The sequence below is a fragment of the Lasiodiplodia theobromae genome (assembly GCF_012971845.1).
Source record: "Lasiodiplodia theobromae strain AM2As chromosome Unknown scaffold_1, whole genome shotgun sequence".
Lineage (NCBI taxonomy): Eukaryota > Fungi > Ascomycota > Dothideomycetes > Botryosphaeriales > Botryosphaeriaceae > Lasiodiplodia > Lasiodiplodia theobromae.
Window position 1 is genome coordinate 435,733 of NW_023336399.1, and position 436,711 is coordinate 872,443.

Genomic DNA, 436,711 nt, shown 5'->3' on the forward strand with positions numbered 1-436,711 from the left:
GTCTTTTCAAGGAACGTAAGGCGTTGAAGTCTTGACTCGAGTGGCAGGGGTGTGGGCGTCGATTGGGGAAAAAAGCAATCTACCGTTTGAGCTTAAAATCACAACGGGCAGAGGCTCGAACCTTAAGTCTTTCCCTCTCGCGATAACCCCGGCACGACTGCGGCTGATGCCGAGAGCCCTGTGGGCCTGATCAGAAGATGTGGTGTATATAAAGAAAACGGTGGATGGCCGTTGAGCTCAAGGCATCCATCTCATTCGAGTCTCTCTTTAACCACTCTTGTGGACTTCAGCTCGTTTTTCTCCCACCTTCTTTACCCCGTCACCACCAAAGACAGGGATATATATCTGATCACAAACCAACCCATCACTTACACCCACACCTCCTCCTATCTCTCCAATCCACCCTCAAACACCACCAACGAAAGCCAAAATGCGCTGCCTATCCTCCGCCCTTCTCCTCTGCTGCCTGGGCCTCACCACCCTCGCCGCGCCCGCTCCGGCACCCATCCCATCACCCGAGCCCACCGCCATCGCTCTCGGCCCTGCTGCCCTCGACCCCCGCGCCGCCGAAGTCGTCTCCGATCCAAAGGAGCCGGGCATCACCAAACGCGAGGCGCTCATGCCCGCCATCACTGCTCGTGCCGTCGAAGTCAACACCAAGCCCAACGCGCCGGAAAACAGCAAACGCGCGGCCGATCCCATGCCGACGGATGGAGCAGGCGGCCCCGTGAGCAAACGCGAGGCTGATCCCATGCCGACGGAGGGAGCAGGCGGCCCCGTGAGCAAGCGCGCACCGGCGCCGCAGCCGTCGGACCCGATCCCAGAGCCGTCGAAGCCCCCTCCGGGCGTGAGCAAGCGTGAGGCTGCGCCTGCGCCTGAGCCGACGGACCAGAAGGAGGGCCCGCCGGACGTGACCAAGCGCGAGGCTGCGCCTGCGCCTGAGCCGACGGAGGGGGGCAACGTGAGCAAGCGCGCCCCAGAGCCGCAGCCGTCGGACCCGAATACCCCAAAGCCGTCGGACGCCCCGCCGAAGGCGAGCAAGCGTGAGGCTGCGCCTGCGCCCGAGCCGACGGATCAGAAGGAGGGCCAGCCGGACATGAGCAAGCGCGAGGCTGCGCCGCTGCCGCAGGCGACGGGGGGTTCGTCGTGAGGGACAAGAAAGTATGGAGGATGGTTGTGTAGTGTGTTTGATATCCGAGAAAGGGAAGGGGAAGATGGTGGTCGTTGAGCATTGGGAAGGTGCTGAAAGTGTTCGCAGAGGAGATTTTTTTATTCTTGTATTTAGTTGATGGTGCAGTAAGAGGACACTATACCCACACCTCGCTGCCGTTACAGCTACGCTGAAATACAGCTTTTGTTCTGCTTCCTTTCCAGATCCTACATTGATCTGTATCTGGACAACATCGCCGGAGTCCAGCTTCCAGCCTTCTGGGGAATGGGGCTGAGAAGCGAGATGTGCGGGGTGGAGGCCCACAAGTATAAGGTTTGTTACGCAGGGCGTTTGTAATCTCGGCTGTGTTTTAACGTTTTAAAGGGCCTGCGTTACTTGCGACTATCTACCACTTAACTCTAATAGACTCGATTGGCTCTTATGCTTATAAGACCATGTGGTCATCACTTGTATGAGGTCTTTCGAGCATGGTGAAGCGAAGAGTCCTCAGTACTAAATATAAAAGCTAGTTCTAAGAACGGGGGTAGCAAATGCTTGGCTACCTTATGAATAACTTTATCAGTCTATCAGCTACTCAGGATAGTGGTCAGTGCACACGAGGTGCATCACAGCCCCCTCCCGAAGTTCCCCCTCAGCCGCTCCTCATGGTTTTTAGTGGAGAATGGTGCAAAGTATTCGAGCAGAGATGGTGCACTCAATAATTGGAAGCGTACACAGCCCTTTTGCACACTCGCTATTTTCAGTATTTGCAATCAGCTCCTTCGCCGTGGTAATAGAACACATGTGAGTCAAAGTGCAGTTCATATTCCTTAAGCTGACAGTGAGCGACAGCGCCATTCTGGCCAGAACGTGGCGACGTGCAGCAGTAGGATTCTGCGGCCCGAGCTGATCCACCCCGCCATACGATAAGAGTCTAGTTGGATAAGCTACCAAAGTAATATATATTCTCATGCACTACCAATTAGGCAATGCAAATAATGTTGTTGAGAACATGTGTTGTTCAAGGGTGCGGCTATGCAGCTCCCGATCACCGCGTCTTTGTATTGGATGAGCTGATGGATTTTCACTCCCACACCTACCACTGTTACATCAGACGGCCTGTGTAGGTACAAACTTCGGTCGGTTGGGTTGGAAAACGTTCGGTGGCCGGCAGGAGGAACACGTCCCAGGCCCTAAAGCACGGGTCGCAACGTTCACGTTTCCCCCCTTGGCCGCCGATCTTAATTTAGAAAATGACGTACAGACCAATTTCCGCTTTCCTCATTTGCCTCTCACGCCGCGCTAAAGATGCGATTTGCACGCAAGTGATGGCCGTTGTTCCGACCAAGATTTTCTCCTATTTTATTGGTCAGGGCGAGATGCGAACATGCCCAACCCAAAGACAGACTTTGGTCACCGCTACTGCGCGTCAATAGCTAAAGCTCCGGCTGATCAACAGTGCTGCCCGGCGCTGGCTGCTATTAGGGGTCAACTTCATTTAAGGTAGGATTCTGGAAATTGCGGGGGGAACGGATAGCGCATGCGATAGGATGCATCTGCTAGCCCGTTACGGCCTTCGTCTGGTGTGGCTACCAACTTTGAGCGACATGATTTGGCGAAACCGCCGTCTTACAGTGGCCAACATGAGGCTCATGGCGCCACTAAGCTGCTGATTGGAGCCGGAAGCACGGATGCCCTACCCACGGGGGCGTCGTCCCGACAAGGGGATCGCCAGCATCACGGACTCCCCAAGAGAGCAAGTATTGATTTAATAAAGACGCACACCTCCTCTCTCCCCCCGAGCAGAAACAGCTCCCTTTACATTCAGGAAGAGCCTCCAGTCGTTTCCAACAACCCACTTTCGTTAAACAAAAACCACACACTCGTTTCCTCTTTCGGCAACCTACCACCAACCAAAAAACCTCAACCCCAACCACCACCAAAATGCAGAAACAGGCCCTCATCAAGCTCTTCCTCTTCCTCGTCGCCACCTCCCAGGCGGCGCCCCTCAACGCCGGCAACCTGGCTGCCCGCGGCACCAAGGACCTCCTGGACCTGAAGATCGACCTGAGCCCCGTCTCCGGCCTGCCCGTCACCGACCCCGGTCTCACCCGCCGCCAGAACTACGGCACCGCCCCGTCGACCAAGGCCACTTCCTCCGGCGCGGACGAGCCCTCGTACGGCGCCACCCAGCCCGCTTCTGAGTCCGACGTCGACGGCGCCTCCTCGTCGTCCGACTCCGACTCCGACAAGGAGCCCGCGTACGGCGCCGAGGAGTCCGACTCGGACTCGGATTCTGACTCGGACTCTGATGACGAGACGGAGGCGGAGACCGACGGCGCGGACAGCAGCGCGCAGAAGAACACGGATACCACCACCACCACCACCACCCCCGCGGCTGCGGAGCCCAGCTACGGCGCCTCCCCCGTCGACACCTCGGCCGGCCCGATCAACCCGCCCTTCGCCCTGCCGCCGGTCGATCTGGATGCCACGACGGACGTCGTGACGGGCGGTGATGAGGAGGAGAAGAGCACCACCACCACCACCACCAAGACCACCACCACCGAGGACAAGCCGGCGGCCAAGGAGGAGGAGAAGAAGACTGAGAGCAGCACTGAGGGCGAGACGGGCAACACTACGTCAAAGGAGCCGTCGTACGGTGCTACCGGTTCGCAGAAGACGACTACTGCTCAGAGCACGGAGGGCGAGACTTCGGAGCCGTCGTACGGTGCTACTGGTGCGCAGAAGACGGAGAGCGGTGCGGATGGTGAGAGCGCCGGTGCGCCGACGTACGCATAAGCGGCGCGGTGGGGGAAAAGTGATGGGAAGGAGGAAAGAAGAAGAAGAAGGAGAAGAAGCAGAGGAAGAAGAAGAAACAAGGTTAATGATTTATTCTGGAGGATGTCTTATAGCTGCAACTTTATCTGATTTTAGCATCCGGGCGGATCGATCGCTGGTCTGCTTAGATAATGTGTTATTTATTATTTGCGCAAAGCTTATTTTGCTGAAGGTTCTCTTCTTGAATCGGTGATCGTTTCGCATCTTATGAAGTACCAGTGTACCCTCGAAAACGCCGATAAGGGCACTTTTGCGATGGTGGGCATCGATTCGTTGTCTTATGGCTGTACTTTGGGCCTCGCATAATACGTGGTTGGACAGCATTGGATGCCGCGTCTAGGCTGCAGACAGCTGCTTACTCGAATACCCCGCATGCTTACTCCGAGAACTCTGTCTGCTTACCAACTTCACTGAATAAGTAGACGACTTCTGCTTTTTCATTTCTTCGTCAGACTTGCAATCCTCAACACTCTCGCCCCCTTCTCTGTCCACACGGCTTTCACGTCCGGCATCAACGATAAAAGATGGGCACCTACTTGTCTATTCTTTGGAGATTACTGTTTACGGGTCTCTACTTGTCCATTCTTTTAGGAGCAACCTTGATGGCTATCTGCTTATCTATCTTTCGAAGCTGGGGAGCATCCTTGATGGGTACCGACAGGCAGAAGCAAGCTCGAGTCGCCAAGCTCAGGATCTGTCGCGACAAAGCATGCTCGTTTGCAACGACCCCCCACCTGCTTGTTGATGTGGTTGACGTTCCACTGCATCGCGACAACGCCATGGCCATCTCTTACGCTTGGGGAGAGTTCGATCGACAGAAAAGGACTGTCGGACATACTGTTCAGCCCGCAGAACCCATTCAGCTCGAGCTGGGCACGGAATGGATCATCTCTGACGTCGTGAACCGCCTTGCCGAGCTGTCGGAAGCGAAGCCCGTCTGGATGGACCAATTGTGCATTCCCCAAGAAGAAGACAAAATTTTGAAAACACTCGCCGATATTCCTTCCATCTTTTCTTCTCTGGATGTCGTCGTTCTCTTTCCGGGGAGCCCCTGTAGCTGTCTTCCGAGGGTTGTTGAGCAGCTAGATATGCTCCCGAACGACGACCAGGGCCGGAAAGATCAGGGGCAAGTTGAAGAATGTTTAAGACGGCAATATAGGTGTTTAAGCTTGGGAGGGTCTCCGTGGAGTCTACGGATGTGGCCACGTCAAGAATTCATGAATTCGCAGCGGATTCGGTGCGTCTGGGCATCAAAAACCGAGAACCCATGCGCCATTTTGAATGATGGAGATCCCGACATTAATGTGGAGACTCTTCCTCCATTTCAGAGAAACATGCTTGAGATTCTCACTAGGAACAATTTCTCGCAAAAGACAGCCTTTCGTGCTATCTTCGACTACCTTCAAATAATGCATTCCACAATCGCGAGGGATTTGCTTCACTATTTGGGCTCATCATCCCGTGGTGGAGAAGAGGAACAATATTACCGTTTCCTGCGAGGCGAGCAGTTCAGAAAGCCACATCATAGCAGTTTCGAATCCTTTCCGGTCATGGAGTTTCTCTTACGGCTATCGTACGAGGCTGGTGGGCAGCGTGGCAGACGTCGAACTCGTCGCGAGGCAACTAGAGCACGAGACTACATCATCTCTGTCTGGACGGCGTGTCCCAACTACATTGTCCCCAAGGCATACAAGTCTATGAGTGTCGCAGAATTGATGCAGGACGCGGTTGACCAGCTTCAATGCAATCATCGGATGACCATTGCGGTCACCGCACCACGAGGCCTGTTTGACAGCGAGTCAGCCGGATCTGCCCTTTGGAACCCGTTGGAATACCTCTCGGAAATTGATCCACACTGCGATGTGGACGTATATCGGGTCCTGACCATGGAGGGCCTCGCACTCCCAGTCTCGCGTGAAATGCAGAGTTTTGTTCCTGTGTTACTCCATGACGCGGCCCAACCATCTCTTTCAACAAGCGCCAGGAGTTATACAATGTTAGTAAACCAATTTCAGGAGATGCTTTCGCATGAGCATGAACATTCTAGCGATCTATCCAACAGATTTGTTTCACGAATGGTCATCGAGCACTTTCGCCAGATCATGTCTCACTGGGAAGAGAACAGGGTCCAAGCGGTTAGCTATGCAACTGAACGGATTTTGCGAGAATCCTATACCACGATGGATGCCACGCAAAGCACCCGAGTAATCGCGGCTTCAACACGATATGTCTGTAGGATCCAGCCAATCGAAAGGTACATGAAATTTCTCTGCGATCATCATAGGAGAGAGCCTTTTGACGAGGACGAGGCATACGCTCAGGAATTAGACGATCTGATTGATTCAAGCAATCCGAGACTGATCTACCATGCAATCTACAATGTGGTCACTGCCGCCTTGGAGTTAGATTCGGAGTACTGCGAGAAGAAGAATGTACAATTGATTTTTTCTTTAATCCAGAACGGCGAGAGGTGGCTACCTAGGGTAGGTTTCTGTCGAGGGGATGTCCATATAGAGGACATACTATCTGGGGGAAGAAAAACGATTACGGTATCTATGGGAGGATACGACGATCACCCATCAACTCTCTTGTATGAAGCAGTTCACATCGATTCCGAGAGCGAGAAGCTCCGCAGACCTGCTTATCAGGTATTCGCAGTCTGGGTTCCGACAAAGAAAGTTGCCGATGACGAGTTTGGAGCTTATGCAAAGTTGACGAACAATGATTTATGTGGAAAAAACTTTGGAGTACTTTTGTAGACTCTTTCGGATCATTATTCCATGTTTCATACCATTCTTCTATACTAGAATTCAGTCATTTTCATCCTCTTTTCTTCTAACACAATTAAAAAAAGTATGCTAGGAAGGATTCTGCATGACATCGCTCACCTGACTAAGTGGTTCAAGGAGAGGCACTCAATTTTCAAGGAGCTAACTACCGCTGCTGAAACATTACTTTACCTGGAAACATCCAGCACCTATGCGCTAGCCAACCTAAGACGTAAGTTTCTCTGTGGACTTCTGTGTAACGTAGAGCTGATAGTAGCGCATATACATGATGAATAATACGGCTGGTGTAACCCGCCTAGGCTGCAGCCATGGCAAAGAACACGGTTCATCAAAGCCATAACACCACCCAACAACTGCTGCACCGGCGCTCCTGAGTCAAACTCAGTAAACTACGACCATGCGCCTTCTCAACTGCTCTACTCTCCATCTTGAGACCTTTGTGGACTCGGCCGTCCCACCCTACGCCATCCTCTCACACAGGTGGCAGGATGGCGAAGTCCTCTTCGAAGACATCGCGAGTGGGCAGGCGTCGGAGAAGTTGGGCTACAAGAAAATTGAAGAAACTTGTCTGCAGGCGTCGCGCGACGGCTTTGCCTACGTCTGGGTGGACACCTGCTGCATCGACAAAAGCAGCAGCGCCGAGCTTTCCGAGGCTATCAACTCCATGTACAGATGGTACAACCAGGCCGCCGTTTGCTACGTATACCTGTTCGACGTGCCTGATGGGATTGATCCAGAGCAAGATGCTGTGTTCGCCCAGAGCGAATGGTTTCGGAGAGGATGGACGCTGCAAGAGCTGGTTGCCCCCGCACACTTGGAGTTTTTCTCGCAAGGCTGGATATGCCTCGGCGCTAAATCAACCTTGACTACTGTTCTTTCTCGGGCGACAGGGATCGATGTGCATGTGCTTACCGGCAGAACGCACTTGGGGTCTGTGAGCGTGGCCAAGAGGATGTCTTGGGCGGCGAAACGACGGACAACGAGGTTGGAAGACCAGGCTTATTGCCTCATGGGCCTGTTCGACGTCAACATGCCGATGATATACGGAGAGGGGAGCAAGGCTTTCATCAGGTTGCAAGAAGAGATCATGCGAAACACCGACGACGAGACTCTGTTTGCGTGGAGGGAAAAGGACGCCGCAACCAATCCGCGATATCCATACGGTCTGCTTGCAAAATCACCCGCATGCTTCGAAAAATCTGGAAACTTCGTTCCATACCGTCCAAAACTTCGTCCACCTTTCTCTATGACCAACAAAGGATTGCAGATAACTCTGCGCCTGGAACACCATGAAGCGAATGTTTATTCCGTAGTACTCAATTGTACTGAACCCACAGTTCGCCCAGGATTCATTGGCATCTACCTGAGAAGGACGAGCGGAACGCATGACGTACTGAAGTCTCTGGATACAAAGCAGAACATTCCTGTCAGATCGCATGATGTACAGAAGTCTGTGGATACAGAGCAGTACGTGCGCATCAGAGCGCACGAATTTGTCGGAAGAATGGGCTCTGGTACTGTGGGTTGCTTGATATACGTGCGGCAAAATATCGAGCTGTGGAATCCCGGAAAGTCACACGCTAGTGACATATTGAAACTACGCCAGATACCCAGTTCGGAGCAAGGATATGAGAAATACGTAACCTTCGGCGCATACAGATGGGATCTTGGCAATGGAGTCTACGTTCACTGCCCCTGGAGTCAAAAGGTAACTGTAGCTCTTCTACTTGAGCGGAAGACCCCAGTGGACCATCATAAGTCGCCATTACGTAACCATCCTGGTGAGGGTACAAAGTTCGCCGTCTTGATTGGTTCGTCAGACCAACTACCAATCGCTGTCGATGTTCTTGAGTGGACCGAAGACTTGATTAAGCCGTCCTTGTTGGGACTTGCCAAGGCTTGGACAAAGCAATCACCGTTGATCCAGTTAGAAGAAGGGTTCTTGTCAAAGCTTGCTACGTCTTTCAATCCAAAATCACCCGGAGTGCGAATGTCGTTAGGCAACGATCACATCCAAGTCGATGTACACCGTGTGGTGGATGACTGCGGAACCTGCTACGTGGCTGACGTTTCTGCCTCGTTCGACCCTACTGAGCCTGCGCAGACATCACCCTCTCACTCTACCACAGATGTGGTTCAAGGAGCTCCGATCACTCATAGAACAACGAGTGTCAAGAACGGATGTCAAGACCAGCCAAAATCAAAAGGCATCTCTCAAATCTGGGCAAACATCAGACATGTTTCGAAGCGTTGACCCTTGGCTATATCACAAACAGTTAGTTCTGTGTGCAGCTGGTTCTTGTGCATCTTGCGCCAACCTACAAGTGTCCATACCTGTGTTTCCGCTTTTCAAGAGAGTGGTAGAGGACTATTCGCCTTCCATTATGGTATTTGGCCTAGTGATGTGGAGGACGTGCTTTTTCAGTAACCATCCATTGGATGAAGGTATCTTCGGCAATCCCTATATAGCACTCTCACTAGTTTTCGTATCTCTTTCTGCTTTAGGTGGTAGCATAGTAAAGTTTGTGGAGAGGCTGAAGGTGTGAAGAACGCTCAGAGTCTGGACCATGCCGTACTACGCTGCGAATGCTGGTGCTTTTCAAGTGTTTTCATTCTATAGAAGAGACTACTCTACACACTCTTGACTGCAATGCCACGCATTAAAGCCCAATGGGGACAAAAAGGCGACCCTCGGGACCGGCTTTGTATCATGATGCTATCGTCGATCCGTATCGCCACCAACGCCATTTTGGCCCCCAATAAGGCTCACTCGCAGGGAAAAAGCCACAATTGCCACGTGTCTTACGCTAAAGTCAGAGGAGTCTTTCAGGCTATAAAGAGTCGGTGAGGCTGGCCGAATATACAATAGAAAATTCCATCACGTTCGTTTCCTCACCTATTCCTCCATAGTCTTCATGGCACCTCACGAAAATGGGGCTATGCGATGACTGTAAAGTCCTCGAGTTCGACGAAAAAGACCATGGCGGCTATTCAAAAGAGAACGAAGAAGGAGAGGAGGTCCTCTGGTTCGTTGTTGATCCACAAAGAGTTACTGAAAGCCGGGAGGTGAAGAAGTTACACCTGAAATATCGGAAAGACGTAACGTTTGCATATCTAGAATCTATGGTTGGTGTTTGTGAGTTCTGTAGTCTAATCCGGCAAGAATTTCTTCAATGGTTCCCCAACCACAAGAAGTTTAAACTGAGCGAGCTCTGGTATGAGTGGGAGGGTGGATGTCTGGAACGCTTAATACTCGGATTTTGGGTTTCGGGAGAATCTGAGTCTGGGAATGAGTCTGCAGATGAGTCTTTTGTTGAACAGGAGGAGTCTTGTTCCGGGGACGACAAGGACGGCCATAGACACTTCAAGTTCGATGTTTTCGCAGAACCAGGTATGCCAACTTATTCAACTCTTGAAAATCAGCTGACAGAAAAAACGTGAGGTGATTGTGCCAGGTGGCTAGGCATAAAAAAGAGGACAATCCCCGAGGATTTTCTGTCATCTGAAGGAACGATTTCGACGATGAAGAAGTGGTTGAATCTGCATCCAATGGAGGAGAGTTCAACAGTTGCCAATAGACTCATTGACGTTAGCCCCGCAGACGATGCCGTTGGATGTCGGTTGGTTCATACTTTCGAAGGTCTCCAACATTCAGAGCCGATCAAATACGCCGCTCTTAGCCATTGCTGGGGCGATCCCAAAGATCCACCTCTGAAGACGACGAAAACCAAAATACAACTCTGGCAACGGGAAGGGTTCTCGGACAAAGACATGCCAGCAACCTATCGAGATGCTGTGAAAACCGTGCGAAAGCTTGACATCAAGTATCTCTGGATTGATTCTCTGTGCATCGTCCAAGACGATATCCAGGATTGGGAGCGCGAAGCCGTAAAGATGTCGGAGATTTACCAGGGAGCCGCCGTCACCATCGTCCCGATCGCATCCAAATCTTGCCACGATGGATTTTCAAAACGATCGCCCGCGCTGACTGCCGAGGTTCGTCACTCTTCATCCTTGAAGCCCGGGGTGGAGGGGAAATACTTTCTGCGGAAACCCGACTACGGTCCAGCTTTAGAGCTTTGGGGCATGGAATGGTCTTCAACGTGGATTACCAGGGGCTGGACCTTTCAAGAGGCTATGTTTGCCGCGAAAAAGCTTTACTTTGGGCAACAAAAGATGTTGTTCGAGTCACATGGAATGTTGTGGGCCGAAGACACGCCCCAAAGGAAGCCGGAGAAGCGTGGGGACGGGTCTTTTAGTTTCAGCCATCTTCGGACCGAAGACCTTGAGGGACCAAACAGCCGTTTTGATTCCCGCTGGTATTCTGTCGTCCAAAGCTACACGAAACGGAATCTCAGCTTCGAGTCCGACCGTTTGCCCGCGTTTTCGTCTTACGCCAAAGCTTTCGCGGATATGACTGGGTGCCATTACCTGGCTGGGTTATGGCGTGAAGAACTGCACCGAGGTCTTCTCTGGCAAACTACACCAATTCCCGAATCTAAACTCCTAGAGTCTCTAAGCACGACCGATGGCGCATTGACCGGAACAGGGTGTGTGCAACTTTCCGCGCCATCGTGGTCTTGGGCGAGAGGGTCGGGCCCCGTGGATTACCGGTTTTATCATGCTCCTTCTCGAGAAAGACTCCCCCAGGAACCAAGAGAACCCCTCGAGGCTGTGATGCTTGATGCGGGGGTCGAAGTCGATGGACTGAATGAGTTCGGTCGAGTAAGCAGCGGCCACATTCGGGCATCCGGGAAGGTGCGAAGGTTGAGCGAGATGGCACCTGAAGCTGAGCATCGGAATTTTGAGGGTTCCTACAAAGCGACGCTTGATGGAAAGGCTATAGCACGATGTTGGACAGACTGGATAGTACCAGTTGACGACGGACTTTGGATGAGTGAATTTCCGAAGGCGGCGGTGGAGGGGATCCTCATGCTCTTACTGGTTCCCTTACTCGAACAAAGTCAGTACTGGAAGACAGGACTTGGTCTGCTACTGATTCCGACCGAAGAAGCTGGGATATATCGGCGGGTGGGGCTGTTTGAGGAATTCGATCAAGCTGTTTTCGAGAGCGTAGAGTTTCGCGATGTTACCATCATCTGAAACTAGATTCTATATTGGAAGTCTATTTCTTTCTGCTTCTATAGCTCCCCTACTCCCCTATCCAAGGGCTCTCAAAGACAATATACCGTATTCTTCAGCATCATCTCAAAGCAACGAATCCCACCCACTCCCCTCCTCCTTCTCCCTCCTCCTATCCATCAAAGCAAACGGCACCCACACCTCCTCCACCTCCACCCCCTCCTCCCCCAAGCCCCCCCTCAACACCCTCCCCACCTCCTCCCCCGCCCTCCACCCACCAACCTCCCACCTCACCCTCGCCCTCCTCCCTTCCCTCCCCACCTCAACCCCAACCCCCCACCTATGCACAAACCCATTCCGCCACCTCCCCACCTCCTCCACCCCATACACCTCCCCCGCCTCCCCCTCCCTCTCCTCCTCCCCGCGCGGCGCCCACCCCACCCACGTAAACACCTCCGCCGCCTGCAGTCGCGGCATGCACCCCAGCGCGCGCCCGAACGCGACCAGCAGCGGCTCGATACGTGTCTCGCGCGGCCGCACGCGGAAGACGTCCGGCTCCAGGTCGTCGACGACGTAGCTCCAGTACTCGTCCCACGCCGCGTCGGCAGGGTGCGGGTCCGGGCCGAGCGGGGGGTAGTGCGTTTCCGTGACCGGGAAGCCTCTGCGGTCGTTGTCGTCTGGGTGCCCATGGGGCGCGTCGAAGTACCACGACCCGTCCGGCGTGCAGTTGTGGAACTCGACGCGCAGCCGGCGGAGGCGGGGCCAGTGCGGTGGTGACGGCGGCGGGGAGGAGGATGGGGAGGAGGAGGAGGAGGGCCAGAATAGGGAGGGGTCGACGACTGCGCGTAGGTCGAGCTCGACGAGGTTGAGGGAAAGGGCGTGCAGCGCGGCGCTGAGCGGGTCGTGGCCGCGCGGCCGGCCGTCGGTCAGGTCGGGTAGCGGGCGGGTTTGGTCGCACATGCTGGCCTGGTCGGCGGCGAAGAAGTGGAGTTTGAGCGTCGTCAACGTGCCGAGGGGCAGGACGTGGTTGAGTGCTGCGGCGGCGGCGGCGAAGGCCAGGCGGGTGTCGCACCACGGGCCCTCCCACACGCGGCGGCATTGCGTGGCTTCGTCGCGGAGGTAGGAGACGGGGAAGCGTTCGAGGGGGCCGCGGGTGCGGAGGTGTTGCAGGTTGGGCAGTTTGGCGGCGAGGTCGAGGAGGGCGCGCATGTCGAGGTGGCGCGAGCGCTCGCCGCCCCAGTCGTCGTAGTAGGAGGGGAAGGCGTCCTGGAAGGAGAGGGAGCGGATGGAGGAGAGGGGTGGGAGGGAGGTGGGGGAGAGGAGGTGCAGGCGCCAGCAGGGCCAGCGGCGGTGGTCGCAGTAGTCGGCTTCTTTGTTGTAGTCTGAGGGGCGGGTGACCCTGATGGTGAGGGAAATGCCGTCCATTGTTGACGGATTCTGCTCCTCGAGGGCCTTGATCGCGTTGAACAGCTGCTTGATATGGCGGGTGAAGAATTGGTCAATCGACTGGATGTCTTCGAGTGACTCCCTGCAGGGCAGCGGCTCATCCTCATCATCCGTGTTCTCTAACTTGGGGAACTTGATAGTAAAGACGATACTGTGGAGGAATCGAGTGCGGTGACCGTGATATAGTGCCTGGAACCGCTTCAAGTCTTTGCTTTTCAGTGAGATTCTGTCAAATACATGCCTCTCAACAGCAGCCTGGAAACTTGACGATACTGTCACCATATTTTTTCGTGTTTCGCCATCGGCGTAGAAAGCGATATGCTCTACTAACTCTTGCGGAAGTTGCGCCATGGCTGCAATTTCAGTAAAGCTCACGGAGGATGGTCGTTCATACTTATATTCATTTGGTAAGCGCTAACCGTTATCCGACACTGGGTCCAAGCGCTAGGCTGCAACCACTATAAACTCGGCGATACTAATTGAGGATTACCGCCGCTGTAGTGATTAACACCCGATCTTAATGATATGTACCAAAAAATATGAAATAGAGAGAGACTTTACGAAGATCAGATATATGACCGGGAGAACTGAAAGGAGCTGGCCGTCAAGGTCTAGGAGAAATAATTAGTCTGTAATCTGAGATATAGAGGTTAGCATTTGCTACCTCGGCTAAAAATGTAAGTATGATACTATACTACTTCGAATTTAGAGCGGACTCATTCAAGCCTACAGGGTGATGAAGTATAGAGGACGTTAAGGGTTTTTAAAGCCAGCTAGGAAGAAGGGCCGGATCTATTTTGAGAACACTTTAAAGGCCTTAGCGGCATATAACTAGAGGTGTGCCATTAAAACAATATACGGCTTTGCTTTCTGTTAGACAGTATAAGGCTACTAGCCAAGCACTAGAAACAGTGCGGCGTCGTACTTTTTCTAGTTCGACACTTTCGTATCTGCATGCTTTTTGTTCTAATTTGTGGTGCCCTGTTCAGTGGATATTCTTGCTTGATTGGCTACATGGTCGGCCCTCTGAACATTTCAACAAAGTCCGGGTATTCGAAGTTCATTGTCTGGCTGCATCATTTACTACGTCTCATGTATTAATCCTCGGGTGGACGGCTTAACATCCTGTCGTCCGTTGCAACGCTAAGGTATCCAACTTCATCCTTGCCGGTGGCGGGGCAAAGAGCGGGTATGACATCAACGCTTGGCAACCTTCAGAACGGCTCGACGCGGCGAAGGCTGGGCACGAAACAGAACCCTGATCTGCACGGGTGGCTGAGCCAAAAGTGATGATAGCCGAGTAGCCAAGAGTTTTGATAAGGCGATCGAAACATGAAGTCTATCTCAGTGTGATGAATGCCCAGACGCACGGAACCAGCGGGCAGGATGAAGGAAATGTATAAATACGCCTGGAGAAAAGAAAACAGCCCTGCAGACGAAGCCAGAAAATTTCCTCGTACACTGCACCTTCATCAAAACTGTCCAATAACGAGCTTTTCCTTCCTCTTCTTGAAAACCTTCTGCAAAGTGAGTTCACCCTCGCTCCATTCTCTCAAATTCCCCGCGCACTGACGTACGCGCCACAGATGTCCTCCCTGTCAATCATGCCCTCTTCCCTTCGCCACGACAAGCCACCTTCGAACACTGGCACACAGTTGAGTCTACAGCCACATGGCAGCCAGGCACATCAACCATCCGTGTCATTTGAGGAACGCATCAGGTCACCGAGACCGGAGAACCCAGGAGCGGTGGCGACGAAGAAAGACGCGAGCGAGAAAATGCTCGGCACTTCAGGCCCTAGCAGCTTGGATAAGACCGGATACACGCATGCGTAAAAGCGGGAATGATCCTGTACTCAGTGGCTGAGTAGGGGGCTTGAAGGAGGGCTACGCGTATGGGGGGTTTTTTTTCCGTCTGTTAACTTTGCATGAACACCATAAGGAGGGCACCGTAGCTGCGCGTAAGGTTAGCTGATTCTTCTGAAATAATAACGGTTTTTTGAAACACGTACGCTGCTGTGCCTGCCATGGTCTCGAATGGCTTGGAGGGTGTGACAAGGAGTAAGAGACCCAAAAACGTGGCAATGAAGACGGTGATAATGGCCAGGCGAGTCGTGTGTGACTCTGCAAGATTTAGCCACCAGGAGGGAACGAGGAGCATGACGAGACCGAGGAACAGGATGATGGAGGTGATGGCGATGTCGATCTTGTCGTCGTTGTAGTAGATGGCGTTCGAGTCTGCATAGTTACGGATGTATTCATTTCGGTTCTGAACATGGCAAGTCAGAAAGGGCATAAAGGAGTAAACAGGAGACAGAATTCTCTTACATGCATCCGAAAGGGCTTGGAGTGACGGAACCAACGCATGCTTTCGAGCATGCTCCGCAGAGGGCTTTTTCTTCGCTCAACCATTGCTACGAGGTCTTCTTCCTTCTCCTCCTTCAAGAACCCAGTTTCATATTCTGTGATGGCTTGTGGAAAAGCCTTGAGCCATGATCTTATGCTCTTTATTGTTCGCTGTGGAGCTTTGGGCTGGAGGTTCAGCCGTGAATAGTTCAAGACGAACCGGTCTGTGCACAGTCAGTATCAGTGAAGAGGAGGTAGCATGTATCCGTTTCTACCATATTGGTCTAAAGCCTCCACGAGGCGATGCATCAGTGCATTGCGCTCTTTGTTCCAAAGACGATCTCCTCGAAAAGTTCCATTGTGAAATAGGTATTCATCTGCTTCGTCCACTTTGTGTTCCTCACACTGGCGGTCGATTTCTGCGAGTTTGTCTTCAAGCTGGACTATCTCATCTTGAAGCATGAGCAGTGCTCGCGCATGTAATGTGCCAAACTTCCGCACCACTAGCGCATCGTTGTCGGCTGCGAGAAAGGTCGAGAAACCGCGATAGCCCATATACCGGAAGGCTTTGCTTGGCCTCGGTTCAGGTGGGGCGGGGTCTGGTGCACTTCCGATCTTATGATTCATTGTGAACGAATAGTATGTGTTGGAGGATATGCTGCTTGCGCACTGGGATTTTGGTGGTTGGTGGGAACTGGGTGGTGGATCGTAGGCAGTTGCTGACGTGTCTGTGTATGAAGAGCCAGGGAGAGATGCAGCCGAGTGAACAAAGTCGACACTTGCTCTTGAGCAAGGACGAGAAATGTCGATATGGGCGGCTGATGGAATAGACATGTCGGACAACCGTCTGCCGCTCGAAGCGAAGGTATTCAATGTTGTCTGTGCGATTTCGGAGCTGTTGTCCATATCAGTGATAAGTATTTCTGAATACCTGGTCAAAGCGTTTTTCTCTTTTGTTTCTTTTTTCTCGGGCAAGGATACGATTTGGGAGAGACGAAAACACTGCGGGGATTCTGAATGGAAATGGCGGGCATAGGAGTGGTTGTAAGCTTGTTAAAGCGTTTCAGCCAGCCCGGATCCGACGAGGCTGGCCAATTGAGCTGCGGTCAGGCTGACATACAGGCGCCTCCATTCAGCCTTGCCGCCTGCCACGTGCTTAATTGGCTGTGCTTGAAGGCAAAATCAGGATGTGTAAGGACGAAGAGGCGGTAACCAATTAGAGACTGTCACATATAGGTACTGCTGCGGTCATCCGGCTTTCGGCTGAAGCGATGCCTGCCAACGTGACACAATGAGGCTCTGGTCCCCAGCGGCGGACGCTGCTCGCGTTCTTAAGGGTAGCCGGCTGATCCCGCCCAAGCAGGGCACTGCCTCATTCGCAAGGCTCTGAGACTGTGAATTTACCGCACACCTGCATTGCCACCACTCCCATTTCCTGGGCCCTAACGTACCTGCGCCGACTGTGTCGCGAAAAAGCAAGGCGAGACCATTTCTGCGACAGGGCTTTCGCCCTAATGAAACGTCCATCCTGTGGTTCGTATGCCGGAATCTTTTAAAAAATTGCGGCCCTGAGTGTAAGAGTGCTGAAAGGCGCCCTGGCTGATGAAATGATTCTAGACCCCACTCAAGAAACAGCGTGTATCGGTGTGCCAATGCAAAATGGCAGCGAACAATTACTGGAACCAGGCTAGAAATGTGACCCTAGCAACCGTCCGATTTGGTACGGAAAGGAGAACCAGCGAAGACCAAAGCCAGGCTGAACCCTTGTCAGGGGCATGGACGCCAGATGGCTTTGTTAACGGTGGAAACAATGGGGCGACAGGGCCTACTGCCTACGGAGCGAATGCCGTGCCAAATGGAGATGGCTGGACCCCTGAGCCTCCGCCTCAGCCTACCAACTTTCCCGGCGCATATGGTTCGCAATGCGACGACGCCTCAACATTGAGTTCACTTGCAGGCACCGATGATGCACAAGGATTCGGTTATTCTCCTGAGGACAATGGATTCAACAACACCCAGTACAGAGCATTCGAATATCCCGAAAAGAAATCTCGAGTGTCCTTCTTACGAAAGAAGCAAAAGGCAAAGACTGCAAACGATATTCCCGTCACATCTCAAGACGTTCTACACGGGAAGCTTTTAGCGCAACCAACACCTGTGCGGATGGATAGCTCCCCCAGTTCCTTCAGCGGACAGAGCTCATCGCAATTCACCCAACATCTGCAGTCTCAACCAAACTGGCCTTACACCCCGACACTGACCAGCAATTCCACTGGCCAAATGCCTATGCTGCAATCACCGCCGCAGAATGTACAAGCGTACAATACTACGCCCGCATTCGCTCAGCAGTTCTCTGCTGATCCCGTTGAGGACACAGCCCTTCATAGCTACAGCCAGACTGGAGCTGGTGGTCATGCATATGGGACACAAAACATACACGGGATGGGAGTGGCATCGCCCCCTCCACAGTACGGCCCGACTGGACCTGGTCCTGTCACTGATTACAGGATGCGAACTTGCGAGCACCCGAAAAACGTGTAAGACCTCTCCAAGATCCTCTATGCTAAGAAGTTTCGATTACTTACCAGATATGCAGGTACAACAACTGCCAATACACGTGGTGCCAGTATTATCGTCCATGATGGCAAGCTTATTCGCAGTAAAGCCGTATTGGTAACCTACACGGCTCGATCAGCTTGTTTCATACCTTCTGGCTTCAATATCGATTCTGAGTTTTAGCGTTCGAGTGCGGAAAAGAAACTCTCGCTGATGGCGACAGATGCTGGAAAGAGGTGAAGGAAACGCCGTGTTGCGACACGCGCCCGGCGGACCAAGCGGGATCCTTGGGTCACCCTTTCGTGCCACATGTCAGCCCTTCCCATGTGAATCTTCTCTATTTGATGATTTTGTATGACTAGCGGTGGCGTTTCGGTTACAAAATTGCTGTTGTGCTTTGGGTGTACTACGAGGATGAAAGTGGTCGATGATGCAACGGCCGTTGGTGGCGGTGCAACGAAAGGTAGCTAACGGCACTGCTGCAGAGGCGGAGCTGGATGGAAGGTTTCCTTCATGCTTGTAAGGGAAGCTGTTAGGCTAAGATGAAGATGGAGTGGGGGCAATACGATCTTGTTACGATTCTTGCATATGATTCTGAAGTCGCCTGGGTAAATTCGGACATCTGGTTGGGGAAGCGGTCCTTCCTCTGCAATATGTAGTCATGCGCTTCTGTTTTTGCACACCGGCAGGGATGGGCTGAAAGCGGAATCGAAGTCTAGAGCTTATTGGACAGATTATGCAGGTGGCGCAGCAGCATGAGGCTGACGAATTAGGGCAGTGCTGGAAGCTCGCATGCGCGCAGCCTCGTTCAGAAATGCTGACTGCATATCAACAACCATTGGCTCAGGATGCAGCCGAGTCAGGCTTCGGGAGAAGGCCAAGGAGGCTTACGAGCTTATAACCGGTAGACAGCTCTTAGACTGAAGCAACTGACTGAGGCCCATGCACACGCGCGGCTCTGCGATTGCGCATTATCTCGGGCGTAGATGTCGGGCACTAACACTGCAGCTAACGCTAAGTGGATGTACGTGGTCATCCAGGGCTTGACCTCGATGGTGGTACAGCGTCGCGTCGAGTCCGACGCAGAAGCCATGGATCAGTGAGGCAGATCACGGACTCAGCTTATGCACCCAGCGGATAGGACGGAATACTTGGATGCCAGCAGACCGAGGGCCAAGCCACCTGCCACCACTGTCATGAGGCATCCCATCACAGTTAACGGGCGCTGGCCTGCTTTGTAGAGAAAGCATGTTTTGAACTCATGACAGGCGGATATGATCTGATCCTTGGAGTGACCACCTCGTTGCGGCAATCATGAGCAGATTCTGTACATGTGGTTCGCTGCATGGCTTTGAAGATGGACCTGGATCCTTACCGTCCCCAGCTGACGACGGCTGCTTTCTGGTCTACAGCTACGCGCGTAGAGTGGGCAATAAATAACATAGTTACCGGAGACATGAAACATGCCTGAAGTCCAAATGATTGTATGCGGACGACCTCGTTCGACTGTGGCAAGCAGCCTCACGAACCTTGTCGATGAGGGCGAAGGCAGTGCAAAAGAATACGGATTTGGAGCGAGGAAAACGGGAAGAGGCGATGCAACGTGCGCGCGACCAACCAACCGGAACGGCCGGGCAATAAACAAACTTTCGATGCCAATTTGTCCGTAAAGTCTGGGAGATCAACAACCGGGAAGCCTCGGGCCGCCTTGTTCTCTGCACGTCAACTTGCTATTTCTTCGATCCGTTTTGTGGTTCAGCAATTATAACAAAGTAAACATCAAACCACTCGCTATAGCAGCGTGCCAAGAGACGACGCTGATCAACTTTTTGTTTTATAAGTAGACTAGATTTAACGCGCGCACGGCCGCACCACTAACTCACTAGCCAGCTCCTTTCGTCACAAGCTTGGTTCTTCCCTGCAACCTCTACATCTCGAGATCCGTTGTCTTGCCAATGAAAACAGTGTACAGCCATGTCTGAGATTTCGCCGGGTTGCTTGAAACGTCAAATCAATTTAGTTTCTTTTTCCCGTTCGCTCGTTCTGCTCACATGCGTCCACCCATATCTTTCAGCTGTCCACCAGGTCCGCCCGATTCCGAATAAGGTCAGGGATACGGGGCTTTTAAAAACGACAAATTTATTGAGGACGCTGATCACCAGACTTTCGCCGATACTTCCGCTAAGCGCTTGGCTTTATTTATGCATCTTCTCCTTTAGCACGCAGGTTGCTGCTGGCCACCCTCTTTCCTTTAAAAATCGGATACCTACCTTCGGCCATTTTGTATAGGGCATACCAAAAGTAGCGGTCCTCTACTAGTCACTAGTCATGGGCCAGCAAGCTTCCTCCGCCGCCGCCGCTACGCCGGACCTAAAGTCATGCCTTACCACAGCAGTGGGAGGTGACGCCAACGTAGCCTTCCCGTCCGATCTGCTTTACCAGATCACCGACGTGAAGCCGTACAACCTGGACATCCCCGTTACGCCCGCCGCCGTAACCTATCCCGACAGTGCCGAGCAGGTTGCCGGTATCATCGCTTGTGCCGCCCAATACGACCACAAAGTCCAGGCGAGGAGCGGCGGCCACAGCTATGGAAACTATTGTATGTATCCTCCCATCTCTCTGCCCAACCAAGACAACAAGGCTAACTCCATACAGGCCTGGGCGGCAAAGGCTCCTCAGCCATCGTCATCGACATGAAGAAGTTCCAGCAATTCTCCATGGACGAAGACACCTGGGTCGCCACCATCGGCGCCGGCACCCTCCTCGAAGACGTCACTGACCGCCTGCACAACGCCGGCGGCCGTACCATTGCTCACGTACGTTTCTCCCCTTCCCTTCCTCTCCTTCCCCTCCCTTCCTCCTCAGTCACCTCTCCATCATCATCAACCCTAATAACACCGCAAACCCCAGGGCACATCCCCCCAAATCGGCATCGGCGGCCACGCCACCATCGGCGGTCTGGGCCCCCAATCGCGCGAACTCGGCACGGCCGCGGACCAAGTCATCGGCTGCGAAGTGGTCCTCGCCAACGCGTCCATCATCTACGCGTCGCCGACCTCGTACCCAGACGTCTTCTTCGCCATGCGCGGCGCGGGCGCCAGCTTCGGCGTCGTGACGCAGCTCGACTTCCGCACGGCGCCCGAGCCGGGCGAGATGGTGCTGTACGAGTACAACATCACGCTCGGCGACGCCGCGACGCTGGCGACGGCGTTTAAAGCGTGGAATAACTTGGTCAGCGAGCCCGAGCTGAGCTGGAAGTTTACGTCCGTGTTGACGGTGTTTGAGGGGGGGATGAGCATCTCCGGGACGTTTTTCGGCGGGCGGCCCGAGTTCGATCGGTTGAATTTGGAGGGCGTGTTGCCCGGGGTCGCGGATTTGAAGGTGTCGGTGACGAATTCGTTCGTCGGCGCGGTGGGCGAGTGGGCGAACGACCTGTTGCTCAAGATCGGCGGCGGGATACCAGCCGCCTTCTACTCGAAGTCGCTGTCGTTCTCGCCGACGACGACGCTGACGGACGAGGCCATCGACGCCATGTTCGAGTACTTCGACAAGGCTGACAAGGGCGGCGCGCTGGCGTGGTTCGTCATCTTCAACCTCGTCGGCGGCCAGATCAACGCGATACCGATGGACGACGCGGCGTACTCGCTGCGCGATTCGCTGTACCAGCTGCAGAGCTACGCCATCAGCCTTTTGCCGCCGGTTTCGCAGAAGACGAAGGATTTCTTGAATGGGGTGAATGAGCTGATTGAGGGGTATGTGCCGGGCGTGAGAGGGGCGTATCCCGGGTATGTGGATCCGGATCTGCCGGATGGGCAGGAGCAGTATTGGGGGGCGAATCTGCCGAGGCTGGAGAGGATCAAGGCGGAGGTTGATCCGACGGATTTGTTCCATAATCCGCAGAGTGTGAGGCCCGCGGAAGCATGAGGAGGATAATTCTGCCCTTTCAGTCTCAAGAGGCGAACTGCCATGGCATCGTTGTTGGTTTACGCTTTATGTAATGTGTCGTTACCTTTTTCATCCATAGATTTATTTGCCCATAGATTCTGTGACTATGTCTGGTAATGCACTAATGTCAAATTGGGATAGAAGGAAAGGCATGCACTCTACTATTTTATTACTTTAACCCTTTTCCTTATTCGAAACTTTTAATTTACAGCAACCTCATCTTTCTGAGTTTGGTTCAGACATTTTGAAACAATGGTAGTTACGGGAAATGGAAAAGAAAACAATGCGCTTTATTCGAATAACGGCAACGTTTTAAATCTGACAATTGCCACACAAAATACTGCGGATAGGAAGTCTACAAGCTAGATTAAACGGCTCGGAGCCCATATTTTCGCCTCTACTCTATTTTTCAATTTGGAGAAGACCTTAATCTTGTAAGCGCTTCCCCGTTGCTCTTCGCGCTACTCAGTTTTAACTGGGTCGTTGTTGGAGTTGTTCTCTTCAGTCTGCGTGGCAGCTGATACCATGTCTGCAGTGTGACCTCTGTTTTCAACATCTATGTTTGCTTCCGAAGGCTGAGAACTTCGCGCTAGTCAAGTCAGCAGCAATCATCGCACGAGATTGATAACACTTACGTTGGAACAAAGAGAAGAATCTCTTCAGAACGCGAGACTTGGACGAGGAGTTGGGGCGGTCTGGATTGTTATTCGAATCACACTCCAAGTTCGATTGTGCCCTTTCGGGCTGCTGATTTTCCTTCATGATCGTCTCCAACATATGTCTGAAAGACTTTGAAATTGGACCCAGCATAGGATGAAGTTCAGTCTTGTTCGCAAATGAGAAGCTTTCAGTGGCAATGATACACATCATAGCAACAACAAGAGAAAGTGTGACCGCAAAAGGAGCCATGGAGATTGCCAGTGGAGAGTCTTCGGAGATATTGTTCATGGCAAACAGTGACTATAAAGCAATTTTGGTTTAGTCAAGAATGATGAGAGATAGTTTAAAGGAGCACGCACCGTGACAAAGGCAAGTGGCAAATAGATGACTGTTAGCATCGTGAAAATGAAGGTGTAGTGCCCCTGACGCGTGGCCTCGGGAGCGTTTCGAGTCGATTTCGAATTGAACAACTGCTGGAACGCTTAGTCCGGTGTTGTTCCTAAGGGAAAGGCGGGTGTTGACGACTCACATTTTGCTGTAGGAACATTATCATATCAATCTTCCTTTGGATCTGATCAATTAAATCTTGGAAATTCCCTCTGTGCGTCTCCAGGAACTGCCTGCCACTTTTCTGGATCTTCTCCTTACCCTCTGGCGAAGTATCATTCTCTTCAAGTCTGCCGTTGACCTCTTGACAGCAACGCTCCAAATCATGTAGCGTTTCTTCTATACAGTCCATAAATTTACGGAGCATAGAAAAGGAACCGAAATAAAACTCTGATCTTTCGGAATAGTTTGCTTCGCGCATCAAATCGCTTGAAATCTGAGAGTCACTCAACTCGTCAATCTGTTGCATTATGTTAATCTTTTTATGAAACATGTTGAGAGATCAGCTCACCGTAAGACCGATTCCAACGTCCATCTCAGAGAGAATTTTCTGTCATGCAAGCAGGCAATTCTGTAGCTCCTTATCAAGCAGGCTATACCAGACTCGAAAGTGAGAGAGTCCATCAAGAAGATACTGCCTCGTCTCTCCTGTACCTTTGTCGCGTTCATGCAGGTTTTTTTGGCCCGAAATATTGAAGATAGTCCAGTAGGGGGTATCCACGCGCCGCCCGTATGCCATGAAAACAGACGCACGCCTTTCTGCTATCGTAAATCCGGTTCTCCTTGGACGAGGAATATACCCAATTTCCCGAAGCAGTTGCGATTGTGGCAGGTGCTCGGGTTGTCGCTTTATCCTCTCAATGTCCAAGTTTTGGTCGTCCAGAGGCATTTCGAAAAACCTGAGATTGAACTGGAGAGTACAGAAATCGTCTGTACAAGTATTACGCCATTTGAAAACCTTCCATTGCATAGCGTACGCGAGGACAAACTTCATCACGTGACTGGAGAGTTCGCCTTGGTCTTGAGGCCAGTCCGAAAACCCCGTGAATAGATAAACTGTTTGAAGAATCTGGCGCATACTGAGGCTGCGATACTCTTCGACACCGTGTCTATAAAAAAGGCGTAGTCAGCCTATGGGATACTTGCAATGGATGTAAATCTGTACAGCATACATAATCCGAGCGCAAATGAGACCATTTTCTGTCGAATCGTAAATCAAGTTCCGGTCATTCTGTGATTATATATCAGTAGCTTCACTTTTGCTGTAGTACTTTGAAGAAGAGATCCTACCTGGGGTGTAGCCCAACCGGATGCGTCAAGCCGATACTGAATGATCCTCCATTTATGACTTCCCTCAAGTCGAGCGTTGAGACTATAAAAAAAGCCATACAACCTCGTAGCAATATGGAGAATATCAGAGAGGCTTTGTGGGCTCTTTTGTACATCCGGCATTTTCTTGATGCACAACCGAATTGAGGTTGCCAATTCTTTGATTTCGCTGTCGTTGAAAGTGACATCGAGAAGAGCGTTGAAAACATCAAAAGCCTTTCTCTGCGGACTCGTTCTGTTGTTCCAGCTCTGAATCATTTCCTCAACTTCGAGGGGGACTCGGATCGCTTGTTGCGCATTTGTGGGTGGAATTGGCTTAGTTGCAGCATGTTGGGACGTGTCGGTAATCTAAAGAAATTTTAAATGATTAGATTACGCTGAAGCCCCAATGTTCCTTATTTCTCCTCTTCTTGCGGAACATACCCTATGGGTGATCGCTCGGAGAATTTGAAGCTGCTGCTTCTGGTTGGCCTCGAAATCACGAAAGAGCTTTTCAATGCTTCTTGAGAAACTGGAATTTGGATGCTCTTCCGAAAGATCGGAATTTGGGTGTTCTTCTGAGTGATTGGAACTTAGGTGCTCTTCTGAATGTCCAGGAATTGAGCACTCCTCCACAAGATCGGGAGTGGGATATCCTTCTGAGGCGTTGAAACTCAGATAATCTTCGGAGATATTAGAGCATTGGTGCTCATCTGGTCGCGCATGCGGTGCATTTGTGGTTCCTGTCTCATCTTGAGGATTCGTTGTCGCCATCACCGCTGGAACCTCGGAAACCCAAGATATGAGACACGAGTAATCCGTAATGCTGCTCGCGTCAACCTGGTCCTATCAAAGAAAATGAAAAGAGACAAATTTCCAGCAGCGTACCAAGACTGGTATTCGGGGATAAAAAGTCTTAAGAAGATTAAATCCGGCTAAGAAATCAAATCGAGAAACACGAATTGATGCCGAAGAAGATGTTGTGAAAACTCAAAAAATGCGATAATCTCTAGGCAGGCATATGCCTAAATATCAATGGCTTGTTGAATTTTCATGTATGCACGTCTCCACCTCAACGTGTTGAACAGGATTTAGATTTTCTTCCATGACACCAATGAGCGAGTCGCTTGGAACAAGTTCCGTCAACGGTCGAACAAGATCTACGACTGTAACCACATTTAATTGGTATGACGCAAAACCCCCTCACCGTGCAGCTATCAAGCTAGGGCGGACATTGCATGAAGCAAGGTTTGGGCTGACGTGTACTCGGATCAAAATGTATTGGCAAGGCTTTCTAACGTCTTCACTGTCGTAATGATTTATTTATTTGCTTTGAACCGATGCTGGAAGGCATTTGATTTCGGCCTTAACTATTTTAGCTGTGCCCGGAGTACTCTAGGTTCCTATCATATTTTCCATTGCCTTCATTCTCGATTGCGAGATCACAAGCCATGCACGGAAAGTGCACGGCAAATATGACAAAATCTAGATCCCCGCATGCAGCTTCACAACTTCCTAGCCAATAAATTGCCCTTGCTACGACGTGTCCAATGTCCAATGCACGAGAAGATATCAGAGTATGCATACAAAGCGGGGTAACAATGCATCGTATGAGACTAAGGTCGGAAGCCTATGAAGGAAGCATACTACAGTACGTTCAGGATATGGTATGTGACGCGGAAGCGGCGGAGGCTGGACCGGGGAGATTGAGATGATATTGGAAGACGAAGCTGATCATTTGCCCGACAAGCAGAGTCATCAACCAAGCGGAGGCATGAACGGCAATATCGTAGCGCGCCGCATTCATCAAGTACGCTCCTATTAATACATCTAGCATTTACTCGATCCCCTCCTCAGCACCATCGCATACGTCTAAGCATAAACCCATGCCATTTCCTTCCATCAAGCACCATGAAATTTCTCCCATCCTTTCCTTCATCCACTCAAAAGAAAAGCGAGAAGACAAGCTCAGAGGTACAGACCCTCAGGCTCGCCCTCGTTCTTCGTCTTGAGCACGCGTTCTCTTGCGGTGCGGAAGTCGGCCATCTGGACGCGCATGCGGCGCTCGCGCAGGGCCATGAGACCGGCTTCGGAGCAGATGGCCTTGATGTCGGCACCAGAGAGGTCGTCCTTTTGGTTGATGAACTCGTCGAGGTCGACGTCCTCGTTGAGGGACATCTTGGAGGTGTGGAGGGTGAAGATCTTCTTCTTGGTGTTTTCTGTAGTGGATTTGTCAGCAGCTGAGTCTCTCTAAGGTAGCGGGGAAGGGCTTTTGCTTACGGTCAGGGTTCTCGAAGAGGATCTTGCGGTCGATACGACCAGGACGGATGAGGGCGGGGTCGAGGGTGTCGATCTTGTTGGTGGCCATGATGACCTTGACATCACCGCGGTCGTCGAAACCGTCCAGCTGGTTGAGGAGCTCCAGCATGGTACGCTGAATTTCACGCTCACCACCGGACGTCGACTCGTAACGCTTGGTACCAATGGCATCGATTTCGTCGATGAAGACGATAGACGGGGCGTTCTCGGCGGCGACCTGGAAGAGCTGGCGTACTAGCCTGGGACCGTCACCAAGGTACTTCTGGATCAGCTCGGAGCCGACGATGCGCAGGAATGTTGCGCTTGTCGAGTTGGCGACGGCCTTGGCCAGTAGCGTCTTGCCGGTACCGGGCGAACCGTAGAGAATGACACCCTTCGGCGGCTTGATACCCATCTCCTCGTACAGCTCCGGATGCAGCAGCGGAAGCTCGACTGCTTCTCTTACTTCCTGAATCTGCGACTCCAGACCTCCAATATCCGCGTACGATTCGGTCGGGGCCTTGTCGAGCTTCATCACCGAGACGGAGGGGTCGGTGTCGTCGGTCAGCACACCAACGACGGAGACGGACTTGTGGTGTAGCAGGATGGATGCGCCGGGTTCGAGCAGGTCCTTGTCGACGAAACTCATGATGGAGACGTAGTACTCGGGGCCGGTGGCGGACGAGACGATGGCGTGGTCGTCGTCGATAAGCTCTTCCAGGTTGCCAACGCCCATCGGGCTACCTCTCATGTCATCCACTCTACTCCTCTCATCGGCGTTCCTGTCCATGGCGTCCGCATCGCCGCCAGCTGATACGGGGGCGTTGTTCTGAGCCTGAGCCTTGGACTTCCGGATCTGCTCCTGGTTCTCAACGTATTCCTCCTCCAGCAACAGGTGGTCGTGGATGCGCTGCATGCGCAGATACCTGAGCTTGCAGCGGGCGGTGGGGTAGACGGTCGGGAGCTTGGAAGCGGCGTTGGGGCCGGCGTTCTTCTTCTTCTTGCGGCCGAGGCGGGTGGTGGGCTGCGGCGGGGGCTCGTACTTGGGCTTGTCCTTCTACATAGCTGTCAGTGGCTGGATCTGCGGAGGCGAGGCGGCCGAAATGGCGTGTAGAGCAATCTGCTGCGTACCTTGTCGCCCTTCTTGTCCTTGTCACCGCCGGGCGGGCCACCGCCCATTTGAGATTGGTTTGCACCCTAGATCGACGTCAGCATGCGGTGTTTGGAGCTCTGCTGGCCAGAGCGGCGACTCACCATGGTGGCGGCTCTTCAGGCGCGGGGTGCGTGAGGGGGCGCGGATGTGAGAGAGGAGAGCGACGCGGAGCGAGACCGGTCGGCGGGCGGATGGCGGAGGGTGGTGTGGTTGCGGATGGGTTTGGCGATGGTGTTGGTAATGGCAGGTCGGAGCTGTTGGAGCTGGAGCGCCGGCGATGGACGCGCTCGAGCCGCGCACGTGATTTCTGCCGTGGTCCACCGACGACCGTCGTCATTGGATGTGAGGCGCGCCGTCTCGCAACCCACACCAGGCAGACCACGTCGGACTGCTCTCAGCCCTGTTGCCCAAGCGCAGTATATCTATCGCTCACATTGGCGGCGACCCAGAGCTGGTGCAGCCTCGACCGTTTGAGTTCTGCCGCTTCTCAACCCAGACTTCGATGTGAGTTCTGCCCGCCGTTGCTGCGCCGTTGCTGCAGACGCAGCAGTCTTGCATTCTTCAAGCGCCCAACCACTTCCTGCGATGGCTGCTCTCTGCCAACGGGTTCCGTTGTGAATGCTTAGAACCCACTCGTTTCCGCGACCCCGCCGCACGCGCCCCGCCATCACGGTATCGCGCTGACCACAACCAACAGAAGCACCTTCCCGCCTTCACACCCCATATTGCTTTTGCCTCGCCAACCCCGGCCACCCACTTTAAACATCCACCACCTCCCACACTTCATTCTACACCCATCCTCACCATGGCCTCCAACCGCACCCGTCGCATCGCCAAAGAGATCGCAGACATCAAGTCGGACCCGCACTCTGGCATCCGCGTCGACACGCACCGCGATGACGACCTCACCCACCTGCGCGGCTTCTTCAAGGGCCCGCCCGACACGCCCTACGAGGGCGGCGAGTACTCTGTCGACATCAAGATTCCCACCGACTACCCCTTCAGGCCGCCCGTCATGAAGTTCGAGACCAGGATCTGGCACCCCAACGTCAGCTCTCAGACTGTGCGTACCATGGGATCCCCTACTTTGTTGAATCCCCCCCAGCTAACCACTCCACCAACAACCACAGGGCGCCATATGTCTCGACACCCTCTCGCAAGCCTGGTCGCCCGTCCTGACCATCAAATCCGCCCTCATATCGCTGCAATCGCTGCTCAGCACGCCCGAGCCGAAGGATCCGCAGGATGCAGAGGTGGCTGGCATGCTGATCAAGCAGCCGGCCGAGTTCGAGCACAAGGCGCGCGAGTGGGCCGTCAAGTTCGCCAACGCGCCGAAGAAGGAGATAGCCGGCGGGAGCGGCGGCGCCACGCAGGAGACGCTGAAGCGGCGTCGGGAGGAGCAGAAGGTGCAGGAGGAGAAGGCGAAGCTGGCTGCGTACGTACACACACGAGGGCAGAGAGAAAGAGGGTTACCATACTGATGGTGTGACAGGTACCACGGCTACAACAAGGATCTCATCGACCGCTTCGTGGCCATGGGCTTCGAGGTCGACAGCGTCGTCTCGGCCTTCGAGTACGTCGGCATCGACAAGAACGACGGCATGGACTACGAGCTCGAGGAGGCCTACATGGGCGACATCACTGCTCGCCTGTTCGGCGAGGCGTGAGTGCCCTTCACACACCCCGGATTTTTCACCTTCGCGAACCTTGTTCATGTGCTTCTGCGAAAAATAACTGCAAAGTGGAATGGCCCCACCTGCTTTCGAAGGTATGCATAAAGAAGGCTACATACGGCGACAGGATGGTTTTTTTTCTTTCCTTGCTACTCTACTTGTTTGCGGTGTTCTAGGTTTATTTTAGTGTACGGCATTCGGCGCCATGATCTTTATTTAATGTCGACCCCACAGCGCGGAGCTATTGCTATGGATGGGCGGCGGAGTCTGGGTTTTATGCTTATGCCCTGGATTTGGGCAATCGTTATGAATCACAAAAGAAAGTCACATCTCGTCAGTGTTTCCCGTATCATGTGGAGGCTTGTGTAGTATGGTGAAACTGTCGTGTGCCTGAAAGCCTGAGGAGCTCGTGCTGACTAATTCGTGCATCGTGTCCATATCCCTGTTCCAGCTGCCCACTCATCGCTTCTGATCGCTGCAGAGATACTCGAAGAGGCAAGTACTTCGCCGCGAATAAATGGCCTTCTTGGGTTGTTGCACGCTACTTTATAAACCTCCTCTCCCGTTTCATGAGGCATGTTCATTCGTGTAGTCGGTGTAATCGTATCTGCGAATTGTATACCGTTGCCGGAAGGAAAATTTTCCACCTGATTGGACGCCATCGCCTGGACCGTGGGTATGGCTGTGCAAGATACATTCGTCGAACAGCGGTTGATGGAGTCCCTGGTTTTTGGAGAGTCCCTGATTCTGGACCACGGTACCAATCCAGGGTATCCACCACGAGGTCCTGGCCCACACTTCTGCCCGGCTCACATTTCTGCCCGTTTGAACTGCCATGGCACTTCTGACTTGCCGCAACTCTCGAGATCGTATACGTAGTGTGCCCTCCTGCAATGTATTTTTCAGTCTCAAATACAACTTACCTCCGCCACAACAATCACTTCCTCAAACCAACCAAACCAGACTAAACCAAAGCATAAAAACAAAAAGCCAAAAAATGCCGTCGTGGAACCCGCGCCACCCCACCATCCCCTCCGGCCACCCCGCCCAACCCCAAGAAAACGCAACGGAGCCGCCAGCAGACAACAATTCCACTCCTCCAACAGCCGCCGGCCCCAACCCATTCCAGGCCGAGGACCAGCAGCTCCAGCAGGCCTCGTCCGCGTCGTCGGAACCACCGCCGCCGCCGTACTCCGCGCTGCCGCCGCCGCAGCCTGTAAACAAACACCTAACGCAGACCATCACCCACCTCCAGCGCGTCAACACCCACCTCCGCCACGCCCTAGCCTCCTCCCGCACCAACCAGTCCTCCGTCGCCACCGCCTCAGAAAACGCAAACCTCTGGCGCGCGCTGCACGGCCGCGACGAAGTGCTGCAAAGCCAGCTGAGCCAGCTCAACGCGCTGCAAGACGAGCTGCGGGCCACGCGGCGGCGGGCGCGGGAGATGGAGCGGCGGGTGCGGCGGTTGGAAGGGGAGAAGAGGGGGTGGGAGGAGGAGGAGTTTATGAGGGGGGAGAGGGGAAGGATGGAGAGGAAGGTGAGGGAGAGGGAGAGGTTGGAGGGGGTGCGGCGGTGGTTGGGGTGCCAGAGGGAGAGGGAGGCGCTGGTGGTGGAGGGGGAGGGAGAGGGGGATGAGGAGGAGGATTGGAATTGGGAGGAGGTGAGGGTGGGGGAGTCGGCGGGGGGAGAGGAGGGGTTTGGGTTGTGATGATGGCGTTTGTGGGCTGCTGCGGGGGCTGGTTGTGGGTTGTTTGCCGGAGTTTGGTTGCTGGTGGTGCGCGTGGAGTTGGATTTGCTCGTTTGCTTTCATGTACTGGGGTCAGCGGGTGTATTACTTCACTGTTGAGCGGGACCAGAACGGGAATACATGCTGAAGGGGTTGTGCGCAGGCGACTGTGGCTCGGGCGAACGTGATGGCGAAGGCGTGTCCGGATTGAAGGCCCAGAAATATCGTCTACTTGCAGATATTGTAGACTTCCTTTCTACTTCTGTATTTGTATAAGACCTAATGACAAGAAAAATAAGAAACTATCATCGTTGCACAATATAGGAGATCTATTATGCAGTCTCAATTTTTTAAAAAGCATTTCTACTATACGAAGGATCATCTGCAACTGTCATCTTTAAGAAATAGGAAATCACAGGCCAGAAGTGGAGATAAGTTGATAAAATGGAATGGAGGCAATCAGTTGCAATCGCTCCACGCAATTTACACAAGGCCAGTGGAAGCACATGGTCGGGGCTAAGTTGGAGAGCAATCAAGGGATCAAACATAGCAGGCAAAGCACCAAATACTTATATAAAGCCTACTTCTTTGAAGATTCTAGTTTCCAAGCCGACGCCCTTAAGGGTTCCATTTGCCTTTCAGGGCGAATGCTTCTAGAACTTAGTGGCTGTATAATACCGTTGAAGTGTAGCTACGCAGCGAGCAGTCATTACAGCTTGAAGCAGTACAAGATGTTCTCATTCTTTGATATACAAGAGATATTACCCGCAAATAGGCTTGAAGGCGTTTCTTATGCTGTTGCCGCCGGTGATCGCTAGTAGCGAGGTGTGCGGAGGCAACCCTCTCGCCCCTCTACATTCACCACCATCGCACAGACCACCATGTGTTAACACTTCTGGGTGAGGCTCTGCAGCGCCAAGATTCCGGCGCTAGTGCATCACCTGCTGATGCTGCCGTTGCCAGGCTACTTCATAGCAACCCACCGCGCCGACCGTCCACTCCGTTTCCTCTACAACGTCGTCCACTCTGTTTACTCGTACCAACGACACCCAGTCTCCTTATCCTTACCAGCGACAGCAGTCTTCATACTCCTACCAGCGATCCTGATTCCTCGCATCCATTCATTCATCCATTCATAGACGACAGCTTCAGCGACTCCTCGACCACCCTCCGCAGTTCAGTCGAAGCCGAACAACATAATCATGCCGATGTTCAGCTTCTTCAACTTCACGAAGCGCAACTCCTCCCAGAAGGAGGCGCATGCTGGCCCCTCAAGCCGTAAGCGCGAAGCCCAACACCTTCCTCTCCCTTACAAGAAGCTGACGTCCGCAGAAATTGCCCAGCGTCACGATTCACTGGTCGAGCAGCCCGCCTCGCCTCGCCAGTCCACCAAGTCTCCCCAATCCAACATCTTCTCGCGCGCCACCCATCGTCTGCGCCATGCGCGTTCCTTTACACCTATCCAAGATGCGCTGGCCCGCCTCCACAAGCATAGCCGCTCGAGGACTGCTTCGGCCCCTCCCACCCTTCCCACCCTGTTCACCCCGCCCAACTCTTCGACGGCCTCAGAATCCGGTCCCGTCCCGGACTGGATGTCTGACATCAGCCTGGACAGTGACGACCTCCGCCCCAAGCAGCGCAAAAGCCACTGGAAGACTGCCGCTGGCTACATCAGCCGCAACGGTCACTGGATCGGCTTGACGGCTAACAAGCACCACCGCGAAGTCGACTCTCTCCAAGGTGTCCACGAGTCCAACATGACCAGGCTCGAGGAGGAACATGATCAGGAGATCGCCGCCATGAACCGCGCGTTCGATGAGGAAAGGAGGCGCACCAGGGCGGCTAGCCAAAGAAAGCTTATTGAGCAGAAGCACGCAGTCAAGCAACTGCGCGAGGCTGCCCAGGAGAAGGACAATGCTATTGCTAGCCTGGAGCAAGACAAGCAGCAGCTCATCGAAATCTGCCACCGCATGAATCAGTGGCTGCAGCAGCGCGATGACACCATCAACGAGCTGCGGGCTCGTGTCTTCCGGGCTGAGCAAGATGCTAACCGCTTCGCTCGCGACGACATGGACTGCAAGATGGTGGAAGACAGGAATGCTCGGCAAGCGCGCTACATCCACGAGCTGCTCGATCAGAAGCAGCCCATGGAGGTCGAGCTCGACATGACCAAGTCGGAGAATGCTAATCTGAAGGCACGCGTCAAGGACTTGGAGAACCGGTTGGCTAGCCAGCAACGCTTCATCCAAGAGGCCGTCGCCAAGTCCATGAACTCCCAGATCGAGAAGGTCCTGAAGGAGAACAAGCGCATCATGGACGAATCCGAGAAGCATCGCAGGGAAGTCGTCGTCCTCAAGAAGAAGCTCAACAGCCAGGCCGGTACCATCAAGAAGTTTGACGACGACAACCTCGACCAGTTCTGGCAAATCGCCTTCAAGGACGAACAGCTCGACACCGCCCACCACAAGATCCGCACCCTCCGCCCCGACGCCTCCAAGGCCGTCGCCCTCGAGCGCGAACTCATCGCCGCCAACGCCCGTCTGTCCCGGCACTACACCAGGGACGCCAACCTCTCCGCCGACGTCCGCGAGACGATGAACGGTCTCTACAACCAGCTCGTCCAAGCCCGCAGCGACCTTCAAGAGGCCAAGAGCGAAATCACCACCCTCAAGCAAGTCGCGAAGGAGCACAAGGACTGCGAAAGCAAGATGCACGGCATGGACCAGATGTACGAGTTCCGCGAGAACGTCATCTGCGCCCTTCAGAAGCACCACAACCGCGCCGTGCAGATGTACCAGGAGCTGCGCGTCAAGGCCGGCCTGGAATCCCAAGTGCCTGAGCCCGGCGCCGTCGGCATGGACAAGATCCACCTGCGCGCCATGTTCGAGATGGCGGCGCAGCGCCTCGGCGTGGAGTTGACGGACAAAGACTTCAAGCTTTGTGAGCAGCAGGATGCGGAGATGCTGGGCGAGTTCACGCAGAAGGCTTGGGGCCACGAGATGTTCAATGAGGACTCGCGGATGCTGGAAAGGCCGCTGACGGCGACTGAGCGGGTCTTTCCCGTCATTCTCGAGAACGTTGTCAAAGCGTTCTATGCGATTATCGACGAGAGGCCCATGCCGACCGGGTTGCACCCGCTGATCAAGGAAGAGGAGAAGGGCAAGGAAAGCGCCAAACAGGAGGCGCAGGCGGAGGCGGAGGGCAAGCCGGCCCCGGTTCGCTTCGCCAAAACCACAAGCCTCTTGGATGAAGTGCGCAGCGAGGCCAGGGAGAAGGCTTCTCAGAAGCCAGTCGAGGAGCAGGAGGAGCAGGAGGGCCCTGTCGTCATCGACCTTGGCGATGGAGTGGAGCGCAAGCAGTTCTAAGCGCTCACCTTGTCTTGCGGTTCATCGGGAAGCCGACCAGAAAGGCATAATTATTCATTCTGGGAGGCGGTAGTTACATTTGTTTCATTTCCTTATTTCCTTTTCCTTACTAGTCTATCCATAGAGCGAAGATTTTTTTTTTCATGCCTTCATGTGGTTCAAAGGCGTCTATGTTGAACAGCGCCTCTCGTGCATCGCCATAGGCATGGGCACAGACACCAGTATAGAGATACACGTCGTACCAAACCTTATAGCTTCACAGCCGATAGCAGTTCCGCAAACTTGATTTTCCCCGCTTTCCTACAATTCAGTAAGGCCTGCGTTTGTATTTCACAGTCATGCCCAATGCCTTTCTACAAGTATATCCATCATATTCCTTTCGTGATTTAACAAGCCTTTATTTTTCCAGAATCCTCGACCCTGCAGCAAGCCAGACTACCAGACCAGCCTTTGTCAATATTCTCTTTTGCTAGCACATTCTGGTTGTTGCTTCATAGCCAATGCCTTCAAATGCCCAGCAGAGAGCTTTGTAGCATCTGGGAAATTCAAAGAAAGTCATCTAGAAATATCTTTACACTACCGAAGGCTGGCGGAGGCACTGCCAGTCGACGCATTGGCCGTCCTCGATTTGGCTGGCTCCATATTGAGTAGCCCCCTCAATCTGCGGAAGAAATCGCAGTTCAAGTGCAGGACGGTAATGTTCGAGAGGCAGCACTGTAGCATCACAAGCGCTTTCCACTCAAGCACAAGGACGCCGCTCTATAAACACAGATTGAAGGCATCCAGAACCTTTTAACTGGCAAGAAGTCATCAATTCACCTCCAGCCGATAAAAAAATACTTTAGAAGATGTCTTAAGTTTTGATACATGCGCGAAAAGAACTGAAATGCGAAATTTGCTGGCTTCTAGCAGGCGAGCAATTTACGCTGGAAGTAAGGGAAAGCTGTTTCACCGTTGAATTGCAACAATGTTCTGTTCATGTTTGTGCATGTGCTCAGCATTCCAACGCTGCATAAACAGTTCAACATTGTACAAAAGTTTCAGTCTCGGCGGCTTGGACAATGTCATTGTTCATATCGCAAGTACTGCTCTCACAGGAGCGGGAATGGGCTGAAGGAACTGGCAATAGAAACTCAAGCCAGGCGATCCACCACCGACAGATATGGATGGAAGGGGCCTTGACGGCGAGGCTGCTCCATGTTCGGATTAGCACAGCACCCATCTCTCATTATCACAAGGTCCCGTTCGTCTTCGCCGCTGCGGTCCAAATAATGGTTATTAGCTTCGCCAGCGAGGCCAGTCTTTCACCTAAGGGTTTCCGCAACGCGGGGCCTATGGTACGGAGTGTCGTCAGGTATGGCGATGAAAATCCCATACCAGCACTCCACCACCTTCCCAGCTGGGGTAGAGGGGGAAAATTCCTGAAAAGGGGTTTTATAGACTATTGCCAGCTGGTGTCCATCGACACCGCCGGTAGGTTGACTTTTTGTTTTACTTCGCAGATAGTTCCTTCATCTTTTGGTACACTGAACCGTCGGGACCAATTTTTTCTGCACGAGATTGAAGAGTTCGTGGCACATGAGAGATAACACCTCCCAAACTTCAACCGCACAATCCCTACGCTTCAATCCGTCTTCTACATTGGACCGATGAACGAGGTCGTCCAGAATGATGACAGGGCAATAGGGGCAGGCTGCCAACACTGTCATCTTTCGCCGTGGCCAGTTGAACCGGGAGATAGGCCACCACTTCGTGCCTTCATCGAGGACTGGGGAGGGCACAGAGGTCTGCCGGGAATGTCACAAATTTTGATGGACCAAGACGAGAGGGGCGCAAAGAGACTTTCAACTCAAAAATTGGACAGTCGTTTGTGTTGGTTCTCATGAGGAATATAGCCAAAGTCACTAGCAACTTCGCGGAAGCAGTCAATGCTAATGCGCGCAACCCGTAGAACCTCACGAAGGGGGCGACCAGCACTTGTCGCGAGTCACTATGCGGATATGGGAACGTCAAGTAGCACGGAGACCGAGGAGCAGCGTTTACCGCTGGGACAAGCGCACCATGAGCGGGATCGGAAGTCAAATCGCTCAGAGATCATCTCACGGACCCGAAAGTGGGAAGGGATATATAGCGTTTCCCCAGAACCCAGCGCGCTGAACCAGGTATTGCCAGCTTTCAGTATATAGACATTCTACGGCTTATATTTTTGGCACATTTGGCTGATCGCGGGAGTTTCTGGGGGCTGAAGCGATTAGGAAGCTTCTTTTGCTGCATGCGGTTTCAACGACGGGAGGACATGCACGAATGGAGCGGAGCTAAGGAAGAAAGTTGGTCTTCGACCGTTGATGCGCGCACTATTATCGGCAACAGAGGCGTCGGTGTGGTCGAATAGTGCGGAGGGTCGACGGGGCCTGAATGAAGACCACACTTAGCTAGTGTTGAGGTTTCCGGCACCTCCGTCAAGCGCGCTGATCGGCCTCCCCAGAGGAAATGTTGAATTACTGTGTGTCCCTCGAGACATCGCGCCCCGATCGTTGAGCGCCCTGTAGAGTTGCTATCCAAGCTGCTGGATCCTGGAGTAGGCCGGGAATTTTCCTGACTGTGGCGTCGAGAGTCGACTGGTCTCTGTAATCCCTTCTCGCGACAAGAGTATTCTTCCCAAAGGCCGATGTGTTGTAGCGACGCTTCAGCCGTATTCACAGCATCGCCCAGAGTCCTCAGTCCGGTGATTTGCCTCGAAAACCCAGCGGACACCGTCGGTTCATGGTATATTCGGAAGCGCTGATACAACATGTCGCCGGGCTGGAGAAGCTCTTCCCGCTGGAGCTTGAGCATCCTCATTAGCTCTTCAAGAGGCTGAACGTCTCCTACGAGTGTTAGTGGGTTATATATGGGCTCAGTGTTAGACGTGCATCCTCCCGATCCTGGCAGCGCGAGCAAGAGAATGTGGTCACAGTTCCTTGAGGAGCATCTCGAGCTCCAGTGGGGTGTCCGCTGGAAGCAGTTGAGAGGCAAGGCAGTCTTATGGGGACGATATAATCCATCTACGGCACCGTGTAATTGCGGAGAGTGGGCTGCAACAGGTGGTCATGCTGAAGTATGGGCGGACGGCTGCGTTGGGTGGGCGTGGAGCTAATATCACTGCTTCGTGGGCTTTGGCGCGCGCGCATATTGGACACAGGGATGGTTGTGGAGAAAGCGGTGATCCGAGGCTTGCAGGCATGACAGTACCGTCCCTCTTTGCGGCTGAGGTCGAAACGGGAGCACAATCTGGGGCATGCGGCGTGGCGCCCGGAGGTCAAGAATGATGAGAGGCTTCCTGAGAGCATCTACGGAGCTCAAAGGCCCCTTGAAAGGCGGTGGTATGACCAGAAGGGTTACGAATCTGTGGAGGAGAGGAGGTGGGCAAGGGTCACGAAGTCCATATGCTGAACAACTCCGTGGCGATCTTTCTTGCGCAGGCCCGCGGGCGCGGCTCCAGATTGCTGTCCAGCCTAGGTATGTCCAACTGGACCCGGGTGGACCGTGTGCTGGGGTGCGAAAGTGTTACTGCTGTCCTTGGCAACCAGCGTTGCGCCAGATGGTCGTTGAGGCTCTGCGCACGGGTGCCCACCCGCGACGACGACCGTAAACAAAACCGCCGCCCACCTGGTCACCTTCCCTCTTTCCTCTCTTTTTCCTTCACTGCTCGCTCCGACCTTCGTTGTTGTGCTTTGTTCCCGAACAGCATACCAGCGCGCCTCCTATCAAACTGAGCCCTTGCTGTAACACGAACACTTCAACCCATTTCTCATTCGCGCCTTCAAAACGTTCCAGAAATACCGTCTTCACCGGCTTCCATCATGGGTGCCGACTTTGTTCTCTTCCTTTTCATCCTCGTGGCCATGTACTCGCTCTGGCTGTCGGGGATCTTCGAGCTCTGCGCCTTTTTGATAGCGCGAGCCAGAGCGCCCGCGCACGCGCACACCAACCCTTCCGATGACAAGCCATTGGATAAGCAGGCCGACCTCAAGCAGGCTGACCAGGCTAACATCATCAAGAATACCGATGTCAAGCCCACCGATCCCAAGCTGGCCGATCGCAAGGCCTACGTCCTAAAGGCCTTGAACCTCAAGCCTTCCGACATCGAGTCTTCCGTCGTCAAGACGTCCAACCCCAAGCCGTCAGTCGTCAAGACTTCCGACCCGATCAAGTCGAAGAAAATCGCGCGTGCTGAAACCAAGGTATGTGATCCGATCAAGCTTCAAAGAGTCGATTCTACTTATGTCAAGCAGTCCATCATGGCCAAGCCCGGCGTCAAGCCTGGCTATGTCAAGACGATCCAGATGTTCGACGCCATTATGGCAGACGCGCTCCTCGAATACATGAAGGCGCGCGTCTCGAAGCCTATCCCCGTCGTCACAGCAGCCGCACCCCTCGATGACACCAAGTCCGCGTCCAAGACTGCCGACGATGCAAAAGCTGCCTCCTCCAACATTGTTGACTTCATCAACTCTGTTCCAAGTCCCGTCGCCGACGCCAGGGTCGCTCCCGACGCTGTCGGCGATGCTAAACCTGCTTCCTCCAGCATCGCTGACGCCCTCAACGCCATTCCTGACACCGTCGACGACGCGAAAGCCGCTCCCGACACAGTCGACCCCAACACTCAAGCTGCTGCCACCCACAAGATCACGATCTCCGTCAGCTCGGTCGAGTCCTGGAACTCCATCGGCTCCACCATCGTCGAAGTCGACACCTCCACCCCCGTCACCAGCGATGCCTGCCCCCGCCACTGGCTCTCCGCCATCAAGCTCTCTCCCTCCGACCTCTCCCCGGCTCCCATCCCCCCCACCTATACCGAGTCCGCCGACGGCACAATCTACCGCAACGGCCACGCTCACGGCGTCTCCACCGCCGCCCACAAGTCCGCTGTCGACTCCCTGCAGTCCTCCATCCACCACCTCCGCAAGCTGAACTCGTCCATGACCTCGGACCTCAGCGGCGCGCTCAACGTCGTCGCGTGGGAGGCCGACACGCGCGTCGCGGACCTCGAGCGGCTTCACCAGCAGGCGCTTGGCCGCGCGGAGAAGAGGGGTAACGCGAATGCCACCGCGCGCCTGCTCGAGGAGCACAAGGACGTCGCCGCTTCGCTCGAGGAGAAGCACAAGGCGGCCATGGCGGACCTGCGCGAGGAGCAGAAGACGACGGTGTGGACGCTGCTCAAGCACCACAGGTCGAAGATGGCGTTCATGGAGATGGCGCAGAAGAAGGAGGTCGCCTTGATCCGGGAGACGCATCAGAAGGAGGTCGCGGCTATTGAGGAGAGGCACCAGGGCGAGGTTGCCACCCTCAAGGAGACGCATAAGCAGGATGCTGTCGCCGTTCAGCGTGAGAAGGACGCCCAGATCGCCTCTGTCACTGAACGTGTTGCTTCTCTTGAGGCAGAGGCTGCTGCCAATGTCGGCAAAATGCAAGCTGGAGACGACGTTGTCGCCGCTTTGGAGCAGACCATCGCTGAGAAGAACACCGAGATTGCCACCGTCACTGGCCGTCTCGCTTCTCTTGAGAAGGAGGTGTTGGCCAGCATCGACTCCGTCAACACCGCGAGCGAGCGCGCCGTTGTCCTGCAGAAGACCGTGGATGACAAGCAAGCTGAGATTGACCGCATCCTGTCGGAGGTTGTTAAAGAAGCCGAGTCTCACGAGGCTGAGGTCAAGTCGCTCCAGAAGAAGCACGACTCCGATCTTGCTTTCATCTTCTCCAAGCATGATAAGCTCGTCGCTGCCATGAAGAGCGACCACAAGTCGGAGCTCCAGTTCCTCCTGTCGAAGGTTGATGCGCTGGACGCCACCACGAAGAGCGACCATGAGTCGGAGATTGAGTCCCTGCGGTCGGAGTTCGATGTGAAGGTCGCTGCCATGGAGAAGAAGTACGACTCCCACATTACTAACATGGAAGTCGACCTCACTGCCTATCTGGAGGCTCTCGACGATGAGTGCGACGCCACTAACGCTTCCCACCAGGCGAGCATCAACCGTCTTGAAGTCGTGGTCACAGATGCTCTCATCTCTCTCGACGACAGTTACACCTCGACTATCGTCTTCCATGAGTCCACCATCAACATTCTCGAGGTCGAACTCACTAATGCCCTCGCTTCTCTTAATGACGAGTGCAACTCAACCCTCGCTTCCCACGACGCCGGCCTCCGCAAGATTGAAGCTGAAATCCTGACTTCTCTCCAGTCGCTTGATGATGAGAGCACGTCCACCCTCGCCTCTCTCACGGCTAACAACCAGGCCGCTGAGAACACTGTCTTTTATCAGGAGCTCGTCAGTCTGGAGCCCGTTGTCCCAGAGTGTGACACCCCCAAGCCGACCAACTGCAAGCTCGTCTTCCAGGAGGTCGCTGCCCTGGAGTCCGCCAGCCACAAGTCCAGCAGCAACGAGCGCGCTCATCAAGAGCTCAGCGTTCAGGAGCCTGTTACTCAAGAGCCCATCGTCGAAGAGTCTGACGAGCTGGAGTCCGCCGACCAGTCGATCATCGATGACGACCTCCACTACCCAGCGGCTGGCAACCAGGACTTCGTCATCTACCGCGACCCCAGTCCCAGTCCCGCCAACAGCAGCGGCACCGTCGTCCGCCACAGCTCGCCTTTCTCCTACGAGACCTCCCCTCTGGCTGCGCCTGAGCAGTACGAGGCCCGCCCCAGTCCCGTCCCTGCCTTCATTGACCATCCCACTCCTTTCACTGGCGTCTGGGCAACCCACGCCGCCCTCCAAAATGCTCTCAGCAACGCGACTGCGGTCACCTCGCCCCCTCTTGGCGAACAGAAGGTCGGCTCTTTGCTCGAGGCAGCTCTCATCAGCGAGACTGCCCCTATCACCACCGCGCCTAAGCGCAACCCCTCTCCGACCAAGCAGAAGTTGGTCACGAAGGAAGAGTGGAAGGCCCTTGTCGCCAGCCTGAACGGCAGCGGTGATCGCGACCGCGACCTCGCCGTCCGGTCCGCCGAAGCCGAAGCACGTCGCGCCGCAGAGCTGGCAGAAGAAGCTCAGGAGCTCGCCGAGGAGAACGACGAGGAAGACGTCCTAGCCGTCTACGAGCAGGACAACGCTGAGCCTTCCGTCTCCACTCCTCGTCCTCTCCCCGACCCCAGCAGCGCCTCCCCCTCCGCAGCGGACCTCCACACCGAGAACGCCGCCCTCCGCACCGAGATCTCCCTCCTGCGCGAGCACATCACCGCGCTGACCGCCACAAACGAGCACAACAGCGCCGCCTACCTCTCCGCCAAGGCCACCGCCGAGCACAACGAACGCGCCGCCACCGAAGCCGCATCATGCCTCGAGGCCCAGACAGACTTGGTCAACGAAGTCGAAGCCGAGCTCGTCGCCGCCTCCCGCGATCTCGAGGCCACCGAGCAGCGCTGCGCCGCCGCCGAACAGCGCGCTGACCAGGCCGAAAAGTGTGCGCAGCATTTCGATCGCCTGCTCAGGAACGTCGCGCTCGACACGCTCTACCTGCAGCGGTTGGAGTGGAGTTCGCGGAGCCAGGCGGGGCAGGTAAGGCGGTTGTTGGATCAGAGGGTGCCGCTTGAGAATGCGGTGGCTAGGCTGCACAACGAGAACCTGCGGCTGCGTGCCTCGGCCGCGGAGACGCAGGCGGGCAGCGATGCGGTGTTCGCGTACGCGGAGGATGTCGCCGGCGGTATGCTGGCCCTCCTCCAGCAGGCGGCGCGCTATGGTGTTGTTAACGTCGCGACGCTGGCGGAGAAGACGAACGACGAGGTCGTCCGCGGCTTGGCCGAGTACATGGGCGCCTTCATCGAGGCCGCGAACAGCAACGTGCGCGAGGGACGGAAGCTGGTCGTCGCGAACAGAGACCTCGTTGCTGCTGCCGCGGCTGACCGCGACGCCATCGACGCGCTGAAGGAGGAGGTCGTGCAGCTGAAGGACGCCCTGACTGACGCGCGGACGGAGGTCGATGACGCGACGGTTGGCGAGCAGCTGGCGCAGGCCGAACTAGAGAAGGTCAAGGGCGTTGTCCCGGAGTTGAAGGCGGCGGCGGATCGCGTCCCGGCGCTCGAGCGGAAGGTTGACGATCTGCAGTACGCGCTGAACGAGGCGCGTGTCGACTCTGCGCCGGTTGAGTGGCAGGAGGTCGTCGAAGACATGCAAATGCAGCTCGCCGCCAAGCAGGCCTGCCTGGATACTGTCACGATCCGCCTCACTGCTCTGAACAACGTCGATGCCGAACATGCGCTATGTGAGCGCCGTGAGAAGTCGGCGGAGGACCAGTGCGAGATGAACCGTCGTATCATCTCTGCCTTGGTCAAGCGCAACCACAGGCTGATCGAGGAGCTCACCCTGACCCGCGAGCGTGCGGGACTGCCCAAGGGCACTTACATGATCTACAACTTCACAGAGAACGAGTTCAACAAGGTCGTGTTGAGGGCTATGCTGATGCGCCTGGCTGATATGCACAGGTACGATCTGATGGAGGAGGACTTTGCCTTCTGCGATGAGCTGGACCGCATCCTGGACCAGCCGATTGAGGAGACGGAGGTGCAGCCGCTGGATCGTGAGTTCACTGCGGCGGAGAACATCATGGATGGAGTGTTGAGTAAGATCACGACTGTGTGTAAGGATCTGCTGGATGGCGAGAAGGACGGCGAGAAGATCAAGCACCGTGGCCTCGGCGAGAAGGCTGTCACTGACAGCGAGGAGTCCTGGGAGCCGCTCGACTTGTCGATTGACCCAGAAGACGAGAAGGAGAACAGTGAGAGGTTCGAGGCAGAGCAAGAGAGGCGGAAGAAGGCGACGGAGGAGCTGCGAGCGGCGTTGTTGAAGGCAGATGAGGATGATCAGATCCTCGAGGAGGAGTCTTTCTAACTTGTGGATCATGGTACTTCAGCGTGGAGCTGGAGGTCAATGGTTTGTAGTGTTGGGCTTTGGTATTTTTTCTATGGCTTTTGTTTTTTCTTTTCTTGTTCATGGCTTGATTTTGGCTTCGACTGGAAGTCGGCAAGAGGTTCGGAGAGCGATAGACAGATTTCGGCAGTCGACATGCAGTTCACAAGCATGCACGCGCATCCTTATCGAAAAGCACAGAAAACGCCCCAATGGCATAATAGAGATAAAAATTTTCAGCTGAGGAATCGTGAGTTTTCTCGAAAACTGGCTTGTTGACGGAGACAGATCCTGGCTGTGATGGTGGTTCAAGCAGCGACTTGTGCAAAATCGTCATTGGTGACTCGGGCCGGATTCAACACCACAGCAACTATCGTGACACCCTCTCCCATTGGCAGCGTACCTGCACACTACGCTACGTTGTGTTGGGCTTATCTCTGCCGTTCAGGCGCATCCAGCAGTGGTTGAATCCGTGCCTGGCACAATTGCAAAGACATGGTTGCCTTAGGCGGCGCGAAAATCAGCAAACCCATCACGATGTCCAAGACGAGCCGCAGTAAAATCTTCATAGAGACATCCGCGAGCATGAATTGCTGCTTGGCAGTACACCTAAGATTCATACACGTGTTGGGTGACATGCATCCCTGCGGGCTTCGTAGCCGGATCCAATTTGCCTAACACCGGCCAGCGATGAGAGGAGGTGCCCAAAATGGCTGAATTAAAACGAGCTGGGCCACAGCGTCCATGCTCGCTGCCCGAAAGGTGAAGCTGTAGGCTCTAGAGATCGCCTGGACGTGGAGCTTAACGCAAGCTTTACGTTATGTCAGGCTCAGCGCGAGCTCCACGTCGTGCCGCGCGCATTGTTGTGGAATCATGTGCCAAAGCCGACTAGGCGCAAGATGCTAAGAAATTCTCGCTGGGGCAATGTTGCAGTAGAGAGTCTCCCCGAGTGTCATGCGATCTCCCGCATTGCGGCGGAGAAGAGAGATTCCCTGAACTGCTCCAAGAGATGCTCTTGCAGGCTGCGCTTCGTGATACCGCCTCCCTAAAGAAACACCAGATCAAGCAGTCCGCCCGTGAGCCCGCCTGCCGTGCCAAACACGATTGTGGTCGCATGATCGACAATAACACTTCGCATGCTATGCGTCATAGGGTTGCGTTTCCCGTCCACCTGACTGTGGAGCCGCGGACCGCGCCTCCGGCTCCGGGTTTCAATCACTGACGATTCAATAAGATACAATCAGACCTGCGGACACCCACGACCAACCTTCTCCATCTGCAACCCGACCTTCTTTCGACATCGTCGTCCACACTCATTCAGGTCGCCTGCACATTCCCTCGTTCGCGCCGAAGCGCATACGACTCTCATTCAGATATTCTAGCAACACTAGTAAGAGATGCCCTTCCCAACTACCACACCAAGCAGTTTACCTCCAAAAAGGAAACCCAAGCCAGGTCTAAAGCAAGAAACATGGTCCACACCAACCCCGACCGCCCCGGCAGCCCGCCCCAGAACCCCGACGCCACCCAAGGCGACTCTTCCAACACCAACGCAAGCCACGAAGCAAAGCCTCCATTCTCGAGGAGCATCACAATGGGAGGAACAACACCGGTTGCGCAGGAAAAGAATGGACAGTCTCATATCACCGGTTCTGGGCCCATCCCATTCAATTTGAGCGGTAGCCCCCAGACCACTCCGCCCCCGGTGGTCGTCCCGAAGACCCGGCGCGCTCTCCCGCTTGATGGGGAGACCACAGTTCAGCAGCACGGTCAGGAAAACTCGCACAAGGCGCCGGAGTCCCTGGCCTCTCGTAAGGGCCTGACAGGCAAGAATCCTGGCGGCCTCACGCTCTCCACTGCCTCAACGGTCGTTGACGACGCTCCGAGGGAGTCTGCTTCAGTCACGCAGCACCCTATTCACGATGTTCCCACTACTCCTGCTGGACCTTCATCGCAGGACGCCCTGAAGACCCCGACCAAGTCTGCCGGATCCGCCAAGCACGAGGCGTTCCAGCTGCCTATTCGACAGGCCAAGATCGACGCTGTCATCGCTGAGGAGTCAGAGGAGAGCAAGGAGGAGGCTAGCGAGCAGCCGAAAGAGTCCAGCAAGCTATCAGAGGAAGCCGACAAGCAGCCGCAGGATGCCAACACCAGCGTCGCTGCCACTTCTCTCCCCACCGACGGCAGCGCCCCCAGCGGCCCCAGTGCCCCCAGCACCCCCACCATCGCATCCCTCCAGGCCGAAATCGCCCGCCTCCAGGCTGAGAACGCCTCCCTCCAATCCACCCTCACCGCCGCCGCCGCCGCCGAAACCGACACCCACGCGCGCTATCACGTCCTGCACACCCGCGCCCTCCGGTCCGACCGCGAAAACCGCCAGTCCACCCTTCTCGCCGACCGCGTCCACCGCCACGGGCAGCGCGCGCACGACCGCGCGCAGCAACTGCTCACGCTCTACACCCGCGCCTACAACGACCACCGCGCCGCGCTGTCCTCGGGCAAAGACTGGAAAGCGCGGGCCGAGGCGGCTGAGAAGGAGAAGGCGGGGCTGCTGGACCGCGCGTTGGAGGCGGAGAGGGAGGTGGGGGAGTTGCGGAAGTGGCGGGCGGAGGCGCAGGTGGAGGGGGAGGGGTTGTGGGATAAGGCGGAGGGGTTGTTGGCGAGGGTGGGGAAGGTGGAGGGGGAGTTGAGGGTTGAGAGGGAGAAGGCGGCGAAGTATAGGAGGAGGTATGAGGACTTGAAGATTGAGAAGGAGGAGAGGGAGAAGAGGGAGAAGGAGGGCCAGACACAGCAGGGCCAGGGTCAGATTGGTCAGGGCCAGGGCCAGGGCCAGACGGACCAGATCCAGCAGGGCGAGAACCAGCAGGGCCACAACCAGCAAGTTGGTGGAATTGTGGCGGACATTGCGGCGAGGGTCATCGGACGCGTCAACAACGAGTTCGATCGCATCCTCGAGGATGTCTACGGCACGGACGTCGCCAAGGAGAAGATGGCGCAGGTCGGCTGGTTGGCGCAAGACCCGGTCATCCACGAGCCACTGGAGCTGGAGATGGACGACGAGAAGGATATGGAGGAGCGCGAGAAGGAGCTTGGCGGCTTCTTCAACTACTTTCACCAGCGCGGAGAGTTTGTCAAGAACGCCGGCATGGATGCCACCGAGGAACAGTTCAACAAGGCCATGAAGATGGAGGCGAGGGCTCGCGAGGAGGTTCGTCGCCTGGGCCGCAAGAGGACGAAGTCCTTCTAGATAATTAGTTGTATGATCGATGGGAATTTGGGGAGGGTCTTTCACCTTTCTTTGGGGTCTCCTGGCAGAAGCTCAGGTTGACAGCGATGGTTTGGAGTTTGTTATTCTATGGGGTATTATTACGGATGGTCAGATTGTCATACTGGTGAGACTTGATTACGGTTGGATAGATGACGATACTGGGGAGGCACTATTACGGATTGGTAGATAGACATACTGGTGGGGCATTATTACGGATAGACAGATAGCCTCAATTGTCAGGACCTGGATTGGTGGTTCTGATGGAGTTTTGCCTGCTAAGGGAATCGATGATGATATCTGGGGATAACTACGGAACGGCTTTTAGTAGTTTACCCCAAAGGGCAAAAGTGGACTTACTGCAGTAGAAAGTAATTAAGAAGGATTTTCTTAGCCTCTGAGACGGTTAGAAGCCAGAAACGGATCGTTCAGTGAACAATGCTAGACTGTATAAAGTGCATTCTCGTATATAGCAGACCTTTTTTTTAGTATAATGGCGATGCGAAACTAGAAGAGGATGACGGCTAACTTATAAGGGTCTGCAAACAAACCACATGTCCAATAGAAGCGAGAAACAGTCCACAACATGGCACGAATACGTCAAACCACGCGTAGTGGTTTAGCGTCTACCAAAAGCCGTGATGAAGACCACCAATCCAAACCCCACGATTTGTCAAACGCAGTCAGATGAGGGAAATTCAGGTGGGGTTGTCCATCTGTTTGCTGGTGGATGGTTGTTTGTACCGTACCAGGGTCTTGGCCGTCAAAACTACGACATTGCAGTTGTGACTACGAGAACAAGCCAACGCCCCCAATTTTTCAGCAGTCACGCAATTGCAGTTAAGACCAGTCAATTCTCTCTGACATCCTCTGGCCAAAAGTAGTTTCTCCTCGCTGTTAAAACCCGGCCTGTTCCCGCTCAATTAATCCCATTCCAACTCGCACAACTCACCAGTCTCAAGCACATACGCAAGAGATATATACGCCTTACAGCCTTACAGCTACCCATCAACTTCTGCTATCCCAGCAATCACTACACACACATCCAATCACCAATCACCAATCACCAATCACCAATCACCAATCACCAATCACCAATCACCAACCACCAACCACCAACCACCAACCACCACAAACACAACCCCCACCCCAATCCAAAATGGTCACCCGCCCCACCACCCCCACCCAACCCACCACCATCACCATCACCGCCCCCAGCCCTTCCCCGGCCGTGTGGAAGGAGGTCGGCGGCTACATCGAAAAAGACGGCGAGTACTACGCGCTAACCGAGACCCTGCACCAGCGCGCCCTCGCCGCCCTGCGCGCCGAACACGCCGACGAGCTGGCCGCCCTCAAGCAGGCGGCGCACGCCACCGCCCTCAAGCAGGCCGCCAGCGCCCAGTGCATCGCCGCCGTCAAGCAGCTCCGCACCAGCATGCGAGCGCTGCGCGCCGAGCAGGCAGCCCACAGGGCGACTAAGGCCAAGCTGGCTGACGCATTCGCTGCCATCGCGGACTTGGACATGGACGTGTCCGTCATGCAGCACGACATGGAGGAGGCGGCGGCTAAGCAGCGCGAGGAGAGGGATGAGCTGCGGCGCGGCAATGCGGGGCTGGCCGAGGTGTGCGAGGAGCTGGCGCGCGCCGCGGCGCATGCGGAGGCGGATCGGGACTTCGTCGTGGTGATGGCCGCGCGTGACCGGGACGTGCGCATGGCGGCGCAGCGGGAGGAGGAGGAGGAGGAGGAGGAGAAGCGGCAGGCGCTGCAGCAGGAGACGCGGCAGGAGGTGGAGAGGCTGGAGAAGGAGGTGGAGAAGGAGCGGGCGCGCGGCGACGGGCTGGCTAGGCTCGGCGAGCAGCGGGAGCGCATGGCGGAGCAGCGCAGCAAGACGCTGGAGTGCGCGGCGCAGAACCTGAGGGACCGCTTGGCGTATAGCGAGGAGCAGCTCAAGGCTGCGCGGGCGCAGATCCGGGAGGGGATCAAGCTGTACTGTCAGCTGCACGTCCGCATGGGCCAGCAGAGCGCCGAGTTGAGGCGGCTGCGGGAGGCTAGGGTTTACGATTAGGGATTTTGTCGATTGGGAGTTTCTGGGGTTGGGTTTTCTGGGATTTTGGAGTTTGGGGGTCCGGAGTTTGGAGTTTTTGATTTCAGGACTTCTTGCCTGGCGCCACGGCAGTTTGTCGGCAGCTGCACTATTGTATGTGGTGTGGGATATGTGCTTCTCTTCATACAGATTGTGGCAGATTTCCTGAGACAAAATGTATTGTTAATGTTTTACATCTCTTATCAAATTGATTAATGCTAGCAAGAATAGTTCTTCTAGCTGCATTATGTACGTGATGGGTATCACTATCTACAGCCCCCTATCGCAGCCGATGGCTGGAGCGAATTTAACTTTTGCTCATGGGTAGTTGAAGCTATCGTCCGGATGAGAATGTGGAATTTAAAATTCTACATACACGTCCGGACGATAGCTTCAACTACCCATGATATGAGCATAGGGACGCTATTCTTCGCACTGGCCTTTGTCGGTATTGGCAAACATGTTCTACACGCAGCCGCCGCTGACATCAAACTACATGTGCCTAAGCTCTTCCACCTCACACACCTGAAGCTTCGAGAAGCCAGCCACAAGAAACACACTAAACCCCATCGGTAGAGCAGCTGGTGCTGAGCATCACGGCCTCCTATCGATTAGCATTTTCTTGGCACTCCGGTCTACAAAACCACCTCTCTCGGCGGACCACCTCTCTTCCTCCTCCACCCACCTTCACCCTAAGGTCCAAGACAAGATGGATGATAGCGACGACCAGCCGCGGCTGGGTGTTCCACCCTACTATGTGATGCCGCAGCCTCAAGACAAACCTGAGGAAGGCCAGGAGCAAGGTCCTAAGGTTGAGCAACAGCAGCAAGACGTCCAACAGCAGCAAGATCTTCAACAGCAACCTCAGTGGGAGGTGAGCCAGGAGCAGTACAATCCGTTTGGCTTCGGCTTTTCACCTCAGGTCCAGCCTCACCCAGAGCAGCAACAGCTGGCGGGTAATGCACCTCAACCTGCGCCTCACCCGTACGGTCAATATGGCCAGATGCACTATCCTGCTTACTACCCACCGACGGGTTATGGCGGCCACCCGTATCAAGTTCATCATTCGCCAGAGCCGTTTCAACCCTCTCCGACGCCGGGATCCGAAGGCTCTCTTCCGAACACCCACCCTGGATACCCTGGAGAGCAACCCCCGCCTGGACAGCAACCTCAGTTCCAGCACCAGTTCCAGCATCAAGCCCAGCACCCCCAAGTCCAGCACCAAGCCCAGCAGCACTTCTATGCTCCTCCCCAGCAGCAAATCCAAATCCCACCTGCTGGTTACCCCCCGCCTCCGCACCAGTTTTCCGCCAGCTGGGCGCCTCCGGGCTACTATCCCAACCCCAACTCCTTCGTCAGCCAGACGACGCAAGGCGCTGCCGGCGGCCAGAGCGCATCTCCAGACCCCCCCTACTTGCACAACCCCGCTGCCACCACCACCGCACAAGGCCATCAGGCAGGCAGCAGCAGCAGCGCCAGTCCGGCACCACCTCCGTTCGACCAAGCAGGCATCCAGCACCACCATGGCGCACCGGCCTACCCACCACCGCCTCCTCCGCCGGCGGCAGCGCAGGCTTCTCCTCTCACCACGACCGAGCCGACGACGCACCACACCATGCCCGTTCCAAAAGCCGAAGCAGCAGCTGCTGCTGCTGCTCCGCTGCAGGGTCCTCCACCGTCGACGACGGCGGCGGCGCCTGATTCCGAGCCAGCCGAGCCGACGACGACGATCCAAGCGGGCAATATGATGGAGACGACGACGACGACGACGGCGGCGGCGGCTGATGATGATGATGATGATGGCGACGACGACATCATGCAGCAGCAGCAGCGGGCCCAGGCCCACGCCCAGGTGCTGCCGGATTTCCAGTCCGCGAGCTCCTCTTCCACCGTCATCCCTCCTGATCCACCTGCCGCAGCCGCAGAAGCAGTAGTAGCAGCAGCAGAAGCAGCACCCGCTTCCGCGTCGGCCGTCCAACAAGAACAACAAGCCCCCCAGCAGCAGCAAGACGAGACCCCTCTCCCTCCCTACGTCTCATCAGCCGACAACAGCAGCAATTCGACGACGGTTGATCATCCGCCGCCGCCCTACGGGCCCGGCGCGACGAATCCGTATTTCCGGTGCTCGCCGGAGACGGCGCGGTTGCATAAGCGGGCGGTTGAGCGCGGGAACAAGAAGATGGAGGAGGAGATGGCGCGGAGAAAGGAGGCTGGCGAGGAGGAGATGGACGGTTCTTCTACCCAGGAGAAGAAGAAGAAGGCCGTCCCGGTCGTTATCAACGTGCATGACGTCAAGCATACGCGCGTCTGCGTCTCCTGCAAGAAGAGTAAGCGCAAGAATTGCGATAGGCAGTGGCCGTGCGACAATTGCTGCAAGGTCGATCGGCCTTGGAACTATTGCGAGTACGTACTCACCGACGACATGGCGTCGGAGAGCGAGGGCGAGGGTGGTGGGGAGGAGGGCGGCGTGCGTGGTGGTGGTAACGATGGTGGTGACGGTGGTGGTGACGGTGGTGGTGACGCGATGCAGGGGCTGGAGATGCAGGATCAGCTCATTGCGACGGAGGGCGAGAACGCGCAGGCTGCTGCCGCTGCCGCTTCTACGGTGCCGGAACAGCAGCAGGACCAACCCGTCGCCGGCGGCGCTGGCCCCGCGCTCAACGTCTCGCTTACGCAGGATCAGCTGGCGCAGCTGCTTGCTGGCAACCCTGCCGCGGCGCAGCTGCTTGCGCAGATGTAGGCTGTTGCTGGAGGTGGTGGCGAGTAGGTGGGAGATTCTTTTGGGCGAGTGATTTGGATGATGTGGTTTGGTGGGGCTCCACTTGGGTGAGCAGCTGGGGCTCTTATCAGGACGTAGATGCTGAAATGATACGAAAACATTCTGACGGTGGCTTCATGTGCCTAATTGTGTGAGATTTTGTGTTCTGCAACTTACTGTGGGGTCTGGTAGAATGAGTGAGGGATGAGTTGTGGTTGAGGGTGGGTCAAGATTAGCTTAGCGCGCTTGCCTATCAAGGCTAGTTTTTCTTGATCCCTGCACGACATCATTCCGCTGCGGAAGGATTTGAGCTATCGTTGATTTATATCAGCACCGACGGGATAGAATCGCCCCATAACCGTCCTTCTTAGCAATGATCAAAAGGTTTTCCCAGAGAACAGCCCATCACAGTTCGAAGTTCATAGATCATTCGTGCCAATTCTATTAGAGTGAGGTCTCTGTAAGCTCGAAAGTTCTCCAACGCTGGGCTGCAAAAAACTGGGAAGTTAAAGCTCTTATCCGCTTGCAGTTGTCTACATTTAAATTGTGCTTCCACGTCCGGACAGACGCCTCATCTCCCCCCGTCACAAAGGGTAGTATGTCTTGCAGCCGGAGGCTTGCCCGAAGATTAGTAGATTCAGTACTCATAGGTGATTTGATCTACCATCTGGACAATAAGTTATAACTGTTGATACCTCTTAAATCTGAATAATGACTTTAATTACCCATGACTTGAGCGAAGGAATATGCTAGCACTACGCTACGGTGTACGGCTGGTTGTGGCGAGACGCTAAGAAGGTGAACGAGTGATGTATTGAGCGACCTGAAAAAAAGCACTAAATACCCCCCTTGACCGTCGCACCTGCCAACTGCTCTGTACGCAAAAAAAAAAAAAAAGCCAGGTAAGGGTATCTCTCACCTCAGAATCTAAATCGCTGCTGCGGTGAGGTCACTAGCTCACCCTCGAGTGCGGCCCGTGCATCTTTAGAATCGATGGCAGATGACTGGCGCGGTCTACAAATCATAAGCCGAGGATCACCCAGCATTTAGAGCTGCAAAACTTCCTATCAACTTCTCCCCTTGTCATCTTCCATTTTGGCGATCACCCGATATGGACCCTCCGAACAAGGTCACCATACCAGGCCTGACACTTCTTTTCGGAAATCTCCACACTCAGCCAGAGGAACAGCAGACCAACAACTCCACCGACAGTCCAATGCTAGACGGTCCCACCGACAATCCTCTCACCACTGAGGATCAGCAAGTCGTCGCCGGCACTCCCTCACCCGCGCCCACAGCCGACCCTGTGGCCATGGCTCCAAGCAAGGATCTTGCAGCTCCCAACCCTGCTGCGTCGTTCAACGAGTCAGATCTTCCGGACGACACAGCTTTGACAGCAATGGATACGGCATCCGACGACACCGACCCCGATGTCGAGGAGGAGCCGGAGCTCGTCGTGCCTCGGCGCTGCCTGCGCTGCAAGAACATCAAGAAAGGCTGCAGCGGCGGCATCCCGTGCGACCTCTGCACGCGTTCGGGACTGACGGCGGATGAATGTGAGACGGACGTCGAGTATGATGAGGCGCAGCGCAGGAGGCTGTCCAAGCGAAAGTCAGGTGCCATTCGTAAGTCTTTGCTCACTTCGTCGTGGGCGAAATGAGTCTATGTTGCTACTAACAAGCCACGTTTGAACAAGCTAACGCGTCAATCCCAAAGAGGAGCATGTCCCCGAAGAAGAGAGGCCACCCGCCCGGTACCGGCGCGCGTGGCGCCGCCAAAGAGGCAAGTACGGCAGTGGCGCCCGGTACCGACATGTCCGCATCCGCCGCGACAGATACCGCGAACCTGGAACCTGGCACTCCCTCAACCACGCCGCCTGACAGTCCGCCCTTCAGCAACGCGCAACTGATGTCGATCGGTGACAGCGTCACGAGCGAGGGTAACCTCCAGACTCCTCCGTCGCGCGCGCCTGCTGCCGCGTTTGCGCAGATGGCAATCCAAGAGACTCCTCACTTCCAGCAGCCGTCGGCTCCCGTGTCAACCATGTCGCAGCAAAGTGGCAGCGACAGCGCCAACTCCGGCGGTACGAACAAGCGTCGCGCCACGCCGGCCAAGACGCCGCGCAAGAAGGCCGAGTCGCCCACGCCTCGCGCTACCAAGGAGAAGAAGACCAATGCAAACGGAGACGGTGCCGAGAAGAAGCCCAGAGCGCCGCGCAAGCGTTCTACGAAGAAGGCCGATCCGAAGGGCGTTGGTCCGAACGGCGCGACCCCGGCTCAAGGTAAGTTCGATATCAGGCACCGCCTTTCCTGGCGAGAACGGATTTACCGCTGATAGGTGATGTTGTCACAGGCTCTGGTCTCCGTAACGAGATTCTCCAAGACGGTGGATCGGACAAGGCCACCCCGTCGACTACCGCCGGCTTCACGCAGCCTTTCGGAGCTGTCGGTCAGACTCTTACCTCTTTCACTCCCGGTCAGATGCCTGTGGGCTCCTCTGCGAACGCTCCGTACTATCCCTGGGTGATGCGCCCATTCGAAGAACAGGCCGGTAATTCATCCGGCCGTAGTGGCCCTCGTGTCGATTCGGAAAGCCACAACGCTGGAGTTCAGAGCCCTGCGATGCCCGATGCGATGGCTCAAATTGCTCACGCTGTAAGCATGAGTGACAAGCTCAACAGAGACCTTGGAATTGCTGGCACGGAGGCGCAGTTCTCCGTCGACGTGGAGCAGGAGATGCTCCGGGCTGCGGCGGTTGAGCGTATGTCCGCCATCCCCAAAGCCTTTGCAGATGCGGTCCAGAATCATCAACGCCAAGTCCCTGTGAGTAACCCCCATGCCGTTCCTAGAGTGGAGATAACTTCTCACGAACTTGTGCAAAAGGATTTCCAGCTTTCGGCTGACAGTCTCACCCGCTACAAGGTTTCGGACAACACCACCACCGGCGAGCCTAGCAACGGCACCGACGAGAACGGTCCCAGCGTCATCCCAAGCAAGAGGAACACGCCGCCTAACGGCGACCCTAACGCATCCAAGCGCCCTCGCACCGCCGAGCCCCAGCCGGCCGCCGCGACCACTCCCGTCCAGCCAGTTCCCAACGGCAACATTCAGCAGGCTCCGAACGGAAATAACCAGCAAGCTCCATACAGCAACAACCAGCAAGCTCCGTACACCAACGGCCAGCCCGCCGCCTACGCCGCGCAGCAGCCCATCAACCAAGACCCGTTCCCCTTCCCGGCGCCGCTCCAGCACTCTGACGACCCGCGCGGCCACCTGCTCACGCAAATCGTCTCCATCGCCGACCGCATCCACCGCTCCCACGCCGGCGCGTACCCGGGCTACCTCCAGCGCGGCCCCGGACCCGTCCCTCTTCCTGCCCCCGTCGTCCACGCCCTCACGCCCAGCGAGCTGCGCGCCCTGATCGTCTTCGCGCCGGGAGTGTCGATCAGCACCTACGCACGCCTCACGCCCGCCATGGCCGTCGCCGCCGAGGCCGAGCGCTACCTCTGGTGGTTCCAGCAGACGTTTGGCGAGGAAGAGATCGTGGCTGGCCTGCCGTACGATGTGCCGCCGCCTGGACATAATTGGGCGAGGCTGAGGCTGGACAAGCCGCTGCCGGTGAGGTGGAGCGCGGATATGCGGCCGCAGGGTGATTGGCCGGTTGGTGGGTTGGTGGAGTAGGAGGTCCGCCTTTGCCAACCAAGCATACTGCCAACCTGGTGTTTATGGGGAGTGGTTGCTGGGGTGGAGTGGATAGTTCTACTCTGCTGAAGTACAGAGCGGGAGTTACTGCTCGGTACGATGGTCTTTTACGAGAAATGGGTGATGTGCAAACGAAATGAAATGAAATGAGGGGAATTTTTCTGGGGTTCTTCTGAGGGACCTGGATGGTGGTGGTGGTGGATTTTTTCTTTCCTTCTTAGCTTAGGTAGTACTGTTAATAGAATGAGTACTATCAAAGATGGAGGATGCTTGCTGGATCGTGAAGTGACGAACTCGGATTGGTAGTTGAAGATACAGTACGGAGGTAGATATGGGATTTTTCAGTTGGCATTGACATATAGATGGTTGTTGCGCCTGCCATTGGTCAGTGATGCCTGTCTGGATGCCACCGTTTTCACAAAGGGAGTGTTCTCGATACTGCTCGTTCCAGCAGTGCATTGCAACAAGTAGCGTGTGGTTTGGCATGGTAGACATGATACAAGAAGCCCGAGGCGAAGCGATGTGCTTGGCGGAGAGGTTCGGGGGAGGCATGATGTTTGTGGAGAGTTGCGGGGCTAAGACTGCGCCGGCGGCTGGCCATTGGGTTAATCTGGGCGGCCGTCTCTTCACTTAACAAATTGAATATGGTATTCCCTCATGCTCTTGAGGAGCAGCATTCAACTTGTGTAGACGGATGATGCTCCCACCTGGACATGGATGTGCAATTGCGAAGTCCACCTTTACGTGTGGACAATTGCTTCAACCACCCACCCGCGGCATGAGCAAGAAACAAAGCAATGATCACCTTCAGTTGCAATCTTTGGGGATCTGTAGCAATCTCAGCAGTTTGTATGAAGGCACTTGCGAACCAAGCATCGCGGATCACCACCGGAAGACAGTTACAAACCAAGCGCCCCGGATCACCGCTGGCCGGAAGATTCCGTCCACTTCCACAGCCTTCGGCTCATCCACAGCCTCCCACCCATCCCGCGCCTTCCTTCTAAAGAGCCGGCGCATATGGGCTGGAGCCTGGCATTGCCGTAGCAACGGCCCCGGTGGGTCGGCACGAGGAACCCTAAGCGAGGCTGCCTACAAATAGCCCTCTTCCTTCGTCCCAGAACCTCTTCTTCTTTTTTTCCTTCATCCGGCGGCCTTGTCCTGAGCACTATTTTACATGAACTCAGGGAGGTCGCCTTTACTATAAGCCTTTGGCTAACTTTTTTCACAGGTCCCCGAGGGCAACGGGCACCGAGGTTTTTTCAAGCCGCTGACTTTCACGGCTTTTTTTCCCTCGCCCCGCCAGTCAAGGAAGGTGATACTGAGACTGGTCTCCTTTTCGTTGAACGCTTTGCCTTGAGCAGAGCTTCGAGGAAGAGGGATATCTGAAATTGCAGAGCCTTGAGCTTAAGCTTTGAGGTTGGACCCTGAGTTGAAGGTGGTTCTGCTGTGTGTGATATCGTGAAGCCGTGAAGTCTTGCCGTAGTGTTGGCGGCCGTCACTGAGCGGACACGACGCAGCGACGCGTCCCGTCGCATCCGCCAGCAGCAGTTCGTTCACTCTTCACCGTAATCGCGTCACCGCGTCGTCGCTCGGCATTTGCGTGTCGATGGCTGTGGCTCTGATGGTGTTGTGCTCGAAACCGCGACGCGACGCAGCGCGACGCGCATGCTCCCGTGTATTGTCGCGTCCGCGCCGCCGCCAGCGCAAGCTACATCACCAGTAGAAGCACATCTCGTGGCGTGAAAGAGGTGGTTCCAAGCAAAACTGGGTCCAGGCAAGCGCAGTGGGTGAGCGGCCGGTCTGGTAACACTTCGCGCGCGCCGTCGCGACTGCTCACCGTGACAGACAGACAGACAGCCTCTTTCCGCGCCGTCTCCGCAGATAACACAAAATCCATGTCTTCGCCCGGACGACCCCGCCCGCGCTTTTACTTTCGCGGTAGCCCACCGCGCCCGCTATCATCTACACCCGCCGCGTCACGGAGAGTACGCGACTCCACAAACCCGTCGCGCGAAGCCGCCACCATGGACAAGCCACCCGGCGACACCCCGAGCGACAGCAGGTCGGACAGACCAGACGCGACGCCTGCCGGCAGCAGCACGGCCGTAGCTGAGACCAACGCGACGCCCGCTGTCAGCGACATCGACGGCCGCTTCAAATCGCTTCGCGTGCTTGCGACTGTCGCCGCCGCCGTTAAGGCGGACGTACAGCCGCCCATGCCTGACCCACAGCAGCCTGACGATCAGACGCAGGAGCTTCAGCGCTCGCTTCAGGTTCAGCAGGCTCAGCAGGCTCAGCAAGTCCAGAAAGCTCCCCAAGTTCAAGCCCAGAACACTCCCCAAGTTCAGCCAGATCAGCAAGCCCCCCAGGTCCAGCAAGCTCCACAAGCTCAGCAAGTCCAGCCAGCCCAAGAGGTCCAGCAGGTCCAGAAAGCTCACCAGGCTCAGCAAGCCCAGGAAGCTCCCCAAGTTCAGCACGCTCCGCAAATTCAGCAAGCTCAGCAAGTCCAGCCAGCTCTTCCACTAGCTCAGCCAGCTCCACAAGCTCAGAAAGTCCAGCAAGCTCTGCAGGCTCCCCAGGTTGAGCAAGCTGAGGAAGCTCAGGAAGCTCCCCAAGCTCACCAAGTTCACCAAGTTCATCAAGTTCACCAAGTTCACCAAGTTCAGCAAATCCAGCACGCTCCCCAAGTACAGCAAGTCCAGAACGTTCAGCAAACGCACTCCCACCCCTCCCACTCCCACCCCTACCACGAGCCCAACCACAGCACCACATGCGGCTGCTGCAACCTCGCCGCCGACGCGCCGACGTACACGCCTGAGGAGCGCGAAATGATAGCCACTATCACGGCAAATTGGAGAGTGAGAATGGTGCAGGAAGGAAGAATCGCAGGGGACGATGCAGATAGTGCGGGGATCGGTGCCCGTGCCTCGCAGGAAGGTGGTGAGGTGGTGGAGGAGGGTGGGAGTGCTACCGCTGCTGCTGGCGCTGCTGTTGGCGAGGGCGCGGCGGCGGCGGAGAGGGATGACGACGAACGACAGCGTGAGGAGGCTGCTGGAGGAGCGAGCGCGGAGCCGGAGGCTATGGATTGGGCTCCAGCAGCGGAGGGGGAGAGAGCGCAGCGTGTACAGCAGAGGCAGGAAGAGGAGGTTGCCGGCGAGGACCAGCAGCAGAGCGTCGAGACGGCTGCCGCCCCTGTCGCCGCCACCGCCGCTAATATCGACGACCCTTCTCGTCACGATGAAGAAGTAGTAGTCAGCGACGACGAGGGAACCCGAACAACAGCTTCCCGCGCCACGAGCGAAATGACCGACGCCGCCAACAGGATGAGAGACGCCGCCGACAACCTGCGCAACATCGCCCTGCTATTCGGCGAGGCGGGAGGCAACGCCGGCATCATTTCCGCGCAGCCCAGCAGCGCCAGCAACACTAATTCGACCAACTCCCCAAGCAACGAGTCGAGGAGGCGCGCCAGTAGCAAGACGCCCGCCAGGCAACCCGGCGGTGGCGGCTCTTCTCCCCGCCGCTCCCACGCGCCGCCTCGAAGAAGCGGCGGCGGTGCATCTACTACTCGCGGCGGCAGCACCCCGGCCGCAACCATTGCCACCAGCAGCAGCAACGATAGCAAGAACGACAGCACGACGACAACGACAACACTCAGCTACGGCGAAATCTTCCGCATCGCCATCGACCCCGCGCCGTTCGACCCGCGCATCTACACGCTCCTCACGCCCGGCGCGGCGCTGCTGTGCGAGCGCGAGCGCTACGCCGAGTGGTGGCGCCGCAGCTTCCTGATCGTGCAAAAGGAGCCGCCGGCGGGACTTCCCACGCCGAATGATGTAAGTCAATCAATCTCACCCGAAAAGAGCCAATTCTTGAAAAGGGAGAGAAACTTGGAAGAGATCTGGATAACGCTTAGACAGAAAAAATTGACGCAACAGGACCCGCGAGCGCGCTGGCGTCTGGATCGACAGCTCACGGCGACATGGTCGGAACAGGAGTGCGCGCCGGCGGATGGTCCGGTGGGCACGGCGAAGGCGATTGTGGAGCCGTTGTTGGATCAGCAGGGGAGGCTGAGGGGGTTGGGTGCCGGTGGTGGTGGTGCGCGCGGCGGCGGCAGGCGGGCGGGGAGTGAGGGGCTGCTGCTGCAGCGGACAATGGCGACGCCGACACCGATGCCGACAACGGCGGCAGCGGGACAGAAGCAGGGAGGCAACAATCAGCGCCGGAATGGGAAGGATGGCTCTACGTCGGGATAAAGAGGACAAAGGGTTCTGGACTACAAAGGGCTGGGGTTGGTGGGACGGTTTGTGGCTTGCGCGAGGGGACAAAGGACGCTTGTTGGTGTCATTGGCTCCGATCGGAAGCGGTAATTTGGATGGGGTTTGGGAAACGGATTGGATACTGTGGGTTTGGCATGATGATGGGTGGTGGTTCGAGGCGGAGCACAGGTTTTCTCCGTCGCCGACTTCATTGGTGCCTGAGGATTCGGGCATAAATTTTCCTCGCAGAGCGGCGAGTTGCATTACTTATGATAAATGAAAATTGATGGACAGACTGCTTGAAAATTAATTCTGTCGTCCTAGCATATCAGATGTGACCATTCAGGAGGTGAGGCGGATTTTCATTGCCGTCGGTCGGATTTGTAGCAGCGTTGACTCCAGAGGTCCGGGGGTATCGCAGCCGTCGGCTGCGAGAGGTGACTGTAAAATCAGAGATGATGATGAGGAAAGCTCAGCCCAGAAAATTTCTCGCGGCGCAAATCTAATTCGAGCACAAGCAGGCAAACTTCCCAAACGTACCAAGCAAAGAACAACCAGGTCTATAAAAGACCGGTAGAATACAATCATTATGTGAACTTTTCAACTATCGCTTGCTATTACGGACTGTGGAAGCTTAAGCATTATCTAGCGTTGAGAAGCTCATGGAAAGATGGTCTCAATGGAGAATGACAACGCCTGCGGCCAATGCGAAATGGCACTCAGGACGCTGCTGGAGAGCTTCGGGTCTTGAATATATATCGAGTTTTGCGTCCCAAGCGCCCAGGGCGTATGATTATATGGGTCGAAGATTTGGAAGCGCAGGGCAAGATCTTTCTCATCCGATTGCGGACGTAATGCAGTCAGTGATTGCTACGTCGGCGAACTATCCGCGGAACGAAAGTTCCATATAGTCAAGGTAGTATGGCGACTACTAGGCCATTCGGTAAGTAGCTATAGCTGGAATATTCCGCCCACGCACCAAAACTACGTACTTTTTGCGGCGGCCAACACCTCCGTCCGCAGCGACGCGGCAACTCAAGACAACTTCAACTCCCGCATCTTGTGCCTGTCCCAGGCCAGTAACATCACTAACTGGTACTGAAAAAATACTGCAATCGTCCAGCCATGCCTAATCAGCCACCAGGAACATTCCCTATCCCCGAAGCTCGTGCCCGGATGCTCGCCGAGAAAATGCGCGGCAATCTTGAACAAAACCGAGCATCCACGCCCTCCGCCGCTTCCGACACCACCGGCACAGCCTCCTCCGCGACACTCTCGCCAACCGACAACCCCGCGACCCCAATGCCCGGCGGCGCCACGCATCCAGCCTACTACCAGCCGCCTCCGCCTCCGCCTCCGCATTCGCCGCAAGCGCCCGACGACCAAACCGCGACGCCCGCGACATCAAAGAACAACGAGCTGCTCCGCCACCTCCTCCTCCAAGAACTCCAAAAACACCCCACCACGGCGCCGACAACGCCAGCACCACAGCACCCCATGGCGCCGACACCAGCACCGAACCACATGGCGCCGCCCCCCCTCCTCTTCACACACACCCACGGCCGCGCCCACCTCCACCCGCACGAGCGCCTCGCCGCCGACATCCCGCGTCTACACGCACGACCACTACCCTACTACACCGTCGCTCCCACGCGCGGCGCGCTGGCCGACGACGTGACGGACTACATCCCCTCTCAAGCCTGGGCGAGCGCGGCGAATCTGCCGGTCGGACTGGGCTGGCTCGAGCAGCCTGAGTTCGTGGTGAAGCAGGACCACAACAGCAACAGGAACAGCAGGACGGAGAACGACAACAACACGCTCGTCCCGCTCCTCCGCGACGCGCAGACGGGCCGCGTGGCCGAGGGCGCGCTGGGGCAGCCGCTGTACGACCTGCCGATTTTGGCAAGTAGGATCTCGACGCAGGTCGAGGCGTGGCGGGTGGCGATGTGGCTGTGCTACGACGGGCGGGTGACGCTGTACGATGTCTCGGCGCGGATGCGCGTCGTGCGGACGAGCGAGCAGTTGGAGATTGTCGAGGATGCGTTGGCGCGCCGCGTCGTCATGTGGTGCGAGCAGCACGCGGGCATGATGTTTCACGTGCCCGTCGACGTCGTTACGGAGAGGGATGTGCGGCTGGTCGGCGAGCTGGGGGAGGAGAAGGTGTTGAGGAATGCAAGGTGGGATTTGTGGAGGCGCGTGCCGGGGAGGGGGGTGGCGGAGAAGGAGGAGGAGTACGAGAGGAGGGGGAGGGAGGCTGAGCCGGTGTTTGTGACGCAGCCGAGGAAGACTGCGGATGGAGGCGAAGGAGGGCTGGGGGCCATGTGGCCGGCGTTGCGCATGCGTGAAGGGGTTTGCTATGGAGAGAAGGCGGCCGTGGCGCTGGGGGAGTGGCAGGAGAGAGAGAAGGAGAGGCTGACCGGGGTTCCGCGGCAGAAGAAGAAGAAGGTGGATATGGCGGAAGAGATGCTGCATAAGTGGCTGTTTGGGACCAGGGCGCTCAGGGAGCGGCCAACGCCAAGGGATGCGGTGGCCATGAGCCGCGATCCGAAGTGGGCTTTGGAGAGGTGGAATGTCGAGCCTTACGATCCGGCCGCTGTCGATCCTCGTCTCCAGCACGATACGGGCGCTGGACTCCACAGCCCTTATCTGAACAGCACCTGTCCTACTGTCGCTGCCGGCGCGTTTTCTCATCCTCACGGTCAGCCTCCGGACAACACTTCGAACGCCGGTCACGGCACTCCAGGAAGCGCCGGGCTCCCCATGCAGAATTCCACTGCTCAGACCAGTCCTCATCCAACTCTTCCTTCGGCTTCTCCACATACTCCTCAGATGTCCCTCCAGTCACCTACTCAGCAAGCTTCTCAGTCAGCTCCTGCATCGGGCCCCCAGGTTCAAAGCAACGCCGCCATGGGATTGGGTCTCAGCAACATCCACCTCCCCAACACGGCTCAACCCCAGCATCATCCCTCCACACCCACAGTCCCTGCAGCGATGCCATCTCCAAACGCCTCGAGTACGATGCAATCTCCCAGCAGGTCACCTCAAAGTGCCGGCGCAACGATCGGACAGCGACCCAGTGGCCCATTCACTCCTCCGTTGCAGCACGCTCAAGCTCGCCCAGCTCCTGCGACTGCGCCGGCGACCCGATTCGTCAATATGGACCGAGACTCATACGGTCGTCCCGACAATCAGGGTGTTGTGCAAGAAGCACATGCACGACGTACCCCGACGCCCAATGCCGGGGACTCGCTCTGGCCCAATACCTTCAAACCCCCGTCCCCAGCAGGAGGACCTGGAACGTGAAGCGTTCGGGAGTCTTATTGTTAGGGAGGTCACGGTTCATTTGGTTTCATATTCAGGAAAAGTTGTTGGATGTGCGGTCGGTTAAGGGAAACGGTTCTTGGATTTCTTGGCGGGATACCTATGCGTGTGCTTCAACGGGGATGCATGCCCGGTGGCTTTCAGTTCTACATGCCCCATGCAAAGACTTAATTACTAATGTTGCCGATTCTTTGAGTTGCAGGAGGGAAGATGGACTAGTCTTCATGCGGAGGTCTTGGCGATTTGGACATGTCCGGCCTCCGAGTTTCTTTGAAGTTGAACTATGAAAGATCAATAATGATTGTGTTGCGATAACCATGCGTCCAGTCGGTCTTCCTCATGAGCTGAAAGATAAAGAGAATGATGAGGACTCGGGAAGAAAGAGATGTGTGTGCAATATATACGTGTCAGGCTGCAAACCTCGATTCCGAGTGTTACTTCGTTCAGTCATTCATCAGACCAGACGTACGATTCGCAACAAAGCCATTTGTCTTCGAGCTCCGCCCAGGATTAGCTTGCGACTGTCCACCTTTTCTGTTCTTCCTCATCGCTGTTTGGTTCCGACAGAATGGATGACAATGACGAGGAGGGCGATTACAACGGTGACTTCTATGCGAAGCTACCAGAAGGAGCCGAGGAGCCCCGGTTACCAACATTTCAAAATTTTTCATTCGAGGCTAACCCAGCTGCTGAAGCTGGCTCTTCGATTGCTCAACAATCGACACAAGCCGACGGTGGGCAGCAGGATCCGCAGCCCGAGCCCGACGATGTAAACGACGATTCAGTTCCAGTACAGGGCGGTGATGAAGACGAAAATGGAGAGGAAGAGCCAGTTACCTACGAAGCTCAGGATCGGGCTGTAGGCCAGTTTATGCAGCAAGTGATACAAAATGTCCAGCAGCAACATCCCGCCGGCCATGGGCAACAGCACACGGCACCAGTCCACCTCCAGCAACCATCAGCCCAAACCCAGCAGCTTGCTTCGACCCTGCCGCCCGGGAGACAGCGACTACGGGTCGAGCGAACCAATGCCGAGTTCGACACTCAAGATCAGCGCATCGATTATTGGCTCCGACGAGGCAGTAGCCACCTCCTAGGGGATCGGCCTCGGGAAGCCGAGCAGCAAGCCATGACGGCGGACGGGTGGAGAGCACGCTATGGAAACATGTCTGCGGCCGAGAGACTCGCTCATGACATCCCGACGCCCCCTGGGCAGCCCCCAGTTCAACAACGCACTAAGCGAAAGTGGTGGTCACCCGAGGTGGGCACGGGAAAAAAAAAACCCAAGCGCAAGGCCCAGCCCAAGACCAGGGGGCGGACGAAGAGGAGAGGGACGGCCCGGCCCCAGGGCGGCGGCGGCGATGACGACGACGATTACAAGAGTTTGGACGAGGGCGACGAGAATTTTACGACCTACATTCCCGAGCAGGCTTACGTTGCCGAGGACAATCTACCCTACCTGATGGGCATCCGCGAGATCGACCCCACGCTGCCCGCTGCTAATGATCCTGAGATTCCTGGCATGTTGACCGAAAACGGTAGGGCCGTTCTTGGTCCCAGAGGCGCACGGTTACGCAATCTGCCGATCCTGCCGCGGCGTATCGGGGACAAGTGCCCGGGATGGCTCATAGAGGCGTGGATGCGGTACGACAAGCGCGTAAGCATACAGGACATCGCCGATCGCCTCCCGCAAGCCAAAAAACAGCCAATAAAATCTGCAATTGACTACCGGGAAAGGAAAGGACTGTTCATGAAGTCGCAGAAACAGCGTAAAAATGTCAAAGAAGAAAATGCGGCTCGGGACTTCATTATAGCTACGAAAACCGACTGCGAAGCTGCGGATATCTTGGACCCGCCCGCACCCAGGTCGGAGACTGATGACCAGAGGAGGGAAAGAGTTGAGAGTTTGAGGCAGAAAATCTTCCGGAACACGGTGTGGGCGTTTCACAGAGATCGCAATGGGGTGATCCGGGGTATCAAGCAGCCAGGCGGGGTTTCGGGTGCTCACTTCCCACTTCCCCCGCTCGCTGGACTAGATGCTACGCGATTGCGAGCTGCCAGCGCCAAGAGAAATCAATTAAGGACTTATAGCATTGCCGAAGGCAATAGCACCAAGTGGGAAGCGTTTGCCGCAAGATATCCTGAAATATGCTGGGGCCACCGCCGAACTGGAAAAGGGCCCGCCGAGGATGATACTAATAATGCCAGCGAGACCTCCATGTCCGCTGCAGATCCAAGCACGCAAGGAGACCACAACACAGCTTTTATCCCGACTAGCGGTCTCAACATAGCTGCTGAGGAGAATTCCAACCCCTCGACAGCCGAAGAAGCGATGGCAGCTCTTTCCAGGGCCAGAAATAGGCAAGGATCTCGTTCTCGTGCAAATGCCGACCCATCCACGGTTCTTTCCACGCACACTAGAGAAAGGAGTAATCAGGCAGAGACAGTAGATGACCAGACGGAGGACGACTTTGATCCTGGAACCGAGGCGCCAGAATCTACAACAGAAGACCAACAGAAACAGCCACCCAAAGACGCCAGGATATGCTTTGACTTCGTCGAGGATGAGGTGCTCCATAGACTTGAACTGCAAGCACTGGCAAATCTACGCTTTCGTGCAGTGCTTGGAATTCCCGAATGGGTACAACGGCAGTTGAACCAGCTATCCCAAGAACAGCAAGGCACGGACGCTGGAGAACAAGAGCAGGAAGATACATTCGGGCCAAGACAAACAGTAGACATTGTGAGGGAAGCCGTGCGTGCGGGTAGGGAGGCCATTCGCTTGAATGTGTTCCGCAACCAAAACTGGCGATATAACCACAACAACCTACAAAGCGACCGCGAATCAAATAATAGAGTCCTCGTGTTCCGATCTGCCATCACTCTCCTGACCATCCTTCGCCATCAGACAAAAGATAATATCATGTCCGCGCTCGATGAAAATGACGAAGACCTCTTAGCAATGTACGCGGGCGAGAACGAGCAGGCAAGGAAAGTCCGCGACGAATTTGCGTGCCTTGTCACACGGCATGTGAATAAACATTGGAGGGGATATTTCCCAGAAGATTTCGGGTTTGGTCCGGAATACATAGAATCACCATCCAGTACGGCTGGTGGCGCAACACGTTCTTCGGCCACCGGAAGCCAAGGTCAACAAAAAAGCCCATCGCCGACGAGACCACAGAATGCCAGAAATAGGCCAGAAATGGGTTCTCCGAGTCAGCCAGACGACAACGACGACAACGATGACAACGACGATGACGGCGGTGGCAGAGGTGACGGCGATGGCGGAGGTGACGGCGATGGCCAAGATGGAGAGGAACCAATGGAAAGTATGGAATCATTAATGAGACACCAACTGGCTGAGCGGCAGCAAAAGCAGCAGCAGCAAGCGCAAGACGCCGCCCGGCAGAATCTGGCCCCGAGTCCGAACACGACCACCAACAACCAACCGGATCCCAATCAACAACAACACGAGCAAGGAGATACGGACAAGCCAAGCACCGAGGCCACTCCTCGACGAAGAAGTTCTCGCAGCGCGTCAGCAGCAGCAAAGGCAGCAATACAGCAGCAAACAACGCCCACCCGAACAACGAGAAGTAGCCAGCATAAGCGAGTGCCATCGGACCAAATCGATCCGAGTCTATATGGCCTAGGCCTCGGGGGGCCTCAAGCATCACCGGGAGGAGGAGGAGGAGGAGGAGGAGCGGAAGGACCCATGAGTCCGCCGCCGCGACCAGCAGCCATCAACACGAGCCCACGCACGCCAAATGGTCGAAGGCAGGCACCGGTGAATGCGTTGTCCCCTCGCCGGAGTCCGCGGCTGTTGAGGGGGAGTCAGGGGAGTGCTCAGCAGCAGCCGCAGCTGCCAGTGGAAACCGAGCCAACAGCTAATACGGGTGACTGGGAGGATGGTGATGTTTATCCGGGCGACGATATGCTTCACGGCCATGCCAGAGAGTCACCAAACACGGCGGGAGAGCTCATGGATCAGTTGACACAGGAGAATGGGCGGTTCGCTTACCCATCACCACCAAGTGCCAGAAAGTCTAGAAGCCAAGCTGGAATGTATGGCAATGGGCCTTATTATATTGAACCGCAGCACGGGCTGCAGGGGCAGCAGCATCATGCATCGTACGGTACCGATGTCCACGAGCATGACCCGCTTGCTCAGATGCAAGGTCCAGGACAGATGTGGCACGATCAGCAGCAGCCGCATCAGCCGCAGATGCCAGGGCCACGGAATAGTTTCGATGAGATCGGACAACGGATCGTGACTGAAGTTGGAGGATGGAACATGACTCAACGGCAACAAGAGCTGGAGCAGATGCTGCAGCAACAACAACAACATCAGCGACAGCCGTTACCGCAAAGTCAACAACTCGGAATAATATGGCAATACTCAGATCGTATCCGTCAATTAGACCAAGCACAAGGACGAGTCCGCCCGCAACGGCCTCCAGCCACGCACCCACATCCACCGCACCCTCCCGTCCTCCCGCCCGCCCAACAACCCACGGCACAAGCACCGATCACAGACCCCCAGCTCGAAGCAACCGCCGCCGCCACCACCGCACAAGCCCCGTCCACTCAGCCACCACCTTCGGCGCCGGAGCCACAGCCCCAGCCGCAGCCGAAACCAGCAGCTAAGAAGACAGCCGGCGGCGCCGGCGCGAGAGGGAGGAAACGAAAGGCCTCGGAAGATCCAACAGACAACGCCTCGACCACCCAACAGCAGCAGCAGCCGAAGACGAAGGCGAAGGCGGCGACGAAGAAGACAGCCACAACGGCGGCGGCAAAGACGAGGGCGACGACAGCACCACCACCACCGCCGCCGCAGAAGAAGAAGAAGAGAGCACAAACGCCGGCGGCAGCGCCAGCGCCAGCGCCGCCTGACCCGTCGACGAGGCGGATGACGAGGGCGCAGACGGCTGAGGCTGCTGAGGCTGCCAAAGCGGAGGAGTCGGGTCAGGGTGATGCTGCTGCTGCTACTGCTGCTCCTGCTCCTGCCGAAGATTATGGTGGTGGAGCCGATGGGGAAGGTGGTGCTGGGGATGATAAGGAAGCGGATGATGCTAAAGCGACGACGGAGCGGGCGCCGGTGAAGCGGAAGAGAGGAGGAGGAGGAGGAGCTGCGAAAGCGCCGTCGAGCCGCCTCCAGAAAACCCGGAAGGCGGTCAAGGATGGTAGGGTTAGCAATGTGCATGAGGTGGTGGGAGACCCGCCAAAAGGCACTAGGGGTAAAGGATCGACGCAGCCGGGGAAGAAGAGGAAATTGATGGGTGAGGAGAAGGAGGAGGATGATGATATGAGGGATAGAGATGATGATGATGATGGTGATTTTGATTACAAGGAAGATTAGGGGTCGCTGATGGGGAGGGTTTTTTACCCTTGTGTTCCTTCAGCGTCTTATGTTTTTGTCCTCTGTTTCGAGCAAACCCGCTTCTGTTTGGAGAATTTACTTGCCTGTCTGTTTGATCGATGCTTGGTCACTCCTCTCCTTTCCAATTTTCTTTCTACATTGAACACCCCTCGATGATATCACTCTATTATTTAGTGCTGAAATCCTCATGCAGAAACTCGAGTTTTGCACTTAGTCCTAAAATAGTCTTTACGACAGGCCTTCGAAAGCTCCTACCAGGTGCTGGAATCTGGTTCAATGATGCGTGGCTGATCGGACTTTCGTATGCACAGATATGCTTCAGCTGGCTCGCTTGAGGCTGCTTCGCTTATCACCCCGCTATTAATTAGACATCTACAACACTTCCCCACACATCCAGCCATCTGACCTCAACAAGCTGTCTGGGGTCTCCGATCTCATTGGCGCGAGAATAGATCTGCAATTGGCATAGCTGCATGCACGGGGCCTCGGCGCAAAACGAAGCGCCGTGAATTTCTGACGTGTTCAGATACGAAGGATGATCGGCACTCGGATTTTTCAGCTGGCCCACCACCAAGCTGAAAGCTACGTCCGTACTCTAGCCCAAGATTGATGGCAACCGTTCGTGAAGACCACCCCTTCAGCTATTTAGTTGCTAGATATTTATCGTAAGTACAGCTGTTTCAATCAGCATTGCCGCGCAAAAGCAATTTTCTGCGTGCTAACATTTTCTCCGCCATGGCTAGGTAAGTCCACGATATTTCGAATCGCTAGCCATTTCTGTCGACGATATAATCTTCACGAAACTGACGCTTGTATACCTAGGTCTAACCCAGAATTAAATGAAAGGGCCAACTATTTCAGCCGTCATAGCGAACACGCCAGCCAGGTGACAGATGAGACTTGGAACCTCGTTGGAGAGAGGTTCCGCCGCCGGCGCGGATGCGCGACCCATTCCGATCACTTCCTCGAGCGATGTAGAGGCCCGCCATTGGACGAGACCAAACTTTGTCAAAGATGCTCGAATCTCCGTTTCGAAGACAAGATCGGTGGAAAACCTCTTGACCTACCGGCCGCACCATCACATTTCGTCGCCGACATGGCAGTGGTAGACTTCTCGTGCGCCCTCTGCCAATTCCTACAAAGACTTACCCCGGGACATGACCATCACTTTCTGTGCGGGCGCCCCGAAGGTGTTCGAGAAGAGATCACTTTCTCCTCATTGGTGGTACCCGATCCAAATTCAGTCGGCTCGTCCAGATCAAGGGATGCCTCCAGATGGCTGAAATTTTCCACCTACCGCGACATACCCACGACGAAAACCAAAGGCGATCAAAACTGGCCCAAAGGTTCCGAGATGGTGAATCTCGATGCTCTGAAAGCCAAGTTTGAGCTATGTAAAACGACACACAGAGACGTGTGTGGGGCCCGAAAGTTACCACCAGTGAGCGGCCTGCTGCTGATCAACTGCGAGACGATGAAACGCGAGGCTGCCACGGCCGACATGGAATATGTGGCCTTAAGTTATGTCTGGGGACCGGCTCAGCAGAGGATATTTCTGGACGAAGAAACGCTGGACGAAAAGCAGCTTCCACGGACGATCCGCGATGCTGTTAATGTTACCTTACAACTGGGTTTCAAACACCTCTGGGTTGACCAAGTTTGCATCAACCAAGACGGAGCCCATAAAATGGACCAAATTCGACAAATGCACTACATCTATCGCAACTCCGAGATAACCATCATTGCCGCAGCCGGCAGCCATTCCGACTATGGAATACCAGGATTTCCAGGAGCGCCTCGACTTCCCCAGATCCTTTGCAGAATAGGCAATCATTTCTTAACTGAGAAAAAGATTGATCCTGATTGCCGGATAGAATATACTCCATGGGTTCGCAGAGGTTGGACTTTGCAAGAGGAAGTCATGTCGAGAAGAACCCTTTTCTTCACCGATCGAGAGGCCTGGTTCTCCTGCGCTTGTATGGCGCCAATCCTTGGGAGGGAGTTTGCGGATGCTAAATATAGTCCTAATCTCAAGATTGGTTTCGCATTTCGCCAACAAGAAGCAGCCAAAAGCTCTTTTACCCCTCTCTGTACCGCCTCCGCAAATACGCTGCAGTACCACAGCTCTCAAGAATTCATACTCCTTGTCGAAGGTTACAGCGGCCGGGACTTGACCGTCACGGGCGACGTTATCCACGCATTTTCAGGAATACTCGGAATGTTCGAACAGTCGAGCCCTCCAGTCCATCAAATCTGGGGTTCACCTATTTTGCCGCTCCAGCATATATCGTCGAACGGCCACTACATGCCAACATCGGGCTACGTGCTGTCGAATCCTCGAAACCCGTCACTGGAGGGGTTTTTACGAGGTTTGTGCTTCCAACACAAAGACCGCGATCAAAGGACTTCACACACCCCATTGGTCCGAAGACTCGGATTTCCAAGTTGGTCATGGACCGGGTGGATTGGACCGATCCGTTTTTATTACCTTCACGAGTATGATACAGGATTCAACACAGACACAGGACTTTCAATTGATGTCGAATGTACAGATGGGACTATTCTGTCCTGGGCAGAGTTTGAGGAGCTTGCATACCTCAAGACACATCCGCAGACGATATCACGATTCATTCATGTTCAAGCTTGGACAATGGATGTGAAGTTGGAAAACCACAAGTCGAGAGACGAAAGTCGCAAGTCTTGCTTGTACCACGTCGTTCAAACTTCGCATGGACAGCAGTACAACAAAGTCGAGTTCATGAACGAAAAGTTCGAAGATCTTGAGACGGAAGAACTACGATTGCTATCCACCAAAACCTACACGGCTATTCTTGTGTCCGGCATTGAGAGGCTGTTCAAACCATTGGAAGGGATGTACTTCATGTTGGTTGAGATAAAAACAGACCACGCGGAGAGGGTAGGGATTCTGAAACTTGAGAAGGACTTCCAGTGGTGGGCCTTGAAAAATAGGCAATGGTTGAATCCCGGCATAGCATCGAAAAAGGAGATTGATGTTGATGGATTGAAACTCCAGTGGAAGGAAACTAGGCTCGGATAATGATGTCCTGGGGTCACTTTGGTGGATAATTGTATCATGTACATGGTGTATTTCTTTATGTATTATACATTCCTCAAATATCATATTGTGTTTTTCGATGGTTTATCTTAAAGCGATGATTGGTATCCATAGCGTGAAGAGAGATCATCATATGCTTTACCGCGATGGTCGATCCGTAAAGCGGCTATGAAGATAGGTGAAGCCTGTAGGAAACCTAGAGCAAGTGCGTGACTGAAAAGTAGCGTTGATATTCCAAGTAGAAACCAGTCTCAAATTTTCTATCCAAGAAACAACAAGGATACCCTTCCTACAGATCCACAACTGCTCTCACGACAGCCCAACCTCACAAAAACCACACCCACCACACCCCCCAACCCTCAGCAACACCCCCTCCCATCACCGCGCGCGCCACCTACTCATACACAACCTCAACCTCGCTCGAGCTCGGAATCGACGCCGACGTCAAAACCTTGTTGTTCTGCTTAATATCAATCAGGACCGCGCCACTCGTCCCGACATTGCCCTCCGTGTTCGTCTTCGCGACGGCGCCGGTGAACAGCACGTCGCCGAAATCGGCGAACGCGACGAGCGAGCCGCCGCTCTCAAAGTCCTCGACGATCCACTCGGCGTTCTCGCCGCACAGGGCATAGCTGGAGGTGATGGTCTTGCTGACGCTCTTGCCGGTGGTCAGGTTCTCGATGACGGCGACGCCCCTGGTCGACGACGAGGACGTCACAGACATGGCGATGACGTCGCCCGCGCTGATGGAGAGCGAGAAGTCGTAGGCGTAGTCCGGGTACCACTCGTACCTGTAGCAACAATCCACAATCAGCAACTGCAATCCTCATTGCACAAGAGTAACTAAAGGAATCACACTGACCAAGCATCATACGAATACGTCGTCCGGCTGCCACTCTTCGTCGCCGTAAAATCGACGCCCGTCTGCAAAATCGCATTGCCACAGGTATCGCCGTCGATGCCGACCCAGGCAGACGCGGAGTACGTGCCGGCGGCGGTGGCGGACGGGACGGGCACGGTGATGGTGGCCGAGACGGCGGTGAAGGTGCCCGAAGGGGGCTCCTCGTAGACGGCGCCGGCCCAATTGGACGAGTACTGGACGTGCGTGACGTTGCTGTCGGCCAGCGGGCCCTCGACGGTGGAAGCCTCGCCGACGCGCGAGAGCGGCTGCGAGGAGCGCTGCGTGCGGGTGGCGACGCGGGCGGCGAGGCCGTGGCCCATGGGGCCGGCGAGGGCGGTGGTGGTGCCGAGGGCGGCGAGGAGGAGGGTCTTGAACTGCATTTTTTTTTTTTGAAGAGACGAAGGCTGGGATGGGGCTGCTGAAGAGAGACCGGAGAGCTGGAGGCCGAGGGCTTGCTGGTGGTGGAGAGGACTACATGGTGGATGTCTCCCGGGCTCTTTATACTCTCAAGGACACTGAGATGTTTTCGCCTCTATCCACCTCTTCTGAGACCACCGGCTGTTGAAACCGGGATGGGGATCTGGACTTTCGCGGGAAGTGTAGTCGAAATCGCGCGATAAGACGCGATGTCTTGCGGTGATGCCCCGTTCGAGCAGGTCGGTTGGATCACGAATGCATATTGACAAGGACAGACGCATGACCGGCCGAGTTCGCGAGAGGTACTAGAAGCGGATGGCATGGGTTGTTCATCTCCAGTCCGCTTGGAAGTTCTTCCATCGGTATCGCGTGTGGGGTTGTGTTTGGTACAAGTCGCCTCGGCCGTTGCCGAGCACCACCAAGGTTGCTTATCAGTGTCGAAGCCTCGACAAGACACTGTGCCCAGACCGCGGGAGGAGAGCTTCGCGCCTGTTGGTCGGCGCTTGGCATGCTTGAACGGCGCCCGTTTGCCGGGGTGAGATTTTGGAGTTGCTGCATTAGGCATGGTGGGAGGGAATAGTTATTCTCCGAGTGCAGGCACGCCGGGCAGGTGCCATGTGGGTACGCGTATGCTCGCATGTCGGCTGATCCGAGGCGATAGGCCGGGTTTGGGTGCTGGTTGGGGTGTACCTGCGTGTACTGCTCGAAAGAAGCTTATAGCATCTATAGCAGAATCCTACCGTACTTAGTATACGAGGCTTAAATCCTAAAGCAACGTCAACGGTATTGTATGGTATCTGACCCGGCTCGCGAGTAAGTGAATCATCGACAGTCTTGCGCCTTCTCTCGATCCACCGTGTGACTGACTTCTGTCTGTCCCCATTCCCGTCCCGCTGAACCGTCTGCAGCATATCGCATCATTCGTGTTAATATCGAGAGCCCAGTAGTTCGCGATTGCTCGGTTCTTTGGTGGGGGGTTTCGCTTGTGGTCTGTCGGTTTATCGACGGAGTTGTAGCCGGATATGGAAGGTGGTAATTGCGCGCATGATAGCCAGATCCCTGTCTCAAATCTGATTCTGCGAATAATTCGCTTGGAGACTTTGAACAGCAGATACGCTGTAGTTGCGGGAGTACTACCGCGCGGAGTTCCGGGAAATTGCATGCCGAGCATGGAAGGACTACAAATTTTTCTCGTCTTTCGTTTGGTTTTCAATAGCAGCAGCCAAGAATATACGAGAAGTGGAGTGGAAAGCTGCTACGCTTCGGCCGGCATGTACAAGCTGCCGATGTGCGTCATGGACTAAGCAGCCAAGGCGTCCTCTTCGGTCTGCGTGACACGAACAGGTAACATGCAAACGTCGTGGCTGCAGTCGAACGTTCTTTAATGGGAGAAAGTAAATTTTATCTGGCGATGTAATTAGCGCTCGGCCGACTTCAAGAGAAGGTAACGTCAAGAACCGAGCATTTCAAAAGCTGCAGGTCAAGTTGAACACCAGCATTGAAGGAGCTTGCCCGTTGTAGGAAGCTCTTGTCAATATTGAGACAAGGTGGGCTTGGCAGTCAGCAAACGACATGAAACGTAACACAAGAATTGAGGGGGTCACACGAAAGGAGAAGTACATTGGAAGAAGTATTCATTGTATTTAGCATTTGCTACGAGAGAAGTACTGACCCTACTTGTGGATCACAAGACCACCATGCTTCAGCAGGCTCGTCCACTTGCGCTTTCGCTCGACAGGGGCCTTGCAGAGAGGACATGAGAGCACTGTCTCACCCTTCTCGTTCAGATCATTCTCCATCAAATCGTGAAAATGATTCAGAGCGCATTCAAGACACACGTAATGGCTACAGCCTGGGAGACGCACAGGCACAGAGGCCGGAGGGTCGTAATACTCCTGATTCTCCCTCAGAGTGAGGCGATGAGCCTCTTCGCGACGGAGTTCCTCCGGAGTGATGTCGCTATACTTTCTAAAGCAAGCAGTGCAGGTGGAAGCGTGACCGTCGGGAAGCTCGGTCACGGGTACATGGTGAACTTCGACGCGCCTGTGCTTAATCTGAAGATCGATGTGGTGAGTTGAATCCATGATGGAGGAAATTGCAAGATTTTGGTGGTAATGCTACCGGTAGAGAGGCGGATGTTCCGTTTATGAAGTACCCTGTGCCATAAGCTACAACATTGTTAAGATGGATGAACAACCCCACATGATGCACTGTTCAATATCTAAAGGAAGATGATGAGTTAAAGGAACAAAGAATCAACAACGAAATTAATGGCACGATTTTGAATTGCTGTCAGTCCTGCGGAAAATAACAGCAAACTCCGAAGATTTTCTGTCAGAGGCAGGGAAAAAAAACGTGGCAGAGCTCCAACGGAAAGAGTTTGGTTCTGCTCGTCAGTCGTTGAGTGAAGCTCTGCGACACAGTGCATTCCTGCATTAAACGAGAGAGAGCAAGTAAAAGAAACAAGTGAGACATCACACTCCGAGTAAAGAATTGAGCCTCACCTGAACGCTTCATCGTGTCCTGTCTCTACAATGGTACGAAAAATGCAGCTGTTTGCAGATTAGTGACTGGTTTGGTTTCAAGTGGCGAAGTGGCACTTGTCCGCTTCCGGTGGAATCTTTTTCATTGTTCCCAGTCACCAGGCAGACACAGTTCCTTTGTCCGACTTTGTAGCTGATTCAGCAACCTGAACGCAGGACAACGTGGCGAGGCAGCAAGACACGCGGCTGACGCATGTGCTTAGATGCTCAGCCTATGCTGTGCCGTGGTTGGGATTCGGTGTGATAACCGGATCCCGGTGTTTGCCCCGCCTCAGCCACACCCATACGCGTTGTATATGTAGGTTCGGAAAAGCCGAGTGCAGCAGAACGCAGGGGCCGCAATGGTTGCTGATCCGCAGGCTGAGGGGCGGGAGTGATCGTCGACTTGCGGCTTCGAGAAGGTGGGGTCGGCACGAGCCGCAGGCGTCACGCAGGCGGGTTGCTCAGGTGGGTGATGCAAGGGACGCAGAGTTGAGAGCGAAAGCGATGGGCGTCATCGGCACTGGGAATTAGAGGTAAATAAGGAACGGTGTGGCGCATACCATGGCTGAGCCAGGCGGTGGGGGATCCCCACGATCACCGGCAAACATGCGCCAAGGAGAATCCCTCCGTAGCCAAGGGCTTAGCTCGTCGTCAAGCATCCGGAGTCTGGGGCGGGGCCGGGCCAGCGTGGTGTTGCTGTCACAGACCCAGACAGCGAGCGGTCAAGGTGCGGCTCTGCGCCGACGGAAGCGGACGGTGCGGGCAATAGGTACGTGTATAGCAGTAGTTGTCGTAGCACGGTATAAAATTGGAAACTAGGCAGCGATGGGCGGCGGCGGGACGCGAGGGTGCAGTGCGACAGGCGCACGTCAGCTTTGGCAGCTGCCACCCGCTGCCGAGATAAGTCGTGGCCGGCTAACCGGCAGGTCCGAACGCGACAGCGCGCTCTATCGCGGGCTGCTCGGTACCGCACAAACGCGAAACGCGAGCACCCTGACTCGCGAGCTTCAGTCGCGTGCGCGCAGACACGCCGGCGATCCACGGGCGTGCCTGCAGGTGCGAGAGTGGTGGTGCCGTCACTCATCAGGCGGGCGCGGCTGTCGGCGGGCGGCGGGGGCGGCGGCGCTGATGGAAGACCGACGCCGATTTTTTGGCTCCCCACGTCATTCTCAAAAGACGAGCTCGCGCCGCAGCCCTGCGCACCGACGTCCTGGCCGAAGAAAGTCTTTCTGCGACAAGCAAAGGCGGTCGCGCGCGCCACCTGTGAAACGGCGCGAGGGCTTCAACGTTGTGGGGGCCGCTGCAGGAACCAAGACCAGCACAGGCGCTCAGCCGCCCTCTGACGCCTAACGTCCTCCCTACGCGCAGAAGAAGCGCTCCCTCCCCGCCCGCCGACACCCTCCAGAAGCTCCACCTCGGCCGACACCTCCAGGCATGGACGCCTTCGCCAACCCCAGCGCGCAGCCGCCGCCTCAGTCGGCCGCCCAGTCGTCCGCCGGCACCCGCCAACGAATCATCACCTCGTGTCTCACGTGTCGCCGTCGCAAGGTTAAATGCGATCACAGATACCCCGTCTGCTCTGCATGCTCGCGCGGCAACCATGTCTGCTACTATGCCAACGTCCCCAACCAGCAGCAGCACGACGGCCGATCGCCGCCGTCAGCCCAATCCTCGGCCAATCGCGTGCACAAGCACCAGTCCAGTCAAAGCAAAGGCCAGTCCAGCCATGCCGAAATCAATGCCCGTCTGGAGCGCCTCGAGTCGCTGCTCGAGATGGCTGTGAGCAACCAGCCGCCCAGCAAGCTCTCTGTGAACACGCAAAAGCAGCCGCAGCAGCCGCGCCAACCCGCGCGCCGTGACACTTCGCAGAGCGACGTCTATGAAAACAAAGAAAGAGTGAACAGTTCCGCTTCTCCAAATAGCAGCACTTCCGGCGATATCCAGGCCGCCGATGCCTATGACGGCACCCTCCTGGTCGAGAACGGCCAATCCCACTTTGTCTCTTCCCTGCACTGGGCCCTGCTGACCGAAGAGGTAAGCTCTAGCCCCGACGATCCGCCCCGAGCATGCTAACCCTCCTCGCAGCTTCAAGACATCAAGGCTATCTTGAGCACCGAAGGCAAGCCCGGCAACGTCAACGATCCGACGGGCTGGGGCGGCATCCGGACCTCTCAGTCCCTGCTATTCAGCAGTGGCCAGGCCGCTGGCGACACCTCGGTTTTTATGCCCGAGACACAAGAGGAGTGTTACGAGCTCTTCGCCATTTTTATTCAGAATGTGGATCCCGTCAGCCGTTTGGTGCACAAGCCGTCCCTGGGTAGGCGCTTTGCCGCCTTCTGCCGAAGATGGCAGAACCTCACGCCTTCGTCCGCTTCGGGCCGTAGTAGCGAGAAGTACAACCACTAACCCTTTCTTACACTGGGCCGCTCGCTAACGAATGGCAGTTTCGACGATCATTGGAACGAAGAGCAGCTGCAGAACTTTGAGCCTCTGGCCTACGCTATATTTTATTCGGCTTTGAACAGCTTGAAGGCTGAAGTAGTCCAAGCCCGTTTCAAGAAAGACAAGCTATCCCTTTTGCGGAAGTACCAACAAGGTCTTGAGTTCTCCTTGCAGCAAGCCGACTTCCTCACCACTTCAAGCATTGAAGTTCTCCAAGCTTTCATAATCTATCTGGTATGCATTGAGTTCTTACAAGTCTCCGGGCCGGCTGACTAATTGTCTCTAGACGGTCCAAGCTCGCGAAGATGACATGGGCCAGGTGTGGCCACTTACCGGTGTTGCCATCAGGATAGCCATGCTACAGGGCCTTCACAGAGAACCTAGCTTCTTCACCTCTTCCATGGATGAGGTTCAGGTAGAAATACGCCGTAGAGTGTGGCATCAGATCTGTCATCTGGATTGGAGGGCATCAGAAGGCAAGGGCATGGAGCCGACCATCTCGGATGACGACTTCACCACCTTGCTGCCCCGAAATGTGAGCGACTCCGACCTGATGGAGGGCCGGGCTCCTCCAACCAACCCGTACCTGGAAGAAGAGGGAGTTACGGACATGGCCCTGCAGCTCTGCCGCTTGGGCATGATCCAGTGCTTCCGAAAGATCGCCCAGAATGCATACCGGCTTGATCGAAAATGCAAGGACTCGCGACTGCGAAACAACAGCCTTGATATTGTTCCTGAGCTCCAAAGATTGTTCGAGGAGACCAAGCAAATGGTGGACGAAGTGCATTCCAAAAACGAACGGTGCATTCTCAGATATTGCCGCCTCGAAGTGACTGTAGAACGGATGACGATTGGGCTAAGTGCCAATTTGGAATGGAGATGCTGGTTGATCTTCTGGAGTGGCGTTCCGAAAGACTTGAGGAGAGTAGTCATCAACGACGATGTGCGCACCATGTAAGTTGACCCTGTACTCCCAGGTGTTATCAATAGGCTTGTTACAGGACTAACGGGTTGGGTTTGCAGGATACTTACACGATCGGTGTCTCTTATCGAATCGCTGAATCGAGTCTCTCACGACAAGGACGCCGAACAGTTCCAGTGGCACATTGGTGGACATGCCGCTTTCCAAGCCATCATGCACATCCTCGCCGAGCTCCGCGATCCCGAGTTCTGTGGCTCGAAGGATCCCATAATTCGAGCCAGAGCCCTACGCGCTCTGCATACTGTCCTTGATCTGAAAGGTCGTTCCGATTCGAACACCTGGGCGGTCATCAAGCGTATGATTGACAGGCTGGACCCCAACCATGAACATGCCAAACCGGAACCGATGAGCGGCATCTCCAAGGAGCGCTTCGGTGAAGATGAGCTGAGCGTCATGTACTTTGCCAAAAGCCCCAGTCCAGCCGCATCGCAAAATGTTTCGCAACCGTCTTCAACCAAATCACCTCCTCAGTCTCATGTACCGGCACAAGTGCGCTCTTCGACGCAAGCGCAGGTGCAGCCTCCGGTTACAACGCCATCGACGGTCTCGCAACAGGATTATGCCTTCTTCGCACCTACTCACGTCACGATGCCTAGCTCAGACATGAGGAGCAGCAGCATCGATGCCAGATACCCATCGGGAAATCAAGGAATGGCCGGGTCTCTAGCGGAAATGGAAAGGGGCAACGTCGGGATGAGTGAGGCAAATACAAGTGCATGGTTACAGGACATGGCCATGGATATGGACTGGGTGAGTATCTTCGGCCCTATTGAGCCGGTCAACAAGACTAACAATGTCTCAGGGGTTTTGGAACTTCGATCCTCTTCAGTTCGATGCCGGTTTCGGCCAATTTGCGGGACCTGAAGGGCCAGGCCAGTGAGGAAGATGGCTGGGAGCTCAACAACGAAGGATGCAAACCCTCTGGCCATCTTACGGTCAGCTCGGGCACTCGCCACCGGGGTCTTGAATGTCCGAGCCAGCTTCCCGGGAATAACGGACGGCATGAGTTCCCCCTCCGCCAAGCCGATGATCGAGAGCGTGCTTTCAACGCACACGCCGAGTCACGGATTATCCAATCAAGTCAACCTCAGACGCGGCCAAAGTATGTTAGCGTACACAATTACAATACCCAGCAGGGCACGCATATGTGCTTACGACCGGCGAGCATCTCCATTTCCCCGGGTGTCTTCGGGCTGCAATTGGTCTGCTTTCAGGACCAAGATCCGAATACAGTCGTTATCTAAGCAGGCGCACAAGCTACGACTGACAGCTTCTCTATAACAAATAAAGCGATTTACTCTCCCCTGAGCGGTGTCTTTTGCGTGCTTCACCGCATGTCGAAGTTCATGTTGAGGTTGGTCCTATGCGGAAGTGGTCATAGCTCTTCGCCTGTTTCCCCGGGCGCCTTCGCGCACACCCCTGTCTAGGTCACCACCACGGCTGCTCCACCCGTGTGGCTGTCTTGCCTCTCCTTTCACTCCCGGCGCGTCCGCTCATTTGCTGATGACGAATCTAATCACTCTAATGGCACCTTCTCCACAGCCCTACGCTGATTAAAATGACCTGGTGCGCTGGCCACGACCCACGGCGGGAACTCGGCGTAGTGCTTACGCGGCTCTACCCCATACAGCCTTGTCAACGTATGGCTGCGCCAAGCCGCGTCGTCCTCTCCGCCTCAACCGCCCCTTCCCACTGGCCGCTCTGGTGCCTCTGCAGGTACCCGCCACACCAGCCTCGTAGGCTTGGCCTGTCCTTTTTCGCGGTAATCTTCGGCAATTCAAGCTTAGACTTTGTCAAGCGGAGGTTACGCGCAAGCTTGATCTAGAATCCTGCTCTTTCCGGCAGTAGACGATCTTCCAAGCTAATACAACCTTGAAGCGGGGTATTACGACTTCGTCGAGGCCTTGCAACACTAGAGGCATATGGTTAATGTATGGTGAGGTCACGACTTACCCTCGTCATTGGCACAGCCTGCGATGCGGCTACCAAGAATCCGTCAACCCTAGCGTCCGCCAGATGCCGCTTCCACAGGTAGAGCAATCCAGCCTTCAGAGTCGTACGTTGCGCGCTGATCACTATCCAGTGGAGTGAGACAAGTCCAATTCGAGATGAGCTCATAGCTTTCCACGCCATCCTGCAGTGTCTCACAGGGTCTACACTCGCACTATGTGCTCAGGCAGGCCCAGTCTCCCAGCATCTACCCTACAGAGACAACGGACCACCGTGCTTGCGTGCTCTGAACCCTCAGTGTCGTCTGCGGGCCTGGTCATGATGGTGCCAATCGCGAACATCACTGCCAACTGCAGGACGTGCATCGCCCCCTACACGCATACCCCAACCACAACACCGCAGCCGCCGGTGCAACAACATTACGTGCGCTCATTTGGGACGATGGCCTACAGTTGATCTCGACAATCGTACTTAAGGCACCGCTCAACCCGCCGAAGAGTCCATCACCACCACCACCGGTCTTCACCTACCAACTACACCACTACTCGCTCACCTTTAATCCTAATAACCTCTTCACCGCACTCGCTCCACCGCCTCTTCCCACCGATTACCGAAATCTTCACCTAATTCGTTCACTTGTTCATCATGCGTTCCAACATCACCACCATCATGGCCCTTCTGGCCCTTGGCGCCATTTCCTACGGTGCCCCGGTCGCCCCGGTCAACGGTGTCGCTCCTGCTGGCGCCAACCCTCCTCCTCCTCCCGCTCCTGCCGCGAAGCACGCTGTCCGCGCTAATGTCCCCGATGACATCCGCCCGGCCGATTTCCCTGAGCAGCAGCCCAAGGACCCCAAGGCTCCGAGGGCCGTCCCCGTCTCGAAGGTTCCGGCCAAGGAGGCACCCAAGAATGGCCCCGACGGCAAGCCTCTGCCCAAGGAGGCTAGGGACGCGCCGGCTATTGGCCCCGACGGCAAGCCCCTCCCGCCCAAGGATCCTAAGGCTCCTCGCGGCGCACCCCCGGCTCCCGTTGGCCCTGACGGCAAGCCTCTCCCGCCGCAGCCCCGTGACGCCCCCAAGCTCGGCCCTGACGGAAAGCCTCTGCCGCCCAAGGACGGCAAGGCTCCCCGCGACGCTCCCGCCCCCGTCGGTCCCGACGGCAAGCCGCTTCCTCCTAAGGACCCCAAGGCTCCCCGTGACGCCCCCAAGCTGGGTCCCGACGGCAAGCCTCTTCCCCCGCCCAAGGACGCTCGCGTTGCCCGTGACGCTCCTAAGCTCGGCCCTGATGGAAAGCCTCTTCCGCCGCCTGCTCACCAGGCCCGCGACGCTCCCGCCCCGCCGGTAGGCCCGGACGGCAAGCCTCTGCCTCCTCCCAAGAACCCTCGCGACGCTCCTCCCCCGCCTCCTGCGCAGCCCCCCAAGGACCCCAAGGCTCCTCGTGATGCGCCTGCTCCCCCGCCTCACCCTCACGGCCTCGTCGACGTGAACGCTCACGTTGGCCGCGACGCTCCCAAGCTGGGCCCTGACGGCAAGCCTCTCCCTCCCCCGGAGAACCAGCCCCGCGACGCTCCCGCTCCTCCCCCGGCCCAGCCGCCCAAGGACCCCAAGGCTCCTCGCGATGCTCCCGCTCCCCCGCCTGCCCACCCTCACGGCCTGATTGACGTGAACGCTCACGTTGGCCGCGATGCTCCCAAGCTCGGCCCCGACGGCAAGCCGCTCCCCCCTCCCAAGAACCCCCGCGACGTCCCTCCTCCTCCTCCCCAGGAGCCCCCGAAGGACCCTAAGGCTCCTCGCGACGCCCCGGCTCCCCCGCCTCACCCCCACGGCCTCGTCGATGTGAACGCTCACGTTGGCCGTGACGCGCCTGCTCCCCCGCCTGCTCACCCCCATGGCCTGATTGATGTCAACGCCCACGTCGGTCGTGATGCCCCCAAGCTTGGCCCGGATGGCAAGCCCCTCCCTCCTAAGGACGGCAAGGCTCCTCGTGACGCCCCGGCTCCTCCCCCGCCCGCCGAGCAGCCCCCCAAGGACCCCAAGGCTCCCCGCGACGCTCCCAAGCTCGGCCCTGACGGCAAGCCCCTCCCTCCCAAGGACGGCAAGGCTCCTCGCGATGCCCCGGCTCCCCCGCCTGCCCACCCCCACGGCCTCGTCGACGTCAACGCCCACGTCGGCCGTGACGCTCCCAAGCTTGGCCCCGACGGCAAGCCTCTGCCTCCCAAGGACCCCAAGGCTCCTCGTGATGCCCCCAAGCTTGGCCCTGACGGCAAGCCCCTTCCTCCTAAGGAGGGCAAGCCTTTCCAGGCTTAAGCGGGAATCACGCGGGAAAATGAGTGATGAGTATGAGTGAGATGGTGGTGTGCAGAAGGGGCGGACGGAGACTGGGAAGAGTCTGGCTCGATGGTCCTTTTGCCGGATTTTCTCTTTTTTCGGTTACCGCTGGCTTTTTTTGCACGGTGGGTGATGGGAATGAGCTGAACTGCGAACACTGCGAATATTTTCGGTTGTTTATAAAAACTTTTTTCTGTTTTTCCTCTTTTTTTTTCCGTTGTTTACGCTGTTGACGATTTGATTATCGCTATTGCTATCATCGAGTAACTCCTAAAATATAAATCCTACTATCTTTTCTTCGTATGAATTGGTCTTGCTGCTTTGGAGTGAATGGTGAATAGTGGATGGGGGATGGGATTCTGCTGTCAACACCGCGATTCAAAGAATTTTGAGACTTTTGGATTGACACTCTGGGGAGATGGGCCTCGCTGAATGCTCTTGTACGATATTCCTATCTGCCCTGACTGACTTGACTTCACCGTGACATAGAAAGAGTGAGTAACACTTGCAACACACGAGAGATATTTGTCTGCAGCTCACCGCATTGTACCTGTTGGCGATCAATTGCGTCAGGCCGAGGTTATCTGGCGCAACCCTTCCCCTTGGTAAATCAACACAGCACCCGCTCATCCTTACGCCTCAACCCTCGATCAGCGGAAGCCACCACGTGTCGCTTGAAGCAGACCCGCCTGGTGATCTGCTCGCTCGTCATACGCGATCGATTGCCAAACCGCCATTTCGCTTGCCATGTGGCATACGTGCACAGCTCATCAAGTGCTCGCAGGCGGCGGTGGTGGCACCGATCAGCAGTGACAGATGACGAGCCAGCAGCACCAATGACATCACTTGGTCACGTATCGGTGTGGAAGACTCGGTTTAGCTGACACCGCTTGTGAGGCGAGGGGCGGTGCGGTGAGCAATATAAAAGAATCCCACCTACGGGTCGGAAAGCAATTCGACATGGTTGGAAAGCTCCCATGCGAAATTTACGATAACATTAACATATCCAAGCAACACTGGCTGTTCCGGGAGGAGCTTCCGATGTGAATGAGTAAGGCTACTTATGCAGACGAAACTCGTAATGATGCTGCAAGTGGACGGTTGCGGTAGATGATGGAGTGCATCATTCTTTCATATCGAAACAGTCTAGCATCTTATGAAGTAGGTCATTGGAACTGCGCACCACTATCAAATGTCCCTTGCTCACCGCTTTCTGGAAACCGCAGGAAGAAGAGTAGTAATCCTAACCATCTCCGATGAGGCTCTGACAGCCACGGAGTTGAAAGTGATGCCTTTCAGAACTCCTAACACCACCGGTACTTTATAACGAACGCGGGCATCCTCCGCCGCCATCTCGTGACGGCGTAACCACGAAGCCGGGATAGCCCGGACGTCATGCGGTGTGTGCGGCTGTGCGGGCACGGTCTACTGCCACGGTCAAGCACATGCGAATGGGGGAACTTCCGCCACGTAGGAGGAGCATGTGGCACATGCACCTGGTGATGGATCTTCGAGGGCGGAGCGGGATCTGGAACAGAAGGTCGTGTGTTTAAAAGCGTTGGCGAAAGAGCCTCTCCCGCCGTTGTTCAACCAGAGAGGAGGCTATGGGTTGCGGCCAGTGAAGACCCGTTGCGTGAGGCGAACTGTCTTCCAACGAACTACTTTCTCAGCTACTCGTTGCGGGGCTGGAAAGAAAGATATGAGCGGTGTTGGTGAGCACTTCACCATGAGAACGAAGATGAAGAACCATTACAGCGCGGTGATGATGAGGACTGTATTCTTTGAACAGTGATGAAACACTTCAGTCATTAGGCGAGCTCGGTCCTTCGTGACTAAGTATCGTTCTCGGGATTTTCTAATTATCGGGTTTCAGCTCCAGCCCGAAGTGTTGATTAGGATAACGTTGGTAAATTCGACAACTCGTAGCAGTAATTGATATCGTAAACAGAAGAATACAGCTTCCCCATTCTATCACTTAAAATACTATCCAAAAATGCATGAATGCAGCATCAGCAGGAGACCTCGCAGAATCGACTCATGAGACCATACATCACGCACTCCTCCACAACCACAAAGCACAACACGGTCATCTGCTTCCCATTCCCAGCTGCAGTTCCTTGCCCAGTGCCAAAGTCAAGCCCAGTGCAAAAAAAGAACCGAGCCGTCGGTCTCTTTTCGGCGCCAACCACCACGACCGAAAATTTCCTCCACACCAACCACAAAGCGCAAAGGCCTCAAAAAAGATTCGGCGCTTCTCAACAGCGAGAGCAAAAGGATATTCCGTCGCCGGGAATTGAACCCGGGCCTTGCCGGCACTTTGATTAAGTGAGATGGACTCTCCAATACTGAGAGCGGCAAATCCTAGCCACTAGACCACAACGGATAGTGATGAGTATTTCGAGTTTCATGTGATTCTCGGTACTTGTTGAGGCCTGCAACAGCTAACAAATCTTATATCATGTTTTCAAAATCATGGTGCAACGAAATTGTTGACTGGGGAATGGTACTGATCATCATATAACATCCTTTCACCTTTGGTTATGGAATGGGTTGTAGAGTTCAGCAGCTTTGCTCTCGTGTGTTCTAACGCCTCATTTACTCATCTACTTCACTCAGTTCAGTAGCAGCATTGTCAATAAACGATTATTATCAGCAACATCAGTGATGTAGATGTGCGCCAGTATCGTCCTGATGGAGCTCTGGCTCTACACAAGCGATGGGATAGAACGTGAGTCGATCAAAACTAGGCAGTATGTCAACATCTTGTGCGGCTCAAGCCAACACAGAAAAGTGCTTCTTGATCCCCACGGCTTTTCTCCAGCTTAGAGCGGTCCATTGCTTCAGAAGTGAAAGAAGCATTACGGCCACTAACTTCTGCTTATGACTAGATTCCCCAGCTCCGCATCTCAGGCACGTGCTGGATACTCACAGGTCAAATGAACATGCGGAAGCGTGGTGCGCACCTGCGCTACCTACGACAGGAGGGGAAGAGGGATATTTAAGGCTCTACATTCTACGACACTTTTGCTTTCCGCAGCCACAACCATATTGCAAGCCTGAAAAATCTTCTAACCCTTGGTCCCACAGTCCCCACTCTGGTGCCGCTTGCCGTTGTCGTTATTACTTACGCTTCTTACCCATGGTAGACTAGCACAAGGACTGATATTGGTAACTCATGAACGTCATCACCAAGGCTTGACGGTGATGATACATTCATTATCGTTTCGATGAAGCTCTACACCACTCTTTGACGCTACATCCATCGACCTAGAAACCAAACTCATGTGCCATACTATACTCGGTCGACTCCTCCAGTTACCAGTATTATTCTCTCTCGATGGGCGAACGTCAGTTTCGAATTAGCTACGCTCGGTTTTACGACCAACCACACAAGCTCAACTGATGACCACAAGGACCCACACACCCACTACTGCCCTTCTTATAATCCCACCTAGGCTTCCAACTTCCAACCCGCACTTCCGCAACTGACATCCACAGCCTAAGGCATCTCCAACACGTGCCGTCTGCGTAGCTCAATCACGCGCAGCCCCTGCATACGTCCGCTCCGAGCCCGCCACCCGCTTGCCGCGGCGGTGCGCAGAGACGTTTGATTTACGACTGTGAAAAGCTTTTACCGCTCCGGCAAATCTACAATATGGCGACAGGTGTCAAATCCGACTTTCGGCTAGACCCTGGAATCACGTTTGACTTCCGACCAAGACCACGCAACATCTACTTATACACGCGCGCCTCCCGCAATCTCTAACCCAAGCTCCTCCTCCTCCTCCTCCAGCGTCCAACTCATACGCTCCCATCCACCCAACCACCCACCACCACGCAACCCGTCTCCCCCAAACGAAAACCCAAGATGTCCTCCTCCTACTTCAACTCCTTCCTCCCCACCTACACCTACACCCCCACCCTACCCACCTGCCTCACCCCCGAAGTCATCACCTTCCTCACCCTCCTCCCCCTCCTCACCCACACCCTGCGCACCCTCCTCACCTCCACCACCACCCGCCTCAACCGCCCCTGGCCCCGCCTCTTCCTCACCTGGTCCACGCTCTCCGCCCTCATCATCGGCGAAACGACACGACCACCCCTATCCACCTCCACAGCGTCGTGCACCACGCAGCGCACCGCCGTCCCCGCCTCCACCGCCCTCCTCGTGGCCGCGACGGTGCCGCTCTTCCTGCTGCTGCTGGACGAAGGCGTCGCGTGGACCGCGCGGCGGCAGCGGCGCTGCGCCGCGGTGCGGCATCCGCTGGCGCGGTGGGGGGAGGGCGTGGTGACGGTGGCGGTGGGGTTCGATGTCTTGTTCGTGGTGATGGCGGCGGTGGTGGGGGTGTGGTTTCGGCCGGCGGTGGCGGCGGAAGAAGGGCAGCAGCAGCAGCAACAACGACAGGCGGTGGTGGTGGGGGGGCATTATCCGAGAGGGTGCTGCTACGAGGAGAGGAAGAGTTGTTGTTATGCGCGGCGCGGCGGCGGCGAGTACGGCTGCTCGTACCTGGGGTGGCACGAGAGGCAGATGGTGTTGGCGCTGATGCAGGGCGATTTGCAGAAGGCGGCGGGATGCGTGATCGCGGTTGTTATGCTGGTGCTCGGATGGCACCTGGCGCACAAGGTGTACGGCGTGGAGCCGGATCCGCTTGACCTGCCTATGCTCGGCGAGCGGGCGAGAAGGGATGGCTTGCGGCGGCGGCGGCAATACGGGGAGGTGGTGGATGAGAGGCCGTGGGATGAGTCTGTTAGGATTGGTGTTGTTCAGTTCGCGCTCGAATTCTGTTTCTTGGTGTGGTCGTTGGTTTGGGTGGAGGGAGCTGCCTCGTGAGTGTACCTTCCGAATTGACACGCGCTGCCCGCGACTGGCTGCGCTGCTGACGGCTCTTGCTGTCTGGGCGTGGACTGGGAGGCAGCTACGGCGGTGGGCTACTTGTTCCTCGCAGGCTTCTGGCTGTTGTCTTCTTCTTCTTTTCTCTCTAATATATTTATCGACGCTCGTTGACACAATGCCGGTCGCTATAAATATTATCTACTTTCTTTTGTGGTGCAGCCTCGTGATCCTCGAGGACTGGCTTTGGCAGTGTGTCGTTCGGCCTGAGGTGGTCAAGTGGCTACCATTCACTAGTCCATGGGTGGTGGAGCCGTTGATGCGCTGTATTGAGAAAGCGGCCACCAAGATGTTCGAGAAGCTCCGCCACGTAAGTACTAATCTTTTCATGTTCGCCAGTTGCTGATGACAGTGCTTAACAGGCCCTGGACGAATGGTACGCCCGGCAAAACCCACCACCAACGGCCTGAACGCAAACACACACTTCTAGCCAAAGCAGTCCGAGAGGATCTGAGAGCTTCGTTAAAAAACAAAAACAAAAAAAAAACATAAAAACAAAAAAACCCCAAAAAAATTCTTCTCACTCGTTCAAAAAAAAATCTCCGCCAAAAGACCTGGCCTCGACGTGGCGGCGGAGCCGAAATCCCCTCTGGGGAGAAACCAACAGGTCTGTTCCCAGCGATGGAGGCAGAGCAGGGATCTGACTGACGAAACCGTGGACAGGTCTTGCCCCTCAAGAACATACTCAGTCACGACACTTGTCAAGGCTCTGCTTGCACACGACCTTCTACTCCCTTCTCCCTTCGCCGAGCTACACCCGGCCGCCGCCATCCACATATCGAGCTTTCAACGCACTGTCGATACCCAGCCACAGTGAGGGAACTTGGTTGGAGACAGCTTTTGTGGCACATGCACTCCAGGTCGGCGGCTCTACTGTTCACAGACGATGTCAAACATACACGCCCCTGTTGGCTTCAGTGGCAATGAAGGCTGCGTACCTGCGAACCGCGAGCAGCAGCACTACCGGCACCAGTCACCGAACAAGCGGCAAGTCAGTTTCAATACGCCCTCTCTCTCACGTCCCGACACGGAATGGACAGGCACGGCAAGCATCAACGTCATCGTCAGCCATGACAAATACCACGACAGACGTCATCTAGCCACAGCAAGTGTCACATCAAGCACCTTCAAGCACGCGATTGCCCCCTCTGCCGGTCCCTTCAACCTTTGTTGCGGTCCCCATCCTGACGCCCTCCTCGCCGTCCTTCTTGCCAGGCACATCTTCCGACACTCTTGTCCTGCCGAACCTTTCTCGTTCCCTTGACGCCATTGGCTCCTCGTTCGTGACTTGGCGCAACAAGCCCTTCCTGTACCCGGTCTCCACGAAGCACCACCCATCACTCGGCCACTCGTTTGAAGCACACGGATTTCTGCGCTTGCGAGCTTCGGGGGATGAAGAAGGCTACAGAGTGTCCAGCGGGAGCTACTCGACGATAAACAGAAACGAGAGGCTCATGACAACCGAAGCAGCGAGGACCACGACGTCTGGCAGTCTACATCAGCGCCGGTATCAACCGAGATTTACACCTACGGCCCTACGTTCGAGATTGGATGGCTGGCCCAAGACCCGAAGCCTCTTTCCCAAAGGCGATTGTTTCACTGTCATCCACTGAATCTTTCCCTTGGACGTCGCTCGCCATCCTCGTCGCTATCGTCGTCGGATGGCCGGTTCTTGCTACGCCTCATCGCCCTGCTGCCGTCTCTCCAGACCTGTTACAACAGCTTGTCTACTTGGAAGGGTTTGTCAGATCTTCGGTGGTGCTCGTCCATGGCGCTGGGTCTGGGTTCTGGTGACGCTGAAGCTCTGCGTTTCCCCTGGTCCCTGCCTCTGGATCCTTCGCTTGCCTTGTGTCCTATGTTCGGCCGTTGCCATGGTCACCGTAGAGGATCGCTGGTCTTTGAGAGACCCTCGGCGCTCTGACTGGGGGCTGGGGCTTAGGAATGACGCCCTTATGTCACTTTTTGCTGTCCATCCTTGGTGCTCACAGCGACGAACACGCTCTCGGGGTACACTAAGATTATTTGGCACCAAAACATCTACTACTTTTGAAAAAGAAAAGGCTGACGCATGGCTACCCCAGATCTGAAGATCCTGCTACTTCTCGCGTCAGCCATCGGCTGCAATTCTGCGCATCAAGCACCTCAGCAGTCACTCAGCACGGCAGATATCGGTGGTGGTGGGGAATTCTGGCGTTGTGGACGGCGGCTGAGAAGTGACTCGGCAGTGGGGATTTTCGGCAGGTGCGAACGTCCAGGAGGTATTGGCAGAGCTGGGGACACACAAGAAGTCCTATGAGGAAGAAGAAGAAGAATAGCGGGAGCAAAGCAAGCATGGGAGGAGGGTTTTCTTTTTTCAACCCAGAACGGCCAGGGTGCGGGTGGGCGGTGTGGCTTTCATGTACTTCCTATTTTCTCAATTGCTCGTCGCCTTCGCATCAGCTCCACTTCTTTGCACGAGTACAGGCCTGTAAGACGTTCATGCAGTTGTGCCATGTGGATGGGGTGGTCCAGCTGTCGCGGTGTGGACGCGCGACTTTTCTTCACTTGGTAGGATGGTATTTCTTATGACGAAGCAAAGAACAATGCCCATCGTGTCTTCTTGCGTGTAATCTTACTGCGTGTCCACCTGGCCTTTGCGTGTGAGAGAAGCACGCGTAGACCCTGCATTGACCCCTTCCCGAGCCCACCACGCACTTGCTCCGGCGGCGACGAGCAGCTGACAGTGCCGGCACGCGCTCTCCTTCGAGGTCCGAGCGGTGAGTTTGTATAAAAACAGCATCACTGTACCTCTGAGCTTTCTTCTCTGCGAGCATGGCTTTAAGGGCGGCAGTGAACCCTCTTCCGAACGAAGTACGCGTTCACTGCCTCGCCTCTTTCGTACGCCATGGCTGACATTCCACTGCCTCGCCTGGTATTCACCATGCTGTGACCGCACTCCTTCCGCTTCGTCCCGTCCTCGCACTTCGCCGCAGCCATGAAAGGCAGCAGCACCGAATACAAAAAAAAAACAAATCATGATGCTGTCCAGCATCCGAGCACGATGCTGAGCCGCATCATCTCGCAACAACGCAGGACACCTTCATTCTCCACAGTCTCCGCAAGTCGATGGACCAGACGCCGGCGCGGCGCTCGAGTGTTGCTGCTGCGCGCTTCCCGCGGAAGTGAGGTGAGGGATGTAGGGCAGCCGCCAGAACACACAGTGTATTCGGCTTTGAGCGCCCCTATCGAGGAATGCTATGCATTCCAGGATTTAGTGCAGGGAAAAATGGTGTTCAGGCCTTTTTGGTGTGGATTATATATGTAGGCCAGCTCCAAGGAATCTTGCTCTCGTTGCGGCACATGATGTAGCAGGACACGTGCTGCCCCTGCAAGTGATGACTGAAGAGCAGGGCCAGCAGGTGAATCTTCCAGCAGATGACGTCGCATGCGCACGCGACGGCAGTGGCTCATCCTTGTGATACTGGACAAAATATTTGCAAGTGCGTGTGTACCCGGGCCAGCATAACACCATCAAAAAACCCAATGACTAAACAAAGGTTTACTTAGTCATGTCTTTATTTTCTTCTCATAAATAATAATCGAAGAAGTACGCTCCAATATGCTCGAATCTCTGAATAGATAATGCATAAAACCAAACACCATCTTCAACTCCAGTCATGCAAGTCTACTGACCGCAACTCAAAACGCCATTCTTCCCGCCCGCACAAAAGCCATCTTTACGAAAAACGCCAGCCAAGCCATAAAGTCCATACACCACAACCTCACTCATCACCCCAGCTCCCACCACACCAACCTCTACTATCCAACCTAACCTACAATATCTCCTACCCGCCCCCTACGCCCTCTCCACCGTCCACCGCCCACCCCCCAGCATCCTCCGCACATCCCCCCACCCCACCCTTCCACCAATCCACACAAACGCCGCCACGCCCGTGACCCCCGACACCGCCGCGATAACGGCATTCATATCGCCATACCCAATCCTCTCCTTCAACGCGCCCGCAACCAGCGGACCGACCGTCAAGCCAGCGCTAAACACCATGCTGCTCAAGCCATACAGCTGCGCGTACGGGCCGTCCGCACCAAAAAAGGCCGGGTTGCGCTCATGAAACTTTTTCACGATAGCCCCCGCCTCGACGATGCTGGGGGCGCTGGTGGCGGCGAGGCCGGCGCCGGCGAGGAAGAGGAGGGCGGACCAGGTGGCGATTTGCTTGTTGGGGTCGGCGCAGGCGGCGAGGGTTTTGAGGGCGGCGGAGGTGGGGGCTTCGCGGGGGTTGATGGAGGCGAGGAGGGAGAGGGATGAGGGCGAGGAAGGGCAGGGCCGGGGCAGGCGGAGGAGGATGAGGATGGGGACGAGGTAGAGGTAGGCGAAGGTGGCGACGGGCTTGGTGCCGGCGCGGTCGACGGCCCAGCCGAAGACGGGGCCGAGGAGGAAGTCGGAGACGCCGAGGGGGAGGAAGAGGAGGCCGGATTTGAGCGGGGAGAAGGTGTAGTATTGCTGTGCGACGGTGGGGACGGTCTGGATGCGATTAGCGAGAGATCGGTGTGTATGGAAATGGGTGACTTACCGCGTCGAAGGCGCCAAGGAGGAATGCCTGGACTCCGGCAATAATGAAGGCAGTGACTAAACCGGGATGCTTGAGACAAGGCAGCAACTTGAACTTCTGCACAATCGGGGGCTGGTCCGGCGAGATGTAGTAGTAGTCCTGTTCTTTCTTGGATAGGAGTGGAGTCTCTTCGGTGTCACCGTTCTCCTCGTTGGCAGAATCCCGACGATTTCTTTCGTGTTGAAGATCCTGGTCCAGATCTCCTTGAGTGGGATCCTTGGTCTCGTAGCGTGCTGCAACTTTCTTCTCGATGACCAACAACCGCATGATAAAATCAATTGCCAGGATTGCAAAGCCAATTCCGAAGACGCCGGGATAGCCGGCTTTGTCGTATAGTACGCCTCCCAATATCGGGGCGACCAGATTTCCCACAGAGATGAAGCTGAAGATCTTTAAAAAGTCAGCTAATAGCTTCATAGGATAGCTGGGCAACTCACAGATCCAATGGTCTTTCCCAGATTCTCCGAGCCGACGGTTTCCAGACATAATGCCAATCCGATAGTCCACACAACAGCAGCAGCCACTCCTTGCAGGACACGAGCAATCACAAGCACAGCCATGCTGTTACCGAAGAACAGCAGCACAGTTGCGGCGAGTAGGCTCAGTAAGCCCAGCAGAAATGGTGCCTGACGGGTGCTCACGCGATCAGCCAGCACGCCAGCAACAGGACTGAAGAGGACACTGGCAGCGGCATAGGCGGTGAGTAAACCGGAAACATAGGGTTGGACATCGGATTCAGGTATTCCCAGGCGGTCATTGAGCATGTAGGGGAGAATGGGGACGATCAAGCCGTAGAGAAACAGGTCGGTAAAGAGACCAATGGCAACGGTTGCAATGATGAAGAAGGTGTTGCTGCGCCATTGGAGACCGGCGGGTGGTATCGAGTAGTCGGCGGATATCTGAAGGGTGTTGGCGAGCTTATTCCATGAAGGCGCCATTGTTGCCGCTGAAGCCGTACGACGTCAGCTGTTGTTGTGCGACCGCACTCAGAGAATTGGACAGCGTAGACCACCCGGTGTGGAAGAGGGAGAATCCGATCGACAAATTCAGAGCCGCTTAAGTACGATTCACCGGGGACAAGGCGGAAGTCGAGACGCGGATAGCTCCGTGACTGCTGTTTGAGCGGCGCGGTAGGGAGCTCAGCGGCAGAGGCGGATCAACAGCCAGTGCACATTTAGGAGGCGGCAATTGAAATATGCAGCGAAGGCGTGATGATCAGCCGTGGGCGAGTCCGGGGGTGAAATTGCGAGAGGCGTGGTGGTTGATGATAAGGACTAAGCGGGTGACGACGACGTCATGATTAGGGAAGCACGCCATCGGCCTGGTCGTCCCTTTCCTCGGGGCCGGCCACGTCAAACTCCTGCAATAATAAAACTCCGCCCCATCGACACGCGCATGCAGCCACCCGGAAATGTCACCAAGATGACTGTCTGAAATTGTTTCGGGCTGCAGGTGGTGCTGCAGTTATTATGTGGAGCAACACCCGCGAGCACCACCCTGCACGGACCCGTATGCCGACGACCTGCCGCGCGTCCAATCACCCTTTGTTCTGCTTTACACATGCTCAGCATGCCAATTATGTCCGACGCAGGCCTCGCATGCTTCGTTCGTGTTCTCACAGAGCCTTCGACTCCCTTGCGAGCGTGCAGGCGGCTGCAGACGGCATTGTGAGCCGATTCTCGTTTGCCGATACGGCGCCCTGCATCGATCGGCCAGGCTCTCAGGGACTTTGGACGCCCAGCTTTCCCCACGAAAAAACACCACGGAAACCTCGCAACGGCCAAGAGGCCAAGACGACCAACTCGCCAAGCCCTCTAGCGCAGACGTTCGAACTTATGCACCGTCCTTGCCGAGGGTAAGGAATCTTATTGAGAATCCCGAACCCTCGCTTGCCACCCGGCTCCAGGAAGCTGTTCATGCCCTATTTTTATTCCATTCTTCGCCGCACCGCCTGTCTAAGCCAATTTCATCTAGCCCGCACTTTCTCTTCCTCGTCTTTGCCGTTCCGCTTTGCCTTCCCGTCACCAAGCTTCGCGTGAAACCATGGTACGCCCTGACCACGTGTGACCTTCCCGACCACCCGTCAGCACTGTCCTGCTTAGGGCTCACCTCATCCTTACGTACATACCTGCAGTCAGTACAATTCCTATAGTCCGCCACCGAACACTTTGTTCTTCGTAACCGTGGTTTACAAGGGAACTGTTCAGGTGGAGCGGTGAACGCCAAGCTCAAACAACAATACATCTAATTGCTCAATTTTTGATACTATGAATCCACAACACTAGGTCAAGAATAGCATTTCCCCTTTCGTTTGATATCATGCTAGCCTTCGTCAACTATAGCCATGTACAGATGTACGCAACTGCAACATTGTCAAGTATTTTTAAATATCGTATGGCTGCTGTCTACTGTCAACAATTCTAGGTGGCGTAAGATAGAAGTAAGTCGGCTTTCCTTTATTCAGAATTGAGATTTCTAGTATTATCCGTAGCCAGATACTGGCATATGCTCATCACAAAACTGTTTGCAGTAGCTGATGTGATGCAGGGTTTTTGGGGCAATATTTTCTGCGACATCATAAGAAGTTTTACAAAACAGTAGTCTTGTAAAAGATTATCCAAATTAAAACACAGAAGGCCCACAGTGTCCTTTAGCCCTGACAACATGATGCTCAACCCGCCTTGTTTAGTCCGACCTCACCTCACCAGTCCTGCCGTGAACCTCACAGCCTGATGTAGCAATGATGATCCTTCGGCATAATCAAGAAGTAGTTCACCACATCCATGCTCTCCGGCGTCGTCCTCTCCGCCAACCTCGCACCCTTCAGCTCCCTGAAAAACAGAGCAGCCGCGAGCCTCAGCTCCATGAGCGCCAGATGCAAGCCCAAACAGATCCTCGTCCCCGCACCAAACGGCTGAAAGCTCATCGACGAAGGCGACGTATTCGGCGGCAGCGACAGCCAGCGATCAGGATCGAACCTATTACTATCCGCATAAGCAAACCGTCCACTCACCAAGGGCAAGACCAGAAAGCCACTCACCTCTCAGCATCCCTCCACAGCCTCTCATCCCGATGCAACGACCAAGCCTGCGTACTCACCGTCGCCCCGCCCGGCAAAAAGTACCCCCCCAGCTCCGCACCGCCCGGCGGCACCGCCCGCGGCAGACTCCCCGGCGCCGCGCCATACAACCTCAGCGTCTCATTCACCACCGCATTCAGCAGCGGCAGCGCCTCACACTCCCTATCGCCCCACTCGCCCCGCAACCCCGCCACCTCATCCTCCAACCGCGCCCTCAACTCCGGCCTTGCCAGCACCGCGTACGTCAAGTACGTCAGCGACACGGCCGTGGTGTCGGCGCCCGCGACGATGAGGTTGCCGGCCTCGACGCGGATGTCAAGATCCGTAAAGGGATACGGGCTCTCCTTTTGCGCGTCCGGATCGAGCTGGGCGAAGATGGAGGCGCCGCTGCCGCCGGACGCTTGTTTGCCCGAGGTGACGGCGCGCGTGCCGTAGGCGAGGAGGCGGTCGTTGGCGTTGAACATGGCTTGCAGGGTCGGGTGCGGGAGGAGCTTGCCGATGGCGGCGAGGAGGGGGAGCTCGGCGCGGATGCCGGAGCCTTGCATGGTGGATTCGAGGGTGTGGATGTAGTCGTTTTTCTTGGGGTTTCGGTCAGTGTGTGTTTGAAGAGGAGGATGAGGAGGAGGAGGGGGGGATTGCGTGTGAGGAGGAGGAGGCTTGTTTCTGCTCTCTTACCTTTCCGAGTTCCAGCATGCGGAAGCTCTCACCGAACATCAAATGCCCGCTGACGTCCGTGGCCAGGAACGTCCACCACTTGAGGCAGTCGGTCTCTTCGCCTCGGCGCATCTCCTCGCCCATCCTCTGCACTGCCAGTTCTACCTTCTCTGCAACGTTGCAAATGAACCTGTCAGCACAAACACTTCTAGAGATCCATGAAGCATCTCCTTCAACCGAAAGAGAAAAAAAAAAGAAATAACCAGCCAACCACCAGAACTCCAGCAGTACGGGTCAAAACAAAAATGGAAAAGAGAAAGAAATCACAAACACTCACCCCTCACCATCCCCTCCCACCTCCCCCTAATCTCGCTCTTCCCAAACGCCCTCGCAAACAGCCTGCGGCGCGCCGCATGCCTCTTCGCATCCGTCATATCGAACATGCCATCCGCATTCCCCTGCACGAACTGCTTGTACCACGCCGCCTTCTCGTACCCGGACGCCGGCCGGTGGATCGTCTTGGCTGCGTCCGCGTCGGCGATGGCCACCTCGTCCGGCGCGATGCGCACGACCGGTCCGTATTTTTGGTGTAGGGAGTGGATGAAGTGCACGCGCTGCCCGCGGATGTTGGCGAGCTTGAGCGGGTAGTGCGTGATGTGCGACCACCAGGGCCCGGGCACGGCGCGGAGGGGTGTGGTCAGGGCGTGGTGGAGTTTCTGGGGGGTTTTGATTAGTTGGTTAATTGGTTGAAGGAGGTGTGGATATATGGATAGAAGAGAGGGGCGGCAGGATTCTCTTACTTGCAGGATGAAGATGAGGGTGGTGATGCCGACGAGTAGGAGTGCCATTGATGTTGGAGAGCTGGCTAGGGAGCTCTGAAGAGCAATCGGGGGCGCCATTTTGCCTAGATGGTGGGAAAATATTGTGGTACTAGAAAGTAGGAGATTTCGAGATTTAAGAAAAGAAGAGCGGGAGGGTTAATGAGTCAGAGAGAATGGCTTGAAGGAAGAGAAGGCCTGGAGTCACAACCGGTTCAGCACTAACGATACCAATAAATATATAAAGCCCGCTTGATCCTTTTTTGCGGAGGTCGGACGACTTACTGCCCCGAATGACCCGAAGCTTGTATTATCGTAGATCTTCAAGACCAAAGCGGGAGGTCATAGAAATGCGAGGTCCCACTAACCTCCGCTGTAAGGCCAGCGACCAATAAGAGCACTCGTAATGACAGTACACTGACTAGAGCCCCATTGGGATGGAGGCTGATCTGATCTGTGCATTGAGGTGGGAATAGCCAGTATTTCGTGGGAAGTCGACAGCCACAGCCGCTCCGCCAATGTGGAGCCGAAACGGCATGCCGTAAGTAGCTTGGTGTCACAACTTGCCCCTTTGCAACTCCCCGCAAATCTGTGGGGCAGGTGGAGCTGAACTTACTGCGGGTAGACGAGCTCTGATCTCAAGAAATAGAGACGATGCCCCCGTCCTGGGCGAACACGAAGACCTCAGTCACTATTGCAGTTCAACGAAGTATGATGAGTGCTGACTAAGTCACGCCCACAACCCGAACCAACTGTGCCACCTGCTCTTTACTGCAAACATGGAGTGAATCTTCTACAACGCACCTTCGAGTGATGGGATTGATTGAAATTCTCATTATACTCATTCCTATGCGTGTCTAGGTATCACTTTTGTGCCCCACGCCTTTACCCAAAACCCTTTTTGTAACCCGAAACGCCTACCGAAAGCTGCGCCAGCAGCAAATGCGATGGAAACCTTGCTCTACTACCATCTTAGCGAGCCTTTGAGCCCTGCTTGAGCCTTGCAGGACCAAGTCCTTTCCTAACCTCATCCAGTTGGGCCAGACCATCCTTGTAGCCATTGTGCTTCTTCCCTCTCTTGATGTGGCCGTTCTTGGAGGAGAACTCGTCCAGAATAGAGTCGAAATCGCTCCTCAGACCCGGCGCTTGGCTCGAAGTCGATGCCTTGCTGTAGACAGAAAGACCGGACATTCCCGACATACCAGTCATGCCCGACATCATGGACATATTGTCGTCTGCGCCATAGCCATCGTCGGCGTACTCCTGCTCGTACTTTTCGAAACGCTCGTCTAGCAGCGACAGCTGATCGGTGCGAGCCAGAGCGGAAGAAGTCATACTGTAGTTGGAGGTGGACGTAAGAGCGCCCTTCCTCTTCTTGTGCCGGCCGCCCGTCACTGAGGAAGCGCCGGTGACGAAGGACTGCAGATCCGAGGGAGCGCCAGCCTTCTTCTGAACCTTCTGAGCCTTCGCGTCCTTTTTGAACTTGCTGAACTCAGCCATCCAGTCACCATCCCCGTGGTCCTCGCCTTCGCCAGCGGGACCCTCGGCTGGCGGCAGTTTGACTCCCTCTTCAGACACTGCACCCGTTGGGGACGGTGCCTCGAAGCTGGTCTTGTTGTCCGCCTTGACGGTGTCATCAGTCGCCCAGCCATCGTCATCGTCGTCGACGAAATCCCCCATCATCTCCCAAGTCTGCTGATCCACCTCCTTCGTATCCTTCGCCAACTCATTGAAAATATCGTCCTCATCCTCGACATACGCTTCATCCTCCAGCGCCTCCAACACCTCTCTCAGGCGCGGATCCATATCCGGCTGGAACCCAGCAATCGCATCCGGCACATCCTGCTGATCCTGATAATTCCCCTTCCTGTAAAACTCCGACGGCGCCAGATCCTCGCCAAACAGCTCCGCCGCGCTTCTCTCGCTCGCCGCGCTCGACAGGCTGACGCCATCATCATCACCGCCCTCCATCCGCATCCCCGCCAGCATGTCCTCGAGCTTCATCTTGCCCTTGCCCTTGCGCTGCTGCTCGGCCTCCCTGTCCTTCGCCGGGATGAAAGTCGCATCGCTGCTGGTGCCGATGTCGCGCATGTGCTGCATGTAGTCGTACTCGGAGTCGTCGTAGAAGATGCCGTAGTTGGCGGCCTCGCCCTCGTTGGCGCGCACGCGCCCGCCGAACTCGTCTTCGAGGTCATGGCGAGACCGGATCTTGCCGCCGCGGACGCTGCCGCTGGCCTGGCTGCTGCCGTCGTTGCCGCCGCGTTTCTTGTTCGAGTTGGGCGCCGCTACTTCGGCGAAGACCATGTCCGGCGCGTCGGGGTCGTGGATGCGCGGGTCATTTTGGGCGCGGTAGACGAGCTGGAAGTTTTGGGCGGTCTTCTTGTCGCTGGGTGTGGTGCATTGTGTTAGCGGGTGCAAGGCGGGATTTTTTTTTTCTCTCTCTCCCCCGCTCGTCCTTGGGCGGTGGTACGGAGACAGTCGGTGAAGGGGAGCTTGGGGAAATTCAAGCTTACAAAACCTTGCGGCGCGGCGGCATGGTGGGCTACGTGCGTTCGAGAAGGTTGGAGAACGAAAACGGGTGCGGTTGCTCGAATGGGTGGTGGCGCGGAGTTAAGGCGCGGGTTGGTGTGGAGTGTGGGAAATGTTCGCGTTATCGATGCTGACAAAAAAAAGTTGCGGGCGGACGAGAAAAATCCGACTTGTGACGCAGTCGCCGCTCGCGAAACATCAAGGCCCCTCCATCCTACGGTCCCTCCCGCAAACAATACACAACACGACCAAGATCTCTACACCGGATACTCGCGCAAAAATACCGGCAACATGGGTCTCCCAAAGTCCAAAAACGCGGTCGGACTGGGCAACAGCCTGATGAACGACCGCTTCGGCAAAGGCAAGGGCTCCGACATGCGCCGCGGCAACTACAATGGCGCAATTGAGCGGACAGGTCAGAATGGCGAGAAGGTATGCGCGCACCTCCTCCCTTCCAGCCCGCATTGCCCTCGCTCACACAGCCGTCACAGTACATCACCAACGCCAAGAAAGAGGCGTCATGGGTCAAAATGCGCAGCGTCACGGAGCAGGCGGCGCTGGACGAGTTCCTCAGCACGGCCGAGCTGGCGGGCACCGACTTCACGGCGGAGAAGATGAACAACGTCAAGATCATCCACAAGGACCAGAAGAACCCGTACCTGCTGTCGGCCGCCGAGGAGCGCGCCGCCGTGCGCAAGCAGAACGCCCACCGCAAGAACCTCACCGTGCCGCGCCGCCCGCCGTGGGACGCGCAGACGACGCCGCGCGAGCTCGACGAGCGCGAGCGTGAGAGCTTGCTGCAGTGGCGCCGTGGCCTCGCTGAGCTGCAGGAGAGCAATGACCTGCTCATGACTCCCTTTGAGCGCAACATCGAGGTCTGGCGCCAGCTGTGGCGTGTCATCGAGCGCTCCGATCTCGTTGTGCAGATTGTGGATGCCCGCAACCCGCTGCTGTTTAGGTGCGACGACCTGGAGAATTACGTGAAGGAAGTGGATCCGAAGAAGAACAACTTGTTGCTGGTGAACAAGGCGGATATGATGACGTTTGAGCAGAGGCAGATGTGGGCGAATTATTTCGTGGAGAACAAGATCAACTACAGATTCTTTTCGGCTGAGCTGGCACGGGAGATGAACGAGGCAAGAGATCTCGAAGATTTGGAAGAAGAGGAGGAGCTTGAGTCCGACGAGGCTGAGACGGGCGATAAGTTGGCTGAAGAGGCCAAGAAATTGGACATTCAAGATAAGGAGGATGAAGAGAAGAAATGGGTTGAGGAGGAGACCGTAAATGTGGAAGAGAACGGCGTACCTCTCCCAAGTTCCGAGGAAGAGACAGTTAAGACGGAGCAGAACGGTGTCCCTCTTACCGGCTCTGAGGCTACCCGGATTCTGACGACCGACGAGCTGGAGGCTCTTTTCCTTGAGCATTCACCCGAAGTGGCCACCGGCCCTGACGGTCAGCCCAGGAAGACCCAGATTGGTCTTGTTGGTTACCCCAACGTCGGAAAATCATCCACCATCAACGCTCTCATCGGCGCTAAGAAGGTGTCTGTCTCCGCCACACCCGGAAAGACCAAGCATTTCCAGACCATTCACCTGAGCGACAAGGTGGTGCTCTGCGATTGTCCCGGTCTCGTTTTCCCCAACTTCGCATCCACCAAGGCTGAACTCGTCTGCAGCGGTGTCTTGCCCATTGACCAGCTTAGGGAGTTCACTGGCCCTGCCGCGCTTGTGGCTCAGCGCATCCCGCAAGCCTTCATGGAGGCCATTTACGGCATGAAGATCAACATCAGGCCCTTGGAGGAGGGCGGCACGGGCATTCCGACGGCCGAAGAGATGCTCGCCGCCTACGCCACCGCCCGTGGTTTCTCGACACAGGGTCTCGGCCAACCGGATGTCTCGCGCGCCGCTCGCATCGTTCTGAAGGACTACGTGAAGGGCAAGCTCCTGTACTGCCACCCGCCCCCGGCCGAGCCGCCGATCGATGGCAGGTATTTCAACCGCGACTTGTACGACGCATCTCACCTCCCCGAGAAGCGCCGCGCCGCGTTCTCCATTGCCGAAGAGTCGAGCGTGGCAGGCGCACCCAGCGACAACGTCTCGCTGATGGACGACCCCGACGTCATCCCCCTCGGAAAGAATAGGGTGCAGGGAGAGAAGAGCCGACAGATTGACAACAGATTCTTCGCCCCGAAAGGCAACGGCGGCCATCTAAACAAGCCGTTCCACGACAAGTACACCGAGCAAGGTCAGGCTTCTGGGAAGCAGCTGAGTGGACGCAAGGCGTTGATAATGGAGGCTTTGGACAAGGATGTTGACCCCTCAGAGCTCAAGAAGAGCAAGAAGCACTTCAAGGGTAAGAGGAAGGTCAAGGTCAGGAACCAGGGAGGTGGTTACGAGTAAACAAGTGGCAGGGTTGTCCTATGGTCTGATATTTGGTCGTTTCAAGGCTTCAGCATTTTTGGCGTTGGTCGGTTCGGATTACTGATAGGACGGATGGCTGATGACTGGTCATATCTCATGGTATACTATTTCAAACAAGGGAATGGTGGTTCAGATTTATGGCCTCAAAAGTAAGGTTGCGAATTGCCGGATACGGCTGGTAGAGGCTTCAAAAGCCCGAATGTAAATTTCATACGAAGCTCGAGCCTGCAATCAGATTCTTCTGACTGCTGCACTGATTAGTCTGAGGGTTGGCATTTTAGTTGTGCCGAAAATGGCGGTAGTGGTGGTTCGATTGGGGCGTGATGTCAAGGGGCCTCGGTAGTTGCCAACGTTCCCCGCAAACGCAGCTACTGAACGCCGAGGGTCCACAGGCAGACTAATCGCCGCTACACCTCCGGGTACGAGCTACTTACTACTCTGGGGCCCCGGCTATTCGATTCAGCCCTTCCCCAGCTTCTCCTCACTCGTTCTCCTTCCTTCCCATTGACGAATTGAAGCACCAGCAATGTCGACTTCAAAGCTGCTGATCAACAGTGAGAAGGGCCATGTGCCCGCCTCGCAACGCATCCCGCCTATCGCTCTGCCCTACGTCAGTGAGCGGGCGAAGAAGACCCTCGACATTGTGAGCCAACGCAGCACCACCAACTCCCCTGAACAGCCCCCCAATCTAACCAATTGCACACCAGGTCGAGAAGTTCGTCGAAGAAGAATGCATCCCGGCCGACTCGGTGTACCACCAGCAGATCGGCAACACGCCGCAGGAGCGCTTCTCGGCGCACCCGGCGATCGTGGAGGAGCTGAAGAAGAAGGCGCAGGCGCTGGGCCTGTGGAACATGTTCCTGCCCAAGGGCCACTTCAAGGAGGGCGCCGGCTTCTCGAACCTCGAGTACGGCCTGATGGCCGAACTGCTGGGCAAGTCACGCACCGCCTCCGAGGCCACCAACTGCGCCGCCCCGGACACGGGCAACATGGAGGTGCTGGCCAAGTACGGCAACGAGGCCCAGAAGCGCCGCTGGCTCGACCCGCTGCTGGCGGGTAAGATCAGGAGCGCTTTCCTCATGACGGAGCCGCAGGTTGCTAGCTCGGATGCTACGAATATCGAGCTGAACATGCGGTTGGAGGGTGATACTTGGGTGCTCAATGGACAGGTGGGTTCCCTACATTCCCTTGCGCTGTTTTCCCAATTACTCTATTTGGACCCCTCTCCACGGTTGTCTCTCCACAGAACCCAGACTAACCCTCGACACTATAGAAATGGTGGTCCTCCGGCGCCGGCGACCCGCGCTGCGCCATCTACGTCGTGATGGGCAAGTCGGACCCGCACAACGCGGACCCGTACAAGCAGCAATCCGTCATCCTCGTCCCGGCCGACACGCCGGGCATCACGGTGCACCGCATGCTGTCGGTCATGGGCTTCGACGACGCGCCGCACGGCCACGGCCACATCACCTTCTCCAACGTGCGCGTCCCCGCCGCCAACATGGTCCTCGGGCCCGGTCGCGGCTTCGAGATCATCCAGGGCCGCCTGGGCCCCGGCCGCATCCACCACGCCATGCGCTCCATCGGCGCCGCCGAGCGCGCCCTCGAGTACTTCCTCGCGCGCCTGAACGACCCGCGCAAGCGGCCCTTCGGCCAGCTGCTGTCGTCGCACGGCGTCATGCTGGATCGCGTGGCGCGGTCGCGCATCGAGATCGATGCGGCCCGCCTGATGGTGCTGAATGCGGCCATCCGCATGGATCTGCAGGGCGCGAAGGCGGCGCTGAAGGAGATTGCTGAGGCCAAGGTGCTCGTGCCGACGATGGCGCTGACCGTCATCGATCGCGCTATGCAGGCTTTCGGTGGTGCCGGCGTGTGCCAGGACACGCCGCTTGCGAGCATGTATGCGAATGGCCGCACCATGCGTATCGTTGATGGGCCGGATGAGGTGCACATTCTGCAGCTCGGGAGGAATGAGAATAAGCGCGGTAAGCCGCTGGGTGAGCGCATTGCGGCGCAGGATGCGAAGGCGGATGAGTTGTTCAAGCAGGCTGGGATGACCAGGATTGATCCGTTGAGCTTGGAGAGGAGTACTGGCAAGGCAAAGTTGTAAGAAGGATAATTGACGGATGAGTAAGGGAGATTGGATGAGGCAAGCGTTGTCTTTGGCCTGGTGTATCTTGGTCTACAAAATTCTAGCAACATAAATGGGAATAAATGAAATGTTTCTTCAAGGATCTGCTCGAATTTGAACTGAGAACTTGCAAAATGATCAGCTAGAGACTTTGGGTTGGGTTGGTAGTATGCTGCTACAACCTCTTAGACTCTCGTGCAAGCGTATGTCATTTGAGATTAGGTCGGATAGAAAGTAATATCACTGCGGGGTAATCAACATGGAACTGATACGGACGAAGTGTATTTGTATGAGGCAGGCCCTATCTGTATGTAATTATCACAGGTGCGTCCGCCTCCGGCTTCCAGCACCAGATGTACCACCCACATCTGGGTGGTACATCCGCACGGACCACCAGAACGCGGTTGGACTGGGAGTAAATATCTTTCCAGACTGAATTTCGAATTGAATTACTATCATTGCGGGGTATTCAACATTACAAGGACAAAGTATTGCTAATTCGATGACCCTTTTCCGCCACCGATGCTTGTAAACAATTTTTCCCAGAAGCCTACACCGTCTCTTCAGTCATTACGCTGTATCCCACTGGCAACGAATCATTACTCCGACTTACCGTCACTTCCGCATTGCTTCTTCACCTTCCAGACCACAATCCCTCTCCTGCCAACCACCCGCTGCAGCGTCGGCATGACCCCATCGTCGCCGAAATCCATGTCGTCGAGGTTAAGATGATGCTTATAGCTCCAAACCTCCTCCAGCTCAAACGCCGGCTTCTTCTTCTCCCCGCCCTCCTCAACCACCGGCGCCACAAACGCATCCAAAAACGTCGCGCTCCTCGGCGCAACGAGGTACGTAACCGCCCTGTCGCCCCGCTTGCCCGCGCCCTCCAGCTCCGCATTGGAGCACACCGTGCCGTTCGCGACGCGCTCGACCATGAGCTCGGGCCGCATGCCCATCAGGTCGACCGTGTCGACGACCTCGTTCTTGCCGTTGAGCAGCCACACGGGCGGGCTGTACGTCTTCCACCAGTAGACGCTGGTGAGCGCCGGCTCGGCCGAGCGCGCGATCCAGATCTGCGCCGGCACCACGCCGCCCTGGTGGTACACGCCCATCAGCAGGCCCATGGCCGCGTTGAAGGCGACCCAGGCCGCCATCCACGCGCGGCGCACGCGGAGGGAGGTGGTGGGCACGCGAATGGAGGAGAGGATGAGGGGCACCGCGGGCAGCAGGAAGCGCGCTTCTTGGTGCGGGAAGAGGGAGAGCAGGGCGACGCCGGAGAGCGCGGCGGCGAGGCGCAGGTTCTTGCGGTAGCTGAAGAGGAGGAGGGGGAAGGCGGGGCCGATTAGCTGCGGGAGGTTGGCGACGATGTGTTGGTAGTAGGGGTGTAGGCCGTGTTGCGCGAGGTTGTGCGCTGAGGAGTTGTAGAGGAAGTTGTTGAGAGGCGTGATTATAGGGTGGTGGACGAGGTTCGTAAGGGTAAGGCCGTCAGGGTGGTAGAAGGACGTATCAAACATTATAGCGATTATGGCCGTGACGGTTGCGGAGAGTAGGAGCGCGATTAGGGACAGCGGCTTGCGGTGGAAATGCGGGATGAGCTGAAGCAACGGAACTATCAAGTATGCCGGGAACGTGATCCTATTAAAGAAGCCGCCCACTGAGAAGAATCCCAGCAGCGCCGTTGCCATGAGGCTGGAGCGCTTCTGCGACGGGGATTAGTTGTGCTATCAGGGTGCGCCGGGAGGTCGCCGTACCTTGTCCTCCAGAATGCGCCCAATCAAAACAAGACTCCAAATGAGCGCAAGAGTCTCCAGTGAGTTCGAAAAGGTATGCGTTTGCAAGGTCCACGTCACATAGGACGATGCGACAAGCATAGAAGCAGAGCTGCGCTGATGCGGCGGCACCAGCTCCAGGATCGCCCAGTCCTCAAGCACGAAGCTCATGACGAACATCATGACGCGCAGTGTCCAGTATACCACGTATGGTGGAACTTCTTCCGCGATCCCTTCGCCAATGCCGCGCAACACGGCCATGGGGATGCCGTAACAAATCCATAGCGGGAACGAGCTGCGAATGGGGTGTTTGGACGTAAACTCCCAGGTAAGATGGACCGGGTAGCCGAAGACGCGACCTAGTTGGCAACCGTGTCAGCAAGCCAGGCTCGTTGGAAGCGCGCAGATGTAACCTACCAGCTATCACCTCTGGCCCTTGGAAGTTCTCGTCCGGGTGCAGGTAGCTCGGGGAGAGAGCGAACCAAAGGCGCACCAGGAGCAAGATGAGATACACGCGCCGCCACATTGCGATTGTCTTGCGTTTTCAGCTCATCGGAAGTGGTAGCACGGTGGGGAGGGAGCGCATCGACGGCGGAAATAAGGGCGTCGAAGCTGGAGCTTGGGGAGATGGTGCTTTAAATTGTGCGACAGCTGAGCGCACACCACGTCTCTCAAATGAGATGCCCGTTTCGATAAGGATAAGGAGTGGCCCTTGCGATAGGTTGTTATTGCTCAACGCTCGAGCGGATTAAGCTTCGGGACGGTTTGAGGTTGCGGCAAGTCGCGGCCATGACTGGAGCGACTGTTCCGCGTGGTGCACCACGCTGGTACCGTTGGAGCTCCAGCAAAGGCCTGGATTCGACGGATGGTGGACCGCGTCACGTGCGAACTTCCAGCCTTACGGCTTCCCAAAGCAGCACGCATCCGAAACACTTCGCACAGCGGGACAGCAGGGTGATCCGATCACAAGGCCCGACGGGTCGACACGCTGGATCGTTAGATTGCGTGCTGCTTGTTTGAGACCCGCTGCTGTCACGTTTGCTGGCTGCAAGCGTCAACACCTTTGCCACCGGAGGACATCACCTATTAGTAGACCCCGTTGCCGTATATGACATGTTGATTCCACACGATATAGACTTATTATACAAGTTCTGAGTCAGCCACGCCGCTGTAGGCGCCCGGACGATCTTTCAGGGACCGTGTAGAGAAGCTGCATGGTGTGCAACCATGGAAGCAAGGGTTTGCACGCCAGGAGCAATCGCATCGTTTGCTCCACGCAGCTGCTTTTGCTGGTGAAAGGATCTATTGTTGGAGCCTGGTGGTTGCCTGATGCACACGCGCTAGAAGCCCATCGGTGGTTCCTCCCAGCAACCATCTACCTTCTTTTGGCTTTCTGCCTGCCGCCTTCACCACTGTACCCACGCGTGCAAGCGATCCAGTCATCTGCCTTTTCCCTGCTTGGACCCTTGGGCATCTTTTAAAAGGGCCCGCCTGCTCCAGTGGTTCTTCCATTCGCGCCGTTCCACCTCACCGAGCTTTCCCGTGCACCGCCGTCGGCGAACTTAAGCTCCGCCGCCCCACGACCGACCTTCAACCACCGCACTTCGCCGTTCCACCGTCACTCCCCAACCCACACATCACCTTTCCGACACCTGCCACATCGCATCCCGACGATGTCTACCCAGAAGATCACGCTCACCACCTCCGACGGTGTCGACATCGAAGTCGGTACGTGCGCGAGCGCCCCGCCCCGCGCCTCGAGACCTTGCAAGCTGACCGAGTCACAACAGAGCGCCAGGTCGCCGAGAGGTCCATCCTGATCAAGAACTTGCTTGAGGATCTTGGAACCGAGTCGGGCGAGCCCATCCCCATCCCCAACGTACGCTAACTCTCCATCGCCCCTTCACCCGGCGAGCTCGTTTCCCCGCTGACACAAACCGCACAACAGGTCAATGAGCAGGTCATGCGCAAGGTCATCGAGTGGTGCGAGCAGCACAAGAAGGACCCCCCCGCGTCCGCCGACGACGACTCGGACTCGCGCAAGAAGTCGACCGACATCGACGAGTGGGACCAGAAGTTCATGCAGGTCGACCAGGAGATGCTGTTCGAGATCATTCTGGTCAGTTTCGTCATCCGCTCCGCCTCGCCCCGCGCCTGCGCAGGGTCTGGCTGTAGCTCCACCCACGTTAGAACGTTACTGCATACTAACTTGCGACTCTTCCACCAACACAGGCTGCCAACTACCTCGACATCAAGGCGCTCCTCGATGTCGGCTGCAAGACTGTTGCCAACATGATCAAGGGCAAGTCTCCCGATGAGATCCGCAAGACGTTCAACATCCAGAACGACTTCACTCCCGAGGAGGAGGACCAGATCCGTCGCGAGAACGAGTGGGCCGAGGATCGCTAAGCTTTCCCCCGCCTTCTGCTCCTTGTCGCCCCCCGGCACCCCCCGATAACGGCCAAACTCGGAATAATCCTCGCGGAACACCGTTTATTATCCCCGCCGATGTTACACTCCGCATGACCTCACCCATGAACGAGGCGCCAAACGGTTATGCTGTCAGTCAAACGCTCCGGAGATAGTACCACGAGATCAATCCGGGGCGACTCAGGGATTCTTTGGTTTGCTTGCTTTTTTCATGCGCTGGTTATGCATTCACGGCGGAAATGATTTTTTCTCTCAATCGGCGTCGGGGGGGAAATCACTTTCTTTTATTCCCATCAATTCTCTCGATAAATGTTTTGTTGGGATAGGGTAAAAAACTCCTATTCTAAGGATTTTTTTTTATCGTACCAGAGACACGGATTATAGCGGGTAGCGCAGCAGCTGCTGCTTTTTTCCTTTCCCCTGCGGATGGAAATTTCCCTCTTCTCGGAGCTGGTTCACTCGTGGGGAAAAGCTTCATTGCAAAGAAATGGCATACCATAGAGAGGACTCTGGAAAATCCAATCCAGGTGTAATGAACGGTGTGGTCTCGTGTGTGTTTATGTGGCAGTGCGTGGTTCTTCTCGCCTGGGTGATGGATGTTTCAATTTAGGTCAAAGTACCCTCGGACTCGATGCGCATCGCCGCTGCGCGGGTGCCCGCATAGAAGTTTCAGACCTTCAGTTCCGTGGGCCGGAAAGCTAACTGTTCAACGATCCACGGGGAGGTGGGACTGGGTCTGAGCTGGATCTACCCCGAGATCAGGCTTTGCGAGGTTGAGTCAGGGACGGGGACCGCCGCAGCGAGGCTGCTTGGGTGCTAAAGACGTTTGGAATCAATTCTCTGATCTGGGCAGACGTCGAGCTTATCTTGAGCGGCACGTCTCTCTCCGCCAGATGAGATCAAATCCCCTTGCATCGTGTTCCTATTCTAGTACACACACTACACACACATCCTTCTTTTTCTAGTACACTATCATACAGTGTTATGATATTCTCCCTTCCCCCAACACTTCCCTTCCTTTTTTTCGCCCTCCCTCCCTCCCTCCCTCCCTCCCTTCTTCCCCACCGTCAATCAACACACTTCTTACAAAGCACCCCCTAGAACCTTGACGATCCACATGGCCACCCGCACGTGCAGCCCGACGCGCCGCTCGATGCGCTGGAACTCCTCCATGCCGACCTCGCGCGCCCACTCGCCGCGCGCCAGCCTTGCCTCTTCCTCGCCCAGCCGCCGGCGCAGGCCCGCGTCGCCCGTCACGATGAGCGCGCCGGCTTCGAGGTCGAGCTCGTAGCTGCGCTTGGTGTAGTTGCTGCTGCCGATGATGGCGATGGAGGGGCCACCCTCGGTTTCGGCTGGTGGTGTTGCTGTTTCCGACGTTGATGAGGAAGAGGTGGTGGTGGGATGCTCGACTTGCTTGTTTTCCTGCGGCAGCGTGACCCAGAAGCCCTTTGCGTGGTAGGTCCAGCCCTCGGGCTCGCCGACGGTGCCGCGGCGCCACTCGAGCAGGCGGATGCGGTCGGCCAGGCCGGCGTCGCGCACCGCCTGCAGGAAGCGGCGGGCCAGCAGCGTGTAGGCGGCCGGCAGCATGCCCGACACGCCGGCGGAGCCGTAGAAGCCGTTGGCTTGCGGGGAGGCGGCGACGACGGTGCCGCGGCGCGGGTTGGTGCTGAGGAGGAGCGAGCGCATCCAGGGCGTCATGTTGAAGTAGCCGGCGGTGAAGGTCCAGCTGTTGGCGGCGTAGGCGGGTTGGGTGAGGTGCGTGAGGAGAGAGGTCATGGCGGGGAGCTCGGTGCTGGTGTCGTTGGTGGGGGGTAGGATGGAGGTGAATTGGAGGAGCGGGTAGATGAGGGTCGAGGTGGTGGAGGTGGAGGGGAGGGGCGTTGCGGCGGGGCGGATGAGCGGCGTAAGGAGGTCTGAGGCGGCTTTCTTGAAGGCGGTGCGGTCGCCAAGGGGAGACGGGGCGGCGTTGGTGCTGGGCCACGTCATGGTGTAGCCGCCTGGGGAGGAGGGCGAGGGCGAGATGAGGTAGCTGAGACTGCTGATGGCGGAGTGGATGCGGAAGTAGTAGTCAGTGATCTCGGCGGAAGAGAAGACGTGGTAGCGATCTTGACGGTTCGTGAAGTAGTCGTTAGAAAGGTTCGCTCTGTATGTTCTGTCAGTTCTTGTGGTCTAGTTTGCAGGAACCATTTCTTTCACATACCCAGACATGATCAGCTCATCGTCCGCGCCGTACAGCTTCATGTGCTGTAGACCCCATCCTTCGTTGATGCGGCGAGGAATCAGTTTCTTCCGCAGGCCAAATAGATTCGGCGTGTGGAACATGCGAATTTCCACACGGTCAGGACCAAATTGCTCAACGAGGGGTACTAGAAGAGATGCACATGACGGATTGGGTGTTTCGCGGGTTCCGCGGAGAGCGTCCGTCAGGAATGATACCTTGAGGTCTGGGTTGCGCTGGAGAGAATCCCGGATGACTGAGATCTGCGGGAACGGTAAGACGGCTGGCGAGATGGCAAATGAAGGCGACTTACCAACTCATGCTCGGTTTTGCCGATGTATAGAGTGGAGAGGTATACCCTCCGCTTGGCGTTGGAGATTTTGGTCTACTTCTGTATAGTTAGCTTGAGTCATGGGCATGAAGTTGGATTCAATCAATTAGGATATATCATGAATATCACAAATATAGCAGGATATTTCACTCATGATTTGAAAGGCAAAAAGGGGGGGTTGAAGTCTGGCCAACACAGATGCAATTCGATAGCTTGGGAACACAGAATTCACTGACCTTGAGAGTCTCGTAGAACTCGGAGGGGTCTGAGAGGATTTCGATCTGCGTAGGCTGAACCTCGAAGCGAGGAGAGAGCCTATCAAGCTCAGAAGTCAAGCTAGCCACCATGGCGGCGCCCGATTGAGTGGCTGGCGGGGAAGCCGGTGCCGCAGAACTGGAGGTCGAATATCTCCGTGCAGTTCGGCCTAGAGAAATGGGCCGGCGCAAAGGCGTCGCAATCCTGGACCTGGAGGATCGTATGGCAGACCGGGCGAACATTATCTTCCGCGCTGTAGATGCGCTCGCAGCCAGTTGCTGCAGAATTTCCTGACGGGGCGGACGGTGTTTGTTGCTGCAAGCTCTCTCGCTTGACTCGGTTCCGGAAGCCGGGGGCGGAAGAGGACCACGGACAAATGCGCTAGCTCGCATTGGACGCAATCGGCGCCAAGACTCCCGCCTGCCCTGCCGCATCACCAACGTCCTGGATTGAAGCTCCCCGGCCCTGAACCACCACACCAGCTCACCATGTCGACTATCACCCGTACGCTGCGCAACTTGCGCAGAGTCGGCGTCAAGGTTCGCCATGCGCCCCGCGACTCCGGTTTACAGCTACTGACCCGCATTTGAATAGGACGCCTGGCACCAGATGCAGGTATGACTTCCACCAGCCCTCCTACCTCCATTCGCGCTCCGGGCTGACGGGTGATGTTTGGGGGATATAGTATATCGGTCAGTCAATGTGGTTTTGGGAGGATATGGCGCAGGAGCTAACGCCAGGGCAGGCGACACCAAGGCCGGTGCTCTCATTGGAACGGACCGGTACGGCAACAAGTACTACGAGAACCTTGCGGAGGAATTGCCTCGTCAGTAGAGCCTCACCGCACTCGCCGACAATAATTGACCTGAGATGGTGCAGTGAGGACGCGATGGGTGGACTACAAGGACCACGAATTCGACCCGTAAGATCTGTGGCACTTGAAGCGTGGGATTTGCTCGCTGACATGTGACAGGTCTCAGATTGAGCCTGGCTGGTAGGCTGCTAAATTATTCGCGGAATTGGTCCCTCGACTAACCCTTCCAAGGCACGCCTGGATGTCCTACATGGTGGACAAGCCCCCGACTGAGGATAAGATCATGCAGAGGCAGCTTCGCGCGTGGGAGCCCAAGGAGCACAGGCCGACGCTTACCTGGAGCCGCTCCGGTTTCAAGACTTACAGCACGTATGTGGAAGGATTCTGGACATGCTGGAGGATGCTGACAGGAAGCTTAGGACCAAGGCCAAGTACCAGCCGTGGGTTCCGGTTGCTGCGGCGCGCAAGTAAAAGGCGGAAAGCCTTTTTTCATTACTCTCTAGAGGTGTATATAACGCCAATTCAGACCGGTTTTTCTGTGCCAGTAAAAGGCTCTTGGTTGAACGTTCCGAAGGCAGTAAGGTTGGTGTGCGGGGGACCGCAAAAGCGCATAGAAAGAAAGAGTTTGGCCCATTTGTTCCGGCACCTTAAATCAAGCAGAGCAAATCAACATCTGAATCTCAGAGGGGCGAAGCTTATTGCGTCATCTGACTGAGCATTGAGCTTTACGGAAGGGCAACGAACGGTCCCGACACAGTCACTTGGGAACGGAGCCTCGTGAGCCATTCGGAGATATCGGCTCGGCTGTGTGGACGTTGGCAACCTCGGAAAGAGAGTTCGAGGGCATGGGCCTCTGCGACTTCAGTTGAAGGCAACAATTGTGGCCCAATCTCATGCACCGGGCTGCACTTGGGAGCAGGGTTGCATTCAATGAGTACGGTAGGTATATGAGCCCCTGCACAATATCACAGAGCAGCGGTGTACAACGCCTATCTGCAGGCGTCCTGCACCCGCACCGCCGGTGTTCCAGACGTCAGGCTATCGACCGCTGGGGAAAGGTAGACAGCTGGTGGGCTGCAGGGATTGGGAACCTGGAAGGCCGACAGGTCCGGGACCACTGCGGTACCTGAGCGATGGGAACATGTGCTCTTCTTCAGCGCCAGGCTACGTAGGCCAGGCTGGAGACTAAGCTGATCCTGCAGATAGCGTGGGCGCAGGCGTTGTTGTCAAACCACTTTATTTTAGCCTTACACGGGCCCCGGCGCATTCTGCCCAACGGCTGACGACTGCGGCGCTGTAAGCAGAGCTGGCGGCTCAGACGGGTCCGTCCTCCGGTCAGAAGCAGCAACAGCCGCGTGTGAGCACAGATGAATTCTGAGTGAATGCCCAGGCAGGATCGCGAATCGAGATTACTGTGCTGCACGACGGTTGGGATGCAGAGCGCCTAGCGCCAATGATGTGCATTGATGCTTGCAAGCTCGCGCCTCTCGGAACAAGGGTCAGATCGAGGTGGGGTAACAATCGTGGGCTTTGACGCTTGCTGCTCTGCTGTTCTCGCAGCGCTCCGCTGTCTCTGCCTTCGCGCCGGGTACGGCGCTACGGAACCAAAGCCGGCGCCGGTCGGAGGCCGCGGGCGCAAGCCGGACAGGATGATGCTGGGCGGTGCTGAATTGCGGTGTGCAGGCGGTGCGCTGATTTTGCATGCAGCACGCGATTCACGGGCATCGTGACTGCCGGCCGGCGGGCGATAAGGCCTGCGCGCGGCCTGCCTGGGGCCGCCACCACAGCGCCTGCCCGCGAGCCTCGTCGCCGCTGCTACATAGCAATTAATAAAACTCGTTCGCTGCGCTGTCCGAAGAGCCGACCGGGATTCCGCTGCTTGCTAGGGCAGGATCGCGCCTGTGCTGCTCGGCAACCACAGGTGACGTACAAACTAGCGGCGTCGACGTCGTCGACTGGGTTATATTTGCGCGCCGCGACCGCCTCGCCTCGTCGACCGCCTTTCAACCCGCCTTCGGCGCATTACGCCAGCATCCCTAAGACGGCTTCCTCTCCTGTCCATGCTATCTGGATAGCCCGCACAACAAGAGGCGCGGAGCGGTGGTTGAGCATTCCCCCACTACTGGCGCAACATCACCGCAGAGAGCGAGACCATGTTCGCCCGCTGCGACAGCCCAGTATGGCGCGTCGATGATTTCACCGAGTGCTTCGAGCAGGAGTGGGTGCGCCCATGCTTGTGAAGCCGACTTGCGCTGACGCTCGCAACAGTTACCTGCAGACGCTCCTCCCGCTGATAATATGCGGCGTGTCCTTCCTGTACCTCATTCTACAAATCTACCGCGCATGGCAGCAATCCAAGCACTACACGGCATACCACTCCCTAAACTCGTGGCGCAATGCCTGGTCCTTTCGTCCGGCCCAGCACAGCCTGGGAACCAACCCTTTCGACAACGACGACTCGGATACTGAGGACGAGCTCGAACGGAATGCCGACCTCGCTCTGGTCCCGACGCGGACGAACGACTCTTTCGTGGAGCTGGACAGACCGAAGGGCGAGGTGCTTCTGGTCGTGATCGAGGAACTTGCGGTGCTTGGCGAATTGGCAATACATGTCGCGGCTCTGATTGAAGGCAAGGGAACGCTTGTGTCGAGGGTTTCTGGAGTTGCGGTCTGGGCCTACGTAACCATTCTGGCCTCCGCGAGACTGCTGTTCTCCAACACAAAGCGCCTGTCTTTCCCCAGGCTCTGGTTCCATACCGCCTCAATCTACTGCTTCCTCTGGCTTTTCGAGATCCTCCTCTTCCGCTCAGCCATCATCCACCCGAAGTCCAAGCTCGGACGTAACCTCACTATCGCCGATTTCGCTCTTACAACCCTGCTCGCGGTTATTGCGCTCACTTCGCGCAAGGGTAACCGCCCGGTGGAGCTGGAATATGAAGGCCACATTCAGCCTTCCAAGGAGCAGACCGCCAGTGTGCTGTCCATTGCCACTTTCGGATGGGTTGACGCAATCGTGTGGCAAGGGTACAAGAAAACGTTCGAGATGGCCGATGTCTGGAACCTGGCTCCCAAAGACAAGGCCGCTGCCATCCTTGCGCAGTATAGGCAATTCAAGAAGACTCAGGCCCTGTCGTGGCACTTGCTCCGTTACTTCCGCCGTGAGCTCATAATCCAAGCAGCTTGGGCAGCCTGCTCCGGCTTTTTCCTTTTCGTCCCCACCATCCTCCTCAAGCTCATCCTCGAGTATGTTGAGAACCCCGCTTCGACGCCCCGCAATGCTGCTTGGTTCTATGTCATTCTGCTTTTCCTCTCTGGCGTTACCTCTGCTCTCGCCGATGGTCAAGCGCTCTGGATTGGACGCAAGATCTGCATCAGGCTTCGAGCTATCATTATTGGAGAAATCTATGCGAAGGCTCTCAAGCGCAGGGCGGCCTCGGGTGGAGACAAGATTCTGGGTGAGAAAAAGCCGGAATGGACGGAGTCAAAGAAGGATCGCTTCAAGAGGGTTATGTCTTTCCGTCGCAAGAAGGCAAGGCCGGAGGCTACGAAGCCGAGTGCATCGGCCGCAAATGGTTCGGAAACGCAGGTCAGCTCTGGAGCCATCATCAACTTGATGGCAGTGGATTCTTTCAAGGTTGCTGAAATCTCCGCTTATCTCCATTTCCTGTGGGCCAACACTCCCGTCCAAGTGGTAGTGTCGGTCTTGCTCCTGTACCGCATCCTGGGTCTTAGCTCTGTTGCCGGCATTGGCATGATGATATTCCTTCTTCCCATCAACATGCTCATTTCCAAACGTTTCGCCGCTATCCAGAAGCAGATACTTGCAGCCACCGATGCCCGTATCCACACGACCAATGAGATCCTTACCAACATTCGGATTATCAAGTATTTCGCGTGGGAACAACGCTTCATGGCCCAGGTCAACGAGAAACGTGCCGTCGAACTCGCCAATCTCCGCCGCAGGTACCAGTGGTGGGCCGCTGCCGCGACTGTCTGGTCCGGAGCCCCCATCATCATCACCTTCCTCTCGTTCTTCTTCTACACCATCATCGAGAAGAAGGACTTGGTTCCATCAGTCGCTTTCACTGCGCTGTCTCTATTCCAGCTGCTCCGTATTCCTCTTGACCAGCTTGCCGACATGGTCGCTCACGTTCAGGAGTCAAAGGTCTCGGTGGATCGTATTGAAGAGTACCTGAACGAGCCTGAGACGGACAAGTACAAGCAGCTGAAGAGCGAGGAATTCGATGAGAATGACGAGCCCCTCATTGGTTTCGATCACGGTACCTTCAGCTGGGGTACTGGAGATTCCAAGGATGGTGAGTTGGACGATGCATTCAAGATGCTGGATCTGGACATCCGTTTCCCCGTTGGACAGCTCAGCGTTATCGTTGGTTCTACTGGCTGCGGCAAGACATCTCTTCTCATGGCTCTGTTGGGCGAGATGACACTCGTCCAAGGAAAGGTCTACCTTCCCGGCGGACGCTGCCGCGAGGATTTGTCTGCTGATCCGGATACTGGTCTCACTGAAAGCGTCGCTTACTGCGCGCAGCAGGCTTGGTTGATGAACGGTACTATCAAGGAGAACATCGTTTTCAACAGTCCGTTCGATCCCAAGCGCTACAAGGACGTCATCGTGGCTTGCTCGCTGCAGAGGGATCTGGAAATCCTGGATGCAGGTGATCAAACTTTGGTCGGCGAAAAGGGCGTCACACTTTCTGGTGGTCAGAAGCAGCGTATCTCTCTTGCTCGAGCACTCTACAGCAAGGCACGTCACGTCTTGCTGGACGATGTGCTCAGCGCGGTTGATTCGCACACTGCCAAGTGGATCTTTGATCAGGCGCTCTTGGGTCCTCTCATGTACAACAGAACTTGCATCTTGGTCACCCACAATGTCCAGCTTTGCCTGCCTCACTCCGAGTTCGCTGTCCTCCTCGATAATGGAAGGGTTGCCGTCCAAGGCACGCCCAATGATCTCATCGATTCTGGAAGGCTTAGCGAAGATCTCTCAAAGTCTCGCCCTGTCTCTCGCGGTCCTTCTAGAGTGGCATCTCGTGTTCCCTCTGATGTTGGAGGTGAAGAAGCTCTCGGCGAGAACGGACACGCAAACGGAGGTGCCAATGGCCATGCCAATGGAACTGATAAGCCGAAGGAATCCCAAGAGGAGACCAAGGCTGTGGGAGGAGTCAAGATGGGAATTATCCTTATGTACCTCAAGTCCATGGGTTCTTCGTGGTACTGGGTTGCCGCCTTTATTGCCTTCGCCGCTCAACAGCTCTCCTCTGTTGCAACCAATGTCTGGATCCGCCAGTGGGCCAACGCGTACGATACAAAGCAGGTCAGCCTTTTCGGCGTGCAGAAGCAGCCCAGCCATGTTACGCACACCAGCGTCGTGACTGGTCTTGGTTCATGCTTGACGAGCGGAAGCTGTGTCTGGCCTCTCCCCTGGTTTTCTTCTTCCCAAGCAAGCCAGAACAACTTCCACGACGGGCTCCAGGTGTCGATGGTCTCAGACAGCAACTCGAAGGTTGACGCCGGGTACTACTTGGGCATCTACGCAATTCTGGGAATAATCTTCATGATCATCACTCTCAGCAGAGAGGCCGTTCTGTTCTGGGGCTCCCTCGGTGCGTCCAGGAGGATCCATCAACGCCTGGTCAACGCGGTCATGCACGCCAAGTTCCGCTTCTTCGATTCGACGCCTCTTGGACAGCTCATGAACCGCTTCTCCAAGGATATCGAATCCATTGACCAGGAAATTGCCCCCGTCGCCATCGGTGTTGTTCACTGTTTCGCTTCCATTCTGACCGTCGTCGCCCTCATCTCCATCATCATTCCCGCTTTCCTGATCGCTGGCATCTTCATCAGCTTGCTGTTCTTCTTCATCGGCATGTTCTACATCAATGCCTCCCGCGATCTGAAGCGTCTGGAGTCCGTGCAGCGCAGCCCACTTTACCAGCAATTCGGAGAGACGCTTTCTGGCATGACAACCATCCGTGCGTACGGTGACGAACGCCGCTTCATCCGAGAGAATCTGACCCGCGTCAACACTCACAACCGACCTTTCATCTATCTCTGGGCAGCCAACAGATGGCTTGCATTCCGCGTTGACGTGGTCGGTTCCATGGTCTCATTTTTCTCGGGTGTTTTCGTCATCCTCAGCATTGGCCGTCTGGACGCTGGCGCCGCAGGATTGGCAATGACTTATGCCGTCACCTTCACCGACAACGTGCTCTGGTTCGTCCGCCTGTATGCGGCCAACGAGCAGAACATGAACTCGGTCGAGCGTATCAAGGAGTACCTCGACGTCGAGCAGGAGGCGCCCCCGGTCATTGAGGACAACCGTCCGCCCTCGAACTGGCCAAGCCGAGGCTCGGTCGAGTTCATCGGCTACAGCACGCGTTATCGCGCAGACTTCGACTACGTCCTGAAGGGCATCACGTTCAAGATCGCACCGGGAGAAAAGGTCGGTGTCGTGGGCCGGACGGGTGCTGGCAAGAGTTCCCTGGCACTCGCCCTGTTCCGCGCGCTCGAAGCCGAGGAGGGCAAGATTCTTGTTGACGATGTCGATATTGGCATGATCGGATTGCAGGATCTGCGGGAGAACATTGTTATGGTTCCGCAAGGTAAGATTTCCTTCTTCTTCTTCAACGTTTTCTGCACAACAATGCATTCCGGGGTCAACAATGAGACTAACTTTGAGCCGCCAGATCCGACATTATTCAGCGGAACCATCCGCAGCAATCTCGATCCCTTCGGCCTCTTCACCGACGAGGAAATCTTCACCGCCCTCCGCCGCGTCCAGCTCGTCGGGTCCGCTGCTCCCTCGGCCCAGACCACAAGACCGCCTTCCCCGACCGGCTCGTCCAACGGCGTCGTCCGGTCCAAGAAGAGCAACGACAAGAACGCCCAGCTCCGCTCCGCCGTCGCGGCGGTCAAGAGCGCGGCCGGCGCCACCACTGCCAACGGCACCTCAGAGCCTTCCACTCCGGGCACCCCGTCGTCGGAGATACTGGAGAACAAGAACATCTTCCGCAACCTCAACTCGCCCGTATCCGAGTCGGGCAGCAACCTGTCGCAGGGCCAGCGGCAGCTGCTCTGCCTGGCGCGCGCGCTCCTCAAGGCGCCCAAGGTGCTGCTGATGGACGAGGCGACGGCGTCGATCGACTACGCCACGGACGCCAAGATCCAGGAGACCATCCGCGAGATCCGCAACACGACCATCACCATCGCCCACCGCCTGCAGACCATCTGCGACTACGACAAGGTGCTCGTGCTCGACCGCGGCGAGGTCATCGAATTCGGCGACCCGTGGGAGCTGATGCAGCGCAAGAAGGGCGTTTTCCGCGGCATGTGCGAGACGAGTGGGGATTTGGAGGTGTTGGAGCGTGAGGCGAGGAAGGCGAGTGAGGCGAGGAGGTTGGTGGATGGGAGGGAGGAGTAAGGGAGGGGGTGATGAATACGTGCATAAACGAGCGATCGTCGTGGGGAGGAGGAGGAGCAGCCCCGGCCGGACTTTGTACAGATAGGTATAGAAGTGCAGAGACGTCTTGGGAGGTAGATGTGTGTGTGGGGGATGATGATGATGATGATGGTTGTGGATAAGGGAAGGGAGGGCATTGGATTATTTTGCTTTTTTTGTTTTTTTCTCTGTTGTTTTTTTTTTCGGACCAAGGGAATGATTACGGGTTAGCAAGGAGCGTGGGAAAGGGGAGGAAAGAAAATTCAAAAGGGTTTCAACATCACACGGTAAGACTGAAAGAAAATGGACAAAAAGAAGAAAAAAAATTTATCATTAAGGGATAGGATCATCCAGTTACGGAAAATGGGGGGATACCACCGGTGTGCTCATTTTCGTATTAGAGAAAGCAATGGGTGTCGTTCCGAATGCTGTTTTGTCTTTCGTGGCTGCTTTTTTGTGCATTTTCGTTGCCTGGTTTTCGTCTAGTCCTTGGTCTTTTTGGGCTCTGTTGCTCTTTTCTTTATGGTGTATACGCATTGTGGTCCTTTTCCGTCTTCCCCTTCTTCCTTTCTGTGTCTAGTCATTTTTCAATCCAATACTCTCTTCTAGTGTCTGCTACTCGTACTCTCATCGTCGTCGTCATCTTTCGGTGCATTTGGTCGATTTCCTCCTGTCTTCCTTGCTCTGTCTCCTTTTGTTTCCTTTGGGAGCATTCGAATGATGTCTACTCTCCATGAACAACGGCCGGGTTGAATAGTGTGAACGATGGAAACTTGGTGTGATTCCCTTTCACGTGGACTTGGGAAGACGGTTCGCATGTTGGGTTGGATGACGTGACTCGGAGCTTGTACATAAGGGAGAATTTGGAGAGCGCATGGTAGGAACTGGAAGTACGTAGGCGGAATAGAAAGATGATTATCTTGATATCTGTTGACGGTGTTGCTGCGGGTGGGGAGGATGTGACATGATGCTAAAGACATAGGTTTCTCTTCCGTTGTCGCCATGGAACTTGGCTGTCCAATGCGGGGGACAGCGGCAGTGATGGGCCACATTATTTTGATTCAATGATCGAAAATGGCATCATGCCCTGCAGTAGTGCTGTATTCTTTTCCACGGTAAAACAGGCGTTAGAATATGCAGTTTCTGCAAAACTTATCCACGTCAGCGAGCCAAACGAGTAAAATCTGGATTGGTCAGGCAAGTTTATCTTTCCTGCAAATACTCAGTGCAAGAAGACGGGTGAGTGGTGGACGATGGAGCTCTGGAGTTCAATGACGCTTGTTTAATAATCCAGCTTCTGGCCAGTCGGGGGTCTCACGGGCCTTGTGCCATGAAGACCCTGTCATCCGCATGTGCCTTCGCGGCAACGGCCCATTGAGCCGTCGGGAGGTAGATAAAAACGGGCTCTCGTTGCGTTGGCTATCGCATTTTCCACGATGCCGGAACATCATACTCCGCGGGAGAATGCATCAACCGGAGGAGATCACTGGCCGTCGTCTGCGTATGAGATCTTCATCGCTCGATTCAGTCGGTGTGCGCCGGCTTGCCCGAGTTTATGGCCAACTGAATTTTGTTTTGAGGGGCCTGCTGAGGACGTCAGTGAGTGATAAGCCGCTACACCATTAAGTGTTGATGCTGAAGGGCCTCTGATTCTTCTGTCGATGCACGGCAGGTACTTCCACATTCGGTGTGACTAATAAATATCTAAGATGAGCTGACGAATGCGCAGGCAAATGTGTACCAGGCACGGAAAAAGACGGAAGTCTAGATTGGCTTCTGAATCGTAGAGCACCAGCAAAATATGGAGCAACATGCAATGTGTACAGGAATACACGTCTTGGCCTTTTAAACACAAAAATCCTCACCTGTCTTGTCATCTCGTGCAAGCCTTCACGGTGGCAGGTGAGGGATTCTACTTAAAGAACATTGAGTCTCTGCGTCTTCTCGGGACCAGCAATTGGCATCTTTGGGGAGTTCAGAAGCTGACAGCAGCAGAGAGAGGGAAAAGCTGCCTTCCTTTCTTACGGCTGCTGACTTTGTCTGTTGTGGAGGCAAGAGTGTACGCTTCTTAGGTTTGTTCCATCAGAGGTGCAGGTGAAACCAGTGTGCAGCACAGTCGTGCGACACCCCGCATTACACCTATGATGAAAGATACCAGGTAAATCTGTCGATCAGCTTCAGCGTTTCGTCCCGATGATGCTGGGGTCCCATATGTGACTAAGTTGGTGCCTGCGGTTTGATTGTTTGATTCCCGACAAGCGACCTCCGAGTGTCCCGAAGCGGGTCGAACGACAACAGGCCAGTGCGAGCGAGCTGCGGTGTAAAGCGCATTGTTCTACTCGAGACTGGTCCCGATCTACTCCTTCAAATCCGGACAACGTCGGTAAGATATGTGTGACACTCACTGCCTGTCCGGCTGAGGCGTCGGTCAAGTGCGTCATAACATGAAGTCACACGCCCTTCTCAGAAGCGGCACCTGGCAGCGCGAAATCGTGCTTGGGTCAGGTGACTCTCTCTTGCTTTTCTTTTAGCTACCCGCTCCGACCTTTAAATGCAGATCCTTTCCCATAGTCATGGCAGTGACAGCAACCTCGTGGGTTAACACACGCTAAGCATCTACGACCATACTCGCTTCGTGGAGAAGCACTCATACACATGTGATTTGTTAATGGTGGGGAACGGGTTTGGCGGCGGAGCGATAGAAAGCGCAACGTGATTGTCAATCAATGGTGATGTCTTCGTTTGGTATTTGCTGATACAGGGCAGCAATTGGGGCGCAATGCTATATGTGTCGATGAGCGAAGTACGTTGTGAAGATATTCGATACCAGTCCGGCGACGAGGAGGAAGCAAAAAAGTCAACAATAGCAGAACACGATCATTGAGGGTCCAACCGATTAGCGTTAACGGAAGGCGTCCGTATTTTCGATTCTGATGTCGCTTTTATATCCGGGAACGGCGCTTGGACGTACGGGATACCACGTGCGCTTAATACTGTGACTATGCTGGATTTGCTGCTTTAAAGAGGCTGAACGGCTGCTTAATTGCTATCGACTATCTCCCGACATGAGTTGTGCGTCTTCTTGATCCTTTGATAGAGAGACAATCTGAAAGGTCTTGCTGATCAAGGACACATTATCTAGAAAAAAACAGGACGGCTACACTGGAGAAGTACATCAAGAACGCCATGGCCGTCGCAGGAGTCGCCCTCAGTATGGATAAGAATACTTGGAAGGAAAGGTGGGGTGAGGGGAAACCTACGATGAGAGTTTAGAATGTGGGTTCTTGAGACATGATCAGGCGCCCCGCGATCTTGTTGACCATTTCGCGCTTTTCCTCCTTAGACTTCACCCCAGGATTGTCTTTGAATTTAAAAAATTTGTCAACCTTGATGTATCTGTTCTCTAGCCCGATCCTACTGATAGCTTCGTTCATCCTGTTGAAATTCTTCAATTTCTGAAAGTCGTTGAAGGTGATGGGATTTCCTTCTTGGTTGTTCGACGCGGCGTAGTGGCAGGCAGCCATCTTCACACAGTAGAGAATGAGAGCCGCCAACCCGGCCGCCAAAGCCGTCGAGACGCTTGAGCCCGTGGCTTTGGTACATTTGTCGAGCGGAACGTCCAGCTCTGGACGCTCCATGATGACATCCTTGCCTGGCAGAATGTAGTTGACGGGAATTTCGCCGGTGCCCTCCCACGCTTTCTTGAACTCGGTAGCCGCTCCGATCTTGAATTGTTCCCGTGTGATGTAGCCAGGATAGCTTTCGTCGTCCGATATCTGATCGTTGGCCGCGCAGAAGAGGAGTATGTTTTGGTTGACTGCCTTGTTGATCGCGGCTTTCAATTTGCCGAGGCTGGCCTGGTTATCGCCCGTCTTCTCGATGGTCCATGACATGGATATTATGTCGACCTTCTTGTTCACGGCGGCCTCGACGGCTTGTGCGGCGCTCTCTGCTGTGATGGTTCTCTTGCTGTCTTCGCTGGCGCCTTCCTCGAGTTTGTAGACCCACAACTGCGCTTTGGGACACACTCTGCAGATCATGCTGGCCATGATCGTCCCGTGCCAGCCGCTTGTAACGTAGAAGGGAGTCCTCATGTCATCGCTTTTGCAGAAGCTCCGGCCGCCGCCCACCTTGCCGAGAAGCGTCTTCTCCGTCGGGTCGATACCATCATCAATGAGAGCCACTCGTATGGGCTCGTCGACCAACCGTGGTATGTCTTTGACGTCGACGTTTTGGATGAAGTCTGCGAATCTGTCCATGACATTCAACCACTCGTGTTGTTGCTTTGGGCGGTTTTCCAGTGACACTTGTTTTTCGCTCCTGGAAGTGGGTCGGTGGGTTTCGAATTTCGGTTCCACCTCGATCTTGGAGTCATGCCTGCCAGCATTTAGTCTGTCTTTGAACTGCTCGAGGTTTTCTTCTGTTCTATCACGTGTCTCGAGTCCCTATAATTCGTCAATCACGTGTGATAACTTGAGGACGGCATTTGCGTACATACCTGCTGTGCAAGTATTACCACTTTCTTGAGGTTTTGGAGCTTCCTCAGGCCCTCCACTTCACTCCAGCTGCGCAGGATAGCATCATTGCCCGACCAATGCAGAGTCAATTGGCTTATTTCTGGCGCTCTTCTGAATATAAGCTCCGAACTCAAATCAGGCTTCCTCCAGGTCCACGATCTGAGCACTTCAATTCCAACAAGAGCTTTCTCGATCGCTTCATCGCTGTGAGAAGGAACTGCCTTCTCATCGCCGGGAAAGAACTCTTTGTAATCGTCAACTTCTAAATCGACGATGCGCTTCACTCCTTTGTCCTTGAGCCATTTGAATACAGCCAGGTAGTCGTCCCGACCCTTGCTACTCGTACGGGGCGAAAGTTTCAATGAGGAAGTTCTCACTGACTTTTCGGCCCGCAGGAAGGGGATTTTGACGTATTGGAGGGTGTCTTCGAAGTGGAGGTAGGGCTTCATCCCTTCGAGTATTTGGTGACTGGTCTTGGCATTGGGCCCTTCAGGGTGAATGAACTGTATTTCCTTCTCTAATTTTCTTTAGCCGGTCCCCTCACCCGATTTTCATACTTGCGGGCTTTCTTACCTGGATTTGGTCCGTACAAGAATGAGTCAATTTTTTCAGAGTTCTTCTGGCCGCACATGAACCGGAGCTTCAGCAGATCTCTGATAGCATTCGCGGACGGTTCCGTGACCTTCTCCTTTTTGTCTTCATGTTTGCTTATCCAAGCTTTGGTTTGACCAGGTGCATCCGCCAGTTGGCCTACTTCGTTTATGCCCTTGTCTGTGAATGCGATGTTCTTTGTGATGGAAGAGCGTCGAAACTTGTAAAAGTCTTGGTTCTCGAAGCCCTGAGGCATTTTGCCCGCCAAGTAAGACAGGTTTGTCTCTGTAGAGGTTGTTTTATGTGGAGCTGCACTACTCCGCATGATAGGGTTATTGTGCGGTGGTTCTTTGGGTGGATTGAGCACCTCTCTGTCGTTCACGCTGCCTCCTGGCTTTTGTCGGCTCTCCACGTTCAGATTGACATGGGAAGTCCTCTCGGCTTCTCGACGTGTTTTCTCGTGATGGAGATAGACGGAACGTTGGCCCGGTTCTGTTGGAGGAACATTGACCTCGAGCACTTTGTTGCTGCGCTCAATGAGGGCCTTGACAATTCCAAGCTGAGAAGGCGTGCATTGCTGGTACTCGACCGCGATGTGTAGAGGAGAGAGGCCTTTTCCGTTTAGTTCGCAAAGCACCTCGTCTGGATTGTTGATTTTTTGAATGAGTTCTGGTGCGATCCTCGAGGGATCCTCCTTATTTAGAGCATCGTGAAGGCTGTTGTTTGAATCGGAGTCTTTCATGCGCACGATCTTGTCGAAAGCCGTCTTTGGGGTTGCTTCGCACATGGTAGTGACAAGCCTAGATCTTCCTCCCTGCACAGCCTTTTGCAGCGGATTTCTTCCCATTTTGTCCGTCTCTTGCATCAATTCGGGGAAGTTTTCGATGATTTTCCTCGTGATAGGCAACCACTTCTCAATATCCTTCCTGCGTGCCGAAACGGCTATCATGTGAAGGATAGTTTTTCGGTCTTCTCCTTTCATGACCTTGCTCAAACAGTCACTATAGCCCTGATATATCTCTTCAGCCAGATCTTTCGCATCATCGCTCCTGCCGTTTTTCAACTTTCCGATGATCTCTTCAAACTTCTTTCTCAGTACCTCGTCATCATTCTCCCGCTCACCTTCTCCCTCGCTCTCTGAACATGAAGCCGAGCGATCACCAACGCCGTCGCCTGTCGCAGCCATGTCGAGCGGTTAACGAGTGTCAATGTATCTGAGAGACGACGAGGGGTAGTGCGATTGAGCTTTGGGCATAAGGACCTCCAGTAGCAGACGAGATAATGAGTAATATCATCTGACCAACGCTGCAAATTAGGGAGTGTGAGTGATGCGGGGAATTTGTGGTGAGGTGGATGGAGGTGAACGTCATCCGTGGCGCGTGACTGCTCCAGCGTGGTCTGGCCAGGCTGTGGTCACTCTGATCATGCAGAAGTAGTAGTTTCCGTAAGAGTTGAAAACGCGTGCCGTGCCGTGGGCGGTTTGTCTGACTGGATGGAACTAGGGTACTACAATGATCCCTGAGCAGAATTCAACAGCAGAGACGAGTTTCATCGTTCCTGGGGGCACATTTTGTGCCCAGTTCGGGAAGTTCCGCGAGCGCTATACTATCTCCGGCGAGCCGAGGAGTGATTCACACCTGCTCGACTGCTGAACAGCCTGAAATTTTACTGTGAGGAACCCTGATACTATTCCCAATTAGATGGTGCATGTGAATACCGAAGGTATGGTCCAACATTTGCTAATAAATCCTTCGATTACTAGTCCGCCACGCCCGTTCCGTGACAAAGCCGCATGCAGGAATCAGCTCTAGTTAGACCACAAAGATGCGTGAGTCTGAAAAAAAGAAAAAACAAATATCTTACTGGAGAAAGCATGAGTAGAAGAGCTTGAGATCCAACTGACTCAAGCATCCGACGTTGTTGGAGCAATGCCGGTAACTGTAATTACGCTAAGGGGGCGGTTCACGGCGTAAGCAGCGATGAGTTCACGGTGAAGCAGGTGGCGCTGCTCCACTGTCCACGAGCCATGAACCGGCTTTGGAGCGTAAGCACAGTTGCTGGCATTATTATATAGCAACCTCCCCCAGATGTTACTTACTGATGTCAACATTCGTCATCATCGAAAAGTCAAGCTCGTTGTACCAGACCAACCTCATGCCTGCCTCGGACACGGACGATCTTGATGAAGTGTACGAGATTGAGGAAGAGTTCGATATTTCTCTAAGTCCTACCGGAGACGAGGGGAGTTCATTCCGAACTGCGAACGATCCAGCCTCACTGTACCAGCGACAGAATGTCACTGAGCGCAAAGGTGCAGTTGACGTTCGTTGCCAAGTCGTGGATGTGGTTCACGGCCTCCCTCATCCCGAAGCTGAGGTTTTCGCGACTCTGATCGTCCTTAGATTTTCATTCAGCAGTCGCAAGGCCGGGCGAAGGATCTTGGAAGTGCAAACTTCCTTAGAATTTGCGGGCTGCAAGGCTGGTGCCGCGTGCCCGGAAGTCATCAACATCGCCCCGTACGGAGATATGGTTCTCGTCCAGACATCTCAGAAAGAAGACGAGAAGCTCAGTCTTGGAGGAAATATCGGGGCGCCGCCTCTCCTCGGCGTTCAGGCTGGTGTCAATCTGGCCTGGGACAAGAGCGTCAGCCGTGAGACTACCGATGCCACCAAGCTGATCGGCTCGATGGACTTGATCGGCAGGAACTACGGGAATGCGAACAGTGCGTCCTGGTCATTGGTCGAGAACAGAACCACCAAGACAGGCGTTCCCACATCAATGACCGCATCGATCTTGTTGAACAGAGAGGATAACAGCCCCTTCAAGTGCATCTTCAAACTTCATGCGACCGTCGATTGGATGAGTTCTATCGAAAAATTGGTCGGATCCAGATCGAGAGACGATCCTGTGTTATTCGACCCACGCATTAAACCGACCAATCGGCTTCAAGTTTATGATCATGAGGCCTTGGATTCGGTTAATCTTGAACGTTTGGCAAACGTTACCTTCATGACGGTTCAGGACAACGCAGTCAAGCATATATAATCAGTGGACTTGGGATTCATGTATTCGTCTGTGGTTGACGCGAGTGCCTCGATGTCTAACCAGAATGTGTAGCCTATGTTCTCAAACGTGTCGATCAAGCTATATCCACTCCAATTCATGCAGGCAATTTCGTGCACATATGATGAGAGGTTGAAGTTATCGTCTGGAAGCAGATGTCGAATTAAAAATTGTACATTCACGTCCGGAAGATAGCTTCAACTGCCCGCATAAGGCGAATAATTCCTCACGATTATTACAAAAATCATCCATCCCGGGGAGCCGCAGATACCCCCTATTCCAAGGCCCTGCTCTTCTTCGCGCTAGCCTTCGGCTGAAATACCGTCCCGCTGAAGCTATCTGCGCCAGCACAGACCTTTTTGATGACACGTGAATTTTAGCTCTTGAACTACACGTCATTCCTGAATCCGTCTCCGCAATGTGTATCTGAAGTTCTACTCGCAGACCTCGTGCATTTTCGGCACTTCAAAATCTTTGGCTAACATTCTGCTGTATTTACGCTCCCAGCTATGGCAACACTGTGCGATGTCAGGGTTTGCTGAAAACGGAACGGCGGGCAGAGTACACTCTGGGTGGCTATCTCTCCTTCCCCAGCAACACTTGTAACGGCCATGAAAGCGCAACCGATGAAGAAAAATAACAGCATGAGTTCTTCTTCTGAAAGTCAATCTGAAAGTGGAGAGCGCAGCAAGAATGCTCAAGATTCCCATCAGGAGGGTGTCGACCAGACCGCCTTGAAAGGCGCATTCGAGTGAGTACAGAGCCCTTTTTGCTGTGTTCTGAAAGACTCACACAGTACAAACCCAGTGTAATCACTGTACATGGCCTTCACGGCGATAGCCAGAGTACCTGGGAGGCTCGAGATCCAGAAAAGAGAGGCAAATTGGATGGCATCCCCACGCTCGAATCCGATCCCGAGTGCCGCGTTCTACACTACGGCTACAATCGGTCTGGGGCATTCTCCGGAAGTGATATCATTCTGGAAGCCTCGAAGTTGCTGCGTTACATCTCAAATGCAAGGCGTTACCTGGAGCCGGTATGTGTTCCCTAAACATAGAGCTCAAGTTTTGCAAGCGGGAGCACTTACAATAGGATTAGGAGACACATCGCCCCATCGCCATTGTATCTCATGATATAGGAGGCGCTATTGTCAAGAGGGTATGAGTCATGGCTTCATCTACAATTCAGCCCTGACGTTCAAAGGCACTGTACTTAGCAAGTACGGATCCAGAATATGCAAGTATAGCACATTCGACTCGTCTGTTGGTATGAATGCCTCCACCTAGCAGCTCGAAGAATACGTAAAACTAATTTTGGCTGTAAAATGTTAGATTTTCTTCGGTTACCCTCATCGATGCCGAAATATCCAGCAAATGGTCGATGCGGTCGCTCGAGATGTCCTGCTCGAGTCGGACTTTGCTTCGCTGAGCATGTCATTTTTTCAAATAATCGACCTTGCTCAGACCATCATCGACTGCAATGACTTGTTTGTAGAAGCCAAATTCATGCTACGGGCGAACTTTGTCAACATCTACTCTAGCAAGGCGAACCCTGGTGAATACGTACGCCTCCTTTCAAAACCCATTGTTTACTGATCTCACACATTTAAACAGATTTTTGACGAATGGATGGCGACAACAGGCTTGGTTGGTGAAGTCAAAATCCCAAACCCAGAGTTACATGCGAATCTGGCTTGCGCACCAGCAAAATTGGACACTTGGTGGACTATTTCCATGGCACTTGAAGACTTTCAAACCGATCACAGTATGTTACAGACTGAAAGCTTTCAGTCACCCATTTTAGAGAGTAACCACTAACTTATAAAAGCCGCCTCAGAGTATGCGATGGAAGACGACCGAAATCGAGATCTGAGCGCGTTTTCAAGTCCTCCAATATATCTCACAACGAGATCGACTGTGGAGTTGAGCTGGCTCACGAACCATGAAAACTTCATAGCGTGGCGAAACAACAACAGTTCAGGTGGTCTGATCGTTCAAACATCAGATTTTTCTGACGATATCTCGGGGTCAATTTTCGAGACAATTACAGAGGCAAAAGCAGAAAACTCCATATGTTTCTCTTTTGACTCCCGCGACAATCGTCGAAGAAGCATACGAACGTTTCTGGACGCGGCAACGTCACAGTGGACCCAAAATTGGCCAAGTGCATTACGCGAAAATGCAGGCTATCCTCACTTGTTGCACTATCGATCTTTTACCGAAAGTGACGCTCTTTACACCTGGACCATGATGCTTACTCGTGTTGCTTCTGTTTTCCGGACGAAAACCTTCTTTGTACTCAACAATGTCGATGAAAGCGAAGACACGAACCCATCATTTTGGGAACATTTGGCCTTCCATTTTGAAAGTCAAGAATCGGGTCCTTGGAAATTCATCTTGTTTACCAAGCCAGGGCACGAGATGCATGAAAGGCTTTCACATTGGCCTAGGATCAACATGGATGAACAAGAGATACGTCCAGGCTTGGACAGTGATGTGGACTACGCAATATTACCTAACCATATGCAGCTTCTCTGTTTCCGTGATCTGCGGATATCGGAGCGGTTACTTGGTGCTTCTATTCGCAAGGGAAATTGGAGAGATATCGGATTGACTCCCTTTATGATAGGGCAGCTTCTCAGGGTTGTTCGAAGACCGACTGGTACATCATTCGAAGCTTTCGTTCAACGCCTACAGCATGTGTCTCCGGAAGAGCTTGCTGAAGAAACGATGATTGAAGTCCCTGAGAAAGACCGAACGTTTGTATCGGATGTACTCAGCTGGATCATTTGCGCCGTACGTCCGCTCAGCCTCGACGAGCTGCAGTCTGTCTCTGTCCTCATGATGGGACAGTCAATATTCAATCAGTCTCTCGATCTGGCTTCGGCTCTTGATGAGCTCCTTCCGGGAATGCTGGACTTCTCCAACCGCAGAGTGCGCTTTTCACATCGCAGGCTCCACAATTTCTTCGAACGTGCAGAAGACGTGTGGTTTGCCGTTAAACACACGGCTCATGATCAAATCACCCGAGTCTGTCTGGCTAGCCTGAGCTCCACCGGATCTCTTGATGCTCTTTTGGGACTTTGTAATCCCCAACATGGCATATGGGGAACCCCTGTTTTCACGCCTCAAAACGACCTCACTTCATACGCCACAGAGTACTGGCCGCAACACTACAGCCTTGCATCAGACAAATCATCTTTGCTCGATCTTGTGATGAGATTCTTTTCATCCGAAAAAATCGTCCGAAAATGGGAAGCGGCTCGTTGGATTATCACAAACCCCATCTCAAGAACAGACAGGAGCTACTTGAGATCATTGCTGCCCCTGATTGCATCCACTGGGCTATGCGATGTTTTCCATCAGCAATTGCAGGACGAGAAGCAACATTCCGCAAGCGAAGCAACTTCACATCTGCCATTCGCCCTGGCTGAAGCCTCGAGGAACGGACATGCTAAATTGGCTAATGACATTCTTCACTCCGTCAACTTGGATAATTCCCAAGCAGCTGAGCTTATCCTTCTGGCGGCGGTAAGCTACGGCGAAAATGAAGACTTGCAGAATTCTCTGGTCTCACATGTGTCGGAGCATCTCGAGAACTTCAGTTGGCCGGATCCATTGATCTTTCGTGCATCATGGCTTGGTCAGGCTCGCTTGGTCGAGACGTTGATTCAATGCAATGCAAGTATCAAGATCCGGGGCGAGTACTATGACGGACCAACCTTGCTACAAGCGGCGCTACTTAATGGCCACCTGGAAGTCGCTCGGATGCTTCTGAGCAAAGATGAGAGCCTTTTCCAAGAGGTGGATGATGTGGGAAGAACCGCTCTGGGATACGCTGCAAACAACGCGCGCCCAGAGGTGACGACGCTGCTCCTTACTAGCAGCAAAGAGGTTGATGCTCGCCATGGCGGAGCTGTGGCTCCCGTGGGAGTAGCCTGCTCCAGGGGTAATCACGAAGTTCTCAGCGTCCTCCTAAAAGAAGGAGCTGAGACAGAACCTCCGGGAGAAAAGACAACGCCACTTGCTGTCGCGGCTTCCCATGGCTTCGTTAAATGCGTCAATGCTCTTCTTGAGCATGGAGCAAACGCGAACGGTGGAGGGGAAGATGGACCAGCCATTGCGCAGTCCGCGATGTTCGGCCACTTTGACATCGTGCAACTTCTGATTGATAAGGGAGCAGCAGTCAATGCCCGAATGGATAAAGAAACCCCCAATGCTATTCTCGCCGCTGTGCTCAACAATAAAAACGTCGAAATGGTCAGATACCTTCTTGAACATGGCGCAGACGTCGATTCCAAAGCGATGTTACGTTTGGTATTCTTTGCCATAAGTGGGTCCAATGTTGAGATACTACGACTGGTTCTCCAAGCAGGAGCCGATATGATGACTCCCAATGACAGCGGGTTGGCACCTATACATTTTGCCTGCTTGGAACCTGCAAAGATCAGAGCACTAGCAGAGACGGACCGTGCTTGCATCGACCAAGCTACAGACGGAGATGGTAATTTTCCTTTGTATATTGCCACGTCAGCGGGCGAAATGGACGCGGTTGAGGTCTTGCTGGAGTACACACCGGGAGTCGACCAGTTGTACAAGAATGCCGAAGGCCAAAGTTCAACTTTACACATTGCCGCCGAAAACTTCAATACCGGTATTGCCAGAAAGCTTCTTGAAGCCGGCGCAGACGTCAATCTGAGAACCAGCCCTGGTGGACACTCTACTCTCCACCTTGGTGTCTCCAACGAAGAGTTCCTCAAGATGCTGTTGGACTTTGAGCCGGATATCAATTTGACTGATAATCGAGGCAATACTGCCTTGAACTACTACTTGGCTTCTGAGGGAGCAGAACTTAGCATTGTTCAGATGCTAGTTCTCGAAGGGTCAGATATCAACAAAGCGAACAAAGACGGCATAACACCGCTTCATCGAGCCGCAACTCAAAAAACACCGGATATTGCACGGTTATTAGTAAAGCTCGGTGCAGACGTCAACGCCATTAGCGAGAGACTTGGAGGACCGCTGCATGTGGCTTGTTGGTTAGGCACACCGGAGACTGTCAAGCTATTGGTAACAGCCAATGCCGACGTCATGCAAATGCATACCAAATCAGGTCATCCCGCCTGTGGCGCATGTTATCGGGTGCTCCAAATGGACGACTACGAAAGAGCGCAAAAGGAAGCAAACGATATCTTGCGATATCTTTTGCATGAAAGCGGCAGAACAGTGGATGTCAATCGGATCGGAGGCGATTACGGTTGCATCCTTGGAATGGCTTGCTACTACGGCTCAACTGAGACTATCGATCTTGTTCTCTCCGCTAAGGCGGACGTCAACCTACAAGGACCCCTCGGTCGCCGTCCCGTTCACTTTGCAGCCTACAGCACCGTTGAAAATCTCCACAGGCTCAAGGAAGCGGAAGCCAACCTTGACGTGCGTGACAAGATGGGACGCACCATTCTTCACTGTGCGGTACAGGGTGGAAATGTCGACCTAGTGAAGTACGTGCTTCGAGTGACGAAGAGCCTACTTGATGCGGCCGACGACGATGGGTGGACTCCGCTGCACTACGCTGCAAGAGGTTGCGACGTGTTGGGCCGTGAGAGAAGGATCGAACGCCGCGGCGAGAGAGCTGAAGAAGAGCAGTTTCAAATGGTCCCTCTGGACATAATCAAAGACTATCCGACTCCGCTGTATTACGCCGCGAGAGATTACGACGTATTCGACCGTGAGAAGAGGATAGAACGCCGCAACCAGAATGACGATGAAGAGCAGTTTCAAATCGTCTCTTTCTTGGTCGAGCAGGGCTCCGACATTACGGCATGCAGCAGCGGCCCAAATCGCAGGTGGACACCTGCGATGCTGGCCCAATTCCATGGCGCCAGGCAAGATACACAGGAATTGTTGATGCCAAGAAATGCAATCAACGACACCCGTCAATCTTGGTCAGATGGTTCTCAGAAGATCAGGAGGGCCCATAAAAAGGACACAACTTGCGATTGCTGCTTTGCTGTAAGTATTTCTTCTACCGACTTGGACAATAGACGTCATCGATTGTGTTCAGTTGACTAATAGGTTTTGGTTGCATAGAAAATTGAAGGTCTGAATTACCAATGCAAGCTTTGCAATAACGTTAATCTCTGCTACAAGTGTTATCCGGTAAGAGAGTACTCGCATCATCGGGATCATGGGTGGGAAGAAATTGGGCCAGAATACGTACCACATGACAGTGGAGAGCCTGGAGCACGCTCCGACTCGGCCTCTGTCAGTGAAGAGCCTGAAGTGCGCTCTACCTCGGCCTCTGTCAGTGAATCAGAGAGCGAGACATGACCGATGTAATCATTGTGCAACCACTGGGAAGGGATACCGGTGCGGCTGAGCTACCCGGCCGAATTGCGTCTATGCTGTGTAGCATTCGCGCTGAACCAAGATTACACCGCACTTGAGCAACTTCCCAAAAGAGAACTTCCGGCATCATAATACTCAGGTCCCCAGAGTGTATTTCGGAGGCTAGTGGAGATAGCAACTTTAGGTTTCCTTTCGGCGTTATGTTCTTGGTTTTAGTATGATTAATAATGACCCAGTCTCACGCACCTGCAATGACCCTTTTGATTACTATTTCTGAACTTGGCCGCCTCGCGACTTCCAAATCACATTTCGGAAAATAATTTCTAATCCTAAGATCCTTTTACACGTGCACTTGCAAGAATGGGCCTCCGGCCCTGTACCGTGGTTGTCGCAATAGCCAAGTGGTAGCCACAAGCTTATGTGAGGGGAAGACTCTTGGTCGTCTATACTGAAAGAAGCAATGTTTAAGGCATCCCGACAAGGATGATGCATATCCCCCGCACCTAGTACTACGTAGTAGGAGCATAAAAGACAGCTGGAACCTCACTTGAATCACACAATCAATCACAATCACTTCCAACCAAAGCCAGCCGGGCATTGAACTGAGCATCTTTCAGAAGCGCCACACATCCTTCCCATCAACCCACCATCAACACCAAAACCCAGACCCCCATCCACCACCACATCCACCATGCCCCCTCCCACCACTCAACCTTCCCTCTTCCCCTCCCTCCCCACCCTCCCGAACCTAACCCCCCTCCTCCCCTCCACGCCCCTCATCCACGCCGCCCTCGCCCACGCCCACAAACACCTCCCGCCCTTCGCCTACAACCACGTCGTGCGCAGCTGGCTCTTCGCAACGCTCATCACGCAGTCCCACCCGACGCTCAAACACCAGTCGTTCGACCACGAGGTCGTCGCGCTGGCCTGCATCCTGCACGACCTAGCGTGGGCGCCGAGCGGCGCGTTTACCAGCGCGGAGAAGCGGTTCGAGGTGGACGGGGCGGATGGGGCGGTGGCGTTTTTGGCGGCGCATGCGCCGGAGGGGTGGGATGATGGGTCTCCAGAAGGGAATGGGGTCTTGGCGGGTGGGAATACGGAGGGGACGGGGTGGGAAGGGAAGAAAGGGTGTAGGGAGGGGGAGGGGGAGGAGGAGGGAAAGGATTTTGTAGGGATACGCGGGTATAAGGGGAGGAAGACACAGCGGGTGTGGGATGCGTGCGCGCTGCATACGACGATGAGTGTGGCGTTTGAGAAGGAGCCTGTTACGGCGGTTGTTGCGACGGGGATGTATGTTGTTCTCTCTCTCTCGTCCCTCCCCTTTTTCCCACCTATCCTCGTCTTCCATCGCACCTCCAAAAGGATCAAAGGAACACCATACTAACGCGATACCAAAACCAGCTGGGCCGACTTTCAAGGCCCCACACACACCAACCCTCCAGACATCCTCATCACCTGGCCCGAGTACGACGCCATCGTGCAGGCCTACCCGCGCCTGGGCCTGATAGGCGAAGTCAAGCAGATCATGTGCGGCCTGTGCGTCACCAAGCCGCAGTCGACGTACGACAACTCCGTTGGCGACTGGGGCGAGAAGTTCGTCGAGGCCTACTCCCGCGTCGGCCATCGCGGCGTCGATGCGCTGATGCAGTTCACGCCTGAGTTGGATGCGAGGGACGCTTGAAGGAAAGAAGGAAAGAAAGTTGAAGGGATGCTCGAAGCTTTTTTTTTTTTTTTGTGTTGTCTGTGTGGCGAGCAATGGAGGAGGGGAGGAGAAGCGTGGCTACCAGTTCCTGCATTGCTTGCAAGAACGTTCACTCTTTTGACGTGACGAATCAACAAAAGGACCTGAAGATGACGTCAATATCAATAACGTTATGGTCGAATCGAGAAATCTCGCCACAGCATCATAAAAATTGCATACCATTGCCTGATCTCTCTTCAGAGCGGACTCTCTCTCTCTCGTCCGTCTAACTAACAACAACGTTCATCTTACCTGATATATATGTGTGCAAGACACACTAGCCTCGCGGCATCGTCTTCGTAAATATTCCCTCCGCCTCTTGTTTCCAATTCTTAAAGTGTACGCCGGCCAAACAGAAAGCAAGACCAAAGAAGAAAAGAGGTTGTTCTCAACATATGTATAGTCCCCAGTGGCGATCCCGCGTCAGGAATGCCTCAACAACAAGTGTCGTCGTCTTCTAACCCAATCGCTGACCCAAACAAGCGCGTTCTACTACTACTACTACTACACCGATGAAGCAGACCTGGGGTATGACGCAGATGTCTCAGTTCGCAAAAAGCAACGGAAAGCCAGGAAATAATTACGACGTGAGGGTAGCGATGCAGCAGTGGAAAGAAGAAGTTTAGACCAGCCGAAACTTCATATACAACAGTCGTCATAACCATTGCGGACAAGCTCGCTTCACACGGCCCCTCGGTTACGGATCGAACGTGCATCCGCTGCAGCCTTCGGTAATCGGCTGATCACAAAATCCCCCCGGCTAAAAAAATAATAATGTGGAATCATCCCGGATCGTAACGGATATGAGGTGATGCATGAGGTGAGGGTGGAAGAATTGGCATGTGAAAAAGAGACCACCATCTTACGCGCCGCTGGCGACAGATTTCACCAGCTTCAGCGTCTTGGCCACGACGTTCCCCACCAGCACTAGAGCAGCTCCGGGAATGAAAATTTGCAGAAACTCGAACGGGCTCTTCGGCCGGACCTCGGTCTCGATGTAGCCTCTGCCTTCAGCAAGCGTCTTGCTTTTGTCGAGCATTGGCATGCCATTGAGACCCTTGGCCGTCTCGTAGCGAATACCCTCGGGATCGGCAGGGAAGCGACCGGTCTGCAGGTAGATCTCCAGAAGATCGTCCTTCTCGCGCCAACGCTGGAGGATCCATTCCTCAAATTCGGGCTGCGAGGATATCGGGATATCTTTAACGGCAAAGCGGCGCCAGTGGAGATTGACTGACCGCGGGGGACGGCCTTCGAAGTAGGTGGATTTCAAGGTGAAGATGTCCTGGCCGTATAGACCCCGGCTGTTCCTTGTTAGGAAAGATTCCCATAGCAATCACATGAAAACTTACGGAATGCCCTCGTACGCCATGGTGCAATCGTAGACCCACTCGGTCGTGCCCTTCAGCTCCTGTAAACAGAAAAACAGGCCAGTGCTTCTCGGCAAAAGCGCATGTCTCAGGTCGCTCTGACCGCTCTTCTTAGCCCAGCGTGCGCTTGATTCGCGTCCATTCGAAGACAGATTGGTGCCTTCGGGAAATATGAGAAGCCACATGGGATCCAAATCGTGCTCGCCAGACATTGGGCCCTTGTGGCGAGCGTTGAGCTTCTGCAGACGATGTTGGAAGCGGGGTTTATCCGTGGCCCACTTGCGCGAGAGGAAGATGAAGCTGAAGAATTGCATGCCGGTGCCGATGATGGGGATGTACTTGAGCGACTCCTTAAGAATGATGTACAGGTGTCCATGCATGCGCGAGGTGTAAGCAATCCACCACAAGTACAGCCAATCGGTGTAGATCTGCAACCTGTCAACGTGGTATTCCTCCGGCACAGCAGGATATGAGGCGCACCTGATGGTTCGCAATCAAAAGCAGGCGGTCGGGGAAATCGCACTCCAAACGGCCGTCTTCGGTTTGCCTGAGCTGGCCACGCACGCTCTCGTCGCCGCTGACCCTCACAACGGTAGGCGACCACCACTGTGTCATGGTTGTGATGAGCAGGCCGAAGTGCTGCTTGGTGACGGCCATCCAGGCATAGTACCAATCCTTGCTGTAAAAGTATATCGGGGCGCCGATGAGCTGGGTGATGTTGATGCTGAGACCGAGTAAGGCACTATTCTCTTAGTAAAGCGGAGGGAAGCCAATATGTATCTTACCACACGCAGCTGCCCATGAAGTACACGCCGAACAGGAACATGCGCAAGGCCTGCTTGGGCCCGCCATGCTTGACGGGGCCTGCCGGGTGTACGATCTTGCCAGCATCAGCGCCGTGTTCATGTAGGTCCTCGGGAGGTATGGGTTTGGTAACAGCGTTCGGCCGGTGCTTCAGGCCGTCGGCGTCCATGGCGGCGGTGCGGATGGAGGAGAGAGAGAGACTTGGTGGTGACTGCCTTGTCGCGTGGACGGTTGCGGAGTTAACAGCGGAGGAGAGGGATTGTGGCTGATGGGCACGCGACGCCTTAGGCGGTAGCGAGGGAGCAACTGGCGGGGGTTAGGGTCAGAGGAGGAAGATGGCAAGAGGCATGGTCGACGGGAGCTGAGGAGGAGGAGAAGGGCCGAGAAGAAGAGAGCAGGCAGGAGCCCACGAATGCGGTGAGGCGCGTTGTGACGGGGCCGGCAAGTTGCGAACGACGTGGGACGCGGATGTGCTGCATCGTCGCGGAGCGCGGAGGAGCATGGGCCACCTTTGACATCAGCTCTCCGCCGCCATCTTCCATCACCAACGCCGCTCTTCCAAAACCGTCGCTATGCGATGACCTGTCCCCGCCGAATCCGTCGTGCGAGCATGAGCATTCCCTGACCCCGCCCGGCTGCTCTCCCGCTCCGAGTCGCGACCCAACGCCCATGATGCAGCCACGACTCCCGCTCCGCTTACGCTTTGCGCCAGCGCGAAGGGCCTTCTCGTGCACTGCCCGTCGCTCGCAAGTCATCGAGTTGCCGCAAGCTGGTGCGCTGCCCGAGCGCGACCCTCCCACATACCAAGGTGAGCAGTAGGCGTTATACGCACATGGTGAGCTCAACATCCTTATTCCTGCCCCAAAATCTCCCTCCCTCCGCTCGGAGCCGACAATCGGACCCCCGAAGCTGATCTCATCCAGCAACACGCCAGAATGACCTCCTCGGCCTCCATTGGCATTCTCCGCTACGCACTGTGCTGCTTATGAAGAAAGAAGACTCGCCGCACGTCACTGAGTCACTCATCGAACTCGCCTACCACGTTCAAACAACATATCCGGACGTGAATCTGCTATTCGAGCCTAGCGTCGCGTGTGAAATTCACGATAAGCTACCATCTCCGGTATACGCGTTGCCATTCCAGAAACGCGAAGCCGAGAAGGTGCTCCACGATAACGTCGATCTCATAACCACACTGGGCGGAGATGGAACAATCCTCCATGCGGCAGGTCTGTATGCCAACGCCCAGCAGGTTCCACCAATCCTTGCTTTCAGCATGGGAACGCTTGGCTTCCTAGGAGAGTGGAAGTTTGCCGAGTACAAACGGGCTTTCAGGGAGGTCTACATGTCCGGTGCCAGCGCAGCCGCCGAGCAAATGCTTGGCCGGCCCTCAGCCACAGACACTGAGGATATCATCCGTGTGGCAGACGATCCATGGGCTTCACTGCGGGGCAAATTCATGGGCACAAACCGACACGCCCGCATCCTCCTCCGCCACCGTCTCAAAGTATCAGTTCATCCCCCTCCCAGACTCGCCTCCACAGGAACCTCTCCATCCACCTCCAATCCCGCCCCCAAGAAGCCCCTCCTGACCGGCAAACACCCCTCCCTCGCCACCGCGCAAACCCTGGCCCGGGGCAACCCCAAACTGCCCCCCTCCCCCCTCTACGCCCTGAACGAAATCATCCTCCACCGCGGCCGCAGCCCGCACCTCACGCACATCAGCATCACGGTCAACGGGCGGCACCTCACCGACGCCATCGCCGACGGCCTCATCGTGGCCAGCCCGACGGGCAGCACCGCATATTCCCTTTCCTCAGGCGGCTGCATCGTGCACCCGCTCGTGCCCTCGCTCATCCTCACGCCCATCTCGCCCCGCAGCCTGTCGTTCCGCCCGCTCGTCCTGCCCGCCAACGCCGACGTCGCGCTGCGTGTCGCCGAGCGCAACCGCGCCGAGGGCGTGGACGTCAGCATCGACGGCATGCGCCTCGAGGAGCCGCTCGGCCGCGGCGGCGAGGTGCGCATCACGGGAGAGGATGTCGGGCTGCGCGCGCTAGGCCGCGGGGAGACGGGAGTGTTGCTTGGAGGCGTTCCGAGTATCGTGCGTGGCACGAATGGCGTGTCGATTGGCGAGGATCACTGGGTGGGCGGGCTGAATGGGCTGTTGAAGTTTAACTATCCGTTTGGGGAGGAGGTCTGAGGGTTCTCGTAAAAATGCGGTTCCGGAGGAGAAGGGCAATGAAGATGATTGGGATCAGAGAGGCTAGACGTGTTGGGTTTGCATGGCAAAGAAGAAGAGCCACAGGGCGAGGGATTTACCATGTTTCTAGAAGATGGTGCATGTGGCTGGCTGGGGATACCTTCACACGGAGCTAAGAAACTACATAGCATTTTGGGAAGGAATGGCGGTCAAGAGAGACAGACCGACCTCGACCAAAAACAAAGATAAAGAAAATCAAAGAACGCAGTACTACTACTAGACTTCGGTCCCTTCCTTACCATCCACGTCCGTACCTACCAGCACGTTTTCCTCCTTCAAGCTCTGGCGTCGCTTTAGTTTCGGCGCCGTTGCGACGCCCCCGTCTCTTTGTTCGTTGTTCGTGCCCGACGCTTATTAGTTCGCTCTCACGCTAGGATATCGTCTTCCTGGTGTTTGCGCGCACCTTACGTTCGGGGAGATTTACGCGTGGTTGCGCCGCCGCCGCACGCACGCCCACACAACACACGGACGGATGAACGGACGGACGGACAGACGGCGGCGGCGGACCCTGGCGGCGCTCGCGCTCGCGCTCGCACGCGCGCGCACGCATGCACGCACGCACAAACCAACATATGGCGTTCAGCCAGCCAGCCATGCTGGACCCTTTTTTTTTTTTTCCCTCGATGATGAGAGGAGGCTCGGGCGTCGACAGCGCAGCAAGTTCGAACGTCTGAAGTAATTCTCCGGGTGCGCACTGTTCGCCGTGGATGTAGCGTGGCAGGGCGGACCACCTCGCTCGGAGACATTTTTCGCTGGCTGGTGTGGTGGTCAGTGTGGTGGTGGTGGTTTCGTGGTCGTGGCTCGTTGCCCGTGGCTGTGTGGCAGTACGAAGTGTCCGTGGGCGAACGACTACGAACGAAGGAAAAGGGAGGGCGTTTGGGGGGTGAGGTGGGCCGTGCGGTTTTTACTACGTGGCTGGCTCTGGGTGCGTGCGGATGGGGGTGTTTTAGGGGAGGGCGGCCAGTTGTGAGGTGGCTTTTGTCAGGCTTGGATGTGTTGGGTGGATGGTCATTGGGAGTGTGTTTGGGTGAGGGTGGGAGAGGTGGTGCGTGCTGATTGGTTGGGTTGGTCGAAGTGGTTGCCGGTTTCGGTTGGTTGGAGCCGGGGGGTTTAAAAGGGTGAGGTTGGTGCTGTTGTGTTTGTGCTTCTTTCCTTACGATTCATTGTCCTCAGATATTGTATCTTTCCCGACCTTTACTCGATACACTGGCGCTCGGCCATGTACTTACACATTCGTCACCGATTTTGTTCTATTTCCTTTCTTGCTGTGATGAAAATTGTCAGGCTTTCGATTCATTTGTGATGATGTTGATCTTCAGCAGTACAATATAACGCTGAGACTTAGCAGTGGCTCAAACTTTTACTCAGCATAACTACTTCGTGGATTGTAATCTAACTTTCACCTGTGTTCTCTGTTGGACTGAACGAGCAATGGGAGCGACTCTCGCGAGTTCCTCGTATCCACATACTTTCGAAACGTAAGCGATAAACCAACAAGAAATGCTCTCACGAAGGCGCCGACTCACCTTCAGTTGCATGCTCATATCATCTTTTCGTAACTACTAAACTATGGCTGACAAGAAATGCGGTTGACCCGTAGCTGGCTCGGAAGGTAACCACCTGAATGAGGTTGTGTGGCAGGAGGCGCAAATGACTGGCGTCAGTGTAGCGTGTGACACATCTTCTGTAGATTGAAACTCGCGCCCACTATTTAAACTAGAGGTACCCCGCGATCAACTCCCCCATCTGCACGGCAAGCTGAGGGTCTACTAAGGCCCCATAGACTATGCTTCGAAAAGCCGGACAAATTCACTGTCGGCGTCTCTTCCGTCGCAATGTCCGTCACTGCCGCTTCTTCTCCTAAGTAATTGAGTATCGCAAAGCGGAACGCGATGCGCATCATCATGATTCAAGACTGCGGAAAGTGTTGAACGTCTATCACCGCTTGTTTCTCACATTACAGCAAAGCGATGTCCCTCACCTTCTGAAATTGAAGCATTCAAGGTAGGTCTGAGTATCAAACTTAGCCTTAATAGCTAAAACACGACAGTTCCGAGGTAGCTTCCAGTCACTTGGCAGAAACAAGAGTGGCAGCCCTACTCCTACGGACCTTTACTACTCCCGATAGGTAACCTGCCGTAGCAATATCAGAATCATACACATCAGAGCCTCCCAATATTATATACCTCATTCATACTGTTCAAGTGCCAAGATCGTGTGCAGACCCTTACTCACACGTCAAATAGACACGCGCCCCCAGGTTGAAACCTGGTGCCGTGTCATGTGTCACCCGAGTGCTCCATTGAAACGAATCTATCGTGCGCATGAAAGAGAAGTCAGCAGATCCATGGTACTTTCCATGTGATGTGTGCCATTTCTATTGTTTCAAACATGGCGTCCGCTTATTTAATACCTATCTCTTGTTTCGTTGTCCAAGACAAGTGGATCCACACCACTTACGTATCGGCACACGCGATCGAAGACTTCACTTGTGCATTCAGAAGCGGAATATACAAGGAGTGACTCGTTTTCGCGTGCTTATCTATTTCCCCTTGGCTAGGGTTCGCTTGAGGTTGCTGCGTTGAGCTTTGCGAGGTGTAAATCATGAAATTCCCCATACGTGCACCGCAGCATCAAGATATGATGGTGCACAGCATCTTTCATTCTACAAAGTGGTGATTCAAATTGACGAAAGAAAATGTTAAGTATAACCAAACTATTTAATAGTCTAGAAGAGTCACTAGTTTATGTGCTCGTTCTACTCCCGCGAGCAGTTGTAGATTAGGTTTTTGATTTCCTTTAGGTCCGAACGATAGGATAGTCGGACACTCTACCGAAATCTATCACATTCGACTCCAGAAGATGCACTTTTATACCATTCTAAACGATGAGAACCCCGTCCACGTGCAGAGTCACATTGCCGACCACTGCTGTCTTGCCGAACTTTGTCTTTCACGTGCAAAGACAGCCAGACTGATTGATCAGATGATCTGACATTATTCATGTACCTCATGCTGTTCTGAATTAAGTCTTGGCGGCATTCTGATGTTGTCACAAATCAAAATCACATCAACCCACAAAACCAACTTCACCCCAGCTTTGGGATAACAAACTCCCATACATTATTGGGACTAGAGTTCCATGCCAAGATAATGTTGCCTGCCTGAAGATATAATCAACAACGTCTGTGGGGGCGACACACGTAAGCAAGAGTGGCAAGCTGTACAGAGAGCTTGGCGCTGTAGCCTTGAAAGTCTCCCCTCAGCCTTGCTCTGTGCAACTCACTTTAGCACCATGGCTGATTCCAACATTGATGGAAACCAGCTTCCCGAGGTCGAGATTTCTGAAGCCCAGCGACTAGCTCTCGAGCAGTTCACTGCGCAGACAACGCAGACTGTCCAACAAGCCATTCCGCTACTGCAGCGTCACCAGTGGGATGTTCAGGTGTGTCAGCGCTCATATCTAAATTTTGCAATCATCTTGCGCTAAATTTATAAAAGATTGCAGTAGCCCGGTTCTTTGATAATGATAATGATGCCGGAGAAACCCCTGCACTCCCACCTGGACCCGCTCTTCCGATCGGTTTGGTTCCATCTTCCAGTACCAGCACCGTACGACCAGCCCCAGGGGAGATCGCGCGCTCTTATGCCGAAAGTCTCTCGCAAGATCTTGATAGGCTCCTCGAGAAGGGCATTGTTCGAGCACTGATCAAGGTATTATCATCTTTTATCAAGCCAAATACGTACGGACAGAGTAGCCCTTACACGTCTTGGCGGAAAAAAAATTCCGACAAGCTGTGGGATGATCGTGTTCAGAAGTGGAAGGAATTCAGGACGGTAAGCCTTCTTCCAGATTAATAGGATCCGCTGACATTCAATCGGCATGATCAAGCAACTGCCACAATTTTTGCATTCTCCTTTGCAATATCTCGATTCCATACGACTTTTGAAATTTGACGATGTGGGTCACGATGACATGGTCAGATGTTCATTGCAGGAAGTCCGGCTCTCGGACAAGCCACACTATACTGCGCTCTCGTATGTATGGGAAGACTACGGGCCCATCATGAACAAAAACGACAAGAAGAGGCAAAACAAAGATGAACTCAACCCACATAAGGAACGGACCATGATTTGCAATGGAAAGGCCCTGAAGGTGAAGGCGAGCGTGTTTGCTGCGATTTCCAAGCTGAGAAAAGACCTGAACGGACGATACGTTTGGATCGATTCCATTTGTATCAATCAAGATGATGAGCGCGAACAAAGCGCTCAAGTGGCGAAAATGACCGATATATACAGCGGAGCCGCCTACGTTTTCATCTGGCTTGGTGGAAGACATCCAAATCGTGACTTTGTACTCCCTCATTTAGAGAGAATCCCGAAGTACCCAAAGTCTGCCGCGGACATCCCCATCATGTTCGATGGAAGGCAGTTCTCCAGCCCCCAAGAACTCGTTATGGGGTCCTCCCACTATTTTGGGTTCATCTGGTGTTCCACAATAGTCTTCCTTCTTGATGGATGGTTTCAGCGGTAAGTGTGCTACCTACTGATTGAGCTCAATCAGCTAATCATATGTGATTACGTACAGTGTGTGGACGTTACAGGAGTTTGTGTGTGCAAAAGACTTCGGATTTTACCACGATGGGTACCAAATACCTACCTACTACCTGGAGAGTGCCGTCTCGTGGTCACAACTGTTGCAGCCTGAAGCCTTCATGTTCCCACTGTTCAGAGAAGAGGTGTGGTACCGAAGGGCATATCCGATATTTGAGCTTCGTGACCAATTTCAACGTGGAAAGATTCTGGACATTTCAGAAAGTGTCCTTATCAGTGCAGCAAGGAGTTCCACAAAGCCACAGGACCACGTGTTCGGCATTCTCGCTTTGACGGAGCGTTCTTCGCTCGAAATCGAAGGTATTTCAGGAGATATCCTGGAACCTGATTATGGAAAGCCCTTCGATGAGGTTTTTATTGACCTTGCCCGACGGTTGCTTTACGGCAAGATAGGACTGTCAGTTCTCTCTTTAGTAAGCAATGCAGAAGAAGCTCGTCCCAGATGGACAGAAGAAATCGAGAGTGGTTCCTCGAAACATACGTTCAGCCTTACCAATCCTGACAAGTCCCTCAACGAAGATAACAGAAGATGGCGAATAGAGATGTGGCCTGATCTGGATGGGCTTCGGATCGATGCGTTCCCATCTTGGGTACCCAAATTGCTTCCAGTTCCGGGGACGCAACCCTATTACCTCAGAGGCAGCAACGTGTTTTCAACCGCTACTTCCATGAAATCATCATTCTCGATTTCTAAGAGTGGGCGTATGTTAACAGTCTCATCAGCGAAAGTTGATACTGTTAAGTTCCAAGTCCTAGTTGCCAGTGGCGAAGACGGGATTGGAATGCCGACCTGGCCTTTGGATGCCTTGTACGATCGCACGAATTTTGAAAAGGAGCAAGGGAAGATGAAGTCGAAACTGACCAACACCTACTTCTGGTCGAAGGTCAAACCTTTCTTCAATGAAAAACTTAGACCCAACTCAATCTACAAGCACACTGGTCAGCGTATACTCTCCGCTTTTTGGCGGACTTTGCTCAGCGACTTATGGTATGGAACACACCCAGCACCCAGAAATTTGGAGAGCGATTTCATCCGATGGCTCGCGCGCCAAGATCCTCCCTTAGAAGTGCGCGAATACCTTGGGTTGGACTGCACGCCAGAGCCAGAGCCAGAGAAAGTGATGTCCTTCTTCGGATGTGCACTCACCGCCGCTGCCAGAACGAGGGCGTTCTTCGTCACAGAAAAGGGCTACTACGGTCTCGGCCCGAGTACTGTCAGACGTGGGGATTCTGTGATGGTCTTGCCTGGAACGCAGGTCCCTTATCTGTTCCGGCCGCACATGGTACTGGAAAATTCGTGGGTATTGATCGGGGAGACGTACGTTCACGGCATCATGCATGGAGAGGCTTTGCAACTTGGACTCGATTTTCAAATAATTGATATTGTTTAATGCTGAGAGGGGATTCAACGGTTCGTCAAAAGGCTCGGATGATGTATTCTCGTTGGATTTGCGCGCAGGTGCTGTTGGTGCGGGGATTTTGGCACTCATTCTTTATCAGACGTTGGCTTCACTTGTTCATATTTGAATTTTGAACTGTAAAGAAGAAATTTGAACTACTCTATGGTCTACTGCCTCAATGAAACTGTAGCAAATTGACATTTGAATATGTCTACTTACAACAAAAGTCACCGAGGAGCGAAAGAAGCATACGTTGCCCGATAGAGAATCCAAGCTAACAGAAAACCCCAAACGATAGTCCACGTCAATACTTGCCAATTTACAGAAGCTATCCGGACTCTAGCACACGTGGCCACATCTAACCCGGCAGTCTGGTTCTTGTTGTGTTCCCGACAGACTGGCCAGAGAAAAAAGGAGGTTGCAACCGTACAATCAAACTGATTCCACTGCACTGTCTCACCCCCAGCACCATAAACATTTGAGGATGCAGTTCATGCCCTCAACCGTAAGCACTAGCAGACGCGCGGAAGATCACTGCATCGGCGGGCCTTGAAACCCTCAAGTTGACGAGTCTCGTGCATCTTCCCAGACGCGATCATCCCCCCCCTATCTACGGTCCGGTTCTCACATGCAACACGTAGAGAGTCGCCGGTGGCTATCCATAGTTTTCCAGACCTCGCCCGATCTGGCTACCCGCAGCACTCGAGACGACCGGTCGATCTGAAAATGGACTGATTGCGCCCCTCGCCGACGCGCGCCGTTGGACCAGCCCCAAAACCCGTATCCGTAACGGTCAACCACATCGAGCAAAAACTCTCTCAACGCTCAAAATAGCGAGGAAAAAGAAAAGAAAGAAAAGTTAAATAAAACTTAAAATCGACGACGACCAACGGACAAGCACCGTCGTCACCATGTGCCCCTCATAGGACACAGGAAGCTGACAAAGTCCAACCCAATAATGCACGCACACCCTCACCACCTTACCTAAAGGATAACGGAGCCCCACCGCATGCACTCCCCTGACCCCGTGCTTAAGTGCACCACATACACGAACGTTGAATCAAAGCCCAGCAGCGATTAATAGCGCGGGGCAGCGGACGCGCGCGCGCACGCACCACCAAGAAACTGGGTTTACCCCATCATCAACCATCTCAGCTCACAAAAGAGGAAACGTCTGGAGGCAGGGTGAAGAAAAAGGGACCATCGACTCATGGACCACCGAAATTTCGCACGCACCACACTGCCCGCCCTTCGATTCCTTCCATTGCCCTTCCATAGAACGCCCGTGTCCCCTTCCTTCGATTGTGATGATCCCTGTTCCTAACTGCCGAACAAGCCACGCTCTCCCGGCCAAAGCCGAACCACAGCGCCACCAAGGGTCGTCACGACTCGCCAACCACACACTTCCTGGCCTTCCACCACCTTCCTTTTGAGCGCGAGGACCACCAGGCTCAAGGCGTCCCTGATCCGTCCCCCCGAACGCAGCCACCCGCTTTGGGCTACGAAGGCTAAAGGGGAGGCGCAGCCACTCACGCAAGAAAAAAAAGGGCGAAGGTCCGTGCGCTGGCTGCTGGCAGACAGGGTCGATCCGGCGGGCTCCCAAGGCGGACGGCACGAACGCGCGGGGCGACGGGAGGCAGGAGCTGAAGATGAGGTGTGATGAGTGGCCAGCAAGGCGATCCACACCAGCGTGCGCAGGTAGGGCGGACGGAGCAAGGCGGTGCCCTGCACTGCCAGCTCGTGGATAGTAGGTAAAGCGGGCCGGGCACAACCACATCGAAACCCCAAGCCTAGAAGCCCTGACATCGGCCCCTCTCTTGCTATCTTTTTCCCCCCTTCCCCGAGTCCGTGAGTCTCAGGATGCCTGAAGCTCTGGCCCCTTTTTTTTCTTTGGGCGATGTGTTCAGGCGTCCTGGAGAAATAGAGATCGAGGACGTGCGTGAGGATAGAAGAAAAAGGGAAGAAGAGGTGTGTGCACATACCAAGGCGTGCGTGCGGTCGTCCGCGCTCCCGCGATAACCACAATGCGGTCCTTGCCCACCCACTTTCTTTCCAATGCCCCTCTCTGACTGGACTGACAAGACCCACCACCCCCGCCATATCTTTTTCCCCAGGTGGCCCGAATCACGCGTGCGCCATGATCGGCCGACGGCCGTTTGTCAATCAATCCCAATCACGCGCATGTATGTGCGACAAGGAGCTATCGACTCCCAACTGCCGAGGAACCGTGAGGACCAAGAAAACTATAACTCAGATGCCGAAAAGCTCGGTCTCGATCGTAGTCAGTTCGCCTTTGTAAGCTTCCCGCGTCCCATCAAGGTGCTGGTGTGTGTGTGCGTGGGGCACGGTGCAACCGCGAGAAAAGGCTGACCGTTGGATAGCCGCCGGGAGCCGGCGGCAGCGGGCGGATGGGCGGTGCGCTGAATGCGTCGCCCACCCTTTCTATGCGTGGCTGTTGATGATTCTCGACTCAGACTGACAGGCCCGCGCACCATCGCAACTGCCGGACACGTGCGTTGGCTTACAGCCCGCTCTGGCTTCGATGCATGCTGTGATCTACACGTAAAGTTCGTAAGGCTGATGAGTAGAGTGCCGTGGTGCATGAACACGCATAAAACAAGAAATAACAAGAAAAAATTAAGGAGTTACAGCTTGGCAGGGTAAGATGCGGCTGCTGCTGTACCTACAACAGTCCACAGCTGATGTCAGAACCAAATGCATAGCCAAACAAGACGGTGAGGGAAGGCGGTGAGAGGAGGCGGAGGAGCAACTGTAATCGCACCTCATCCCGTTCATGCGCTGAGTCGTGCGTGCTGGAAGACGAGATGAACCCGAGTCGCGCACGCACCGAAGCCTCCTATCTTCCTCCTCTTTGCTTTGAAAGCACGCAACGGCTCGATTGGACGATCATCAGCAAAGTACCGCACGTCAAAGGGCAACTGCCGAGATGAACAGGCCAGTTTTATCTGACCGGTATTTTTGCGTCCGTCCGCTTCGTGTGGTCTGAAAAAGATGACAGTGCGCAATGACTCTTCCAACTGCCGGTGCCCAGAAGCACGGCGCTGCTTGGACCTTTCTCTCTGCTTATTGTCGCGACTCATGATGGCCTCTCACTCCCCAGTTCAGCTCGGAGCAGCTTAGGGTGACACTGACAGTGGTGTATTGTCCCCCTTCCCAACTGGGCCATGGCCGAGTCCGTACTCAACGGGCGGGATAGAACCAAGTAGCGCCGCCGACGTCTTCAGTCGAGTGAATCCTTACTCGCATGCCGAGCTTCCAAGTAAGCTACATGGATTCGGGGCTTAGCACAACGGGCTGTGGAAGATTCAAGCTCGAGCCCACTGTCCCGCGGAGAAGGTACACTCCTCGGACGCTGGCATCTGAACCAAACATTTGGGCGCACGTGTGGATCGTCCAGATAGCCAGACATTGGATTCAGCTAGTCCCGGAAAGACAACGTGTGCTTCCGACAAGAATGTTTGGGGAAATCCAATTCTGTTGATATTGGTTGAAGACGGGCGGCGAGGCACGGTCCTTGGGAGCGAGCGCGTAGGCAAACCGAGGCAAAAAGAAGGTAACTGTTGAAGCATGACCTGAGCGGTCAAGCCGCCTCGCGGCTCAAGTGGTGAGTGGTGGTGGTGCGGGGTGGAACGGAGGCAGCGGAAGTCACGGCTCCGCCGCTTTGCTCTCCAAATCACGAAGCGAGGCTGAGTTAATCAAGCCATGTGGAGCGAGCGTTACTGACTGATCACGGCATTTCTTTCTGCCTGCAGGCAATGAGAGAATTGCTGCCCGAGCAGAGCAAAGCGAGTGGAGATGCGAGTCAGGCGCGCACGCGAGACACGATAGGAGGTGCTTCGCTTGCGTCGTGGTCCGTGGCGTTTTCCGCGTCCGCTGTTTCGTGAGGTGCCAGCGAAGGGCATCGAGAAAACAGTATTGATATTGGCAGGGCTGGCATTAATAATGGACCCTGAACAGCAGCCGGCAATGCTTAGTCGTGCATGCTCACGCGCCACCTGTGCGTGTTTCATCGACGCGCTGTTTCAAGGTGTTGCAGAGAGGGCGACAATCGACGGGGCCTGTTCTGGAGAGACAGTCGACGTTGGAGGTCGTCGTTCCTTGTTCCAACCAAGCATGCTGTCACCCGCACCTAAGCTCGGCGCTACAAGAAGCATGATTGTGGCACTAGCCAACGGGCCGGGACCGGTTTGTCGCGGCAGTCGGGCGAGGAGGCTAAGCGACTGGGTTCGGTTCGGGTGTTGTAATAGAGGAGAGCGGAAGGAAGGACATGGCAGACCGGTCGTAAGCGAGCAGCAAACTAGTGGAGGTGAGCCGAAAGCGGCGACGCCCGACCAGACGGGCTGAAAACGACGAGCTGCTGCGGCCTGACTGTAGGGCGGGATTGTACGGTAGATCTCAATACGGCGGCAGAGGGCGAGGGTGGAGAGGAAGAGGGACGAACGTGAGGAGAACATCAGCCTTGGTGCCGCGTCGCTCTTACCCGGCAGCCGTGCATCACTGATCACCGTCATTCCGCCCAACGCCGCCGCGCCTTCGCTGCCCGCCCTTGCGCCCGCTGCCCGCCCGCGACGACAATGCCCTCCGCCCATCATTTGTTTTGCTGACCGTCGCGCGCCGTTCTCAACCCGCCCGCCCCTCCTCCACATCTCGCACCGCACCGCACCGCACGCTATTCGCTGCTCGGCCCAGCTGCCTCGCTCCCCCCTCGGCCGCCTCCGCGATGCGCCTTCGCCCACTCGATCGCTAACGATGATCTCACCTCACCCCTCGCCCTCTGTCTACACGCCCTGCGCCCTGCGGCGCTGCTTGCCACGCCACCACTTCAGCCCGGCCGCGCCCAGCCCGGCTCCAGCGCATCGTGCCCCCTCACCGCCCAACGAGAAGCGCAGACACAGAAAATAAAAAAGAAAAAGCAGGGCAACTCGTAGCGCTGACCACTGCCTGTCAGCCCACTTCCACGCACGCAACTGCAACTGCACAACGCACGACGCACGCACGAACCCCCCCATGTCCCAATCTCCACACTTTTGTGCACATCCCGCCTCGTCCTCTGCCATTCATCAGAATCCTGCCTGCCCCTCCTTGTCAGACCCACACGTACGGCGCGGTCCTACCTCCGGTGCGCGTTTATGGCCCGGCCCGTCCCCGATCACGATTTAAATAAAAAAACCCGCTGCCCGGTCAGTTATTTTTGCACGGTAGGGTTGGTGCCCGCGCCCCCTTCCTTCGCGCGCCAGCCCAGCCAGCGAGTACTAAGAAAACCAGCCAGCTAGCTAGCCGTGCGAGCAGAAAGCCCAGCCCAAAGCAGACCCAGCGCAGCCAGCCAGCCAGCCATATCCACGCGAAACAGATGATGATTATCGCGCACTACTTGTCAGCACCAGCACGATGATGATTAGCTGCCGATTAGCTGCTGCTGCGCTGCGCACGCTCCAGCCCTCGCGACCCAAACCATCCCTCTCGCTTTCCTCTCTCTCTCTCTCTACTTAACAAAGTAGGCATCTAGCGCGCTTTGGTCGTAGGTACGTACCCCTTCCCTGCTAATTTTCTTTAAATTCGCAAAGTTACTTTTTGTGTCTGCCAGCTCAGCTTCTCCTATTAATACGACCGTGGCTATTGCGATGGCCATGACATGATCACTGCTCGCGCCACCCCCGCTGTCTGTCGTCGGTGGTGGCTGGCAGGGTAGCCGACCATGGTCCACTCAGTAGTGGCTGACTGATGATTGCGCAAAAATAACGAAGGAAAAAGAACAACAGAATCGAAGTGCAGAAACCAGAAAAGCCCCGATTAGCCCCGCAATCAGCAACAAGAAACCCAGCGCCACGGTCTCACGGTCTCGTGGTCACTCTCTTCTCTCAGCCAGCTATTGCCTACTTTGCGTGAACAAATCATACGAGGCGACCCGCCCCTGCAGCAGAAGTCTTCAGGGTCCCCGAAGAAACGGGGCGAAGGAGACAACGTGCAATGGATGGGGGGTGGAAGGAAGGAGGGGAAAAACCGCGCAAACCTCTCTACCAAGGTGCTGGAAAGACGAAGCCGGTGGTGATGGTTGGCGAAGAATCGCCACATCGTTATTCGCGAGGTAGACAGCTTTCGATCGTCCGGTCCCCACCACCGCCAGCCAACCCATCATAACGTGTTGGCGGCAATGCAACTGTGGGCTCACACATGCCGGAGCATGAATCGCCACACACGCAAAGGGGGGTGGTGTGTACCGCAAACAGAAGCACGGCGGTAAAAGCGCGCGCGCGGCCAAACGGTCCCCTCTTTCCTGATCTTGCTCGGTGTAGAAGGCAGCTCCGTTTCTCATCGTCAGATGTGTGGCCTTTGATGTCACGATGCATGGTGCTGGCAGTTACTGGCACCGCCCCGTTCCAGAGTAGTGAAGTCTGGTACGAGACCGACTAGGGTGTTTGCTGGCTTTGCATAACACACCTAGTGTAAAAATGTACTGTAGCCTATAGTCTGACAACTGATCTTGAACTGACCGACCGACCGACCGACTGACCGCCGGCAGATCCGTCATCACCCCGGGAATTTATCCCCGGTCATCAACGATCCTCCTCAGCACGCCCCCGCGCGCAGGAAGCAGATCAATCCTTCAGCTAAAACTGTCGATTTCTTCGCAGATATGCCGAATTTTTTCTGCAGGATTCCTGAACTACCACGCCCCCCCTTGCCCCGCCGTCTCCACCGCCGTCGGATGGACCCGGGGCTGGGAAGGATGCATTGATCGAATAACAAGAGCCGAGGCTGGGCGATTGCTCGTGATGATGGAGCGAGGCAAGAAAAGTGGGTAAAGGATCATCATCAGAACCGGTCGGTGGGGTTTGCTGCCCAAAACACTACATACAATACTTTGCTTGAGGCTGTGTCCTATAGCAGGTAGACAAGTACCGCAATGTGTGCCCAAGAGAGGAAGAGCCGCTTAGCCGTTCGTAGAACCGTCCGTCCTTTCTCGGTGTGTCTGTGTTGCTTATTACCCCTGGACCCTTTATACGCGCGCGCACCTGACCCAAGGCAAGGCTAGAACATGGCCAAACGCATCCAAACTCCCTCACGGGCACGCGAAACGAAACACCAAGTTTTTGTTTTTCTTTCTCCCATAAGCATTGGCCCGAAAAAAGCTCAGCGTCCACTGCCCATGATCTTCAACTCCACCAATATTCATCAAAAACGTTTCTTTTTTCCAATTTCTTCTCCTTAGCCGCAGCGTAGCCTCGCGTCGCGCGCACGCGCGCGTGCGTGCGCCTCGTATGTACAATACGTACGTCGTCCATGCAGAAGAAGCCGCACCCGACTCTATCGAGCCTTAACACCGGCTCTGCTATAGCCCACACGGCAGCTTGACAGGTACACACGACGACGGGCCCATCCCTGCATGACGTGCATTCCAGTCCGTCTCGTTGTCTCTCTCTCTGTCTCTCTCTCTCTTCTTCCCGCTGCAATATGTAGATTGAATTAACGAAAAGAAAAACAAAACGAAGCACGGGCTCTTCTGGGCTTGCTGGCCAACAACTGCCCAATCATTCGCAATAACGGCCCCCTGGTCTGTCCTCGATTTTTTTTTTCTCTCTGCTTACCCGGCCCTTCTGCCTACTTACTCTTTTCTTTTTAGCCCTCTCAATCCTTTCATCTATATCGGCACGATTAGCTTAAGTGATCGACCCTAAAGGCCGCAAGGCCCCCATGTCGATATCTCTCGATCTACCCGCAGGATTTGCCAGGAAGGGGGGGGGCCGCGCGGGAAGGGTCAGCCCCCCCAGCGATGTTTTGAGTCGGAAAAAGTCGATAGCGTCCGGTCTCCGTGCCGAGGCACACACAGCAAGCAAGGCGATGAAGTGGAGCGCGGTAGAGGGTGCTGCGTCGTCATCACGTTGCGTAAGTCACATCCATCGTCGTTGTTTCGTTTGTTGTTCGAGACAAGTCGTCGTTGTCAATGACAAGACTCTGCAAGCTGCGCGCGCGCTGCGCCTCCCCAAATTCCCCACCACCGTGCATACGCCTTGGTCTCTTCAGGCTGTGCAGCAGCGCTGCAGCAAGCAGGCAGGGAGGGGCAGAAAGAGAAGGCAGGCAAATATTTCAGCCGAAGCGGCGCCTCCGGTCTGGACCGCTCCCTGCACCCCCCACTGCGCGCAGATGGTAGGGAAACGAAAGGGCAGTTAGTTGGATACCGTGTGTAGCAGCTTCAGCCTCTCTCAGCCTGCCGCGTCAGTCAGCCAGCCACACTCGCGCTTGGGCAGTAGGTAGATGGTGATTCTTGGTAAGGTCCGGTCGACGCAGGTAAGATATATGCCGGATATTTTTCCGCATTCTCGCTGGAGCGGCGGGGCATTGCCTGGGCGGTCAGTAGTTAATGTGGCGAATCTCGTGTTGATGAGATGAAAAAGCAAGGCGTAGAAGGCAGGGGAAAGCAACGAAAAGAACAAAAGAAAAAAAAAGCGCCACTAAATCGGGGGAGTTGCTTCCTAGCGTAGCCGAGCCGGTGGTTACTCCGCGGGAAAAAACGCCTCGTCCTCCACATCAGGGTCCCTGTATGCAACTTCACTGCATGCAGTTGTGATACTGTGAGTTCAGAGTCAAGAATTGAGGGGCAGCGGGGTATGTTGCCTGTCTTCGTCTGGATGTCTGCATGCACTACGGCGTTAGAGAGCTCGAGAAAGGCAAAGATGTGAGTTTGGCGTGATCTCAAGTCATCAGACCGCCTGTTATCATGAAATTGGCATGGGGCCGCGTCTCGCGTGTTTTGCTTATTGGCATTCCTCAATTCTCCACTTTCGTTCTCTGCAGAATGCCCTCATCAGGCTGCGAAATTGCCGATGTAGCCCTAAAGGATTTGACCGCCATTGTGGTGTCCCCGTATCTGTGGCCACTGAGCCGCCCGCTTCGCGATCCGTCCGAAGCAGTGCCGGGCCGAGGCCTGACGTGCCGCTGACGCCTGGCTGTCGTCGTGCGTAGCCGGTCTCGGGGTCCGGCCCATCCGTGAATCGAATTATGCAGAGAGCCGACGGCGGGAAGGCGGGGGATGGTACATGATCGGGCACTCAAAAAGTTTGGTACCGACGTACATGTACGGGCAGTCGGGGTTCTGCCTCAACACGAGAAAAGTAATCCTGCCGCTGTATGCAGAGCTTGCAGGGCGGAGAGCGAGAAGAAGTAATGCGGGGGCGGAGGTGGTGCTTTGGAGAGGATTGCCAGCCGGAAGCGGCTGTTCTCCCGCCAGTGTCGCAGGAGCCGCGCGGGGGTGGTTATGGACCGGTCAGCTTGCATTGCGTGCGCACACGCGCGACACTCGTCGTCCAGTCTGCCTGCCCTCGCCTTCACCCTCTGGTTTATTGCATCGAGCTTCGCTGTTCTTGGCTTGCTGCAGATCTCCCAGCGACGCCATCGCTGCGTCAAATGCTGTCTGTCGTGTAACGTCGCACAGCTCAAGCGACCAAGATTGTCGCCGTGGGCAGGTGGAGAGGCGCGGGATAAGCGCGGCTGTCGTCATAGCGGAACTGACATTTGGCGCAAGCGCAACAGCCGCAGCGGCACAACATGCACGACGGCGCTTGTGTCTGCAACCGCGGGCATGGGCGTCGAGGAGTACCGTGTTACAAGTCGCGTAGGTAGAAGGCTAGAGAAGCCCTTTCCGCACACGGGCGGAGCGGAAGGGCTAATAACAGCGAGATCTGGTACATGGGACGGCTCGCCGTTGTTGGTGTGCGGGTGCTGGAGGCCTGATGAATGGCTTCCTGGCGGGAGCGGAGTGCCGATGTGATGTGGTTCGCCAGACACTCGGTCGAGAGCGCCTGTTTCGGTGTTAGCTCTGGGCTTTGCCCGGTCCGTGACTTAGCCGTTGAAGAAATCAGGGCCGAATCTTGTCCAAAGTTTCGGCAGTTCTACTATCACGGCTGATCAAATTTCTCAGAAACTCGGAATCGAGCGACTACAATGGGGCAGTTCTCGGTGCTTGACCAAGTCCAGCGTTGGGTTGGGCACGATGGCCGATGTTGGGCTCAGGATCGCTCGTTTAAGTGCCATGCCTAGCCCAGCCGCTACGTACTTCTAGTGGTGCTCGAAAAGAGCTTCCACGAGAGAATAGTGCGTGACAGTACCGTGGATATGCGCATGGCCGTGCAGACGGAGCGTTCCCCGGAGAGAGGGCTGGACAGGACATTTCGACGTGGCGAAGGCCTGAAGTGCATGTTCCATGTGTCAATAACGACGAATGAGCTGGGCTTACTGGCAGGCAAAATCATCAGACAACTCAGACAGCGGCAATTCTGAAGGCCACGCATATCCTGGACGATTCGCTTGCCCTTCTACGCGCCCAAATTTCCCGGGGCGTTTCTTGGGCGATGGTGGGGGGTGGATCTAGATCTTGTATACGCTGGCCGATGGGAGTCTGCATAGACCCATGCATGTTATTCCATTCGACGCTCCAAGGCCTAGATTTCTGTAAGCACTGTGCGTCGGCTATTGTCGAAGTTGGGAAGGTGCCAGATACGAGTTTCGATGCTGGTGTGAAGAATCTCGGGTGTCATCTGGTTCCCGCGGAATGTTTCCTTACCTAGAAAGCATTATTGATCAGCGATCTGGGACCTCACATAGGAGTTTCTTCCCTCCCTGCTACGGGGAACAGCGGATAGATGTTCCGCGCACATCAGGCCCACAGATGTCAGGTTAGCTCCCTGCATACGCGGATGTGTCCGCAGTCGAAGAACCAAGGATTCAAGAAATCAAATACTCAGGTGGGTCCTTGGTGCGCTGTAATTTCATTTGTGGCAGCGTCTCATCGTGATTCTGCTGGAAGTGCACAAGGACGGTTAGTTTAGCACCATAACCGTTGAGGAACAACAGCGGCGTTGGTCGAGACGTACGTTCACGACAACCTTGTCCACAAGTTCACCTCAACGAGCTTTATCTCACCCAGTCGCATTGTAATACCGAGAAACCAAATTAAGAGATATATCGTGGCGCAAGAGGATTGGGACAAGCAAGCTCAAATCGTGGTAGTGGACGCGGGTGTGGCTGGCTGTTCAAGATGCACAGAAATCGATGAAGAGAATGTGGACCTGACAGTCCTCACGCAATCAGTTATCCGTATTGGAAACGGTGAGGGAACTCCAACCTAAGTCTGGTTTGTGTTCATCGCCACAAGAAACATTCGGCAGTTCTTCAGCAGGCGACGATTCCCGCCAGCTGGTTCTGGGGGGTTTGCTTCTCGACACTTATAGCAGGCGAACAATATCGGCTGAGCAGTCATAGAAATGAACAGGCACGAGTAGACGAGCAATTCTTGAAATGCTAACGCCAGGAGAAGAGTTCGAAGTTGTGGATTCTTTCGCAACAATTTCGGCTTCTCTGCAATGCTAACGCACGTAGGAAGAGCGGCACAATATGCATCGCAACCGCGATATCGGGATTTCGCAAATTGCGTGGCGACCACATGCTGAAGAGGCGTCGCAAGAGCGCATGTGGCGTGGCTGAACGGGGCCCGCAGTTGTCTCTAGGCCAACACGAAGCACCGTCTCATCAAAGTAGGACGTTTGCCGTTCCAAGGCCGAGCGGCGACGGCGCGAACGCTTTGGGACCCGCACATCAGCAACCAACTTTCATGGTCACATGGCTCAAAGGCGGCAATAAAGCAGGCCCCATCGCTCAAGAACTAGAGGTTGCAGATCCACTTAGGGTTCGCTCACGCTTGATTGCTAAGTTTCAGAAAGCGAGTGACGAGCGTGGAGATGGCAAATGGAGTTTGAGGTCGCCACTGGCCTGAACTTTACTCTGGATGCATGTTTTCATGGGGATGCTGTGCATGTTGGAGTGGCGGATGCAACCATGCACATATGGGGCGATCAGGCTGGATGATGTGCGATAGAAGGCTGCGCGGAAGGCCAAAATGTTTCCGTGATCTGCATGAGCCGTTGCGACGCGCCTCCGTAGCTGTAGCAGAAAGAGCCACGCGCATCCAGGCATTTGGAATCACCATACCTAAGATGGTGGAGCTGTGCGATCCTTTCTCATATCGTGCGTAAGACCATGTTCCGGATATGTGCGGGACTGAGGAGCTCGGCCTCGCCCCTCTGAGCATGCGTGGAGAGCGAGATAGAGAGCTGGTGGTTGAGCGAGCGCTTGGCGGGTAGGGCAGCCAACATCCCAGCCGCCTTCCCCCCAAGGTTGCAGGATGGCCTGAAGAAGGAATACGCCCAAGATCCGAGCGATCCTTTGCGGTTCTCGATCGCGCGCTGCGGCGTGATATTGGTTGGTCTGGCAGTAGCCCACCTGCCTCGTCACACTCATGATGTCAGTGCCGCCGCGCAGCACGCTTCCAGACCAAGCGCCACGCAGGCGTGCACACGTCCACCGCGGTGCTCGCACGCCCCAAGCGACTCTAGCAGCAGCGCGGACTCGGGGTCAGATCGCGCAACGCGGACGTCATTCCGTTTGGGAGGACATCACGTGGGCGAAAGTGGTTCCTGGGGGGGGTCGGCGGTCGAGGCTTTGGCCCTGAGGTCAGCAGCCGTTAGACTTTAGGTTGTCGACGGGACGGCCATCGTGAAACAGGGCCAGCATGGGCGGTGGCACGTGTGGAGTGCATAGGGCGGAGGGGCAGTATGCGGAAGCGCGGTGCGTATGCAAATATAGATCGACCTTGCCTAGAGCAGTCAGGCTGCTGGGTGGGCAGCGTCCGGGCAAATTGCTTGGGCGACGGGAGCCAGCGGCGCAATATACATGGCGACAGGACCCGTGGGCCACGTCTCAGCGAGGGGGCGGCGCGGGCCTCCGCAGCACGGGATTGCTGGACACTGCGCCTGGTGTGAGAAGTCGTTCGATTGCGCTCAGGGCCCGACAGTGGGCTCAGGCTGCGTACGGCGGTGCTCGAGCGGGCTAGCGCAGCAGCGACCGCCTGTAATGAAATGGCGTCCCGACACGGACGTGATCGGCCTGAGAACCCTGGCCGGGCGGCGAGCTAGGCAGAAGAATGCAATCTGGCGGCGTGATTCGTGGGCGCCAGCCACTTGCGCGCGGTCTCTGACAATAGTCGGTTTCGACAGGCTGCCGTGACAAGTACGCAGCCATGCCTTGCGCAGCCTGATGAAACGGTTCGCCAAGCGCAAGAGCGCGCTACTCGCATAGCGCATGGTGGCATTGGCTGGCTGGCTGATGAGCGGAAGCCCGGGATGCGGCGAGCGGCCGAGCGCGGCGACGGATGGGCGGTAGCGCGGGCCTGCACACATGCGACTGTGAGCGCTGGCTTTGCTGGTCAGGGCGATGCTTCGGTGACTTGTTGAGCATTCCCTGCCGCACGCACCGGCCAGAGCAGTCTCGTTGTCGCGATGCATCGAGCAAGGTGGCGTAGATGCGGTTCCTGGAGTCTGTCTCTTCTCTGCGCAGCGATCCCGGCCCGCGACTATTGGCCGCAAGCCCGCTACACCGCAACGGGCAGCGTTCGGAAGCCGGCCCAGGGGCCACTTCGCCGCCGGGAGCTGGCAGCCGTGTCGCTAGGCTGCCTCGATAGCGCTGGACTCGGTGGCTCATCGCGTCCTGTCGCGCGCGCTGCTGGTGGTGGTGCATCGTGGAGTCGGAAGGCGGTGGAAATCAGAGAGCATGGGTAGTCAGCAATGTTGACTGGGCTGGAGAACCCTTGCAAAATGGGCCCTGGGCGGAAAGGCAAAGATGTTTCGCTGCACTCGGGGATTTTGGAGCTGGCAGAACGAGGGCAGGAAAGCGCACGGTAGCCGTGCGAGGAGTTTACGAGCCGGGCGATCGCTTAGATTACGGACCAGGGTGGGCCGCAAAACACAGCAGTTGGGGTAGCTGTATTGTAACTTCCCCCGACCCCAGTCCATCAACGGCATCTTCGACTGCTCGCTGGCCCAACCACCATGACAGCCCTGGCATCCCCGCCAGCTCCCAAAGTCTTGATTTTTGACAGGCTCCACTCCGACAGCCTCAACACCTGATTTTATCTTTACCTAGACTTCTAATTTCGCCGTGATCGACGCAGCCAGAACATCTCGAGATCTGTTAGCATCTTAGTACCGGGAATTTAATGATTTTCGAGATTCTCCGCCGTGCAGCAAGGCTGAAGTGCCGGAAGGGTTGGATACGAACAGGGCCTTTAGCTTCTCGCTGCTGTCAGTTGTGAGTTGGTGGTGCAAGATGAAGCGTGGCAGATCAGCGAGCATCGATAAGGCGTGATAAGATTCGTAGACACGAGCCTAGACTGCGATGACACAGCCGCTGCCTTTTCCTGCTGCCGGGCTGGTACATGGCGATGCGCTGACAGCTCCCAGAACAGCCTCCCTGCCGGACTTACGCGCTCAGCCGCCAAAACGTTACGCCAAGCGTGCGGCAGGAGCGACTGGGGGCGAGCAGGGACCACGCCCCCTGTCAGCATGGGTTCCCGCCAAGCAATCTGCAACGACGGCTCCCATTGAGAGCGCGCCCCCAGCACCGGCCCCGTCGGGAAGACAACGAGGATCAAGGCCAGGATCTGCTAGCAGGTAGATCCCGACGCCCGCATCTGGACGCCAGGACCCCCCGCCGCACGCTCATTTCGACCGTGCCAGCCCGCGCACCGCATCCGCCAGCTGGCGCGCGCGCTCATTTCATCTCACAGGCCTGGAATGACGGTGCGGTCGGACCGTTTGTGGCCGTCGAGCGACTCAGGAACCCGTGGTTTGCGCGGGGTCAACCTTAGTTGTCTCGCCCTCGCCGCCCGCCGTGTGCCTGTGCCTGTGCGTGCTGGCAGATCGTCGCCGAGCCGCTGGCCAAGCAAGGGCTCCAACGTCCCAGCTCACTCTCCGTATCGCACCGCAAGCACCGCGCGCCCTAAAGCGGTCCAATTCCTCGCGCACGTCCTGCGCAGCCTCCCACGCCGTTACCGGCAAACCACCCCATCCCAGAAGCGGCATCGCCTCTGTGAGCAGCGACGTTTTGATCATCCTGCCCGGGAGGATAATCCTTACCGCGCGTCCTAACGTCCTCCAGCTTTAAGGGACCTCGCCGGCCGGTTTGAAGGGCGTCATCGCTCCTCAGCCCTCTGCTCATCGAGACACACAGCTCCATCGCTCTTACACCACCACCACCGCCGCCCACAGCCAGCGCCCGCTCACCGCACTCTCGCACGTGAGCTCGCCCGACACCACCACCTCCTCCTCCACCACCACCGCTGCTTCTCGCCGCCGCCGCACCGCGCGCCGCCTGCCCTCCGAGGTCGCCGCGCCCCATAGGCTGAATGCTTCGCGTTCTGCACCCCGAGTCCCGCTTTGGTGGGGACCACTACCGCGAATCCGTGGTGGGAAAGGACCTCTTCACCCCGCTGCTCGACTACGGTCTTAAGCCCTTCACCACCCCCGAGCCATTGGCCTTCTCAGACGCTCAAAAGCCCTCCATCGTTAGCTCTTCGCCTCCAGCTGCTGTAAGTCGCGCTCCCTGCCCTCCGCAACACTCGCATAAGCTCCTCCCATCAATAAGCTTCTACCCTTCCCCTTCCGGCCGCTGAACCGAGCTGCTTTGCCTAATCGAGTCTGCAGCCCGACGCTATGGACTTCCACGACGATCACAGAGCCAGCAACTCCAGGACCCTGATGCCTATCCGCTCCACTTCCTACATGTCGCCCCAGAGCCAGACCAGCTCCAGCAATGGCTCCTACTCTCTCGCCCCTTCGATGCGCCACGACAGCTCGTTTCCCTCGCCCTACAGCGACTCACCAGTGCATTCTAATTCTTCTTACTTTCCCCCGAGCCATCAGACTCCCAAGAGTCTGGGCATGGTCAAGCTGCCAGGCGCCCTCCCGAGCCATGCCGTCGCCCACCGCTATACCAGCGGGAGCTACCCCGAATCTCAGACCAGCGACAGCGACCGTGTCAGCCTAACAAGGGCGACCAGCGCTTCGCCCGTCGCGCCCAACGTCAACTCTATTCCCCCCGTTCCGTCTAATCTTAATGCCAACATGCAGCCGACATGGCACGGCTTCGTCCACACCACCCAGGACGCTTTAACCATCATCGAGGCGTGTCTCAATGGCACTCTCGTTCACTGCCCGCGCCGCCCGCACGACAGGGAGAGGGCTTCTCTCATCCGGAGCGGTTCCGTCTTTGTCTACGAGGAGTCGACTTCGGGCATCAAGCGATGGACTGATGGTCTGTCTTGGAGCCCGAGCCGTATCATGGGCAACTTCCTCGTATATCGCGAGCTTGAGCGCCCCTTCCCGCCTGGCGAGAAGAAGCGGGCGAACCGCCAGCGTAACAAGAGCGCTCGCACCGAGCCTTATGCTCGCTCCGGCGGCCCTGGCCACTATGGCGACGAGCCTCCGTACGAAATCCCCGATTCCAAGGACCGCAAGATCACCGGTTCGCTCGTCGACTCGTATGACTTCAAGCGCGGCGGTCTTCTCAAGAGGACGCTCAGCGTCACTGTGAACGGCTGCACGCATCACTTGATCGCATACTACACCATCGAGGATGCCAAGGACCAGTCCACTCTGTTCAGGCCGGGTCACGACCATCGCCTAGCGAACTGCCATCCTCGCAAGGAGCTGATCACTGATCAAAAGTTCCGAAGTGAGCAACAACCCCCCGGCCTGTGCATTTTTCGCATCCCCACTAACAGCATCCTTAGGCCCCATTCAGGACCCTGACGATGTCCTCCCGTACCCATCCTACCTCTCGATGCAGGGAATGACCGGCCCCATTGGTTCGTACGCCTCGCAGTACCACCCTCACCAGCCGTATCAGCCCGTCATGCACGGCATGTCGGGAGGCATGCACCCGGGGTACCACACCTCTTCCCAGTCGATGGCCAGCCTGCACGCATCAGCAAGCAGCGGTCCGGGCTACTCTGCACTCCCCGCCAGCTCATCGAGTCCCTCGGGTGTGTTTGGGGGCATGCTGCCCGGAAACAGGCATTCCCAAGGCCTGGTCAGCCCGTTGAGCAGTCTGCACTTGGGACAGGCGCCCGGGCATCAGCCTCGGTCTGGATTTGAAAATGTCCCCTCGGATATGCAAGGGTCAGTCTCCCTCGACTACCAGCCGTACCCACATGAGACCTCATACACTACGGCAGCGGGCTCAACTTTCAACCAGAACTTTGGCTTTGAACAGCCAAACCATGGTATGTCGAGCCAGCCTCAGTATCACGGCAGCATCAGCGAGATGAGCGAGGACTCGCAAGTCTCCCCGGACCACATGTTCGGGGAGGGCCCAGTCCAATCGGGTGGAGGGTACCCGTGCTACTCCAGCTCCGAGACGCAGCACTCGCGGCACGACACGTTGAGCGCCTTTGACGACAAGGCGCCACACTTTTCGAACAACTTCAGCTGAGCGAACCGCTTACGACATCGAAACCTCCGATCCCCACGAACCTACTATTTCTTATGTTTATTGTACGATGTACCGCGAGTCTCGGTGTTGGTGGCTTTCTTCTGTCTACATCATTTCCTGCACTGGGTGGCGCCAGGCCACATGGGCTTCATTCGCTCTCGATACCACATTTCCCTCCGGATTCATGCGGGACCCCGAGTCGTGGAAAGCTGGGCATCAACTGATGTTTCCACGGCTGTGTGGCCCTCTCGATACCCATCCGGCTACTTCCGCATCATCTCATTTCTTTGCTCGTATATTGCTTTGATATCACCAATTAAATACGTCTAGTTGTCAGTGTGTTTGGATGGGCCAAAAGGAGCGTGGCGCTCCACGGTGTAAGGCGGGGAAATTAGGCGTTTGCTCTACTTGCTCGTCGAAAATATTGTCACTCAGATATCTTTAGAATCGGCCGACCTGTTACTTGAGCCTGGCACTGGAAAATAGTCGCGGGATGATAAATCAAATGCACTGATGTCTCAAATCGAGCAGTCTGGCACCGTTGTGAGCTTGGATGAGCCTCGCGCAGCCCCTGGCTCGAGGGTCCTATAGCAGAGCCGTTGCGGTGGAGTGGCTGCATATACTTTGGGCGGCCCACGACCTGTCACGAAAGATCGCGCCGACCCGCCGGGGGGGGGCGATGGCGTGGACAAGCAGCTTAGTCAGGGACGCCGGCGAGCGTGCCGTTTCGGGAGGTGGCATGTGCGCGACGAGTAAGCAGCATGCGAGTCGAGCAGCAGCGTCACTGCGCAAATTTTGTAGACCGCCGGAAGCCGTGGAAGACAGGGCGCAGCAGAGTGCAGAGAGGCTGCGTCTCGCTTGCGGTGCACAGGCCAGGGCAAGCAACGGCCGGCCAGCAATTACAATTCCTCTGCGCCAGGACGCTCCTCTGACCTCACACCCAACCTCCATCTCGACCTCCATCGCCACCAGCCCTGCCGTGCCGTTGCCCAGCATCATGCGATAGCGCCATGGCCGCCATTCCGCAGCAACCCACCGCCCTCCTCGCGCGGCTGGTTGCGCGCCCATCGCAGCTGTCGTGCGCCGCTCCGGCCCTCGCACCCATTGGGCAGCGAAGGCTGCTCCAAACCCGCACGTGGGCCAGGTCCGCCTCTGAGCTCGCGCGGAGCCCGCAGGCCCTGTTGGGCTGCAATCACGCGCCCAGGATCGCCGCCCCGGGGAGCTGTCCTCCGCAGCAGGGTCTCCAGCCTGGATGTGCTATCGCGCGTAGGTGAGTCCGCCGCCCTCTGTCGTCACGGCCCCAAACAGGCCTTACTCATGCGCGAAGGGCAGCTTGTTCTCGACCTCGCGGCCTTGGAGGGCAGCACACGGCCAGCCCGGGGGCTCGCAGGGAAACCGCAACCGCAGCCAGACGGTGAGTCTTCTTTTTCCTCTATCTCATGCTCTCCTTCTGCTGGTCTGTGTTCGCTTCTGAATCATGCGTCCGCTTTTGGCATTTGCTCAACTCCGTGCTATTCTGGACCTGACGCGGGTTTCCACGTCGGCCTTTAGTGCTTCACATTGCAGCATCAATTCTCATCTATCTGCTCCTCCCTTTACCACCCTCGACCAATCGTACGATCCTCCGCCGTAATGACTCGCTGCTTTTCGGTAACGAGGATGTGCGGCAGTTGAGTGCCGAGGTCTGCATGGGCTCTATCCCATCGGCAGTCTGATCCTCCTGATTGGCTGCCTATCTTTATTCTCCCCTTCGTCCTTGTTGTTTTCAAATCCTCATTTACCACTCGTCCGGATGCTCTGCCCCTTCCCACCCCCGCCGAGTCCTCATGGCAGCATTTCCGCAAGGATACCATGCTCCTCCATTCCACCCCTGCGCACATCTGCTAACGAGTCATGTTTACCAGCCCCAACCAAAAAAGCCTCTGATTGAGAAGACCAAGGAAATCCGGAACCAGCTGAAGTCGCTGACGACACACGAGGAGGTCTGGAACGTACCCAACGTCCTCACCTTCTCGCGACTCATAGCAGCCCCTGCCGTGGGCTATCTTATTCTGCACGACCACCATGCCTGGGCTCTGGGCCTCTTCGCCTACGCCGGCATCACCGACCTCCTCGATGGATGGATCGCTCGTCGATGGAAGTTGCAGACGGTCGTCGGCAGCGTCGTCGATCCCATGGCCGACAAGCTCTTGATGGCCATCACCGTTGGTTGCCTTGCAGCCAAGGGAGCTTTGCCCGGTATGCCCCGGCTCCAGTCCTGCTGCGCACATGCCCACCGCCCCTTTTCCCCACATCCGTGATCATCCGCCCGCACCGCTGTCAATCCCCCGCCCCGCTCTCCGGTCCACCTTCCAACCCTATCCATTTGGGTGTCGCGTTGGGCCGAGATGTCATCTGTCGGAGACACTTGGCCGGCTTGCTGATACGTTTGTTGTTGCCAGGTTCCCTCGCCATCTTGATCTTCGGTCGCGACGCCGCCCTCGCCATTGCTGCCATCTACTTCCGCTACGCCTCGCTGCCCTCGCCCAAGACGTTCGCTCGTTACTGGGATTTCTCGTTGCCGTCCGCTGAGGTCCACCCGACGACGGTATCCAAGTTCAACACCTTCCTCCAGCTTGCCCTGATCGGATTGACTCTTCTCTTCCCTGTCCTTGCGTCCTCCTCTACCCGTGATGCGCTCGCCGACCCCGCCTCCTCAAATTCTTTTGCCACAGAAGGAAGTCGATCCGGTTCCGCTGACGCCTCTGGATCTCCCTTCACCCCAACTCCCCCTTCCACCACCACTGGACCCACCGCAACCTCAACCACAGCCGACCCGACTCAAGGTGAATCCAGAAAACCAATCCTCCCCTCAGCCATCTACAAAGCCACGGACGCAGGAACACTCTCCTCCGCCGTGACCGCCTTGCAGATTCTTGTCGGTGTTACCACGGTGTGGAGTGGTTTCAGTTATGCCGTCCTCAAAAATGCGGTGACTATTTTAGGATCCAACGAGGCGCTGAAAAAGCGGCAAGGCGCAAGAGGGAGGGCGATCATCGGGGCAAGTTTTGGATTGGTATGTCTCGGTGCCGCTTGGTGGGCTGTCAGGGCGCAGCAACTCAACGAAGAAAGGAACGATCAGGCACAATGATCATGTCGTCCCAGATGGTTTTAGCCATGACTGTGGACGATCAAAAAGGCGTCTAGAAGAAATGTAAATATAACTGCAGACAACCGAGGCAGGACTGGACCTGCCTCTAAAAAAAGGAAAAGGCAATGAAAAGGTCAACAACATACCTGACCATCGTGAAGTGCTGACTAAGAGGGAGGGCCCGCAACGGAAGGTGCTTGGGAGCAGGTGACTCCGACCAAGCAGGCGCTGCAGTTTTATACGGAACTGGTTTCTCACATGTGCCCCCACTTTGCACTACGCCACACCAACAACTCACAGTCTAACGCATAGTTCCCCCATTTCTTCCAAGCTCAAGCTTTTTTTGGTCGGCAATTCCGCCTCGTTGGTGGCGACAGCATCAGCAAATTGGGGGGCGAGATCTACGATCCTCCGGCCGCTTCAATGGGGCGGATTACGATCCAATTTGGTAAGATCTCGAGATCACCCTCCTTCCGTCTGGTAGACAGGTAGCAGAGGAGTGGGGGAAATGGGGGGAAGGAATGGGTTTGTAGATTTTTAAAGTTTTTCCCTTTTGGCTGGGTGGCGTGAGATATTTTGCCGACCAACTGTTTCCTTTTTTTGGCCCTGCCGGCCCTACTCACTCTCACCTACCTACTGCCAAATACAGGACGTAATCCGTCCCGGCGTCAGGCGCTTGACCGCAACCGGGCCGTCGTCCGACCGCGTGGCTTTAATTTTGCTTTAAATCCAACATCACGTCGGTCTTTGTTATCCCTTAGCTTCGTCCACCCCTCTCGCAACTTTTTTAGACTTCTTGCTGGGCCCCCGGTGGGTTGAACTTACAATGCGTGGGTTCGCAAATTGCGGCGTGGTGGATGGCGCCTGCTGGTTGGCTATCAGCTGGTTTCTTTCATCACGGCGTCGCGGAAATTTCGTGGGGGGTTGGGAGTGATTAGTGAACTGTATACGAATGGGTGTGATTGGCGGTCGATCGCTGGGTGTTTGTTGGCGGGCCGGATGTTTTTTGATGCAGCGGCGCGGCGTCGCTTGAGCTTATTTCACCACACCATTTCACTCTTTCATTTTGTATCTTTGTGGGGGTCATATCTTTCCGAGTTGGGCCACTATGGATATCACGATATCGATGTCAGGGAGATGATCAATCGCTGTTCTTGCTATCATGCTCGGGCGATAGCAAGGAAAAGTAAATAAGACCTGCTGGGAACCGCGGTTCGGTGGTTCTTAGTTTTTTTTGGCCGTGGCTGGGAACATGAGCGGAGCTGTCGCCGACCCCGAATTGCTGCACACCGTCGACGCAGCAGCACCTTGGGCAACCGGCCCTGGTCATCAATCTTGCTCGTTTTTTTGCTCGTTCAACTTCCTTTTTCTTTGAGTATCCCAAAAGCTACTGCATCTTCTCGCGACTCGGATATTCCGAGGCGACCAATGGCCTCTTCTCAACCGGCGCCGGCGCAGATGTCTAGACGGATCCGGATTTGTAACAATGCAGCTGTGCCCAACTCTGCCCGCCAACTCTCAGGACGAAGAGGCTCATACTTTCACGCCGTCATACGCCACCAACAATAACTGGGCTCGAATATCGGTCCCATCTGCGGCCTTGTTTTTGCCGGTTGGAAGATTTCACGAGGTAAAGCATCCCACGTACACGACGGGGATATTGTTTTCCGAGGACGGTAAGTGTTGCAGGAGGAGGGGAGTGAAGATGATTGTTCCGCCCCAAGGTGGTTCGAAGGCGTACATCCTTTTACTTAGTTGGGGTAGGTCGTTCGGTCGTCTTCCCTGTTTTGGTTCGGCTGTCGAGGCAACTAAAGATTTGTGGAGGCTGTGCTTCGGCGAAGGGGACTGTGATATAGTTCTGGGTATTTCCGGCAAACGTCTCGAGCTCAGGGTTGATATTCCCCCACGTTTCCGTGGATTACGACAAATGCTAAATACCCGACCGTCTCCCTCCGTTCGCCCGACACGCCCGGAACCATCCTTCCGAGAATTCAAGATACCAACACCCTCTTCCAACTCACCATGAACCTTTGATGCTGCAGATCACTTGGGTCATTCACCGCTCGGATACATCACCATCTGGAAACAAACATTGTCACGGCTATTATCGAAGGACAGAACCAAACTTAAAGCACACCCGTCGGCACGAACACACACCCGGGAGCGAAAGGAGTCATTTTCAGTTCCATCGCCAGCAGCAGAAGTCGTCTGAAGATCGATTAAGGGAGGTTTGAAAGCCAACCCATGCTGCCGTTTCCGAACATCCCCTTCGCCTTCTTTTATAGATGAACCCGTACCGTACGTTTCTAAGATACTCCTCTCACCGTCACCTGTGCATCCGAAACGCGCAGCGCCGCGGGCCGGTTACTTGCTTCACAATGCATAACAAGCTGCAGATCACCGCTGCACGGGAATGCGAGGTCCACGTCAGCCGCCATTCCCCGGACACTCCGTACCGCTTGCACGAGGCCGAGGCCACGACTGACAGCCACAGCAGCAGCACTGGTTCCAAAGTCCAATGGCTGAAACCGGCAGGAAACACTGATCAGCAGGGCGGAAACACACAACATTCACACACTCCCAACCCTGTGGTTCCATCATGTGGCGGTGGTGAAAGGGTTGGGCCACAAGTTCCTTCCCAAAACATCGAGAAACCGATACCCTCTTCTGGCGCACGTGGGTTTCTGGTTTTCTTGCATGAGACCATGTGTCAGCTACCCATTTCAACGCTTATAAAAAGGCTTTGTAGACGTACCTGATCCCGTCACGACATGACTATACAGACATCACGCCATCAGCCATTAAGACAACCGAACACTGCCTGCCTACTTGCTTTACACTTAATTCGATCACTTACCGAGAGTCGCCATCATCCTACAGACAAGGTTTATCATCTCCTGATACTGTAGAGTGCTTTGGTCATTCACTGCTCAAACGCACCATCATCATGCAATAATGATACACCCTCACTAGCAACACTGAATTTCGGGCTCATCTATCAGTATAGAGTACACCCGAAGACGAGTGAAGCACCATATACAGGCTGGCCGATGGTTTCAGACCTCTGGATTTTGTCCCAGAAAGTGGAATCTAAGAGCATACCGCTATACGAACGTTCTTCATCCTATTACATGTACGAGTTACTAGAGTGCACTTGAAATAATCACGAGTCAGCCATGCCACCTTGAGGTCACCCCGAAGTGCAGACCCACTCTCGTGACAGCTACTCAAAGCTCGTGGCTGGCAGCAGCACGGTCCGTAAAGTAAATAGATCAAATGACGAGCGGACGGGAAAGCGCAATCTTCATTTCTGATGGACTTAATCTCGTCGTGACATGACTATACAGGCATCATGTCATCGACACAAAATACAGTCGTCGTCGATGCTGACACGACGCCGAAGCCGACTCGTTGCTTGCGCTCTGTCCTGGAATTTCCTCGCTGATGTGCAGAGATTCGCTACCCTATAGACAAAGTTGATCACTTTTTTTTATTGATGTTACGGAGTGACTTCACTATTCGCTGCCCAAATGCACCATCATGAAATAATGATATACCCTCAACAACACCATCGAAAACCACACTAAACTCTAGGCCCATTCTTGAGCATAGAGTACATTCGAGACGAGTCGAACTGGGAGGTGGCTAACAAAGCCAGCCAGCAAGTGCCGACCCATTCTCTTTTTTGGAAGAAAGTGAAAATCGAAAGCACGCCGCCGTCTCCAGCTGCCTCCTTCACCCTCTTAAATATATACGAACTGCCGAAGTGCACTCAAACCGATCCCGTGCCAGCCATACTGTCCTCAGGTCACGCCGAGCCAAACCCCCCACTCTCGTGACAGCTGCAAGAAGGGCGTGGCCGGCAACAGCGCGGGCCGCGGAGTCAGCGGATCCAATGACCAGAGGGCAAAAAAGTCAACTTCCACTTGCCCCGCATCACTTTCGCACGTGAAGTTGCGGAGCATGCAAGAGCAAGCAGCTGAAGCCATGGTCACTGCGTCCCACGACTCTCCTCGATCTGCCTACAACCCCTTTTCAGGCACCGCAAGGATGTCAAACCGCACTAACAGCGCACGTTGACCAAGACGAGAGAAGAAAAAGTTGACATGTATCTACGAGCGCATTTTCTCGAAAAAGTTTAGACAGAAGACCACACCACTTTTCGCACGCTCAAAGGGGGTGTAAGGCAGCAAGAAGCACAAGGCGCATGACAAGGGACAAAGCAAAGACGACAAATATACAGCCAGACGACGATTTCTCCTTTCTCTCCCTTTCTCTCAAGACAAAGCGCAAAAAAAAAAAAGCCCCTATTCCCAACGCCAGATATGCAAGTACTAACACGGAGAGATGGTGAAATGAACCCCAATAGGGAGGAGAGAAGAAGCCCAGACGCTCGCACACTAATGGTGCAAATGCTGAAAGGAGACCAAAGCGGCTCATAAGATAAACAAAAACACACTCAAAAAAACACGGGGCAGGGGAGAGAGCGCCGCGCTGATAATGATGATGATGAGGGGGGGTTTGAGCGGTGGTCAGTCAAATGTAGACAGAAGATAGACAGAAAAAAAACCAATAAACCAGATAAAACCAGCAGATATCCGCCCTTTCAGCCCTCCCAATGATAAACAGAGAAAAAACACACTTATCAAAACACACATCCCATCCATCCCTTTCCCATCGCACACAGATATGAAAAAAAACCGCTTTCTACCATCCAACGCGATTATTCCCCTCCTCAACAAGGACTTATAGAACCAAGAAAAAAGGTATCACAATCCAGCTCCATCTCCTCCTCCGCCGCCTCTCACTCAGCACTCCTCCTCTGCTCCTCATCACCCGCGCTCCTCTCCTCCTCCTCCACCACCGCCGCCGTCTCCCTAACAACAGGAGCAGGAGCAGGAACCGGCGTCACAGCCCCCGACCCCTCCTCACTCGTCACCTCCGTTCCCGCGCCACTCCCACTCCCACTCCCACTCTGCTCCTCCTCCTCCGCCACTCCATCCCCCCTACTCCTAACCTTCCTCAACAACGCACCAAACGGATTACTCAAACTCCTCGCCCTCCCACCACCTTGCTGCTCCCCACCACCTTCTCCCGCACCAACAACACCACTAACCCCCTCACTCTGACTAACCCCCCTACTCCTCCTCCTCGCCACCGCCGCACTCGCATCGCTCGCCCCATCCCTCGGCCCCGCCACGCTAGACCCATGCGTCAACCAACCACCGAACCCACCAATACCTCCGCCTCCAACACCTGCGCCGTCCACAGCATCCTTCGTATTCCGCCTCGGCCGGCCGTGGATAGTGTGATACTGACCACCGCCATGACTGCCGGTACTCGCGGCCAGGCTGCGCATCTCGACGCCCTTGCGCAAGCTATCCGCGACGACGGCGGACAGGGATGAGCTGAGGGGGCTGGTCAGGGGCCCGGGGACGAGGGAGATGGAGCCGCGTTTGAGGTGGGCGTGTGAGGAGGAAGACGGTGTCCTGGCGGCGGCAGAGGGGGTGGCAAGAGATGACGGAGTTGCTGGTTCGGTTTGCGCAGGACGGACACGCGGGCTGGGCTGGGCGAGGTGGTCGGATGACGGCTTCTTGCTGGGCGAGGGCGTCGTGAGGGATTTGCGGCGGAGGTGGCCAGGTCCAGGGGGCGTTGCCGGGCGTTGAGGCTGTTCTTGCGACGACGAGCGGTGCTGCCCCTGGGCGGCGGAGGTCGAGGCGCCGGGCGAAGTGTCGCGGCGGCGTGACGAAGGGCGCTGTTCGAGGGCCTCGGCTTCCGAGGGGAGGATGGGCGAGGACATGGTGGCGTGGCGGAGCGGCGGCGCGTTGCCGCCGCGGTTGTTGCTGTTGGCCGTGAGGCTGGAGATGAGCGACTCGTCGGCCCAGGGGTTGGCCGTGAGCGAGTAGTCGTCGTCGCCCATGTCGAGGCCGCCGGCGGGCGTCGTGGCCACGGTGACGGCCTGCGAGGGCGGTTCGGATGTGAAGGTGATGTGCGGCGTGCTGAGGCGGTGCACCGAAGGCCGGCGGTGGTGCGAGCCGGCGGATGCGTAGGGCGTGAGGGCTGACATGGATGAGATGTCGTTGGAGTAGCCGCCCGTGGGACCGTAGTGGACCTCGTCGTCGCCGTATTCCTCGGCTCCGAGGTTGATCGCGTGCTCGTGCTCGACTTCCTCATGCTCCTCTTCCTCCTCGTCCTCTTCTTCCTCGTCGTCATCGTCTTTTGGTCGTCCCGTCGTGATGACCCACACACCCAGGAAAGTCATGAGGCAACCGCCGACGAATTCGCCGGCGCCTTTGCCATTCGTGCGCTCGAAATCGCGGTACAAAACGGCTGATCCAAGAATCACGGAAAGCGTGAAGAGGACGAACTGCGTAGGAATGACCTGAGTGGCATCAAAGCGTTGCAATGCACGATTGAGATATTTGATCTGCATGACAGCAGTGAAGACCAGGATGGCGACCAGAAGGTAAGTCACGGGGAACGTCAGGGCGTGAAGCAGGGTGTAGGAAAGCATCGAGGCCACGCCCTTGGTGGAGAGAGCGGTATATCCACCTGCACGACGGTCAGCACAATCACGATAGACGAAGCATCACAAAGCCCTACCAAATAAGCCAACCAGACCCAGATCGATGAAAATGCTCTTTTTGCCATATCTCGTGCTCGCCCACATCAACCCGCATATGGTAATCAGCGTCACGCCGAAATACGTCTCAAATTCCCACGTCTTAATGAGCTCCCAAATCTCATGCGGGCCCAGCTTCGGATTGTTATCCTGCGCGCTCAGCACGACCGTGACGGCGCCACCAATGGAGATCAGCACGCCAAGCGCATCCCTCTTGCGGAAGGGCTCCTTCAGCATGATGGGGGCGATGATGCAGTTGGAGATGAGGGCGACGACGCCGAGCGGCGACACGATGGACGCGGGCGCGAAGCCGTAGGCCAGGAAGTTGCCCGCCTCGCCCACGATCATGAGCACGATGCCGATCCACCAGTACGGACTCTCCAGGTAGCTGGTCTGCTGGCCCCCCTTCCGCGGATTGCGCAGCCGCTTCGCCTGCGCCTCCAGGTTCGCCATGTCCTCTTCGTCGCTGCCTGCCGCCGCCCGATCCACGTCGTGGCTGTGTCGCCCATCCCCGAGCAATGCGTCCGTCTCGCGCGGCTCGTCGTCGTCGTCAATCTCGTCCTCGACGCCGTCGCTACCCAGCTTGAAGCCCAGGATCTTGCGCGCCTTCGCGTTCGCCTTGACCATCTCATCCGGGTTCATCTGCATGCCGGCTTGGTTGCGCTTGCGCCGCAGCTGCCGCCGCTCCTCGGCCTCGCGAGCGAGGCGCAGATGTGCATACTTTTGCGTGTTGAGCGCAAAGGAGATGAGAATGTTGCCGATGATGGCGGTGGTGATGCCGATGATGGACGACCAGTCGCCCTGCTCCGAGTTGTCTCCCTCATGGCCTGCTAGGGTGTTGTTGGTGGGCGGGTAGGGATATGGTGACGGCGTTGGCGTGGAAGCGGCAGAAGAAGAAATGGCGGCGGCGGCGTGGGTCGCGGCGGCGACGGCAGCGTGGGCGACGGCTTGGTGCAGCGGCGCTTGCGCTGCGCTGGGGAGAATCATGGCAGCTCGGTGCTGCTGGGGTGGTTTAGGGTGTTCGCGCTGGCTACGGAGGTTGCCCGTCTGGGGTGTCGGCGGCGGAGGAGTGAGGTCGGGCGTGGGGGTCGCGCGGCGGGCGCTGGACGGAGTTCGGTGCGAAAGTTCGGGAGCGTCGTAGCAGACTCATCGGCCTATGCGCAGGAATCGCGGATGGTGGTGCAGGCCATGCTCCATGCAGAGAGCGACAGAGATTCGGCGGTGCCAAGGCAAAGCGTCTCACATGCACGCGAGATGATCACCCTCTCCCACCATCATCGTGCAGCCAATCATCGCGCCACGCCCTTTCCAGCAAATCACACGCCTTCGTGTCAACGAGATTTGCTCCACATGTTCATCTATTTGTCGCGGGTATCATCAGTGTGCTTGCTATTTATGAAGCAAGCTTTGTATTTATATACATTTTCCTGTCCGAGCGCCTGAGTCCCTGAATTGTTGCCAACGTCGTTTTGCAAACTACTTTTACACGCCTACCGTTTGACCTTTTTCTTGTCAGGCCCGTCTTCTTCCTCGTCGCTAAGATCGGCATATATGGTCTTGGGCTGGGTTTCCTTCCAGGCGTTGGTGAAAAGGGGGTCCTTCTCGGCCTTCTCCGCGTATTTGAGCAGCGCCTCCCGCGGATCCTCCTCGCGCATCGAGCTAAGCGGGATGTTCTTGCGAATGTGCTCCGAATCTGGCTGGCTCTTGGCAAAGGGCGTGGTCTGCGGAATGTGGGGCCTGCGCGGATCGCGCGGCTTGCCCGATGCCGTGAGCCCGACCGTCGGATGCCGTGCCGCGAAGCTGGTCGCCGACTGCGTACCCGGCGTGACGATGCTGTCGGCCGACACGCCCTGCGACAGGTCCATTGTGAGAGCCGGGTCGTCGTCGATGTGCCGCTTCTTCGGCGCCTTGCTCATCACCATCTTGGCTCCTTGATGCGACATTTCCGGGTTGTACAGCACGTGCGTCTCAGCGTTGGCTGAGCCGGTGACGATCTGATTTAGCCGCTCGTGCCATTGCACAACGATCAGCGGCGACCCTGGCGTCACAGGAGTGACGAGTTCCGGCCGCAGGGTTGCCGGGTTCAGGATGTGGAGGTGGCCCGATTCCGAGCCGGTAATGATGTTCGCGCCGGTGGGGGAGAAGCGGATGTTGGTGCTGGGGAATTGCGACGATGTTGAGGGGTGGGCGACAGTCGAGATGGGCTGCTTGAATTTGCGCGTATCCCATAGCTTGATGGTATCATCTCCGCCCCGAGTAACGACCGTCCTTCCGTCCGGACTGATGTCCAGCCCGCCGGTCCAAGTGTCAGGGGTATGGGCGTCTCTAACTTCTCCCGCTGGACGGGAAAACGGACCATCGCCACTCCACATGACCAGACTTCCGTCGAACGCAGCCGCGACTAGCAGGTTAGGGCCTCCTTGAACGGGCGTGGACCAAGCCACAGCCGTCATGCGGGTGCGACCGCCAGAGCCAGCTAGCTTCGATTTGTGTACAATGACCTCCTTCTGGGAGCGCTTGTTGTTCACGTCCCATATGCGCAGCGTGCTGTCGGTGCCGGCAGTGACGCACCAGTCGGCATTGGTAGGGTGCCAACAGCCAGTCGTCACCTCCGACACATGGCCCTTGGTGTTGTGCATGTCGCGCAGGTACATATCACCCTTCACAAACTCGGTGATAACCTCGCCGTCCCTGCTGAATATCTTGGGTTGGGGAGTCGCAGTGACGACGAGCATCTGGTTCGCGTAGTTGGGATTGAAGGCAATGTGGTGGATTGGGTGGGCCTCGACGTTGGTAGTCTGCTTGGTGGCAGTGGGGTCTACCGACTTGAATGCGCGAATGGTTGTGGGAGTCATGTTGGAGAAGTCATGAAACTTCATGTTGCAGTCGGTGGAGCCTGAGACCAGGCGGTTGCCGGACTTGTCGAGGGCTATGGTGGTGATGGCTCGGTCGTGGGTCTTGATGACCATCTCATGCGAGGTGGGGAATTCGTCCTCGTCATCGTCGTCGTCGCTGTCGTCGTCGCTGTCCTTGTCCGAGTCGGAGTCGTCTTTGGCGGGCTTGCGCTTGGATTTGTCGATTTGCGCCTGGACGTCGGCGGTGAGCTTCTGCTTGCCAAAGCCGGTGCCGCCGAGAAAGTCCTTCAGCGCATCCTGGTCGACGCCGAAATCATCGATCTGCACCTCTTCGTCGGCCATGTTGGAGTTGCAGGTGGTGGAATAGGCGTTCAGAAGTCAACACCGGAGCTGCCAAACTGACGTCGGCGATGTGGCCCGAGCGTCCTAAAGTCCGCTTACTTTTCTCCGGCCTCTCCACCCAACTTCCATTCTCCGTCGCAACGCAGCCCTCTCCGCTCGGCTTTACCGACATTTTCACCATCCATTCGGATTTACTCTCTTTCAGATCAGAGTGCTTTTCTCCGATCAACCATCTGCCAACAGCTGTCTCTCCGAAAGTGACTTCTTGCACCGACCGGTGTTTTTGTCCGCTCGAACATGTATCTTTCGGATTCGGAGAGAATCCATCGTGGTAATCAGGTCTGACTGTTCCCAAAGTAGCTACTGGAAGCTGTGCGGGCTGCCGACCGTTTTGAACTATCGCGAGCCGACGCGAGGATGACAAACTCGCCCTGCATTTCGCTGTTTCAGCCCGCTGTCACCATCGAGACTTTACTTTGCGAAAGCGCGAGCGCCGCTGACGTCGTAGGAACCAAATGCGCAGACAACCAATGGGAGTGCAGGATTTGCTTATGAAGTCGACTTGTTTGTCAGCCATGCGCCAAGCCCACCAGCTTGCTAATCCCGCTGAGATACCGTCTTTTGTCCGCTCAACATCGACTAACTCCATCGAACGAGCCTATCAGCGTTCAACTTTGTCGCCATGGCGCCCGGTAGTCCATCGCTGTCCCCTTGATTCCGCTGTCTTCTAATCATGCATGGCCACGGGTTTTGCATTCGGCCCATTATTCTGTCCGCTCAGCGCATTCGAAATGCAGGCTGACAATCTTAGCTTTGGTAGTCTTTGTCGGCGTTTGCGGCATGCTAATCTCAGAATGCAGTTGATGATGGAATACTTAAACATCTCCAGTGCAGCTCACCTTCCACATCATCAACCACCAGCCCTCCCGACCACTGCTTCCCGCAGCCTTGCGCTTGAACACTTAAACATCCTCACAGCCGTGTCTCTATTCATTGACGCTCCTATCTCGAGTCGACGGTCCAGCGAACCGCCATGACGGACCTAATCAGGGATGCCCCAATCGGGCAAATTATCCGTTTTGTCACGCGAAACCGCCTCCTTCAGTACCCTGAAGAGAAGCCTGACTACAAGCTACCCAATGAATACACCCACCCCAACACACTCCCTCTGGAAGTTCCTGTAGAAGAGCCCTACGTTCCAGACATAGAACCAGTCCAGGAAGAGGTCGAACCACGTGAAGAGAGGGAATCAGAGGAAGAGACTCTGGACCTCGAGAAGAGCAGAACCGTCGATACTTCACGAACCGGAAACACCACCGACCTCGAGAAGATCGAGACTGCCCGAACTGGACGAACATCGCTCTATCCATCAGCAACTGCAAACACTATCCGCTCCGGCCTCGAGCGTGTAGGCACCCGCACTGCCCTCCAGAGATCTGTCACCAGGGCCGATCTTGAGCAACAATTCACGAATGCCACTCTGGAGCGTGGCCCGACTATGCAAATAGTTCCAACCCGCCTGGATGATGGGACAACCCTTGTTGACTGGTACACTACCGACGATCCCGAGAACCCACAGAACTGGTCATTCAAGAAGAAGGCTTTCGTCGCCACCCAGATCTACGCCTACACTCTTGCCGTCTACATGGGCTCTGCCATCTACGCTCCCAGTGAAGAGGGTGTGATGCACGAGTTTGGCGTCTCAATCAACGCTGCCGCACTGGGACTGTCCATGTACGTCCTCGCCTACGGCATCGGCCCCCTCATCTGGTCGCCGCTCAGTGAGATTCCCTTCATTGGGCGCAACCCGCCTTACATGATCACCTTTGCCATCTTCGTCATCCTCCTCGTGCCTACCGCTCTGGTCGAGAACTTTGCTGGCCTCGTCGTTCTCCGTTTCCTGCTGGGCTTCTTCGGCAGCCCCTGCCTGGCAACCGGCGGCGCATCTCTCGGGGACATGTACAGCCTCATCAAGCTCCCCTATGTCCTCAGCCTGTGGGCTCTCGCAGCCACCTGCGGCCCGGCCCTCGGCCCCATCATCTCGGGCTTCAGCGTCGCAGCCGAGAACTGGCGGTGGTCGCAATGGGAGCTGCTCTGGCTGGCGGGCCCCGTCTGGCTCGTCCTCTTCCTCTTCCTGCCGGAGACCTCGACCTCGACCATCCTCCTCCGCCGCGCCGAGCGCTTGCGCCGCCTCACCGGCAAACCCACCTTCAAAGCGCAATCCGAGCTCGACCAGGCCAACCTCAGCATCCGCGACGTGGCCATCGAGTCGCTCTGGCGGCCCATCCAGCTCATCCTGCTCGACCCAGCCATCGCCTTCACGGCCGTCTACACGGCCCTCATCTACGGCATCTTCTACTCCTTCTTCGAGGCGTTCCCGCAGGTCTACATGGGCATGTACGGCATGAACCTGGGCCAGATGGGCCTGACGTTCCTGTCCATCACGGCCGGCGTACTGCTCGCCATCGTCAGCTACTGGGTCTACATCCGCTGGTCCGTCGAGCCGTCCATCCGCGCCCACGGCCTGGGGTCGCCCGAGCGTCGCCTCATCCCCGCGCTCGTGGTATCTATATTTTGCCCCATCGGCCTGTTCATCTTCGGCTGGACGAGCGACCCGCGCATACACTGGATCGTGAGCGTTGTGGGTGTGGGCATTTTTACTGTCGGCATCTTTCTTGTCTTGCAGTGCATCTTCCTCTACCTGCCGCTCGTGTATCCGCAGTACGCGGCTAGTCTGTTCGCTGGCAACGACTTCTTGCGCAGCACCCTGGCTGCTGGCGCTGTGCACTTTGCTCGCCCGCTGTTCGGCAACTTGGGCGTCGGTGTGGGTGTGAGCATTTTGGCTGCCTTTACGGTCGTGTGCTGTGCTGGTGTGTGGTTGCTGTACTTCTATGGCGAGAAGCTGAGGGCCAGGAGCAGGTTCTCGGCTAAGTAAAGGGGGGTCGAGTGGGACCGGCAATGGCTTATGCTTGATGAATTGACTTATGATATACCACACACCGCGCAGGGTATAGAGCGGTTGTGAGAGAGTGGGAAGGAGTTGTCGGCTTGGCCTTTTCCTAGCCTTTCTTGGGGCTTTTCGTTCCAGCGGATTAATAGATAGCGCTTTTAATTGGTAATGCATCCTTCACAAGGCTATGACGCCTTTTTCTGAGCTCAGATCTTTGCGGCCGCTTTTGTGATGTGCAATGCACTTATGAAAATTGACCTCGCCAATAGGGGATTGGCGCAACAAATGATCGGGTTGTTTTCATATCCGAGCCGAAAACATCTTTGGAAGGAGTAAAAACACCAAACGAATACGAGTGCGACCAATCAGAACTTGTGAAATACGCACATCCCGCACCGACCACCATCCCCGCAACATCGTCCCAAATCGGGAGTGCTTGCGACCTCACATTTTGTTCCTTTATGTGGAGCTTTGGCTCGTATTAGAAATCAGAGATAGCCGGTGGGAGAAGTACGGAGCCTTGCGATTATATGGTTCTCGGCGATAGTTGATCGATTATAAAAGCGTCCGTGATAGGAGACAGAAGTGGCCACGAGGGAAGGACCCGAGAAGTGAAATTGAGACGATATATCAAATTGCAAGTACCTGATCCCTCGTGACGGTCCTCGCGGAGCCCGAACTCTTTCTAACTTCAACCGAAGGGACTAGTCGATCGACCATGAAGTACCGCGGAGTCGTCTACGACGTCGGCCTACGCTTCCAAGAAGCCTCGCTCTCCGTCGAGCCTTTCTCCCCGCAGCTCGTCTCGCACGACATGCGCGCGATAGCCACCGACCTGCACGCCAACGCCGTGCGCATCGAAGGCGAGGACATCTCGCGCCTCGCCACCGCCGCGCGCGCCGCCCGCGCAGCCGGCCTGACCGTCTTCTTCAACCCGTGGAAGATGAACGCGGGCGTCGACGAGACCCGCGCGTATCTCGCTGAAGCGGCGCAGGTGGCCGAGACGCTCAGGACCGAAGAAGGTGGTGGTGGTGGCGTCGATGATGATATTGTTTTTGTCGCCGGCTGCGAGTACACCATTTTCAGCAAGGGCGTCTTTCCCGGCGAGTCGTTCAACGAGCGCGTGGCGTGGTTCGGGTCGCAGCTCTCCGGCGGGAGCATGGCGGCGGAAGACCTTCCCGAGGCCGTACGGGAGAAGGCGCCGAAGCTGAATGAAGTGTTGCGGTCGTTCGTCGAGGTCGTGCGCGCTAGGTTTGGCGGACCGCTGACGTATTCGAGCGGGACGTGGGAGCTTGTCGATTGGGATATGTTCGACATCGTCGGCATCGACTACTATCGCCGCGGGGAAACGGAGGAAAAGTACGTCGAGGGGCTCCAGCGGCACAGGTTCGGTGGCAAGCCCCTCGTCGTCATGGAGGTCGGGTGCTGCGCGTACGAGGGAGCGGCTGCGCGCGGTGACGGTGGCTTCGTTCTTCTCAAGGGAACGAATCCTGACGGCAGCGGCATCTTCCAAGACGGCGTCGTGCCGACTCGCAGTGAGAGAGAGCAGGCGGACTATATTGGGACGCAGCTGGGCCTGCTCGCCAATGCGGACGTTCACGCGGTCTTTGTCTATGTCTTTTCGTTTCCGTGCATGCGGGCGGGTGAGGGGGCAAATGATTTGGACATGATGTCCTTTTCGTTGGTCAAGACGTTCCCAGACCATGATCCGAGGTCGAAAGCTATGCCTCCATGGGCGCCTAAAGAGTCGTTCCACCGGGTCGCTGAGTTCTTCCGGTCTCATGCCGCGGCCACAGCACTGGAGAAGTGACCTCGAAGGGGGACTCACGATGGTTTATGAAGGACATCTCTACTCCCATTTATTTATTTATTTCTTTCTTGTATTCTACTCATTTTCCTCCAGCCGTTATTCTATTTGAATCTATATTTTAAGTTTTGGGATAGGATAAGAAGGAATCGCTCCCCTGGTCACAGCGTGCCGGGTCTCGAATGGACGGGAATACTAATGTAGATTGGAACTATCGAGAAGACGCTCTCCACTCATCCAAATCTTTCCAAACTGGTCTGAGAATAAATCGAGTATAAAACATGTTCTATCGAACTCCAGAACTCTGTCATCCGCCTCTCACCGGTCAATTTCCACTGGTTATTTGAGAAGAATATGCTGACCCAGACTACTGTTCCGCTGCTGCGGCGGTACCCTTGCGACTCGCTTTGCTCGCCGGCACGAACATGTTCCGCCAAGCCACGTTTTCAGCATAGCATCAACGTTCGAAAAATGCAGCAGCTCCACAGCAGGACATGGTGCCCTTCTCCATCATCAAACCAAGATGATGCAGTCTATCACCGAAAATTTTCCGCCTACCTGGTTGGAAATTCTAAAGGTGGACACATTATTCCAATCCCCCGCGAGGGAGTAATTGACCCCATGTGGGGGTTCGAGTACAAAGACACCCGAGTTTGCAAGGTCGTAGGCCTTTGTTATCTCGATTCGAGAAATCGATGTCCGAGCAAAAGAAACCCAAAGCTCGACGAGCGCTCGCCTTTATACCCGCCCCAACCACGCAAGTTCCACAGGTCGCACGTGTGCACGCATATTCTCCAGCACGAGCAAGGGGGTCAGCCCGCGCGGGTGGCCAGGCACATGCCCGCCGGCGGGCCAAAGCAGGTGATTCGCGCCCAGAGGGCTCAACCGATCTCATGCGTACTTGCCTTTGCAAGAGACTGAGCACGGGCGCAGGCACGCGGCGCTTGACGTTGTGGCGTGCAGATGGAGGGATGTGGCGGGGGAGGGCTGGCTCGTGATAGGTTTGGTGGAGCGTCACTGCTGGTCCATAAAAGAGGCCTAAGTGTGCTTTCGGTGACCAGACATGGTTCTGATTTACACTTTGATCAGCTTCCGCCGGGCCGCCTCCACTTGCGGCTTGGTGTTTGCCCCCGATTCACTTTCGTTCTTCGACGTTGGGCTATGCCAATCTATGTGCTGCCAATCTGGTGTAGTCATTGGTGCAACTGATGGCGAAGATGATCACTGGATAATGATGTGTTTGAGGAGTGAATAATCGAAGCGCTCTCCAGCGTCAAGAAATCATCATGGGATACCTACCTTGTTGATAGAATATCCAACGCCGAAAAGTACTGGAGGAAGTCTTAGACAAGACAAGGACGCAGTAGACAAGCAGTGCATGTGTGTTTCACACCAGCAGATCGCCTGATAATTGCAGGGCTATCCTGTAGCGAGAGCAATCGGTCAACACCGGATGCTCTTTAAAAAGACTCACAACGCAGGACACAAGTCCAACATCCTGCTGACAAGACGCGCCGGTGACGCATCACAGCAAACCCGCCCCGATCACCCGCCGCCCATCATCCCAGAAGACCAACTCCTCACACGCGCATGCTCCGAGCAACCAGCACGCAAGGCAGCCAGCCTCGAGTCACACGGCCAAACAAGCGCCTGCCTGACATCCCGAGCCCGCCCATCTCTCCCGTCCCTGACAGCCAACCTCCAAAACTACAAGCATGTGAGCGAAGTGAGAGACCCCCACAAAAATACCACCCAAAACAAAAAAAAAAAGAAAATGCCCCCACCAAGGAATTGAACCTCGGACCTCCACCCAACCGCACTCGAACCAGCTGGACCCGCCCGCAAAGGAGGATCTTGGAATTCTTCTCGTCGTCAGGAGTCGCTCTACCAACTGAGCTAGTGGGAACGGAGGGGAAGAGGGGTTGGATGCTTTATATAGTAATTGGCGGCGGCGGCGGTAGCGGGGCCGATCTACTTGCCGTGTGTGTGCCCGGTAAGCTGGTGGTTGATGTTGTCGGTCGGCGCGTGGTTTCGTGTTCTAAGGTGAGGTGACGGTCGCTGCTGTGGGACGCGTCACCACTGTGTCTCCAGCGGCATGGGGCGTCCTAAAGCGCGTGCGGTCGTTCGCATAAGGACAGAGGCAGTATGCAGGCGATCTGACCTGTTACCTAGACTCGGAAGCTGTCAGAACCCCAGAGCGTCCCTGCCGAATATACATTACGCTGATGTAAAGTCTTGGCATCACTCCTCCAGACCCTTCGAGCCACTGACGTACGATGAACCAGAAACGTCTCCAACATATCTGACGTCATAATAAGACCCTAAAAGACAAAGCCAGTCGCGAGACTCTAAACCCACCACAATCACGCAAGCAAACACGGAGCAGAAGTTCAACTCACAGAAATTGCCATTGCAATCTATGAAGCTAAAAAGGCAAAAAGCCGGGGTATCTAACCTCATCTCTAAACCCAGTGAACAAGAAAGCCGCCCATATCAAATTGAATTACCCTAAGGATCGCTCGTTCGGTGAAACTTTCCCTCGCTGAGAAAGCATTTCCCGTCTCCAGTAAAGCCGCTGACCCAGGTCTGCAGAATAAAATCAACCCACAAACAACCGACCACCCAAAAGCAAATTCGAAACCCATCGCACGATCCTTTCTAAGCGTCAAACCCTTCAGAACGACGCCACGGAAACGTCAAGACGGGGGGAGGGAGGGCAGTGATCCGTCGAAGCCGCCAACACCAACACCCACGGCCATTCAAGCCTGAGCGGCGGCGAGAGCGATTCCCTGCCGCATCAAGGCCTCCCTCAGCGCCGCCTCTTGCTTCGCCATCTTCTCCAACCACTCTTCCATCAGCACCCTCACGCGATCGCGCGACAACGTTCCGTCGGAGCGCTTCCACCGCTCGTACATTTCCGGTAGGACGTCCTGCATCGGCATGCGGTAGTGCCCTGTGATGCAGAGCATGGTGCGAGACGTGACGTCGAAGAAGGCCGCAAGCTCGGCGCGCGAAGCCGCGCTCCATTCGGAACTACAAGCACGAATGTTAGCGAGAAGTTTTGAAAAACTGTACAAACACGTCCAGACGATAGCTTCAACTACCCACCGATGTCGTCATCCGAGACGGCATCCATCTTGTGGAGAAAGAAAAAAAGAGGGGACAGGGCAGTAGCACTTACAAGAACTCGATCGAACGCTGAACCTTGGTGACACCGATGCGACGTCCATTCTTAAACTTGTCTTCCTGGCTGGAGTACGTGAACTGGATGTCGTCCAGACCGGCGAAGCGGATGACCATGCTCTTCTTGAACCGCTTCAGCCGTGCTCCAGGCTGCACGACCACCGGCTGGGCCGCCTCGTTATGTCCACCACCACCACCACCACCACCACCAGCAGTACCCGCATCCGCACACGTACACTCATGGTGACCGTTCACAGCCTTGGAATGACTAGTCTTCCTCTTCTTCCTCGGCCTCATCAGACCATCATTCGATTCGTTTGTCGGCTCTTGCTTCTCCTCCTTGTCCTCTTTCTTGTTCTTCTTGTCATTCTTCTTGCTCGCTCCCTCCCGGCTCCCCGTCATACCCGGCACCTCAATGCCAGTAACCCGCGTCGTCTTCACACAAAAGGCATCTTCATCCTTACTTCCCTCCCCCCCGCGACCGCCGCGCACACTGTATCTGTAACTGCCCGGCGCGAGCGACATGGTAACATCCAACTCCTCAAGGACGGGCAGCGTCGCGAGGACAGAGTGAACAGCGACATCGAAATCGTCATGCAGCACGTTCCAGTCGCGGTGGTAGCCGTCGGCGATGCCAGCGAAAGTGATGGTCGCGTAGACGTTGTTGCTGTGCGTGCCAGTGAAGACGAAGGGGTCGCGGCGCGTCGGCGCCGCGGGCACGGCCAGCGTGAAGCTGAAGCTGCGCAGGTGCTGGGCGAGGTAGTGCGGGATTTGGGGCATGGTGGCCGGGTTCCACGCGGCGCGGAGGAGGTGGTGGTTGCGGCGAGCCTGCTGCGCTGCTGCGAGGAGGGCGGCGATGTTGGGGGCGATGGGGTGCGGCGGCAGCAGCAGCTGGATGGTTCCGGGAAGGTGGCTGATGTTGTTGTTGGCGTTCGCGGGAGGTCCATGGTCGGCGGGCGCCGAGGCGGTGATGGTGCTCTCCTCGTGCGCGTGGCGGTACAGTTCCTGGCCGAATTCGGAGCGGAGCTGGGCGTTGGTCTGCATGATGCCGCGGACGGGCGAGGTTGCGAGCGTGGGGCCGACGAGGTGGCGCAGGAGCGGCTTGGGGCAGAGGTGGCGCTCTTCGGGCGTGGTGCGGTCTTCGTAGATGGCGTAGATGAGCTGGCGGAAGATGTTGTCGCGCAGCTCGCGCGGCAGCTTGAGGAGCATGCTGCTGCGGCGCATGTAGAGGCGGGGAGGGGGAGGAGCTGGCATTTCCAGGCATAAGGCCTCGTAGAGCTCGGCCTCGTAGGGCTCGGCCGCGGCCAGTTCGACTGGGCTCGTTGTTGCCAAGATGTTCCTGAACATTGCTGCGAGGAGTTGGTGGAGGGTCGAGGTGACGAGGGAGGCAGCGAGCTTTTTTATGTGCTGGGTGCGACCCTGATTTGGCAGGTGCGCTGAGGCCACGCACTTGGCCCAACAACCCTGACCCGAAGCTTAAGCACTGCGGTAGCCTAGAGGAGATTATCACTCGTTAAAGCGATCGTTTGGATTTGGATTTTACGTTAATATCACGGCAACTGCTTTAACTGCCTACGTAGTCAAATCGTCACACCATGCAAGTTACACAATGATCGGAAACGTGCATAAGATAAAACGCAAAGACAGTGGTATCATTTGAAAGAGTATTTCCAGTAAGTGTGAACCCTATTCGCGCCTGCCGCTCTAATACCCAATATCTGTCTCTCCACATTTCCCCGGTTCTGCTTCTCCCGTAAATCTACCTTCTCTTCGAAACCTCATGCAGAGCGAAACCAAGACGCTGCGAGCCCCGGACGAAAACGGCAACCTTGTAGCGCTTCAAGTGGCGGCTGTGAGCAACAGCCGGCGGCCTGAACTCAAGCAAACGCCCAGCGTAAGCCTTCGCTGTCTTGACATCGGCCTCGCGGACCAGGAAGGTGGTCGGGTAGTCGAAGCGCACGGACAGCGTCTCCAACGCCGGCAGCTGGGCCATGCACGTCGCGACGACGGCATTCAGATAGCGGCGCACATCCGGCGGCGCGGTGCCGTTCAGCATGCTGCCCCAGAGCGGCAGGGTCCAAAATTCCAGACGCACCTCGAGGTGGCGGAGGTGGCGCTTGCAGTGGCCCGAGATGGACTTGGCGGGAAGCAGGTCCAGGGGGAAGCTGTTGCAGATGATGCGGATCTGATAGGTCGAGTTGCGGTAGACCTGTTCTTCGTATTCATCGTGGATCTGACGGTTGACGAACATCAGGGAGGTGTTGCGGCAGTTCTTGCGCAAGTGCAGGTGCACGATGCTTGGGCGCTCGGTTGCAGATGGTGGGGAGACTTTGGTCTCGTGATGAGAGAAGATGAACTCCTCGTAGATGAGGTCCCTAACTTCTCTCGGGAGGAGCAGGAACTTCGATGGGGGCGTCATTTGACTTTGGTTTTCTTCCGAGAGGTGCATGAGAGAAGTCGCGATAGATGTAGACATTATTGTAGTAGATGTCGAGAAGTTGCGGTAGTTGATGTCAAAAATTGTTCGTGATTGATGTTGGTGCAATTGGTGTTAAGTGATGTCGTAGTAGTGTGTGAGATAGTTCCAAAGACGCTGCGGCTGAAAAGCCACTTCAAGTACTAAAGCGGCAGGCAAAAGTCCATGGCACATTCACCATAGCTCAACTGTGGTAACACGAGACCCTGGATGAACCCTCAAAACACACAACCCTGGCTAAAACTCCAAAGCACGTGCCCCGGCATTGCATCACCATCCCAAACATGCAGCTCACTTTCGACTATAGACTATAAAATCCTGCCCGTCATTTCCTCTCGTTTCCAAGTGAATGTTCGTCGAAGCCACACACAGAGCAATTAAAATCGAAAATTGCCCTTTTCTTAGGCAAGCCTCTAGTCATCAAGTTTGGTCCAAAAAGGTCTTCGAGCCAGGGAAAAGAAACCTTTTCCTTTATATTCAGGAGCCACCACCTACTTCCAGTCCGCTCCTCTCATCTACGACTCTCTTACCGGAGGACCTCTCATCTCCTCCACCATGTCTGCCCACTGGGTGTTCACCACCACCGCCCCGAACCAACAACACCAAGACCAAGCCTCGCGCCGCCTCACCGACTTCACCAACTTCGTCCCCTACGCCGGCGACGACGACGATGACTCCTCCTCCTCCTCCTCAGCCATGTCCTCCCACTTCCCCTTCCTCCTCCTTCCCCCCGAACTCCGCAACCGCATCTACACCCACCTCGCCATCGCCGCAGGCCACTACTACGAAACAGCCGGGCTGCTGGGGCCGACCAACCCGTACCGCACCTCCGACATCACCGCGATCCCGACGCTGCCCTCGCTCATCAGCTCGCGCTGGCTGAGCGGGCTGCTCCTCGCGAACCGCCAACTCCGACGCGAGACGATTTCGGCCATCTACAGCGCGCCGGTCGGCATGGCCGTGGCGGTGTGCCCGTGGGCGGGCGACACGATACGCAGCGACCGCCGCCGCCGCCAGCACCACCTGTGGCAGTGGGAGTGGCAGCGGCAGCGGCAGCAGCAGAAGGAAGAACAGCAGCAGGCGCGGCACGACGCGCGGCTGCAGGCCGTCTCGTACACGCTGCCGCGGACGGTGCTGGGGCTGTATGTCGCGAGGCTGGAGCTGAATGCTGCTGGTGGTGGTGTGGGGCCGACGCTGGTCAAGGACGTCGACTATTGGCAGCGGAAGATGGAGCATGTGGTTATGTGCGTGTGTCCGCGGGTGAGGCGGTTGGCCGTGGCGGTCGAGGGGGATGATGGGGTGCAGTGGTTCGCGTTGGGGCAGAATGTGGATGTTATGGAGGATGGCACGGTTTACGCGAGCGCGGGGGGAGCGTGGGTGAGCGGGTTGTGGGCGATGGATTTGGAGGTTGTGGATGGGAGCGAGAGCGATGATGATGATGATGAGGAGGAGGAGGAGGAAGAGGAGGAAGAAGAGGAAGAAGAGGAAGAGGAGGAGTATGACGACGGCTACGACCACGACAAATATGAGCTGGAGCTGTCGGTGACGAAGCGACCGCGGGCGGCGGACATGCTGAAACGGCGCCCTGAGATCTCTGGCTTGCTGGCGTGGGTTCCGCCGGTCCAGTCGGAGCTGCGCGAGTACAGCGTCGTGGTAAGGCAGAATCTTGGTGTGTCGGTTTTGGATGTCGCCGGGAAGGTCGAGAAGAGGAGGGTGCCAGGCTCGCCGTTTAAGTTCGAGAGGTGGTCGTTGGACTTGACATTTTGGGAGGTGGTTCGGGACTGGTTGGTCATGGTGGCCAAAGACAGAAGGAGGAGGGCGTGGATGGCCCGTACCTTGATTGGCCAGGGCAGAACACATGCCTCTCCACTCCTAAATCTCCCTACCGTTATCGCCGCTACGCTAACCATCCGCGCCGAAGCTGTGTACTACGCCTGGGTGGACGCTGGGAAGCCGTCGGCCAAAGAAATAAAAGAGGGAGGCCTTGATGCCTTTGGAGGGCCTTTGGAGTGCCTTTTTGCGTTGGACCTTGCATGAAGGCAGTCCATCGCTTAGCTTTCAATAACATTACCAAGCTGCATAGTAAGGCTCTGGCCATCAGCCTCGCGCCCCGCACTTCGACTTCAGCCTTGCCATGCAATCATTCATAAACCTTCTTTTTTACGACCTACCTCTGCCGTCTCTCTGGCTTCCGGCCATCCCATTCAACTCTTCCATTGTAAAAGGTCGAAATGCGCTTACGCCTGTTGCACTGCAAGCAAACCTCACAGGACGGACACATTACTTTATCGCTTGAGGAGTACGATGGAGACTTTATACCCCCATACGCTATCCTTTCCCACCGCTGGGGTCCAACCAGGGACGAAGTCTCATTCAATGACATCAATTCTGGATTAGCAAAGTCGAAGAAAGGATACGACAAGGTCCAGGGCTGCTGCACTCAGGCACTTGAGGATGGCTTCCGCTACACCTGGATTGACTCATGTTGCATCGATAAGAGTAGTAGCGCAGAGCTTTCGGAAGCAATCAACTCAATGTATTGTTACTACGCACATGCCGCTGTTTGTTACGCCTACCTGGAAGACGTCCGCCACAAAGAAGAACCCCGCTCCATAATATCGGCCTTCAGAAGCAGCGAATGGTTCCGCCGTGGATGGACATTGCAGGAACTCATCGCGCCCAAGGCGGTCGTTTTCCTTTCCCACAACTGGATCGAACTGGGGACGAGAGCCACTTTGGCTGAAATTGTAGAAGAAATTACCGGTATCGAGAGGAAATTCCTGACTGGACACGCGGTATCGGACGCAAACATTGCTAAACGGATGTCATGGGCTGCTGGACGAACAACTACAAGAATCGAAGATCGGGCCTACTCTTTGATGGGGCTCTTTGGAGTCAATATGCCTGCAATTTATGGCGAAGGACGCAAAGCTTTCACAAGACTACAACTTGAGATACTGAAAACATCAAACGACCAAACCATTTTCGCATGGGATGACTCCGGAATCAAGCGTTGCGGAATGCTAGCTGATGACGTGTGCCGATTCCAACATAGCTCCGCGATTGAGCAGCTCGAACCGCAGGAGCTAATATCATATGGCAATCTTTCAAGTCACAGGCCACCTTCCCTTAGGTTTCACTACGAATTGACGAACTTTGGATTGCATGTCTGGTTACCAGCGCAGCACGTCTTCAGAGGTTCCAGGGCTCCGCTCATCCGGGCTGCACTAGATTGCACTGATACAAGCTCTGGATCGCCTCGATACCCTATTTTTATAACCCTCATCCTTACATATAAAAACTCCACATTCATTCGCTGTGTTCGAACAGGCGAACTGCCGGACTTGAGCACCGACGCTGAATCTACCGGGCCCCTTAAATTTGAGGAACTCTACATCACAGGGCCCGCTGATTGGTCTGCAGTCCATTACCAATATTCAGGGCCTTTCAGGCCTTATGAACATCTTGAATTACATTTTCATGCGCTTCAAGATTTTGTTTTACTTGGTCACTATCCCCAAACAGCCTCAACAATGCAGTTCCCATTTGTTCTTTCCGTCAGCAACGGACAGCAATTTACACTCCAATTCTGGAACAAAAAAACGAGGGAGATGCTTCTGATTCACAGAAAATTAGACAAATTGGGGGCATGGTTGCATCTCGAAGTCGCAGGCGCTCCCGCACACCACCACCCGAAGAAAGCCGAGAGCTACTACCAAAGGTATCACGGTCGCACAAAGAATATCTACAGGCGGTCAGAAGAACTGTGGTCCCAGGTTTATTTGCCGTCATCCAAAACCTTGGCTATCATGTCAGTCAAAGACTTAGAACATCCGCAGAACCCGGGTGTGTTCAAGAGGCTCAGGGTGAACTTGAGAACAGTGCCATCAGCTCGCGCACTGTTATGATCTAGATAGATTGGACTATTACGGCTTAGCTTCCGTAATTCTCGTATACTTATTCGTCTTTACTCGGTGTATTTCTTTTACTACTTAAACTTCTTTTTTTAGAACTCTCTTTTCTTTAGTAGCTTCTTTTCCTACATAGAATCTAGTCGAATTCTTATTTACTACGTTTCGTAATATAAACGAATCTTTAATTTGTATTGCACCTTTATACCACTAGAATAAAAGCCCATTTTCAGAAAAAGAGGTGAGTTCACATCACAACATGCAAGCAAACGAAAAAAATTCCCAATCAAACATTTATTTTACTAACCTCCTAAAGCTGACGCGGACCGCCGAGCAGAACTCAAAGTGCCACTCCGTATCACCACAGCTACTTCCCCGACCAGCGGGGGAAAAAGCAAAAACTCACCGCAAGAATAAACACACACTCGCGGCGTTGTTCAACGCCACTTACTCCAACGATCTACGCACCGCTTCCCCTTACTCCTCCGTCTCATTCCCCCTATAAAACACAGTAAACGTCACCCCCTTCCCCGACGTATCAACCCAATCCCCCGCATACCTACCGGGGACATACGACGCCCTCCTCCCGCGCGCAAACGCCCCCGTCGGCCTTCCCGACCCCTCGACCACATCATCCGCAAACGCCACCGTCTTGCCCGTCTTCCTCGCCCCACCGCTCCTCCCCTGATCAGCCGGCTCATCATCCCCCCCATCCACCCCCTCCGCCTCCCTCGCCCTCGCCTTACAATACTCCCTCCTCGCAGCCGCAGTGCGCCAGTGCAGCGCGCCGAACAAGTCCTGCGCAGCTATCCAAGTGCGCTTAGCGGCGCGCGTGGCGCGGTGCAGGGTGCACTGCGCGCAGTGGTCGGGGATGGGCGTCGTCGACGCGGCGTCGGCGGGGCAGGTGATGGTTACCGAGTGGTGGCAGAGAGTGGCGTGGGTGGTGAAGGTGACCGTCACAGACGGCGGAGGGGTGGCCGGGGGAGCAGCGATGGCGAGGGCGGTGGAGATGTGGGCTTGGAGGGTGAGGAGGGAGAGGCGGGTGGTGGGGGAGCGGGGGGAGTGAGCGGGGCGGGGGGGACGGGCGGAGAGGAAGGGGTGGGGAGGACGAGGATGAGGATAAGAACGAGGAGAACGAGGAGGATGAGGATGAGGATGAGCGGAACGAGGAGCGCGCCTGCGGCTCGAGTTTGCGTGGGGGATGGTGATTCTCAAGGCTGGGTGGTGGTGGGTGGGGTCCGACATGGTGTGAAGATTGGGGATGAAGGGTTGTGTGTGTGTTTGGCGGGGGTGTGTGATACACGCTGCTGCGGATATCCGTTATAGTACTCGGATTCCGCTTGAATTTGTATGGGGATGCGTCTTGTTGTTGTATATAACAATGGACATTGTTGACAGACGCTGGACAATGGAGATGCAGAAGCGTGGGTTCAGGCAACTCTGCACAATGCATTGTTGTTGAACAAATTGCAAAACAGTACCACCGGATGAGTTGCTTACACAATGTCATTGGGAAATATTTTTGCCAAATATGCAGCTGTCATAACATAAAATAATAGAATGCAATAGCGAGAGTGAGAGGCCTGCATAGGCCAAAAAAAAAATGAAGTAGAAAGAACATTACTCGTTCGCAGCCGACCTGCCCTCTGACCTTGATCAAGCAAGCCTGATGTACTTGCAGTCCCAAGTAAATTTACCGCGAACCATCGCATCTTCTCTCAACCTCCCAACGGCAACTCTCTCATAAAAGCCGTTTTCGACTGATCTCACCAACATCATATTCCATGTTGCGTGTCTCAACGTGCCTGAACCACTGTAAGACGGGCTTGACGAGAGTAACAGGAGCTGAGTACCAGTTTCGAGTCGTACTTTTTCTTCATAGTCAAATAGCACACCTGCATAGTCCTTCGTATCCGCTTTTTCATACTTTCCCTCCTCATCTGTTGTGACAAAAAAGGCAGTTACAGGCTGCTCGACATCACCTTTAATGCCATCATACCTCGAAAATTGCAACGTACCCAAATCGCACGCCAGGCCACTTGATGTAGTCATGAATCCAGTGGATTTCAACGATGATTTATAGAGCTGGCCGAGGTAAGTGGAGAGATTCCCGACTGACGTAGAATACGTGAAGAAGCAAAGAGCATTTGGGCGACTCAGAGGAAATCTTCCTAATACCACGCACTCGCGTTGCATCGCCTCTCTGAGCCAGACATTTGGCATATTTGGGCGAAGTTCAGTCCCCAGAAACTCCAACAGGCGTTCTAACACATACGAATATGCATCGGTGGAGTGTTTTTGGAACCAAGATTTGAATGGCCATAGTGGTCGACCATCATAGGCCAGTGTGAAGTCATTTGTAATTGCAGTCCATGATTCCATAAGCTCATTAGACGTTGGTGTGCAGGAGTCCAGTTCCACAAGTGAGCTCTGGGAAATTGACTGCCGTCGACTAAAAGCTTCTGCGATCTCTTCTTCTCCAAGACACCGGAAAGCGAAAGTTTCCTCAGCTGCTGGTCCTCTTGTACTCGGAAGAAGATCAGAGACCATTTCGCAGATCAAGCATATCCCCGGGCGAAATAAATCCAGGACAAACAGCTGCAGGTCTTCAAAAGGAATCTCTGGCTCCAAAGACTGGAAATGTGTTGCCGCAGCCAATTTCGAAGGGTTGCTTACACAGGGCGGCTGCTCACGATGTGAGACTCCCGGCCAAAGTGATGAGAGAGCTTTTCGAAGACTTGAACGCAGGCGAAAGAACGGCTTTCTTTGCTCCTTCCTCTCAACTAATTTTGTTGTTGAGGTTTCTACCGGGAGAATACCCCTTTGGCTCAGGATTCCGAAATGTTGTATCCACGAAACTTTCGAGAATGGCATCTCAATGGGTGATAAGAAACCGACCTTTCCCCGCCAAGCAGCCCAAGACCACGTGGGAGGTCTCATGAACCAGCTCATCTCTTCGTCTCTCGAGACATATATCGGAGATGTTCCCTCAGGAACCTCCGGGGCAAGTTCAAACCTCCGCTCCAGATGCATGCTTGGTATCCAAAGTAAAGCATGATGTAACTGACTTTGGGGGAGACCGCAGATGAACTCAGTGAAGAACTTTCGTGAGAGAACCTTTCTAATTCCATCAAAAGCATCCAGAATGTCGGTATCGTAGGTCAACTGTCTTCCGTTGTATTCGCGTAGCAAGGTTGTACAAAGCGAGAAGAGCTGTTCGGTATGAGGCCTCGTGGATGATACATCTTGTTCGAAGCAAGTGAATAAATTCGAATGACCCAGACGAGTAGAGTCCGTCGCCTTGTGTTCGTCTTCCCTTTTGTAGCCTTCAGGGCAAGTGAAGTATGCTTGGGAGTCTGCTAGGTAGAGACACCTTTGCGAAAGGACCTCTTCCTGAAAGGTCCAGCCTCGTTGGCTGTATACAGAGCGTAATTTGATGGTTTCAAGCTCTGGGGCTCTTGCTACTGCTCTCTTCCCATCGTCCAAATCAACAACCGGGCAGAAGCTGTCTCTCGAATTGTCTCTCACGCCTGGCAGCCCAATATTTCCGTGTTTTGCAGAGAGAGCAATAATCGTGAAAAGAGCTTTCCCGTATATTGAATCCATTTGTCGGATCTGAGTTTGTTTCTGCGTGTGATCGTCCTGGAAGATGCAGATGAAGTCGCACCAAAGATACCGTTTACCGAGGTCGCGAACAAGGTCGATCGCATCCCTGACAACCGCTGGAAGCGGAAACATGGAGGAAAACAGTATTCCCGGAGCTTTCAGATCGTTCTTGGTAAAATCATCCAAGTTGAAGTGTGAGCCTCCCCAACCACCATTGACGTAGCTGAGAGCTACGAATTCCCACTGTGGCTCAGCATCCACGAGCATACCATTCTGCACATCAATCAGTACCAAGTCGACAAGATCTTGGCTGATTATATCACTCTTGCTGGAGTGGTGATGCATGGTTTGGCATTCGTGTAACCACGTCTGAACCTGTTTTCGATCGAGTTTATTGCTGCTACCATTGTGTGGCTCAATCCATCCAACAGCCTCAGTCGGCTTAGATAGAAAGCTAATCCAGCCCTCAACAATCTTCGATTCAACGTCATCTAGGATGATAGCGTAGGTTGGTGGAGATTCGGGGACTGGCCTGAGGAAGACAAGGCTGTTTTGGGGCGCTTGTGTTTTCACAAGCTGGTCAAGAACAAAACTGCAAAGTCGACAGTCCCTGCGCTCTTCAAATCTGTGCAAATTCCCCAGATGGATGACGTGATTTCCATTGAAACGTTGTGCATGACATTTCCCGCAGCAGAGTCGATCCGTCATATCGTCTATTGGTCGGACACTGGCTTGGTGTAAAAGCGAAGCAAGGAAAGGCAACAGAAAAACCCCAATATTCCGCTTTCAAGTAGGCTTCTGGATATTTGAAATAACGAGAAACAGACGAGGCTGACGCGCGGCAGACATACTGGTTGCTGCATCCAAGACGCACTTCTCCGCTAAACATCTCTTTTTGGAGTTGCGTGCATACCTCTCATCCAATGAACTAGCTCCATTTTGTGGACCAATGCAATTTCCAATGCTGTTCACATGCGCGGAGTCAGATGAAGCAATGCGAGGCTGGCCGGTTTACGCTCATTGGCAAAGCTTACCGGCGGGGTATCGTATTATCGCGACTCTTGATAGGTGCAATTATGGACATTTGGAATGACTGTTCTCTTTCATTAGGCAAAACACAATCATGTTCCAAAGGGATTTCTTCTTAATATGGACAACGTATTAGTTTGTTAATCGAATTTTGGCCGACTACGGAACTCGAATTCCCTACCCGACGACGCTCCTCTAGACGTCCTGGACCTTATACACCAGCTTGACCCCACTAACCTTATCCTGCTTCATATCCTCCAACCCATCCAAGATCCCCTCCAGCCCACCCTCCCGCACCTCAGCCGGGTGCGGCTTGATCTTCCCCTGCGCCAACAGCTCGCCCGCGACCTTCCAAAACCTAGCCGCGTACTCCAAGTCCTGCGGCTTCGCCGGCGTGACCTTATCATTCTGCCGATACTCCTGCCCGAACGCCGTATACGCCATCGTCACCTCCACCTCAACATCCTCCCGCGGAAAGCCGTCAATGTACAACAACGCACTGTACTTGCCCCCCTCCCTCCCAAACGCCTCCGCGCAAATCGCCACGCTAGCCGGCAACGAGATACAATCAAACACATGCGCCAGCCTATCCCCCGCCGCCTCGCGGATGCGCTTCCCGACCCCCGGCTCCCGATAATCAAACACCTGATCCGCACCGAGGCCTTTCACCAGCTCAAAGTTCCGCGGCGAGCACGTCGTCAGCACCGTGCAGCCGCTCAGCTTCGCAAACTGTATCGCCAGCGTCCCCGTCGCCGTACTCCCGCCATACACCAACACCGGAAAACCCCCCTCCTTCTGCTTTCCCTCCCCCTTCTCCCCCTCCGTCGTCGTCGCGGGCCACGGCAACCCCAAACTCTGATACAACCCCTGCGCCACCGTCGTAACGCCCACCGGCACCGTCGCCGCCTCCGCCATCCCCATCACCCCCGCCGGCACCTTCATCGCGAGCGCCGCGCGCGCCACGATGTGCTCAGCAAAGGCGCCGTCCTCGGGGTTGCTCGCGTTGCAGCCGTGGGCGACGCCGGCGACGCGGTCGCCGACCGCAAACTCGGTCACATTCGCGCCGACGGCCTCGACGACGCCGCTGTAATCGCAGCCGGAGAGGAGGCCCGGCTCGCCGCGTAGGTCGATGGATTTCCAGTCGGTGGGGTTGAGGGCGACGTGCGAGACGGCGATGGCGAGGTGGGAGGGGCGGAGGTGGTGGGGGAGGGGCCGGTCGGAGATGAGGGCGGCGTGGGAGCGGGAGAGGACGACGATGGCGCGTTGGGTTTTGGTTGTGGTGGTGGCCATTTTTGCGGGTGGTGCTTTTTTGAGAGAATGATTGATGGATTGTTGGGCTGATTGTGGGGTGTGAGGTCTGGTTTGCTTCAGTATTTATGCGGGGTAGCGCTGACGGGGTATTAGAAATCAAACTGACCGTGAGGTAGTTTTCGTGGCACCAATTGGGTTGTTGATGGTAGGATGAGATGGAGAAGTTCTCAAGCGATTGGACTGATTTCAGTTGATAATGACGTCGAGGATTGTGATGGTGTTGCGAATGAGGGGTCCAGGGTGATCTCCGCAGGGGTCTTGACGCTAGCTCCGTCAGACAGCAATCTGACCCTATCGGATTTGAGCCGAGACTTAACCTTCATGTATCTTATTCCCACAAAGCTTGGAATTCACAGCCAAGGTAACGTCAGATCAGACCTCATCTGGGAATTCCAGTGCAATGTGTTATGGAAGCATCAGAGACACCTGGCGGAGCAGCCGGACAGCTACCACTTGGAAACCTTGAGAAGACTCCACATCATATACTCATATTACAGTGGCTTAGATTCATATATAGCTAGACACTGATCACAAAAGCCCGAGCATAAGCCCTAGTTTCCCGAATAGGAAATTCATTAACATACAAGCCCTTTAAGCTAAAGCTTCACGCAATGAACTGTAGGCAAAGAATAGCAGACGTAGCGGAAAGACACTTCTTGGTAGATATCAATACAAGACTACAGCACTATCCATCATTTTCTGCACATCATCTTGAACGTCGTGTCTTCGTTCATCAACAATGCGCGATGCGGTCTGACCTATCTACTTCACTGAAGCAATAACACTTCTCCACTCCCACGCTGTCCAAGAACCATTCACTAAACCATGCATTGTTAGAGAAGTAAGGACAGACAGCAACGTCTACTTAATCCCCAGCAGATTTGCTTCTTTCTCCTTAACTCGCACCACACACACTTGCTTGCATCTGGCATGCAACGCCCGTACTCGAACACTTTCACACCCATCAACAACCCGATGGACCAGACCCACGAGCCGGACGAGCATCTCTTCGACGACAACATGGACCTTTCCGGCCTGCCTCACGGCGACCTCCTCCCCGACACTACCCACGATCCTGCCTGGGAGCCCGACTACGACTCCTACGAGCTCCCCGACGCCGCCCCGCCCTCCTACGAGGAGTCCACGAGCGGCGGCGGCGGCGGCGGTATCGACCGCGACCCCTCCACGCTGACCGCCACCGACCCCCAGACCTTCTTCTCTCCCACCGCCTCCTCGCAGCCGCAGCCGGTTCCGCAGCAGCCCAGGCCGGCCAGGCCCCGCCTCCGCCGCGTGCTCGCCCGCATCTCCTCCTCCTCGCCCCCTTCTCCCCCCCTTCCGCCCGTCACAACCTACTCTTCCGCGCACTCGCCCCCGCGCCAAGCCGTCCACGACCGGACCTCCACCTCCACCACCTCCGAGTCCCCCGACTCCGTCGACGGCGGCGTCCCGCTGGACCCCACCGCCACCACCGCCACGGCCACCGTCCCCGCGCTCATCTGCCACCACGCCGTCCCCCTCCCGGCGGCGGCCTCCGGTCTGCCGATCCCGCCGCGCTGCCCGCCGTGCACGACCGTCATGCACCGCGCCTACACGCTGCAGATGAAGATGGAGTGGGACCTGGCTCGACTCGACCCGGACACGTCGCACGCCGAGCGCAGCGCCGCGTGCCGTGCGTACTTCCGCGCCAGGGCGGACGAGCAGAACTACCAAGACGAATTGGAGGATGGTGGTCGTGCGGAGGAGGCGCTGCGGGAGGCGGCGGCGCGCCGCCATAGGGGAGCGCAGAGGGCTGTGTTCTTTGAGGCGGGGACGCCGCTCGTGTCGAGGGGCAGGGCGGCTGGCGCGTTTAAGCGCGAGTCGAGGGGTTATGTGCCGGGGAAGTGGGCGGGGGAGTGGGAGGATACTTCTGGCATGAGGCAGAGCTTTTCGGAGTATTATGATGTGATGGCGGATTATGATGAGGAGGCGATTGTGGATGATGATGATGAGGAGGATTACTATGATGAGGATGAAGAGATGTGCGATGACGAGGATGACGACGAGGAGGACTACAAGTACTATGACGAGGGCTATGCCGCGGGCATGGAGTAAGTGGATGGCAAGAGTGCCTTGATGGAAGGCAAGTGGCTTTCCATGTTCTCTGACATGATCCGAGATTGGCGATAGTGGTTGGGGGGAAAAAAAAGCTGATAGAGAGAGCGGCATGTTCTTTTGGTGGGCCAGAAAAAGTACGACGCCGCACTGGCTTGAGTGCTGGCTAAGGGCCCTGATATTCTGTTAGATCTGATTTGTTTGCCATAGCCTCCTCGCTTTGGAAATTAGTAGTTGTTTTCATAGACCTAACTTATCCTTGCGAATGAAACCCCCCCCCCTATCCCTGAATCTCAAATGACACCTGCAATCGTGACCATTAACTTAGTCGGAGGAGAAATGCACATCTTCCAAAAACGTGACCATTACCTTAGCCGAAGGAGAAATGCATACCTCCCGAAAAAGCCCAGCATCGAAGGTCTCCTCCTCGGGCTCCGGCAACAGCGCTACCTATTGACACCAATTAGAGACATCCACCAGCAAACGAAGCGATTAACAAACCGCAATAATTCCAGCTCATCGCCATTAATACAACTCAGTCCCTCGCACATATACACTTTTCTCACCGCAGCCGTCGCCGTGGTGGTGTTGCCGAGACGCAGCACGTCGCCAACTCACGGACGCGACGTCTCGCCAACACCCCTGCTCAAACCCAGCGCGCCTCAGCCGCACCACCAACCAAAACACCAACGCCCTTTCCTCCAAACGGCAAGCAAAATGCATTTTCCACCCCTTCTCCTTCTCTGACACACCTTGGCATTACTTGCATTGCCGGTCGGTCCCCCAAATATTGTTCGCGCCGGCGCCAGTTGCCGACGCGCGGGTTTCTCAAGTGCTTCAAAACCATAGAACAGATTTAGCAGTGGAGCACACTTCATGCCGCCCCTTCGCGTGCAAGCCAGAAACGAGCGCCAAGAGAAATGCGTGCGGGTAAAGCGGGAGGGATCGCTCGCTCAAGCCTTTCGCGGCGGCTTCATAAGAGAAGCTTGACGGCCTTGGTCATTCGCAACAACAAACCTTCACTCACCAACAAGAGATCCGGAATCTCATCAACAGCCCACGAACCACCTACCTCCCCCTACTCTAACTCCTGCTCTTGCCCTTCCCAACCGGCCCAGAACCCAACCGAACGACAAAACCCTTCCCGCAACAACTCGCCCACCATGCAACTCACCCCCCTCCTCTCCATCCTCATGGCCACCACCGCCGCCCTCGCCACCCCGCTCTTCCCGCGCGCCAACCAGCAAGTCTCGGGCGCCGAAGTAACCGACACGACCTGCACCGACCCATCAGCGTACGTCTTATCCTCCTCCTCTTCCCCATGCCCCCTCTTCCCCCATCCCCCCTCCCCCACCCAGCTAACCCCAGTCCTCAGCACCCTCGACACCCACGACACCAACGTCGCCATCCTGTCCATCTGCGGCGGGATAGCCGGGTCGATCCAAAAGTGCGGCGGCAGCCCGTCGAGCACGACGGGCGAGAGCGGGACGGCGCGCTTCGACCTGTCGACGACCGACGCGGGGGCGACGATCAACATCTCCAAGGGGCGGTGGGAGCGCTGCGTGAAAGCGGCGAGGCTGACGTGTCCGACGGGGACGTTTGAGAGCACTTGCATCGGTGGCGCGACGAGTGGGGATGTCAAGTTTACGCTGTCGGAGGCGTGAGGTGCGGATGGGAAGGAAGGTGGTGTACGATATGTGGTTGAGAAAAAGAAAAAGAGATAATTGGCGCGCGCGCGCGATGAGAGGAGAGATTTCTTTCTTGTATTAATACAGGGAATCATTGATACGAAAGAGAAGGGGAAGAAGAAAAGAGTAACAAGAGTTCAAAGCATTATCCCTCCCGTTCAATATTGTCTTTCAATTGACGAACCAAGAAATGAAGAGAAAAACATGATTTCCTGCACACGTAATAGTGCTCCCATCCTGTCTCGTGTTCACCATAAAAAGCATTGTCCGCAAGCTCTTTTCCCACCATCGAAGAGTAACATCACCGACAAGTGAAACCTGGTCGAAAGAGTGGGAATCTAACCGGACTCAGCAGCACCCATGGCGACGTCGGAGTCGTTCTGCTGGGGCCGGGGCCTGCTCAGGATCTCAATGTTCCCTGCGTATTGTTAGCAAGCGGACATCTCCCCAAATGTGAGAAAGAAAAGGACGTACTCTGAGTGAGGCTCAGGCGCGAAGCCCTCTGGCCCTCGGCCGTCTCGTAGCTTCTCATCTTCGCGTCGGCCTCGAGGTGCAGGAGAGTGCTGTGCGGTTCTCCAGTCAGTCCAACTGAAAAATTTCCTGTCTCTCCCCCCAAATCATGCCATCATCCGTTCCAATCGCACACACATTCCATCCTCCCCACCCCATCGCGCATAAAAAAAAAAAACCTCCTCCCCACATCCGCAACTGGGTAAAATAAAAAAACTCACCCCTTCGGCAGGTTCAGCAAGAAGTCCCTGCGCGCGCCCTCGTCGAAGCAGGCGACGTTGAACCAGCTCGTCTCGTTGGCCTCGCGGCGGCCGGTGCTGGTGCCCAGGCTATATCTCACGTACTCGAGGCCGCTGTTCGTCGTCGCCAGCTCGGGCTCGGAGCCCAGGCGGCCGATGATGGTCATCTTGGCGTACGGGGAGCGCGGCGTGCTGCTGAAGGCGCGGCGACCGGCGCTCGCGGCGAGCGACGCGCTGCGGAAAGCGGTGGTGGTGCGGAAGGCGTTCATCGTGTAAAGTTTTTTGAGCTTGAAGCCGGATTTGGGCGGGAGGAATGGGGTGGGCGACGGAGCCTGGAGATTGGGGGGAAAAGTTGGTGGTTGGGTGCGAGAAGCTCTGGCGATGGAAGGGAAGCGAGGGTTTGTCGCGAAACGCGCGCTGGCTGGCAGGTGGTGTTGAGCCCTAACGCGAGGGGAGCAGAGCTAGGTAAAGCTTGCTGCAGCAGCAGGTGCAAACACGCCAAATTTTGCTTGGCGCGACGACGCGACGCGCGCGTGGGCAACGGGCGATTAGTCAGCGCCGCAGCTGCCGAGTCAAGCCAGGGACCTGGCCGTCGGCGAGAACTGCTGCCCGCTGCGATTGCGGCAGACCGGGTCCCGCCGATGACGCCCCGTCGGCCAGCTTACCCGCTTTCCAACAACTCTCGCTCTCTTTTTTTTCCCTCGTCCGGTCGTGCGAGGAGATATTTTCCACGGAGTCGGATGGAGGAACAGTGTCGGTCTTACCGGACATTGTGGGCCGACATTGGACGTTTCCGTCGCGTATCTGGAGGTGAGAAGACGGATGACGCCATGTGTTGTTGACGAAAGATGAGAGCTCCAGTGTTTCTCCTGCTTCATATTTAAGTCTGGCATCTTCACCAGGCCTATCGCTTTACACACTTACCTTAGTAACCCTGCTCCGTTCTCACGATAGCCGGTCCACCCCGCCGAGATTGCGGTCTAAAGGACTACTATAAGGGTCGTTGATCTCCCCAATCATCCACCTTGCTCTCCACCTCCTACTACCTGTCTTCCCTTTGACTTTCTTCTGCTTCCGTATCACCTCCAATTCCACACTCAGCAATCCCCCACCATGCCTCTCGTCAAAATCGACATGATCAAGGGCGTCCGCTCGCCCGAGGAAATCAAGAAGCTAGCCGACATTGTCCAGGAGATCATGCTGGAGAAATTCGCCGCTCCTCCGCGTGACCGCTACCAGGTACCTACACCCACTCCCCAATTGCTCTCTCCATCATACCGTAATCTAATATCCCCTTCTCCCAGATCATCACCCAGCACGAGCCCTACGAGATGATCTGCGAGGACACCAACCTCGGCCTCACGCGCACCGACAAGCTCGTCTTCATCCAGATCTTCCAGCAGGGCCGCGACGCCGCCAAGAAGCAGGCCGTCTACGCCGCCCTGGCCGAGCGCCTCGACAAGGAGTGCGGCGTGCCCGGCTCCGACCTGATCGTCAGCGTCGCCGCCAACACGCGCGAGGACTGGAGCTTCGGTCTGGGAAGGGCCCAGTTCTTGACCGGGGAGCTGTGAAGAAAGAGAAGGAGAGAAAAGAAATGTTCGGGCCAGCGGATCAAAGCTTTTTGTACCAAAGAAATAGGGCGCTGGGGGCAGCATGAGTTACGAAAATAGACGAATAGATCGATTTTAGACCGGAACGTGGATCGCGGGGACGACCTTCCGCTTGACCGTGGTGCTGTTGTTGTTGGAGATGAGTTGTTAAATCAAGTTTCTAGGGAACAACATGGAGTCGACTACCGGATGCGGCTCACCGAGAGAAGACAGCCTCACTTTGTGGAACGTACCGCCAGAGATGTGCCTTGCAGGATGCCGTGTCACAGAACAAAGAGACGTATTCCACTCCCCCAGGTACCGCACACACTGCCGGCGACCCACGGGGGCGAGGCAGATTCCGTTCTTCTCCAATAAATCAATCACATGGGACTCTTGGAGCGACCACGTCGCAAACGAAGTCAAGCTCAAACAAGCATAACCTAGTGGAGTCCCCGCGGGCGCCGGCGCGACCCTTTCCCAAAACCACCAGAACCACCTATCCCAATTAGGCAACCCGGCCCCCAAAACCAACAAACACACCAAAAACCCGCAAATCTGCCCTGTGTGCCTGGATGCCGCCGGAAGGATAATCGGCATATGACGCCATCCCCCCCCCCCCATTCTTTCTCCACGTGCTTAGACCCTCCTTTTTTTTATCCGCCCCCAAAAACCCAGATCTCTCCACACAGCCCCCTCCGCGTGCTGCTCCTGGATCGGGTGTAGCGCTAAGCCCTGGGGAGCTGATCTGACGCAAGCATAGCCACGCGCTTGCCTTACATCATACACACAGCCGGCTTCGCTCGCCGCGCACACACCAGGCAGCAACGGCACTATGTGCCGAAAGGAGAAGGATGGTGTGAGCGATAGCCGCGGTGAGAGGATAGGGAGCGGCCGTAAGGTACCTGCATGAGATCCTGCGCGCAAGCAAGTACTGTGTATGCGTTAGCCTCGGCTGAAGATCGGAGCAGCATGGCGAAGTCCGTTTGCTGTTGGAGGGAGGGGAGGGTTTGCTAGAGGTCAGTTAATGGAGGACTGACTGACAGGCGCCAGACAGAAGAAAAAAAGAACAACGGGTGTCTTCATCGATATTGGTGGCGAAAGGCAAGCCATAGGACGCTCTTACCACGTTTACGCGTATTCGAGAAGGCGATTACGGCCGCCCTGTTCCTCATGGCTCTATGTCCCTCGCCACGTTCAACCAGGGCCTTGCGATCGAGAGAAATGCAACCCACCTTCGACTCGACACGAAAAAAGCGCGCAAAGCGTTCTGCTCGAAAAAAGAAGAGCCGACGACGACGTATGCAGAGAGTTACTATGTTTGGCGAGGCAGCTCGGCTTTTCGGGTCCCCCTCCCAGCGCTAAACGTTTTAGGCAACCGTTGACGCCTTCGTGGCGCCGAGGCTGGCTGATGAGGCTGAGTTCGACCTGTCGTAGGATTCTTCTGCAAGCGAAGTGTGTGTGACACCAGTTAGTCGCCGCCGCTCTAGCTAGCTAGCTAGTCAGCCCGCTGGGGGGTCCAATGACCGCATCACCAACCCATCCTCCCAAAAAGTATATATTCTACGCCGCTGTCCTCCTCACTCATATCGCCACTTCACAACAAGAACAACCACTCAACTCAAACAAACCATTTTTACCCAACAAACCTCGACCTCACCTCCACCATCCTCCTCAACCAACCTTAATCGAAACACAAAAAGAAAATGGGCTGCCACTCCTCCCGCCCCTCCCGGGCCCCCGCACCACCCCCTCCCCGCCCCGCAAAGAAGAAACACGGCGGCGGTGGTTACGGCGGTGGCAACTCCTCCATCGCGCCCCTCCGCAGCAACCCCCCTGCCACCAGCACCATCGACCCGGGCATGACGGCCGCATGGGGCGGATACAGCGGCGGCGGTGGTGGCGGCGGTCACCATCACGGACACCACGGCGGCGGGGGGCATAATGATTGTGGGGGAGGGTACAGTGGGTACAGCAGTGGAGGTGGATATAGTGGTGGGCATCACGGTGGTGGTGGTGGGTATAGTGGTGGTGGGGATAGCGGGGGTGGTGGATACAGTGGTGGAGGCGACTCGGGTGGTGGGAGCAGTGGAGGTGGCGGTGGTGATGGGGGTGGTGGTGGTGGGTGTTAAGGGGGAGTGAGAGTGGGAGTGGGAGGGCGGCGTGAGGGGGTTGGTTGTTGGTTTTTACTGCGGTAGATGGCTTGTGTTTGGTTTTGGCTGTCTGTTTGACGTTTTTGATTGATTTGCTTACTTATACCAAATGTATGTATGATTCGTATCGTGGAGTTTCCAGTAGATCAAGACCATTCTTCTACATTTCGTAATTCATGTGATTAAACAAGGATGGTGCCATTGAGTACGGCGGTGGTGGTAATAATAAGAGGCTTGGGAAGCGAAATTGTAGAACTTTGTGCCCTAACTACGCATCGGCAGGTACGACACTACTCGAGCTAGTAAGCGCAGAGCCGAAGCTCCGAAACGAGAGCGACGAGATGTGGTGCGTTGATTCTGCTCTACTAGAAAACTAGGCAGTAACGTTAAGGTCTTCTATTCTCAGCGAATACTATGTGCGCCTCTTCGTACTTCAACATTTTGTGCCCTACGTCATTTCCCCAGCTGGATTAATACCTGTGATCCGAACTAATGGCGCAGAATGCTCGGGGACACGGTGACAATGGGGGCGGAGGTGGTGCAGAGGTGGCGAAAACGACGGGAGTGATGCCGATGGATGAGTCGAAGAGGACGGTGGTAGTGGTAGTGGAAGGGGAGGAAGCTCAAGCAAGGGCTGCGAGCACGAGCACGACTGAGGAGAAGCTGAGCAGGTTTATTGATCATTGATTCGGGGCTTACTAGGAGTTGGAGGACGTCATTTGCAGCACAGATATTGTTGCGATGCGACAGCAGTGGCGGATAGGAGAGGAAGGGGGTTTGGGGGCGGTATCACCATTTAGCGTACTTCTAGATTTGAACTCCGGCAACAGCTGATATGTCGTACAAGAGGCAATCGCGTTGCGCCTGTTGCAAGGCGCCCGCCCGACTGCTGATCATCAATCCCCTCACCGCGGATACAGTACACAATGTGGTGCAGCTAATGGCAGACGATGGTGCACATATGTAACAGAGACAAGGCAGCCACCTAGGGAACCTATCATATGGCGATCATACCTTTCCGCCCCCATATTAGCTTTCGTTACTTTTGAGCGCATCGTTCGATGCCTGCAACCAAATGACCAGTTTGTTGGCCCTCAATTTGCACGACTTGCCTGTGCAATGCACCCTTGGTGGGTATATTTAATGATTCCGCCCGGGAGTAGAGATGCCGCAACAATACACCCCACCACCATGGACTCCTGGGACCAAGAAGATACACCAAAATACTACGACATCTACCGAGGAATCTGGACCAACTGGTCGCGTGGACCCATTTTCGGGCTGACCCTCACGCTCACACGTCGCAATGGGGATCTATTAATCGCATTCCTTGCCCTCTTTGTCACAATTGTTGGCACCAGTTTCTGGAGGATTGCATGTTTCTTCATCCACAACCTTTACTCTTCCGAGGCGCCACGTGATGGCTTATACCATCAACGACAGGCAATCTTGCGGAACTCAGCAAACGGCAGCAGCGGACTTGTGAGCCTTGCTCAATCTCCCTGGGCATGGCGACGGAAATCGAAGAACCCGTTCAAGCGCATTTTACCTATCATCGCCTTTACCATTATCTGCCTCTGTGCATGGGCAACTGCGAGTGGCCTCTCGTCCAGAATTTCGACAGGAATCGGGAACGAAGTTCTTATCTCGAGCTCCAATTGTGGAGTTTTACGCGATGGCGGAGAACCACCCAGCATTGAATTTATTGAGACGAAGCTAGCATCTTTTTTGAACAAACAGTTGCTATCCCAGTCCACATATGCACAGCAGTGCTACGAAAAGGACACGAATCTAGCGAGCTGCCAAACATTTGTCAAAAAAAGGCTGGTTTCTCAAGTCAATCAAAACGCAACCTGTCCATTTCACCCCGACATGTGCCGTTCGCAGACCGGAAATATCCATATCGATACTGGTTTTCTTGATACGCATGAAGACCTCGGATTGAACTTCCCCCGAAGCCAACGAATGCAAATCAGAATCACAACCGATTGCGCACCAATTGTGATGGAAGGCTACAAAAAAGACATTGAAACTCCTTTCAAAAACCAGTCCGACCCTGGCAATCTCTACTTTGACCTACAAACCACGAGTTTTTACTATGGGCGGTTCATGGTAGCACAGGGGGAGGCTCATAAGGCCACTTATGAGTATGAAACCCAGAGGCATTATCTGGGGGGGAGTACTTTTACAGCTATAGAGCACTACAGTATTGGGTAAGGCACTTCATGAAACTTGAAATCTGGTGCTAATCACTTTACATATAGCCACAGACAGACGATTCCCAAAAATGGAAGCATTGACCTGGACGCTTCCGACTTTGATCCTGTGGATGGCCTCAGACGGATAGATGCGGACGTCAGCTTGATTTTTCTCTCGGCTAATGCAATCATGTTTACTGGAGAAGTGAACGATCCCCTGTACTCTGCTCATCAACCATTACCTGGGATGAGAACTCCAGGCACAGGCAACGAAACAATTACTTTGTATGTTCGGGATGAAACAGCAACTGTCCTTGGTTGTGTAACCCAATATCAGGCCTGCAACTCAAAATTACCTCAAGACAGGGGTTGCATTCCGCCCAGTGGATATAACGATTTGCTGTACAATGTTCGCAAAATTGCAGAAAGTAGAAAGGAGGAAAACCTTTTCGGGTACTATCTGGGAACTACACTATACCAGTTTAATACACCTGAATCCATAGCATTCCGGTTGGGGGAATGGTCTCTGACGTCCAGGTACACGTTGAACCAAGGAATCCAGGCAAAGCTTCCCGACAACCAGTGGCAGCTGGATGTGGAACACTGGCACGACATTTCAATGGCCTCCCTCCAGAGCGGTGTCGTCAATGCTGCCACTGGGCCATCTGATCCTAGTATTCTTGAAGTCTGGCAAAGCCCTCAAAACGCCGAGGAGCACAAAGTCTGCCATAACACGGTACGTTTGCACAAACCAGAGCCGCCCTCAAGCCCCCATACAATAAGAAAGCTACAGCCTTTAAGCCAACCATCCATCCTCAGAGTCCGTCAACACACAAACCCCATCTGCTCCTTGCGCGCGCTGACAGTTCTTACCGACAGAAAACCCTCAGCAACACACACCAACTTCTCCGTCTTCGGCCTAGCCTTCGTCTTCGTGACCGGCACCATACTCATCCTCCTCTCCTGGTTCCTCGAGCCCTGTGTCGCTTACATCCAGAAACGAGGCGGCTGGGCCTGGTTCTGCTCCTGTCGCTGCTGCTTCTGCTGCCGCAAATCTCACCAGCGCCCATCAACAAGCTTCTCCACCAACGCCTACGCGCGCCTCGAATGGAGCGCCAACGAGACTCTCCAGCTACAACGCCTAGCGCACGAAGAGCTAGGCGTCGGCCCGTGGGAGGCGTGCGACAGTGCCGTGCCTGTCACCACGCGCAAGGGCGAGAGGCTCGGCGTGCTCGATCTAGAAGATTGGACGCATCCGCGATTGAAGGCGCCGCCGAGGGATCTGGAGGATGAGTGCATTGTCGTCGTGGCTAGTGTTGGGGGCGGCGAGGAAGAGGGAAAGGGGGAGGATGGAAGGGGCGACAGCCGGGCTGAGACGCGGGAGCAGGTGGTGGCAGGTGAGCAGCACGAGGGTTCGGGAGGTTCGTCGACTATGGTGGCTGAGATGCGTCCTGATGGTGCGTGAAGAGGAGGGGCTGAGACTGATGTGGCTGAGGCTGAGGAGGGCTCTGGTAGCCTGGCTTCACTGCAGCCTTGATTGGTAAGAGGCGATGAAGCGTCTCTGCGTTCGTTACCTGTGATTTTGCTACCGCTCGTGTTTTCGCTAGTCGTAGTGTTTCTATTTATGATATCGCTGCTTGTAGTGTTGCTCCTACCTACAGACATCGCCCGTAGGTAGTGCATAATCGACGCGCAGACGTGAACTCACAGGATATTGTCTTCGGTCCAGCTAATAGGAGGCCAGTGAAGGTAAGGCGCTCCGTTTGCGCTATCGCGCTTTTGCGCTCTACGTCGTTTTCCTAGTTAGGTCAAAAACCCGTAATCCGAACTAGTGGCGTAGAATGCTCACGTTGGATTGGTGCAGCATCACCTTTTCCGGGCAACAATGCATACTGCTTACAGCTCCGCCAGCTGCGCAACACCGTCCTGTGTTGCACTACTCGCCTATCAGATTCCTGGTTTCTTTGCCTGTCGTAGGCAGCCTCACCTATCAATGTGCAACGCGGAGTCTTGACTACCAATCTAAACGAGCACAGACATAAAGCGTCCTGGCTCCTTTTCCACCAGCCAGATACCCTCGACGGCCTCTTTTCCTCCAGCCTTGTCATGTGACCATCGTATCTGAGCCTCCTCACTCGTCAGAAAATGCTGAGGATCTTCGGAAATTCGAGCGAGACCGTCTCCTGGGTTCCCGAACCGACCACTCGAGGAACTTTTACTATTCTCTCATCCTGTCTGATCACCATTCTCCTGTGCGTCTGGACGGCAGTTCATCTTAACATTCCAGAGGTAAAGGACGAGAAACGGCCTTGGATCATAAAGAGGCAGCTTTGGCGTAAATTTTCATGGCTCTTCTTTACGTTGCTGGCCCCTGAGCTGGTTGCTTATACCGCCTTTTGTCAATATAATCTCGCCCAACGGCTGGTAAGTGATACTTCCTGTACGGGGGGCAAATTCTCATAGTCTGTCAAGCGAAGAAAACTATCGAAGCCAAAGCCAAATGGACCCAATCGCGTTATATCCCTTACAGAAGCATTCTACGCAATCATGGGCGGCTATGTCATCAGCGTTTTTGAAGCAGACGACTTCTGTCCTTTCCCTGACGGACGAACTCGCTTCTTACTTCAAGACGAGACGATCATAGAAGTTGCACACTTCTATCCAGAGCTTCTTCAACTCACGCCGGAACATGAGATACGGGACAAAAGCAAAGCGAGTGGAGTAGCCAAGTCCATCGCTTGCGTACAAGCTAGCTGGTTTGCACTGCAATGCTTGTCCCGTATGGTGCTGACATTCCCGATAACTCTATTAGAGGTTTGTTGTACGTTTGTGTTCTCTGAGAACCGCACAACTCACTTGTCAGTTAGCTAAACACTTTTGGGCACTCCCTTTGTGCGCTTTTGATCTATATATTCTGGTGGTCCAAACCATTGGATATAGAACGGCCAACACTGTTGACCGGCCGCAAGATGGAGACACTCGCCGCCTACCTGTGGTTGGTGTCCATGGATGTCAAACTCAAGGACCATCGTAAAAGCTACCCCCGCAGCCATCCTGGAGGGAATCGCACAGCTATTCGAATCAAATCCACCGAGTCTGGACACCGGCACCGTTACATCGAATTTACTATTCTGAGAAAAGTTCGATCACCCGATGCCCCGGAAAATATTGTTCGGCTTGCCACAGACGCTCTGGCGCGACATCATAAGTACTACAAGAAAAACAAGCTCGGGAAACGCGAAATCCTAGATCGAGTCCCAGACTTCCCCAAGGGGGGATTTCTACTGGACGGATCAATATCTGACAACCTCAACCGGTGGACCCACGACCTACGACTCTGTTGGTATACTTCTGGATTCATTTATGGAGGCCTTCATGCGCTTGCCTGGAACGCGAGCTTCCATTCGTTTGTTGAAAAGGTAGTATGGCGGCTTTCATCATTAATCATCGTCACTTCGGCGCTAGTCATCGATGGCAGCCTGCGTCTAATCTCTTATATCATTTCCCGGAGAGACCGCGAATCAGAAGAGCATCGCCGAAGCTGTACCGGCATATGGTTGAGTATTGCTCTGTTTTCTCTCAAGGTCATTGTATACACTGATCTAGCTGCATATTTCCTCGCGAGGCTCTACTTGATCGTTGAGTGTTTCATCTCTTTGACACATTCTCCTTTCGGCGTGTATGACGTACCATTTTGGTCCAACTACCTACCCCATATCTCGTAAGTTTAGAAAAAGCCGGCGTAATTTGCTCCAATTCTTGTAGGAATACTCTCTATTGCTGTTTTTTCCACCACCAAATAAGGGACATGAGATCTTCCGTAACCATTCTGGTCTCTCTTGTCAATCCACACATGTTTGACCGGGTTGCCTAAGCTCTCCCAGCTTCTCGCCTCCCATTCTTGTTTCCGCAAATTCCTGCGATGTTCTGCTCCATAATGTGTACAAGAGGTCTCTCCATCCTTGAAGAAGTGTAAATAACAGGCCTCCAGGAAGCTTTTGAGAATCATGTCAGCAAGAAGCCTCCAACTTAACAAGGGAAAGATCCCATACCAAGCTCTCCTCTTGTTCCAAGTGCGTTCGGCTGCTGCTGGAAAACATAACGTCTGTTTTGCTATCCCGTATCTGCCATAAAAGATAAGCTCTTCTTTGGTAGAGTGAATTCGTAGCACGTCGTTGGGGTCGGTGCGGATCTGAGATTTCAATCAAAGGTCCTCTTTGTCTACTTCTTGGCAAGGCCTCGGTACGCGATCATCAGGAGCATACTCCCTTGTTCCTCCAAGCCACGCGAGATGGACGGGCAGGCGGTGCCCTTGTCTTTGCATCCTTTGTTTAAGAAACCGAAACCCCACAGCAAAACCTCGTGTGCTTTCTCCTACAATGCGGACTCAGAGACTTCCAAGCTTTTCCGCAAACCCCCATCATGAGCGATAACGAGGAGCGCGATGACTTTTTGGGTGAAACACCGGAGCATGCGTCCTCCGACGAACTGCAAAGCCTGCCGGATGATGGGGACACGAAGAGCAGCTCCGAACGTAGCTCCGAACGCAGTCAGCCCTTGACGGATCCTGAGCACGACGAAAGCAGCTCCGAAGGTCATGGCGAAATAACTGAGAACTACGCTTCTCAAGCACCACATCAGATTCTCCCAGCGCAAGATGTCCCTAAATCTCCGCCGTCAGCCGGTCACAATGCAGGCGAGGATGATACCGAACAGCTATGGAAGATGTCAGGGTTTCTCAACAACTCAAATGAACCTACCACAGGACACATTGGGGAGAATCTGATTGAGCCTGCTCTGGATAGCACAGAACAATTTTTTAAACCAAGCGAACTGGAGTTTTCCACCGCAGGACTACCCATCGAAGCCACGGTAGGAGAGGAGGGACAAATGGAGGAAGATGAGGAATTGGAGGACTATGTGGAATATGAGAATGGTGAATTTGAAGATGGAGAGAAGAATGAGGAAGAAGAAAGAGAAGAGGAAATGGGATTTGATATGGAAAAGGAATTGGAAAACGAAATTAAAAAAGCAATGGAAAAGAAAGAAGATGGGGACGACGACAACAGCAGTACACATCATATTATCGCAGATCTTCTGGCAGAACTTGACACATCCATAGCAACGTCAAGAGCTACAGCGAAATACGCTGCAGTGCCAAGTCTGAGCACAATCGAAGAAGTCAGCGAGACGCCTACACCGGAGAGACGAAGAACATCGCTCCAGCAGGATCACCAAATCAATGATATTGCAGAGGCTCGTACCATCGATGGAGATGCCGTCTTCATGGAGACAAGACACGATGACGCAGATAATGCTCGGGAGCCGGAAGAGGTGACCACAGTGGAAATGGATATAGACGAAAGGCTAGATGCAACACAGCGCCAGAGTTCACCTGGCGTAGAGACAGAAGAATTGCCAGCAGTAGAAAAGGAAGTTCCTGAGGGGACGCAATCTGATGGACCCGAAGACCAAATTACCAACGAAAGCAGCATTGAAGAATCTCTACCTGCCTCGGACAAAATCGGCGTACAAGAGCACGTTATTCCGGAGGAAGTTCCAGAGACTCAGAATTCAAGTGATCAGAGGACCAAAGAGATGTCACCTCAAGAATCTCCGAGCAACTGCACGCAGCCTGGAGTCACCGATTCATCATCAAGATCTTCTTCGCTATCACACCAATCCATGGTCAAAGAGGGTTTAAGTAGCGTCCACACTTCGCCTCCAGAGGAAGCTACCCAGAATGTACCCACTCTCTTATCCCCAATATCGCCACTGGAGCTTGCAAATTCTTCTGAAAGAAGACGATCATCGGTTCGCAATTCTCTTTCGCCGTATCGAAAAGCTTCCCTCCCTGCGGTAGCTGTCTACTCACCTGAATTACAACCTTCTGCACCAGTGTCTCCCAAAGCAGCAAAGGATGGTGGAAATGATGCTCCCCTCGATCCTTCCGACCAAAAGCATCTCAATCCTCTTGAATCAGCCGAACAGTCCGCCATCACGCCTGATCCAGGATCGCCATCATGCCCACCGTCGCCGTCACAAACAGTGCCTCCTTTTGTCGACACGCCGCCACCCTTGGAGCCTCAGTTGCCGCAAACCGCAAAGGAGGAGTTTGAAACTGACGCCAATGACCCATCAAAGCCAGTAGGTGGGTCGACACCAGGACAATTGGACATCCAACAGGAACATATGGAACCACCGGCCACACAGCAGGAACTCACGCAACCGCCGGACACACAGCAGGAAGCCACGCAACCGCTGGACATACAGCAGGAACCTGCAGAATCATTAGGCTCTCTGCAGGAACTTCCAGAGCTCACGATGGAGCCTACCGAATCCCTACCAGCCCCGTTTACCCTGTCTCCGGAGACATTGGAATTCCTCGCAAAACTACCACTCCCACCTCTACCTCCCCCACCAGCCGCCCCACAACAACAACCAGAGCTCTCATCATACCCGCACACCAGACCCCCAGTCCTAGACTGGCATCCCCGCCACCCTGAACGCAACCACCCCCACCCTTCCCACCTCCTCGACTCCTACCGCCCCGGTCTCCCCACCACCACCGCCACCACCGCACCAGAAACAGCAGCAGCAGCATCGCTCGAAGCCTGGACCCACACCCTCTCCGCCCCCCTCCTCCTCCGCCACGCCTTCCTCGGCAACCTCCCGCGCCGCCCACCTCCTCCTCCTCCTTATCCTTCCACCACCACCACCAAACCACCACCACAACCGCAAACCGAAACCCACACCCTCACCCACACCATCTGCCCCCACCGCACCCTCGTCCTAACCCGCCGCTACACTCCCCTCCCCCCCTGCCCCCGCTGCCACGGCCGCGGCACCGTCCTCCACAACCGCCGGTCTCGCCGCCCCCGCCCCGCCCAATGCCTCACCTGCCTCGGCCGCGGCCGCGCCCATACCTCCACCACCGCCTCCCTCGCCCCCGGCGCACGGTTCGTCCGCGCCGAAGGGCCAAAGGCGGAGGCGGTGGGCGGGTTTGTCGAGGGGTGGGGGGTGGAGGTGGTGCGGGAGCTCATCGCTGCGAGCGACGGCACGGGGTGCGTGGATGACGGCGGAAGGTGTCGGCGGGGGGACGCGTGGCGGGAGGGGGATTGGGAAGAAGAACTGGTGGGGGAGGTGGTGGGGGCGATGGGGAGGTTTGTAAGGGAGAGGGAGGGGGCGAGGGCGGTGGAGAGGGTGGTGGTGGTGGGGGAAAGGCGTGGGAGGTGTTGGAGGGAGGTGAAGTGTTTGTTGGTTATGGGGCGGATGGGAGAGAGGAAGAGGGAGAGGTTGAAGGAGAGGGTAAGGAAGAGGGGGGGTGAGCGGCGGGAGGAGGAGGATGGAGCGAGGAAGAGGAGGAAGGTTGATGTTTGAGTTTGGGAGGGGTTGGGAGTGGGTGGATTTTGTGTTTGATAAAACCTCGCGTGTAAGATATTCTCTTTGTGTGAAGAAGGGTGGAGTAAAGACCCTGTGTTTTGTAATACATGCATATATCATTCTTGAAAGACGTCTCACTTCGTAGTAGGGACAGAACAGTTAGAATAAAAGAATTGATCAGACTTACTCAGTCTATTTACATCTCTTCGAAAATGCTGGTATATTCCCACCTGCTAACCTCTTCGTGTGGCGTTTTGTAGATGCCGTAACAACAGCATCCAACTTGTTGCCTACGTCTTTCTGCGTAATCTATTGCCCATCTCTTCACGCGGTGCTTTTTTTCTTTTTTTCAAGCACTTAACAAACATGCACCCTGCTTCACTTTTTCTCCCATCTCACCTCTCATCCCTCTTACTTCTTCTAGTACAACACACCCTTCGTACTCGGCTCCTCACCCTCCCTACCCTTCACCCTAGTCGTCGCCTGCCTGGTCGCGACAGCCAGCGCCTTGAACGCGCTCTCGGCCCTGTGGTGGTCGTTCTCGCCGTGCAGGCAATGGACGTGCAGGGTGACGGCGGCACCCTGGGCGAAGCTCTGCAGGCAGTGGGGAATCATCTCGCACGACAGGTCACCAATCTTCTCGCGGCGCAGGCCGAGGTCGATGACCGAGTAGGGCCGGTTGGACAGGTCGATGACGGCGCGCGACAGCGCCTCGTCGAGCGGGCAGTAGGCGCTGCCGAAGCGCGCCAGGCCCGTCGTGCCGCCCAGCGCCTGCTTGAACGCCTGGCCCAGCGCGATGCACGTGTCTTCGGCCGTGTGGTGGTCGTCGACTGTGGAAACAACCCGCGGAGTCAGCCTTTCATGCTTGTTCTATTCCATGTCTCTCTTTCTTTGTGGGTCATTCTGGAGTCCAGCCGACGTTGCATTGTGTGGCGCAAATTGTTCCCTGGGAAAACAACGGGTATGACGTACTGTGCAGGTCTCCGCGGCAGCGCAGCTTCAGCGACCAGCCGGCGTGCTTGGCCAGGGCGTGAAGCATGTGGTCGAGGAAGCCAATGCCCGAGTCGATGTCGATGTGCTGGCTCTTGGATGCCTGGGCGGCGTGGCCCTGAACATCGTCGCCGTTGGCCTCGTCGCCAACGGGCTCGAGAGCACCGCCGTCGAGGTTGATGCTCAGTAGGATCTTTGTCTCATTCGTGTCGCGCTTGATGGCGGCGCTGCGTATCCTGTCGGCCATTGTGAAGAGGTTTTCGCTCGGGGAATCCGGAAGGCAATTGGTTCGTCTGGAGGCTTGCGGAGAGAGTTGTAGTGAAAGAAAGCGAACGATGGAAAGGCGGGCGACGGAAGAGTCAGCGGCGTTGCGATTGGGCGGCGGGGATGTTTTTCGCTGATCGCCCGATAAGATAACCTTAAATCTCCGTTCTTCGCCGCAAGTTTTGCCCGCCGCCTCGACTTCCTTCCCCAGCTACCATCTCTCGCGAACCCACACCTTTACGAAGCACTACGCCGCCCGCCATGTCGTCGCACGATGAGGAAATGCAGGACGCTCCTGTCAACGGCCACGTCCAGGAGAACGGCGTCGAGGAGGAAGTCGACGAGAAGCAGCGCATCCGCGTGGTATGCCGTAAAAACATTGTCCGTAGAGATACAGAGGAGCTAATGCGCAATGCAGCTGCCCGGGTCCGAGAACACCGCTGCGTCTTTCGAGTTCGAGAATGAGGATCACACCCTGGGCAACGCCCTGCGCTACATCATCATGAAGAAGTACGAAGCATGTTAGGCACAAGTCTTTTTTGAGCAGTCCGTTGACGTCTACCTGCAGCCCCGCCGTTGAGTTCTGCGGTTACTCTATTCCCCACCCCTCCGAGAACAAGATGAATCTCCGCATCCAAACATATGGTCAGTAGAAGCACGCAACACTACAAGAAGCAATTGCAGGCTGACGCGCATGGCAGACGACGTCAGCGTCTACGATGTGCTGGAACAGGGCCTGGATGACTTGGCGGAGCTTTGCGACGTTGTCATAGACAAGTTTACCGTCGCGCGTGATGAGTTCAACGCGCGCAAGTGAGGCCGTTTGAATCGGCCCAGAAAAAGTCTTTGAGCATTGCACGGCGTTCTGGCGCGAAGGTAGAAGGGCTGCGCAAGTGCCACGGCACTCAGAGCAGCGGAGGGAAAAGAGAAAACTTGGTATTTGCATTTGTACAAGCTTCGATGCGGGGAATTGGGAAATCTAGTTGCGACCCTGTGGTAAATAGAGCATTAGTTCTCCACATCTTCCCAATGTAGCAGCATTGTAATCAAACTAACCTCAAGGAATCCCGTAATGAAGTTGTTGGGCAGCTTCTGCTTCGGGTCCTCCTCGACCTTGAAGTACTTCAGGACGTGCGACAGCTGCTTCCAGTAGTTGAGCGTCTCCTACAATGCGCAATGGCAATATCAGCCTCCAATCTCTTTTTAACCCGGTCCATCCAAAGCCTTATCTCCAGACTCCCAGTGTTTACAGCCAGATATCAATCATACCTGGTACTCGGCATTCGACTGCTGCAGCAGAACGTCGACGGTCTGGAGCTGCTGGACGTATCTGTGGCGCTCGAACTCCTGGCGCGCCTTGGTGCGGATCTGGGAGACCTCGATGTTGAGCTGGTACATCTTCTGGATTTCCGGAGCCTGTTGTGTTCCTCGCGACTCGAATCAGCCCTTCATAGTTCACCAGCCCCAACACACGCGTATATCCTGGCATCGTGATGTCCGTGGAACGATTGACGAGGGATTGGGACACGTACGGCGCGCAGCCAGTCGCGGTAGGCCTTCAGCACCCGGCGCTTGGCATCGGCCCAGTTGGCGGCTGTTCTCGCAATGCGTCGTCGCAGGTCAGCGATAAGTCACCTCTCACAGGGTGTCCGGGGGAAAAGCATCCGTACAGGACCGCGACTTCTGGGCGAGGAAGGTGGGGTTAATCATGGCGGGCCGGTGGGTGGTGCGGTGGAGCGGAGATTCGGGCGAGGTTGCGGGGATGGTTTGAGAGTGAGGTAGCCCGCCTATTCGTCTCTCAAGACTGACGTTTGGGTCGGATTCCGGAAGGGCAAGGTACGGGTGCAGATCACGTGCACGCGCCCCTCCGATGTTGTCAGCAAGAATATATCAGCGACGACTTGCTCCGCGCCCGCGCGTGCACTGTTCTTGCTTCCCCACGTAAGTACCGTCGCAACGACCACGACCACCAGCTCGACCGTCGCAGCCGCTAACAGACTCGCAAAAAGCCACCGACTAATCCCTGCGCGCGTGCTTCCTCTCACACCTTCGCCTTCCTGCGACTTTCGCCTCGCCCTCGAACCACAGTCGAACGACGCCACCGCCGCCTTCTACCAACTTCTTCTCCTCCGCTCGCGCATCCACCACCGCAACAACCAACCATGCCCGTCGTCCGCACAAGCAAGGGCTACGGCCGCAAGAAGGCGCCGCCGGAGGGCTACGAGGACATCGAAGACACGCTTCTCGAGTACGACAACGCCATGAAGGACGCAATGAACGCCTCGCACGAAGGCAAGAAGCGGCAAGAAATGCAGTGGCCCATCTTCGAAATCACCCACAAACGTACGTTTCCTCCCCAAACTCAACCCCCCAGAATCCCTTCCCCCCTCAGGCCACCAGTCACCCGCTAACACATCAACGACTCTAGGCTCGCGCTACATCTGGGACCTCTACAACGACGAGAAGATCAGCAAGGCGCTGTACGACTGGTGCCTGAAGAACGGCAAAGCGGACGCAAACTTGATCGCCAAGTGGAAGAAGCAGGGCTACGAACACCTGTGCTGCCTGCGCTGCATCCAGACCAAGGAGACCAACTTCAACAGCACCTGCATCTGCCGTGTTCCCCGCGACCAGCTCAAGGAGGATCATGTCATCCAGTGCGTCAGCTGCGGCTGCGCTGGATGCGCAAGCTGTGATTGAGAGGGAAGGGAAGAAAAGAAAAGGAACGAGAAAAAGGAAAGAAATGGGGATGGGAGAGAGGGGCGAAAATTGAAATATGGTGGAGATGTCCGGGCTCTTTTCCTCTGCTTGGACGGTTCTGAACGAAAACTTGGGAAGAGTGAAAGGCAAGGGAGGGAAATGCACCGGATGCCTCGCATGCGATGAGACATAACACCATCTACCATGATGGTCAACATGTCCCTCTTTATTGCTAGTTGTGGTCTGCAGATCACAGGGTTGTGAAAAGAGAGGCGAATGTTGGAAAAGAGGGAAAAGAATATGGTTTCCTATGGCGTACGAATCACGGAGTTCCAGGAGCAGGAAATTTCCATTGGGCAAACCTCACCAATCCGGGCAATCGCCCCACAGCACTGCTTAGAAGACAGCGAATACACCATGGGAGGCATTTTCCTACCAAATATCAGTCCTCTCAGTGGATGTGCAGTCATCTACCTGAAGGTGGACTAGTCAGTACGATACCCAATATCATAATATTTTCAGAGCTTGATAGTGGGCTACACACGCATCCTTCCTGTGTTTTACGGAAGATACTGCACTCATTCTTCCTCGCTGGCGGTCAAAATTAGATATCCAGAAATGTAAGCTTCAAAAACACACAATGACATTCAAGACTGCGTAGATTAGCTACAATATCTTTCGTGACAGTAGGCTCTTCCCGGTTATGGCGAGCTAATTCAGAAAGGCTCCATGCTTTCACACCTCGAGGCACCTTCCTCAGGACCAGTACGGCTTTGAATGAGGATCGCCTGTCCAAAATCTGCTACGTTTTACCAAACACAACGTCCAACGCAGTGTTGGCCGCCGCTCGGCTTCCGCTTCTGCCAGTCCGGAATGAGGCAACCGCCAGCCAGATCTGTACTCCTCGTCTCCGAGTCATTCCAGCCCGGCTAACAACAGCAACTTCAATGACAGCAATCCTCCGACATAGTATTTTTCGGGTCCATTCGCTGCGATAACTCCGGCCTAAAGCTGTTAATTCCGTGGGTGCATTCCGCTAACGTCAAGAAGGCAACCCGGTCTATGGAAACCGCGAACGCCGAGCAATTAACTCGAACTCATCCAATCTACACTTATCATAGCAAGAAACAATTTCCTTGGGTTAGCTTCTACCAGCTCCTTATCCGTAGTGCGAGGATCACATGCAGAGCTCGCGGCAACAGAAGTAGCGAAGAGCGGGGGACGGTGGGATATTTAAGAGCAAAACAGCTATCTTAAGAGAGCTCACCCACCATCCAACCTCGATTGGCCCCAAAGCAGGAAGCACTCACCTACAGCTTGCCAGAATCGATTCGCCTCTTTAATCAGCTTCATTCTTCATCCAACCCCTTTCGCTTTTTTTTTTCGCGACCTCCTCAACAAACTGGAGACAGGCTCCAGAAGACGACAAAACGACCTACGCCACGACACTCAAGCAGCTGTCTAAGGACGTGCTCATAGATCTCTGCTATACACGAGACTTCGACGGCCCTCTTGTCACCAACCATCTCTCTCCAGCTTTCGCCGCCACGCACGCCGAGGACCCACCGACCGCCAGCCGCAAAGAGTTCCTCGCCAAGTGGCAGAAGATCCCGACCTTTATGTCAGACTCCTCGATTTAAATTCTGGATATTACTGCTGAAGTAAATGAAGAGGAGAAGGGGAAGGTGTGGGTGTTGAGCAGGATGAGCGGGCTTCCTGGGGAAAGGTGCAGGAGAGCGTCGACATGATGGAATGAGACGGTGAGGTTTGTGTTGGTAATAAGGATGTGCAGAGATTAGTTGAGGTTTAGGCTTGAGTTTGAAATTGGTTAGCCTGAGAATCTGAGTTCTTACTGTACGGAGGCTGTTCAGCTTTGACGTTTGTTATTGTGTCTCTAATCTCACCATGAGCAAAAAAAAAAAAATCAGCATTATATGATTACGATGAACAGTATTTTACAGTAATTAAGTGCTTGCTTCTACAGTCAAGAAGCGGAGGGCCTACTACTTCACACGATTCCTGTAGACGCACCCAGCGAGTGACGCGACTCAGTCCTCAGCCGATTTCATTCCTTGTGTACTGCTCATTAGTGTGAAATATTTGACCGTTCAGCCTGAACATTAAGGATAGTATTTATGGTTAAGCCCCGGTGGACAGCCCCCACACCATCACAAGACTCATAGGGTCCTGTAACACTTTGATATAAATCTCGACTCTTCCACATTCCGTGCAGGTCACCACCATCAACGATGCGGTTACCAACCGCAAGTCCAGAGAATGAGCTGATAGATGCACTCCGCCTTTGGCTGGCTTTCTGCTAGTTCACACTATTGGTGTGCTGCGCATGTGACGATCCTCTTTTCTTGAACTGAGCTTATGCTGAAGCCTGACAGCAGTATTAGAAGATAATACTCACGATCAAAATTTGTAGAAATCGGTAGGAACCTCTGATTATAAATGGCTAAAAAAAAGAAATTGATTCGTCAGAAGATCTGGCAGCAGTATGCCTTGAGAGTACGCTCGTCGGAAGTGGGCTGTGAGGGAGTTGCAAACCGAAGTGGCCCAATGGTTCTGTGACAAGACCCCACAGAAAGTTCAGTGAGCATGCAGAAGAACATTTTCCGAGTATTTCTCTCATTTGAACCCTTAAATAAGTTCCTTCAGCAGATAATACTTAGTTTATCTTACTGCAACTGACATGACCAAGCACGAGGATATCTTTTTGGTAGCTGTTTGCCTGCTGCGCGCAGTTCCTCTGCCTGCCGAAAGTGTCACAAAACTCCCCAGCACACTGACAGCTGCACGAGGCCGCTTTCCTCCCCACGGCATAGCAACGACGTATGTCCAAACAGTTAAAAGCACACCTAAAGTTACTTCTTCAATCTCCACATCAAAAAGCATTTCCCGGGTTCTAGCTGAAGCAAAAGCTTCCAAAGGCCACTGCCTCTTGATACACACCAGAGTACACTCCTCGCTCTCCTCTTCCTCCGCTCACCCACCATTCCCAACGACCCGATCTCCAAAGCACACAGCCTTACGAGCCCCCCTCCCCCAGCATCCCCACACGATGATGGCGCCGATCACCGAGTCGGCCCCACTGTCGCGCACCCGATGAATGATTGCCGCTGATCCTCATCAACGACCAAACTTTAGCGCAAGACACCAAGAACAACCCGTCACCACCAAGAAATGATGTTGATGTTCATCATCTACGCACGGTGAGGGTGTTCGAGTCGGCTAGACAACAATGGCGCGCCAAGCAGGTGCGAACGTGATTTGAGATAGGAAATTATGGTGGCGAGGGAGGAAAAGGGAGGGAGACGGAGTAATCCGTGTATTTACTCTGGGAGACAGTGTGCTCGTATGGGAGTCGTGAAGTGCTTCGATACGAAAGCCTCTGTGTTTCATGGCGACGAGATCCAAAGAAACCTGGCTTATAAACACCCACCCTGCTCGATCGATCGTGAGTCGTCATCTGCCGCCCCAATGGCTACCGCCGTCGTCTCTCTCATCAGCCGCGTGCTCAAATAACCTCTTTCCACCCACAGACCCTCCCGCGGCCATGTACATACGCCACAAGCGAACGCCCTACGCAGTACTAAAAAAAAGGTTCTAGAACGCACTGACACCCGATAATGTAAATCTGACAGAGGGAGGAGCCGGCGTCATTGGCTCTCAGCTCACGTCGGTTTCACTTCAGCTCGGTTGGCACCTCGCTTGCTGACACCATCATTGAAAGAGAAACAATCATAATAGATTCATCCAAGCACCGGAGCGCTACTTCCCCGAGAGACATGACTCCCACTACCTCGGTCTATCGATAGTGTGTGGCCACGCCTCATAATTTCTCTAGATGAAAAGGACGAAAAAGACACTGCAGGGTAAGGGGATGAATGAATAATTCCTTTTTCTGCTGCGCGGGAAGCTTTCCCTACAGAGAAATGAGGCTGAACACTGCAACTTCCACATACGGTGATGATGAACCCAGGGCGCGGGAAGCTTATGCATGCATGAGGTGCATGCAAAAGCATCGTATGCAGGGTCCCCTGACGCGAACATGGGAAAAAAAAGTGTGTGTGGCATGCAAGACATGATGAAAAGCAATTACAAGACAAAGCAGGTTGTGCACATCACACTCTCTCTTTCTCTCTCTCTCCTATTCTAGAACTTGGTACCCTCGGCAAATACAGGGGGGCATCGCAGCCGAAGGCTAGCGTGAAGAATAGTAAGGCCCCAGACGTAAGTATACCTCAGCTCTTTCTTAGAAAAAATGACATATGTGGGTAGTTGAAGCTCTCGTTCGGACGTGTATGAATTCCACATTCTCGTCCGCACGATAGCTTCGGCTACCCATGACATGAGCAAAAAAACAAATCCACGCAAGCCATCAGCTGCGAGCGGGGACCCTACGCGCTACTACAAGCGGCGCGAATGTACCAAGGAAGACGCAGCGGATGGACACGATTAAAAGGAAATAAAGTGTTGCAGAGGCCTGAACGAGTCCGGTTTAAAGTCGATCAAGGCGTAAAAACTGGAAAAAGGGAAGAAAAAGGGAAGATAAGAGAATTTCCCTCAGGGTATCATGACTACCAGTTTAGTCCCTCCTTTCAAAACAAAGCAAGAAAGCAAGCCGCAAGGGCTAACGAAAAAGCAAAATTGATCAAAAGGAGTGAAAGAGAAAAAAAAAAGTATTAACAGAAGAAGAAGAAAAGAACACGAAACTTTTTACAGTAAAGAAACGACAACTCCTTCCCTCTCACGCGCCTCCCCCACAGTACGACATGTTCTTTGACTCGTAAAGACCACCAGATCCGCTCTAAAACAAACTCTGTCGTTTCAAGCTCTCCTTCAGCCCCGTCGATTATAACAATCCGTGGTGGTGATATATGTTTAAAAGCCCGAAACCCTCCCTCCCAGACCGTTCGTATTTGGAACGCCAATGCCATGCTTCAATTCGGGAAAAGAAAAAAGTTGAGTTAAGGAAATGAGGTTCGAACGATTGACGACGGCGGCGCTATGCCGTGATATGAGGCAATTGAGGTGCGCCGCTCGAGTTGATTGCGCCGGTAGTAGGCCTGGATCGTATTGAGGCAGTGGACTGCTCGAGGCCGATGTGGGGGTCTGGAATCTGGATGTCGAGCTGTGATATCATTAGCAAACAAAGAAAAAAAAATGACAAGCGTGTGGTAGTACGCACCGTCAAATAACCTGTTCTCCTCAGCGGAATGATCTTGACGCCCTCCTTCGCTCCCTCGTTCCGGTTCCACTCATCAATCCAGTCCTCCAACTCCTTCAGCGCCTTCTTTACCCCCGTGAGACCCAAATCCTCCCACAGCCACAGCGTCGCCGCACCCATAATGGCATCAACCCATGCGCGCGTCGTGTACGGGTCGAAGGCCGCCTGCAACTGCGTGTTGATCCTCTTGATGATCTTTCGGAACTGATCCTCGGTGATGAACGGGTCGAGCACCTCAGGGTACAGGTTTGCAAAGGTCGGCGCCAGATCGCCCGCGATCATCCAGTCGCGCTTGATGCGGATGATGCGCGTAGTGCTGTACAGCGGCGAGTTGACGGGGACGTGCGGATTGAGGTGCGGGAAACACGGGTGCGACGGGCCCCACGCGTACTCGTCCTCGTCCATGCCACCGGCCTCGGACGGCGCCTCTGGGAACGACACGGCCGACGGCTGGCGCGAGCGGAACGTGTCGTGTGGCATGGTGACGCGCGAGGCCGTGTGGTGCAGGCGATGGCCGGCCTCCGGGTCGTCTGGGTTCAGGATGATGCTCGTAGGCCTATCGTCACGCGGCGACGGGTCGAGGCCCGCTATCTTCGCGGCGGTAGGGGCATCCATGGCGAAGGCCGGACTCTTTCCGAATTTCTTGCTCGTCACGCCCGGGGATATGGGCCGTTCGTCGTCCGGCTTCTGTCGCTCGAGGAGCAGGCTGCGGCGTCCGCTCGGCAGACCGACGCTGGCTCGTGCGCTATCTCCAGGTTCGACGGCGAGACTGCTGTGAGCCCTGCTCTGGCGGTGCGGGTCGGGTAGAGGCAGCAGCGGGTATACGTCGCGGCCTTCCTCAGCGGTGGGCGGCGGGGGCAGATCGGTCGCTATGGGGATATTAGGTCCTGGCGGTAACGAGTTGTTGCGTCCTTGGGCTGTCGATGGCGCGGAGACGGGGGTTCGCGGCGACGAATTGAGCGGGTTTAAAAGACGGGAGGCGGGCGCGCCGCGACGGGCGGCAGCAGCGAGCGGGGCGGCAGAGGGGGCTTGTTGGAGCGGCGGTTGCGGGACGCGAGCAGGCGAGAAAGGCGAGAAGTTAAAGAGCCGTTGCGTGAGACTCCAACGGGCGGGCGGCAACGTATGCGCGTGCGGTGATGTTTGTGGAAAGCCCGAGTGGGAGGCCGTCGTGGCGGTGAGCACGTGCTGCGCGGCCGCCGGGTCGGGATGGACAATCGTGCCCGACGCTGCTGTATAGTTTGGGGATGGAAGAAGATTGGTAGTGGTGATTGAAAAGGGAGACGGGCGGCACGGGACCTAACGCAGTCGAGTTGAAGCGCCTGTGTTGCCGAAGGACGCGGCATGGGCGCCAGCCTTTCTCTCTGGTACCGGCGAAAAATGAGCGACTGGCTGCAGGATCGTGAAGCAGCTACGGGCTGGAGGGAGTAGTAAAGAGCGGCCTAGCTACTCGCGTGCCCTGGAGCAGGCTTCGCGCGTTTAAGGCATCTTGTTGCCGGTACGCCGCCAGCCTCAAGCCTCGCACGGCCGCGCGCTCGCTTCCGCCCCATGATGGCGCCTCCCACGCAATCCGGTCGACTCGCAGGCCCCTGTTTGTACGTAGCCAGTGTGACGTCGTTGGCAAAGCACTTGCAGCTTCAGGCCGGTTTGCAATGCGTCGAAATTGCAAACATCATCCGTGCCACCGCTGCCCTACAGCCCATTCGCCGCCCGCCGAGGGGGAGGGCTCGTAACTCACGCCCCAACCTCCCCGAACCACCACCACCACCACGAAAAAAAAAGCCCTGTCTCGTCGCCGCCGCCGCCGCTCGCCACCCCTGAGAAGCACACGCCCCCGTAAGCCGCAGTGGCCGGCCGCGGAACGGCCTGGTGAGCTTAACACCAAAGTTTAAGAGAGAAGAGACTCGTAATAATATACTCAAGAGGTAAGCGTGCTTTATTGTTTTCTTTTTCTTTTGCTTTCCGTTTGGGATCTCCCTTCCCACACCACACGCACAGCTATCTTCCCACTGTCACGCCAAAAAGCACAAACACCCGCCAACCTTGCTTCCCTTTTCCCGTGCACTTCCGAGCGAGCCGAAGGATTTGTGATACGGTCAGATCTCCTCCCGCTTCCACTTCCATTGAGGGTATAAGCCACCGCCATTATTACCAAAACTAGAAACCAGAGAAAAAAATACGTCTATAGCCTCCCACCATTACTTATGATGCAGTCATGCCTGCCAGCATTAATCCCGTCAATGTACTAGCGGTGAAGGCAAAGAATAAAAGAGACACGCGTTCGGCGTGTTACAAGAAAATGCTTCAGAAAAGAAAGGGACCCGGCGCAAGGGGATATGACGCCGGTCTCATGCTGGCGTGCTGAATTTAGAAACGAGTTTCGTGGATCATGCTCCCTATTCGGTCTTGGCGCCCGACTGCAGCCGTCGCAGCCTCTCACGGTGCAGCTGCTGCATCTGGCCCGACCGCATCTTCTCGTGGATCATCATGTCGATGTTCTGCCGGTTGATCTCCTGCTGCTGCTGCGCCCACTCCTTGTTGCGCCGCTGCTCGCTGATCATGGCCGACCGCCGGCCCTCGGTCAGCTCGCGCTGCGCCGGCTGCATCCGCGACTGCTGGTCCTGCTGCAGCGACCCGCGCCACGACGCGAACATCTGCTCGCGCTTGTCCTGCGGCATCGCCGGCTCGCGCTGCGGCTGGTGCGAGTTGAAGTTCTGCGCCGACAGCGCCGGGTACGACGAGTTGCGGTTGGACGCCGACAGCCGGTTCTTCTGGATCATCGCCCGCCGCTGGCTGAGCGGCATGTTGTCCGGATCCGCATCCTCTGCTGCCATCTGCGAGCTTTGCACCGAGTTTGCTATGCTCGGCGCTCTGCTGACGCGATGAGACTGCGGCGTTTGCGCCATGGTGACGGGCGACTGGCCTGGCGCCGTGATGAATGACATCTTCGTCGGCCTGCTGCGCATCCGGCTGTCCCTCTCGCTCATGAGCGTGTTTGTCGGCAGTGGCGTCTGCACAAGTCTGGAAGAGTTGCGTCTCTCGGCCTTCATTTCCTCTGATGGCTGCTCAGCAATGGGCGCGTTGACCGGGCTGGATGAGATCCTCAACCCTCGCGTGCCATTGACCGTCACCGCCGAGCCAGGGCGCGGCACGGTCGCCACCGATGACGAGCTCGAATTGCGCTGAAGGTTGATCGGAGGCGTGTTCGCATTTGCCATTGGTAGCGTGGCGCTCGATGAGTTCCTCGACAGCGGAGCAGGTGTCTCGTTTGGCGGAATGCTCTTCGACTGGCTCGATGACCGGCGGTGCAGCGACTGCCGGTACGGGTTGGTCTGGGCAGGTATCTGAGGTGTCTGGACTGGAATCGGAGGTGTCTGGACGGGAGTTGGAGCTTCATCCCTTGGGTCGACCTCCGGTTCCGCCTCAGCCTCAGGAGCTGGGGCTTCTATCGGCTTCCGCGACGTTTCAGCTGCTTTCTTGAAGCCGAGATCCACCATGACGCCGGGAGACGAGGGTTCTGGAATGCTCTCGAGCTCAGGCTGATCGGCCATACTGACATGCTTGGCCCATTCATTGGTGCGGTATGTTAGCATGACCTTGGACAGCTTGTTGTCGGGCAGGTGGTCGCTCAAGCTACCAACGACGGAATGGGTAATTTCCGACTGCGTGGTTGACTTCTTCGACCGTGCCTGTCTGTCGCTTGCCGATCCCACTTCATCGCGATCCGTTGAAACGACAGATTTGCGGCGATCCTTGCCAGCAGCGGACTTCGTGTAAACTGCTTTGGGGTTGGTGCTAGATGTCAATGAGCGGCGCGCAGTCGGCGTTGACGCCTCACGATTGCCGTCACCCGAATCGATAGTCGTCGATGAATCGTCCCGGGTTTCGTCATCGACGCCATCCGTCTCGGTAGCCGCGCTTTCTGCATGTCCTTGGTTGTTCCCGGGTCGCTCCATCCAGCTGAATGGTGTCCCGACTCTTGAAAGTGCGGGGAGGGAAATGACCTCTTCGTTCATGTCGTCGAGAGTAGCTGCAATTGAAGATGCCCTATCATCGTCGAGGGATGGCGGTTCTATAAGATGTTCTTCCGACGTTGCATGCGAGTTCCTGGCATGGGAGCTCCTCTTCGAGTCCGGTTTCACCGGCAACCGTTGGGCGCTGTTTTCCCTGGTCATTAGATTCTCTGGCATGGAGGCGACAGACTCCTGCTCCGGGAGCTCGGATTCGGAGTCATTTCCCGTGGGTACCACGAAAGGAAGCCGAACCGCTTGAGGACCTCCGGGTGCTTGCATGGAAAGCCGCGGCGAATAGTCGCTGTACGCTACCTGGTCCATTCCAGCACTGTTTTGCATCGAGTCCTGGCGCTTCATCACTGGATCTTGGTGGCTCATGCTGAAGTAGCCAGGCGATGGTGGAAGAGGCCGTCCTTGGCTGTCAATCGGCTGTATTTCGTCGGGGCCTTCAGCCGGAGTGGCATGTTGATCAACGAGCTGAGCCTGGCTTCCTTGTCTTGTGCCGGCCTCGAGCTCGCACATCTCAATGCTCTCTTCGGATGGTGTGCCCTGCGAAATTTCTCGCACGCTGACTGACGCCTTACCGGCATTCTCAGAACCAACGCCGGAATCGAGATGGTCCACGTCGGCGTTCCTTTCGCCGTAGTTCTTATTGCCATACATGGCTTCCCACTGCGCCTTCTCGCGGTCGGTTTCTTCCATAATTTTTCTGCCGGTCTCTTCATCCATGCGGCGCTGTTCCTCCTCTTTCAGCCGACGAGCAGCATCTCTTTGCTCGCGGCGAGCCTTGACCACCTTCCAGAGCTTCATTTGCGACGCAATTCCAAGCAAAGTGATTATGATTATGCAGGCAATCTCGACTCGAATGCCGCGCGTGTGCGGGTATGTGTTGGTAAACAGCGGAAAAGTGTTGTCGTTCAGATCTGCTTGGCGGTTAGTCGGGTGGGATGTCTTGGGTGCGCAGCCTTGCTTACCCCAGAGGTACAACCAAAACTCCTTCAAGCCTGCTCGTGAAAAACAGTCGATTCCAATCACGGTGGCGGTGGCACCAGCGAAAGAGGTGCAACCAATCAACCCGTAGGTACGGGTATAGCGACTGAAAGACAAGCCCCAGCCGACGACAGACAAAACACCGATGAAGATGGCTCTACCAGCCGAAGATGTAATCAGACCGCCTGGCTTCAGGACGAGAAACCACATAGACAGGCAAAAGCCGCCAAGCATGCACCCCAACCCTTCAGTAATGTCTTTGAAGATGTAGGCGACACCGCCGGCTAGCAATGCAGGGATGAATGCAGCAACGAAGAAAGCTCCTTGCACAGCATCGGTGACAGGAGGGTTCATAACATATTCAATAAGGACCTGTAGGGCTGTTAGCATAAAGACGCGCGTCGTCGTGAAGCTTGTCGTACGGTTATGGAGAGTGCGACGAGGAAGCCGACTGAGCCCCCGATGTTTACCCTACATGCTGTCAGTTGGGGTCATGTGAGAGGCGGCGGGGGACCGACCAGAGGTTTTTGATGCCTATGAAAGTGTAAATGGCACCAGTGACCATGAGGACAGCACCGGTGATGCCAATGGCTGGAGTCACTTTGGGAGGGAGCGGAAGGCCATGGCCGGAATATACGGCGGCTGGGCTTTTATTAGCCGGGTCCAGGTCCAATTGGAGGTGCAGGACAACTCACCCGTGCTGGACGCAGCTGGCGCGTCACTGGGAGCTGCCGCGGACGGGACATCGGTTAGGGCAGTAGTGCTGACCGATGCAGTGGCTGAAGGCAATGCGGAGTCCCGAAAACTGGTTTCTGTGGCTGCATGCGAAGTCCTGTCGATCGTCGCTGTCGTAGCAGCCTCGCTGGAGACCTCCCTGGAACTGCGGGCGGTGGCCGTCTTTGTGTCGCCATCTTGCCGAGCATGGAGCAGGGCAGCAGATGTGGAGTGAGCGTAGAAAAGGACAAGCAGCAGGGCAACGATGCTTCTCGAAAGCTGCATGGCGGCCTCGGTATGGGGGATTCTCACGGCCGAAAATGACAACAATTCTGCGCTCCCATGGTAGAGCGAATTTTTGTTGCAGGGGGGAATTGAGGGCTGTGGATTTCCTCAAGCTCCGGGGGACGCGTTCTGAGCGCGTGGCAGGCCTGACGGGTCTTGTCGAGCGCGGGGAGCGGCGATTAAGGCTGAAATGATAAGAGATGTTCTTCGAAGCAGCAAGCAAGGGGAGAAAAGAAGGACAGCAGCGGTGGGAGCAGGTGCGCCGAGGGTAAAGGCAAGTTAGATCATAATGCGGGCATGCCAGACAGCATGGGTAGATGAAGCACGGCCGCCAGCAATGCACCACACTACAAAAGCTTGGGACAGCATGGGGAGGCCGGATGATCTCCGCCTAGATGAGAGATTTGCGGCTCCCGCGAGCATTGGTGGCCAAAAGAGGCCGGGCGGCGCCAATGGCGATACTGGATGGGGAAGCAGAGCGCTCGCATCCAAGCGTCAGGGAAATTGCATTCTCCAGGCCGTCGCCGCCATGGATGTCGGCGCTAAGGCCAACGGTCCGCAGGAGAGCGCGAGAGGCATGCGACTGGTTGAGGCAGGCATATCGTCGATGGCGTGGAGCACACGTTTCGAGGGGCTGGTCGCGGCATCTCGAGCCGTCACGTAGCGTTGCGCGTCGTGCAAGCAGAGCTGGGGCCCGGGCGGGGAGTGGTCGTGAGCGGACGCGGCTGAGGCTGCAGGCGGTGGTCTGTCAAGGTGGGCCTCCTCGTGCCTCGCTGAGCTTCTTTCTGCGCGTCTCAGCTGTGAATCACCGTCTGTGCGTGGCGTCGGGTCGCGAGGCGAGATGCTGCCGGCGCATCACGCCAGCGCCGGCCAAGACCCGTCGCACTCGTGTCGTCTCTTCCGCCCTCACTCCCGCCGCCGCTGATGCTGCTCACTGCGGCCTGGATGACGCGGACTTTGGTCGAGCCTCGCCGGCAGTGGCTGGAAGCCTGTTTCAGCCCGGCGTGTCGCCCTGTCAGCCCGCGTCCAGCGGCGCGCCAGAGTCCGTCAGGCCCAAACGTCAAATGCCAGCCTGCCGCCGCACGAGCAGCGCCGCCCCCTCAGCTCGATGCGCTGTACGCCATCCAGGACCCTGAGCGATCCCGGGCCAGTCTTTGCAAACGCATTGCTTCCGCTGCAGATTGATTATCGTGGCCGCGCATGCAGGGTAGCATTGATTAATTGCCTTGTGCTCGGGACCCGCAACTCTTCACGGGTCACGAAAACGCGCGCCGTCGGTCAGCTCCCGAGAATGGGGCGTTCGCTGGGGGCTGACGGCAATGCGGGATCGCTGCCCGCCCGCACCGGGCCCAGATGTCTTGGACGCAAGAGCGGAGAAGCGCGGATGCGTGCGACCAATTGCCGCCCCTGTCCCGGCCTGTGTAGGCCTCGCGGCCGCGCCATTGGCCCTCTCTAAACACTATTCTTGAGCCCCGGTTCACCGACACAAGTACCCTTGGATTCTCTCAAAGTATCTATGCTTCCAAGCAAGGGAGCACGATGCGCGCGCACTACATCGCCTCCGCCGCCCGGTCCCGCCCTTTGCCGTAGCTAGAGGCTGAACGATAGCCGGGAGGATCGCAGGATTACATCTCTACCAGACAGCAGCTGTCGACGGCCCCAAATCCCGCGGCGACCCCGCCTTCTTCACTCTGGTCTCCTTTGGTCCTAAGCAGATATCCAGCCTCCCGGTTTTCCAGGATTTCGTCTTTTTTCCAAAGGCAAACGCCATAGATGCCCAGTTCGCAGATTACCCCGCCCTTCTGAACTTCCCCGTTGCGGATGATGACATTGCTCTGCGCCGGCGGCTCGATCATCTCCATCAAGATGTACGCCGGCCAGTGCGATTCCGGCAGCTGAGCCAGGAAGGGAGGTATCGCGCCCCGGTAGATGTTGTTGCCGCCACCTTCGCGCTGCGGCTTCAACACGTAGCGCTGCGCCGTCGCCGGATCCGTGGCAAGCCGACGCGCTTCCAGCCCCGCCTCGCTCTTGTCCATGGGGTAGATAGGGGCGAATGTTTGCAGCACACGTGCCGCGGTGCTCTCATTGGGCAGGAACCGAGCCAGGTGAGGCGAGTGAGGGGTGGCAAGCACCTGCTGAACCTTCTTGCAGCCCGCGAGCTGGAGCAAAATGCTCGGACACTTGATGGCCCGGCTGCGTTCCAAATGCAAGCGTGCGGTCCACTCTGCATCCGTAGGGAAGTCATCCGGTGAGTAGCCAGCGCGGTAGTAGACTGTGGTGACCTCGAATGCCTTGTCAGGCGTGTGAGGAGGATGGTATATCAGATTACGCTCAGAGTCCAGCTTCGTGTAGGAGAGGACTTTGTTGAACGGCACGCGGAACGTTCGCACGCCATTCTCCACGAACAAGGAGTACTCAAGGTGTCTCTGGTCAAAGACGTTCCTCTCCGGATCCTGGACCACGAACAGCACGCACAGCGGGTTCGACGATTTCGAAGTTCCGTAAGCTTTGTGCGCTGCCGCCAGCCCCGCAGCCAAGGACGGCACAGATTGGCTTTGGGGCAGGGAGTCCTGCTTGATGACTGAGCCAGCCTCGGCCGGGTATGCATCGATCGAGTTAAGATATTTATGCAAGGCTGAAACCTGAGAAGAAAGGCCACCGAACGAAGAAGCAATCGTGTTGAATTCGACCTGCTTGATCTGCGGCTTTGCATTACCGCTTGAAGGATCCAAGTGGACCATGTAGTCGGAGCGAAAGAGGCCCAGAGTCATGTCCTGCAAGGATATCAGAACCTCATCAGACAAATCGAGCGATTTCGTATACCTGAACGTATCCATCCTTCTTCACATCAAGATGCACCTGCCAAAGCTTTGCGACAAAATCGTCAACCTCCAGCAGTCTGTGAAAGCATTATGTCAGTTCACCCCCACTTTTCATATTTTGCATCCAAATGAAACGTGAGAATCTTGGCAGCCTTCGACCGGGTTGTGCAGAAGTCTCGATTTGAGAAATGAGCGGGTCTTGTCATTCGAAATGAAACTGGTGTGGGGTGATGTTACATAGAAAAGGATGCACACATTCTGACTCGTACAAATAGATACTTCAATGCTGCGCACTGGGGCATGAATAAACTCACTCTTCCACTATCGATTTCAGCCACTCCTCATCCCTGGCGATGGCCGAATAGAGCTCATTATAGGCCTTCTGAATGGTAAAGCCCTCGTCGAAGCATTGACGAGGGAACAAGCTAGGAAACAGCGTCACCGGCGCAGTCGACGCGAGTACTCCAGAGGGATCTTGGGCCGCCGAGACGAAAGACGGCGGTGGCCTCACAGCAAGACCGTGGGCTATAGACCAGTCATTGAGATTGGTCAGCAAGAATTGGGCCTGTTCCTCGGTGATATCAGGCGGGTAGGCGGGGTATCTTGACTTCGTCATGGTGAAGATGGCGAGGTCCTCCGGTTGCGGCTCAGCGTCTTTGACCGGTCTAGCGAAAGAGAAGTCTATAAATGATCAAGAAGAGGAGGAGGAGGAGAGAAGGAAGGCGTGGCTGATGCTGTCGCGGTGGCATTCACGGCGACTTCTGACAAAGCAGCCGCGTGATGCCGCTATGTGAAAGACCCCGCGCTTGCCTTAACAGGCGCGCTAAGCGAGCACGACAGCTTTAGCCTTGATGCCCCCTTGCGCCAATCGCCAGCTTCCACGTATTTTTGCCTTCTAGGGCTTCTAATACGACAACCCCTAGAAATGTTAAAGGCATTCTGTAGAAGCAATAACATCTTAGAAAATTAACTACCACAGATTTTTAGACTTAAAAAAAAAGAAATTGTAAAAGTCGATACATCTAGATACGGTTCTAGCAGAGATACTTAACTTCTTCTCGCGGGTTATAGTAGAAAAGATCTGGTTTAGACTTTATCGAGCACTGCGATAAAGTCTAAAGGGGGATCACAAAGTAAAAAACGGCCAAGGAGGCAGAATCAATGGCCCGTGCACGGTAGTTTTGTCGCACACCCGTCTCGTAGGTTCTAGCTTTAGCGCCACGGGCGGATGCCTTCCGCGTCGCGTCGTTGCATCTCTTTTCGCCGACCGCCTTCGTCCGTCCAAATACAGCACTTTGTCTCGCTGAGCCCCAGGGCAAGCTCGACTTGGGTCACTGGACTCGACTGACCCAGGTGCGCGATCGCAGCACGTCGTATGACTGCTTCCAGCGCAGCTTTTATTCATTACCCGTCTTGATTCCAATTGCGTCTTCTGGCTCAGACCCACGTACCAACTTCGCTGGAGCGGTCATTCCTCAGCAGCTGCACGTGGCGCGCTTCACATTGTCCGAGGCTTTCATGCTGCAGCTTCATACGACCTTGCTTCAACAAGATCTCGCCTTCACACCTACACCGCCCAGATACTGACCTGACATGCCCTCGAACAACCACGCTTGATTGCGGGTGCTTTTCAGAATGGCCACGGCCTCAGATCCTCTGGACTGGAGCGTCGAAGATGTTGTCGACGCTCTCTGTAAGTCCAGAGACTGGTGGATTCAAGGGAGACCAAATGCACCCATGCCGGACCCTGCCTCACTCGAGGAGCATCTACGAGAAGAAGAAGTAAATGGCTTCGCCTTACTCACCTACTTCACCTCTGAGCAGAAATTGAAAGATGGACTTGGCATCAAGACTATCGGTAGGGTTTCAGCTGTTTCTTGGGCCATCGACAAGCTTCGCGAACAGTCTCCAAAATATGCGGACCATCTAGCAACCCAGACGGCTATTTCTGCTCCATCAATGGTGCAGAGTGTGGCTGGATCATCGACATATGGTCGTCCTGTTGGTGGCTGGCTTGGCAGCTTGCCTCCGCCCTCTGAGCAATTTCGAACAGGTTTGGCAACCCCGACACATGAGGGCATGTTGCCCACTGTACTTGAAACTGAAGAGGAGATGAATCCGCAACCAGCTGGACCCGTGGACCAGGCAACAATGACCACCAAACGCCCTGGAGAAACAATCATCCAGGATGCCAGTGGGAGGAAGAAACGCAGACTTGCCTTAGCTGCAACGCCTACCACATCCGCAAATACTGTGCAAACCCAGCTTCCCTTTTCTCCATCTTCTAGGAAGAGTTTTCCTGTGGACATGGTATTCTACGGCGATGCCTCCTTTGGTCAGACGCTTGAAGAGGATGACGATATGGATTTCCAACACCATGGCAAAGCTCACCATATCCTTAGCCCATACATATACCGCCAGTTTCTTCATTTTATCCGCAATCCTGACCGTAGAGAATTTCTGCAGGAAAACGGCAAGAAGATCACTACCATTCAGCCTTATCGGTCGGCCCTCCTTCCGGAAAACCGACCTCGAGCTGTTACAGTATTTGAGCACACTGACAAAGGCATCAGAGCTACGAAGCAAGATGCTTTGCGAGTGCAGAGCAACATCTTGTTCGATAGTAATCTCCCGTATGACGATGACAGTGATCAGCAGAACAGCGGATGGTACGGCTTTGCCGAAAAATGGAAGCATGGTGATGACGAAATTCTCCCACCGTTAGGAGAGTCCGATGAAGAAGAAAGCTCCTCGTATGAAGCGGAACTGGATGCAGAAGAGAGAGAGCGGACCCTGCAACAATGGAAGCAACCGCAACTGAGTAAGGAGGAGGTCTCAACAATTGTTCAGCAAAGGATCCACGAGCTGGGTGAGATCTGGAAGCAAAGGAAGCTCCCTCTACGTCAGCGCACGGCAAGGACGATCTGGCGAAAAGCGCGGCGTCCTAATGCGAAACGTGTCCTTCGTACGGCCGCAGAAAATGAAGTCAAGACGATTGATCGTCGCCTGAACAAATTGAAAGAAGCAATTGTGGACTTGGTGTGGCACAGGAGGGAAGACGTTATTCAACAATGCGCCACTTTGGAAGAGAGCGTATCACAGAGAGAGGAACAATTGTGGCTGCTGTCTGTATGGGACCTCAAGGCTGAGCCACCGGCTATCAAGACAGTCCCGAGACGCACCACAAAGAGGCCTCCCAAGCCCCGAGACCGCGACTTTGGAGAGGAAAGTGGCGAATCGCTGGATAGCGAGTCTGAGCTGGACTCTGGCGGCTTGGAAGATTTCATTGAGCAGGACGAGGATGTCATGCAAATCTCGCCTAAGCAATCGGCGACGGCAAAAAGAAGACGACAGGACGAGATGTCTCCTGAACTGGACACAGCTAGCATGGCAGACGTTTCAGATGAAGTTGGCAGTGTCGGACCAATAACCGCCGAAGACAGTGATGTCGATCTCGTTGACGCCCCATATGCCAGCTCATTGCCTACCACACCAAAACGTTTGCAGCTACCTCCACCGGAGTCTGCTCCCCGATCTACACATTCAGTCATCGACCTGACCGCTCTCTCGGATGGCGTAACCACGAGTGACTCGTCGCCGATTCCTGGTCCTTCTTTCTCAAGACCCTCGGTCATTCCTGGTTCTCTAATCTCTGCGAGCCAAATTCAACCAGAATATTCGACAATTGCTGAGATCGAGAAATGGAAGTTCTACGATCTTGAAGAACGCAACGACAAGAAGAGGCTGGTACTAAAGATCCTTCGCACGAGTGTTGGAGAAGAGGAATACAAACAAATGCGCGAATACGCCACGACCGTGACGCGCAAAACTTTGCATGATCAAGTCTGGCAGACCATGACATGCCTCTGCCGCAATAACAGGGTGCGCAATATCACTGACCAGGAATGGGTTGGCCTCGTAAAGTTTGCCAGGCTCTACACTTGTTGGAACAAAGTCCTCCACACACCCTGGTCGAGTCCACCTGACAAACTTGCTGGGTACATTCGAAAGATCGTTGAGAAACTGGACACGCCTCAGAACAAGCATGATTTCTCGTCTTTCTTCGACTTCGTCATTGGCATTTTGAAACGATATCCGTCTCCCTCTTCCGACGTTGTTTCAGCTCGTAAGTCTTCTTCATTCACCCACCTCTGTTTATCTGCTAAGAGTTACTGACAAAATTCAGACGCTACCTCAGGCGAGGAAGACGAACCAGCACCAGTCAATACTCCTCACAAGAGGCGGAAGAACATTGTCAAACAAAGCGATTCGGCGATCAAGCTGCGAAAAAGCGCGCAAAAGCGTGCTGAAGTCCAGGTTGAGATAGAAAGGGCATTCCAGGAACGTGCCGGCTCGTCCCAGTCACAGACCGATCGCCTCATCATCAATCCTGGTCAATTTGGCACGGACGGAGCCATTCATATCAACCCATCCATCGGTTCGAGGATCAAGGCCCACCAGATCGAAGGCGTCAAGTTCATGTGGCGCGAGCTGGTTGAGGCCGGGCATACTGACGCTCAAGGCTGCCTCCTTGCTCATACCATGGGTCTCGGCAAAACCATGCAAGTGTAAGTACGGCTGTTCCTCTGACGAAAAGCATCGCTGATTTGCATAGAATTACTCTTCTTGTCACGATCATCGAAGCCGCGACTTCTCCTCACGAGCGAATTCAGGAGCAGATTCCTCTGGGGCTGCGTCGTATGCAAGCTCTTATCCTTTGTCCCGCCTCTCTGATAAACAACTGGCTAGACGAACTCTACGATTGGATCCCAAAGTCCGCAGCCAAAAAGTTTAGAACCATCAGCTACGTAAACGCCGACGACCCGCCTGTTGCACGCCTGAAGAAGATCTTCAACTGGGACGAGCATGGCGGCATTTTGGTAATGTCTTACGAGATGTTCCGCAATTTTCTCAGTGAAAAGAACTCCGTCAGGACGTCTAAAGAAGAACTTCGTGACCTTCAGGGGGCACTGCTTGAGGGACCATCCATCATCGTTGCTGATGAAGCCCACAAGATGAAGTCTGTCAAAAGCACCATTCGGGAGGTTGTCGACAAATTCAAATCTAAAGCGAGATTGGCCTTGACCGGATCGCCCTTGGCCAACAACCTTACGGAGTACTGGTCCATGATCGACTGGGTCTCGCCGGGATACCTGGGCAGCCAAAAGGAATTCAAAGCTCACTTCGTAGAACCCATTGAGGAAGGCCTTTACAAAGACAGTACTCCATACGAACACCGAAAAGCGTTGAAAAAACTTCGTGTCCTTAAAAGCGAGATAGGGCCGAAGATCAGTAGGGCGAACATTACGGTGCTCAAGGATGACCTTAAATCCAAGGTTGAGTTTGTCATCACTGTGCCCCTCACTGCTCTACAGGAGGAGCTCTACAATCTCTGTATCCGGCAACTTCTAGTGGGAGACAGGAAAAAGATCACCACAACCAGGATGTGGGTGTGGATTCATCTCCTCAATTTGCTCTGCTGCCACCCAGCTGTGTTCGTGAACAAGCTGAAGGACCAGCAGGCACGACGAGACAACGCAGGAGACAAACCACGTGCCAATGCGCAACGTGCAGTCGTTGAGGAGAGCGATGCAAACGAGCAGCAAGATGTATTGCCAGAGGACCAGAATCTGGATGATGAGATGAGAGGATCTTTTACCAACTCATTCATCGAGCAGGCCGTTTCGATTCTCGATCAAGCGCATGACAATACCTCTCCGCGTCATTCATTCAAGACAAGAATCCTGATGCAGATCATCAGGCTTTCGAAGGCAGCTGGTGATCGAGTACTTGTTTTCTCACAGCAACTAAATTCTCTGACTTATCTGGAAAGCGTGCTAGCCAGCCAGAACTACAGATATATTCGCTTGGATGGTAAAACCAAAATGTCCAACCGACCCGCTCTCATGGAAGACTTCAACCGAGGCAAATTTGACGTTTTCCTCATCTCTACCAAGGCCGGAGGTACAGGCTTCAACCTTCAAGGTGCCAACAGGGTTATCATTCTGGATTGTGGCTTCAATCCCCAGAATGAAGAACAGGCGATAGGCAGAGCCTATCGGATTGGTCAGGAGAAAGAAGTCTTCGTGTATCGCATGATTGTCGGCGGTACCTTTGAACCAAAGGTTTGGAATTCGGCCCTCTTCAAGACTCAGCTTGCATTAAGAACTGTCGATGCCAAGAATCCAGAGAGGCAAGCCGCGAAGATGAGAGAGTACTTCTTTGAGCCTACACCTGTGGAGCAAGGGGATCTTACCGGAGATCAGGGAAAGGACAAGAAGGTCCTTGATAAAATCCTCGCCCAACAGAGAGAAGGCAAAGACGCTGGGCTCCGTTCTATCACGACCACAGAGACCCTGATGACCGAAGACCTGGATGCCGTCCTGAACGAAGAAGAGAACGAAGAAGTCAAGAAGATGATCCAAGCAGAGAGGCTGCGGAAGGAAAACCCACAAGCTTGGGAGCAGTACTTGAGAGATAATCCAGCAATTGACGACAGCAGAAACAACCCGTACGGAGCAATGCAGAGGGCTCTTTTTGCCGGGGCGGCTATCCGGAATGGTCCAGCCCCAATCCCGAATTTCCCAGCGGCTCGTCCTCCCCCGATGGAACGGCCGTTCCTCGAGTTTGGCGCACCCAGTTTTACTGGCGGCAATCAGATGTTATCGACCGCACCAACCTCTACGCGTGACACCATTCGTTCCGATGGATTGCCTTCTTCAGATGCTGGTATCAATAATGCAGGCCCTTCACCCGCTAGCATGAGACGTCAGGTACCGCTAAGCCAAACCCCAAGGAATCCGCGGGAGATCCTTGCCCCAAGGGATTCGGCATCTACTCCAAATAATCCACCTGGACCACCAAAGGCTCCAATTCCTATGCATCTACGCAGCGATAATCGTGCGGTCAGCCCAGAACTCGGTGAAGATCTGCCAGAAGTTCCCGGTGTTAATCACAGCGGGCCATCCTCCTCTCGGCCGAAACCTTTGTCGCCAGTCTCGATAGTACCTCTTCCGCTTCCTCACAGTGGAAGTCAAGATAGTCCCTCCAATCCACCCAAGGGCCACGACGAACCGATTCTCCAGGCAACTCTGCAAAAAATTCTGAATCTTCCTCGCTCTCGCGTAGAGGCTACGGGACGTGACAGTCTTACGTCCACATCTCATCAAGATGGCAATCTGCACACCACCGTCTCGGAAAGCAACAGATCCATGGCGTCCCCTCCGAAACCAGAGGTACACAACTCCATCCCCTCGAACAGCTTCATCGGCAACACACCGACCAGCAATGCTAACCAGTCACAATCGACAGACGAAACAAAGAAACGTGTTTGCAAGCCAGATGGAGAGAAGGCTTCAAACTCCAGCCGCCAGGTCCAGGGACGACCGTCGTGGCTCCCAGCGGCCTACGCCAACGTCAAGCAAAAGCAGGGCGCGAGAGAACTACATTGACCTCTCGGACGACGATTGAGATGATGGGTCTCATATGAGTGCAGCTTCACTTTGCCTTTTAGTGCAATTGCTTGAGCATGTCGTTTACGACATCAACAGTAGGGTCCTTTTTCTTCTGCTTTATTGATATGCACATAAAACACGGACCGGGTACATAAGGGCATTCCAGGGAGTAGCAGGTAGGGTGGTTTTAATTAGGATGTTTTTGACAGGGCGGGCCGCTTTGCTTTCGGGAGGCGCTCTGGATCCAGATACCCACATGACTTGAGTCTAATAGTCTCAATCATTATCTACCATGCCGTACATAATAGTCGCTGGATTGCGAGACGACTCGGGCACTTTACTTGGTGGTTATTTGTATCAATACAGAGCTGAACATAGTTCGGAAAGGAGTGCGAGGGGACCAATGTACGTGCACGTGAGAAAGCGAAGGTCTCGGGTTTCGTGTTGAGATGAGCAAAGCGGGGTTGGACTATGTCAGTCTGCATTATCGGAGCATGTTGCTTCTTTCAAATGCAGTAAGCATATGCACGATCATACAAAGCTGAGTAGAGCGACGTTACGCAAGTGGGCTGAGTAGCCGTAGAGGGGTGCATAATTGGTTGGGAGTGCGCGGGCTCCCGTCAGCTCCCGGTGCGTAATGCGCAGAGAACCATTGGACGACGGAGGGGCGCGGAGAGAGTTACCGCTGCGAGCCAAGACCCATCTAGATCTGGCAATCAGGTCCATCCAGTGCCTGGCGCGAGCAGCCAGTGGAAGCGGTTCCCGGGAGCCGTGGTAGCCGAAAGATGCCACGCCTCGCATTACCCCGGATTTCAGCTCGCGCGTGCGGGCTGTGGCGGCCGAGGCTGCGGTGGCTGGTCTGTAAATAGAGACGCGGAGTGTGCCATGTTCTCCTGCGGCGTGAAGTGTGCAGGTGCGACGCCGAACGCAGCGGCCATCATCGCGGGCCGGAGGAAAAAAAAGTAAAAAGGGCCCTGTTGTGGCGCGGCGCCCCAAACTCCGATTGAGGGGCGGCATGTTCGGCAGCCATTGTTCGCTTCGCAGAACAAAGCGACGGCGCACGGGTTACGCCGAGGTCGCTGGGGCGGAAAGGGAGGCCTTTATGGAGCAAATTCAGGCCGCTAAGGCCAAGCTGAGCGGAATCTCAGGCGATACAGGTGCCGGGCGCGAGGATCAGCGAGCTGTCTCCGAGGCGTTCTAATCTGGCCCTTGGTAGTCACAGTGGCACAGCCAATTAGCGGCCACTAGAAGGGCTTGCTGACACTTTCGGCTCCGCATGGCATTCCAGGGCCTCGTTCTCAAAAGTCGCCCGCTGCCCACCCTTCTGTTTCAGTCCCCCAAATCTCCTTCTCTTGCCCTCCCACCACCGCCATACTGCCCTGATCCGGATCGCACCCATTTCGACTGCCTTCTTGCCCGCAATGGAGGCGCTTCTTCACCAATCGAGGGCCATGTGTCCGTTTCTGCACAAGACCTCGCCCGCGACCCTGAGGTCCCTTTCCACCTCGACCGCCGCCCACAGCGTTTCGACCGGTGGCGGTAGCATGTCCAACCTGCAGCTCATCGCCCGCCGCTGCCCCGTCATGGGCAAGGCCCTCGCTGTGCAGAGTGCCCGCACCGGCAACACCGTTCTCGCCGGCGCCTTTGGCGGTACTCGTGCTTACCACGCCAAGGTCGGCCACAGGGCCAGGCTGCACACCTCTTCCTCCAAGGAGGCCCAGGCTGTCGATGTCGCTTCCGTCCGCCGCGAGCGAGGTACGTCTCAATTGCGTTCGCGATCGGCGTTTAATGACGTTGTAATGCTAACGTGCGGCAAAAATAGTCCCATTCCCGCAGAACGCCCACCCCACCAAGGCCGCCACGAGCGATGTCGCACCCCAGAAGCTCACTGGCAAGCCGCCAACCCCGCAGCCGGCCAAGTTCGACTACGAGGGCTTCTACCAGAATGAGCTCGACAAGAAGCACAAGGACAAGTCGTACCGCTACTTCAACAACATCAACCGTCTCGCCAAGAACTTCCCGCGTGCCCACATGGCGACGGAACAGGAGGAGGTCACCGTCTGGTGTGCGAACGATTACTTGGGCATGGGCCGCAACCCGCACGTCCTGAAGCGGATGCACGAGACGATGGACAAGTACGGTGCCGGAGCTGGCGGCACCAGGAACATTTCTGGTCACAACCAGCATGCCGTTGAGCTGGAGGGCACAATCGCGAAGCTGCACGCGAAGGAGGCTGCGTTGGTTTTCTCTTCCTGCTACGTCGCGAACGATGCTACTCTCGCAACGCTCGGTAGCAAGCTCCCCGACTGCGTCATTCTCTCCGACAGCCTCAACCACGCCTCGATGATTCAGGGTATCCGTCACTCGGGAGCGAAGAAGATGGTGTTCAAGCACAACGATCTGGCCGATCTGGAGGCGAAGCTCGCTTCGCTCCCTCCGGACACCCCGAAGATCATCGCGTTCGAGAGTGTTTACAGCATGTGTGGATCCATCGGACCCATCGAGGAGATCTGCGATCTCGCGGATAAGTACGGAGCCATTACCTTCTTGGACGAAGTCCATGCCGTCGGCATGTACGGCCCGCACGGCGCTGGTGTTGCCGAGCACCTGGACTACGAGGCCCACGTTCAGGGCAAGCCGAGGGGCACCATCATGGACCGCGTCGACATCATTACCGGTACTCTCGGCAAGGCCTACGGATGCGTTGGTGGCTACATTGCGGGATCTGCCAAGTTTGTCGACACTATTCGCTCCCTGGCTCCCGGCTTCATCTTCACCACCTCCCTTCCCCCGGCAACTATGGCTGGTGCTCAAACTGCGATCGAGTACCAGATGAACTACCAGGGTGACCGCCGTCTCCAGCAGCTGCACACTCGCGCCACCAAGGACGCGCTGGCTGCCAAGGACATTCCCGTCATCCCTAACCCTAGCCACATCGTCCCTGTGCTTGTTGGTAACGCTGAATTGGCTAAGAAGGCCAGCGACATGCTTCTCGAAGAGTGGAACATCTATGTCCAGGCCATCAACTACCCGACTGTCCCGGTCGGTCAGGAGCGTCTGCGCGTTACCCCTACTCCCGGCCACACGCGTGAGTTCCGCGACCAGTTGGTGAAGGCATTGGACAGCGTCTGGACCCAGCTCGGCATCAAGCGCACCAGTGAGTGGGCTGCCGAAGGTGGTTTCATCGGCGTTGGTGAGGCGGACAAGGCCCCGGAGACGCCCCTCTGGACCGATGCCCAGCTCGGTATCGACGGCGTCATCGCGGAGCTGAAGGCCGGTCAGGGCGCTACCGGCGTCCTCGAGGCCATCCTCGAGCATGAGAGGAAGCAGACGGCCGGTGCGGTCGCCGCGGCTGCTTAAGCAGCTGGTGGGATACCTTTGGTACGATCGGACCCGGCCGCTCCTTTCAATTGGGGTCTTGAATAGCTTTGAAAGATTTTTTGCAATTTATGATAGCGTTTAGAGTTGAGCCTTGCTCCTCGTACGCTTTTCTTGCAACTCTATATCCACATGTATGATTGTATGGTGAACTAAATGCATCCGCGTGACGGCCAAAGTGATCATGTAAGCTTGCCCCGCAAATTTGTGCCGCTCTTCTCGCCGTATGTTTGACGCGCGGACTCGTGCAATTGATATTGGGCGGATTATGCGCGAATGCGACTTCCCAAGGACGTGAGTTCACGGTCAATTGAAGGGCGAATGGAAAGCGGCGAAGCAGGAGGCATCAGAAAGGTGGAGGGCGCGGAGTCGAGGTGACGACACAGTCGAGGAGCACCCTGGTCAGAGCGCGGCAAGTCTTGGCAAGAAACGTCGCGCCGGCTTTCACCAACGCGACAACTTCAGCATCGCCCGCAACAAACCCCCGCCGACCCTCGCGGCTGCAACCTTTGTTTCTTTCTTCCCTACACCCTTTTCTCCTGTAATTCGACTTCGCCCGAGGGTCCCACCATCGCTGCCCGCGTGCGCAGCGCCACAGCCGAACGCATTATCGCAGCTCCGGTTTGTTCGAGCTTTCGAGCCTCACCCACGCACCGACAAACAACCTTGCATGCGCACCGCGGCCGCACTCACCATCAGCCCGCCGCAAGGCTAGCTAACTTGCGCACCCGCCTTCAACAATGCCGCCGCCCATCAAGCGCAAGCGGTCCGAACGCGGCCCCTACAACTCGCAGGACGTCGGCGACGGCAGCGGACCGCGGCCGTCACCTCACCGGCCGCAGAGCCTCAACCTCGCGCAGCAGAACCAGTACGCCGGCAATGGCGGAGGCCGGGGCGGACGGGGCGGAGGGGCACGCCGCGAGAGCCGTGGAGGCAGCAGCAGTGGACCAGGAGGACCAGGAGGAGGCAACAGCAGCGGCGGTGGTGCGCGCGGTGGCCGCGGTGAGCGAGACGCCGGCAGCCCGGCCATGACCACCACTACTGGCGGTGAATCTAACGCGCAGTCTCCAGTCTCGAGGGCCAGCCCTGCCTCGTTTTCCAGGTCGGAGACCAACAACAACCCGTCTTCGCCGACCTTGACGCGCCCGCCGTCGGCGCACGCAGCACCACCACCACCACCAGCGGCGCCGCGGCCTGCCACGCCCCAGGAGCACTCGCGTCCTGCGCCGCCTGCGCCGCCCCCGGTGCCGCAGCAGCAGGCCCCCGCCCCGAAGCCGCCGATCAAGTTCGTGTACCAGTACATAACGGATGAGCAGAAGGCGGCGTGGAGGACGTCTGGGAGGAAGGCCGTCTTGGACGCAGCGCTGCAGGCGCAAGAGAAGGAGGATTTTCTAACGCTGAGCATAATCTTCCAGGAGGTGATCAGGGCTGGATTGGACGACAGGATAGACCCAGCCGATGCAGGCCGCGTCGTCAAGGAAGTGTTGGCCGAGGCTGGTGAAGCCGCTACGGAAAATGCCTCCATGTTCCTCGACACGGTTGCGGTTTCGACCAGCATGGACCCCGTTACCCGCGGCCTTTGGGACCTTCTCGTCGCTACAGGAATCTCGCCTATGCAGATGAAGGAGGAACTGGACATACCGCAGCTGCAGGAGTTGGGCATGGTCCGGAAGACGTTCGAGAGGATGGGCACCCGCATGGCCACGAATCAGCTCTATCGCCAGTCGAATTATAACTTGCTCCGCGAGGAATCCGAGGGATACGCCAAGCTCATGACCGAGTATTTCACCACTTCAAACAACGAGGAACCGACCTGGAATGCCGCCGCCGCCGCTTTCCAACGCGTAAAGGCCCTGATTGGTGCTTTTGACCTGGACGTCGGACGTGCTTTGGATGTGACCCTGGATGTTTTTGCCAATCTCATGATCAGGCATTACCGCTTCTTTGTCAAGTTCATGCGTGCAAGTTCGTGGTGGCCGGAGGAAAAGTCGTATGAAAGTCTGGAATGGGAGACCCTCGGAATTGAATCTCTACCGAGATGGGCACAACCTGGAGCCTCCGGATATCAGCACACCGAGAAAGATGTCGTCGAAATAGCAGAGCTGTGTGAAGAAAGAGACAGGAAGTTCTGGCAGCGTGTACGAGAAGTGGGGTTGGAAGCTTTCTTCGAGCTTGGAGGACGCCGTATCACAAAGGGTGAGATAACCCTGGAGTCCGGCGAGTCCGTCGCAGAGAGGCTTGAAAAGATTGAGAAGGAGAGAGGAATGAGGGATGGGTCCAAGCCTGAGGACATGACGGAAGCCGTGTTCAACAAGGAGTGGATGGCGGTAACGAAGACTCTCCCGCCGCCGGGAAACCGTGTGGCTGCACAATTGCTCGGTTTCAAGCTCCGTTTCTACGCCTCCTCTGCAAGGGATCCCGAGGATAGATTCCCAGAAAACCTGGTGTTCCTTGCGGCGCTGTTGATCAAGATCGGCTTCATCTCCCTGCGCGACCTATACCCCCACCTCTATCCCGCCGACAAAGACATGGCTGTTGTGAAGGAGAAGTTGATGAAGGAGAAAGAGGAACGTGAGAGGAAGAACAGGCCCGGTGGTGGCCAGATGAATGCCCTTGCGATGGCAGGAGCATTGGTAGACGACACGATACCAGCACCCACGGCAGCCACGAGGCTGCGCGAAGCTGAAAGCAGCAGAGCTTCTTCAGCAAAACCAGAAGACAAGGCCGGAACACCGAAATCCGACAAGCCTGACGAGGCTATGAAGGAAGAATCACTGAGCGAGCCTACGGACCAGAAGATTGCTCTGCTCAAGAGCTTGCTTTGCATTGGCGCCATTCCGGAATCTCTCTATATGCTTGGAAAGTTCCCTTGGTTGACCGACGTTCACCCTGACCTCCCTGAGTACCTTCACCGGATATTACACCACAGTCTCCACAAAGTCTACAACGCTCTACGCCCTATGCAAGGCCATGACCAAGTCAGGCTTGTAAAGAAGGCGGAAGTCGAGAAGGGCGGAGCTGAGAAGGGAGAACTGAAGAGCACAGACCCTCCGCCTCGCAGGACGTTGCGCTGGGCATCGGTCGAGAAGCAGGGTTCCCACAACGACTCGCAGATTGTCGACTATCGTTTCTACTGGGAAGACTGGGCGAACAACGTCCCAGTCTGCCAGACAGTTGATGATGTCTTCTCTCTCTGCAGCTCTTTCCTCAACTTCTCTGGCGTTAAGATCGGCCAGGACCCTGCTCTTCTGACAAAGCTGGCGCGCATCGGTAAATGGAGCTTGGCTAAGGACGATTCGGAGGCAAACTTCACTCGCTGGATTGACCTCTCGAAGAGACTTTTGGTTCCCGCTCTCAGCTTGACAAAGTCCAACCCTGGCGTCGTTAACGAAGTCTTCGACCTGCTGAAGCTCTTCCCTACGTCCACTCGCTACTCCATCTATGCAGAATGGTACACCGGCCAGACCTCGAGGTTACCCGACATCAAGGCGGCCTTTGACCAGTCGACTGCCGAAACGAAGGACGTCTTGAAGCGTATCAGCAAGACCAACACGAAGCAGATGGCCAGGGCACTGGCGAAGGTTGCTTACTCATCTCCTGGTATCGTCTTCAAAGTCGCTCTGAACCAGATTGAGTCTTACGATAACCTTGTCCACGTCATCGTGGAGTGCGCTCGCTACTTTACCTACCTCGGCTACGATGTCTTGACCTGGTCTCTCATGAGCTCCCTTGGTGGAAAGGGCCGCCCTCGTCAACAAGATGATGGTATGCTAACCAGTCGCTGGTTGCAGTCGCTCTCCTTCTTTGCTGGAAGCGTCTTCAAGCGCTACACTGTCATGAATGCCACGCCAATCCTCCAGTACGTGACGTATCAGCTACGAAACGGCAACACTACCGACTTGGATGTTCTGGAGCAGATCATGACGCAGATGACCGGTATTCCAATGGAGCCTACGTTTACGGAAAACCAGCTGCAAGGCATGGCAGGTGGCGATCTTATTCAAGCCCAGATTCTGGAGCAAATCCAGGACTTCCGCAACCAGCCCGGCTTCAAGGGACCGGCCAAGCGACTGTTGAGAGCTTTGGTCGAGCCTGGCCTGGCCGGACAACTACTCATCGCCATTGCGCAGGAACGCCAGCTGTTCCCTCATTCCGAACTGCTTGCCGATGCGCCTTTGAAGGTTCTCGGAGTGAACATGGACAGACTCACTCGGATCTTCTTCCAGTACCTCGAGGCTCTCAGGTCTAACCTCTCTGTCAAAGAGTTCGATGCTGCCATTCCTGACGTGGTCTCTCTTATGTCAGAGTTTGGCATCGACACGAATATCGCGTTCGCGGTTTGCAGGCATAGCCTTTCGCAAGCTGTCTTGGATGTTGATATGATCGCCGCGGAAGAGGACAAGAAGCAGAAAGAGGAGGCAAAGACTGAAGAACAAGGGAAGCCGGCAACAAACGGAGATGTTGATATGGACGATGCTCCTGAAGATGGTCAGGAGGAGATGGACGCTGAGAAGAAAGAGGAAGTCAAAGAGGAGGCACCCATCAAGGAGGAAGCAGGTGAGAAGGAGGAAGCCGCTGTCAGCGCTCCGACGCCTGTAGCCACGCCAGCAGCTCCAACTGCAGACGAGCCCTGGCATCCTATCATCAAGGACCTCATGGATAGGCTGAAGACAGCTCTACCTGACGACTTCGAGGACAAGATGAGCCTCTCTTTCTACACGACCTTTTGGCAGCTCTCCCACAACGACATGGCCGTTCCGACCCAACAATACGAGGATGAGATCAAGGCACTGCAAAAGAAGATCACTGCTGTGATTTCAGACCGGTCCGACGTGTCTGTGGCAGGAATCAAGAAGAAGGATGCGAAGAAGAAGGAACTGAGTGATCTGCAGGATCGCCTGAGAGCTGAGATGAAGGTCCAGGTACAGACGTACTCGATGGTCCGCGCTCGCCTTCAGAAAGAGAAGCTCCATTGGTTCGCTACTCACAAGCTCGCCATGAGCCCCGCCCTTCACGACTACATCATCCAGGAGTGTTTCCTTCCGCGTCTGCTCCTCTCTCCATTTGATGCGCAGTACGTCTATCGGATGCTCATCTACCTCCACAGCGCCGGCACCCCGGGATTCCGCACGATGTTCCTGATCGATCGGATCCTGAGGGAGAAGCAGCTTACGTCGCTCATTTTCATTTGCACTCCTTCGGAAATCGACAACCTTGGTCGCTTCTTGAACCTGCTTCTTCTAGAGCTTGGAAAATGGCATGCCGACTCGGCAGTGTACGAGAGAACGGCTTACGGCGCGAAGAAGGACCTTCCTGGCTTCGGTCGCAAGTTCAATGAAGAGAGGGTACCGGAGGTCTTCCTCACCTACGAAGATTTCCGACGACTGCTCTACAAGTGGCATGTCAGCCTCAACAATGCGCTCAAGGCATGCCTTTCCAGCGGAGAGTACATGCATATTCGTAACGCTATCATCCTCCTCAAGGTCATCACTCCCAGCTTCCCTCGTATCAACTTCATGGGCAAGCAGCAGCTCGAGTGTATCATGAAACTGTCGAAGGAGGATTCTAGAGGTGACTTGAAGCTGGCGGCAGCATCCCTCATTGGTGACCTCAAAAAGACGGAGCCCCACTGGATGCTTCCCCAGGCTTTTAAACTGGTTGGTCCAACTTACGACCCGTCACTGGATCGTTACGTTATGATTAACGAAAAGCAGGCCGACCCCAACGCACCGCAGAAGCCCAATAGCCGCGCCACTACCGAGGGCGCGAGCACGCCGCAACCTGGCCAGGCCAGGCTCAACGCATCCGCCGCGGAATTCAAACCTTCTCAGCAGTCGTAAGTATTCTTCGCCCACGTTTCAGCTTCAGCCGAATCGAATCTCGACAGACCCTAACAACACATGGTAGCAACGGCGTCACGACAAACGGCATGAAGGATAAGGACGCCGAAGATGGTGAAATAGGTGACGGAAAAGACAAACCCGATCAGATAACGATGTCGGTGGCAGGAGGAGAGAGGGATAGGGCTTCGGATTCGAAGGCCAGTACGCCTGGACCGACACCGGCGCAGCTCTCGGGCAGAGGTCCCCACTCGGATTCCAAACCTTCGACTCCAATTCCATCGCATGGCCAGGGTCCGCCGTCTCGCCCAGATACAGGTAGGGGCCCGCCGCCTAATACAGCTGGTGGACGTCAACCCCATGCCCTTCCGAACCGACCTGAACCGCAGCCCCCAAGGAACCGTATGGGCGACAGACAAGACCGTCCCCCAAGACACGATGGACGCGGCCCGCCTAATCATGACTACGGTCGTCTTGAACGTCCGGGAGACATGCCTCGAGACTTCCCCGATCGGACTAGGGATGCGTCGTCGAGCCGTCGGCCTCGCAGCAGGAGCCCAGCTCCCGCTCATATGGACCGGGACCGCCGTGATCCTCAATGGCAGGGCCCCAGGGAAGTATGGGAAGATGACAGAGGACGACCACTTCCGAGAGACACTCGTCAAGGTGCCAGGGGCCCTCCGCAGTGGAATGAACCTCCCTCTCGCGGCAGGCCTTTTGACTCCCCCAACGATAGTCAGCGCGGCCGACCTCCGTACGATCAGCAGAGCCAGCCTGGAGATGGACGCAACTGGCAGTCTGGACCGATGCCTCCGCCTTCTACAGGACCGTACCAACATCCCGAGCGTGCGGGCAGGTTTGGCGAACGCGGACCCCCCGGTCAACTTCCCGATAGACCCTCTGGCCCCGGTGATCGCAGTGGCATGAACCCAGAGCGTGCGGCCCTACTCGATTCCGACGTTGGACCACGCCGCCCCGAGAGATTTGGTTCTGAAAGGGACAGCCGTCGCGATAGAGGCTCAAGGCCTCATTCTCCTCGACGTGGAGACGAGCGCCCGCCAAACTTCCCTCCCCGTGATGACTACCGTGACGAGCGTGGGCCGCCCAGCCAAGATCGTCTACCTCCCAGTTACCCGTCCAGCCGCGATCGTCGTGACGACCCTAACTCGATCCCACCAACTGGACCGCGTAGCGATCGTTCGAGTAGGGGCGATTACCCTGGGCCCGGGGCATCTCGTGGTGGGCGTGAGCTTTTCGAGCCCTCGGCCCCGCGGCCACCTCCAGCGGACCCGAATCACGGTCGTCTTAACCAGGACTTCATGCCGTCGCGCTCTTCTGACCCTAGCTACGGCCGTCTCAATGCCCCGGATGCTCCCTCTGGCCCTCGCGGCAGAGGCGGTGCAGGTCGTGGCAGGAACCAGCCCAGCTCAGTGCCTCCGTCTCCCATCAGCGAGCGTGGCCCACCTCTGGGACCCAACGCCGATAGAAGGGAACACCGAGATTCGTTCGACCACGGCCCCCAAACGCCATCGAATGAACACGGCCAGGACACGTCAGGCATCCACCCAGATCGCCTGAGGCAGATTCCGGCCGCACGCAACGACATGCCTGCACCGTCCTCCGCATTCCCCCCTCCATCCGGCCCCCGCGGGTCTCACCGTCAACAACCTTCGCTCAGCGGCTCCGACTTCCAATCGCCAAACGCCCGCAACCCGCCCACCGGCCCGGCATCCTCTTCGGAGCGTCGCCACGAAGACAAGCGCTTTGCCGGCATCAACAACATGCTCCAGCAGAGCAACAGCTCGCCCGGCGGTGGTGGTAGTGGTGGTGGCGGCGGCGGTGGTGGCTACCGCAACGACAACACCGGCGGACCCTCGTCATCCTCGGACCGTGGCGCCTCTATCCGCGGCCGCGCTGGTGGGCGTCCCGGCAGCACAAATTCACCTGCTGCCTCGCAACCTAGCACGCCCATCCCGCCGCACCTGGACGCGCCGCCTCGCGGTGGTGGTGGTGACGGACGACCGGACCTACTGCCTAGAGGACCTGGCGGTGGTGCAGACATGCAACTCCCTGGCGGCGGCGACGAGCGCGACCACCGAGGCGGTAGCAGTCGTCGCGGCGAACGCAGCGAGCGTCGCTCCGGCCGCCACAGGTCGACCAGTCCGCGCGAGTCGTCGTCGCGTCGTGGCGGAGGAGATGATTCCAACAAGCGTGGAGGCGGCCCGTCGTCGTCGTCCATGGCGGATCTCGTTGGACCCCCACTGCCGCACCAGCCGCCGTCATCATCGCGGGAAAGCAGGCGTAGCGGAAGAGGTGGTGGTGGCCCTAGCGGCGGCGGCGATGACAGGGAGGGTGGCGGCGGCAGCAGCAGTGGCCATCATCGCGATAGCAGGCGGAGTATGCGTGGTGGTGATGGCGGTGGTGGTGGATGGGGTGGTGCCGAGCACGATGTCGGCGGTATGCCTGGTGCCGGTTCTGGACCGTACGGCGGAGGACCGCCGAATGGCGAAGGCGGCGGCGGCGGCAGTGGACGCAGCATGCGCAACAACGGACCGGGCGATGGTAGTGGTGGTGGCGGCAGCGGTAGGAGCAGGGAGCCGCGTGAGATGCGGGAGCCGAGGGAGAGTCGTGGTGGTGGTGGTGGTGGTGGCTCGGAGAGGGAGCCGAGGGAGTCGAGGGATCGGAAGAGGAATAGGGGTGGTGGAGATGTTGATGGTGGTGGTGGTGGTGGTGGGCATGCGGGTGGTGGTGGTGGTTTGGATGGTAGCGGTGGTGGTGGTGGAGGTGGTAGTGGTGGCGGGAAGAGGCCGAGGAGGGGGAGGGGCGGTGAGGAGCGTGATGGGGGTGGGAGGGGGGAGAGGGGTTGAGGGGGTGAGCTGGTTTGATTTCTTTTTTTCTGCAAGGTCGAAAAGCATGATGAGTGGGCATGGGGAGATGGCATGGCATGGCATTGGCATGGCATTCTTGCGATGAGCGATGCGCGTTCTGAAGAACGTGGTGGATTTCCTTTTTTTTTCCTCCTCTTTTCTCTTTTTAGGGGATCTTCTTCCTAGCTTGTGCGGCCGTTGCTGGGGCCTTCTCTCTCCTCTTCTCTTTCTTCTCTTTCTGTTTCTTTTTTTCATTTCTTTTGCTTCTTTACTCAAGGATCAGACGGCTGAGCACAACACACTATTGCATTGATGGGCGCATATCTGTGGATAGGGTTCTTTTTTCTTCTTTCTTTCTTCCTTCCTTCTTCTTCTACTACTACTACTTTTCTTCTTCTTCTGGCTACAGATCTAGGGGCGTGGTAAGGGGAGGGGAAATGGGGCTTGAGCCGGTAGTGGATGATGATAGAGAGAGAGGAAAGGAGGAATCAATGAAAAAGATGGAACAGTATGCAACGATGTGCCTCTCTGGTGGTGTGTGTTTGTGAGGTGTGTGTGCGCGTGTGTTTTTTGCTAGAGAGTTAGAATTTGCCAACATGGGTTTGATTGATTAAGATGTGTGTGACCAGGGAAAAAAAATGCCTTGTTGACTGCGATTGTGACGCTGGCTTGGTTTTTTCTTTTTGGCGGGCGGTAAAGCCCTACATCACGTCAGCTTCGTTGCCCGACTTCTGGGGCATCGACATCGCATGAGGCTTTCTGGCGAAGTATGTCATGCATCAGCAAGGACAAGGCTGGCTGGGTTAGGCGTCAAGGGAGGTGGCTTTGCTGGCAAATGCAGCCTAGTATATGGTTTTCGTGCATGAGTGAGTCAGGGATCGGGTGGATCCGGTTCGGTAGCCGCCGAGATCCAGTGCTAAGTATGACACGCATACACTATCGAACGTGGGTTTTCATCAGCACCGTGACGCGCGGAATGGCGGGGGTGGAAAAGGCGGAGCGGCTGGGCGGTTTGCGGCTCTTGGGGCGCGTCGGAGGTCTGATTCGCTCGCTTAACTCTAGTATGGTTTTCTCGGTCAACCCGGGGTTGTGATTGGTCAAGGGGCAACCAACGTCACCTCCTCTTTCGGCAGCTACTCTTTTTGCAAGTAGTAATGGTCGAGCTCACTTCACCGGTCGGCTTTCGTGGTTGGACTTTTCTGTACGGAGAGCTGAGTCGTACACGAGAGTTACGGCCCAGTTGGGTTGTTGCGCAACGGCGCTGGCTGGGAGTTGCGGCCTCCCAACGCAAGGTGAGGGATGAAGACGGCAGCCTCGCCGTGTTCCGCCGTGATCCCACGCCGACCCGTGTCCGCTTTTTTGCCTTTCCTGACCGTTGGAAGAAGCCAGTGTGCGGCTCCATCGCGCGGCTCTTCGGGTTTTCAATGCACAGTGAAAACTCAGTAGAGAATGTGGAACGGGCTGAAGAGCCGCGTTTCTGGCCTTGCATACATAGTATAAAGGAATCGAAAAGCCTTCACCGCCGATGGTCTTTCTAGCGGAAATGCTGCTTTCCGAGCTATATATCGCCAACTCACCGAAGTACCGTCGCATAGATACTATTTAGCGCTGCACCGCCGGCCCTAACACCCGCCCTTCCACGCACTTTCTCCACCATTCGGAGCCGCCGATAACCGCGCATCGCAATCGACCGAAGTCCTGAAGCAGGAAAAATGCTGCGCCGTGCAAGCTTTCGGAGGATTCGCAGGGTAGAGTCTCAGTGGCTCGCTTGAGGGTGGTTTTTCTCCCAGAGCCATGGGTCGTCCTTCTCAGCACTGCCACCCAAGCCTGTGCGTGATTCATACAACACACGCATCACCGCCCGGCACGAATCAACACGACTGCTCCCTCCGTCCTCCCGAAACGCCAAAAACCAGCGCACGCGCGCTCGCGCGTTTTTCCGCCTCGCTCAACATCCGTTTTGCGCGCAAAAAGTGCCTTACCACCTTTTTGCCCCTTAGGATTCATCCGCCGCTGCGCAATAAGGGACTCCGCGCGCGGCCACCTGATGACGGACCCCGGCCCACGCCCTTTCCTGCGCCCCTCATGTCGCCAGTCCCGCCCTGTCCGTCCAATAACCCCCCAGAACTCACCTTTGCTCCCCGGGCTTGGCGCTGGGGCGATGGTTTTCCCACGACAACACTTACACTACTGCTGGTTTATTCTGTATCGTAGCTGCGCACTTCGCCCTTTCGTACAATGTTGTCGGGCGTCAACAAGATGCTTTTAAGGCGAAAATGCGGCCGGCGAAGATGTATTTCGCATCAGAAGCTTTACTGCCACTGCTCAGGAAAGCATCTTGCGATTTCGACACTTTTGCAGCGATTTATTAGCCAGTTTCCAAGAACATCATGTCTCCTTACCACCAGCACTATGCCAACGACGGCAGTCTCGAGCAGTATGCGACGAACTTTCAGGGTGGCATTTTGGAGGCCCATGCCAACGCTTTCGACCATTATGGTATGGGCTTCCCGTCGTTGGCCATTATCGTGATATAGTGTTGACCCCAGATTAGCCCCACAACACCAGCTGCCGCGCCAAAGGAACCACGGCCATGCCGCTGTCCTGCCGCCGCACCAAAGCTCGTACCCGGTTCATGATCCCGGTGCCGCTTCTCACCATCGCTCGGCCCGACCTGTCGTCGTCGCCCACCGCGACCACCACCATCCCCACTCCACCGTCATCAACCCCGATGCGTCCACATACAACGCCTACCCTGCGGTCCCGCAAACCACCAGCCACCACCGCAAGTCGACCTCCACCTCCACCTCCACCGCCACGGTGAACCACCACATCGGCCTCCCCTCCCCACCTTCCTCCGCCGGCCACCCTTCTCCTGAGCAACCGCGCCACGCAAGCCTTCCTTACGTCTGCTGCGGCCGGTCGTACGGCTCCAAGTACACCTTCACGCGGCACCGGCGCGAGAGCCGGACGTGTCCGCACGGCAGCGGCGGCCGCCGTTTCGTGTGCTACATCTGCGCCAACACGGACCAGCCGTTCAGCCGGCGCGCGTCGCTGAAGCAGCACGTCCAGGAGGTGCACCGCCGGTCGCCGGAGGAGGCGAATGTGGAGGTCGATACTTGGTACGGGCGGTATGGCGACGAGAAGGATTATCCGGATGCGATGAGGGGGTTGGAGTAGTTCCTTGCTCTTTCTTTCGTGTTGACATGCGCCCTTCTCTTTCTTTTGTTGTTCATGATACCCCCCTTTCATTATGTATATACCCCCATCCCTTCGTTTTCCTTTCCTTTGTTCATTTACCGCTCATTCTCGTATCTCATTGTACTTTGTCCGGGGTCATTGTGGGAGAACAGGCCGAGGCGGAAGCGCAATGGGGGGAGGAGATCGAGTGTCCGGTGATGGACGGGAGTTGAGGGAGCGCGGCGCGGCTGAACCTTGTTTTATCGAATCGAGTGGGAGCGGAGGGGGTGTCGTGCGGGGCTAGACGGATTGCATGATCGCAGGGATCTGGCGAATGGGAGAACCAGGCTTTCGCATGCACGGCCCCCAACCTTTTTTTCGCTTTTCACGTACCGCCGCATGCTATGGCGCCATTGGATTTTAAGCGAATTGACGAGTTAAAAATTACTTGCGTTTCCTTGGCGCTGCATGTGTTTCTGATTGCGTGCTGCTCCCCACGTTTGCGGCTTTTGCGGCTATCTCCGGACTTGTGATGACTACGGTGGCTTACTATGCGTTACGGTCATCTTTAAAGTATGACGTTGTCAAATAAGCTAGAGACAGTTCCATGTCTATCCTTCACTTATTTTATTTTTTTGAAACATAGTGGCTTGTCCTCTAATTGGACAAGACGTGGCCAATCACAAGAGATCGAATGGTTTTGCATATTTTACAGATAATTCCATTAAACCGTTATTAGGCAAGAACATTGTCTTGAATAGTACACTCATGAAGGTGTCTCAGTTGAATTTGTAGAGCTATTGGATGTCGGTCTAAGCTTGTGGCAGCGGAAAATTACAGCAATTGCGATGGCGACCAGCTCCTTGCGCCATCACGGTGGAAATATTTAACCGATTGTTTGGTATTTTGTCCGCGCATCCAACTTTCTGGATGGGAGCTTGGAACACGGTACCAAAATTCTTTGATTTTATGGTCCCGATGCTTTCACTCCTTTGCTCTGCACTGGCAATGAAGGCAGATCTAAGCATAATAGAGAGCGGGCTGCAGGTTCAATTTCAGTGAAGAATGAAGTATATTTTTACTGTCTATGTGTTGGATGCAAGAAAAACCACTAGTTTTTTTTAAACAAGGACAGCGCAAAAGTTTAATAGAAAACATCAAAAAGCTTAGATGTTTCACCGAGGTTGTATAATATCCGAGAAGCGGAAGACTTTGTTCTGTGCTGGTCCTCGTGTGGAGCCATGGATTCATGTGTATGTAATAGAACACAGCATGATGCACCTAGAAGCTGATTTGTTGTAGCAAACTTGAGGTGATGTATTTATCTTTATTCTTTAATTTTGAACAAATATCCATATTCTCCTGCACGACAGGTTCCCAATGTCCGATGTAACATGTTTATTCTACCACTGTTTACAATGTAAGATAGCGTGCCTGTTGAGGGTGCCCGGATGTCATTGACCCTGAGTAAAAGATTTAGAGCCCCATTTCTGGGTGAAGGTAAGATGTAACGGTGACATCTGATGACAAGGCATCTGCAAGAAAGACCCTGACACCACAAGCCCGGTCTAATGTTCGCCCTGAAAGATGGACGACCAGGTCCAACATCAACACTTAAAAGCATTTATTTGCCGGTCTTCGATAAGGCTTCGGAAGAATCGGACAGAAGCCGGCATTTCGATGTTCATCAACGATCATAGCTCAGATGAATTGAGATAGAGACCGCCAGACGGCCGCGTCAGTGTTTGACTATCCTAGAAACGGATGATCCCCTCACCGCCGTGAAGTTGAGAACTCTCAATTGACAACCACCAATTCCTTGCAACTTTTTAGTTGTAACAGGATGTCAATCCCCTATCTTCTGTAGTGCAGAAAGGTGCAAGTTCGACCACAGCTTGAGTCTATAATCAATGAGGTCATAGGGGGTCTTCGATGGAGTCTCTGGTATCTTCCGATGAGCTCTACCCCGCCAATGGAAATTTCCACTGGCACAGAGCTCAGAAATCTTGCCAGCACCACCGAGTTCACCGCTAGGCCCATGTCAAATCCCCGAAAAAAACTCGGGCAAGGACAGACACGCAAGCCTACCACCAGCCGTTCGGCCACCACACCAACCCAAAACAGGCAATCGCAGCACCTCTCTCGCCACAACTGGCCTGCACAAACCGCAGAAGAACCCCTCATCATCCCATCACCGCCTGAAATCTCGGAGGCGTGTCCCCTTGTTCCCCGCTGGGCCAACGTTGAACGTCCCCGCGCAAGGCGCACAGATGTGCCCCTGTAGATGGGACCCATGAGTCGCGCGACGCCAATCGATAACCGGATCGGTCAACATTGCACGCCTGTCGGAATAAGCTTCTGCAGCCCCACTGCGCCTCTGCCTTGTTCAGACCCCTGGCGCCCACAGACCATTGACGACCGAGCCTCATCCTGCTTCGGGGGAAAGCACCCGTCGGCCTACAAACAGTTAATGTGCGCGCAAATCCGCCAACGCGTCGTCAGCGGTCAGCGGACACACCTCCCCTATCTTGATCGAGTGCTGGAGGGCGATTATCAACGGTCAGGCGTCCCTACTTTTGATTTCCTAGTGTTTCAGGACTTTGTGGAGAAGGCCAGGCAGAGAGAGATCGGAAAGGGAAGAGATCGAAGGGGGAGGAGGAGAGAGAGTTCCAGAAACACTGTTTCCCAGCCTTTCTCAACCTCCTCGAGTTCCAAAATGCTCTCTCTTCATCAATGAGTCCACTGTTTACCGTGACAAAGCAAGGGGCTCACCACGAAGCACTGCGGCACCCGGTCTCAGAGACCCTTACTCCAGTGCTTCCCACTCGTTGCCTCAACAAATAGTAAGCTGCACACTAAGCCCTACGTAAACAACCCATGCCCGCAGCCACCGGTACGGGCCGCTCAGACCTCCCACTTCCCGAAGAAGGCATCGGTGTGGAGACCGGTTGTGGAGACAAGAACGCGGATGCTTATTTCTCGAAGGAACGCACCTACCCACGAAATCCTTCGGCCATGATTCATCGCCGCCGACCCACCAGCTGTGCTTGTCCCTTGTCCTCGATGGTGCTGTGCAACCTGGTACAGGACACCAGGACACCGCTTGGACATATATAAAGCCTCTCCCCAAGTCCTCCAGTCCCCATCATCAACCAACCAACTCTCAACCACACTCGCTTCAAACCTCAACAACAAACCAAACTCCCCACCTCAATCACAATGAAGTTCCTCACTGCCATCGCTATGACCGTCATGGTCTCCTCTGCCGCCGCCTACACCCAGGCCGACATCCCCGCTTGCGCCGTAAGGAGCCCCTTCCTCCTCCTTTCGTCCCCAAAACTCCTCTGCTAACCATATCTCTTTCCCTCCCTACAGAAGCCCTGCGCCGATGACGCCGCCAAGCAGGTTGGCTGCGCCGCCGACGACGTGAAGTGCATCTGCTCCAAGAAGGACGACGTCCGGACCGCCGCCACCTCGTGCGTTCTCGACAACTGCTCTTCCGAGGATGCCATCAGTACGTCTTTCCCCCTTCCACCCTCCGCAAACAAAACCCAGGAAGCTCTTTCCAAGGGGGTGTCAAGCCAGATGATCAGCATGCTGACGAGATGATCAACAACAACAGAGGCCGCCAAGGTCGCTTCGGACATCTGCAAGAACCAGTAAACGAACCCATATCCGCGCTACGATTAGGTCTGGAGAAGAAGCTTGGGAGGAGGGACGAAGGAATGATAGCCTGATGATGAAGATCCAGGCTAAACCGTACACGTAGTAGTAAAATAATCTATAATTTGTAAACCAACCACATGACCAAAAAAGTGACTTGCATGCGACGAATTATGCAAAAGGGAAAAAAAAACAAGACCATTTGTCAATAGCATTAATACGGTATCACACACGCACCTACGAGCACATCCTTTTTCTCTTTTTGGTATCCTTAACCCGCATCAGAACATCAGAACCCTATGGCATCCCGCACCATCCTCATCGTCCTCTCTGCGCTCTCTCTCGCCTTCTTTGCGCCCTCCTCTTTAATCTCATCTAGCGCCGACTCGTCCTGCATTAGCTCGTAATACCTTTCGCGGACGGGCGCCAACCCCGCATCCACCACGTCCGTCACCCGCTCCTTGAGCGCGCGCATACTCAACCCCTCGCACTCCTTGGCCAACTCATCACAATTCTGCGGCGCGCCAGGCGCCGGCTCCCCGCCCATATGGAACATGATCTCAACCAAATTCGACACGCCAGGGCGAGTCTCGGGCTCATACGAGACGCCGTCGACGCTGTCCGTGACGGCGGTGCGCAGCTTAGCAGCGATGGCGTCGCGGTCGTCGGTGATGAGGATGCGGGACTTGGGGTTGGCGTCGCTCTTGGACATTTTCTTGGTGGGGTTGGTGAGGCTCATGACGCGGCGGGCGGGCGAGAGGATCGTGTCGGGCGGCACGAGCACGGTGCGGCCGATGGCGTGGTTGAAGGAGCCCGCGCACTCGCGCGCGAATTCCAGGTGTTGGGCCTGGTCCTCGCCGACGGGGACGTGGGTGGCGCGGTGGACGAGGATGTCGGCGGCTTGCAGGACCGGGTAGGAGAAGAGGCCGAGCTTGGGTTCTTTTTCGGTGGTGGATTTGCTCTGCGGGAGGAGGAGTGAGAGGTGAGTACAGCAGCGGAAGGAGGGGTAAGAATAGAGAGATACCTTCCACTGCGTCATGCGCGACAGGTAGCCCATCGAGGCCTGGCAGCTGAGAATCCACATCAGCTCCGAATGGGCGGGGACCTACACAAAGTTGTTGAATCAACAACCCATTCACTCATCCTGGGGTTCCGGCATGGTTAACGCGCGCATACATCAGACTGGTTGAAGATGATGGAACGTTTCGGATCCAGGCCGACGGCGAGCAGGCTGGCGAGCATCTCCTTGCGCCACAGCCGCAATTGCTTGGGGTCCTGGCGGAGGGTGATGGCGTGCAGGTCGACGACGGAGAAGACTAGATTGGTGCTCGGGGCGGCTTCATTTTGCAGCTTGACCCATCGCTGCAGCGCACCCAGATAGTTGCCCAGGTGCGGGATGCCGGTGGGCTGGATGCCCGAGAAGATGATCTCCGGGCGCGAGATCTTGCTGTTCGACGACAGGAGGCGGCGGGCGCTACGAGGGCATGACGGTGTGCTTAGGCAGCGCGGGAGGCGACGCGGCACGAGAGAGGAGGACATGAGGCGCGGTGTGGATGTTTCTTTGGGACTTTGGCTTCGGGCGGCTCGGAGGCTTGGAGGATCGGCAGCGCAGGCGTCATCACGCCAAGACGGCCGTCCGGCAGCGCCGCCAGCCCAAGTTGCGCAAGCCATACTCGCTCCTCCCACACAGCCACATCACCAACATCACTGCTGCGCGTCCTGTCGCCGCTTTACCTCCCTCTCCTCCACCGCCGCAGTATATTCTACCGCCACGCCCGCCCGCTGCTGCGCGATTCCGGAACATCCACTTAAGCGCCCAATTCAGCCCCTCAATACGCCGCCCAACACCACCCCCTCTAGGCCGCAAACATGTCGTGGTCAGGTACGCGCTTATATCTCCAAGGCTGCTACTCGGCGGACGAGCTGACGTGCTTTCAGGCTTCAAGAAGGGCGTCAACCGGGCGACGACCCAGGTTATGATGAAGACTGGCCATGTCGAACGCACCAACGACCGCGATTTCGAAACCGAGCTGCGCCGCTACCGCACCATGGAGACGGCCGCGAACAAGCTGCAGAAGGAAGCGAAGGGCTATCTCGACTCTCTACGAGGTTGGTGGACCGGTCGTAACACAACTGTGGCAGCTCAGCTGACGGGGAAATACAGCTATGACGGCCTCGCAAATGCGTATTGCCGAGACGATTGATGCTTTCTACGGAGACGCTGGAGCCAAGGACGGCGTGAGCAGAAGCTACAAGGATGCCGTCGCCGACCTGGACGCCGAAACTATCAAGGCGCTGGACGGTCCGTACCGGTACGCATTCCCGAGCACTGTGCCCAACCCTGGTCACCACTGACATCATCGCAGGACCACGGTGCTGGAGCCCATTTCGCGATTCTGTGCCTACTTCCCCGAGATCAACGAATGTACGTCCAGCCCACCCTCTCTCCTAGCAACACCTCTCTAACAACCCCGCTAGGTATCAAGAAGCGCGGCCACAAGCAAACGGACTACGACGCCATGCGCGCCAAAGTGCGCAAGCTGACGGACAAGCCCGACAAGGACCCCACGAAGCTGCCGCGCGCCGAAAAGGACGAGCAGCTGGCCAAGGCGGCGTACGACCAGCTCAACGAGCAGCTGACCAACGAGATCCCGCAACTCATCGACCTGCGCGTGCCCTACCTCGACCCCTCGTTCGAGGCGCTCGTCAAGATCCAGCTGCGCTTCTGCGCCGAGGCCTACTCGCGCATGGCCCAGGTCCAGCAGTACCTCGACGCCGACGTGCGCGATCAATACGCCAGCGGCCAGCTGGATCAGCGCGTCGAGGAGGTGTTGCAGGAGATTCGCGAGTTGAGCATTGCCGGAACCGTCTAATTCTTTTTTAATTCACAATCTAAAGTACGGACCTGGGAAAAAGAAGAGCGGTGTTTTTGTTGGCTTTGTCTTTGTTTTTGGGAGGGGGCTGAAAGAGAAATGCTGCGATATGCATTTGGGAGCTCCTATTTCTCTCCTCTTCTCCGCATTTATACCGATGCGAGAGGATTTTCTTTTGCCGGCGTTAGTCGCTACTGTTAAGCATAGGCTTAGAGCATCCTGTACCCCCTGACAGACTTCGGTCTGGATATCAAATGTTTCTTGCGCTACCATGATTTGCCAAGCCGTATCTGTCATTCGGACTTGTCGAACTATAATAAAAAGAGGCTACGCAAGGACCCCGCCATTATTTGCTAGGATATTTCGGGAAGTGTTCAGTTTGTGCTGATGTGGGGCCACCGCCGCCGGCTCGTGGAGTACCGAACTGGTAACAAAGTACATACATACATCACGAGAGCTTCCATAAACGACCCATGCAATGTATCGACTCCGCAAAGCTTATCCGAGGTTGTGTGAATATTGTCAAGCTTAGCCTGTCGGATCATGGTTGAAGTCTCTGGATTTATGCATGGTGACGCGGAGTGCATCGGTTGTACGCTTTCCGGTAGCGTGGCGAATATTAAATGATCGGCTTCGGCTGTTCACGACGCCGCCTCTCGCCGCATAAAACATTTAGCTCACAGTTGTGCAAGATACACCATCTTCAAGCTTCCGCTTCCGACACTAAAAATGTATTATGTCGACCTATCACCTCCCCTGTTCCTAGTCAAACTCCATTCGCTCCCTTGATCTTCTGACTATCATTGACTTCCGAACCACACTCGTTGTACTATCAATTGCAGATCTCCTCAAATGCCGCATCGCGACGTCGACGACGTAGTAGCGCAGCTCGACACTGGAAAAGCAGCAGCAACAGCAAGTCCTCAACCAGAACCGCTCGACAACCCTTTCCTCACCCCTCGCAATGCGGACCCCGGACAGATCAAGCAGCGGAAGAGAAAAAAGTTACCCAGCTGGCTCGACCACTTCAATGGCCCGGATCTCAAAGCACTGTTCAAGTCTTCTGTCGCCGTCTGGATAGGCACGATCCTGATCTTCATCGACCCCGTTCTAAACAGCTATGGCCAAGCACTATTCTTTGCACCGTGAGTAGTGCCATCTTCCTTCTCTTCTGCCATGCTCTCAGCTGATCCCCCCGCAGAATCCTCCTCTTCATCCTCCCCTCCACCGGCGTCGTCCTCATGTCCGTCCTCGGCGGCGTCTCCGCCATCCTCGGCATGGCGCTCGGCTGGGCCTGGGGCGTGATAACCATGAAAGCGGCGCTGGCCACCCGTCCCGCCGCCGACACCGCCGCCCAGCTCGCCGCACTCTCCCAGTCCGTAGCAGCAGCCGCGCAGAAGAACATATCCAACCCCTCCGCCTCCTCCGGCCAATCGGCCTACGCGCAGCAGCTGATCTTCGACGGCGCCATGCTGGACGCGCGGGTGGTAGCGACGTACTTCTGCATGCTGGGCCTGTTCATCTACCTGATGGCCCGCCTCAAAGCCGCCGCACCGAAGCTGGCGCTGATCACGCTCTTCGCCATCATCGTCAGCGACATCTTCCTGACCATCGCGCCGCTGCTGCCGTCGTTCCAGGGCGCGATTCCGCAGGTCCTGATCAAGCCGGCCGCGACGGCCATCGGCATCAACGTCGTCTGCAACCTGCTCTTCTTCCCGGAGTCGACGTCGCACATTTGCTTGCGGCAGGTGGGCGAGGTGGTCAGGCCGGTGGGCGAGTTCGTGGGGGCGTATGCGGCGTTCCTGGCGTTCCACGACCAAGTGTGCGTGAATGAGGCGCGGGTGGTGAGGAGTAGGCGGGACATGCTGGTCGCGTTCAAGGCGCTGCAGGCGAACTTGGCGTTCCTCCCGCTGGATTTCTCGTTCGGCTGCTGGAAGGCGGAGGACGTCGAGTCGCTGAGGAAGCCGCTGGAGGACGTCCTCGCTGCGTTTATGGGGATGCTGAATCTAGCGACGACGCAGTCTGCGTCCGCCGCGGCTGCGGATGGTGGTGCTCCTGCTGCGTCTACGGATGCGGCTTCGAGGCCCCTTTCGAGCAGCAGCAGCAGCAGCCTCCCCGGAAGCGTGCCGATCGTGCAACTGCTCTCCCGTGTCGAGACTGCGGGTGGTGATCAGGCCGCCGTCGTCGTCGATCAGCCGCTGTGGGGTGGTCACTTGGACACCTTCCAAACGTCCTCGCAACCGCTCCTCTCCGCCATCGCCGACACCGTCAGCGCAATCATCGAGGGCGTCGAGCTCGCCAACAAGCGGCGCTGGTTCGGCCGCCTCTCCGCCGAGGAGTACGCTTCCGTGCGCCAGCGCCACCGTGCCACCATCGCGGCGCTGGAGCGGGAGCTCGACGCGTTTTCGAAGCTGAACACGGAGCGGATTCTCGCGAGGTACGACCAGCGGTTCGACGAGCATGGAGCGCGGCTGGACGCGGGTGATAAGAAGGCGATCGTCTCTGCGGATCACGCGAAGGCGCTGCTCGCGACGTTCGTGTTCGAGGAGCGCTTGTGCCGGTTTGGCGGCGCGCTGAAGGGGATGCTGGAGAGGGTGGTGCAGATCGAGGAGGAGCGGCCGACGCCACGCTTGTGGTTTCCGACCAAGATCAGGCATGCGGCGGCGTGGGTGTTTAGTAAAGACGAGGAGACTCTGCAGGCGGCGGAGTCGTCTGACGCTAGCAGCGGCGACGGTCCTGAGGATGAGAAGAAGGTGCCAGATGATGCGGGTGATGATACGTTGGATGCCGAGCAGCTTTTGGCGACGCTGAGGCGGCATCATGGGCGGAAGAGGAGAGGTGCTGTTGGGCGGTTTCTCCTGGCGTTGACGAAGTGGTTTGGCAATGCGGAAGGCATGTACGCGCTTCGCATGCTGGTTGTTTCGATTGCTCTGGCATTGCCGGCGGTTATACAAAGCAGTGCCGGGTTCTACTACAGAGAAAAGGGGCTCTGGGGACTGATCATGGCGCAGGCAAGACTTACTATAAGAATCTCCGGGATTGGAGTGCTGACTACTTCATAGACCGCCCTCACCATGTTCATGTCCGACTTCACGTACTCCTTCATCATCCGCATCGCCGGAACGGTAACAGGTGGCGTCGTCGGTCTGGTTTGCTGGTACATCGGAGCGGGCAACGGGCCTGGAAATCCGTACGGAATGGCTGCAATCATGGCTCCCGTGATCATTTGCATCATGTGGTTCCGTCTTTACGCCCCATCGGTGCTCCTTCCAGGCGTGATGCTGGTATCCGCCACCATGTTTCTGGTAGTCGGGTACAGTTGGGACGACACGTAAGTATACATACCCTCCGCACAAACAACAACTCGCAGCAACGACTAACCACCCCCCTCTCCAGCCACATCCCCTCCTACGGCAACCCAGGCGTCGGCTACGAAATCTTCTGGCGCCGCATCCTCCTCGTCGTCATCGGCTTCTTCGCCGCCGCCATCGTCACGCTCCTCCCGCGCCCGCCCTCGGCCGCCCGCCACATCACCAAGACGCTCTCCGCCTCCCTCCGCGCGAACCAAGACATCCTCGCCCTCTCCGTCCTCGCCTGGCGCCACGCCGTGCAGGGCAAATCCGTCACTTCGGTTTCCGAAACCGTCACCGCCGCCACCATCGACACCTTCGAGACGCTCAGCGCCCTCGTCGAACCGATCCAGCTGCTCCGCTTCGAGTTCTCGTCCAGCGTCTTCGATTCGGCCACGCTGATGGCCGTCGTGCGCGCGCACGGCGTGTTCGCCGTCACGCTCGCGCAGCTGCACGCGTACACGGCGAGCCTGCCGCCGGCGTTTCGGCAGCAGTTTGCTGCTGCGAGCGGCGTGCTGGATGATGACGGCGTGGTGGTGGGGGAGGTGGTGGCGGTGCTGAATTTGGTGGGGCAGACGCTGAAGACGGGGGATGCGCTGCCGGCTGTCCTGAAGCCGCGGATGGCGGAGCGGATGGTGGAGAGGATGCAGCGGGTTGAGTTGGAGCCGGTGAGTAGGGAGAGGGTTTGTCAGAGCGAGTTTAGGAGGTATTGTGTTGCGCTGAATTCGTTGCTGGGGATGATGGAGGCGTTGGATGAGTTGGTTGTCGGGGTGAAGGGGGCGGTTGGGGAGACGTATTCGGTTGGTTTTTCGACGGCGTTGGAGTGAGTGATTGCGATGGCGGGAGGTGTCGTCTGCTTCCTGGAGAGCGTAGAGGAAAGAAAAGAAATCCGATTTTGCGTTACTTGTTCGGAAGAAGTTGGCTTGCAAGGTCCGTTTCACTGATTAAGCTATGTATCCAAAGAGGCCTCTCAAAATAATTTTTGCTCAACACTATGCCAAGAACCACTAATTCTTTTTTTTTTCAATTTCGCAACAGCGCTGCACAAGACTGAAGGTGGGGTTTGCCAAGTACGCGTTTTCCGACCTTGCAGATAGGCTGAGTTAGTTTGAACCAATCTAATCAGTACTCAGGTGTATGGCTACACGAACCACATTAAAAAGTAAGACATGCAAAGCCTCATTCTCCATGCATAGGTGCTTGGCAGCTCTAGGCAACACACAGCCTCGCTGCTGAGCGGGTTAATAACACAACGCGTTGCTCGCGCTCTTTCAACCACCTCGCTTGCTTCTTCCATCGCTCCAACAGCTTTCCATCCAGCTTCGATTTCATCGTCATCGGCGACAACGCATAATGGTATCCGGAGCGGCCTCAGCGCTTCCGACACAAACCATTCAAGTGTTCGGGTGTTATGTCGACCATACTTGCACAGCCAGGCTTCCATTCGACCGGGAATCTCCCGGGCATGTCGGGGGACCGATCCAATGACGTTGAACAAACGGAAATGACTTTCGAAGAGTGCATAAGAAAACTACACGAGTGGCAGAACTCTCCACCATTTTGCGACGCCGCGGATTCTCCCGTTACAGATGAACCACAACGTCCTTCAGACAGCCCTAGGACAGGTACTCCGACTGCGCCACCATCCGAAGCAAGTTTCCAAACTGCACAGACTTCCGGCTCTGTTTTTTCTATTGGTGGCTTTTCAACAATTTTCGCGAATGCAACAGGGGCTAGTCCGTGGCAGTCCTACCTGCGTCGCAACAACCTGATTCCCGGGGCATTCTATGAGCAGAACTGGTCTGGACGGGGTCAACATGCGGAGTTCAGTCGTCGAGAGCAGCTTCCATTCGTTGACGTTGAGTTTCTTGGACAAGCTGGCACTGCAAGAGTGGATGCCGTAACCTGTCAACGGATACGCCTTGCTCGAAAAACCATCAAGTGTCGCAGACCGCAAAACAGAGAGAAAATGGCACAGGAGATTGCTCACCTACAACGGCTTCGTCATACACACATCATTCGAACAATTGGAACATACGTAGTGCAATCGTGCAATGATCTCCACATTCTTCTCTATCCGGTCGCGCAATACAATCTACAGAGTTTCATGGACGAAATCCAAGATTTGTCAGCCGACAACGAAGCCCACTCTGAAAGCCAACAGGAAGAAAGCGTGATGTTCGTCAGAGAGGCCATGAGAAGCTTGGTGTGCTTTTTCCACTGCCTTACAAGCACGCTTTCTTACCTTCACCGACAAGAAGGACATGTAACCAAACATATGGACATCAAACCTGCTAATATACTGGTCCGAGACATGTTCAAAAGCACCATGCGTCATCCAACGCGGTTCAAAGTTTACCTAGCCGATTTTGGAATCGCTCGATCATATCCTTCCGCATCGGACGCCGAAACAGATTCCCCAACATCTTGCACCAAGATTTATGCAGCACCCGAGGTCCATGCAAAGGATACGACGCGTGGCTTAAAGGCCGATGTGTTCTCCTTAGGCTGTGTTTTTTCGGAAATGCTTTGCACATACCTCTCCCCGGTCCAACGGAATGATTTGGCTGACATTCGCGAGGTGAACGAGGATTCGTCTTTCCAAGCCAATTCCGGGAGGATTCAAAAGTACCTCCAAGATATTAAGGAGAATCCACCCGCAACATACCACTGCCTGGAGGCGAGGTGTTACTGCAGAGTGCACGCAGAAGCGTGCATTCGAATGCTCGACGCAGACCCCGAAAGAAGACCATCAGCAGATACTCTCATGCAAAAGCTGGCCATTTGGGATCAATCTCAACCAGTCTGCTGCGATAAGGGACAATATGTACTCGAAGCTGCTATCAAAACTCGGATCCCGGGTATCGCGGCTGGTGAAACATCTACTGAAAGAGACTATAGAGAGGGGGGAAATAGTATGGACATCACCGGTCAGCTGCACACATCCAATTTCAATGACTCAACAACTGCAAGCGCTGCCATTCCAACCAGAAACTCCGTCATGAATGATGCGCCAGGCTCGAATTCACTATCTCAAGTGGTGGCAGCCATCTCGAGCAATACCCAACTTCCCACCCCACAGGCGCAGAATATTTCCCCCCTCCAACAGAGTCTTGATTTCAACATTGACGACTACCTTACCATATCTGGCACGCCCAATCACACGTCTGAAGCAAACCAACCATCACCGGGAACCGAGGACGCCGACTTGGGTGTCATACCCGAGGAGAACACTTCAGACTGGATGATATCCACCGAGAACATGGATGGATCATGGTTCGGAATTGGGAGCAGCGATGAGAACAGCCTTTACGACTTAATGTCTGTTCCTGGTCCAATGACTGCAGGTTCCGAGATAGGCTCTCCTCCCTCCTACGAGCAAAGATCTGTCCGAGAACCGGGATCAGCATCCGCCACATTTTGGCAAAGCAACAACAATCCGGCTACCTACCTTATGGTTGCCGATAATGGTCCGGAAGTGTCAGCTTCCTCAGTAGCGCACGCGAACAGTGCAATTTCAAATCCGCTCCCGGCGCCGACATCCCAGGACTGGAGGAGCAGGGAATTGGCAGCAAAATGCATACGTAAGCCACAGGCCGAGGAGGCCCGTGAACAAGTGAAACGTGCCAGAAAGATCGGGGCGTGCATCAGATGCCACATGTTCAGGCTCAAAGTATGTGCTCCCAAAAGTAGGTTCTCCAAAATCGGCTGACACATCGTGTAAAGTGTGACGAGAGCACGCCCTGCCGGAAATGCCGCCACGATGAAACAATTAACCGCCTCCTTCAACCGTGTTCACGATCAGATATTCTTGACCTCACTCTTGTGCGCCATGGTAAGCCCTTTATTCTTTAGTTTCTACGAAAACCCCTGAATAGATCTATCAATCGGTGTAAGACCTTGTAAACTAAATCAGTAGCGTTAGGGAATGCTAAGTTTGGCCAACAAAGAGCCTCCTTTCGAAATTACTCCTGGAACGAAGTGTTAGAGACAAGGCCAATCCAGATACGATGGAGCCTCCCTGGGAACATCCAAGCAGCCATTGCGAGCTTCACAGTACTATGCACCGCGTTCGACCCATGTCCCGGTGATATAACAGTGGAGCAATGGCAAGTCGGTGGACAAGTTACCACTGTTGAACTCCCCCCCTTTGCATGTGCAGAGGTAAACGAACTTGCAGAGACCATTCTTGAGATGGTCGAGAGCAATCGCCAAGTAGTAGAGGAGCAGATCTTGCAGAGCACCACAGATACCCTCGCCCGAAGAACATTTGAAGAGGCGTATAGATACGCATGGAAATACGACAGTAAGATGATAACACTGGCGTTGCGTATTCGATCTACCGCAGTTTTTAGTCAGGGCTGGGGCAGCATAGTTGGTGCCGAAACTCTAGATACGCAGGAGATCGAAAACGCCTCGGATGGTTACTGCGGTACTAGACCACTCCCACCAGCGCTCTATCACCAGATAGATGTCGTGTTACTGGAAATGATGGAGAGTGATGAGCAAGCTCTGTTAAAGGAGTTAAAGAATGCCATCTTTTGGAGAACCCCTAAGGATAAGCCCTGGTACGAGATTTTCTTGGCCTATTTTGTTATCCTGTGGCACCTCGGGTTTGTCCACGGGGAAGCGGTGGGATTTATGAGGTGTCAAAAGCAGACCGTAAGCTCCTAAACTAAGCCCCAGAAATTTACGCCTTTGCTAACGGCAAGTTGTTTTAATGTAGGATGCGGAGGAAAAGGTCTGCTGTATTGTAAGATCTATGACCGAAGAATGGGAGAACTCAGTAGGAATCATGATCTACCACTTCCGTTTCATCCTCCAAGAGTTTCTCCCATTTCAAAAGATTAGGGAAGATATCGGTGTTGTGAAAGAACAGGGTCGCCTCGACGATGATGCAGTTTCTTATTTAACAACAGCGGTGAGCTTGTTGGATAAAAGAGGTATGGAAATCTTCATTCTATTACACAAAAGTTACAATATCAGCTCTGACTCCATCTATGACAGATTGGCTAATAGGTGAAGATCCGGACGATAAATGGATTCGGCAGCTGTTCGAACCCTGACTGGAAATTTGGTGGAAATTTCATGGGTTCCGGAAAACTAACCAAGTGGAATTTGAAGAATGGAAACAAAGCCAACAGTTTAATCTTTTTACGGTGATCAAAGAACTACATACTTTCAACTTTTCATACATCCTCATATAGCTCACCAAGAAATCTATCACATATCATTGTAGTCGATTTCCAATAAGGAATCTGAAAATCGGGTGTTAACAAATTGCGAACTACCAGTATTGAAGCCGCTGAGCAAGGATAAGATTTACCAGAGCGATTTCAGGCGGTATGTCGTTGCGCTGAACTCGTTGCTGACAGCAATGGAGGCGTTGGATGAGCTTATTGTGGGTGTGAAGCGTGCGTTTGAGACGTGCTCTGTTGGTTCCTCAACGTCTCTGGAATGACTGTGGCGATGAGAAGCGTTAAGAAAGTTGATTCGCTGCATGAGGTGACACAGCAGATGCGGCTTCACAATCGATAAGTCAATAGCTGGGTCTGTTCAACCTGAAGATGTATCAACGGTCACGGGATGAAACATGTTGCTGTCTACAGGTGATTGAATTGTAAGTAAATTACTGTGTTATTTCGTATCTCTATTGGATTAAGCCTGCTTGAGAGTAAGTGTGTGAGTATGTGAACAGAGATAGGAGCACTGCACGTGATGAATCGGTGGACACGTCAGACACCTCCGCACTGCCTGCCTGCTGTCTTCTCAGCCTCTTTCTTCGGCAAATCACAGTCTATTCCCTCTCATGCTCGATTTTTAGTCTGTTCTGCCCATAGAAACCGTTGACCAAATCCATGTCACATTGTCTAGGGAAAGATGGAGAGCCTTGCTGCACTCAGCCTCGCGGGCACCGTTGTTCAGTTCGTTGCGTTCGCAACAAAAGTTGCCAAAGGCAGCCATGAGATCTTCCAATCAGCTCAGGGCTTGATCATTGAGCACGAACAGTTCAAAGCTCTTACTGAGGACCTGCAAGGAATTTGCGATGAACTCCAAAAACCTATTCCAGGAGACCAGTTGACCAGCTGGGAAGAGAAGCGCCTACAGAGCCTCGCAGAGGAGTGCGCTGCTGAATGCAAGCGTTTGCAGGATGTACTGAGCGAACTAAGGGTCAAAGAAGGGGGCAAACGATGGAAAGGCCTTGTTGCAGCTGTGAAAGCGATTGGCAAGGAGAAGGCCATACTCGACATCCAAAACAGGCTGGAGACATTCAAGAGCACGATTGGTCTTCGGCTGGTCCAGATTCTAAAGTGAGTTAATTACTTTGCCTCAAACTGCACCCAATATAGACAAACACGCTCTCTCATTAATGTGTCACTGTCGATCATGTTGGCCCATGATATTCCCACGTCAGGACAGACCAATTCATTTCCTTAAGAAATTGGCATCTAATATCGTCTTAACAGGAACGCGCAATCCAATGTTCAGACAACAATTCGGGAGATGGAAGAGTCCAACAAACAGTTGGATGCTCAGCGCACCAGCCAGATCGCTGAAGTCACATCGAAACTGGATCATATTCGCGACTCCGGGGTCAGTAAGGATGACTTTACACAACTACACAGTGATCTAGTGCATATCCTTACCACCGGAAGAAGCATGGCCATTGAGCAGAAAGTCCTACAAAGCCTACTTTTCCCACAAATGAAATATCGGCATGAACAGATTCCTAGAAATCACCACCGTACTTTCGATTGGATCTTTGAGTCGGAACTAGGAACCGAAAATCAAACCCACGGACGTCTAAAGGTTCATTTCATGAAGTGGCTCCGCAGCTCTGGATCTGCACAGTCAACTTATTGGCTGGGGGGAAAAGCTGGATCCGGAAAGTCAACCCTCATGAAATATCTCTGCAACCATACGCAGGTCCAGGCCGAACTGCAAGCCTGGTCAGGGGGCGACCCCCCTGTTGTGGCAAGTTATTTCTTCTGGAGATCTGGAACAGAATTGCAGAAGTCTCAGGAAGGTCTTCTTCGGTCTCTTCTTTTCGAAGTGCTCAGGAAGTGCCCAGACATTATCAGCAAAGTCATTGAAATAAAATGGACTTACGCTGTGCGAGACCCTTGGTCACGTCCCAAAGAACAGGAGCCTTGGACTCAATCTGAGCTGATGCAGATGTTCGACCTCTTCGAAGACGAACACATCAATTCCAAATTCTGCTTCTTCATCGATGGCTTGGACGAGTACAACGGCGATCCAAGCGACTTGATCGCAGTCATCCAAAAACTGGCGAGATCACCCAATATTAAGTTCTGCATATCAAGCAGACCTTTAACGGAGTTCAAAACAGCGTTTGATCTCAAGGACCGAGCACTACATCTCCACGAGTTGACACACAGCGACATCCAAATCTACGTCCGCGACTATCTCGAACGACATGAACGTTTTATTCAAGAGCGTTCAAGAAATAGTGCATACCAAGAGCTGGTCCAGCAGATCACCGAAAGAGCTCAAGGAGTTTTTCTTTGGGTCTATCTTGTAGTCAAGTCTCTCTTGAAAGGATTGACCCACGCTGACAGCATTCAAATCCTCCAGCAGAGGCTCAGGTTTCTCCCATCGGATCTGGAAGACCTTTTCTCGCATATGCTTGATTCCGTGCATCCAATCTACCAAACCCAAATGAGCAGGACTTTTCTGGTTGCTATGGCTGCGAGTGAACCCCTTCCCTTAATCCTTTACTATTTCTTGGATGAATTGGAGACAGATGAAGGCGCTGCACTCAGAGCTAAGGTCCACACCCGGCAAGAGTGGAAAGTGCACGAGTATGAGCTGTCAAGGGACACAAGGCGCCTGATATCTGAGAAGAAAAACGACATGAGAGTACGACTCGAAGCTCGATCAAGCGGACTGTTGGAGGTACCGACAAACTCTTTACATTCCAGAAAAGCAGCAAGCCTGAAAGTGGAGTTTCTCCACCGGACTGTACGGGATTATTTTGAAAAGCCGGAGATTGCAGAAAAGCTCATTCGTCAAGCGAACAAAGCAGAGAAATCCGGCAGCGAATTTAGTCCTGCGGCTACTTTGTGCCACTGCTTGTTAGCTTGTATCAAGATGCTGCCCCCGGGTGAGCCAGGAGACCACTCTGCAGACGAACTACTCGAGTTCGTCGACGATCTGCTTTGGTACGCATACAGAGCCGAGACATCCACAAAGGCAGCACAGGAAGACGTTTTGGATGAACTCAACACGACATTGGGTATTATTTTCCCACCGGAAACTCCTTCCAGCCTCAGCACAGAAGTTCATGACTCAACTCAAATTCTGCACCAGAAACTCTTGGAAAACTATGATTCCATTTCATTGATCGAGCTTTGTGCCCAAAGAGGCCTTTCAAAGTACATCAGTCTGAAAATATCCCCCGAACTAGTCGCCGGACGATTCAAGTATCCGCTACTTCTCCACGCTTTATGTCCGATGAGGAGCCCAAAACATGGCTTCATAAACACTGACGAAACGCTAGCTGTGCTTCTTGAAAACCAAGCAGATCCAAATGCGGTAGCTGGGCCTGACAAGAGCGTATGGGGTACATTCCTTGATAGTTACTCTTGGAGTGGGCTCTCAAGCACTTCTGGACACGACCGAATTGTTCAATCCCAGGGACTACCCCCAGTCGAACTCGTGGATCGACTACTCCGAGCCGGTGCAAATCCCAACGTTAAATTGGGAACTTCCTCCGCGTTTGATCGGATAGTAAACGGGCATTTCGATGATGCTCAACGGGACCAAAGACTACATTTACTCCAAAGCTTCTTACTACATGGAGCGTCACCAAATTTCAAATTTGGTGACTACACTATTTGGCAGCAAAGATTGAAATCTCTGTATAGGGCCAGAGGTAGGACTGGTTCGGCACAGCATTTCGAGGAGGTAAAACTGTTACTGCAAGCAAAGGCTGATGTCAAAGCTCGGGTGTGGAAAGGCGGGACATGGGACAGTCGCCAGGAAATGCAGAGAGTGGATGAAGCTATTAAGGCAATCTTTGATCCCCACGAAGCTGCCGAGCTGCTACAGATCGTGGACAAAATGAGATATCGTGGAATGCTTGCGCGGTTGAAAAGGTCTTTTCACGGTATTGTTCAACGCACTACGTAGTTTTAACTGTTAGTGCATCCCCATATAGCTGATCTGGAAGTCTGCCACATCTCATCGTAGTCAGGTCCCAAAAAAGGAATTTGGAAATGTGATGTTGTGTAATTGCGAACAACCAGTATATTTCACAATCTCTTGATGTATTTGAAACAATCTATGGGCACTGAAGCGTCTCATCTCCTGGCGATCTTAGTGGCCACTGTCAGCAACTACTTACTGCCGAGGAGTGGCTGGATGAAGGTCCAATAAGCATAATTCCGAGAGTGGCCGGATTATGCTGCTTCATCACCGATGGTGTTGCGGCCGATGCAGCCTCACGGCCCACAGTGCGGTGGGTGCGGGTTGCAGTCGGCTCGGATTTGTTCGCCGTAAGTATTCGTCCGTACTAGGTTCAGATGCACTAGGCCCGCTTATGCTCGGGCGAGGCTTCACTCACTTGGTACCCGATAGTTATGCACGATCGTCAGTCGGGATCGGAAGGACCGAACCCCGCACAACGCGGACCAGCTTCAACCCCTGCTTGTCTCCCTTCTGTTTTTCCCTTATTTAAGGATGGAGTTGAGGAGTCCAAATATCCTGTTCTGAATTAGCATCGGACCTCAAGCTTTGGATCCGACTCTTGGCTGGCTTGTCCAGTGCTTCTTTATCATGGACCAATCAAATCAATCGAAACTTTGGAAAGTCATACAGGATGGGTCTTCTTCGACTAAATTGTTGATATTGCTGGGCTGCGCATTTTCCCTGGTATGTATGCAACTGTCCGGCACACAGACTTGAGGCTAATAACTATCAAAGCTTGTATTCAAGATTAGCGCCACCATCATCTACAACATTTACTTTCACCCCTTGCGGAAATGTATAGTTCAACACCAGACCAGTAGTCATGATAAATAGCTAACATGTGAATTTCAGATCCGGGCCCCAAAATCGCAGCGGCAACTACCTTTACATATTACATCATCTCCTGCCAAGGCAGAATCGTCCCCTGGACCCAACAGGTTCACGAAAAGTACGGAGAAGTTGTCCGCGTCGGCCCAGACAGACTCAGTTACATCAGTGCGCAAGCATGGAAAGACATTTACGGACACCGCACAGCTAAACGGCCGGAAAACCCAAAGGACACGCGCTTGTACATGAAAGCAGTCAACGGTGAACACACCATCATCACTGTCCCTGATGCTCGCGACCACGGCAGTATTCGCAAAATCTTCTCGAATGCATTCAGTGACAAGGCTCTGAAACTTCAGGAGCCGCTCATTCAAAAATACGTCGACAAGCTCATCATGAACATCCACAAGGAGGTAAATTCGCAGCCGAGTACCGAGCTCGACATGGTGATGCTCTACAACTGTACCACATTCGACATCATGGGAGACCTGGCTTTCGGAGAACCTTTGGGTCTTCTCGAGCAATCGGGTTACACGCCATGGGTGAAAGCCATCTTCAAAAGCATCAAGGCTGCTCAGTTCATGCGTATTGGGCTGGAATTCCCATTGCTTGGAAAGATCATCCAGAAGCTGATCATGCCACACTCGCTTATGAAGAAGCGGATAGAGCATTTTCAATATTCGGCCGATCGCGTGGACCGCCGGCTGGAGAAGGGCACGGACAAACCTGATATCTGGAATTTGGTCCTGAAGAACGGGACGGGACAGCTAAGCACCGGAGAAATGCACTCCAACGCGGCTACTTTCATGCTCGCTGGGACGGAGACGACGGCAACGCTTTTGAGTGGTCAGTAAGCCGAAATCGCGTGAAATTTGAGCCAGCTGACATGCGATGCTCCAGGACTCACGTACCATCTGCTCAAAAACCCAGACAAGATGGAAAGGCTCGTCAAAGAGATTCGAAGTCTTTCCGAGGATGACCTCTCGCTTGAGAACTTGCCGCGCATGCCATACCTTTCCGCTTGTTTCGAAGAAGGCTTGAGATGCTACCCACCGGTTCCTAGCGCCTTGTTCCGAGAGGTTGCCGACGGCGGAAACCAAATCTGTGGGCAATGGATCCCGCCAAAGGTAGGACTTACTTGAATCTTTAGTATTGCCGGACACTAACAATGCCAATGTGGACAGACGCGTGTTGGCGTTACTCAATTCGCTGCATTCCACTCACCGCTCAACTTCAAGGATCCGAATTCCTTCGTTCCTGAGCGCTGGCTTCCGGGGACCGGATATGACAGTGATAAGAAAGACGCAATGCAGCCATTTAGTGTTGGACCACGGAACTGTCTGGGCAAGAAGTGAGTTCTCTCAAACTCTACTACAGGACACAATTCTGACTAACTCAACAGTCTTGCGTATCATGAAATGCGTATCATTTTAGCGAAGGTTTTGTGGAACTTTGACTTGGAACTCTGTCCGCAGAGTGATTCATGGGCGGATCAAGAGTGCTATATTCTTTGGGAGAAGCCAGGACTTTTTGTGCGAGCGAAGCCAATCCGCTAAGGCTTTCTATTACTGTCTTTTACATGGAACTTCTTCCCGGCCTCAACTCCTGAACGAGGCCATACACCTGCTTTCCTTCGCTGTTTTCTTTAATGCAAACAGATTGCCAAGCTCCCAGTCGTTTTACGTAATTTTGAGGGGTTTTGGGGTGACCAGAATTTTCAAATGGGTATTGTCTGGCTTTTGAAGCTCCTCAAAACCTTTCTGTACAACATCCTCCAAAGATATACGTGCCGTTATCATGCGATCCACACCCTCAAATCTGTCTGTCAAGGATGTGAGCTCATGAATATTTGCCAAGTTCGGTCGATGAATTTACCTTCTGCGAATGCTTTAACCACTTCTGCAAAATCTTTCTCGTTGTACGCACAAGACGAGGTGAGTGTACTCTCCTTGTACATCAGCGGCGGGAATGGCACGGGTATCTGTTAATAAAACTCTGTTAGTCTCCAACATCCGCTCGCAACACCGTCATCTCGCACACCCAGAAAAACAGAATACTCACCTCACCCACCCACAACGACACAACCACAACCACCCCCCTCCACGCCAAGCTCCCAAACACATCCCCAACCACCCTCGGACTCCCAGCACACTCAAACACCACATCCACCCCGCGCCCGCCCGTAACCTCCTTACACTTCTCCACCACACTCTCCGCCACCGGATCAACAACCACATCCACCAACCCCCTAACATGCTCCCTCCTCCCCGCCACCGGCTCGCTCACCACCACCGTCCCCACCCCCCACGCCCTCAACACATACGCCACCGCCACCCCAACCGGTCCCCCACCAACAATCAACACGGCCACATCCTTCGCTGCCTTTTTCTTCTTCCCCTTCTTGCTCCTCTCCCCCTTCCCCCCGCTCTCCCCACCAACCCACCCCGGCACCTCCAGCACCCCCGCCCTCTTCACCGCATGCCACGCCACAGCCAACGGCTCGACCAGCGCCGCGTCCGCCAGCAAGTCTTTCTTCTTCTCCCCGTCCTTCCCCTTCCCCTTCCATTCCGGCAACACGTGCACGGCATTCGCTTTGACCGCGACGCGCGACGCGAAACCGCCGCCTTTGACGGCGGTGCTGAAGCCGACGAAGGAGAGGCCGGCGGCGCAGCCTTGGCTTTGCGGTTCGTTGTCGCTATCGTCCTCGTCCTCGTCAGGGGCGGCGGAGGAGGAGAAGGCGGTGCATTGCGGGCAGGTGGAGCAGATGAGGCGGGGGTCGATGAGGACGGGGGTGCCGGGGGGGAGGGCGGGGTAGTTGTTGTTCGAGGTGATGATGCGGCCGGCGATTTCGTGGCCCATGATTAGGGGGGTTGTGGCGGTGTGGTCGGGTGGGAGTTTGAGCATGGTTTGGGGGCCTGTAGGGACGAGGTAAGTAAGTGAAGGAGGGAGTGGAAGGAAGTGGATAACGGGGTTATAGTTTTGGTGTAGGAAAGGGATGGGAGGGGTTTGTTGTTGGATGGCTTTCGCCTTAGGCACAAGTCCAAATGGGTGTATGCATCATTGAAAGAAGATAGGAAATAGACTTTTGAAACTAGAAAGATGTCGAGATGTAGAAAATGTACCTACCCAGATGCCAAAGATGCAAATCGCTGCCGCAGATGCCACACCACTCCACATCTACGATGACTTCGTCTTCGCCGTGGTGGGTAACCTCGCCCACATCTTCAACACGAATATCATTCTGTCCGTACGACCTTAGAGCTCTCATGATTTGAAAAAGCGTCCAGAGAAGACAAGTGTACGCCAGTGTCTAGCAAGAGAATCATCGAGCGACTTGGTGTACTTATGCCTTGTGATCTGCACCCCGCATTTCCCGCGGATACGCCAGCTTCCGAGCTCCATTCTAGTACCCCGCGCCGGTACTTGTAGAAGAGGGGCAGGGGTAGGACACAACGTCATCTGTTTCTGACAGTGATGGCCGAGGTTGGTTCCATTAGTATTGCAATAGAGGGGTAGTTGGAGCGTCCGTCCGGACATGAATGCACGATCGAAATGCAAACAAATGCATCTAGATAAGAGCTTCAACTCCTCGATTTTGTTGTAATGTTTAGTGAACCGACCTGATAGGATGAGCATCCTCGGTCTGGCCTAACCGAGGAGCCTATACTCACCGCATGGATATTTCTAGTTCCGGCGGCCCGACAAGTTTACGCTTATGTGTACGCAACTGTATAACGCGAGCTGCGGTACATACCTACTCTACATGGTTAGCGCCGCTTGTACATCGGAGTCTGGCAAGTCGTACTTCTAGCCGAGGCCAGTGTGAACTTCTTTTTTCTCTCATGCCATGGGTAGTTGAAGCTATCGTCCGGACGATTATGTACAATTGTTAATACGACATATACATCCGGACGATAGTTTCACCTGCCCACTCATGTGACAAAAGGATCTGACCATTCTGAAATTTCAAGACATAGCACTATGCTCATAGATAATCGGATCTGTAGTTTGTACGCACTTTTACAACTCTCGACTTGCATCTACGTCCAGATATACGCTTCGGCTGTCTACATACGGAGACTGCAGTGTCCTTCATGGGGTACAGAGGGCTCAGATCAGATCTTAAGCCGCTTACAGTGTATCACGACATCTACTCATTCCTCAACCACCGCGATCCCAAACTCACACTCTGCGATTCCGTTCAAAACCTCATCGACATCCTCTCCTCGCTCATTCAGGACCCACTGCAACGTCTGGCTCCACGTCTCGCCGTTGTTCTCGAACCAATCTCCTATACCCCTCACAAACATCTCCACCTGACCTTTGAGCGGCGCGTTGTCCTTCAGCCATAGGATCTGTTCCGGGTCGAGCTTCATCATGTCCTCGACCACATAGTAATGTGGTATGTCATCACCCCAACCCTCAGCGCCAGGTTCGTGATACGCCGTCGCCGTGTACTTCGAGTAGTGCAGACGGTTATCATGCGGGCCGACGTGCTGGTAGTAGTTTGACAAAGCATTGGGGCTGGAGTGGAAGGGGGAGCTGAAGGGATTTGTGACGGGCGGGGGGTAGTTGAGGTGGATGTTGAAGAGCAGCTGGTTCTGGTCCTTGTCGGGGAAGCGCTTCTTGAAGCGGCGGGCGATGGTGCCATTGCTGGGGCACACATTGCCGTGGACGACGTCGCGCAGCACGGCGTGCACGTCGGCCATCTCGGCCAGCTCCCACGTGCTCCAGTTGTGCAGCAGCGCGGCGCGCTCCAGCAGCACCGGCCGGCTCATGCGCGTCTCGCGCGGGTGCGCCCGGTTGTAGAAGGCGCGCGCGTACAGCCACAGCCGGTACAGCGCCCGCCGCACCCGCCGCCGCTCCGCCTCGCTCAGCAGCCGCCGGTTCTCGAAGTTGTACTTCCACTTTTTGAACGGGTACAGGTCGGCCCAGCGCTCTGCCACGCGGCCGACGTGCACGATTTGCTTGATGAAGGCGATGGAGAGCGGCACGGTGCGGATGAGGTGCGCGGGCTGGCTGCTGTTGTGCGTGAGCAGCTGCGTGACGTCGAGTAGCGGCCCGTATTGCTCTTCTGCGGCGTGTTCGAGGATGGGGATCTTGCGCGAGGAGAGGTAGATGCCGCGGAAACGGTGGCAGGTAGCTGAAAGAGCGAGGACGTCGTTTACAGAAGTTAGATGGAAGTAGACTTGAGCAACCAGCTCGGTGGCGAGGAATTCGAGCAGCATGATGGACGATGAATTGAGGTATTCTTCTTTATGTTGGGCGCGGTCTGTATCTCTGTGGTTCGGTGCTGTGCAGTTTATCTAAAGGTGGCGGGAGACTCAGTCACTCGCAAATGACGGAGTCTCGGGAAGATCGAAGGGAACTAGATGGTGAAGACCCCTGCGTTGGGGCTATCGAATGAAGCATCGCCGGTCATGTAGGCCTGGACAACCGGCGCGCTGCCGGGCGTTGTCTGGGCTATCATGGTTTGCGAGCGGGAGTGGTGATTGTTGGAAGAGAGGGGGGGAAGGCGCGATGATAAAGCGCGGGCGCGACAGCTCGGCAATGACGACCTGATCGACGAGCCCCAATCATCATGCCACCATTGGCTGCAACCCCCCAGCTCCATCATCCCAGATGTCCGTTCTCGCTTTTCTGTCATGCAGCGTCCCTCCCGATACAGACCTGCAAGCGCTCGTGAACCCCCAGCATGACCACCACTTCTCCGTTCCTGCGTTTGCCCGCAGAGCTGCGCGTCCAGATCTACGGGTATCTGTTACCTTGCACTACCCGTGTCCCCTACAAGCACGACCACGGGCTCATATGGCTGCGCGGCTGCATCTCTCTCCTGGCCGTGAACCGCCAGATTTCCGAAGAGTGCCTTGACCTTCTATACGGCCAGAACATCTTCGTTATCGAGATCAGCTACAACCGGATCGACTTTCGCTTTAGGTGGCTGCTCGCCAACGGCCTAACTCCGAACGCTTCGTACTCTTTTCTCGATCATTTCTCCCAGCAAAACCTGCAGCGCATCCGGAAATACCTGATACACGTAGAGCTCGTCGACAGCTACACGGGGATGATCAAATACAATTGCGGTGGCAGTGGGCTGTATGCAGGACTCAGGGAACAGGTCCGCCGTTTGGTCGAGGCCCTGAGATGTGCGGGGGAACTGCGGGAACTCGAGTTATGCTTCGTCGATGGACAAAAGAACCCGGTTGCTTCCCAGGTCGTTCTGGAGCCGCTGCTCCTACTCAGGGGCGTGCAGAACGTAATCCTTGCAGGAGGCGTGACACCAGACTTTGCGAATCGCCTGCAGCGCAGGATGAAAGAAGGAGGTGAACGACCGGCAATGCACCGGCCGCGCATCCCATTTGTGCCTGAACGTCGTTCAGCGCCTCCGCTACTTGAGAAAATACTGCTAGCCAGCTGATCCCTTTTTTCCGTGGATATCCGTATCCCTTCTCGATGCTCCAAACGCCGAACAAAATGCGCAAATAAAGACGACTACTATGCGAAAAGGGTCTTGTCATCCAGAGGGTCCGCTTCCTTCTTCTTTCCGCCCGTGCTGAGGCCGAGATCTCCGCGCTTGAACTTGTGGTCGAGCTTGGTCTCCGCACGGAAGTTGTGCTTCGCCGCCCTAGCAACCCGCACCTCCCGTCTGACCTGGTTGGGCGAGACGAATTCCTTGTTTTCGTAGATGATGGGACCGCCGAAACTCGACTCCTGGATGATGATGGGCGTCATGACAAAACGAGGCCCGATCTCGACCAGCGACACATTCGTGTCACCCTTGCCCTTCTTGGGCGCCTCGTCCACCTCCATGTCCTCCTCCTCCTCTCCCGACTTCTTCTTCCCGGCCTCCGTCTCAGTGATCTGGTAGCATCTGATCCAGATCTTGCCGTCGGCGATGGTAAAGGACATGACGTGGTCGACGAAGGGCTTGGTCTTGCGGGCGCCCTTGGGAACGCTGAAGGTGTGGAGAAGGAGCTCCTTGATGACCTTGAAGTGCGCCTGCTTGTCGAAGTTGGCGTCGAAGGAAAGGATGGGGCGAGATCCCTTCAGGCAGTTGCCGGTGAAGTGCAGCTCCTCCATAGTGTGCACTGGAGCAGAAATCAGCATCTAGAGTAGAGTAGAGAGAGCAACTGGGCAGCATACAGTTCTGCAAGTGGAATTTGACCGTCGGGCCGTTCGGGGGCTTGCTCAGCCATGCGTACAGATCCTTGCCCTTGCGGGCCTCGAAGAAAAAGATGTTGTTGCAGTTGTACAGCTCGGCGATTTCATTCAGCTGATACAGCTTCGTCTTGGTGTCGAGCTTCGCGTCTTTCCGGCTGTGCGGAATGAGGGAGTGGAGGTCGTTCATGAGGTGGCGGTGACTGCTCAATCGTTAGACATTGTCGTGCGCAGAAGGCGGAGGCGCGTACCGGAAAGTAACACCGCGAGAACTCAGGATCAGGACCTTGTTCCTGATTTTCTGCTTGCCGCCAGCCTCCTCATCCTTCCCCGCGGCCTTTGCAATCGACTTGTACACGGCAGCCATGGTGTGTGGTGGTTTCGTCGCAACTGGGATGGTGTTGGAATGCGACGCGGACCAAAAAATCCATCATCGCCGGGTAAATGTCGGCAGAACTATAGAATTCGACTTAGCCGCAGATCCGGGCGGCTTGCGCGCAACAATGCCGCCGCCTGCAGAGACAAGATCGCCTAGCTCCAGTGGACGACCTAGAACCTCAGCTCTGAGGGGGGCTCCGCGCAGGGCAAGCCGTGTTGTAAGACAGCGTGGCGTCGGCCAGGATTGCGGCGACGCATCGCAGCTGCGGCCATTGGCCCGCGGGGCCGCCCGGCTGCACCGCGTGTTGTGCCGTTCCTGAGGGTGGTGTTCTTAGCCGCACGCCGCACGGAGTTGACGTGCGAAGCACCACACCAGAGAGCGTGCAGCAGCCACAGGCCTCGGGGATGACCTGCGGCCAGAATACTGGCCGTCCGCCTACCCAACCCATCCCCCCATCCCTTCCTTGCTCGTCGTGCCATCTCCTCTGTCTGCGCCCGCAGCGTCAACCCGCTCTCCATCACCCCGGCCTGCGCACGCGCATCTCCAACGGATCGCTGCCCCAGCCCACGGGGTCTTTGTATGCGAGCGTCACCGTTGCTGCACTAGGCGTGCCTTAGCTGGCCCGCGAGCCCGCCAGGCCGCAGAGCTCTCCACGCCACGCCTGCGCAGCCGCCATCGCAGCTCGCCTGCGCACAACCACCACCATCCGTGCTGCATCGCCGTCGTCTGCGCCGCGAAGCGCTTCGCGTCTCCAGCTCGACGTCGCCCGCCAAGCCGTAAGAGCCGCCCCCGGCGCTTTTGGATGGCCCGCAGCCTCGACGCTGCAACAGACGCGTGACGAGAGCGAGCAACATGCTGCCCGTGACGATGCATAGGTTGGGTGATGGCGAGGAGCAGCAGAGACGAGACACGATGCCAGGGGACCACCAAGCAGCCCACGCCGCCCATTCACCAACCCACACGCCCTTCCCGCCCGAGCGAGCGCGCTCTTCCAACCCGTCGACGCCTGCGCCCTTGCCTGGCCCTCCGTCCTACAACCAACCGGCCTCACCACCCGCCCAAGGCGCCCTCCCTCCCATCGCGTCCGCGCTGTACCCGCGAGACCCGCCGCCCACGACCAAATACTACGATCCCACGTCAGACCACGCCTACCCGGCGGCCGCCAGGACCGACCCGCGATACAACGGCCACTATCCCGCCCAGGTATGCAATTGCAGCCGCCGCTGACGATGATGCGGGCGCCAAGCTCGAAGAAATGCACATGTCGCTGACCCTGCCAGTCTCGAGAGCCCTACAACTATCCCGACTCGCGCGGCCCATATCGCTCGCCCGTAGCCGCGACCTTTCCTCCGCCGCTGGCCCACCCGCCACCTCAAGCCTCGCACCCCGGGCATCAACTCGACCGCCCTCCTCACTCGCCCTCATCGCCGAAGCTCTACCACGACCACAATCGTAGCATAATGTCCGGCCCACCGGTCGCCACCCCCAGGCGACCCTCTGCAGAGGTAACAAAACCCGCCCGCAACGCTGCTAAGACCTGACTGACTTTGCTAGACTCCTGCTCGTGCCGATCCCATGTCTTTATCGAGCATCATGTCCGGCTCCGATCCAGCACCCGCCCCGGCAACTCCATCCTACTCAGCCTCAACACCTCAAGCACCTAGGTCATATCCCGGTATCAAAGACGAGCACGCTGCTCCTTTGCCGCCCCCGACTGATGTGAGGCTGCATCCGCTCAATCGCAGCCCTGAGCGTCCATTCGTCAATGGCATGTCGGAGCCTCTACGCCCCATTGCGGGGAGCATTGAGGAGGTTGACCCGAAGGTGGTGGATGCAGAGTATGCGAAGATAGAAAACATGGATATCAGCGACGTCGAGCTGCCCGGCCAGGAGATGTTCTTGGAGGATTACAAGCAACGTCGCAAGAGAAAGCACCTCGAGATCGAGAGCAAAGAGGCTGCTACGCGCAAGGTCAGTCCGCAGTTGTCAGCACCTAATAGCCTACTAACCCTTTCCAGCGTCGACGAACAGCTCAAGTCAAGAGACTGCAAGACTCCTTCGCAACCCACGCCGCGAGTGCCAAGATCCACTACTTTGCGCAACATGAGGGAGAAGCCTGGCAAGAAGTCCAGGCTCGTGAGATCGCGGACGAGAAGGAGCGCAAGAAGGACATGCAGCGGAAGCGGAGGCGTGAAAAGACTCTCCAGAATGAGTTCCAGAAGCGTGACGAGGCGCTGGCCAAGGCTGAGAATGCCACGGACGAGGAAGAGGCAAGAAAGTGGTTCCACGAAGCGGAGAAGGCCGAGCTGAAGGCCAAGAACACCAACCGCTTGTTGCAGGGAGGCACGCCTAGTGCCGATATTCGCGAGGTAACTCCTCACGCACCTAACATGGAGGGTGGCACGATGACGACGTTCCAGATGTCCGAGGACACTTCCAAGGATGGCAGGAAGGCCAAGGGCAGAGCCGGTGCCCGGCCGAGGAAGAGCAAGGAGCAGAAGCAAGCAGAGAAGGATGCCGCCGCTGCTGCTCAACTGGCCCTGGACCGTGGTGATGAGCTCCCAGCAATCGCTCCCAAGGAGGAATTGCGGTTGGAGGCTTTGAAGAGGGAGCGCAGCTTCACAGAGGAATCCAGCCCGCCTGCGAGCATCCCTATGATCTTCGCTCCGTTCGAGTCCAAGGAATACCACAAGCTGTATGACGCAATCTGGAAGGACCTTGCGCGTAAGGATATTACAAAGGTTGTTCGTATCAAGGATAACTCCTTGGCGACGAAGCAGTCCAACCTGCGGAAGACTGCTCAGCTTGCCTCCAAGGAGGCTCGCAGATGGCAGCTCAGGACGAACAAGAGTATGAAGGACGTTCAGGCCCGCGCAAAGAGGAGCATGAGGGAAATGTTGTCGTTCTGGAAGAGGAACGAAAGGGATGAACGTGACCAGCGGAAGATGGCTGAGAGACAGGAGCTTGAGAACGCCAAGAAGGCCGAAGCGGAACGCGAAGCCAACAGGCAGAAGAGGAAGTTGAACTTCTTGATCTCACAGACTGAACTGTATTCCCATTTCATTGGGAAGAAGGTCAAGACTGATGAGGTCGAGCGGTCTACTGACGATGTCGACGTCTCGAAGGAGACCGTCAAGCCCGGCGATCCAAACGCTCACACTGTCAAGCTGCCCGAAAGCAACGCTGATGTCGGCACCAAGGTCACCAACTTCGATCAACTGGATTTCGATGCAGAAGACGAGAGCGCACTTCACGCGGCTGCTATGGCGAACGCTCAAAATGCCGTCAAGGAGGCGCAAGATCGCGCAAGAGCATTCAACCAAGGCACTGAGAGTGCACAGTCTCAGTTCGACGACAACGAAGAAATGAACTTCCAGAACCCGACAAGTTTGCAGAGCATGGACATTCCCCAGCCCAAGATGTTGTCTTGTCAGTTGAAGGAATACCAGCTCAAGGGTCTCAACTGGCTGGTCAACCTGTACGAGCAAGGTATCAACGGCATCTTGGCAGACGAGATGGGTCTCGGCAAGACAGTGCAGTCGATCTCGGTCATGGCGTATCTTGCCGAAGTTCACAACATCTGGGGCCCTTTCCTGGTCATTGCACCTGCATCCACTCTGCACAACTGGCAACAGGAGATCACCAAATTCGTTCCGGATCTCAAAGTGTTGCCTTATTGGGGTAACGCCAAGGACCGAAAGGTCCTCCGTAAGTTCTGGGATCGAAAACATATCACTTACAGGAAAGAGTCGCCTTTCCATGTCCTGGTCACTTCCTACCAGCTGGTCGTTCAGGATGCGCAGTACTTCCAAAAGATCCGTTGGCAGTACATGATTCTCGATGAAGCTCAAGCCATCAAGTCCTCGCAAAGTTCTAGGTGGAAGAGTTTGCTTGGTTTCCACTGTCGTAACCGTCTGCTGCTGACGGGTACCCCTATCCAGAACAACATGCAGGAGCTGTGGGCCTTGTTGCATTTCATCATGCCCAGTTTGTTCGATTCCCACGACGAGTTCAGTGACTGGTTCTCCAAGGATATCGAAAGTCACGCCCAGAGTAACACCAAGCTCAACGAGGATCAACTGAAGCGTCTCCACATGATCCTGAAGCCTTTCATGCTGCGTCGTATCAAGAAGCACGTCCAAAAGGAACTTGGCGACAAGATAGAGGAGGATGTCTTCTGCGATCTGACGTACCGACAGCGCGCCTACTACACGAACCTGCGCAACAAGATCAGCATCATGGACCTTATCGAAAGGGCGGCAGTGGGTGATGATCAGGATACTGCCACCCTGATGAATTTGGTGATGCAGTTCAGGAAGGTCTGCAACCACCCAGATCTCTTCGAGCGTGCTGAGACGCACTCACCTTTTGCATTCTCTACGTTTGCTGAAACAGCATCATTCATGCGTGAGGGCTACAATGTGGAAGTTGCGTACTCTAGCCGTAACCTCATCGAATATCAGGTCCCACGGATCATCGGCTGCGGAAGTGGACGCCTGGATGTTGCAGGCCCCGGCAATGCCCAAGCAGGTTGGAGAGGAAAGTACTTGGGACGTCTGATGAATGTCTGGACGCCGGAGAACTCTCTCGAGAGCTGTCGTACCAACGGTGCCTTTTCGTTCCTTAGATTTGTGGATACCTCACCTGAAGAGGCGGCTTCTGCAGCGTGGCAAGACGTCTTCCAGCGGGCTATCGACATCACGAAGAAGCAGCGTCACCTTGGACGGTTCAAGGTTGCTTACGACGATGAAGATGGCCCGAGTTACACACCCGCGCATGCCCTCTTCAACATTGTCGAACGGAACGACCGTATGCCTCTTGCAGAGATCACCAACGAGGGTGTCATGTCGAAGTTGTTGAACGTCTCGAAGGATGCTTATGACGACACGGGGCTTAGTATCATCGAACTTGCATCCAAGCCCGGAGCGTCCGCGCCGCCTATCAATCTCTACTACTCTGGTCAGGATCTCATGCTTGAGCAGCAAAAGACCATGTTCAACCCTAGCATCAGGACAGCCTTGTCTGGCATCAGTGGAAGGGCTGAGGAGGCACTTCTGGAGTCGAAGACCGACCCTACCAACTTCCCCGTCACGGGCTTGCTCCCTCCCCCGGCCAACACCAGATCGAAATACACGCATATCACGGTCCCGTCGATGAGGCGTTTCGTCACGGACTCCGGCAAGCTTGCGATGCTCGACAAGCTCCTTAGGAAGCTGAAGGAAGAAGGCCACCGTGTACTGCTGTACTTCCAGATGACTCGCATGATCGACTTGATGGAGGAGTACCTGACCTACCGCAACTACAAGTACTGTCGCCTGGACGGTTCGACAAAGCTGGAAGATCGTCGTGATACGGTCGCCGACTTCCAGACCCGGCCTGAGATTTTCGTCTTCCTCCTCTCCACCCGTGCCGGTGGTCTCGGAATCAACTTGACGTCGGCTGACACGGTCATCTTCTACGACTCGGACTGGAACCCGACGATCGACTCGCAAGCCATGGACCGCGCTCACCGTCTCGGCCAGACGAAGCAGGTGACGGTGTACCGTCTGATCACGCGCGGCACCATCGAGGAACGCATCCGCAAGCGCGCGCTCCAGAAGGAAGAGGTGCAGCGCGTCGTCATCTCGGGCGGCGCCGGCGCCCAGGTCGACTTCAACACGCGCTCGCGCGAGAACCGCACCAAGGACATCGCCATGTGGCTCGCCGACGACGATCAGGCCGAGATGATCGAGCGCAAGGAGGCGGAGCTGGCGGCTGCCGAGGCCAACGCGCCGGCGGGCAGGAAGAGGAAGGCGCCGGTGAAGAAGAAGGCGGAGGTGAACTTGGATGACATGTACCATGAAGGTGAGTTTTCGCTTGGATTCGATTTCTTTACATGGGATATGACGACTGACGATTCAATGCACACAGGCGAGGGCAACTTTGACGATGGAAGCGCGAAGCCCTCTGGTGCTGCCACGCCGGTCAGCGAGGTGCCTGTTAAGAGGAAGGGTAAGGGTGTGAGCAAGAAGGCGAAGACTCTGAAGCAGCGCCTAGCGATTGCGGATGGAAGCGGTGATGTGAATCCCTGATGACGATGATATAGTAGCTGCGTGGAAGGAGACTGGTAATTGCGGGGAAGGGGGTCGATCACTTTTGTAATTGCTTGTTGAGAGAAGAGGGATGGTAACGTGGGTGCATGGTGCTCTGCGGTTTATCATTGTTCTTGTTGTTCCTTTTTATCTTGGGTCCTTTCTATCATTTTTTATGGAACGAAGGGGTCAGCAAAAAGGGTTCTCTTTTTTTCCGATTGATTGATTGATGGGTGGATGAGATTATCATTTTGCGGGTCTTTGCACGTTGGGGATCAGCAGAATGATTTGCGGTGAAAGAAAGTTGTACTACGCGGAATGAGGAAGGGTTCGAAGATCTTTTTCTAGTCTTTTTTTCCTGCTTCTTTTGTCTCGTGGAGAGTTTGCTTTTTTGCTTGCTCGGTTTTGCGCTGCTCTCTCGCCGCCGTCACCGCCGCCGCCGCCGCTCCTGCTGCTGCTGCTATCGTTTCTCCAAACAAAAAATTTTCCTTTTGTATCGTCGTCATAGTCATCATCATCATCAGAGTATTACGCTCTTCGCAGAGTACAAAGAGACTATTAGTTTTTTCAATCATAACGTAGTAGAAAGGTCGGGTGGGGATAGCCGCAGCACCAATATCGCTTCTTCTTTCCTTCGTGGCTTTTTGGCTGCTGCTGTTTTTTTCTATGGGTTTCTTGCGGTGCCTATTTTTTTGAGGAACGACGTGAAAGATGATGATGCATCTCACTAATTCATGGATGAGAAATTTTATAGCGGCATCTTGACGGCGAGGAAAGGCTCTGGTAGCTCGAACACACTCGCATGCAACGCCCCAGGATCGCAGGATTTTTGAGGCCTACATAGAGGTGTCGCAGCTGAAGGGTAGTGTGAAATTGCTTTTTTACTCACAGCATAGGTAGTTGATGCTATCTTCTAGATGTAAATGCAGCATCAATAATTATGCATTCTCATCAGCACAACAGCTTCTACTGCCCATATATGTTAATAACGCCCCGACATTGATCAAAACGAGCATTTTCTTTCATCTCGTCGAAATGTAGGTGAGCTGAGCTCAGTTAAAGCAGAGAGCCAATGGGACAATATCGATACCGACCAATGGATAAGCTTGATTAGAATTCTTATCGGCGCTCGGCCGCAGTTCTCCCGGCCCCAAATGTTTCCCCATTGCCAATCCCGAAATCGCGACTCCGGCAAGTCTTCACATCAAAAGCCTCCGCCACGACGATAATGTCGATCGCTCTCCGGGCGCGTTGGGCTTGCGCCCCTCGCTTGAGGGTCGCGACGCCGCTCATCCGGCGGAGCACGCTCTCCAGAACATTCGCCACCATCTCCAGCGAGACTGGGTACGTTTTTTTAATTGTTCCCGCGCGGCATTCGCGACACCAATTCCTCGTTCCCTTACAATGTCCTACCTCACTTTTCGCACCCAATCGAAGCCAATGGGATATTTCTACCGAATGGGCTAGCTAACCATACCACTCTCTCGTCACCACACACAGCAACCCAACCTACGACGTCATCGTCATCGGCGGCGGCCACGCGGGCACGGAAGCGGCGACGGCGGCGGCGCGGTCGGGCGCGCGCACGGCGCTGGTGACGCCGTCGGTCGACAACCTGGGAGTGTGCTCGTGCAACCCGTCGTTCGGCGGCATCGGCAAGGGCACGATGCTGCGCGAAATCGACGCGCTGGACGGCGTCGTGGGGCGCGTTGTCGACCGCGCCGGCGTGCAGTTCCGCGTGCTGAACAAGAAAAAAGGTCCCGCCGTCTGGGGGCCCCGCGCGCAGATCGACCGCAGCTTGTATCGCAGGTACATGAAGGAGGAGGTGCTTGGGTACGGGGAGAAGTTGGGGGTGGTGGAGGGGAGTGTTGCGGATATTGTGGTGGAGAGAGGGGAGGAGGGGGAGGAGGGGAACACTGGTGCGTTTGGGAGGATGAAGGGGGTTAGGTTGGAGGATGGGAGGGTGTTTGATGCGGGGTGTGTGGTCATCACGACGGGGACGTTTTTGGGGGGCGAGATTCACATTGGTGGGTAGACACTGGCCGCCGGGGTGAAGAAGGGTTGAACTGACGGGTGACTAGGTCTCGAGGCGTATCCTTCCGGAAGAATGGGCGAGGCTGCGACTTTCGGTCTCAGTAAGTCGTTACGGGAAGCCGGCTTCAAGTTAGGACGGTTGAAGACGGGCACGCCGCCACGGTTGGACCGCAAGACGATCAATTTCTCGGAACTGGAAGAGCAGCCGGGCGACGAGCCGCCGATGCCCTTCAGCTACCTGAACGACAGGGTGCAGGTCGAAGACCAGCTCTTTTGTCACAGCACGCATACGAACGACGCAGCCCATGCAATCATCCGAGCGAACTTGGATAAGAGCATTCACATTCGGGAGACGGTGAAGGGACCGCGATACTGCCCCTCGTTGGAGTCGAAGATCTTGCGGTTCGGGCACAAGGATAGACATATCATCTGGCTGGAACCGGAAGGCTTCGACACGGACGTGATATATCCCAACGGTATATCCATGACGGTGCCGGCAGATGCCCAAGCTGCTATGCTGCGGACAATCAAGGGCTTGGAAAACGTCACTATGCTGCAACCCGGCTACGGCGTTGAATACGACTACGTGGACCCGCGCAACCTCCGCTCAACACTGGAGACCAAGAACATCAAGGGCCTCTTCCTGGCCGGCCAGATCAACGGAACCACGGGCTACGAAGAGGCCGCAGGCCAGGGCGTCATCGCAGGCATTAACGCCGGCCTCGCAGCGCAGGGCAAGGAGCCCTTCACGCTCACACGCGCCGATGGCTACATCGGCATCATGATCGACGACCTCATCACCAAGGGCGTCACCGAGCCGTACCGCATGTTCACGTCGCGCAGCGAGTTCCGCATGAGCGCGCGCGCCGACAATGCCGACACGCGGCTCACGGCCAAGGGCCGCGCTGCGGGCGTCGTGTCGGACCGGCGCTGGCGCGCCTTCGAGCAAACGTCTGGCGCGATGGCGGAGCTGATCGGCCTGCTGCAGGCGCAGTCGGGCGGCTCGGCATACTGGCTCGCGCGCGGCTTCCGGGTCAGGGAAGACACGTCGAAGCGCACGCCGTTCGACCTACTGCGCCTGGCCGGCGTGACGACGGCGACGCTGGAGAGCGTGGTGCCGCAGATCGCGCAGTTCGACCCCAAGGTGCGCGAGCGCGTCGAGATCGAGGGCGTCTACGCGCCGTACGTCGAGCAGCAGATGGCTGAGATGCGCATCTTCCTCAAGGACGAGAATCTCCGCTTGCCGCCGGACCTAGACTACGAGAGCATTCATGGGCTGAGCTTCGAGGAGAAGGCGATGCTGAAGCTGGCAAGGCCGGAGAGCGTAGGCCAGGCCAGGAGGATCGAGGGCATGACGCCGAATGGAGCGCTGAGGCTGCTGGCGGTCATCAAGGGAGAGGCGAGGGCGCGAGCGAAGGAGAAGGCCTTGAGGGAGGTTGAGGAGAAGAGGAGGGAGAGGGGGGAGAAGGTCGTCGATGAGGGTGTTGAGGGGTTGGAGGGGTTGGAGGCGATTGAGAGCATTGAGGGAGGGGAGAAGGTGGAGGCTGCGCAGTAAGGCGAGGTGGATTTGTATGATTGAGGGTTAGACACGCATTTGGGTGGTGTTATGGGGGTTTGAAGCATTTCATGGGACTCGGCGTTTGTTGCCTGGAAGAGGTAAAAGGAAGGAAACTTGTCTGCTCAACTCCCTGGAACTTTTCAAGAAGCAATTGTACGTATAGTTTTTAGTCGTCTTGTGGTGATTTCTCTCCTTGTAGAGAGGTGGACGTCGAAAGGTAGGCTCAACTTATTCCCGTTCACGAATCACCTGTTCTTTAGATTTCGTGGACCGTGCATGTCTCACATTCAATTGCATCTTCTAAACAAACCGTCGCTTGACCTGCCCCTACAATCTGGGGTAAAATGAGTATCCACTTTGCCCGCTTCGGTCCGAGATGTCCCGCGTTTTCCGACACCGGCCGCGGGCGGCGGATTCAATCCCACTTTTACACATTTCCTGCTAAGTATCACTACCGCTATACCGTTGTAGCTCGCTTAAGTGGACCGTTTACTCAGCACTATAGGGCCAACAAGTTCAAGAGGGATTAAAGAGCAAGGATGTCGAGGACACCAATGATGAACGCCGTCGTCTTCAGAGGCGTGGAGGTGGGCGTCGTGGTGGAAAGGAGGCCGATTCCGAGGGCTGATAAGGGGAGCGTCGTCGTCAAGGTGCGGTATGCGGGACTGTGCGGAAGGTGAGTTGGATCTTTTTTTCCTTCTCTAAGATTTTTCTTTTCTCGTCTTATCTCGGTTTTTGGACTATACGTCGTGCTTGAGGATTGGTTGTGAGAAAGTGTTGCGATGTGGGATACTGCTTTTGTCTAGCTGCTTGGTTCCTTATGGGGATATGGCCCATTCCCAATAGTCGTTCAAGTCTATCTGAATGACTTGGGTGACACACGTCCTCGAATTTCCCCTCCGCCTTCCACCTTGGTTTTCCTTTCTGTGCTCGCTGGGTTTCTTTTCTCAAGCGTGTTCTTGAAGCATATCTGCACCTTCGTGACAATCGTCTGATGAAATCCTGATAGTGATCTCCACTACTACCGCGGCCTCGAGCCTGCTGGCGACAACCCTGATTTTATCATTGGCCACGAGCTTACCGGTGTCATTTGTGAAATTGGTGAGGGCGTGCAGAACTTCCAGGTTGGAGACAGGATTGTCTGTCCCTTCACTATCAGCTGGTGAGTGATTTGCCTCCGTAACTATGCCGAAGCTCCATTCGGTGAGCTGCTCGGCTTGTCAAATGAGCGTTCGATAGTGTCTTTGCTACATGACAGTTATGAAGTCCGCCACGCATTTCCCCCTGAAGAACCGTCTGAATGTCTCTTGCGCGGAGCACCTCAATATTGTGATCATCGCGCACCCCGGACTTCTACGATAGCCTTGCTGACAGGGTTTCGAACAGCGGCGAGTGCTTCTACTGCAAGCTTGAGCTCTCCTCTCGTTGCGTGAAGTCACAATGCTTCGGCACTCCAGGTCTGCCTGGAGCTCAGGCTGAGTTTGGTAAGGGCTTCTTCTCCAATTATCCCGTCCTCAGGAATAAGCCAGGACCTCTGTCAGTAAACCATTGCTGATATCGACGCTGACCGGTCACATAATAGTTCGCATTCCCCTTGCCGATTCGACCATCTTTAAGGCACCCGAAGGCATCAAGGACCAGAACCTGATCCTTATGGCTGACATCTTCCCGGTAAGCCCCACCTCGCTATCCTACGGCCAATCCTCTCTCAAATCAATCAATGCTAACCTCCTCCCTCCAGACCGGCGTACGTCCACTCCTTCCTCACTGACCCTCCCATCCCTCCTCCACCCAGACTAACACGAAGCCCCCTTGATATTACAGTACTTCGCCGCCTTCAACGCCGCCTCGCGCATCCCGGAGCACCTGCCGCACGCAGCGACGGCCGTCGTCATCGGCTGCGGACCCGTGGGGCTCTGCGCGCTGGTGTCGCTGCGGCACATGCTGGGCGCCTCGGCGCGCATCTTCGCCGTCGACAGCGTGTCGGCGCGCCTGGCGCGGGCCGCGACGCTCGTCAACGCCACGCCGCTCAACTTCCGCGAGACCAACGTCGCCCGGGCCATCAAGGACGCGACCGACGGCCGCGGCGCCGACGCCGCGCTCGAGCTGGTCGGCCTGGAGCCCGCGCTGCGCACCGCGTTCGAGGTCGTCAGGCCGTTTGGCGTCGTGAGTTCGGTTGGTGTGCATAATGGGAAGGGTGGGGTTGGCTTTACGGGCGCGGAGGGGTACGATAAGAATATTCAGCTGGTTATGGGGAGGTGCCCGGTGCGCTCGATCTTCCCGCAGGCGTTGGAGGTGTTGAAGGAGAATGAGAGGCTGGTTGAGTGCCTGACGGAGCGGATGGTACCGTTGGTCTCGGCGCCTGGAGCGTACAAGAGGTTTGATAGGGCGGAGGTGCAGAAGTTTATATTCAAGGTGGGGCCTTAGGGTGATGTAGCAGTTACCGATTAGGTGGGAGAAGTATAAGCGCTGAAACTTTGTGGAGTGAGGGGCGGAGTGTTTTGGGGCGGAGTTGGTCCGATACTGTGATTTGGTCAATTAGATGTCATGAGAAGCTTGCATTGGTTGAGATTATCCAGTCCATCGTTGGTGATGTAATGCACATCGACATACTCCACTTGTCGCTTTTCAAACTCTTGCTCCAAACTCAACCTCTTGCTTCCGTCTCTCAATCTCTTACTTCATACTCTCAACTTCTCCCATCTCTCAAGCTCTTCAGTCTATCTCGTTCTTCAGCTTGATGCCTCTGCGCTTTGGCGGAAGGGTCTGAGATGAAATAATCAGCCTGCGCAAAACCGTTCATGTCGGCAGAAGAGCTGTATGGCGATGCAGAAAATATTGGAAGATTCGGTGAAAGGAGAGCCCAGCCTCTTCTATGCTGACCAGCACCTAATTTCTCCAGTATCAACTTCAAGTATCGTCTTCAAGAGAATATGTTTCTGTTATCTGTCCTCTCACGCCTCCAGTTGTTTTTTGCAGCTTCGCATCGTAAAACGCAGCCAAGGTGGCCTAGGCCTGCAGAGCTGGAAAGTAACGCGTTCATATGCACAGTCAGCCTCAGAATGGCGGTCCACGTCGGCGCCATGGTGAGCATTTGGGCCAATGAGTGTGTTTGGGATGCAACAGCGGAATCGAGGGCGGCCAAGGGCTGGGTGGATCAGCGTTTCGCCGATTGGCTGGCGGGAAGCTGGCCGTTCCCAGCCCTCTTCGCCACAGTGACGGCAGGTTGGAAAAAAGAGCCCAAGGCCCCCGCTGCTCGCCCTTTGACTTGCACCTCCACTCCTCTCACTGCACCTGCGTGTTCCCGGCCGCTGACCCTGTTTCACGGCCCTTTTCCTTCAGCTTCATCGCAAAAGTTGTCGCTTTCGCGTCTCGAGCCAGACGCCGCAGAGCGCAGCCCTACGACGGTCCTTTATCGCCCTCGATAGCGCCGCCCGCCCCGGTGCCCCGCTACTGACGTCCTCCCCCGACGACGAAAAATCTTACCGCTGATACCCAACCCCCGGCCATCAACACCTTCTTTTCCACCCCACACCGTCAAAATGGTCTCCGCTTCCAAGGCTGCCCGCGACGCCAAGCGCGCTGCTGATGGCAAGGCCCCCAAGAAGTCGCTCAAGGAGCGCAAGGCCGAGAGGGAAGCCGCCAAGGCCGGCGAGTCCGCCCCCGTCTCTGAGAACGTGTCGGGCGACGAGGTCGACGAGACCCAGAAGAAGATCGAGCAGCTCAGCCTGCAGAAGGACGCCGAGGGCATCTCCGACCGCGTCACCACCGGCGTGCTGGCCTCGCTGGAGTCGAGCCGCGACGTCAAGATCACCTCCGCCTCGCTGGTCTTCCACGGTAAGGTGCTGTTCAACGACACCACCATCGAGGTCAACTATGGCCGCCGCTACGGCCTGCTGGGTGAGAACGGCTGCGGAAAGTCCACCCTGCTGAAGTCCATCGCTGCCCGCGAGTTCCCCTTCCCCGAGCACATCGACATCTACCTGCTCAACGAGGGTGCTCCCAAGACCGACATTGGCGCCCTTGACTGGGTCGTCGGTGAGGCCCAGGCCGCCCTGGCCCGCATGGAGAAGCAGGCCGAGGAGATCCTCGAGCAGAAGGGCCCCGAGGACCCCGTGCTGGAGGAGCTGTACGAGGTGAGTATCTGCAGCCCTGAGACTTGACGCCTGTGCTGACAATTGGTAGCGTATGGATGAGATGGACCCCAGCACCTTCCAGACCCGCGCCTCCCTGATTCTGACCGGTCTCGGCTTCAACAAGAAGACCATCCAGAAGAAGACCAAGGATATGTCCGGTGGTTGGAGAATGCGTGTCGCCCTGGGCAAGGCCCTCTTCGTCAAGCCCTCGCTGCTCTTGCTCGACGACCCCACTGCTCACTTGGATCTCGAGGCCTGCGTGTGGCTGGAGGAGTACCTCAAGAAGTGGGACCGTACCCTTATGCTCGTCTCCCACTCCATGGATTTCTTGAACGGTGTCTGCACGACCATGATCGACATGCGCCTCAAGACCCTCCAGTACTACGGTGGTAACTACGACTCGTACATCAAGACCAGGACCGAGAACGAGACCAACCAGAAGAAGGCCTACGATAAGCAGCAGGAGGAAATCAAGCACATCAAGAAGTTCATTGCTTCCGCCGGTACCTACGCCAACTTGGTCAGGCAGGCCAAGTCCAGGCAGAAGATTCTCGACAAGATGGAGGCCGATGGTTTCATCCAGCCCGTCGTCGAGGACCGTGTCTTCACTTTCCGCTTCGCCGATGTTGAGAAGCTTCCTCCCCCCGTCCTGTCGCTCGACGACGTCACCTTCTCCTACTCGGGCAACCCCGAGGACAACCTCTACGAGAACCTTGACTTCGGTGTCGACATGGACTCCCGTACCGCCCTGGTCGGCCCTAACGGTGTTGGCAAGTCTACTCTGCTCCGTATCTTCACTGGCGCGCTTTCCCCCACCACCGGTTCTGTCTCGCGTCACACCCACTTGAAGCTCGGCATGTACAGCCAGCACTCCGCTGAGCAGCTCGATCTGACCAAGTCCGCTCTCGACTTCGTCCGTGACAAGTTCAGCAGCATCTCCCAGGACTACCAGTACTGGAGACAGCAGCTGGGTCGCTACGGTCTTACTGGTGAGGCCCAGACTGCCCTCATGGGTACTCTTTCCGAGGGTCAGAAGAGCAGAATCGTCTTCGCTCTGCTTGCCATCGAGGGTCCCAACATGCTTCTGCTCGACGAGCCTACCAACGGTCTCGATATCCCTACCATCGACAGTTTGGCAGATGCTATCAACGCTTTCAGCGGTGGTGTCGTCGTCGTTTCCCACGACTTCAGGTAAGCACAAAACAACTTCCACACGTACCAACAAGTCGCTAATATATTATACAGGCTGCTCGACAAGATTGCCAAGGACATCATGGTCTGCGAGAACAAGACCGTCCACAGGTGGGACGGTTCCATCGGCGAGTACAAGAAGCACCTCCGGAACAAGATGATTTCGGCCGGTGCCGTCTAAGCGTACTATTCCTTTGCTGCCTTCTAATAACCCAGGGGAAGAAAGATGATGAAGTAGAGGTTACGGAAGGCCTCCGTCGGGCTTTTTCGATGACGATAATGCAAAAAAAGCTCGCTCTGCGGCTACGAAAGCATGAAGAGGGTCGGCAAGCAACGAGGCATTGCTGGCGTTGTTTAAAGCGGGACGCGATTTCTGGGTAAAAAAAAGACATGATGCCGCCCGGGCGCCGGCTTTCTTCTTTGAACAGCTTTTATATCCGCAGCAAAAAGGGGTAGGCCAAGGGTTGGCCTGCCACAGGGACTGAATTTGATTTCTTGCAGAAGGGGGAAACCTTACTTTTTGGGATAGACACAGGAGTTATCTAAAACATTAGATTGCATGATGCTTACATACTTTGCACATAAAGTCGATAATACGACTATGATGATTCGATATTTTGACACAGCTACGTCTGCTGTGATATAAACCTCTTCATATGCATTCTTACTCGACCTTCGACTGACTTCACACTTCGCAGCTTCCCTCTTCACCATCGTTAGGCCGCCGTCACGGACATGATGACGCGTGGTCACACAAGAAGATCTCCGATGCACTCCTTGCTCGATAGATGTTGAAACGGAAGAAGACTGAGCATCACACGTGGTACACATACGGCCGCCCAGAAAAGGACCGTCTAAACGGACCTACCTCTCGACTTTCCAAAGTGTTGTCTTACTTACCCTCCCCTTCGTCGTTCCGTGCGCGAGTAGTAGGCCCGCTCTTGCTTCGCTGTCAAAACGCCGATGCAAGAAACAAGAGAGAGGCTCAGAGATGACGGGATCGAAAAAGACACGCGGACAATCTAGTTCTACTACATCACGCGCCGCTTACGTACGTCAGAGGCCGAGGGTATATGCGTGTGTGTGTGGCTTTTGGAGAGAGACTATTGAACTTCCTTCTCGCTACTGTGTAGAAAAAATCCCGAAGGACTGGGTGACTGACCTGATCCTTCCGCCGCCGCCTTCCCTTCCTTCCTTCCTGCTCGCTTCGCGCGGGAGGACGAAAGTGTGGCGATGTCATTTTGTCGGTCTGCGGACGGGCAGGAAAGGTCGTACGGCTTCACTGGCGCTAGTAGGGATGAGGGGAGTTGGTGTTGGTGACTACGAGGCAAGGGCAATGAAGAAGGAAAGCCACAGGGTCTGGTTCTAGATTTTGGCGTTTCGGCTTTCTAACGGCCAGACCCTGAGAGCGGTCCCAAGAACGGCTACGTAGTAGTTGGTGAGAACCCTATACCGCCTCACGAAAACCGGGGAGCAAGCAAACGGGTGAGGCGAGGCGTTTACTTCCAAGGCAGTTCACTTCATCGATCGAGATTGCTGGGGGGGGTAGGGAAGCACTGTGTAGTTCGTCATCTCCGGTTACTTCTGCTCCTGTGCGTCTGATTGGTGTTCCTTGCTCATGTGGTCTGTCTTCTTTCCTGTTCGGGCAAAATCCTAGCGGGGCTTCACCGCTGGTTCTTTTTGGTGTGTGTCTTACTTGTTCCTGAATGACCCGGCAGAGCGGGCGGTAAGGCAAGGCGGCGTCGTCGACGGCGGCGGCGGCGGCGATGGGGACCAGACTTACGGGACCCTGTGGGCGTTTGGGTTTTTTTTGTGAGGTGGTTGGGTTGCGAGCAGTGAGGCGGACGGCCTAGGTACCCGATGGAACACTTTTTTTTTTTTACCCTTGACATGTTTGGCCGGCCGGCTCCGGATAAACACCATCCATACGTAGTTAGGAAGAGAGACTTTTACTGGGGGAAAGGCAAAGAACCCAAAGAGAAGGAAATCTTGGAACGCTATGCGGTAAGGTTGTTGTCAGTGCGCAGGTACCGGTAGTACCTACTGCTCTGCCGTGTGCTTTGGCCCGGCCCTTTTTTGGTGGAGCTGAAGTGGCACATGGTGTGGCGGAGCTGAAGTGGCGCCGAGGAGCTGATAGTGTCTAGATCTGAATGGTCTCTTTTTTTTTCTTCACTATCTGGCGGCGCTAGCAATTGACGAAGTAGGCTTAATCACTTTGGTTCATGCGGCTGCTGCGGCTTGCGATGGGCCGTAGATGTTTGATTAACTTTTTCGTCCCTGCATCGGAGACGTGGCCATGCATTAGTTGGCCGGCGAATAGAAGGGTCCCAGAGCACTGCGCGGGTGATTTCGGATTTGCAGATATGCCCGACCATGTGTGGCTCTCATGGCGTGAAGAGAAAGAGGCCGAATGCCAGCGCATGAATGGCCGAAGGGTGCGCGTCGAGTCGCGTCGAGTAGTCTCGCGATCGAGATCAGAGGCAGAGATCTGACCAAGATCGTCCGAGATCTGGGGCTCGGGAATCGGGGCTCTTCTTATAGGGATCTCGGTGTAGGAAAAGGAGGTGTTCTAGAAGAAAGGCGCATTGACTGTATAGAGGGACGGGGAGTTCGTATGCACCGTTTAGCTTTAGAGTTGCGCACTGGAGATGATGTCAAACGCGGATCAGGCATGCCGTGAGGTTTTGCCGTCGGGGTGTGGAAGTGCCGTCGCGCGACGCGTGAGTGATTCGCGCTCCTTGCATTGACCGCTGCAGTGGCCCGCCGGCGCTTCTGCATGTCGCTCTTCTGTGCATGGACTCTGTGGCGCCAGTCGGGGCCGTGCAGCTGCGTCAACGGCGTCCAACGTCGCTTGAGAAAGGCATTGTGCGCCTGTGTCTATTGGCGTGCGAGCCTCGAGGTGTGTAGACAGTTGTGCAGAACGTGGCTATAGAGACAATTTTGGAATACAACCTCAACAAGGCAATCAGTACAACGTTGGTCCGCTACTTGGAATTGCAACGTGAAAGCGATTGGATCATTAGTGTGCATGAATACGTGGGCAAAGGTCTTCAACAAAAGTCCCTGGAAAGAAGTATCCACTCCTTTATCCCAAGCCAATCGGCCTCGTAGACACAGTGTCTCAATGAGGAGGTCATGTTGGGAGAAAGTTCCGATGGGCCGGTTTAGCTCCAGTATCAAACGGTGGGGCGAGTTTCTGTCACTTTCTGGTTGACAAGTTGCGGGTATCCGACTTTCCGTGGTACCTGGTGACCGTCCGAAGTGCGCGGCCACATGGCATACCAAACGTGATGTCCAGCGGAGAGTGGGCCGTGCTGGAGATCCGGCCGACGCGGAGAAGAGTAGTAGGTCCTTGCTCCACTACGTAAATCGCACTGCCACCGAACGCCGGAGCGCGCTAGGTGCTGTGCCGCACAGTACCAACTGAGGATCCAGCGGCGCGGATGAGGCTTGACCGGCGCGGCTTCCCAACCGGACAAGAGGGGAGGATCAAGGAAAAAAAGCGGAACCGCCGCGTGAAGCGGGACCCATGTTTGCGAGCACGCTCTCGCAACCGTCTCAAAGGCTGGACTGGATCCCCTTGGCACACCTCACGCGGCACATGGAATACCTGACTCGCACCGGCATCCGCAGCTTCCTCGAGCAGTCCTCATGACTGAGCACGGTTACCCGTTTGGGCATGCTCAGCCCCCAGCTGTTCGGAGGCAGCCGGCAGGGATCGCAAGGCTGACGGTCAGCAACGCCCTCGCCGAACGCTTTTTCCCCTTTCGTTCCTTTTTCATCTATCGTGACAATGCCGCTTTCTATCTTTGGCGCTGCCAACAGCGCGCATGGATGCTTCGAGGCGCTCTGGTGGGGATCAGCTGTCGAGTCGGGCGGATCTGCGGCGGCTCCACGGATGCGCAAGAGTTTGATAGCTGCCCGCCGCGCGGACGCGACGCGCCGGCACATCTGTACGGTGCGCTGCAACGGGGGTGCTCGTACGGATCGCGATGCGGGGGAGAGCCACGGCGGTTTCATCATCCATGCATTAACCGCCCGCCACGCGCAACCTTCGCGCAGCTTTCGCGCCAACGCGCCGGGGGCCAATAATCGTCGATGCGGTTAGTTGGCGCCGGGTGTGCTATTACGAGGGTGCCTTAAGTCGGCCTATGGCCTGACGGGCATGCCGCCCTTGCAGCGCGTCATAGGCTAGCCAATGGCGTGTTAGCGTCTCATCTATGGCGAACAGCTGGCAGCTGGCATGCGGGCGAGAGCGAGTGGGGACACGGTTGGGCTGGGGCCATCCAAGGTTATCAGAGCGCTGCGACAGCCGCCCTAAGAGTCGACGCCCGCGCTGCATCACCCGCTGCAGTAATCCAGAATTCCTTCCCCCTCTACCGTGCGCGCTGTCTCCGATCGCACTCCAATTTCCTCGTTTTGCGCCGTTGCCGTCGCCCTCGCGCCCTCTGCATCCCTTGCACCGCCGCCGAGCTTAAGCCGTGCTTCTTGACTGTGAGTTCATCGCCCGCCCGAGCGTCTTGGCGCCGTCCCCCCAAGCGAGATCTCCAGCGGCCGCGCAGCTCGTGAGACCAGGCTCCCTTTCTTCTCTGAAGAATTCACCGTGCTCACCACAGCCGCACGACGCCCAGATCGCCGCCGAGGACGCCTTTCAACCGCCGCGCGCTGCGCAACAGATATCTCCACCTCCACCACCGCCGTCCCGCCGCAATCCGTGCCGCAATTAAACCCTCGACCCCAGCGCACTCAGCCTCGACAACCCCACCACCGCCCTCAAGTCAACGAGTTTTCTCGCGTTTCCACGCGTCATCTGCTCTGCTGAGCTGGCCACGACCGAATTTTCACCCGCCCGCTCGCCCACCATGGCTGCGACGCGTCGCCAGCAGCCGCCGTTGCAGATTTTCCAGGACCCCGTCACCTCGTTCGACCATCATGAAGTCGCCGAAGCCGAAGCCGCCCTCCTCTCCGCCCTAGGTCCCGTTACCGACGTCTCGTCAAGCCACCACACCCTCCTCAACCCTTCCCACGGCGAGGGCAGCGCACATTCGCCGCGCAAATCCCCGGCGCAGTCCAGCTCGCCGGCCCCGCACGCTCTGGCTGAGAGCAACATTAACTCCATCTCCATCCCTCCTCCTCGCCACAATGACTTCACCACCGACTCACCTCTCAAGAGGAAGGCATCCCAACCACTTCTCCGCGCCTCCAAGTCGCAGAACGCCCTCTTCACCACCTTCCACTCGGCCGGCGCTACCGACAAGGAGAACGACTACGGCGCCATCTACGGGACCGGCTTCCCCCAATACTCGGACCCTGTCTACCAGAAGAACCAGGCAAAGCGCCAGCTCATGGACGCCGCACCTCTGCGCGACCGCAACGCAAAAAAGTCGTCGAAGCCCCAGGATGACGACCAGAAGCCTCTCCCAGCACCCAGCGAGATGCCGCCTATCGACGACGACGGCACCAAGCCGGCGTACAGCTACGCCACCCTCATTGGCATGGCAATCTTGCGCGCGCCGCAGAGGCGTCTCACTCTGGCGCAGATCTACAAGTGGATATCTGAGACATTCAGTTATTACCGCGCCGGCGAGACTGGCTGGCAAAACAGCATCCGGCACAACCTCAGCCTCAACAAAGCCTTCATCAAGCAGGAGCGCCCCAAGGACGACCCTGGCAAGGGCAACTACTGGGCCATCGAGCCCGGCCTCGAGCGCCAGTTCATGAAGGAGAAACCCCGTCGCATGACGAACCCGGGCGACCCTAGCTTCCTGCAGTCTTATCACAGCGATATTCTGAGACCGTCAACAGCACCGTCGTCGCGGCAACCCGCAGTGTCAGCGTTCCCGCTCCAGTCGACTCCTATTGGCGAGAGCATCGACTCGAGCAAATTCCCCGATGAGACTGAGCTGTCATCTGATGCAACTATCCCTGCCTCGGACCCGGGGATTCACGACGGACAGGACGCTGGCAATGAAAACGATATGCCGCCGCCTTCGTCGCACGCCCTGCGTTCTTCACCGCCGCCCCCGGCTGAGATCCACTCTTCGCCCCCGCCACCGGTGTCTCGGTCGCAGCACGAGGGGACCCCTCCGCGCGCACCACGCTTGTCGTCCACGAGCCGTTCCGGCGGTCGGAAGCGCAAGTTCTCCACTCTTGGCGACAGCGGGTACTACTCGTCCATCGAGTCGTCGGCCGTGAAGGGTCACCACGCCCTGGGCACCATTCCCACATCGGAAGCGGATCTTGACCGGCCAGCGCACAAGCGCGGTCGCGCCGAGGAAGAAATCGCGCGGATACGTGGGTCATCGTACGACAGTCCCACGAAGAACCGTCCTCTCCTGAAGCCGTCTGGCAACGAGTACCCGTCGTCGTCACCCTTCCGTCCCTTCGACAAGACAAGCGTTGAGCTGACGGCGCCGCTCACTCCTGCCATTGTCTTCAAGAAGCCTGCTAAGCCTCCCGCATCCATCTCGCCCAACACAAACCTTCGTGCCCACCGCAACCGTGTCCGCGAGCTCATTGGGTCTCCGGACAAGACGCTTGGTTTGCTTGCTGATGTGAACCCCTGGAGCCCCGCTTTCCAACTGCCTGATGAGGAGAATTTCAACCTCCTGGAAGACCACTTCAACGAGAACTTTGACGTGTTCAATGACAGCCCCCTGCAGCAACCTCGTTCGTCGCGCGGTTCGCCTGAGAAGCGATCCATCAAGCGACCTTCCAGTGCCCGTGCTATGACCTCTTCAAGCATCCTCGCTGACATTACGGGCTCGCGCGCCAACATCGCGACGCCCGAGTCATCGAAGCAATGGCTCAAGCCGCCGTCACACAAGAAGAGTCTGTCTGACTTCTTCGCTGGAAGGACGTCAGCAGCTCCCAGCCCCCTCAAGACTCCTGGCGCATCAAAGGCCGACGACCTTTTTGGCATCGACCTTTACTCTGATGACGGCGAGGAGCCTGGCTTGGGCTTTGACATCCTCCAGGGCTTTCAGAAGATCGGCTCTCGCCAGCCGCTGCTCGAGAGCCCGACCAAAAGGTCTAAGCCTGGCTTCGGCCGAAGCCACACCACCCTGCTCTGAGCGACTGCAATGCCAGCTCGTCTCTTCACACTGCAAATGTCATTGCCGTTGAAAATACACGCCACTTTCGCGTATATTCCGGTAGGCTTTCGCAACATCGGATGAGAGCGGAACGAGGGTCATGATATGAACAAGCCTCGCTCCGATTCACGACCGTTACGACCACGAAATGATACCCCCCACACTACTCACACCACGACTAACTCCAGCACTACTCTGGAGGTCGAGGCAAATACCGGAGCAATTTGGCTTAGGCGCAACTTTTGGTCTGATCGGTTCGACCACACTTCTCACCCTCCCATTCAGTTGGACATCAAAAGTACTCTTCTTCGCCTCAGCGCAGTTGGGTAATTTCTTGAGTCCCGCTCACCTTCTTCTTGCCCCTTCTTGCCACTTTGGTCTTTGGTGACCAAGGGCTTGAAGTCTATTTCTTATTAGGCTGTGTTTCCTAGTTCTTGTTTATTAGGTAGCCTTTTCTTTTCTCGGCTTTTATGGTAGTTCATGTCGATTTTGATGATTTTCACTGTCGGTCATTACTGGGAGCGTTTGCTTTTGGGGGGGAAACTGGGAACTGGAATTGGGATTTTTGTTTCAGGGTATAGACACAGGCGCATGGTCTCGGGGCTGACACAAAAAGGGGAGCAAACTTGGGGGGACTCTGTTTTTTTCGATCTTGGGCTCGGCGTACAAATCCGTCTTCCACTGGGGCGAGATTGTTTCGGGGAGTCTGGTTTTTTCTTTTTTTTCCATTCCTCCCTTTCTTGTCTTACTTGCTCCCTCTTTTTAAATCCGGCTCATGCATGCGTCTGGTCTGTACTATTTTTGATGAGCGATTGATGTTTTCGATGTCTGATTCCTTATTCTACTTTTTTTTCCAGCCGCGAATATGAAATAATTGGTTGCTGTGCTGCTCGGTCGTTTCCCGTCCTTTGATTTTTGAAGTCCTTCTCGTGCGCCGCGATGGTAGTCCTTGATCTCGCTACATGGATACCCTGTGTATATGGCATGGCTTACTTGTTCGATCGCTTGGGTTCTTTTCAAGTGCTGCTGTCCAGGTCCATGAGAAAGAGCAGAGCCACAATGGGCTCTAGACTGTCGTTCCGCTAGCTTCTGCTTTTATTTCTCTTGTTACTGAGGTTGTGACGCCTTGTTCTTTCGTTTGCAATATTTGGTTCGTTCTACCTTGACTATATTGCCTTTGTTGGATTACCTCTGTATTGCTTCTTGCTGCTAGTTGAGCGGGTACCGCGGGTGTTTACTTTGATTGAAGCGGGTTGTGCTATGGAAATTATGGGTCAATGAGGTATGGATTATCGATCGTTTGATGAATGGATGCTACTTCTCAACCCATTTTCATGCTACAATCTGTCTACATACATGTAGAGAGCGGGTACTAGAGAACTGCATTACGTCTCCAATACCCTTAGCACAAGAATATGTTCCTTTAACACCAGCCGCTGACCAGAATTCAAAGTCAGGGTTGTATGAACAGCGAAGGTAACACCGATACAAGGACTGGCTGGCCACGTAACATTGAATTGTTCCTCAAGTTTATCCTACGCCCAGGCCAGAAAAATTGGCTCAATGCTGACCGCAAGAGTCCCGCAAGGCTTGCCAGTTTGCCTAGGATAACAGGCTTCAAGCAACCGCTCTACCAGCATCAGCTGTTTGCTGTTTGGCGGGTCTTGAACACAATTCTCTGAAAACATCCAACACGTGCGATCATTGGCGACAAGATGGGCGTTAGCAAGATGGCGGAGGCCTTGGGGACCGTGGGTGATGTGGAATCAGCTACGTCTAAATTATGAGGACATTACTGCCAGTCGAGAGGCTCATGATGGTCGCCACCTCCCCAAAGGATCAACCGATAGCAAGTGCCCGAGCGAAGATACCAGACCTGGCTTTGAATGTTCCTGTACCGGCGAAAGCTGTGCAGAGGATTGGAAAGAACTTTTCTTTCGCAGATGCGGAACCTACCCTTTCCTTTTCTTTGTCCAATCGTCTAACATTGGGCAATGGCTCAAGCAAGTTGAGAACTTCGTTGACATTGACAAGAAAAAAGGAGGTCTGCGACTGTTAATGGCGCACCCTACCAATGACCACGGAATAGCTTTCGGAGACATCTACAAAGCCAAAACTCGCCTTCAAGACAACTCAGTTGATTATCTCTGTCGTTGCGGCATCATAACCACAGATAACTGTTACAACCATTACGTCTCCCAACCAGTGAACACAGCTAGCAAGAGATTCAGCTTGGTTGTCATAGATGAGTTTCACGTTCATCCCAATGTCAATGCTGGCTCCGGCGATCATCTAAGCTACATTGCGCGAATTGGCACGGTTCTTGTCTCAGGAACCCCTTACGGGTCCACGAAAGAGACTATAACGAATTAGTTTTCACGGCTTCTTTTCGCTGATCAGGCGCGGTCGCCGAAGGCTAGTGTGAAGAACAGTAAGTAAGGCCCCAGGCGTAACGATGCCACATCTCTTTCTTATAAAAATAATAACATATGTGGGTAGTTGAAGCTATCGTACGGACGAGAATGTCGAATTAAAAATTCTACAAACACGCCCGGATAATAATGAGGCTCAAAATTGACTAGTGGTTTGGAGGGAGGATCTCACAGGCCGATCCTTCCAAAGAGATTGTTGTTGAGGCTTCACTCAGCCTAGGAGCTCACTCACAAGTAACAGAAAGGCTGGCCAGTGACGAAAAGGGCGTCAACTTTAGCACCGACATGGTATTAGAGTCAACCTGACTGGCCAGACAGCTCAAAATCTTCCCCGGGTTGGTGAAGTTTCTGAACGCAAGAGTACCCCCAAAAAAGGCGGTCCTCATTCTTTTGTTCAGCAACTGCTTCTCGCTGCGAAAAATAAAAACCGTGCTTTGTAGAAAAGCAAAAGAATTTTAAAAATGGTGCTAAGTAACTGCTCCCCACTGCTGAATTTTAGTGTTCTGGTTGTGTGGAAACCGCAACTGTCGACCATCGTGCCTACCCTCCCGAATATGCGCTAGCCCGCGACCCTTATTAACCCTGCAGGACTGCTGAACTTTACAACTCCGTCTTGCTCTCTCACCCGCGCGTACGATCGATCCACGTCTCTCAGCAAAGCAGCCGAACGTTTTTTGTTTTTGTCGTTTCGAGACCTCTTTTTTCTTCATTGCTTCGTGTTTGCGAGAATGGATCCCGAGGAGCAGACAGCGGTGGCGGGGCAGGACAGTGTCGCCACGGAGGTCAGCAGCGTAAGTGTTTATCTTTCTTCAAATCACTTTGCCTCACAGAAACCTTCTCCGCCAAGACATCTCCAAGACATGCACTGCAATCACTTTTCATTTTCCTAACCCATGCTCTTTCGAAGGTATTGGGCGGGATTCAACCACATCTCGGACAATTTTCGAATAGAAATGTCCTAGAACCCCGCTAATATAGTGAAGTTACAGAAGAAGCGCAAGCGTCCGCACTTCGAGAAGCATACACGCATACGCAATGCCGCCGCTATGAAGTTTTCGGTCCCAGTCCCAGAGGGTGAGGAAGACACCCGCACCATGCCAAAGCGCAAGAGGAAGTCTGGAAACCTCACCACGGCACAGCGTCAAGCTCGCAAGGCTGCCAAGAGAGCAGAGGAGGCCGGTGAGGCTGGTGAAGCTGGCGGTACTGGGGCCGATGAGCCTGGCGTTGGCAGAGCTCCAGTCGAGGTCGAAGAAGACGATAGGTTGCCTTGGGAGCGTAAGGCTTTGCCTCCAATCTCTCCGACTCCATCATCCTCACCTATTCCAATTCCTTGGTCTTCAAGCCCACCAAGGGCTCTTGCGCCCTCGCCCGCGCCCACGAAGTCCGAGCAGCCGGATGGCCCTACCAGGTCGGTCATTGCCGGCGAATACGGCCTTGTTATTGGCCGAGAGTCTTCCGACAAGAAAGAGTCCAATCAACCATAGCAGCGCAATCGATGGCGTGAGGGGGTATCTTTTGCAGAACAAAGTCTTTTATCGTTAGATATGAATGGCGAACGCAGTTCCGGACGAAGGTGTCCACGGCTAAGTTCCATCATGATTGGGGTCGCGGGTGGTGTACACAGAGTGACGTATCTTTATGGTCATGTGTAGTGATCAATATCGCATCATGTAGACTAAGGCTACGTCCTGACTACAGGAAAGAAAACTATGGGCTCAGGGCCCTCTCTCACCGTGCCTCGGGCAAGGAGAATTCCCAAGAAAGAAAGTTATGTGCCGGAGTAATCCCTCGCTATGCAAAGACAAAAGAGGCCCTTGAAAATCCCTCCCGGTGACCCTACTTCCTCTGTGTAGGCCTTATCTTCTTCAGCGCGCTTGTCAAGCGAGTCGTCGCGCAAATCCACCTCTGAGCTCTGAGATCGATAAGACGATAAGAGGTACTTCAGACTGACAGTATTGCAGTACTTAGCCGTCTTATCGACGTCTTTCAGTTCGTAGTTGATCAACATGCGGGGCAGGGGATATCCCTTGATGACCGCCTCTGCATGAGGCACCAATGGTTGGAAGATCTGCGGGAGCTCCGGGAGTTTTTTTTTTTTTTTTTCGAATCGTACTGACGGAGGTTGTTCTCGAGCAAGCCTGGGAAATCGTTCGCTTCATCGAGCGCATCCGCATATGGCGGACTAATTCTGCGGATGACGTTCGGCTGCCAACGCTCAGCCGCTCTTCGAAGGGTTTCATTCTCGTTTCCGTTCCTCTCAGATCGTTGCTGGAAATTACGACTGCTCTTTGACTGGGGTATTTGCTAGTAGCCGGCCAACAGAGGCTCAGAGACGCGGCCAACATATTCTTTTCGCATGGGGGTGCTAGTCTGAACAGCTTCATACAAAGAACGAACACCTGTGGAAATCTACTGAATACAGTTAGTAAAGTCTCTATTAAAAGAAGATATTAAGATGAGCCGAATACCTTAAGAATATCTTCAACATGTTTGCCAGTCCAGTGGATTTGTTTTTTTTTTTTGCTCATGTCATAGGTAGTTGAAGCTATCACCCGGATGTAAATGCAGAATTGATAATTATGCATTCACGTCCGGACGATAGCTTCAGCTACCCACACATGTTCTTTTTCTGAGTAAGAGTTAAGCATAGCTACATCTGGGGCCTTACTATTCTTCGTACTAGCCGTCGGCTGCGATAACCCCCTGTAAAGTTACAACCCGGCTTGGTCAAACACAGTCCAGATAAAAAAAAACTTTGATATCGTCAAGTAACTGCTTCTTACTGCTTAAAAAACTATCCTTTGTAGAAAAGTAAAAAAAAAAGAACTTTAAACTGGCGCTGAGTAACCGCTCCTCCTCGCTCGGAAAGACGATCATCCCTCGGGGCCGACGGATATGAATACCGTGGCTCTTTTTGTTGCGGTTGGAAAGTATTGAGGCACTTGCCACCGGTATGTGCAGCGATTCAGGTGCATCAACATAGCTCTGGACGGCTGTCGAAACCTACCCTCTTTGTCCGTACGAAGCTCTTCGGCAATTGGCTTCCACCGGGGGTTCGTCATCGGCCACCTTTCTGGCTGATCCGTCACATCTTCTGCCTTCACCGACACCGCCACAGTTCCGCAACCTCCACTGCATTCGTAGGCGACCCAGCCTTGAAAATCCCATTCCATAAGAACGATCCATTCGTTGAAGAGGACCGGGCCATCCTCGAATAGGTAATTTTATATCCTTTCTGGAGATGTGCGTCTGAACCATGAACGAAATCCGGGATACTTATCATTGGGTCGTTGTCTTCAGGCCAAGAGTCGATGGGAGTTAGATGTCCGAACTTTCTCCTCATGTACTCGAGGAGATCCGCTTGATGTCGTTTGATGTTCGAGAAGACACGGACCCGGTCAATGGCTAGCCAGTTCTCGTAGCCAGTGCAGGTAGTTCTGTCGGATCCGGCGAGAGCGTCCCTTAAAATAGGCTGCTCTTTGCTAAACCCAGCACCAATTGTACACCGATAGCATCACTAAGCGTAGGAGGCCGCGTATAGGGTTTTGTTGGTACTTCAGACGGCCCAGAGATTTCCTTCCTTCTGTATGGCTCCGTACGCACCATCTGGCCATTTATATCAACAATCTTTCCCCGTAGCGCAATCTTGAGCCAGCCTTTGGATGAGGAACACGGCACCGGCTTATAAGCACCAGCAGCAGCGGGGTGAGACAGTATACGGAGGGACAGCTTACGGTGGTGCAGGGTGAAATGCCTGGGTGGGTGGATGGTTGCTCTGAAGGTTGTTGGTCGTTGGAGTCGTGGGAGGCGGACTTTCTGCGGGAAGCAAACGCCGTCATTCAAAACCAGCGTTATAGACGGCGTCGGGTTTCGGCTTTTGCCTTGCGGCGCGAAATTGGCTGATCGGGCGGTCTGGGCGGCTCCTTGCGCGGTGGTGGCTTCGTAGATGGCTCACTTGTCTCACCGCTGTCTGGACGCGGGTGTGGTTGGCCAGGCGGCCCGTGTTCGGCTGCCTCCATGGTGGATGATCGAATGAGAGGGGATGAAGTTCTCTGTATGTGTTGAAGAGTGTGTGAAAGTTGTGGCGATCTCGCTAAGGTTTAGAAGGTAAGAGCTTGCCGCAGAGGAAGGCGCGGGCAGTGCTCTAGTTTTGGGGAGGAGGTTCCTACCTTTCACACTTCACCTGAAATGACTAAGAACGTTGTGCAGTCGTGAACGCAGTCAATCATATGTGAGAGAGGGAGCAGCATTATGAGAGCTTTATGGAAGTAAGTTTACCGTCACCCTATTTGCGATTCTTTTACTTTTGTCTTCTCTTGATCTAGTTTTTCCTTTTGACATTTTCTATCTGGATGCCCCGATGACTCTTCTACTGCTTGGAATTCCACGCAATACAGTCCTCAAACTTCACCGCACTACCACCAAAAATATCAAGTGCACTTCCAATGGTCAAATCAACCTTGCCATTGCTAAGCTCCTTGACCGTGTCCAAGTCTTCCAAGCTCCTGCCGCCGCCGGCATACGTCACTGGGATGCTGCACCACGCGGCCAGCTTCTTCACGAGCTCGTGGTCGATACCCTGCTGGAGACCCTCATTATCGGCGGCGTGGATGAGGAATTCGGAGCAGTAAGGCTCAAGGAGGGATATCGACTCTGCCAGGCATCCGTCAGCTTCGACATGCTCAGTCGCAACCGTAGCACTTACCCTGGTTGAGCTCCATATCGGTGATGGTCTGCCACTTGTTCATGGCGACGAACCAGGTCTCGCCTCGCCTCCTGCAGCTGAGGTCGATGACCAGCTTCTCCTTGTCGCCGCCCAGCGCCTTCAGCACGGCTTGCAGGCGCTCGAGCGAGAACTTGCCTGACGGGAAGAGGTACGACGTGATGATCACCTACTATTCTCTCGCGTCAGCCCAGCCCTAAATCCATCCCCTCTTTTTCTCCTCCATTCTGTCTCCGATATCACATCCGATCCGCACCCACCTTCTCCGCGCCCCTCTCCACCCACATCGCCGCGTTCGCATCGGTGATGCCGCCGCCGACCTGCAGGCCATTCGGCCACGCCTTCACGGCCTCCGTCGCGGCCTCATCATTGCCCGGGCCGAGCATGATGACGTGCGCGCCGGTGAGGCCATTGTCCTTGTATAGCGTCGCGAAGTGGCCGGCCGGCAGCTCCGAGACGTGGTTGGTCTTGAGGTCCGAGTCGGTAGTCGTCAGCGTGCCGCCGACAATCTGCTTGACGGAGCCGGCATGGAGGTCGATGCAGGGGCGGAAACGCGTCATGATTCCTTCCTGAGATTTGGTCGTGGTGAGAATTGAAAGTCGTGGTGGGGCAGGTTAAGCCCCGCGCCGCGGAGGTGCTGCTGCGGGCAACTTTTCTGCCGCGCGCCACCGCCGTGCGCGCGCAACACAGCTCACGGAAAAGTTACTCGCGAATACTTGCACTGCCATTTTTCTCACCACGAACCAATACATACGGCGAACGATGGCTGTTGCGCTCGGAAAGCGAAAGCGCGTCGAGGCGAAGGCGGCTGCGCCTGTTAGCAAACGTCCTGCCAAGAAGGAGGAGCCTGAGGAATCTGATTCGGAGGACATGCGCGATGCGTTTCGGCGCGCTTTCGAGGCAAAGTTCAAGCCGCTGGCCGGCGTGACGAAGAAGGAGAAGTCGCCCGAACCTGAGGAAAAGGAAGAAGAGGACGAGAGCGAGGAAGATGGCGATTGGGAAGGGATATCGGAGGACGACGAGGAGCCTAGCAAGACCGTCGAAGTTGTCGAGGTTACCGGCCCCACGCGCTCAGAGCGGTTGAGCAAAGCGGAATTGAAGGCATTTATGGTACGTGCCTTCTCACAACCTTCTGCTTCCATATGATGGACTCTAGCTAAACGCGCTGCGCACCACCAGTCCTCAAAACCACCGACCCAGCCCTCCAAGAAACCCGCCACCTCCAACAAAAAAGACGACAGCGACGATGACGCCGACGCCATGAACCTCAAGAACGACCTCGCGCTGCAACGCCTACTCAAAGAATCGCACCTCCTCGACGCCTCGTCGCCAGACAACCTGCTCGCCGGCCCCACAGGCAAGAACCGCCACAAAGCCACCGACCTGCGCATCCAGGCCCTCGGCTCCAAGTCGTCCATCCTCGAGCAGAAGAACATGCCCATGTCGCACCGCAAGGGCATCAAGGCCAAGGCCGCCGCCAAGGAGGCCACCCGCCGCCGCGAGGCCCGCGAGAACGGCATCATCCTCGAGAAGGAGCGCAAGGACAAGGCCAAGGATGCCGGCAAGAAGAGGGAGCGCGGCGTCGGCGGGCCCGGTGTCGGCAGATTTAGCGGCGGCACGCTGCGGTTGAGCAAGAGGGATGTCGCGAGCATTACTGGGGAAGGGAGAGGCGGGTTTGGGGGTGGGAAGAAGGGTGGCAAGAGGAGGTAAGGGCGGTTGGTGCCGCCGTTGGTTGTTTTTTGCGAAAGCATGGCGTTTGGAGTATGGTGGGCAAAAAGATGGAGAGTATTTGCTGTGTTGAAAACATCTATGGCGGAGATTGAGGGGAAACGACTTTAATAAAGACCCAAGACCTTTACCTTGCTATTCCGATGTATAGAAACGAATGACTTTGGAATAGCTGTTGAAGCGGCTATGAGCGCCTTATTTTTCAGCCCTCATGAATGTGGAATAGGGTCATTTTGTGTCTGTAAGTACATTTTTTATGTGCGCGTAAAGTATCTTAGAATGTAAAGCGAATGTCACATCGGCATAGGTGTGTTCGCACCAATGTGGTGGGCTGCAAAGGATTGGCCCTTGCATACTCTGTACATGACTCCACACTCCTTACATGAGCTTAAGGTAACCATACCTCAACTTTTCTTTTTCTTTTCAATAAAATATTATTTGTGGGCAGTTGAAGCTATCGTTCGGACGTGTCTGTAGAAAATTTAATTCTCTCATCCGGACGATGGCTTCGACTGCTCATGGTATGAGCGAGAAATAAGTTGACGCTGGCTTTCGGATGCAATGCCCCTCTGTAGTACACAAGTATTCTTCATACACAACATTTGGGACGCTGTCTCTAGAACAATGTCATTGTTATCTCTGATGTACGCGCCTATCCTACATAAAGTAATGCATCGTGCCTAAGATGGTATATCGTCCCATCCCATCTAGGCTTAAACCCCGGCATCAGTAGCAGCGCTGTGAAAGTCTATCAACCCCTGGATATTGGTATGGCCTCCCTGTCAGCATCGTGAATCGAATATCGCAATCCATTAAACCCAATACAAACGCCATAAGCTTCCCAAGACTTTATGTCTCCGTGGAGCAAAAGCAAGGTAAAGTCAGAAACACAAAGAACAAAAAACACGAGAGGGTATCGTATCGTATATCATACACGATACGTCCGCATCATTCCGATCTTACACCCATTGAAAAAATGAAAAGTCTTCATCACATCAGCTCCTTTCATTGCGACGTGTGCGTAGGAGGGAGATCGGTCATGGCTGCATCCTGGACCCGGAAACTGGGTGGCTGGAGGCTGTGATCAGTCTGTGCAAGGTACTGAAGCTGCTGCACAGGATAGTGAATCGGAGCAGTTTCTGCGGACATCGTGCTCGGGATTCCCTGCCTGCCATTGACCTCTGGTTGCTCCGACTTCAGATTGATACTAGCAGGGGGTGAAGGAAGCTTTGCGATCGGCTCGGCAGCCACCTTATCTCCAGATGTGGGCTTGGACACAGAATCCGCAGTCTGTGCAGCGGGCTGGGCCTTGGATTCCACGGACGGAGCGGGCGTATCAATAGAGGAAGCAGAAGTTTGAGCAGTTGCCTGGGTGTTGGCGTTAACGCCGCTGTCGATCTCCATCTTGTCCTCAACCTCTTCGGTGGTAGCGGGCGGGCTGCTCGGCTGCGGAGGGGGGCTGCTCGCAGCGGCGAGGCGATCGGGGCGGATCCGCAGAGTGACCACGAGACTACCCTTGGGCTTGACGTAGTTGTCGCTATCCGACTCGTCATCGGCAAGGGATTCCTCATCGTCGTCGTTGAGTCCCAAGTCCTCATCGTCATCATCATCACCTCCGTCCCATTCGTCCACTTCTTCTTCATCGTCCATCTCATCGATGCTGTTGTAGCCGTCGATGTGCTTGCTGCTGCGCTGGGGGACCCCGTGCCTGCCGCGACCGGCGCGAGTGGCGCGGCCGCCCATGCCCTCGGAGGCGTCAGATCGCTCATAGTCCGCGGTACCAGGGGAGTCTAGTTCCGTGTTCTGGCCGCTAAGAAGAGTTTCGCCGTAGAGGCCGCCCATGCGAGAGCGAACTTGACGGCCACTGGAAGTCACAATCGGCTTGTTGTCCGACGGAGTGCCACGGCGCGTGGAGCGACGAGTGGAGAGTGCGTCGGAAGTCTCATCTTCCTCGTCGGAGAAAGTGTACTTCATGCGCTTGCCACGAGTGCGGCCCTCGTACAGCGAGAAGCCAGGCTCAGGACGAGCAAACTGTGCCTTGCGTTGCATGCGATACTCACGCCGCTTGCGCTTCTATAGAGGGGTTGTTAGTAACTGCTTGCGGGAACGGATTTGGTGGATTCGTGATGCCAAGGACAAAGCTTACATCCTCAGTAGCTTCGAAGCGAGGGATGGCGGCGTTGATCCTCTCGCCGAGCCTGCGCGACGCCTGGGTACCATCCTTTGCCAGCTTGAGGGCGACTTCCCGCAGCTCTTCAATAGAGCCTGCTACGCTACGGAACTGAACCTTCTTGTGATACGGGTTGCTCTCGCGGTATAAGCGGAATGGAGTGTCGTCCTTCCCCTCGATGAGCCAGTAGCGACGCTTATCGCCATCCACGCCCCAGGGCTGCACAGAAAGCGGCTGGTTCAGGTCGTCGTCATGGCGGCTTTGCTTATAGTTCTCTTTGATGATTGCCTTGATAACATCCGAACCGTGGAGGCACCAGTGGATGATGGCTTGCAGGACGGACAACTGCAAAAAAAGGGTCAGCAAAATGCTCAAAACAGCGAACGTAGAGCCGCTCACCCGGTCCTGGGGGCTCATATCGTTGAAAGAACGGCTGCCAGACAGAGGGTTTATTCCGCCCCAGGAGTACGGCCACTCGGACTTGTAGGTCGACATTGTTTCCTCGAGAGCGCGGCCATAATGACCCTTCCTGCATACTTATTAGCTTTGCTCAAGTATTAAAGCTTGGTTTGTTCTGGACGCGGGATGCGGTAGGTGCGCGACAAGGTGTGGGCGGCGGAGGACGTACTCGACGGGTTTCTTGCGGTTGAGAGCGAATCCAAGGAGCGCACACAACAGGCTTTCGACTTGCGGCGACGGGGCAGAATCAACAATCCCCTTCTCGATATCCTGAGGACCAAGGTGAGGGCACTTGGGCGGGAAGGCATCGGACAGGCGCGCCCGGAACGTGACGATGACCTATGATGTAGCATGCGCATTAGCACAGCGTGCAGGGCAAATGCGACGCGTTCGTCGCGTCAATACGTGTCATGTCGCGCCACCAACTCACAGGTATGATAGGATTGTCGGCCAGGACCTCCTCGTGCGGTGGAGAGGGGGAGCGCTTCCTCTTGACGGGCGGACTCGGCGGAGGTTGCGCGGTGGTTGCGGCGGCCATCTTCTTCTTGGCCGACGACTTCTGCAGGAACTTGTCCATGGGCCCAATGGCCTTTGCCTCGTCGTCGCTGGCGGGAGGCGACGACAACACCGAGGAGAGCTCGGAGTCGCTCATGTTGTGGGGGTCGAACGCTGTGGTCGAAGTTGGATGAGGACGCGGTGGGTCAGCGGCGGGTTGTGGATGCGAAGTGCGCGGCCGGCTGGAGCACCACGGCGAGAATGAAGCACTGGCAACGATAAGATTACATGATTGGCTTGGGCGTCTCTTGGGCCCAGTGCACGTCATGTGTCCCAGACTTGGGCTCTATTTTGGCATATTTCACGCGCTATGTCTCGAGGCCGGGAAAAGTTGCATTCGCATTCGCCGTCTACAAACTCGCCGCTCTCGCTCCTTTCAACGAAACCGATGAGTCCATCTGTTCTCCTCGTGTCCAAAGCTCTGTTGCGCCTTCGGGTATCAACGTCCAACCTCTAGGAAGCCGCCACAGACACGCGAATCCTGCAAGAACCTGCTGTACAACCAACAACACCGAACAGCTCGACATTCCGAGTGGAGCGCGGTTGTTGTCATAATTCTGGTGATGGCCGTGTCGCTCGCTTACACGCAAGTGTGACAGGAACGGTTCCGGGACTGAGGCCATAAGCGGTTACAAAGGTCAGCGTCCTGCTCGGCCCGGCCTTGAAGCAGAGAAGCTCGTTCTGTGGGCAGCGGTAGCAGTAGCCCGGACATGAATGTAGAAATTATGCAATGACGTCTGGATGCTGACGTTCTTATCATCCGCCGTGCGATGGGGAGTGCGACTGCGCGTCTATGGAAGAGAAGACAACCTATACTGAGTTGCTGCTAACGATGAGGGCTGCCGCATCGTTGCTAATGGTTATTGTGAGTGGATGGGATGGTGTTGGCACTCTATTTGCAACCTTTCCGGGACGCCTTCCGATCTGGCACAATCAGTGAGCACTCGCAACAGCAACCTACATCGGCCAAAACGCTCTCCACAATAGTTGTCGCATTTGCGCTCTCTATGCGAGATGCACAAGCCGAGTCCGGGGTTCCAAGCTCTTGTATGTGAGAGTGTGTGATAGTTGCGCTCCGCGAGCCTGCCGGCAAAGGCCCTCGGCAAAAAGTCTTGCGACCGTGAATGGCATGCGCCCGGGGAAAATACTTCTGCAACCTGCTCTTTCACAACCACATCGTTTCAGGGTGAGAAACCGCTTGAAAACAACGGAATAGGAGATGAACTTGGCTGTTTACCATCTGAAACCGATGGGTAGGACGAAGTATATGAAACTAGAGAAAGAGAGGGATTCCCGACATGCCTGAGAAATGTGAAGATGCGAGAAATATAGAGATGTGATGGTTTCGGACCTGGGATGCTGCAGGAAGGGGGGGGGATGTGGGAGTTTTGTGGTGACTTGGCGACTCGGTGACTGTCGCGCTCTTGTAGTTTTGCCATGGCATGTGCTCATTGCCCACAACGGATGTGCGCTCGGACAGACTAGCAACACAGGAGACGCATCCCACCTCGGATGTCTCCCATCTCTTGAGCGATGCCGCGATAAAAGCCATTTTGAAGCGACGCTGTCTTCGAGCGAACAGAGAGCCTGTCCAACGCCCAGTGATCACGGGATATGCAAGCAGATGTTTCGATGCGCACCAAATCTATGCGATGTGCAGGTGCACGCACCTGAATGTGCGCGGCGTTGATGCGCGATTGCTGATGAAAGCTTGGTGGTGAGGGCGAGACGGGAGGTTGAGGTGCAGCCAGTCGCTCATTGCATTTTCATTAGCCGAGTCGGGCTAGCGCGGGCCTTTGGTGGACCGTGCGCCGCGACCTTCGCGAAAAGCCCACAATCGAAATCAATCTCAACCGCAGAGGACGACCGACCGGACACCACCTGCACGACAACAACAGCAGCAACCATGGTCAGTACAATTCCGCCCGAAACACCGCACGCACGCATGCAACGCCTGCCTCGAATGGAGCTCGCCGCGAGCAGACGACAATGGGCTTGCGCCAAAGTCACAGCCGCACAGCGTCTCCAGGCAGAGCCGGCGAAATTGCACCTGCTTCACCACGCACCGCTGCGGAGGAATTCGAGCTGACAGTTCGTAGGGTCGCGTTATCAGGAACCAGAGGAAGGGGTACGCGCAAACGCTCGAGAGCTTTCCGGAACCGATTCGCTAACATGATAAAAGTCGTGGTTCCATCTTCACGGCCAACACCCGTCTGAACAAGGCCCCCGCCAAGTTCAGGACCAACGACTTCGCTGAGCGCCATGGCTACGTCCGCGGTGTTGTGAAGGACATCATCCACGACCCCGGCCGTGGTGCTCCTCTCGCCAAGGTCGTTTTCCGCGACCCCTACCGCTTCAAGCTCCACACCGAGACCTTCATTGCCAACGAGGGCATGTACACCGGCCAGTTCATCTACGCCGGCAAGAACGCCAGCTTGACCATCGGCAACGTCCTTCCCCTCGGCTCCGTTCCTGAGGGTACCGTCGTCACCAACGTCGAGGAGAAGGTTGGCGACCGCGGTGCGCTCGGCAGGACCTCCGGCAACTACGTCACCGTCATTGGCCACAACCCCGACGAGGGCAAGACCCGTGTCAAGCTCCCCTCGGGCGCCAAGAAGGTCGTCTCCAGCTCCGTCCGTGGTATGGTCGGTATCGTCGCTGGTGGTGGAAGGACGGACAAGCCCCTCCTGAGTACGTGCAGCAATTGCCATGACTGAGGGGACGCGGAGGCTAATTTTGTCAACAGAGGCTTCCCGTGCTAAGCACAAGTTCGCCGTCAAGCGCAACTCTTGGCCCAAGACTCGTGGTGTTGCCATGAACCCCGTCGATCACGTAAGTATTCTGGAGAGTGCGGGGCGAAGATGCGGTGCTGATATCATTTTCTACAGCCTCACGGTGGTGGTAACCACCAGCACATCGGTAAGGCCTCGACCATCTCCCGCTACGCCGCACAGGGTCAAAAGGCCGGTCTTATTGCTGCCAGGAGAACCGGTCTGCTCCGTGGTACGCAGAAGACGAAGGAGTAGATTCACGGGTGACGCATGGGTTCGGGTGTTCTTTGCTGCGGGTTCGGGTTTCCTCGGGGCGAATAGTACCCATTATGTACCGGGAAATAAAAAACATGGTGCATGCGAGCTTTCTACAGCGATATTCCAGTCCCGCAGTCGGGTGCGGGGGGTTGTCCGGGGAGTGCTACGGTGCAGAGCCACGCAGCTTCATCAAAAGCTCAAGAGGCAGATCTTCGAGTCTCATCAAAATGAATGCGTTCGATATGACGTCCAAAAATAGGAGATCGTGACCAGAGCTGGAAAGCGAGACGATGGCGCCCTCAGGCCAACCTGCCCCGGGCCTGTTTCAGATTTTCGATTGGCACGAAGCGTGGCGTATCATCGACGCGCCGGACGCGGAGCCCCCCCTTTGGCGAAATGGGCTCGAACGAGGGGCAGGCGCGAATCGCACTTCTGGGCGCGGCTCAGCCACGATTTTGATGGGGCAGCTCGTGCTGGCCGCGCGGTTCCCGCGTTGACGACCAGGCCCCTGCACAAGATCGGCACGGCGGCGAGGGTTCCTTGTGGCATCAGGTCTCGCCTTCCCCAAGGTTCCTTATATGGGGACAGCAGCCCATGCCGCAGCGTTCCGGTCGTGACCTTCTCGCCTCTTCTCTTCAGTTGCAGCCCTTGCACACGCTCGCTACCCGCCCTTACCTTCTCTCCGCCGTCTCTTTTCCCAGCCATTTCCACCTGAAACCTCGCATGCGATACTAGCCAGCGCCCCTCCACACACCGCGAAAGTGCCCAGGGCACCACGATTCAGCCAGCACAGCGCCTAATTACCCGCCGCTAACACGTGTGATCTTCGTCCCGCTCCTTTTTCCTCAACACGCCCCCGCGGACGACGAACACACCACACGGAAACTCAACATGATTGTCAACAAGAAACTGGACCGCTTCAAGCAATGGGCGGGGGAGCGCATGGGAGGCGAAGTCCGGACCAACGCGTCCGACGACTTCAAGGCGCTCGAGCAGGAGATGACCGTTCGTTCTGACGGTATGTGGATGCGGCACGCGACCGTTGAGAGGTTCTGGCTAATTTGCGTCATCCAGGAATGGACAACTTGCACAGGTCTATGAGCGCCTACGTCAAATGGCTGTCCAAGCGCAACGATGCGGGGGACAAGGAGAAATACACGCCTGTGGGCTTCTTGGGTGCCACCATGATCAGCCACGGCGAGGACTTTGATCCTGACTCCGAGTATGGAGCTTGTTTGTCGAGTACGTGCTCACCTCACCCGATCGCAATTCCGATGACGAGCTGACTCTGTTGAAGCGATGGGCCGCTCCCACGAGAGAATGGCGCGCGCGCAGGAGACGCTCCTTGCCGATTCCACCACCAGCTGGCTGGAGTCCCTCGAACGCAACCTTGCCCAGATGAAGGAATACAATGCGGCCCGCAAGAAGTTGGAGCAGCGTCGCCTTGCCTACGATACTGCCCTGGTGAAGATGCAGAAGGCCAAGAAGGAGGATTTCCGTGTTGAGGAGGAGCTCCGCTCCCAAAAGGCTAAATACGAGGAGGCTAGCGAGGACGTCTACCGCCGCATGGAGGAGGTCAAGGAGGCCGAAAGGGACAACGTCGAAGATTTGACTGCATTCTTGGAAGCCGAGTTGGCTTATCATGACAAGTGCCGGGAGGTTCTTATGCAGTTGAAGCGGGACTGGCCTGCTCGGTAAGTGGAATGCAAAGCCGCGCTTACTTTGCGGCGGTGCCTGGCCCGTCTTAAGAGACATGCTAATGTTACACAGCTCAGCTGGATCTTCTGGAACCAGCCGCCGTGGCCCCAGGTCTCGCTCCAACACGGCCCATTCTTACGACCGCTACCAGGAGGAAGAGGAACCGCCCATGCCCGAGCCCAAGCTTACCATTCCCAAGCTTGGTGCTCGCGGTGTCTCTCCTCGCCGTGACTACGCCGAAGACTCTCCCAAGCGTCCGTCTATCAGCCGCACCAACACCACCGGCACATTCGAGGGACCTTCCCGTCGTGGCGACGACTCCCCGGGAGGCATGCCTCGACTTTCTCGTGTTCCTACGGACTCATCCTCCATTACCGCTAGTCGCAACAACTTGAGGCCGGTGCGCAGCCGCGGCGGCGACGACTACGACGATGATGACCGCAGTCACAGTCCTGGAAGATCTTACGGTAGAGACAGGTCCGTTTCTCCGGCGCCCATCCGATCTGCTAGCTGGGCCGCTGAGGCCACTTCTCCGGCGAGTGGACGGAAGGGACCGCCGCCGCCACCACCCTCTCGTGCGAAGAAGCCTCCGCCACCTCCGCCGCCGATGAAGAAGAGCGGCTTGAGTTCATCGGAGGTGTCCCAGTACTAACAGCTTCACTGGGACTACGACTGGTCGGTTTCTTACTGCGAGCGCAGCGGGGGAAAGTTCAAGGCGCGGAGTCAGGAAGGGTTGGGATAGACGGGCACATTTCAAGGGAGCAATTTGGGTCTTTTTGAGTGATTTAAACATGGACAGTTGAGGCTGCAGGACGGTCTCCCTAAGCGGAGACGAAATGGCTTCCTATACTCCGCTGTTCACAGTAGGCCCCAGGACATTTCCTGCCTAATGGGGGTCACGATGACAGGGAGTTTTTATGCACGGAAGTTTCGAGCCTAGTTAGCGGCGGCCAGTAGCGTCTCCATGAATTATAAAGAATTTCAAAAGCGCCCCGACTTCAGTGATAATCTGAGGGCTCAGTAAGTGCCGAAAGATCTGGGCCATCGGAACTAATTTCCACATGCATCTAAGCTCGTTACGTAGGTAGTTGAAGTTACCATCCGGATGCAGATGTCGAATTATTAAATATACATCTCCGTCCGGATGATAGCTTCAACTACCTACGTAAGCGGGGTGCCGTTGCTATCGAAGATAATTGCGGGGGATCGTTTCTTTTAGCACCTACGTGGGGGTAATTGGATCAAGCTATTGCGGTGGGTCGGCACGATGACCCATGTAGAATTCAAGCCTTCGTCTATTTGGATCTGCTGCGGCTCGACGTTTGAACTCGTCTGTGCACATGCCCGTTCTACTTCCCGTGGAGGAGCACATCGCAAGGATGCTACCGTAGATGCATTCTGACGAACATGTCAAGCCGAATAGCCGGGTCTGTTGTCGCGGTTGTGGCTATTCGCCGAAGATATTGGGAAAAGCCATTCCGAAAAGTTGCATCCTCTATGGTTGCGGCGCTCCTTGGCAGGTTAAGGGCTGCAGCACTCCTGTACCTGACGAAATCTAGAAGCACTTTCGAGGCTCAAAGGCGGCTGGACCCGCTGTTTGACTGCCGAATTGGCTGCTTCAGGCGTGACGCGCCAGGGCCAATAGACATCCCATGCGGGTCTTAGCCGGGGGGCTCCGAAAGTCACATGATCTGCTCATCAACTTACAGACCGTGGAGGCGGCAGTCAAAGACGTCAGCAGAGCAGGCCCGCCGCAGCACAAAATCACTTCTTGGTGAAGGGTGACGGAACTGAGTGAGAAAACAGTCGGTACCGATGCGCTTTCCCGCCGTTAGGATTTTCACGTGACGCAACGCGCTAGCCCGGTCGGAACTTGGCAGCAGCGCCCTCTCGCTGAACGGTCTGCCTCGCGCTCAACCTCTGTGAGCATCGACGGCTTGACGAGAACCGCCCATCGCAGCACCCCCGAAGCTTTCCCCGCCGCATCACCACGACCCTCAGCGACGCGTGCCGCTTCCCCTGCACGCTCGCGCGCCGCGCCATTGCACGACCGCACCACGCTCATTTTCGCCTCCCTCCAATTTGCACACCGCGACGTGAGCGACGGCCGCCCTGTTCCCCGGCCCTCCTCCGCCGGCCGCATCGCGACGCGCATCCACAAGGCGCATTTGCACACCGCACGAGGATGCTCTGAGGCAGCACTCAACGCCTGGTCACCTCTGCCGCTCTACTCTCATCTTCGCGTCCCCCTCGGCTCCGGCCTCGTTCGCCGGCGCGTCCACTGCGATCAACACACGGTGTCGGCCTTTTGAAGACACGCGATTTCCTCCACCATGGCTTCTGTACAGCCGGTCAACGGCACCCCTGGCCCTGGCCAAGGTGTCATACCCTCCCTGCCTGCAGGCCTCACCAAGGAGCAGGTTCAGGCAACGTATATGGTACGCATTGTCGCTCCAGCATGGTTTTCCATCTCCCGAAGCAGCACATGCGTGCTAACCCACCCCGCAGAAATATCAACAAATGAAGGCGCAGAATGTTTCCGAATCCGATCCCGAATTCATCAAGGCGCGTAATTTGCTCGCTGCCGTCTCGCAGCAAACGAACCTGCAGAAGCAGCGCCAGCGGTACATGATGGAGCAGCAGCAGAAGCAACAGCAGTTGCAACAGCAGCAGCAGGCACAACAACAACAGAATGGCACTGCTCATGCTGCTACCACGAACGGTGCACAGGCGTCTTCGACTCCCTCCGCCAACGGCCAAGCCGGGACACCTACACTGCCTTCAAACAACGATTCTAGCGCAAACACTGGCACGCAGCAAACTGCTGGCACCGAAAAGCCCGCTACTCCGAACGCGCATCCCGCATTCACCCAAACGCAGGTCTTGACACTGCGGGCGCAAATCGCTGCATTCAAGCGTCTTTCCCGCAACATGACCATCACACCTGAGATGCAGCAGGCTCTATTTCCTTCCAAACAAGCAACCAAGTCGCCAACTCCCGCTGAGCGTGTCGCTGCCGCTGGTCAAGTGTTAGATAATGCTCAGGCTGCCGCCGCTGACGCCAACAAGGAAGAGTCCAATGCTCACAAGGGATTCAAGACGACGACCGACCCATTCTCAATGTTCCCGAAGTCTATTACGTACGCCGAGCACAATAACCGTGAACGCCGGTCCATTCTTCCCAGCATTATGCCCACCGGTGTCGACGTTGACAAGGTCCGCGAGGAACGCGAAATCGTCCTTTACAACCGGATTCAGGCTAGGAAGGCGGAGCTCGAGTCATTGCCAGCAAATGTCGGCATTTGGGATACAAGCAAATCGGATACCCCTACAGATGAGCATGCGAAGAACTTGAAGCTGAAGGCTTTGATCGAGTACAAAAAGCTGTGTCTTTTGCCCAAGCAACGTGCGCTCAGGCAGGAGATTGGACGGCAAATGCTGTATGCGGACAACCTGGCCATGACAGCCAACCGGGCCATGTACCGCCGTCTCAAGAAGCAGTCCATCCGTGAAGCTCGCATCACCGAGAAGCTCGAGAAGCAACAACGGGATGCCCGGGAGACCAAGGAGAAGAAGAAGCAGACTGACCAGCTCAAGGCCGTGCTCGCCCGTGGAGAAGAAATCCAGAAGGCGGCGCAAAACCAGCGCATGCGTATGCAGAGGCTCGGTCGCGCCATGATGTCGACTCACCAGAACATCGAAAAGGAAGAACAGAAGCGCGTGGAGCGTACGGCAAAGCAGCGTCTCCAGGCCCTGAAGGCGAACGACGAGGAGACTTACCTGAAGCTCCTTGGTCAAGCAAAAGATACTCGTATTTCTCACCTGCTCAAACAAACCGATGGTTTCCTCAACCAGTTGGCTGCTTCCGTCAAGGCTCAACAGCGGAGTGCTACCGACAGGTGGGGCGGAGATGCTCCCGATTCCGATTCCGAGGACGACGACAGCGACCTCGACGAGGATGACCCGAACAGGAAGTCGAACAAGGTCGACTACTATGAGGTTGCCCACCGTATCAAGGAAGAGGTCGTCGAGCAGTCTACCAACCTGGTTGGTGGCAAGCTGAAAGAGTATCAGCTCAAGGGTCTGCAGTGGATGATTTCGCTGTACAACAACAACCTGAACGGTATTCTGGCCGATGAGATGGGTCTTGGCAAGACCATCCAGACCATCAGTTTGATCACCTATTTGATCGAGAAAAAGCAACAGCCCGGTCCCTACCTTGTCATTGTTCCGCTGAGTACTCTCACGAACTGGAACAGCGAATTCGAGAAGTGGGCACCGAGTGTGCAGCGCATCGTCTACAAGGGTCCTCCTCAGCAGCGTAAACAGCAGCAGCAGCAGATCCGCTGGGGACAATTCCAGGTTCTGCTTACGACTTACGAGTTCATCATCAAGGACCGCCCGATTCTCAGCAAGATCAAGTGGCTGCACATGATTGTTGATGAAGGTCATCGTATGAAGAACTCCAACTCGAAGCTCAGCAGTACCATCACTCAGTACTACACCACGCGCTACCGTCTCATTCTTACCGGTACTCCGCTCCAGAACAACCTTCCTGAGCTTTGGGCGCTGCTCAACTTCGTTCTTCCCAACATCTTCAAGTCCGTCAAGTCTTTCGATGAGTGGTTCAACACACCGTTCGCGAATACTGGCGGTCAAGACAAGATGGAGCTCAGCGAAGAAGAGCAGTTGCTTGTCATTCGCCGTCTTCACAAGGTGCTTCGGCCCTTCCTGCTGCGCCGTCTCAAGAAGGACGTGGAGAAGGACCTTCCCGACAAGCAAGAGCGCGTCATCAAGTGTACCTTCTCTGCGCTTCAGGCCAAACTGTACAAGCAGCTTGTCAACCACAACAGGCTCATGGTCAGCGACGGCAAGGGCGGCAAGACCGGCATGCGTGGTCTGAGCAATATGCTCATGCAACTGCGCAAGCTCTGTAACCATCCTTTTGTCTTCGAAGAGGTTGAAGACCAAATCAACCCTGGCAGAGGCACCAACGATCTCCTTTGGCGTACCGCCGGTAAATTCGAGCTGCTCGACAGGATATTACCCAAGTTCCAAGCAACGGGCCACAGAGTCTTGATGTTCTTCCAGATGACACAGATCATGAACATCATGGAAGACTTCCTGCGGCTGAGAGGACTTCAATACCTCCGTCTGGACGGTTCAACAAAGGCTGACGATCGTTCGGACCTCTTGAAGCTTTTCAACGCTCCCAACTCTCCGTACTTCTGCTTCCTGCTCTCCACCCGTGCTGGTGGTCTTGGACTGAACCTTCAGTCCGCCGATACCGTCATCATCTACGATTCTGACTGGAATCCTCACCAGGATTTGCAGGCTCAAGATCGTGCCCATCGTATCGGTCAGAAGAACGAGGTCCGCATCCTCCGTTTGATCAGTTCCAACTCTGTTGAAGAGAAGATCTTGGAGCGTGCCAACTTCAAGCTGGACATGGACGGCAAGGTCATTCAGGCCGGTAAATTCGATAACAAGTCCACCAACGAAGAACGTGACGCTATGCTGAGAATTATGCTTGAATCTGCCGAAGCTGCCGAGAACCTCGAGCAAGCTGAGATGGATGACGAGGACCTCAACATGATCATGATGCGTTCTGACGACGAGCTGATCACGTTCCGTGAAATCGATGAAAGGCGAGCCAGGGACGACCAGTATGGCCCTGACAAGAGACTTCCTCGCCTGTTCTCTGAGCAGGAATTGCCAGACATCTACGTCAATGACGATACGGCCATTGTTGAAGAGGTTGAGGAAACATACGGTCGCGGTGCTCGTGAAAGGAGAGCTGTCAAATACGACGATGGTCTCACAGAAGAGCAATGGCTCGAGGCTGTCGACAACGACGACGACACGATCGAGGCAGCCATTGCCCGCAAAGAAGCTGCCAAGGCACGGCGCGTTGGCAAACAGGAGAAGCGCCCTGCTCGCGAGTTCGAAGTGGTAGAGTCTCCAGCTGTGTCTCGCGAGAGCTCAGAAGAGCCGCAGCCGAAGAAGCGCGGTCGGAAACCGAAGGCTGAGAAGCGGAAAGCGGACGAGGCATCTTTGGATGGTGAAACAACTCCTGCCCCTCGGAAGCGGGGCCGTGGGGCCAAGAACACCGAGACACTCAGCGCAGATGACCGGTCGGCACTGCAAAAGATCCTGAACAACGTGTTTGAGACTCTCAACGATCTGGAAGAAGGCCCCGCCCCTGGCGAAGATCTTGCACCACGCGGCATTATCGACCCCTTCATTCAACTGCCAGACCGCTACGAGTACCCCGATTACTACCAGATCATCACCAAGCCGGTTTGCATGGATCAGATCAAGAAGAAGATCAACAAGAAAGAGTACCAGCACACACGGCAGTTCAGGCAAGACATGGCTCTTTTGTGTAACAACTGCCGCACGTACAACGAGGACACGAGTATCTTGTACCAGGACGCCAACCTCATCGAGGAAACCTGCGTCAACAAGCTCAGGGAGGAAACACAGGATTACCCTCAGTTCGCCGACTTCGACGACCGGGGCAACGCAAGCGTCAGGCCCTCGACAGGACCGGTCTCGAGCGCGGGCACTCCCATGGCATCCCGCTGATGTTGCATGGAAATAGTCTGATGCTGATTGTTGGGCGTCTGTTTCAGTACAGGTCGAATTTTGATAGACAAATTTCCTCTCTCCGACACGTCTTCATCATCATGATAAACATCGGGGCTTTTGGTTTGAACGGACACTACGCGGACAAACATACGGAGTTTTATGAGAACTGGTTGTGCGGTTTTAGTTTTGGGGGGAATGGAGGGTGGGTGCTAAAGGGGTTTAATCCTCCTCACTTTCTGGGCTGGAAGCGACTGCACGGGGAAGCAAAAAACAAAAGAGGGCTTTGCCGTTTCTTCGCGTGAAGGATGGCAGTCCTCTTTGATTTCCTTTTCGTGAGCTTCAGCTTGAATGCGCGTGGAAATCATCATCATTACGGTGGCATGGCTTGAATGGTTTTTTCCTGTTCTTCTGCTGTTTTCTCTCTTCTCTTACTTCTCACGTGCTCAATGGAGAAAGAGGCATCATCATTCTTTCGTGTAAAATTCGAAGCCTTAATGTGATTTTTCCTCTTCTCAAGCTCTTGCTTGCTCTTTTCCAGGGAGTTGTAGGGTCTTGTAAGTGTGTGAAGTCTTTCTTCGGCGACGGACTGAGTGGTTGGATGCCCTCCATTGTGACGTAAGGGAAGGATAGATGAAAAAAAAGGAGATTGTTGGCGGCGGACCGCAGTGGGTGGACCTGGGTTGGTTGGCTAGTCGCTGCGCATAAGACAGTAGTTGAAGTCAATGTCTTGGATCTTGTTCTTTCATTTTTTGGCGTTGGCATCTATATCCTAACATCGCTTTGATAAAGCTAAAAGTCAAAGGCCCTTTGGTGGGACAAAAATTATCCAATCTTCTGTAGCTCACTGCAGGGTCGTTGTTCGACGGGAAATGAAACCAGTGATACATCTATGCCAGGCCTATCATTACCATACCATGGTAACCGTAGAAGCCAAACAAGAGAAGCCAAAACATCTAAGTACAAAGTACCATCCCGATTTTCATGTATACTCCCCTAAACCCTTGCTTCTGCTCTCCCCGATTGCCGGTCATCATCACCATCTACCCAGCATCAGACATCCTCTAGCTCTCCCCCCTCTCCGCCGCGCCTCCTTGCACGCAAACCCTCCTCTCCCCCTCCCCCTTCTCCTTCCTCCTCCTCCTCCTCTTCTTCTTCTTCTCCCTCATCGTCTCTGGAAAATCGCGAATTGCGCGCGATGGAAGGCGCCCGCACCGCAGTACCATAATCGTTTGGCTGGTCGGTGCCACTCGTCGCCTCTGCTGTCGTTATTCTGTGCACTTCCTCTTCGACGACGACGACGAGAGCTGGTGACGATGTCACGGGACGACGCACGGAACCGCTGAGGCTGCCATCGTCGTCGTCGTCGTCGTCGTATGTGGGTGCGCTCGTAACAGAGCTGCCGTTTGTTCTTGCGCTGCCGTTGCTGCTGCTGCTATTCTCACGGGAAGGCTGGGCAGGCGCGATGAGCGGCGGCTGCTCGTGGTGGACGCCGTTGGGGAGGTCGGTGACGTCGATTATTTCCTAGTGGTTAGGGTTTGTGAGTACGGAGGGCTTGGAGATTTCGGGGGCATGTATATGGGCGGTTGAAGCTATCGTCCGGACGTGTTTGTTAAACTTTAATTCAAAATTGTTGTCTGGACGATAGCTTCAACTGCTCATGACTTGGTTTCGGAGATTTGTTTGTAAACGAAGAAAAACAAAAAAAAGGCCCTGAGAGAAAGGCTGCGGAGACGTGATTTTGGTAGCAGAGCTGTGGACATACAATGATTCTTGAGATTCTCCCGCCCGTAGTAGTGGTCGGCCTAGTCGGGAGAGGGGCGGTTGGCGGGGCGGCAGCTGGGTCCTGATAGTAGCGGCGGTACATGTGGATGCCATTAGGCCGGGGTGTTGGATTTTCGTTCGTGGGTCGTTCTGGATAGTCTCCCATGGTGGTGGAGTGGGGCATGATGCCTTATGGATCACATAGGTGGGCTGTTGTGGAATTTAAATGTAACAGTTGTTTGTATGAATAGCCTGGCATAAGACAGCAAACGAAGTCGAAGGCTGCAAATAGCAAGTGGCCAGGTGTACGGTGGCGGTGGCCAAGAGAAAGAAAGTCAAAGTGACATGGAAGACACGGTACGATAAGTTACCACGCGTACGAGGCTGTTGGAAAGACAAGATATTTCTATTTCGACCCTGGTCCAGCTCCGTAGTGCATGGAGCATGCGAGAAATTACCAGAAACCTGAACGCCGTAGGCCCGTAGCAAACTCCGTTGAAAATGCTGTGTCCGTCGATGGGGTATCGTGTGCCACAATCCTTGCAAAAAAACATTACCGCTTTCCACCCTTCTTCCCCGCGGCCTTCCCTTTGCGCAGATTGTTGAACGTAATGGTGGAGGTGGCCTTGCCGCGCCTCTTCTTCTGGACCCGACCGGTCTTCTTCTTCAGGCTAGACATGGAAGGTTTCGCGCCGTCGACGTCCATAGCTGCACAAATCAAGTGCGTTAGCAGCGATGTTCAAGGTTGTCAAAAGTGCAAACCCAGATCGCCTTCCGTGGTGAAGCCCGTGATGTCCCCCGAGAGGCCCAAGAAGTGGTAGAAGACCTCCTCCTCAGCCATGTGCTGCTTGGTGGGGTTGGTGCTGGCTAGGAGCGAGGGCGGAATGGGCCAAGTGAAGCACTTCGACGAACCTTCTGCCTGAGCGGCCGGAGCCTTCTCTTGCGCGGCGTTGTTCTCGGGCTCTGTGGGAGTGTCAGTGGGGAGCTGCGGAAGATGGCGGAGGCTTCGAGTGCGCTCACCGTCCTTCTCGACCTCCATCTCATTCTTCGGGGGTTGGGGCTGCTGAGCGAGCTCGAGCAGCTTCTGCGACAGGCGCTCGGTGCGGGCGGTCTCGACGGGGCCGAAGACTCTGGCCTTGAGGTTCTGGTTGTTCGTCTTGCGAACGCTGGAGCGCGCGCCCTTGGCCATTGTGGATGGTGTGTGTCGTGCGAAAGTAGGAGGGTGGGTGAGAAATTGTGCGAGCGCGGAGGTGTAGAGTTGAGGGCTTGATGCTCGTCTGTGCTGGGAATTTTTGGTGGCGGCAGGCGGAGTGATTCCGGTAGGCTGCGCCGGGCGGTGAGGGCGGCGCGGCCAGATTTTACATCAGGCTTGGCGCCCTGGCTTGCGGTGCCCGCGTTGGCCTCCGAGCCGCCGGCCGCAAGTACCCGTGCCGCGAAACAAGCTGCGCGTTCGACGGCGCGTAGGCTGAGAGCGCAGTGCGCGATGGAGTCGGAGAATAGTGTAGATTTCTGCTGCAGAGCTGCGAGGCCGCGAAAGGCGCGACCAGACGCGGAAGGCGGCCGGACGTGAACCAGTGAACCGAACGGGCAACTACGACGTCTGCCCTTCAACACCAGCTCGCGCGCCTCAGCATGCCCCGACCTCTCCTCTTCCTTCCGCGTCCGCGCAACCCCAGACCCCTCGCCTGTGCTGCCTCCGCACCACGACCGCGTCTCGGTCCGTAGCCTCGACTGTACTTCGCCTTCTCGCTTCCCCTCCACCCTCGTACCTTGCCCGCGCCGCGCTGCGCCGCCATGGCCTCTGGACAGTCGCTCCAGTTGCAAGCCAACTCCCTCCACCCACGCCTCAAGAACCTGATAAACAATGACTTGAAGGAAATATGCAGGTCAGAAGAGCTGCCCGTCTCCGGCGTCAAGGCCGTGCTACAGGAACGCATCATTCAGCGTGAGATCTTCCCTCCACCACAGCCGAGCCTTTGCACATGCGAATCGCGCTGACTCGTTTATCTGCTATGCAGACCTGAATACTCTCGTCCACCGTGGCGACGCGAACGGTGTCGCTCGACTTCGCTATCGCATCGCCAACCACGGCGCAACACCCCCCGCCACGCCTCATCCACCCCAGCTGCCCGACTACCCCGACTCCGTATCACCCATCAACCCGGCAACCATGCAAAACAATTATCGCCCGGCACCAGCCATGAACCTTCCGTCGCGCCCTCGTTACCAGCGTACGTACACTAGGACAATTCACCCGTGGAGCATACTGAGCAGTACACAGCCCGCTTCTCGTTCAAACAGAGCCCATTCTACGATGTAGAGGAGGCCTTGGCTCCAACAGTTGAGCTCCAAGGTGAGGCTGCATGCTTCCAATGTTTGCTCAACGCCCTCTGATACTAATCTAGGGGCTGAAGTCCTGCCCAATAACCGGACTAGCACAACAATCTCGGTCCAGCTGCCGGCAGATGTTGTGGATAGGATGAAGTCGAGTAGCTCCATGCGCGCCATGTTGTTCTCCGCCGCCGATCCGGTTCTCGCCCCCTACGCAGCCGCGGATATTGCTTTCCCACACCAGTTGGAGGTGAGGATCAACGGCGATGAGGTCAGGTCAAACTTCAAGGGTCTCAAGAACAAGCCCGGCTCCACACGGCCAGCAGACATTACGGATTTCATACGCAAGCTCCCGGGCTACAACAACAACGTCCAGATCACATACGCGTTGACGCAGAAGGCAAGTAGTGAAAGGGTAAATCTATCTCAGGCACGAAGCATTGCCATCAAGACAGGCTTTCCCATTCATCCCCTCTCCCTAACGTTATGTTATCATTGACCGCGTACAGAAGTTCCACATGGTCGTCTACCTCGTCCGGAAGCACTCGGTTGCCGAACTCGCAGGACGCATCAACCGCGTTTTCAGCAAGGATAAGGTCATGGACGAAAGTACGTTTCATCCCCAGTTTCAAACTAACCTGTCCTGACATATATTTGCAGTGCGGGCACGGGCCCAGGATCCGGATATTGTGATTGAGTCTCAAGTTGTCTCACTCAGAGATCCCGTTGCCGGCATCCGTATATCGGTGCCGTGCCGCTCCACTGTTTGTTCGCACAATGAATGCTTCGATGCCACCTCGTTTCTGCAGTTGCAGGAACAAGCGCCTACGTGGATCTGCCCGATCTGCAGCAAGACGATCAGCTACGAGGCGCTCGCGGTGGACAGGTATTTGGCTCCGTTCGATACGAGATTGGATCATCACTGATCAGCCTCAGATACATGCAAGATATCCTTGCCAAGACATCGTCGTCAACTGATCAAGCCAGGATCTATCCGGACGGCACCTGGTCGCCAGGTACCGCGGATAAGATGAAAGCCGAGCACGCGACGCCCAAGAGCGAGCTTAACGGAATCAAGGCTCAGGCGGACGATAGCGATGATGACCTCGTGGAGATCGCTCCACCAGTCATGAAGAAGGAGGAGTCTATGACGCCGCTGCACAATGTCAACACACCGCCAGTTTCGTCTCGCGAGCCGTCGACGGCTTCGGCCGTCCCGGGCAGCAACCGTGGGAAGCGCAAGCAAGAGATGGTCATTGACTTGACTTTGAGCGATGATGACGAACCACCTCGTCCAGCGAAGAGAACGAACAGCGCCTACAGTACGCCCAATAGTCTTCCAGACCGTTTCCGTCCGCCTTCCATGGGTCATAATGCGTACCCTTCCCACCCGCCGGCTCCGGTGACCCCTTCACATTACCGTCATGAACAGAGTGCTAATCGTCCACCGAGTTCACTAGGCCCTCCAATGGCTTCTAGGCCTAGGCATTCGGTGAACGGAAACTACAGCACCCCCCAGAACCACAACTACTACGATACGAGTCAGCAATGGTACAACTCCAACCGTACCCGCTGACCACGGCCCTCCCCCGTTTTCAGCACACACATTGTCTTAGACTCCCTCCCGAGACGCTCAACTTTTGACCATTCAAGAATATGGCAATGCGAGCGCAAGGGTCGTTGCCCTTTCAGATGGGCCATGGAAGGAGATAATGCTGTCCATGTATCTTCTCGCTTCTATATCATCTTCCGCTTCTCGGATGCACAGCACAGCGTGGTGTTCTTTGCTAGGGTTTGATACCTCGTGGGAGAAAGCGTTTTTTTTTTCTTTTTTCCTTCGCACCAGGACAAGGAGAAAAATAAGGGTTTTTGGGACTTCATTAGGGGAATTTGGGCTTTTAATGGGATTATGAGACCTCAATTACTTGCCTCTGCTTTGGAATCCGTTTCACTACGCGCGCGCCGCTCGGAAGAGTAGGGGGAAGCGGAAGGTGAGGGGAGGTAGAAGAAGAGCATGCGCGTATGGGCGTTTTCTTTGGCGGCCATCAACCCCCGGCCTTTTCTTTGTTTGTTTTTTTTCTTCTCCCTTTGGGAAAGACGAGCTGCTGGCGAATTAAATTTGGGCAGTGGGAGAGCTCCGAGGCAGACAGTCTTGAAGCTTTCTTTTTTTGTTCTCTTCCATATACCAAAAGACGAGATACGCGAGAAGAGCAGATGGATGGGTTTCAGACGGTTCCGGTACCGCGGTACCGCGGTCGGCTAGTTTCCTTGGCGAGGGGGGGGCTTTTGTTTGGTTCTTCTGTTGCGGGGAAGCAAAGGGAAGAGGAAGAAAGGAAGGAGGGTGGTCGAGCCCCCGCCGGGGGGCAATGGGGGGCAAAAAAGGATTTGTGATGATGATGATGATGATGTCGATGTCGATGATGTTGTGTGGGTGTGTGGGTGGGTGGGTAGGTGGGACGAACAGCACACCGCTGTTGCTATGAGGCATTTGTATAGGTCTAACAAAATTTCACATCCATGAAAATAAACGAAAGGAAGTCACGCAATTATTCTGAAGATAGAAGTGATGTGTCAAACAATTGTCTTCTCGTTCCATGCATTGATCGCCAGGGTATTAAAAGGAGGAATTAAGTAATAATTATATACATCCGTTCGCCTGGAGGAATGGTACAAAAAAGTGGTGGCGGCATGAATTAGAAACGAACCGAAGTCGAGGTATTGTGTGTGAGGGAAAGGGATGGAACCGCCACTTTCTTTTCTCTTTTTGCATCGACTACCCAAACCACATCTTCTCATAAGAAGAATGATAAGACGGTGGGGAAGGAGGTGGACGGTTGTTTTTTTGTATTTTTTTGCTTCTGTTTTTTTCCCAATTGTGTTGTTAATTGTGACAATTAGCAGCTGACATGGAGGGGAGCACAAGACTATGCTCTCTGCCCCATCGCTGACCTTTTTCCCTTTTATCCTGTTCCCTAATGGTTTAGCCAAACCGGAAATAAGAAGCCGCGGTCCATGCCTGGACTCGGCTTCACGAATGATACTTTGTGAGCACCATTCGTTTGCATGCATCTTCCTCTCCTATCCCCGGACCAAGTCAATGGCTGTGGATAGGAAGCAGAAAGGTAAGGTACATTGGGAGAGGAGCTCGCATCAGAAATGATGTGATCCTCTCCGTGAGCCACATCCGCCAAGCAGACTACTCGGCGGAAAAGCTCTCGAAATTGCTTTCCCCATGACTCTGCCCGCGCGCGTTTGAGAGCCGACTCAAAACCAAAATTCTCAGCAGAAATGTCATAAGTCGTGAACCCCCCATGGAAAAGTCGTAAAAATTACAAGGTATAATTGTCGATGCAGAATCTGGGGCGGTGGGCGCGTGGCAAACGTAGAAAGGGAAAGCGGTATTGGGCCCGGCTCAGCAGGCGGCGGCGAGGGCGCATTGTGACTTTGCGCTCGCCAAGACGCCCGTTTCGAGCCGGGGTGCGGCGGAGCCCGCTTACTGTTGCTTCTTGGACACGGCCGGGTCCGGGTCGTAAGTGCGATCGTCCTCGCCCTCGACTTCCTTGACGATGCGCTCCATCTCCTTGCTCTGCTTCTCCCACTCCGACTGTGCCATCTTGAGCTCTTTGCGGAACAGCTCGTCGTTGGGCTTGCGGTACGATCCGCCGAGACGGTCCCAGAGGGTGGTGTACTGGCCGTAGTTGTAGTTGAAGTACAGGCTGTGGATAATTGGTCAGGCACGTCGCTTGGTTGCAAGAGGGGGGGTAAACTTACTGGTGCATCGTGTGGCAAGCCGCGCCGTTGATGACGGGGCTCTCGGCAATGTATTCACCATCGTGGATCATGACGGTCCAGATGTTGACGAAGGCGAAGAGCGCGACGTAGGCGAACTTCTGGAGCGGGAAGATGAAGGGGAAGACGTGGTAGGGCAGAGACTGGGCGAAGCCGTCGAGCGGGTGGAAGGCGTGGCTCGCGAACGGAGAGGGCATGATCCACTTGTGGTGCGGCTTGTGGAGGTGCTTGTAGACCTTGGGGTGGTGAAGCCAGCGGTGGATCCAGTAGATGCAGAAGTCGGTGAAGATGATGAAGAATGGGAACTGGATGATGTCGTACCAGGTTCCAGGGCCGTCCGAAGTAGCATCGTACATCTTGCTGAAGCCACGAACCTCGGCGACGAAGAAAGGAGTGGTGAAGATGCTCATGATGGGCATGGCGCGCATTGTCTGGGCGATCTCGAGCGAGATCTGGTTCTTGAGGTATTTCGGGTGGGCGAAAGTGGCCTTGTCGAAGACGAAGACGTAGGAGAAGGTCGCGCACAAGAAGTAGACGACCAGGCCGAAGATCCTGCATAAATTCTATCAGCGCTGCGACTCGGCGCATTCAATTGGGGCAGGGCGCGTACCAGGTGATGAGGAATAGCGAAACGGCCTGGCGGTACATGTTGTCGCGCGCCAAGCTGCTCATCCACGCGTACTCAGTGGGCGGAAACGAGAGATACTGGCTCGCAGGCTCGAATTTCCACGCATTGGCGAGCGAGGGCATCTCCGGGATGGCGGCGTATGAGGCATTGGCGACGGCGGCGGCCTTTCCCAGGTTCGCGGCGGGTGAGGGCGCGGCGAAGGCGTAGATGTAGTCGAACAGGTAGGTGTCGAAAGCTTCGAGCACGACGTCCATGGCTCAGAGTGGTGGCGACGTCGCGCCGGTGTTTGAGAGTTGCGGTGGTGGTGGTTGGGCTTCGCAATGGCGCAGCGCAACGGTGAAAGGGGCTTAGGGCGCGGAGCTTGATGGCGGTTCCTTGAGAGCCAGGACGGCGAATGCGCGATCAGATAAGGACAGGCTTGTTGAGGCTGGGCGGCAGGAGGCGGCGTTTTGTAGGTGGAGAAGCGAGACCGGAAGGCTCGGGCGGTGGAGATGATTAGACGGCCGAATTAAACCAGACTCCCACATCTGAACATTGCAGGAGGCCGTTTTTTTCAAGCTTGCTGCGAGCGCGACGAGACCCTGCGTGGCCCTGCGGTGATTGGCTCAGGCACACACGGGCTAACGCTATTACAGGCTTAGCACGGGCTCGCGGCAGCCATCATTCCGTGGGCTCTCGGATGGGCTGACCACCATTGTCGGATGGGCAGGTTCTCTTGTGCAAATCGCATGATTCTGTTAAAGAGACCCTGCGCCGCGAGTCGTCGCCAGCCGTCGCGGGGCTCCAGGCGGGCGCCTCCGCCGCGCCGCTGCCGCCCTGCACCGGTGCCTGATTTCCCACGTCCAAATAAGCAGCTGGGCCTGAGCTGCGCAGCTGGCTCCACGTGACGTAACAACCCACGGCGAAGTCGGAGAGAAATGAAGCATTGATGAGCTGTCCAAGCCGTCTCCGCCGCGAGCCAAGAGCTCCCCTTTTCTAGTCTGCGACAACGGCGCTCGCTGGCGTGGTGGACATGGAGCTCCACGAATGATCTGGCGGAGAGCTCGCTGCGCACTCGGCGCCGGCAGGGAGATGACGACGCACTTGCCAGATCTAGATAAGATAAGGGGCGCGTCTGGCTGCCTGGCATCTGGAGAGCGCAACAGCTGTCCGTGGGGCCTCTCTGCCCCGCTGCTTCTTAACTGTCGCGTCCTGCAAATGCAGGGCATCCCCACGCACTTCGTCCTCTTTCGCGCGCTGCTCACCAACACCTGTCATGGCCAGGAGGAACCCAGTGCGCAATATTAGGTACAATAGCTCGGTATCGGCGATCGGGCTCGGCCTTGTCACACCGGGCGTAACCCGAACCTCCGCCCTCCGCTCTCCCACAGCTCCCGCCCCCATGTCTGCTCACTCGCTTCCGTCTCGCCGCCGCCACTTCTGTGCTACGGACTATCCTTCCGCCGTGCGATCGTCCCCGCCACCGCAAGCAGCAAGACTTCAAAGATGAGGCGACTCCATGTTCCGCAGCGATCGTCGAGGCTAGGTGCTGCCAGTGACGGTGGCAGGGCGCGCAGTGAGGCTTGCCCGCGACGGCACCCTTCCTCCTCCATTTCCGCCAGAAATGATGTGCGTACGCACCGTCTTCGCAGCAACCTGGCAACCTTGGCGGCCTGCCTTTCATGCCGTACCACAAGGTAGTTGCCTTCTCGATGTTCCTCCCGCCGGGCCTGTCGTCCGTTCGCCGCATGCCGTTAGCCGCTGTGCCGGGGCTGTGAAGTCACGATGTGCCCGTCACTAACTCATCCAGGAGGTTGCTCCGTGGGACTGACATCAGTCGGAGCGACATGCACATGAGGCTTTGATTGAGATGCGACAAACGGACAAAGAATTCGGGCGCGCGCGATGCCTGCCTTTTGACCCCCAAGGCCGTCCTCCGGAAAGAGCTGGTACACGCGGATGAAGAACTCACCGCTTGGCGCCACGCTGGCCCGCCATTGGCCCGGCGCCAGTGCAACTGCGCCAGATTCGACAGGGAAGCCCAAGCTATACGATCTGCCCAGGAAAACTTAATCTGCAGTCCCGGTGCTGAGGTTCCGCATGACACGGCCAGCGCACACGACTGGCTCAGGACGAGCGCTATCGTCGGCCTGCGGCAAGCCTCTCTCGCTGCCCGTCAGTGAGCACGCGTCGCAGAAAAAGAAGCCGAGGGCGCCAACGCCAAATCCGACAGAATGGGCGTTGGAAGAGCTAGCCGCGACGCTACGCAGCGAGCAAGGCAGGACGACGACCCACCACCGGCCAGACCCCTTCGCTACAGTCAGCACCATGCTCTGCCCGCTTTTTGTGATGCCGCTGGCGCTGGAGAGCTGCATGGGAAAAGCCTGTGGTGACACCTGGACAGCCTGTGGGGGACTTGGCCAGGTCCCATTTACCCGTTTACGCCCGGTATTGGCTGCTATCTCCATCCCCAAACCTGGATACTGGGTCTTTGGCGCTCCGAGCGGGGTGCGCGGTAAGCGTGCTGTGTCACCGTCCCCCTTTGGCTGCCGTGCAATACGAAAGCGACATCTGCAACCGCCGGGCCGGATCCAGCGCCCTAACGACCGGTTGTCGTCTTGCGCGTGCAGCGCTGCTGCTGCCGTGCCCGCGAAGCTCTCGGTGTCATGCATCACGGTTCGGCGTGCACAGCAGCTCGCACATCAACCGCACTGCATGCTGCTCTGGTGGCCTGACGGCCCTGTTTGCTGCAGCCTGCAGCCCATCATGTCCTTTCCAGGCATCCGGATGTTTCAGACTGGGTCGAGCTTTGCAGACGACGACGTATCCTGCAGAACGAGAGTACCACCCCACCCCTTGAGCCAGCAGACAACAGTACATAGTACAGCCGCCGCCAGAAGCCGGGATCGTGGCATTCTCGAAAAAGTGGGTACGGGCATTGCTGTGCCCTGGGACCTTCAATGCCATACAGGGACCAGGCACTCGGTCGTCAAGCAGGCAGATCCCAGGTGCCAACGACGCGCGCGTACCGCGCTGCCTCGTCGCCACATGTCCACAGAAACGCGTTCGATTTCTCTCTCAGCCCCGCGTGCATGGTGGAATCGAACCACCTCGTCGGGAGTGAGGCGCCGGACAGGCGTTTCTAGCGCATTGAGCCATGGGCAGGGCTGTTGCCACTGCTGCCAGCGAGCATACGTATTGCTGGGCCCGGTTCTTGATCTTCGGAGCTCGGGCTGGGCCGAAATTCGGGCCAATTTCCTGGTCCCGAAGTGCTCATAGAGACCCGTAGTACACGGGGAGACACGTCTCTGTACCAAGGCTCTGGAGGGGATAGCGGTGAGCTGGCTACCGTTTTCCGACCTCGGTCAGGTTCATTTTCTGGCGGGAATTCTGTTAGATTGACGCTGACCGCTTACTTGCGTGGTGCATCATGGATAATGTAGAAGTGTACGCTTTTTTGATAGCCGGCCGTCATAGCGTAAGTGTGATGCGCCGTTTATAGACACACGCTGACCATCATGCCTGAGCTGACGGCGGCCATCGGGTTCCCGAGATTAAGCGTTGACCGCTGGCTGCCCAAGTATTACCCCAGAATAATGATGGGAGCGAGACGCGCAAGTGGATCCATGCATACATAGCTTCCGTGGAATGTGTGCACCACAGCTGGAACACACACTCGAGGGAGCATGGTGTTTGCTTGCAATGAGCAGCTCGCCGCCGGCAACAATTACACCAAATGCCTCTCCAGCAGTAATCTCGGGAATAATCTACGGTGAGTCACCCCCCAGGAGAAAGAGAGGGCCTGATCATAGCTCGGAGAAGCGGAGGGATCCTGGACTTTTCCTCCGGGACGACCCCACTATGATGAGAGACCCCGCCCTGGAAGGAGGGGGGGAGGAAGGCTGTGCTGTGATGTGGCAAACCTCACTGACATGGATTTCGGTCGGACAAAGGCGAATATGCATCTCAGCATACATACACACACCAACCGGTCAAAGTGGGATGCTCCCGGTCCGAGCCACAGCTATTCGGCCACGTCGTCAAGATCTTCTCTCCTTCTCTCGAGAGGGAGGATAGTGAGGCGTATGTAGGAGAGAGAGGCGGCGTTCATTACAAGTCGAAGCCTACCCAATCAGCCTCCCCTCAGTATTTCTTTCCAGTCCTTCTCCCACGCGCCCTGCACGACATGGGAAGTGTGAAACTTGGGCGTTGACGTTGAGTGTTGGCGTCTGCTGTCTCTCCGCACCTCCTCCCTCTCTTCCCGGTTTCGCATCGGTCCTCGTGGCGGAGTCCGCGTGGCAGACGCCGTGCAGCAAGCCCCGACCTCGTGCTCGCAAGAGTAGGTACGTACACGGCTGGCTGCTGTGTGGAGAAGGGAAGGAGGAGGAAGAGGAGGATGAGGAGGATGGGAGGCCCCAGCTATGGAAGGGAGCAAAGACTGGTTCGGTGCGACTGTGACTGACTTGTCCCCCTTCTCCCCGCCGTCATGTGCTCAGCTCACCGGTTTTTACCACTCTGCCCCACGACGCCCCGCCGACGCCTGCGGCTCCGCTCTCTCTCTCTCTCAGCCTCACTGTTGTTGGGCTGTGTTGGTGGAGCCGGGACATGATCGCGCGCGCTTCCAGGAACCACATGTTTCTCCCTTTCCCCGCTGAAGAACTTCGTATATGCCGGGGAAAGCACGCGATCGTCGTAACCAGCTAATGCTTTTTACCACCTTCCTTGTTCAGCCTCCTCTGTGTTTGTTCCTGTCGAAGCCAGCGAAGCGCGACCCCTGCTGTTTCTTCGCTGTTGCCTGACTTTACGCGACGTGTGAGTGGGGCTAACTGAGCCTTGTGGGTGGCAACATACACTTGAGTTTTTCAACTTCTCTAGAGTCTTCTATTGATCAACGACTTACGTATTTAGAGTCAATAAAGCTCAATGTGATCTAATGGGCCATTTATAATCAAAACTGTCTTGTTTGGCATCGTTTTGGCGCAGTCGATGGTATGGGCTACACACTTCTTCAGGCTACCAGCCCTGACAGACAAGGCTGGAGCCTTTTGCGCCTCAACTCCGAAGAAGGCTCAAAGCTGAAGATACGGCGCATGGGGACTTTCATGCACGCGTAGAGACGTCATGCGATTCCTCTTAGCAAGGCTTTGAGGCTCGCCTCGCTCGGCCCGGCCCTACGGGTCCCGAGATTGCCTTTCACTTTTTGCCACCCTCCACTCCGAGGGCGTTTGGGGCCCTACTTTCTTTGGAGACGACAGCATCGCCGTCGATGGGCTGATCTCCATTCTCGCTATTATCTGTCCTCTCTTTCTCAATGAGTGACGGGAGGGGTTTGGGAAGGAGAGGATGAGAATCAGAAACGACGGGAAGGCAACCAAGCCATGTGAGCGAGGCAACGGTGGCTCTTTGCCTAATGTAACGTATGATATACTTAGAAAGGGGGTCGGACACATGTGGCACACACCACTGCCTCTATCACGGTAAAGCTACTGCTCACTCTTATGATGCAAGGCTCATGGGCGTTGCTCCACAGTGCGTACGCAATTGTTACTGATTGTCCTTCTCTCTTCAATCGTTATAGCTCCGTCACAGTGCCGTGCATTGTCAAGTATAGAACCATAAAGCTGCACATTAATTACATGCGATGGAACCAAGGGGCGTTGATCCGTCGGGCTGCATTCTCCCAACTGCCTCCTTCCCGAGCCGCCGAACCCTTTATTTTTCTTTTGTGCTCCACCACCCTGACTGTCACAGAAACCGAAGGGGCCATCAAGGGCACCGAAGGTTACCTTGTGGGCTGGCTGATCGCTTCTATTTTTCATTTTGTTTTGGGCCGCCACGCGAAGCGGCGTAGACGTCCAGACCTGAAGTGACAGATCATTAATGCACTCTAACAGACACGTGTCGAAACGCATGCCAACGGCGGCTGCTTTCCCGTTGCACTGGCCGTTGGGGGCCCGACGTGAGGGAAGATGATGATCTTCACATGATGGTGGTGGGTTGTGGTGGTGGCGGCGGCGACGGTGGTGGACCATAAGGCGAGGAGTGAGGCGGATGGAGGGGAGGCGCAGCAATCAACAGCAGGGAACCGCAGGGAAGCGGCAGGGGTGATACAGAATCTGTAGACGCCCCCTCGGAACGGCTGCTGCTCTTGACCTTGGTCATCGGTATTCGCGGTGCAGCTCGTGGCGCGGAAAAGCAAAGACTCCCCCAGAGAGTAGTGCCGTGGAGACGGCGCAGGAACACAGGGGAGGAGGGGGGCTTCTTGTGAAGAAGCAAGACACACGACACGCAGACACACACATTGTTCAAAGCTTGAGTAGAAGAATTGGACATAGAAGATCCCTTGATCGATATATATTTGTCTCGGTAAGATGGCTAATAGTTGTCGTTCTGGGACGACATGCTGTGACGCTAAGGCCATATGGAGCTAATGGTGCTGGCGGTTGAGCGTGAGCTCGCTTTGTAATCTAAAAGCCACTGTTGTAGAGGGAAAAAGGAGCGGACAATCGATGCTGGTAGGGAACAGAAAAGACGAAATTTGGAAACAATGAGACATAGCTAAAACTAGGTGGTTTCGACAACTTTTTCGTCTTTCGGCTTCGTGTAGGACTGGTGGTCCTGCTCGGCAGAAGCGTCGTGGAACGTGATACATGAATGGGTGAGGAGAGGAGAGAGGCCTGAAAGCCCTTTCCCAATTTGACTTGAGATCTGGATGGGCTAATGATACTGTAGTTTGCGGGCAAGAGGACTTGTAGGACCAAGTATGAAGCATAGGGGGGTATCCGCGTTCGAGCAACGCACCGAAAACAGAAACAGAAGGACAACAAAAGAAACAGAGAAAAACCGGAAAGCAACATTGTCGTAGGGAATAGTCATACAATAGGTGAGGTCCGAAAGATGAAGGTGGTAAAGAAAAGCCAAAAGCAGGCAAGCGGGTAATCAGACCCAGAATACAGAGCGCGCTAACGCCGAACTGGTAAGAAAACAGCCAACCGCCGTAGTCAACGCCCCCACGAGAACCGAAAGGAGAAATTACAGAACAAGTGACATGAAAAAGAGAGCTGGCCACCGTTGACAAAAGAAACAAGGAGATGACGTATAGAAATATGAACATCGTAAGACAATATTGGGCCAAAGGGACACATGGCTGACCCTGCAAGCCCCGAACAGGGGAAAGTGGACATTGACTACTGTAATAGTTGCAGTAGATTGCCATGACACATGCTTGAGATGCTTCAGATTCCCGCGCACGCTTCTGTATATGTGCGCGAGCCGAAGCTCATTTCCTCAGACGTATATGTTTCGTTTGAAAACAAAGACATTTCCAATTCGCCATGCTCATTCCATAGTGCGGCCGTGAAAGATGTTTTTAGATGGAGAGCGCAACCGTCTAGTACATCAAATTGCTATAGCCATGGGGTGCTTGCTGATGGTGATGGTGTTGTTGTTGCTGCTGCTGTTGCTGCTGCTGTTGCAAGTACGGACCAGGCGGTGGTAGCTGCACATGCGGTTGGGAGATTTGTGCGTGCTGTTGGTGGTGGGGCTGCGGCGGGGGTAGGCCGTAGTTTGTCGCGGGCGCCGCGGCGCCGTAGCCTGAGTAAGGGCTGTGCTGCTGGTGGAGCTGCTGACCATGCATCTCCGAGTCGACGCTGCTCAGCGACGGACTCCGGCTGCTGACACTGTGGCTGTAGCGCGCCGACCCAGGCGGCGGGATTCCCGCTCCCGTGCTAGCGCTGGTGTAAGAGCGCCCGCTGGCTGTTGAAACGGTGCTGTACGGGCTCGTCATCCCAACGGCTGCGCTGCTAGCGCCATACGATCCGATGGGGGCCGTGCTGCTGACGGGCGTGGACAAGGCAGATGGCGGTGCTGTCGACGCGACCGGTGTTGTCGACGAGGAAGACGACGCACTTCCTGCCGGGGGAGTGGTGCTGTTGCCAGAAGATGCGGAGGGGATGGTGGAGATGCGTCGGTCTTTGCCTCGGCCCTTGATTCCCTTGTTCGAGTTCTTGTACAGAGAAGCAAAATACTCGAACAGCTCCCTGTCCTGAGGAGGAACTGTGTCTGTCTCGCGGATTTGTGCAAATTTGGCCGTCAAGTAGCGAAGCATGGGCGCGTGGAACTTGTTCTGGTGCGACTGGTCCCTGCGTCAGTCTCTGCAGATCCTGCCGTCGGTTTCTGGCTTACCTTGAGGTTTCCAAGTTGCGTGAATTGCTTGCCACAGCCCTCGAGCTTGCAGGTGAAGGGCTTGACGTGCTGGTGGACAATCTTGTGAGCTCGCACATTGCCGCGCTGGGCAAAAGTCTTGCCGCAGATGTCGCAGTTGTACGGCCTCTCGCCCGTGTGGCGGCGCTCGTGAGTCTGTGCCCCGTTAGAGCCCGCTCAGTGTGCTGGCTGCTGGGTAGAGCGTACCTTGAGGTTGCCAAGCTGGGAGAATCTCTGTCCGCAGGACGGCTCCTTGCAGACCTGTGCCGCTGGTCAGTGCTGGCCGGCTTCAAGTCTTGGGAGTGCGGGGGGCCTACGAAAGGCTTGAAGCCAGTGTGTGCTCGCCGGTGGATATCCAAATGGGTCTTCTGGTAGAAGCTCTTGTTGCAGCCGGGCATGTCGCACTCATATCTCTTCTTACCCTTCTCCGAGGACTTCTTCGGGGGCTGCTTTGGGGAGGGATCAGCTTGAAGGCGGCCTCTGCTTGTGGACGTCTCAACTCACCTCCTTGGGGGCGGGGAGGCGCTCCTCGGGGGTCTTCTGCTTGGCTTGGATGGCTCTCATGAGGGTGTCGACGTCGGTGTTGAAATTGACGCCGGCGCCGCCGTTGTCCGACTCGCCGGAGCTGGCCACGCGGTAGTCGTCTCCGCTCAGGTTCAGGTCACCCATCTGCTGGTAGGGCTCGACGGGCGAGCCCATCTCGGGCTTGATGGGCTGGCCTCTGCCGTCCAGCGGATAGCTGGTCTGCGGCAGGCCAGACGGGAAGGACGAGGGCGGGAAGGACTGGGGGTTCTGCTGGTAGAAGTTTTGGTTGAAGTCCAGCGGCTCGTAGGCGAACGAGGTCGAGTAGGCGGGCACAGAGGTCTGGGGGCCGCAGGTCTGGAAGAAGGGCAGCTGGTGGTCGAGCTGGGCCGAGGTGGTGGTGTAGGCCTGCGACGAGGGCATGTTGGCCATGGGCGAAGTGTGCAGGCGGGACTGGGAGTCGTAGGAAGCGGACATGCTCATGCTCGCCATGTGCCGTTGCCATGAACCGCTGTGCTGGGGTGCCATCACGGCTGTCATTCTGGAGGAGTGCGACTCGAGGGAGACAAGATGATACCAGAGGCGCTGCTGTGCGACTGTTGGATGGTTGAAACAAGGAAGAGAGAGAAGAGAGGCGGGTATAGGCGAGTACAAGTAGGCGCTGGTTGGACAGGCGGGCTCGGTGGTGCTACTACTCGAGGAGGAGGACGGTCATCTGGCGAGGTGGCGGCACAACCTTAATCGAACACTGGAACCCGGCGGGGCGGTTGCAGCGTGAAGGAGGGTTTATACACGGCGGGTTTGGAGATTGAGCAAGGATGGACGAGATGACGATGCGGTGGTGGGCCCGGGAGAGGTGCCTTGGACGGGGGGGTGGTTTGTGATCGAGACCCGGCGGGCGCATCAGGAGCAGCGAGTGATGAAAGATGGGAGTTTGGCAAGGCGCGCCCGGCAGCTAAGCCGCCGCGCTGGGAGCCCCCGGCCGCGTGCCACGGGCATGCGCGGGCGGGCATGGGGAGGGGGGCGAGGCGGGAGCCAGCGCCGGCCGCCGTCGCTGCGGGCCGGGCGTCGTGGACGGGCGCCCATGGGGCTTGCGAGGCTTGCTTATTGCAGGCGAGGGGCATGGGCGGTCTCAGGCCGGGAGAGGTGGAGGGTCGTGCATGGGGGCAGAGGTTAGCGCAGCCTCAACGCCCGCTCACAGCTATGGTGATAACGCGGCGCCGGGGGCCTGGGACGCTCTGGGAGATCTTGCGAGGCGCTGCGATGCGACCCGGCCGCCAGAACACCCCCGGCCACGCATCTGTGCGACGCGCCTGTTAAATTTGGATCGCGCGGCACCCGCGAGCCTCGGTGCGGGAGGGAGCGTCCGCAACCTTTTGGAGTCCCGCGCCGCCGGACTGGCGCTGGCGAAGAATTGCTTTGCGCTGGACAAGCCACGCCTCTGACAAATGGCCGCGAGCGCATCACCAGGACGCTCAGCTCGCGATCCTGGCCAGGGATGCGGCAGGGGAGCGACAGGGACAGCAGCGCGACGTCAACGAGTGCGACCAGGCGCGCCCGCTCCCAGGCCGCTCCGCGCCGTCAGCACCGTATCTCAGAGCAGCCCGCGCCCGCGAAGGCCGCTTCTGACCAGCCGCACTGCCGGGTCGCAGCGCAGCCACTTTCCGCGACTCCCACGCGCCGTCCCGAGACGCCGGGTCGCGCGCTGATTCGCGCGCGCCGCGCAGGCGCCCCCCCGCCGTGGCCATCGCCGCCCGGGATCATCCCAGCAGCCAGGCCGACTGTTGCGGCAGCGCTCAGCGCGCGCCGCGCATGGGACTGGCGAGTCAACGTCGACCCGCCGCCTCGGGTCCGCAGCGCACGATCGGTGCGCACGCTGCAGCGCGCCCGCTCCTTCAGGCAATGCAAACCGCCCGCTCCAGGGGCCGCGCGACTCCGATCTCACCACGCTGGCCGCCAGCCGCTGAAACCGCCCGCCGGGACCTCGGTGTGCCGCGCTGCACGCTGCGAGTGTTGGCAGCGCCGCCGTGAACGTCCAGCTCCGCTTGCGCAATCTGGGGTAGATGCGCGGTTTCAGATGGTTGCCAGATTCGAAGGTTGACACGCCTTGGCTCCGGTCTCGCAGCCTCGCCAAACGCGAGGCGACTGCGTGCCGCTTCCCCGAACAACGTCCATCCAGCAGATCACCGCCTTACGATCCCTCGACCCCGGGCCCAATCTCATCGGCATCAACAATCTCTAGACGATCTGCTACACGTCCTCGCCGGACCTGCAGTAGCCTCGGACGCGCGAGACCACCCGACCTGCCGATGAGCCGGGGGCCTGGTCGAGCAGGACCCTCGGTGGCGGGTGAGGCTCTTGGGAAAATGACAGAACGAAATGGCGCATGCCCGAGTTGGCGACGATTCTGCGCCTGCAATCCTTTGGAAACGGTGGCGTCCTGCGACGTCTTCTGCGGTCAACATCCTTGATCCTGAAAGGTTTCACCACCCTCCTCCTTCAGCCGCGCCCGATTCGCCTCGCCGCCGGCAGCCTGCGCTGCAACCTGCATTTCTCCAGGACGTCGTGGTGGTGTTCGCAGTGCCCGCGCGCATGAGGACCGCGGCGCCCGTGCGCCGTTTCGATATTATTGTCAACACCTGGAAGCGGACACGTGAGATGAAATGCGGGCTCGTAGTGCATGTTTCTCTGCCGTCACCGGCGCACGGACGACTCGAAATAGGACGTGGGCTGGGATGTGGACACACGCCCGAAAGCCGCGCGCACCCCAGACGGCAATCGTCGTCGGGCAGCAAATCGAGAGAACGAGCTGTCGTCAAAAGCGAGGTTGCGGCCTGACTCGCCAATGTCGAGGCGCAGGGCTCCGCGTGCGCGCTGCGCAACATAGACGAACGCCAGCTCGCCGACCCGAAGCGGTGGATGCTCTCAGCTCGCGACAGGCCGGCGATCGCAGCGGTCCAGACTCGGCGCGGTAGCTGTGCGGACCCACCATCAGCCTCAAATCTCGAGTCGCGATGGGCAATCCAAATACAATACTTCTTCCGGCCCCCAACATCGAGTCGTACGCGCTCCTTTCCCAGCCTGCAGGCATGGCAATCTTTCGCACCCACGTGCCACTGCCAAATGCAGCGCGCGAGCCAGGGCCTGCGTCCGTTCAGGGGCACGTCGGCCGTCTCGCGGCCCAAGAAAGGAGAGGTGTGGACGGAGATGTGGCCGCCGCCGACGACGTGGAGTAGGTGGAGCACGCGGTAGCCGGCACGTCGTCGATGAGCGCGGGCTAGCCAGCTTCCTCCCGCCGCCGCCGCGCCATCCACCCGCCGCTAAGCCGGTCCGGCTGCGCACGCCCGCTCGACGCGCTGCGTTTCCAAACATCGCCGTTGGAGCGTCAAGCTGCACCCACGGGCGCCGCCCGCAGTTCCCGCTGCGCGATGATGGATGGTCGATGTGACCGATCACCGCCCAGCTCCAGCGCTCGCCAATCGCTGCTTAACCAAGATCCCGAAAGTCGAATCGGAATCTTTACTCTCCTGGTGCCCCGCATTGCCCGCGATGCGCGCTGCCCACCATCCGTGTCCAACCCAATATTTGCTGCAAACACGCTGACTGCCGCATGGCCACGCGCCCCGAATTCGACATCGTCCCCGGCACCCACCGTCATCGTCGCCTTCGCAATTCTCCGGGGCCCAGGAGTGCCTGGAGCGCCCTCTCTCCTCACTGGATGCCTCGCGATTCCTGCGTCCAGGCTGCCGGTGACTTTGCCCCTCGCCGTGCCCCTCCTCTCTGTCACTGTTCGCCTCTGACTGCTTCAGGGACCGACCCGCGCTGCCGGCGCCCATTTCATCTCACCGGAGCTCAGCTTCCACCTTCCACCCGCTCGCATCACCCGCAGACCCTGTCGCATCACGCTCGCTTGGTGCAGAGGCGGGGCTCTGCTGCCACTCACGCCCTCTGTACGCGACATTGCCACCCGCCGAATCCTCAGCCTCGGTGCGCGTAGCTAAGCGTCCAGTCCTTAACTCCATGCTCCTTCATGCGCGTGCGAAACATGCGCGAACGTGCCTCTCGCCATCTCCCCATCCCGGCCAAGCATTGGACGCGAGATGACCGCAATGCCGCGCCCAACCACTCAGATCCCAAAGGCGAGGCAAGTGCCGCGCACCCTCCAGCCGATCTCTCACACACAAGGCCCACCCCTCGACCACGCCGCACTCCGGCCGTCACTTGCACCTCCACGCGCACCGCCCTCACCGCCGCAAGAGCTGAGCGCGGCCAATGAAACGCGTCAATCTGCAAACTGACGTAGCCCATACACCGGCCTGCTCGCGCCGCAGCAGTCAGCACCCCAGCAGCATGATCCTGCCGCCGCGGACCTTGCGGTCGTCCAGCGCGCCCGACCAGTCAGCTCAGTGAATTGGCTTCTCTGCCCAGCTCCTTCAGCAGCCCGTGGGAAGAATCGACAGGTCTAGGTCGCATGCGGTCAAGCTCCCGTCGGCACGACGCTTCCGCAGCAAGGGGGGCTTGCGGCTTGGGGTGACAAGGACCAGGTTGAAGCACCTGCAGGTGCGAGTTCTGGCAGATAGGCGGGCTGCATGGGGGTGTGTAAGCGGGGACAAGTATAGTAACCTGGCCAACGGCAAGCGGCGCATAAGCGGCTGCGCAATTGGTTGGCCCGCCGATTCAAGAAAGTTTTCGTCGACTACTGTCTGTCTCAGCAGGTATGGTCCCAATCTACATGCGTAGCGCCGCAATGCTAACCTCGCCGCTGGATCTTTGAGCCGGACATACGGGCGCCCGCAACGGCCGCCGGCTGCTGCACCGCTGCCGTTGTTGTTGAACCGGACCCGAGGCCGGCCCCGGTTGCCGATTGACAACCAGCAGTGGAGCTCCAGGCACATACCACCGCGGCAAACACCGTGCACTGTGCCTTACAGAAATAAACTGTACGTGCGGCTCCGCATAGCTGCGTCAGATAATTTCCAAATGCCCGCTGCCCCCTTGTTCTCGATGTATTCCCCCTTCTCTTGGAGCTTTGGCCAGACCGCGGCCGTGATCTCCATTGTATTCCGCTTTTGTCTCAGCCCGGCTTGCCTGCCCGAGCGCTTCGCCCATCCCCACACGAACACGGCACACAGACAATAGAGTCCTTGCTTTCCCTTCCCCACTGGCGAGATCCACCATATGTTGCCGCGGCTTTTACTTGAAGAGTCGGATTGAGTAGCATTCGACGAGATTGGCATGACGATCGGCCCGTGCCTTGCTGAAACATTCATGCCCGGTGGGCAAGAGGCTGGAGTCTTGGTTCGCTGCGGAAATGGTCTTTTCCTAGTATGCACCGCCGGTGCCTGCCCACCGGGTTGGGCTTTTCCGGACGTAGGTTTCCGTTTGAGTGCCCGTTTGTTGATTATCGCAGGTTATCAATCACTACGGCAGTATCCGCGTCATTCGGGCGCTCGCAAGGCTTGGGACGCACGGCTGAGACGAGGCGAGGGCGCAGCCACCGTACGGCTGGGATTGAGTTTCGGTCTTTCTTCGAGGAACGCTTCCAGACGTCCTCCCCCTCACGCTCGACAATCTACTCGCGACAGCTTTGCGCGCAGCCCTGCGGCGTGCGACGTGGGACAGGCGCGCGCGCACAAATCTGAAGCTTCGGGATTGGGTGCTCCCAGCCAAACCTTACAACGCGAAGGTGAGACAGTTCCGAAGAGTGCCCGCTGCCCGCTGGTCCCGACAATCCGGCACCAACTCAAACGCACAGTCTCTGATCTCGGGCTTGCTCTCGCTGCCCTCTGCTGGCCCGGGTGTGCGTCCGCAGGGTCCCCTTTCCCCTCTCCCAATTGCTCAAAAACGTCAACGAACAGGAAGCACTGACACTCTTGTCTTGCCTCCACCACTCATTGTCCAGGTAACGCGTCCTTTTACCATCCCCTCGGGCCAGGGCGAAACAACCAACAAGATCCACGCATCATCTCCAACGCACAACAACAATATCGACCCTGCTTCTTGGGCCCCCCTCGTTCCCGGACACCGCCGAGCCCAGCCGCCTTCGATTCAACGGCGCGTACGCATGGAACTCGAGATCGAACATTCGATTACTGCATACAAAGTCACACAAGAGAAAAGAAAGCGCCTGACGTGAAAGGGCCCTGTATCAGGTACCGACCAACCACAGCCACCCGGGCCGCAGGGCTATGCAGGAGGCCTATTCCTGCGTGCTTGATCTCCCACTCTCACTCCACCCTGTCCGACAATCCTAACCCTTTACTCAAGCGCCGCCGTTGGAAAGGCTAACTGGGTTCACCGTTGAGCGAACCATTGCCCTGTCCACTTGCCTTGCCCGCCCCGTCATCGAATAAATCTCAAAAAAAAAAAAAAGACATGGTGCAGCCTGGAACTCGATTCCGGCAAAAGCAAAAACCTGAAGTGACCCTTTTCCGTCACTGTCATCGTCATCGGCATCGTCATCGTGCTGTCTTTTTCACGCCTTCAATCAGGGTCTCTTCTCAAACGCTGGTACTACCAAACCTAATCATCACCTACCATGCTCACGCCATTACTTCCCATCCTACCGGGTGTTCTGAGACGCACCAAAGTATATCTACACTGCACGCACGCACGCGCCCGCTTCATGGGTCCCCACGACCCGCTACCGCATCTCGCCGAACCGTGCAGTGGCGGTAGACCTCACGTCAAACTATCCATCACAAAACAGTATGGCTTCACTCCATCGTGTGCTGTCACCTCGTCTCGAGTCTCTCCACTGCACAGACGTGGACAGACTCTCACGAGTCAGACATGTAGCTACAGTCCCCTTGCATGGATTTGTTTTTTGCTCATGTCATGAGTAGTTGAAGCTATCGTCCGGACGTGTATGTGGAATTCTTAATTCGACACTCTCGTCTGGACGATAGCTTCAGCTACCCACATATGTTATTTTTCCAAGGCAGAGCTGGGACATAGTTACGCTATGTTCTAAAGCCCTGCTATTCTTCGCGCTAGCCACCGGCTACGAGAGGGGCTGTATGCGAAAAATGGAGTCCTGAGTGGGCGCTTTGACGCAACTGCTTCGGCCCTACTTTCAGTAACCACTGAAAAGGACATCATGTGCCATTTTCCTCCCCAATAATAGATGCAACTGATCTGGCTCTTGGCCCCATCGTATTATCACGCAAGAAATGTGTTGTGTTGGCAAGCGAGCTGAACAGACAAAAACCTCACTGCCTAACACCTGGACCCTGTCAGTCTCAAAAGTAAATCACAAAACAGGAAGGCGAAGTCGTCGTAAATTTGTACATTCCAAGATCGTAGATGTTAGCGCGAACTGTATCGAATCGAGCACTGTTCAAATATGCACTGTTCAGAAAACAGCCTCTGCTCCGTTCCCCACCACCGGGTATCGCTCTCGCTCTCTCTTTCCCATGCCTCGCTCGTTCTCCTCTCTCTCTCCTCTTCGCCATCTTTTTTCACCTGGCCATCCTTCTGACACTCTTGGGCGACGATGCTTGCCCTACGGATATACGCGCCCCACATCCACCACCACACATGCCCGCCCCTTGTCTCGCCCTATGCTCTTGACTCGTACACAACATACGGAGTTCCACGACCACAGCGCACGTGCCGTGGGCTGTCAGGCACCCAGTTCTACCCAAACCCATATTCTTGGGGCAAGCAACGTGCACATACACATACACAACATCTGTATCACGTCTGACGAGAGGGATGAGTACACACAAGAGCCGGGTCCAACGTGCTGCCCGCGCTACCTACCATAACCGCGGGCGCTTAACGGGATACAATTGTCGCGTGAGAAGCAGCATTTGGCGTGCTGCGTACGTGTGTGTATGTGTGTGCCTCGTTCAACGTGCATTGCACATGCATATCCACACGTCGTCCCACATCCCCGACCACGAGAAAACCGTTGTCGGGCAAAGAGAGAGAGAGCGAAATAGTGAAACACGTCCGCCTCACTAATCCAATAAAAAATAAACCAATTGAAGAATGCATTCGGAAAATCACGAACGTTTGAGGAAATAATCGTCTCCTCCCCCCCATGTCTGCGGAGGAGCCTTGCCTGTTGTACACCACAGCCGTGCCCCCCCTGCCTCTTCCTCTCGGAGAGATGACCCGGTGTCCGCTGCGCCGCAGCCCTACCGTGAAACCCCGCGTTGCGGATAAGGATACCAAAGAGAGAGAAAGAGATCCAAACATCACCCCGAGCTGACCTGATCCAAGCATGAGAGACAAGAGAGAGAACGGACCTACCTCATCAGCTCACCGCCAGAGCAGGGCGAAAAGCACAGCTGGCTCGGTTCGTTTCCAGATTTTCGTGTGTCTTCGTATCCCTCGTGTCTCGTCGGAACCTGTTTCTCTCTCCTTTCTCGTGAGCGCCGTTCTCACGGATGTTGTCGTTTGGCGAAAAGGCGCGCAAGAGAATGGTTAAAGGTCAGTGCATCGCGCACAATCTGCATTAACCAAGGATCGGCACGTCGGCGCAGCGCCTTCCCATTGGCCGCCCACCAATTACCTTCCGCCGTCCTGCTTGCCCCCCCGTATTCGTACCTTACCTGAACAGCAATGCAAGTTCCCCTCCGTCGTCGTCGTCGTCCCTCCTTCCTGAATCTCTCAATAACAAACAGCCGCGGCAACCTTGTGGCAAAGCCCATCAGCGCCGCCTCCTCCCCTCACCCATGCTAGCTTTCAAGGATTAAGGACACGCCGTCGAGAAACAGCTTGTAAATGTGAGGCGGGGGAGGCGACCGTATGTAGGCGAAAGGGGGGGGTGAGGGAAGCGAACGAACGAAATTCGGCGGCGCTGGCTCCGTCTGACAATTGGGCGACGGGCCAGGCAAAAAACCCTGGACCAACGCCCCTTGTCGAACATCATTGTCGATCACTCTTCAGCTCTTGTAAGAAGATCTGTGATCCTAATGGTGGTCGCCGCGTCTCGGTCTCCCCGCGAACGGCGGCGAGTTTTGAAGGATGACAATGGCGGCGCAGCAATGGCTGAAAGAAGCTCAACGCCTCAAAGGTACTACTACTGTCCCCCCCAGCCCCATTTTGCCACCCATGCTGGGGAAATCAAGAACGGGTTGGCGGGAGCAGCGGTGAGATGTGCGGCGGCGTCTAGGCGCCCGCTGCACACACTCTCTCATGCGCTCTCCCGTTCTTCCTGCTCTCTCCTGAGGAACGACTGAGAAATCCCGTGTGAACGGGTATAGGCAGTCGCAGGAAAGAGCGTGCATTGCAGCAGCAAGCAGCAGCAGCAGCATGATGCAAAGTACCCCAGTACTTCTCGGAACGCGGAAAAGCTGTTTCTCGAGTTCAATCATGCATCCATCCACCCCACCCCACGCCTTCCCCCCCATCAGCACAGCTCAGCGCTTGCGTATGTAGTCTGGCCCAGCCAGCCTATTTCCGTCCCAGCTTCGGGCCCGTCGCAGGTTTTTTTTATCGTAACCAACGTTCCCGCTTCCGCGAGGAGCGCGCCGCCCATCTCAGATGGTTCCAAAACACTGGTCCATGCTTTCTGACGGGGGGGTCTTCGTGTAAGCAAGGCACGAGAGTTTGATGGTCTGCTTACGCTGCGCCTCCACTGCCACCGAGTGCCCTCTCCTTCCGCTTTCTGCTCGCTCCCCGTCATGGTAAGGGGGGGAAGGGCGGAAGACGGACAAGGGAGCGTAGTAGTGGAGGCGGCACAGGCGAGAGGAGGAGGTAGAGAGAATAGAGAGTAGAGAGCTAGAGCCAGGGGGTGGTGGTGGTAGTGGACAAAGCAATGTCGTCACGCCGTCTCTCCTCGTGTCGGCGTCGGCCGCTCTCCGTCCAGGCAGGCGTGCGACCCTCTCGATTGGCTCCCCTGCATAGAAGCTAATCGAAGGGATTCATCAGCCTCGTCTTTTCTCCCGTGCCGTTCCAAGCAAAAAGCGGGACTCTCGATTCGAGTGAAGGGGAGGGGGAGGGAAGAAGCCCCCTTCGGCCCGGCAGGCTGGCTCGACGAATGGGAAGAGGTGGCGCGGGGGAGAACGCTCCCGAGGAATGAATTATTTTTTCCTGCTGCTTGGTGCTCCAGATTTGTGTTGATCGCTTCGTCTCGCTTGCTGCGGCTAACGTATGCGAGATCGATGTTAGGGTGAAATGGATATGCAGGCGGTTACTCTTTCCGCGGTTGATGCAGGGGTCGGCCACGGAGACGACCCTGTCTTTCGCCTCGCCGTGGTGAGTCGCGTGGTCTGTGGGGTCAGAAGAAATAACAGGAAATTTGAATGGTGATTGGCAAGGGGCCGGTGGGAAAGGTGCCGGATTCAGAGGGGGTCGCCTTGTGCAACAACGGGTTGTACACAAGGCCCGAGATCCGATGGCGGTAGCCGTGTCGGTCTGGGGATGCATTGGGGTGGTCTCGCGGGCGATCCGGCAGGGTGGTCGGGGCGAGAACTGGCGGCGAGAACGAGGCTGCAGGGGCATTGGGTGTGGCGCGTCCCCAGTTGTTTGGGATTGCGATGGATCGGCGACCAAAGCAACGGGCGATGGACAAGGGCGCGGCTTGGCGGAGCGAAGGGTGTAGGCATCGCGCCGGCGGGGTGGGACAGGTGGGCGGAATCCGAAAAGAGGGTTGAGGCGTCGGGAGGGCGGGCGGGTGGAGGTCGGAAGAGAGGCAGGGCTGGCCACTCACGGGGGTGATATAGGCCAGGATGAAGCGAGCGCAGTTGAAACCGGCTGATGAAGGAAGCGACACGCACGGGCGGGCGGGCAGCGAAGGCCGGGGGCGGAAGATGCCTTGGAGAAGCGAGCGGGCTGAGGCGATGACGACGGCGGCCGGGGATGCTGGGCCTGCAGGCGAGCAGATCTGGCCGTGGGATGAGACAGGTCTTTTGCGGTGAGCTGCGGCCGGGCGCGCAAGCGGAAGGCAGATTGGCTTTGCGATCATGCGCTGCGAGATGCGTGTAACCGTCGAGAGGAGATGGAGTTGGTTGTCTTCGGCTCGTCTCCCGCCGGCTGATCGCCCGGACGAGACGACGCCTCTCCTCCGCTCCCCACCACGCCTGCGGCCTGGTTGCCGAACCCGTTCTTCAACCCCCGATCAACAAATGTGACCTCGCCGCCGGCCTGGTCAACCGACGACACAACAGTCTCCTGACGCCCGGCTTTCTCCCACTCCCGCCGCTGCCGCTAGCAGATCGCGCGCTACCCACAGCCTTAAGATCGGTGGCCGTCGATCCCGCACTTCCCCCCGGCCGCCTGTCCTCGTGCGCGCTGGACGACCTCACTGCCCGGTGCTTCTGACCGCCGGAGCTCGCCCTGTTGAAACGCTACGCGCCCGCTTTCTCACTGCTACGCGGAGGAACGGCCCGTCCATCGGGTCACAATTGCAAGAGCAGGGGTCCTCGTCAATCACAATCCTCGGTCTAGACTCGGAGCATAGGAGACTTGCTGACATAGATCTCAATAAGGTCCAATCTTGACCACGGTCTGGACGCCGCTGCCCCCAGCAAGTGCGGAGCCGCTGCGGCTTCAACTGCCATGACAATTCCAGGGTCCGCACATCGATCTCGGCCTGCCCTTCGGTGGGGAAGCCCGTGTCCCACATTACCCCCGAGAACTCGAGATGTGACAGATGCCATCGCGATTTCGAGCCTGTCACAATTGCAGACATGAGTCCGATACGCGGATATTGACGCCATGCTTTCGTCCGATCGAATCGTACGTTTTTCCGCGTATCGACTTTTCTTGAAGAAATTTTTTTGAAGATGCACCCACCGCTACGGCGCAACGGTCAATAACGCCCGGAATGCTTGCCGAGACCGGGATTTGCCAGATCTCCTCGGCCGAGATGGCCGGAGTTTTATAGGGATCGCGAGGCTATAAACAAGCCTATTAACGACCCTCGCGAACAGGGGTCCGCTGTGATCTCGTTTCAGCTGCCGATTCAACACAAGGCCTCCAGGTGGTGGCCTCGAGTACTGCTCTGAGCTTTCACGGCTTAGACGAGAATTTCTCCGGCTACAGAGAGGCGCTATTGTGAGAACACGTAGTACTGTAGCTGTACACGATGTTGCATGCCACCTCGCAGTCTCTTCCGGGTTGTAAATTTGAAGTGTTAATTTCGCTGGCAACTACTTTGAACTTTCGCGTGAATATCTCACCTCTGGACATCATTCTTCCGAACTTACGGTGAGTTGAAACCAAGAATCACGCTTTCATCTGCCTTTTCGTGATAATCTTCCTCGTACAAGCTCCTTAATTTCGTTTTCAGATATTGGTGGTGGGCCGTTGGTGAAAAATGGCGGTCTGTTTGTCCACACCAATATACTTGGTTCAATCATTGACAAACCCCTAATGGCGAGTCTTGCGGTCTTGCCACGCCAATTCCTACGTTGTGATAGACTTTTCGTCAACGTCTTTTCACCTTGACTACTCCGTAATCCTTCCACTTCGAATCTTCCTCCCAACACCATTTTCACCATGACCATTTGCATCAGATACTTTAACCACAAAAGATAACACAATACCACCTATATCTACAAACAAGTCTCACTACCAATCTTCCATTATTCTTCCACCTACTTCCCTTTCTCACGACTTTTGCCTCATGCAAGCTATTAAAAAAAAAAAAAAAAAAACTACCGTCAAGCGCAGTTGCGTCCTTGCTTCACCAAACTTTTCACCGCACAATAACCCGTATCTCGTGAAATTGTTTCCTTGCCATGCACTTGAAGACAAGAATATGTAGCCACGTGTCAATCTCGAAGACCGTTCCAACCGGCTGTCCACCTGCGCCGACCCTCATGCTCGAATCACACTCACGTATACTTTCAGCAACCCCTCACACCATCCTTCGCGCCGCTACAAATTACGTGTACCTTCAATCACTTACCTCCTCCCTCACACCGCTCCCATCATCCCCGTTACTCTTCCCAGCCACGCTCACAGCATTCCCATCACCATCAGCAGCGGACCCTGTCCGTTCTGTAAAATCCAAGTACAGAGTGCTCACTTCACTACGAGCCTGCACCACCCGTATCTTGCAGGCTTCGCACATTCTCACCCTGCGTGGTTAGGCACCGGGGGAGAATTGTTGGTTGTTGTCGGAGACGCTGGCGGCAAAAGGCAAAGAGCTGGCGTTGTTCTTGCTCATTATTGCGAGATACATGTGCTTCGAATATGGTTATTTGCGGAAAACGTGTTGGAGGTTGAAGATGATGTGGCAAGAACTTTGGCAACTGAGGGCAGGCGGACTCAAGTATTAACTCGTTGGGTTTCAATTTGCGGTAGATCGTGTGCTTGTTGGCTGGGTTTTCTATTGTTTGTATGGTCAGCTGGGTACCCAGAGGGATGTTTAGTTATAAGAAAATTCTGCTCGCATTGTGGGCTTTAATTGTAAATGCTTTGCTGGTTTGTTGCGGCACTGGGAAAGATTGCTCATAGATATTCACGTGCTTGTTTTGATAGAGCAATCAGTCAAAGTACTGGCAGTCAGTTGAACCCCTACATGGTGACGCCACGTGTTTGGACTGAAGACGGTGTGGTGCATGGCAGCAGTTCTAACGCAGAGACCAGAGCAGCTTTGCACAACTATTTGAATTTTGATATAAAAGAACTCTTGCCTCTTTGACCAGAATACATACCAAGCGGCAGCAGCGAACCCCAGAGCCATGTTCCTTTCCAAAGCCCCAGAATTGCTCTCTATCGACTTGATTGATCAAGGTCGTAAGTTTCTCCAGTTCTGAGCTGACCGACGGCTTCTGCCATTCCCCGTAGTCTTCGCAGGGAGAAAGGTGACTTAACTGCAATGACTGAGACTGTCTTTAGGCATACAGCTAATCAAGAAAAATGAGTGGGAGTGCGGAAAGGTATATTCTATTATAATTCCTAAGTTGTTTTCACTCGATTGACTGGTCCCGCAGTACCTTTTGATGCAACTCGACGATAACGAAATCAATGACGCCGCCAAGAGAAAAAAGGCTCAGAAATTATCCGAAAATAAACACTTACATAGTGTTCGGGTGATTCGCAAACTTATTGTGGTGGAACCGGGAGAGAACTCTTCCAAGTGCCTGTCAGCGCTTCCCAAGCAAATGAAGAAGACGCAGACTAACTGCCATAGTGCGGTGAATAAATACAACAATCAAGCAACAACGCACCCGAATGTCAAGCATCTTCAATGGCAGCAGGGGATCATATGGAGTGACAAGAAACCGGACCCATTTCCCGGAGAGCATAATTTATGCAGCCATGCGCTCAGAATCAACGTAGTGCCCAACACCAAGCATATCTCCAAGTTCGAGCGTATCAACTACGGCGAAGTTTTGGAAGTGAGCCATGATCATCGCGAGGTTTACATTTTGGGAACTCTTGATCTCAAATCGGTACCTTTGTTGAAGCATTATTACAAGAAAATACAAGAGCAAATCGACTCGAAGGCGCCTGCTGGCAATCCTGCAGAAGCGCAGCCTGCCACAATCCCACAGCCGGCCGCAGCTCCAATGCCGGCCAACATTCTGATACCTGCCCAAGCAATAGAGCTTACCAACCCACCTCTAAGGGCAAATCCAGCTCCAGCCATCGCCAGGATTCCTCATCGTGATGAACCATTAGGCCTCATCTCACGACCAGGGGGCTCAAGAGCTGCCGACAGACGTATATATTTCTATCCCAGTCGTGAATCCTCTCGAAAATTCCTGGGTCATGTCTTGTTTGATACCGGCGCCACCTCCAATTTAATGAGTGAGCGCTTTGCAAGAATGATCCAAGCTCCCATAGGGCCTTGCAGACAGTTTACCATGCACGGAATTGGGAAAAGGTCGGTTACATCATACACAAAATGCCGTTGGCAGGTCGGAAATCAGCAAAACAATGAGATATACGAAGACGACTTCTACATTAATACGGGCGACATGTATCCGTTGGATGCGATTGTAGGAGTTCAGGCCCTGATAAAATACAAGCTGATTAAATGGTATTCATAGACAGTGGCGGGTTGTTGAACTCTTCACGTTAGCTAGTATAATCGAGTAGCGACTTGTGAAAAAGGGTTAAACAAATGCGTAAATGAGATTTACAAGAATGTGGATAATGGGTCGTAGCACGCAACTTGAGTGTAGTAGTAACAAAAAGGCCTTCAGACTATGCGCTCGCTTACGCGGCCCGAATCGAACTTTCTTTATTTCGTGTTGTGAACGCCAAAAAGTATGGGGCCGCAGCTGCAAAAAAAAAAAATGCAAAAGAAATGTCCCTACGCAGAATCGAACTGCGGACCTTCGGATCACCTCTTCTGAGAAGAAGTCATATCGTTGATATGAGACCGACGTCATAACCGACTAGACCACAGAGACTGGATGAAGACCTGAGATCTTCTCTGTAAGGATGTCTAGGACACCCTAGTCGTGGGAAAGGGTGCAAAAAATATGGTATATATAGACAAAATCCACCTAGACCCATACATCTCCGCGGAAGTACTCGAACTTTTCGTCTAACTCCTCACAAGCAGTGGTACTGTCCGCAAGCGCAACGATGATTGGACGGTCTGTGCTCCCTTATCTGTCCCCTTCTCTGGGCCAAGGGTGGAGCCCGATTATCTACAGACTGCGCAAACCTATATTAAAAGGTCAACACCAACGTCCTATACAAGGCTGATCTTGAAGGGAGCCGGAGCCTCAACGGCAGCTAAAAATTCCCCGGATTCCGAGCTGCGCGGAGAAAGCCAACAAAGCGGCTGAGAACGGACCTGTCAATCGCGATTTTCTTACGTTATGGAAAAGCACCAAGCTTCGATGAATATGGTCACGTTGACCACACGGCGTCAACGCCATTTGCCAATGCAGACACGGCGCGTCATCGCCTCCGCCTCTGCTGCGATATTTTGGGACGAATTGACAAGAGCTCGGGAAGCCCGTTCACGGCATCTAACCCATTGAGCGTCAGCGGTGCGTTTGACAGGTGTTCGTGGGGTTCTGGGCCAGCTGCAGCAAGAGAGGAGGGCGCGGCTACGACGGATAACTCTCGACGCTTGTTCGGTTCCTAGCATGCGGTGATCCCGCGTTTACTCCGCATTATCCTCGATGGGCTGGCCCTTTTTGACGTCTTTGTAAGAGCGATGGCGACACCAGGGGTTCCTTCTCAACCCGTCGTTGCCGCCGACTTCCCCTTCCACGTCCTTTACTTTCCAATTATTCAACCTTCTCCCATTCCCTTCTCTTGCAATTGACGACGACGGCAAAGATGAAGCTGCCAGCTGCCAAAGACGTCCACTTCGACATTGACCAGTACCTCAACCGCATCGTTCCCCACAACCGCATTTCGCGCTTACCGAAGCCCGTCTCGCGCTTTCTGGGGTACCGGGACGAGCCCGCAGCGCCAATCGGCAACATCATACAGGCGACGTGGGCTCTCGTCGGCGCCTTCTGCGGCCTCACCGTCGTGACGGCCGTCTACAAGTTCGGTCCCGGCATAGCAAAGTACAACCCACCCGTCATAGTCGCCAGTTTGGTACGTACCATTCCCCCATCGGTCCCAACCCCAACCCCCATTCCATTCACCCTTTTTTTTGTTCTCCATCGCCCCCCAAAACACACGTTCTCCCCACTAACCCCCACCCCCACAGGGCGCCGCCGCAGTCCTAAACTACAACGTCATCACCACGCCCCTCGCGCAGCCCCGCAACGCCATCCTCGGCAACACTCTCTCCGCCTTAACCGGCGTCTGCATCGCGAAGCTCTTCATGCTCGACCCGGATTACCACCAGCACCGCTGGCTAGCCGGCCCGCTCTGCTGCGGCTGCGCGTCGTGGGTCATGACGCTGACCAACACCGTCTACCCGCCGGGCGGCGCGACGGCGATCCTAGCCGCGACGGACGCGACCGTCGGCGCGCTGGGCTGGGTCTACGTGCCCGTCGTGCTGCTCGGGTCGGTGCTGATGCTGGGCGTCGCGCTGCTCGTTAATAACGTGCAGCGGCAGTATCCGGCGTATTGGTGGACGGCGCAGGACGTCGGGAAGGATGCGCGGAAGGAGGGGGGGGATGTTGAGAAAGTGTCGCGCGGGAACGAGAAAGATGTGCGTGAGGAGCTGGGCGTCGAGGAAGTCGGGAGTTTGGAGCGCAAGGTTGTGATTACTGAAGACCGCATTTACGTTCCGGAGGGCTTCAATTTCGGCATTGTCGATGCGCAGTTCGTCGAGCTGCTGAGGGCTCGGCTGCGCAACAGCAGCGAAGGCGGTGCGGGCGCTGGATACGATACCCCGGCGCCGCCGTCCGAGTCCGGGTCGAATGGCACTTATCTTGGGAGCAGGGACATGCTGCCGTCTCTCAAGTCGCAGAAGTCGCACGAAGAGCCGTAGAGCAATCCGGGTGGAAGGAGTAAACTTTACACTCTTGGAGGAAGAGCGGAGTCGCCGTGTGGATGCAAGCCATGCAGCGAGACCAGTCGTGGCCAAGTTGGTGGGAACATGAGAGCTGCATGGACTCCAACAAGCCCCCCGCTGGCCTCAGAAACCTTTCCGGAAAGTCCGACTCTTCTACTTTGGAACTGGCTGCTGATGTTTCCGGTACTGGTCCCGATTGCCCCTCCCGAATGGTATCGAAGAGGAGTGAGATGGCAATGGGAAAGGAGATGGAAGCGGAAGTGTTGCTGCGACATTGCTATTGGAGGATCACGACACAGATCGAGTGAGCATCGGGCCAGAAGAGTACGCGGAAAAAGGCGAAGATGTCTGGAACCAGACGAGGGACGCATTGCATGTTGAAAATTTGTGTGGGGAAGCGGGGGAGTTGAAGCGGATGCACCTTGCGTAGTACACTGAGCTGTTGAATAAAGTTCCAGTGACAAACGAAAGGGTTGCGTCATGGCGGCTGTCGATTACAACTAGTCCATCTTTGGAAGTACGGTCCTCAAAGGTAGCAGCAAGACGTGTGTAATTGCGTTCGCCATTGTTTAAAACTTAAAGCACAGTGCAGTTTGCGGATTGGCTGTTATCTGGGACATGAGTGTATTTCAGTCTCTAGGACTTTGTCCGAAGAGGCATCAGGCGTCGCAAGAATCCAAGACTTTATAAAATTCGACCCAACGAGCTGGGCAAATGTTGCGCGTAAATCAAGCTCTGAGTTTTCTCTAAAACGCAAATAGAAAATTAGCCGATTTTGCATTCATATACCTAATGGATGGTAGAGAAGAGTTGAGGATTTGTTGGATTTCCTACATTTGAGATGCGCATGGTTCGCCTGGTATCAGGCAGCAGGCAGCCTTGCAGCCCCACGACAGATACGCGAAATTCGCACCTGAAGCTGTTGCCTGGTCACGGGTTTCAACGCACTTCTTGTTTTCGGGTGCGAAGAGAAAACTGAAAAGAAACCTGATGCAGCGAATACAGTCACATTTTCATCCACGAGAACACAGCGCAGACGAGAAAATGAGTACGTTATCAGCCTAACGCTTGTCAAGGTCGCAGACCAGAACTCTTCGCAACACACGTGGCAGTGCCATCGCCGCCCGTAGCAACAACTGCAGCCTGCCATTCTCTGTTGCTGAACAGACATTTCTCTGGTACAAGCGCACATCTACGTAAGTAAGATACATTACGCATGGACGGTATCAGGCAAATTTGCACCACCTCAGACAAGAGAGTGTCTGCTGACGTTGATGTACAGGTGCGGCGGCGATCTGTTGGTTGCATCTTTCGCCACCTGTCGACCCTTGTGTTGTATCTTGACTGCCTACCAATCCGACCTTTGGCGTTGCACGCTTGACCCTTCTCAAGATGGTTGCAGACTCCGAAACAGCATTCAGGCTGCGGGGGATACCAGCTGAATTTGAGAGAACAGAAGTGACCGATGCGATCGCGCAAATTCCTGGTTTTTCTCAGGGTATTGGCATTGAAATACATTCGCTCGCTTGCGACCCCGTGTATAAAGACAAGCAGGTTGGGACACTCGCATTCTCCCGTATTCCTGACTCGCTCTTGGGACAACGCGAGATTTCTTTCATCCCAACTCACGGACCGAGCAAGATTCAACTCACTCTTGATACGCATTTTGAAGGGTTTACCCCCCTACATCAGTCACTGGAGAAGAAGTGTGAAGTCGACATCATCGCAGTCTGTGGCCTCAATGGACATGCTTTCGGGTCCTACAAACAGAAAAACGGCGCATACATGTGGTTAAGAGACGGCTTGGGAACCGATCTCCCTAACGCAAGGATCTTAACATATGGATATGACACCAGGGCACCTTCAATACAAAACATTTACGATATTGCCAACACGTTCCGCAACCTCCTGAGGTGTCTCAGAAGTCCAGGAAAGTCGGGATTCCGGAGGTATCTCATCCTTCTTGGCCACAGTTTGGGAGGAGTGGTGGTGAAGGCGGCATTAACTCAGATGATTGGCAGCAATGACGAAACAGAGAGGTCTATCTTTGAGTTGTTGAGAGGAATCCTATTCTTTGGTGTGCCAAGCCAAGGATTGCGCATCCAATCTCTCATACCAATGAGGGAAGAGAGTGCTTGGCGTGCTTTACTCTATTCCTTGGATGATGAAAACTCTCCAACCATGCTGGAGCTCGGAAAAGGGTTCGCACAGGCTAAGAGATGCATCCAACATTGCAAGTACTACTACTTCTATGAAACAAAAAAGTCACCAACAGCGATATTGGTAAGTCCTCTTTTTTCGCTCAGACGATGTATTTTTAGCGGCATGAATCGCTTCAATATGGCCATTCTCATGCTTTCTACATCTGACAGAATTGCGCTTACCATACCATATACCTTTGTCTGATCATAACTTTGACTTACTCTACAGGTGGACGGAATATGGAAAATGGAAGGGCCTCTCGATGTCCTCGTTAATCCCTACTCAGCAACGGAGGGGCAACGCAGAGACGACACAGGACATTCAGTGGTTGCTGTCAATCGCACCCACAGCGATCTAGTCAAATTTCGTGGGAAAAACGATGACATCTACAACCTGGTAGTCGAGAGGTTGGTCGACATACGATCCCACACTGAAGAAATAGGTGACAGCTTTTATGCCTCTGATGATGACGACTTGAAATGCCTTCAGTCCCTATCATATCTCGAGCAGGATTGGCGCGAACAACAAGACGAAATCAAAGCAACTAAAGGTACTTGCAATTGGATCCTTGGACACGGCAAATTTAATTCTTGGATGAACGAGTCACTCAGTCTCCTCTGGATTTTGGGCCCTCCTGGAGCCGGCAAATCGACGCTGATGAGATTTATTGTCGAGAATAAGCGGACACACGCCATGAAAAAAGAGACTATCGCAGCCTTTTTCGTCCACGGCCGTGGAAGCGAGATACAGAAATCCCCTCTCGGACTATACCGTTCACTTCTCCATCAAATGCTTCCGACAAACCCTCAAGCCTGGATAGATCTTACCAGCACATACAAAACCAGAGTCAAGTCTAGAGGAGCCCACGGGAGAAATTGGGTCTGGAACGAAGGGGAGCTTCGTGAGTTCTTCATCGCAATGCTCTGTGCTACGACACACACTCGTCCACTCACCATATTGGTCGATGCTCTGGACGAAATGGGTGAAGAAAGGGCAATAAAACTCATTTCAGAGTTTCAGAAAGCTATGCAGCACCCATCACCGACTTTTAAAGAGCTCAGAATTTGCTTTTCTTCCCGTTACTACCCTGTCCTCCTCGAAGACTGTACCTCTGCTATTGCTGTGCAGAGTGAAAATATGCCAGATATCGACACCTTCATCGAACTTCACGATGCACTGTGTTTTATGGATGCGGCACAAGGACAACTCGTCGGAGGCATCATCAGAGATAGAGCCAACGGGATTTTCCAATGGGTCTCGTTAGTGCTTGGCTACGTTGCGAATCTGCGCCGAAAGAGGAAACCGAACTCAGCACTCATTGCAAAAATCAAGCAGGTTCCAACAGATCTGCAAGGCCTTTACAGGTCTCTTATTCTGGACGGGGATGACCTTGACCGAAAACAGACTCTCAAGCTTTTTCAATGGGTCTTGTTCGCTTCTAGGCCAATCACAGCCTCCGAACTCCGGGATGCTCTAGCCATAGACAAAGACATGACAGCTGAATCATTCTTGGAGCTCGAATCGGGCGAGAATTTCCATCGTATTGAGGACATGACGGTCGTGGTCCGCGATATTTCCAAAGGCCTGGCGGAAGTCACGGAAACAGGCACAGTCCAGCCCATTCACGAATCAGTATCGGACTGGCTTCACGAGGAAGGTCTTTACATACTCCAGTCGCCCGGTTCCGGAGATGTCGCCGGTAATGCTCATTTTCAGATTTCTCGGTCGTGCATCAAATACCTTCTGATCCCAGATATCCAAGGAACTACTATGTGTAAAATTTCATATCATTATTGGTCCCCATTCGCCTTCGAATTGTTTGAATACGCCCACTGCTTTTGGGTTGCCCACGTCAGGGCGGCCGAAGTGCACTCCATCCGTCAGAATGATCTTCTGGACCTCCTCCCTTGGCGAACGGACAATGCGTATCTACCATCCTCACTTCAACCCCGACACGAATTTCTGAGATCTCCAGAATCAGTTCCGAATGGCTATTTGGATACTCCAATATTTCGCAGGATCAGAGAATTTTGGGGCCGGTGTGATACGGTCACTAAGTTTGAATTTGAAAAGTGCTGGTCCAGTCACATCATTCCGTGGAAGCTTGTCCATGTTCTAGCATTGGCGGGTGTGTCTAGTGCCCTCAAGGAAATCCATCAACAGTTGCCAATTGTCTACGAAACCGGCACAGGAGATGGGGCGGAAATATTATTGCGAGCCCTTTTCGGATTGAACAAAGAGGTAATCCGAGAATTTCTCAGTGAACTGAAGCTGCGGCGTCTACACGAAGAACATTTCAGAATATCGCCCCTCTTCCTAGCCGCTATGATGGACAGAGATGACTTGGTGAGGGATCTTCTGAGGCTTGGTGCTGAAGTCGACCTCCCCCACAACCTTGACGGTGGTAATGTAATCACCGCCCTCTATGCTGCTGTATCAAATCAGAACAAGGGTGCTATCAGAGCATTAGTTTCTGGTGGAGCCAATATCGGCGCTCGATGCTATGATCGTACTGAACGCTTGAGAGGGGGCACTCCACTTCATCTGGCAGCCATGAAAGGTTGTAAGGAAAGCATTGATATTATGGTCCAAACCGACCTTGAGCTTCAGACTTCGAATCACCGCTCCGGATATCAACGCCAAGTCGACCCTATTGATGAAGATGACAGGACACCCTTGTGGTACGCTTCAGCTCAATGTCACATCGAAGCAATGCAACTCCTTCTTAGCCATGGAGCAGACCCCTCCGCTTGCGATAACAAAGAGTGTGACTGCTTAGAAGCTTTCTGGAAGGTTTATGATCTTGGAAATGGGGTCGATTTGTTACTGAACTGGACAGATGAGGCTGGCTACACGATACTGATGAGGAGGATATCCAATTGTGATCTCAGGGATCTGTCAGATTACTTCCCAGATCTCTTAATGGATGTGGCAAGGAGTGGTCTGCATAACCTCGATTATCAGGCTAAGGATGGGAACACTCTTCTCTCCCTTGCAGCCAGCCGCGGGCTCGAGCAGATTGTCCAGATCCTCCTCAGGCCAGAGTTCCATATTGACCCAAATATTCCGGATAATAGGGGCGAAACTGCATTGATGAAAGCTACAGAGTGTGGTTGGGAGTCTGTAGTTAGCCTTTTACTTAATCCTGAGCGGACAAAGGTCGTGCTTGCTGATGGTTGGACATCAGAAGAATACTCTAGTACAGAAGAAGAGATGGTTTCAGAAAGTAGGGGCCACGGGACTGGGCGTTCAGCACAAAGGATTATTGTATAGTGACAACACAACGCTAGTAGTCAAACGTTGAAAATACAGGATTTCAGTGTCTGCTCAGCCCAGACGAAACAGAGGAAGCAGCTGCTCCAGCTGATATTTCCTTGAAAGATCCCAGAAAATTACAGAAACCCGCAAGATTGGGCGAAGAATAGCAAAGAAGAGCTCAGCGATCCAGGATTGCATGCTGGCAAGGGTGGGTCGAAGAAGCGAAGCTCACTTCACCGCGGCCAATCATGTATGCGTAGACCCACAGCCCTTCCACACCTCAACAGACGTGTCAGACCCCACACCTGAGGCAGCTACCTGATCACGAATTTTTCCATAGCATAGCTTCTCTCTCTCTGGCAAAGACATGAGAATGTCCATGCTGGTGTCATGGACGCCAGCGCAGCGCACAGCATACGGGACTGTATTGGCCCTACATGTTCTTCTTATCCAAAAATCTTTCGAATGGTCCTCGCAGAAGACGTGTATCGAAATGACAGCGTCGAACCGACTCCCGATGATTTGGAGCAAATTTTCTCCGCGCCGTGCCTTACTTGCGACGCGATAGAGCATGACTTAAGTATGCTTTGTTCACACTGCCAACACCTCCGACTCCACCATTTGTTTGTCTGTTTGGAGCAAACACTGCCTACAAGGGTCCCTCTCGTCAACATAGGCTCTCTGAAAGATCTTTCTCAACGCCAATCTTGTCACTTTTGTGGAATGATAGTGGAGCTGTTCAGATTACCGCAGGATGTTCTGGAAATGGACGAGGACAACAGATCGGCGGCAATTGTATTGCTCGGAGGGCTGAGAGACCCTCGCAAGCACAGTTCTGAATCACCCCAGGGGCTCAAGCAACCCCAACTCATTCAGGTGGACCTCGCAAGAGAGTTATCATCCGACATGGCCTACCTGGATTCGCGACATGTGAAGGTTTTCAGCCCGGGCACTTGGGCCGCCAGTCCATCTATCGATATCAGAGCCCCAAGCGAGAATTCCCGTATTGCTAGCGCGAGAGCAGACTTGTCGAAGGCGAGGAGTTGGTTGTATCAAAAACCTGCAATCATGAGAAAAAGTCACTCCGGTCTTTCAAAAGGTCTTCGAATGCTGAAAATTCGAATTAAGCAAAAGTTTTCGATGTACCTACATCGGTCTTCAAGAAAGTCATCGACGACAATCCACGGCCTTCCCACCGATTTCGCTTTAATCGATGTACGCCGGAAATGCATTGTGAGAGCACCAAAGAACCCAAAGTTCGCGGCTTTGAGTTACGTATGGGGAGAGTGTCAGCGGCACACAGTCGAAGCACGCAGATCCAATCTCAAAACTCTCAGAAAGCCGGGTGCATTGGCACCTGATACCTTACCAAAGACAATATGGGATGCGATGACTGTCTGCCAGGAACTGGATACGCCCTACTTATGGGTGGACCGCCTGTGCATTGTACAGGACGAATCTGCCCAAAAACATGACCAGATTGGAGCAATGGATGCCATATACTCTTCAGCATTCTTTACAATTTGTGAAGCAGCTGGAACAAATTCCGACCACGGACTCTCAGGGGTTAGCACGACCACCAAGCAATTCTTTTGGCCTTACTTGCAACTGGGACGACTAAGGTTATTGCCCCTGCTTCCAAACATCAACTGGAGCATAGCGAGATCTGTTTGGAATTCTCGCGGCTGGACGTACCAGGAGGCCATCCTTTCCGAGAGGTTACTGGTTTTCACACCTTGGCAGATGTTTTTCCGATACGGCGGTACGGTTCTCTCAGAGGATTCGCTTGCAGTAAACGCACCATGGTCGACTCTTGAGACTCTCCCTCCTGGCAGGACCTACAAGGAAGGTAGCTCTTACCTTGTTTTTCAGCAGTATGCAAGATGTGTGTTTCTGTATTCGCGTCGCGAGCTGAAATATACTTCGGATGTATACAACGCCTTTGCTGGTATCTTCAAGCGCTTGTACTCGGACTTAGCTGCTAATATCTGCGGGCTTCCGGAAAGTGCGTTCGACTACGCGATCCTATGGCGAGGGTCATTCGGTGCTGCGGGAGAGAGAGTCGACCATGAGAACCTTCGAATCCCCTCGTGGGCTTGGCCTTCGTGGGATGGCGAGGTGGATTATTTGCAAAATGTCATGCTCAACACAATAGGATCAGTGGCCAGGTGGGCCATCAAAGATGAGAAGGGCCACTTGAGGATACTTTCATCGACAAGTGATGTTTCCGGACACTGGAATACAGATGCATCGTCGAGTCGTCATTTAGAGCCACTTCTGAGACATACTGGCAGCTATTCTCAACGAGCCCCAACTGATCCACGTCAGTATATGCTTGCTGCGTGGCAAAGCTGTATCGAGACACCCATGCCACGCGAGCTTTCGGCGGAAAAACATCAAGAGCCCTGCCAAAGATGGCGTACTTACGAAGATTTTTGGAAAGAAGTTCACGGCTCTCATCGGTTCCCGACACTGGGTTCAGATACGCGCTTGCCACTCACCAAGTTGCTGCTCGTACGGACGTCCGTTGCTGAACTCAACCTTGTTAGGTTTCCTGCCAATCTCAAGCGCTCAGAATTGGACTGCGATTTCTTCATAGTTGATACCAAGGGCGTACGCATTGGTTTATTCTATATACCGCCGGACTTTTGCGAATCACAATTGGGCATGACCGCGCCAGGGGCTTACGCTGGCTCTTTCACCTTTCTCGCTCTATCAATAGCTTACAGCTCAGAACAATCATCTTGGCTGATTGACAAGGATGGTGATATTTATTCATCTACGGAAAGGTCAGGGTCTTCACTTGTTTTATCTAAGTACTCAGACTGATCGACAAGGATACAGACTTGATTCTAATGACCCATCGGAGAAACTTTCACGTTTTGACGAAGAACAGCTGGAGTTCACTTGTCGAGATAGCGAAGGAAAACCTCTTGATCCACCTCCGGTACTAAATGTGATGCTTGTGGGCTGGAAAGGCTCTGTGGCGTATCGCATTGGGATCGGCGAAATTCTGTTGGCCCGATGGGAATCCTGTAATCCCACTTTTCGAACCATTGCCCTCATGTGAAGGTGCTGGTTTACATTATCCAAAATTTCCTTGAGTGACAGCGAGCTCGTCTCTGCTCAGTTTGTGCTTGAGAGGAGGTCCTTTCCTAAACACAACCCGATCCGTGGAGTCCATGAATCTTCGCAAGGATATGTTCGGAACACGGTCTTGCAATGGACTCCTCTGCTATTGGTTTTCTCTTTATATTTGTAATGGTTCCGCTTTGAGCCCTCCCAGAATTGAGTCATTCCAAAATAAAGCTCTTACTTTTCACCTTCAATCCCAGCGTTTCCCTGCTGTTCTTGCCTAAGGTGGCTAGAGGTTACTAGCGTACTCTTTAGCGAAGGCCCACTGGAGGACTAAAAAAAGGAAAGGAGCGGCCCGAAAGACAAAACGAAACGCAAAACGTACAACAGCCGGGATTCCCCAATGGTCACCCACTTGAGTACTAATCGGCCGGTTCGCAGCTTAAGTACGGCTGAGCGGACGGGAAGCCCTGCATTCTGCGACCTATGGTCGTACGTGATAGAGGAGGTTGGAAATTGAAATTATATTCTCCATTTAACAGACAGTCGCCTGGCTGTCCGCTAGTAGCTGGTCGTAGATTGATTGACATGCGCTAAAGGAATGCAATCCAAGGGTTTCTGCTTTCTAAACTGTATTCGTATGTGAACAGTTATGCACTCACGCGTTGATCTTACAATCCGTTGAGCAGCCCAAAGACTACGCCCACGGCTTTGACCGCAGCTGAACGTCACATCATACACCTTGCTCCTCTGTCCATGTACGCTGCTGGCAATGAGTGGGTTCACCCAGTGTTGGGATGATGTCTGCTCGTGTCAAGTTTGAAGAAAGGTAAATTACATGGGGACAATTCGTGTTTCAAACAGTGTTGTCACCAACCTGAAGCTGGTGCTGTAGATGACTGTATGTCTCTTTTCTAGCCTTGTGGAAGACAGGCCGATGAATATGTGAAGTGGATTTGGCTTTCCAGCACCCGAATTATTTTTTATGAATATAATTACGCACAATATAGGCGGGCAATTTCAAAGACTGACAGAAGTAGCAATGCGAAAAATGACCAGAAGCAGTACGAAAAATAGCCAAAAGCGGCAGGAGAAAAAAAAAAGGTCAGGCCACAACCGAACGAATCTTGCATGTCGCAGATACATTTTTAAGACAGGGTCAGATCAGACTATCCGTCAAGCGCACCAACTCCGGTATCTCATTCCTTCTCCGCTCGAATGCTGCATCGTCCGGCGACGCCTGCCTTTTGCAATTCGTGACGCACGTCCCCAAACATCAATGCTTACGCTACGAATTCTGCCGTTAGTATATTAAACGGCTCTGCTTCCCCACAGATAATAAGCTTTTCCAGCTCAGTGCCCAGGAAAGTGATTGCTTAAGTACAACACCACGGAGTCTATTGATATGGTTGAAAAGATCATAAGAGAATGGGGTCAACGAGCGGCTAAACGGACACTCGGGACCGCCTTCCGTTTATTAAGTTGGCCGAAACAGCCGTTTCGTTTCGGGTCTTTTGTTAGCCATAGAGCAGTCCCTAGCTCAGGGGCTTGCTCGTGTTTGAATTCATGATGCGTGCAAGGGTTATTTCTGTCCACTCTTTTGTTTCATACAAACAACTCGCACTGCTGTTCACGCTACATCGTGTATATAAGTCGCCCATCTTCTATAGATCAATCCATAGCGCACTTTGACTTCTCTCCAAGATCTCATATCCACTCCGGAACTTTTTCTTTTTCAAGCAAACATCGCAACCACCATGAAGACTTTCGCAGCTGCCGGCGTCCTTTTGACGCTCACCCACCAAGCCGTCGCCAACCTCGACGTCGTCACCCTCTTCGCGAACTCCGACGCGTGGATCCAGGAAGCGTCCGCCACCCTCGTCGTCGGAGACATCCCCAACCCCATCACGGGAGACGTTGCTCTGTGGAGTGCCATCATGATGGAAAACGAGGCCTCCTTCCTCCAGGGAGTAACCGAGAACGCTCCTGCGGGGTAATGGCTAAACCTAAAAATTGCTGGAGGAGATATGACTAAGACATCTACAGCCTCGGGTACTGCACCGACCTCGGAAGCAACTGGTGTAACTTTGCATACGCGCTTATTGGTAAATATGGCCGGTTTCATGACTCTGCTTGAATGCATTGCTAACGTGACGTGATGAACAGGCTCGGATGCCAAGAATGGGACCCCGGTCAAGGCCGCTGCTGGGTCGCGGATCAAGACGCATTGTATGCAGGATCGAAGTTGTAGCTCTTGATGGCACTTCAGCTGATGCATTTCTTTTTCAGACAAGTTGAACTCCGAAACGCAAATGTGGGACCAGAACCTCTACGTCAACGACGAGCTTGTGTCCACCGTCTCGACCAGTACGTCACCAAAGTTTGGAGCGTCTCTTTCTTCAGTTGCAGAACTAACAGCATCTTTTACAGGCAAGGGAGAGCACGGCGAGATCTTTTACATCTCAATCGAGTGTGCCGCTGGCACTTGTGCCACTGCTCCTGCTCACAGTAAGTCTCCGAATTCCCATCACCCTGTAAAGTAAGTGATGACTAAAACATCTATAGGCTGGGAGGATGTATCCATTACGCTGAGCCAAGCGGATGAGAGCTTTTGCCACACTGGAAGTTGGGAACAGGGCGCGACGGGAGGAGAGATGTCGACTTCGGACGGTGGCAAGACCTGGAACTTTACCACGCTTAAGGTCCCGGACACCGCTGTGCAGAATTAAGTGACCTACAATCTTGTAGGTGCTTCTCGGCGGTGCAGCACGAACGGACTGGTTTGTTTTGTGACAGTGAGGATGCATCTGCTGTCTTTTCGGTACTTTTATCATATTTCAACCATCATCAACAGCATCTTTGCGACGCCTTTCCAATGGTCGTGCGTGACAGAATTATTATACGGCTATTTTTGATATTTGAATTGCTGGCCGGTAGATAGCGGGGCGGGCGGGCGTGCCGTAATACTCCCGGACACTGCCGGATAGTGACGCGGACGCCGTTATGATTGATTTTTAATTGATTGTGTGTTGTCTTCCGCTGCCAAGGGAGTGCAAAGGAGTTTTGCTTGGGCTTGCATCGCTTGGCTCCTTTAAGGACTGAGTGCCGAGAAGCTAGCACGATATCAGCGGCGGAACGGGGCGGGATTGATTGGGATGTGGAGTGTTGTTGATTCGTCGAGGGGCTTGACGAGAATGATAATCAGGGCGGAGGTGGCTGAAGAGTGGAGTGCAGGTACATACAATACGTACCTGCCCGCTGGCACAAGTTAACCATACCTGGAAATCAAGAGGTTTGCACCACAAAAAGGTTCTAAATGAATTCGAGCACAATACAGGGAACGCGGTATACCTTCTTGATTGACTCCATCTCCTCAAATGCTCTCTCTATTTATTTACAGCGTTGGAACGGGTGCTTACAAAGCATTTATTTGTAAGGTTCGTAAGCGCTTACAGACCGCCTCACCCGAATATCCCTTCGAAACTACGACCTTTCTGCTACAGCACCTGAACAATGCGCTACGGAATTAACTCCGCCGTGATGGTCAGCGGTTGGGGATTCAGCGGTACGCTTATGCTTGGTAAAAGCGGGTGGTGGACTACCCGTCTACCTTATATTCACCCCATCTTCCCTGTTCGAAAATCGATGCATCGGCACCGAACATGGAGAACCCTAAGAGCGCCACCGAAGAGACCCAGCAGGCCTTGCCCTTCGCGGGCAGGCTCGGAGCGAACCAACGATTCACCATCTCCGATAAAGACCAACCAGAAGCACGCCCATTCGCCGGCCGAATCGGCGGCAACCAGGCCTTTACCGTATCCCACCACAACCCGGACGCCGAGGAAATCGTCAAGGAAACGCCCGACGCCGCTCCTCTCCGCAACTTCAAGGACGCAATCGACCTGCGCGGCTTCCTCCAACCGGTCATCTGGAAAGCCGCCATCGTGGAATGCTGGGGCGTGTCGATGCTCGTGTTTTCGACCGGCCTGATCGGGATAGCCCTCGGACCGTACCGCGCAGCGAACGTCGTCGGCGTGTCGCTGGTCGGGGCGCTGACGAACTGGTTCTCCGTCTCTCTGTTCATTCTCGCGGCGGGCCCGGCGTCGGGCGGCCACCTCAATCCGTTCATCACCATGTCGACGTTTGCGGCGGGGCTGTCGACGTTGTCGCGGTCGGTGCTGTATATAATTGCCCAGTGCATCGGAGCGGTGGCCGGGGCGTTTCTCCTGAAGCTGGGGGTCAGCGGGGCGGATTACTTCGCTCTTGTAAGCGATGATTTGATACGGTAATGCGGGCAGAGTTGAGCTGATATGTGGTGGTGGTGGTATGTAGGGGGTAATTCCTGGATGCACCATCGACACTTCGCTCGTCAGCTACGGCCAGTCGTATGTTTTGGAATTCGGCTCGTATCTCGTGGCCGTCTTCCTTTCCTTTGGCGTCGGCCTTGATCCGCGGCAAGGCGAAGTTTTCGGACCGGCTTTGAGTCCGATATTGGTTGGATTGACGGTAGCATTCACAGGCTTTGCGACGGGATTCTTAAAGGAGGGTTGGGGCGGGGCGTGTAAGCTGTTTCCTGACTATAAATCCCATCCTTTACAGAAGTTGGATGTTTACAAGCTGACACTTCGTTCTTTTAGCGCTTAATCCGGCGAGGTGTTTTGGGCTGATGGCGGCGAAGGAAGACATGCATGCGCACTGGATCCATTGGTTAGCGGCGGCGACGGCCTCGGCTTTCAACGGCGTTGTGTATCATACGATACCGCCACATGGCCGAAAGCCGAAAGTCCTAAACAGTAATTGTTGATCCTCATGGACAAGTGTTGAGAAGGGAATCCAGGGGCAAAGTTAGAGTCAAAAGATAGCTCAGAGGCTTGGTGCATGAAGGACGACAGGTGGAAAAAAAGATTTCAAGAAATGATTCATCTCATTGCTCTATTAAGAAACTCCCAAACCCAACCCAACCAATTAATCAGAGAGATATCGTTACTAAACGCCAATCAACCCAACTTTTCCCATCCATCATCATCCACTTAAGCAACAGCGCCATCCGCACCGAACTCAGTGCAGCTGTGCCAGCCCTGCTTAGTGCAGCACTCAACGCGATCATGCAGAGTCTTGTCGATCGAAACAGAGCCGCCAGACGAAGTCGAGACCTTGTACTGCGCACCGGTATCGATCTTGGTGCCCTGCGCCGCAACACGCGTGACGGTGCTGCCCTTCTGCACATAGACGTCGGCACGGTCGGCCCAGGGAGCGTCCTGGGTGACGTCAAAGTACTTGAAGTACACGACATTGCTCTCGTCCTCGCGGAACTCGAGGCTAACATGCGTGCTCTGGTGGCCCCAGGAGATCGTCGCACCGTACCAAGCCAGCGTCAGGCGGCGCGAGCCGACGGCGCCGGAGACGCGGTAGAAGACGCCGTGCGCGCCGCCGGGGTAGATGTAGATGCCGTTGCCGAGGTTGGAGTAGGCGTGCAGCTGGACGTCGGAGAACGACACGTAGCCGTCGGTGCCGACGCTGATCACATCAGAACAAGTACCGAAGGCGCAGACGCTGAAGGGCAGCTGCGCGGTGTAGGCTTGGGCGTAGTGCGCGCCGGACGGGTTGGAGGCGGGCTGGCCGTTGGTCGAGTCCCAGGCGCCGACGAGCGGGGTCCAGGCGAAGAGGGCGGGCAGCTGCGTGGGGAGCGTGCAGGAGCCGACCGAGGCGGTGGCGGTGGCCGCGACGGTGGTGGTCAGGATGGGTGCGGTCGAGGTGGCGGTGATGACATTGGTGCCCGTGGCGACGCGCGAGCAGGCGGCGGAAATCTTAGCAGCGGCCCAGCCGGAGATGGAGGCGGGGGTGGCGACGGCGCGCTTCTCGATGGCGTTGGCCGAGGAGAGGGTGTCGTTGGAGGGGATGGGGGCGACGGTGACGGTGGCAAGGACGGCGACTTCGTCGGTAGCAAGGCTGGCGACGGTGGTGTAGTCGGTGGCCGTGGCGAGGCTGGTGGTGATGGAGTCGTCGTCACGCTTCCAGACAGCGGCGCCGGTGACGGTGCCAGCAACACTGACAGTGGTGGTGGTAACAGTAGTGACCTTGGTGGTGAAGCCGCTGGGGGTGATGACGGCCGTCGTGGTCGTCACGGGGGCGCTGTAGGCCAGGTACGACGTGCAGAAGTCGGCGGCCTCGCTCTGGAGGTACGAGAGGTCGGCGTCGCAGACGGGCTGCAGCTCAGACTTGGAGTAGAAGAAGCTGTAGCTGTACGTGTACTTGGCGCCGATCGAGTCGTCGTACGAAGCAGTGTTGACGGCGTACTCGACGTCCCAGGCAGACGTGTACATTGTGCACATCTGGCCCTGGATGAAGGAGCCAGTCGAGTTGGTCTTGGTCAGGAGGTAGGTGCCGAAGCCAGCGCACAGGGGCGTGTAGCCGCTGGACGGCGGGTGGGCGATGTTGTACTCGGTCTGAGCGTCACAAGCGGCAGCGCAGAGAGTAGGGTCGAAGGGGCCATCCTGGAAGAGCTTGTAGCCCATGTAGGTCCAGGTACCAGCGCAGTCCCTCAGGGGAGCATTGAGGGCAGCATTGTCAAGGCTGAGCGGGGTGGTCCAGCCATCAACGGGGCCGCCAATCTCGTAAGAAGTGTAGGCGTTGGAACCAGCGATACCGACGTGGAAATCCGCGCGCCACTGTCCATAGTTGTTGGCCGTGGTCGTGTCGAGAGCGCTACCCCAGAAGGAGCACTTGATGTTGGCGAAGGCCTCGGGGTCCTCGCAGCCATCACCCGGCTCGACGGTAGGATCACGCTCGAAGTAGATGTTGAAAGAAAGACATCCGTCCTTGTCCGTGCAAGTCTTAGCACAGGCGGCCACATCGTAGCCAGTGTCGAGAACAGTGTAGCCAAGGTAGGCGTAGGCACTGTTGGCGCCATCGTTGTTCTTGAAGTTCTGGAAGTAGCCCTGCGGCGTGGCGGCAGCGTTGGCCACAGAGGCAATCTTGGCGTCGGCCTTGAACTTGTCGTAGGTCGACACATCGATGTCGTAGTAGTTGGAGATGGTGGCCTGAGGAGCACAAGCAGTGCGCTTCTCAAATACTTCGACGCCACGCTTGTCGGCAGTGGCAGTGGCCGTGGCAGTGGCCTCGCTCTCGCCCGCAGCGTTGATGGCAACGGTAGTGACGGCCGGGAAGACTGAGAGAGGAGTCTCGCTCAAGTCAGACTCGACAGCCGCAATGGCAGTGGCCGTGGCGTAGGGAACCTCCTGAGAGGAAACGCCCTCGACCGTGGTATAGGTCGGGACGGCGGCGCCCCTCAGGAAATCCAAGTCGAGGGCATCCGGAGTCGGGTTGACATCGGCCGGAATGTCCGTGGTGGTGGATTGGGAAGCACCCAGCGCGGCGAGCGCAGGAAGAACGATGAAGGACCGCATGATCAAGAGAGAAGACCAGAGAAATTGCTTGCTGGATGCTGATTCTAGTCGAGCATGCTGGATACTCTTTATACAGACCCTCCAGGCATGCAGAAAATCGAAAACTTCGCAGAAGCGCCGAAGGCTTCACGGCGAGGCCGACGAAGCTGAGCTGCCGCAGCCAGCTCGAAGCCATCGTGAAGCCATGGTGAAGCCATCGTGCACTTGCTTGTCCGGATTCGTGGTGTAGGCGTCTGCCAGCTGGACGGTAAGAGCCGCCGCAGTGGTTTTGGTGCGGCCGAGACCGCAGAACCAAAGGGCCGGCCGAATATAGTGGTGCGATGCCAATTCCAGCTCACGGCCAAAAGATCTCGATGCAAGCGGGTACGAGAGCGAGTTCCAAAACGGCAAAGTAGCAAGGCACATTGGTCCACGTGGCTAGCTGGCGAGTGAAAAACTAGCCTGAAGAGGCAACAAGCTGCTCGGTTCGGTGTCTTTCCCTGCGCCACCACGTTGAACTAACCCCAACGCTCAGGCACGAGCGGCTGAGAGCGCGGCCCTACCCGGCATCTGGCGTTAGCTCGAGACCGACTTAGTCTTCGCCGCGGCTCGGAAAGTCCCTTTGTGGGCTCATTCGGCATGTACCAGGTGATGAGATTTCGAAAAGGTGGATGGCTGCAGCCGGCATCTGGACCACTTTTGTCGATCGTCCCCGTGGGGATGCTGGGATAGGCAGCGGTAGCAGCCGGTAGAGGAAGGCCCAGACGTGGCGGTCCAACTGCGGCTGTGGCCCCCACCAGCAGACTTCTCCAAGCCACACGCACAAGCCACACCTCACGGCTCTTTTCGCACCGCCATTTACTACTTACCGCCTGACTGCCGCGGCGCCCGGTCCATCTTCTATTGCTTTCTCTCTCTCACCGACCACCATGCCCGCGCTCCTCGACCACCCATCAATTCCATCTTCACTTTGCATCTCAACTTAGCCCTTTGGCCCATGCATCGCATACTTCTTCCTTTTCCCATCTCCCACTCCAAATTACCTACCAAAAAGTCCGCGTCAGCAGGCGCAGAGAGGCTTGTTGCTAATTTCCGACAGCAGGGATCAAAAATCGAATCCTTGCTTAACATGGTCAAGCACTCTTTGAGGAAGAAGAGCAAAGACGATACATAGGAGAAGAGAATGCTTTGTGTGCTCTTGTCGCACTCCTGGAAGCTGAATGTGTCGACCTGGTGTTTTTCCTTGCACTGCCCTGTCACACCTCGCCGCCGTGCAGATGGCCTTGTACTACACTGTTAGGCAACGAACTCCCTGCGCCTCAAGCTACAGTCCACTCTTGCAGCCGATGGCTAGCGTGGGATTTTTTTTTTTTTGCTTATGTCATGGGTAGTTGAAGCTATCGTCCGGACGTGTATGTGGAATTCTTAATTCGACACTCTCGTCTGGACGATAGCTTCAGCTACCCACATACATTATTTTTTTCTGAGGCAGAGCTGGGGCATATTTACGCTATGTTCTAAAGCCCTGCTATTCTTCGCCCTAGCCATCGGCTGCGAGAGGGGGCTGTATCAGCTGCAATCATTGGGGTTGCATACTTGTGTTTCCGCCCCCAATATTGGATCCCGAGGCTCTGGTCAACCAGCGGATATATCGTATGACTGAGCTGAGAAAGATGTGTTACACACAAATGCACCAAGGAACTCAGTCGGTGTGGAGTATGTCGATATCTTAAGGCTAAGCTTCGAATTTAATCAGTTTCTCCTCCAGCTTGTGTGCCTGAACACCATTTGGCTCCTTGTCAGCTTCTGCCTCCGCGCGGAGTAACGTTACCTTGGAATCCGCCCCTTTGGGGGCCATGTTTCATTTTCCGCTGTCTCAACCAACTCTGACCTAAGCACCCGATACAAAAGGCGTTGCACTTGCCGTTGAAAGATTACGTTCCCACACAATCCACGCCAACCATGATCACACCTGCAAGAAATTATCCAGGAGATAATGAGAGTCTCCGAAACCGCCAATGCTTTATCCGACCAACCGACGGGCGGTTGGTCCCGTTGTTCGTCCAGAGTATTGAATCATCAGACGACCCGCCAATCCATGGCTCAGAGTGGACCCGGATCACCATGCCACCACCACAGATCCCTTCAATCATACATCTTACATACTGGATATGTTCACCAATTCTATGTGAAGGCGGTGCCGAGTACAGCCTTGACATGCGTTCTATAACTCGAGTTTTCTTGCGGTGGATGCTTACATGGCCTCTGCTGCTTTGTATGGTATGTCTCCTGCTCCTTGCGAGCTGAGTCCGGTGTGCTAAGAAAACGGAATCTTTAAGCTCTGTAAACCATACCAGGGCAATGTATGGGAAGAGGATACCAAGCATGAGAGCTTTTATGACCCAATCCCATACGACATCAGCAGAGACGACTATGCCCTGGCAGATTCTCGGATGAGTCGTGGGGTGGGTAGTAATGACGCGTGCCCCTCACAGCAAGGGATAGCTTTGAACGACATTTGGGTGCCTGCAAATTTTGAACTTCAGCAGAATCAGCAGCAAAAGACCCTATCCCCATCGGGCCACGAGACTTGGGGCCATTCTTCAAGACTCATCCGTCCACGATACCTATGCTTCCTCAGCGATACGAGCAAACATGGGTACAGACCCATGAAAGTAAAGGACTGGATTGAGGAACATGGAGATGACGGTACCGAGTTTGTCTTTGTGTCGTACACACGGAAGCAATTCCGTGTGAACACTAACCTAGAAATCTCCGAGTGGCCGCATTACAGGGATGAGGGTGAAAGAGACTGGAACCGTGAAGCTGCTAAAAGAGACAGGGAAACTCTCACCAGATGGGGCGTTGAGGCCGCGAGAGAAGCAGGAGTCGGTGCCTTTTGGATCGATTTTGAGTGTTTGAGAGAAGAAGATGGTTCAACCAAACACTCCGCGAGCAGTGACGATGTCTATTTCATCTGCGACGTTGTCCGTGCGGCTCATTCTATGATTATCGCTGTTGGGCCTCCTGTTGAAGATCGGATCCAAGGGAAATTGGTGCCGTATTGCTCTCGGATTGAAACGCGGTGGCTTCAACAGTGGGGCTCTCGTCTCTGGACGTTGCCCGAGATTTTACTTTGCCCTCCTGAGCACAGAGTAAAGCTTTATACCTCCGGTGGACCTCTGGTACCAAAAAGGATGGCCAAACGCAACTTTGCAGAACGAGCATGGAACGATGCAGAGACCGTGGTAGAGCTGCTGGATTATTACGAATCCAGAACACCAGTCTCTCAATTGGAGTTTATCAACATTGCTCTGGATTGCTTAGCAAGACGGCATACAGATCAATTCTGCAAAGCCGACATCGTCTACGCGTTGATGGGCCTGTTGCGCAAGCGACTAAAAGCAAACAAACACGACACCGGATTCCAAGCTTTTGCGAGACTCTCTCTCGCCAACGACAGCAATCGACTTCTCGAGCGCACGCTTTGTATGTTACCCCTCCGAAAAGACGCACCTTGGACCGAGATCAGAGATGCCTGGGGGGCAGAACTCCATGAAGTTGAACCAAAGTGCCAAATTGCGGAGGTGATGAGGGACGACATGGGTAACGACATTATCGTCATCGAAGGCGCATATGGGGCCACGATTCATTGGGATTGCCTGGACCCCATTCAATTCTCCAAGGAGATCTCATTGGTAAACAAAGTTGCAGCAAGAGCTTTGGTGACGCTCCCATGCTTTATTGCAGCAATCATCGGGCTTCTTATCCAAGTTGGACTTCTGGGATTTGATCCAAACGATACTTCTTCACGCCTAACACTTACTTTCGCCATGATAGTCTTCATCATCCTCATGGCTCTAATTCTATCGGCTCCAGCAATTCTCATTGCCATCTGGGGCGGGACCCTGCATTCCACTCAGGCCCGCTTCGTTGGAATTAAAGGCCACATACACAACAGCACTATCGAGCGCTACCTCTTCGGATATAATCATGGGAGGCTGAGAGAGGATCCAACGATAGCCAGAGCCCAATTTTGCCATGTCCAAAACGAAATACGGCGGGAAGTTCACAGCCTGTCTGTTGAAGATCACCTCTTTACGCTGGTCGACACTTACTCGATGACTGTTACAAGATTTAGTGCTGCAAGACCACCAACAGCGATACTCATCTGTGGACAGGCTAAAGGGATGCAACGTGCAGTACTATGCTCCTACGATCACGCTCAGAACACTTTCTGTCGACAGACAATTCTTCAGATGAAGACGGATATCTTAGAGCGCATGTTTACCCTGGGGAAAGTTCGATTCACACTTCAAGAGAAACTCAACAGGACAAAAGGTCTCATCGATGAAGATGCTCTAAATAATAGAAGCACTGGAAGAGCTGCCAATCTTCGAGACGGTATTCCTACAACTGAGACAAACTCATCAAAATTTGACGACATTGCGCTGAATGCTGACCCCAGAGAAGAGAATGAGCTGCCAGCAGCCCTCCCTGAAGCTACTTTGAGAGGAAGGGGGTTTGTTGGGAGAATTGACATTGTCTTCATTCCAGTCATGTGGGTAAGTAAATGCGGTCTACTTACAAAGTAACGTCAATATATTGATAGCAGCATAGTTCACCTATAACATGCCGTCGTATGGAGGCTACTCGGAAAAACTCGCCGATGACTTGGCGTTGCAGAGCGTGGCCTTCTTGGCCATCCAGATACCGGCGCTCTTGTTGATACAGCGTGTTCAGTTGTGGCGAGTTCTTGCAATCACGTTCATACTAAAAGGTTTGCTACAATCTTCCAATGCAGTTACGCTCATGATATCCTGACCACAGCTCGCAGGATTCGCCGACTTCAGCCTCTGCATACCACCGGAATACTTCATCCACATGTCTATTATACGCATAGTCCGCGGAGTCGTCATGGGTACCATGACAATGGGCTTCATAGTCTTTACCTGGTCCTGGTACACGCCTCGGGAAATCCCCCTCCGTCTACTCGCCTGGGCGACCGGGAGTCAACTGATGGAATTAATCTTCTTGCCCATCAGAGGGTATGAATCGGCGGGAACGAGGGACACCTTAACCCGGATGGTCCACACGCTGTTGGCGCTGGCATGCATTCCTCTAAGCTCATGGGCTTATTACCGTTTTGGCACGCCGACGCAGGTGCGTTGGATGGAGACTGTTGAGAGGAGGCGGTTTGCAGCAGCTGCGGCAGCTTCAGACGAGCCTCACTCTCCTGGTCCGGTCTTCAGAGTGAGGCCACATGGCGTCCAAAGAGTAAGTTGATATATTACCCTCACTGGACGTTCAGAAGAGCTGAAACGCCGATAGCAGATAATCCATCTCGTAAGGTCTCGTGAAGCGTGGATTCTCTTCCTCATGTCACTCGTCGCATCCATCTCTGATGCAGTATTGTCTCCATTCCACGATACGGTAGGAGAAGCCGAATGGCGTATTCAGGTCATATATGGAGTTGTCCCAACAGCGGTTTTGGTGTCGGCCGGGATCATCATTTATGTCTACAGCATCTCGAAGTGTAAGTCTTTGACCCCGGGCATCTGTGTGGCTTGGGATAATCAGCTAAAATTTGCATAACACGCAGTTACTGCCATCACCGCTACGGTGATATGCTATTTTATTGCTGTGCTCGGCTCCACTTTCACAGACATTTCATCTTCAACCCCTTGGATTCTACTACCGCTCTATGCCCTTGTCTGCATACATTACGTTGTTCAGCCTCGTGGGTCTTCCCGACACCAAGACCTTGGGGTCCCATCGCGCTAATATATTCGTGGCAACAGTAATCTGGTCACTGGTCGTGACAAACTTCAGCCAAAGCACCAGACTTCTGATGCTTTCATTCTGTTTGGTGGCGTTCGGGATTGGAAAAATTCTGGTGTTCTCGATACCAGAGCACATACAACGTCTCTCGATGCTGTGGCCAATTCTGCAGCTATCCCTCATTGCAGTACAGTCGTTTTTTTGAGGCGTGTGCAATTGGTACCTTCTTATACCGAGTAAGAATCTCAACCAGCATATTCCACACGCCCGTCATAGCATCCTCGATACATTCTACATCAGGCATCTCCGACTGATCAAATTTATTAGCGGTAGTGGTAGAAGCGTCAGGAACACGCAGTTCGATTTCGGCGACAAGGTCGTTCCACGTGGGTAGCGTCTCTGCAAGGTCTGCGGCGGCAAATGGCGCTATGATTTACGATTGGAAGATGGTTCGGGTCCCCCGCGCGTCGTTATCGAACATGGACCGTGATAGGGCGATGGCATTGCAGCGCTCAATCACATCGATGCAGACGCCGAGCACTGTCTCTGGCGGGTGCAAGGGCATGTCGAGGCCATCGCCGCTGAACTCCTCGATGCTGAAGTCCATGTGGGATTCCTGGTGCTGATGCTTCACCTTCGAGGTAATGCGAAGAAAACATGGACGGGGCCGACTTATACGAGGCCATCTGGATTGGCGCCGAGTTCGACATGGGTGTTGCAGAGCGTCAAGAAGCGATCGCCTTCGCCGAAGTGGCCGACGAACCAGATTTCGCTTCAGTTCAGAAAGGTAGTAGAAAAAGCCCAGCAGCGAATCCCAAGTCCGCACGTAAGCTCACTGCAGAAATTGTACGAGGGCTGGATGAAGCCGCGAACGTATACCCTCGGCATTGTCGGCGTGGGTGGCCCACCAGGTATGAGTATGGTCGAGCTGGTCGGCAGCGTGGACGATGAAGTTGTGCAGCGCATAGTCGAAGTCATCATTACGTGTCTCGAAGAGGATCCTCGGTCGTCACTTGCCATTGAGGAATGGAGTCGAAGGCGATGACTATGACAAAAGGTGACAGGTGCATATGAGGTGGTACAAAACATTAAATCTGCGGGCCGGCTCGCTAGGCCATATCGGGGGCACATCACAAGTATTACAAGTCTAGCCGGGCCCATGGGTAGCCCCAAATTTAGCAAATGCCTTTGACTTTCTTTCCGTTGGCTCCGCTGGGTCAAGAGGGTGGTGACTTGAGCGTGTGACTGATTCCACCTTGGCCCGAGGCGCGTCGCATGCGGGGATCTGCAGCGAAGCGTTGGCGAAAGTGTGACACTTATATGACAATCTCGCTTTTCTTTACCATTGGGCACATGTCCATTCTACTCGCTGATTCTTGCACAAGGCTGTCTGCTCTCACTATCGCTATATAAACCCCTCACAGCTCGCTCCATTCCTTCTCCTCACCAAACATCTACTGCATTCACTTTACCAAACTCACAACAACACCACAACGACCACAACCCCCAAACTACAAACCAACCTTCACCATGGACGCCTGTGAATCATTCATAGACTGCCTCACCTGTGGCTGCTGCTGGGATAGGCAAAGTAAGTTTCACAACATTCACATTTTCTTTTTATCGCACTCAGCTCACCCACTTTTCAGATCCTTAAACGCAGTCCAATACACTCACCAAGCCCGCGCTGCCTGAACCATGTGTGTCAGATCCGGAACCGCCCCTCGGCTATCTTGCATCGCGCAAGGATGCAGGACTCGACACTGGCACTCACAGCGCCCTGCGGCACCTTTTCCTTGAGCCCTTTTTCCTGGAACTCCCTTACTTTCCTCTTTCCTTCATCTGCTTTGGGCCTCCATTATGTAGACATTCTACTTTGAGGCGCACAGGGAAAAAGGGCATTTTATACAATACCAATATCATACTACATACCACTTCATTGCATTTGCAAAACTTGTGATCATGTACCTGGACATGCCAAAAATTAAAAAAGGCAACGAAAAGCCAAGACAACAGGCAACAGGCGCACAGGCTTGGCAAAGTATATAAAAAGAAAAAAGAGGGATGCCTAGCGGATGAGCTTGATGGACACCCGTCACGCGAGCTTATGCGCAAGGGAGGCAAACGTGAGAGATGCATGGTGACACGAAACTAAGAAATAGAAACAGAGACAAAAAGTAGATGTCATTGCACCCCCAGGCAAATAGAGCGAGAGGCACAGAGATGTGGCAAAGCGAGAGGCCCGAGTCGATCATCAACGTCCACTGTCGCAGCCACCACTACCACCACCAACGATCGTCATGAAAAACACGAAGCTACGGGATAATTTCTCTGCATTAGACCTAACGCTAGGTTAGGCCCGGGCGTACAAGGAAAAGAAGGCAAAAAGAAAGAAATGGAGGGTAACACACGATAACGTTGACACAAACACCGCATGCCACGCTAACTTCCCCACCACAGACGCGCACACTCATACACGTCTAGCACGTTGGAAGAAGAGGAAAAAATACAATCGATGCTTCCTCCCTAACTATGTAACGAGAAAACAAAGAGAAGAAGCAGTTGACCATTCCTTTTTGTCCACCCGACCCCGCCAATAACTTTATCACTCCTATCTCCCAATTCTTTGGCAAAGTAGATAAGGGGGTTAAACAACTCGTTCCAACCAAAATAAACAGGACGAAAGCGTCATTCGGATCTTGTTTAGAGAAAAGAAATCGGAGGAAAAACAACAAGTAATACTATCGTTTCGCACACACATGCCTCCAGTCATTCCACTCATCACGTGGCCCAAGGAGGGGGAAACATAAGAGCACAAGGGGACAAGAGAAAAAGAGAAGTTTACAGCAGCCACTCGGGCCTTCCTTTCCACCAACCCTCCTCCGAACCGGCGACTTCGGCAACCAGCGCGACCAAGAGACAGGGAGGCCGTGACACCCAGAGTCGTCAAGCTAAGTCCGGTGCGACCCCAGCGCTCCTGTCTTGGCCTCCTTCTGTCGTCAAACGCAAGCCACCTGCACAATCGGGCATGAGATCTTGATTCCTCCTTTCTTCCCGCCGTGCGCACAACGCGGGAGTCGGGGGCGGCGGAGGAATATCGTCGGCGGGAGAAAACAAGACATCGCTTGTGACGGGGACTGGCGTCGCTTACTGCGGCCCGCGGTAAGTGTCGTAACTAGAAACAAGAAGATTGATTAGCTGGCGTCACAAGCCGGGTAAAAGCATCAATCGGGTATTATTGGCGAGTAGGGGAATGCTGCTGCGTGGTACGGCGCGGGGCGGCGCGACGCGCGCGCATGACTTTGTGCAATATGAGGCGCAGCGGCACATCCCCCCAATGGCTTGCTGACGCGATGCGATGTAGGGATGTTATGCGTGAAGATCGTCTAGTGACTAGACTAAGGCAAGCCACGGCGCAGCCCATCCAAAATCTCATTGCGCAGCCCCAAGGCAGAGATAAAGAGCGATGCAACCAAATTAATGGTTGTTGGTGTCGTGACACAATAGCCAAAAGCATGTCTCTGCGCATGCGCCGCGCTGCCCGTGGGTTTTACAGCCGAGGCGCAACTCGCACTGTCAATGACAATGTCTATAGCCTTACGTACCTCCAGATTCTTGCGCGCATGTCGCCGCTGCCTGTGGCGAACAGGTTCCCCATGGGGCTGGGGGCAACGGAAATGACTGCAATGGCAACTGTTAGCAAGCGCACTATTATCCGACAGAGCCATCTCGTGACGTACCGGAGTTCTTGTGGCCCTGGAGCATAAGCTGGGCGACGCCAGTGACGGGGTCCCAGAACTGCACACCCCTGTCCTTGGAACCAGAGAGGACCCACGCGCCATCCGGGGTAAGGGCAACGCTGAGAACAAAGTCCTGAAACACGTGTCAGCGAAAAACCACGGGATAGTCAATAAACACTCACCTTGTGGCCCTCGAAAGTCTTGATGCACTTGCCGCCCTTCGGTGCAGAGCCCGGAATGTTGCGCGGCGGCGACGACAGCTCCCACATCTTGATCGTCTTGTCCAGCGAACCACTGACAAGGTCCTTGCCGTTCGGCGCGAAGGCAACCGAGTAAACGCTGTCCTTGTGGCCAACCTCACCTTCGAGACGCTCGACGAGGTAGCCGCTGCTCGTATCCCAGACACGAACGCTCTTGTCAAGAGAACCGGCAGCAACGAAGCGGTTGTCGGGGGAAATGGCGACGGTGGTGACACCGTCTTCGATGGAGAGCTGGAGCACCTGCTGGTTGGTGCTGATATCCCACAGACGCACAGTACGGTCTCCACTTCCAGAAGCGATAAGACGGCCGTTGCGGGCGAAATCGAGAGAGTAAATATCCTGGTCGTGGCCAGAGAACTGGTGCCTGATTTGACGGGTTTCAATGTCCCAAACCTAAAATCTGTTAATTTCCATTCCAGCCATGTAGTGTCTCCTAACATACCCTGATGATCTTATCCTCAGCGCCAGTAGCAAGGTACTTTCCATCGGGGCTGAAGCAGACGCTGCGGATGTAGAGATCGCCGTCCTCGCCAAGAGAAGAATCCTGGAGGTGAGCACGCAGCTGGCCAGTCTGGACGTCGAAAATCTGAGCGGAGCGGTTGCAACCCGTAGCGACGTAGCGGCCGTCGGCGCTGAAGCGGACGCAGCACACAACACTCTGGTGCGGCAGGGTGTGGACCAAGTTGACGTCCAGGACACGGCGGACACGGGGGTTGAAAATGGCGAACCAATCCGAGCCTTCCCTCTTGAACCTCTCGTCGACATGCTCGGGGTCCAGCTCAGCCAGGGTATTGCCGACGTTCGGGGTGGTAGTCGCAAGGGCATTCGGCGGCTCATGGAGCTGTCCAGGAGGGGGAGTGGGGCGTGGAACCTGGGGAGATCCGGGGTAGGGCGCGGCCGAGTTCTGTTGAGGAGTGGGGGGACCAGGAGGACCACGAGCGGGCCTGGGCTTTCCAGGTCCAGGCGAGGCAGTGGGCTGCGGCGCACCCTGAGGACCGTAACCTGCGATGTAGAGTCAGTAAAAGAGCGTTCAAGGCCGGGCGCAAAACGTCTGGGAAACAGGAGCTCGCGCATCCAAGGCGAGGCAATTGCCAGCCGTTTGAAATTCCGAAGGATGTAAATCGAACGGGGTTCTCACGGCCATCCGCGTATGGATTCGGAGGGATCTGCCTACCGTTGACGCCACCAGGACCAGCTGGGTACCCACCGAACGGATGCTGGGGCGGGCCCGGAGGAGGATTCAGGCCTGGAGGACCCTGAGGCGCGCCGTGAGGAAGACCTTGAGGCTGCTGCGACTCCTGCGGAGGAGGGGCTAGGCCGGGTCCTCCCTGTCCTCCCGCACCCGCCATTATTCCGCCAAACAAAGTGCCTTGGCCATGTCCAATCGCAGGCGGGGGCTGGGCAGGGCCGCCGTGCTGAGAGCCGCTGACGTGGGAGGAGTGGGAAGGGCCTCCGGCAGCGTCAAGCTGCCTCTGCAGCCGCTGGAGCTCCTCCTCGTACCTGCCGGCATGGTTAGTGGTAGCGGTGGGCGAGAGATCATGCCACGACGTACTTCGTCTTCATGGCGATTTGCGCCTGCTCCAATTGATAAATTTTGGTGCGAACGAGATCCATCTCTTGCAACTGGGCAGCGACTTTGCGAATGACGTTAGCATAGGTATATAACGCGTGGGTGAGTGGGTGCTAGCGGCGGGGAGGGGTTGCAGCGCGTTAAAACGGCGGAAGGGAGGAAGCAGAGCGCGTCATCAAGCGGCAAGCAGACGTGACATGTGGCAGGCAAACAGACAAGCGCAAAGACGCGTCGGCGACCAGGTGAAGGATGCATGCGTGATGGGCAGCAAAAGGGAGCTCGAGCAAACTCACGTTGGCGCTCCATCTCGCCGGCGCGGCCCGCCTCATTCTCAAACTCCTGGCGGACCTGATCAAGAAGCTCCTGCAGGCGGTTGGGCTGCGCGCCCGGCACCATGCCGCGATGAGCGTTGTACATGATGCTGGTGGATTTGGCGATACGCGCCTCTCGTCCGGACAGCTATGCGATTCGGGCAATGTATTCGGAAGTGGGTAGAGACGGGAAGCGGGCGCGAGGCCAATGACGCGACGGTCAGGTGCGAGAAGCTCGGGGTCTGCGCGTGGTGCAGGGCTCGACCGGCGGGCGGAGATTTCAGCACAGTCGCGGCGCAAGGCTGATCTCTGCGAGCTGCGAGCTCGTCGGTAGATGCTCCGGCGACTGGCGCAGGGCACGCAGACGCGTCGGGGAGGCGGGGGAAGTGGTGATCGGATGGATGTTGGATGGACGAGGGTGTGGAGTTGGCGTCGCTGGATGCGTGGGCGGATTCGGGGAGAGGAGACGACACAGGCTGGCCAGCAAAGCGCAGAGGCTGGAGGCAGGCGGGAGAAGTAGCGCCCGCCGCCCGGGGCACTTGCAGCGGTCGTGCTAGGTGGGTCCAAGGCCAGACCCGCTACGTCGGATGCGGCTAGCTCTCCCGTGGCGAGCGCCAAGCCTAGCAGGCCGACCCTCCCGAAGACAAGCCCACGCCCAAACGCTGCCGAGTCTCCGCTCCGCCAGCGCTGTCATTCCAAAAATTCCCCGTCACCCGCGGCGCGTGCTCATCACCCCGTGTTCGCGCAACCGAACATCGCCAATTGGAACAGGACCCTCACGTGCATCCCCGCACCCGCTACTGATATGAAGCTGCTGCCTTCCCTCTCGGTGTAGCGGCCGGCGGACCGACTGGGCCCCAACTGGAACCAGCCCAAGCTGGAGGCTTGTGGGCCGATGCTTGTCCATCAGCGCCGAACAACATCACCGCGCCCGGCGGTGCTCTAGATCGCGCGCGGAACCTTGGGTTTGACTGATGAGGTATGTGGCTCGCGCAGTGGGCAGACGCTCCCTTCGCTGCGAAACGCGAAACCGCAAACACGCGTGCTCTTAATGCTCGCCCGGGAATCCCGCCTAACGGCGCTGAGACACTGGTGCCCCGCCGCAGCGGTGCGCCACTGTGACCCGAACGCGTCTCGCCGCACGGCCTTGGGGGCACGGCTGCCTGCCGATACATGGAGCGGCACGACAGCTGCAGCTGCAAAGCTCACCGCACTCTAGGCGGCCTGAAATAGGATCTCAACGGCGGTGGCAACAGACCGGTTTCTTTTCCGCGCTGGCAAGCTTACTGCTAGGCTGAGATCTCCTGACAGATGCGCCTCGTCTCCGCGCCCTGGACCGCACGCCTACGCATTCTCAGTGACCGGTTGCCGGGTTCGCGCGGAGGCGAGCTGTCCTACTGGCCCACTGTGACTCTGTTCCGCAGGTTCCGCAAGGATCCCGGCTACGATCGCGATGGTCCAAGGGGACTACCCCAGGAACTCTCAGTCGACGTCATCGTGACTTCGCTTCCTTTGTGTAGCCTCTCGAATAGCTAATTCGGTAGCGAAAACGGGATGCCACGCTATTACTTGCCCTGTCTCTTCCTTTGACCCTGCACCGCGTGTCGCCTCGTCACGCGCTGCTCCCGTGGAGTGACCCCTCTACGGACCCTTGCGTCTGGTGCACTCACGCCCAACTCTCACCAGCAATTACTTCACACGTGTCTTCCACCCTTTATAAGGCCCGCTCTCCTTCCGCACACAAACTCTCTCTCCAAGTTGCATAAGCGTTTTCCTTGCTTCAATGTTTGACACACTCCGTCCAATCGACGCTGTCAACCGGCAGCACAACCGCCGCGCGACCTGGGCTGGTGGCACCGCCGCCCATGCGCATACAAAGACTCGTCACCAGTTCGAGGCCAAAGGTGCCACAAAACACCTCGAGAGGGTCGAAAAGGCTCAAGAGAAGGGTGGCTATGGCGTTGCCCTCAACGTAAGCTGAGCCGCAGCTGCCCCGTTGTAGGTGCTGACCACTAACCTTTACAGACCCTCTATCTAGGTCTTTCGGCGAAACAGGACCACCACGGCTTGATCGAAGTCGGCATCGCTTCTCACGATGGCACCTACAGCATTGACTTCGCTGTCATGGTCCTTGGGGGTGACAGTGGCACTCCGAGCAATGACAACTCGCCTTATGCATCACGCGCTCCCACTCCGGCCCTCCCATTGGCCGACGAAGACAGAGAGAAGGTACTGGCAGACTTCTTCCTCACCAGGATCCTCGAATACCAGAAGGACCATCACTACAAGTTCGTCGGCGCCGGCATCACAAAGAATCTGGTCAGGCTGAGTCCACAACTACCCTCGCGCCTTTGGTGGGAGCTGGACATCGTGCCCCTGGTCTTCGAGCATGGATTGGAAGCTCCCAATGGGGGACCAGTCGATGCCGTCACCATCGACGAGGAGGCCGACTCAATGGCCAGGAAGTCACTAATGTTCTTTGGACCTAACCTCCAACCCAGAGTCCAGGTTGGGTACAAGAACATGGTCGAAGTCGACTCCATGGGCCATGCCCAGATCACACGTTTGGATCAGTATCCGGATACCGTCGGCAAAAGGACGTGGGATGCCACCATGAAGTACGTGAACTCGATCAAGCAGAACAAGACGAAGATTGCTTTCTTCAACAGCACGCCCCAAGGCGGTGGAGTTGCTCTCATGCGCCATGCTCTTATCCGCTTTTTCCGCCTTGTTGGTGTTGATGTTAAATGGTACGTGCCGAAGCCGAAGCCCGAGGTCTTCCGTATCACCAAGACAAACCACAACATCCTCCAGGGAGTGGCCGATCCCAAAGAGCGCCTCACCGACGCCATGAAAGAGACTCTTGACGAATGGTGTCAGGGAAATGCAGACCGATTTTGGCTCAAACCGGGAAGCCCCCTGGCGCCACGCTCCCAGGGTGGTGCTGATGTCATCATCGTGGATGACCCGCAGATGCCGTCTTTGGTCGCGATCTCCAAGAAGGTGGATCCAGATCGTCCAGTCATCTTCCGGAGCCACATCCAGGTTCGCTCGGATCTTGCGGATCAGCCGGGAACGCCCACCGCGGAGGTCTGGGATTGGGTCTGGAACCACGTCAAGCAGGCCGACCTCTTCATCAGCCACCCAGTGCGCGAGTTCGTCCCCAAGTGCGTCGACTTCAAGAAAGTCGGATACTTGCCTGCTACTACCGACTGGCTCGATGGTCTCAACAAGGATATGAACCAGTTCGTGACCGAATATTATTTCCACGAACTGAGCACCGAAGCCTTCCGTCAGGGCATGAACCGCCTCGACTTCCCTCAGCGTCAGTACATTGTCCAAATTGCCCGCTTTGACCCGGCCAAGGGTATCCCAGATGTGCTGGCGTCGTACGCCGAACTCCGCCGGAACCATCTCAAAGGCTGGCCACGCCAGAAGACACCTCAACTCGTCATCGCCGGCCATGGCGCCGTCGACGACCCGGACGGCTCCATGATCCTGGACCAGACGCTTTCCCTCTTGGAGGAGAAATATAACGATGTCGCCGCGGACGTCGTCGTCATGCGCCTCGGCCCCAGCGACCAGCAGCTCAACGCGCTCATGTCCAACGCCAAGGTCGCCCTGCAGCTCTCGACGCGCGAGGGCTTCGAGGTCAAGGTCTCCGAGGCCGTGCACAAGGGCATCCCCATCATCGCCACCAAGGCCGGCGGCATCCCGCTACAGGTCCAGGACAAGAAGTCGGGCTTCCTCGTCGAGCCCGGCGACTACAAGGCCGTCGCTCAGCACATGTACGACCTCTTCTCGGACCGCGAGCTGTACCAGAACATGTCCGACTATGCGGCCAAGCACGTCAGCGACGAGGTCAGCACTGTGGGCAATGCGCTGGCGTGGCTGTACATGGCGGACAGTTTGGCTCAGGGGAAGAAGCTCCTGCCTGATTCGGCTTGGATCAATGACATGGCTAGGGAGGAAGCTGGCTTGCCGTATGTGGAGGGAGAGACGAGGCTGCCGAGGAATAAGGAGCTGGAGTTGAAGGATTGAGCGTGTGCTTGAGTGCACGCATGGTAATGAGAAGATGATCTTTGGTTTTCCTTTGGATTTTGAATTTTCCCTTTGGGCTTCCGATTTTCCCTTTTTGAAATTCGGCGGGAAGTATTGATTCTTGCGTACGGTAAGACTTGGATTCGCCACTCATTCATTGGGAGATCTCAGATCAGACCGAGAGTATCGATAGAATCCATTGATATCCTTAGACGGATACTTCGGGTTCCGCATTCCAAAAAAAAAAATTCGAACTCCCTTCAAGGAGTCACTCACTATTTTTTTCAGTCTTGGTTAGGGGAAAGACATACTAGTTTTGAGAATGGTTAGGTAGTATACCTTTAAATGAACATGCATACCCACCTCTTCCAGCTTTCAGATCAACAATTCGCATTAGCTCCAGTAGCTTACCTTATGCTCAGGGTGAACCAATCCGCCGCATCAGAGACAAATCACAGCGCGCCCGTACCACGAGATCAATTCTAGAAGTGACAAGGGCCCAAATTCTTCAGTGTCAGTCAGGCTCCTCATATAAATGGACATAACACCAGCAGCGCATTTCCGTCATTACCCATAAAATTCCTCCCCAAATATCTCAATTTTAATTGACATCCAGGACTGGTCTTGCCCTTTTCTCCCGCAGTGTTTCCAACGGCTGCTCTAAAGCGGCGGCGTGCAGCCGAAGCCCTCGACATATTCTCTGCAGCGCGGCAGATCGCTGTTGGTGGGGTAGACACATAGCACCCACATCAGCCCGCAGCAGTCGTTCTCCCAGCCCGTAATTTCACCATCCAGGCACTTCTGGTAGACATCCTCTCCTGGTAGATCTTGAGCGGTGACTGTGTTGAGAAGGAAGATGGCCGCGGCGGTGAAGATAGCGAGGGCGCGCATTGTGTCGGACCGGTGCTGATGAATGTTAGTCTTGATGTTTGCATGTGAACGCGCGGGATCAGCTTTACGTTTGAAGTGGTGACAGCTGTGAAAGTTGGAAGCACGGAAGTACTTGCTCGTGGTGAGGAAGCGGGAGTTTGGGTTCTCATACAAGGCTCTTATAGATGGGCTCTTCGGCCTTCTGACTGTGGTCCTTCCGATGCTTCACGCCATAATCATCTTGTTGGATCGTTGGCCTTCCTTAGCTGGTTAACAACCGCGGTAGTGGAACCAAAACGCATGAAGCCAAGACATCCAATGCCGAACCACATGGTCTCGGCCTGCTGAAAACGACGGTCTTTCACAAATGCCAAGGTGGACTCCCGGCACTCGTCTCCGTACGAAGAGACCTCGTATATGAAAATTTCCCCATTAGGAAATGATTGAGCGTTCAGCTCGATTGTTTCCTAAACGACTTCCTTGGATCTCCACCTTTCTCGCTAAGTCAATTGTTAAAGCTGTCCGCTCTTCTGCGGTGGATCATCTCTATATCACCTTACCCAAATGCTTAATTGCTTTAATGAATCTTATATTTAAGCACGATGTAGCCGCCCAATTTCTCTCAACGGCGCTAATCAAGACGACTGCCAACCTCTGTATCCTTACATGGCTATGCCTGTCCGCGGTCCCATCGCTTGATTGTGCCTTTGGGAGACAAGTCAGCCTCCAATTCTGCCAGAATCTATGTCCGATACGCAAATACCGGGGTATGAGGGCGCATTTGACATTGGATAGAAAGAGAAGAGGGAAGCTTACCCGCCCTTCCAAGCACCAGCAGGTCTTTTGATCTCTTCATCTGCCCGCTTTCCATAGAGTGCGTCATCACCGCCGCGCGACGTAGTCTGCTTCAACTCTTCGCTTATGCCTGCGAATGCGTGTATCAATAGGAGGGAAGAGAAGGGCAACGTCATTGCGTAGGGATCATCGTGGGTTCTGCATACTCGTGTTGGCCTTGGCCTGGATGTCCATGTCCACTGGACTCTCACTCTTGTCCTGATGCTTTGAGTCACGCCGAGAGATCATGGTGAACAGTTACAGGTCTAGGAAGTAGTGGATGTGGGGTTCAGTGCGTGATTGGCTGTGCAAATCTGGCCTGGGTAGGTGGTGAGGAGTTGCGAGGTGGATAGATTTTGCGGAGAAGGCTCCAACGTCATGCATAGATGTGCGCCCCCGCATCAGCTGAACGTCGCGAAAGCCGTTTTCAAGTTGGCAGCTGGTGCGTGCGGCCCTTGCATGGCCGCCCAGTACCTAGCTGAAACGTCAAAGCGAGTTGTACCAGTTGCATCTTAGGTAGTTTCATGCGGGGTTTTTTGACCGAGCAGTGCCGTTTTCGGTATTGATCAAGCCAATGAGAAACACTTTAAAAGTTCCCTTACGCAAATAGTGAAAGTCACGTCGCTTTGCGTTCCAATAGCATGTGACTATTTCTGTAGGTTCCGTTGTGAATGGAAAGGTACGCGGCCTCGCATGCGACGGAGGAAAGCCCATCGGAGGGAACCCCGAATAGGAATCAAGCAGAGGTACTTTGAGAGATTGCACTTAGTATTATTCCTGAAGAAATGTATTTCTTCAAAAAATGATGATGGATGTACGAAGCTCTTTACGGAGTATGCCGTACGAACAGTCTCCAAGTTTCTTATATCTGATTTGGACCTTCTCTTCCTGTTTTTTTTTATAAAAAAAAATAACCGTTACTACAGTCTCCCAACGCCTTTTCATCTCCGTAAAGTGGCTGTAGGAGATAATCGTAGTGTTGATAGCTATCACTGGAAATGGTAAAATGAGCTACCATTCGGGAGATAAACGAGACGAACCAAGTCGTGACTGCAAAGCTAAGTTGCAAGTAAGTGGAGCTTCCCTCAGGATCACTGATCCACCACAATCTTCTCCTCTGGTTCCTGACGCTAGCCGAGGGAGCTTGGGCCACGGCATAAAATCCACCTACGCCCAAGCTCCGCATACCAACGTCCATCATGTCAGCTCTTCAACATTTCTACTCCCGCACGATGCCGACGAATCATTGCGCCCGCTTGTTGCGCGTTACCACCCCCAATGGCTCGCCATCAATCCTTTCACCACCACTCCTCCTCCACCACCACCGTCCTTTCTCCATGACCAGATCTTCATTCTCGCCAGAGACAGACTCCTCGTCGACGCCACCCGCAAGTACTGACGTCGGCAACAACGCTTCCAACCAAGTGTTCATACGGCGCGTCGGCAACAACGCTTCCAACCAATTGTCCATACGGCGCGTCGTCGAGCCCAACCCGCGCATAAAGCCCCCGTCTACTGCACTACCGCGACAACCGCGACCACCGCTCCCTCAAGACGTCGCTGATGCGTGCCAAAAGCTTACGGACACAACGCCCTGGCTGGTCAACTGGTCCGGCCCGGCGCTCGAGCGCACCTACCTCTTCCCCACGCCGGCCAGCGCCTTCGCCTTCGTCGACGAAGTCGAGCAGGCGCTCTCGCCGTCGCGCCGCATGCCGCCGCACTGGGCCGGCTGCGGGCGCCGTGTGTACGTGCGCTTCAACTCGCCGCACTCGGACGGTTCGCCAGGCCCGGACGGTTCGCTGCAGCAGAGTAGGCACAAGGCGGTGAGCATGCTGGACGTCGAGTGCGCGCTCGCGTGCGACAGGCTGGCGCAAGAGGCTGCGGCGCGCGCTGGGGGCGTCATTGAAGCTATTAATTGGTCTGAGCACATGAAGAGCAGCAAGCAGAGGAATATCGATAGCCTGTCTCCGGTCTATCCGGTGGGAAGTTGGAAAGAGAAGACTCAGCGTGTATCGAGCGCTCGGGAGAGGTTTTGGGGTTTGGTGAGGGACCAAGGGTGGACGCCCGAGGCCTCTAACGAGGACTTCTGGCCAGCGTGGGCCGTGGCCAAGTACGGCGCATGTATTAGCACCACCCGGTGGAAGCTGACCGACGATGGCAGCATGGGAAGGCTTTCGATCTCGGAGAAATCGCTTGAAGACATTGCAAACCGGGCCTTGGGGTTAGTGGAACGTTCGTTGGTCTGGCAGCGCCAGTCCCAGAACACACATGGGACCCAACTGAGCAGGACACTTTGGAGAGTCACGTACGACGCCTTGGGCCAGCCTAGCGAGTAAAGAGACACTAAGTACAACTGCCTATTTAATTACAGCCGCGGAGCTTGTGTGGGCTCAATCACCTAGTCAAACCTTCGGAGGCTAAGAATAATAGCACGAGGGAGCTTGGGCCACCAAAAAAAATCCCCAAACTTCCTCTCGCCCTTCTGTACGCTTTAAACCCATCCATCATGCCACCTATGATTCCGACCCAACTGTGCACTCGCTCACTACGCTCTGTCTCCCCCGCCGCTAGCGTCACCCCCACCAGCCCGCTTCTAGTCGTACCACCAACGCTCCTCCGCCGTCCATTCTCCACCACCAGACCTTCGCTTTCCGCGCCGCCGCCCGCACAAGATGACGGCGCCAGCAAGCCGCTCATACGGCACGTCCTAGTCGATCATAACCCCGATTTCTTGGTCAAGCTGCCGCCCGCCCCGAAGCCCGACCTGGCGCCTGAACTGCGCCTGCTGGAGGGCATCGAGCCCACGCTCAAGGGCTTGCTACATGAGACGCCGTTCCGGGTATCGGCGCCGACGACGCCGCGGACGCACGCCATCCGCAAAGAGTTCGGCGGCGCGACGGTGCCCGAGTACGCGCGCCGCGGCGCCGCGCTCGACCGCGCCTACCTCTTCGCCACGCCCGAGGCCGCCTTCGAGTTCGTGTACGCCGTCGAGTCGCGCATCGCGAGGCCCAAGCGGCACTATCCGATGTGGGGCGGCTGCGGCCGCCGCGTCTACGTGCGGTGGAAGTCGCACGGCTACGCCGATACCAGGCGGGCCGGCAGCAGGACGGGCATAAGCATACAGGATATCGAGTCCGCGTTCGAGACCGAGCAGATGGCGAGGGATATTGCGAGTCGTGATCGGCGTGGGCGCGGCGCCGCTGTTCGTTGCGATGATTGGTACGAGCGGCTTGGGAAGGACAACAGTGAAAACCCTGCGGGTAAGATCAGGCGGACGGCGGGCCACAAGAGGAACGATGTCGAGTCATATTTCCCGGTTGCGTTTTGGCCGGAGGAGGAGCAGAGACTGCCTGGTGAGCTGAAGGCAGGCAGTAGGCTGATGATATGGGATTGGGTAAGGAAGAACGCATGGACTCCGGCGGTTTATTATCAGGGTCAGGAATTTTACCCAGCCTGGAGCGCCATGTGGGGCGGTGCTCTTGTTAGCCGGCCGCGGTGGAGGCTTAATGACGAGGGCGGTATGGGAAGGCTTGTCCTCTCGAGCAGTTCGCGTGAGGAGATGATGGAAAATCGGACGACGTGGGGGGATGAGTCGCTACGGATGTTGGAGAATCATGACAGAGGAAGGCTATTATTCAGGATGATGTGGAGAGCCGCACCTGATGTGCCGTACAGGGGTGTGAAGAAAGGGCGAAAAAGGCCTGGGTTCCATCAGGACACACATGAGGACACACACCAGGACGCTTTCTCTGCTTACGGATGGTAGGCACTGATAATGATCAAGCTCCAATTCACGGAAGTTGGCCATGGTAAGATCGCGTTCACTCCCAGATCCCAAAGGCGAAGAAGTCGTCGGACTCAACTATACCCATATCCTCACCTCTCGCAAAGAAAAGAGGGTGATTTGTAGCGGCAACAGACGTGGCTGGTTCAAAAATGCAACGCATTCTGCTCTGGTAACTCGACCAGTAGGTGAGGAGGGGTTTGCTTGGTATTGTTGAACAAAGTCAGTTCCCCTATTATTGCGATATAGAGTTGAATGTCCATCCGGACAAGAGCTTCAACTACCCTGACTTTGTTGCAATACTAGGTGTACCCATCTCGTGATAGACTCAAGCGGGTTGTCTCGGACATCTTTCCGCTGCGGAGCTTTCTTCGATATTTTCCAGCGGAGTCCCTGCGCATATAACCTACTCCTGTTGCGTATAGAAGGGTGCTGCAGCCGATGGCTGGCGCGAAGAATGGTGAGGCCTTAGAACATGGCGTGAGTATGTCTCAATTCTTCTTCTCTTTTCATAAAAAGAATATGTATAGGTAGTTGAAGCTATCGTCCGGGTAATTCTACATTCACATCCGGATGATAGCTTCAACTACCCATGGTATGAGCGAAAATTAAATTCGCGCTAGCCATCGGCTGCCATATCCCCCTGTACGTCTGACGCTAAACCTTGATGTTGTACAGGAGCTTCGCTGCCTCGCTCAATTTGAGTTTGAATTCGGATGCCCAAGATCCATATCCCCTCTTTCCAACGCCTCGCTAGATAGTGCTGCCAGATCTGAGCATTTCTCCATATCAATCCTGTACTCTCCGCTTTACCTCTATGAAAAAGAAAAAAATAAGACGCACTTTTCTCTTTTCCCACCATCGAATACTTCGCTTTCTCCCTCTTCATGTGTGACTAGCATGCACCAGCTACTTCCTACTCTCAACATCGACTTCGATCCCAGGCCTCCTCACCCGCAATGCCTCGAACACGACACCCCTATGCACCCGAGCCGCTTCCACGGCCACTACTCCTCCGCATCCTCTCCATAACCGCCATATCTCTCCCACCGCTACTCTCCCTCATCACCTTCGCCCTGACGCTCAAGATCATCTACACGCCCGAATACGCCGAAGCAAAACTGCACACCTCGACCGGCCGCCCCAACGGCCTCGTCATCCACACCTCGCCCTTCTACAACTGCACCAAAGCGCCCTTAACCGCCATCGACGACCCCACCACCACGACCTTCACCCCGACCTGCGTCCGCCTCAAATCCCTCACGGGAGCAAAAGCCACAGCAGCCTGCCACGCCATCCACGCCCCGCCTCCTCTTCCCAACACCACAACCACCACCACCAATAATTCCTCCTTGCAGTGGGACCCCACCCCCCTCCTCTGCCAAGCCCTTGTCACCTCCGCCTCCCTCTACATCGCCGCCGCCGCCATCTCCGCCTTCGCCCTCGTCCTGTCGACGGCCTACTGCATCGCCGCCTGGCCCGCCGCCCTCGCCGCGCGCGAACGCTTCTTCCCTGCCGCCGCTGCTCCTCTAGTACCCGTCCGCAGCATGCTCACCGCGCGCCCGCCCACGGCCGACGCGAAGCTGCAGAAGATGCACGCGCCGGTTGCAGCGGACGCGGCGCTGGCGGCGCTGTCTACGGTCGACGAGGATGATGATGATGAGGGGGGGTGTGGCGCAGGTAGTAGAAGGAGATGGAAAGCGAATTGGCCATACTTCTGCGCGCTGGGCAGGGCGCTGGCGGCGCTGCTGGCGCTGATGGCGGCCGGGGCGGGGGTGGGGGCGCAGGTGCTGGGGTGGGTGGCGTTGATGGTTGTGAAGAATCAGCAGCAGTTGCAACTACAGCAGCAACAGCAGCTGGATCTCGCGCTTGGGAATGGTGGTGAGCTGGGTGCTTATGCGCAGGGGCAGTGGTATGCGCGGCCGCCGGCGTTGGGGTTGAGCGCGGCGGCGTGGGTGGTTGCGGCTGTGGCTGCGTGCGTGGCGGGGAGTCGGATGGGTGCGGTTGGGAGGGTGGGGATGTGAAGGGGGGTTGGGTTTGTGTTTGTGATGGGCTTCTTGGTGGTGAGTACTGTCTTGGTTCAATGGCGCGGGGAGTCTGGTTCGCTTGGTTGCGTTTTGCGCTGTTGCTGCAGGTATCCGGGGGGCTTCCGTGACTGTGGTTGGTCTTTCCGTTTCGTGATACTTCAGTCAGGAACCATAAGTTTTAGTTAAATTGGGCTATACAGGAGATAATGGCAGCCAACGGCCAGCTTGAATTTATTTTCGCTCATGCCATGGGTAGTTGAAGCTATCGTTTGGACGTGAATGTATAATTAACGTTTACATCCGGATGATAGCTTCACCTACCCATGTATGTGTTTTTTCCATTGACAAGGAAAAAAGAGTTGTGGCATACTTACGCTATGTTCTAGAGCTCTGCTATTCTTCCCGCTAGCCATCGGCTGCAGCACCCCTATACGAGATTGGGAAGACCGAATGGTGTTGACTCATATCAATCTTCAATGTCTCTCTGATACGACTATCGTCTTTTCATTGGCCGTGTCCCTTAGGATTGGACTGTAGTTCTGACGGCTTCAATGAGCCATGGTTCCTGAAGCTTCAGATAGTAGGAAGTATCAGGTCAATGTTACATTCGGGAAGTCGAGCTTAATTTTTCCAGCGTCGACTCCAACGCAAGACAACCTCAACGTTGCAAAATGGGCACCTCGGTGATCCAGAAATGAACGGCGCCTTGATACTGTATAGATGTCAGCTCTTGCGGCAGATCATCAATGAGCATTCCAAATCACGATAAATCCACGGTACTACAAGTTCCCAGCGGGCCGAACATCTCGGATACATGTGTTCCATCACACTTTCTGTTTCGGATCAATTCAGCCGACGGGCTCAGCCGCCTTTGCAGTATTCAGGCCGTACGCCGCGGCAAATATGATAGAAAAAGGACTATTTCGTCCATGCGTGTGCATTGATTACGGAAGAGACATCTTCTGGACCATTCAGAGGTTGCGCATCCACCTACTTGATTGGGCTTCTCTTGCATAGACTTGCTCGATTCCGGCTGCTCACTTGATTGGCTCCCGTCCTGGGCTGATTCTCAAACTGTCGGATGCACCCATGCCGCGTGGCGTTGCAGGAGTAGAGGACACAGCCACACCATGTCCCTCTTGCGTCGGAAGCCCCGTGATGGCACCCTTCTTTCAGCCGCAGCCGCATCTGCCAATCACACCTGCATCATCATGTTGTTTATCAATGATAGGTCGCCAGCATATCTCTGTCTCAGAATCCGCAGGGTCCGTTGACGAGTTTCACTCGGTACATCATATAACCGGTGCGATATGTCTTTTGATGTCTTTCGCAAATAGGCTCTCTGGATATTGCGCACTACACATCCACCACAGCTGACTTGGCCCCGACTTCATGCATGTCCAGTAACTGCAGGTCATTCCCGCTTCGCCTGTCAATTGGTCACCATACGATACGAGTAGTCCATCCAATCACGGGGGCCAATTGCTCCTGCTGACCACTCACGATCCATCCCTACGCGCAGCGGAAGCTCACAAGCGCCCGGAAGATCCAACGCTCTGGAGAACCCTTCCTCGTACGAGTTTGCTGCTGCAGTCTCTCTCGCCTATGTCCGTCCGTCACGAACCGGGAAACATGGGGCAACAAAGCCGCCTCAATCGCCAGCTTCGCGCCGCCGGGGTGCGCCGCCAGCCACCGCTTACAGCTAGTAAACCTTCAGGACCAAAGAGAACATGACTTCGCAAGGTCTCCCCTTGCCGCAATTTCACATGAGCGCGGGACGCCTCACTCATCACCGCGGCGGGACGGATTCCCCGCGGGCGGCGGTCCCAGAGACCCAAAACACCCGCGCAAGGCCAACACCGAAAAAGATCATCCTTCCTTCCTTCCCTCCCCCACATGATCCCAGGGTTCTGGCCACAGTTTCGAACACCCGGATCGGCGGCGGCAGGCCCTGAATTTTTTCTCGTGCCTTGGTCACAGCGCTTAAGGCCACGCCCGAATAACAACAGGGTTTCGAAGTTAGGTTTGCGGTTTCACCATCCCGGACCACCCACACCAAAAAAAAAAGCCCACACCCCCGAAACCCGTAGATTGATTCTTGGCAATCGGCGTCCCCAGCCACCCCTTCCATTCCGTGCTGTCACTACCGTGTGTGTTACCCATTCATCTACGCTTATCGGTCGGTGGAGGCCGAAGAAGGTGTGAGTTGTCCGGCGTCGTCATCATCATCTCTGCCGATCCCTTGTCTCATCAGCTATCTGTGCATCCCACCAAAGTTTCCCCGGCGACCCTTAGCCGCCGCCGCGGCGAAAACGAAAAAAAGGCGCGCGGAGCTATCGTGAGCTCTTTCCTCCGGTCGTTTGTACACTTTGTGTGCCATGGTTTCGTTTTTTTTCGGGGGAGTGGGAGTCAGGGTTTGGAACTACCGCTGCACGTAAGAGTGGATAGTTACCGTACCTTTCCCACGTGTGCTCGTGTCAGTGCCTTTCCCTGGACACGCTCACATCATGTATGCCTTTCCCTTTTGGGTAGCACACTTACTCACGCCGAAGCCGAGGGAGAGAAAGCATCTCGGCTCCTGTAAAACTCATGATAGCCGAATCGTGTATGTGTGTGTGTGTTTTGGATACAACCCGGCATATGCACGAAGATCCGATTGAAAACGATAGATGTGGATTCTTCTCGTTTCTCGTGCCGACTTGCCTCTCTCCATCTCGCTCGCATCTGCATCCCAGAGGACCGGTCCATGGGCTACCCGCCGACTAGGGTGTGTTACCCTTCGCGCTTCAGACCTCATGCAGCCCAACGATCAAACAACGTGGAGAAAGAGCAGCACACCGCCTGGGCTCGACAGCACATGCCGAAACAAGGCGCCATGAAACCGTCAACATGCACAATGATGTCGGGCTCCCATCTTATAGACAATTTTTTGTTTTGTATTTGCTCATTGACTAATTGGGAAAATGAGATATAGCTCTTCCTGCAGCTATGATACATGAATCCCTCCCAAAACCCCAGTCCATAGAGGACAAGACGCTGCTTGCTGTGCAACGATTGGAGATCCATTCCACCCTCTTCCCATGTTGGCGGTAACACCGCACGCGTGCGTGCGAGTCTCCCGTCCATGACCCCCATCCCAAGCTCCGGAGCAGATTTCCACCCAAAGAAAACAACAAGCCAACAGCGAACCGTGAGAGATAACCATAAGGAGAAAGAACAAGAGGGTGAGTCGAAAGCAAAAGACATAAAAAAGCGCTCTAGATGCTCGCCGCACCGTCAAAGACTTTGCGCCAATTTTTGCCACTCCAAAACTTCCAAGGGCAAATAGCAACAATTGACACGAAGAAGAAATAGAAAAAAGGAAAAGAAGCGGGATGCGCGCAGACGCTGATGCCAGGAAGGACTGTCTGTGTGCCGCGAAAACGAAAGGCTAAGCAAAACGGAATAGTAATGTCATGGCGTCGTCATGAGCAGGCCCACTTGGAAGTTCGTGCGACACCGGTCTCGCCGGACCGGACCATTCCCAAGGAACACCCAGGCCCCTCCAGCAAATGCTGCATGTAAATCCTCTTTTTGATGCAGGTGCCGGAAAACCAACCGAACGTAGTCTAGTATGCGATTAAAAAAGCAATAGGAGAGGAGAAGCTTCCACAGCATTTAGAAGTTGCTGGCAGCGAGCAGGTGATGCGTCTGGCCCATGGTCGTCACGGCCGCCATGGGATTGGGGAGGTCGGTGAGGGACGCAGACACCGACAGGTGAGACGGCATGTAGTCGTTGGCAGCCTCGGGGCTCTCCTCTTCCAAGGGGCCGAGGCCCTCGTCGTTCTCCTCTTCCTCTTCGCTGTAGCTGACGATCGGGTCACCTTCCTGACGAGGCTCGTGGGTGCGGCGGTGCCTGTGGGGGTAACATGTCAGCCTTGTACCAAAATTAGAGTCCGCGGCTATGGGACTTACTGCGCCAGGTTGTCGGAGCGCGAGAAAGCCTTATTGCACAGAGGGCAGACGTATGGGCGTTCCTGCGTGTGCGTGCGCACGTGCCTAAGCGCCGGGTTAATCCACACGCTGTACATGAAACTGCCGATCTGTGGGCGCTTACCTCTTGAGGTGCTCTAACCTCTTGAACAGACGGCCGCAAGTGGGAATCGGGCAAGAGTGAGACTTCTGCGGGTACGGGCCAAGCTCCATCATCGTGGCGCTGCGGGCCCTGCGGAAGACGCCGGGCGCTTGCCTGACGACGGCGTCGTGGGCCAGGGATTGGCTGGAGAAGTCGCCATTCAGACTGGAGAAGTCATCCTGCGACAGCATCTGAGAGGCCTGGTGGTTCGGGCTTCCCTCAACGGTAGCGAGCGGCGTGCCATGCCTCGACACGTCAGCGACCTCGGCCTTTTGCTGGACGTTGGAGTAGCCGTTGTGCAGACTCTGGGGTGAGTCATGGCCCGTCTCCTCCGCCGACTCCGCAACAGGAACCACCGAGCTCGAGACGGACCGGCGCAGGTCACTGGGCCTGTGCGCAGCGTGCGGGTTGGCCGCGTTCGCTGCCGCAACCGCCGCAATTCCGCCGCCAATCGACATCGAAGACCGCCTCCTCCTCTGCTTGTATGTGGGCGAGCCCTCAATGACAGAGTAGACGTTGCCGGGAGCGAAGGGGCGGGCGCCGTACTGCGGGGCGGCGAGGTTCGACGGAGGCAGCTGCATGAGCGGGTTGAAGTTGGCCGAGAGGCCAACGTCGGGAATTGCAGTGTAAAGACCGGTGTCTTCATTCGCGATGTACGCAGGCTCAGCTCCCAGACCAATAGAGTGCTGGGGAGGCGTGATAGGCTCGAAGGACATACCACGAGTGCTATAGTCCTCGTAATGGGAAGAGACGAACGACGGCGCGGGCGAGTACTCCATGTACGCGGGCATGGAGCTGTGCCTCTGGTGAACCTGCGACAAGGGGATTCCATTGCGGTCGTAGGGGATGGGAGTGTAATCCCGCTCGCGGCTCTTCGCGACCATGTTGGCGATGGGGGGAGCCATAGTCATCTGCGGCTGGCCGAAGTGGGCCATCGGAATGGGCTCCTCATGGACAGTCGGGGGCATGGTCTGAGGGATCATCTGCGGCGGGGGCATCGAGTCCATGGCGCGCATGACGGGAGAGGTGGATTGCGAGTACTGCTGGATGCTGTTGTTGAACGAGGACGAGTTGGTTTGTTGCGCCTTGGTCAGCTGCTCGAAAAGCGACTGCGACGAATCAAATTCAAAAGACAGCGCGGGCTCTGCAACGGCGACGGTGGTGGCCTCCTGGCCCATCTTTTCCCTCTTGAGATCGCGCTCCAAGGCATCGAGGAAGAGGCGGTCGTGGGGCACGCTGTACCAGTAAAAGACCTTCTGCTTCTTCTGCGTCCTGATGCAGTTGTTCTTGTAGAGGAAGTCGAGGAATGCGCTCTTGGGCTCCTCGAGGGATGCGTCGGTGCCAGACTTGAGGTTGCGCAGGTCCGAGAAGATGCCCTCCTCGAACTTCTTGGAGTTCTTCACGGGGCGGCCGAAGGCCTGGAATCTGAAGGACAGGCATCGCACGATGTCGGTGCCGGAGATGTGGAAGAGGTTGTTCCTGCGCGCGCATTAGCGGGGTTGGGGGTTGGCAGACTCGGCGCAAACATACCAGAGAACGCAGGAGACGTATTCGCCGGTGGGCAGCAGGAAGCGGCGGATGTATTGGTCGGGCTGCCAGTCGACTGGCGCAGAGATGAGAAAGTACTTGACTGCAGCGCGGGTTAGCAGGCTCCTGCGGCGCATTCGGAAACGCGGGGCGTACGATTGTCGACCTGCTGCAATGCGACAATTGCGTCTGGCGGCAGACTCTGTTGCGCATCATGGTCCAGCAGGAAGGTCTCGGGGGCGACTTGTCTTGCCTGCGGGGGCGGCATGGCGGCGTGGCCGGTGGAGTACATGGTGTCCTCCTGGGAGCGTCGTGGGTTGGTCGGACGATAACGATGGGACGTCAGGGCAAATTGACGGGGGATGCGCGGAGACTTTGTTGCGACGGCTGGTGGCTCGCGGAGCACGCAGAACGACGGGAGGTGAGGCGCAAGACGAAGCAGAGCAAGCGAAGGAAATCGACGAGCGATGTTTGAGATATGTTAATGAACAGAAACTGAATCGAGGGCCTGCCTCGGGCGTGGGAAGCGCAGTCTCGAGTGCGGCGAGAGGTGAACTTGAGGCAAGAGCGTGGTGGTAGGGTTCGCACACGAAACAGCAGTCGAGGGGGAGCGAGGGCTTTAGGTGTGTCAGCGCAGCGTTTCAGGAGATTAGCACTGCTACCTGCGACAGCGCGGATATTTTTATCGCTGTACCTAGCCACGCAGGCCTCCGTCGCCGAGCCCGCGCCGCCAGATCCCGGTCGCTGCGAAGGCCCCTGCGAGTGGCTGGCCCGCCGTCGAATAGCGATCGCAAGCGCGAGCGGCCGCCTGGAATGGAGGTGGCGGCCGCGGAATGGCGTCTTACTCGCACACCCGCCCTCGAGCAGAGCGCGGCAACCGGCTGCTGCTGGCTCGCCGACCCTTTGGGTATACCGACCGTTTGTATTGAGCCAGCCCGCGGCGATATAGTCGCGCGGGCGTGCGCGGCGTCTGCTAGCGCTCTGGCGCCGTACGCGAGCAGAAAGCGCGGAAAGCCTGATGCCTTGCCAGCCAGGCAGCCCGCTCCGACTCCGCCAGGATCAGGACGTGCGATCGCTCGTCAGCAGGCTCGAGATGGGCGCGCGCGCGACGTGCCGGACCCGCCGCGAGAGTGATCACGCAGCCAAGCAGCGTCTCCCGTCCCCTACACGAGCAAAAGCACGCCCACCCGGCCCGTATCGGGGCGCGCGGCAGACACAGGGCAGACTCGGGCCAACAGCGACAATATCGCCCGGCACGTATTGATCCAGCAGAGCAGAAGGTTGCACACGCGCGAGAAGGGGCGGAGGCGGGCGGCGTCGGCAAATTCACGCCGCCCACGAAGCACTGACGGCGCCGGGGCCCGGTCCGTCACCGACTCCTCCTCCCCTTGCATTCGAGCAGCTCTCCGCCGGGCGTGGTGATGATGATGATGATGATGTCGGCGTGGCTGGGCTGGATCGAGCGGGCCATGCAGGCGGTCGCTGCAGGAACAATGGCAGCAGCAGCAGCAGCAACAGCTGCTCCGCCGTTTGATCTCCCAGGCTGAAACGCTGTCTGCCCTTGGCTGCGGGAGCTGCCCGTAAGCTGTCAATCACCACCACGACCGCCATCACAGCGCCAGCCACGCCAATAACGCAACCGCGGCCTCTAGCGCCCAGTCCATCTCTGCGATCGCTGCCCTGCACCCCATCCCCGTCAGTCACCGCCGTTCCGCCCCGTGCAGCCTGCACGTTCGCCCGTCCAACCAGGGGCAGCAACCGCCATCAGGCCATGATATTCGCTCTCCCCACGAGCCTTCTTCCCCGACGCGAGTCAGGCTCCACGCGAGACAGGCTCTCCCACGGCGACACAAGAGCCCGACAAAGCAAACACTGGCGCCAGCTGTCAGAACAAGGCATGCGCGCCCAGCTCCCGTGATCGGACGGCCAGTGGACGCGCCAAGCCCCGCTGCACGAAGCCGGGAGGTCGCGGCGCGCTGGCCACACCTTTTCGCGCATCTGGCGCCGGCTCGGTGATTGGACTCGCCGCTGGGCGCATCCATGAGGCCGATCATGATTCGCATTGGCCGGCTCGTCCCTCGAAAGCATGTGGACGGGCCCCGGAGAGCGGCTGGCCTGCCCGTCGCATAATGAAGCCGCCAGGGAACAAGTGCACGATGAGGTCTGAAAAGGCGGCAGCTCCAATCCCCGGACCGATCAGACGTGAAGCGGTGGGCTCGTGGGCGCGAGGCCATCGAGGATTGACAAATCCGGCGCGCCTGCCATGTGTGTGCCCGGGCGACGCTCCATTTCCGGGAGCGCCAGCAGCCCAGTCGAGAAGTCTGTTGCGGGCTGAAACGGCCACAGCGGCCTCGCTTCCTGAGGCATCATCTCGAGAAGCGCTGCTCTCCCAACAGGGCAGAAGATCTGCAGTTACAGATGGGCGCTGCGACAGGCGCGGCGGAGATGTTCACTGGTTGGCGGCGCGTGCAGAAAGACGGGCCCACGCCTGGCATCGGGTTCGGGAGCGCGGCGGGAAGAAGTCCCAGGGCCCGCGCGCGCTCGATCAGCGGGCGACGTCGACGGAGCTGCCGCCCAACTGCCGTCGTCAGCCAACACCACGTCGTGCCGCTGACGCGCGCTGCTGGTACTTCGCCAGCCGACGAGCATCGCGATGCGACTTCTTCGTCGTCGCCGCCCCGCCGATCCCCCAACGGGCTCCACGTCCAATCACCGAAGACACACCACGGTACGCCCGACCGCGCGAGCGCTGGCCGGCATCCGGCACAGTTCTTGGGGAGCACGCGCTCAGCTCTGCCCGCGCCCACGGCCGCCAAAGTCTCTCATGACGCGACGATCAGTAGTGTACAATTGCGCGCCCGAGTCGGGCTAGGCCGGTTGACGAGGGCCAGGCTGCACGGCGCGCGGAAGCGCGAGTTTGATGAACGAAAGATCCGCACCCCGCCGCCTCGGATCAGCCAGCGGCCAGCACGACCCTCGTATCACGCGCGAGCTAAGGTTTCGCATTAAGAGCCGCCAGGGCTCGCCTGCGCTTTACAGCAACTTCCACATGCCTTCCACCAGCGCTCCACCGCCGCGCTGGCGGCCGGCCGGCGGCGACCAGCTCGCGCCCTGCCTGCGGGGTTAGCCCACGCGACTGTCCCCGGCTCCCCATGAGGGGGGTTCCCTCTTTCGCAATATCCGCCCGTTTGGCGTTGCACTTTGAAATGAGGGATCCACACGATCGAGACCCGGCTTCCTTCATCCTGCACGCGCACGCGCCGCACACCAGAGCGGTAGGGCAACGGGGCGTTGTTGGCGGTGCTTCCTCACCGCGCCGGCGAGCTGCCCGAGCCGTTTAGCAGAAGAAGCAATTCCACCAAGCATTTCCCAATGCGGCCTTGAGGAGTTGCTTTTCCGCTCCGCCGTACCGGCTCGCCCGCGACTTTCGCTGTGAGACTCCCGCCCGTTGAAAGCCACAGCTTGCCGACGAACCGCTGCCGTTCTCTTTGCTTTTGCGGCCCAGATGCCTGTTTGACGTGCAGCTTGCACCGGCTCAAAAAGGCTGGCGGGTTCTAGGCGCGGCAAACCTGCAGCCTTCTACAGATGCGTACACCATTCATCAAGGCGCCGCCATCATCGCGTCACCGAGAGGGAAAAGCATTAGTCAAGCCGCCCGTGCCACCACCAAGTAAGACGCTCCATATTGCATCCACCGCCGTCGCCGCCACAGTCGGCTCATGGAGCCACGGAGTTGAAGGGTCCATAGAAGTTGGCCCCCTGCCGCGATCGAGAAGTCCCGTGGAAGAACCTTAACGGTGAGAGGGCACCCTGGAAATGACGCCTCCCATCCGAAAGCTCGAGCCATCAGTTGGGCGGTGGACGAAGGGGCACAGCCTGGATGAAGCAGACGACGATGGACAGTTGTGGGTCGATGGCGTCCAGTTCACGTCGGTGCGGCTCTTAGGCTTGCGTCTGCGGCGTTCAACGTTCGCCGGAGCACGGGGGAAAGAAGGTGACGATGGGCGGCCGTGCATAGAGCTTGACTCGCCAGACCGTCTCTCGATTCCCTTACCGCTTTCGGCGACCGCAACTCTGCAATTTGCCAGCTTCGTGGTTTGTCGTCGTCGTCGACCTCGCTTCTATGGTATACTCCGCACGGGGTGGCTGGCTGCCTGGCCGCCCGCCCCTCCTGATCCTCACGCTCGCGTTCGCCCGTGTCCATGACCCGGCACGCTCGAGCTTCCGGGGCCGCGGATTGCTGACACGCAAAATCGCGAGCGCGAGGCCGCGTCGCGTGGACGCCCGAGCTAATCGAACCATGAGGAAAGCATCACAACACTACGGTCTGGGCTAAATGGGTGAGCAGATTCGGGGCCGTGGCTGGCTGGGCCTGGAGTTTACAACACCAATAACAGCTAGGCGTCGACGCTAGACGTGAGGTATCCCTCTTGGGATGTTGTCTTGGATTCTCGCGTATCCACCGCATTAGCCTCCGGTAGGCGGTGCGGCGGCGGCGAGGGCGGCGCCCAGCGGAGACGAACGTCAGGCTGCGTTCACTACCTAGCGTGTGCGCGGAGTCCGGCCGAAGAGCGACGATCTTTCATGCGCGCTACGCAGCTGTTGCGAGAGCCGTCGGCCGGGTAGCAGGGACCGAGGGGCTACGACCTTGAGGAAGGCCAGAAGGCCGCGATCTGTGGTGATCCGCGCGCGCCACCACTTGCGCTGTTGCGGCTACGCTTGCTCTTTTGCTTGACCATTGCCAGCGCCACTTTCGTCCGCTCCGCCGCCAGCCGCCGTTCCGCCGTTGCGATGCTCTTAGCGGCGGCATGACGACGAGAAGGCATCTTCTCAATTACGGTACGCCCGCGACGGCCCTTCTCTCCCGCCATGCCTGCTGTTCCTCCTGGCCTTCTAGCGTTGGAAAAAGGGAGTGGGACCCATGGAACACCGCCGCGTCGATTTCTCCATCTTCGACGGGGACGTACCTTGCATTAGCGTCTGTGCTATCAATGCAACATGCGTCAGAGGCAACAGAGCGCAGAAGGGTCTGCACGGGATCGGGGAGGGCGGTGGTCTCTGCACGTGCTCTTCTCCTCCGTTCCCCCTCTCTCCCGAAGTGTCTCAGCAGTTGTGGGGACGGATGTCTGGATTCGCACGCCCTGCCTTTGTCGCCTCGGCCGGCTCTGCGTTCTGTTTGCCTTGGTTTTCTCACAGCTGCATTTTCTTGTCGTCATCCACGCAGCATGTCTGCAGCAGACTCCCTAATTGAGCGGGTGGATCTGGGTTGGATACTCCGGTGGGGCTTGGTGCATGCGTGCATGTAAGCTGTACGGACCTGACTTGAGCGGAAGATTGGCTGACACAGGCTACCCTGTCTCCATTCGGGACCCTGAGCGGCTGAGCTAACGACGCTCCAGATCCATGGTCTGTGTGCTCCTTCGCTGCTGATTGATGAGCACCGTCTATCGCCGTTGGGTTGATGTTACCCTGTCGGTACAAGTGCTGCGGATGCGGAGCACCGACCACGAGAAGCGGGAGCTGCACCCCCTACTACGTACTCTATGGAGCCGACGCCCCCTTCTTCCTACATAGTAGCCTTCACCGCCGGGGAAGTGGGAAGCATGGAGCCTTCCGAGAAATCGGCGCCCATCGTCTGATAATGCCGACAATAATGCACAACTATAATGCAACTCTTGATACGCGAGAAATCCACCTCCACCTTTTGCCGAATTGCCCCCTATGCGAGCATCGACATCTCAGATAGCGTGAGAGCACCTTCGAACGCGGCATTATTTTGGTCGCTCATAATCGTCGTAGCCGTTGGCCTGTTCCCGCCACACGGTCGATCTTGCAGGAACATCCACCTGCGGAGACAATGCTACATCGACACCACCCGCCCACTCTTGATGAATCGCGTATCGTGTCGAAGCATTGCCGAAGGGGGAATGCGGCTGTGTTCGCCTGTCTGGTGGGGCTTCCCCTGGGAACTGCATTCTCTCGCCCCGTATCGTGCTTGTCGCCTATTACGCCACGACAACGACTGCAAAGAACACACAACACCAAGAAAAAGCAAGTAGGCCGACATGGCATGATTCAGATACAATCGTACGGCTGAACGCGTGGAGGTAATCAATTTTCGGCCCTTCGGTCGGCAGTTCTTCGCCGACTTTTTCTTCTCCATGCCATGTCTTACACCTATTCCGCGCCGCCGCGACTTTCCCTATACTATAACCTGTCTATATGGCCAGTTCGTAACGGTTTTGACGTTTTCGGTTCTCTTCCCGACACCTCTGGGGTACCTTCCCAATGTTTGCAAAGTGCTGCACGCCTTTTTTCTTTTTTTTCTTCCTCTCATTCGCCACACGGCTATTCAGACCATTGCCGGCCTGAATCAACCCATAACAGACGTCATAACTGTCATGCCAGCCCCTCTGCCCACGTCTGTCTCGCTTCCAATTCCTCACGGAGCCTGGCGGAGCGAGCGAGCGAGCTGACCAGCCACCAACACTTTGCTCGCCTCACATCTCGTACCGGCCTAACCGATTCCTTTCTCCATCGCCGAAGGAGCCCCCCACTCGTCCACATTTTCGTGAGCCACAATATTCGATCGCGTATGCACCCCATAGCTCCATTCCATCGGGCCCAACTGGGGACCCGTTCAGCAGGTAGCGAGCGAGCGAAGCGCAGAGAAATTCGAAGCAGCTTGGCCTTAGGCTTGTTCATCCTCCACCTTCCCTCGTCCACGGATGCGGAAACTTGCGTTCTCCATCGCAAACCCACCTCCATCCCCATGATATGTGTTGTACCCACTAAACCTACCCGATGAAAGCCAACAAATTCTTCTGCCCGAGCAGAGGTGTACCACGCCCGGCCCAATGTCCGGGCGGATCAAGGCCGACCAACGATAGATTAAAGCTCCCACGTGTGCTATATTAGAAGATCTGCATTTATCGATACAATAGTGTCCCTTCCGGCCCATGCGCCCTTGAACCCTTTCGTGTTCCCACCTCCTGTTTGCTCTCTTACTTTCGCATTGAAAACTTTTTTTTCTGTTTCTCTCTTTAATTTCCACTTCCCACCGTTTCATCGGCTAGCTTAGCCCAATCGGTGCTTCGATACCGAGAGAAACGAGAGGAAAAGTCTGACTGCTTGAGGTGCGCGTCTCGTTGTGTCTATTCATAGAAAGAGCGGGGATGCTTCCCCATCGAGTGTTATGGCGTCCTGTAGTGTCGTGAGGACGCGGATGTTGAAGCACTGAGTTCCAAGGCCCCTGAGAGGCGCCTGCGCGCCACGTGGGTGACTCGTGCTGGATTATAGTATCTTTGAGATACTACTAGCTGGTAAACACTAAGGGACAGCCTGCGATAATGGCGTGTTTTGGAAGTATGCACTGAGTGCATCTCTACACCAGCAGCTACGGACACTGGTGCTGATGTAGAAACAGCCATGCGTAGAGCTTGCGGAGGGCCGTCGTTCTCAAGCACCATGCATCATGAGAACACATTCAAGACATGCAGAGGTATGTTGACCGCTTTCCTCATGTGGTAAGGTATCCACTCTTACGACCCAAAGCTCGAACCCCTCCATCACTGAGTTCACAACCCTTCAGCAAGAGAAATGAAGACCATACGCCCGGGACAAATCCGGAGTACGAACCGGCAACCCTAATGCAGCCCGATATGTGTGTGCGCGGTAGGCTTCACGGCCGAAAGAGGTCGAGGCACGGGCTGATGTCGGTTACGGCAAGTCAAATCGGGCCACGCCAACCACTACCGGAGGCTACTGCCACGGGCCGTCAGGGCCGATGGCTTTGGCTACCGAATTTCCGATGTTGGTAAGGGCGGAAGCGGAGTGGTCGACGATGATTGCCGATCCTGCCTCGCTGCGTTGAGGGGTGTAGGTATGTACGAACCTGTTCATTTCCGCCCTCGACGCCGTGGCGCTCGGGTATCGCGTGGCCAACCGCGGGTATGGCTTTGAACCCTCATTCCATCCGTCCGAACGGCTATGGCCCGATGGTGGGGAAGGAGCAGGGGGAGGCCAAAGAGAGAAGAAAAAAAAAAGAAAATGAGAGTGGGAGAGGGTTTGTGTGAGGGATGTGCGCCGTTATTTGCTATACATAGAAACCGCGCAATGCTAATCCTCCACCGATCGTCATATCGTCTAACAGAAAAAATGCCGTACAACGTTCACGCATGCGCGCGCACACGCGCTCGCGCTCGCTTATACTGTCTATACTGGACGGATGTTGCCGGGGCGAGACATGCTCCGACATATACACTAGGTATTGTACGCGGCATTCAGATCGTCAGGGTCTCCACTCTGCTTCTTTGGGCGGGGGATCCTCGCTTGCGCTGCTGCTTTTTCTTCACTTCCTGCGGATCATGCTCACATCGCCCCCCTTTTTTTTAATTCCTTTCTCTCTTTGCCTCTCTCTTTTTGACTCTCAGCCGTGATAAGCGAAAAGTAACAGAGAGCAAAGACTACCGAATATGCATACGACAGTGAGGCTGTACCCCTATAATGATGGGTATATTCCGATAGTCGCTCGCTTTTGCGAAGGAAGGCCGATCTATTGCTCGCTTAGCTGACCGGTCTATCGACACGTCGACGCCCGTTTGTCATCTCTCTTCCCGGTGGCATTTGCCGGCCGTGAGGATCGGGATGTCGGTAAGGGATCAGAGGGCAGGAGGTCGGTCTTCCATCCGAAACGTTGATTTTCTCTCTGTCTTCCCTCTGCATGTGATTGTGTGATTTCGCATGCTCTCGACGCTAGGCATCGCACCTTTCCTACATGGGAAGTCGAAGCAGATACAAACTCCACGCGACCATCTAGACATGAGCTTCGAGTGATCGCCAAACTAAGGTACTTGAGGGATATTTGAACAGAACGGACCACTGATTTTTGCTTAATTTCCGCAGCCCTATCCAGTGTGTCAGAAACCAGAGGAAGAAAAATGTAGGCAGCATTGTCCAGCCCATTTACACGTGCGCGATTGTTGTTCCCCTCAGGCCTACTTCCCATCAGGTTTGGACAACCTCGGGCTCTCATCAATCCTACACAGAGTGTGAAATCTCGATATGACAAATGGCTGAGTATTCATATTTGTAGCACGCTTCTCGAAATACCTCGTGAAGGACCGCCGAATATTTGATTGGCATGAACACTGAGTGACGCGAGCAGCCAACTTCTTTTTCAGTTGGTGAAGATTCCCAATAACAGCCAAACGTGGTGGTGAAACCCCTGACGATTTAGGTCAACAACCGTGCCTATCAAGATCCTTTATCTAGTAAGAACATACGCTGTTAAACAATGGTGACTTCTGATTCCAAAACATCCGTCAACCACGGAATGTCACGATCATCACTGTCGAAAGCTCCAACCCGGCGGTACAACAATCCCCGAGAGCTTTCGAAGGGAAGCAGGAGAATACCCGAACATTCCCTGCCAACACGAGCCGATCCTTTCGCGAGCAGGAGAAGTTCAAGCTGACTGAGAGCGTCCTCTTCAGCAAGATCCCCGGCTGTGGGAGCCCAGTCCAAGTAGTAGCGAATGTGACCGAAGGCAGGACTGTTAACCTCCCACGCTACGTTCGATTGCCAAGATCCGCCGTCAAGGTCGATGGCGACACCGTCGGTCGGTTTGATAGGGGTCCGAGCGAGCTTCCCTCGGAGCGTGATGTACGATCCAGGCTTCACCGCGACCGTTGCGTCGGAGGTAGCTGGCGGCAAGCGGCACTGCTTCACTTCGAAGGTCGTGGAGATCCCTTTGCAGAGGAAGTCAACGCCCTGATTTCTGGATGCCCAGCTCCAAGATGGTGCGCAGTATGACGCCTCTTCGTCCAATGCTTCCATCATCTCCTTGTATGAAAGTCCGGGTTCCGTGATGACCCAGCGCAGATCGCGTTCCAAAGACTCGTCTCGCCAGAGTCCGACAAGATATTCGGCCGGGCGGCCATTTTCTTCGAGTCTTCTGCTAAAATACTTTGCGACTCCCGACACGGCACCGAGCCTGTCGCGGGGATACGTGATTTCTCTCTGTGAGTAGGAGCGGATCCACGTGTACCAGTCGGCGCGGAAAGACTTGTTCAGCGTGTAGTTTTCAGACAAGCGGTGGCCATTTTCCAGCCGGCGGTACTGACTACACCTCATCTGCAGCTGTTTTTTGTCGAAGACGAGCAGCCTTTTGGCCATCATCTGCTCTTGCCATACCCATGCACGGCTGTCCCATCTGGAGGGCACCGTTGGTGTTTCTGGCTTGACGTATTCTCCTTCTAGACAATGAACTGAATATTGTCCCGAGACTTTTGGGTTGACAGTAGACTGAAATGGAATGGTGATTGTGTGTTTCGAAGCTCTTTGAAGGAAGCTGTCATGACATGAGGAAGCTGCAGCCGCACCAATGGTGATGAAAGAATGAGCAAAAATGTCAGACATCTGCACCGACTCATTCTCCCAATCTTCAGTGTCATCTTGAACGATGCAAAGTGCGTCTATCCATATGTGCCGAAGTCGAAGCTTCCTCGCAACGAAAACGGCTTCTCGGAAGACTTGTGGCATTTCGTCGAATTTGATTCGTTGCTTGTGTTTAGACAAGGTTCTTGAGGTTGTTCGTAACGGCGGTCCTGAAGATCCCCAGCAATAGCTCAGCGCCGCATATCTTAATGGACTTCGTTCCGATACGGTTTGCATATGGCTCTCAGTGGTTTCGATGAGTCTTACGTCTGTATCTGTACCATGGTCTGTCCACCCGGGCTGGAGGTCCAACAAGCGGGTTGGAATGAAAAATGACCCTGGAGTAACAGATCCACAGCATGTAGACATGGAGCAATCCTTCAACCAGCCCTCAATCAAATAAGTATTTCGTTCAGACATTGGGCCTTCTGTATCCAGGGGATCATCTTTAAACTGGAGCCACTCTCGACACGTTCCTGTAAGCAGATGGTCAGCTGAATGAAAATTTCATCTGGGTATGCCAAATTACCCGGCATCGCACCCACAGCGAATCTGAATGCATCAGAACGATCGGGGTAGGCTTCAGGATGCTGAACCAAAACGGCCATGGCATCGAAAATATACTTTCGAGTTCCACTTGCTTCCTTGCACCCCTCCCATTCGTACTGAACCCAAAATTGCAGCCACGAGTCAGAATCTTGCCACCAAGAGCGTTCACCGTACTGATCGAGGAATATCTCCTTCAGTCTGCCACAGAAGTGACAATTCTCAACTGCGGAATCAGAAAGTTCGGGTAAGGTCGGAGGTGTCACACGGCGAGCGTCACTGGACACTGCCCAGTAAGTCTGTCCATAAGATGGTGCTTCTGAGCAGGAGGACCGAATCCTATGGGCTTGGTCGCCGTTTGGTCTTTTCCACGGGGGTGGCCATGGATACGTCCTCAACCATCCGTTACGTGCCTTGTTGGAAAAGCTGATTGTGGTGCTTTCTCCATCGGAGGTTGTTGCCATATAACCACCAGCACGAAGATCATCGATGGTCAATGCTTTTGAACACCATTCGCAGAGATTTACATTGCTCCGCTGGGATAGATTGGAAGGGCTCTCATGTCCCGGAGTCTCGGCCTCATCGTACTGTCTCTGTCTGTTATCCATGGCGGTAAAGTAGGGTTTCGGGTGGCTTTGTAAAGTGTGAAAAAGTTAGAGACTTGAGTTTAATTGAAGAGTGCGAAAAGTGACAGCATCAAAACTTGACCACGAACGACTGATAGCGGGTATGATCCTACTGCCACGTAAGCTAAACCCAAAGGCTACAGTGGATCCACATCGCCTGCAACTCCAAATGTTGAATTGTGAAAATTTTCAGTTCCTCTGGTCTTCACCCTCGTTTTCACCTCACATTTCCTTTTTTTTTGGTCTCCTACCTTTGGGCTAATCAAACAAATTGCTAAACCGATGCCCGGATAGGACTCCATCTAGCCTGAGAATTCGCCAGTCAATACCAGCATTTCTAACTTTCAGGTGTTGGATTTCCCACAAAGGTTATCCAGAATCTCTGAGAAGCCAAAAGAAGAGAAATTGGTGAACCACACCATCCAGTCAATGCGTATGTGCAAGTGGTTGTCCCCGTTTATCACCGTTGCAACGCCGATGTCCAATGCAGTCCCTGTCCGTTTTCTTTTTTTTTAAGTCTCCGTATCCATCTTGTCTCCACCACCACCACCATCGCCATCGTCCGTGTCCATCTTGTCCCCGCCGCCGCCGCCGCCGTCCGCTTCCTCGGCCAACGGGTGCCTCTCGAGTCGAGCCAACAGACTGCTCTGAGCCAAGACGAGGCGATGGGCCTTGAATTCATCCGTCAGGATCTCGCCGGTGCCAGTCGGCTCGATGTGGATGAGTCGGATCATGGAGTTATTGCGGTACTTGACCAGCTTCCACACACCGGAGGAATCCCTGATGTGCGAGTCCAGCCCTGCAAAGCAAATGCCAGTCAGCCACATAAAGCATTGAGAAAGAAACATCAAAAACTGGGCAGGTATGTCTCACATTCGAGAAACGCGCCGAGCGTCTGGACGCAAACGACCGAGTTCCACGCGCCGCTGGTGTTCCTGACGGCGGCGGGAATGTTGTTGGTCTTGAGCACCTCGAGCGGCATGTGTATGTGGCCGTCGGTGTCCTTCTTGCCGACGATGACGGTCGGGCAGCCGATGAGGTATGACTGGGCCCAGTACTTGAGCTTACGGCGGTCGTAGTTGAGCATCTTCCTCTGCCACTGCTGTGGCGGCAACCGGTTCTCGTCGAGCCACTCGGTCGTCTTGAGCTCGACGTAGTTGTGGTGCTTCGCGCCTTCGATCTTGGAGTCCCAGACTGTGTGGGCTAGTTTTAATAAAATAAAGTGTGTATGGGGGGAATGGGGTTGGTGGAGAGCGTACTGCAATCGACCTCTCCGCCGATGACCATATCGATGTTGCCAACGCCGGTCTTGACAATGGAGCAGTATTGTGCGTAGTTACTCACAACCTTGTCGTCGCGGCTCTCAATCTCGTCACGGGAGACGTTGTCCCAGATGTCGGGGATGGTGTAGAGAGTTTCGAACTTGAAGCCTGTTGACGCAAATAAACATCCAATAAGGGGAGGGTCTCCGCTGTCAACTCACCATAGTAGTACTGCAGCGTCTCCCTACGTTGCTGTCCGGGGCCTCGATCCTGCTGCCCGGCTTCACGTGCCTTCTTTTCGAATTTGGCGGCCTTGTCTTCCTCAATGAAGCTGCAGAGCAAGGTGAGAAGCCATTGCGCGAGTACCGGCATTGAGCTGAGCACGGCAAGAAGATTAGGTGTACTTACATCGTGCCCTATGGTCTGTTAGCCACACCATAAATTCACGGGCAAGAAAAGCCCACATCGTAAAACGTTGCGTTCATGGCCCACTCATCGAGTCTTTGGTAAGGCATGGCGAGTAGCTGCATCGACAGAGATCAGCTGTGAGTTCTCTAGCACAGCTTGCACTGGCGTGCTCACGTTGGTGATCATGCCTCGGTAGGCGATGAAATGCGCGTTAGTCTTTTGGTTCTGCTTCTTCTCCATGCCCATGATAGCGGCGAGAAGGCCGGTGAGATGGCTGTCCTGGGTGTCATCGAGCCTGCGGAAGCTTTCAACGCCCTTGTCAAGGTAGATGTTGTGTTCAGCGCCGAGGGGCTGCGGCGGGTAGTAGTAGCTCAGCGAGCGCGCATCAAGATGAATCTGGTGGTCTTCATCATAAGAAAATTCAGCGATCTCCTACGGCGGCAGTCAGTGGGATGATTAGTGCCTGGAGCGTTTCGTCATGTGTACCTGCGGACGATGGATATTCCTGGGCCTGTCAGAGAATTGATGCGCATTCACATTGGGGTCGACATTGAAATCGACAACAAAGGGTTGACCCTCGGCGGGGCCGCCCGCGTCGGTGCCGCTCATTTGTGGTGTTGAAGCTTTCTCGCGTCGAGGTGAAGCTCTCGTCGCGACTCGGCGCACGCGTATCCGTTTGGACCCTGGGGGAGTAGCGCGGTGGGCAGCAAACGTCATGCAAAGTTCTGCCGAAAAACACCGCCCGCAGCGGCTCCCCCGCGCTGCAATCAACAAACGCTGTTTACCATGTTGCCTTTTCTCACACACTTGCCTCCCATTCGTAATCAACCCTAAACTTGCCGCCGTTCGTTTTCACTCCGCATCCACCTTTCGACCGTCTGCCATCTCCGCCACGAAACCCACCTCATCACCGAGCAATCCCACCCTCCCATCGCAGTCTCCCAAACAACAACCAATAAAAAAACAATGTCCTCCCGTCACCCACCACCGCCGCCCTACCGCACAACCACAGCCTCGGGCATGCGCCGCAACCTCTTCAGCAGCCAGCTCTCGCGCCGACCCCCGACCGCAACCGGCACCGGCCCCGGCGGCGGCGGAGGCCCGTCCAGCACGAGCGCGACGTCGGCGACGACGCTGCAGCTGGACCCCAACGGCAATACCACCACCACCAACAACAACGCTGCCAAGGGCGGCGGCGGCAACCGCGGTAACGGCGGCCGGGGCCGCAGTGGCGACGAGAGGGGGGAGGGCGACGACGACGAGGACGACGATGACGACGAGGAGGGCGAGTGCCGCGATATCGTGGCGCGCGATGCGGATGGGAATTATCGGCTCGAGATGCCGAATGTGGGCCCGGTGCCGAGGGACGATTTGAGGGATGAGAGAGGTGAGTGAGTGTCTGGGGTGGTTTTGCGGCCGGGACGAGAGGGTTTTTTTTTGGCAGATGGCGTGACTGATGGTTGTGGAACAGAGGTTGAGAGCAGATTGATCGAGACGTATCGGAAGCATCAGCAGCATATCGAGCCGAACGGTAGGTGCTATGGCCCACTATGATTTATTTGGAGGAAGGCACCGAGCGGCTAACGGAAGGAGCGACTGCAGAGTTCAGGGCAACGCTGCAGGCTAGCTTGCAGGCAAAGGTGGAATCACTGGATGACGATAAGTGGATGTTCGAGGGCGACGACCCGCTACCGGCGTGATTTCTTGGAGCACGCCGCGTTTCACAGGCATGGTGTTTTTGGGCGTAAAGGGATTTGATGCACAAAAGGCAATGGGAGATACCCCCCGGACTCCACGCAGGAGTCCTCAGGTCATGGTCATGATATTTTTGTTTCTTTTTCCACCCCCTCCAACTCGTCATCTAGTCTAGTCCCGGCGCGGGTGCTGGCGCTTCGACTCGCCTGGGCTTGGGCTTCTGGCCCGCGCCGCCGCCGCCGCCCATGAACATGCTGCTCATCATGTCCATGAGCGGGTTGCTCTGGCTGGGAATCCTGATGCCGAAGTACATCTCGCCGATCTGGTCGAGGGCGTCGTTCCAGCCGGGCACCAGGTCCAAATGGGTCTTGTAGTGGCTCTTGAGCATGCGGAAGAGGTCGGCGGTGCCGCGCGTCACGGCGAGCAGTAGCAGGCCGAGGAAGTTGAGCAGCGGCAGCGACGGGTAGATGCGCAGGTCGAGACTCGAGCCGCTGACGTCCTGCACGCCCAGCGACGGGTGCTCCTGCGACAGGCGCGTCGTGAATTGCAGGAAGCACTGGTTCGCGGCCCGCACGTTGCCGGCCACCAGGTACGGCAGCACCGCCCGCGCCGCGTAGAGGGGGGCCGTGTGCGAGTCGTCTTCGCTGAACCATTCGTACTCGAGCTTGACCAAGTGTTCGGGCGAGTCCCGCGTGCCGTGGGTGAGGTGCCGTTCCGCGTCGTAGGCGTCGCCGTCTGCCATGTTCAGCCTCCGCTTGCTCTGAACAGGTTAGATGCCGGATGGTGAAACTTACCCTCAGCGAGTATCGTGCCTGCCACATGGTGCAGCTCCGGGTCTCCAGCGGGATACTCGCCAAACTTGGCTGACCACCTACATCCGTATCAGCCCACGTCCAGGCCTCAAGGCAACAAAAAGCCCTACCCGATCATCTCCCCGATGAACCTCTTCTTGGTCGGCTCCTCGGGCGGGAAGCTGCGCAGCAGTCCCAGGAGCTTGGCCTTGGCGGCGGCATCGGGCTTCGTCTCGGCCTTGTTGTAGACGTCGAGCAGGAAGAGGCACAGGTCGCCGCCGCTGCCGCCCTGGCCCGCTTGGAGCAACAACTGTGCGCCCGACGCGAGGATGTTGATGGCGGCTTCCCAGTTCGCCTGCTTGACGTAGCGCGTGCCGATGACACGCAGCTGCTGGTGCGCTTCGTAGAATTGGCCCTCAGCGATCCTAAAGGTTGCGGCGCGCGTGGCGTGGGTCAGCGTTTGTGTGTGAGTTTGCGTGGCTGGTACGGGGGTTTTACTTTTCTTGCTGGCGCGCTATCGTCTTCTCAATTTTCGACGACATTGTGGGCGGCGGCGGGGGGTTGTTGGTGCGGTGGTTGTGCAGAGAATGGTCGGGATTGCTGTTGCGAGCTTGGGTGACGATGATGCACCCCTCCATCTGCATGGTCCGTGCACCACAGAGTGGAAATAGAACTCTTTCCGCCCGTGTTCTGTGCCACATAATTATATACAATAGAGGAAGCGGAGGACGATGCTGAACCATATTTCGGGACCACGTATAGATGTAGGATAATTGGTGGTTTGCAATGGCGTAAGAAAATATAGCTAATAACTCCCGTAGTATATAAACCCAAGCCAATTCGTTAACTTCCATTATAGAGCTACCGCTAAAGCTAAGAAGTTGCTAAAATTCCTTCATAGTGGCCTCATCCGTAAGCACTTCTTTCTTGACCAGCATGCGCGCCTTCACATTAGGCTCGAGACCCTCTGGGAGGATTAAGTGATGGATGGTAGAGGCTGTGGAGCGGCCTTCACGCGCGGTGTGCAAGGGGCATCGATCCATATCAGAAAAGGACTGATGGAATCCGGCAGATCAGTCGTGGAAGTAGTGAGTGCGTTCTTGGCGAAAAGAATTTCATCTTTGTCTCAACTTTTTTTTTTTTTTGCTCATGTCATGGGTAGTTGAAGCTATCGTCTGGACGAGGATGTCGAATTAAAAATTCTACATACACGTCCGGACGATAGCTTCAACTATCCACATATGTTTGTTTTTCTAAGGCGGAGCTGGGGCAGAGTTACGCTATGTTGTAAGGCCCTTGAAGTATTTTAAACTTTCTCATTGGGGTTCTATTTTGATTGATGCTGCAGAAAATACAGAAGTAATCGGCATAATTGGATACCTAATGATTCTTCAGGTCTTTCACGGTCCTACCTGTATATAGGCACATCCGACACTGATGACGCTTTGTGTTCCATTCCACCCAGTCTTTTCCCATGTCGTTTCGTCCACGCGTGTTGATGCCAAGCGCTTTCTCGAAACTGGTCCCTGCTTGGTCGTACTTTTTGGCAGTTACAATTGCCCAAACTGAGAGAAGCTCCGCAGCTCTTGGAGATACTGAAGCCCGACGAGCGGTATTGGCAAGCTCATTGAGCTGGTAAAAGCCGTACGTGAATCTAGACCGTGAAGAGAATTCCCAGTCTTTAAGGACTGGATTCGTAGGGTTAGTTAGTTAACGCCAACCAACCATCAGGACTATGGTCATTGAAAGTCGAGGAAATTTCTCTTCGAGAAAGGGGAAGTTGAAGGGATTAGTGGTAAGGCCATCAAAGCCCAAGACAAGGATCGTAAGCTCCAGTTTCTTGCTGCCTTCTGGGATGGATTCATGAAGATCAGCCAATTTCCGAAACATCTCCTTGATCTTTTGAGAGGGTCTAGCAGTCGCTCCTGGCTGCGTCATATTCTTCCAAAGAGCAACACTTGAGATTCTTGGTGCCAGTATCGCATCCTCAGACCATGCTACATCCGCCTCATCAACTTGAAAGTCTTTCAAGAAAACCGCTCGACAGATCCTTAAGTTTTCTCGGAGGCTTTCTTCGCCACCAACTGGATTAGTCTGAGAGACTCGGCAAACTTTCAGCAATGCGTCCATCTGGAGAGGACCTTTGGTGAACCTTGCCACGCCTGATCGAAGGTCGGTGACGATCTGAGGCGTGTTCCATTCGAAGGCCTCGTATTCATTATCGTCCGGTCTAGGCCAGTCAACAAGCTGAGCGTTGAGCTTGGATTCATCCGTCTTATCGGTAGTCTTGAGTAATCGATCTAGGCGCGATCGTACAGCGTATTGCGTTCGGCCAGCTAAAGTCGTGGAGAGGTTTCCATTGCTGCCGTGTTGTCGGATAATATCCGCGTTGATATCCTTTCTCATTTGGCTCCACAATGATTGTTCTCGTATCACGTCGATCGGGATGGAGTCTTCATCCTCAGACCAACGTTTTCCCGCCTCTCGAGGTTGCTTTTGACGAGACACTATCTGTTGAAACAAATCTTTTGCGATGCCTTTATGATCGAATTTCACACCCTCGGCGTCGAGTACGTCAAAAGCACTGAACTTTTCCTCGTTCTTGAAGCCGTTGAAAGTCTGAATCACGTCCTCTTGATCTCCTTGTAGTAGATTGCTACGAGGAGAGAAGAGAGACTCGAGTAGCAGAGCCTCTCGATCACTAGGTCGGTCTTGGCGTAAATGCCTCAGGCACTCACCCTGCCTGATTAGTCATCAGGCAGCGCCAGGACCGTGACAACTGATTTGCGCCCCTAAGCGTAGATCGGACGGAAGGCCGCTCTTCTCTTTAGTTTTTGCATCTCGAAAAAAAGGTTTTTAACCTGCGACAACCCTACAACTCCTTCAACTTGCCACCCACTGCTCCTTCACACATTTTGCTTAGATGCAACATAATCTAACTGTTCTGCGACAAGGCCCATCTCTTACAGTACATTGCTAGTGCTTCCTTTCGAGCTGAAAAGGAGTGCGCTGTGTGGTTGAGCGGTGAAGGCTGCTGAAGATTTGATATAATCCATGCCGTCTGCAACACCTCACATCCACCCACCTCGCGTCGATGGTCTAATGGTTATGATTCAACCTTCCCAAGGTTGAGAACCGGGTTCGATTCCCGGTCGTCGCATGCTTTCGTTTTGCTCTGCTTTGCTTCGGTATATTGAGTGATTTTTTTGGTCCATGAGGCCTGGTGGACCAGACACTTCGATAGGAGACGATGGAATTTGATAGGCCAGCTCTAAAAGTATACTTAGAGCATTCAGCGCATCAAGAACCTTCACATTACAAGAGGGTGTGGGCGGAGGAAGTCTCGTTGTGCCTGTGTCATGGTGGGGGAAAGCTGCGGGGAAGCTCAGGGCCTGGAACCATTCCTCAGGTGGATCGGCCCGGAGCGCCGCACAGAGCTTTTGGCATTGCCAGGGTTTTCAGCCATCAAGCTGGCCTAACGCCTCTATATGGCAACACCTGAGAGTCAGTCTCTTTTAGGCCGAGGCTTCTGGGATCCCTCCTTCCTTGACACGATCTTGTTAAGCTGCTTGTCCGTGGCACGCATGCGTGTTTACTTGTCCCAGATGCTGTGCAATTTATACCTACGGCAAGGGGTAGTAACATTCAAACCAAGGTTTTCAGTAAAAAGTTTCTTAAGGAGATAATCAGCTAGGATAAGAACAAGTGGAAGAATTACGAAATATGAGTAGCACGACGTCACTATACTATCTCGGAAGACTTGTTTAACGGCGGGATGAGCATAGGCTACCAAGAGTGGTAGTGTCTTAAAGGACTACCGCGTAATGCTGATAAGCTGGTTAGGACTGTAGTTTCGAGTACAGTGGTCCAATTCGTCATAAGTACACGACCCAGATGGACCAATGTGTATCATCCCACCAAGGATGAAGCTCGGTGGAAGCTTGGGCCACCATCTAGAATCTCCGGCCAAGTTCCTCACCATCTCTCCCACGAATCTCTATCGCAACCCTCCGCCTTGGCCAACCCTCAATGGACCTCATGCAGCCCTGCGCGCGCTCGCTCCGTGCTGCCATTCCCAATGGCTCACCGCGAATAGCGCCACTTCTCCGCAGTCGTCCATTGTCGACGAGCAGACCCTCGCTCTACTCAGCAGACAACATCTTACTGCCGCGGATACCGGTTGACGTCTACGACCCCGCCGCCGATATCCCCAAAGACCCGTACATCGGCGTCACCAGCCCATACGATCTCCTCCCTCCAGGCACAAAAATCCTCAAAGACTCGGGCGGTAACCAGCTGCACCCTGACCGCGCTCTCTGCGACGCGATCCAACGACTACAAACAACGCCCTGGCGCATAAAGACGGAGCCTCACAGCTACCTCGAGCGCGGCTACGTCTTCCCCACGCCCGCCCTCGCCTTCGACTTCGTGGGCCGCATGTGGGTCAAGGCCAGGACAGCGTGGAACCACCATCCGACGTGGGCCGGCTGCGGGCGCCGCGTCTACATGTGCTGGCAATCGAAGCAGAACAATGAAATAGGGCTCACCGCGCGCGATATGGTTCACGCGCTAGCGTGCGACGCGAGGGCAGCGAAGCTCGTTGGTGGTGGTGCCGCCGCCGGCGCCAGCGTCATCGGCTCCGATCGCGGCTGGGAGGAACCCAACCGGCTGTTTGGGGCCAAGGAACTGCAAGTGCATCCCTTCTATCCGAGGCAAAGGCAATTGTCCAAGAACATGACCAATTTCTCCATCATCACCAAATGGGTCAAGGACACGGCCTTCGTCCCAAAGGTGGCTGCGGACGAGGAGCATTACCCCGTGTGGAGCGTGATACACGGTGCTGCTTGCGTTAGTCAAACCTACTGGAGGGTTGTCGATGGTCCTGATGAGACGACGCTTCTTCTGCCCCCCAAAAACCTGTTTGGGTGGGAGCCGGACAAGCGGGTGTTGATGAAGGATAGCACCCAAAGCAGGCTCTTGATAAACCTGCTTCACCGAGTGGCGCCTCGAAACAAATAGTTCGGGGGAGTGTAAACTATGATGTTATGGGTGCCGAAGGCATGGCGTGTTGCTCTTTTGGGAGCGTGGCATCTTGCTTCGGACGGGAATCACTCGAAGCCATCACACTAAGCCGAACTTCCAATGGCGTAGAAGAAGCCTGAGAATGTTCGCGGGGATGAGTAAAGTTAAGCACTAAACCTCATGTGCAGAGAACTGACGTTCAACAGCACATAAAAAGTTGCTGCGGAGAGAAAGCAACAAACGCTTACAAAGAACTCAAGCTGAACAGACACTCAAGTGTTCAATTGCCAAAAAGTCAATTGGGTCATCGTTAAAATCTGAAGCTCCCTGGAGTACGTTAAAACCCATGGGCTGCAGCTCCAATCAGCAATTCCGCCGCGACAAGGTCGAGCTCAGGCTTGATATCTTATTTTCGAATAACAGCTACAGGGCTCGATTTCGCTCTTAACATGAAGCGCAATACTCAATTTATTTGCTCATTGTATACCATTGTAGTCTGTTTTCTTTGTCGCCGCGGCGCATACAGCCAGAAATTCGGATTGGCAGAAACCCCGAACTTCAATGGCGCGCCGTAGCGTGTAGATACATAATGCAGATGATTCTGATCACTTTCTTGCTGTGTTAAAGAATACACGGACTTGATCCGTCGTGGAATGGCGAGGTGCTCGCCAAGTGTTGGGAGACCTCGGCTCGGCTTACCACCCAGTCGCACGAGGAGTTTCAAAGCTTCCCACGCCCACAGTAGAAGGCTTAGCACACGCTCTTGCTTTCCTGTTGTCCAAAAAGCTGCCGGATCACCGCCATCTGTTACAATCCCTGACTTTTGCACCCACCAGCCCCCTCTTCGGCCATCAAAACGTTCCTCAGCGCGCCCATGGACTCCAGAGGCAAAAGAGGGCAAAAAGAAAGTACCTGGAACCTCTGAGAGGCTCAAGCGCGACGCTTGGCGGTACTGGGAATCGAACCCAGATTGGCACGGAACTAATAGCGAACCTTGGACCATCTTAGATGGCGTTGTTGACCACAACGTGCTGTGCTACCATTACACCATACCACCGTGATGCTTCTGATGAAATTTGGGGTCGGTAGGATGAGTATAAAACTTGTGGGAGCAATTTTGAGGCCGTGGGGGGCACCCGGACTTCAAACAGGGATACCGACGTTTGCCGACATTTTCCCGAGTAACGAAGACTGCGGAATCGTTCTCAGCATCCTATATATGGGGGGAAGGCACTGGGAGAGCTCTGGGGGGGCCTATATACGAGTGATTTTCCAAGTGGTAGTCGAAAAGGGGGTGGCCCCAGTGTCCGACTTGAAAGCAGCACTGGCAGGTGGGCGAATGACGGAAGCGCCCGAAACTCAGCCCACACACTCTCGAGAGCCTGAAGTAATTTTCCTGTTATGTGATTATGCTTCTGCAAAGCTGGTTGTGGTTAGGGACCATCCTGGGGAGGGTGATCAGTTCGTGCCAGCCGCACCACATTACTAAGTAGACTCGACGATGCGCGCTTTCGTTGTGAAATGCCCTGTACCGGGATTCAGTTGTCCATTGCAATGCTGAATAAGTTTTGCTGCAATCAGGCTGTTTTGTTGATGACCAAGGGTATACCCCTGACTAAAGTGGCCGGGCTGAGGCCACTGCGGCATTGTGAAGTTGTAGTACGGTCTCATCAACGGAAAATAACGCATGCGCGATGCATTAGTAACATTGGGGAGACGTTTAGAAGCTTCTTTGAGTCTCTCATGGTCTTGAAACAGGCGCACACGGGACCATCGAGAACACTGCGGCCGACATCACCGTTTATTCCAAAATTTACTCGGAAGTGAAGTCCGAAGGCCATGTAGCGTCTAGATTCTGTAGGCTCTGGTCTGTCCCAACAAAAAATAGAACACGCCTTCATGTTTACTTTCTTTTTCAGAACAGTGGTGGCTTTTTTGGCCATGGGCGAAGTCTTCTCCAATTCGCAACAACCAAGAATCCACTACAATTCTTTTTCTTGATCTAAATCAACAAAATCAAGCTCCTATGCTCTTTCTATCATCCAGTACACTCGCATGCTACGCACAAAAATGAGTTCTTATTCGGAGCTTATGCCAGCATTCATTTTCCTTCGAATAGCTTACATGGCAGCAGGTAAGAATATACTATTACAGATAAGCTGTGTCACCAACCGGCCCATAGTCACTCACTACCTCTCAGTAAAACTTAATCAAAGCCAAAAAGTGCCCCTAAACTACCAACGCCCAAAGGGGTAGAGCACTGTAAAGGAAACCGGTCACGTTCTGTAAACAGCAGATATGCATAAATACAGTGTTTATTTAAGAGGAGTCAGCTCTTCATCGATTCGCTCGAATTGTTATCACTACATCTCATTGCTATACTTTGTAATCTATTCCCCATATGCTGCCTTTTTTTTTCAAGCGGCTTGATTGTTGACGCGTAGTAGGGGATCTTCGACTGGAGGAATTCGGTAGCCCCTATCCAGTGCTCGAAGTCCTTCAGACTTCGGAACGGTATTTGAACCAATGCTGGAGTCCGCTCCTCTGTGGATTGCAGGCCGAACACGTTAACCTTTAGCCTGAGAATGGTTGCACATGGGTATCCTACAAAGCTCTTCTTAGGCGACACGCTAATGTTCCTTTCAATCAGCTTCCTGTCTGGCTAGACAAAAACGTGCGGGCAGAGGTCAAGCTCTGTAGTGTTTATTCCCTTTTATCTTCGCATACCAGAAGTAGCCTTCACCGACCCACCACAATTGCTCCTTTACCGAAGCAGAATCCTCGGCCCAAAGGGCGGTGGCGACAATTATGATAACAAAAATAACAATGACAATGAAAAGGATGATAAGGAGGAGTGAATGCGACCGGGACATCAGCAGCCCTCTCTGATCCTGCCTCTGAACGAATCCTGGGGTGGGGGTCATCTACAGCAAAAATTTGATGTTTGAACCACAAGTGGTTCCTACGCACTCATGAGCATCTCATTTAATTCATTCTACATCTCCGAACTCTCAAGTTGATGCCTGTTTGAATCAGTCTTCGGACGCTCAGATTGAAATTCAAACCACCCAATCATGGTTTATCAGAGGAATCCCCTTTCATCATTATGCTCTCTGGAACTTAATTCCCACATTTAATCAGGAACCGGATTTCTCAGTGTTTCCAGAGCATCGATCCACTCAGTATTTTATTCAAGTCGGGGTAGTTTAAGCCATCGTCCGGACATGAATGTGCAATGGTTAATTCCACATGTACGTCCGGGCGAGAGCTTCAACTACCCCGACTTGAGTGCAATAAATATACGTCTTCTGTCATACAACCTCAGAAGTGGTTGGAATCTGGTGCTTTTCATTGCATTGCCGCACTTCGGTCACACCCATAGAGCATGTGAAGGAACTCCATGAGCTCACTCTTACTGTTTATGAGTGGATATCGTCGAACTTTGGCGCCTTCAAATCCCTTATAACCTTCAGCAGTCACATCACACCCAAATCTCGGCCTCAGACTTTCAGCGTCGTCGTACTTTATTCCGACTTCCTCGAGGAAGGAAAACACCCCGCAAAAAATTATTCAATGGGAAATTTCGGAGAAAGCCCTCGGCAGACATTCTGCGCACCTGGAACAGAGCTACAGATGGCCAACCAACTCTTCCAAATGATTTCATGATTTATTGTAAATTATAGTCCCTGTGGTTTATTTGACGCCGCACACACCGCTTTGATTTGGTCAACGACAATTATTTATAGACTTTATCTAAGATGGTTTACACTTCCACTGATTATCGGCGGCCTGATACGATACTCGGCCATTATTGGTCACTGGGATCGTATCAACAGCACCATATCTACACTGCTCAACCCGAGTCTACCGATGTCGGTAGTCTACTTGGGTTGATCCGTGCCATCGTATTTCTTAGATGGCGGCATTTTTCTGGTAAATGTAGTCCAAAATTCGATTCACAGCTTTTCTTGGGAAGTTTAGTAAGAGGAAATTCAGCGTTTATTTTAAGTACGAATTGCTGTTGTTATATCGGACCGTGGAGTTATAAGAATGCAATCGGCTTTCTTCTAATATTAGGGGATAAGCATATACAACGATTGAACAAAAAAGAGAGTTTCGAAGGTGTAGTAGTATTGTATTGTGGGAACTTTGTACGTTAATAATTAAAGGCATTAGGCATGGGAAAAACTCGAAAGTGAAGAAGATGTTAAAAGATACTCTACAAACGGGATAATGGGCACTGGATTCAGTATAGTACAAAGTGGTAACGAGAATTAAGAGCCTGTAAGATGCATTGGAAAGTGCGTGAGCACCTTTTTTTTTAAAAAAAAATCTTTTCCTCGTGAAGTCAATATCTAAACCAAGACCATATTTTGGAATGGAGCAGAACAATAAAAATGAAGAATGAAAAGCAAAGCTTGTAGCGGAAGCATATATTGGGGCATTACAGCTTGAGGAGCGTGCTGCCTGCTATCCAACCAGTGGACGAATGAGGTAAAAATTGATGAATGCGCAGTATAATCCATAAGTTATCTGCGGGGCAGCGTAGAATACGCGCCAGTAGCCAACAAACAGCAAACAATAAACGAAGAGACAAGGATATCATGAAATCCGCTTGAGAATTTATCAAAATTAATGTGTCGCAAATGAAAAGGCAAAGGTAGTTACATGGTAGAGAGAAAGTCGAAAGGCCATTGATCCGAGGTAGTAAGATCTGGATGAAAAAATAGAAAGCGCTAAAGATCGTAATGCGTGGCTCGGAAAAGGGCTGTACTTAACAGAAGCGCGTCTCATTCTTCTCCGTAAAGCATTATAATATCTGGAGCACGAATTTCGGCTAAAAATACCCATTATATGCTTTTCTAGCAGCCGGAATTATTCCGTAAGACATGGCTTCTTTTGCGGTGCTGCGGGCGTGGCTTAAGTGCAGGGTATTAAAAATTGGTAGCATGGCTTATACATCTTGTTGGTAGGGAGCAAGCATGAGTAGCTCCCTCTACTGAGGTTTTGGAGGTGGAATATGTGTGTTGGGTGGAAACGCATCATTCGCAAGCTGCTGATTGTTGGATTCTTGGCTTGGTGTGGCGTCTATCACTTCACAAGGCACAATTGCAAACTACTCCAAAAAGACCACGTAGGCTAGCATCGGAGGACCTCGCATTGATGTTTATGTGTGGGGGAAAAGCCACTGCTCCTTCCTGGCAGTCTGATGTGGTTCCTCGTAGACGTCAAAGTGCGTACCGACAACCCTGCGGGGAAACCCCAATATCTCAACGACCTATATATAGATTACCCTGAAGTCTTGCCATATGAAATTTTTATATATTAAAAATGTTTTCATAGAAGGAAAATATAGAATACAAATAGACAAGCGCGGGAAGTAAAATTCAAGACTTTTCGGCTCATCCAAGTTTTCTGAGATTCTCTATAGCATACACTATATATTTTGTGCAATACATAATGTCTTCAACAACAAGAAAAGGCGTTGGTGGTTTAGTGGTAAAATTGATCGTTGCCAAGTAGAGCTCCCAGGAGCTCAACACCCAGCTTCGATCAGCCCCGGGTTCGATTCCCGGCCGACGCATTTTTGCCCTCTGGGCATCTGTTTTGCCATTGAGAATGTCCAGGACGGGTTGCGGGACGGTAGGAGGGCTGGGGGAACAAGTGTTGTGGATGAGGGCTGCGAGGTGGGTGTTGTGCTCTACTCTGCTCATCACCAATCCGTGGGACTCGCCAGGTACGATGAGCAATCATTTTATGCCCGGGAACCTGCAAAGCGAGCAGGTGGCGATATGTTTTTTAATCAAAAGGGCTCAGGTCGATTTTCAGCGCCAATGTTGCCTTAGTGACAACCGAGTAGAATCTACGGCTAACCTGATGAGCCTCGGGCTGTCAAGCAGACCATTTCCAAGATCTACTAGTGATCTCCTAAGGCGGCAGGTCTGATGTCGGAGAAGAAGCCAGCCTAAATATCCATCATCATCACCAACCATCCACGTGAACGCGTAGCGCGAGATCAACGCGCCGCAGAGCGCGCTTATCGTTATTTTTCAGTAAAATTCATCGTTGCGAGTGACAGGTCGTCCGACCTTGTGCCGACAGAAGAGCCAGGATTCACGACCTTACATGGGGACGTCTTGCACAACACTGTCGGAACGACGGGCTCTGCCTCCTCTCAACAGCGCGATGAAATAAAATCTGTCAAATTATTGCTAGCAAACAGGCAGAAGCTTCTGCTATGAGAGAACCCCACGCCACGCTGTAAGCGAGAAGAAAAAAATGTCACCCTCACATTGTCACTCGCGGGCGTACTCGTAACCGCTTTAGCAGATGAAAAATTAGAGCCGACCGGTCAGTCGGGCCCTGGTTCGCTCTGCTCCACCCCAGGCAAGCGCGCTGGCGTGCGGAAATAATTGGGTCTCTGTCAGCAGAGTGGAGTCTGGCGTGGAGAAGAAGCACATCGAACGCGTCTGGAACCGACTTCGTGATTCTTTAAATTTTTTTCTCCTTCCCCTCGTCCAAAAAGATGATTGGGGAAAACGAGGAGGGGCGGCGGCTAAGGAAAAAATAAAAATGTTGACATGGATCTAAGTCCGGGGAAGGTTTGCCGAGTGTGTTTCGGCTCGACCTAAGTGTGTGAGGGCGTTTCAGTGTGCACGAACATCGGTGATATACCGGAGAGCTTGACAATCATCTAACCTTGTTGTCCACAGAGGCTGGTTGGTGGAGGGAGCGAAGGAAATTTGTGATGGCATTACGGTAGGTTGCAGAAGACTGCACCCTCTAAAGAAAAGTAAAACTTAGATATGAATGGGAGTTGAAACTTGTGTACATGCATCTGGTCATTGGATTTAGCTACCTACGAAGCTTCCTGGTATGGTAGGTTCGGGATGGTCGATATCTTTTGCAACCTGGTTTGATCCTCGTTACTCGCCAAGTATACAATGCATCTGCATATGTTCCTGATCAGATGACATCAATGACAACCTTATTTCTCAAGTGCGTTGGACAAGTGAGAAATTTGTACAGATTTTCGGAATGTGAGAACAGTTAAAATTGAGCAGCGTATTCTGCAAACGGTATCTCACAACACATTGCATGAAAATTAAATGTATGGGGAAAATTTGGTAGATTTGTAGGCACTGAATGAACAGTACAATTTCGAACAAACTACTCAACAAATCCATGAGTTGCAGGATTATCATAATTTGTAGGTGGGACAGCATGAGCAACTTCGGCTCTCCCTGCTGGATTGCCATTTTTCCAGTTCATTACTCGGCACACCATTTCTGGCAATTTATCTGGGCATCACTGATGCACCTCGAGGTGCAGCCCAGGCGCGTGCGAATGTTGCTGCCAGCACACACAGCCGGGCAAAATCCCTCCTGGATCTTGACACATTCCATGTAGTTGCCTCCCTGGCAAAGATCGGAAGCCCTGGCCTCTAGATTGTCGTTGGAATCGGCGTTGGGGATGGCATTGCCACTAACGACTGCCGCGAAAAGGGCGGAGAAGAGAAAGGCCTGGTGAGTATATGATGAGTATTACATTGGAGAAAGGACCGTAGTCTGGGCTTACGGTATCGAAACGCATGGTGTTGGGTAGAGCTAGCTGCAAATGATGTCAAGTGCTGTGACTTTGCGTGTCGAGGCTTCTGATTATCGGATCCAAGAAGGCATACTCTGTCAAATATATATTCGATGGTGCACACCCGCTGGCCAGTCTATTGCTTCATGGTTGCCTAAGCATGTTCCATGAATAGATACGTGTTGAGCTGAAAGAAGGCATGAAGGAAGAAGCTGCCTTGGGGGCTGGATGAACACCTACCACTTGATATGTGGAGAACGGCGTGCAGTTAAATCCAAGTCTGGTTTCCAGCCTATAAGGATTGACTTTCTGGGGAACCACCTTTTCGAAAGGGGAACAGAGCGAATCCAACTGATGCTTGGCACCATTTTATGTCGATGTTGGTGGCAGTGCGATACAGCCACCGCTTTGATCAGATAAGATCAAGTGTGGTTTTGAGCCAATGCAAGACATTCCTAAATAGTCGACTTCCGAGACAAACCGTTCCCATGTGACACCTTGAATCAGCGTCAAAGGCGTTGAAGTGTGGAAATGGTAACGATGACGACTGCTTCAACTCTTTGTCCCCTCCCTCGACGTCTTAGACAGTACCAGGCCAGGGAGCACTTGTGCAAGGCAATATCTCTACGTGTTATGTTATATGTTACACACGGTCCAGCTATGTGTCATAGACGGGGCTTTCGAGGAGCGTCGGGCATGCGTGCCGGGAGCCAAGCTGACAGAAGGAATATGACAGGAGCTTGGACCAAAGACGGCCGGCCTTTCGGATCTCAGAGCTTGCTACAACAGATTAAGAGCCGGCGGAAAAAGGCAGGGCGCGC

At 55.2% G+C, this 436,711-nt stretch overlaps 111 protein-coding genes across 111 annotated transcripts; 72 read left to right on the top strand and 39 right to left on the bottom strand.

Annotated features, from left to right (window-relative positions):
• Positions 1-430: 430 nt before the first annotated feature.
• Positions 431-1,150, top strand: LTHEOB_129 (Exported protein-like protein; the record flags this gene model as incomplete). The annotated part of the gene is made up of 1 exon (XM_035509817.1): positions 431-1,150. The coding sequence occupies one exon, from the start codon at positions 431-433 to the stop codon at positions 1,148-1,150; it is 720 nt and encodes a 239-aa protein (XP_035372131.1).
• A 1,944-nt stretch (positions 1,151-3,094) lies between these two features.
• Positions 3,095-3,949, top strand: LTHEOB_130 (uncharacterized protein; the record flags this gene model as incomplete). Its single annotated transcript, XM_035509929.1, has 1 exon — positions 3,095-3,949. The coding sequence occupies one exon, from the start codon at positions 3,095-3,097 to the stop codon at positions 3,947-3,949; it is 855 nt and encodes a 284-aa protein (XP_035372132.1).
• A 3,225-nt stretch (positions 3,950-7,174) lies between these two features.
• LTHEOB_131 (Het domain-containing protein) lies at positions 7,175-8,645 on the top strand (the record flags this gene model as incomplete). Its single annotated transcript, XM_035509997.1, has 4 exons — positions 7,175-7,940; positions 8,124-8,296; positions 8,384-8,485; positions 8,598-8,645. 4 exons carry the CDS (start codon positions 7,175-7,177, stop codon positions 8,643-8,645), a joined length of 1,089 nt encoding a protein of 362 aa, XP_035372133.1.
• Positions 8,646-11,985: 3,340 nt separating this feature from the next.
• LTHEOB_132 (uncharacterized protein) lies at positions 11,986-13,587 on the bottom strand (the record flags this gene model as incomplete). Its single annotated transcript, XM_035510008.1, has 1 exon — positions 11,986-13,587. One exon carries the CDS (start codon positions 13,585-13,587, stop codon positions 11,986-11,988), a length of 1,602 nt encoding a protein of 533 aa, XP_035372134.1.
• Positions 13,588-15,222: 1,635 nt separating this feature from the next.
• LTHEOB_133 (uncharacterized protein) lies at positions 15,223-16,277 on the bottom strand (the record flags this gene model as incomplete). Its single annotated transcript, XM_035510019.1, has 4 exons — positions 15,223-15,259; positions 15,317-15,573; positions 15,714-15,874; positions 15,926-16,277. 4 exons carry the CDS (start codon positions 16,275-16,277, stop codon positions 15,223-15,225), a joined length of 807 nt encoding a protein of 268 aa, XP_035372135.1.
• A 4,257-nt stretch (positions 16,278-20,534) lies between these two features.
• LTHEOB_134 (Oxygen oxidoreductase covalent FAD-binding site) lies at positions 20,535-22,133 on the top strand (the record flags this gene model as incomplete). Its single annotated transcript, XM_035510030.1, has 3 exons — positions 20,535-20,808; positions 20,865-21,025; positions 21,120-22,133. The coding sequence occupies 3 exons, from the start codon at positions 20,535-20,537 to the stop codon at positions 22,131-22,133; spliced, it is 1,449 nt and encodes a 482-aa protein (XP_035372136.1).
• A 4,344-nt stretch (positions 22,134-26,477) lies between these two features.
• On the bottom strand, positions 26,478-28,064 carry LTHEOB_135 (ATPAse AAA+ type core protein; the record flags this gene model as incomplete). The annotated part of the gene is made up of 4 exons (XM_035510041.1): positions 26,478-26,728; positions 26,790-27,864; positions 27,939-28,004; positions 28,062-28,064. 4 exons carry the CDS (start codon positions 28,062-28,064, stop codon positions 26,478-26,480), a joined length of 1,395 nt encoding a protein of 464 aa, XP_035372137.1.
• Positions 28,065-28,765: 701 nt separating this feature from the next.
• On the top strand, positions 28,766-29,627 carry LTHEOB_136 (Ubiquitin conjugating enzyme protein; the record flags this gene model as incomplete). Its single annotated transcript, XM_035510052.1, has 3 exons — positions 28,766-29,023; positions 29,091-29,395; positions 29,453-29,627. The coding sequence occupies 3 exons, from the start codon at positions 28,766-28,768 to the stop codon at positions 29,625-29,627; spliced, it is 738 nt and encodes a 245-aa protein (XP_035372138.1).
• A 1,003-nt stretch (positions 29,628-30,630) lies between these two features.
• LTHEOB_137 (uncharacterized protein) lies at positions 30,631-31,341 on the top strand (the record flags this gene model as incomplete). Its single annotated transcript, XM_035510063.1, has 1 exon — positions 30,631-31,341. The coding sequence occupies one exon, from the start codon at positions 30,631-30,633 to the stop codon at positions 31,339-31,341; it is 711 nt and encodes a 236-aa protein (XP_035372139.1).
• Positions 31,342-32,567: 1,226 nt separating this feature from the next.
• On the top strand, positions 32,568-34,724 carry LTHEOB_138 (Histidine-rich protein; the record flags this gene model as incomplete). The annotated part of the gene is made up of 2 exons (XM_035510074.1): positions 32,568-32,637; positions 32,692-34,724. The coding sequence occupies 2 exons, from the start codon at positions 32,568-32,570 to the stop codon at positions 34,722-34,724; spliced, it is 2,103 nt and encodes a 700-aa protein (XP_035372140.1).
• A 3,842-nt stretch (positions 34,725-38,566) lies between these two features.
• Positions 38,567-43,591, top strand: LTHEOB_139 (Zip1 protein; the record flags this gene model as incomplete). The annotated part of the gene is made up of 1 exon (XM_035510085.1): positions 38,567-43,591. The coding sequence occupies one exon, from the start codon at positions 38,567-38,569 to the stop codon at positions 43,589-43,591; it is 5,025 nt and encodes a 1,674-aa protein (XP_035372141.1).
• Positions 43,592-45,080: 1,489 nt separating this feature from the next.
• On the top strand, positions 45,081-46,856 carry LTHEOB_140 (uncharacterized protein; the record flags this gene model as incomplete). Its single annotated transcript, XM_035510097.1, has 1 exon — positions 45,081-46,856. One exon carries the CDS (start codon positions 45,081-45,083, stop codon positions 46,854-46,856), a length of 1,776 nt encoding a protein of 591 aa, XP_035372142.1.
• A 1,177-nt stretch (positions 46,857-48,033) lies between these two features.
• LTHEOB_141 (uncharacterized protein) lies at positions 48,034-48,939 on the top strand (the record flags this gene model as incomplete). The annotated part of the gene is made up of 1 exon (XM_035510108.1): positions 48,034-48,939. One exon carries the CDS (start codon positions 48,034-48,036, stop codon positions 48,937-48,939), a length of 906 nt encoding a protein of 301 aa, XP_035372143.1.
• A 727-nt stretch (positions 48,940-49,666) lies between these two features.
• On the top strand, positions 49,667-51,697 carry LTHEOB_142 (uncharacterized protein; the record flags this gene model as incomplete). Its single annotated transcript, XM_035510119.1, has 1 exon — positions 49,667-51,697. One exon carries the CDS (start codon positions 49,667-49,669, stop codon positions 51,695-51,697), a length of 2,031 nt encoding a protein of 676 aa, XP_035372144.1.
• Positions 51,698-52,826: 1,129 nt separating this feature from the next.
• LTHEOB_143 (uncharacterized protein) lies at positions 52,827-55,395 on the top strand (the record flags this gene model as incomplete). Its single annotated transcript, XM_035510130.1, has 3 exons — positions 52,827-53,340; positions 53,412-53,996; positions 54,068-55,395. 3 exons carry the CDS (start codon positions 52,827-52,829, stop codon positions 55,393-55,395), a joined length of 2,427 nt encoding a protein of 808 aa, XP_035372145.1.
• A 2,045-nt stretch (positions 55,396-57,440) lies between these two features.
• On the top strand, positions 57,441-59,672 carry LTHEOB_144 (uncharacterized protein; the record flags this gene model as incomplete). The annotated part of the gene is made up of 2 exons (XM_035510141.1): positions 57,441-59,252; positions 59,355-59,672. The coding sequence occupies 2 exons, from the start codon at positions 57,441-57,443 to the stop codon at positions 59,670-59,672; spliced, it is 2,130 nt and encodes a 709-aa protein (XP_035372146.1).
• Positions 59,673-60,800: 1,128 nt separating this feature from the next.
• LTHEOB_145 (uncharacterized protein) lies at positions 60,801-62,978 on the top strand (the record flags this gene model as incomplete). Its single annotated transcript, XM_035510152.1, has 1 exon — positions 60,801-62,978. One exon carries the CDS (start codon positions 60,801-60,803, stop codon positions 62,976-62,978), a length of 2,178 nt encoding a protein of 725 aa, XP_035372147.1.
• Positions 62,979-63,564: 586 nt separating this feature from the next.
• Positions 63,565-68,358, top strand: LTHEOB_146 (uncharacterized protein; the record flags this gene model as incomplete). Its single annotated transcript, XM_035510163.1, has 1 exon — positions 63,565-68,358. The coding sequence occupies one exon, from the start codon at positions 63,565-63,567 to the stop codon at positions 68,356-68,358; it is 4,794 nt and encodes a 1,597-aa protein (XP_035372148.1).
• Positions 68,359-70,597: 2,239 nt separating this feature from the next.
• On the top strand, positions 70,598-71,437 carry LTHEOB_147 (uncharacterized protein; the record flags this gene model as incomplete). Its single annotated transcript, XM_035510174.1, has 2 exons — positions 70,598-70,748; positions 70,932-71,437. The coding sequence occupies 2 exons, from the start codon at positions 70,598-70,600 to the stop codon at positions 71,435-71,437; spliced, it is 657 nt and encodes a 218-aa protein (XP_035372149.1).
• A 412-nt stretch (positions 71,438-71,849) lies between these two features.
• On the bottom strand, positions 71,850-72,736 carry LTHEOB_148 (Aspergillopepsin-2 protein; the record flags this gene model as incomplete). Its single annotated transcript, XM_035510185.1, has 2 exons — positions 71,850-72,246; positions 72,318-72,736. 2 exons carry the CDS (start codon positions 72,734-72,736, stop codon positions 71,850-71,852), a joined length of 816 nt encoding a protein of 271 aa, XP_035372150.1.
• Positions 72,737-76,732: 3,996 nt separating this feature from the next.
• Positions 76,733-79,602, top strand: LTHEOB_149 (C6 transcription factor; the record flags this gene model as incomplete). The annotated part of the gene is made up of 6 exons (XM_035510196.1): positions 76,733-77,332; positions 77,384-77,691; positions 77,743-77,974; positions 78,027-78,694; positions 78,764-79,472; positions 79,525-79,602. 6 exons carry the CDS (start codon positions 76,733-76,735, stop codon positions 79,600-79,602), a joined length of 2,595 nt encoding a protein of 864 aa, XP_035372151.1.
• A 1,715-nt stretch (positions 79,603-81,317) lies between these two features.
• Positions 81,318-82,976, top strand: LTHEOB_150 (Histidine kinase; the record flags this gene model as incomplete). The annotated part of the gene is made up of 1 exon (XM_035510208.1): positions 81,318-82,976. One exon carries the CDS (start codon positions 81,318-81,320, stop codon positions 82,974-82,976), a length of 1,659 nt encoding a protein of 552 aa, XP_035372152.1.
• A 3,889-nt stretch (positions 82,977-86,865) lies between these two features.
• Positions 86,866-87,828, top strand: LTHEOB_151 (uncharacterized protein; the record flags this gene model as incomplete). Its single annotated transcript, XM_035510219.1, has 1 exon — positions 86,866-87,828. One exon carries the CDS (start codon positions 86,866-86,868, stop codon positions 87,826-87,828), a length of 963 nt encoding a protein of 320 aa, XP_035372153.1.
• A 3,895-nt stretch (positions 87,829-91,723) lies between these two features.
• LTHEOB_152 (Tetracycline resistance protein TetA/multidrug resistance protein MdtG) lies at positions 91,724-93,433 on the bottom strand (the record flags this gene model as incomplete). Its single annotated transcript, XM_035510230.1, has 3 exons — positions 91,724-92,407; positions 92,457-92,885; positions 92,933-93,433. 3 exons carry the CDS (start codon positions 93,431-93,433, stop codon positions 91,724-91,726), a joined length of 1,614 nt encoding a protein of 537 aa, XP_035372154.1.
• A 1,784-nt stretch (positions 93,434-95,217) lies between these two features.
• Positions 95,218-97,076, bottom strand: LTHEOB_153 (Cytochrome p450 monooxygenase; the record flags this gene model as incomplete). The annotated part of the gene is made up of 5 exons (XM_035510241.1): positions 95,218-95,473; positions 95,536-96,152; positions 96,250-96,398; positions 96,566-96,944; positions 97,029-97,076. 5 exons carry the CDS (start codon positions 97,074-97,076, stop codon positions 95,218-95,220), a joined length of 1,449 nt encoding a protein of 482 aa, XP_035372155.1.
• A 942-nt stretch (positions 97,077-98,018) lies between these two features.
• LTHEOB_154 (Low-temperature viability protein ltv1 protein) lies at positions 98,019-99,582 on the bottom strand (the record flags this gene model as incomplete). Its single annotated transcript, XM_035510252.1, has 2 exons — positions 98,019-99,432; positions 99,560-99,582. 2 exons carry the CDS (start codon positions 99,580-99,582, stop codon positions 98,019-98,021), a joined length of 1,437 nt encoding a protein of 478 aa, XP_035372156.1.
• A 284-nt stretch (positions 99,583-99,866) lies between these two features.
• LTHEOB_155 (Ribosome biogenesis GTPAse) lies at positions 99,867-101,974 on the top strand (the record flags this gene model as incomplete). Its single annotated transcript, XM_035510263.1, has 2 exons — positions 99,867-100,007; positions 100,067-101,974. The coding sequence occupies 2 exons, from the start codon at positions 99,867-99,869 to the stop codon at positions 101,972-101,974; spliced, it is 2,049 nt and encodes a 682-aa protein (XP_035372157.1).
• A 547-nt stretch (positions 101,975-102,521) lies between these two features.
• On the top strand, positions 102,522-104,105 carry LTHEOB_156 (Acyl- dehydrogenase family member 11; the record flags this gene model as incomplete). Its single annotated transcript, XM_035510274.1, has 3 exons — positions 102,522-102,638; positions 102,703-103,164; positions 103,269-104,105. The coding sequence occupies 3 exons, from the start codon at positions 102,522-102,524 to the stop codon at positions 104,103-104,105; spliced, it is 1,416 nt and encodes a 471-aa protein (XP_035372158.1).
• A 620-nt stretch (positions 104,106-104,725) lies between these two features.
• Positions 104,726-106,421, bottom strand: LTHEOB_157 (GPI mannosyltransferase 4; the record flags this gene model as incomplete). The annotated part of the gene is made up of 3 exons (XM_035510285.1): positions 104,726-105,826; positions 105,878-106,254; positions 106,313-106,421. The coding sequence occupies 3 exons, from the start codon at positions 106,419-106,421 to the stop codon at positions 104,726-104,728; spliced, it is 1,587 nt and encodes a 528-aa protein (XP_035372159.1).
• A 1,147-nt stretch (positions 106,422-107,568) lies between these two features.
• LTHEOB_158 (E3 ubiquitin ligase complex) lies at positions 107,569-108,304 on the top strand (the record flags this gene model as incomplete). The annotated part of the gene is made up of 4 exons (XM_035510296.1): positions 107,569-107,623; positions 107,686-107,774; positions 107,844-108,014; positions 108,128-108,304. 4 exons carry the CDS (start codon positions 107,569-107,571, stop codon positions 108,302-108,304), a joined length of 492 nt encoding a protein of 163 aa, XP_035372160.1.
• Positions 108,305-109,408: 1,104 nt separating this feature from the next.
• Positions 109,409-111,221, bottom strand: LTHEOB_159 (Phospholipase D/Transphosphatidylase; the record flags this gene model as incomplete). Its single annotated transcript, XM_035510307.1, has 4 exons — positions 109,409-110,468; positions 110,526-110,806; positions 110,857-110,928; positions 111,111-111,221. The coding sequence occupies 4 exons, from the start codon at positions 111,219-111,221 to the stop codon at positions 109,409-109,411; spliced, it is 1,524 nt and encodes a 507-aa protein (XP_035372161.1).
• Positions 111,222-111,617: 396 nt separating this feature from the next.
• LTHEOB_160 (NADH-ubiquinone oxidoreductase) lies at positions 111,618-112,414 on the top strand (the record flags this gene model as incomplete). Its single annotated transcript, XM_035510319.1, has 8 exons — positions 111,618-111,668; positions 111,724-111,744; positions 111,815-111,821; positions 111,875-111,955; positions 112,009-112,051; positions 112,103-112,123; positions 112,175-112,312; positions 112,363-112,414. 8 exons carry the CDS (start codon positions 111,618-111,620, stop codon positions 112,412-112,414), a joined length of 414 nt encoding a protein of 137 aa, XP_035372162.1.
• Positions 112,415-114,096: 1,682 nt separating this feature from the next.
• On the top strand, positions 114,097-119,384 carry LTHEOB_161 (ATP-dependent bile acid permease; the record flags this gene model as incomplete). Its single annotated transcript, XM_035510330.1, has 2 exons — positions 114,097-114,161; positions 114,212-119,384. 2 exons carry the CDS (start codon positions 114,097-114,099, stop codon positions 119,382-119,384), a joined length of 5,238 nt encoding a protein of 1,745 aa, XP_035372163.1.
• Positions 119,385-122,671: 3,287 nt separating this feature from the next.
• On the bottom strand, positions 122,672-125,696 carry LTHEOB_162 (uncharacterized protein; the record flags this gene model as incomplete). Its single annotated transcript, XM_035510341.1, has 3 exons — positions 122,672-123,847; positions 123,901-124,436; positions 124,493-125,696. The coding sequence occupies 3 exons, from the start codon at positions 125,694-125,696 to the stop codon at positions 122,672-122,674; spliced, it is 2,916 nt and encodes a 971-aa protein (XP_035372164.1).
• A 968-nt stretch (positions 125,697-126,664) lies between these two features.
• LTHEOB_163 (uncharacterized protein) lies at positions 126,665-127,555 on the top strand (the record flags this gene model as incomplete). Its single annotated transcript, XM_035510352.1, has 1 exon — positions 126,665-127,555. One exon carries the CDS (start codon positions 126,665-126,667, stop codon positions 127,553-127,555), a length of 891 nt encoding a protein of 296 aa, XP_035372165.1.
• A 629-nt stretch (positions 127,556-128,184) lies between these two features.
• On the top strand, positions 128,185-129,445 carry LTHEOB_164 (Ankyrin repeat protein; the record flags this gene model as incomplete). The annotated part of the gene is made up of 5 exons (XM_035510363.1): positions 128,185-128,324; positions 128,381-128,609; positions 128,905-129,135; positions 129,187-129,219; positions 129,401-129,445. The coding sequence occupies 5 exons, from the start codon at positions 128,185-128,187 to the stop codon at positions 129,443-129,445; spliced, it is 678 nt and encodes a 225-aa protein (XP_035372166.1).
• Positions 129,446-132,114: 2,669 nt separating this feature from the next.
• On the top strand, positions 132,115-133,678 carry LTHEOB_165 (uncharacterized protein; the record flags this gene model as incomplete). The annotated part of the gene is made up of 2 exons (XM_035510374.1): positions 132,115-133,584; positions 133,637-133,678. The coding sequence occupies 2 exons, from the start codon at positions 132,115-132,117 to the stop codon at positions 133,676-133,678; spliced, it is 1,512 nt and encodes a 503-aa protein (XP_035372167.1).
• A 933-nt stretch (positions 133,679-134,611) lies between these two features.
• LTHEOB_166 (Metal dependent phosphohydrolase) lies at positions 134,612-135,601 on the top strand (the record flags this gene model as incomplete). Its single annotated transcript, XM_035510385.1, has 2 exons — positions 134,612-135,210; positions 135,322-135,601. 2 exons carry the CDS (start codon positions 134,612-134,614, stop codon positions 135,599-135,601), a joined length of 879 nt encoding a protein of 292 aa, XP_035372168.1.
• Positions 135,602-136,523: 922 nt separating this feature from the next.
• On the bottom strand, positions 136,524-138,001 carry LTHEOB_167 (1-acyl-sn-glycerol-3-phosphate acyltransferase; the record flags this gene model as incomplete). Its single annotated transcript, XM_035510396.1, has 4 exons — positions 136,524-136,962; positions 137,011-137,456; positions 137,509-137,752; positions 137,814-138,001. 4 exons carry the CDS (start codon positions 137,999-138,001, stop codon positions 136,524-136,526), a joined length of 1,317 nt encoding a protein of 438 aa, XP_035372169.1.
• Positions 138,002-138,501: 500 nt separating this feature from the next.
• Positions 138,502-140,032, top strand: LTHEOB_168 (Nadh kinase pos5; the record flags this gene model as incomplete). Its single annotated transcript, XM_035510407.1, has 2 exons — positions 138,502-138,640; positions 138,756-140,032. 2 exons carry the CDS (start codon positions 138,502-138,504, stop codon positions 140,030-140,032), a joined length of 1,416 nt encoding a protein of 471 aa, XP_035372170.1.
• Positions 140,033-143,386: 3,354 nt separating this feature from the next.
• Positions 143,387-145,399, top strand: LTHEOB_169 (Cytochrome p450 pisatin; the record flags this gene model as incomplete). Its single annotated transcript, XM_035510418.1, has 5 exons — positions 143,387-143,536; positions 143,593-143,928; positions 144,089-144,621; positions 144,680-145,102; positions 145,315-145,399. 5 exons carry the CDS (start codon positions 143,387-143,389, stop codon positions 145,397-145,399), a joined length of 1,527 nt encoding a protein of 508 aa, XP_035372171.1.
• Positions 145,400-161,358: 15,959 nt separating this feature from the next.
• LTHEOB_170 (CAMP independent regulatory protein) lies at positions 161,359-163,445 on the top strand (the record flags this gene model as incomplete). Its single annotated transcript, XM_035510430.1, has 3 exons — positions 161,359-161,541; positions 161,657-162,686; positions 162,745-163,445. 3 exons carry the CDS (start codon positions 161,359-161,361, stop codon positions 163,443-163,445), a joined length of 1,914 nt encoding a protein of 637 aa, XP_035372172.1.
• A 1,826-nt stretch (positions 163,446-165,271) lies between these two features.
• LTHEOB_171 (Phosphatidyl synthase protein) lies at positions 165,272-166,575 on the top strand (the record flags this gene model as incomplete). The annotated part of the gene is made up of 2 exons (XM_035510441.1): positions 165,272-165,683; positions 165,887-166,575. 2 exons carry the CDS (start codon positions 165,272-165,274, stop codon positions 166,573-166,575), a joined length of 1,101 nt encoding a protein of 366 aa, XP_035372173.1.
• Positions 166,576-171,379: 4,804 nt separating this feature from the next.
• Positions 171,380-176,394, bottom strand: LTHEOB_172 (uncharacterized protein; the record flags this gene model as incomplete). The annotated part of the gene is made up of 3 exons (XM_035510452.1): positions 171,380-173,127; positions 173,179-174,299; positions 174,692-176,394. 3 exons carry the CDS (start codon positions 176,392-176,394, stop codon positions 171,380-171,382), a joined length of 4,572 nt encoding a protein of 1,523 aa, XP_035372174.1.
• A 1,033-nt stretch (positions 176,395-177,427) lies between these two features.
• On the top strand, positions 177,428-179,329 carry LTHEOB_173 (Benomyl methotrexate resistance protein; the record flags this gene model as incomplete). The annotated part of the gene is made up of 1 exon (XM_035510463.1): positions 177,428-179,329. One exon carries the CDS (start codon positions 177,428-177,430, stop codon positions 179,327-179,329), a length of 1,902 nt encoding a protein of 633 aa, XP_035372175.1.
• A 733-nt stretch (positions 179,330-180,062) lies between these two features.
• On the top strand, positions 180,063-181,154 carry LTHEOB_174 (Glycoside hydrolase protein; the record flags this gene model as incomplete). The annotated part of the gene is made up of 1 exon (XM_035510474.1): positions 180,063-181,154. The coding sequence occupies one exon, from the start codon at positions 180,063-180,065 to the stop codon at positions 181,152-181,154; it is 1,092 nt and encodes a 363-aa protein (XP_035372176.1).
• Positions 181,155-183,910: 2,756 nt separating this feature from the next.
• Positions 183,911-185,681, bottom strand: LTHEOB_175 (uncharacterized protein; the record flags this gene model as incomplete). Its single annotated transcript, XM_035510485.1, has 2 exons — positions 183,911-184,184; positions 184,333-185,681. 2 exons carry the CDS (start codon positions 185,679-185,681, stop codon positions 183,911-183,913), a joined length of 1,623 nt encoding a protein of 540 aa, XP_035372177.1.
• A 412-nt stretch (positions 185,682-186,093) lies between these two features.
• LTHEOB_176 (uncharacterized protein) lies at positions 186,094-186,753 on the bottom strand (the record flags this gene model as incomplete). The annotated part of the gene is made up of 1 exon (XM_035510496.1): positions 186,094-186,753. The coding sequence occupies one exon, from the start codon at positions 186,751-186,753 to the stop codon at positions 186,094-186,096; it is 660 nt and encodes a 219-aa protein (XP_035372178.1).
• Positions 186,754-187,365: 612 nt separating this feature from the next.
• Positions 187,366-188,847, top strand: LTHEOB_177 (uncharacterized protein; the record flags this gene model as incomplete). Its single annotated transcript, XM_035510507.1, has 1 exon — positions 187,366-188,847. One exon carries the CDS (start codon positions 187,366-187,368, stop codon positions 188,845-188,847), a length of 1,482 nt encoding a protein of 493 aa, XP_035372179.1.
• Positions 188,848-191,198: 2,351 nt separating this feature from the next.
• On the bottom strand, positions 191,199-191,966 carry LTHEOB_178 (uncharacterized protein; the record flags this gene model as incomplete). Its single annotated transcript, XM_035510518.1, has 1 exon — positions 191,199-191,966. One exon carries the CDS (start codon positions 191,964-191,966, stop codon positions 191,199-191,201), a length of 768 nt encoding a protein of 255 aa, XP_035372180.1.
• A 3,585-nt stretch (positions 191,967-195,551) lies between these two features.
• LTHEOB_179 (Zinc-binding oxidoreductase) lies at positions 195,552-196,646 on the bottom strand (the record flags this gene model as incomplete). The annotated part of the gene is made up of 1 exon (XM_035510529.1): positions 195,552-196,646. One exon carries the CDS (start codon positions 196,644-196,646, stop codon positions 195,552-195,554), a length of 1,095 nt encoding a protein of 364 aa, XP_035372181.1.
• Positions 196,647-197,642: 996 nt separating this feature from the next.
• Positions 197,643-198,758, top strand: LTHEOB_180 (uncharacterized protein; the record flags this gene model as incomplete). Its single annotated transcript, XM_035510541.1, has 1 exon — positions 197,643-198,758. The coding sequence occupies one exon, from the start codon at positions 197,643-197,645 to the stop codon at positions 198,756-198,758; it is 1,116 nt and encodes a 371-aa protein (XP_035372182.1).
• Positions 198,759-199,921: 1,163 nt separating this feature from the next.
• LTHEOB_181 (uncharacterized protein) lies at positions 199,922-200,422 on the top strand (the record flags this gene model as incomplete). Its single annotated transcript, XM_035510552.1, has 2 exons — positions 199,922-200,052; positions 200,134-200,422. The coding sequence occupies 2 exons, from the start codon at positions 199,922-199,924 to the stop codon at positions 200,420-200,422; spliced, it is 420 nt and encodes a 139-aa protein (XP_035372183.1).
• Positions 200,423-200,784: 362 nt separating this feature from the next.
• Positions 200,785-201,464, bottom strand: LTHEOB_182 (SsDNA binding protein; the record flags this gene model as incomplete). The annotated part of the gene is made up of 3 exons (XM_035510563.1): positions 200,785-200,864; positions 200,921-201,009; positions 201,178-201,464. 3 exons carry the CDS (start codon positions 201,462-201,464, stop codon positions 200,785-200,787), a joined length of 456 nt encoding a protein of 151 aa, XP_035372184.1.
• Positions 201,465-202,308: 844 nt separating this feature from the next.
• LTHEOB_183 (4-oxalocrotonate tautomerase) lies at positions 202,309-202,766 on the top strand (the record flags this gene model as incomplete). The annotated part of the gene is made up of 2 exons (XM_035510574.1): positions 202,309-202,434; positions 202,500-202,766. The coding sequence occupies 2 exons, from the start codon at positions 202,309-202,311 to the stop codon at positions 202,764-202,766; spliced, it is 393 nt and encodes a 130-aa protein (XP_035372185.1).
• Positions 202,767-206,941: 4,175 nt separating this feature from the next.
• Positions 206,942-208,600, top strand: LTHEOB_184 (Cytochrome p450 protein; the record flags this gene model as incomplete). The annotated part of the gene is made up of 4 exons (XM_035510585.1): positions 206,942-207,150; positions 207,208-207,420; positions 207,673-207,871; positions 207,929-208,600. The coding sequence occupies 4 exons, from the start codon at positions 206,942-206,944 to the stop codon at positions 208,598-208,600; spliced, it is 1,293 nt and encodes a 430-aa protein (XP_035372186.1).
• Positions 208,601-211,557: 2,957 nt separating this feature from the next.
• Positions 211,558-214,515, top strand: LTHEOB_185 (Peptidoglycan-binding protein; the record flags this gene model as incomplete). Its single annotated transcript, XM_035510596.1, has 1 exon — positions 211,558-214,515. One exon carries the CDS (start codon positions 211,558-211,560, stop codon positions 214,513-214,515), a length of 2,958 nt encoding a protein of 985 aa, XP_035372187.1.
• Positions 214,516-214,938: 423 nt separating this feature from the next.
• Positions 214,939-215,755, bottom strand: LTHEOB_186 (Imidazoleglycerol-phosphate dehydratase protein; the record flags this gene model as incomplete). The annotated part of the gene is made up of 2 exons (XM_035510607.1): positions 214,939-215,348; positions 215,491-215,755. The coding sequence occupies 2 exons, from the start codon at positions 215,753-215,755 to the stop codon at positions 214,939-214,941; spliced, it is 675 nt and encodes a 224-aa protein (XP_035372188.1).
• A 278-nt stretch (positions 215,756-216,033) lies between these two features.
• Positions 216,034-216,589, top strand: LTHEOB_187 (DNA-directed RNA polymerase i and iii; the record flags this gene model as incomplete). Its single annotated transcript, XM_035510618.1, has 4 exons — positions 216,034-216,135; positions 216,191-216,282; positions 216,341-216,417; positions 216,474-216,589. The coding sequence occupies 4 exons, from the start codon at positions 216,034-216,036 to the stop codon at positions 216,587-216,589; spliced, it is 387 nt and encodes a 128-aa protein (XP_035372189.1).
• A 162-nt stretch (positions 216,590-216,751) lies between these two features.
• Positions 216,752-217,482, bottom strand: LTHEOB_188 (Complex 1 LYR protein; the record flags this gene model as incomplete). Its single annotated transcript, XM_035510629.1, has 5 exons — positions 216,752-216,763; positions 216,829-216,936; positions 217,042-217,188; positions 217,305-217,366; positions 217,443-217,482. The coding sequence occupies 5 exons, from the start codon at positions 217,480-217,482 to the stop codon at positions 216,752-216,754; spliced, it is 369 nt and encodes a 122-aa protein (XP_035372190.1).
• A 452-nt stretch (positions 217,483-217,934) lies between these two features.
• On the top strand, positions 217,935-218,472 carry LTHEOB_189 (Cell cycle control protein cwf14; the record flags this gene model as incomplete). The annotated part of the gene is made up of 2 exons (XM_035510640.1): positions 217,935-218,115; positions 218,201-218,472. The coding sequence occupies 2 exons, from the start codon at positions 217,935-217,937 to the stop codon at positions 218,470-218,472; spliced, it is 453 nt and encodes a 150-aa protein (XP_035372191.1).
• A 5,014-nt stretch (positions 218,473-223,486) lies between these two features.
• Positions 223,487-225,051, bottom strand: LTHEOB_190 (Golgin subfamily a member 7 Erf4 protein; the record flags this gene model as incomplete). Its single annotated transcript, XM_035510652.1, has 3 exons — positions 223,487-223,612; positions 223,670-224,937; positions 225,045-225,051. 3 exons carry the CDS (start codon positions 225,049-225,051, stop codon positions 223,487-223,489), a joined length of 1,401 nt encoding a protein of 466 aa, XP_035372192.1.
• A 1,050-nt stretch (positions 225,052-226,101) lies between these two features.
• On the bottom strand, positions 226,102-229,707 carry LTHEOB_191 (uncharacterized protein; the record flags this gene model as incomplete). Its single annotated transcript, XM_035510663.1, has 5 exons — positions 226,102-228,641; positions 228,693-229,080; positions 229,131-229,179; positions 229,227-229,350; positions 229,404-229,707. 5 exons carry the CDS (start codon positions 229,705-229,707, stop codon positions 226,102-226,104), a joined length of 3,405 nt encoding a protein of 1,134 aa, XP_035372193.1.
• A 1,625-nt stretch (positions 229,708-231,332) lies between these two features.
• On the bottom strand, positions 231,333-233,145 carry LTHEOB_192 (Glutathione synthetase; the record flags this gene model as incomplete). The annotated part of the gene is made up of 3 exons (XM_035510674.1): positions 231,333-232,481; positions 232,531-232,606; positions 232,844-233,145. The coding sequence occupies 3 exons, from the start codon at positions 233,143-233,145 to the stop codon at positions 231,333-231,335; spliced, it is 1,527 nt and encodes a 508-aa protein (XP_035372194.1).
• A 1,019-nt stretch (positions 233,146-234,164) lies between these two features.
• Positions 234,165-239,220, top strand: LTHEOB_193 (Snf2 family helicase; the record flags this gene model as incomplete). Its single annotated transcript, XM_035510685.1, has 4 exons — positions 234,165-236,655; positions 236,716-237,097; positions 237,145-239,040; positions 239,097-239,220. The coding sequence occupies 4 exons, from the start codon at positions 234,165-234,167 to the stop codon at positions 239,218-239,220; spliced, it is 4,893 nt and encodes a 1,630-aa protein (XP_035372195.1).
• A 2,184-nt stretch (positions 239,221-241,404) lies between these two features.
• Positions 241,405-243,343, top strand: LTHEOB_194 (5-aminolevulinate synthase; the record flags this gene model as incomplete). Its single annotated transcript, XM_035510696.1, has 2 exons — positions 241,405-241,738; positions 241,806-243,343. 2 exons carry the CDS (start codon positions 241,405-241,407, stop codon positions 243,341-243,343), a joined length of 1,872 nt encoding a protein of 623 aa, XP_035372196.1.
• A 758-nt stretch (positions 243,344-244,101) lies between these two features.
• LTHEOB_195 (Tho complex component) lies at positions 244,102-252,068 on the top strand (the record flags this gene model as incomplete). The annotated part of the gene is made up of 4 exons (XM_035510707.1): positions 244,102-249,197; positions 249,269-249,405; positions 249,524-249,955; positions 250,027-252,068. 4 exons carry the CDS (start codon positions 244,102-244,104, stop codon positions 252,066-252,068), a joined length of 7,707 nt encoding a protein of 2,568 aa, XP_035372197.1.
• Positions 252,069-254,458: 2,390 nt separating this feature from the next.
• Positions 254,459-255,248, top strand: LTHEOB_196 (uncharacterized protein; the record flags this gene model as incomplete). The annotated part of the gene is made up of 2 exons (XM_035510718.1): positions 254,459-254,567; positions 254,623-255,248. The coding sequence occupies 2 exons, from the start codon at positions 254,459-254,461 to the stop codon at positions 255,246-255,248; spliced, it is 735 nt and encodes a 244-aa protein (XP_035372198.1).
• A 3,219-nt stretch (positions 255,249-258,467) lies between these two features.
• On the top strand, positions 258,468-258,911 carry LTHEOB_197 (Extracellular membrane protein; the record flags this gene model as incomplete). Its single annotated transcript, XM_035510729.1, has 3 exons — positions 258,468-258,551; positions 258,624-258,762; positions 258,871-258,911. 3 exons carry the CDS (start codon positions 258,468-258,470, stop codon positions 258,909-258,911), a joined length of 264 nt encoding a protein of 87 aa, XP_035372199.1.
• Positions 258,912-259,200: 289 nt separating this feature from the next.
• LTHEOB_198 (Tryptophanyl-tRNA synthetase) lies at positions 259,201-260,450 on the bottom strand (the record flags this gene model as incomplete). Its single annotated transcript, XM_035510740.1, has 3 exons — positions 259,201-259,872; positions 259,936-260,016; positions 260,088-260,450. 3 exons carry the CDS (start codon positions 260,448-260,450, stop codon positions 259,201-259,203), a joined length of 1,116 nt encoding a protein of 371 aa, XP_035372200.1.
• Positions 260,451-260,780: 330 nt separating this feature from the next.
• Positions 260,781-261,784, top strand: LTHEOB_199 (Amphiphysin; the record flags this gene model as incomplete). The annotated part of the gene is made up of 5 exons (XM_035510751.1): positions 260,781-260,793; positions 260,850-261,020; positions 261,076-261,223; positions 261,278-261,336; positions 261,390-261,784. 5 exons carry the CDS (start codon positions 260,781-260,783, stop codon positions 261,782-261,784), a joined length of 786 nt encoding a protein of 261 aa, XP_035372201.1.
• An 852-nt stretch (positions 261,785-262,636) lies between these two features.
• LTHEOB_200 (uncharacterized protein) lies at positions 262,637-265,961 on the top strand (the record flags this gene model as incomplete). The annotated part of the gene is made up of 4 exons (XM_035510764.1): positions 262,637-262,929; positions 262,986-264,729; positions 264,847-265,115; positions 265,181-265,961. 4 exons carry the CDS (start codon positions 262,637-262,639, stop codon positions 265,959-265,961), a joined length of 3,087 nt encoding a protein of 1,028 aa, XP_035372202.1.
• A 5,053-nt stretch (positions 265,962-271,014) lies between these two features.
• On the top strand, positions 271,015-271,805 carry LTHEOB_201 (uncharacterized protein; the record flags this gene model as incomplete). The annotated part of the gene is made up of 3 exons (XM_035510775.1): positions 271,015-271,445; positions 271,602-271,728; positions 271,791-271,805. 3 exons carry the CDS (start codon positions 271,015-271,017, stop codon positions 271,803-271,805), a joined length of 573 nt encoding a protein of 190 aa, XP_035372203.1.
• A 3,612-nt stretch (positions 271,806-275,417) lies between these two features.
• Positions 275,418-276,728, top strand: LTHEOB_202 (Cytochrome p450 protein; the record flags this gene model as incomplete). The annotated part of the gene is made up of 4 exons (XM_035510786.1): positions 275,418-276,018; positions 276,073-276,299; positions 276,357-276,523; positions 276,575-276,728. 4 exons carry the CDS (start codon positions 275,418-275,420, stop codon positions 276,726-276,728), a joined length of 1,149 nt encoding a protein of 382 aa, XP_035372204.1.
• Positions 276,729-276,851: 123 nt separating this feature from the next.
• On the bottom strand, positions 276,852-278,076 carry LTHEOB_203 (Chlorophyll synthesis pathway protein BchC; the record flags this gene model as incomplete). Its single annotated transcript, XM_035510797.1, has 3 exons — positions 276,852-276,994; positions 277,048-277,153; positions 277,234-278,076. 3 exons carry the CDS (start codon positions 278,074-278,076, stop codon positions 276,852-276,854), a joined length of 1,092 nt encoding a protein of 363 aa, XP_035372205.1.
• Positions 278,077-279,326: 1,250 nt separating this feature from the next.
• Positions 279,327-280,400, bottom strand: LTHEOB_204 (F-box domain cyclin-containing protein; the record flags this gene model as incomplete). The annotated part of the gene is made up of 1 exon (XM_035510808.1): positions 279,327-280,400. The coding sequence occupies one exon, from the start codon at positions 280,398-280,400 to the stop codon at positions 279,327-279,329; it is 1,074 nt and encodes a 357-aa protein (XP_035372206.1).
• Positions 280,401-280,867: 467 nt separating this feature from the next.
• LTHEOB_205 (uncharacterized protein) lies at positions 280,868-281,590 on the top strand (the record flags this gene model as incomplete). The annotated part of the gene is made up of 1 exon (XM_035510819.1): positions 280,868-281,590. One exon carries the CDS (start codon positions 280,868-280,870, stop codon positions 281,588-281,590), a length of 723 nt encoding a protein of 240 aa, XP_035372207.1.
• Positions 281,591-281,667: 77 nt separating this feature from the next.
• LTHEOB_206 (Ribosome biogenesis protein brx1) lies at positions 281,668-282,697 on the bottom strand (the record flags this gene model as incomplete). The annotated part of the gene is made up of 3 exons (XM_035510830.1): positions 281,668-282,260; positions 282,316-282,533; positions 282,582-282,697. 3 exons carry the CDS (start codon positions 282,695-282,697, stop codon positions 281,668-281,670), a joined length of 927 nt encoding a protein of 308 aa, XP_035372208.1.
• A 924-nt stretch (positions 282,698-283,621) lies between these two features.
• LTHEOB_207 (Snf2 family helicase) lies at positions 283,622-288,780 on the top strand (the record flags this gene model as incomplete). The annotated part of the gene is made up of 5 exons (XM_035510841.1): positions 283,622-283,912; positions 283,990-284,214; positions 284,264-284,680; positions 284,728-288,553; positions 288,620-288,780. 5 exons carry the CDS (start codon positions 283,622-283,624, stop codon positions 288,778-288,780), a joined length of 4,920 nt encoding a protein of 1,639 aa, XP_035372209.1.
• Positions 288,781-290,008: 1,228 nt separating this feature from the next.
• LTHEOB_208 (tRNA uridine 5-carboxymethylaminomethyl modification enzyme GidA) lies at positions 290,009-292,369 on the top strand (the record flags this gene model as incomplete). The annotated part of the gene is made up of 3 exons (XM_035510852.1): positions 290,009-290,124; positions 290,281-290,807; positions 290,862-292,369. 3 exons carry the CDS (start codon positions 290,009-290,011, stop codon positions 292,367-292,369), a joined length of 2,151 nt encoding a protein of 716 aa, XP_035372210.1.
• Positions 292,370-292,926: 557 nt separating this feature from the next.
• LTHEOB_209 (alcohol dehydrogenase) lies at positions 292,927-294,799 on the top strand (the record flags this gene model as incomplete). Its single annotated transcript, XM_035510863.1, has 6 exons — positions 292,927-293,048; positions 293,382-293,534; positions 293,759-293,856; positions 293,955-294,043; positions 294,114-294,119; positions 294,197-294,799. 6 exons carry the CDS (start codon positions 292,927-292,929, stop codon positions 294,797-294,799), a joined length of 1,071 nt encoding a protein of 356 aa, XP_035372211.1.
• A 1,115-nt stretch (positions 294,800-295,914) lies between these two features.
• Positions 295,915-297,880, top strand: LTHEOB_210 (ABC transporter; the record flags this gene model as incomplete). Its single annotated transcript, XM_035510875.1, has 3 exons — positions 295,915-296,508; positions 296,558-297,699; positions 297,754-297,880. 3 exons carry the CDS (start codon positions 295,915-295,917, stop codon positions 297,878-297,880), a joined length of 1,863 nt encoding a protein of 620 aa, XP_035372212.1.
• Positions 297,881-302,561: 4,681 nt separating this feature from the next.
• Positions 302,562-304,772, top strand: LTHEOB_211 (Transcription factor; the record flags this gene model as incomplete). The annotated part of the gene is made up of 1 exon (XM_035510886.1): positions 302,562-304,772. One exon carries the CDS (start codon positions 302,562-302,564, stop codon positions 304,770-304,772), a length of 2,211 nt encoding a protein of 736 aa, XP_035372213.1.
• A 3,181-nt stretch (positions 304,773-307,953) lies between these two features.
• On the top strand, positions 307,954-308,709 carry LTHEOB_212 (U2 SNRNP component prp10; the record flags this gene model as incomplete). Its single annotated transcript, XM_035510897.1, has 2 exons — positions 307,954-308,016; positions 308,209-308,709. The coding sequence occupies 2 exons, from the start codon at positions 307,954-307,956 to the stop codon at positions 308,707-308,709; spliced, it is 564 nt and encodes a 187-aa protein (XP_035372214.1).
• A 2,885-nt stretch (positions 308,710-311,594) lies between these two features.
• Positions 311,595-312,508, bottom strand: LTHEOB_213 (5-profar isomerase; the record flags this gene model as incomplete). Its single annotated transcript, XM_035510908.1, has 3 exons — positions 311,595-311,878; positions 311,931-312,117; positions 312,209-312,508. 3 exons carry the CDS (start codon positions 312,506-312,508, stop codon positions 311,595-311,597), a joined length of 771 nt encoding a protein of 256 aa, XP_035372215.1.
• A 202-nt stretch (positions 312,509-312,710) lies between these two features.
• On the top strand, positions 312,711-313,658 carry LTHEOB_214 (uncharacterized protein; the record flags this gene model as incomplete). The annotated part of the gene is made up of 2 exons (XM_035510919.1): positions 312,711-313,058; positions 313,128-313,658. The coding sequence occupies 2 exons, from the start codon at positions 312,711-312,713 to the stop codon at positions 313,656-313,658; spliced, it is 879 nt and encodes a 292-aa protein (XP_035372216.1).
• Positions 313,659-314,681: 1,023 nt separating this feature from the next.
• LTHEOB_215 (uncharacterized protein) lies at positions 314,682-316,957 on the bottom strand (the record flags this gene model as incomplete). Its single annotated transcript, XM_035510930.1, has 5 exons — positions 314,682-315,749; positions 315,823-316,191; positions 316,246-316,375; positions 316,475-316,644; positions 316,736-316,957. 5 exons carry the CDS (start codon positions 316,955-316,957, stop codon positions 314,682-314,684), a joined length of 1,959 nt encoding a protein of 652 aa, XP_035372217.1.
• A 1,809-nt stretch (positions 316,958-318,766) lies between these two features.
• LTHEOB_216 (60s ribosomal protein l2) lies at positions 318,767-319,886 on the top strand (the record flags this gene model as incomplete). Its single annotated transcript, XM_035510941.1, has 5 exons — positions 318,767-318,769; positions 318,960-318,988; positions 319,043-319,551; positions 319,607-319,692; positions 319,749-319,886. 5 exons carry the CDS (start codon positions 318,767-318,769, stop codon positions 319,884-319,886), a joined length of 765 nt encoding a protein of 254 aa, XP_035372218.1.
• Positions 319,887-320,780: 894 nt separating this feature from the next.
• Positions 320,781-322,239, top strand: LTHEOB_217 (BAR domain-containing protein; the record flags this gene model as incomplete). Its single annotated transcript, XM_035510952.1, has 4 exons — positions 320,781-320,907; positions 320,964-321,131; positions 321,187-321,583; positions 321,660-322,239. The coding sequence occupies 4 exons, from the start codon at positions 320,781-320,783 to the stop codon at positions 322,237-322,239; spliced, it is 1,272 nt and encodes a 423-aa protein (XP_035372219.1).
• Positions 322,240-323,920: 1,681 nt separating this feature from the next.
• Positions 323,921-328,175, top strand: LTHEOB_218 (Rsc complex subunit; the record flags this gene model as incomplete). The annotated part of the gene is made up of 2 exons (XM_035510963.1): positions 323,921-324,025; positions 324,096-328,175. The coding sequence occupies 2 exons, from the start codon at positions 323,921-323,923 to the stop codon at positions 328,173-328,175; spliced, it is 4,185 nt and encodes a 1,394-aa protein (XP_035372220.1).
• Positions 328,176-329,239: 1,064 nt separating this feature from the next.
• Positions 329,240-330,105, bottom strand: LTHEOB_219 (Kinesin heavy chain; the record flags this gene model as incomplete). Its single annotated transcript, XM_035510974.1, has 3 exons — positions 329,240-329,349; positions 329,399-329,699; positions 329,941-330,105. 3 exons carry the CDS (start codon positions 330,103-330,105, stop codon positions 329,240-329,242), a joined length of 576 nt encoding a protein of 191 aa, XP_035372221.1.
• Positions 330,106-330,492: 387 nt separating this feature from the next.
• Positions 330,493-331,128, bottom strand: LTHEOB_220 (Gpi ethanolamine phosphate transferase; the record flags this gene model as incomplete). The annotated part of the gene is made up of 3 exons (XM_035510986.1): positions 330,493-330,647; positions 330,702-330,902; positions 330,960-331,128. 3 exons carry the CDS (start codon positions 331,126-331,128, stop codon positions 330,493-330,495), a joined length of 525 nt encoding a protein of 174 aa, XP_035372222.1.
• A 605-nt stretch (positions 331,129-331,733) lies between these two features.
• On the top strand, positions 331,734-333,846 carry LTHEOB_221 (DNA-binding SAP; the record flags this gene model as incomplete). The annotated part of the gene is made up of 8 exons (XM_035510997.1): positions 331,734-331,884; positions 331,958-332,170; positions 332,221-332,292; positions 332,345-332,685; positions 332,780-332,879; positions 332,931-333,156; positions 333,207-333,592; positions 333,731-333,846. The coding sequence occupies 8 exons, from the start codon at positions 331,734-331,736 to the stop codon at positions 333,844-333,846; spliced, it is 1,605 nt and encodes a 534-aa protein (XP_035372223.1).
• A 1,917-nt stretch (positions 333,847-335,763) lies between these two features.
• On the bottom strand, positions 335,764-336,941 carry LTHEOB_222 (Fatty acid hydroxylase; the record flags this gene model as incomplete). The annotated part of the gene is made up of 3 exons (XM_035511008.1): positions 335,764-335,986; positions 336,042-336,611; positions 336,670-336,941. 3 exons carry the CDS (start codon positions 336,939-336,941, stop codon positions 335,764-335,766), a joined length of 1,065 nt encoding a protein of 354 aa, XP_035372224.1.
• Positions 336,942-344,056: 7,115 nt separating this feature from the next.
• On the bottom strand, positions 344,057-345,822 carry LTHEOB_223 (Zinc finger C2H2-type protein; the record flags this gene model as incomplete). The annotated part of the gene is made up of 5 exons (XM_035511019.1): positions 344,057-344,800; positions 344,851-345,024; positions 345,076-345,129; positions 345,186-345,317; positions 345,373-345,822. 5 exons carry the CDS (start codon positions 345,820-345,822, stop codon positions 344,057-344,059), a joined length of 1,554 nt encoding a protein of 517 aa, XP_035372225.1.
• Positions 345,823-361,599: 15,777 nt separating this feature from the next.
• Positions 361,600-362,713, top strand: LTHEOB_224 (Hpp family protein; the record flags this gene model as incomplete). Its single annotated transcript, XM_035511030.1, has 2 exons — positions 361,600-361,866; positions 361,982-362,713. The coding sequence occupies 2 exons, from the start codon at positions 361,600-361,602 to the stop codon at positions 362,711-362,713; spliced, it is 999 nt and encodes a 332-aa protein (XP_035372226.1).
• A 10,316-nt stretch (positions 362,714-373,029) lies between these two features.
• LTHEOB_225 (uncharacterized protein) lies at positions 373,030-374,001 on the top strand (the record flags this gene model as incomplete). Its single annotated transcript, XM_035511041.1, has 6 exons — positions 373,030-373,265; positions 373,319-373,377; positions 373,439-373,501; positions 373,562-373,639; positions 373,703-373,780; positions 373,838-374,001. 6 exons carry the CDS (start codon positions 373,030-373,032, stop codon positions 373,999-374,001), a joined length of 678 nt encoding a protein of 225 aa, XP_035372227.1.
• Positions 374,002-374,934: 933 nt separating this feature from the next.
• On the top strand, positions 374,935-375,561 carry LTHEOB_226 (Mip transporter; the record flags this gene model as incomplete). Its single annotated transcript, XM_035511052.1, has 1 exon — positions 374,935-375,561. One exon carries the CDS (start codon positions 374,935-374,937, stop codon positions 375,559-375,561), a length of 627 nt encoding a protein of 208 aa, XP_035372228.1.
• Positions 375,562-376,302: 741 nt separating this feature from the next.
• LTHEOB_227 (Carbohydrate-binding protein) lies at positions 376,303-378,678 on the bottom strand (the record flags this gene model as incomplete). The annotated part of the gene is made up of 1 exon (XM_035511063.1): positions 376,303-378,678. The coding sequence occupies one exon, from the start codon at positions 378,676-378,678 to the stop codon at positions 376,303-376,305; it is 2,376 nt and encodes a 791-aa protein (XP_035372229.1).
• An 8,907-nt stretch (positions 378,679-387,585) lies between these two features.
• Positions 387,586-390,425, bottom strand: LTHEOB_228 (Transcriptional repressor rco-1; the record flags this gene model as incomplete). The annotated part of the gene is made up of 8 exons (XM_035511074.1): positions 387,586-387,613; positions 388,044-388,119; positions 388,179-388,311; positions 388,361-388,831; positions 388,881-389,440; positions 389,613-389,938; positions 389,991-390,072; positions 390,302-390,425. The coding sequence occupies 8 exons, from the start codon at positions 390,423-390,425 to the stop codon at positions 387,586-387,588; spliced, it is 1,800 nt and encodes a 599-aa protein (XP_035372230.1).
• Positions 390,426-392,102: 1,677 nt separating this feature from the next.
• Positions 392,103-394,360, top strand: LTHEOB_229 (Glycosyltransferase family 4; the record flags this gene model as incomplete). The annotated part of the gene is made up of 2 exons (XM_035511085.1): positions 392,103-392,291; positions 392,345-394,360. 2 exons carry the CDS (start codon positions 392,103-392,105, stop codon positions 394,358-394,360), a joined length of 2,205 nt encoding a protein of 734 aa, XP_035372231.1.
• Positions 394,361-395,020: 660 nt separating this feature from the next.
• Positions 395,021-395,251, bottom strand: LTHEOB_230 (Vacuolar protein 8; the record flags this gene model as incomplete). The annotated part of the gene is made up of 1 exon (XM_035511097.1): positions 395,021-395,251. One exon carries the CDS (start codon positions 395,249-395,251, stop codon positions 395,021-395,023), a length of 231 nt encoding a protein of 76 aa, XP_035372232.1.
• A 2,150-nt stretch (positions 395,252-397,401) lies between these two features.
• On the top strand, positions 397,402-398,400 carry LTHEOB_231 (MIT domain-containing protein; the record flags this gene model as incomplete). Its single annotated transcript, XM_035511108.1, has 1 exon — positions 397,402-398,400. The coding sequence occupies one exon, from the start codon at positions 397,402-397,404 to the stop codon at positions 398,398-398,400; it is 999 nt and encodes a 332-aa protein (XP_035372233.1).
• Positions 398,401-398,579: 179 nt separating this feature from the next.
• LTHEOB_232 (uncharacterized protein) lies at positions 398,580-399,727 on the top strand (the record flags this gene model as incomplete). Its single annotated transcript, XM_035511119.1, has 2 exons — positions 398,580-399,458; positions 399,686-399,727. The coding sequence occupies 2 exons, from the start codon at positions 398,580-398,582 to the stop codon at positions 399,725-399,727; spliced, it is 921 nt and encodes a 306-aa protein (XP_035372234.1).
• A 1,080-nt stretch (positions 399,728-400,807) lies between these two features.
• LTHEOB_233 (uncharacterized protein) lies at positions 400,808-401,872 on the top strand (the record flags this gene model as incomplete). Its single annotated transcript, XM_035511130.1, has 1 exon — positions 400,808-401,872. One exon carries the CDS (start codon positions 400,808-400,810, stop codon positions 401,870-401,872), a length of 1,065 nt encoding a protein of 354 aa, XP_035372235.1.
• Positions 401,873-405,532: 3,660 nt separating this feature from the next.
• LTHEOB_234 (Transcription factor stea protein) lies at positions 405,533-407,808 on the bottom strand (the record flags this gene model as incomplete). The annotated part of the gene is made up of 5 exons (XM_035511141.1): positions 405,533-405,770; positions 405,830-405,913; positions 405,972-407,468; positions 407,520-407,619; positions 407,673-407,808. 5 exons carry the CDS (start codon positions 407,806-407,808, stop codon positions 405,533-405,535), a joined length of 2,055 nt encoding a protein of 684 aa, XP_035372236.1.
• Positions 407,809-416,804: 8,996 nt separating this feature from the next.
• On the bottom strand, positions 416,805-417,650 carry LTHEOB_235 (Heterokaryon incompatibility protein; the record flags this gene model as incomplete). Its single annotated transcript, XM_035511152.1, has 1 exon — positions 416,805-417,650. One exon carries the CDS (start codon positions 417,648-417,650, stop codon positions 416,805-416,807), a length of 846 nt encoding a protein of 281 aa, XP_035372237.1.
• Positions 417,651-419,637: 1,987 nt separating this feature from the next.
• Positions 419,638-421,404, bottom strand: LTHEOB_236 (Protein rai1 protein; the record flags this gene model as incomplete). The annotated part of the gene is made up of 8 exons (XM_035511163.1): positions 419,638-419,924; positions 419,999-420,328; positions 420,385-420,555; positions 420,609-420,718; positions 420,796-420,803; positions 420,852-420,911; positions 420,970-421,227; positions 421,282-421,404. The coding sequence occupies 8 exons, from the start codon at positions 421,402-421,404 to the stop codon at positions 419,638-419,640; spliced, it is 1,347 nt and encodes a 448-aa protein (XP_035372238.1).
• A 357-nt stretch (positions 421,405-421,761) lies between these two features.
• LTHEOB_237 (uncharacterized protein) lies at positions 421,762-422,495 on the top strand (the record flags this gene model as incomplete). Its single annotated transcript, XM_035511174.1, has 3 exons — positions 421,762-422,182; positions 422,267-422,326; positions 422,398-422,495. 3 exons carry the CDS (start codon positions 421,762-421,764, stop codon positions 422,493-422,495), a joined length of 579 nt encoding a protein of 192 aa, XP_035372239.1.
• Positions 422,496-422,656: 161 nt separating this feature from the next.
• Positions 422,657-423,823, bottom strand: LTHEOB_238 (uncharacterized protein; the record flags this gene model as incomplete). The annotated part of the gene is made up of 4 exons (XM_035511185.1): positions 422,657-423,225; positions 423,285-423,361; positions 423,413-423,706; positions 423,780-423,823. The coding sequence occupies 4 exons, from the start codon at positions 423,821-423,823 to the stop codon at positions 422,657-422,659; spliced, it is 984 nt and encodes a 327-aa protein (XP_035372240.1).
• Positions 423,824-427,310: 3,487 nt separating this feature from the next.
• Positions 427,311-428,300, top strand: LTHEOB_239 (uncharacterized protein; the record flags this gene model as incomplete). The annotated part of the gene is made up of 1 exon (XM_035511196.1): positions 427,311-428,300. One exon carries the CDS (start codon positions 427,311-427,313, stop codon positions 428,298-428,300), a length of 990 nt encoding a protein of 329 aa, XP_035372241.1.
• Between the last annotated feature and the right edge of the window lie 8,411 nt (positions 428,301-436,711).